Source organism: Coturnix japonica, chromosome 9 (assembly GCF_054131305.1).
Source record: "Coturnix japonica strain WE chromosome 9, WE-NBRP24, whole genome shotgun sequence".
NCBI lineage: Eukaryota > Metazoa > Chordata > Aves > Galliformes > Phasianidae > Coturnix > Coturnix japonica.
Genome location: NC_140671.1, coordinates 4,713,855 through 5,271,341, shown reverse-complemented (window position 1 = coordinate 5,271,341; position 557,487 = coordinate 4,713,855). Strand labels below are relative to the sequence as shown.

Genomic DNA, 557,487 nt, shown 5'->3' with positions numbered 1-557,487 from the left:
CTGTAACTTGCTGGTTAATACAGCTGAAACATTTTTTTCAGGCCAGCTGTAACAGGGTGCTAGGCAACAGTATTGCTGCTTATCCTACAAGGGAGCCTGTGCTGTGATGGTGATGCTACAGCTCTCAAGATGTGAAAAACCTGCCTGTGTATTTAGACGTTTTGCATCTTTTCTCTTGTGCATGTTCCAAGGAAACTTTTTCCATTTAGATCAGCTGTTGGACAACCACACTCCACCATGTGACTACGGCTGGCTGCCTTTAGGTTCTTAGTAGGCCAGCACTGATAAATAAGTAATCTGTATTTGCCCTTAAGAGAAATGCAGGATACTCTTCTTGTCTAAGTGGATTCTTTGCATGGTGTAGGTTTAGACTCGTCTGATGATGTTTAGGGTTTTTTGGCCATATTTGGTCGTTACCATATGAGGATTTCCAGCTTGTCTTGCCTTCCAGCTGGAATCGACAGAGAATTGCATTTCTAAGTTTGTCTTTGCATTAATTTTCATGGCAACTTGACAACAAACAGTTATAACTCCACTTAAGGATCAAACAGCAAAGACAGCTTCAAACAAGGATGTCTTAAGTCCTTAACAGGAAGAAGAGACTTCAAATAGGAAAGCTGTTTTCTTTCCCTGTAAGGCTGTTTTCATGTTCCTTATTGCTCTTTCTAATATTCATGTGTGCCAGTAAAGTGAAACTGCGGTGTATTCTGCAAACATTAACACAGGATCGCTTCCAATGCAGTCTACCTCAATGCTTTTTCTTCGTTAGTAGTTCTTAAGCTCCAGGGCACAGGAGTTTTCTCCTTGTTTCTGCTATTGTGATCATCCCTTTGCTCTTTCTCACCAGCTGTTCAACGCTGATGCCAAAGGGGTTTCAGCAGGTTTCCTGCCCTTGATTCCTCTTGCTCTCATTGCAAATCTGAGGTTCCTTATCTTTCTTTTTCTTTTTTTAATGAGCCTCATGCATTTTGTACTAACTTAATACCTCCCTAACTTTGCACCTCAGAAATCTGCTGGACTGTGGCTTTAAAAGCTTCATTTTTCAGAAGCAGTTTAATGAAGAGGCTCAGGTGGTTGCAGTGAAAGTGAGTGCTGTACACAACAATACTTGTAGACAACAGTAAGTTTCAAGTTAGCCTGCCCTGGTTGTCATCAGTGACAAAACTATAGCAGATAGGAATTTAAGACTCTTCCGTGCCAGTCTTTCCCAGAATCTCTGTATGGAAAGCATGCCTGTGTGGGATGGATACGGGCGTGGTGTTACAGAGAAGGAGCTACTCCCAGCCACTTGGCATGAGTGCTTGGGGTTTCATTTTCTTAGGTCAAACAAAAGCTGGCTTGGGCTAATGAGGCAGAGTGTTTACAGCAGATACAACAATGCCAAGCGCTTCTTTTGTGTTATGTAGGCTGTATAGTCTAAAAGTTGACCATGTGTCTGTTAGTCTGTCCTTCAGCCTCACTGCAAGAAAATGAGAACACTTATGTAGATGGGCGTTATTTCCAGCCCTCCCACAGTCATTGGTGGGGGTCTCTCTCTCCTTGTTGAGGTCTCTTACTGGTGTACTTGAAGCTTTGGATCTTTAGCTCTTATTTTGACTTCTGGCTGGTGTATAACTCTTATATCTGCTTGTTCCCATTGTGAGCAGGAGGAGGAGCAAGAATCTCAAATCCTTGACACGTCCTTTGGGATCCCATTGAGGGAAGGAAATAACTTTACTACTGATATTAAATTTCTGCAGCTTCATGCTTCAGGCCTGCGATCATTTCTGCTGCTGTTTGTACCTTTTTGTATGTTTGCTGTTCGTGCTGCTGTTGTCCAGACCCTCAGAACATTACAGAATGAGATGATGAGAAATGAGGAATATTGGAAGGTGTCTTCTTGAGCGGGTAGACATGTTGATGCCTTAAACCATTCCTCTGTAGCTTTTAAGATTAGTGTTTTTCCAAGCTGAAAAACAAGACTTCAGACACTAACACCTTTGTTTCTTTCTAGTTAGTATATAGGTATATATTCTCTTAACAAAGCAAATGGGCTTTGTCGGTCTATAGATGCTGGGATGTTTCAAGCTGGTGATCTTTCTCTGTTGTTTGGATCTGCCTTTTCTTGCTTATTCCTGCCTTATCAAGCTCTTGTTCTCTTTGCAGTTTTTAATGGATTTTCCGAACTGCTGTGTGACTCATGATTGAAACATTGCAGCAAGCAATGTGCATCCCGTGACAGCATCACTTCTACACTGTCTGCTGGGTAGAAGTTTGGGTGTAGCCGGTGTGAGTTGGCTTGTCTTCCAATCTACTGCTGTGGCAGCACAAGGGGTAGGAAACAACTGGTGGCAATGGTAGGAAACAAGTGGTCAGCAGCAGGGCACTGTTTGTCCACTGCAAGGTTAAAGTTTGGCAGCTGTTCTATCTGCTGCAAATCTTGGTGATTTGCTTTGGAGCTGTAGGGCAGCTACTCTGCAGGGAGAGGAATGGTGCTGTGTGTGAGAATTAAGTTTGTCATCAGGCTGCATAGGAGGTATGTGACTCCCCAGGGAGCGCTGAGGCCCTCAGAAGATTGTTGGTTTCACTGGCATCAAGAAAAGGGAACTGCAAGATATAGAAGGATTTGTAGGTGAAATGTCAGAGATGTTCTGGCAGCCACATAGGAGGAATTCTTACTCAGATGCCTGAAGGTCATGTAAGACTGTGTTAAGTGGTTTATTTGGTAGCGTACCTATTAAAGAGATTGCTGCTAGAATTTACCAATGCTAAAGGAGGCGAGTGGTCTGCTTAGCTCTGTACAGTTTTACCCCCTTTCTTGTGAGAAATCGAGACATTCTAGAGGGAATGATCAGTGATTTGAAAAATGCCACAGACTGTAATAGTCCAAATGAGGGTTGTTTTAAACATGAGAACAAGTATCTGCATTTGCAGAGGAATTGCAGGTTATTGAGAAACATCTCCGTTAGAATCATGTTCACTGACATACTTGTATGTACAGCTAATCCAAATGTCAGCAGAGCTGCTAAGCACTGAGTGTAATCTCTTTGAAATGTAGTGGCTTTCTTTCTGAGGATGAAGCTAAAATCTGATGATTCTTCCTTGCCTCTGTTACTGGAAGAAAATCGTGCAGAGTCAAAGCGTGTGTCAGAAGGCACAGAAGGAAATAAGCAAAGCACGCAGTGTTCTAGGTGAGGCACTCAGCATACCTATGTTGCAGGAAGTGTTATTGTCCTCTTACACCTTTCAGAATCCACTGAGCAGTTGGGTAGGAGAGAGACCTGGAAAAAGCAGTGGTGTATGTGGGGGGAGGAGATAATATAAGGAACTGCTTCTTTCTCCTGGAAGTAGGTGCACAATTCAGTGCTTTCAGTTCCTTGTTTCTCCTACAGCCTCTTGCTTTTTGTTCCTCCTTGTCAATGAGCCATTTATTCTTCCAGTACATTTGAAGGTAATGCAAGCTGAGGACTGGTTTATACCATTTTAAACCAAGGTTTAAAATGCACGGTGTGAATAAGTAACCTTTCCTTTTGTAACTAGTTACCAGTGGAGCCCCATCTGCCTTTAGGAATGGCATCTAACCAGGCACAGTACACAGCGTGTTCCATGGGGAGCCTGAAGGAGGGGTGTTGGGAATGGCTGCTATGTGGCTGTAGCATCCCCATCCCTGCCTGCTGCCACTCACACTGCTGGAGTTGCCAGGCTGTGCAGCTTATCTTGTCACTGATAAAACTAGGAATCTTATCAGTTTATCTCAATTCTGACGTGGTGACGAATATTAGGTGCTGTATTTCACACTCGGGTAGCACAACAGATTGTGCTTTTGTTACCATTTTAGTCTGTCCTCTGTGTCAGATGCAAAATAAATCCAGACCCATAAATACATCCTCTCAATGTGCTTTTATTAGTGAATCATGGCTAATTTGGGTAATGTTCTCCAGAATCTTAAAGTTCAGTTTGATGAGTGGAACATCTTACGAAGTTTGGAGTGTTTGCATGCAAGATCAGTCCCTGCAGACATGCCTGTGTTTGCCTCGTGCCTCTGTGTGCCCATTCTTCATAGCTGAGAGAGCGTTTTGAAGGTGTCCATCCATCTCTTGAGGCATTTTTGGGGCGGGGTGATATTTCTGGCTTCTGACCATGGGCAGGTTAGTTTGCCAGCTAGAATTTCCTCGGGTAAAGCTATTTGTATTAAACTTGGTTTAATTTGTATCATGGTTTTGTTCTCAGCTTTTGTTCTGAACATCGTTTCAGCTGGCTTTTCATCCCATGTGCTTTCAGCAGTTTTAATAGCAATTTTAATGAGTTTCAGTGTCTTCACTCCCTCAGCTTTGGTGACTGTGCTTTGTCTTGAAACCTCATTATGACTGTATGAGACCCTGATGCATCTTCAGAAGTTATAGTGGGTTCTCGGGCTGACGTGTGCCTGGTATTTAAGCTGACAGTGGTGTTGGTGTGTTTTCCAGCACAAGGCAGTGTTAACTCTCACTGATTCTGGAAGGTCTCTGTGACTGGTATAACTACTTGAGCAGCTCGCCTGCTGTCATTTACTGTGAGGTTTTCAGTTGCTTTATTTACAGTGGCAGTTCATTTAGCCACAGGTATTTCAGTGTCTCATGTATATTTGCGTGCCCTCTGCATAGGCTGACACAGGGAACTGATCCATTTCTATCAGGTGAGTTTTCACTTGTTACTGCTTCTGGAGACTAAAATATCCCATGCTCTCCTGTTCCATGTTTACAATGTGTCATTCTTAAGTTTTCTCAAACTTTGTTCACACTTACATCTTTATCAGTAGGAAATAATAATTTTAAAAGTATATTCTTTTCCACTGAGTTTATATTGAGGATTTGAAGATACTGCCTTTTGTTTCAAACCCACAGAGGAAGCAGGACACAATGGCTAAAGACAGAGAGAACTAGAATTACACTAATGTGAGGCAAGAGCAAGGAAAGTGGATATGTGCTGTGTGGTGTAGGGCTCCTTGGATGCCCTGTGTGCTGATCTGGATGGCAGCAGGGCCTGCTGGCTGTGTGCCTGAGCAGGGGGAAGCGTTTGGCTGCTCGGGCAGCGTGCCTTGGGAGCCAACAAGGTCACCTAGCTTAAATTAAATGGCTTGTCTTCTTTTAGAAATGCTGGTTAAAGGAAAAAAGACTATGTAGAAACCCCACATTGTCTGCGTTGGGTGAGGCAATGACAGCAGCGTTGTGCACGTGGCAGTGAGCTGCTGAGCCATGTGGGGCTGAAACATACGGCAGGGTGTGCTTGTGAGTGTGCTGGTCCAGTGTGCTGCTGTGCCAGGGATGGAGGAGGAATGCCCGGCTGTGTGTTGGACCTCCTGCAGGTCAGGGCACCTTGTGGGCATGGGAGGCACTGGCAGCGTCCTTGTGGCTGTTATAGCTTACAGAAAGCAGGCAGCAATACAGAGCAGAGCACGGTGTGCTGCCGTGCTTGTGGATTCAAATTTTCTGCCTGGTTTAAGAAGTGAGCAAAGAAAATCAGGTGGTGTGCTCTTATTTGTACTTCAGAGTTGATTCTGGTCATTAACCTGGTTGGCTGCTTTCTGTGGTGGCTTGCTTTCTTGCACTATATACTAATGCTGTGGTGTTCCTGTTGAAGTATTTCCAAAGAAGGCTAATGCAAAAACAGTTTACTGAGCATTCAGGGGAACTCCATAACTTCTCACCAGCTTGTTTTGTAACAACCTTAGGAACCGAGAGCTGGACAGAGGAACAGAGGATCTGGACAGTGTCTGTCAGACAGTGCCCTTTTCCTTGTGTCAACCTTTTCACTGAAGCAATGCCTGCTATGATCAGCTGGCAAAATTATGGCTGGACTGTGCTCATCTTAAAGGGAAAAAAAGCTGCTCATCAGGTCACTGAATGCAAAGTTCGCGTTATCATCCGAACTGGTGCCCAGCTTCTATTTCAAGTTCCAGATCAGAGCAAAAACTTTTCTTGCTGTACTCTTACTCCAGCCTGGCTTGAATGGCAGCAGAAAGCATGGCTTTAACCCAGCGTTATCGTGAAGCTGTGGAAAGGGAGGATTAGTTTTCTCCTGAAGAGAGTAGAAGAGGCGTTGTGGGGAGAGCCAGGGCTGCTTCCATGTGAGCTCCGTACCAGAGCCTGCTGTGAAGAGGGGAAGGCAGGGATCTGCCTTCCTGCACCATTCTTGTAAGAAAGCAAGTGGACAAAGCAGGTGTCTGAAAGGTTGTGCACTATTTTTGGGAGAAATCTGATTAATGTTGATGGGCTGTTCAGAATCTGGTTGTAACCTCTTGTCAGATTATAGTTCGTGCCAAGGCCGGCTCTAAACCTTTCGTCTCAGTTTCAGATGGTGACCGATGTGAAGGGCGTTCGTAGATGAGGCAAACTTGGTTTTTACCATCTCAGTCAGATTTCCATGCCTTTGCTGGCAGTGCTTTTCTATCTGGGGACACCCTTCTGTGGAACAGTCAGGGCTCTGGAAAATAGTTGAGATGAGCACAGCTGCTGTTTTATTGAGATGGTGTGGCTGTGGACCTGGTCAGGGGGTTAAAATGCTGGGGATCTTTTGTGACGTATCTGCTGCGTTACTCCTGACCCAGCTCAGGCGTTTCATCTTCTACAGTGTTTGTCTAGGAGATGCCAGAACTGATTTTCTTCTATGTATGAGACAGCAAAAGTGTTTTTCTTGCTCTTATTTCCACTGACAGCAGCATCATGTTGCTGTGAACAGCAGCACGGTGATCAACTGTTGGTCTCTGACCACCCCCCTTTCACATGTGCGTCTTCAAGACTTGCCTGGAGTCGCTCAAATCTTGTGAAGCTTTGGCAGAATTCATCTCATTTTCTGTTTTGAGTGACAACAAAAATAACTGGACCACGATTGGTTTTTGTTCTCCTCCTTGGCTGAAATAAGCACCAAGCTGTCCTTGCAGACAGACACAGGTCCCAGCTTTGTGTAGTCTTGCCTGTTCGTTTGGGGTTGGGTTCTATTTTAAACACACGTTTAAAACTGAAGATTCACTTCAACAAAAAAAGGCCGTGCTGTGTTTTCTGCAGTTATCGAATATAATACGTGTTTTGGATAATGTTCCTGGTCACATAACTCTTGATTTCTGTTTGTTTTCTCTTCTAGGAGTAGCAGATGGTGTCGGTGGCTGGAGGGACTATGGGGTTGACCCTTCTCAGTTCTCAGGGACTCTAATGCGAACATGTGAACGTTTAGTAAAAGAAGGACGGTTCGTACCAAGCAATCCTGTTGGGATTCTCACTGCAGGTTACTGTGAGCTGCTGCAGAACAAAGTACCTTTGCTTGGTAAGAGGCAAAAAAGAACGTGAATTGGGTCTGTCTTATGCTATTTACACATATACTTAAGTACATGCAAATATTTATATGTATCTAAACACATGGATGTAAAAATAAGTAAATATTGATGGGAAGCAGCCTTTGTGTGTGAGGGGTGATTCTTTGCCAGTGCTTGCAGGGAGTCTGGAAGATGAGTTTTGCAGTAGAATGTGCTGCAGCTTGCACTTGCTGTGCATAAATAGTTCTGTTAATTGTGGCGTTTTGCTGAAGCTATGCAAGTAGAGAGTTTTTAATCATAGGTGGATGCATCTGCTTGCTCCTTGACTCGCTGTTCCTGTTGTCCTTTATGTCCAGTGAACTTTAAACCTAACAGGCTGATGAGAGTGACTTATATCACCCGATTACTGATAGCCTGTAGTTTTTACAGTTCTTTAGAAAGGAGTCATTAGAGATGTTTTTGAATGCAAACAGATGCTTAGCATATTCTGTGTCAAACTTGATTTTAGGCAGTGCAATCTATCTGCTTTGGGAGTGGTGAACAGATAGAGAGGCAAAATTTGACCTCTGCTGACAACCTTGAAAACAGAACATGTTTCTGAAGGGCGTGTGACCTCTTACACACCAGGAGAGCGTTACCCGGTGTGATACACGTGCTTCTCACCTGACCTTAAACTTCTATGCCAGGAGATTGCTGTGTAAGCTATATATAGCTTGTCTGCTGAGCTTAGCACAGATGTTCTTGCATTATATGTCTAAAGAATAGGTTCAAACCTCAAATGTGACCTTAAGTGTCACCAGAATAGCCATAGTTGTTAATTACATTGGGCTTTTCCACATATAATAGTACTTATTTGTAGCTGTAAGGGATCCACAAAGTGGGCTGCTGGTGAAATCTCCCCCAACTCCTTTGTAGATGGAGGCAGCTCTGCTTGGTCTGACCTTTTGGATCCCGAAAGGTGGCATATGCTGAGTCACAAGGTCTGCATTCCGCAGTGGCCTCCTAGTTACACTGTGCTAATACAGTTAAAATTTGAAACTAGTGCTCCTGCCTGAACCAAAACCAGAGCGGGAGCTACCACAGCAACGGGCATTTAGGATTCACTTCAAACCAAAGGGAGGGAGACAACTTCATTAGGAAAGTTTCATTAGGCTTGAACTTCTCCTTCCTGCTGCGCTTTAACTCTCAATTCTCTGTTCATCAGAAGTGAGTCTAGTAGGTTGATTTTAAATGAAACTGAAGTGGGAGGAAATTGTGGTGTTTACTTAAATGCTGTTCCTGTATTGCAGGACAGTGCTGGATGCTGTTGTATATAAGACATGAATCCTTCCAAAGACACTGCTCTGACTCTCCCTTCACTAAGAGTGGAGAAGGTCCCGTATGTTCAGTAGAGAACAAATGGAGTGTGGGGTTTTCCAGGCAGCTCCCTGGACTAGAAAGTGAAACATCTCTAACACGTGATGCCTCGGGCCAGCTGGCCTCCTGTATCGGCCATACAGTCATAGCTTAGCTCATCTGTGGTCTGTCCTGCACATAGGTCTGCTTGGAAACCTCTGCTGCAAAGATCTGTAGCATTTTGCCTTATTTAATGTGTATTAACTTTCATTTTGCATTAATGAGTGCTTCCATTTATCCTGATTTGTAAGTTTTGATAAATACTTGAGATGCTGAACAATGACTAAAGGCAATGAGGGAATAAATGCTTTCTGTAAGGTGAGCTTGTCCCTGTATTCTGCTTGCTTTCAGGAAGCAGCACAGCTTGCATAGTAGTTTTGGACAGAACAAGTCATCGTTTACATACAGCCAACTTGGGAGATTCTGGATTTTTGGTAGTCAGAGGAGGAGAAGTAGTACATCGATCTGATGAACAGCAGCATTACTTCAACACTCCGTTCCAACTGTCGATAGCTCCACCAGAAGCAGAAGGAGTTGTCTTAAGTGACAGGTAAGATGGGAAAGGATCTTACATTTGAAATCTGCGTAGTGATCAGCTCCCAAAAGGTTACAGTTTCGCTGCTTCAGTGTTCCTTGTATAATGCAGCGTAGCACATGGGATTTAAATGTGCCCAGTGGCTTTACCTGCCTCCACGTCCTTCAGGTGCTGCAAACACTTCTCACTGTGTGCATGATAAACTTTGTAAGCTGTTGCACAGTCAGAAGTCATTGGGTTCGTGCTTACTCATTCAACATAGCATGTTCTTACCATCTGTAACGAACTCTGGACACATTCTGATCCACAGAAGAGCGCTGCCTGATAGAGGTGCTATAATGAAGGCTGCAGCTGCTGGCTGTGCTGATCACCCTGCACGAGTGGCTCGTCTTATCAGCAGTGTTCATTCCCAGCCCCTGTCTGTGCTCCCCTGAGACTGCTTTGGAGTATGCTAATTTAGAGATTTTGGCAGCGAGTTAGCAGGGCTTGAAGAATAGAGCGGAGGGACATGTGACTGTACCTCGTGGTTCCAAGTGGCTGTGTTTCCAGCAGCATATTGTATTTGACCCAAACGAGCAAAACTCCGTTTGGCGGAACACCAAGCTGGGGAATGAGAGTATTAGGAAAGGACAATCTGTACACAGAAATGAGTTGTTTCAGAGGCAGGCTTCTTCCCCTGAGAATGTCAGGCTGATAAATCCTGTGGCTGTGTCAAGCCTTACCAGTAAACTAAAACTGGAGAGGGAGAGCAGCAACCTGTGAAATACACGTATTAAATACAGCCCTCATGTCAGTTGCTGTATGGTCGTTAAACTGATACCTCTCTTCTCAACACAAGTGACAAAGGCATCTTCAAAGAGAGATGGCAGTAAACACAGAATGCAGTAGGCACCTTCGAGTTGGATATGAAGCTGTAAATCTCAAGTCTGATGCCATAAGGACTGTAAATTTGGTGGCAAAATGATGGCTTTGTTGGTTTGCCTTGCCTTGATTTTGAAAACGTTGCTTGAGAGCTGGTGGTCAGTAGGTTCATTCTTGCACGTGGTTTTATTTCTTTGTGAAGCTGCAGAGAGGAAGCTGGTATAGAGATCTGAAGTCAGAGCATTTAAATAGTCCAGCTTCTTTATTAGACTAAAATTAAACAATTGTTTGAAATTCCAAAACTATTAAAATCTCTCTTTTTTTCTGAAATTCTTTGTCTTTTATAAAAAGAGTCCCCCCCAAAATAGCATAAGGGTAGTTAATATCGTCCAGTGGAGGTCAGGGAAGCAAAGCAATCTGAGTCATCACACAGTAAGGAAAGTGCAAGATAAATGAGCTCCCACACTTGGGTTCTGAATCATGATTATAGCTTTCTGGCTAGTTCTGTGCTGTTCTTGACATTAATTAGTACTCATCCTTGTTGTCTGGATGGTTTTTTCCACTTAAATGTTTTAAATTTGGTCTGTATCTGGGGATAGGCAGGCAGCCTCAACTCTGACCTTCCTGAAGGTGCACACCACTTGATGGTGGGATTGGGTTGGAGGCTGATGGCCCCTCTGCTTTCTTGCACAGCCAAACAGTGCGGTGTGCTGTCACTTCTCTCTTCTAAAGAGCTCTGAAGAATCTTTAAAATTGAAGATTTGTCGTTATGCTGCATCTGAGAAACAGATCCTACAGCAATATTCATGGCCAGAATAGGTGTTTTCTGATCTTGATATTGCATGATGTTATCAGATGTAAATAATCCAGCCAGCTGTGGTCTCCTGTTAGTGATATCCAGACATGTTTCCTATTCCACTGCCACATAAAATGATTGAGAATCCTTAAGTGCTGTGGCCATTCCCATTATGAATTGTCCTTTCAAGTGCAGCTCTGTTACATATTTAAGATGGGTGCAAAGGAAGCCCTGAACTGCCATTCTACTTAATGGTTTCCATGGAGATACACTTGTGAAGCAGATTAGTTTGCGGAATTGTTCATCTGGGAATTGTAAATGCAAATCCTTTGTGTAATAGCTGGAACATCACCTGTTTGCAATCACAGCTCTTTTGTTGTAGCTTTCTTGACAAGCTTTCCCAGTGCAAAAGCTCCAGTTAGTGATTATTTCTTTTATTTCTAGCAAAACACGTAACAGTGGTGAATTACAAAAGCTGTCAGTGTGCTAGTTTGACGTTGCTTGGTGCCTTCAGAAAGGCTGGGGTCCATTCTTTGACATATGTCGTTTTCACAGCCCCGATGCTGCAGATAGTACTTCTTTTGATGTCCAACTTGGAGACATTATTTTGACTGCAACAGACGGATTGTTTGACAACATGCCTGACTACATGATTCTGCAGGAGTTGAAAAAGCTGAAGGTAAGTGTGAGGGATTCGGAACACACACCTCACAGTTACTGGCATTTCTTTTATGGCTTTTGTATTATACATAAGAGGCCCGCAACAAAGTGCTGTCGTTTAGATTTGCCAGTTGTAATACCATGTTTGAGCAGGTATGTTGGCCCTGAAGTGCTCCCTCTCGGATCTGCAGCCAGGCTGGATCTCGAAGCAGCAACTTTGGCACAGATCTGCTGAGCAGCAGCCGGCAGTGTGTCAGTGGCTGCTGTAAGACAAGGGGACGGGGCGGGGGGCTGGGGAGAGCTGGTAGTACAGTAGCAGGATCCACTCCTCACTATGTCCATATTTATTTGCATTTGCAGTTGTAGATGAAATATGTGCAAATACAGCTTTGTCTTACAGGTTATTTGGGGCAAGGGAAGCTCGATATTTAAAAATAATGTATAGTTTTCTGAAGACGTATATAAGTCTGGACTGTCTGAGTTGTGGGCAGCGTGTGTGTGGAACATCAGATCTAAAAACAAACAGCAAACACCTCTCAGAGAGTTCTCCAGGTTATGACCACAAATACTCCTTTTAAATAGTAAACATACATTAAACCATTTTACTTTGCGTGAGAGCGTTTAGCTTAAGGCTATTTACAGAAAGGAAAGCGTGCTGGAGAGGTATCAAGATGTGTAACTTCCCTGAGGGAAGCATTTTGATGTTCTGAGATGCAAAGGAGGGGAAGGTGCAGAATTACAGTGTGGTTTTAAAAATACTGTGCCTGCTCTTATCCTGCAGGTATGTAATTGTGAGGTGGTGCCAGACAGAATGGGTCCTTGCAGACAAAAGGCTGGAGGCCTCTGTCTGCACACGAGGTGGACTCCTATGCTTCCCATCTGCAGTCTCCCCTCTCCTTTTCTCTCTCGTTGGTGCAGTGATCGGGGCTGAAATAGCAGAGTGTGCAGCTGTGCTGTGAAAGGGAATGTGGGATCGTGCTACAGCACAAGCTGTCAGAGGGGCTTTAACCTGGTTAGCAAAGGTGATGATGGTGCAGGAGATGTCAGCGTGCTGTCGTGGGCTGGAAGGTCTGATGTGCCAGCTGCTGATCTGCGTGGCATTGCTTATGCCACTGCTTACTTCTGTTTGTGGTACGTCCACCTTTTTGTTGCCCAGACAGGAGGTCAGCAGAGCTGGGTGCTGGAGATTTTACTTCTCCGGAAAAAGTTGAGCTCCATCTATTGGTGCAGTTGGGAAAGGCACCGAAGTTCCCCTTAAAGGAAATTCAGCCCTAAGTTCATCGTGGAAAAGCCCGCTGAGTCCCCAGACTGCGGGAAGACTTTCTGAAATGACATTTAAAAGTAGTTACCAGTAATAGGGGTGGTTGTCATGGTGTGTTGTCTCCAGTAAGGAAAGCATAGAAGTAAGGCAACAGGGATGGTGGAGAAGATGAAAAGAGAATGTTACCCTTAGAACTTCCACTCTCGTTAAAACATTCCTCATCTGTCTTTGAAAGTGCTCCTTCACACATGTGATAAGCAGCGGCCTCATCTGTGGGCAATGCCCTCCAGTCAGGGAGCTGGAAAACTGACCAGCGTCAGCAAAACAAATAGCAATAGAGACTTCCTTACAAGAATGTTTTTTCCTTGTTAATTTAGAACTCCAACTATGAGAGCATACAGCAGACTGCAAGAAGTATTGCTGAGCAAGCTCACGAGCTGGCGTATGATCCCACTTACATGTCACCCTTTGCACAGTTTGCATGTGACAATGGCTTGAACGTGAGAGGTAAGATTTTCTTTTCTCCTCCTCCCACACTCGCTATCTTTAAGAAATCTTCAGTAAAGTTCTGCTTGAAAGTCCAATAGGAAAAGAGAGTGTTAAGAAATGTGCTTGGCAACAGCACCAGTGCAGCGCTGTCGGTTTGGCAAGGACCCCGGTTCTGACACAGGTCATCCCAGGCCCCAGCTAATAGCAGCCTCCTGGGGGAAGCAGCTGGAGTGCACAGAGCTCCATGCGCTGATTTCTGTTTTCTTTTTCTTTAACACGGACTCTCCTGCTGCAAGAATCCAGCCTGACCGAAGCTGTGCAGGCTCCCAGGGGAGCTGTGCTTGACCTGCTCCTAGGGTTTGTGTGTGACAGTGGATTTTTGTTGTTCAGTTGTGGGGTTTTGATTTTTTTTTAAGGTCTTCCATTCTTGATGCCAGCTGTTTGGATTTCTTTCTTTCTGACCTTTGTACTGTTAATGTCCCAGCCCTGATCTCTGTTGGCTCTATTTCCTATGCTCTAGAGCAGTACTAACGCCTGGCAGAGTTCAGAGTCCCGTCAAACAATTGTTTTTTAATTATTAATTAGAGATGTCCTCACTGTCCCTGTATCAAGAAGGCAGGATTTCCTGCAGCACCTCAGACGCCTTTCAGAAAGGTCGATAGTAATGAAACTGCAGCTCTCCCAGTCCGTGACCTTCGCCGTAACAAAATACCCCTGAGCTATTTCTGTGCAATGCACTGCATTGCTGTAGCCCACTGAGTCTCGGAAAGTGACCGCTACAAATGTGAGTAGCTCTTAGCAGCGTCTCACTACAGCTCCAAAGGACAGAGCTTTGGTGGTCTTTTAAATGCTCCCCTCAGCTGTGTTTTGGAAGTGGAGGAATCTTCTCTGCTTCAGGTCTTTAATATTAAAACTAATTCACAAGGAGCTTTCCATGGGGGAGCACTAGAAGACATCTGAGCGTGGTTTGACATCATGCTTTTATTCTTCTTATATTACAGGGGGGAAACCAGATGACATCACCGTCCTTCTTTCTATCGTAGCTGAGTACACAGACTGACGTGCCCGCAGTGCCAGCTGCCCGTGTTTCCATTATCCCCGAGCTCCCAGCTTCACACGTGTGGTTTCCTGCTGGCAGGATGGCTTTCTTCCTTTGCAGCTGATCTCAGCAGCCGGTTTGTGAGCTCGTTGCCTGTCCTGACACAACTGAAGTCCTTGTTAAGAACCACTCGTAGTGCACTGGTCTCTGTCTGCCAGCAAGAAGTGAAGAAGCAGCTCAAGGCTTGAAGCATGTCTTACAGAGCTTAGCAATTGTCCATAACAGGGGGAGGATCGATCCCACGTTGTTACTGCGTTTGAAATGGTGACTTACTGTCAGATGAATAGAATTGGTTTATCATCTTTCAGACTAGATTCAATAGCTAAAACCTCTACGGGAGGGCATATTATTCTATCTGCTAGAAACATTCACTGTTTGTTAAAGGGTATGTTACAGAACACAGTTCCATAAGCGTAGTCTTGTTGCAGTGATAGCTGAGGTTTCATGTTTCTAAGCTCCGGTTTTCAGGAGGTTTATAACTGCTGTAAACATTCTGCTCTTGCCATACACGGTGTCAGCCTAGGAGCCTTTTCTAGCGCAGAGTTTCAGAAACATACTTTAGGTCAAGTTATATGGATGCAAATGTGTTTCGTGATTTCAGGTGCTTAACTGTGATCTTAAAAACGTTCTGCAGATCATTCGTCCATATTGGGGCTGGTATCTGGATGTTTTGGCTGTGGATAACTATCTTTTTTAAAACAAAAACTACAACTCTGTCTAAAAATAATAGCTGAGGTGGTCGAAGCTGAGGTCCTCCAAAGCATTTTAACCCATCTGACCAGCACAGGGCGATACAGCGTAAGTGCTGCAGCGGGAGGCTGCGCAGAGATCAGCCTCAGCTCCGCGCATGGTTAATTTTGGTACATAAATCTGTTAATGTAACGTAATTCGTATGAATGTTGCCATTCTTGCTTGTGTAGAACAGCACGTGCTGCACCAAGTGAAGTCCAGACGATCCTCGTTTTCTCTGGCTCCCACACTCGCACCTCTTTTCTTACGCTGTGGCAGCAGCAGTAAGTACAGATGGAAACCATCGGTGGGTAATGAGCAAAGCCTAACATTTCAGAAACTCAAGTTTAGGGTTTTCGGAACGAACCTCGATGATGTTTACAGTTATCTAACAGCCACTTTGCAATATTACATTTCCTTTGGAATCACAGCAGCTCACAGCAGTTCCCCTCCCCTCCCCCCCTTGTTTCCAGCAAGCTTTCCTTTCTATTCCGAGGTTCATACAAATAGCTGATAGCTGTAAAGATATATATATTTTTGGTCAGTTTTTCATTAACTTTTTTGCTGGTAGAAGAGTATGTAGAAATAAATTAAAGCCATGTTTTTATATATAAAAAGTCGGGTAATGTTGATGTCTAGGTGAGTGCAGTTAAACTCGGTCGGTAAGCAATCTTACCTGCTCTCAGGAGGAGATCTTTACTACCTGGTTTATTGCATTAAAACTGTTTAAGTTTGAGGTTACCTCAACTTGTTTAAAGAATTTTTGTGGACTTGTACTGTATATTTGCGTAACTATGTCAAGCTTTTATTTAAGATCATTTAACATGTACCATGTACATGTCATTTTACTCTATTTCAATGCATTGTGCTTGTAACAGGCATTTCATTTATAAGGAGTGATTAATTTGGAAGCTCTTCGGTAATTTATCTGCTATTCCTCAATTGGCGTAATGTTACGTATCTATTTTGAATCACCTTGTAACTACTTGTCAAAATGCCTTAACCACCCTAAACTTGACCAAAATCGTATTTTGGTGAGGGTCTGGGGAGGATTACGTTAACGAAGAGGAGTTAATGAGCGATACGTGGAGCGGTGGGTGACTTTGCACAAGTTGTCAGTCTTTGCTTTGGAGTTGAACAAGCTGTTCTCCCGTCTCGTTAGAAGGAATGTATCCATGCTGCAGTACAGGGCTTTGTTTCTCCTATTTGGGAGGGTTGTTTCCCTCTCAAATCTGGGTATCTTCACGTTTTATTCTTCAGTATTGACTGTCGTGTTTCTTCATTGGAGCTGATTTGATCAACTATTTCCCTTGAACTTACCTTAAAACGATGCCCTTGTAGACCCGGACTGTTTTGCACTCTGACTCCTCGCTCTCACCACACTCATTTCCAGCCTTCATTTGTTGTTTTTTTCCCCCCCCTCCACTTGTTAGAGCTATAAATTGAGATCAGACAGATGAGTGCAGCAGAGCTGTGTGAGGTGTTGCATGCGCTGTGCTCTGCCTCTGCTGGTCCCGGGCCTGGAATCCTCCATGGGAGAGATTCGGCCGCCTCCCCAGGAGCGAACTGTGCTGCCTGCAGGGTTGGAGCCTCTGCCTTTGCTGCTGGTGTTGAAGCAGTTTGTAGCTGAGCGCTGTCTGTAGAGCCATCTGCCATCTGCCTCACATCACATCACCCGGTTGGGTTCTTTTCTTTTTTTTTTTCCTTTTTAAATAAAGAACAAAATTGGATTTTAATGTACAAAAATTCATGAGTTTTTCCCTCACTGGACACACCAAAGACCAGTAAAGCTGATAGCTTTTCCATCTGTTTATAAAGCAATACTGTATTATAAAGAACCGATATTTTTATCACGCGCTTGTTTTTTGTTCTGTTTTGTTGAAGATATGCACTCTAAACATATCAAACCTAATTTCTTCCTATGAACTTAAGCTGTCTGCGCACAACTAATTTTTGGAAGAGGAAATGACAGGGCCCGTATTGTCAAAGTACCTTTAGATGATGCACGAAGCTGAAACGCTTCCGAGGAATTTGGGGGCTCTTGTGATTGTTATGAGGAGCATCCAGGAGAGGTGTTTGTGGATGGAACATGCAGGAATGGCTTTGGGTGCTGCGGGATATTCCTGTCAGCTGTCAGAGCTGGGATGTGAAGGGATCTTTGCGGCACCGCGCTGTGTAACGGGGCGTGCAGGAGTTGGGATTTCTGCAGCTGTGTTACTGGGTGTTAGGGGTGAAAAAAAGGGCTAAGATGTGAATTGGAAAAAAGCCTGTGGTTCTGTGCTACGTGGCCGGCTATCTTTGGGAGTCCTACGGCATACAGCGACTGTCTGTGTGTGTGTGTAAAGGTTTGGCTGGGGAGAAGAAAACAAAGATTTGGGACCAGACAGGACTGGGAGAGGTGTGAGGTGAAGCATTTCAGGAAGGAATCTCCATCTCCATCCTTTGTACAGGGAGAAGCCAGGCTGCCTGTGTAGAAACAGAGTGTATGGAGTAGTTTCTTCCAAAGATAGCTGAGATAATGAAGCAAATCAGAGTCTGTACCTAATGAGGATGCTTTTCTTTTGTTGTTGTTCAATGAGACTATCATCTATGCTTACCTAAGAGGCGAATATGTGAATTTCATGTCTGAGGTATAACTTATGCAGGAATAGTTGTGTAAATACATTTAAATGAATTGTAAAGATATTTAATAAATATAGTATTTATACTAAAACGTGTTGGTTTTGATCAAAGTTGTCTGCAGAAACTCTGTTAGCGGTACAAAGCGCAGGTCAGGTGCTGCATCACACATGGTGGATGTGGGTGATGCCTTTCTGTGCCCGGCTGCTGTCACTGACCCAGTGGAAGAGATAAGGGAAGGGAAAAGAACAATCCAAACCTGACACATTGAACTCTTCAGCTCAGGCTTCCCAATCAGTTATTGCATCATTTTTATTTTCTAAATGCATCTTTATGCAGCTTCTCGTCAGCCAAGTACTCAGTTCTACAAGTTTCTGTCATCAAACCAACAACCACATCAGCAATCATTTGGCTGTACAGGAGTGGGTGGTTTCTTCCAGTGCTTGTAACTGTACAAGAGCAGCTTTGTGTGAAGCTCTGACACGGCTGAAGAGCAGAACGTACAAAACACAGCAACAGGATGTACAAAACATAATGACCTAACTTTGCATCCTCCATTTTAGAACGATCAGAACACAGGTACAGTTAGTTTCCATTAAACCCACTTCCCTAACAAATTGAGGATGCTTTCATAACAGAAAAACTTCATTCTAAAGCCAGACACAGCTCTACACTGTGCCAAATACACACTTAACTTCCAGGGCAGCCCACGTTAGTCTTAGATTCATTCACGTTACTAGAGAACTTGTGAGCTCTGTGTCTTGCCGAGATCCTCTTCCGTGTCGCTGGCTGTTGCTAAACTATGGATGGTGTGACTGCTGGTGTCCTGCTCCTTGCAAGAGACTGCTCCAAAGAACAACGAGTGAAACTGGAAAAGGCAACAATCAGGAGAAAGGTACTGCGTGTGGAACAGGGATAGAGGGCTAATTATCTCTGAAGATTGGGACTACGCGTAGTGTTCAGCTTCTAAATGCTAATCTCAGGTATGTCACTGCTTTATCGTAGAATGTAGATGCATGTGGGAGGATCTTTACCTTGTGATAAGGAGACTCTGCTTCTGGCGCTGCTTGCTCATCTGTTTCCATTACAGCTGCTCTTCCCATGCCTGCAGTATCTCTGTAGGACACCGTGGGAACGCTTCTAACCTGTTTAGCCAAGGGACTTGCAGGTGCCCCCGATGCTCCGCTCTGTGTGTTTCCATTCCGTCGTGGCCTTTTGGAAGCAACTGCTTCAGCACTGCCACCCTCATTGGTGGATTTGTCCATGCATGTCTTTGAGCTGAATCAGAGGGAACAGATTTGTTACATCCCTCTGCATGCCTTTGTTAAGATGTCTTCAGGTGCTACAGCTTTAGATCAGCTTCTCAACAACCCCTTCACTGCAACAAAGCCCCATGGAAATAAGGCTGCCAGGAGAATGGAGTGCTCTCCTTGCACCAGCAGTTTCTGTGCTGTTGGTGTTACCAAGAAATGGTCACTTAGCAGGAAAACTTCAAACTCCGTTGTATCACCCTGCTAAGCCAGTCTGCCTCCCACCCTCCCCTGCAGCCCACTGTTACCTGTCCTGCAGCTGTGAGGTGCACCCAGGCTCCTGGGAAGCCGTCTCACTTGTGATGTCAGACAGCGTAGCCAAAATAAAGCTGGCTTCCAGCACCATGTCCTCAATGCTGAAAGCAACTGGTCTAAACGCAAACAGCCACATACAGGGGTCTACGTTACACGCTTTGTGCACAGTGAGAAACTACCTAACCCTGTACTGCAGACTAGTTATGAACATCACTTTTAGCCTGACGTGAATATCTTACTGTTAGTTAAATAATTGAGTAACCTGCAGATAAAAACTGACAGTGTGGGTATATCTCAACAGTTCCCACAGGCAGCTCCAGAACGTACTTGCCAGGCACGTCAAAATGGATTGAGACAGGAACACTGGTAGCTTCTGAAAATGCCAGCAGTCCCTGAAAAGAAGGAGTGAGAGGTTAAGCACTGTTTCAAAAGTGGAAGAAGGGTAACGTTAGAATGCAGCTGTTGTTTATTGGCAAAATAAAAGTGAAGTCTGCTTTAAAGGGAAAAAGGCTATTGCTGCTTGGTCACAGCTTCTGCCTTCTCTGCCTGGAGCTGTGCAGGTAGAATTACAATGGCTACGATGCTTACTGCGGTAGCATTAATGTTATCTCAGCACTGCATAGATGGGGTTTGTTGTTTTAAAAGTTTCTTTTTCCTTTCAAAGGCTGCTGTGAAGGACTGTGCAGCATCCTGAAGATCCCTTCTAAAGCCAGTCCTCAGCCAGCTGCTGAGACAGCGCTGTGTTACCCAGGTCAAATGAATGGAAAACAACAAACTCCGAACGTACCCTCAGTTCTCTAAGGCAAAACGTCACTTCAGAATCAACTCCAACTTGAATGTAGTCAAATTCATCTGGATTCAGTTGTATTTCGGTCACCATCGCCTTTGGAAAGTCTGTTTGAAATAACAAGGCTGGAGTGAAACCTCAACAATACGGTTATAATGATTTTTCATATTGGCAGCATCTCAATAACTGAGCTGTCACAGTGGATGACAGTAGTAGATATCCAGCTTATTTATATTCATTTTTGTATTTAAGCAAAACAAAAAGCCCTGAAATTCTTTACGGCCGCTCTGTGGATGTATGTGGCTTTTAACAGAGCTTATTTTGTGCTCCACGATGTGCTGTGAGCGCAGTGCTGCTGTCAGCCCTGTCAGTCTGCTCTGCTACAGCCACCGCTGCTGCTGCCACTTCTGGAAGCCATCTGGGAAGACCAACAGCAGCGTGACTTTACCAATGGATCACAATCACTGGCAACATTCAGAGGACCACAAGAGAGGCCTGAGGTTATTTGTTCTAAACTGTCATTTTTTTCCCCTGGTGTTATGTAAGTGACAATGGAAAATAAGCTCTTCAGCATCAGGTGCTGCTCACAGTCATTCAACTGCTTGTTAATTATTATCAGGTGTGTGAAAATCAGAGTGCCATGATGCATCACAGTCTCAGAGCACTCAGAGCTCTCAGCACTGACTCCTGTCCTGCTCTCCTCCACCGCCTGGCTGCTGAGCAGCTCTACCAGCAGGTCCCACATTTGTTTCTTTGCTCAGCAGTTTCTATTTCTCAGCCCCCAACACACCCCCTGCACGTTCAGATACAGAGCCATCGCCTGCAGATGGAAACAAGTCTCAACAGCTGCCACCTCCTTGGAAATGACACCTGGACGTGGAACACAATCCATCAGCAGATAACACGCTCAGAGGACGGGTTTTGTTTCAGTGTGTACAGAACATTTGCTGCAGGCAGTTCTTTGCATCGCGTGCAACGCAATAAATGCAAAACAGCCCTCATTCCTCTTCTGCCATTGACACCAGGAAAGTACTCACAAACCCCAAGTTCTCTGAAGGATGTTAAACCCAAAGGATGCAGGACCAGCAGTGTTCCTTTGTGTTTTGTGTTTCCTTACCAGCGTCCTCCTCAGTGTAACTCCTGAAGCAAACCCTGGTTGGAGTGACGGATAAGGTGACTTCTTCTTGACCCGATGGAAAGTGAACCATTATATCAGCCAGCAGCCTACAAAGATGAATTCAGCATTAAAATGACTTTACATGAGACAAGTCATTGTCTAGCAATGGCAGAGGTGTGGATTCACACCATGCACTATATGCTCCTTGAGCTCTGCAGCAGGATTAATGGCAGAACAATCCCTGTTCTGAAGCTACTGTGTGAAATATCCAATATCAGGACAAAGGATTTAGCAGCAATTCACCATTTCTGAGAGTGGGCCCTACTCACATGTTGGTTACGTCAGTGACTGCTGGAGCAGCACCATCCTCTGGATTATTATTGTTTTATTCCCCAGAACAAAACATGTGAATGTTCATTACCTGCAATGGGCTCTGAGGACATTTGGACACATTTGCTTTGCAAAAACAGCCTGTAACGGGTCACATTCTTGAAAAGCCAGATTATGTGTTTTCACAACGCCTAGGTATAAAGTAGATGAATGAAAATCAATGCTGGTCTAAGGGTCTATCTTTTTTACTATTACTTGCTCTTCCAAGACATCTCAACAAGGGAAACAAGCGACTCACTCCAGCTGTGCAGCTATAGGTCACCCACAAATAGAAAACCAAATTCTGATGCTCTCCACCTTCCTTCATCCTCTTTGTTATTTCCTGAAGGATCTGACGTTTTTCAGAACCCACAGCAACTGCCTTAACAGCAACAGATACAGGAAGAAAACCTTCGATATTTAATTGTTTCAGTAAATTAAATGGCAGCGGAATACAAAAGGCAGTTAACAAGTACACGTCATTACTGACCAGCTGAAAGTCAGTATGAGAAACAGTTCTAACTGCTTTTTAGCAAGGCAGAGTCACGATGTAAATTATGATGTGAAGAGGCTGAGAGCGTTTGTCACAGTGTCCCATCAGTAACACTCAGTTCATAATCACACCTGGTCCTGCTGTTAGAGACTGCTGCTGTTTTTGGAGATCCACTCTATGTCTAACGTACCATTTCTGCAGAGGAGCTGAAAGGTTATGTGGTGATCTTTAGCGTTTGTGTAAATGTTGCATTTCTCCACGTGCTTTTCCAGCACCTTCACGCATCTGAATATAGGAAGAACTGACTGAAAGAAAGAAGACGAACAATCAGTGCAGAGGTTACTCACTAAGACATTTTGCAGTGTTATTTCTCTCATCTCATGCAGCTGATCCCAAGCTCCTGCTTTTATGGCTGCTCTGTAAGCACACTGCAGGCTGCTGCTGTTGATCTCTGTTGCCCTCACCCACCCACAGCCCTGTTTGCAGAACAGCGTGTCGATGCTCTCTAGCTCATGCTGTTCTTAAAGGCTACAAGGAAAACCCTCAGCAGACAGAAACACAGCGTTCCTTCAGCCTGAGGTTGATTCAGACTTTGGAACCTGCAGTGCACAGCTCAGGGCTACACCTTTCAAACAATAAAACATGAACACTCCCTTCTGCAGAACTGCTCAGGAGCCCTTCAGTTTAGAGCAGCCTGCATGGCCTCCTCCCCTATTGCTTGCAAAGCTGTGTGTAATAGTGTATTAAAATGTACCTTAATGATCAATTTGCACGCGAGTGACAACTGTTTTTCTTTCTGACACGGCAGAGGAGCAGCTGTGCAGCAGTAATGTTGGAAAAACATGGATGAGAAGAAGACATACGCATACGCCGACCGAGAAGAATTCACTGATCTTAATGCAAGCTGAAAATCAATGCAAAGTAATTTATTAGCTCGGAGCTGGTTCATATTGAGCCTTTAACAAAAAAGCCATCTCTGGAGCTCCAGCATGGTATCTGCAATACCACACCTAAGCCACAGCACCTTTATGTGTGTGCATCTCCAAACAAATCCAGATGTATCACTTCTATTGCCATGTTCAGACTCATCCCCTTCGTTATTACCAGTCAGAAGTTCTGGCCATAATGCAGACATAGGAACCCAGTGCAGGGGTGTGTAAGTGTGTGAGCTAAGCCTTGAAGTGCAGATTGCCCAACCCCTTGTAAGCTGTATTTAAGGTATGGGAAGGACTTGGAGCCTGCTCTAAAACAACCCATGAGATACACAAATGAGCAGGCACTTCTAGCACCTAAACAACGTCCCATTTACAAACTGTATCTCCACTTCTCACGCACCAGCCCCACAGCATGTTGAGCTCGTTGCTTTTAATTAAGAAATCTCTAGAGAGAAACCTCATTCTGAGGGAAGTGGTGTCTGATTAACAGGAGCCATTCTTCCTGCTGAGTCACACCAGGACAAAAACATTTCATTTAAAGGCAATTTCTGATGAGGTGCAACACATCAACCTTATGATTCGTGACAATGAGAGTAAAACCCTTGGTATTAATCCGGATGTCCTGGATGAGATTCAGCCTGGGTAACTGAAACCCCAGGAATATCAGAGGCAGAGGAATGGCCCTTAGGTGCTATCAACTGCAAATTACAACCACAGAATATATGGCATTTGTCCACGTTGGAAGTGGGGGGAGGAAACTGAGAATGCAGCTCAGACTGAATGGGACCTGCAGTAAAAACCAACAGCACAAACACCATTTCCAACCAAGACTTTAAGCTGACAGTAAATCCAATGCACTTACACCTCTGTCTATGGGGTCGAAGCAGAACTCGTCGCTAACCCGCGCCATGGCGTGCACGGCTCTGCCAAACACTGCCAGGGAAACAAAACAGCACGAGAAGCATTTCAGGTCAATTGAAAAACAAGTGACACCTCCTCACTTTCCCCAGAGCAATTTAAGAGGAAAAGTGAGATATTTCCCACTCTTTTCCATAAGAAATGATGGTGTGGGGGAATAGAGTGCTGATTTTCAGTGTCACCAACAGCTCTCCATAGGATCACTGTGGGGTTGGTGGTCCCTTTGCAGCTGTACAACCCAACGTCAACACAAAGCATCTCAGTGATGGCACCAAATGCTGCTTTGGCCAGAAATATCACTGTGCAGACCAGACTGACCGAGCACAACACACAACACACAGCTGGAGCCCTAAGAAGCCCACACAGAACCTGCCCTCAGACTTCACCACAGGCTCAGAGCTGTGTGAGGAGCTCTCACAGCACTGTGAGCACTCAGCTCCTCTGCTCCCAACACCGCTGTGGCAGCCTCGTCCCACTCGGGGAAGGCTGTTCGCTCTGTCCAACATCCCACCGCCTCCATGAGGTAACAGGCACCTCTGAGCTGCGTCCCCCCAATGACGCACTTCATGGCGGCCCTCCCTCCTCACGTAACACAAAAGGCGGGAAACCCCCAAACCAAAAAACCCGGATGTAACCGGCAGGGAAACGCGTTTCACACTCTTTTGTCCCTACGGTGGAGCCGTAGCGGAGGGGCGTATAACACAGGCCAAACTTCCGGGGAGAAGCCATTTGATTTTCGGAAGTAGGCCGCTTCACTTCCGGGAGCTGCCTGAGGGGGCCGAGCGGTGCGGAGCAGGATGGTGAGAGCGGAGCCGGGCCGCAGCGAGGAGCCCCACAACCAGGGGCCGAACTGAGGGACATGGAGCGGGGAGGGAGCGGGGAGGGCCGCGCTCAGGGAACCGTGTGTTGTTTTGTTGTTTGTTGTTTTTAATTTATTTATTTATTCGAATGGTTTGACGCCGCTCTCATAACATCGGCTCCATTCGTTACGGTTCGCCTATTCATTTGGCTCTGTTTTCTTTTCTGTTGCTTTTCCTTGGTTTAACATTGATCACGCCTCGCCTTGTTTCCCATTCCCTTGTCTGCAATCAACTCCTCCTCCCGCTCAGGCCGGGCACAGAGTAAGTTCCCTCCCGGCGCTGGGGCTGCGTTGTGACGGGGCTGCTGCTCTCATCCCTTCAGCTCCGGGTGTAACACGCTGCGGTGCCGTTTGGTTCTGTTGGTGTCGCTTACAGAGCTGGGAGGGTTTTTCGTTCTATTTATGATGGGTTTTAATCAGCAGGAGCTCAAACGTGGTTTGGGGAAAACACGGGACCTGCCTGTTGGTCAGCAAAGGAAAAAGGGCTTGGAGCTTTGTTGGGGTTTTGTGAGTGGCAGCGGTTTGATTAGATAGCGATATTAGATATTCGATTAAATATCGAATGCAGAACTGCTATTCCATGGCCCAGACCTTCAACCGTCACTGAGAGCATCCTCTGAGTGCCGCCGCTTTAACCACTCGCAACCCATTTTCTTCCATGCATTCCAGTGCATCATCTCAACAGTGATGTTAATAGCTTGAACTATTGAAAGGCCTGTAGTTCTGCCCTGGGTTGCCTTTAGCCTGTAGGTTAAACTGCTCTTGTGTTGTTTTATTCATGTTTTCAACCATCTGTTCTCCAAGACCTGTGGGTTTCCTGATGGCACTGAGATGTTCTCAATTAAAAATAGAGGGGAAAAAGCTCCCAAAGCCTCCCAAGGGCTCGGTGCCTCCTCAGGTGTCTGCTGCCATAAAGGCGGCTGCGTGGCCTAAACATGTCAAGTAAAAGCAAATGTTACAGAAGGGTGGATGTTGTTACTGCTGCAAACATAGATATCTGTGTATACAGTCTATGGATACAGGCTGTGTCTGCTTACAAACAGTTCTGGTTGCTGTCAGTTTAGGAGCTGTCTTTGTTACAGGATGTTATGACTGGAAGATGAGCTATAGGGAACTGCTTAACAAAGCTTTGTAACTGGGAGATAAACTCTGTTAACAGGGATGTATTTACCAAGGCAATGGGGGTCACCATCTCTAAATCCAGTGTGTTTAGTGTAGCAGCATTACGCCCTATACTGCATAGAGCTTTCCATGCCCTTCTTGCTAAATTAATTTATTGCTACTTTGCTTGCGTTAATTATTTTCTTTATTAGCAGAACTAAGGCTGTAGTTTAACATTACACATCTTGATCTGGTTGCGTAATTTTGAAGTTCCCCCCATATTAAATTTACATTCTCATTGCATCTGTAGAACTGAAACATAGAGCTGGCAATAGAAGACATTGTGGTGCTTTCCTTTACCTATCGATTCTCACCTCAAGTATCTGTAATTGTTTTTCTTTCCTGGTAAGTTGGTGTTAGTATTAGGAGACCTTCACATTCCACATCGATGCAACAGCCTCCCGGCCAAGTTCAAAAAGCTGCTTGTTCCAGGGAAGATCCAGCACATCCTCTGCACGGGAAACCTCTGCACCAAGGACACTTATGACTACCTCAAGACCCTGGCTGGGGATGTTCATGTTGTCAGAGGGGACTTTGACGAGGTAGTGACCCCTTTTGGTGGTGGTATTTTGTGTTCAGCTTTTACGTAAAGGCAGCGGTTGAGTTACTTTTAAGTAAAAAAAAAGTGGGCAATCTGAGCTTATTTAGTTTGAGGAGAAGGGTTGGGGTTCCTATTAATGTGACTTGCATGGTCAGTGTGATTAACACTGAACTGGGGGCTGAGCTAAGGCTGAGACTTGGCAACTAGGAGCTCCAGTTGTCAGCTCCTCTGAAGTTCCTGGTATCTTTACCAAGCTCATAAAAGCAGAATGTGGCTCCCATTCTGGGGCAGTAGAACCAATCAGACAGTCTTGAATCTGTACATCTAACCAGTCTGTGGGGCTTGTTTAGCTTATTTTCCTTTTGTTTCTTTTATTTCTTAGAACCTGAATTATCCTGAACAGAAAGTTGTAACTGTTGGACAGTTCAAAATTGGTCTGATTCACGGCCACCAGGTCATTCCTTGGGGTGACATGGCCAGCCTGGCGCTGCTACAGAGGCAGTTTGATGTGGACATCCTCATTTCAGGCCATACGCACAAATTTGAGGCATTTGAACATGAAAACAAGTTCTATATCAATCCAGGATCAGCTACAGGAGCTTATCATGCCTTAGAGAAGTAAGTAAAGCATGAGAAACAGCTGTGGGGCATTTTCTTTTTGATAGGAAAACTAACTGTTAAGGTTAATATTTACAAAGTTTACATCTTTAAGTGAGGGGCAGCAGGGAGGGCTCGTTGTCCTTGCTAAGGCTCCTGGACTGAAACAGATGACTGAAATGCTTAAAGCTCCAGCTCTGATGTACTGTGCATAGAAACCTCAAATTGGTTTTCCTCAGGAGTGATTCTTGCTAAGAAGTCTGACAGCAAGATGCCGTTAAGGTTATATTATATAAGGTTATTATATACACACCCTCTGCTCATATGATTTCTTTTTTCCTTCTTTCTAGCAACATCATTCCTTCGTTTGTGCTGATGGATATCCAGGCTTCCACAGTGGTTACATACGTCTATCAGCTGATTGGAGATGATGTGAAAGTAGAAAGAATCGAGTACAAAAAATCCTAAAACACATTTCCTTGTGTGGCATTTTTACTGTCTCATTCCAGAGCTGCATGTTACTACGATCCTTGGTTGCTTGTTTACAGACCTACACTTAATGTTTAACAGCTTAACAGTGTAACATCTCGGTAATAACTTTAAAACGTTGTTTTCTTTTCTCTGTATGAATTGATTTGTAAACTATGTCACTAACTGATGAAGTACAGTTCCTTCACGTTGTCATAAATCCCCCTTCAAATTAAAACAAAGCTTTATGAACTGCTGAAGAAACAGCAGTAGTGGGAACAGGAGTAGTAATTTCACTGTAGGAAACTGAACTTGAGTCTTTGTAATACTCAGAGCACTGCCGTGCTATAGGGAACGACAGTCTCATTAAATCTGTGAACAGTGACGAGCTTTCCTTTATTTATGGCTTATATTTGATATCAAGTCTACCCACTTTGCTCTGTGTAAACAGGTGTTAAATAATATAATTCCATACAGCACTTGTACTGCTGCCGAAGGCTGAAAAGTTGAAAGACTGGGGCTTGTGTCTCCTAGTCTCAGGTACCTGCAGGGAACTGAATGTATTTTAACAGCTGTTACTTCTTAAGGCTGCTGATTTTCCAATATAAATAAAGCTGTCTCTGCACAATGTCTAGGGTTTAGAATGGTGTGGCCTGTTTCCTTTGCTTGTGTTGTCCTTGGCAGCAAAAGAAATGGTTGTGGAATGTTTGTGCAGAAGGCTGTGCTGCAGCTGTCACAAAGGTTTGTGTGAAACAGATGAGTTATCCATGAAACATCAAGGATCAGTAGAACCTTTAGTTCTGTGTCATTAACTTTGGCTAAAAACCTTACTTCTATTTGAAATAAACCTGCTTTGCTTACAAAAAGACTCAGTGTTTGAGCCTGGTAACTCAGGACACTTTGGTTATCTGCTGTTTCATGCAGTGAAATTCACACTCCTTGAATTCTGCATGTCTACAGCAGGAAAAACATCACCAACTTTTCTTGACAAATCTCTCTGTACATTAAAGCTGATAAAAGATTAAGTTCATTTGTATATTGAAGTCGGTTTATTTGCGCTCACTGTAATTAGAATTACAATTGGTCTGTATATTTTACATGAAGCTGTCTTTAAACTATATTTTACACAAAGCACAATGCTTCTAGTTTAAAACTTGATTGTAATTATATAAAGTTTTCTCTGTATGAACGAAATTAGTGATCCTAACAGCAGGCTCCAACGCAGAGAAATAATACAGAAGGAAATGAAATGAATTCTTAAAGTGCAGAATGTGAACGTTGCTATTGTATGTAAATAGGAACTCCTGCTGTAAATCTAGTAAAACAAGAACAGATTAAAAAAAAACAAAAGAAGATGTGGAAAGCTGGAGCCAGCTTTTGGTAAAAGAGCAGTCAGGTTTTAGTTCAGTGTTCACTTGACCACTATCTGCATTGTGGATGCATAACACTTATCTTGCCAGCAGAGGGAGAAAAGACTGAGGGTAAATCAAGACTTCATAGATGAGACAGTTCTTGTACACAAGTCTCCTGTGGTCCATTCAGGTACATCTGGAGGGTAAGAGGACAGTAGGAGAAAGGTTTAGAAAATAGAATATAATATGAGGCTTGTGAAAGGGCTTGAAAGCGTGAGGTTTATCACTGCTCATATGTGATTCAAGTAAAATGTGTTTGAATCAATAAAGGGATTTTATTTCATAGAATATATTTTACTCAAGAATCAGCTGACTAAAGTTTTTTTGCTAGAAGTTGAATGGAAGTTCCAGATTAGAAAAAAGGTAAAAATGCTGTGAGGTACAAAAGTGGTTTATTTTACCTTCAGAAGATCAGAGGAGGATTTATCCAGCAGAGTAGGGTTTCCATATTTCTCTTGATACTCTCGAATCAGGGCTGCTGCATCCTCAGTGCTGTGGGAGGAAAGTTTATCAACTTTGTCAACAGAAATTCTCTAAAATGCCAAGAATTCAGGCTATACACACTAAACCATAAACCAAAGTAGGACTCAGCAGTTCTGAGGTCAGACAAGTCCCATCATTTCCAGGTGGTGGAAATCTAAAGTAAAGGAGAGATTCAGGTTTTGTAAGCAATGCATCACCTGTTCTTTAACCTACCGGTTCTTGCTGGCAAAATAATCCACCAGTTCTTTCATTCGATGAGTGCTCATCAGCTGTTGCTTCACCAGTGGAAAATACTTTGTTTTCAAGAACTTTTCATATAGCTTCTCATTTATGATGCTGTCCAAAATCAAAGATCTAATCTGTAGATTTAAGTTCAGTAATGGGGAAATATTAATATTTTCTACATCATAAAATGATAATCTTTGAATGAAATAAAGAAACCCACCAGGCTTTTCTTTTTGGACCTCCCATAATGCTTGATTATTACTTTTACAGTGCTTAAAAATGGCAGATTTTCTGGAGTAAGTCAAAGGTAAATGAATTAAATCTTGTTTACTTACCTGAGAAGCAAAAGCCACTACTTCTCCAGTGTTCATATGCTCATCTATTTGTTGCAGCACAGTTTCTGTATTACATGTTGACAAGAAAGCCTTGTAAAAAAAAACAACAAATAAAAAATGACTATTCTGCAAATAATTAAAGTGGAAGTTCTCCCTTCAGAACAAGTATTTGACTTACTCAGGAGCAATTGATATTTTAAACTCAAGGCACAAACATGAAGTTCTCAAACCAGGATCTGTGCAGTCTGACTGAAGAAGTTATTCCTATTGCTGTTAATGACTGTTCATGTGTTCACATGGGTGGATGGTGACAGGACAAGGCGGAATGGTTTTAAACTACAATGGGAGGTTTGGGTTGGATATCAGGAGGCAGTTTTTCACCCAGAGGGTGGTGATGCACTGGAACAGGTTGCCCAAGGAAGCTGTGGATACCCCATCCCTGGAGGCATCCAAGGCCAGGCTGGATGTGGCTCTGGGCAGCCTGGTCTGGTGGTTGGTGACCCTGCACATAGCAGGGGGTAGAATCTAGGTGAGCATTGTGGACCTTTGCAACCCAGGCTGTTCTGTGATTCTATAACTTAAAAAAGTTATTTTCAGGTAGAGGTTGCAGGTTTTTTGACTCATTGCCAGCAGACTAGATTTCTTCACTGGTACTGTGGTTTGGGAAGATCTTCCTGACCTTAACTATACTGAAGGACTAAGATCTTAAGATGCCTTTACTAGTGCCATTTTGCTCAAGATGGATACAAGAACAGCCTTTAACATTTTACCTGGAAGAATGATGCAGGGCATAAATAAATGGAAAGAAAGAACAGAAAGGAAACTAAGTAAATGTATGGGGATTGCTAGGTCATGGCCTGAACCAGTGATTGAGTAGCAGGTGAGAAGGCGTGGCTAACCCAGGGCACACAGCTGTAAACAATGAACCCAGGATCCACCTCTCCTCACTCTCATTTAAGGGTCAGCAGCAGCAGAAGGGTCTCTACTCAGAGCTCTCCCCTTCTGGAGACTTTGCTGACCTTCAGAAAGAGTAAGTCGCTTCTTGTATTGTTTTCTGAACTGTGTCTTGACAAATACCTTTATGAGCATGTTTGTACCCTTGTAGAAAGCAATACTATTGCCTTTCCTTGCTCCATAAAGCTTAATTCTCATTGTTTGTGAAAGAGAAAGTTAGGCAGAACTTGCCTATTGAGCATCTTTATTAGCAGGATTCAGTAGGTACAGTCTGATGTTGAATTAGCCCTTGGCAATTAGGTATGTTGTCAGTAGCTTTGTATGTTGCTTTGGCGTATGTCTTGTGTATGTTTCTATGGTTTTTTTCTTCCATGTGGACTAAGCATCATAAGCAAATGTTTGGTGTTAGGGAATCTAAAACTTGGATGCATATTTTTCAGGGTGCAAATGTGTGAGTCAGCCACTAAAAACTATCTTCTAACCCATCCCAGAATGTACTCTCTAACTCAACAAAGGCAGTTCTATGGCAAAGCTGCTGAGAGTGACTTGAAGCTTGAAAAATGAGGAAGTGTTCACATGGTCCCTTTCAAAAGGAGAAGTCTGAGGTAGTGGTCTCTATGGTTGGGAGGTGCCTAACAGCTGATGGCAGTGATGGGCTGCTGTTAGTCTGAAACTGCTGTCTTTCAGTCTCTATTGAACATAACACATATAAGAGGAATTTCCCTTGTTGGAATATGAAACTTCTTTACCTGAATTTGCTGCTCCCTCTTCTCAGACTGAGGAATCAGCATCAGGCATCCCAAGGCAAAAGCTGGAAGGTCCAACTGTACATATTGTTTAGCTATTCCAATGACATCCAAATCAGCCAGTACAGGACACCTTCAGCAGAAGATGAGGAAGGATGTTCTCAGCCATGCTATGTATAAATAGATGGCTCAGTACTGTCAACAGAACCACTTGAGAATTTTGAGCTAGATAAAACACTTACTTGAGCAGAATCACAAAACACTCACGGCATTCCTCTATCTGTTTAGGACTCGGTGGACATGAAGCTAAGGGATAAAGAAGCCATGATAAAGTAAATCATTTAAGTTACTATTTAAGCATGATAGTTAATAATCCTACCTGTGAGAAATGGTGATAAAACCACACTTCGCCAAGCTCGACTGAAGCTGGGAATCTACAGGCAGCAAAATACTCAGGTTACAATGTTGCTTATTTATGTACTATTATGTACTATTATGCCTGTGAACACAGGCACCTTAACCCATTGCAGGTGGAAGGAAGGGATGTTTTCTTTTTATACTGGATGAACCATTCTCTAACACTGCTTTCCTCACCCTGTAGTCTAAGAACTTGCTATATTTTGACTGATTGTTAAGTTATTCTGCTCAGTTTTAAAAACCCTCAGAATAAGCATTTACTGACCACAGTGCAAAATACACTGTGTTAATCAGTAATTAATAACTATACTCATTTGCATATTGCAGTGTCATAAAATAATTCAAGGGGCATCTTCTCATGCACAACGCCCCTTTGGGTAGATGGCTACCATTCACTTATATGTACAAATGTGAAGTTAAACTCCTGCTCAGGGAAGAAGAGTAGGAGCCACAGAACATTTGCTTACCTGCCATAACGAATGAATCCCAGTAATCGTGATCAGAACTTTCCTAAGATAATGAATCTGAAACAAAGGTAATCCATTATAAAATGCTACAGTGTTTTTAAAGATTTGTCAGTGATGTACAGAGCTGTGTTAGGTTTGTTGTCTGCAGGATGTCAGCTTAGAATTCCTCAAGGCACTTTTGCTCCTGTGGGAGAAGTGACGTGCCTTAATTAAGCTATCCCTAGCAGCAGTGGCAGATGTTTCAGTGAATACCTACAACTTCAGGATATCATCTTTGCTATTAAGTGCAAAAGTCTTATTAGGCTAAAGCTAGCTTGAATATCTACTTTTGACATACTGTCATTGCCAGGTACATCTACTTCCTTAGATTGTAGCAGCATTGCCTGTGATTGTCAGTATGTAAATAAAACTGTGAGTGGCAAAAATCAGGATTATTATCATAATAAATTAATTATAAAGGTAATATTTTTTGAGCATAGGTGGTGTGTGTTTATGTGAATACGTATATACAAAAATATGCAAGTTGTAATGATATGAAGTTATCATCGTAGGGCTTATTCTTGCCATCTGAAAGGCCAAAAAAACCCCAAACCAAACAAATCGAATCAAACAAAAAAGCCAGAACAACTTAAGATCAAAGCAACATTAAAAGACAAATTTCTCAAAGCTTCATTGGTCCAGTGCCAAACAACATCAGTTGTATATTATAGATACATATATAAATTGTAAGCTCACTGTGAGTACATCACATCCCATAGAAATCAGTAGCTAAAAGAAGGCTTTTTCTTACCTTCATGCTTAAGAATTTCATGCTTAAAAATTCCTTACCATATTGAAACCAAGAAGTTTCTGTAGTAGGCCATTCCACAGCTGGAAATCATATACTTTATATTCTAGGCTGAGCTCAGTCACCAGCCTGACAGCCTAAAGGAGAGAAAGGACACTGTGTTCTAACAAATACTCACCTTCATGATCTTCAAATCTTTACTGTTTTCCAGTATAATTTTTAGATTCTGCTGGCATTATAGGAACCTTTAACTGCTGGAATATTTCAACCAAGCCATGCTGAAAATTTATATATATATATAGGAAGAGAATTAAATAAGAACAGCAAAAATAAACAAGTACATCTATGCTTGAGATAAGTGTAATTTTGTTGTGTACTATCATCTACCTGGAAATCTCATTTACCTGCCCCTTTTAAATTGCAAAGGATCTAAGAAGCATACCGTGGGTTCGTGGCTGTGGTTCTTCCATAGCCCCTTAATCATTCCTTCCTTAGGACTCTTATTAAATGATTCATAGGTATATGGAATATTCAAGACTTCGAACTCTGACAGGTAAATTAAGCATTTTAGAAAATACCTGTAAAAATTCACAAAAAAAATCACAAGCTAATGATAAATATCACATTCCAGTAGGTGCCCCTAACCCCAAACTGCCAACATGGAACTGTATGTATTCTGGATATCTTCTATGGAACTTAGCTGCGGGATTTTGGTCTAATTTGCAGGGAACTGTCTTTGCAAGATGACCAGTTTTGAACTTACAAGGATAATTTAGTCTTGAAGTGAGCTATTCAAGAGCAGAATCTGAACAGAGTCCTAAACATATAAAGAAAATATTTCTGTGCCGATTCAAATAACTGCAGTTCATGAAAATGGAACAAAATATTTTCTATATAATATCAGGTTTATAGATTAGGCATCTGATACACAGGACTGAATTATAGTGAAGTTTAAATACGAAATCGTGCTCTTCCAAAATACATTTTAAGAGCTCAAAGGGGAAAACAAACAAACAGATTCTTCAAATATAATTTCTTTCTAAAGTCTGCCAAAGACTAATAACACATTGCTATTAAGGAAGACCTACAGGAAAGTTCATCTTACTTTACTTTATTAATGGGCTTCTTGAAGAGTGATTCCACAGTGTTGGTATCTGCCAAGTAGAGCAGACACTTAAGTGCTCTGCTCCTGTGTGCAAACGTCAGCTGATTAACGCCAATGGGCTGGGGGGATGCAAAAAAAGAGTGAAAAGTGAGCAACAAGAAAGCAGCTCGTGTTGTAGGATTTTTCTAAGATTTCTGTCAGAAATGTGCTTTCATACCACCTAATTGAGGTAGATTGTCACCTTCAAAGAACACTGCTAAACCAGTTCTCTCCTAGATGTAAGGCTATTAATGCAGGCAAGAAAATAATATTTGTGATACTATAAATCACAAATATCTCCAGTAATGATAAAAGGTTAAATCTGTATCAGAAGACTTTCTCTCTGTTTAAATTCCACCCAAAGTAACGTAAAATATTGTTATATTGAAGTGCATTCTAGAAAATGTTTAATGAAGCCATATTCAGGTAATATTAACAATAAACTCAGAAAACCCGGAGTTCAAGGGCTGCTCTTAGCAGTCAATAGCAACATTCAAGGAACACCACGGCTCTGCTCTAAAGGCAACATATGGAAGCAGAGAATCACAGAGCTCACATAAATCATCTGCAGCTTTCAGGATGAACCAATGCAGTTTGGCAGATGACACTTGATTTTAATTACAGATAAAAATCTAATAAATAGCAAGCTGAAACTAGGATTTAAGAACTTACAGATGTGGCAGATGTTGTAATTGCAAAAAGCATTCTTGAGCTATAATCCATTGGGTGTGACTGAAGTAGATATATAACCCTGCAAAAATGAACTGTTTTTAATGAATACAGCGTAGCTACTGAAAAGCAAGGAATTGTTTCTCATTCAAATTTAAATACATATCCTGTCAAAAAGAGTTTGAGGATAAGAGGTCTGAAGGAACGTGGGAAGAAAACCTCCAAATAATTCATAAAACTACTCTTAAAATAACTGTATAAGTTACTGCCAATTGTGTTTCACTACAGAATCAGTATTGATGTCACCAGAAAACAAAAATGTGCATGACATTACCTTTCAGAGAGGAAAAGAAACTATGCTTCTTCTGACACCTGGAAGTAATTATTTTTCAGTCTGCCTTAAAAAGTAGCTCTTGCACTAACAAAGTAGCAGAACTGGAAGTGTTTGGAGGTAGCTACGCCTCCTCTGCAGCTCTGTGTCTTAGTATTTACTGATCAAAAAAGCAAACTCCATTTATATAGTAGGAAAGAGCACTTTACTTTTTAGAATGTCAGTATTTCTGCCCTAAATTTGTTTAATCACCTCTTCTAGTAAGAATTCTCTCTTACCAGAGGCGGCAGATTAAATTCTGAATTGCATGCAATGTTAGGTTTCTTGAAAAAGCCAGGTAACTTGCAAGTTGAGAATAATTCACTGTTACATACAAAACAAAGTCTGTACCTGCGGAGTTCTTCATCTTCCTGTGCGTCTGTAAAGATTTCTTGAGTTTTCTTTAAGGAGACATAAGAAAACAGTTTTGAGAATAATCTGAATTGTGAACTGTTAGGATAAATAGCTGGGTTATCCTTTTATGACAAGGTTTAAGCAAGCTGGGCACTCCTGCTAGTGCAGCCAAGTGGAGGAATTTTGATTTTATCATTTCTTTATTTAAGTGTGCTTGGCAGTCAACACCATTCTCCAGTCCCTCCCCTTGTTAAATGGCATTTTGAAGCAATGTTTTTTCCCCGCTCTTCCCACAAAGCTGTATGTTGCATAGGCAGCAATTAACTCTTGGTTTGCTAAGTTGCGATGGGATAGGATTCTTTGTCTCAGTGACTAAGTCTTTTACTTCCTTTGACTGGTGATACAGCATTAGTGTAACATAAAAAATGAGATTTTAATCTCCAGACTGATTAAAGAGAAAGATTTCAGTTGGTTCTCACTAGAGAGGGTGACTTGCAACAATACAAAAATGGCATTAAAACTGTTAAAATTCTGAATTCAGATGCAGCTTAAATAGATTAATGTGTACTAAGGCTACAAAAAAACCTGAGGTTTTTGCACAAGTGAATAAACAAACACATTCTATGTCACCAGACGTTTATCTTCAAAACCAAATCTTCAGAGATTACTTACTTCTGAGGGCAGGGTATTTGGACACAGCCACTTATTCAGCAGCTTATTCAAAATTTTGTTCATATCCAAGTTGTTAATTTCAGCTATTTCCTTAGCTGCCATATGGATATCTACATAAACAGAGAAGATACGTCAACAGACTAGTGTGACTTTGCCTAGTGCTCTTTGTAAACAGCCATTATTTGCACCTTTTGAAACTAGATTATGCACATACTTACCTGGATAGTCTCGACCCGTTGGATTTTGGATTCTTTGGTCTATACTGTGGTGTTCATAGAGTAAAACAATAAGGTTTGCTGGTTTTGCAATGAACTTTAAATACTCTGCAGTGTTCAGCTTGTAGGTTATTAGAACACTTTCTGTTGCTGATCGCTTATACTGCATATGTAACTTCTTCTGTAAGATTTCTGCTTTTTCGTGTGATTCACCCTTTAGGAAAACCACAGTTTTACATTTAAAAAAAAGAAACAAACTTTTTAAAAATTGCTTCTCAGCAATTCTATACAGAGCTTGATGTTTATAAACAAGGATGGGATTCTCATTTACCCTGTCCTACAAATCATGAAATATCAGCTCAAGGATGAAAAGCCAGTGCAGACTTATATGCATACACTCCTACAAACACCTAAAGAGTCTTGGAACATGTAAAACAAATTAAAATTAAGCAGAAACTTCCCAGAAATACAGTATCTTTCATATGAGGGCTTGTTATGATACAGTTTGTATATTGCTATTCAAAACACCAAGAGGCAGAAAGTGAACATAAATACCTTACTATAAAAATCAAGGAAATCTTTACAAGAAGATTGCTGTTACCTTAGCTGCAGTATTAAGCCATTTCTCAGCTAGATGGAGACAGAATTTCAATGCCTGAATCTGGTCAGGACCTTTGGTTTAAAAAACAAACAAACAAAAGGGAAAATAAGTGAAATGAGTCTTCATGAATCTCCTTTACCATATACAGAATATCTGTTTTAACCTCTTATTCGTTTCTTTTAAGCTATCTAAAAGATTAGGAGAGCTCTTGTTCCTAAAGAGCAACAAAATTGTCCAGATTCTGTGAAGGGAGAAGCTAGCTTGAACTTGGCTGAAATATTTGCTTCTGCAGGCCAACTTGTCTGGCAGAACACGATATGTGGTGGAAAACTAAATGTTAAAGAACTTTAAGCAAGACAGTATAACTTAAGAGAAAAGAAAGGAAAGTATTTAATAGTGATACTGGGTTATACAATGAGTGTCATTCTAGACTTTTCAAAGTCTGATGTAGGAGAAAAATGTGGTTTTGTTCACCAGCTTTGCCTGGAAGTATCCAAGAATACTATCTGGTGTTTGATTACAGCCTAGCTTTTGTTTTCTTAAATCTATTCTCCTCCTATCACTACTTCACCCATCAAGTCATCAGATATGCACCTTACCTGTGGGAAATTCATGTGCCATCTTATGAGCCATAGCTACAGCCCACTCTGGATTGATTATAGACAGTAGATATGACTGAATTGTCTGCACAGTCTTAGTTGTTTCCTTGTTAACAACTGATGTATACCCAGTGTTTCTCATTTCAAATATTTTTGGTTTCAGTTTTTTTTGGAAGACATGCTGAGCAGCAGACATGTATAAGGTATCCAGTGAAACCTAGAAAAGCATTAAAGAAGACACTGTTGTCAGTGTCTACAGTGAGACCAAATCTGCACAAAAGACTGAAGAAAAATTCCTACTTTCTTTCACATAGAGGCAAAAAAGGAAAATTTAGAAAGAAATCCTTTTTAAGATTCAACTTTACCTTCATTAGTTTGGAAATCAACAGAAGTGTTGGTAAAGATTCCTCACTGAGCTCTGCAGCTGCAAGGCAAAAAAAAAAAAACAACAGATGCTTATGGCAGTGTCACAGTCCTCTTGCAGCTTCATCTAGGAAATTAAACACTTGAAGTTTCAGTTGCACTGCAGTTAAGTGCAGGCCTCCACTGAGAGTGAAGGAAGGCAAACTTAATTAGGCGCTCTGAATGAATTCTGCATTGTGTGTATTATCTTGGCTCAAGCCAGCTACCTGGGAGCACAATTGTGTTCAGAAGCACTTGGGAAGATAACTGTATTAGTACGTTAAATTTGTTCAAGTTCATGTTTATATTAACCTAAAACTTCAAAGTTCACAGTTATCAGAGAAAGGCAAACATACATATATAAAGCTGGGAAGAATTCTGAACATACATATAATGTTCCAGAAACACTGCGCAGTTCTGAAGAATATCAAATGAAAGGGTAGTCTGGTTTCAGAAGCTGGAGATAAAGGAATCATGTGCTCTGAAACATATTGGTGTTCCAGGTCCACAGGCGGAGAAATTCTTTTATATGACTCCAGATGCTTGAGAAGGCTCAAAGCCTGTGGAGGACAAAAAAAAAGCCATAAGACTACTCTATTCCCTCATGAGAAAAATGCCTAAGACAGGAGATGCGTATAATAGATATCTAAGTATTATAAGTATTTCCATGAGGAGTTGTTACATGTCTAACAGTTTTTATCCCTGCTATGAATTACTGTTGAGAAGCTGCTAGAGATCAGTAGTTATGAATTTTATTTTCTGAATGACAGCTGCGTTGTTAGCATAATTCCACTAATTTCAACAGACCCTTGAGTAACTACGCTAGTAAATAGGGGAAAACAAGAGAACAGAATACCGAAGCCATTGACAAGGTAACAGCATCGTATTTGGACATACCTGATTCAGCTGAATATTGGTATTTCTTTCATCAGCATTCTGTATCGCTTTCAAGACAATTTCAATAGTTTCATAGTCGTAAGGATCAAGCTGTTCAAAATAATGACCTATTTTATAAGATTTGTCTTACAAAACACAAAACTGAGTTGATTTTTTTTCAATTTAAATATAACTATATCAATATAACACTGAAGAAAGAATATAAGCATCATTCTCTAGAACAAAAAACCCCACTTCATGATACTAAATCACTTCCCTCCCTCCTCCCCCCCCAAAAAAGATCGAGGTATTACATATAGAGAACAGATATACTTTCTTTTTGCCTCTATCTACTTCCAACATAGGGCATTGACATAGTTTTGGTATGGCATGTTTATTCTTTTCAGAAGGAGCTTGGCTTTTTTGTTTTTGTAGTTTTTTTTTTGTTTGTTTGTTTGTTTTTACCTTGTACAATATCCCACTGAGACTAGTGACCAGATTGTTTGTGCTTTTCAGTAGAGGAATTATTTCTAGCACTCTAGCCAGTAACGTGCAATGAGATTGCTTCTCACTGTATTCTGCAGAGTCATCTTCAATGTGATTTCTATTAGCATTCTTGAGAAGAAGTGTTTCAATGCAAAGCTGCAGTGCAGCATCACTGTCCAGCATGAAAGTTCTAGGAGAAAACAATGTTATTTTTCTTTGTGACCTCTGATGTCATTGTGATTTCCTTATGACCAAATTCACCAGAGACCAGTAAGCATTCTGATTCATGCTAATTTTATTTTTAAGAATTATTTAGATACTACGTACATCCATATCTGCTTAAATTACAATAGGTTTCTGCAGGCATGGTTATTATTACAGCAGCAATTAAACAGAACAGATTAGACTCAAATATTACCTGCAGTAATTCAGTATGAGATCTGTGCCTACTTCTGGATTTTGTACAAGAGTTCTTATGAGTTCCTTCTTCCTTAATGGTGGTTGCCTAAATACAGTCTCAAAAGAAATCTATGGATAAAGTAAAAATGTCACCATCCTCCCAGAGAAGTCTTTTGTACAATATCAGGACTAATTCCTTACATAGTCAACCTTTTTGTTTTAAGTTAGTGTCAAGCCAGAGATTTTTAGATCAGGAAAAGCAGAACATTTGTTAATTAAAATTCTTTTAAGCACACTCAATTACTACATTTCTCATTTTCTGAGCTTTACTTAAGCAGGCAGAATGAATAAAATAAAAACAAAATAAAACCTAACTTTCTGTACTTTTGAATAGCAAATCATCTAAAAGCAACAAGGGCTACATATCAGAATATCTTAACCTTTCATCAGCTATTAAAATTCTAAAATAATAGATAAAAATCAAACTCACACCAAATTTACCAAGCTGGATGCCCCATTCTGCGTCTGTAATCAGCTCTCGGAATTTGTTTTCTTCTGTTGCTTCACCATATTGGGTAGCAAGCTGTGCTCCAACCAGAGCTACTGACTTAAAGGAATGGGAAGGGAAATAGAAATACAGTAAATAATCTGAAAACTAGGAATTGTAAGACCTAAATTCTTAGAGGAGATTAAAACAATTCACAGATGATTACATAACTGTGTAAGGTAAAAACTTCTTACAGATGTTAGGATCCCCTCACCTCCCAAGTTGGCAGTTGAAAACTTTAAAATTCAGGTTTTATCTCCAAAAATAGTTTGCTAGTACTGCGCTACTGTAAGTGCAATGAATGCACTTATCCTGCCTTACGTTTTAATTTATTTGTTCCATTTGTGCAAATTGCAGTTAGAGAACGATTCCTCCAAAACAGTGGAGGTGTGAGTTAGAGTGGCTTAGGAAAAAACAATAAAACAAAGCATTTCTATTTTTTTTTCCCAAGCTTTGGAATTAGTCAGGGTTAGGTAACCTAATGCCTGGACTTGCATTGTGCCAACTGTTCACAGCAACTCTTCGTGCACAGTTTTATCATGTGGCAAACAGACTGCCACTAAGAGAGAGCAAATAGTCCTAACAGCCATATGAAACTGCTGACATCTTGAGGGATCTCTAAAACATTCTGTGTATACTAAGGAAATGCATTGTCTTGAGAATTTACCAGAACTTTTCTGTAATTTTGCCATGTGTTGTTGATGACACCCCAAAGCTTATTGAACATATCTTCTCTGGGCAAAATAGTGCAGTACCCCAGTGCCAGGTTCTGATCTATGAGACGACAGTTGAACACCTGTGTTTTGGAAAAAAAGAAGTCAAATCTTAAGATTTTGTTTAAATAGGTCTAAATTAAAGGTGTGTTGAGGCTTTAAGTTGGGGTTTAAGAAAAGAATAGTAAGATTTTTATTTTAGGATTTTTAGATCTAAAAATACTGAAGGCTGGTCTAGGAGTTACTGCGCTTTGTCAGAACTTCCTTAGAAGACAGTGCATTGTACATTGTACAGTCTGCTTAAAAAAAACTTCCTTTCAGTTAAAAGTATAAAGACCTAAAATGAACCTGAGATTGAAAACAGTTTTTATTGTAATGTAGGGTGCTTTAAAGGCTCCCAAAGAGATCATGCTCCCCCTATATATAACCTTTCAAGCAGAGCAACAGGCATATAGTCCAAAAACCACAGTTCACAAGAGGCTGAAATATACATAAGGGTTACAACACATTCCTGCCAGCAAGGAGGTATCATTTCAAAGTCCATTCTGTAACATGTGCCTTAGCTGTGGAAGGAAGCAAGGAAGCTGGGAAAGAAGAGGCAAATGCTGTCAGGCAATCCAGCCTACTCCTGCTCCATTGAAACATGAAGCTGTGGAACCCAGTCCCCTTCTAACATTTCAATACTGTTGGTGCATCCCCTTAACTTCTTTATGGCTGTCCATGGTGAATGATTTTTTTCCCCGTAAGGATTGCATTTTGTGGCTTTAGTTGAGTGACAATTCCAGAAAGGGATTCTGTGATAGGATGGGCAGCATCTTCCTTGATAGGGAAGAAAGGGCATTTTCTTAGCCCTGTCAGAATTCTTACCTTGTGTAGCAAGGTCTTGATAGAGGTCGTAATTATTGATGCAGTCGTCTCTTTCATAGCAATGAGAAAACTTTTGGTTTCAGCTAGTATTTTGCCATCATGTAGCTAATATAAAAAGAGACAATTGGCACACATAAAGATAAATTCCAAGCCTTGTCATTTACAGAATGCTAGGAGATACTGTATTTTCATATTTAATTATGGTCTTAAACAGATCTCTTCTAGTTTAAAAATAATAATAATAATTTCCCTACCGCTTTGAAAAGAGGAGCTTTACTTGCACATTCTACTTGTACACTGTACAATCTAACCAATGATAACACAATGTGAGAGAGTATAACTGATTATTAATGTTCATTTTACTCTTGGTCTCTCTCTGTACCCTAGAAGTTTAGTTTAGTTTGTGAAGAGAAATGGGAGACCATGAGAAAGAGAAGAAACTACCAAATCCTTTCATAAAATGAGTGAACATCTGATCAGGTGGTTGTAATTATAATGAGGTCATGGAGGTAGCCTATCTCTAACCCATCAAATACACAACTCTAAGCCATTTAAAGAGTGAAAACTTCTCAGACTTACTCTCAGCAAAATTCAGCATATAGTCATTGTCATACCTTCTCACTCAGGGATAAATCCATGTTGTTTGAGACACCATGCTGAAGACAGGATCCAAATGAACAGACCATTAGCCGCAGAGCTAACTCATACTGACTGCACTCCATGAGGTTTTGTAGCACTGCACAGATGGGAGTTCTAGCTGGCAGCAGAAGGTTCTGTCCTATAATATATTTCAGAAACAAACTCAGAAAACAATTAGAACCTTTGTAATTAAGCATATTGTTCTTGAATGTTATCTGAATGAGCATATTGGTCTGAATTATCAGAATGCTTTTCCCTTCACGTTTCAGTTTAAAAAAAAAAAGAAAAAGCTCGTAGTAGTAGAATTTCTGTACTGAGGTATATGCTTGGGCAATGTACCCAAAATTACAGGAGTGAATAGCAGTAATTACTGTCTAGATGGGGGACTTCTGTGATGGACCAAACTGCATCCCAACCATGTGGCTTTAAGTGGAACACCCAGATGCCTATTTAAAAACTATGAATTAGTCTTGCATAGGTATAATTTAAACCTGACATTTTTTTTGGTAGTCTTGTTTATACTTTTGAAGCAGTGAACCTGCCATTGTGATACCTCTAATAAATGTGCAGTTTGCCAGGCTGGTAGAGTCCAAAGGATACAGCTTGTTTTCTGAAAGACAGACAAATAAAAATTCACAGTGTGCTGAGATCTCAGCAACACTATAAAGCCTCAAAGTAACTTAAAATTACTGTACTTCAGCAGCAGGTCACAAAACAGAAATTCAAAAGAATAGAAGACATGAATTCTAAGAGCCAGGACTGCTGTATTTTTATATATATATATATATATATATATATATATATATATATATATATATATATATATTTTTTAACTGTGCTGCATATTTATATTCTATATTCCACCCTCCCCCCCCCCCTTTCAAATGAATACTGCTTCCAGGAGCTTGTCTGAGATTTGAGGTGTTTACTTTTCCTCAGACACAGGTGTCAAATTGTCCTAGATAAAGAAATCAATATGAAATACAGATAGTATACTGAGTGTTCAGGAAAGTAAGTTTACCAGAGATAGGTAGAAGAGAAGAAATAGTTTCATATATGACTGGAAGAATGATCTGTGGATCAAGAACTATCCCATCTTCATTAAAGAAATCATTGTAAGTCCACTCTTCATAAGGATCTTTATCTCCACCAAAACATGTTGTCTAAATAGAAAGAACAGTTAACAAGTATGTCTACTAACAAACTATGTATATAGAAGGTTATACTTTTCAAGTAAAGAAATAGTAAGTGATCCTTTATTTGTAAATGGCTTGTATCTCACTACTTTTTATTAAATGCCCAATAGTATTAAATACATTTCCCCACTTAAACAACACTTTTCTCTTTCATGTTCTGTGTGTATGTAGTTGTATGGCCAAAACTCAATCTTAATTTATTGGAGGCTTTCGTAAAACTTCTTAGCCAAATACTATAAGCAAATGTTTTTCAAATATGTTTTCTTTTAGAAACATAATCTTCAGTGCATAAGTATGCTTGCCTTGTCACTTTAATTTATTCTACTCAAACTGTAAGAGTCCATTCATTGCAAGCAGCTCAAAGCGTTACTTGATCTGAGCAAAAAACAAAGATAGTATTCAAGAATTCGATCCATCTTGTAACTCTTACAAAACAGTTGGGAATGCCCTCACATAAAACACACCTAGTAAAAAAAAAAGTAAAAAAAATTGTCCCATCTCCCTCGTTGTGTTCTAATATTCTCCTTTAAAAAAAAAAAAAGTGTTTTTTTTTTAAGTCAGCTTTCTGTGCTTTCTGGCAGTGTTGTCAGCAGTCATTCAATAAAGGCCCTGCTATTTTCAGTGACATTAGTTAAGATTTATTACACTAAAATGAAAGCTGAGAATTGCTACTTGTGCTTCTTGTATTTGTGCCGCTGCTGCATTGCCTTCACTTTACACTGAAATACACCCATGTTCAGGGAGATTTTGATCTGTAGAGCTATGGGCTTCTTTGACCTTGTTTTGTTTATTAAACAAACTGATTCAGTATTGCTGGAGGAATGGGAAATATATATACAGTGAACTATACAGGATATTACACATATTCAAAAAGATATTTGAGTTAGTAGAAATTACCTTTGCTGTAAAACCGTAGTTTTCTATTTGGCACTGTCTGTAAATGTCCTTGGCAGCTAAAGTGTATTTACATAGTTCCAGAGAATCTAGTAGCAAATCTATGAAAAGAGCGTTAAGATAATATGAATGGATGGCTCACATTCCTTATTAAAAGGTGAATATTGTTTTGAAGAATCCATTGTTACAGAAGCATACATAGAAATTCACTTTTGGTTTTGCACTAATAATATTAAGTAAATGATAAAGAATAATTACCTGGACTACATATTGTAGCTGCCTGACAAGCCATTTCATAGATCACTGCAGGAAGGTTCATGTCTTCAGGAGTGATCACTGAAATATCACCCCCCAAAATATGACAAAGCCTTTGACAAGCTGAGAACAGTAGCTTCCCTGTTTCTTTATTACAGTGATTCTTATAGAAGTACCTATTCAAAAAATGAATTTAAAATATGTGTGTGAATATATATAAATGATAATAAGACATGTATTTAACATTTTCATCTTATCTCTCTGTGGGGAGGTAGTAGTAAGTTTAAACTATCTGACAACCTAACCATGAGGAAGAGACCAGATAGAAACCATGGAGTGGTACGCATGGTCAGCATACAACAGCTTTCTTCTATCTGCGTAAGCTGAGCAGCTCTTATAATAGTTACTTAATATTCTGCCTTGCTTATCTTTTACCAAATAAGCTGCAGGAAACTGCAAAAATCAAAATCCCTCATCTTTTTCTCTACACATCTGCCTCCTTTTGCAAAATATCAGAAAAGTGCATTAAAAGAGTTAAACTCTTGAAAATCTCTACAGTTTTACCTGCATATCTTTATAGCATCTTCAACATTTCCAGCATCTAACGCTCTCAAGGCCAATGTTCTTCCTAGCTCTTGCTCTGATCTTTGCAGAAGAAAAGCCATTCTGTACAACCTTGACTCAGTAGAACAGCTCTTTAATTTACCATCTGTTGTTTTACAGTTTCTTGTTTGCTCTTTTCTAGACTTTGATGGACATTTGTCAGTTTCATAGGCACTTATGTGTTTCTCAAGAAGTGCAGACATCAGAGTAGGATTCCCAAAGTCTTCAACTGAAAGAAAGATATTAAAGTCTTCCTGCAACAAACATAAGATGGTTATTTGTATTCATGTAGCTTCCTTTAGAATTAGCATTCTAGATAAGCCATAGAATCATTTTGATGGCTACTGAAAATATATAGGCCTTATGGATAAAAAAAACCACCCAACCCATGCTGATGAATTATGAATATAATTAATTTTCAATATCATAAGAACCAATGCAATAACTGTAGTAAATGTAAAGTAGTTTCAAACCACAGAGATATCTACCTGTAGGGTAGCAAGTGTTTCAAATGTTTTTAGGTTTGCTTCGCATTCATCCTTCTTCAGAGGATTGTCTGTTGGAGGGGAAAAAGCTAATTACTTTCTGATTCCATTTACAAACCACATGTAAGATGTTATAACTTAGAACTCACCTTTTTGAATTTTGTACAGGAATTTGAGGATCTCTAGGAGTGTTTTTGTCATGAACTTTTGTGTTTTTTGCTGCAGAGAAGGGAGAGGTTAACAATTGGTTTGATCAGACTACTGCCAGTGTAAGATAGAGTACAGCCTAAGGTTCACTGAAATACTATGCAGTGCTCTACAAGTGTCTTAATCAACAGTTTAAAGCTTTAAAAAAACTATTGGTAAGAAGTAAGAGAATAGAATTCTACTGTAACTATGTTATGTGTTCTTTATGGAAGTAACAAATATTTCATGGCTGTATGTATGTATTCTACTCAGTCTTTCAGTTCTTACACATGTTTTCAAAAATCCTGCCTCTCCCCCCATGTTCTTCTCTCTCCTTAGCAGAACAACTCCCGAAAACAACTGTAAACAATAATTCTTTACTGTGGGTGCAAGGCAGTGATGTGTTCGTTCAGCAGTGAAGCTCTGAATGACTTTGGTGGCAAAGCCACACCAACAACTTTTAAATAGATACTTTTCCAAGCAATTACAGGGAAAAAATAGGAAAACACATAGGACTAGAGGTGTAACATGAAAGCATGATTTATAAATAATCCAGTTAGCTAAGATAACGTGTGGAAATGACTTTAACGTTTTGATTCTGTGCACTATACAGTTATAAACTCCATTTAAGACTTAAGATGTTACCTAGTAAAACCTCCTGCTCAGAGAAAGACCAGTTCAATATCCTTTCTTCTTTGAAGACAGCAGATAATAACATATAAAATAATGCACACAATTTACAGCATTTAATGACTTAGTACCTCTTCAGAATTATCTGCTTTCCTCTGCAGTACCAGTGTTCCCCATACAGTCAATCTCTCTGCAACTTTCTCTGCTTCAGCAATAGTCAGAGATTTTAACAAACTGAGAGACTCTTCTCCCTGGAGAGGAAAAAAAAAAAAAAAAAAAGAAAAAAAGAACATAAATAATTAAGATAGAAGTTCATTTATTTATAGGAAAGCTATGCGCTTCCTTACTTTGTTCTGCTGATGAACTTCAAACTTCTTCATAAAATACATTTACTTTAATGATTTCACCCTGAGTGCTTTCAGTTTTGAGGCTTTCAGTAAAGTGTATGTTTATTTCCTAAGGGCTCTAATGAGAAAATTAAAACACAGTTTTGTTCATTGGCAATTTAAAGTAATTTAAAGGGTATTGTATCAAAAATCGCAGAAAAAAGAAACCTAGATTTTGGTGGTAAGTATGTGACTTGCCCCAAATCAACTCCGGCAATGAGTTGTGAATATATGTAGACTTAAATTCCATGCCTGTTCCATATGGGGCATTATTTTTTGTACTTTTTTGCAATGAAGGATGGCTTGTGATGACACTGGTCTCATTTTGAGTGTTAAGTATAGGCAGTTATGTGTACAATTAATAAAACTGTATTAAAATACCAGTATGTAAACTGTGTATCAGGTTTCAGCAAGCAGGGCAACTGTTGCTGTTTTGAAAATAGTCCACAGTGTCTAAATACCCATATCAACTGACATAAGTACTTCAGTACCCTTTCTTTGTCAATCAGGTCTATCATCCTCAGAATGTAGACTTCTATGGTGGGTAACATATATGCTTCTACCATTTTCAAAGCATCCTTCAAGGAAGTAGGAGTGTCTTGTTTAAGAATGTACTTCACTAGCCTCTGTGAGGGGGGAAAAAACAGATATGGAAGTTAGTTTATTCATTTATCAGATAATAAGGGAAGTAACTTATAAACTTCTGCATTGTAATTGTACAGCTCACACCAAGCAAGTTATCCACAAGTTTAGAAGCTCTATCTGTAGATAAAACTTCACTAAACATAACTAGGAGAAAATTAGGCTTGGGGAAGAAACTGTAGTTGATGGGGATGTACGAATAAAAAACAAATTGCAAGTAAGTTATGAAAACTGAACAGGACAAAAAAAAGGGATAACAAATGGGAGCTATGCATGGCCATGCTGCTTTGCAAGATCTGGCTTTTAAAAGTTGCATGTGTTTTTTTAATCAGGTAAATTTAGTATTTTTTGTTTGTTTAACAGAACTTAAGTGCTGATTATTTACCATTATCATCTGCTTGTCCTTCAAGAGATTAGTGTCTCTTATCCCATAGGCCCGCAAAAGCTTCTTCATTTCCATCAGTTGGTAACTTTCCTGCAATAACTTTACTCTGTGGACAAATTAGACGACTGTTAATTTATTTGTTACACATGTATCTGATGTACAGAGGTGATCAAATCACATAGCTATTATTTAAAAAAGATGAAAAATTCTAACTGAAAAGTAAACTTAAAGCTGAAGTATATTCTATAGGATATTGTCTTACTTGACATGATTCATTTCCAAATGCTGTTTTACCAGCTGTTCTACTGCTCCACTCCACGGCACCACAGCACCATGCATTATCTGCAGAACTGCATCAAATTTCAGCTAGAATAAGAACATGAGAAGCTTACTCATCAAAATAAGTTAAAAGATATTCTTTGAAGTATTGTTCACCCGTGATTCTCCAGGCAAGCGCTTCTTTGCCCAACCCCTACTGTGTAACAAGCAATCATTATCATGATGTATCAAACTAGATTAAAAAGTAGTAGAAGTAATTTATGACACCACAGAGCTTCATCTTCCAACATGCTAAAGTTGGCGAGTTCTGTATGTGATGATATCAAAACCACATTTAGATTCTCAAGTGAAGAATATCAGGATAAAAGGACAGCATGATATTTTTTCTTCTTGTCACTTATATAAACACGTACTCATGTACTGACATGAAAATTAGGTGTTCCATTCTGAATAGAGCTATTTTATTAAACATACTTACATCTGTACTGGAGATGCAACCAATGACAGCTATTGCCTTTGCCTCCCATGCAGTTTCAAATACAGAAGCAGACCGTGTACGGCAACGTTCTAGCAAATCCTGCATATTTCAGTAAAAATTAATAGGATATTTTCATTGAAAAGGTAGGAATACTTTTATATTATAATATATTCTAAAATACTACAAACAACAGAATGCTTTTGAACATTAAGTTCTTTCAAAAAAAGACAGATTTTCCCTTACTGTTTATTGCTGAAATAGTAACTTTCAGTAAGTTTGTTGTTGACAACAGTAAACAAACCTGAAAACTAATGCTAAAATCCACGTGTAAATAAAATGATTACCAGATTTGTTTACAGCTTACTCAAGTTTAAATAGGTTTATTCAAAATGAAGAAAAGGTGTACCTGTATATACTGTAAAAGAAGCTCATCCTTTTGGAGATTATGTTCACAGAGGTAAGGTTTTATAAACTTATCCAGGATAGATGGGACAAGCTCTGGTGCCAAAATTTTATCAAACATACGAAACACGATAGTAGTTGCGTTCTCCTGGGCAGCAAAGTAGAACAGTGCAGTTTTAGAACATCACAAACTTTAGTCCATGATCCTTCATGTATCTAATGACTAATTCAACATCCAGCGCCCACTGAATGTAATTAAGGTGCTGGTTCATCATTCCTTTACACCAAATGAAAGCGAACACCCAGTGTCTCTCTTTTACAAAGTCATTGTTCAGCTGTACAGCCTCTCTTACCTGTATTACAGTGCAAATCATGGGGTTTAAGTCATGCTTTTTAATAGTAGGTATCTTGTCACATTATGTATCTATACCCCTTATTGAAACAAAAGTTTATAATATATACAGTGTATCAAATAGTATCAGCAGCTTATGAACCCAAGTGCAACTTATCGACTCAAAATTTAAGGATTCCTCTTCAGTCTTGCTTCCAATTGCACGCTACAACTTTTTTCCGTTCCCCAGAACAGTCCACCATTCTTGAAATGATTGCAGAATTACCTTCTCAAAATCACAGAGTGCCAGCCTGCAGTTGTATTTTCTGTAGAGATCTATCAGTTCTTGTAAATCATTTACCAGTTTCTTCAATCTATGTACTTCTTCACAGTCACTACATTTCTGAAACAGTATTTAGAAATGAAAAATTAGAAGACTTGCTACAATCTTCAATTTTTGATGCCTTGTAATCTACATGCTGAACCTTCACACAGCATACAACAAATCAAACCAAGTAGATGTTAATTTCCCTAGTTTCCATTATGTGCTTCAAATCTGAGATTCAAAGATTAAGACAGCAGATCTAAATACAGAATGTCTGTTCTCAGTTTCCAAACTGCGCATCTGGTTAGCTTTAAGCTTAATCTTTCTTTACTATCATAGTTCCACCACTGCAGTTACTAGTATACTCCGGATATACAACACATTCAACTTCTATTTTTGCACATTCAGTATTCATATCCTTACAGCTAGCTGATTTTTATTACTCATTTTCTCCATGCCAGAGCATGGAGAAATATGTTTAATGAACTGCAATCTGTTTCCAAAGATTTTGACGGAAATCAGATATATTTGTTATGAACTTCAAGTAGAAATCTTTAGTGAAATGTGTTTCATAGTACAGAAACTTGTGTGTATTACAGAACACTCAAGATTATAATTTGTATCTAGACTATTAATTCATGTGTTAAAGGGTATAAATGTTGAACTAATGTTTTTTATCCAGTCTTTAAACCCAAGATAACTGGAAATTAAGTTCCTTCTTTTTAGAGGAGTAATTCATTTTCCATCTAAAGCAGTAATGAACCAATAACAGCTTGTTCCTACACTAGCAAAGAGCATATGTTCTAAAGTCTGAGAATAGCAAATCTTTTTAGTTCCCATGTTTCTTACCAAAGGAGTCCACTGGTCAAAACTTGTCAGTTGCATTTCATCTTGATTTTTACTTGTAAAGAAAATCTGTGCCATTTGGAGTCCATTCTCTGGCCAATTTGCCTGTCCAGAAAAAAACTGATGTCAGGAAACCATGCTGTATGTATAGGAATACAAGACAAAGAAAGTTTCTACACCACGACTTACCTTATCAGTTAATTCAAGGTTGCGAGCGCTTTGTTCTAGCCATTTGGCTAATATTTTCTGCAACAGAAACAGATATCAGGAGAGTTATGCTGCCTATCAAAGTGAAATTTGCTATCAGAAATTATTTCCAAGGGAAATAATTTAAAATATAAGTTGTAGGGAAAGGAATTCATTTAAAAATAGAGTAGAAAAAGGTTCTGAAATATAGGTCTGACTATAAAAATATCTTAGCTTCAGAAAGTTACGTCTTACACTTATTGAATCAGTTTTACCTGTCCATTTGGCACAACTCTTCTTAAGAAGGGAATCACAACATTCTTCAGCCACAAGCACAGTTCCTTCAGAGGAACAGTGACATGGATGGCATTAAGCAAACTCTCCAGCATTTTCTCATCAAAGGTGTTTTCGAAATCTGCCTAAAGTTTTAGAACAGAACAATTACAAGTTTATGGATTATATACTTATCAGATATATCGTAATATTACTTCGCTAATAGGAAGATGCAATAGAGTTCACAGATACAAAGAGAAAAATCTAAGCAGACATAGTTATGAATTAAAAAATAAAATAGTAATGACAAAAACAAGGCTACTGTTTAAAAGACCTAATTGAAGCAATTTCTTTTTTGCAAGTTATGGTGGGTGTACCATATCCCTTTATTTCTGGGTTTGCTTTATAATTCTGCCTTAGGAAAACTGACCTAGAAATATTCATTCCTACATCAGAGATTCCAGTTTATTCTTAAATCAATAGGAAGTTCCATCTTTCAAGGAATTAGATAGAAATTGAAATGTTGTGACAATAGATATGATTCTGCTTTTGATTCTTTGAGCTGTTTTGTAACAGCATTAGCCTGATTTTTGTTTAACAAGGCTGGAAAATTTAAGAGACTTAACATCCTCCATAAGAATAAAAGATATACTTATGCTGTTTTACCTGATGCCTAAGCCAGAGGTACTGTGCACAAGATAAATTTCCTTCTTCTAGCTGACAAAGGATATTCTTTAAAATGTCTTCATTATTCAAGAATTCTGTCCAAGCAATACCACTAGAAACATGAGAGAAAAAAGAAACACTGTTATTACATCCAAACCCTGGAGGTGTTCAAAGCCAGTTTGGATGGGGTTCTGGGCAACCTGGCATAATAGGTAGCAACCCTGTCCAGGATGAGGGGACTGGAGTCAGATGGGACTTAAGATTCCTCCCAGCTCAAGCCTTTCTGTTTATTATATGGCAATATGAAAGGAGGTGTAGAGAAGGATCTTAAACCTTTTCAAGCTTGTACTATATGCTGTAGAACACAATTGGAGCATTAGATTGTGTGTGCATATATAATGTCACACATCTACAGTCAAAAAATATTTTAAAAAAAAACCAAAACCTATACAAGATATTATCTATTGCACACAATAAGTATTTTCAGTATTTAGGATGACTCAACCTCTCTGTTATTCCTTCTCTGCAGTGAAAAACCAGAAGTCCAAATTAAAAGTAAAATAAATTTAATTTAAATGGCAGATATTAAACCATTTTAATTAAACTATTTTTAAATCTTAAGAAATGAACAAACAAACCTGAACTTCTCTAGTCCAAAAGCTCCATAGAAAGTTGTAAGCCTTGCCTGAGCTCTCAATACCTAAATGCAGATAAGAGATTTAGGGTTGAAATTTGGCTTACTAAACAATATTACCTGTGTAACATACATGTTTGTTTAATAAAGAATTACTCAGAAATTTCAGTTCTAGGAGTAGTTTACATTAACTCTCTTTGAAGGTGTATGAATGCTGTGCCGTATGAAACACGTCTAATTAAGAAGTAAAACAAATGCTACAAATACCTAATTAAGAAGTAAAACAAGCACTTAAGCATACTGTTCCTTTCAATTTCTATAGCAATCAAAAATGAATCTTAATTCAAGACTGAAGGAGTTACTTAACTCTGAAAATTGTCAATATCATGATCTCTTTTAATATTTTAAAATGTAATTGCACTTAGACTTTAAACACTTAACCTTTTATTATATAAAATTGTACATCATAATTGTTAACTGTATGATAGCATAAGGCCAAAGTTTGTCCTCACCTCAGTTAGGGATACTAGAGCCCCATCAGATGCTGGAACAATGGTTCTATCATCTTTCTTCAAGATCTGAAACAAACACATGAAACAGTGATATGTTTTTAGATTTTAGTCCAGGAATTCGTATGTAAAAGGAACTTACAAAGGCTACTCAAAACTAGACCCCTGTCTCTGGTCTAAAAATAAAACTGTAACTCCCTTTTAGCCCTTAAGGAATAGCAAGAACAAAGTTGCAACAAGTCTTGATTTCTGACAATTTTTCACAATGCAACTTTTTGAATAACTGGTTTGAAGGTGCTTTCTCTCTCAAGTTGTACAGAAGTATGTAACGCAAATGGGTAACAGTACGCCATCTGATCTAAACAGCAAAAAAGAAATCCAACCTTACCCTGACTTTAGCATAGTTCAACATTTCTTGAGCAGTTTCATATAGTGGCCATGGAGCATTTATGCAGTAATCCACAACAAACCAGTTATCCTGTTTAAGGAAACAAGTGGAATTAATTCCAAGCTCCTTTATAATTTGAATTATTCTATTAGAGAAAGGGCAGAAAAGGGGGAGGAGAAAAAGAAGGACCTGAATTTTGTGTAGATTTTCTTTGGCTTCATTCGTATAATCCAGCAAGACTTCTTGACTATAACTTCCAATGGAGGCTGAAGCTAGATTTTCCAGAATAGCATTTGCTTTTACTTTGTATACAAGCTGTTTAAAAACAAAACAAAAAACTAAAAGACTCAGTTTTAAAATTTTTATGTACTTCAGCTTTAAGCATACTTAATTATGCTAATTAATTTTCAAATGTCTTTACTAAGAAGGGTCAACTTACCTCAACATCAAGTCCAAATTGTATAGCAAAACTCTCCGCCTCAGTGAATTTGTGTTTGTGAAGTAAGCGACTTAGTCTAGGGGTGAGATAAAGTGAAGTTGTACTACTGTAATATTAAAAACTCACACCACAGGTAACAGAAATCAAGCTTCCAGGGAAAGCGTACCTATTTTCTGGCAAGGCTTCAGTTAAACTTCTCATCACAACAACAGAAATGGGATCTTCTGTGGACCTAAAGGTGAAAGATAACTGCGTGAGTTTATCAATTCTAAAATAACTATATGTTGAAGTAATCTGTGCTTTAAGGTAGCAGTGACCCATATGCAAAATGTTATCTTACATCTGATGACTTTCATGAATTCCTTCCAAGAAGTATATCGTATCCTGCAGCATATAATAACAGAAATCATTAGGTGGTGGAGTAAATCAGTCATAAGATAACAAAACTGTAATGCATTAGGTGTTTCTTGATATGGAAACAAATTATTGTTTTTCTCTTGGACAAGCCCCTTTTCCTTATGCTTATCATGTTATATCTTGGATGGTTTCCACCATCTAAAATTTCTGAGGCTATTAAGAGGACACATCATGCTGAAACCACCCTGCTGTCCCTGTACAGTTGCCATCAATACACCCTCCACACAAGTGAATCATCCTAGAATTACTCTGTGCTCTTTCATTTTGTTTAAGCCATAGGCATGTCACACTGTAACCACATTACAAACTATGTGAAGAAGGCATCTGTGCTATGTTCCACAAATGTCAAGGTATATATTACATTTCTGACCTTGACTGTTGCATATTTTCTGTTGTGCTTCACACAAGACATGCAATTTCATCAGCTTTTCATTTTATTGCATATTGTTTTCTTCTTGCATAATTTCTCCTTCAGCCTTTCTAACATTCCTAATTCACAAAATACTTTTTTTTTTTTATTTTTGTTAAAATCCTTACAAGGAAGCAGTTTAAACAGAAATGAAGTAGATCTCTCATCTAAGTTTAAGAAAATCCCAGATAAATTCAGTGCTTTTTTCTTTGCTAAGAGAATTCTAGACTTCATACAGCATTTAGTTGTGTAACAGCAGCAAGAAAATTTGGCACTAGTATTAAATATTGCAATAGACTGGAACATAGCATACTGAACAGTTTAGTTCTGTTATCTTTTTCTCACCCTTTAGGGATATCATTTTTCTTTGTATGGTTCCTGCAAAAAGTGGTTCTAATCTATAAGAATAACATAGTACCCTCCTTAACAATTAAATCCATTAAAACAATTATATTTATTTGAAGAACAACAAGAAATCTAAGCATACCGTGCTAATCCCACTTAGGACGAGTGAAGAAACGACAGATACTTCCAAAGAATAGAGCTGCTGCATAGTAGGTAGTGCAAAAACCATTAAACTTCTCATCTATTAAAAAAAGAAAAGAAAGAAGCAAATCAGATATAAGTGATTTGGATATGCTGGTGAGATTGATGTTTACAGAATCATTTCTGGGTTCTTATATAATTAAAACCCTGAACCAACTACTGAAAATGAAAAATCAAACAGCAGGTCAACATGGTAAGATATCAATGTGCTTTTCTGCTTAACAACTGAAGAACAGAATACAGATAAGGAAACAGACCTGTTTGCTAGTGGGGGTTGTCATGACTATGAGCTTAACATCTGCAAGCCCTTGCCTGTAGATAGAAGAAAGAAGGGAGAATATCAGTCTTTTGCCTTCTCCATTTTACTATTTATCTGTCCCAAATACAGACAAAGTTCAAACTAAAATTCAGACTTGTAAGCAACACTATACAGCTTATCTCACCTTATTCTAGATGAGCATTTCTAAAATAATACACATTACGTACATGCTCACTTAGCAGTAAAAATAGATAAACCAAGAAAAAATGGTTTCCTTGTCTCCAGTGCAATGCCTAGAAAGCCGAAGAAGATTTTGACAAAGATTTCTAAAAGTTAATTACTATAGAAAATCGAGTATTAGTAGTGCACCTCCCGTAGGAATACACAACTTTTTACTTTTCAGAACTGATCGTATGTTATTTTTACTTACCGCATGGCTGAAGAAGAATCAGACTCTGTGGTTAGAAGAAATTCTTCAATATGTACTAAAGGCCAATCCCAAATTAAAGTAAGGGAATAAACATCCCATATGCTTAAGATATTCTGGGAAAAAAGTAAAAAATAATCAGATATGGGTTTACTCTCTCTCTTCATTGAGGGTACTTTTGGTCTTCATTGAGCAGAGTATTAAAGCTTAAGTAATGACAAAAAAAACCCTCAAACAATAAGATCAAGATCCTCAAAATAAGCATCTTTATTTAATACAAAAGTATTCTAAAAGTTATTTTGAAAAGCTCTTTCAAGAGCATTGGAAAATGAAGACTAATCCAAACTGTTTCACGTACCTCTGTATCTAAAACAAACAGCAGATTGTCAAGAACTTGAAGTTTCACTGCATCTAAAAGAAATAATGCATAATCATAACAATTCATTATTTTTCTTGAAAAGTGCATTTGAAGCAAAAACAATTTCCATGCACAGCCAAGCACTGAAAGCAGATATTTATCTTCACAGACCTGAGAAGTTCCATTAGCATTTCTACTAAAACCAGCAAGGTATCTGAATATGTTTTGTTTTCTGCAGCTATACATGAATTCCACGCTTGTCTGTAAAAACAACAACAAAAAAGTCTTTACCTTTGATCAGACTTGAATCAGCAAAGCTTCGAACAGACACCACGTTGTTGGTAGTGTCTACCTCCCAGCTGGAGAGTACATGATCTCCTTTACCCTATCAATAAAAGCAAAGTGATGTTGGACTTAGGGGGTTACATGTTATACGTGTTACAGATTTACCTCTTCAATTGTGCTTTAACTTATAAAACACTTGAAAAATTGCAAGACTAACTTAAACTTTATTTTCAGTTAATATTGATGTTCAGAAAAATACTCTTTAATTCAGCCTCTGCCCCTTTTCAATAATGTTCTTTATTATAGTAATAGTCTCAGCCCACATTTTAAAACATCCACTTTTCATTCCTTCAGAACGTAAAATTTATATTAAATGTATTCTGAACATACTGAGGTGTGTTGCATTGATGTAACTGGGTATCAGACAAAGTTAATGAACTCTAGAAACTTATTTATAGTCCAAAATAACATTTCAAAATTGACCATTTAGAAAAAATGTTATTAATTCCGATACTCGATTCTAAAGTGCTCTGTGTGACTGTATACTACTATTTTGCAGCCTTTCTTGAGTGCTGGAAGATTCTTCCGAGCTTTGGATTTCAAAGCCCTAAAGCAAGACTGCAAATAGTCTAACCCTGTACAAGTTAGGAACCACAGTGATTTACTAAGGTCGTGTTTTCCCTCATACCAGGGAGAGTTTTGAAATAACAGTAGTTTCCTTACGGAAAAAGTTTGCAAAACTGATAACTTTTAAATTTACAATGAAGGAAATGCAAGAAAATAATTCTTTTTAAAGCAGCTAGACATAAACTTTATTGTAGATCAACAAATGCTATCATTGATCCCATAACAACTGTTACAAACGTATTATTACTACTTACCCCAATTATCATGTGGAGTTTATTTGCCAAATTACTTATCACAAAATTCTGACAGCCAAGGCTGTGATATTCCTCTGTGGCAATGAAAGCTGTCTTTATCTGTCCTTGCAACTATTGGGGCAGAGAATGAAGGGAAAGCAAACAACAGAGAAGAAAAGTTACCTATAAAAGCAGCAGATACATTCTGATCTTCTCACCTCCCCATGAACATTAATTACATTTTCTTTTTTTATGAATTGTAATAGTAAACTTGTTAGTTTCCAATGAAACACACAAAATAAAGTCTTGTTACAAACTCTGCACTTTAACACAGATATTAGAAGTCACGTTTCTTACCTTTGTTGCTGCAGCCATATCCATCTTGTCAATTGCTATGTTAAAATATCATAAAAAAAACATAACCATGTTAAATAAGCTTTTTAAAAATAAAATTTGAAAAAGCCACTGAACATCATATAGGATGGTATAATCCTAGCCTGACTCATCTGAAAGGAAGATGAGTCACTAACCTTGATAAGTTATATTTCTATCGACCACGATGCGTAAGTTCCAGAAAATCCTAATTGTGCTTACAAAGCTTTAAAAATTAAACTTGTTATCAGTATTCTTCAGTGCAGTTCAAACTGATATTAGGATATGAAATTCTGCTTCCATAATGTTCATTACTTTTCTCTATAGCAGTAAATAGCGTGAACGCTAGCTGAAGAAATTACTGTGTGAATTTAACAATACTTTTTTAATGAACTTAGCTATATACGAGTTTCTCTTTAAAACCAAACTAAGGCTACATAAGCAATCCCAGATCAACATCGTAACAAATAGAAAAGTGCATGTAAGAGATCTTTAATACCGCTCTACCTGTTCAAGCTGAAATCCCAGTTGGTTTGGATTATCTTACCTTCTTGTGTTTTAGAAAGTGGGAGATGCATAATGCAAAAGAAACCCTTGCTCGTGAGAATGAACATATGATAAACACCTAAAAAAGCAACAAAGAAAACAACAAACTAACAACAAAATACTACACAAACATTCTGAACTGTAGTATTGCATACATGTAAAGTCACTACTTGCTTCAAAATAGGAAACTGCATTAACTGATAAAAATTCTGACCAGCTAAATGGATTATTTTGAAAAAAATTCTGTCTCCTTCACCAAAGAGAGATAGTATACGAGTTTTTAGGGTTCTATTTATATGTATGGTTTTTGTTGTTAAAATACTTACCTATAAGTGCTGTATCTTTTTCGATGAAGAGATTTAAGTAGGTCTTTTCACTTGAAGAGCTTTCAACCAAAATCTAGGATGGAATCAATGAATCAAGATTTTGTGTGTTTCATTTGAAAAAAAAAAAAAAAAAAAAAAGAAGTCTTCATTTGAAATACTGTTCACCAGTTTAAATTTTAATCTTTTTTCTTTCATGAAGAACTCATGGTTTATACGTAACATTCATTGTTCTATATCTGTACACAACATACTATAAGTAATTTATATATTCCTTGTGTATAACTTGTTATCTATAGCAACAAAAATGTCTCTTTATTCTAATTGTTTGTTCAGACTAAGAGTTGTTCAAAACACAAGAATATTTCTATATATATATATATATATATATATATATATGAAAAATAAATAAAAACAATAACAAAACAAAAAACCAACAAGAAACCCTGAGAACAAAAGATTTGGTACAAAGTCAGGATAGAACAGTTACTGTACCTTAGTCAGCAAGGTTTGTTTTGATGGAATATGAATGAGATGGATATTGCCACTTCTCTCACCAACCACAAGGAACTGTTTTTCTTGACACATGCCAACCACATCCACATTAGTATCTGAAAAGTTCCATGCCATGTCAATTATTAAGATATTTGCATTAGCAGACGTGCATATTTGAAACACAGAAAGTGGGCAATACAGCCTTCCAGGTTTCTACAAAGGTATTTGCTTGGGTAAAACTAAGTACATGAAAGAGCACAGAATGAGTGGCTTTGCTCTCTACTACTCCCGCTGCAGTGAAAAGTTAATTGGAATACCTGTCAAGCTGTACAGGAATATTTGGTTAATGACATACCGAATCCCATTTTGTTATTTGTTGTAACTTACAGGGCAGATAGATATACAAGCTTGATTGTAAAGTAGCGAACTTACCAAACTGGATGTGGAGCTGCAAAGCCTGTCCCGTGCTGTCAAGAAGTACCACCGATCTGTCAACAACTATAATGCTGCCATCCCTTGAGCTGCACGCGTACAGCTGAGGATTAACTGAGACCTAGGAATAGAAAGACTATTACACATAATAACAGAAACACTTCATATACGACAGTTTTCCTCACATACATGAGGAAACAGAACACAGCTCTGAGGAGTTCTACCTTTTCTGAGGACGTTATTTGAAGCAGTGAATCCACTTGGTATAAAGCACTGCCGCATTCCAGGCCCAAGCCCACAGCCAGCTGCTCTGTTCTCGTGTCATCGTTCACCAGAACCTCGATATCATTCCACATCCTTCCCTATGACAATCACCACATAAGGGAGAATAATAGAAGGGGCGATCAACGAGAACAGGCCCGGCTGAATACAACTGAGGGAGGAGAGGTTTTGTGCCGTGTGCTGGGTACGATTCAGAGACAGAGAGCCCTCCTGGTTACACAGACAGCCCCTGGACCCCAAGGGATCCCCATCCCCCCATCCATCCCCCCATCCATCCCCCCATCCATCCCCCATCCCTCCCCTCAGCGCAGCGTTACCCGCTGACAGGCCGCCACACTCAGCGCCTTACACATTCAAATTGGCGGGAGCGCGGCTGCCACTACAGGTCGCAGCAAGGACCAAACTTCCTCCAAACGCGCGAGCGTTGCTAAGATACCGCCTGGCTCTTCTTCTTTCCCAGCATGCACCGCGGCCCCTCACTCCGCCGCCTGCCCCCGCCCGCTGTTACATCCGGGCACCTGACGGGTACGGGCTGTGTGGGGTTTGTTGGTGCGCGCTGCTGCTGAGGTGACTGCGGCGCTGTGCGGGGCTGTAGGGGAGAGCGGCGGTCTGGACGTTCGGTCATGGCGGTAAGCGGTGATTTGCGGTGATTTTCGGAAGGAATCGAAGCGTGGAGCTCAGTACGTGGGGAGGGAAGAGTGCGGCGTGGGAAGGAGTGGGTCTGGAGCTCTGAGCGCGGAGAGACAAAATGGCGCCCGCCGCTCCTTCGCTCGCCGCCGCCATGATGGGCCTCGGCCCCGCTTCGCCCTGGACTTTCCTTCCCGCTTCCAGAAGTTTCTGCGTCGTTTTACGAGTTTGGGGAGAGCTGAGGAGGCCTCGTGTGTTCGGCTTTATCGCTTCTAGAGCTGGGAGAGGAGCGCTGTGCCTGTGGGGGGGGCTTTGCTCCTGAGAAACGCAGGGCTCGGGCTCTGTGGGCTGGGGGGAGCGGTCGGACCCTCCTCACTTCTGGGTCACCCAGCTTTCTATATGATGTTACTTAACGTCTCGTGTTTTAGCGACTAATTGCGTTTATTGTTGTCTCCTTGTCCTGTTTTTATAGCTAACTTTGTGAAACTTCTCTGCTGTAGTTGTCTGCCTCGAATCTAAAAACTCTTAGCGTTATATATATAGGCAAAGTGTGGGTTTGCTCCCGTTTCAAGTTTTTATGGCCCGGTGTAAAGGTATTTGCCCCATCACTGGGTTGAATCACTGAGAGTAGCTCAAAAACCAACACAACTTGTTTTGGTTTTTTTTCTGAAGCTATTAGTCTTGGAAGTGCAGAGGAAACATAGATAAAGCTCTTTCTAGTTAACTTTTAAGTAGTTTTCTTTTACATAAAATCTGGTATTTTTTGTTCTTATACTGAAAAATCTGACCAGTAGCGAAACAGAACAACAACAAAAACTTCTGGAGAGAGCTCAGCCTTTTTCTCCTATGAAAAAAAGATACCTTTTCTGTTTATGTAACCACTTAACATTATTATTTTTATTTTTTCTGGTAAAAAAGGCCTTGAAGAATAATGATGGACTTCTTGCTTTGCACCTGAATTACAACTGTCTTTAGGTTTGTTGAAAGTAGGTGCTGATGCACTGAAGTTTTGTGGCCATTTTTCCAGTTCTTGAGGAACTGAGAATAGTCTTGATGAAGCCTGTCAGCTTTTTTTGTTGTTATTCTAGTTTTCTAGGGCTGTAAGAGCACAAGAGCATTAATAAGCAGCAGTTTGTACAGAAAGCAAGAGCAGTAATCAACAGAAACATGGCAACTGGAAAGTGCTTTTAAAAACCCAATTGAGATAGGCTGTTAGCTGATATTTTCCTTATTGTTCTCAAGTAATGTCAAATGTAGTTTCGTGGAAGTCTCAGAATTCCTTTAAAACTTAAACTGGTGGGGTCTTTCGAAAACCTTAGATGAAAAAGGGAAGGGACGGAGTAGGAAGCCTGGAGGCAAACTGACCTGTAAACAGCATTGTGAGGTAGTGATCAGTATTCAATTCTATTGTAAGCTCTAAAAATCTCATGAAAAAAAGTAAGGTGAGCTTTAACGGAGTGGGAGAGCAAAAATGTTTGCTGCACATTAGTTCTTAATGAAGTTTTGGAAAATCAATCTGCATGCAGTTACCCAGTTCACTGCTGGCTTGTCCAACTTTTGCTTAACTTATAATGAGATAGCAACTGGCGGAGTTGACTTCATAGGGAGAAAAAGTCATCAGAGGAAGTACTAAGTGAATAGTTTTCCTGTTTTTAAATCCTAAAGTTTTGGTTCTGAAACATTCTGTCCTTGCCTTTAGGGTAGTGACACCGAACGAGATGGAGTAGTCCCAGAAAAGACCTCTCCAGAAAGGGAGAAAAAAAAGGAACAATCAGATGCCTCCAGTTCTCCCAGAACATCAAAGCATCACTATTCAAGATCGCGTTCACGGTCGAGGGAAAGAAGGCGGAAGTCAGGTATGGTCTCAAAACCATTTAAGCATCTTTTGAAAAACAAAATGTTCACTTTTCTGTTAACTTTATGAAGTTGAAAAAAATAAAGCTGTTAATTTCGATTTTGCATCTTACGTGCATTACATTAAAAGTTTAAATAATGAAGTGTTGAGGAAGAAAGTCATATTAGTATTCGGAAGATATGGTGATGTGGCTAATAATGGAGTGGTTCCAGGCTACACAGCAAACCCAGGAAGCCATTCTACTGTTTTAATTATGTTTGGTTAAACAAAAATGAAATGACCTGGCCAAAAAAGTAGAACGGGACTTAAGTATGACATGGGTTTATTTGTTACTGTTAGAGCTTAGATGCAAAGAAAGAGCTGTAATGGTTAGAATTCACTTTCTGCGATAGATGTTCAAATGGTACTGTTGGTGTTTTAAGTCTCTCTTTTTGGCTTCATGCATTGGAGTAACTGAAAGGAATTTGAGAGATTATAGTCAGCTGATTGTTTCTTTAACTCTGTAAATGACAAAAAATATCTTCTTCTCCAGATGCTGAAGGAAGAAAACACAGAAGCCGGAGCAGAAGCAAAGAGGTAATTAACACTTTGTAGTGATTAGGTAAATGTACAGTACGTGTATGAAGTATCTTGTAGTAATGCACATATATAAACCTATATAAGTGACTTTTATGGTAAGTACAATAAATTGGAAACTTTAAGCTTAAAATGGATATGGAGATCCTTTCATAGTGAAGCATGATTGCAGCCATCATGTTGACGAGGTAATAGTTTTATAGCGAATCGCTTTCAGAAATTAGTAACTTGAATTCTTTTTTTTTTTTTTTTTTTTTGTGGAAACAGCCAATTGAAAGAGTTCGTATGGAGAAGTAGAATGGTGTTCTTGATAACTTTCACAGAGCTTCCATTAACCAAAAGCCTTGCATGGCTTTATTCCTGTCTAGTGTTCTGGACTTTGAATAATATGTACCAGTTTAATTAAGAATATTAAAAGCAATTATCCACCTAACTGAGGTCTGTTTATTGCATCCTTTAACTGTAATGACTGTAATAGCCGGACAAAACAAGCTGGTCAGCTGGAAATGTGACAGTAGCAGCAAAAAATTCAGAAGGTTGTCTCTTTCCTTTTGAAAAGAAAAAAAAATATATGTATAATTATTAAATATATATACAGGGATGCAGTAATGCTTTGGAAGTAACTGGTTTACACACCAGAGAAGAGATTAAATGAATGAACCAGGACCATCAAAATAGAAAGGAAGCTCAAGCCTTGTGGGGCAATAGCAGGCTGGGTCAGACGAGGGACTTCAAACGTTAACCTGGGTCAGGAACTTCTCCTTCCCCAATTCCAATGGAAGCTCTGTTTTGTTTTAAAAAAAATAAAAAGAAGGAAAAATAATCTAGGAGAGTTTTTGTGAAAATGAATATATTGTTTAGCTCACATGATAACATTTCTATAATAAATCATACTCAGCGTGCTAATGCGCGAAGAGACTGAACTGAAGACGCTGCAGACTCAGATAGCAAAATTATAAGCCTACTTCATGATAAGGTAACTATTAGTCATTCAAACTCATATTTCCCTTAAAAGTATCTTAAATCCGTTATGGGATATAATGGTGTTTATTACTAAGTGTGTGCCTAGAAGACTGGTTAAAAAAAATCATCGAAAAAAACAAACTCATTTTAATGTTCTGAAAAAAATGTTCCTTGTTTAAAATTGTCCAGTGTTTTTAGCATTCTATTAGATCTAATCATAAACAGTTTGTTTAACACTTTCTAGATTATGCTTTGAGGATATTAAGTGTCCCACGGTAGATTTGCTGTTTTCATTATTTGCAAAGTGTAGCTGGTTGCCTGTAGACTAAATAATGAATATCAGTAATGCTTTTCAGTGTATGTAGTAGAGCAGCTTCTTAGATGAATAGATACTTCAAAAAGATACAAGTAACATCCTTCACTATTCACATGATTTTTATGTAGCAAGTAGTTCTTGAAGGTGTTGTAGTGAAATACCCTAAAAGCAGGAAAAGGTATCTTAACGTATCACATCTGTATGTGAATTATAATTGAACATATTTAGAATTAGAAATATGTTAATAAGGAATTGATCTACGTGGATATGAGCTACTTACAGCTTCTTCTCCAGACTGCAGAGAGATTTTACAAGTATTTAACACAAAACTGATCTAGTTGAGCAAGAAGATGGAAAAGAGTCAAGCTTTAATCTAAAATTTATACATCATCATAAAATGGTGACTTGGAAGAAAAACGTTAAATGTAAGACTTCAGTGGGCTATGCTAGAAAGAGTTGAAAATGAACTGGTTATATTAAGAGAAGGTGTTGATGTCATGGCTTAGTCTCTAAGGAAAACACTGGCAAAAATCAGGCCTGACCTTGCTAAGTATTTTTGGCATTGCAGCTATAAAAAGAAATCTTTTTTTTTTTTTTTTAAGTGACACTGCAGGAAGAAATTGCAGTATGGTGGAGCAGCATATCTTTAAGTTAAATCTGCTGTGGGAGGTTTTGGAGTGATGCATGTTAGACTTAAATACTGCAAATAGGATTTCAACTGTGTAACTTATTGCTTCGCTTTTTACAAACTGTTGGAAATTACAAGAGGGTTTTGCTCTAAAAAGTAATTATCTGCTGATAGAGAAATGTTTTAGTTGCATCAGCAATATAGTGTATGTCTGCAACTATACGTATGGATTACAATAATTCTTTCTACATGGTAGATTTAGACAAATAATTACCAATGTGATTGTGTGTCTATATAAATATATTTGTAAATTGTCAGATATTTAAAGATAGGTAAGGAGTATATGTTCTGAAATGAAAACAGTGATTTAGTTGTTTTTATTATAATGTTGTGAACTCTCATGGAAGTGTCATAAAGATACCTTGATGGATGCTTTTAAAAATCCTTTAATGGGGAGGAGGGCAAAGGGGGACAAATGATAGTGTACATTTGCAACATTGGGTAGGTGGTGGCACTAGGTAAAATAGCCATCACTCATGATTGAGTCACACTCCTAAGGTTACTAATGTTGCATCACAGCTTATCAATTTTTATCTTCTGATACCCATACTAACTCTCTTTGTTGCACTATTTTCCTGAAAGAACCAACTTCTTCTTAAAACAGGCAAGAAGACACGAATCCAAAGAGAAGTCCTCCAAGAAGCACAAATCTGAAGACCACAATGACAAAGAACATTCTTCTGACAAGGGAAGAGACAGCCTAAACTCATCCGAAAATGGTGAGGATAGACATAAACGCAAAGAGAGAAAGTCATCAAGAGGGAGGAGTCATTCAAGATCCAGGTCTCGTGAAAGGTAAGTTGTTTTACATGATGAAATAGGTCTGTTAAAAGTAGGGCAACAAAGTTGGTGAGGGGGTCTGGAGCACAGGCCTTATGAGCAGCGGCTGAAGGAGCTGGGATTGTTCAGTCTGGAGAAGAGGAGGCTCAGGGAAGACCTTGTTGCTCTCTGTAACTACCTGAAGGGAGGTTGTGAACTGGGAGTCAGCCTCTTCTCTTGCCTCACTGGTGATAGGACTAGAGAGAATGGCTTCAAGTTGTGCCAGGGGAGGTTCAGGCTGGATGTTAGGAAGTTGCACTACTCTGAAAGAGTGGTCAAGCAGTGGAATATGCTGCCCAGGGAGGTGGTGGAGTCACCAACCCTGGAGGTGTTCAAGGAACATTTGGATGTTGTGTTGAGAGACACTGCTTTAGTGAGAACTGCTGGTGATGGGTGGGTGGTTGGACTGGATGACCTTGTAGGTCTTTTCCATCTGTGATTTTTTTTTTTAAAATACATTCACAAAAAGTGTTGAAGGTTTGGGTATGTTGTGAAGTACAATTGAGCAACATTGCTGACCCAATTTAACTCTAAAGCATCATTTTGTATTGTATATTCTGGTTTTGTATGGGCAGTATATTTGCTGCTAGTAGTCTTTATTCTATATTGATGCTGGGTAAAGTTACTGAGTGCACCTAAGGTTTTCTACAGGTCATACTTCAATGTTAACTTGGGTTTATAACTTAGAAACAGAGTTTGGAAAACCTTTAAGATAGAGTATATTAAATGTTCCCTATTGGCATTGATGGGAAAGACACTATAAACTTAGCTGTCATTGCTTTTTGCCTCCTAAATCAGTTGTTTACCCAGAGATGATGCTGTATGTACTTCCTTGCACTGTAGGCCACCCAGCATACACTCAGGGTCACGGAGGTGTTTGGGACAAGCTGTATTGCCAGAATAATTTCTATTCAGTTCTGCTCATACTGGGGTGATCTGTAGCAAACGTGACAGCAAGGAACAGCTTTCCGCTGATAATGTACTGAGGGATTCTATGACTCATGAACTGAAATCTGGGCATCTGTTCTCTAAGGTACTAAAATACCTTGGGGAGGAGGGAAGTTATCTTGCCTTGAATTTTAGGCTTCAACATCAGATTATTTTGGCCATATGTTTGTTTCTAGATACACGCTTTTATGAACAAACAAAAATAGCTGTATTTATGAGTATGATCATTCACTTAAACTCTTTGGAAATGACTTGTGGCTGATGGTAGTGTGTGATTACTCCTAGTTCTAAACTGTTCCAGGCATGGATTCCTAAATGTGTATGGTCCCTTCCACCTTGCCTAATGCATTTTGGCCTGTCACAAACCTGAACCTAAGTCCTTAGGTAAAATATGAATTTAAACAGGAGGAAATTTGGACCTCTGTTTCAGACGTCATCGCAGTAGAAGTCGTGATAGAAAAAAATCCCGATCTCGCAGCAGAGAGAGAAAGCGCCGTGTAAGATCTCGTTCTAGATCAAGATCTAGACACAGGCACAGAAGCAGAAGTAGAAGCAGAACTAGGAGCAGAAGCAGGTAAGTGTTAACTTCCACATGTGCTCAGTGGCAATTGGTTGAATGCTATGTGTGGTGGTGCATGTTTGGTCATGGAAACAGGTATATTAAACAGCTTATATGTCTCAGATTTTCATAGTCTATTTTCGTGTTAGCAATTAGAAATACTTAATTGGTTATTTATAATTTAGGAGGAAACTATCATTTTGAGTAGCATAAATATGACTGTTGAAGTTTCTTTAGTTTCTTAAATGGCACTTCAGTTTGCTGTCTTAAATAGAAATGATATTTAAGTAGGAAAAAAATAGAGTAAGGTGCAGCTAATACTTTCATGTGTTTTGTATGAGAGTAGTGTGGTTAGCAGGACACTACTTAAAAAATCATATTTTAATCATCACTTTTTCTGTGTGTGAGTGTGTGTGTTATGAAAGTTTAACTGGGAGCGATTAGGTGGTGGAGCATCTGATCGGTGTATTTGCTAATCCTGACCAGCTCAACAAGATTAATTAAGAAATGTGTGGATCTTTTCTGTAGAACTAGTGTAGGTAGTGTAGTGTGTGGGTGTGAACTGAGAGTCAGATGCACTGATTTGATCTATGTACGATTCTGTTAGTGATTACAAACTTTTTTGTTCATTATGAGATTAATGATCATCTTTACTTTTATTTTTTTCTCACTCTCTTGGGTGCTTTCATTCTATCCTTAAACTTAAATTCTAGAAGCAGAGGTTGAAACCAAGCAGATTCTGATTAGCTTGTTTGGTGTCTATATGCTGTAGTTGAGGTTTTCTTCCCTGTACAGAAATTAATGCTTTTCAGATGGTGATTCATTGTTTTCTTTGTAGATTTTGCAGTTCATTTGCATGTGCTACCTCTGCATTATTAATGCCCTGAAGGAGTTTCTTAATAAGTTGAAATATGACTTAATGATATTGAGGACAGGGTTTTTTTTCATTCTGTCCGTGTAAAATTAAAAAAGGGTATTGGATGCAAATTGGTGCCCTTTCAAAGCTGCCAAGAATGTGTTACCAGTGTTCCAGTTTAATTAGTAACATTCTTACCAGTATATTTCAAATTGCGTTTAAATTAAAGACATCAGGTATGACCACTCAGTATTACAGTGGACGATTGGAGACTTAAGAATGTAATGCTACAGCAACACTTGAGAAACTGTTAAGAAGACTTATCTTTTGGAAGAACATATTGAATTACATGGTTTGTGTCAGATTTTATTTTGCCATGCACTTTCTGCCAAACTTTCAGCTGGGGTGAGTAGACTGGTATACACACATTATTTATGCTTACTGATATCTGAGCTATTTTTAGCGGGGTTTGTAAGGCTTCAGTTTTTTATTATTTCCAGTTATCATTTATTATGTACATTTGAAGTTTTAAAGTGTCACTTTGAACTCTTCGTTTAGTGACTAAGTGAAAATTTCACGTTTCAGATTTTTTTTTTTAATTTTTTATTTTTTTATTTCTGCAGTAGAATTCAAATTAACCTGAAAAGGAACTGCAGCTATAGGAAGTAGTCAGGGATAGCCATAGTGTTTCTTCAACTGGAACTGTGCCTCGGTGACTGGTGATAGAGAAGTGGATTCCTGCAGTGCATTTAAGTGTTGTTTTGTCTCACAGATATTAGGGAGGGAAAATAAGCAAGGTATGATTCCTGAACAGTAGTCAGAACCACTACGTCAAGCCCTGGGCTCAGGTGAAGAAGATGAAGACTTTGGAACAATAATTATAAGTCAGGGAAGGCTCTTCATGAGCCAGATAAACATGATGTAGAAATATGGCTTACAAAAATGCAACCGTGAAATGAATTTCCTCATTCATGAAATGCAGTACTTCCTGTGTTGGAGTTCACAGGCTCTGACAGTGGCATTTCTGAACAGCAGTTTGACCTTACCTTGGTGGTTCTTTGCACAACTTCAAGCTTGCATTTTCAAGTCACGTCTTCACTAGTGTTTGAAGTAATCTTTTTGTTCTCTGAGCCCATAGACCCTTCTAGCAGTTATTTAGTTGCATTGATTAAATACAAGATGAAAAACATGACATCATCTGCTTGTTTCAAATGAAAGTACTTAAACAGAAAAGCTCAAATATTTATTTCCTTGATGTTTACCAGTGCAGTAAAGCATCAGACCAAAGACCAGACCAAACTACAATAGTCCTCACGGCAAAAATGAAGGTATCTTTGAAACATGCATTACATCTTATCTCAGGAATGCAGATCTGTCACTTCCCAGTGCCTGAATCTGCATCTTGTCGTCTTCTGTAAAAAGATAAGTCTCACTTCCTTTGTATTCTACCAGATTTGTCATGTAAACAAGGATCTCTTGTAACTTCAGACTGCATTTCATGTTTGTGGATGCTGCACAAGTTGCAAACAGAAGTGGAGTAGATGAATGCCATTTAAAGTGGCTCTACTCAAGTTAGTCACTATTGCAGGTGGTTTATAACTTTAAGTATAAAATGACAGAAACATCCTTTGTGCATTTTAACTTGGCAAATCTGACAATTCTCATGTAGTTTCAGCTTTGGATGCGTCCAGAGTTGGTGACTTTTATTATTCAGAGCATCAGTCAGAGGCTTAAAAAACAATAAAACTTTATCAAAACTTTATCTTTTGTAATGTTCTTAATGATCTTAGCAAAATAAACCGAAACCATAATAACTGCTAATGATGCTTCTATGTATTTTAAGTGGCTGTTGCTTAAAAGAAACTAGATGTATATATCAAAAGAGCCACCTTTACTTGAGAGAAGGTTTTTAAATGCAATGGAGATTTTGGTATTTTGTTTAAAAATATTTTTAAATAGAGATCATTTGTCAGCCTTCAGTTGAGACATGCATTGTAGTCCTCTGCACAGGTAGCATCCTCCAGAACTTATCAAACTAGATGGGAAGGTTCTTTTTTTCTTATATCTTCACCCAAACAGCTGAGAGAACATCTAGTGAGAAATATGCAGAAGGGAGAATAGCAATTCCCCTGAGTATTATTAGAGTTCTTGTCTCAGGGCTATTTACATACATATTTACAGTATTCACTTCTAGCATAATTATAATGCTGTTGTGTTTTTTGTTTTAAAGCCTTCTTGTGCCTCAATCTATTTTAATTTTCTTGCAGTTTACATACAAAAAATTACGTGGTGTTTTTTCTTGCCAGGAGTTAGAATGAAAATCTCTTATACCTAGTGGAAGGGTAAATGAATACCTGGAATTACATATTGTTAGAGCTTTCAGTTGAAAAAACGCAGTTTTAACTTTGTCTTGCTACTGTGCAAGTGTGACTGTTACGCTGTTGTAGTACAGTCTCTGTGACTTCTGTTTTTGAAAACACTCCATGTTACTTTTTGAGTCGTGATTGAATGTTCTATAAAATGTAGATTTATTGTTTTAGCAACTGTCTTATACTTGGTTACAGAGAGCGAAAGAAAAGAATCGAAAAGCCGCGCAGATTCAGCAGAAGTCATAGCAGGAGTCCAAGTCCACCACCTTTTCGAGGTCGAAATACAGCTATGGATGCTCAGGAAGCATTAGCCAGAAGGTCAGAAATTGTTGCTATTTTAGTGGTGTGATATGAATAATCTGTTCCTCCTCTTTGGTTTTGTGTGTCTGAATGCTTTTATTCACATGTATTTTCTAGGTTGGAAAGGGCAAAGAAACTGCAAGAACAGAGAGAGAAAGAAATGGTTGAAAAACAGAAGCAACAAGAAATGGCTGCAGGTAATCTATGTGTATTAATTTCTGAAGAATAACGTGGGTGGAAGGTAATGCAGGCTTATGTGTTGAGTGTTTAAAGTAATCATCAAGTCAGTGTTGGAAAAGGCCTCCAAGATTACCAGATCTATCTGTCCACCTACCACCAGTATTTCCCCACTAAGCCAAATCACTTAGTACCACATCTGAAAGTTGCTTGGATGCTTCCAGGACAATAATGTACAGTGTTACAGTCCTGTCCAGCTGATGTACTGGTGGTTTATTTGATCCATGCGTAGGAAACACAAGTAGAACAGTAAAAATGGAGGGGTGGAAAGGGATCAGACAATAAAAAGAGCCAGTTAAAATATTGTCTATAACACTGGTCGTTGGACCCTCCCACATGCATCATTCATTAAGAGTCTGAAAGCTGTTACCCATGCAGGTGTATTTAAAAACATGAGTTATGATCCTTCTGGCTTACTAAACTGTGTTGGAGCCTTGTTTCTTAGTTTATAATTGCTTTTAGTTTATATTGGTTTTTCATTGTTTTCAGCTTACTGCTATGAATGGAAGTGTGCTATGAATGGTTTTCTGGGGGAGAAAAAATGACTGAACTTAGTATCTGATGGCAATTTACCATTGCTTTCTTTAGCAGCTGCAGCCACTGGAGGTTCTGTTATTAACGTTGCTGCTCTTCTGGCATCGGGAACACAAGTAACTCCTCAAATAGCAATGGCAGCTCAAATGGCAGCACTACAAGCAAAAGCACTAGCAGAGACTGGAATAGCTGTACCTAGCTATTATAACCCAGCAGCAGTGAACCCAATGAAATTTGCAGAGCAAGAGAAAAAACGGAAGATGCTTTGGCAAGGCAAAAAGGAAGGGGTAATGTGTTTTCTTACTTTCATTAAACTTGTTTGAAAACATGTATTTCTGAACTGCTTACGTGAAGAAGCCTAGATGTTCAGTGACAGCTGCTAGTGACATAAGACTTACAATTATGTCTGACTGTGTAAATCTTAGGAAGTATAATTGGATCCTTATGTTGATCATAAACAAAACTTGCCACTAAATATCAGATGTGGTTGGTCTCTTTACTGAGAAGTGCTGGTAACGTTATGAAGTCATATGTCTTTTCCATTATTTTAGGCATGTTTTCTGACGTTGTTTCCAAAGTTAATGGAAATGATTACAGTCTACTCAAGTACAGAATGTAGCTCATTTTGAAACCTGTGGTTAAGCACACTTCCCTCACAAAAGGTTTCTGTGGGGATGCTGCAAGAATGCCACTGGAAATATTTTGCCTCTGGCTTTGCTACAGCTACACAACAGTCTGAGTTTTTAATACAGCTTTACTTTGCTTGCTACTGTATTGTGATATTCACAGGAATAACTGTAAAAAGATGATGTATTTTATTTTTTTCTTTTTTTTTTTTTTTTTAATTTGCCCAGGATAAATCACAGTCTGCAGAAATATGGGAAAAATTGAATTTCGGAAACAAGGACCAAAATGTCAAATTCAGAAAACTGATGGGCATTAAGGTAAAGAGTTCTGAATGTCTTGTTTAATTTATGATACCGGGTTTGGTTTTTAATTTTAAAGGGTGCCTAAATCAGTAAGGATGGGTTATCTGGTTACTGTGTGATGTAATTAAATCATTTCTCATTAAAGATCACAGGAAGTTTCTAAATTAGATTCCAAGTCTAGAATTTCATATTTCTTGCATTTGTTATGCTCTGTGACAACAGTCCTAACTGTAACCAATATTCATAATCTAATGAATGTTCATAGATGACAGCTCCGTGTAGGTCATTAAATGCAGGTGTTTATTTGAATGAATTTAAAAGAGGACTTCAAAAAGCTTCTAAACATTTCTTGGCAATGAGAGCAAAAGCTGTATTGGAATTGTTACAGCAGCAAGAGCAGATGCCTGTTTTTCTAACAGGCTCTTTGGGATTCAGAATTACAGGGGGTTTAGGGCAGCTGTAGCAAATGAAAATACCACTTCCTACAAAGCTAATGCTTTATTTTCTTCTGCTTTCTAGAGCGAGGATGAAGCTGGCTGTAGTTCAGTTGATGAAGAGAGCTACAAAACGCTGAAACAACAGGAAGAGGTTTTCAGAAATCTAGATGCACAGTATGAGATGGCAAGGTCGCAGACACATACGCAAAGAGGAATGGGGTTGGGGTTTACATCTTCAATGCGAGGAATGGATGCAGTTTGAATACAAGCAACTTTAAAGTTTGGGACTTTGGAAGGTTCTTGTTGAGATGTTGGGTCCTTGTTCACCAAAAAGCTAGCATTCTAGCTTGCATGGGTGTTGCATTGACTTTAATTTATTGATAAATACAATTTTTTTTGTAAATATCAGATCAGTGATACTGGTGTTAGTGTTGTAATCAGGTTATACCCACTTCCATTAAACTTGACAGAGCTATAGAAGGACAGTATTTTTTAGTTAAAGTTCTACTTTTCAAACCAAGCAGCAGATGGGATGAACTCATACATGGATATTTGGTGTCCACTGTCTTGTGTACTTTTGTACTTTAACCTTGTACAGTTATTTTCAATTCTTGAAACATGAAAGAAACATTGTGTAGATGTTATTTAGCAGTCTGGGCCTCTAGGCACGTAATCCAGCGCAAAAACCTGGTTAATAATAAAGAAGTTTTTTCTCTAAGGTCTTACTTTACGTTCAAGTTGTCTTTAGGGCAGATCTCAAAGGAAACTCAGGAGAAGGGCTCAGAGGAAGTCAGAAACAGCGTTTGTTTTGCTTGGTCTATTTTGAAGTAGTTTTATTTGAGGAAGCTTTCTTTTGCTGCAGAACGCTCAGCTCGTTCCTCCTCTTGTGGGGCTTTTTTTCACTATTCAGAGTTGTTGAGGTACAGGCAAGTGTTAGGTGGTTTGGGGGCTTTTTTAATAGAATGTATTAAAAGCAAACACTAAAGTAAACTGCTTTCGTGTTGTATAACCGTGCACTGGCAGGATGCCTTCATCTGGGCCTGTTTAGGATGCAGTCAGTCTGTGGGCGGTGTGTGAAGCGGCTCCTGAGGGAGAAGGAAAAGGCGGGAAGGCGGATGGCACCGCGGATGGTTCCCGATGTGCCTCACGCGGTGGCGGAACTACATCTCCCAGCATGCACAGCGGGCACAGCTCGGCGCGGCGGTATGGGCCTGGCCGCAGTGCATGCTGGGGGCCGTGGTTCCGCAGCGCCCTTCGACCCCCGGCTCCTTCCGGCGCTCCCCGCGCCCCGCCCTTCCTGCTGCGGCTTAAGATGGCGGCCGAGGTGGATTTCGGCGACCGCGAGCTCTTTGAGCAGCTGGAGGAGCAGGACGGGCCGCCGCCGCCTCACCGCAGCGTGGACGAGGAGCAGGAGGGTCGTGAGGGAGCTTTCTCAGAGCTGCAGGAGCGGCTGCGGGGCTGCGAGGAGACGGTGCGGCGGCTGCGGGCGGAGAATATCCTGACGGGATTGGCGGGGCCTGCGGCGGGCGGGGACGGGGGGGGGCTGCCTCCTGCCGCCGGATCCCTTCCGGGCCAGGATCCGCGCACTGCGCTCATTGCGGGCAGCCCGAGCGGGCTGCGGGGCTGTGAGGAGCTGTGAGGAGCTGCGGCTGCTCCCGCCGCTCGAGAGGCGGTTTTCTCTCACCTCAGGCTCAGTGCGCCCTTCTCCTTTTGGCTGCGGGGCTGTTGAGTTCTTGAGCGTTGGATCAAGTTAAAACGCCTAACGCTGCACTCCTGCTTTGTGCTTTCGTGAAGAAAAGGAGTGGTTTTGCGTTCACTTCGAAAGGCCGTTTTTAAAAGCACTGGAAAAAAAAATTAAAACTGCTGAGTGGTTTCCTTTGGAGCTGTTAGAATGAACACCAGCAGCCTGACATCTGAGATGTCCTCTGTGCAGTTAGCTTTCTATTTACAGGTGTCTCACTGCTCACCCTTTTGTGATGTATTTTAGTCATTTAAATACAGACACTGACAATTCAGGCAATGTTCTGTGCAGTTTTTGCAAGGTGTTTTCTTATTTAGCCCTGCCATTGGTTAAGGTGCTGTTGTGTCTTCTGAAGAAAGCAATGTTCCTTAACAAGAAGGTAACATCAAGAACTTAAAAGGAAGCTGAATATTCTGACTCGCCCTAGGTATGTTTCTACTGGCTTACAGTGCTTCTGTCCAGCACCATTCCTATGGAGTCCATTAGGCTTCAGTGTTAAGAACTTTGTTTGTACTCCCTATTTATGTATGTGTATGTACATGTATGCATATATTTATGTTCGTTTGTTTGTGATGTGGCCTTTAAGGAAAGTCCACTTTACTTTTTATGAAGTTTGGCAGCAAGAACAAGCATATAACAGTAGTTACAAGAGTAAGAGAACTGTTTTGTTGTTCTCCATGTAGTGTCTAGTCATTGGATGGCACTGTGAGATGGATCTTAATGCTGTTAACTTCATTTTATTGTGTTGTTAGAAGAAAGCTTCTGTATTCTGTTTTATGTTCTCATCTCACAATGAACCACAAAATACTTTCCTCAGAGGATGAAGGTTTTTCTTTAAGATAATAAGAACTTCCTAAAATAATGGAACTTGCATTGGCCAAATGTTCTTCTGTCTGGAATACAGGCTCTTTGCTGTGACAGCTGAATAGGGTGTATTTAGAATGAAACTGATGTAGTAACCATTTCTATATTTGTTCTGTTCTTGTAGTGGAATCTCAGTGGACAACTCAAAAGTTGATGGGCCTCTGTTGCAGATTTTATTTATGAACAATGTAATTTCTAAGTAAGTACTTCAGCTTTTCAGTAAAAGACTCCCGACAGGAAGCTAGACATTACTTTTCGCTTGGTTATGTTTGCCCAAAGGATATATGTCCTATTTAGTAACATAAGCTTGTTACTTTGCAGAGGAGAAAGGGTAGGAATTAGCAAAAGAGAAGAGCTCTCCTGTGTTCAGTCACAATGGCTACATTTATTGTAAAACAAAGTGTGACTCCCTGGAACTCCTGACTAAAAGTTTTCAAAGTGTTGTTGGTAAATACAGTGCATTGACTGTGCCCTGTTCTCAGTTGAGTGGTGACTGCCCTTTGTGTAAATCCTGAAGTAGTAAATGGCAGATGCTTCAAAAGATACTTTCTGTATATTTCAGTCTTGCTCTTTTCTTCACCTTTTTATGCTTCTTTACTCTGTTGCAGGCAGTATCATCAAGAAATTGAAGATTTTGTTTTTAATTTAATTCACAAATACGAAGAGCAACAGAGAGATGAGCAGGAAAAAACACACTTCAGTCTTAAGCCTCAGGTACTTTAAGGATTGTAGCAGCAATACTGACATATTACACTGTTAAGTAGCTGAATTCTAGATATTTTTTTTTCCTATAACTGCTAATCAGGTACCTATCAAATAAATGTTATAAAACAGCTTATTCTGGGCGGGGAAAAAAATACCATAACAAAGAAATTATCTATGATATTTTGGACTGTGGAAACCATTATTAAAATAGATGTGTCTATTTAACTAATGTGTCAAGAAAAAGTAGTTGTACTCGGTGTTTTGTGCCTTTTATGTACTTCAGTATTTTTGGAGCTCTTCTTTATAGTGTCTGCTATTTTTAATCATTGACTTGTGTTTTTACTTTTCATCTCAGCCCTCCAGTGTTCTTCTAGAAGAGGACTGTAAAACAGCAAGCTCGAATTCTGTTAAAAAAATGAAGGAAGCTTTTAGTGTAAGTTTTTGACTATATGCTTTTGAACGGTAGGTCTGACTCTTTGTTCTACATACTCAATACACTTTAGCATTAAAATAATATCTCATTAAATTTCTTGTATCGATGTAACAGCAGTAAAGTTTGGTATGTTTTTGGCCACTTCAGTGGAAAAAAAAAGTGCTGATTTGTACAGGTGTGGGTGTGTGTTATCTGTAACTATCATAGAGTGGGTAAAAACATGGAAGAATTCCAAGTGGTATAAATTTCTAAATATGCTACCAAGAATCTGACCTAAATACTGACACCTTTCTGACAATTTTCTGACTTTTTTTCTACAGGTTGTAGGAAGTGTTCTGTATTTTACCAATTTTTGTCTTGATAAACTGGGACAGCCTATATTAAATGAGAATCCACAGCTGACAGAAGGATGGGAAATACCTAAGTATCCTGTTTGCAAAAACAAGGGTCTTTATCTGCTTACCAAATCCAAAGAGTGCCAGTTTGGTAAATTGGGCTCATATTCAGTTCAGTAGATTGTATGTTTCTATTAAAACCGTATCAGTTGTTATAGATGACAAGTTTTAATAGGAAATTTGTGGATTTTGTATTCAAAAGATACAAGTGTTTGGATATTATTGGCTGACTGACTTTGAGAAGAGTGAATGCCGTACTCCTGTAAATATATCTTGTGAATGCAGGGCTTTCCTGGGCCAGTCTGCAGTTAGGTTTGGAAGGGAAGTTCATTTCAGATACAAGTAAGTGGTTTCCCTCTGTGAAATCTGTAATATGGGAGAAGAAAAGGGCTCAGCAAACTCAAATATTCTCTAAGATAATTTTTGCCCTATTTGGGATCTAGGAGAAAATCTTTTATTAAAATATAATTATGTGATGTTCTTACTTTACATCCATTTCAGAGTTGGTTCTACGCTCTTCTAAAGCCAGTATTTAGAAGGCGGGATTGAGGGAATCATTGAGAAAACATTTTTTAATATTGGAGTCCTTGATGACAAAAGGAAATTGGACAAGATATTTCTCTTTTATTTTTCCCTTCAAGTAATCCCATCTCCCCAGTTTCCCTACATTACTTTGGCAATAGAAAGAGTCAGGAGAGAGAAACAGTTTCACAGTTCATTTCTGCACTATCTAGTTAACAAACTTGTCATAAATTAACTTCCTAGTGTTAGAAGATGGCTTGTATCTGTAAAGAAATTGTAAACGTAAAAGCCAGCTATTCTGGCTTTTCTTGTGGCTGCCTTTGAACCGTGCATACACTGTGCTGTAATTTTACATCTGGAAAGTTGCCCGTTGTAATGTATTGAGTCAGTCTTCTCCAAATGATATTTGTACAATCTCCCAACCTCCAGACAAAAAAAGTGGATGTGTAATGGGAATTTCTCCTAAAATGTGAAGTTAAGCCTGGCTAAGCTTTTGTGTTTGTCATCTTTGCCAAATCAAAGGTATTACTGTTCAAAATTACCTCATCTTTCTTTAGAGCTCCTGTAGACATTGAGCCTAAAATAGCACTTGATACTGAGTTAAATGGTGTATGAAATACGGTGGTTCTAACGACTAAAGTACCAATTAATGTGTCAAACTAGTATCTGACATCTGCTTTTCTTTTTAAAAGCAACTGTTAGATTCTGGAAACGACTGTCCTTCTGAACTTTACTTCTTAAGTCTCGTCCGTGCTGATTCACTTGTGGCCCTCTTCTCTTCTTATACTTTGCTAGACAGATGGGCAGAACAGCTAAGAACATGCAGTCAAAAAGCAAACACAAGTAGTGTGATATGACCTGTCTACACTTAGTTGAGATGTAAATTCTGTTTTTGAAAATCTACCCAAATGTGTTATTAATAAGATTGATATAAAGTATGTCAGAACTGGGAGTGTGAAACTTCTGCCTATTAGTAAGGGGGCTCTAGGTTTAGCAAGTGGTTATAAAGGACAGGATAGCTTTTTGGATAGAAATTGGGTATTAGAAAGCAATACAAGCCTATCTTACCAAATATAGTGGATATAGTTTTATAGTTTATACTTCTGAAGTGCAGACTTCACTTTAAGCACCATCTGTATCAATGTATCATGAATCCATAAATCAATATTTTGTACAAAGCCCTAGTAAGTTTTCATTGATATTTTAAACAAAATTGAAATTTTGCTTCATCCAGTAGCAGTTCCTTATTGAAATCTAAAGATATCAGCAAGTTTTCAGCCAGATTCTCTCCCTAGATGGACAAGAAATACAAGTAAAACCAAAAAGGTTTGTATTACTCTTAAATATAAAGTTTTGAGCTGCAAAGTTCAGATGTGTTCTGTGATTATTCCCATATATACTAAACCCTTGAACATACTTGAGCACTGAGTTGAAGTAAACCAGCCTGTGCAGTCAGTGGGTCTCTGTGGTTTACTAAATTTGTTTAGGAAGGGCCAATATTCAATGTGCAAAAACTTTCTGAAGTTGTTGATGTCCTGTTCTTCTGTTGCTTCTTTTTAGTGATTGCATTGTCATCCCTGCACCAGTGTACTGTCATCATTCTTATTATTTTCTGGAACAATTTCCATATGGCTTACTTTACTATTAAGACAGGCTGATTTAAGAGTTGATGGTATAGCTTCTATGGGAGGTAACAAGTAAAGTTAAAAGATTTTATGTGTGAAAGCTTGTGTGTTTTTCATAGCATCTGAAATCATTGATTTCATTTGTAATGAACACCATCTCAGCTTTTATCAGGAATCACAAAATGAAGGGAAATAATGAATTGAACCATATTTAGATTAGAAATGTTGTCATCTGAAGGGAAAGCCAGATTGAAGAGTCATTCATATCATATGGACTGTTGATAAAATACTTAAATCACAGCAGATGTTTGTATTTAGATACCAAACAAAGATGAGGCAAAATACATGCTTTGTTTTATCTAATTAGAGATTCAACAGGTTGGATTTAGAGTGGGGTGGGCAGATGTCATCTTGGACACTCATTCTTGTGTCACCCTTTTGTCTCTGCATGTTTCCCATCCTAATTTAATTTATCTTCAAAAAACAGTGTTTAAAATCTTGTTAGAGATTGGGATCTTCCCTCCTATAGCGTTGAAAATATGTGCTCTGATGGGTATTTACAGGGAAAATTAAATTTGAAGGCAGTTGTAGTTCAGCATACAGTCTGCGTAGCTTCTTCAAGCTCTGGGCCAGGACTTTCCAGAGTAGTTTGGTCCTGCTGCTTGTTTCTACAATGCTGTTTTTTGGTATTGTAAGAGCTGTCAGAGCTTTGATGATAGAAGCATCAGAAGAGAAATAATGGTATCACTATACTACAGAATTAAGTTGAAGGTTCCATATCTGTATTCTGTATTTAAAGCCTCGTGTTAACATCCTTACTTTTCTTCTTCAGGACGTGGCATCAGCTTTAGTGTGTAGATTTGTTTTGTTCATGCAGTGCTAATAATGCAATGTTTGCATATTTAATTAGAAGCAGAAATCCTTCAGATAATTCTGTCTATAAGATGATATAAGGAAAAGCTTTTTCACCATTAGGACAGTAAAATACTGGATTGTGTTGCCCAGGGAAGTTACACAGTCTTGTTCCTTGGAGATTTTCTGGACTACTGCATAAAGCCTTGAACAGCCTGGCCTGATCTCATAGCTAACCCAGCTTTGAGTAAGGAGCTGGATTGTAGACATCCTGAGGTCCAACCTGAATTATTCTGTTACTATTTTATTCCCTCTTATGCGAATATATTTTTATTATATGGGTTATAAAATATTATATGGGTGTCTTCCTAGAAGTACTGCTTTTCTGCTCTAATTTTAGGGTTTTTGTTTTGTTTCGTTTTCCTCTCTACATGCTGTCATGTTTATTTTTTAGTTTATTATTATGCTGTGTCTGTTTTTTTTCTCTGTTTTTGTATCCTACGTAAGAACATGAAACAAAATTCTGTTGCTCACTTTTGAAGGTTTATATTAAACAGTCAACTTAAGAAAAGCAGGAGTCAGCAGACAGTGCTTACCTGTTTTTCTAAGTCTAATAAAATCTTAGCTTTAAAAATATTATGTGAATTTCACATTGCAAGGTGATTTTCAGCTTTAATGTATGAATTTTTTTTCTGTGTTTTTTAAGCAGACCAAAATCGCTCTGTTTCAATTGTGGCTCTGAAGAGCATCAGATAAAGGACTGTCCAAAGGTAAACTCTACATCAGTATTTAAGAGACTGCCTCTTTATAAGAAATGTTTCAGTGGATCTACACCACTTAAATAAAAAATAAATGCGCTGGTCAAGATGTGCAGTTGTTTATCTCTTTTGATTAAATCATACTGCTCATACATGCAAGTTCTACCTCTAAATCAGAATGTAAATCATTTTCATAGCATAATATTTTGAATATATCCTTTGTTCAAACTGCAGAATATCCCTAGATATGTCTCCTGTTTGCCACTAGATAACATGCAAATACTCTTTGTTTTTTCAGTATGTAGTGTTCGTTACAACTGCGGTTATACCTCAGCCGTGTGAAAAAAGCTCGCTTGTAGGGAGTACCAGTTTTACATTTGGTGAAGACGTGCGTGAACTGTAAATTGTCCAAACTTAAACTTGCCAATTGTATTATCTTCAAGCCACGAAATGCAGCTCGCATAAGTGAGAAGAGAAAGGAGTTTATGGAAGCTTGTGGTGAAGCAAGCAATCAGAATTTTCAGCAGCGTTACCATGCAGAGGAAGTAGAAGAGAGGTTTGGAAAATTTAAACCAGGAGTGATTAGGTATCTCTTTTCCTTTTATTGGCTGTTGTGATGTTTTTCTGGAATGACTTGACTTTTCTGCCTTTGGAATGCCAGGTGTTGCTATCCAAAGTCTTATTTAATATCAGAAAGTTAATATCATCCAAAGTTTTCTTTAATATCAGAATTGGTTTTGCCCTAGATTTGTTATTTCTGGAATTGACTAGCAAAATGGTTTGAGCTAAATCATTTCAGCTTGATCATTTAAAATGCAAGTGTGTTAATGACTTCCTTTAAAAAAACTCAGTCATGTACTTCTTGTTTTCTCAACTCAGTGGGGAACTTCAAGATGCACTTGGTGTCACAGCTAAGAGTCTTCCTCCGTTTATATATCGCATGCGTCAGCTTGGTTATCCTCCCGGCTGGCTCAAAGAGGCTGAAATGGAGCACTCGGGACTTGCGCTTTATGATGGTAAAGGTGTGTATGTGTTAGATCTGGTCACTGTTGTTGCCATCTGTCAATACTTATGTTCCAAAAACCAAAACTGTGTTTGTAATCCTATGGATTTATTCAGTACCATTAAATAGCATAGTTAATAATTACGATTTTTATTTATAGATGATAATGAAACAGAAGATGAAGGATATCTTCAACGAAAACATGTCACTTATGATGTCTCTAAGTTGATTAACTATCCAGGCTTTAATATCTCCACTCCAAGTGGGATCCCAGATGTAAGTGGCTGTCTCTGCTTTCTGAACAGCCTATTAAATAATGCTTATTGTTGTTTAATGTTCTGCATCATCCATTTGGCAGTTTTCTTTCAACAGGCTATTTTAAGTGCTTTGATTTGGAGGTGGGGGCTGTTCAGGTGACATCTTATATATCTGGGCAGGGTCTGGCGGTGCTTCTGCAGTATTTATTTCCATTGTAAGACCAACAGGAGCTTGGGTTAATTGGGTTTCCTTTGAAGACAAAACATCACGTACAGATGCCTGTTCCATTTGCCCATCTGCATTTTCTACATGTTCTTGTGATGCTTTATTATTATTATTACTACTACCAAGTAATAACAATAATAATAATAAATTACCAAGTAATAATAATAGTACAGTTCATTAGTTCTTTGTATTCACAGGTTTCAGTATTTTTGGTTTGCCTACCTAAGTTCCTACATAAGATCTGCTTACCTCTGATAAATAAGGTTTCTGATGAGAGGATGAATTCATCTTGCTTGTTAATCTCCTAGTATTTCTCTTCAGTTCTTCTGTCTTATTAAGCCAAACATATGCAGTGTTCAGCCCTTTGTCTCTCTTTTTTTTTATTGTTGTAGGAATGGCAGATGTTTGGTTCCATCCCCATGCAGCCATCTCAACAGAAGGATGTTTTTGCTCACTACCTTTCTAATTTCCATGCGGTGAATATATCTCAGTTTTACTCTCAAAAAAGAAAAGTTGTCATGTAATTAGTGGAGACAGTGATCTCTTGTTTATGTTTTCACTTAGACCATCTCATTGATACTACCAGTTGTGAAGTCCTGATGCTTTTATTAGCTTTACAGTAAATGGCTAACATTTAGTGATTTTTTTTATTTTTTTAAGTCCAGTGAACCAGTAAGGTAGTTTGTAACTTGGCTTACCTGTTCTAACAGAAAAGTTTCATGCTTAGAAAAAAAGGTAGCTATAAACTTTTACAGCCTAAAATCAATCTTGTTTCCATGTCTCCCTAATAAGTAAAAAGCTTACTTGCTGTAGACATGATTTACAGTAAACTTAATACAGTGACTTGAGAAAACACTGTTAAATTCCAACTTATTTTGTTTTCCTGGTTAACTTCTTTTCAGCCAAGTTCAAAATCTAGCAATAAAAGGACTGCACCACAGCCAAGCTCTCATCATTCAAAACGATCAAAAGACACCGTGGAGGTTGCAGTAGCTGACATGGACATAGATTCTGGTATAGTTGTTCTGCTTTTCTTTTTCCCTAGTTTAGATTTTTATTTCCAAAGTAACTTTTCTGGATTTAAATGTTAGTGTAGACAAAGGGAAAACAGTGTTTTAGTACTTGCTGTGATAATGCTTAAGGTAAACAAGAATTTTCAGATGTGCTCAGAGCAATTGGAATGCTGGGTTACCCATTCCAATCTCTTTACTTTAGATGTATCTTAAGAAAATTCTGTTGTAAAGACCTTCAAATCCTAAAATACTTGGGTTAAATACTTTAGGATGTTACAAACTCACAACTTCTTTAAAAATGAGTCAAACTAACAGGACGTCTTGGTGTTGTTTTAATGTTAGAATAGATGGAGAAGCTTTATCTTTGCTTTTGGATTTCTTATAAGAGAAGGGTACCTTAGTGTGACTAAGTACAGAAGAAAGTCTGTTCAGTACATTCAAGAGATTTGTTTGTTTGTTTCATAGTTTTTCATGAAATGTCCAGGAGAGTTAAAATCCCCAAACAGGTAGTTTCAGTGGATGTTGAAACTTTAAGAAAGCTTGTTCTATCTCAGCTGAAAACCAGGTATGAGAAGACCTATGTCAATGCATTGGCATTGAATGTTGTCCTAGTCGAACTTCAGATTCTAATAGAAGCCTGTTATCTGTTTCTAGATGTGGAAGTGTCACAAAGATCTCAAACAACCAACAGTTTTCAGTTCCAACCTCCACTGCCACCTGGACCTCCAGTGATTTCAACTCCTCCTCCTTTACCACAAGGCACACCTCCACGTACTCCTCAAAGTCTTCCCCCAACTCAACCTTCAACACCCACCCATCCTCCTCTTCCTAACGCTGTTTCATCATTGAATCCTTCCATTGATGTTCCTCAGCCAAAAATAGTGGACTCAACCATGGATGAGGATACCCTGACCTTGGAAGAACTAGAGGAACAGCAGCGATTAATTTGGGCAGCATTAGAGCAAGCAGAAAGCACAAACAGTGACTCTGATATCCCTGTTGATACACCTTTAACTGGAAATTCTGTTACATCATCACCATCCAGAAACGAAGTAGATCTTGTTGCAGAAGTAAGATCATCTGATAAGATGGTAACATTGGAAACTAGGTTTTCCAGTATCAGTGAACAGGTACCAGAAAATGAACATTCTTTAACTAGTCCTAATCCAGACAGTAGTTCACCTAATTTAAAGGAAAATCCTGAAAATTCCGATTCTGAAGGCCTGCTAGATAACACCGTGCCTGCTCCCAACCATGAGGTTAACGATGGAGAAAGTATAGTTGATAATAAAGTGGTGACAAGCACTGAGTCATCTGCAAAGAACTCAAATCCTGTTCCTGATATGAGTAAGTTTGCTGTAGGTATAGCACCTTTTGAATTTGAAAACATGACAGAATCAACAGGCACTTACCTTCGAATAAGAAGTGTGCTAAAGAATTCCCCAAGAAACCAGCAAAAGAAAAAGACTTGACTTTAACTGGTCTTCCTTTGTTTCTTTATGTTCAAATTCCTGCACCCTCCTCTCTCCTTCAGTTTTACAAACTCAGATAACGTTCCTCATCCTTTTGTGGGAAGGAAAAAATCTGTAAAGATTACCCTGTTCTTCCTCAAAACTGAAGTTACTGCAGGGCTTCCACCTTGACCGGAATCAATCCAGCCAGAAAATACAGATGAATTTTCCCAAATTGCATCCTTCCACTATGGAGTGCCAGGACTGTTGATTTGCATTGGCAAGTAAATTGTTCTTCACTCTAAAAAAGAGAGACTTGTCTTATTGCTCATTGCTTTGGCTAAGAGTTGCGTTGTCCTTGAATTTCAGGTGGATTGTTGATTTTTTTTTTTTTTAATATCCTTTGTACAATAATGGATACTTTATAGATTTTGCTAATTATCCTGTAGATAAGTTTAATATATTCAGAATGTTTTTTAAAAGATCTAAAATTAAGGCTTCCCATGTCAAAGTATTGGAAATTGGATGAAAATGACCGGGGATTACCAGCATTATCGTCACCTCTTCAAGTATTTTTATAAACTTTTATTTATGTGGGTTAGTTTTAATTACCACTGTATCTTTTGTAACATCGTTCTTCATGTAAACTTGCTGTACATATGTGTTCATTTTTATGTACAGAGGTTTAATAAATGAGTTTTTATAAATATGGGTTTTTTTAATTGGAGTCCTAAACCATTAGGCTGCTGATTTCTTGAAATTAGCTGCTGAGGATAATTAGGAAAAACAAGCTGATTAAAATGAGGGTGAAATTGAGTTGATTATTTTAGGAAAGGTTGTAACCACTGGGTTCATGTTTTTATAACTAAGATGTTAAAATTACTTCAGCTACTTAAATGGAACCTGCCCATGCCACTCCATTTTCATAATCTAAAGAACTGCTCGTTTTTGAAAGGCCAAAGCTTAGAAGTGTTACAGTTCTGCTAACTAACTGTTCTAACAACCTTTTTTCCCCCCCTCCTCTCACCTCTCTTCAAAGCGACTGGTAAGTGGAACAACTACACACCCGCACTGCCGACAGAGGGAGTGCTGGTTTGGTATAACAGTGTTCTTTAAAGCTGGTAAAGGATTTGTTTGTCCTTAAATGCAGGAAAAAAAGGTGTTTCTACCACGTGAGATGCACGGTAAAATACAGGATTGTCAAGTACTGAAGAAAAGACTTGTGAGGTAGGGATGTCTGAGGTTGTATTTGATAACTTCCTGTATTTGATAACTGAACCTGTTCTTTAACAAATTCAGCTTTACAAATTGAAGATATTTCCCAGAGGTTCTTATAATGTGTAGAAATATTGTACTCTATGTTTGTATGCTTAAGAAAAACACAAGCTTTTTTCAGATGGAGTGCTTACATTTCTTCCTTTTATTTCTCTAAACTTTGCAGGAATGGAAAACCAAAGTGCATTTACATGTGGACAGTGTGACTTCAGAGAGGCTGAAAAGGCTCCATTTGCAGCATGGATCGCTTCCGTTTATCTGTTTGCAGGTGGAACATAGAGCTTCAATTAAACATTCATCACATGAACTAAAATGATAGGCTTTTTGTAGCTAATCTCTTCTAGGAAAAAGTAAGAGTACTGCTTTCAAGCCAGTAACTTCTAGCTTCTATATGCTTGACAAAGAAAGCTCTAATAAGAATCACCTAGAGATTTTGTGCTTTCTCCATGCTCCTTCCTCCCATGAAGTTAAAAGCTAGTCATCACCATTTACCCAAGCTATTATGTGCTGTGCAGTGCATCATTCGCATGCAGATGATAGTATGATGTAATCATTTCAAGTGTATACACCTTTTGGGTGTGTTGAGGTGCTCATATTGCTCATATCTTAAACATGCAGTTCTCTCTCCACGCCTTAGAAGATTTTTTTTTTTTAATAGCCCTTATGAAACGTTCCTTCTTTAGTAGGGCACACAGACTTTATTGGCATATTTGTCTGCAAACAAAGCATGAGCATACACAATATTAAAATCATCTTTATATTATATACTTAGTACTCTCTAGTGCTATACTTAGCTCTACATGTTCACAATAAATTCATAATAAATTGCCCTTCCACTTAACTGATTGGAATAGATAAGGCTTAGATGTTTCTACAAATTATCAGATGATACTAAACTAGTTGTTAACTCATTGCTTCCAAGATTTAGGTTGAAGAAATTAAGAGTAAGGATAAAGTGAAGATATTTCAGCAATCATGCTTTAAATATAATGCTAAATACTAGCTTAAATATGTTAAATCCTTAGTTTCAAAAGGCATGGAACATGGAACAAGGATACTCTGTGTTTGCTCTGGGGACTCTTGTAGTTGTTGGACAAAACCTACTTGGAGATGGAAGTGGTTTATTTTTCAGTTTGGGAAGATTTTATCTCCTGGTTTCTAAAGCAAATAAGGCTTGGGGCAGGGATGCTCTGTGTTTGGGGCCACACACTTATATCCATTAGAATTCTTGTGCAAAGTGACTGGACTGACTGGTTGTTCAAGTTAGCAAATGTTTTTGTTCTCCACATGTAGCCTGATACAAGTGGAAGTATACAGACAGCATATACACTTGAATTTTAGTTCCTACGGTTGGAAATTGGGGTTGTTCCCATTTAATTTAGTTCTTGACTGTTTCTTTAGTTTTGGTGTATGCAGTTTGGTTTTGTTTGTTTGCATTTTAAAGTATTGCAAAAAATTCATGTGTGGATTTTCTATGATGCTTTGTGCCTTCTTTGTGCCTCCTAGTGATAGCAGTTGCTGAGACTCCCTCTTGCTAGGGATAACAAATACCAGGACTGTCTCTCGAATATGTGTAAGGCGGTAAGTCATTTGATACCAATGCTTCTTTTCCAATTAGGTCAATATAATTGATAAATAGGTGGTATGAATGAATGAATCACCTGTGAGATGAGTTAGTTGGTCATTAGTAGACAACAGACAGTTGAATAGACTCCTAGCTGGGAACTAATGAAATGCTGAGCAGGGAGAGTAGCATTCAGAGCTACTGAATGGGAAGCATTTGGTTACCAGGTTTTACCTGGCTTCTGGGCTTTTGTATCTCAGTGTTTAGAGTCTATCCCTTAATCCTGTTATGATTTAGTGCATGAACTATTGCTGATTTAGGCCATCTATATCATATATTGAGAACTTCTCTTCCATTTTTTCCCATTCTATCCAACTTAAGAAATATATCTCCTGGTGCAGCAAAACATGGTTGGAAATAGAATGCCCTTTCTCATTTTACTTCCTTCGCCTTTCAAATTGTAAAACTTATTTTAAGGAAAAGGGATAGAAACTTTTATAAGAGGACTTCTGAAATGCTTATATTTGGTCTCAGAAAAGCAAATATTCTGTAGCAGGATCTAATTTCTCTTTTTAGCTCACATAGTCACTGTTCTTAAAGGTGGCAATACAAAATGCGAGGTACTCACACCTATCTTTAAAATCCTCCTTCCTGGGGATGTTGTGGTTAGAATGGATAATGCTCTGAGAATATCAAGCAGAACCAATGCATAAAATCCCTACTGTATCTACCTCAGCTAGAAGACATGCAGTTATCCCTATGATTTCTCATTATAAGGAATGAGCTCACCCTGATCTCAATCTCATCATGGTATTCATCCATGCTTTCCCTATTCTTATCAAGTACTGTACACTGTCTCTGCACTAAAGATACTTGCATTTATTGGATTTCTTTTCTCTGTCAGATATAACTATTCAAATTACTTTTGTATATTGAAGCTGCAATCAGATGACACTACAAGATCTGAGGGAAGCTGAACAGCAGAAGCATTTCTGGAACTTCTATGTCGGGTTCCCATGGTGATTGGTGTGGTGTAATAGCCGAGATTAGAGCTTACTAAAATGAATAATAAAGTTTGTAATGGGGTGGGTAAAGCAGTCATCATTCAAATATTCCCACGGATTCCTGCTGGCGTGATGTTCATGTTTGCTTACAGGGTTGGGAACAGCAGAAGTGTTCAGAAATGCTAAAGTGCATAGAAAAAAAATCTGTTCATAATTCTGTGGCCATCAGTCAGATGGTTGGCATCTTAAATTGGTTTACATTTCTAACTTATATTTCTATAATCTAATTGACAGTGCTTAAAATGTCATTAAAAGAGCATCGGCTGAGAATTTAAATGATAACTGAAAGACTTGGTAAGTGCTAAGAAAAATCACGTACTGCACACTCAGGAAGGCAGGATGGCTGAAAAAACAAGGGGGAAAAAAGCTCAACTATATATTTTTCACAAGTATTTGTAATTGCTATGGAAGTCTGTAGTACCCTCATTTTGTACCATAGTTGTACTGCTTCTGGTGATTAAATGCCACTGAAGCTTGCTGCTGTTCCTAAGAACATATTGTAGCTCTGAAAGTCATATTTTATGCATAAAGTGGTAGGAGAGGACAAATGAGGAATTAGTCTCGGTCCTTAAAGGAAGGTTACAAACCGGATGGATTTAATAACACAGTAATTAATGTGTAAGTGACAATTGACACTTCCTAAAGTTGACTTAACAACTAGCAGCACACATAAGGTTTTTTGCAACATAATATTTAGCTGTCATCCAGTGACTGAGCAGAAGCTGATCTGCCCTTTGTTTAGTAGCTTAACACTCTCAGTAGGGATAAAACTTTCTGCTTTGCTTCAGCTTTTGTTGTTCTTAACGATTGTGGTATTTTAATAGAATATGGTTTCTCATGTTGTCTGTAAAATGGAACGTTTATAGGTAAGGTGACTCTTACTGTTGTCAAATTAAGCACCTTGGATAAAGAAGCATGCAGAAAAGATTCTTAAAATACAGCTTTCTGTTGTTCTACCAAACATGGGTAAAACAATGTGCAATTGGATGGAAATCTGTCTTGTGTACAACAAAGAACACAGACCTGTGTGGCTTTTTTGTGCCTTCTAACCTAGGAAAGGAAAACGGTGTGTTGGGAATAAGAACAGTTATGTTGCCTTTCAGCCCATTGGGCTGTGAGAATACAACAGGTAGAAATTTTGCAGAGGGGAAGAAGCGTGGCTCTGTGCAGGGCTTTGGTATCAGTTTCAACATCTACTGGCCACGTAAGAGCTTCCACTTAACACTTAGGAAGTAAAACACCAGCAGACGTTGCTAAATGCTGATCTAGTTGAAAGCTCTTATCCTGGGCTCTGTGTCACACGGTTCTGTGCTTTACCATGCTGGATGAAGGCCAGAGAAATTATGCCACGTTGAATTACAAGCTGCAGTTGGGCTCCAGTGCTGGAATTGCTTTCTCATCACCCTTTTTGTTTGAACAGGATCGCACAAGAACCAAACGTACGGGACTGGAACAGGTTTGCTTTGTGATGAATTCAGCAGAGCCAACGCTGCGTGTAAGAGCAGGAAAGTGGAGCAGAGCTCTTTGATTCAGCCCTGAAAACTGCTATTAAATCGTTTGTCGATGGGGTGGAGCCGCTGCTACAGCCATTTCAGCATCACCAACGGGAGGATGGTGTTCCACGAGCACAGTGCTAATTCAGACACACAGAGAGAAGGAATTATAACGCTTCTGGGCCTGAAGACAAAAGGAAATGGAGAAAAGCCGCACACGTTGAAGTTACTGGTCCGTAAGGCCGCGTGAAGCTGAGAGATCACATCTCTCCCCACCCTTTTCATTCACTTTCTCTGCCCCGGGGCGAACAAAGCGGGGGGAGACAAAGGCAGCGGGAGGGAAGGACGGGGAGCGAGAGAGGAGGGGAAACAGCAGCGGCGGAGCGCGGCAGGGGGAGCGGTTCCCGCTGCTGCAGTCCCCGCCTCGCGGAGCCTCGGGCCCGGCAGACGTTGTCCGCCCGCCCCGCCCCGCCTCCCGCCCGCCGAGCTGAGCCGGGAGCGGCGCCGCAGAGGGGCAGGAGGAGGCGGCGGTGTCGGTGCGCAGGGAGCGGTGAGGCCGCCGGTGGGGCCCGCGCGTGGAGGGAGGCGGCGGCTGCGCCTGAGGGAGCGGGCGGGAGTGCAACTCAGGGGGGTGGGTGGGTGCGCCTCAGGGTGTGCGCCTCAGGGCCTCCGCTTCGGGACGGCGGTGTGTGGGGGGAAGGTCCGCTCGGCTGTGAGGGCGCGGCGTGAGGCGGCCATGGGCTGCGGCTGCCGCCAGCACCGTCCGCACGTGCCCGGCGCTCCCCGGCAGGGCCGCGGGCGGCAGCAGCCGGTTCGGCCGGTTCGTGTGCTGTGTGTTGTGTGCCGGGCCTTGCCGGGCTCACCCCGCTCCTCCGCAGCTCCGTGTATGAGGTGGATGCGTGGCCGTGCCGGCTGCTTCCCGCTGTGTCACTGCTGTGCGGCGCCGCGGGTGGCCGCGAGCCTCACCTGCCCTGTGGCTGCCTTTGGTGTGCCTTGTAACCTCCGTGCCTTCACAATAATAGCGAAAAAATAGCCAAGGATTTTGCGAACAGCTCCTCTGAAATAGCACGAGGCGGAATATTCGGTCTGGGGTTGTGTCATGCTTAAAAATACGACTGTGAAGTGAAGTTCCCCCCTCCCCCCTCCCGGGCTCAGTCAGGCAGAACCGAGCAGCGTCTCGTGGGGAGTTGGGGAAGTTGAGGAGCCGCTTTACACAGCGCCGGGCAGAACGGATCCAACCTGAGTGTGGGGACAGGAGGAATGAGGGGAAGGACGGAGCTTGGTGCCTCCTGCTGTGCTGGAAGCGCAGAGGAACCAGTGTGGCTGTGCCAGCCGTGTTCATGGGGCCTGTGTGAGTGCACCTGCTGCTCTGTGTAACGTCATGGCAAAGGACACGCAGGGCAGGAGAGGTAAAGTTGGGTTTTTTCCCTTCCTTTTACCACAAAGCGTTTTGTTGTGAGGAGCACAGAACTGTTCGGGTACTGATAGAAATCCTTGTGTATGGAATGACAGGGAAATGGGCGGAGGTTTGTTGCATCTCGGTTGGAAGTCACGGTGTGTCAGGGGGGTTTTCTTCCCACCCATTTCCAACATGCAGCGGATTTCCTGCTGAAGTGCACTGAAGGGACAGGGCTGTGTTGGCTGAAAACCTCCGGAGTGTGACCTGGAACAGCCGTGTCCATAGGGATCAGGAGGGGGATTGCATTAGGTTCACCTAATTTATTTGTATGGTTGCTTTTAAGGAGAACTTTTCAATTTTCTGGTGTGCCTTGTGTCAGCATCACAGAGGTGTCCTGTAGGAAAACACTGTAAGAAAGAGCAGTGTCCTTATGCTGGTTACTGTGGCTTTCCTAAGCTCCCGTGTATTTCCTCTCTTATCGTCTTCTGAACGTGAGTACCCAGAACAGCTTTTATTTACTTAGCTTGGATAATTCCCTTGGTGCTCCTCCCTTTATTCTTTTGGCCCTGCTGAAGTTGTTTCAGAGGAGTGACTGAATATTCCAAAACAGAGCTCCTCTCTAAAGAAACAGCTATCTGTCTTGCCAGTGTAGTTTTTCAGAGCTGCTTTTCTTTCTCTCTCTAAAACATTCGGGTCAGATGTTAACTCTGTATGTTAAATGCGAGTTTTCTAATGTTTGAACATGGTGACCATGCGTGAATGCAGCTCTTGTTTAATCTGTTGGCATTCCGTAGGGACTGCTGGCTCTGCTGGCACATCTAAAAAGTAACGCGCTGCAATCCTTATTGGGCTGGCATGTTTAGAAATGCCTCGGATGGATGGTGTTTTGTTATTTAATGAAAGGCAATTATATACTGCATTAGCTGTAATCTCAGCTGCCCTCAGCCAGATGCCAGTTTCATTTCATTCTTCTTGACCAGAAGAACTGGAGCCAGTTCTATCACTGCGCTGTGTCCCCAGCGATTCTGAGCCTCCATTAGTATGGCTGCTCTGTATACGTGTTTATTTTTGCAGCATGATGTTGCAATTGCGTGACTTTGAATAGCACCACTGACCCTTAGAAGTACCCAGAAATCTAGTGGCTGAGATCCTGGCCTCAGAAAGACCAAAAGAGTTGAAAGATGTATCTGAGATACAACTAAGATGAGCACATTTCTACACTACCACCTGTTGTGCAGTTTTCCACCTGGACAACCCTTTGTACAAACCCATACTCCTCAGGAACAGTGCCTACTAACCATTCCTTCAAGCTGAGGATGAAGATTCTCCTATTTCTTTCTCCTATTTCACAATTAAAAGCTGTTTGGTTTTCCTGATCTTTATCTAACAGGTAGATAAAGATCCATATTTCTGGCTTATTCTGAAAGAAAATCGCAAGGTGGAGAATCAAACTCAGTATTGATGGTGTTAGCTTATCTGACTTAGTGTGCTGCTCTGCTTGGCGGCAGCATCCGCTGAATCAGAGCAGTGTTTATTAGGTTCTGTATTTGGACTTGTGTTTATTATACAGCAGCCATGTAGCAGTCATGGTGCTAATTTAAAAGGGTGCAGAGAGCTAAAAAGGGAGTGCTGACTTGATGTTTGCAAGGTGTGAAACAGTTACAGTTTCACCCAAGTCTATGGAAACTAAATTCTTACTATAAAAAGAAGCACCTTTGTTGTACCCGTTAGAAGCCCTTTGTTATATGTGTTTGGTTTGGGGCTGGCAGGAGATAATATTTTCCTTCTCAAGCTTTCGCTTAAACTTTAGATCCAGAATAACACAAACGTTATGTTCTACTATTCCCAAGTATTGTCACTGTGGACTGAACGCGCTTACTAAGTTGGTTAAGGTGTGGTATCATCAGAGCTGACAGCTGAACCTGTTCTCAAAATGGCAGTTTGAGGAAAGGCAGTGAGGAATTTCCTTGGAGAAATACAGGGAAAGCAGGAAGCACATAGAGCAGACTTATCAGGAGAGCTGGTAACTAGTGACTTTCCCAGGTGAAAACTTCCTCTGCTTCTTAATCCTTGACTCATTCTGTAGAGAGTGATGTGTGCTTGGAAGGATCACATGCTTTCTGGTCTTATAATAGACCACAGCAGTGATGGTTTTGTCACGCATGTGAACAGTGGCAGCTGAGAAGTGGTAGGGTTTGCATTGTATTTTCTGTGTTGTTGTTTTTTAAAAGCTTTGAAATAGTTATTAGCTGTTCCTTTGTTAATTAAAAATGGGAGTTTTCCTAAAAAAATGAACAGACTGTGCTTAGAAATAGCAACATAAATTGAGAAAGAATTATTCACTATACTGCTGGCCAAAAATACGTTTTCACTGTTGCAGTCATCCTCTTATGTCTGTGCTTCGTATTCATCAGCCAAAGTCTTCGTCCTTCAAGCCTTGAGGATCTCAAGGCACTTGGGGATCTGAATACCCAGAGCAAGTTACAGAATTATGAGGTGATGTGACTTAGAATGTCCTTCATGCAGAATTAAAGCCTGTGAGCCACATAGAAGCTTGAATGAAAGGCTTCTCATAGCAATGCTGTAATGTTGGCCTACTTCTGTGAAACCTCTAAGAATACAATTTTGGATGGATTCCCAAACAGCAAAGTGTGTTCTTCTCCCCTCCTTCTAAGGGCACAGAAAGCAGTTTCTTCTGAGTTACTAAAGGAATGGAGATTCCCTCCTTGAAGCCACTGAAAACCAGAAGGTATCTAGAGGGATGTCCTTACACCATGGTGTGATGGCTGCCTGATAGTGGAATGAGTGATGCAAGGCATAGTGCTTGCATTACAGTGTTGGGATTGTTTCAGGTATCCTCTGGCTGTCTGTGTTTTATTGCACATGCTGGGTGCTGCAGACTCAGGGATGCTTATTTGTACTGGTGCTCTCCAAAACAGAGCTGGAAGATGTTTCTCTGCTGGTGGTTGTATAGATGTGATTGCAGTTGAGTGTTCATCAAAGCACTGATTCTGCTAGAAGTGTTATTTTGGTGGCCAAAGTAAGTTGTATCCTGAGTTGAACTACACATGCACTAATACACTGCATGCAGCTGTAATATCCTGGAGTCGTCCTGGTAGCATCTTTGAAGGCACTTCAGAAGAGTAAAGGATTGATTTTGTTCTCTCTACTTTAATTAGGCATAACTAATAAATTATCAGTGATAATTTATTCTTCTTCAAGATGTGCCATTTATAAAATTCAAATTCATATGAAGAGTTTTAACAGCGTATGCGATTCCCATCAGATGAGTGTTTGCCTTTTTCAAGGGTATACCTGCCTAGAATTCATATGAGGGTTTTGTTGGGTAGGGCTGGGATGAGTTGGAGTATATTTGTGCCATAAGAAGAATGATTGCCTGTGAACTAAGGGATATTCTTGCATATTTCCTTGCTGAATTTATGACTTATTATTGAATTCCTATACCAGTGTCTGTAAATAACAGATCTAAAATAAAGGTTTGGGCTCCTTTTATGTCTTACTTGTGTTACTGAGTTTTCTGTACCGTTTTTTCTACTCTTAGAAGCGAGGCACAAAGCAGTGGTTTGGTAGGCATGTACCAGCCCATGTGTTTTGGTGCTGGTCATTGTACTACTTGCTTAATTGACATCAAAATGTATGGTTTCTAAGAGACAAAATAAAACTGAAGTCATGTTTTTTAAGTCTCTGTAATGCTTAAATGCTCCCTTACTTCTGATTGCTCTATGTTGAATGAGTAATCAAATGTAAACTCTAAAATGCCAACTGTAATTCCATTGAAATCTTAAATTCCACCATTCTGCTTATCTATTGTTTCCTGTTTAATGATACCTGACGATGCCTCTGTCATCCTGCAGTCTGGTCACTGAGCAGTACAGTTAAATTCTTAAGCAGCAGTTGGGTGATCAGTTTGGTTTAAAAGTGACTGGACAGAAGCTCTTACATCAGTTCTGTCACAGTTTGCAGTTTGTGACTTGCTTTGTTAGTTACCAAAGGCCTGGGATGCTCTTGTTGGTCTGTTTCTGTTTGAAGTTGCTGCTCATTCAGTGAATGTTCTGGAACTGGCGGTACATGTTGGGTTTGCACAAAGTCTGGAGCATTGGGGGCAGGGAGTTCACTTGCAGTTTCAGTAATTGGCTTCAGTGGCTTGTTGCAAAGAGGCCTTTTTGTAGTTCATAGCTCCAGCATGTTTATGTCTTAAATGGCTTTTAAATTGTAAATGGCTCATGTGCTGCATCACTGCAAGGAGAAGTTCTGAGGAGTTAAGGCACAAAGGCTTCAAAATCCAACTTTTTGCTTTAACTGCTTGTAGTTATTAGTTGTTTCAGAGCTGACTCTGCAACTTAGCGTGATGTTTGTAACGTGCAGAATTACTTGGTTGTAAATGTAGTTCAGAGCTTGGAAAAATTCACGATGGCAATTCAGTGCATTTGGTAGGGCAGCACGAGCTGTCTTGAACAGACCTAAACCTGGCAGAAAAGACATTGTGAGCAGGAGAAGGAAACTGTGCTGGGATCAGGCTCAGCTCCCCCGCTCTGGGTGTGCAGACACTACAGCTTAACAAAAAATGAGGCATTTGGCTGCATAATATGTGGTCCCAGAGCCAAAATATGGCTGCATTCTTCCGTTGTGTTTTGCTTTCCAAAAGCCTCTAATCTGAGAGCATTATTTTAAATACTTTTGGAAATATAGACACTCGTTGTTGGTTGTTTTTTATTGTTCCCAGAAGTGTAATGCCAGTCTAGGAGACCACAAGCACAACTTGTAGAGCTGCGATAAGAATCAGATCTGAATCATACCTCAAATGCTTGTACTGTAAATGACTTGGCCTTGGCACTCTGCTTAAAGAATGCAGTGACTTTAGGAGTTGTGTTTCTAACTGTGAAGGGTTCCAAAATTCCAAGCTACTTTCTCTGAACCATTGTCAGGATTTTAGAGGAATGATTCATAAGCTTTTTCAAGCTTGGCAATAGCGGTATGAGCATCAGGAGTGTGAGATGGGTATTACAGAAATGCTGTCCAGGCTGTCTGAACAGAGATAGTGCTTCATTTTTATCTTTCTCAGCATTGTTATTGCATTTTTTCTATTAGGAAAGACCTATTTCTGTGCAGCAGAGGTATTTGACATCTATTTTTTCTGTCATTTTCCTGCAGAATGCATTTCCAGTTTGTTTTGTACATTATATGGTATGATAAGAATTTGTCTTTGAGTTACTTGACTGCTGGGATCTTCTCTGGCTCCATCTCCCCTGGAGTTACCCAGCATTACTGACTATTCTACACATCCCCTGTGGAATATTTACTGTGTATTCCTTAGTCTGAATACTGGAATGTATTTTGCAAAGAACTGGTATTCTGATTGGAACTAAGTTTGTAGCTTAGCAATGCTTTGGCTTTGAAAGGCATTTGTATCAGTACATTAGTACTGTATCAGTCATTTAATAGTATCAACTGAGTTAATATTATCTTTTAAATTGGAATGTTTTGGAGAAGCCGTGTGTGACCCGTGCTGGATGATCATTGATTAAAATAATTGTCTCACTTTATCACACAAATAGACCACAAGAGAATAGCGTTCCAGCCTCAGAGTGCACTGCACGGAGTCACAGTATGTGTGTCTGTGTGCAGGGGACCGGGGTTGTGCAGTCCATGGTGAGTCCATTCGAACATCACAACTCTGGGCTGGGAAGTCCTCTTTGTTTCCGCATGGAATGGACAGCCAGCTTGCTTCTCTCCATGGAAACACGGTGCCTGCAAGTAGTGGTGTTTGCAAGGGTTTCCTCTTCAAGTGATCAAGTCACAGTTTCAAGTGTTTTGTCTGATGAAGCCTCGTGCTTCACCTGAGCTGGGGAAGGAGTGCTCCGATGGCAGCACAGTCGGGTGTCAGCTCTGTTACAAGAACAGTTGGTGCTGTTGCATTCTTGTAATGACTGTCGGGTTCTGAAGCGGATTAAGCTGAGACTTGAACCTCATCTTTCTCCTTTTTTGTAATTATGCATTTACTTCTTTTGTAGTGCCTACTTGTTAAAATGCAGTCTTGAATGAAACAGTGATGGATGGCTGTTTCTTCTTCAGAAAGCATTCTGCTTTTCTGCAATGCTAAGAGCAGGAACACTGCTTTTTGGTGCCAAATCTGCTTTTGCTAAGGCTTAAGTGTTTTCTGATATGATTGGGAAAGCTTGGCCACAAATCTACATGTTTATTTGCATTTCACATGTGTGTTTCATTAGCGGTCCATATAAGGTCTGAATGAAAGCACGCTTTGTTTTTCTTTCATATTCTGGGGTAAAATTCTTTTGCAGGAGAGCTGACAAGATTCAGAGGAGGAACGCAAACAAATGGAGACAAGTAGCTAGCTGTCCTCTCCTATAAGCCCTCAGATGAGGTAATTGACATTGAGGTAACTGACATCTGGAGCCTCTTGGTAACACTCAAGTGCGTCACGCCTAAAATCCCATGATAGAAACTTATGTGCTGTTTGATGAATTCTGTTTAGAGATGTTCCTGTCGATGCCCTTCCTCTTTCTAAGGCTGAAAGTCACATTTTCACTATTGCAGTAAGGCAGCAGCTTATTAAACTGTGCTGCGTTTTAGCAGTTTATTGCACTGAGCTACAGTTTCACTAACCCTGAAATCAGGGTATGACCGTGTGGAGGGTTGTGTTACTTCTGGCCCAGCTGAAGGCTTGTGTATTGAAAAAGGCAAATGACACAGCAGATACATAACCCGTGATGTGAAGAACAGGATTAAAATATGAATTAGTACCTTGAGCCAGGAAATGCAATATTAGAATGCTCTGGCTTTCTGTTGCCCAGAGGCTTATTATACATGTATAATAAATATTTACTTGACACAGACAAGGTGTCATTTTTGGGGGTGTTTGAACATGGTTGGTTTTTCTTCTTGTTTAATATTCTTTTCCATGTGCAATATACATGGTTACTAACTGAGCAGTGCTGAATGCTGTGTGAGGAAATGGGGATAAATGTAAGTGTTGCATTGACAACAAAAAAAGGAGTATTTGAGCTGAAAAGAACTAACCTTGATATTTCTTACATTCTTATGTAGTCCTGTGCTGTTTTTCTGCATAACTGTGCCTCAGTTCTTCTGCAGCTTACTCACATTTATGGTCCATCCCTCTGCTTTGATTTCAGAGACACAGCCCTTTGTTTTCATCTTTGTGAACATGAGAGCTCTCACTTAAACGTTAATAGTAAACTGCTCTGCATCTTGCAAAACCAATGAAGAAATGTCATTTGGTAGCATAACTCTGCAGATGGGTGCATGACGCACTTCTGGCGTTGCTAGAAAAAGTGTTTAGCAATCTGCCCTGTGCTACTTAGAGTTTTCATGGAGATAACTTCAATCGCAGCCAAGGTGGTAATTAATACTAATTATAACAAGTATGGTGTTTTTGCACGCTGGGTAGGAAGTGACTTGAATTTGACACAGCCAATCTTGAAATAGCCATAGCAATGTTTCACTTTGCTGTTTCACAAAGCTCTGTGACTGACACTATTTCACAGTGAATTGATTTTTAGGAACACTAATGTGTGCTGGTGATTAATAATAGAGGAGATGGATGGCTTGTTTCTTTAGTCCGTATTGCTGCCTTCCAGCAGTCCCTTCCCTCAGTAGTGTTTCTCTTGCCCTGCAATGCACGGTGTGTGCTGTGCACACCAGCACTGCTGCCGGGCAATCTGCAACTGGGCAGCTCTGGGGTCAAACTGCTGAGTGCACAGCAGGGCTGGGAGCTGCTTCATGGTTCATCTTTGTCGCGTCCTGAGCAAACTGTTGAGCAAACAGTTTATTGCCCCGTGCCCATGTTTCCTTTTTTGTCCGGGATTTTGTTTAGATTCGTGCTGTTTGTATTTACAGTCCAGATGAAAAAGCTTTGCTAAAGCTTTTGTGTCAGAGGAAGATGCCTTGTGAGGCAAAAACCTCCTGGCACTGTTCCCTGCAAACCTTACAGCTGGTGTCTGAGTTGGCTGCTCATGGAACCATCCCTCCTCCTCTTCCCAGAGCGTAACTGGGACTGTGAGCCAACGTACCTTGTGATCTCAGACATGCGATTCCCGCTGCCTCGCGCGGCTGATCAGCTTTAGCTTTCTGATTCCAGCCCTTAAAGATGTTGTTCCTTTTAGCTTCACATTGTCCGTTTGACATTCCCTGTTCCCTCTTGCAGTTAGTTTTCTGGTCTCAAGTTATTTTTGCTGGGATATTGCAACGCTTGAAAAATGTGGCTGAAAACAGCAGAGTGCGCAGAGCAGTTTATATCTCTGCGTAATGTTGTTAGTAATGCTGTTAAGGACTTTGTTTTTCTTTCTTAAAATAGCCTCTTAGTTTAAAGCTCAAGATGAACACAGCAGCGTTCATTAAACTGAGTTATACATTAACTTCTATATTCTACAGAAGTTAAAATACTGATTTCCTTTCATGTCTGATATTTTTCTATCCAGGTTTACTCTAGAGTTGGAAGACGGAGACAGCTACATTGTATCCATGTTGGGAAAAAGGTAGTTGCTGTAGACAAAGAGGGTTAACACTGGTATCACAGAAAAATGAGCATGTTAAAACCGAGTGGACTTAAGGCTCCATCAAAGACCATCAAGCACGGAGGTACATTACTGAAAGCTCCTGCATCTGCTGCACCTGGTAAAGAATATTTAATAACTTTTCCCTTATTCATCTCCCAGCAAAAAATACTGTAAAAGCCATGAACCCACTGCATTCCTTGTATTTATGCTAAAACACTTCTGCTTGGATTTCTGATCTGACAAAAATGACTATTAAACATGCAAAAAAATCTTAATCTTGGTTCAAAACAAAGTTTTAAAAATGCTGCGCTGTTGAAAGCATGGGGTTAAAAAAATTAAAAGACACAGGAAAAATCATTTTGATCCTGGCATGTCCCTGCTTCCTCTAACTGAAAAGAGTTCAGCATGTTACAGGTAGAGGGAAGGTGTGTGCTTTAAGTATTAAGTACATTAGCAGTGATGTTGTCTGAGATAACCACACTTCTGCCAGTACAGCAAACCTGTCTTTGTTGTTGTTGAACATTTTCCCTAAAATAACTGTTTAAAACTATGCACGATACTGCTCAGATAACATAATTGCACATAGCATTTGGTAATTCTTTAATTAGTTAAACATCTAGCATACTTTTAATACCCTAAAACAAGCTTGTAAATTGCAGAAAGTCTTGAGGTACAACTTCTCTCAATTATTAGTGTATTTGATTCCTGTTGCTTTCTCATTGTGCTCAGCTCCAGCTCCAGCAGAAAAGGCACCTTCCAGTGAAAAGTCCTCAAGCACAACCACTGCGGACGCACACGACGACTTTGTGGATGATTTCAGAGTTGGGGAGCGTGTTTGGGTCAATGGAAATAAACCCGGCTTTATTCAGTTCCTTGGTGAAACACAGTTTGCTCCAGGACAATGGGCAGGGATTGTTCTAGACGAACCAATTGGTAAAAACGATGGCTCTGTGGCTGGAGTTCGCTATTTCCAGTGTGAACCCTTGAGGGGAATATTTACAAGACCATCAAAGTTGTCAAGAAAAGTGCTGACAGAAGATGAAGCCAATGGTACTCAGGCAGCTCATGCATCTAGAGCTACATCACCAACCTCCACATCAACTGCCAGTGCGGTGTCCGCGTCCCCTGCTGCACTTCCCCCATCAGGAATCCCACAGAAAACATCACCGCTTGCTGCTAAAGAACATTCTACTCCTTCTCAGTTTAGCAATCTTTCAAAAACTGCAAGTGGATCTGTATCAAATCTGTCTGAAGCTGGGTCACTCAAGAAAGGAGAAAGGGAGCTCAAGATTGGAGATCGAGTTCTGGTAAGATTTCCCTGCTGCTTTTGTGTCTGCTTTTTGATTAAGGAGTTGTAACTTCTGCTAATGCTCAGAGCTTCTGTTTCCTTGGTTCAGGCAATGTAAATTTATTCTCTACCTGTCTTTTTGAGTGTATTCTTGTAGAACACCTCTAGGCAAGCTCTTCCTGTGCAGTTTTACATATTATAGGGAGATCTTTACAGTATCAGTACAAAGTGGTTAATCTGGCAATGTTTATCATGTTTTGCCGGTGTTTTGTTGAAGATCAAATGGTTTTATTTGCTTGGCTGTAGTTTGTCCTTTCTATAACTGCAAGAATTACAAACATACTAAGTAAAAGCTGAGCTTGTGAGACATTCCCATGCAGCTCTCCTGCCCTGTTTAATGCTGTCTCTTTAGAAAGGTAACAGTTCAATAATTGATTGTTTTCTTGAGTAGTGATGGGCAGCAACAGGAGTAGTCATATAATGCCACTGATCACCCAGGATTTATGTGTTCTGTTGGTGATGTGTTATGTTACTTGGCTGCTGTTCCCAAATTCAGAGCCATAAATGCATCTGCTGATGTATCATTTTCATTCTTTGCAAGGAGAGCTAAGTTTTGTTGCTTTAGGGTTTTGTTGTTTTGCTTTTTGAGTAATTGTGTTGTGTACCTTCCCTGTTTCTATGAATGTAATATGGGCTGGTATGTGTTTTCTTGTGAACAGTAGCAATGAAGATACACCATTCATGCCACAGTTTGATTTTAGTGAAGTCCCAAATTCTGTCTTTTAAATAGAAAAGATTAAACTTAGTATCTCCTCCTTCTTGCTTCCTGTTTGCCTTAAGTCTTTCTGTTGAATCATCAAATAGTAGTTTGAGGTTTGGGGCAATTCCTAGCACAGTGTGACGATGATGCATATCTATAATTTACATGCCTGTGTTAGTGTGTGTACAGGAATATGAATGTTCAGTGGACAGGGTTCACGTCCACTGGTTTTTAACCCTTCCTGGTTTTTGTAGCTCTTCAGATTAACTGCACCATTCCTCAGCGTATCACTTGTTTCACATTTATTCTGACAGCAGTAACTTGTAGATAACACATTACACAACAAGATGAGAGCGTTGGTGGTGTTTGCACTCAGCACAGGACCTCCCTTCCAAGTGTCCTGGCTCTGAGACACGCTGCCACCTGACTGAGCTGTTTCTAATCGCTAACAAGTGAATGCTGCCCACATTCATCTTTCTTGCAGCTTGGACTGACTGCTATTGAAAATACTTAGTGAAAGTTTTTAGCTATGCTGTGCTGATTACAGATACGAGGAAAACAACTGCTCGGAATTGCATCTCGAAAACAGCGAGCCTCCAGCAGAGTAGGATTGCAGTTCAGCAGAACAATGAATTCAGGACAGACAAGAGCTCGTTTGGGAGTCTTAGTAAAATGCTTAACTGGAAAAGTATGTCCTCAAGGGCAAATTCATATATGGGTAAGACACAGCTCATTAGCTAAGATTATATTCTAGAATGGACTTCAGATGTGGCTCAACTTTGTTGATCTTCGTGTGTGATCTTAGGGTGTGGAGTGTTGCACTGGAGTATTTCAATCTGTTGGGTTTTTTTTTTTTCCTTCAACTTTGATTTTAGGATGTCTTTAGTCAGACTTACCTTGAATTGATCTATTCAGATTCTTTCTTAGCAGCTGGTTGGTTTTTGATGATACTTTCAGCAACCAAAGCTTAAATCCTACAGTGTTTTTCTGCCCAGTCTGGGTTATCAAGAAGGAAGAGGATGTTCTAAGAAATGCCAAAATGCCAAAGGTGAATGTTTACCAATTCGTATATCTCACAATTGCTTCTTTTCTGCATATCAAATCATAAAGTTGACTGAGGTTTAGTGATCCTGGAATGCTGCGTTCAAAGCATTTCAGGCCTGACAAATTGGCATTTTCTAACAGTTATGTTATTACCTACATTGTCCTATACATGCAGTCTCCCCCTAACTTCTATGGGAAAGTGATACAGATTCAGTAATAAACAAGGTTTGCAGTGTTACGTTTCTATTCCTGATTTTCCTTTCTCTAATAAGTATTATGAAATACTTCACATTAACATGTAGGAGCTTTGAAAATATGGGGAGATGAGGTACGTGCTTAAAAGAATTGTGCATTCTGATATGTAACTTGTTATTATTCAACTTTCCATTGATGTAGAACTTTTCCTGAAAAAAATAGTTGAACCAAAGGAAAAGCCATTAATGCAAAGGGTAATCAAATAGCTCTGGCTTAACCATAATTTCCATTCTTAACATCTGAAGTATGTTCTGGAATCTGGATGTGATTTAGTGGTTAACGAGAGCACATTGATTCTGAGCAGCCTGATCCTATAGGATATAGATATATCTGGGGGTTGCTGTAAAGTAGGAAATGTTGATGGAGGAGTCTGCACTTCAGCGTGCAGGTCAGGACTTCACTGATTAGTGACAAAAGAGTGCAAGGTTTAACATAACTGTAGTCCATTTGCCTACTGAAAGCTAGGTTAGGGTTTCAGCATTGTAAGGCTCATATAAATAACACAAGCATTCTTGTCACCAGGTAGTAAAGCAGGTGGGGAGGGAATAGGTCTGGCTGAAGACTAATTTAGGGAACTCATTACTGTCAGGCTAAGCTGGTTTCTGTTTCCTCTTTGAGTTGCAGCCAGAGAAACTGTTTGCCCAGGCGCTTCAAACACTGGCTATTTACCAGCCCGGTGCAAAGTTGATTTAAACAAACAAACAGATAAAACCAAAACCCAATTTGTTGGAACAGAACAGGGAGACCTGCTTTGTGTGACAGTTGTTGCGCTTATCGAAGGTTAAAGAAGCTTTGGGAGCATCTTAGGCCTTTTCCTGGAGGGACCAGATGCTGTATTTATAAATAAATAAATAAAAATCTTATCAAGCTAAGGGGCCTTAGCCTTCTCAAGGGATTAAAGTGCTTTCATTCATTTAACCAGTTACAGCTTCATCGTGCTCTGCCAATCTGATGCTTCTGAGCTGAGCTGAAAAGCTGTAACTTGGGCCTCCATCCATATGTTCACTAAAGGTTGCAAACCAGATTTACAGGCGTATGCTGATGTGGCCTTTTTGCTAAGTTACTATCAGTGCCTGAATCATGCCTAATTTATTGTTATTGTGTCTGTTTTGCACCGTGCAGTCTAAATTACTTGTGTTATTTTTTACCAAGTTCTTCAGCGCTGCAGTAGGCGGACACTGAAGCAGATTATTGTCAGATTTGTTTTAACCCATGTAACTTATCTTCAAGTAAACATGACATAAGTCTGTCAAGTGATTAAATTCCAGCACTCTTAAATGCTCTCTTTCAAGAGTGAAGGGAATTTCTCACATAGAGGTTTCTCCCTTTGTGAAGTCTTCCTGCATTGTCAGTGTGGTATTTTTAGGTTCTCAATTTTCTGGTTTCTGTCATGTTCTGAATGCCACAGTGCGAATGGGGATAGAAAAGGAAGAAAGGTTTGGAAGTGAAGTACGTGCAGCGGCTGTGTGCTCTGCTGTGGCTGCTCCCTCCTGAGCCTCATTTGTTGTAATTGCAAACGTATCACAATGGATTGTAATTGCAAATGTATCGCAGTTCCTGGCTGCTCAGTCATGATTTCCCTTTATCCTTGAGCTGACTCTGAGCTGTTCTGATGGTTTTGTTATGGTAAGAGTAGAAGTGATCCTCATATTTGTGTATGTACATTTAGACAGGGTATTTTAGAGACTGTAAAGTATAATGTAGGTTTGTGACGTGGCAGCTGCTGAGTGAAATATATTTTTGATAACACGGCTGAGGGATAGAGGATATTAAAGAACCTGTAAGTCATTGTCCAGGTGGTTTTTCTCTGTACACTCTGCACCTTTTAGCATTACACTGAAGCATTTTTCAGGACATTCATTACCCACCTGCTTATGGATCAAGAAGATGTTAAATGTGTTTTGTTGCAGCAAAGTGCATGCTGTGGCTAATTATGAATCACGTTGTTTTGGCAGCTCCTTTTTAACATTACATTGGACGGGAGTTATTGTGATTAAATGGCTGTAATAGGTGACTTCCCACCCCCTTTGTTAATGGTTTGTTCGTGCAATCTTTACGTGTGTGGACCTTGTCTCCCGTCCCCTCCCTCAGCCTCCCCAGATACAGTGATAGCCAGGAACACGTTGTCCTCGCTCATTTCAACACAGGATGGGCAGGGGACAGTTGATTTATTTACTTACTTGGTCTTGGCCTTTGTGTTTTTTTCTGGTGGCAAATTCACATGTGGCTTTTGGAGTGTGCGGTTGCTGTTAGGTTTTTATATTGCTTCCTTTGTGAATAAATTGACTGCAGGAATTGAGCCTCAATAGCAGATGATATTTAATTCCAGAATTAGTTTCTTCTGGCAGCGAAGGGTTGTGTGATAACACCACGTCTCTGTGTCTCATTGCACATTAACTCTTGTCTGCCTTGATTTTGAACTTGTTGGCTGGCTGTGGCCAACCAAATTGGATAGAAAAGTAGAGGTTTCAAAGGTGACTTCAGACGCACTCACGAGGTTTGATTTGCTGGTCCCAACGTGCTTTCATCAGAAGTGTTTGAAGTTATTAACTGCCTCAGGTTTACAAACCTGTTCTATTACTCCACTTTGCGTTGCAGCAAATTAACGTGAGCCTAGTTACAAAGTGATAAATGGAACTTAATCACTTTCCCCATCCATTTAGCATAATAATAGTGAATTCCAAGCAAATTTCTTCACCTCACAATGACCAGTAGCCTAACATAGGTACTCTGAGGTGTTATTGCTTTAGCTTTTTAAGCATAGAAAGCCTTAATCGTCTTGTATCTTACTGTAGCACCTCACGTTGTTCTGCCAAGGGAGTAAGTGATGGTCCTCTTAGATGCTTCCCAAGCAGTTGTGGCATTACTTGAGCAGTGCTTAACTGCAGCTGGAGGTAAATCTGTTGTTTGAGGCAGAGGTCTGAGAGGGGCTGGAAGTCTCCAGCAGACCCAGGCTGCAGTGAGCGGGGCTGACCCTGTATCTAAAACCAGAGCTTTTCTTAGAACTGAGCAGAACTGCAGATCCAGAGCATCATCAGTGCTATTAGCTCTTCACTGCCACGGTGTGCTGTGGCTGCTGCTGTTGGTAAGGATTAGCACTTGGTAAGGATAAGCACTTCAGTACTTGCAGAAGCCAGAAATATAGTAGCTGGTTATTCAAGGAAGCTTGACTGGGTTTGGGAAAAAAACAAATTCTTTGGCATTCTTCCTTGCATCTTGTTTTAAAATAAGCCCGGTGCCATGGTTACAAGCATAGTCACATTGCTGTTTCTCCTGGGATCTCAAACGTTGCGTGTCCCCATATGTTCCTTGGTTGTGAATTCCTCTGTTTTCTCCCTCCCACCGGGCAGTGGGCTGTGGTCCCAGTCACACACTGCGATACAGGGATGGGGTGGGATAGGATGGATGGGACCAGAGCTTTGCTTCGAGACCATCTCCTGGTTAGTGATTTGGGTGCTTTGCAACTGAAAGAAATACCCTGCTTTTTATTATTATTATTATTGAGAGTAGCAAATGAGCAGGACAAAGGGATGGAACCGAAAGGAAAGCAGATCCCGCACTGAGGGCTAACCAGTGTTTTGCTGGCACAAGCTCTGCACAGTGAGGGGTTCACTTACAGCCTGAGCTGGCAGAGCCTTCCCTGTCTCTGGGAGTCTCTGCACATAGCGTGCTGCAGGTAGCTTTGTCCCACACACCCCACACACCTTACTATGCAGAGGTGGTGGGTTTGTGTTTATTTCTGTCGTTGACGTCCCACAGGACTCCAGTAGGATTCCTTGGCCAGCTGAGCAGTTCCTGAGGAGCCCTTCTGTGCAACTGCAGACCTGCCTGTTCTTCCAGGGAACACATCTTATCTGGCCCATTGTTTTGTTTTTCCTGCCTCCGTTCTTTAATGGATTCTTTACTGCCTCTGTTGATTTAACTCGCTTTATTCAGGCAGAAAACAGTGCAGGTTTGACAGAGGAAATGCCACACACACACACACAGCACACCAGTCTTCCTTTTTCTTCCCTTTCATCCGAAGATGCCTTCCAGATGTATCTGAAAAACACAAAAACACCAGAAGTTTCTAGGAAAGGAATATGTGCAAGGACAGCTTGGAGACTGCTGGGAGTGGCAGCACAGACAGTGATCACTGGTACATCACTGAAAGCACAGACACATGCAGAGTTCTCCCTCTTTGTTGCTCAGTTAAATTTTATTTTGATGTTATTTTGATATTTGTTGTGTACTTTATACTTACATCTGTGTTATTTGACCTCTAGAAGAACTTACTTGAAAAGTGGATCAATATTTGCGGATTTCAGTAGTAGTTCTTCCAGAAAAGTCCTGGTAATGATGTTGTTATCTTCTCTCTCGTGCTGTGCCACAGAGACACTGAGGTCTGGATTCCCTGGCACTGCTCTGGTTGTTGTGATCCTCTCACTAAGGCAGTGCTCCATTTTTTTTTCCTTAGAGGGGAAGTTTGTTCTCTGCCAAGAACACCGAATAGCAAACATTCTGCTAGGTACTGCATTAGGCTGAATCACAGTAACTGTAAACTTTGTGTTTTTTTTCTCCCAGAAAGAATAATTTGTTCCAGTAAAATGTAAAGGTGTTCTGCGTATTAAACCTTGTTTCAAGACTCTGATGTGAAAGGAAAAGGGAACTGCATATTATACAGGGATTAAAGAAATCTACCTGCTTTTCCCCTTCTAGTAATATCAAAAGGGCTGATTGTTCTTCCTTGGTTTTCTGAGGTTTTAAGTGTGTGGATTAGGATTTTCTACTCATCAGCTGAAGCCTTGAATTGCCAACAGAGCTGCCAGCTCTGGGAAGCTGATGAACTAGAAGCTGGAGCACAGATGTGTCATCTACCAGGCACTGATGTGGTACTTTGAGGACACTTGGTGCTTTCAGGCAAGATAATGTACTCCATTTCCAGTTTCCTCACAGTCAACCTCTTGTGTGAGCACTTCCCAAATGTATTAATGTGACGTATCTAGTTACTGTGGTTGTGCATCTTAATTTACAGTACAAGAAGCATGCAGTTCTCTGGTTATACTGGGAAGTGCCTCCCAAGAAATACAATGTCAAAATTCTAACGTACTTTTAATACATAAAAAAAGCATTCTTTGTGTTAGCAGGTTACATCCAAGCTTTCTGTCACTCCTCATCACATAACGTGTGCTGGAAAATAGAAGTGGAAAAAAAACAATGACCCTGAAAACATCCACGTTGAATCCGGTCTCTTGAAGAGAGAGTTTTCATCAACATTTGCCTGTTTTCATAATGCTAGATACAGGATGAACAGATTTGCTCACAAGTGGGGCACAGCATCTTGCCATTCTGACCTGCAGGTATCCTGCAGCTCTGGCTTGTTGCCTTTCTTGGCAAGTGGCAGTCACACCTAATTTAATTCCTCCCTTCTTCACCTAATTTAATTCCTCCCTTCCTTGGGAGTTATAAAAAGGTGTATCTTTCAGACATTGTAAGTGGAACGTGATCACAGTGGCCATAAAGATGTCGTTTTTTAGGTTTGAAAACGAATGATTTCTAATCTTCTATTTATAATGGTTTAAAACAAAAAAAGAGGAAAAATCCCACTGCTCTCTGAGAACTCAAATAGCTGTTTAAATCGACACCTACAACTTTGTGGTGCTGTGCATTACGCTCTGTTTAAATCCTCCTTAATTCAAGGGAGTTATGCTGTGTAGGTCCCGAGCTATTCATTTTCTCTTCCCAGACAATTAGATTGGGATCATTTCTTCAGCGCATTAACACAAAATCCGTAGCCAAAGAATATGCAGCTTGAAATATAAGTGGTCACATCATTAATGCGCTCTGTGGATGTGGTTATGGAGATTGTTTTTTCCAATGGGTTGTGTGTTTTATTTGGAGTGCATTAAATATGATTGTATTATTGCCTTATTGTTTCAGGTGGGTGGAACGAAAGCTGGAGTTGTGCGTTTCTTGGGAGAAACTGACTTTGCTAAAGGAGAATGGTGTGGAGTAGAGCTGGATGAACCTCTGGGAAAGAACGATGGAGCTGTTGCTGGAACAAGGTTAGTTGATCATCAGGTAGCAGCCACCTCACAGATCTTGTGTTTCTGTGTTTCATCGTGGTAGTTAGGAGGAGTAGTTAGGCTGTGAACCTGCCTGTAGTGGTAGGAGGGGGATCCTTACACACTGATTGGAGTTTTATGACAACTGCACCTCTCTGAAAGTCTGCATCAACCCCACGTTCATGGAATTAGTTGATCTCTCCTAACACCTACATGGGTTTTATTCATAGACTGGTAATGGAAATCACAATTTCCTGCTTTTTGAACTTCTGCTTGGTTTTTCATCTTGGAATGAATTCTCAGTTAAGAAAATACCTAAAAGCTGAATTTAAGGGAAATCGCCCTGCATTGCATGAACTGAAGGCTCCTACAGCCTTATTGTAAAGACTGGAACCCGCACAGTTGCTTTCAGAAAGCATTAATTCTCATCACAAGTGACCTTTATTTCTCACTTGGTGCAAGGAGCTGCCCTTTATAAAGACTGCTTATGTGATGGTGCCCCCTTAACATGGATGATCACAACTTCAAATTTTAGGTGGGTTTTGTTTGTGTGTAACCAAAGATACATGTTCTGTATAATGCAATATGAATATATCCAATGAAATGTATAACTTCTTGATTGAATGTTCTCACCTTCTTTGCTGGCAGCTCGGAGGAATGTCTCAGGGAGGAAGGATGTGCATGTTAAAGTTTGAACCTGAATGGAATTTGTAGGATATTGAGCTGTAGCTTGAAGGGGTTCTTCCTGTTGCATTTCTGAAATGCGCTGTGATAATGTTGTCGCAGCCTATCAGAGCCCTTCACCAATACCAGGTTTGTTTTGCTAAAAAATAAACCAGAACCAAAAATTACAACTGAATACAGATGAGGCTGTCAACAGCTGCTACCTTGTCCTTTAGTACCGGTTCACTACTGATCCAGAATTCTTTGTGAAGCCAGATTGTATGCATGGAAACACAGAAGTTAAATTAATACTCTGACCTGTTTGCTTTCCTTTTTGAAGATACTTTCAGTGTCAGCCAAAATACGGTTTGTTTGCTCCGGTCCACAAAGTTACAAAGATTGGATTCCCATCGACTACACCAGCAAAAGCGAAGACAACTGTGCGAAAAGTGGTTGCGACTCCTGCAGCCCTGAAACGCAGCCCGAGTGCATCTTCCCTGAGCTCTCTCAGTTCTGTGGCATCTTCAGTAAGCAGCAAGCCGAGCCGTACAGGACTAGTAAGCTTCTTTTTCTATTGCATGCTTTATATTCCCAAGCAAGAATCCACGTGGCACTTGGCCTGTGGTCTTGCATAAATTGAGGATAGAACAGATCTTGGGAGGATACAGTATGCATTTAATTGTGCTCTCTTTTTCATTCAAAGCATGCATGAAGGAAGAAAATCTTAGCTAGCCCTGAAGAGTAGCTGAGTATTTGAATATTTAAGCTTACACAGTTAATTTGGGCTAACTGAGTTATTACTGTAAGAAAGGGGCTTGTGATGCAAACAAGGCGTCAGTGTTCTATGACTGAAACCTGCATTTAGCAGTTCGTTTTTCCTAGCACTGCCTCTGTCATATGGGGTTTGTGTTTGAGGATCTGATCTGCACTAAAGCTCCCGTAGCGTTACTTGTTTCATGAAGCAGTAATCTTCAAATTTCCAAAATGCAAAAGGCCTTGTTTTGCTGTTAAAGAGATGAGTCAGCTGAGAAATACGGAAGTAGCAATTATCAAGTCTTTGCTGACGAGAAGCCTCTTTCTTTTTGATTTGGTTTTTAATCCCTTGCATTCATCTAGACTAGATGTTGCAAAGTTCAGTGGCTTGGGTGAATTCTAACACACTAATTCCACCTAATACACTTACTATGGGTTCTTTTAAAGTTACTATTACATAAATGTCCTAACCCTGGGTTACAGCAGTAAAATGGGAATGTTCTGGGAAAGCTGAATTTAAGCCTCTCTTTCAAGTCAATTAAAAGCATAGGAATAATTGTGGGTTTTTTTCTGCAGCCGCCCTAGATTTTTCTTTCTTTTTTTCCTTTTTCCTCTAAATCAATGTGCACAAATACATCTGACTTGAAGGAGGTCGCTGACTCCCAGTGTCTGTAACTGGTTAGCTGACATACTGCTCCACTGACCAGCAGGTGCAGGACAGAGGTGATGTACCACAGTCCTTCAGAACTGAAGCAGATTATGAGTGAACAGAGGTCAACAGTTGGTCAGGGCAGTGGGGTTAATTCCTCATCACAGCAAGGATAGGGATTTTTGTTTGGCACAAATGGAGGGACTTTATAACCTAATACCGTCTGGAAATTGTACTCCCAGCTACAGAGTGCCCCCTGGTTTGAACCTGTTGCACTCAGTGCTACCTCAGGCTGCAGAAATGACAGCTCATTGCAGATTGTGGGCTGACATTGAAGCCTTAGCACGGACCTTCACATTTTATTCAGTATGCTGATTGTGTCAGCAACAAGAGGATAATTACACTATGTGAATGTCTTCAATATACTTATTTTATGCTGTGTTGTGCTCTTGGACTTGGGGCCATCCACGTTCATCTTAGCTATAGTTCTACAGATTGATTCATTTACATCTTAACATTTAATCCTTCAGTTTTGTTTTGTTTTGTTTTCCCAGAAGAACCTTAATTACAAGATAGAAATGAATGTTTTAATCAGACACCAAGGTACTTCAGGAGGTATTAGCTGTGAAGCTAGCTCTTTAAGTCGAGGTAAATGTCTTTGACCCTGAATGCCTTGTTGCCATAGTAGAGGCACAAAATGCTAGTTGGGTTTCCAAAAGCTTTTAATAGAGCATTTGGAAATGCTATACTGTTGCTGGTGACCCAAGATAATAACTTGGTAACAAGAAGGGCAATGTTATTTACTTGCTGTAAAGACGCCTTTCTTTTTTTTTTTTAATGCAAAAAAACATCATAGAAAGCTAATGGACTTGTCTTTGTGAGTCTGCCAAGTCTGCCTCAGTTCAACCCTTTTGTCTCCTATGTTCTGCCTGCTGATTGCTACAAATTAAACCTAATGGATAGGTATGGCTGTTGTTAAATTCTCAAACTAAGTAATTTAATGTAAAGCAAAAAAAAAAACAACAACCAACCAACCAAAAACTTTGTTTTTTTTTACCTAAAGGAGAAATGACAATAGGTTACAGAAAATGGTTGTTTCTCTAACCTAATGTTTGTAGAGTCATGGAGATATCCCTGATTTTCACTTGATAAAGAATGGTTTTTAATGTGCTTGCTTTGTAAAGTTGACAGAAACATCTTCCCGGTATGCAAGAAAGATTTCTGGTACCACAGCCCTGCAGGAGGCACTGAAAGAGAAGCAGCAACATATTGAACAGCTCCTGGCAGAAAGGGACCTGGAGAGGGCAGAAGTTGCAAAAGCAACCAGTCACGTGGGGGAAATAGAGCAGGAATTAGCACTTGTTCGAGATGGACACGACCGGGTAAGAGCCACACTGCTGTCCTTAAAACAGAGACTGTAAAACAATTGACTTGATTCCCCAAATCACATTTTCTAATTGAAAAGATCCAGTGTTCTAAAACCCATGAGATCTTTTGTGTGGGAGCTTTGGCCAATCTATACCACTTAACAAATGTTGGTTAAACCTTTCTACACATCTCAGTGAGCAATGGTTTCTTTAGTCATGTGCATATTTTGAGTATCACATTCCTGTCTCTTCGTTCATCACTTTACCACTTTGTGATTACTGAGGCATACATGACTTGAAAAAAGAAATCGTGCTATTTGTCTTAGATTTTGTTCTTATTCCTGGTGATTAGCATGTACTGGAGATGGAAGCAAAAATGGACCAGCTGCGAGCTATGGTGGAGGCTGCTGACAGGGAGAAAGTGGAGCTTCTCAATCAGCTTGAGGAAGAGAAAAGGTAACCCAAAATGGTGTTCATTGCTGTAACTGTTAAAAAAGCAAACTCTGCATTAAAAGTAAATGCTTTGATGATTTGCAAACATGAAACAAATCTTAAATAATGCAGATGTGAGCAGTTACAGTATAAAACAGTATTTCTGTGCATTGAAGTTAAAATTAAAAATAAATTCTTAAATTTGAGGAGGGAAGAAACCCAAAGAAAATTGTACTGTGATAAATTACAGCTGATAGAGGGGATTTTTTTTGTGACTGAATATCCACTCAGCCTTGGTAGCTGGCATTGCTTGTGTAACAAGCCGAGTGGACTTGTTTAGAGGCTGTAAGTATTGTTGAAAGATGGATTTCATGGAACTCATTCCTTCTAGAATGGCTTTCAGATGCAATGGATTTTATTCCTGCCTTTAAGAAGGTACGAATGGATCATGCCTCGTCTTTCTGAAACACTTCTACTTCAAAGTGAAAAGTTTCATAATCCCATTTCTTGTCAGTGCTGGATTAGGAATTAACAGTTTAGTGCTCTTGTGAATAATTTGTAACTTTTCATGTGCTTCTACATTGTGTCTGTCACTTATAGGAAGTCATCAAAGCCCTCAGTTTTAGCGTCTTTTCTAATTGATGTTCTTAACAATTCAAGGAAAAGAATTAGGATAATCAGATTATCAGATTATCATTGCTTTGACGCATTCTGAGTGCTTTTGAAAAGTCCATTTAGAAAGCAAACCCACTGTGAACCTGCTCTGTAGACTGGTGTTCTCCCCTGCAATGTCAGCCTCCCTGAAAGGCTCAAACTAGGAAACACAGAGGAGAACAGGCAGTGTTAAACCTGGGCAGTTCCTTTACAGTTTGCATGCATCTTTTTTATTGGACCTGCTTGCACTGAATTTTCAAAATAGTAGAGCTGGGTATGGAATTACTTTTATGATCTCTACAAAATAATGCAGTGTGGGGTGTTGTTTTTTTTTTTTTGTTTTATTTTGTGGATTTTTTTTCTTAATATTTAATTTTAAATAATAATAATAATAATTTTAAAAAGCTTTGCAGCACCTCCATTAGCTTGGCTGTGAGCCTCTTCTCACTGGATACCAGGCTGGTGGGGGGGGTCCGTTTTGCTGCAGTCCTCCATGGCCTTGAGCTCACCTTCAGTGTGTTGCTAAGCAGCACAACAGTGCTGCTGTGTTTGCCTGCGACCCATTAGCAGAAGTGACGTTTTACAGCCAGGAAAACATTTCATGGCTTCAGCAGTGTAATATTTCTCCTTCCTCCTAGTCAGTCTAGTTATGTTTACTTTGACAGCTCTGTAATGTGTATTCAGGTCAGTCTCAGCAGTAACTTGTAGTCAAATAATCTTTAATCCTCTGTTTCCCATAGCACAGGGTCACCACCTTCCATGAATACACTGAGTTCTATTTTTCCTTTTATTTTAGTCAACTGTCCCTTGTGTCACACTTTGATGCAGTGATTTCTACATGTGTCAGCCAGGCTCCATGCACCAGCAGTGTGTGTAGTTCAAAGGGAAGAAAGCATCTTTATCGATTCCTTTGCCATATCTTACTGTGTTCAAAGGATAGTGTTGGTGTGGAAAGAAATAGTGTTGATGTAGAGGTTTTCTTTCTAACTCATCAGAAACAGCAATAAAATACTTTTTTCACAGAACTATATGGATGTTGCTTCTTTAAAGTTGTGCTTCAGTGACAATAGTTTTCTTCCTCTCCAGTGTTCTTTGTAAAATAATTCTGCTGTAGTAATGTTTCTGATGCTTTGCTGTCTGTTTTCCATGGAAAATTGAGCTGGAATTCATTTTCCTTCGAAGTTATCTGAATTTTAATCAACTGTCCCCACAGGAAGGTTGAAGATCTTCAGTTCCGAGTGGAGGAAGAATCCATTACCAAAGGAGACCTAGAGGTAAAATATCTCCAGCTTTGTAAACAGGATATGTAGTAAGACAGAGAAGTGCAATCAGTTCCTCTTAATTACACCGTTCTTCAGAAGACAAAGGCAGGAATGATTAATTGATGCAGTACTGGTCCAAGTGTATGCAAAGCACATGGATGTGCTTTCCATTTCTGCACTCCTTGATTAAGCTAACAGTCCAGAAACTGCACAATCATGCCCATAATTCAGTTACACACTTCAGCAAGGATTTTAATATGGAGTTGTCATATTTATTTAGAATAATTCACAGTAAACTCTATTTTAAAAATATTTTTATGATCAAATATTATACCTTACTGATGTTTCTTCGATTGCTTAAGCATAAGCACCAAGAAAATATAATCTTAAAATTATGAACCTGACAATTGGGTATTTATATGTTTGAAATGAGTATTGAAGACAAGGTGGCCCATTTGACTTGGCCTAAGTTTTTTGAATAATTCTTCTACCTTGTCCTTAGGGAAGATTTATTAAAAGAAGAATATTCTCTCTGGAGGCGCATTGTGTACACAGTCAGAATGGCCATTTAGGTGCCATTTAGGTAATTATTTAATCAGATTAGGAAACATCTGATGAAGCTTTGCTGTCAACTACTTGAACACTGCCAATTTTCACCCCAAATGTAAAATTAAAAAGCAAGATATTTTAGTTCTGCTCTACTGTTGTTTAAATCTGAAAAATACTGGGCTCATGTGCAGCATAGATAACCAAATTAATTGACTTGTGTCCCTATGAACTGTTTATGATTAAAGTGTCAGCCTTATGGAAATGATCCATTTCATATAACATTTCTTTTATTTTAGTCTTCCATTCATTTTAAGATACCTATCTAAACTCTTCATAGAATGCTCCTCTTATTGTTTAGTCCATGGAAACTTTCAGTTCTTTATTTTTTGTTAGTTGTGGCAAACCATTGTAAAGACTGGTTTGTCGAGCTGCATAACTTCACAAATTTAAGCTGCATTAGAGATAATGAAATGTATCCTGTTGTTTATGTTGGAATGATAGTGATAAGTCTGCAGGTGAAATATCTTTTGTTCATTTGTGTTTTAATTTTACTGATAGCGAAAGAGGCAGATTTCGGAAGATCCAGAAAATGTAAGAAGGCACTTAAATGTGCAGAGACATCCCATGTTAACAGATTGTGTGCAGAAAATGCTTATACTTATTCACTAACTGCATAATCTGTTATTGAAACATTGACTCTAGTATTTGTGTGCATGTTGCTTTCAGAGCAATTACAACATTTATCAAAAAGAATGTGTGTAATGACTAAGCATTGTAATCCCCATTAACTGGAGAGAGGGCAAATGAAGGCAGAGTTCTCTGGGGTCAAAACCTTTGCAACTGATTGGAGAGTGTAGGAGCTTGTAGAAAAAGGCTGCCTGGGATCTTGAGATGTCTTTCATTTCAATGTAGGATTTTAGCTGCTTCACAAAATCCTGCTTGTTTTCCTACAAGCTCCTACTGCTGTTCAACAGTAAGCAATGATCCAGTTCTTTTTTCTGTGGAGGAAAAAAATTGAGTGTTCCCCATCTCCCCTTATTTGTTTCTTTTTTCTTTTCTCCTTTTTTGGCATGAAATGCTCAGGGGAGCAATGACTAAAAACATCTTAAAAATCAGTGTGCAAAGTTGTCTATTTTAATGTATCTTCATGTACCTTCCCTGCGAATTATGCAAGAAAAATGTATGTGACTAGATAACAGGAATTACTTTACAAGACATTAAAGCAGCCCTCTTCCTTCCGTAGCTCAGAATAGTGGAATTTAAATGCCTTCTCTGATTGGGTTTAGTAAGAACTATCACAGGCTGCCTCCTTTGCTGCATCCCCAGCCAAGATAGGAAGTTCTCAAGACTAAAACTGGTTTCCTGCTGTGCATTCTTAGGTGTTCCTTTTGCGAAGCTACTTCAGCGATCCGGGTCTCCTCTATTCTTCCAATCAGGCTCACGGTGTGTTAGAAGTAAAACTGCATGTGCCCTTCCTTATTCTCATTTTGTGCACTCCTTGTTTAATCCTATCTTTATTCCTGATTTCCCTATTCTAATTTTTTCCATCTTCACTCTCTGAAGGAGAGAGATGGCTGATCACTTTGTTTCCAGGCTAATGCTTCATAATCTCAGTCATGTTCTGTGATTGTTACCCCAGCACGGAGGGTCTGAAGGTCTTCTTGCCCCTGTCCTAGAATAGATTATCAGCATTTATGGCTTCAGCACATTTTCACAATTTGACTTGTTGATGGAGAACGTAACCGAAGGTTTATTTTGCTGTGGAAATAGCTAGAATACACAAGTGCTGGAAATAACTGATGGCTGCTTTGTGACATTGGGTTTGAGTAGAATTCTTCAGGGTTCAAGCCAGAGTAAAGCTTGTCCCATTTCCCTCTTAAAATAACTGTGGAACTTTTGAGAAGGGGAAGATGCTTCATGCAAAGATCTCTGGAGTAGTTTTGGTTTGCTGAGTTTTTCTTTGACTTTTTATTTTCATCTCGGTGGTATTTTAATTTCTTCTTTGAGATAGGATTTAAAAAGCTGGTAATCAATGGTGGGATATCTGATCTTTGCAGTACTAACGTGATGTCTATAAAATTAACCATGAAAGTGTTCTGTTTTTTACGTAGCATAGAAAATCTTCAGATAGTGTATCTCGCTAAGTGATGAAAGGAGAATTCTGCTGCTGTCAGGTTTGAAGCTTGTTTTCTGATGAATCCCTTTTGGGAATTAGAGCAGGAAAGACCTGAATAATCAATTTTTTAAAACAGCTTCATTTTCAGACTTAGAAGTGAGTAATAGCAGTCAGTCTCAGAGAGGGAACCGATTTACAGCCTTTTCAGAAAATACTGCGACTTACCTTACAATGTTTCTGTTTCCAAAGCCATTGGGAGGCAAAACTGATAAGTCACATCCTCATGGTTTTTTCTTTCATCTACGTCATCTTCCACTGATGGAGGCATTGATCTGCTGTGGAATATTGAACAAATCTAAGAAGTTTAATATCTATGGATGTTAGTATTTCAGACCTTGTAACTAACTTCACTGTAAATAACACAGTTCTGTAGGGATTTTTAAATATAATATTGCAAAGATGAGAGAAGCAGCAGTGTCCTGCCAGCTGTGGGTTTGGCAGCATTGTGGCTTTGGAGTTATGCACGCTCTTCCTTTGGGTTTCTTTCAATCCACTGTTAGGTTATCTCACTGGATCTCACTGCAGGACCTCTCCTCTCATAACAGCAGTTCATAAGGTGTGTGGGGGTTACTGCCTTATTTTGTTCTGTTGTAAAGTCAGTGCTGCAGCTGAACTGTGCTAGAGAACTTTCATCAAGGCTGATGGATGCAATTTCTTGGGCTCCAAAACACGTCTTAGCATACTCAGGCAGAACTTCATTCATTTCTGGAGATCCACCATATTCTTGATGTGGGCAGGCTCTGAGAATCTCCCTTTTGTTTTTTGAAAAGACACACGAAACACTTCCACAGTCCTTTTGATTTGGATTGTTTCACACTCGCAAACAGATCAACTCTCAGCATTTCAGAAGTGGTACAATTACTGAGGTTCTTAACTCTGTATGACTTTTTTCTTTCCTCACATCATTAAGGAGGTCAGTTTCCAACTGACTGCTGGACTTCACCACATCTCTCAAATTTCCAGTTTTCATGCAAACTTCTTGGAGTTTCTTGGAGCCCAAGTATTGAGTTTTCTGTGTGATTGCCACAAAAATTCTACTCCTTTGGAAAAAAAAATAAAAAAAGGCAGGAGGTGACAGCTTAGTTCATGTACTTCCTGCTCCCCTTTAGGAGCTGAAAAGAATGACAAAGTTGGGTTTTTCTGTTGTTTTATTGTTTGGTTCTACATCTTGTTCCACATATGCAGACTTTGACAATTACAAAGCAACCAGGCTATTTCCCTGTGTCTCCTGGTTTTGGAGAATCTTACTTGCTGCTTTCTTTCTGGAGGAGGAGAGGGATAAATTAGGAGGGTTCTGCAGTTGCTGTTCAGACAACGTGTTCTTTCTGTTCAGATAATTCATACTCTAGTGACAAATGAACCTTAATATTCCCAGATCTTGACCAAAAGCACTTTTATGGCTGAGACTTGAGATGCAGCTAATTAATATTATATTAAAAAAAAACGTTTGATTTGTCATGTGAGCTTCAGTGGTGAATTTTCATCAGGTGAAAAATACAACCAATGCGTTAAATTGTCAGTGAAATGACAAGGAAAGGGACGTACCATCCTCTTAGAGCAGGTGTAGGTGTATATTTATAATTTATTTACTTTTTCATAACTACTCTAATTTGTGCTGAAAACTTCATGTACTGATAAATAACTTCTACTTGGCTGCATGAAACTTTTGTCCATATTTCTTTGTGATTTTTTATTATTTTTTTTACACATCCGTCCATTTACACTTTCAGCCCATCTTTCTCATCCATAGTATTTCCCTGTTCATTTTATCCACTGCATCTTCTCTGCTCATCATTGATAGAAGATTCTGACAGCACGGCCTGCATGTGGCTCCCTCCTTGTGTGCTGGCATGTGATGGTGGCACCGTTGTGTTCTCTTCCTTTCCCTTTTTACTAACAGACGCAGACCAAACTGGAGCATGCCCGCATTAAGGAGCTTGAACAGAGCCTGCTCTTTGAAAAGACCAAAGCTGACAAACTCCAGAGGGAGTTAGAAGACACTAGGGTAATGGTTTTCACTATTTAAATAACAAGACTGATTTGTGTTGTGGAAGATTTCTGGTGACGCAGTCTGCCCGGGTGTAACACGTGCTGAAAGAGATCTTGCTTCTGCCACGAACCTCATGTAGGTTCCACACTTCTAAAAATGAGCATTGCTTTTGAGTGTTGGTGCTGTGTTTGTGTATAGCTGTGTATGTGTACTCATTTCTTCGGGAGAATTCAGGTAAGATGACGTCAAAGTGCAAAATTGATATTGAATCCATGTCAAAAGTGGCAAGTGGGACTGTGAGTAGACATAAAGGATTGTCCAGTGGTTCATTGTTGGAAGTAGCAAAGTTCATTATATCCAAGAGAAATAATTTCACTGTGCCAGTGCTTTTAATGCAGACTCCAAAATGGTGGATGTGCTGCTTGCTGTGCTACATCAAGGACTTCTTAATTCTTTTTTTCCTATCGATGACAGTGTTGTCCTGGGTATCTCAGCAGCATCAGTAACAATGGTGCTGTCAGAATATTACTCAGCATTGACCCCAGGACATTTTTAGCAGATGTTGATTCCTGGGGTTTTCAGCACGTTTCTGAGAGAACAGAGGCTTTTCTTGCTAGGAAGGTGCTCACTGTGTTCAGTTGTATTTGGAGCAAGGCTCAGAGGACTGATGTAGTTGACTTCAGTGGTTCAGCACGTGTCTGTTAGCAAGGCCTATTGTGCTATAACATTTTATTATGTATCTGTGCTTATCTAAAAGTAAAGGTTCAAGAAGAATGAAAAGCTGTGCTGCTTAGATTTATATCTGGCTGTCCTTGCACCTGGAAAGACATGACGGGTTTTGATGTATTTCTTTTTTTGTTGTTTGCTTCTTTTTCAATTTAATATTTGATGAATAATTCATGAAATCTCAAATCCAGGAAATCTGAAGTGTCCACGATTCCAACTAATGCTCTGATCAAAATCAGCTCTGTGTCATTGTGAAGAGTGCAGTTCTACACTGGATCTTAGCCAAAAGGCAGAGAAGCGATCTGCTCTGTTATCTCAGGGTTCCCTGGATCAAAGGAACCAACCAAACCCCCCCTGCACCTTGTGATCAGTTGCTGTGGTTCTGGATGGCTCCAAAGCAGCGAACCTCAGCAATCGGTCATACCTAATGATACTCTGCTGTTGATAGGTGCCCTTTGTCCTAAATTCTTTACTGATAAGTACATATGCAGTAAGATGCTGCTGTTGATTGTTTCTGGAATGTGGCATCTTTGTAATGAGTAACAGATACTGTAACAGATACCTAACAGTGCACCACTCAGGCTCTATTATTAGGTGTATTTATTACAGAAAACCTGTAAGTCTGCTTCTAGAGATGAGAAATCGGATGCATTTTCAGTTTAGAGTAATGCAATGGAAATAAATCACAAGTGCCAGTTCTTTTTTACCCTACAGTGTGAATCTTTCACAGTCGCTTGATGTAACAAAGCAGTGAATTTAATTCTGCCTTTTTCTCAGACTGATTAGTTTCCTGCAGGAGAAGGTGTGAACTTCCTCTAAGATAACACATCTTTTCTTTGTGTTAGAAGTAAAAAAGCAAATATTTTTATCTTGCTCTGAAAAAAACCAAGAAGTCATCAGGAATCTTTGAGACTCATAAAGTTTAATGTCAGCTGGAAATAAATGCTGCAGTTCTCTACAACAAATCATTTTTTTTTCTGGAAGATCATATATATATATATATATAGATGTATATTTTTACCTATTCCCCTTTTATAAACTGGTTCATCAGTAGAGAGGATGAAAAAGTCATATATACTTTTCTTCTATTCTGCCCACAGCAGAACAGGCCACTGAGCACTTGACAGTTTTTGTATCATGTTCAAAATTCATTTATTTGTCTTCATGAATATCTGCACGTTTTTAATTATCTCATTGCTTTTGACAGTGGTTTATCCACTGCTCACTTCAGATAATACTTCCTACACTTCTTTGTTCCTTCCAACCACTTTCTTTAATTAGGGAGATGAAGAGTATTAACTCTTCTGGATAGACAGAGAAAGAAAGTTGAGTGTGTGTCATAATATGTATAATTGATTGCCTTCTTAAAGCTTGTATTTATTCATTCACACACACCGCTCTTCTGGAAGTTAAACTAGGGACGAATATTAGGAATGTCCAAGAACGTCATCTACATTAAGTCCTGTTCAGGAGCAAGCACAGACAGTAGCGTCTTTTTCAGGCTGTTGGGATAATAAGAAAGATGAAGCAACAATTTCCTAATTAGAAATAACTGCTGTGGTTTTGTGTGATTTTCATACCAGGAAGGAGTCTCAAAGGATCCATCTGCTAAATAGGCAGTTGTTTGCTTTTCTGACAGTCTCATAGTTGACTTAAGATGAATTTGGAAGCAATTATTTCAGCAGTTTGAGAACTGCAGGTTCTCCCATCTTTTTTCCATCTGCTTTAAAATGGTTCTAAGAATCATTTTATTAAATGTCAATTATGTACGTAAGCAACTTTGCAAACTTTTCTTTAGCAAGTTGTTATTTGCTGGTAACTTCAGAAAAATGAGTTCAAGTAAACTCCACCTTTAGGGAGATCATAATATGCGTGTAATACAAAGATGTGGGCATCTATACGTTTTCTTTCTTTAAGTGACAATTTATACATAAATGAATTAACAATTGGTCTTGTTTCAGTGCCTCCCATATAAAAACAGTATTCTCCTAAGGTTTCTTTAGCATGTCCATAGAAATCGGAGTTAGCAGTGGAGCTCAGAGGTGTTACAATCCAAACCGCTCGTGAGAGGACACTAATGATGTTGGTTTGCAACACTTGGTGATTTCTTTTCACTGTGGACTAAGTGTCTCCGTGTGTTGAACTTATGACTTTTATAATTTTTTCTTCTTTTCTTAAAATGCTGTTAATCATAGGTGGCTACAGTATCAGAAAAATCTCGCATCATGGAACTAGAAAGAGATCTAGCATTGCGGGCGAAGGAAGTAGCTGAGCTCCGAGGGAGATTAGAGTCTAGTAAACACGTTGATGATGTGGATACTTCTCTTTCACTGTTACAAGAAATAAGTTCTTTGCAAGAAAAAATGGATGCAGCTGGCAAAGAGCATCAGCGTGAGATGAGCTCTCTAAAAGAGAAGTATGAAAGCAGTGAAGAAGCGCTGCGGAAAGAGATCAAAACACTTTCAGCTTCAAATGAGAAAATGGGAAAAGAAAATGAATCATTGAAAACGAAGCTTGATCATGCCAACAAAGAGAATTCAGATGTAATAGAGCTGTGGAAATCAAAGCTGGAATCTGCAATTGCTTCCCATCAGCAAGCAATGGAAGAACTGAAAGTTTCTTTCAGCAAAGGTGTGGGGGCTCAGACAGCAGAATTTGCAGAGTTAAAAACTCAGATGGAGAAGGTTAAATTAGACTACGAGAATGAAATGTCAAATTTAAAACTGAAGCAGGAAAATGAAAAATCTCAGCACTTAAAAGAGATTGAAACACTGAAGGCAAAATTGCTGGCGGTCACAGAGGAGAAAGAGCAAACCCTGGAAAACCTGAAGGCCAAACTGGAAAGTGTGGAAGATCAGCATCTAGTAGAAATGGAAGACACTTTAAACAAATTACAGGAAGCTGAGATAAAGGTAAAGGAGATAGATGTGCTGAAAGCCAAGTGCAATGAACAAACCAAACTTATTGGTAGTCTTACCCAAAAGATCAAAGCTTCTGAAGAAAAGCTTTTGGACCTTGCTGCACTTCAGAAAGCCAATTCTGAAGGTAAATTGGAAATCCAGAAACTTAGAGAGCAGCTTGAGGCAGCTGAGAAACAGATACAGAATTTAGAGACCGAAAAGGTTGATGGAAGTAGCAAGGTTTGTATCTACATCCATCCTTTTATTTTTACTTTCTTTTCATTTTTACATTTGTACTGCTCTAAACTGCTGTAGCAAACTCATCACAGGAAAAACCAAACAAAAAAGTTGTTATTAACAGTGTATCTTTGTACCATCCATCTGAAGAGGTTTAGAGAAAGCGTTAACTGGGTCAGATCTCTAAATGGGTTCTATTGCTTGGTCTGCATCACTCAGCAAAAGGAAAACATGCCTCTGTGGAAAGCTTTGTGTTATGGAAGGTTGCTTTCCTGGCTTATTTGGGAGAAGAACCCCACATCCTAATATACAAGTTTTTCACCATTGGTGCTAAAACTGTTGCATAGTGACGTGAGGCTCAGTGGGGTTTTTTCCTCTGATGATTACACTGGGTTGTAGAAAGATTCTGTGTTCTCAGTTTGTGCTGGTAGTATCTTTACTACCTTCACTGTCATCAAAGATGATGATGGAAGAGGCAAAGACTGTTATTAAAACCAAAACAAAGATCCTGGAGGTGCTTCTCTTTATGATAAAGGTATGCAGTGGTCTTGTCAGGGACCTTCTCATTGTATTTTTGAAGCACAAACTGCAGTTTGACGCATCTTACCAAGATGTTTTATCGTTTTGGATAAAACATCTCCTTAAGGCTGTTAGCTTGCTTTTCAGTACTAGAAAGTTGTTCTGCCATCACAACTAGAAATAAAAGTGCTAAGATTAAATTTCATTCTGGGGCTTTGGGCAAAACCCCTATTGATGCATAACTTGACAAGCAAAAAAGTCCAATTCTAAGAGCAGAGGGGAGGTAGCTAAAAGTCGCTCTCCTAAACCCCTCACAGATGGTTCCAAGATACTTGATTTTTATGGACTACTGGCACCGTATTTTTAGCTCACACTGAACTTCTGCACTGTCCTGCATGAGGGACAGAATCTTTTGTACAGTGGCATCCCTGTGTGTGTATTGGTTTGAACAGCCAGTTGAAACATACAGAGCTCAATTTATCCGCACAAAAAATTAAATCAGTGAAGAAGCAAAACTGCCAATTTAATGGATGCTGTAACAGTTTGGAAATGTTTCAGTGAGCTCCAGAACGACTGCCAGCAATTGTTTTAATTCTAAGATAACTACATTTCAATTATTTCAGTTGTGTTCCAAGATCCGGTCAGTTCTGTGATGTAGTCATCAGTGGGAATCAGCTTCACTCAGTTAACACATTACATTTTTTTCTTCTTCTTTTCTTTCTTTCTTTTTTTTTTTTTTTAATTTTCATTTTGTTCATCTTACAATGATCTTAATATTACAGTTGTTTCCTTCAGATTCAACTTTTAATTTCCCTCTTTTTATCATTCATGTTTGTAATTTTATTTTACTCCATTTAATCATCTTTGTTAGGCTAGTAATCTGGCCAAAGAGCTGCAGGGCAAAGAGCAAAAGCTTCTTGACCTTGAGAAAAACTTGAGTGCAGTAAATCAAGTAAAAGATTCTTTGGAGAAGGAACTTCAAGTTTTGGTGAGTAATATTCCAACATTTTGGCTTTTTCCTTTGGATTTTGCTTGTCGTGGTGAGAGCGTAGTGAAATGCTGAGGATCAGTTCTGAGTGAGGAAGGTCTTCCAAAGCTATTTTACTTACAAAAAGAAGGCACTGATCCATGACTAATAGGATCCATCTCAAAATGAAAGGAAGATCTCACATAACTTGTGTTTATCACCTGTTTTGTCTAAATAGGAATTATCTGTTGACAAATCACAGGTAAAATATTAAGCCAGATGAAAAGCATCATGCAGCTTAAGTTTAGACTACTAAGGACCTGTTATAGACTACTGTGTGACCTGTTATAAGCCCAGAACTCATGTTTCTTACACTGGGCTGTCTGCAGTTCTGTTGCTGCACAAGCTGATGGAGAGCTTATTTTGAAAGCTTAGGGATTTTCTTGCAATCGAGGCAAGGCTTGCATTGTGTTGCTGAATATATCAGTGCTAAGCTGCAAGTCAAAATCTTCAGTTTTCACTCCTATCAGAAATAGATACGTTTTGTTTTCTACATGTAGAATACCTAATATAAATTCAGTGGCCAAATTACACTTTAAACATCAGATCTTACCTCAGATTTCTGTCCACTTTTTCAGAATGAAAAATTTACTCGTGCAGCTGATGGAGAAGAAAATGCCCAGCGCTCTATGCAAGGTATGTCTGCTGTGAAATACATGGAAACTAAAAAGCTGTAGAAAACTCTATTGCAAAATAAAGTCCTCATGTTCTTTCAAATTTAAACTTGGCAACACAGCTGTTTCAGAAGCTGGGGAAAAGACAGGGTTGTTTGCAGTCTGTCCTCTTGAGAGCAGCATATCTTGCAAGTAGGTGGAATTGTTTGCAGATAAGTAGTTACTAACTTTGTCTTTAAAATTTTACTTGCTTAGAAACAATAAACAAACTAAAGCAAAAAGAAGAACAGTTTGCACTCATGTCTTCAGAACTGGAACAACTGAAGTCTAATTTGACTGGTAAGGAAGAAATGAAATGGGATGTTTTGAAATATGCATCAGCTTTGTGCTTTCTTATGCCTCCTGCTCAGCTTCCAGTGTCTTACATAGTATGCAGTGCTTTCACAAATGCATACGCCATCAAAAGAAAGCCTTTTGTGGCATCGCATATAATGACACAGCAAGATGACCATTGTATTAAGGAAATAGTGCAGTAAGGCAAAAGATTTCCCAGCTGAGTGTATTCCAAATCAGCAGTTAAATTCCTGCTTTAACATTGCTACAAAATCATGTGATAATGGTCAGGTACTCAACAAAGTCTTGGTGACCAAACAGGAGCATAATTAGTATTCTCCTTTTTAAGGACATTGTAAAGACTGCATATAAGTCTGATCATCTCCTTCTCCCTGTCCCTCACATGTGGGAGGCTCCTTCTAGTTGTGTATCTTAATTTAAAACTCATTTAGAAAGAAACTGATGACTGTATACCCTGTAAGCAAGTCTTTCAAGGCACTGTTGGGATTCAGGTCATATCAGCACAAGAGAGATGTGGACAGGTTGGATGGGGGGAGGGCCACAAGGATGATCCAAGTGCTGGAATGGCTCTGCTCTGAAAAGAGAGAAGGCATCCGAAGACCTTGTAGCAGCTTTCCAGTACCCACAAGGGGCCTATAGGAAAGCTGGGGAGTGAATTGTTGGAGAGTATAGTGGTAAGACAAGAAGTAACAGCTTTAAACTAAAAGAGGATGGGTTTAGATCAGACATTAGGAAAGAATTCTTTACCGTGAAGGTGGGGACACACTGGAACAGGTTGTGCAGCTGTGGGTGCCCCATCCCTGGAGGTGCTCAAGGCCAGGATGGACGGGGATGTGGGCAGTGTGATCTGGTGGCTTGCAGTCCTACTCATGGCAGTGGGGTTGGAACCTTGATGGACTGTAAGGTCCTTTCCAACCCACACCATTCTGTAACTTCATGGTGCTTGCATTGTTTCTTCCTGCTGTGCTGCTGGTGAGAAGTGCTTGTCTCTGCTATTATATTGCTTCATTTCTATCAAATCCATCTAGCACAACTTCTGTCCTGAAGCTAAGTGAATCACCTCTGAAACAAAGATCTCTTAACTAGTTGCTTTACCACTGTTTCTAAAGTGTTCTTAACCTTCTGCTACAGCTAACAGTGCTAAGCTCAAACCAATTATAATTATTAACTTCAGAAAGATAATACAGATGGTCTGTAGTATCATTTTGTTTATAGTTCTGTATGGTCTTCTAGCTAATCTGTGCATACCCTTTCTCTTAAGCTTACTAGACTACTAACCTTTGTCTTGTTCAGTGATGGAGACTAAACTGAAGGAGCGAGAAGAGAGAGAACAGCAACTGACTGAAGCTAAAGCCAAACTAGAAAATGATATTGCAGAGATCATGAAGTCATCAGGAGACAGCTCTGCCCAGCTTGTGAAAATGAACGATGAGCTACGGTTAAAAGAAAGGTATTCCTCATTTCAGAATATTCTCATGTTAATTCTTTACTGCTGCATTCCCTGCTTCTCATTTTCTCTTTGCAAATAGCTGAGCGTGATAGTCACACTGGGTGTCACATTGATATGACAAGTGGATTTAGTCTATCAGACTTAATTCATCAAAATGATCTCCTCACAGTTATTTGAAGGGAGTGTTGGTGTTTTTTAGTTACTACAGTTCTATGTGTTATATACTTCTAACAGTCCAGAATAAATGAACATTTTAAGGGTATACTGCCTCGTAATTGTGCTTCAGAATTATTTGATTACTCAAAAAGCTTATTTTGTTTCAATACTGAAGAGACTCTTTATTTTCTTTTTTTGACCAGCAAGAGAAAATGTAGGTTCTTTCAAATAAAAACTATTCTGTGCACAATTAATTTGTAAAGAACCCCAGGCTTGAGTTGAGTGGCAAAAGTGTTGCTGTGCACACAAGCAAGTGCTCGATCCTGCACACGTACATTTAATTTAGCAGAACTTTCCAATTATGTTAACTATTAAAATCTCTTTCTGAAGATTTGGATAGAATATGGGACTTTTACCTCTGAGTTTGTCATACTGTCAGCAAAAAATATTATTCTTTTATTTGGTCTTTTTAGGGAGTTGGAGCAAATGCAACTCGAGCTTACAAAAGCAAATGAAAGGGCTGCTCAGCTGCAGAAAAACGTGGAGCAGACAGCACAGAAAGCTGAGCAGAGTCAGCAAGAAACTCTCAAGACTCATCAAGAAGAGCTGAAAAAAATGCAGGATCAACTACTGGACATGGTAAGAAGTTTAAAAAGCGCTGGCTAACTGTATGGAGAATGAATAGTTACTACGATGTACCACTGCATCTTTAACTGAGTTCCAACTGTTTTATTTCCTGTTAGAAAAAGGAAATGGAGACCAGTCAAAATCAGTATAAGGATCTTCAGGCAAAGTATGAAAAAGAAACTTCTGAGATGATCACCAAACACGATGCAGATATCAAAGGGTTTAAGCAGAACTTGTTGGATGCAGAAGAGGCACTGAAAACTGCGCAAAAGAAAAATGATGAGTTGGAAACACAGGCTGAGGAGCTGAAAAAGCAAGCAGAAGAGGCTAAAGTATGTATGCTTTGTTACTTGGCATGTAATTTCAAGTTCAGATCTTTGTAATTCAGTGACTCATTGATTTGATTTTTTTCCTGGCTTCACCGTTTTGTGGTAGTTTATTTGCAGTGCTTGAATTTTTCCACAATAGGTTACTGTTGATTAGGGAAATGAAGCACATGCAACCAGCTGGTTATTGTCTCTAGATTACAAAGGAATCCATGAAGTATATGATTCTTTGACATGACCATTTCATGTTCATAGATACTTGATTCAGTGCAGTAAGTTAGTGCCAAATATTATTCTCAGTGTTACAAATTTTAAATACAATATGTTGTGAAATACTTCATTTAAAGGTGTTACACGCTTGAAATCTGTAGTATGATCGTGTGTTATGTGCAGCTATTCGGTATGGATCTTGACTTGAATAGTTGACATTTTGTCTCCTGTTTCTTTGACATTACTGCTTATTTTCATCCCAGATTAGTTAGTTGCTATAATGTTTCATACTTCAGCAAATTGTTCAGTGTATTAATTGGCAAATAAGTTGACTTTTAGGTACATCACTTACATGGTGTTTTGAATTATACAGGCTATGGCAATATTTCTCAGGCAGAATCTTGAGGAGAATTAATTGCGGAAGGTTACTTTGGCCATTGAAGGCAGTGTGTTTTAGCTTAGATTCTGATGAGACCCCTCTGTAGCTCTTATATCTGAGCAATGTTTATTCAGAGAAGTCATTGAGAGCAGTTTAAAAAACACAATGAGATTTTGTATGGAGGAGCCTTCAAACCATGATATTTTTAACATAACCACCAAAACATTTTCTTTTGGATGTTTTGTAGTGAAATATCATTGGTGTGTTGGCTACAGCTTAGTTTGCAGAGGGGCTCCGTGCCAGAATACATACAGTTTGATTTAAACTTAAATCACAGTAGCACTGTTTGCCCTTAATCCACATTTCTCATTTTGTCTGCTTGACTTCATTTTTTGTTTTCCCTTCTCCCCAACTTTATTTCTTTAGTCCTTAAGCTCTGTGTTAGCATCAGCCAGAAAAGAGGTTGAAGTAATGTCAGACGAGATGAGGGATTTAATATCAGAAAAAGAGACTCTGGCACAGGAGAGGAATACTCTAAAATTAGAGAAGGAGTCATTGTTGTCACAGCATCTAGAGATGGAGTCAAAGATTCTGTTAGTTCAGCAAGACCGAGAAGAGCTTTGTACAAAAAATGAAGAACTTAATTCAGAAAATAAAAAACTTCTACAGCAGAAAGAAGAAGCTGAGGCCAAAAGTCATCAGGAAAACACAGAAAAGGTAGCTCTGATATCTGAGAAAAGCAAATTGCTCTCTGAGATTGAGACAGCACAGGCAGATCTTCTGAGGGTAACTCAAGAAAATGATGCTCTCCGGTCTTCAGAGTCAACCTTGCTCCAACAGCTGAAAGAACTTCAGGCCAACAAAGATGCTGTGGATGCGGAATGTCAGAAACACATCAAGGAACGGGAAGAACTGGAGAGTTATCAGAAGAAGCTTTTGGAAGAGAATGATGCAGTCATTAAAAGCAAAGATGACGTCATTCAGAAACTGCAAAGTTCTTATGATGACCTGGCTAAAAATCAAAGAGAGCTACTACAAGAAGTGTCAACTCTGACTGCAGAGAGAGATTCAGCCCAAGAAAAAGACTTGGATCTTAAAAGTAAACACATAGCCTTAAAAAATGAAATTGACTGTCTGCTGCAGACAAATCAGAGTCTTCAGTCGGAGAAGGAGATGCTCCTTAAGAGCAGGGAAGAGCTGTGTATGAGTTTGGCCAATACTGTTAATGAAAACCAGGCATTAAAACTGAGAAAAGATGAGATGCAAGCAGAATTAGAGACTGAACATGAGAAACTTGAAAAGATGACAAAAGACAATATGGAGTTGAAGGCTTCCCTTTCTAGTCTCTCTAATGTTCTCGAGGAAATGAAATCCTCAAGAGAGACATCTAACTCCGAACAAGTTCATTTGCTTCAACAGGCTGTTTTTGCATCAGAACAAAGGCTTCTGGTTGAAAGGGAGAAACTTCTAAATGAAAATAAGGAAGTTACTGAAAAGCTCGCTAAGGCCACAGCAGATGCTGTGCTTGCTGAGACAGCCTTCACTGAGAAAATAAAGGAATTGAACTTGGAAAAGGAATCTGTGTTTTCTAAGTCATTGCAATTTGAAAAGCAAAGTGAAGCTCTTCTACGAGAGAAGGCTGAGTTGGAGAGAAAATATTCTGAGCTTCTTGAGGAGAAGAAGTCTCTTGAAAATGCAGTTTCTGATATGAAGGTAGAAAAGGAGCTGGACTTCTCAGCCAAGAGAGTTCTGGTCCAAGAGAATGCCACCCTCAAAGATTCCATTGGAGCCCTTGAGGAAGAACTAAAGAGGAAGAATCTAGAAAATCAAGACCTGATAGCCTGTAAAAGTGACCTTTCAGATCTCCTGAAGGAGGCTCAGGATGCCAGAAGAACATTAGAAAATGAACTGGCTGCTGTATCACATGCCAAGCAGGTCCTGTCGTCTTCATTCAATACCTGTTCGTCTGATATAGAAATACTGAATATAGAGAGGACTGAATTACAAGATAAATGCCAGAAATTAATTGGTGAGGTTGAAAACATGAAAGAAAACTTAACCATAGAAATGAAAGCTAGAATATCAGATAAGGAATCCTTTTTATTGGAACGTATGGAGCTACAAAATAACATTAGTTTCTTAGAGAAGGAGATGGAAGTGGTGAGAGAGAAAAATAAAGAATTTCTGACCGAGAAAGAACTTCTGGTTCAGGAGAAAGAAAAAATTGAAATTAAACTGGAGGAAGTAATTAAAGAAAAGATGATTCTCTGTGCAGAGTCAGAGCGGCTGGCATCTGAAATTCATCAGGTGAAGAGTGAATTAACTTCCCTGTCTGCATCAAAAGCAGAGCTTGAGGACGTGCAGAGCTGTGTCTCTGAGATGCTGGATGAGCTTCAGCAAAAATATGAGGTGACGGACAAGGAGAAAATGGAGTTAGTTCAGGAAAATGAAAGTCTGCATGCTGAGTGGAAGAGTTTGGTCATCATTAATGAAAAGATACTAGAAGAGAAGGAGAAGTTGTCCAAGGAATATTACAGACTGCATGAGAAAGCAGTGGCACTTCTAGAGCAAACTGATGCAGACTTCTCATGCAGGATGCTGGTCTCTGAGGAAAAACATGAGCTGCTGCTGGAGGAGATGAGCAATCTGATTTTGAAACTAAGAGAAATAGAGACCCTCCAGGCCCAAATATTTATTCAAAAAATTGAGGTATTGAAATACATAAACAATCAAGTATGTTGTACTAATACTGAGCACTAACTCATTGATTTCCTTTCTGCACTTCATTGCACAATCAGCACTTCAACTTAGAATGAACAGGCTGGAATTTTTATCTCATGACTTTGGATTTCTTTCAGGTTGTGAGTCTGAAAGACATTTCAATTATACCATTTATTCTTAAATAATTCCTAAATATAGGAGCTAATGTTGTTGCTGAATGTTGCAAGAAAACAACATAAACTGTGAATAAAAGGAAGTTTGTTTTCTGACTCTGTCAGGAAAACTGGGCAGTTCCTCTGTCAAAGTGCTTTGCAGCTTAAGAGCTGGAGGAGGGGCTGCAACAGACTGCAAATGTGAGTTACTACAAAAGAACAAAACAACGTCCTGCTCCTGTAAGTGTCACTGGATTAAATAACAGTGCAGGAGAACCATTTAAATCTGCAATGTTGGCAACCATTGTGTTCTTTTTATTCACAGAAGTGTTTTGTATTTACTACCAACAAATTCAGAGCAGTGTTTTGAATTTTACTTTGGCTTGAAGCCCATAAAATCATTTTTAATGCAAAATGGAAGCGTGATATCCTACAGGAATCCATTATGCCTGCCTAGGTGTTAAAATAGCCTTATCAATTATTTCATTTTATGAGGGCATAATGACCAACACTAAAACAATGTTACCATTGGCTTTATCTGGTATTTAATTTTTAACTTTTTTTTGCATTTTTAGCATTTTTTATAATTTCACATTTTCTGAAATGGAGCAGTCTGTTGGAAGTGAATATTTACTGAGCTGCCACTCAGTGGTCAGAAACCTGACAGCAATCACAGCGGCGGTAAATAGAAATCCAGGTAATTAAAAAGAAGAAAACGTGCTTCCTCTGTGGTGACACAAGGATGAGATCCCAATTGATGCCTTCACGGCAGTGAATCTACTCATGACCACTTACTTTTATACTTTATGCAGCTTCAGAATTCCTGTTGAAGTCCGTGTTTAATTGGAAAGCAGCTGGCAAACAGTGGAGCTGTGCATAAGGTATTGTGGTTCCTCATGTGCTTTCAGGTGTCCCGCTGGTAATACTTTCTTCCCTTCCATCCCCCCTTTAATCATAGGCTGACAAAAGAGCGGAAGAAGTTTTACAGACCATGGAGATGGTGGCCAAAGAGAAGGACGCCATTCACCAAGAAAAGATTGAAACTTTGGCATCTTTGGAGAACTCGAGACAGACAAACGAGAAGCTGCAGAATGAAGTAATCATATTTAAATGCTTTTATATGAGAAGTATCGCCTAGTTTGTTAGTGATTTGGACCTTTCTCATGGTGTCTATGTACCACGTGCAATCTGTGCTCTGGGCTTTGGTCGCCTTCTGGTATGAAACATAACTCAGTCTGATGCTTTGGTTCCCTGAGGTTGTGTCAGGTGTGGCCTCACGCTGCAGAGAAGTGTGCTGTACAAAAGCACGAGCACAGCTTATAGCAGGACAAGCACAGCATTGTGCTCTAAGCACCTGTTCTTCAGTCTGTGCGCTGCCACTTCATAATACATCAGGGTCTGAAGACAGGGAGAATGTCCCCACTAATCCCCCCTGCACTCATTGGCCCCAGAATATCTTCATCTAAACTGGTGGCTTTTCTGCAGATGTGGAGCACTCTGGCCTCTTTCTGATTATCATTTCATCTTGTGCAGCTCTCCTAATAATGTGTAGTGCACAGCTGGGTTAACCTAAGTGCCACAGCTTGTACAGAAACAGTAATGTTTTCCAAGGAGATCTGATGGCTCGAGAATTAAAAGCAATGACGTTAATAATGGCAGGAGTTCCTTTTGGGATTAAAAAAGAAAAAAAAGGAAAATCAAGCACAGGGTCCTGTAATGCCATGAGAGTGGCTGAAGATTATCTGTTATGTAATATGATGTGTCGGTGAATGCAAACAAATAAGGTTCACAAGCCTGTGGGATTTCACTGGTAAATGCAAGCTCAGTAAATAGATCAGCAACAATCTGACCTGTGCAACAAGATCTCCAGGAGGAACTGATTTCTAATGGATGCAAGCACAACATTCAGCCTTCTGTTTCTCAGAAGTTAAGGTATGGTGAAGGAGAACTTCTTATCAATTAGAGCTGATTTCAACAGGGAATATTGAGGTATTAAAAAAAAAAAAAAAAAAAAAAAAAGATTTGAGATGAATGGCATTTAAAATGGAGGTAGTTGGGAGCTTTACATTTTATACCAGGGTCTATATGTCAGATTACTGTAAGCTGCTCTGAAGAGGAGATTGAATTCTTTGTGCTCTGGACTTGAATTCAGAAGGGCTCTACCTGTTCTGTTGGACAAATGCTTTTCAGTACAAATGGTCTGAATTAGTTTAATGAACAAAAATGGCAAAAAGGAGCAGCTCAGCTCAGGCCTTAGTGTTCCTGAGTACTTTTCCAAGCGATGCACCTGAGGACAGTGCAGTTCTTTTGTGTAATTAGTATTTTTTCCTCTTTAAGTTGGACATGCTTAAACAAAACAACTTGAAAAATGAAGAGGAACTCACTAAATCAAAGGAGCTTCTGAACCTGGAGAACAAGAAAGTGGAGGAACTTAAAAAGGAATTGTAAGTATTTCAGTGTACATTTGTTAAACCATTACTTGGTAGTTCCATTTACCTTCCTTAAAAGAAAAAATGGAATTCGGTACTTGTCTGGAATCCTTACTTATAAAGCAGGGATTTAATCACAAGTAAGTACTGGCTTGACACGCGTATAGCTTGAAATTGGAATATTGCTCCTGGATTTCTAAGTGCTATGAACAAATCCTTCATTCAAGCTTTGAAGTAATTTGTTTGTTGGAGGAAGTTTCTGGTTCTGCCACCTGAGGGCACTAAATTATTTTAAAAGCTTAATTGTAATCAAATCCAAACAGTATTTCCTTACAAGTGCACTTGGAGCATCAAGTAGTTTGAAGAGGCGCTGTTTATAGAAAACTGGGTTCTGCTTTTGTTTCTCATGATGACCATTTCCAGTTTACTCCACTTGCCACACTGTGCTCTTATTTTCTAACTGCTTTCATACAAATGCCCTGTGTGTAAATACGTTGAGTTGATCAATTCTCATCTGAGAAACTATTGCTTATGTACTGTACTGTGTAGCACTGTACACAGAGTAACTGCAGAGCATCTGGCACAGTCATTTGTATGTGAGGTGTTGTTGCCCCGAAGCTGTGAGTGTGCTGCTGTGAATAGAAGTCCAGCCGTGTTGTTCCTGCCTCCACGCGTGTGGGAAATGCCAAAGCAAAACAACCATTTCTAGAGCAGCTGCTGTAGTGCTGGGGCAGCGTGGGGCAATCAGACTGATTTCATGGAGAGACAAAATATATTTGACTGTGGTTTTTTCAAGAGAAGACTGGTTCAACCCCTTAGAGATCAGAGAAAAGGTTGGAAAATCTGCAGTCGTGTTACATGCTAAATTCTAAAGGTAATTCAGACTTCCTTTAGTTTAACTGTGCCCAGTAAGAGCCCACAGAGTTCCTCTGTTTGGAAGCACTTGAGTAAGTTTCTGACTCCTGGGCTCTCCTGCCTCTCACAGCCACACAAGTATCTTTAATATTCCGGTCAGGGTTTAACCCTGTGTAATATTGGCACATGGAGCGCTGAGAAGAACAAAACCCAGTCATAAAAGTTCCCATTTCATGAAGTGAAGTGTACATTTTCCATTAAGACATACTCAAATGTTCTACAAACTCAGGTTAGTCACTTGTCTCCCAGGCAGGCAGAAACAACCTGCTTTAAGGAAACAATGTGTATTAGTAGCGAAATGAAACCTGCAAATGCACTTCAGCTTTTGATTTGTTGTTTGGTTTTGTACCTGAAAAGTGATGAGAGCGGAGCAGCCGACCCCACGGTCTCACACCCTGTCGGTTGTTTGGGTGGCAAACCTTGCAGTGCTGAGGGCTGCGAGCTTTGTTCGTTTTTAAAGACAGTTCTCCTGCCTTAACTGCAGAGCGCTCAGCCACGTTCGTTTCTGAGCATGCCTGGGCTGTGCAGCTCACCAGCAGCCCCTGGGAGGGATATTCCTGAATCCAAGTGCTTGGTAACCTCTGGAATGTGCAGGATGAGCAGACTGGATGTTCCCTGCGTTTCCTTGAGTGTCTGATGCATTTGAAGGAGAAGGAAGCGGCCGTTTTGTGCTGCTGCCTCTTTTCAGGGTTAAACCTATCCATGTGCAGCGAGGTACGGCTCGTCACCTTTATTATCAGTCCCAGCAGGCACGTGACCTAGATGTATTTTTCCAAGCTGTGAAGCTGATTCTCTCCCACAGTTTTTTCTTGCCTCCCTCGTTCCTATGGTAACAATGCACTCTCTGTCCTCGCAGCGAGGCGCTGAAGCTGGCAGCTGCTCAGAAGTCCCAGCAGCTTGCAGCTTTGCAAGAGGAGAACGTGAAACTTGCCGAGGAGCTGGGCAGAAGCAGGGACGGAGTCACAAGTCATCAGAAGGTAGAGTGGCTGGAACGTTTCCTGATCTGTGGTGAAAGTGTGGGTCATGCTGTTCCACTGCTGTCGGGGTGACGTTGCACTGCATGTTTGTGATTGAAGGATGAGTTGTTCTGAGAATGTTTTAAAATACATTTGGAAACCACCTGCACTGGGAGGTTAGTACTGCAGGCGAACAGAAGGTTGTGTAACCTACAGCGGGTACTTAGGAGGCTTGGAAATAAGCATAAGTTAAATATGATTTAGGCAAATGTATTAACAGACACCTATTTCTGTCAGGAGTAGTTTTATTATACAACTATGAAATCTCCATCGAGGCAGTACGAAGGAAATCTGTCTGTTTAATTCTTCTCCTTATTCCTGCTCTCCTTTCCCATGAAAAAAAAGAATATGTAGAATGCCTTCCAGGATAGCATTTAAAACTACTTGTTTGGAGTCTATGAAAAGCTCTGTGCATGTGTTTGCTTACTTAGACATGATGCTGTGCATGTACACAAACAGTGCTGCAGTCCGGTACTGGGTACCAGTGGACTAGAATTGATGTGAGGTTGTTTTTTTGTTATAGTTTATAGGAAAAAACACTGTTTTTTTAATATTACACTTGGACACATTGGAATCTTAAAGTATGGACACAGTTATGCAGCTTATAACACTTGCACTTGCCAGACAGATGTTAGATTTGCATCCATTACATGTGGTGGTTTCATTTCTTGTGGAGCACTTCTCGTGATATCACCATGAAGGCATCTAAGTAACACCTAGTTTAAAAGCAAAAGTGGAGCATGGCTTTGTGTACTGGCTTTCTGAGAGAGCTCTTATGCAGAAACAGGTATGCCTGCTCTCAGTGGCAGTGGAAGAGACGTCTTCCATCCTGTAACACAGGCTGACACTCTTGAAGCCAAGAGTGGCTTTTGCCCCAAGGAAGCTGTCCTGCTTTGAGATACTGAGGTTGAGTAACTACAGATCAAGCAAGTTTCTAAATCCTTTTGGCTGCTGCTGGGAGTAATGCATGAGCTTCTTCATCCTGAAGAGCCTTTGGAGATGATTAACCTGATTCCCAGACGTGTGGGCTCAGCCACTGACTCATGGTGCATCTGAGTAGTGATGTGATAACAGAATGCTGTCATCCTAAGCAGCCATTGGGAGCTCTGCTCCCCACTCCCACATGTTTTCTTAAATTATTTCAGAATCTTTGAGGCAACCTGTTATTTTCAGAAAGAGTTGTAACTTGAAAAGGAGTCAGCGACATCGGTCAGATCTTTCTGCCTATCAGAAGTAGCCAGTCAGAAAGACCCTGAAGGAAGGGGCCCTTCAGCCCACGAGGCTGGCAGAGGTGAATGCCATCTCGCTGTGGCCTCATGTAGTTTCTGGATGAACTTGCAGAGCAGTCCTGGTGTCTGCATCCCGTCTGCCTGTGGATCTGTCAGCAGGGATCCCATCTCACTGCCAGGTCTGTGAAGCACAAAGAGCCAATCGCCTCGCAGACTGAAATATTCTCAGTTCACTTTCACCATGACCTTTTCTGTCCATAAGCAGCTCCCATAACTAAGAACGAGGTTTAAGAGAACGAGTGCTGATGCTGAGAAAGAAGATGTCTCAGAGCAGCATTTCACAGAGCAGATGCTGAAAAACCGGACAATAGGGAGGAAAGCACAGAATGTAGCAGTGCTTCAGTCAGAGTTTCTGTGCATGACCATTAAAATGCAGTAAGAAAGATAGCAAGCATATGTTTTAAGTATTTTGAGCAGTCACTATGGTAACTATAAATTGTAAGTGTGCTGCTAGTCAGTTGGGTTAGTGAATCTGTGGCTGCATGTGGCACACTTTGCAAAATTAATGAATACTCTTTCATGAATGATTTATCCTGACATCTAAAGGTTAAAGTGCCTAAAGATGCTGAGGGGTGGTTTTTTATATCGATTCATAAATAATTAGCTGTGTGTAATTAGTTAAAGATTCCTAGTCAGATAGATACTGAGCTTAGGGAGCTATTCTGGCTTCAGATTATTTGCTGTGGCGTTTCAGGAGCTTCAGACCAGCCCAGGCATTATAATTTCAGTGGAAAACTGTAGAAAGCTGCCAGCTGAGCTGCACCATCTTTTGTTAAAGGCACACGAGAAGTCTGCTCTGAGGCAAGAGGGAGGGCAGACTTACTTAACTGTCCGTTACTTATCTCTGACATCCATTTCTGTCTTGTTCTACACAAAAATCTGCCATCTCTCCACAGCCAACCAGGAAGATAAAAAGGATGAGGGGGATGCAGGGTTTGTACTTCAAGTTTTGGGGCATCTCAGAAGTGCTGAAAGCAGTTAATTCTGAGGTGAATGGCACTGAGCAAGCAGAAAGGAGAGAAGAGATGGAGTGGTGGGGAGAAAATAATTACCTTAAAAATACTCAGTTATAACATTCTCAGGATTCCTCAGTTACTTCAGCATGTCTTCTGTGTTGGGGCTTTGTGGTTTTGATGTGGTTGCTGCATTTGGTTGGTGGATTTTTGTTCATTTGCTTGCTGTGTGTGCCTGCCCCAGAGACGCTTTTCAGTGGAAGTTGTTGCTGGTTCTGAGGGCCCTGCAGAGTCACAGGTGTCTGTTACTGCATCCCAAACCAGACAACAGCTTTAGGGATAAATAATTCATCTCGATACAGTGGTACAGAAACCAGTACAGATCAGTAGTACAGTTATCCAGGCTGTTACAATAGCAAATCCAGGGATTCGATAGTACAACTATCCAGGTCAAAATGACAGCAAATCCAGTATTTCATCAATACAGGGTGAAGCTTAACAGCTGGGAACGCAAACACAGTTTTCTGTGGTGTGTGTGGCACCAAGAGGTGCTCCATTGCTGTGCTGCACACCTCTTGTGTGCACAGGGCCACAAAACAGCTTAACGCCTCTCACCAGCTCACAGTGGTCACTGAATGGTCTGTGGCTGCGTCTGCATTGTCCTGGGAGAAAATCAACCGCTGTAAGGATGTGTGCACCCTGTAGACTCTCCCATGTTGTTTTGTGAATGTGATATTCTGATACGTTATAGTAAGGAAATAACAATTCGTGTATTAACTGTGGGCTTTTTGTGTTTGCGTTTTAGCTGGAAGAGGAGAGATCAGTACTCAATAACCAGTTACTAGAGATGAAAAAGAGGTAAGGTTTTTTTTCTGATACTTGTAACTGTACAGTCCTACAGAAAACTTGGCAGAGCATTATACAAAAAAAAGCCAAGAAAAAGCACTTTTCTCTATTGTATCATATTTAAAAGTATTGAGGTTTTTAGCAGCCTGGGCTTACAGTTCATGTCTTCCACATTTATTTATAAAAAATGAGATGAAAATATAATCATTAATATAAGAAAATATAAGAAAAGAAGCAGTAGTTACCATTTCCCCTTTAGTTTGTTCGTCTTTATTCCTCTTTAGATTGTTCATCAGTCTGATAAGTGTCCTCAGATCCTCACTGGTCAGGTTCCTAAGGAGGGAGAATGCAGAGATGATTAGGATTGATATTAAAATAAATAACTAAAGGCTGTTATTCAGCCTTTGTTGGATCATGCTGAGATCTGAATCTCACTGTATCCGTAGTTATTGCAGTTCATTCAGCACTGCTATTAAATACCAGGAGATTTGTCCTGGGTGTCTGGGGCATCCATTTGTAAACTGCTGTTCAGTCAATGGTCCCAAGTTCTAAAACATCCCATCTCCCTGCTGTTAATAGGGAAGCTGATTGGCTGCACACCACAGCGTGTTGAGAAAAATGTTGTCTTTTCAGAAGTGATTATATAAATTCTTAGCAAAAGGGGCAAATCTCCGTGACACCAAGTGTGCTCCAAGAAAAACAACCAAGACTCTGTTAGAACTTCCTGCACTAACAACACTTCAGCATTCATGTGCATCCTTGGCTACTCAGTATATATACAGAGTCTGTTTTTATTCCTTAATTATCTGTTATTTGGTGGAAGGTGATTCATGCTCTGTTATATCTCACCCTTCTTTTAAAGGACAATATGCACATAGGATATTACACAAGCTAAAGCCTTCTTAGAGACTGCAACAATTCTATTAGTCATTACACAGATGGACAAGTCAGCAGCTGAAGCTCCAGCTTTAAGCAGCCTCATGAATTGGATCGCAGGGTCTTTAGCTGTGTATAGTAGCCTAAGTGCCATTTATACATGTTAACATAACAATTCTAGAGTAAGCTATAAAGAGCAAGATGTGTGGCTCTCATTTTCCTTCTCCTGAGTTGGATCTGTCGTGTCTGCACCACACATACACTCAGCAGTTAATTCTGTACCTGTTTTTACTCTCTGTGAGCTGCCTAAAATAGCCAACATGAATATGAAATCATCACAGTGAACGTTGATGTTACTTTCAGGGTTGTCAGGTCCATCTACCTTTGATCACCTTTGGTTACAATGGGATGCCCAAGTTTCTGATTGACTTTAATGACATTTCTCTTTGGTGTTGAATAAACTCCAATACGAAAGATAAAACAAGAAGCAAGTCAGAGTCATTGAAGCAAACTGTAGACCATGAGGGGTTAAAAATGGAAGCATATGGTCTTATTTGCCAACAAAAGCAGGCTGAATGAAGAAGTAATAAAACAAAATAGTGTGTCTCTGAGTTCCCCAGTTGCACTGAAGCTGGTGTGGAGCAGAGATTTCTTCCTTTTGTTATAAGAATCTGTAATACTAAAACAGAGACATCTGCTTGTCTCAGTTAGGTCAGATCTCCAGCAGTAATTTCCCACCTTCCTTCCATTCCACCCACAGGAGTTTAGCAACTGCCAATGAAGCAGTTTGTCTGGCAGTGACAGATCAGTAGCTGTGAATCTGATGGGGTTCTGTGTTACTTCAGTCCGTTAGGGTCGTTGTGGGTTGCTAACTGTCTGACTGTCTTTGAGCTTGCGCTATTTATCGATACTCATTTCACTCCTCTCTCTTCCCTTTCCTACCCTTGCTTCCTTTGCTATATCTGTGTGTCTTTAATGGTAAGACTCAAGAAAGTCTATCCACGTTATAATAAATAACTTTTTTTTTTAAGTATAGCTGTTGTACATATTTTGGCTGCCTTTGTCCCTTGGTGTCTTGCTTCTGTTTTGTAAAATACTCAGCTATATATATATGTATAAATATATATAAAGTCTATATTTTTTACAAAAAAAACAGCCCATGGGTGTGCGAATTTAGTTCTTCCTTGTAGTACCTGGCATTTCTATTCCATGTTTCTAACTTTTGGTTCTTGTTATCTTGCATTTTTAAAGCTTGCCCAGTAACACTTTAAGGTACCTGCTTCATTCTTAGAATGTCTGGTTTTTGTAGTAAGGGAAGAATCTGGGTGATGGGCTTTATTCCAATTTATCATGATAACAAACAAAAAAACCTGTCAGTCTCTGGTGACTTCCACACGCTGCTCAAAGTACGTAGGAACCTCCTCCTGAAAGTGCAATTTTACATTGGCACATGAAGTGACAGGTTCTTTACATCCCTCCTGGCGAGCAGATATTTGGGACATGGGCTCCCAGGGAAGAAGTTTCAGTTCAGTGCCTCCACTTTCCTGCTATTGAATGTATTGCCTCTCATATGAGTCACAGCGCAGACGGTGCCGAAGCTGAGGTACCAGAGGGGCAGGCTTTCTGCTGATGCTGGAAGTGAACTGTGATCCCCACTTAAGTAATGAGTGAGATTTACCTACTGTACTGGTAGGTTCTGCAGTCTGTGCATTTTAGAGGGCCTCTAACCAGAGCACTAAAGGATTGTTTCTGTGAACACCGCTCTGTAAAGAAAATAACCAGTGCTGTAATACAAGCACCTTTCCCCCACCGCTTGTTTTCTTTCCTCTGTCCCTCTTTCTTTCCTGTTGTGTTACAGTATTCTCAACTCCTATATATAAATATATATTTACATGTTTACAAACTGTTTATCTTTTCCAACCACCTGAATTCTTGTGCTTCCTTTTTACAAGGCCAACAAATGGTAATGCACCATATCTGTACAGAAAGCGTATGTCTGGCCTTCATCCCTAAGATGAGGATCTGACCAAACAGCGGAAACAGTGGCTTAATAGCAAGTTCCTGAGCATGAGATGAGTCACTGGGGTTTCCATCTGCCTTTTAATGCAGAGTGCAGAGCAAAAGGAAAACCTGGGCAAAGTGTCAGGTAGGAGAGAGTTTGTGAGGAGCATCCTGCAGGTGTCCTTTCCCAGTGCAGGTCTGTGCATTGCAGCAGCATCCTGGACATTTGTGGGATGTTACTTTCCCACACTGCTGGCATTTAAAAACATGGGTTAGACCTGAGTGTGTGAGAAATGGTACTGAAGAGCACTGGGATTCTCATGCTTTTAGTGTTCTGTTCAATCAGACGTGTTAAAGGATAAAGATGAGGTCTGCTAAATGCCACTGCCCTTTGTGTTAACAGGAGTGCAACTTGTATTCAAAGGCAAGGCCGTGCAGTCTGCAGCTTGTTGCGTTTCTCTTTATATCAATTCTCTCATTGTAAAAATACACCAAAATCACCCGTTGGTTCTTTTTTGGTAGTTGCACCAGCTTTTCTAAGCCCCAGATTCTCCACTTGCTGCTTCTTTTCTGAGTATAACGTTAACAATGAAAGAATTGCGTTAACTGTGCTCTCCTTGTTGAGTTTCCCATTTTATCAAGTTGCTGAATTTACTGTATTTCATGCTCTGGGTATCATGGCTCTCACTAACCACAGACACTGTGGATATAAGTAAATTCAGTTTGGACCTGTTAGCTCTCCCCCACCTGCAGCATATTGTCCCACAGGGATGTGTTCTGCTCTTAGTCCCTTCAGCACACAGAGCATAGTCTTGTGCACTCGCTGAAATGAAACCTCTGTGTTGCTCGGTCTTTGTGGGTGCACACAGTGACAGCTCAGCTCCCATCAGCTCTCAGAGCTTGGAGGAAGAGAAGTAGCTGAGTTCTGGGCAGTGAGACCACGGTCATCTGATGGAGATGTCTGCAGCCACACAGAGAACTGCCTTCATCTGCAGGGGTCTGGGGAGTTGACAGTCAGCTGCCAGGCACTGGTGGTGCTTTCAAAAGCAGATTTCTCCTTTAAATAAGTAAACAGATCGTGGAGTAGCAAGAAATGGGTGGGGTTTTTTTGTTTTGGTTTGGTTGTTTTTGTGGTTGGTTGGTTGGTTTTTTGTTTTTTTGGGTTTTTTTTGTGGCCTTTTTTGTTTTGGTTTTATTTTTTTAAACAAAAACCTGCTCAGCTTGTGCAGAACTTCTGTAGCAAAAGTCCTTCCATCAGAGTACAGCTGCTTTTCAGGGTGTATCCTCTGACTTTCAGGGAGACCTGCTGGCATTAGTGTGAGAATGACACTGCGGTGCTGCCTTAGGGACACTAGCAGGGTAGGGGATGTGGGCAGAAGTCATCTCTCTTTTTCATTAGATAAGTGAAAAAGCTGGGAAGCCAGGCTGTACACATACACAGAAAGGGTCTGTGCCTGCCTGCGAGGATTTCTTTTAAAACCTTTCATGAAGTCAAACAAATCCCACGTGGATTTCTGTGAAACAGAAGTTGTTAAAAGCCCAGGAACACTCCAAGTGATCTGTTTCAGGAAAGAATGATATTGAAATTAGTGAGGACCATCTGATATTTCCAGCATCATCAATGCTTTGCATGACAACGTGTATAATGAGCTTTGCATGCATGTTTTGTTGCTTGTTAATGATTTTCAAGAAGTAACAAAACGCTGCTGTTAGGTTTGGTGGAGCACTGCACAATGTGTTTGTTTATCTCCCCAGTCTATTAACTCGTTTCTTTAAATTCAATCGGATACGATGATTTGCAGATTCTGGCATGTGCTACGTAGGTAAACTTCTTGCTTTGTTTCCACAGTTGTGGCATCTGACACATGTTTATACAAACATAGAATCTTAGTGACGTACAGAACTGATCTTTGTGTTTAAGTACAACTTCTTAAGATATCCTAATACTTGAAGTTAATTTCTTTTGGCAATGACATTAACTTATTCTTGAGGTGACTCCTGGTTGTGTTTGGTTTTCTTCTAGAGAATCAACACTAAAAAAAGAAATTGATGTAGAGAGAGTGTCATTACAGAAATCCATCAGTGATACCAGTGCCTTGATAACACAGAAGGACGAAGAACTGGAGAAACTCAGAAATGAGGTAAATGAGAAAAAGCAGGAAAAACCCCATGGAAAATCCCCATGGCCAGCAGTGTCTGACTTGGAGCTGAAGAGTTTCCTGATTTATTTTACTTTCTTAGCCATAGTTAAACCTCAGAATTAAATCTTTAGATGTCTGTGTATACCCAGTTAGGTGAGTGCCGGCCTGTTTGTGGTGGCAAACTTGGCGTGTCGCCTTTGTGCTTCCATTTCATCCTGGAAGACCTAAACATTCTCAAATAACTGTTTCAGATCACAGTGCTCCGTGGAGAAAATGCTTCTGCAAAAACCTTACAGTCGGTGGTTAAGTCACTGGAGTCTGATAAGCTGAAACTTGAGGAAAAGGTGAAGAACTTGGAGCAAAAACTCAAGGCAAAAAGCGATCAGCCATTAACTGTTACTTCCCCCTCAGGTAAAAGTGCTTCTTTATTCCTCTGTGCTTTCAGCTTTAATCTTGCAGACTTTGCAGTGTTAGATGCATAGTAAAAAATGAGATAGTTTGCTATTTTCGGTCTCTGAATAAGCTGTGGATGTTGCACACTTTAAATTACCGGTTGTTTATGCCTGGCTTTTTTGTTTCTCTTTAAAGGTGACATTGCTGCTAATATACTTCAAGATGACAGTGCAGAAGACAAACAGGTATTTGATCTGAAACATCAGCGAGCTAAAAGAGCAGTGTGCCTGTAGGCAGAGTGACACCTTCCCAAATGCAGTTCTTAGCAGAGTTTGGAAACCAGGACTATAACAGACAGCTTTTTTGTTTTCACCTTCTGCTTCTGAGGGGAAATGTCAATGGCTGGAGCAGCGTGAGGAAGCAGGCAGGAGAACTACGGGTTGAAACTAACTGCTCTGTTACTGTATGATTCTCACAGATTTAGGAAAAAACATATATGGAAGGGTACAGTAATTGTAATGGACATGTGAAAGAAAGCAGTGCAACAGGCTGCCTGTGACAGCCAAGGCCTAGGATACATGGTTGGAATAGCAGCACTGTTAAATCACTGGAGCCGGTCATACTGATTAAAGCAGGCTTTACTAGTGACATAGTATGTACAGAAGAAGCAGTGCAATTAACCACTTAAGTAACCAATTTCTTTTTTTTTTTCCCCTCTCTGAATTCACCTGCTGCTGACAATGCTCTCCTGATCAGCAAGAGGTTTGTTCCACTTCTTGTCTTACTTTCATTTTACTCACTATGATAACTTGCCAAGCATTACTTGATTACTGTCAGCAGCACTTCTGTAGTGCTGCCTGCTGATCTCCGAGCGGCTCGGACCGCTCCAGGAAATGCTGTGTGTGCACTGTGCTGCCTCACTGCCACCTCTGGGGTAGCTCAGGGAGTGACCTGGCAGCCCCTGGTCACTCAGAATTACACTGCTGGGTTTCGTGCTGAAATGGTAACATTAGGAAAAGAGCTTGATCTGTTGGTGGTGGGTTGAGACCTGGTAATGTCTGTCATTTTGAGGCCGTTCCTGTGATGTTTGTGTTCTGTGAACACACAGTCCTCAACCTTCTGACTGTTCTTGTTCTTTAATATCATAGATTGATTTCCTGAATTCAGTGATAGTAGATCTGCAGAGGAAAAATGAAGAACTGAACTTGAAAATACAGAGAATGTGTGAAGCAGCCCTCAATGGCAATGAAGAGGAGACGATCAACTATGACAGGTATAAATCCGAATGGGAAATCTCGACTTGTGTCCTGGGAGGTGCTGGTAGGAGTCAGTTCTGTCAGCTGCACAACACATCAGCCTGGTTTCAGCTGCCACAACAAACAGGTAGTTTCCTCCTGAGTTGAGGCAGACTGAATCTATTTGGGTCTATTACTGCAGTGTGCTGGGTGGTGCAAAACGATCCGCAGTAGTTACCTGCCACAAATGCTTGTGTCTTGTAATGTATCTGTTGTCAGTCTTGGTTGAGGTCAACCCTTTCCATACATAGAAGTCTTTGCTCTTAAGGTGCCATTATCTACACTTGAGATTCAGTCAAAGAAACAGAATGAAAACCTATTTCATAAATTGTGAGTTCACATCTATGAAGAAGAGAAACCAGCTTCCCTGTGTTTATTTTCAGATAATGCCTCCATGTGTGCTCATGTTTACACAGAGCAGTTTGTGTAGTGAATAGTAGTGTACAGGAATGTGGGGTCCTGTGATCTGCAGGAGAGATTTTGTAACAACTTTTTTATTGACTGCTGTGGTATCTTATTTCGGTAATTGTGAGATAGCTTATTGGGGGGGAAGCAGAACTGCCTTCTTTAGGAGAGAGAATTGCTCTGCTTGACACGTGCTGCTGCTGATGTTGCAGTGAGGAAGAAGGGCTGTCCAAGAAGACACCGCGTCTCTTCTGCGACATCTGCGGCTGCTTTGACCTCCATGACACCGAGGACTGCCCGACCCAGGCGCAGATGCTGGAGGAGCCTCCACACTCCACGTACCACGGCAGCAGGCGGGAGGAGCGGCCATACTGTGACACCTGCGAGATGTTCGGGCACTGGACGGCCGACTGCAACGACGATGAGACCTTCTGACGCAGCACGTGGCCGGGACCGGCCTGTCTGTGTGCCCGTGGGACACTTCACACAACCAGCGTATCTGTGTGCTGAATGTCAGGACAAGGGATGGTGTTTCTTGACCCCTCGCTCCCTTTCCCTTTGCCCATCCACCTTAGACAGTAAATTGATGAATATTTTCCTCCTCCGCTAATAATTACCCCATTTCCCTTTATTAAACTTAAGTGAGATATAAATAAATGATTTAATGGATGACTTTATGCTGTTTCTTCCCAGGCTCTGGGTTTGTTTCAGCTCTAACACGTCGTGCCCCCGTGTTGTTGGATCTATTGATGGGAAAACATGTATAGGAACAAAGCACTATAGTTATATTAAAGCTTATTTAAAGACTTAAAAAATTATGCTGTTAATTTTCATATTTGCACTAAACCATTTTAAGGCTGCATTTGTACATTTAGATTTTTAAGCTTTTTTTTGACACTGGACCGGGCTGAGAGCCGCGTTGTGTTGGTTGTCATGTTGGTGCCTCAGTGCTGCAGTGCACTGTGCAGGTGGGTGAGGTGCGGTGGGCTCTAGAAACCCATCTGCTGCGCACACCCGAGACAGGTTGAGGCATGACTTTGTTTTGTTTTTCTTTCACCTTCTATACAGTGAGTGTGTGTGTATATACATATATATATTAAAGTTATATTTTGAGAAAAAAAAAGCCTTCGCTCTCTTCTGTTCAGTTCCCCTGGCGCCCAGCAGGGGGCGCAATGCGGCCGGGCACCGCCCCTGCTGTCACGTGACGCGTCAGCTGACCGCAGCGCCGTGGGCAGCGATGGCGGCTCACCTGAGCTCGGGCCGCGTGAACCTGACGGCGCTGCGCGAGGCGGGGCGCAGGGAGCTCAGGGAGTTCCTCGATAAGTGCGCGGGGTCCAAGGTGAGGGGGGAGCGGGGAGATGGGAGGGCAGGGGAGCCGTGCCGGTGTGCAGTGCGCGGCTCAGCGGCTGTCTGTTGTCCGCAGGCCATCGTGTGGGACGAGTACCTGACCGGGCCGTTCGGGCTGATCGCGCAGTACTCGCTGCTCAAGGTGAGCTCCTCCATCGCTCAGAGCTGCGTTATCCAATGGAGGCGGTGCTGCCGCTGACGCTCCGTCTCCCCGCAGGAACATGAGGTGGAGAAGATGTTCACGCTGAAGCCGGGCCGCCTGCCCCAGGCCGATGTCAGGAACATCATCTTCTTCGTGAGGCCCCGGCTGGAGCTGATGGACATCATCACGGACAACGTGCGCAGGTACGGCCGTGCTGGAGGGACACATTGCCTTGTGCTTGGGGCAGTGTCTGTGTGTAACAACTATTACAGATATCTGGAATCAGAAGGTTCTGGTCGCAGGTTCCCTGAGCTCGGTGCCCTCAGTTGGTGCCCAGTGACTCTGTGCCTGTTTGCCCTGATGATTCCAGGGAAGACAGAGGCCGTTCTCCGCAGCGGGATTTCCACATCCTGTTCGTGCCGCGGCGCAGCCTGCTGTGCGAGCAGTGGCTGAAGGAGCAGGGCGTGCTGGGGTCCTTCATCCACCGGGAGCAGTACAGCCTGGACCTGATACCCTTCGATGGGGACCTGCTGTCCATGGAGTCTGAGAGTGCCTTCAAGGTAAGAATTCGGCTCAGGTTTAAGGCAGCTGCTTTGTGCTGGCTCCTGCAGTCAGGTTCAGCGGCTCTCAAACAGCAGAAGGTCCTGCAGAGCAAATGCATCTCAGTTCTGAGAGCTGAACTGAGCCTGAACTCGTCCATTTGCCATCTTACTAAACACTGCAGGAACAGTCGCTCCACCGAGCTGCATCCCAGCCCTCCAGCTATTAACCACCAGTGCTGTCTTCACAAATCAGGGATTCATAAGGCTTAAAATTACCAGTCATTGCAAAGAACCAGCACGGTTCATGTGGCACAAAAGCTGTGTGCAGTGCTGAGCGTTACAAATTGTGTGTTTTCTAACAACACTGCACCTTAGGACAGGAACTTTCAAGAGATTCTCTCTGCCATCTTGGCTTTATTAAACATGGCCAGGAAGGTCTGCAGCTGCTTCTCAAATGCTGTGCTGAGCTGCTGTGTTCTTAGATGGGCCTCAGTAGAGGCTCTTCCTTCTGTCAAACCAGGAGTAGCACATGTTACAGTGACTGGTATCAAATGATTCATGTAGCAGTGCAGATAAGGTCTGTATTTGCCACTGGCCTCAGATTTTTCCCTTGCCTGTGTCTTTGAACTGTTTGTATGGGCCGTGTTCTGCTGCGGAAGCGACTGTCGGATGGACACCTTCCATCAGGAATCCTCCTTGTTGTTTAGGAATGTTACTTGGAGAGTGACCAGACAAGTCTGTACCATGCGGCGAAGGGGCTGATGACTCTGCAGGCTCTGTACGGAACCATCCCCCAGATTTTTGGGAAGGGCGAGTGTGCCCGGGTAAGGTGAACAGCAAATACATCTCATCCTTTGGAACAAGTGTTTGTTTAAATGCCATCTGGGGAGTTTGTTTTGGAATCCAGACATATATTCTTGTAATATAGGAATTTCAGGCTCACAGCCACCAGGTTCTCATTGTCTCTGGTCAAAAGGATGATTATTGCTGTTTTGTAAGGCTTCCTGTCATGCAGGGTTATCTGATTTTAGGTTTTGCACGTCAGTGCGCTACCTTTGTGCTTCCAGCAGGTCCTACTATGGAGTTTAACACTTGGCCACTCTTACCAGAAGGGCTGAATGAAGCTGGAAATGTACATCCTACTGCTCATGCCTTTTTCCCTCTCTCCCTTTGACTGCTGCACACTTCCTTGTTTGTTTGTTTTTTCCTCTCTGATTAACCTGTAGTTTTAATTGGTACCTTCTGTAAGGAGGGAGCAGCTTGAGAGGAAGCCAGTGCTTTGGCCCACTGCTGCCCCACTGAGCTGCTGAGAGTAGCAGCAAAGGGCTTTGATTTTCTTGCCTTGTCCTGCCCACAGCTGACAGCCAGTTTGTACCTTGTGTTCTCTTCCTTTATACAGGATTGTGCCCCTGTACTTGCACATACCTGTACAGCCTAGAAGTCAAATCCATCTGTTATGGCTTGCACTACAGCCAGACCAAAGATGTGTTTTCCTTTCAGCACGTGGCTAACATGATGATCAGAATGAAGCGCGAGTTCCCTGGAAGTCAGAACTCGATATTTCCAGTCTTTGATACCCTCTTGCTGCTGGACCGCAATGTTGATCTGCTGACACCGTTAGCCACACAGCTGACATACGAAGGGCTGATTGATGAAATCTATGGAATTCAGAATAGTGAGTACTGCAGGCCAAGTGGCCTCTGGTCAATAGAAACGCAGTGCATGCCTTCACTGTCCAGCCTCAGTGCCACACTGAAGGAAAGGGAAATAGTTTGTGAAAGGTCAGTCAGGCTGTTCCCCTTCTCGCTGGGCAGTAGGTAGAATAACTCCAAAGGTATTACAGGTTTTAAGCTGTCCTGATGACTGGCTGGAAGGCTGCCTCCAAACCTCAGTGGAAACAGGGTACCTCGTGTTTGCCTTTTGATAAATGCATATGTCTCTGTGTCCCCATGCGAGTAACAAGAGCTCTCTTTTAATTAATGCACACCTATTAAGGAGTTTTGGCATTTATTATAGCTTTGCTGACAAGAACTCTTTTCAGCTTAGGATGCAGGTTTCACAGCATGCTTTGCTTAACTTGCATTGGTGAAGTCCTTATCATAATTATTTCTCTGTATTTGAAAGCGTACGTGAAACTCCCTCCTGAGAAGTTTGCCCCGAAGAAGCAAGGTGAGGGTGGCAAGGATCTCCCCACAGAGCCCAAGAAACTCCAGCTGAACTCAGCTGAGGAGCTGTATGCTGAAATCCGAGACAAGAACTTCAATGCTGTGGGGTCAGTGCTGAGCAAGAAGGCCAAGATCATCTCAGCAGCCTTTGAGGTGAGGCCTGTATCCAACAATGCATCCCCCGGGTGTTCCTGACATCAGATACAGACACAGGCTGTGCTAAGCAGGGCTGTGACCAGCAGCTTGAGCTGCCACCAGGACTAATCGCCACCAGAGAACACTGCTATTATTTTGACTTTTTGCTTCTTCATTTCTGCCACAATGGCAGTGTACCTTAACAGAAATAGTGTGTGCTTAGCCTCATCTCCTAGAAGATGTCTGTTACTGCAGTATTATTTTGTAAAGGACTGGTCCAGTTGGTGGGTGGCTAATTGATCTGAACAACACCTAACCTTAGGGATGGATTTATTTCTGTAGGAAAGACACCATGCAAAAACTGTTGGAGAGATTAAGCAGTTTGTCTCCCAGCTGCCACACATGCAGGCAGCAAGGAGCTCTCTGGCAAACCACACCTCCATTGCAGAACTCATCAAAGACATCACCAGTGAGTATTCATTTGTTTTACAGTCTGACTAATTGGAGTGTAGTAAGATGTATTCAGCTTGACAAAAACTGGGTTTGTTCCACTCTGTGCATCTCTGCGAATGTTAAATGCAGATAATAAGCTGTCAGTTGCTATTGTACTGGTTTTTATTCTTTTCCCACAGCATCTGAAGATTTCTTTGATAATTTAACAGTAGAACAGGAGTTCATGTCTGGAATTGACACAGATAAGGTAGTAACTCTTCAAAAAAAAATGGTATCTCTCCATACATTTTTCCTTGGGTTGTTTGTTTTGTTGCGTTGGGTTTTTTTGGAGAAAGAGAAAACATTTGATCCGGATAATGCCTGGCTCCATCCAAGTGTGTATCCTTGTGTGTTTGCAGCAGACTATTTCAAGTGATGCACATCACTGATCCTCCTTAGAGACACTCCTGTACTGTGTGCTCTGCCAGGCTCTGCTCCCCTCCCTTTGCCTGCAGCGCAGGTGACCACAATTGCAGTGCTTTGTACAGGGGCACTGTGTGCTGGGAGGAAGATGCTCAGTAGGATCAGTGCTGGTCACTGTTATGTGGGTGGTTTTGAGCTCTCTAGAGAGCAGCTGCATCTCCTCTCTTGCCCTTCTGCAGACACTAGGCAAAACGAGATCCCAGTGGGCACTTTTCACAGGGCTTTGACTAACAGCTTGTGTTTCGTTTTATTTTATTTTAATAGGTTAACAATTATATTGAAGACTGCATTGCTCAAAAACATTCCTTAATCAAGATCCTACGTCTTGTTTGCTTGCAATCTGTATGCAATAATGGACTGAAGCAGAAGGTTCTGGACCATTATAAAAGAGAGATTCTCCAGGTTGGGCTGTAACTTTTGCATTGATAATTTTCTAAGAAAATCTACCTCAAAGCCTCCCCTGTACTGCTTGTGTATCATAGATGGATGGATCTTATAGAGGGGTAGTGTTTGACTTCAGGTGTGTGCAGACAGAGACTGAGGCTTGTTGGGCTGGCAGCTTGATGCAGGAAGTGCTTAAATCTGTCACACATTATGTAGATGCAGAGAGTTACACCATTAAGCCTTCTGCAATCATGATTTCAATGCTCTAACTGGGATATGCACCAGGGAGACCTTACACGTTTTTAGATTAAAATGAAGTAAAAGGCAAAACTCTGCTCATAGATCGTTGGCATGGCATTAAAAACAACTTCTTCATGTTACAGACTTATGGCTATGAACATATACTGACCTTAAACAACTTAGAAAAGGCTGGGCTCCTGAAGCTGCAGACAGGTGGTAGGAATAACTACCCAACAATCCGAAAAACCCTGCGCTTATGGATGGATGATGTTAATGAGCAGGTAAACAGATGCTTCAGCAGTTACAGCTATATCTATCTGAACAGCACAGGACTGTATGCAAAAGGAAAACTTGCACATTTACGGTGCTGTTTCCAGCATGAAGTAGCAGTCAGATGCTGCTCATTCTCTGCTCTCCCTTGCAGAACCCCAATGACATCTCCTATGTGTACAGTGGCTACGCACCGCTGAGTGTACGCCTGGCACAGCTGCTGGCAAGGCCCGGGTGGCGGAGCATAGAGGAGGTATTAAAAATGCTGCCAGGACCCCACTTTGAGGAGCGGCAGCAGTTACCCACTGGCCTGCAGAAAAAGCGTAAGTTCTGTTTTGTTTTCACACTTCTTTAAAGGCATATGCATCTGCCAGTCTGGAATGAGGCAAATGGAAACCAAGGCTGGGAGAGTCCAGGCATCTGTCTTCTCTTCCTGTCTCACTCTACTTCAGCTATTCTTTCTGGATAGCTTTCTGGTCTCTGAAAAGCTTCCACTCACATACTCAGCCTGCTATTAACGAACAGCCTATTGAAAAATGGTTGTATATGTGTATATATATATATATATGGTTTAACTTTTAATTGGTGTATTAAACCCTTCTTTAGCATTGTGATTTTAATAAGTACAAAGAAGGTCAGCATCTGTTAGTATTAAGCCTGGCTAGACAGGGGCACATTCTGGCAGCAGAGTCTGCATCTCCTGTCTGCTCCTGTGCTCAATAGGCTTCTCTTCTAAATCAGCTCCTAAATTTACTTTAGTTTGAGGACATTCAGAGTTGGACTCACAGTTGTTGGGTAGGAGATATTAAAATAAAAGAAAGGCATCCTCTGTCTTTCTGTGTATATGCAGGTCAGCATGGTGAGAACCGAGTCACGTTGGTGTTCTTCTTGGGAGGTGTGACATATGCAGAAATAGCCGCACTGAGATTTCTATCTCAAATGGAGGATGGAGGCACAGAGTACGTCATTGCCACCACAAAACTGATCAATGGAACAACCTGGATCAAGTCCTTAATGGAAAAATTAGAGCCCGCTCCTTTCTAGAATCAGTGGCAAGAGAGTGAAACTGAGCAGCCCTATGTGATACAGGTACATCACCCACTGGTGGGGGGCTCCTTGGCTAGGAGGGAAGCATGTCTCTGGATGATGATCCTGAGATCAGCCCATCATGCAGTTCCCCACCTCCCTCTCTGCACTTGGATTCCCACTGTTTGTTTATGGAACTTGCAGTAGCCGAGCAGTGCTGAAAGACGTTAACCATGAAATAAACAATGGGAGAAAGAGATGTATCTGCTTGCACTATGAGTCAACAGTCGAGTGCTGGGTGGGGGAATTTGCCCTGCTCAAACCACTTCCATTTTTCTTTCAGTTTGGTTCTTCCTAACAAGCTCAGAAAGCAGTGCCTCATCTGTTCCTCATTTCATATCATTTAGCCTCTGTGGCTTGCAGGTTACAGCAGCTGAGCTTTCTCACATCCATGAACAGCGACTGGACAAGGGAAAGATAACTGCAGTAAGGAGGAAGCATTAGCTTTTTTTGCTGTATACATTTAGGTACAGTTTGAGGACAGAAAAAGCAATGAGACATAATTCACAAAATAGTGAAATGAAACAAGGCATTAGGTAACAGTCTCCTTTTGGACCCAGCTGCTCAAGCAGGTTCTCTACCATTCAGCTGCTGTGTATCCTCACCCCCCCCCCTCAAGCAGCCAGTGATGCTGAAGGACCTGTAACATGCTGTCCCCTGGGGTCTGTAACATGCTGTCCCTTGGGGTCAGCTACTTCTCAGCCACATTCAAGTCCCCTGTCTTGCACGCTGCTTGGCCAAGACATTCACTGGGCTTCTTGCACAGGCATCAACAGCTACATCTTGAACTACACACATGCACGTCAGCAGTACTGACTGGACACAACCGACTGCACCCAGGTTGCTAGGGAAATGCTGGTCTTTTACTTCAGCCATTCTGGGAAGGGCTCAGTGGGAGGTGGATTGTTTGTCCCAGGTATATACCCCACCTGACTGTGAAGCAACTCCTGAGTATGAATTAATCATTGTGCCAAGCGCTTATGTTTGAAGGTACACATACACAGGCACTCCTCAGATGGGATGCAGCCCAAAAATAGCTGTGTCAGTAAACCAGTAAGCAGCAGGTTTCAAACAGACACATTTTGTTTTCCTCTGTACAGTTTATAAATTGTGGTACTTGCTGTTGCAGAGCCCAAAATTATACAACGGAATTTTCCATGGCCTTGGGGGCTGGGGCACCGGTGCTGCTGAGCCAGCGTCCGCAAGTGGCAGCTTCTGGCTCCAGGGGTGTACTCTGCAATGGCTGGTGGCTGGGGAGGCAGAGCAGGCCCTGCTGTCTGCCCTCTCCTCTGGTCACTGTCGCTATACTCAGACTCTCCACAGCAAACACTGAGGACTCTGTTTCACTCTGAATTTCATTCTTAAGCAGTCATAAAAAGCTTAAGTCACATTAAATCACTCTTTTAGTAAACATTTCTGCTCTGTTATCCTGCGTGATGTGTAATGTGTTGGAAAAAAAAAAAAAAAAAAAGAAAGAAAGAAACAACTTCATTTTTTCCTCACTTCTGTCAAAACTGAATCACATGGCAATGACCAGTGCTGTGCAGGCTGTTTTGTGACCCAACATAAGTGAATACAAGAACACAAAGCACAAATTGAACAGCCTGCTTACCTTCTCACTTGGACTCATAAATGTGTTTGCAACACTAGAAGTAAAACCTACTTACATTAAAAAAATACTTTATGCCAAATACTTGGTAAACTGCATATTTTTTGCAGGCTGTTGCCTGCCCACCAACAAGCAAGAGCCACGTGGCTACACAAACTAGACCAAGTCTCTTCCTGCAACTATTCAACAACAAGAAGCCATCCTGACGTTGATTGATTCTCTGGAGGAGCAATTACTGCTTAACAGGCTTCCTGAGCAGCTTGATTATGTTCTGCTTCTGTCCAAGGCCTTGCTGACCATGCGGGTAATAATTTGATAACAAGAGAGCTTAATTAAATTAAGGGGCCATTTTCTACATCATAATATCCTTGTAGGTAAGAGATTTGATTTGCAGAACATACCCTTCCTTCTGTCTGCATTTGTCTGGTTTACAAGCAAAAAAAGAAAACATTACCCAACCTGCACTCAAAAAGACTTTCACATCTCATACAATATTATCAAAAAGCAGCTTTGCTAAAAATAAACATGCATCTTACATCTCTCCTCCCCCATAACCACAAATGAGTTGTAGCTCTTGCTCTCTCTCAAATGCAGGAAGGACTTTTTAGGTGTGCAAGGGTGACGGCAGTGATCACGTATAGATCACACTGTCTTCAGCACTCACTTTCTTTAGATAACGGTGCAATTCAGTGTGCACGGTTCTAACCTGCGTTAGATTGCCCTGACGTTGGGCAATCCCCAGCTACGTACAAGCATCCTGCTCCTGCAGTGGCCCACAAGCACTGGGCCCTCAGAGAACAGGAGCCTTCCAGATAACCGAGCTGCAGCATAAAAAGCATTAGATGACATAATACGTCATTACAGGAAAAAAGAGATAGATAAACAAATGGAGGCTCTGACTGGTAACACTGGGAAAGCCATGATGCTCCAACTCACAAAAAGCTGTTGACAAAAGCTCTCTGGGGATGGAGGGCTGTTCGGAGAGCTGCGTGCTGCTGTGCCGCACAGCGCAAAGGCGCTCCGTCATATAATAATTGGTCCTGACCACACCTAGTGCATTAGTCCTCGTGTGGGCTGCAAATACAACCTCATTACTCCAGGCTCCTGGACGAGCAGATCAGAAGGGGATCAAACTACAGCACAGACCAGAAGCCAGAAATTCAAGGGACAGCGGCACAACAAAACCAGAGAGAAACAGGAACTTTCCAAAGCAGATTCCATCATCTACCTGGGTAAGCAGTTTATGTCTTTGTCGGTATTTCTTTAGACAATTAAAAGTCGCATAAAGCCTGTAGATAGGAAACTTTGAACCACAACTGGTTTTAAAATGCAATAGCTCCTATAATATGCATACACCTGAGCATAGAAGAAACACCTGATAGTCTTCAATGAGATCAAAAGAGTGACTTAATTTTAATCAAAATGTGTACTTCATCACAAGTACTTATTAAGAATATACATAAGATTGGCAGGACAGGAATTCAATTTGCTTTCGCTGGCTATAGATTATTAAGAAGACGAGAATCTTTTTAGGTTAGCGTTATCTGAAATCTGGTTTTAAAACTCCCTTTATGTGCTTAATCAAGAGTGTGGATGCCTTGGGTCAGGCACGGCTCTGACCAAAATAACAGCAGACTCAGCCAGACAGGAGAGCTTTTTAGACAGGCTTTCACAGCATTAAATCTAAGGAGCCAACAACTTTCATAAAATGTTCAGATTTTATATTAAAGTAACAAACAAGCAACTTGTAAATCAGCATGTACTGTGACTTTAAAATACAGACAGAAGATGAATTCTGTACTGTCTTACCCTATGTCTCCCGATTGAAGGTTATTTTTAAGCTGAGATGGATAGAAATATTTGCCTGTGCAAAACTGCACTTCAGCCCCAGTCTTCTTCTCTCTTAAACAAAAGGCTCTGTTTGTGCCAGTATCTCCATTAAGATGCAATTATATCATTAAATATTAATGGCGGCTTCCTTGAAGGCATTGACCACTTTGATCAGAACACACTGTTGGTAATACATCATCAGTGAATGCTCCGCATGGATGCGCAGCCACTGACATGGGGGAGAGATACTGGGCTGAACTGGGGCCATTGCTCCATACCTGCACAACAGAGCACACCATATGTGCATCTGTATTTTAATTTGCTTACATACCAGTCCTGATTTAGTGACTTTGATCAGATCCCTAACTCCTTGTCAACACAGCATAGTAACCCTGCAAAGACCTGCACAAGTCCACCGTGACTTTAGTAATTAACAACTTTCTTAGAAGGATGGGGGGCCATTAAGTCTCCTGAACACAACCACTTCTCCCTAAAGCAGAGCTCAACCATCCTAATGGGAAAGACTCATCCAATCCTTCTGGTTTTCTGTTGTACAGAGTAGGGAGGAGCACAGCCATCCGCATACACCCTACCTGCACCGCGGTGCTGTGGGGAACGATGCCGGACTCCTTTGCCATCCACTTCCTCAAGGTGCTGCGGGAGCTGCTGGCGTTTGTGTTGTTCAGCTACACGGTGCTGGTGGGAGCCCTGCTGCTCGCCGGATGGACCACGTATTTCTTGGTGCTCAAATGACAACTCCTTCCCTGCTCCTGCAATCCTGGGCTGGCCAGAAGCACCTGCCTCCACCGCACAGCTTGTCCCATGCATCTGCTCAGCACACAGGATGGCAGCCCCTTCCTCCTGCAACGATTCAGCAAGCATTTCATTGCATTACCACCTCATCGTAACCTTATTTTCGTATGTAAAAAAGAAAGATTAAAACAAAATACCATCTACGTGCACACACCGTTCTGTGTGGCTCTTTCCAGTTCTGCTGCCTCCCAGGCACTGCAGCTTTGCCCAGGGGGTCCCACCTCACCCCAGGGACTGGCAGGGAAGGGAAGGGAGGGATGCAATGATTATGTACAAGGTTTCCTGTGGTTCTATGAGGTACAACTGGGTAGAGCAGCAGAACCATGGATCTATAGTGCTGTCATTTGGCATTCTCAAGCTCCATGATTTGCAATACTTAAAATACAGGGGAAGCATTAAGAGGTGGCAGAGCTACAGCCCTGCCTTGCACAAACTAAACTAAATCAGCTGAGTTTCACAGAGCACAGATGGGAATTCCTGGTATACGCAGTACAAATTAATGGATTTTATTAGGCCTTTCACTTGTGACTGTACAGGAAACCTTAACTGCAAACACCGGGGATCACCACAGCGATAGGTTCAGCCAGAAACAAAGCAGTGCCACGTACTGTGTTAAAGATGAAGCAGATCAGAGCGCGAGGGAGCGGGCTCTGTGAGAGCCGCGTTACCAACGGCCGCGCCTCGCGCCCTCCCACGTGACCGCCCTCCGCGCACGCGCCGTTCAGGCCCACTCCCACCCCCAGCATGGCGTCACTTCCGGCGCGCCGCCCACTCCCAAGATGGCGGCGCGGTCCTTCATGCTGCGGGGTTGGTGCTCTCTCCTGAGGTATCGCGGTGACGGGCGGCCGGGCTGGGGCGGCGGTGCCAGTGTGTGTTAGGAGCATGAAGGGTGAGAGGAGAACCGAGCGGGTATCACAGAATCACAGAATGAGCCGGGTTGGAAGGGACCTCAAGGATCATGTAGTTCCAACCCCCTGCCTGGCAGGGCCACCAAACATACACCTTTATTAGATCAGGTTGCCCAGGAGACCCCATAGATCCCCATAGAGACCCCATAGACTCCATAGATCCCCATAAAGACCCCATAGATCCCCATAGAGACCCCATAGATCCCCGTAACGACCCCATAGATCCCCACAGAGACCCCATAGATCCCCATAAAGACCCCATAGATCCCCACAGAGGCCCCATAGATCCCCTTAGAGGCCCCATAGATCCCCATAAAGACCCCATAGATCCCCATAAAGACCCCATAGATCCCCATAGAGACCCCATAGAGACCCCATAGATCCGCCATAGATCAGGTTGCCCATGGCCCCGTCCAACCTGGCCTTGAACCCCTCCAAGGACGGGGCATCCACAACCTTCCTGGGCAGCCTGTTCCAGGACCTAACCACTCTCCTAGTGAAGAACTTCCCCCTAACATCCAACCTAAATCTTCCCTCTTTTAACTTAAAACCATTTCCCCATGTCCTGCTATTGTCAGCCCTTTCCAAGAGTTTACTCCCCTCCTGAGAGTAAGTTCCCTTCAGGTATTGAAAGGCTGCAGTGAGGCCCCCCCGCAACCTTCTCATGTTATGTGCAGAAAATAAATGAAAATAACTCCACTTTAGAGCTTGTCAGCGTTACCAAGAGTTAACAATGTGTTAGCACCAGACAGGACAAAATACATCCCCTCAGTGTCCCGGTGCCCGGCTGTTCGTCGCCTTTATCCCTCAGCACGGTGATAACAACCAGCACTGCCCACCCGCTGTAACACACAGCACCCCCGGTTGGGTCACCTACCCCAGCTGGTTCTCCTGCTGTTCTCTCTGTTGATCTCTCTGTGTTGGTTCTCTCCATGTCCTGACCCTCGCTCTGTTTCTTGCCCTCCCAGGCTCGGTGTCCCCACACTGTCCGGCTCCATCAGACGCTGTTTTCCTGGTGGAAGCGGCCGCTGGCACCGCCTGGTGGGTGCAGGGCTGGGAGCCGCCCTGTGTGCGGTACCTGTTGTAGAGGTAAGGGAGCACCGGTGATAGATGTGCGGCCCTGTGTGTTATAAGGCATCTCTTACATGTTCCAAATGCTCACAAACCTGTGCTGAGCATCCTACCAGCTGCTGCTTACCCTTCCCTTTGTACCGTCTTGATTAGGGATCGCAGGTGTTGATGCCATGCAAAGAAATGAGAAAGACAATGTTTGCCTTCAATAACAAATTGCAGGGGAAAAAAGAAAGAAAGAGGACTTGTTTGACAGAAATTTGTACTAGGATGTTGCTGTAGGCTGTCCAGCTTTGTAATTAGCTGTACTGCTTTTTCTTATCACTATTATTTACCAACAGTATCTAAATTGAAGTCAGTGTGACAATAATGCAAACTTTGTTGCATTTCAGAAGCAGAACTCAGCTTCTCTCAGTAACGATGCCTTGATTAAAAGAGCCGTTTCTTTGGTAACAGACAGCACTTCCACTCTCCTCTCTCAAACAACATACGCACTGATTGAAGCACTGACAGAGTATACAAAGGTAAGATGAGAGATGATGCACTTTGCTTCGGGTCCCTGGGAAAGTATGGAGTATGGCTCAGCATTCTCTCACTACACTAAATGTGGAAGTTATTTTTAGGTTCATTAGATCTTTCCTCTGATCCTGAACTTAAATTGAAGGGACTCAGAGCAGAACTGAAGAGCAGCTATCGCATTTCTGCACATGAAGTACATAGCATATGCTGCCCTATACTTTTATTTACGTTCTGTGCCTATTTCTAAGTCCATAACTTTGTGTTTCATCAGAAGAATGGAATAAGCCATATTTAAACTTGAAACAGGAAGATACAATTTTAACTTTACAAAAAAGTGCTAATTTGAATGGAGTATTTGCAGTCCTTCCTCATCTACTTAACAACTGGTATCTCCAAAATTGCCACAGACTAATGTACTTTTACATATTTCTGTTTTTCCTATGCAGTACAGATGTATTTCTGTGGTACTGCGAGGAACTATTGTAGCATAGGTAGGAAGCAGTGGGCTTTCAGAGCAGGAAATGAGGAAATCTGAGAAGCCCATAACGATGTGCACTCCTGGAGCACCAAAGTTCTGGTGCTCGAGGCAGTCTATACTCCTTCCTCTTTTCAACATGTTTAACAGTAAACCTAAGAGCAAAGCACCTTGGGAAGGTATTCAACGATTTTGTTACCCACTGCATATACTGGAGATTAAATACAGACAGGTTAGTTCTTTTCTTGCTTTCTATGACTCATTAACACCAGTTAACAGTGAGCCAACATCTATAGATTTTCATGTAACTGTGTGAAACAATCCCTTTGCAGGCAGTTTATACGTTGGTGTCTCTCTACAAGCAATACACAAATCTTCTTGGGAAGATGAACTCAGATGAAGTGGATGCAGTCTGGCAGGTGGTAATAGGAGCCAGAGTTGATGTAAGCCACCATCTCCCTTCAGTTGTTACCATAAAGCAGTCAATCAAGAAACTCTAAGTCTCAAGTTGAAGTGTTAGAAAGAAGGAATTCTTTACTAACAGCACTGGATGTGTGCTGGATACTCCCCTCCTATTACATATACCTTGCACAAAAAGGCCTTCAATTGATTCAGAGGTCTTCCTTCCATATTCCATACAGAGTCCCGGAACCTTATCTGTTTAAATACAATTTGTGGTGGAACCTCCCTTGACTACTTCATATAAAGTCTCCTGGCACACACCTTATCTGTTCCATACAAAGACACAGACCCTTCCCATTTTCTAAACAAACTGCAAGTTTGTCCATTAAGGAACTTAATTAGCTGCAACCTGTATCACAGTCAGCAATTTGCCTCTTCAGCTTCTCTCAAGAAGCTGTAGTCTCACTCGCTCACCTTTTCACAGAGGTACCGTTACGAACAGCACTCAGATATTCTCATATCAAATTGAATAATCCTTCATTTTACTCCTAGATGACAACAAAACAGCAAGAATACCTAAAGCTAGAATCCAGCTGGATGACAGCATTACGGCTTTCAGAGATGGCAGCAGAAGCTGCATATCAATCAGGTATGCTCAACTACTGACTTAACGTTTAGGCAGTATTTATTCTATGAGAATGGAGTTGGGAAGGACAGGGAATATAAATTCCAACAGTGTACCAGTTTAGAATTAGTGCTGTTTTTTAGCAGTGCTAAGAACTGATTTCATTGGTTTCAGCTCTAGTACAGATGTCTTGGGAACTAGGGCTGGAAACTTCATGTACTGTTTATATCAATAGCAACCATGCCAGAAAATATTTGACAAAGTGTTACATACAAATTTTGTTTTCTCCCTACATAAACGCTTTCACAAAGCGTGCAGAGTCTTGATAGCTGTGAGGTTGAGTTATGGGCTGACTTAGGGCAGATCAGCAAAAATATCAGGGCAGAGAAGGATGAGGAAAACAGTAAATAAATAGGAGCAGCATACCTGTGTAGGTGCGATTTCCTGATGAAACTGTTGAAAAAGACATGGAATCTGTAGGAGCACAGAACGTGGAAACACCAGGTGACAGTAGGCTCAATTACTTCATGAGGACCAAAAGTGCCTGTGGCAATAAGTGGGCAGGGCTTCTTTTTCCAGCCCAGAAGCACAAGCTGATCGGTCTGACTGGATCCTGGCTGAAACCTGGCTGGGTGGGAAGAATTGGGAGGGCACAAAAACCTTCATAGGCATATTGTTTAAGGTAAATCAACAGTAAGTGCCGTTTAGCATTAATATAGCCCAAGAGCCATCAAAACACTTAGCAAAGCAGGTGATAATTACAGACATTTCTTTCCTTAATTGAAGGTTTGCTGAGTGCTCTTCTAACCCTATATATTTAAATGGCTGCTTTTCAGGTGCAGATCAAGCCTCGGTGACAGCTCGCAACCACATTCAGCTAATCAAATCACAGGTGCAAGAAGTGCGGCAGCTGTCCCAGAAGGCAGAGACCAAGTTAGCTGAAGCTCAAACAGAGGAGCTCTTAAAAGCTCAAGGAGAGGAATCTTCATTGCCTCAGGGTATTTTAGGAAGTACAGATGCAGGTGAGGACCCTTATCTCCGGGAAGACTGACATGAACTCTGGGGTCACTTTAGAATATGTGATAATCAATCAGAAACTTAAGGGTCCCAAACATTTAAGTGTTGGATAGCAGGAAACCTCTGAAATAAGCCTGTGATTCCATTCCCCCGCCTCCCCGTTATTCCAGATACAGATCAAGTCAATTCCAAGAATCTGAAAGGCCTCAACCATGTTTTAATTATGGATTCAGTTATTTAAGTGTTTAACTATGCAACTGTGAAAATTGCTATCAACAATAGCTTGTTAATTTTGTCTGCTGGGAAGATCCTAGCAGTGGTTTGGTATGTTTGTGGGAGCTCTCAAACATAGAAGCTAAGCAGGTATCAACCAAAGAAGCATATTTAAGTTATTCTTTTTAACTTGTGTAGTAAATGATGTCTGTTGGCAGATATCTTTATTAAATTGGGCAAATTCATTTCATTCCAAGTGTGCCCACACAGATAAAAGATTAAGTGCTGTTTTCTGTTTTGACTTAAAAGCTTGTAACAGACCAGAGTCTGACAGCTGTATCTAATTGCACTTAATTGCTGTCAGGGGAATTGTTTGCTGTAGAGCTGAAAACCTGCTATGGACTTACCCATGTTCCTCTTAGAGAAGTTTTGCACAGTTCAATGTGACAGCCTCTTTCACCCAAGTAATGTTTGTAATGTATCTGCCTTCCCCAGAAGGCAAAAGGAAGTTTGATTTTCAAGGCACTGTGGTTACAAAGTAGTTGTGGAAGCTGCTGCAGATTTTATAAAACAGTAAACAAAAGTGAGTTTTACGTATTTGAATGCTTTCCAGCAAAAGTTTTCAAGAAGATGAAGATTATTTTCTCTTTCTGTAATCTTGATGTTTCACTACAGGCTTCAAAACCACAGGTGTCTTCCGTTGTGTTCATTTTCTAGCTTCACAGCTTAATGTGAAACGAGCAGCATTAACTGTACAAACAATAAAACTTCAGCTGAGATTGCTTTGTGGAATCGCATTGATGAGACAGAACTTTACCAGTGTTGATTTGACTCAGTTCATCCCCATTCAGCTTTTCTAAGAGAGCACACAATCATAAGATTTTGCACTGCGCATTAACATCAGATGCTCTACATCTGCGTTGAAGTTGCTATTACTAAACTGAGTCCTCCTTGACAGAGTATTTTTTCAGCTATAACATGAGCGCCTTTGTCTGTCTCATTTTGTCTGCCTTCAAACAACTGCAATCTCAGCTGCACACCGTTGTACACTTACAGGTTAAAATGAAAGGAGTCTTTAAAAACAAACTAACTAAACAACCACCCTTTCTTTGCTCCTGCTAGCTGCAACTTCAGGTAAGCCTTCTGACCACAGCTGCCCTTATTTATTTTGTGCAGCAGTTTAAGAACTGCCAAACCACTGACCGAAATGCGTGTGCAGGTTGTGTAGCAGTCAGGATGCTGCAGTAACCTTGATACTTGCATAGCAGACTCTACTCACCTCAAACTTCCAGATGTGTCAGCTCAAATCAAAAAAGGAAACAGATTTGTGAGTGGCTTGACATTACCTCCAGAATGGAGTGAGATTTAAGTGGCAGGAATTAACCAACACAGTTAAGCCCAGAAGAGCCACATCGCAAGCTGCGCAGTGGTTTACATCATACCAAACTGCTCTGTCGCATCTCTTCTCTGGAACAAGTAGTATCACACAGAGAACAGTGCAGAGAAACCAAGTTTTGCTGCCTGATATTCAACCTTGTGTTCAAAGCCACTTAATCTGAAACTACTCATAGTATCTCAGACAACACTGCCAGGGCTGCAGTCAGAAATGTACTGGCAGCTTGTACAAGAGCTTGCTGAGGATGGACACAGGTCACCCTTAGTTTACTCAGACACACCTACTCATATCTAGCACAAAAAGCTCACACAGGGGTTGCAAATCATGCTATAAGTGCCTGGGTCACACAGTAGAGCTAAATTAGAACTACACCTGGTGCTTTAAGAAGCTAAGGCAGCAAAGGAAACACAGTATAAGAACTGACAGCATTGCACCCCACACTGGCAGCCAGCCTCCACAGGATGAATGTCACATCTCTGGGCTAGGGACATCCTCAGGTCTCTAAGGAGCATAAACAAGGAAACAAGACAACTACAAGCAGCATAACACAAAACACCCTGATTTCTGTAGCTGTACACTTCCTCTTTTCCGTAAAGAATCTAAAGCTTCCAGGTCACTGCCAGCTCACACACAGCACATGTAGCAGTGAGAAACCCTGGAGCTTAGAAGCTTCATAGAAGTATCAGAAAGACTTAGCTTCACATTTAATCATTTCTCAGTTTAGTTACTCTGAGCACTCATCTCAACTGCTGATTCCTTATTAGTACATCATGCGTGGACTGGGGGGGATGTTGAGTGAGAGCAGTAGAGGATGTGGCGAGTTTCCATTTCCACATAACCCCATCCTCTTTAAGATCAATGGCTCCTTCATGCAAATACCCAGCCCCACATCTCAGCCTCTTTTTGCTTGTAGTTCTTTTAGCTTCCAGGAGACACAAATATTCCCATGAAAACATTTTCAAAACTGTATTTTATTTATACCCAACGTTACAAAACCAAACCAACCAAATAAATCCCAAACACCTCCCACACAGCCTGAAAAGCTGCAGCCACTGTGCTTTACTACCACTCAGGACATACTTCTCCTCTGAAACCCAATCAGAAAGTGTTTGTGCAAAAGCTTCCAGTGCAAGTCAGCCTGTAGTAAACTGTAAAATCAAACAGCTTGAGTTGAGCCCAGTCCTTCACATCACTGTGTTAAGGCAATGTTTCCAAGCCTTGCTTCCCTATCCCCACTCCCCTTCCCCCTGCTGTCCTGTAGGACCTGTGGGATTGCTGATCTGGGACAGTAGATTAGCATTGCAGTGCACACAGCAACATGCATTGGCCTCTGTTCTAACCTTGCCTTGATTTCAAAATATTAATTTCAAGTATAGTCACTCATTAGTCATCACAAGCTTCCCTACAAGAGAACAAATTAGACACCAGTCTCAGTGTTGCGAGCCTCCAGTGGTGGTGGCACTTCATTCACGTCACCTGTGGCAGCTGTGGCTCACCCAGGTTCCAGCACGCCAGGAAATGAGCCAACACCCCTGTGCTTCATCTCCAAGCTACCAGCCCTTCCCATGACAATTCAGCCACCTCAATAACCCACCGACAGGAAAAGACCGACTGCAAAACAAACCCCCACGGCTCAAGTATAACCTGTTAGTAGAAAACATTTCTACCACAACCTGATTTTTAGTTTAAGTACCCTGTATCTGTCAGCAGCCAGCTGCCTCCATGCTCAGCAGCAGCTTCACTTTCAGCCCCCTCTGTAGGTGTGCGTTACTGACACCGCACACCTAATGCTGTCATCCTTCACCAGCGTCCACATGATCCACATCTCAGTTGGGTTTAGTTTGTGCACAACCATCAGTTCCTTGTACAAGCACGGATCGAAAGGATTGAAAGGTCTCTGGATCCCAAAAGTCTTAAAGCCAGCGTGGTTCTTTGGGACCACTGCCATCTTGGCCAGACACATCCCCACAAAGACATCATCTATGGGGAAGAGCTCCATGCCCTCTGCGGTGCTCTGGAGGCGTTGTACTGTTGTTCTGGACATCACGTAGCCCCCACCGCCTGCATACAGAGGGTAGAAGGAAGCTCCATACATAGACTCTGGAACAAAGTACTTGACTTTCGTGTTTCTGATGGGCCGGGCATTAGCAATCACATCTCCAACAAAAAGATCTTGTTCAGGGTTCCACTCTTGGAGAAACTCAACGATATTATAAGTGTTGACAAAGACATCATCATCGCCCTTCAGCACAAACCTGGCGTTCAGACAGTCCTCCATGAACCAGCGGAGGAAATGCAGCTCCTTGAGGGTCAAATTGAAGAAGTTGTCAACAAAATCCCACTGCACGATGTCATCGAACTCTTGGCTCTCATAAGCCAGCAGCTGGTGCAGTGGCTGCACCTGGTTTTTGGCCTCCGAGCGCCCCAGAAGGAACACCAGCCTGATGTGCCTGCCGCCAATGGACACCTCCTTGCCCCACGTGTTCCTGATTGCCACCCGCCGTTCTATATTGACTGGGGCAGACTTGATGGCCAGCAGGAGGAAGGTCTCCTTGCTACACCTGGAAGGCTTCAGCAGGATGGAGAAGTTTCGGCAGTGCCTGTAAGTCAGGAAGGTGCGGTGAAGCTCTGGGAGGGAGAGAGAAGAATTGGCAACGGCCAAATCAGGTAAACATTTGGTGGGTTTGGCGTTGCCCATAACCAAAGGTTTGGGATCTGCTACATCCTCCTGGTCCACTGTTGATGTTAGCAGCTTTGCTTCTCTCCTGACGTAAAAAAGACATGCCAGCAGTGTAACTGAAAAGGCATAAAGTGCAAGGCTTTTAATCCTGGGATACATCGCAACCTCTGGTGCAGAACGCGGGCCCTGTCCGAGTGAGGGGAGAGAAGCATTTAACAGTGAAACAGACAACTTGCACTTTCCATTCCCCATCCTCGCACACTCCCGCCTGCAGCAGCAGCAGCAGCACTCCGCGGGCGGAGCGGATCGCACAACCCCCGTAGAGGGCAACGAAACGCTGAACCGCCGCAGCCGGTGCCGCAGGGACCATCCCCACCGCCCCCATCCCGGGATTTCTGGGTCTCGCTGCGGATTCGGGGCAGGGGCTGGGACAGGAGCGGAGCGCCGGGCTGCGGAGCCGCGGGTCAGGGGGGAGCACAGCTCGGCTGGGAGCCGCTGCGCTCTGCCCGCTCTTGGCTCTGCTCGACCCGGCCCGTCCCGTCCCGCAGCCGCACCGACACTCACCGGTAACACCGCAGAGCCGCTCTCCGCTCGCACCCCGAGCAGCCCAGGAGCTCCGTGGCCCGACCCGGGATCCGCCCCCAGCTCCGCCCTCCCCAGGATCCTACGCCTCCGAACTGCCCCCCTGCACGCTCCAATCCCCGCACACACAACACGCTGCGCCCCAAATCAATGCACACCCCGAACCCCCACACACACACACACAGTGCTGCACCTCAAGTCTCCCACCGCACAACGCAAATCGCACCCCGGTCTCCCCACACCCACACAGCACATCACACTCACACCCCGCAGGAGCCCCCACGCCGTCCCCCATCCCCATTGATTCAGCCAAACCAGCAACATGGCAGCATCCCTGCGGGTTTTATTCCACTGACCTCTGCCGCTCGCTCTTTGGCTACGGACACATCACTGAGCCTTGCTCTCAGCCTCGGTCACGCTGTCCCCGTGCTGGGTGTCGGCCATGGGCCACCGAAGCAGCTGCATCTGGAATTCAACCGTCAGCGGCACCGGCTGCAGCTCACAATCCTCCTCCTGCTCAGCAGAACCTTTGTTTTTTCTTTTCCCTACGGAAAGCAGTAAATCAGTCTCCGTCTTTGTAAAATTAATAGCCTGAAAAGCAGCTGTGTGCATAGGGGTATGTGCCCACCACGTTAGCACTCACTGAGGGGCCCTAAGGGAAAAGCTATTTGAATACGACTTAGCATAATGAGCATCTTTAAGAAGGCAATCAATCTGCATGCAGTTTTGCTTCTTGATGTAAAATCGCTATGTAATTTCTAAGAAAAAAAGAAAGATGAGACTAAATCATTCCATGGGTTAAAGCGAGACCTACGTGAGGCTACTTCTGAAGACATCCCTCAATGCCCGGGCAAACAGTTTGCTCGAGACAAAGCTCGCTGCCTTCCCTCTTTGAGCTGCCTGGAAGAGATCCCAACGTCCCTAAGAGGATTTATTATTCGTGTGCATGGGCTGGCAGAGTGATGCAAATCAGCCTCAGCTCCAGGCTGGGAGACTGCCCTGTGCCCTGCTGCTGCACTTCTATTATAGGGTGATGCAGCCACAGCAGTTTGGTGGGGAGTGAGCACCAAAGGGACCAAAGGGCCACGGTGTGGTTTGGTGACGTACATACACACCTACACACCGAGAAGCCCACCTGCCCCCACAGCCTTGTGGTTGGAGAGTGCCTGTGATGCATGAGTCACTGCAGAGCTCACTGCCACAGGGTGCTGTCAGCACTGGGGTACTGAGCTGTGGGTGCAACTGATCGTGTGGCACTGACAAAATGCACTCAGTGGCCATCCCCAGCCTGCACCAGGGCACTGCGACTCCAAATTAACCTGAATCTCTGATCACTCGGTGTTTCCTGTATCAGCAGCTGCTCTCTGTGCTCTCAGCGCCAGCCATGCAACCCCCAACAGACAGGGTTTGTTCCTCAAGCTAGAAGGAAGGGCTGCTGCATGCACACTGAGCACAGGCACTCATGTGGAACAGAAGAAAAAAGCACTGGTTGCATGACAGGATCTCACTACTTCAGCTGCAATCAGAGCATGTATTGCAAATGAGCACTGCGTGATGGGAACCAGCACAGCAATGGGGAACCAGCACACTGATGGGGAACCAGCACAATGATGATTCATGGGGTTTAATTTTTTCAGGTAGCTCTCCTTGACCCACAAGTGACTTCTCAGTATCGCTCTCGGCCATCTCATCCTTCTCAAAATTCCTCCTGATCCTGTACAGGTGTGCTGCCAAAAAACAAAACAAACCAAAAAATCCCTGCGAGGGGCAGAGCAAGATCTATATCCAGCAGCTCAAGCAATGCTGGTGACAGAGCAAACATGGGATCTACACCGAGGAGCAGGGGATGGGTTGTCTCTTTGGGGATGATAGCAGAGTGGAGTCTATTCCTGGGCAGGACAGAGCACTCTCTGTGCAGTTCATCTCTCAACTAGAAAGAACAATAATCCTCTCTGCAAAGCGCTCTGAGACATAAGTTGGAAATGGATGAGGACCTTATTGTGCATCCCAGACATCACCCCTCCAGCTGCCCGTGCCACTCCAGGCCACTGGCTGCTTTTGGCAGCTGAAATAACAGCCAACAAATATCTCACCCCACAACCTGCCTTGCCCTCTCCCCTGGCTCACGAAGCCGTGAGTGTTCACTGCTCCCAGGACTCACGCCAGCAGCCCACCCTCAGTGTGCGCCCAGACACAACAAGGTCCCCGGGTGTGTGCCTAACCCTACGGACCCACAGCATCAATGGCAGCATTCACAGCCAGGGCTCAGGACGTGAGTTAGTGCCCAGCTCTGCAGAGCTGGCAGCAGGACTGGGCACCGCTGCTGTTTGCTCACACATACTGCTCTGCCCAGCCAGCCCTCGGTCACCTTTGGCAGGCTCTGTGGCTTTCTGGCTTTCCTTCTTTGCTTTTGTTCTTTTGCTCTTGTCTTTGCTTTTTTTCTTGTCCTGTGGAGACAGACATTTCCACAGTCGGGCAGTGTCGAAATTTGCTGCCCGCATTCAGTCTTGTGACAGATGCTGCTGCTTGGGTTCTGCCACCAGCATGCAAAGGCATGAAGAAAGGCATGACATAAGCAGGAACATAGCAGAAGAGAAGGTTGGGGAAGGGACTCCAGGAAACAGAAAGTGTCAGAAATACTGGTGTGTGTTACTGTTTTGAGAGAAAGAACATCAGAAAAAGCAAGAGCTTTCGTTTTGGATGGAAAAATAGAGTCACCTGTTTTCTTAACACAGGCCCATGAAAAGTAATAGTACTCACTGCTAATATAACATTAAATAACAATGCCAGCAGGGATAGGTGTTTCTCCAGAAAGGTGCATTTCATAGAGGAGGGAATGAGAGATGGATGTGAGGATGCTGCAGGGCAGGATATGCTGAGCCCCTTCCCAAGCCACATCTCCCTGCCCCCCAGCACAGCTCCCTACCAGCTTCTCTTCCTGACTCGGTGACTGCTGCAGCTGCTCAGTGATGAGGATCCCAAAGTCACACACAGTTGCCACCAGAGTCTCAGTGGCCAACAAGGTCTCCAAGGCCACCCTCTGAGAGCCCAGGATCCTCCGAATGGGTGGGTCACTGCGAAGTTCACGTGGCTTCTCCTTCTTCTTTTTCTTCTGCTTGTCCTTGGTCCCAGCACCCTGCAGGGCACCAATACAGGCACAAGTGTCAGCCAAGTGTCGGGCCCCTTTATCAGACAGAGAGCAATTCCATCCCCACCCATTGCCCACATATCTGCATCCAGACCAAGATGCACTTTAATAGTTGCTGCTTCCTTCCCACAGCATGAGAAACCTTGGTGAGAGGTCTGGGATGGAGGAAACGTTCCCTGGCACCCAAAACTGGCACAAGAGAAGGTCTGTCCTTCTCCCATCACTATTACTGCAGCTCGGATGGTGTTTGGACATTGCTCCCTCCCAGCATCCTACCTTGTTGCTGCCCTTCTTTGTCCCCTGTTTTTCCTTTCTTTCTTTTCCACTTTCTACTGCAGTTTCCTCTGTGTCATCACTGACTGGCCACCAGAGCACCTGCAGGAGAGGAGCCGGTACTGCAGGGACTGGACAATGCTGCCTCCTATAGGGAGGCAATGACACGCCGGTTCCTCCAGCAGCATATTTTCCCCTCCCAGTCCCTCTCACCCAGACCTGCCACATTCCCACCTTCTCCTCCACCACCGAGACGACCGTCCCAGCTCGCAGGTAGTCCTTCAGCCCCAATAAATCCTTGGCGATGTGCTCTTTCCTGTAGTTGCAGTCAATTGTGTCTGCCCAGGGCTCTCCAGGGGTGACAAACACCTTTGCTGTGCAAAGACAAAGATTTTTGGAGAGAGAACTTTGCTTCCTGAGGACAGGAATGGCTCCAGGACAACACCAATGTCAATTCATTATCCATCAGCCTCAGTTACAGCCCAGCTGTGTCTGATGCCACAAGGGATGCACTGATGCCACCACATTTCTAGAAAAGCCATAAACTACCCTGACCTGTTGTAGGATTTGTTAATTCCTCATTACCAGTATGTGCAGCAGAGTCCTCCATAGCAGCACACTCCTCCTGGCCCTTTGTTTCCTTCACATCCTGTGCAGAGTTGTCCAAGTCTGGAGTGGCCACCACAGGATTCTGAAGATTTTCTACCTGGAACAGAGATGCTCCCTCTTGGCAGAGCTGGTCTGGTTGTGCCTGCATCAGGCCCAAGGGCAGCATGCCTCTGAAATCCCATTCCCCAGCCCACTCCAGTAACCAGGAGAATGGGCAGAGTGGGGTGAGCTGCACAGTGGCACCACTATCAGGGAGTGGTCTGCTGCACCCGGCAGTAGAAGGGCTGTAGATGCTCTCCCATGTGAACAGTGCCCCCCAGGAAGGACAGGGAATGTGATCAGCACAGACTGGTGCTGCTGGATGTGGCCACGTGTGAATTCTGTCCCTAGCACTACTGTTGCCCATGGCAGGTTCATTATGAATGGCCTCACTCTGCATTCTGGAGATGACGTCCCCCTCACTGTGGCCTGTCAGTGCCTGTTGCTTTCAGGAGCTCTGTTAAGCACCAACCTCAGTGCCACCATCCTCGGTCTCCTCTCCTGCAAACTCGTAGGTCACACAGTAGCTGTAGGTGATCACTGGTTCCTCAGAGCCAATCTCCAGCTCCTGGAGCGTGCTGGGATCAGGAACTCCCTTCATTTCCCCAATGCTGACTACCACTCGTGCTTCATTTTTCATCACCTCTAAAGGGAAAACAACCCTGCTGAGGAGGAAGAAAAGCACAGAGCAAGCAGAAACATCAAGGACGTCAAATCCTACTGCCTCGCGTACCACCCTGCCATCCTTTGCAAACGCTGTGACAAGCCACAGCCACATGAGGTCACTCCAAAGCCATGCAAACATCTGGCTCAGTTGCTTTGCCTCTTGGTTAACATTTTTGACTCAATAAAGCACTACCAGTGCATAACATCACCAAGCAGGGACCACCAAGAAGGCCTTCCCACCCACTGAAGCCCCCTGCCCTCGCCCCTGCCCCTGCCTAGGATTTGCTGCACTGCAAAGGTGGCTCTGATTTGCGATGGCAGTGCAAATAATGAGAGCACATTCCCAGATGCAGACATTCTTTTTTCAGCAGCTCTAAAAGGAAACATGCAGTGTGAAACCAGACAGGTCTAGAAAGCAAAGACAGGGGCGGGCAATGACACTGAGCGAGTGCTACAGAGACCTGACTGGATTGTTCCCACCCTGATCCAGACCAGCCTTGAGCACATACTTCCTTATCACAGCCTTCCTGCCTCCAGCCTATTCTCTGCACAGCCAGAAGGAATTCAATCCTGGATGCAGTGAGCCCTGAGGACTCCTAGCTGTACCACGATGAAGCCACCTCCTGAATGCTGGGTTCAGCACCAGTAGGTTTAAGACAAAGGCTCACCTGGCTGCTTTGATAAGCCACGGAACTGGTACCTCTCATCAAGCTCTATGTGGATGTCATCAAAGAAGGAAAGCTTGGGCAGGCTGTCCACAACAAAGCCTCTGTAAGCAGGAATGAGAGCCAGTGGGTTCCCTTGGAGCAGCAGGATGCGGAGCTTCTTCAGACTGGACAGCTGGGAGACCAGCCCAAACAGATCCGTTAGGTTATTAAAACTCAGGTCAAGTGAGATGAGATTTGGCCTAAGGGAGAAAATCCATTAATGAGGGTAGGCAAAAAACAACCCTCTGAGGATACAGCACTGCTGCTCTGAGTCAAGAAAAGAAACAGGTATTCGTCAGTACAAGAACCTGCAGCAGCACAAACTGAGTCACACTGGAGAACACACCAATTCCAAATTCCTGAGCCACACAATCCACTGCCAGCCTGCCCCATAACTGAACCTCTTTTTACTCTAGGATCCATTAACCACCCCACCACATCAGTCACATACAGCCTAAGCTTTAGGCCCTTCCTCAGGGAGGACTCCCTGGGGCTTTGGGAAGAGTGTGGGAAAAAGGAAATGAATGGAAATATGGGAACTGTGCTAAGCAGGGTGATGAACGTCTGTAATTTCTTAATGCAGGCCCCTGCATGTCCTGCTCACGTGCCTTCAGGAGCACACATCTGGTTGTGGCATTACCATAATTCTGCAGTGAAGCACTTGTCCTGCAAAGGGCCCTGCAGCCTGTTGTATCCCAGCCCTAAGTGCTGTAGCTCTGGAGGAGGCTGAGCACACAGGCCCTGCAGATCAGACACGGCATTGCAACAGAGCTCCAGGACCTGCCCAGGATAGATTGAACAACAAACACCCTTTGCAACAAGCTGTATAGAGCTGCTCAACTTGCGAGGCATTCCCAGATGGGACCTTTTTCTCCATCCTATCATCACAAGACACTGCTTGCTCACCTTCAGTGTTCGAGGCAGGTTGGCCGAGGTGATCCTGCTGATCTGGTTGGTACAGAGTATGAGCTCTTCTAGGTTCTGTAACTGCAACAGATCTTCATCGACTTCTTCTACCTGCGAAGAGCTGAGTTTGGTCGCAGCATCCCCGAGACATCTGGTGTCACATAAGCCAAAGTGACAGATACGCAGTGCTGATCCATACGACAAGCGTGTAACACATATTAGTGCACAACACACTGAGCAGGGGAGCCAGCAGCTCTACACCAGCTGCAACAGGAGAATCTAGGGAGACCTTGGGTTGGGGAAGCTGTGTTTTTCCCAAGATGTTTTTCCCTTCAGTAGGAAGACACAGCTTCCTAGCCTGGAGACAGGCAGTGCTATGGGCACCAGCCCATCCCTACCTACCACCCCGCTGTGCTTACATCCTTGCCAGTGATCCGCAGGGACCTGAAGAGCTTAAAGACACGGGAGCCTTGGGTGAGCTGGGGATCCAGCACTGCCACATCCCGCAGGTGCTGGTCCTGGGTGTTGCATCCTGGTGGCAGAGCCCAGGGGCTGCGCGGGTCACTCAGCAGCTCCAGCAGCGCTTCAGGGCTCTCCTCACCCAGCGGCCTCTCGTCCTCCTGCCCTGAGGAGCCTGCACATGTGACAAAGCGGGACTCATTCTGCAGGGAGTGGAGAAGCAGTTAGCACCTTGCAGACCCCCTGTGGACCCTCCCCACCCCACAGCTGTGCCCCCCAGCCCCTACCCAGCTGCCCAGGCCGCAGGGGAAGTCCTGCAGGGCCAGACGCTGCAGGTGTTTCTGAACAGCAGCCGAGAGGCAGTGAGGGTCGGGTGCTGCCATGCAGGAATTCTCTGGCTCTTGGCAACGCGTCCCCGTTGCTAGGAAATGACATGGACGCGGATGTCCTGGGCACTGCAGACTGGGCTCTATGGGGCTGCAAGCTGGGTTGAAGTCCCAGGCTTTGAGGGTCTCCTCCAGGCTCTGGAGGCTGCAGCCCAGTAAGGAAAGGGCGAGAGGTACGTGTGGGGTGCAGCATCACCTTGTCCCACGACCGAGGCATGGCATTTGCCATTTCACTTATCTACATCCTGAGTGTCACTTGAGTTTCAGGGAGGAAGCAGTTGTGTTCTATGCGAGCTGTAAAAGCACCTTATTTGTGCGGAGGGCACTGATGCCATTGCAGCTCAAGGCCATCGGAAAACTGAGTTCACAGCTAAAAGTACTACTTGGAAAAATTAGATGCCACCAGGGACAAAAGCCCCGGCTCTGTCTGAGGTCAGATTCAGGTCTCCGCACTCAGGAGGTTTCTTTGTTTTTTCCAGTGATAGGTGTGGAGGTGACAGCTACAGATTCCATCTTGGGGAGCGTGCAGACCCGTGTCAGCAAAATTTCACCGAATGAATAGCAGATGCTCTGCAGCGCCTGGCAGTTACGTGGTGGAAAGATGAACTTCCACTCACGTTGGGTTTTACAGAACGGATATAAATCTGCTCCCTTATCAGTTCAGCAGCTTATCACAACTGCATAGAAAGGAAAGGACAAGTGGAGTGCGTGCATGCCAAGAAACAGTGGCATGGCATGGAGTAGAGTAACCAGGCAAACCTCAGCCCAGGAGAAAATGAAGTCAAACTTTCTATAGTTCTTTGAAAGAGCATTGCCAGCGGCTGAATTTTATCCTGTGGAAAAGCCAAGCTGAAAGCTTTCCTTATCTGTATTGCTGTTGTGCCAGGGATAATCTAGAACTGGTTCCCAATTGCTGTGTTGGTGCTGCTCCCAGCTCAAGGAGGAGCACTGCTGCAGTTCCTCGTCTGTCCTCCATGAGGCACCCAGCTGGGACCACTGGAAGGGACTGGCAATGCCCAGAGAAGTCTCTGCCAGAGCTACGCTCTCCTGGTTCTTCTCCAGCACTCTGTTGTACTCTTGCATCATGTCTCAGGCCTTGATAACACATTCAGTTTGTTCTGTTTATCACTGGGAACACGGGCTGTGCAACAACAAACACTGTTCCATTCTCAGACAGAGCAGCTCAGCACCATGGGTTGGCTGCATCCCTCTGCTTCAGTCCTGGGCTCGCTGGCAGCAGTGAAAGAATCTTGTTGGGTTTGTGAAGCTCAGAATCATGGCCAACCACTGAGGCTGAAGTTACAGCCCAGCTGGACCTGATTGCAACATGGTACAGGGGAAACACCTTTCCCTTTCAAGCCTTTGGAATCAGTTCAATCCTGGAAAGCAGTCCCTGTGACCATAGGAACTTATGCATATCAGGCCTTTCATTGTCAGATGGACAACTTCACACAGAAAGTATTTTGACTCCCAGATGTTGCTCCTTGAAAGTTTTCTGGACCTGGCACACGTTTGTCTTTAAATCTCTCACTACTCTCCAGCTTTTCTCTAGTCACAGTAGTACAAGTGAAAGTGTGCCACTGGACCTTTTCACAAAGGTGCATTCATAAGAGTTTCCTTTACTTTGATTTCTATCCTAAAACATCATCAGTTCTGCAAGATCTTTTCTAATCACAGCCTCATGTTTCTGGGTTCTAGGAACAGCCTTTCTGTTTTGCTGCATGTGAGGTTCTCCTGCCTTTAGTAACTGGGCACAGAGAAAACAGCAGTTGGAGAGAAGATGAGAGCTGAGAGATGGTTCCTGGGCATCCTCTGCTGGCATATATCAAAGGCTTACATCTGGTATGTAAGGTGTTATGGAGATCCAGCAAGGGACATTTACACTCATCCAAAGCCTGATCTGCCTTGCATACGAGTCCTTCATGGCTCTTTCACTTCCAGCATTAGCCCACCCTTGCACTGGCCCCTGCAGGAGACCGTTGCTGTCTTCAGCAACCCAGTTGTGTGCTTGCACACTCCATCACGTTTGAGGAAGAAAACAACAGAATTCATGCTCTAAATTGTACCATTTGGAGATCCCAAGGATTTAGACGGGATGGCTAAGCCGAGCATCCTGAACTCCTAGTCAAACTCATGATACAGGACACCACCCGTGTCAGCCCGAAACTGCATTCTAGATCACAATCAGTGACGACGCATTTGAACCAACTTTTGATGCAATCTTTCAAGAAAAGAGAAAAAACCCACACCAGCATCCGCAAAAAACCAGGGGAGAACCACTGACGTAAAACTCATGGTACTTAAACACCACTTGGCTGTCCCCATCCACAGCTCCCGAGCCAACAAGCATCTCGAACACCAGCATCTCACAAGCCTCCTGCTGCCTGAGCCACCATGGAACGCCAAGCAGGTGGGTGCAACTTAGCCTTGCTGTGCAAAACAATGGGTGATGCTCATCATTAACTCTGGTGCTTGAAGTCCATATGATCTTTGTGCCACACAAAACCAGGAAGTTTTGCAATAACAATGTAGAGGTTTGAGACTGTACTCACTGTGTTTTTTTTCCCTCTTCTTCAATTGAATGCAGAAATCACGTTTGCGATCTTCCTCCTCTGTTCACTGGCTCCTTTGGTCTCCTTGGCACCAAGAGCTGCCTCAGAAGAAGGGAAAACTACTATAGGACAGAGCCAGAAGCATACTACCAGCATAAAGCCCTTTCTAGTGCTAGAAAAGAAAGCAACTACCTTGTTCAAAAACTATGTAAGTGTACCATTTTGCATTTGCTGGGCCTATGTCTGGGGAGGAATCCCTTGAATTATTCTAAAATAGTAGAAAGAAATATTTGGGTTAGAACCTGAAAGAGGCACCTCTCAATAGCCCATGTGAGAAGGAAAGCATTTATATTGCATCATTTTACAGTCAAGTTGGAGCACTGTCTAGGATGGGTAGGCAGCTCTGGTCTTCCAGATTCATGCATTTTTCTTCATCTCCTCATTCATGCTGAGCTTGAAGCAGGCAGCTTCTTGGATGAACCAGTCAGATCACAGTCAGATCACTGGGAAGGCAGAGAGGACTGCATTACTCTTCATAATGACCATAATTCTAAGGCAGTCAGGGGCACTTCTGAAGAAGATCCTGCTCAGCCTTTCCATGCACTGAATGAAAGGATCAGCGCTAAAGGCAAAATTCAATTCCTGAGAACATCTTCCCAGGAATGTATTGATAAAAATCAGTGTAAAACATTTCCCCTGAAATCATTCTTGAACTCTAAAACCATTTCAGCTAAAACAGATAAAAACGTGCTTTGGTCAAAGGAAATTTTACCTACATGGCAGCAACAACAAAAAGCAGCACCAAAAACAGGCACAAATAGATCATTTAGACAGAAAGTGCTGCACAGTCAGCCACAGATAGTGTGCAAGACTTACTTTATAAAGGACAGTAGGTGTTAATACAGCTATAGAACAATCACAACAAAACCTCAGGCAGACACAACTGAATACTCCTAGATAGTCTAAGATGGAAACTACCAGGAAAGACAGCAACAAAAAGAATAACAGTCTTTCTTCCTCCCCTGCAGAACGCGTGTACTCCTATAACAGAAACAACCAAAACCTGGCTAACTGCTGACACCCAAGTCAATGAAATGATGAAGAAAATACCCAGATGCCCAGCTGTGGAAGCAGACTGCTGCATGCACGTATTTTACAATGTTTTAGAAACCCTAAAAAGTGATATAGAAACGATTTGTGGTAAGAATTTCACCAAATTTGTGAATGCCAACACCATCCAGTTAGACACGACACTGATGGAAAGACACGCGTTTCACAGCTGCGAGAACAAGGAGCTTCTGCAGGGTATTCACAGTGACATCCGTGCACTGAGAACAGCACGGAAGATGATGTACATTTGGCGGGTTTTAGAGAAATATGAACAATTTATTCAAAACGCAACAAAATTGTACGAGTCAGGAGAAATGTAATATGTCAGGGTGAAAATATAACTGCAGGATCTCAAAGCTTTAACCATATGTGACCATCCATCATTTATGATCAGTTTGATGCCAGGAACAACATTAATAATGTATTTGCTATCCTAGTCATAGCTACACAATCTGGTTTAATTTAATATTTAAAAGATGAATGTCTTAAGTTATTGATTTTATTTATTATAAAACTATTTATACTGTTCTATTTCAACATCGTGTAAAAAGGGTGCACTTATGTAAGCCAGAGTGGTTTAATTAAATGGCTATTGTATGAATTAGCAAAAAGGTAAGCATGATTTCAGTGATTTTAATGTTATTTATATTTTTATCTTATAATTATTTCCAAGAGACAGAAATGAATGCCAGCAGACTTACCAGTATTTATGGATGTATGGAATACATATCTGTCTAAATTTATTTAAGCATTTTTATAGTTTATATTTATTCAGATTTTTAATGTTTATACTTTAATGCTTGAAAGGATTGAATGAGATGCTCATAACTTAGGTGGACAGTTTTACTCATTTTCTGTATATTCGGATAAAACCTGGCACTGGATTAAAATGAGATTAAATAAAACTTATACTGCTGATTCTTTATTATGTAATTCTTTTCTTTCTCTGGTATTTTGAACATCGAAAACCCATGGTTTTATTAAACAGCAAACTTCCCCATCCACTTCTTGCTGATAGATCTGAAGAAAGATCACAGCAGCTTTTCTCCCTAAGCTCCCAATTGGTTTCCTAAATTTGGATCCACCAGAGGGTAAATTCAGCTCTCTAAAGGTTGAACTCCTGTGTCTACTGCATCACAGGCAGCAGTGCTGGAAAGGCATGGAACACATGGAAGCACACTGCATGGTCAGCTCAGACACGAGCACTGCACCAAAGTGTGCCTGAGCTAATTACTGCTCCTGGCAACTAGAACAGGGACACTCTGATGTCCTGGGAGCAGACACACTTTCAGAGCCTTGTTTTGCCTTTAGGTCATATCAACTCCTAATTATTAGCAATAATGGGGAGGTTAATAATGTGGTGATTGAAGTTCAAATCACCACACAAATTTCAAGTCAGCCTAAGCATTAGAATCAGTTCAAAATATAACGTTATTTTTATATACATGTATGCATTAAATTGACTTGAAACTCATCTATTTAAAAGCCGAATAAAAAGATCACTTCTCTCACCATCCCCACTGACAGTGACTCAACCCAGCACTGACTGCTCAAGAGTACTCCAATTTCTGCTCTGAGTATCCAGACTTTGTAAGAAGCGTGTAAAGGGCAGGGAGCAGGGCTGAGGGATGTGATGGAGAAACCTATTGTGGATTTGCTTGCATTTTATGATACTCAGGGTTTGTGATGCACACACCTTGTTCTGAGACAGTGCTCCTACGCCTGCCTGCCACACAAGTATTCATTGCCTGCACTCCTCCTGGTGACGAACATACTCTTCAGGAACAGCAGCTTATGGTCAAGAAGAGCTGTAGGAAAGCTCCTGAGTGTGAATACAGCTAAAAAAAAAAATGATTTAAAAAAATTATTAATTCTAGTGAGTGCTGGCATCTATTTCTGCTTCCAAGAGTCAATCAGCTCATTCTAAGAGAAAGCAAAATTTGCCAGAGATGCATTAGAGGACATGTTTAGGAAAGTATTTGGGATTACAGTACACGTGAAGTGAGCCCTATGCCGTTCTCTCACTGAAGTGCCAATTTCTGTACAGCAGTGATTTCTTACAGAATAATTTGCTTAAAGCAGATGTCAGTCTACTTGTTCGTGCTGTTCAAGAATTAGCAAAAAGAGCCACAGAAATAAGCTATTTCAGTAACCATTACTTTTGGCATATCAGCTACTGCTAATGGCTGCCTCACTGAAATCACCACAAAAATAATAGTAAAGAAACAGTGCTCTCCAGCCACAGTTTCCTCCCAGAGACACCTGGTAGCATCACTGCAGAACCACTGGCATTGCCATGCTTGGCCGAGAGCGAAGACAGGCCGAAGTGTGGTTTTATCACTGCTTAAGTAGCACTGTTCTTCACTGCCTTCTACTAAAATGCTTTGAGCGAGATTTAGAGATATTAAAAAATAAATGTGAACAGAGTAAGAAAGCTGCAATATCTTCTCCTGAAATCACAGGCTCGACTCATCAGAATTTCTCAAACTATATTAAGGTTGAAGTTACCAGTCCCAAGAGGGACATTAACAAGCATCAATCCTTCAGCAATGAGTTTAAAATAAAATCCCTGCTCTCAATCAACTGAAGCAGTAATGTGTAACATTCCAGCAGGGGAAGGAAACAAAACAAAAATACCCAAGAAACAAAATACAATCCTTAAAGGAAAAGGTGTAATATTTCTCTTTTTTGTTTGTTTTTCAATGGATTTAAGCAGCTTACTACCTAACACTGACATCAGTTCCATCAGAATACTGTGTTGTCCAACCTCAGCACTGCTCAGCAGAGTCCACTGTCCAGGCATTATATTAACTGAGAGTCCCAAATCCAATCCTGCAAGAAAATAAGAGCATCAGGGCTCAAGATGCTGATACAGTACTGACAGACTTAAGAGTTTAACCTTTCTTATAGAAAACACCAAGGCTACTTTCAACTTACTAACCTCTAAGCTAAAAGACATGTAAGTAAATAGATTTCTGTCAGCCTAATTTTATCATGAGGGCTCATTCTCACTGTTTCACTTAATACAATCAGCAACACAATCACGGTCTGTTCAGTAAATTCGGAGAATAATGTCATGTAAAACGTGGAAGGACAGACTGTTACAAGGTAAAGAAATGAAGAAACGTATGCTCTGCTTTAAGTAAGCCCATCAGAGTGAGCCAATTCTTACAGCCAAGAGAGGCACAAGGGGCACCAAGTCTCTTAAAAAGACTCCACCCTTCAAAATCCCATTAGCAGATAAAAGCCTCACAAAGGGAAAGACAAACGCAGGGATCCCAAAGGGGTGACTTCAGCACAGCTAATGTTGAGACGAGCCTTTGTCACATTTCAGAGTTACAAAAGGGATGGTACGGTGCTAGTCCTGCTCCAGGAAGACTTCCACTTACCGTTTCCCCAACTCCAAGCTGAGTTCAGGTAAAAAAAAAATAGACATTACAACTAATTTCTTCCAAAAAATAACCTTTATTGTTTTTTGTTGTAAATATAAAAAAATGCATTGCACAATATAACAGACCTACTGAAAAGTGCTACATATCAACAGCACAACAGACGTTGTGTCATGCAACAGAAGAGGAAACCTAGGCAAAGCAAAAGAACAACCTGAAGTCCTCAAACCTCCAAGCTTTTTCTTCTTTTGAACAACAAGAATTAACTCCACTCGCTTAAATACACTTAAATACAAGATTAGAAGAAATTAAGCAATTTGTTCATTATATTGTTAATTAAGAGGATTACTCCTAACTGATACCTTTTGATTCAAAATTCTGTTCATGTTGGAAATGTTCAGATATAAAAGCAAATCAGACAACAGCTAGAAAGTCTTTCTATTATGTACCTGGGCGTATTTCCTTGCAATTGAACCAAGTTTTACAGATCAATCTACTTTTTGGTACTACCACTTCTGCTCTAACACAGAAAATAAGCGTGAAATCCATCCAAGAATGATAGCAAAGCTGAGGCCTTAGCTGATGTTGTAGAAACAGTATTGGGGTCCCATACAAGAAAGCCTTCAAAAGTGAATGATCTCTGAAATGGAGGTATATAACTTGAAAGAGAAATAGGTAAGATAACAGGAGTTCTACTACTCAAAATACCTCCAAGTCATCAAGAGCTGTCCACATTCCTCTGAGATTGGTAGGCCCTAAAGCACCTAAACCTTCAGATTTTGGGTACTTTCCCTTGCAACAAAGGTGCAAAGGAACAAGTTAAAAAAGAAAGAAATAAAAGGCCAATATGGTTGACTATCAACACTATTTTAGCAGTATCTTCTATCTGGGAGCATACTGGACGTGGAACAGCTTCCAAACAATTTGGAATAAAAAAGCATTATGTAACTGAATGTTTTAGTAGCAAGATTCCTTCTCCTGCTCTTAACTGACCTTCAGAAGTGGTAAGACTTCAAAAGCAAACAAAATGCAACCACTCCTCTCACCTCCATCATGAGAACACAAGCATACACAGGCAAAGAAAGAAGATAAACCCAAGGATGCAAAGTAAAGGGGTGCTACCTTCAAACACCGTTTGACTGCCCTTTGACTGTTTGTGCAATTCCAGATTTAGAGATTTAAGTGTCTTTATCTTTACTAGGTTTTGGTCAAACTTCTTGGTGGGTACGTCCCTGTGTACAAAGAAGTCAGCAAGAATGAGGAGATTTTTTTCCATACGTATATACATACACACCCACACACAATTTTTCACAACCCCAGTTTCAGCACACAACCTCCAAAATGCCACGCAGACAACACGCTCCTCTTAAAACCAAGGAAATCCTTGCTTTGCCATCTCACCAAATTTTCCACGTAGTATCAAGTCAGGGGTAAGAATGTAAGACTTGCACCAGATAAATACAGGACCCCAAGATATAAGGCACAGGTGGTAGCATTCTAGTAAGCCTGCCTTGAAGAAAGGCTTCCCTGGTGGTCTAGAAAAGCACGGAAGAACACAGCAATTGGATCAAATGGTATTAATTGAAAATCCAGCTTTTGTGCAGAGATTACACTCTCCAGATGAAGCAAGCCCTTGTCTCTGTCTCTACTACTAATTTCTTCACTATCATTTGCTCCTGGACTTTCCCTGCTTATTCCTCCTGTTAACAGATTTATACACTTCCTTTCAAGCTCATCAGATAACAAGTTCCTTAGAACTTCTGTGTGGGGACAGGACCCTCTGCAGTGTACCAACTAACATAACTCAAGGTCAGAAGGCACCACTAGACAACCTCAATTTGACCTTGTGTGTAGCACAGGCAAGAAATACATAAATACTTTATATATTTTAATGAATATGAGTCATACTTGCTCATATGGGAATTCTTTGTAAGTCCAGGAGCAACCAACTGAAGACAGATATGCATCATCTGTAACTCTGTGTAGACTATAGGCACAGTGTGTTTTGCTTGCTTAATGTACTTTGGTGATCCACAGGAAGTCAGACTTCTTAAGTCAGAGAAGAAAGTGGTATCGAGTTGTTCTGGTTTTTTCTTTTTGTTGTTTTCCCTTTTTTTTTTTTTTTTGTTAAAGCTGAAATATATTATTTAGAGTCCTCAGTCAGGAAGACAGAAAGACTAAGCAGCTTAAATATACAGCAAAGTAGGAATCTAGGCAAGAATTAATACATACGTAGTCAATTCCTTTTCATACCAATCCTCAGCACTTCTAATGTGCAGAGATGAGATATATGATAGCTTTATCCTCCTGTTTCCATATGAAGTGAAATCACAACCCTCACAAAACTAATGGGTAAGAGAAAAAAGAAATCTGATTTGCAATAACTGAGTGATGAAAATACACTGAATCACTGCTTCAAAGAGTCACCACATCATTTCTGGTAATTGCACTACGTGGAAACTATCTTTTCACTACTCCTTCCCTCCCTCCTACACTCTTGCCTAAGTAAGCAATCTCTGACTTGATTTTCTCCCTTTACACTTTGTTAAGATTTGTGGTCTTTTCAAAATGCCACGAGCTTTTTTTTCCTCCACCAGAAATTATTAAAATAAGCACTTTCCCCTCCAATTGTAACCAACTCACAGTACAATGAAGGTGATGTTTTTTTCCATCCACAACAAAACCATTAATGGGTAAAAGTTGCAGCAGTTCACTCATACTTCCCACCCTCCCAACTCCTTTAAGGTCCCTTTTGACTTCCAGTTCACTCAGTGAGATTCCAACCATTAAGATCTAAGCTCAGAAGTCACCATACTTGCCTGGGTTTTGAGGCATGGCTGCGCTGCACACTTTGCTTGTTGAGACGTCACTGCTACAACTGCAACCACAACTGCAGGTGTTGGTAAAAACATGGTAAAAATCAGGCACAATCACTGCCTGACAAGCAGGAAAATAATGCAAGGGAGTCACTCAGAACGTGCTCATCTGAAAAGTATAGCAAAAACACTAGTGGATCTTTCCTGGACTATTTGTCTAATGAAGTGTTTCTAGAAAACCAGAGACATATTTTTAATATGCAAATATGCACATAGATGTCTAGGCATCTCAATGTGACAGCCCAGTAAAGAACTTGGGGGACAATCCCCAGCGAATCAGAGTTAAGTGATTTCACTGGCATCAGGTTCACAGTGAAAAAAAAAAGAAGAGAATTAAAGTACTAATTAAAAAAATTATTTTACACTAATTCATAGAATCGTTGAATGACTTGTGTTGGAAGGAACCTTAAAGATCCCCTAATTCCAATATATTTTATCCAGATGCATCCAAAATAATGTTACTAATTTGATAAAGACTGGGATATGGGCCCTCCCTAGAAAAACTAGTTACTAATTGCTCTAACAGTCTTTATACACTGTTTTATTTAATCACCACCCCAGAAGTCCCTTTCAGCTCCCCCACTCCACAACTCACAGTACCTCTGCTCCAGGAACGGACCCTGCAGCTAACTTTTGGTGTATTCTTCTTGTTAAAGTCCTGCTCACACGTAAGAAAACTCTGCAATGAAAGCCAATAGCTGCAACATCTCATGACAAGAAGGAAACAAACCCAGCACTCTCCATGCCTAGTCTTGATCCCCAAAACTTACTGCCACTTTTTAAGGTTTGTCCCACTATGTGGGAAAAACTGGGCTCAACACAGCGTTACTGACTCCATTTTTGAATGTGTAATTTCCAAATTTTGTAGCTACTCATCATATTTGCACTGTGGTAGCCTGCTCATCACCTCCACACAGCCTGTTTTTCAAATTGGCAGAAAACTACTTGGAGGAGGTACCAGGGAAACTTCATCCACACTTTGCACAGCTCTGAAATATCAGAATCAAGTCAGGTGTGGAAATACGCAGGTCACAGGATCGTTCCAGACCAAAACATGAACAATTGGCCAAAATGAATATTCCAGCGTCATCTGAGGATGGACAGATTATATCAACTGTAACAAGGCTCAGCTTACCTGCAGCAAAGGACAGTTACTTGCAGAGACTGCAACAGAGAATCATTATACAGTATTTCCAATTTTAAACACATCTTTATATGTTTTTAAATTTATATTGAACGTAACTGTCCCATACAGACCAAGCTTGGCTAAGTCCTTCAGGCTTTTTAAATAGAAGGCAAAAAGAGCAGGCAGAGAAGACAAAAGAAACTAAGAACTGGCTATTAGCTGGTATGGTTCGCTACAGTTTCTGTGATAACATAAAAGCCAACTTCTTAATGCTCAGAACTGAAGTTCTGTTTTTGAAGCACTACAACACTTATCTATAGATGTGTTTTATACGTGCACATTTTATGAGGAAGGCAGATGAACTCCACAGAGTGCAAGAAAACAGTTTACAGATTAAAGGAATACAAAATTCATGTTTCTATCCAGACTGTAGAATCTGCAAGTTAAAACTGCTTTCTTGCACTTACTGCAATATTACTTTATTGCAATGGCTATATCAGGAAAAATAACAAAAATGAACTGCTTTATTTGCTAGAAGGTGATCATATGCAATGGTACGCTCATTAAAATTAAAATACACAAAACAGCCTGAGATTTTAATTCTAATATTTTCCACAAGTTGACATCACTGACAGATTTTTCTTCTCCTTTGGTTTTTAACATGATCTTGTTTAATTTTAATTTTTACCATTCAAGTAAAACAAATGGAACTGAAGACCAGAAAACAAAATAAAAAGCACATTTTGTTTACCAAAACTGCAAGTATTTTTCCCCTCCAAGGGAACATTCTTTGATGTACAGGATTTACACTTCAGAGAACTTAGCACTTGAAGCTGTTTTCCAGAAAGATGTTCGTTGCATTCAGATGCATGCTGCATTGATGGAGATATATTGCTGCCTGCAGGATTGAATCCTGCTGTATTTACCTGAGCTTGGTGTTCTCACTTAACGGAGTAGAGCACAGCACTGAAGAGGAGTCAAGACGTTACGAACAACGTTGCATCACACTTCAACAAACTCTGAAGGCAGAACCAGATGCTCCAAACGACGTCTTGATGATGGAGAGAATTCTTTCTAAAGTGCACCAACTGAAAGGAGACTCACCAGGCTGCTAGACTGGCATGTTCTCCACCCCTTGTAAAAGTAGCTCCTTGTCTTTGGTTGTTAGGTTTCACCAGCTGTTTCATTCGTCCTGCTGACTGCCTCCGTGGCTTGCTCTGGCAGGCGTGATGGATCTGACAGAATTGAGGTGCTTACACTTAGCTGCCGAAGGCTGCTCAACACCACTATTAAAAAATAAATAAATAAAAGCCAGAGAAGTATGAAAAAGCCTTTAGTCTTACTGCAAACAGTTCCATGCAGGACAGCATGCAAATTCTGTAAGGTTGTAAAGATGACAGAATTACTAAAATACTTCTAAAATACATGCATACTTGCACATATGGTAACAATAAGATGTGTAAGAACTGTGCCCAGAGAACAAGGAATAAAGGAATACTGTTAGGCAGTTCTAACTGTGAATGTAAACAGTTGCTTATTTTTACAGATGTAAAGAGTAAAAAATGATGCCCAAACCAATGGTCATTTTAATGGGATATACAAACTTCAAAAACCTTTTCCTTCATGAGACAAATTCCAGTGCTAAATTTTACTCCAACTGATGTTGAATATTTGAACCCTAAATGCAGCGTGAGACGATCTTGAATTACTGCTTGATAGAAATTCACTTACTTGGCCTCAGAACAGGGAGGGAACAGTGCTGATCCAGCCAGGCTATTGCAGTTTGATTCAGATCTTTAAAGCTTGTTGTCGAAACCATTCCATTGAAGGACTCAAACAATGGCTTAATAATAATGCTGAACTGCAAATCATCAAACGTTAAGGGTGACAGCAAAGAAGGCGTTCAAAACATTCTAAGGGAAAAAATACACAGCTCAAACTGCAGGGAAAAATTTGAATTTCAGTTGCTAGTTCTACCAATATTGGTTAATTTTTGTAAAATTCCTGTATCTGAGATCAATGATATCCTGCGAATCAGCTGCATGCTAAGAATTATCAGGTTCTTCCTATAGCTTTCTGTAGTTACTGACTGCAAGGATGGGCCATGAGCTGCCAATAATGTTCCCTGCAGTAAAAGAGAAGACAGAACTCTTACCCTGTAATGTATTAACATGTATAGAGCATCACCAAAAGCCTTAGTCGGCTGCATCTCTTGGGCTTTCAAAACAGTTCACTATAACACTGATGTGGTAACTCACCAAGTAAATATACCTATAGCTTAGAAACTATTATCATACAATTAGCTTCTTAAAAACTCATCTGAAGACTCAGAATTTGTGGTTTTACCCTGTTATCCAAGATGGGATTTTCAGACTACAGTCAGCATTGTGCGAGAATGCGGCCAAAGTGATCTCCATGTTGTCATACATTCCTATCTTCATCACCATGGCTAACAATCAAGGTAGGTCCAGAAACTGCCTGGAATACTCTAGGGGATTTACATGCGGTTATGGACTTGTACAGAGTGACTGTACCCTTCTGCTGATATTCTACTATTTGTTAAGTACTTTATCCTTGGACTATCTCCAGTAGCCCAAGAACAGATAACTCATTTTCCTCTCATAAGCATCAGAAACCACAGTATTCTCATATTTGTAAAGAAACTGCTCTTCTCTCTCTTACAGTCATTTCATAAGGAGATTTTTAAAAAATACCACTCACCTCTCAATCCTGTAATTTTTAGTGCATGACATTCAGAAATATGTCAGCAGCACTTGAGGTTTCTATCCAGTTGTTGGACAACTGTCCCCTCAGAGCTACAAGGAGAAGCTGGGAAAGACTACTTAGCCTGTCAACCTTCTGTTTTACCAATAGCATTTCATACTACAGGCTCAACTACAGTTTTTATTGTTACATTAAAATTCTGCTGATTTTTCAATAAAGTGTACTTTTATAATTCACTTGAGACTGCTTCAGAGTTAGAACAAATCCTGCCTCACAACAACATATAAAGTATTTCCATACATAGATGTGAATGAAGGATCTGGACACACATTACTTTAAACAACATGGTTGAAAGTCAGAGCACCAAAACCCAAGTTCTTGCTTCAGAATATGTTAGTATCAAACCTCAGGTTTAGCAGGTCAATATGAAAGGATACAATCCAGAACTTCCAGTTCTGGAGGGTATTATTTCTTACGTACTCATCAAACATACTCCTTATGTGGTCAAACCTTTGCCGTGTTACTGGAACACCAGTAGCAGGGAGCCGCTGTTGGCAAGAACTGAAAAGAAGATCTGAGGTCAGAAACTCCACCAGTAAGGACAAACTTCTTTTATAGACTAAACTATAGCAAGAGAAATGTGTGCAACCCCAGACTGAGATGGTTTCCCTCTGCGTGACCCCCTACTCTGAATTTGTTTGTTACAGTCAGAAATACGCAGTTTTTCAATCAATTGTGTTTATATTCATGCAGCAAAGCAATTTTTCAAGCTGCTACAAGCTTGAAAACTCCTTTTTACAAGCAACATCACTGAAAGCAGAGCATAATAGAACAAAGTAGTTTTTGGTATCCACTCAGAAAAAGGCACATTAGGAGTCAAGTTAAAAGTTACAGACTAACTCCTGAACAGTGTTAGAGAACAAAATGTTACAAAGACTCTTAAGAAACAGATCAATTTAAAATAAAAAACAAACAGAAGTTATCATACTACTTCTTTTCTTACTTTTTCTTTTTTTTTTTTTTTATAAGAAAAAGAAAGGTTTTGATTTGCTGTTGAGTCTAACGCAATGCCTAAGCCTAACACTTTCATATATAGAAGAAAACTCACAGGGGTTCTCAACATGCTTTTCAATAGCACATAAACTATCATAAACCCACAGCGTCACACCAGGAAGGTGAACTGACTTATCAGTTACGTTCAGTCAGCAACATGCTCCATGATTCCAATTCCTACGTAATCAATCATATCACTTCCAGTAAAACTGAGTGCATGAGGAAAGAAAAGTGCAGCAAAGCCATCATGAAGAGTAGGAGCATTTCATCGCCCAGTGAGTCTAACTTTAAATAAAAGAATCATCACCAGCTCCTCAGAATTCTATCCAATCTAATGCATCTTTTCTGATGCTGCCACTGTTGTGCATTCTCACTCAGAGCTTGCTGAAAATCCACAAGATTGGCTACCAACGCCCGTCCCATAACAACTTCGGTTTTTTGTTTGAAAGTTGGTAGCACTTCGGTACCCATCTGTTGTTTGGCATGACATCTGAGGCAAACATCCCCTGCTGTTAGCCAAAGCAACATTCAAGCTGCTCTGCTTCATGACAGAAATCTCCCAAAATCTCACATGATGGCAGCGTTTAGCTCCTCGATTTCTTCCCGAAGGCGCCTGGTTTCCTCTTGCATCTGTGTTCTTTCCTGCTGTAGTTTAGCGATATATTCTACTGTTTTCTGGAGAGTGATTGCATGGCTGATCTAGACCAAACACAAACATAGAGCTCACTTTCTGGAACAAAGCTAGATGGATGAAGAATTTGCTTCTATCCTGTGGTAACACCCAGAAAAGCACTTCAGCACCTTTTAATTTCCTTCACCCTGCCAAAGCACACATAGGTACACAGAAACACTTAATACTGAACTCCTCATTTATCTGACTCCCGTCTGCACACTAATACAGAGAAAATGGCTGCAGAGGTTGTTTTCTTCCCCAAATCACATCTTTTCTATTTCTGTTGAAAGCAATATATTCAAACCGTTTGTTTCATTTTTGATCCTCTATAAATGCTGGCAGTACTGAAGGATGATCTGCACCAGCTGAAAAACTTATTGTGCTGTTAGAAACATTGTTCCTGGCTGACAACTTAGTCTGGGAAGCCTGAAGTTGTTCAAAACAGAAGGTATCACGGCCCAGCTATCACCAAAGGAGAAAGACAATGTCACACATCCTAAAATACACTTTCAGTTCAGAGGAAAAAATTAAAACCCTGTACTTCAGAAATAAACATCACTAGCTTTGAAATAGGCTATAAAAAAAGCAGTGAGATTCTGATAATTTGTTGCCTATACATAGAAAATAAACAATGTAAACACATTCACGTGATAATAAGCTTTCATATTCTGCACATTACAGGAGGCAGAGGTATTTAAAGGACATTCAGAAAGTTGCTGTGCAGAGAAAGCTGTGTCTTAATGACTTTAGTTTCAATTTAGTGAACTAAGATTAACCAGCATCAGAGTAAGTTTTTAGCTTGACAAGGCGAAGGGACTTTTTTCCTCTGTAAATCTACGCACAAAAAAAAACAAGTGACAGAAAAACAGAATATGCAAAAGGCTGTGGGTACAAGGGCAAATTCTTGAAGGCAGAAGGGTGATATCAGATGTCAGGAATGAAAGAGGGGTTTTCAAAGCAGCCTAAAATGGTCAGACTCCTAATTGCACTCAGGAAGTAACAGACTAATAAGTGTAGCAAGTTTTAGAAATTTCAGTGGACATTTTTGGATATGTGTGAATGGTAACTGCAGTTGTACAGCATTGCCCTGCCATGCTCTCAGCTGTGGTTAACACAGCATGAAGCCTCTGCTAACAAACCTCTCAAAGATATGTTTATTAGCTCAGGCCAACTGTCAAGGTATATTTTGCCAGTTCAACATCTTATCAGCAGCATCTACACCTGGCTTCTGGCTGGCTCATCGTTCAGGCAGAACAAGCTCACAGTACTGACTGGACACAGCTTTTCAAGTCCAGTTCTGGGGACCAGAACCCCTCCAGAACAGGTATTCAGTGTCTTCACTGACTAAATGGCATAGTCAGTCAACAGTGGAGAGACAGTAACTATTTTTCAGTGTGGCTTTCTTAAACTCCCTACTAAACCACTAGTGCTGCCAAGTTACTTACCGACTTGGAGTTTGCTGAAACCAAGCTGTTCAGGGTACTGCAGCCAATCCTGATATTAAACCTTCGTTTCTGTTCTGATGAAATACGCTTCATTCTTTGAGTCTGTGTGAATAAACAACAAAAAAAAAATGTTTTCCTTTACTGTTCTACTGCTACTATTATTTCTGCTATTCAAGCCCACAGTGTCATTTTTGTTGAACTGCAGCATTCATTGTCTTCCAAGTCCAAGCCAGAGGATTATAAACTTGCAAATGATTTAAGTGATTAAAAAGAAACATGCAGAGTGCTAAGTTCAATTCTAAACCTTGTAGAACTTCCTTCAAAATAAAAATTCCTACTCAAGACTCTTAAGTGCTTTTTTTCCTGATGTCAAATTCTGTATTTTAGGCATATAGTCAGTTAGGATCTTGTTGAAGTCTTTAAGTTTAAAACAATTCCTATACTTTTTTACCTAATACATACATAAAATGTGTATTAACATTGATAGGTTTTCTAATAAAAAAAATTAAGAAAAATCCACAATTCTGGACTACCCTGAGGATAAAGACTTTGTCAGGAATTAACATTTTCCTTGTACTACTGTACTATTAGAAAACCTTAGGAGAAAATAAGGGGTTTTCTCTTTGAGAATGCATTTTCCACAGAACAAGGCTTTCCAAGGACAGCCCACCATTACCCCAATTGACAAGTAGGGAAAGCAACATAGTTAAGTAGTTCAAGTTTTGCCAACCTGAAAAAATAAACATTACCAAGCAATACAGAACTGTTTAACTCAACTAAGAATGCTGAGGAGCAAGGAAAGTACATCTGGAGACAGGGAAGTAACACTTCCTCTCTCATCTTTCAGAAGAATTACTGTCAATACACACGCAAAGCAATTCCTGCTCACACAAGTGTCTTCAAATAGCCGTGAACCGTGAACAGCCATCGCGCCCATCTCTCCACAGCACCTTTTCTTTTAAGAAAACTGCTCCATCTAGTGGCTACTTTCCCTACTATTGGCCTGTCCTAACAACCTGTTCCTCAGAAAAAGAAGAAAGAAATTCACCCTATTTTACTCCTGAAATATTTCACAGCTCTAACCGTAGAGTTTTTGTAGCTGCTTCTCTGTAGGACTGCAAAGCACCACTGGAGACATGTTAACTCGCTCAACAGGTCAAGAACTCATCTTAAACTGAACAAAGCAACACAGATGGAACATAAGCCAAGCCCTCAAGCACAAATATTCCGCTGTTCCTGAAGCACAGCTTACTCTGAAGTCCACGCTCAGATACCAGGGGAAAAAAAGTGACCAAGGCAAAGAAAAGTACCTGAAAGGACAGAATACACACCTTAAGTGCAGCCATTTGAGAATCAATGGCAAGTTTTCCTGAGCAGCTGTTCTGAGGAGACTGTGGACTGGGGCTCTGCTCTGAGGTGCAGGGGGAAGCCTGGCCAGAATTCTGACAGTCTCGGCCTTCATAAAAGAAGAAAGACAAGTCATTAACAAACAATATTCAGCAGCAAATACAACTGTTGTGAAGACTCTATTTGGAACACAACTGAAATGGAACAGACATCTAAGTTATATTCATTGATAGAGCAACCACATGCTACACATGGTAGAAAGTGTCAAGATTTCTGGAAGAGTTCAGTATTTCAGGACACAAGGCAAACAACATCCTGAATAGCAATAAATCAAACTCCTTTCATATCCACACAAACACACACATAAAATCAAAAGCACACAGGATCCAATTCCACTATGGTATTAGACTCCCCCCATTTGAAGCCATAATACCCAGAGACATGGGATAATACTTAATACTTAAGCCATCTATCAGCAAAACCAGCGTATCTGTCTAAAACTGGCCCAGATACTGCTCTATCAACTTGCACACGAGGAGTCCTTACACTTACCTACCATTAATGACTGCATCTGAGAGTATCCCATCATAATTATAGTTAGATACTGAAAAAAAACTATTCACGCTTTCTACAACAATGTATTTCAATAGAGTTTAATTAGTCCTTTGTGAATTAGAAAGGAACCATTTACAGAAAGTACAAAGTTATACTTTGTGGGAACACCGCACATTAGTTTAAGAAAAAATTGTCAACAGTTGGATGCAACTGAAGCAGGAGGGTAGAAGAGCCCCAAAACCTTTTCCTTCAAGAATACTGAAGTCTTCAAGGCCTATTTACACCATACCTAATCAATGGAAACACATCTGCACCGTGCAAGGGAGAGAATGCTTGCACATTTATAACTTACTAGGTGTAGGTGAGGGAACTTGTGAACTGGTACTGTGGGAAGGGATTTGCTCTCCTTTCACCAGCACATCCTGGACTACATTAGTAGAGAAGAGGTGTGAGACTGTGGACTGGCTTTGCTGGCTACTTGACGCTTGTTGTGCTGGACCAACCAGAATGTTACTGCGGAACTCCGCCACCCCAGGAGCCTGGGAACAGCATGGAGGAAAAACAAAGAAAAAGGGAAAGAAAGAATGAGAGAAGGAGAAAACAAGAAGGAAAAAAGAAGTATTTGTTACCTTGTCTTTCATTAAAAGTAACAAATTAATACACACCTACCAATCTGATGACATGAAACTGCTAACTTAGGGAACTGTCGGGCACTGAAGCCAGACTCTTGGCAGGAAACCAGAATCCCTTCAGAAATTATTAGTGTAACAACACAGCAACAGCACAACATACTAAAATCTAGTTCCATCTTTCTGTATACAACATACTGGATAACCCACTCAAACTCTAGGCACACTTTCCAACCTGTAAATAGAAAGACAAGTGCTTTCTACCTTCTGCATGATTAATTAAAAGCAGAAACCATCCCCCCTAGAAGTACAGTGCTCCTATTTGTAATCATATTGTGAGGCAGAGGCTGTTAAAACTAGATAGCACTTTCAGGCCCACAAAGTACTTAGAAATAAGCAAACATAATGTAGACTGCACGTATATGCTGGTAACAGTTGAGAATTGGTGCATTAGTTACCTCTTGAGCACATTATGGCTCTAACAACTTACAAAAACAGACCTTAAGAATACGGAACATTTTAAAAATTCTCCTTACTCTGGCAATTCCAGCTGGTGCAATTGCAACATTAGACTGAGACATGGCAGGCGACAAAATCCCTTCTCTTTTTAAAGGTGTGGGAGTTACAATCACAGCTCTGGACTGTCCCTGAAAGGCAGCTGAAGAACACAATTAAGTTAGAATAGGTAACAAGACAAAAAAAAAAAAAAAAAAAAAAAAAAGGAAGGTGAAGATTATTATGTATGAAGTTATGAAAACACTGGGCACTGAACAGGGGAACGGGCACCTATGCTGTACTATTTCACTGCCAAACTTAGTTGTGGTGGTCCAAAAGGAAGTGAAAAAGTACTAGGAAAGCATACAAGGGGTGAGGAACAAAGATGCACTTCATATACCAGGAACAAAGACTTTCTGACCACTAGAGTTGTTTACAACACTTTACTAGGTAAGTAACATCTTGGCTGATGTAAACAAAAGGACTTGTGCTTAATAAGCACTACAGACAGAAATGTTGCCAGGAACACCTGCTCAGTGACAAGCCCTGGCTGACATACCTACTGCTTCGTAAAGCCTAATTAAGGATACTCCTCATAGGAAGGTTTTTTTTGGACTGTTGTTGCACATTCCAGGAAGCTGAGGTCACTCGGATCCCAGCCAGCACAGGTTTGAAAACATAATGCAATAATTTCAAGACAAAGTTTGCCGCCTGTCCTGCTCTAGTCTTGAACTTTCCCGCTAGAAAAACCACAAACAAAACCTTCTCTGCTCATACATGTTATTCTTGCCCTTGTGAAATGCTAATGTCCCCAAATCACACCCAACATGAATTGGTTCTCCTCACCCAGTCCTGCTAAGCACTGCTGATTTATGGAACCATTTGTGGGCACATATCTATGCTTCCATCTGAACCAAAATCATGGTCCACTTCAAAAACTGCTCCCTAACTGTACTCTGCTTCAATCAGTTTCAGGCAGGCTGAGATGAACATCAGAATATACTCAAAGTGTTCTATAGTAATATATATTAACTGTATTGGTACCCTAGTGTTATAGGGCATGCTGGCACAAAAACAGGCACAGTGACCTGCCCAGGACAACCAGCTGAGACAGAGAAAGGGATAGGCCTGCCATTCCCCATCTCACACAGTCTCCTTTGCCACATAACTGTGTGGCTGAATGTTTTGAAGGAGAGCTAAGAACAGCATTAAACACCAAAAACAAGTTTTCAGTAGCACAGGAGTTATGCAGAGCTCTACTCAACCCATGTGCTGATGCAACCTATACAATCCAGTAGAAATTTTATGAAGGAAACACAATCCCAGAGCTGAAAGCCTCCCTGTGCGTGACCTTTTTGACAAGTCAGCTCTGCACACACACAACCAGACCGCCTCTAATTCTCCCAGTCCAGAGCATCCCATTGTAGTAAAGCCACATGCCAGTAGTTTGGAGAATCCCTGGCACACCACACCCTCAGGAAGCTGTAATTTTAATCACTATGTAAACCAAGAAAAACAAGGTGTTCCCCTCCTGCTAGTTCCGCTCAAAAAACAATGTTACCCACCGTTTTTTCTCACCTGGGGTGATGAAGGCATTCTTTAACACTAAGGACACTGTTTCAGGTTTCGGAGCAGATGCTATTTTTTGTGCCTGTTTGGGCCTCGTCCCAGCACTGGCCAGGGGAACAGCTTTGGGGAGTGCAAATGTCAGCTGGGACTGCAGCTGTGGCCGGGGCTGCCCCTGCAGGACAGTAGTCTGGAAAGCCAGGTTACAAGGCACTCCTGCTCCTGGCTGTTGTGTTGCCAGGACAAGGTTCTGGCTCTGGCTGAAGGTGGTGGCAGGGGCATTGTGCGTCAGCGTTGCAGAAGCTGTGTGGGTGATAACTGTAGATTCGCAGAGGCCAAACTTCTGGGTTTCTGGTGCTGCAAAAGCAGATGGTGGAGTGCTTAAGCTAGTATTCAGAGGCACTGCTGGCAACGGGGACTGGTGCTGTTGCGCTGCAGGTTGAAGCAGTGGCAAAGGTGTCTGAAACACTGGCAAAAAAGTCTGCGGCCCACTCAGAGATGAGTCAGGAGCAAAGTCTGACGGCTGGATGAAAGATCCCCCACTTCTGATGCTGGAACACTGGTCAGTGCCAACATCAGGAATGACAGGAGAAGGTACTGAGGAAGCAATCAGTCCATCGCTGATGTTCCCAGATGGAAGTGTGTTGGGCAGTGAGCCTGATGGTAGGACAGGAGACTGACAGAAAAGAAAAAAAAAAGGACAGATTCAGATGCAGCCCCCTCAAGCAAAAGATCTTTTGCTCACGTTTAAGCTGTACATGTCTGCAATGAGGCTGTTTTAAACTCTGAGGTTCTCCCTTACCTGAGAAGAATGACTGCTGCTATCTGTTGTAGCTGAACTGACAGCAGACACAGAAGGGAAATAAGCACTGGAACGACTAGGTGTGAATAAATCTGAAACAAAAGAAGTCACCTATTACTTTTCTTCTTCTAATATTTATGGTACAGCACCATACCATGAAATACTAGAATTCCCAAGAATAGCAATATTATTTAGCAAGGAACAAAACCATGAGATTTTTATTTTATACAGCTAATTCAGCAATACGCTGTTGTCTTCTGGGAAAACTCATCTCCTTAGGACAGACCTCACTTCTCATGCAAGCTGAGGATGAGGCAAAAAAAACCAAAAAACCATAATACTATTCAAAGTTGACCCCTATATAGATACTCAGGAGCTGATTCTCAGAGCAGGCCCAGAAAACTCAGTGATCTGATGCAGACTGAACAGAGGCCAAACAAACAGATGCCACTTTTGACTTCCACATTTTGTGTTACCTTTGCTTAAATCTCTTCTTTCTAAAGAGTGTAGCTATCTGCAACATTTATCATCTGTTTAACACTAATTCTTAAACTAATCAAACACCAGTTCCTAAATCACTGCAATTTTTAAGAAATTAATTGACTATATAGAAATTTCTTACCCTGAAAAGGCTCAAAAGTGTCCATGAAATCAAAATTTGGCTGGAGAGGAATAAGCCCTGGTTGGATCATGTCCGCATTTCCTAAATGCGCTGGAAAATTCACGAAAGAGAGATCAGATTGTATCACTTGAACAGTAATTCATGTAGTAGGAATATGGCACTTAGCTAGAACACCAAGAGATGCTGCACAGCCTGACTTGCTTGCTCCCAACCTCCTGTCCTGCCCCTGCTGCACAATACGTCAGTTCATTGGGAATCACAACTTGAACACTAATATCTTAAAGTAAGCCATTACCCATTTTACTTAAAGTACACCTCATGTAAACTATAGTGGCTCTGGAGTTGCTCAGACAGCTCAAACTCCTACACAGCAAGGACAATGCACCATGGACATCTGCTCTCTTATTAGTGATTCAGAGCCTTCAGCAAGAGGTAAACAGAAACGCACTGCTCTTGGGATTGTTTTTACAGGAGATGTGACTCTCACTTTTTCTAAAGGACATACCAAAAGGTTTGGAAGCTAGAAAAAAACAAACAAATAGAACTGCTTTAAATAACAACACCTTCATCATCACAGACACTAAATACTGCTCCTTGGGGATTTATTCAGAGCAAAATTTGAGGGCAATATCAGGAAAAGTGGAAAAAAAACCCACTAAGACAGAAATGAAATTTGGATGATTAACTGGGATTCAGTAACCTATGAATTATTCAATAGCTACATTATCTGACTTATTTTAATCTGTCATCTAAGTAAGATACGATTTCTTAAGCAAGACTAGAAAAGCAACAAACAAGATTTCTCCTAGAGGTTCCCACTGCAAAATCAACACAGCTAACAGCCAACAAATACCTATCTCTCTGGGATTTGGCCAGGAAACCAACTGATGTGAAGACAGTGTGGAGAACAGGGTGTCGGTGAACTCAGACATAAGCATATCTGCATCCAAGAGGCTGCCCTCCTCCATAGGGACAGGGGTTTCTCTGCCATATCTTCTTTTTTGCCAGAGAACCACATCATCATCCTGCCAAAGGAAAAGAAGAAAAGTAAGGCCGTGTAGACAATGCTAAAGCATTCAGTTACAGAAATATAAGAACAATCTTCACTTTTCAAATGGACTGAAACAGATCAGTGGTACTTATAATAAAACTTCAGCTTACAGATTTGAACAACAAAACACTTCTACAGAAGTTAGAGTGTGTGCTAGCCAGTGTGGGAGAGATTTTTGCCCCAACAAACATATGCAGACTAGCAATACATAAGACAAAATAACTACAGCAATATTTTCTAGTTTTACTGAGTGTATGTATATATTTGCAGCTACACCTTGCATAAAGATTTAAAAATAACACACATAGCAAAAACTCAAAGCAAACAACTCCTATCTTGAAGCATAACTGAAACGGAAATTTACTTAAACTAACTTCATATGAAGTATCTTTATAAACCTGTGGACATTTTTATGCTGTGAAAAATACAATATAAAGTGACTTTGCTTACTCTTCCTTCACTAGGGCCAACTTTTTTTTTTTTTGCTGCAGACTAGAAGCAGTCAGGTTCTTGTGGCTGAGTCAGCACACAGCACTAACAATGCCAAAATACCATGGTGGCACATTGGGGCTCACGGTCAAAACACCTGAATTCTGTGAATTTGGCGCAGATCCAGATTTATGTTCAACTCCAAAAAGAAAAGTCAGAATAACACTTCTGATAATTTCATATGCCTAAAGCAGATTTGATGGCTTTATAAAAATTTTGCTTTTATGCTAATTTATAGTACTGTTGTTCTTCTAAACACCTTGCCATTTTTTGGATCCTGGCATGTTATGTGCCAGTGTTGTGACAGCACAAAGATCTGCAACGTGTACTGCACACATCCTCATATATTCAGTTACACAAGCAAGGAGGTAGTGCCAGTTATGACTCAGTAACAAGATGTAAAAGCGTGCCAGTTCTCCAGGAGATTGATCTCTCTGCACATCCAAAGTTGCTTCTCATTTGTTCTGTCACAGCACTTTAGATTCAACCTCTCCTTTATCCAACTTAAACTAGAAATCTTACATTGCTCTTTATGGTGCAGAAGCATTAAGCTGTCTGACCTTAATTAAGACTTCAGCAGGATGCTTGTCTTTAGATTTTAATCAGTGCAAGCTACTGCATGTTACGGCTTTGTTACTTATTGCAGCTTCTACAAGCTTAAGTGCAGCTACTTTTCTCTGGTACCACTTACCCTGACCAAACTTGACAGATCTTCATCTTTATGTTTCTGTAACTGCAAAAGGAGAAGAAAACAGATCTTGAAGTCAGAGTGCATCCTATACATATCAGTAGAAGACCCGACTGCAGAACTTGCAATATCCAGTCATGCACAATTAAGTCACTGCATAATCAAATTTTATTTAGTGGGACTATTCAGTAGAGTACACCTTAATATTACCCTAAAGTATTTACTTAGTCTCTGTTTTAAGTATTGCTCCCTGATAGCAAAAGGGACATCAAAACTCTAAAAACCAACAACATACTGGTTAACTAAACTACATTAACTGTATAAATGAACAGACCCTTTTCTTGAAGTATGTTCTCCACTTGTGGTATTCCCTGATGACTATTTCAATCCTTCGTTTCCAGTACTTTCCCTCTGTTGCAATGGCCTGAGAACAGATACAAACACACACCATGAATTACACAGAATCACATAACAACTGAAACATGTATTCAGAAAGAAAAAACATGAAAGAAATTATGTTAATTCTGTTCGATCTCATGTATCAGCAGAGTCCCAGAGTAAATCTGACAGTACTTCTTTATTGTGAGGAAGATGAAACAAGAGAAGGGTACCACATTTGTAAAATATGCTACAGTTTTGCAGTACAGAAAGCTACATATACTGCCACATCAATGGCCCCCACTGATCTTCTGCAAAGAGCCAGAAGGCAACTGTTTGTTTTCATTGTGTGCAGAAGCATGACAATGGAGGTACACAAACTCACATTCACTCTTCTTGTGAAGTTACCCTGACAGATTAAAACAAGTTTTCTCTTGTCTTGAAATCACACTTCATCAATTGAAAACACAGAAAACTCTCAGAGGGTCACATAAATTCAGTTCCAAAACCAGCCATCACTGAATAACCAGAAGAGAGCAGTGAACGTCACAATCTTAACAATTCAAACTGCACCTCACCAAACTAGAACACAGATATAACAGGGACCTTTGGCTGTTCCCTGATCACTCCAACAGGATGAAACTATGAAACACGGGTTCAAAAACACACTTTCTTCACGTTAATGGCTCCTTCTAAATAAAGACAATGGAGCACAGAATTACTAAGCTGCTTTCCTATCCAGTGGACTAGAAGACATAGTATAATCTCCAGAGCTCATTAGTCCTTTCCTGATACATACCTCTGGCCGACGATGTTCATCTACATCAACAGAGCCATCCAGGGGAGTCACAAAATGGCACACTGGATTCTTGCGCTTCTCAAGGTCTGAAAGAGAAATGAAAATCCAAGTGCCCAAGAAGTATGGGCTCTACAGGGAGCCCTGTTACCACAACAGATACGTGTGTGGGGGGAAAAAAAATAAAATTATATATATATATATATATATGTGTGTGTGTATATATATAGCTAGGGCTCCACCCAGACAGCCAACAGGAAATGAAGAAATGTCAGGCAGTGCTTCCTCTGCATGGAAATCTCTAAGGGCACTGATCCAAAGACACAGCCACAACAGCTACCCACACATCGCAGCCTCCAGCAGATTTCTGAGCTTTTCATTAAGCAGTAATTTCAGATCTCTCTTGCTTCCTGCATATGTCTCTCAGAAAACATTTTATAGCAACTGACAGCCCAGTTTAATACTTACACTGCATGTACCATGCCCTCCAGATGGCGTTATTGAGACGGATTTTATCTCTCCACTGAAGTTTCAAGCCCTTAAAATTTTTCCATTTTGGAGACACCAGCTTCCCACTAAAACAAAACAGAAAGCAAAATTACTCTGATTTCAGTTATTCTCTAGCTGCTCCTATCAAGACAAAGTGTTGCCCCAAAATTGCTAATAGGAAGACGTACAAGCTACCATGCTTGGGTTAATGACGTTTGCCTTATGCTGTTTGATGCTTACTGGTCTGTGCACCAGAGCAGTTTTCAAGACTTCTTCATGTACTTATCTGTCTGCTAACAACTGTCACAACAGGTTTTGCAAGCATTTCAGGACTGCAACTCCTTTTACCCCTACACATTTTTCTCCTTGTTAGTATTCAGTCTTCTCAAATTTCAGCCTGTGACTTCCATTAACTGAGAACAAGAGCACATAAAATTAAGCCCAAAACCTTGCAGGTTTGGCTGTATGATAGTTTTATCTGGCTTGAATTTTGCCAGGGAGCTGGATGAAGTCAACACAAGTTCATTCCTGCAGTTCCATTTGATTTTCTGGAATGGTAATATTGGAAAGAATGAATGAAATACCAGTTTCGGCCCAAGAGAAACCACCACCCACCACCTCTACAGTGCTGATAAACACAGCTGAGCAAGCTGGCACACAGATACACCATCAGCCTAGAAATAGCAACATTTCTCCAAGGAAGGGGAAGACTGGAAAGAGAAATAGCTGATGTATGAACAGTATTAGGGCTGGGGGAGAGGAAAAAGGAAGAAGCAACATGTGAACACTACAAACACCAACTTCCCAGCCCTTACGACACCTTTATGAATCATTAATCTGTGCTAATGACAGATCAGAGGAAGTAGGAAATACACCTAATGTAGTACACTTCAAAACACAAATTCAACTACATGTGCTGCTCCTTTGCCAGGTTCCCCTTCTCATCTTCTGTGATCCGTGAGTTTGGGGCAGGCAGCAGATCCATCCATTCATTTCAGAGCCCCACATACATCATCTCATCCTGTTCTCAAGTTTTCTGCCAGCCTGTTGTTGCTCTTCTTGTTGAATGATCCCCCCCATCTCTGCTAGGTGTCTCACCACCTTCCCAGCACTCCCTGCACAACCAGCTCCGTCACAAAGTCTCTGAGTCTCTTGGTTCACCATTTCTTTCAATCCTAGGCTAAGACATGGCTTCTCCACTTCTCAATGTGCATTCACAGTTCAGAAAGTCATTAACACGCTGACACATCACTAACACTGACAAAATGCCCACACGCCTCTGACTAAGTCTGTCAACTTAATGTTCATCACAGTTGCTGCATCTGGACAGTTTGCCAAAGCAACAAAACTAGTAATGTTCATTCAGCAAAACAAGAACAAATGCTTTTCTTTAGAATAATAAAATAAAAATTCCTGAAAGGAACTGCAAAGAGTATACAAGAGATCGTTACGTCTTCAAGGAGCCAATTAAAACTGGAATTAAAACACAAATAGTTTAAAATGTTTTCTATTACATTCTTCCAAAATACTAAACAAAAAGTAGAGCATCAAAAGAAGGAAGTGATTAAGAACCTATTCTCAAAATAATTATTATTTTTAGTTCCCATGGGAGCACAGTACAAACCCAGCTTGAGGTCAGAAGTGAAACGCCTCTACCCTTAACGAGAGAAAACAGCATGAAGCTGACAACAATATTTAGATACTAGTCCAAACTCAATTACTTGGAACAACACTGTGACTGAAAGCAGCAGCTTAACTGAAACCCGTCTTCAGGTTTTAAAGAAGCAAAACAAAATGAAACAAAGAAAACAAATTCATCTACCCAGATATCCACTACCTGCTGCTGCTGCCAGCTCCCCAGCTGCTCAGACCACCACAACTCCAAAAGGAACACAGGACCAGATGGACATTTCCAACATACCTGGGAGCACAGCTTTCCCACACCTTGCTCTTCCTACGCCAGCTGCTGCAGTTCCCCAGGAACGCTGGTTCTAAAGGATGGAAGCATCCCTGAGAAGACACAGGCCGTGACAGCTACATCCAGCCATAGGCAAGAGCTGGGGGAGGACTGGGAACGCAGCTCTCACTGCAGGTGCCTTGCTGCCAGCTGCACTGCGCAGGACATGCTGGCTCACACAAGCAATGCTGAAGTACAAGACTTGCTATCATTGCCAAACACAGATCAAGTCCAAGCGAGTGAAAACCACTTGATGGATAATGCACAATACATTCCAGGAACTTAGTTCAGTATCTCACGTAGAGATCGCCATCTCCCAAATCCAAGCATCTTCAACCATAAGTCAACTATAAAAGATATGGCTGTAGAATCACTGGAGCTGGAAGCACAGTAGGACACAGCAGCCCCTGGAAGCTTCAGAGGGGCCACAGCTCTAAGAGAAACCACAGAGGGATGTCTTCTGCTGATGATTAGCAATGGTTATAATTTTAAGTGTATAATTAACCAATATTATCTAAAAGATCAGTTAATGAGTGATCTTACAGGACACTTCAGTGACAGTTTTGACCCAGTAGGGACAATATAAATGAGTAACCTTCTTCCTCAACAGATACGGGGCACATGAGATGCCATTCAAAGCTGTTAGGATGACTTCAGAACTAAGGCAGTAGCTCTTTGTAATTAAAACACTGATAAACCATTCAGTCCAGCTCCTGTAAGGGCAATGGAAAAACTCCTAGTGACATCAGTAGTAACATGATCACACTCTGACACTGTAAAACGACTTACAACAGAAGAATCCCCTATTCTCCTCCCTGAAACCAGAGAGTTTTAAGATGGACTTTGAACAACATAAAGCCATGTGACACCACCACCCTCCACATTTGGACAGAAAAGGACTGTGTGCCAGCAGCATACAGGATGTGCTGGCTCACGCAAGCAATGCTGGAGGAATATGTGACTTCCTTGTACAAAACCAGAAGAGATTGGGTTGTTGTGGGTTTGGTTTTTTTCTCCCCCCGAATACTAACTAGAAAATTATTATTTCAGGAAACATTGGTTTCTACAAATTGGGCTGAAAAGGCAGAGAAAGGTTGATCTGCTGGAGGCTGCTCTGGACAGCTTATATAGCCACCAATTAATAGATGCCTTGCATAAGCATTTAACTAAAACTACATAGGATAGTATAGCAGAAACTTCTAGCTGCTTCTGATTCAACCTGCAGTTCCCTGGTTTTGATCTACCTCAAACCATTTGAACAGAAGCATGTCGCTATGTTTCCAACTGTTTTGCTCCCCATAGAAGTCATTAGGGAAAACTATGCCTCAAACACCAGCTTGAAAAATCCCCTTTTCCCATTCAGAGAAAAACGAAGTTCATCCTCCACACCACGACACACAAACGCTGCTGGCCAAGGAGCTCCAGCTGGCAAGCTGTCCTGCAATTGTAGTGAACTAAATACTGCACAAGAGGTCTTAAAAATACACTGTGATAGAGAAAAAGCACTGCATGATCTCTTGCTTAAAAACAAGGAGACAAACATGTGAATGAGAGTTAGAAGTGGGGTAGAATTTTTGACAGACCGCTACATTCTGCACATGAAAGCCTCATTCACACCCTCTTTCACTTCTTTTGGTATATGGGGACAAGGAAAAGCTGTTGCTCGGGTTGACTCTAGCACAGAAGTTATTTTCTAGTTCTGCACTCACATAGCAGCACCTGGCCTAGATCTATCGTAAGTGGAATTCAAACATAAACCTCTGAGCGTCAGACTCAGATTCCACAGGCCTGACCCTGCCGCCCAAATATATATTCTCAGCAAACACAGCAAAGGTACCTTGGCATGCAGCCACCATAGACTTGCAGGAATAGCTCCTCATACAGACCGTACGTATCTTACATAATATAGTTGAAAGCAAACTAATTGTTTTTTTCCATAACCGAACCTCGTACATTCAGTTACAGGAACAAACTACAAAAGTGCACTTTGTTCTTCTGTTTGTTAACAGATTCCCACTGGCTTTGTGCTGGAAGATCCTTTTTGCCTTGATAACTCCTGTCCTAAATCTCCCCTTGCCTGCATTTGTTTTCCAATTCCCTCCCATACACGGCCATTCAATCTTTTGAGGTAGACTAATTTTCCTTTTAATAGCGGTGATAGTAGAGACTCCTAATTTAATCAATAGAAAAAAACAAATCTGATTTGATATTACGGTAGCTGAATAGATTAGACTGTTCAGCAACATAGAAAAGGAACTCTTCGGCTTCTCCCCAGCATTAATTTTTTTTCAGGAATTAGTTTTAGTTTCTTCTTTAATCTCTAATGGGTTTTGCTGGGGAGTTGGACCTGGCAGCTCAGCTCTCCAAGGGCCAAAACTAACAATATTTTCCCAAACAAAGGTTCATTCAGAGAATCCGCTTATATGCATTGTGTGCTGGACCAGAGAAGCAGGCAATTGAAACACAAACTTTCCTACACTGAGCAACTCTGCAGGACTTGCAAGGAAGCCACACTTTCATATCCTAGAGTTCATATCTACAAAGTTAACCCCAGTTGCTGCCTCAGGACATTAATCCCAGCCAAGCAAGTATTATAGATGCTCATTTTCTTGAGGTTAACAAGTTCATCTTCCCTACCTGGAAGGCAAGAGGAAGGCTTGTGGACAGCTGGGAAGGACCACTGGAGAAATGCTGAGACAGCATGGGCTGAAGGGGAATACAGGCCAGAACAAATCTGCAGGAGACCTGGAGGCTGCAGCGTCCTTCAGCCAGTGTCTATTTAGAGACTCAAAATTTTTGGATGGTTTCTGTTTTCCAGTTTAAAAAAATAAATTAAAAAAAATCAAAGGATATTTCTAAAAATGTTCCCACTTCTCAGACGTTCACCCAACGTGGTTTCACTTCACTACAGAACTGGAACAGCAAAAGGGAGAAAAAACTTCACAAACAACAGCAGTGATATTTTGGTCAAAATACAAAGAAACTGACCCTGTTGTCACCATCCATCATTGACTCTGGAGCAAAACCTCTTCTTGACCCTTGCGACACTTCAGTTCACCCACTGATGAAGATCATGTACTTCACAAACACCAAAGCTTTTCAGGACATTGTGTACTTTTACTATTAAATATCAAGACTTTCTTTCAAGAACTGTCAGATACTCTCATGTAAAGAGGGCTACTCAGCTTGTGTTTGCTCACTGAAGATGAGAGAAGCAAGCAGTCCTGATTGTTCTCTTACTTGGCTGGAGAGCTCGGACAAAATAGGATCCGTGTGTATCTTTGTAGCAAAAGGTTTCCCTGCCTTTACATATAAACACTAAAATAATGTGTGTTTGTTTCTGAGCTGTTTCTGGTGTCTGCCAGCAACACCTGCATTGCTTAGATAACTGTAGTTATGAATATCAGGCCTTCTCTTGGAAGAAAGCATTGCAAACACAGTGAACAGTAAATCTTACAACTAGGAGAGCCACAAAACTTTTGCAGCAATACAGACTTGCATTAAAAAAAACAAAAACAAAAAACACCCCCATAGGAAAATGTTCTAATTTTTGTTTAAATAAACACTGCCACCCAAAGTTCCTATTTTGGTGTGAGATTTAATTACTTTCATTCATTCAGTCTCCTGGCAGAAAAGATGAGCTCTGGAGAGCACACAAAGTGAAGATTATCACAGTTTCTAAGTATTCTGTTTCTTAAGGCAGCGGATTTCAAATCTCTATTGGAACTGAACATTGATGCATGTTTATTATGTGGAATTTAATGATAACTCAATAAATGATACTTATGGTAGCATACTCAAGCACTAAAAAAAGCAAGAAGCATCTGACTTTATACTGTATATATGTATATATATTTCTTGAGATCAGAAGGTTTAATTATAGGCTCACACGCAATTTTTTCCATATCCTAAGTCTCTGCCTGTGTACAGGATCGATGGCATTCAGCACATCCCAAGCATTAAGCACTTACATTGCTGGCCCCACATGCTGTTTACTTCTCAGTGGCTATACTTGAATTTATAGGTTATTATTTAGGGTTAACAACAACATCACTCACATGTTTCTCCACAGTGCTTTCATGCTCATCCTGCATTGGAAAACTGAGGAATAGACCTATTAACATTTCATTATTCACTTCTCTGCTCTGTCCGGCATGAGGTGAGTGCTTTTACCTCCAAAGCTGCAGCCAAGGATGCCCTTCTCTGTCCCCACCAGGGAATGAGCTCCCACCTCCGCTGCTATTGGATACATGGCAGACTCCAGTCTGACAAAGCTTAAAAACAGTTCCACAGGTCAAAGCATTCATGTGGTACATGAGAAACACTCAGCAAAAAAACTGCAAGGCCCTGCTACAAACCTTTGGGTAACAGCATTTTTCAAAAATGATTGGAATCCTTTTTTCTTGACTTCAATACAGGCAATACATTTTGTTTCAGCTTTATTAATGGAACAGACTGAACTTCTTTTAACAATTTCTCATCCAAAAAAAATCACAGGCTCAAATATGGGAACGTTCAGATCAAGCAGTTAAACAACAAAAAGTGTGGTTACACAGCTGGAATTAGTGGGCAGCGTTAAGAACAGGAGGTGCTACCAGAGCAGCCTACAATAATTGCTGGGTAAGAGGGTGGAAAGTCAATTCCTTTTCATGTTTGATGTACTTTTTTATTTATTTATTTTTTGCGGTGCAGCTTAATGCCTCATGTTTTAAATGACTCATCCTTGTAACAAAATGAGCACGTTATCTCTGTATTCAAAGCAGTAAGCATGAAGGCTGCTCACAGAATGCCAGCAGCTGTTCACTGCCTGCAGGCTGCAGGGCAAGAATCGAAGGAAACCAAGTAGAGTTGCACAGCTTCAAATACGGCCTCTTTTCTTTTGCCTTCCTCACTGGTACTAGGGTTGCTCACACAGTCAGTGCTGTGCCTGGGGCCAGGATGATCCAAAAATGAGCACCAAGCATCATCCACAGAGTTGTCAAAACTATTCTAGTGCAATCAACTTGAGAACTTCCATCCTTTCAGTACCTGAAGGGAACTTACTCCCAGGAGGGGAGTAAACTCTTCGAAAGGGCTGATAATAGCAGGACTAGGGGAAATGGTTTTAAGTTGAAGGAGGGAAGATTTAGGTTGGATGTTAGGGGAAAGTTCTTTACTAGAAGGGTGGTTAGGTCCTGGAACAGGCTGCCCAGTGAGGTTGTGGATGCCCCGTCCTTGGAGGTGTTCAAGACCAGGTTGGACGGGGCCCTGGGCAACCTGATCTAGTAAATGTGTATGTTTGGTGGCCCTGCTAGGCAGGGGGGTTGGAACTACATGATCCTTGAGGTCCCTTCCAACCCGGGTAATTCTGTGATTCTGTGATTTAAGAAACATTTATTCTTTGCCTGGAAGGAGAAAAAGACACCATCAGCCTTAATGCACCTCATGACTTTAACGTGAGAGGAGGGCCCATCAGTGACTTCACCCTCGTGTGCAGCAGAGGAGCGTGATAGAAGCCAGATTATTTGCTGCACTTTCTTTTCAGCTTCTTCCTTGATACACGCTTCCCTATCAGAAAACAATCGCAGCACTCAGGGCATCCTTTTCCTCCCATCATTTCCTTCTCTTCATTCTCTCTGCTGCTCACAGAAGACTTACAAGTCCGGTGAGGCAAAAAGGAAGCACCCTGTACCGATCTAACGAGATTGCTTTACCATGAGCAAAAATCTCTGCTGGGAGGTAGAGGAGCTTTCCTGCTGTCAGCAGTTGCTGTGATCATCAGCAGCATGTTGCACTGATAAGCAGATCAACAAAGGGCTTCACACAAGATCAGTATACTTGCTTTACACTACAAAGAGCTGCTGTCAAAAACAGTGATCAGGAAGCAGTGCTGCCCAGAGCACCTTCCTCCCCAGTTAAAAGGATAGCTGCTGGCAAGAACCCCCTCCTACAGAGCGAGGAATGAATGTGTCAGGATCCTTTTGTGATTCAGGTCTTAGCCTGGATTAATAGACTGATCAAAGTGTGATAATTTAGGACCTTGTTTTAAGCACCTAAGTTGTGGTTCAGAGACTTTTCACACGCAAAGCCCCTGAAAAACCCAAACAAACCCTATCAGCACTGGGGATCGGCACAGCTCTCATACCTACAGGAACAGAGAAGCGTTTACCAGGCAGAGAAACTCGAAACCAGCACTTCTGCAAGAGGATAATGTAACATTGCCCTCACAACATAGCCGGCCTATAAATACACTGCAAGTCTTCAGGGATCTTGTTCTGAAAATTACTTAAGTGTTTTAAAATAAGAGACACTCCCCACCTCTCCCCTTGCAAAACAAAGCTTTCGTACCATCTGTGCTCCCTGCAGCACGAGGAACACCAGACTTGTTACCAAATTCAGTTATTACAGTCTCGAGCACATGCAGCTTATTGAAAGTTCGCATAAAAGCTAGAGCAGCAGCTACACAAAGGATAGAAGCAGACGAAAGGCACAGCTGCGTTACTATTAAAGCTACTGAAAGATCAAAAAAATCCCACAGAAAGATAATGCAGGGAGGAAACTCCTTCTAGAGTTAACATAAAATAGACAGGAATTAGGAAAAAAAAGGAGTTTGAGGACCAAAAATAAAAAAAGAAAGGCATCTCTAAAAGGCCATACAGACTTCACAGAAAAATACTTCTGTTGGAGCTAAATGCAAACCAGCATTTTCTCAATGACTCCACAGACATCATGGGCACTCAGTGCTGGGAACTGCAAACCCACAGCTCCTCTTGGCCCCACTGCAGGACCCTGGGACAACCTGGCACCCACCGCTGAACCCACAGCCTCGGGGGGTGCTGGGCAGGGAACAGGCCTTGGCCTCCAGGCAGCAGACAGCAGGCTGTGGAAACTTCCCCAGCTCCTTGTCAGGCCGTGTAAGTGAGCCGGGGCTGAATTAAGTGGGACACGAGGCAGAAGCGTGCTAATGCTGATGACACAGAATCCGTGTCGCTTTTCCCACACTGCTCTCGCTGCCAATTTAGGATTGGACGGGCTGAGGGAGAGTCCTGGAGCCCTGGTTCCCACACAGGGTTGTTGAGATCAGACCTGGCCAAGAGAACGTGAAACACTTTCAAGGCCTGTGAAAACAATAAATACATAAAAATGAATGCAATTTGTTCAGCAATAAACTGCTGAAAACTGGTAGGCTGAGAAGCATGGGAAAGCCAAGAAGTCATCGAGATGCTCAGTGCACTGAGTAGAAGGAGCACTGAGGAAATGGAGCTCTGTGACTGCTCAAAAAGCAAACTCAAAACCCTCCCCTGCCTCCAGTGTCTCCCTTAAGGGATGCAGAAAGACAAATTCAGAAGCACTGAAAACTGGCATCATTCAAGAAATAAGTCAGACATTGGGATGAACAGGCCGGTCATAGTAATCCTATGATTCTGGGATTATGATACAATTATGTTTCCAAGCTTTTGGAAAAGTGAGAAAAGATGAGAACTCTTGCCGGGAGTATTGTATTTTGGGGGGAATGGTGCCCTGGGGGCTCAGCAAACCAAGTCAGTGTGCACAAACACAAATCACACAGCAACAACCACCAGCAGCACCAGACAAGCAGGATTCCCTCTGCCCGACCTCCCACACCCACCCATGGTCATTCGGATTGCACAGGATCCCGCATCGAGCCATTCGAATTGCTCTCTCCTTAGTGGTATATACTAAACGCTAACAGGAAGTTTGAAAGGAGCAGTTTAAAGCTTTGCTGTACTTCCTGTCTCTCCAGACTACACACAGGCAGCCCTCCAACTGGTATTTCTTATAAAGTCATCCCTTTGCTCACAGGAACCACCAGGACCAAATATCCCTCAGCACAACAGTCCAGACGTTCACCCATCATTCCCCCCCACACACTGGTTAAGACACAGCTGGACGAATGATCCTCTTGCCAAGGATACATGTTCAAAGAGACCCACATGGTTTACATCCCAAAGCAAGCTGTGACTTCCCCCCCCCCCCCCCCCCCCCCCCGAGCAAAACAATTACAGTATCAGCACTTTCCTGAACCTCGCTACAAACAACCTGTACTACAAAAACCTTCCCCATGACTCTTCTTCAAATCGTGTTTTCTTCCATGTACAAAAGTCACGATATAACAGCCTCAGCCTTTGCTTCGTAGAGTTCCTTGGAGTGCTCAAATTAAAGGTAAACAACTTGTCACACATTTACTGCTGTAGGGAAAGCAGACTCTCTAACCTTCCTAGGAGCTGTCTCTCCATTTCCAAAAGCTTGCCATATGCACACAGGCTACAATCATCACATGCAGAGGTCAGACCCCAAACCTCATAATGCAGCTCATAAAAACTGCTAATAAAAATTTAGGCTCCTTAAGCTCTGCAAAGACTGGAGATCCGAGCGTTCTACTTGTATGACTGGATACTGAACACAGATGGGATGCACGCTTTGCTCCTAAACAGAGCTTTCACTGAGCAAAACTTTACTAGAAACAGGAATTAATTGGCTTCTATTGCAGATTTTTGCCCATCTACTCACAGAGTCTCTAAGTTGAACCGTGCACTTTGATAATATTTGCTGATTTGATAAAGCAAGTGAAATCTAATCACGTGGTTCCTTAGAAGGGCTAACTACTTTACACTGCAAGACAGAACAGAACACAGGAATGCCTCTTGTTCCGATGCAGTCTGATTACTCCTTTCCCTCCTTCACACAAGGAATGACTCAGATCACAGAGGCATTTAAGTCACAAACATACTGGCTTTACTTTCACAAAGCAAAGGAATAGCCAAAACCTTCAGGCAGCCTCTCAGGGCAGGCAGTCGTGCACTAGGCTGATATCACCAAGAGCAGCCACACAGCAACACATACTGAACTTATCTGAGGTTTCCAGAGGCCAAGTGCCACTGACATGTACTGTCCTGTGCTGCCCTGGAAAAAAAGAAAAACAACACCATGTTTCTGCAGAAAGCGAAAGCTACTACAAAATGAATGTGCTTGAAGGCTGCAGTTTCTGTAAGGCAAAAGACAAGCCTCTTGTTAACAAAGATAAAAGCTTAGCAAACAGTGAAAGTGCTGCTTGGAATTTTTTCACCGCTGATACTAAAACAGCGTCTTGCTGACTGCAGTACTTGGCAACAGAGCTCTCCTGCCTTACCGTAAGAGCTGTATGAACAGCCATATGGGTCAGGCCAAAGGTCCCAGAGCTCCAACAGCAGCCACAAGTAGGTGTTTTGGGAACAGTGAGAACAGGACAAGCATGTCTGTGTAATGTTCCCTCCAGTCCCCAACACGCTCTTACCCTCCACCTAATTTCTGCTGAGGGACACTGATAAAGGCAGCAAAGCCCTGCTGCTACATCCCTGCTGGCTCTGCACATCTCAGGCAACCCTAGGACAAACCAAAGCAGAACATGGCTCTGTGAATTACCAGGTGGGTCAGGAAACCAAGAGCTTAAATCAGCTCCAATTCATGCAGTGGGTTAACTGAGCGCTCTGCACACCTTGACTCAATGCACATTTCTGAGAAGCCGGTCTTTTGTAAACACCTCTCAGCTGTAAAGGGAAATGATATTTACCTACCCTCTAAAAGCACACTGGAAGAACTATGGTACTTTTCCTTTCACTACGTCTATAGAGTCTCTTTATTCATACCTGGGTGAGTTGAATGTGTATTGATTTGGCAGCTCTTTGCCTGGAAAAGGGAGAGATAATGGCATTCTTAATAGACGAGAAGCACCACAGTGACTGCCGCAACAGATGCAGGCGTCCCAGTGTTTGATAGATTGCTGCAGGCTCTCAGCTATTTCACAACATCTGCTTTCTATTTTCACTGGTTTTTAGGTGTCAAACATGATTGCTAAGCACCTAAAATAAGTACAGTTTCCTCCTTGGGGATATTTTTGCCGTTGGTCAAATTTTTCCTCCCATCCCATCACTAGCTTCATTTGAACTGAGGCTGTAATGAATAATGACAACACACAAAGTATTTCTCTGGCTCTGTAGCAGATCAAAGTATTGCACAATAGTGCCAAAATCCTTTGACTTACTTCTTCCTTCCTAAAAGCGCCATATCCTCAAACCCCACACAGTCATTTTATGTACGTTCCCAGGTCGCTGATCTGTTCTCCCACTACAACCCTCGAGTTTCTTACTCAAAAGCTGTGTTACAGAAGAGCAAAAGAAAGCAGACCATTCCCTTTCACTGCCTTCCCATATTTCTGTTCCAGCGCTCTCACCCTCCATCCCGGCAGGGACAGATGTTTACCAAGCAAACAGAAAGCTGGACTAAGCTGAAGTATCCGTGCAGACATTAATATGCAGGAGCTCAGAAGTGTACAAGGAAACGTTTATACCTTTTTGTTGAACACTCTAGGCAATGAGCTAATACGAACAGAGTGATAGGTAACATTCAGCTCCTTACGTACTGATAAAACACCAGCAAATTTCACAGCCCATTCCTGAACCCCCAGTTCAGCTTAGCTGAACTCAGACCTTGTTGTGTTGCCTTTTGCACAAATGCAACAAACTCTCCTGGTACAGACAGCTCCCACCATCACTGCCATCAGCAGACTTTGATTTGCCCTGGATAAGCCTGCTCATATTCAGATATTCATCATAATGAGCAGAAACCAAACATCCCAGAAAATTAATTATATCACTCTTTGCTCTGGAAAATGTGGCAGCAGATAACAGCCATGGTCATTGTTTGGTACATGAGAAACATAACAGGACCTTCCACTTTCCTCTCCCCACACTTCTTTAACTGCTGCCAGGGCCAAAGCCCAGGTATTTCCTGTCTCTGACATGCTACAGAGTCATAGCCCTCAATAAGTAATATAGGCTACATCGAGTGTCATACCAGAGCACCAAAAGCAAAGGACTGCATAATGAAAAGGTAATAAAGAGCAGTCAAAGGCTTCAAAGAAGGATCACAAGGAACTGAGAAGCTCTTCCACAATTCACATTCCATTGGTCTCTGCCCCTTTGGAAATGATTTTGTTTGTGATGATGAAAATTATCAACAGCCTAAAATCTGTGTTCAACATACAGCCACAGCCAGAACACGTTTCACTGAATAGCCTGTGCTGGCTGCAAGCACATCCATATGAATGTACAGCTCCTAGATGGTAGCCAAATGCAGCAGACCCAAGTTATTTTTAGGTCTATTGTGAAACCCAAGTGTCACTTCATTCCAGTTGCTCCAGAGACACAAAAGTACATCACACAGGCCTGGCCTCTGTACCACCAGTCTTGGTTTGCTGATCTCTTGTCCTGTGCTAGCATTTTATGGGGTGAGAGCTTTGGCAAAGTGATAGAGCCCATGGCAGGGACAGGGCAATGCAGATGAGAACAGTGTTTTTAACAGCTGGCTCACATGGGAAACTTGTAGCTGCCAGATTGAGGAGTGGCTGCATTCGCTGCAGCCCCACTGCAGGTCTCACAGCCATGCACTTCAGCTGCTGCGTCCTTGAACTGCCACAGCAGAGCACCCATTGCTGTGAGACCTTGAGGGAAGAGAGAGTAAACAAAGTGGCAGAGGGAAAAGGAGGCCAAGATTTTGAGTAAACATCCCATGCTGGAGAGTTCTGAAAACAATGAACATGACAGATTCTGGCAGCAAGAGCATCCTCCTCCTGGTCTCTGCAGTGTTTGCTTGAATCTTGTTACACAGAAATATTGCTAAAAGAAAGAAAAAAAAAATATCCCCTGCTGGTGTACAAGGTCTAACAGACTTCAGTGCTGGAAGAATCAGAGAGAAGGAAAGCCCTTATCCTGTTTATGTGTGTTCCTGCAGATCTTATCTAAGTATAAGACGCACTGCAAACTCTGCAGGACTGAAGAGCAGCCCAGCATGGCTCTCCCACTCATCCTGCCAGGTCACAGCCTCGGGACCAAGTGCCTGTGTTTAGCACAGCTGTTCATGTGAGCTCTCAACACAGATCACCTCCGAAGCAGGACTTCTTTAGAAGGATACCACAAGAGGTAAGCACAGCAGAAGGCCTCACAAACACAGCGCTCAGTCTTGCAAGCTGCCACCTTCCCCCTAGATGTGCAAGACCGAAACATAAACAACACAGCTGCTGTTTCACTTTCAACACTAACAATGGCAATCCTCTTTTTCAAGAAGGGCTAACCTATTACACAACAACTGGGCCACTCGGATCTTCTTATCTCCTTGGTCACCCACAAGGCTCAGCTCTGTAACTCATTCTTACTCACAAGCCACTCCTAGAACAAGCGGACACCACTGAGCACCAGCAAAGGCAAGACCACTCTTTTATTTTCCAGCTGAGATGGGAAGAAGCCTTTTTGTGCTCACACAGAAACAAAATCATAACAAGCATCAGATTCCTGTATTTGCACAAGAGTGGCTCCCTTTGAAACAAAGCGTGTAGGTCTCTCAAGCTTCCTTCCTTCCTTCTGTTACTGCTCTGGACCGTTACCCCAAAATTCTGCACTTCGTTTCCCACATCACTGAAGGAAAGTACAGGGAAATACTGCTTATCTGCAATTAAAGAGGAAAGCACAAACAAAACGTATGGAGCTTAACTGTGAAGATATCCTCTGCTTGCTCTGGTGTGGTATAAATGAACAATAAAGATATCCTTTGGAAATCTATAAATCTCCCATTATATTAAAACAAACTTCTCTCCGTACACAGCAAGGCATTCCCAAATACAGAAAAATACAGGTAATAAAACACATTAAAAGAAAAGACTGCAGCCACTGCTTCCATGTAGCTGAACTAGAGGTAGAGAGATGAGAAAGCCTGCAACTGTGCATCAGTGCTGTAAATATCGTTCTGTGCAGACAATCAAAAAGCTGTCTGACGAAACGTTAACCAGCCATTAAAATCTGACAAGGCATTAAAATCTTTCTGCACTTTTCCTGAAATGTGTCCTACTCATTAAGTAGAAAGCTTAGCTACTTAAACAGCTGAATCCTTCTAATAGCATCACGCTATGTCACGAAACACATCATGTCAAAAGGGTTATCTGTAGGTCAGCAGAGGTCTGGCCTAAACACACCAACATATCGCTAATTAAACAAAACCAGATCCGAATACCCTGCTCTATGAAAACCAAGTGATGACGATCTGCAAGTGCTCCCTGTCTGCTCTGTCACCTTTTGCTTTACAGCCCCAGAGTTGCTCATCTCACCCTGGGCTTTGTGCCTTCAGCGTACAGTTGGCAGGGGCTGGGAGCTGCAGCACTGCCCTGCTCTGCCTCCTGCAATGGGCATTAAGCAGGGATGTTCTGGCTAACTTCTCAGGTCGCCTGTCAGATAACAGGCCAAGGGAATCATTTTGCTGTGACGTGGGTCTGGATGGCTTCCCACGGTCCTGTCTGTGTCCAGTCCCATTTTCTATTATACATAGGAAAGCGCAGCTGACAGCCTGAACAGTGTTTCACAAAAGGAACTAACTGTTCCTAAGCTGGCTCCCAAGTAGCACTCTGGATCTGAACACCTTAAAGGTCAAACATAAACCTACTCAAGAGAGATGGAATCACAACTGCCCTGCAGCCAAACCACACTGCAAAAGAACAGCCAGAGCCCCATTTCACACACTCCCACTTCTTCCTCGGGAGCTTTAAGCCTGCAAGAGACCTGTAAGAAATCATCACATGCACGAGAATGACAGGCAGATAAACTATCCCAAAGCGAGTTTGAGCAGCCAAACCATCTGCTCAGTCCAACACACGCTTGGCGCAATGAAAGCAAGCCCAGCAGCTGCAGTGCATCAAGCCAAGGGAGGGGAGCAGACAAGGAGCCCGCAGAATGCAAGCAGTCGCCTGACAGCACGGCCCTGCAGCCATCTGGAGTGCCACGTTCACCTTTTGTGCAGATTTCTCTTACAGAAGGAGGTCATGCCTCGCATGGCAGTAAAGTGTTTGACAGCTTAAGGAGGCGGATGCCGTTTAGACTTACTTCCAAGTACAACAAAACCGTTTGCCACAGGGGAAAGGGCTAAACTTCTCTATGCATAACAGGATTTTTCGGGGGGGGGGGGACAGAAGGGGGGAAAAAGCAGATTCTCCAGAAGGCCACGATCAGAAACAGATCTGAGAACCCAGAGCCAATGACCCAGCCATCCATGTTTCCTTGGCAATGGCACTGAAGGCTCTTTCACATGGAGCACGATGCTGCTCACAGCCTGTTTCCAGGAGCAGGTGCTCCTCACCCGCAGCCCAGCGAGTGCCACAGGCAGTAAGCAGCACGTTGCCTTCCAGATGCATTAAGATTACTGTTAAAATACCAGCTCGGTTTTATTACCCTGTAATTTGCATCTGCAGCTCCCCATCAGCTACAGGCAATGCCTTTCCTAACAGGTGTCACTAAGCTGCAGGTCTTTTGCCTCATTTCCTCCTAAATCTTCCTTTTGTCTCCTTGCCTTTTATTACTCAGGCTTGTAGCTGAACTGTCACCTTTGATATGGATTCCTTCTAGGTTCCTGTGCTAGTTCACTGCTGAACTTTATGCCTCTATTCCCCCTTCTCAAAAAGGCTGCTGCACACACCTGGCTTTCTGCTGTGTTTTTCCCACTTCCATGAAAGAGAAAGGGAAAAGTAAGCAGTTCGCTGATTTATCTAAGATCAACAAGCCAGAAACTAAGGGCCAGAGAAAGGCTTTGTGTTCGTGTCACAAAGTAAATAAGCTGCAGCAAACGCATGCTAGAACATTTCCGATGGCCATTACTGCCTGATTTACAAAGAGATGCCTACATTAATTATACTGCAAAAGTGGCATAAAGACAGCACGTTCCACATTCAAAACAAATAACCAGAAACACCCCGCCAGCTCCCTTCTGAGCAAACATGTTTTGAGAAGCCCACGTTTAGGATTCCTGTTCTAGCAGTAAAACTAGCAGAATTGATTCCAAGAAAGCCCAGCTTTTCCTAACCCTGTTTTCCCAGCCTTCCTGCTTCAGACCTTGTGACAATGGTGCAACTTCAGCTTGCACTAAAAACAGATTCAGGATTTTCCATCACTGTCTGGAACACAAAGAACCAACTCTATTTTCTTTGGAGGTCACTGAAACAAGCACTTTTCCTAAGCACCTATAGAATTGTTTTATACATTTTTAAAAGTTTCCTTCCCAGAGCGAAAGGAAAGTTTGTAGGACAGCTGTAAAATATTTCAATAGCCATCAAAGAGTTCAGAAACTTCGCCTTTTTCCTCAGAAGTAGCTTAGAAGTTTTGTCTTTAAAGAGATTGTTCATGTGTGTGACATTACAATATCAAAGGACAGATGAGGAAAACTGTAAATGCAATTAATTTCTGCATACAAAGGAAAGGAAGTAGCAAGCACACAGCCTACGGTCTGTTAATTAAAAATGAAATAACAGATTAGATCCTAACTGGTCCGAGCTTCTCAACTGGTCAGCTTTGTTGTTTTGTTTAAGAGAGACAAACCTTTCTTTCTTACAGCAAAGGAAGCAAAGCAGCACCAGAGCAGCCATAGCAGCACTGCCACTCCCCCCCCTCCCATCTTATTGAACTTCATAGCGCTGATAGAGGTCATGGAGATGAAAACAAGAGGGGGATAAAACAATACTATCGACCCAACTGTGTGCCTTTCACATGGCCCTCCTTCATCCAATGCATTCCTCAAAGATCCTTGTAATTTTGCTACAAATCTCAGCCAGCCTCCCACCTTGTCCTCTCACTCCCCTTTCTTTGCAAGAGATCACCCAGCATCATGATTAAGGGAAGAATTCCACTCACACAAGACATCTAACAGAGCTGACTCTCTTTCAAGCCTTTCAGTTTCTCTGTAAATTTAGAACACCTTTCTGGCACTGCAGAAATTCCTGCCCATCAGCTCAGTGGAGCTACACAGCCCCGTTACACCTCCCCACCTCTTCCTACCTTGCAGCAGTTGTGGGTACCCCTTTGTTTAAGGCTCAGGGATACACAGACAGATGAGCAGCTGCTGCACCATCAGCCCTGCCTTCCAACGTGGAAGAGTAACAAACAAGAACGATTCAGTGAATTACAAAAGTAGTACGAGGAAAATCCTGAGTAAAGCTGAGAAATTGGGAATTCCTCTTGCCATTCAGAGGAAAGAAAGAAAAACAGGTAACCAAAATGCTGATTTCTGCTGCCAAATTCTACTCCGCTCAAAGCCCACCATAGTCACACAATACAAAATCCTCATAAAAAGGAATTCCAGATCTCGCAATTCAGCCAAGATCTTGGCAACCTGAGGATACACTAACTCCCCATTTCCCTATTTCGACAACCCAACAAAAATGATGGTTATGAAATCCGTGTTGTATTTATGCCAGAAAATAAGATCTGTTTACTACTTGGGAACACAGGACAAGAAAACTACAACCCAACATGCAGATGGATTGGTAAATCACAAGATGATATCAACAGCATGGTTTTTATAAATGCAATTACTGCGGACCACACCTCTGCAATGCACCCCACACAGCAAAAAAAAACCAACCAACAGCACAAGCCACCAAAAGCAGCAGGCATGGAGCCGGGTGGGGAAAAAAGGGTTGTTCCTGCATCTAAATCTGTCTTCGGAATTCATCATTTCTTCCCAGGCATTGGAAGCACCAAAACCTTAATTTTAATTAAGACCTTTTCACACAACCGCTATTAAATATTTGCTTTGGCAAAACAAATACATCTCTGAAATGAGCACAGCTCAGCAATCTTTCTGCAAACCTTCCTGAGGCTCAAGGTTGTCGCGGTGCAACTTACCAGTTACTTAAATAGAGCTTAAAAGCTTGCGACTATATCAAGCACTCGACTTAAGCAAGGTAATAGGCTCAGTAACACTGTCCTGATTCACATTGTGTTCTGAACATAGCACACCTTACCCACCAGCACTCATAACACAGCAATTCAATTCAAGTTAGGATTAATTTATGAGGTGAGCACAACTGTTGCCACAAGTAGCATATAAAAATGCACAGATAAATTCTGGAAGCGTTTTATCTCCAACCTGCTGGCACCATTGCCAGGAACTTCCCAAAGCACTCACTCATGGCACGTGGAAATGTGCTTTAGAAAGAAGTCAATCCGAAATGTCAGTCCAGCATCAAAGGGAATGTTTTTGGCTTACATCTACGTAAAGCAATGGGGTCAGATTGCTGAAGAGGAGAGATGAGATCTAGAAACGACCTGGCAAGCTTCTCCAAAGCAAACTGATGCCACGGCTCCCACACCTCACACTCATGTTACGTGTAACTTTAACAAGCAGGATCCAGAAGGTTTAAAACAAGTACCTAATGCCAGCACTAACACTCTTACCTAAAACACAACACCTGGCGCGCTCCTTAAGCTCTCATTAGAAGGTGAGAGGGTTCTGAGGCTACTTAATAATAAACAAGCCCACAAAGTCATTTTCATTTACCCTATCATGTCCTACCGCCAAGTAAGATTGACATCAGCTGGCATAATTACGCGTAACAGAAGTTTAAAAAGAAAGCCACCCACATTAAAGAACAACTCACACTCACTAATTCCTAAAATAAGGCTCGTGCTTTGTTTACACCATGTACGTGACCACACACAGCTGGCTGCCCTGTTCCCTCAGCTGCATGGATCCTCTGCACTTCTACACGCCTATTTCAGATTTGGGATCTCACACTGCATGTTCCCAAAGCAGAGCTTTCCACAGGGAATGCTGCCACTCCCATATTCCAGCCCAATCGGGCCATTAATGGCTTGCAGCGTCCTTTCTAACAGCACATTTTTTTCCACCTCACAAAAGCCTTCAGCCTGGACACTACAAAGAGCTGGACATTATTCTGCTGCTGAAGACAGCAGTGCTTGGAAAACAGTGTTTGGAAAAATACTTCTGTCCAAAACCCAAGAAAAAGAATCAACCAACTCACATTACAACGTGCTATAATCAAAACATCTCGGAATATAGCTCAGTTTGGGGAAAGTTATTTTTGGGTGATGTAAATATTTGGATAAGTTTAATGTTCCTAAAGGGTTTCAGTAAATTAAGGATCAGGATTACATTTCATTTGATGTAATTCTGCGTAATAACCCTTACGGGCCACACAATTACCAGCACAGCTTCTGACTGTGAGAAGGAACAATGGCAAAGGTCATTTCCATTTTGGAAAGCATATTTTTTAAATCTTTATACATAAAGTGGCCTACCCACCTTATACCAGCTGCAGTTACTTCTGCTGCTTACACACACAAAGACACACGAGGTCACATTGTTTTACAGCATTGAGATGAAAGGGCTGGAAGAGATAAACCAGGGCTCTTCTACCTCCACCAGCACGGTACGGTTACCACAATCAATCTCATGAAAAAACCTGGTGACACTTAGATAAAGCACAGCCCGCGTGACACCTGCGGGAAACTGCAGTGTTTATAAGTAACTTATTGATTTAGAAGATTGTTTTAATCTCGGAGCTGTACAGCCAGGCGTGCTCTGGCCATGCTTTCCTCTGTGAAACGGCTCATCTGAAACGAGGTTCTTCTGCCCATGCAGATGGATACGTGACTGAGACACACAGGGTGAGAATCAAAATCAGGTTAGTCTGTACTGCTCGAAGGCATGAGGGAATCGTTTCCATCATGGTCAGAAACAGCTTCTTTTTTAATCATAAAGAAGTGTGGCAGCTGCTTAACAGAACAAAGCTATTTAAGACATATACATACATATATATATATACACACAGCACAATTAGAAGAGGCCAGGCTATGCTACACATCCCCAAGTGAATGTGATTCAGCATAAATCTGACCATCTCAAATGTAAACCATCCTGACCTGGTAATCTAGAAAAACTTCCTTTGCTAGTTCATCAGCAGGGCTGATAGATAACACAATTTAGTGCTTCTTTTTAAGACTTTAAACACTGAGATATCAGCAATGGGCGTCAAGTGTAAATAAATATTGCACACACAGCTCTGTTACATCAGTTTCCTTGTTTCTGTACTTAATGCAGCTATCAACCTGCTCCAGAAACACAACTTGCTGGCTCGGGCCCTTCCTTGCTGGGTCTGCAACAGCCATGATGCCAAAAGACACCTCTGCACCTTTCTTCTGTGGGGCTGTTCTCTTGTTTTTCCTCTAGTACAGGTTTCCATGCAGTAGAAACAGCATGATATCTGTGTTTTTTGTCAGCATCAGATAAATGACACAGCAAAGGTAACAATAAAACCACCCCCACGCCAACCAGAGCCCCTCAGACCAACACGAAGCACAAGAGGCACTTGCTGCTCCCCCTGAGTGCCATGTGCCCCAAGGAGAGCACAGGCCAAGGCAGCCAGCCTCAGCCTACAGGTGTAATAGAGGCTGGTGAGGAGATGCACAGAAGCTGTGTCACTTGTGATACTTTTGGTTCCTCCACATATTCCTCTCAGGCAGAACAGTTGATTTTTAGTGTCACAATTGTATTTTGTTCTGTAAACACTAGAATGTTACGAGCCTCTTCACATCAGTAACCAATAACCTGCTGGTACAAATCACCCAAGCGAGGATACATGCAGCTTTGTTTTCTCACTAAAGGTACCAAATGGATGGTTCTATTGTTTCCTCTTTGCTGAGCAATATTTCAAAATCAATAAATTCTAAAGCCAGAAGAAGAGCCCAAGTAAAACGGCACAGAATAAAGACACCTGGGGTGGGCAAAGTTCAGCTCCAGTTATTACGGCTCCTATCAACGAAGACCAGTATTACTGCTGATAACACTCAGGGGAGTTTTCCATCATCCCATCTAATCAACTTCCAGAATATGCTTAATATTGAACATCAGAGCGGATCCCGCTTCTGATCTATCGCGTGGAACAAAAGGTTCGTGCAGACACACATCTTTCCCAACACTTCTGATCCATCGCTCTGCCTCCATTTTGGAAGGCAGACAAAGGGCCTAAATGTGGATGTAACATCCGAATAAACTGATGGAAAGCAAAACCAAAGTCAGAAAAGCGCGAGGCGACGATAAACCCAGGAAGTGCAGCGCTCAGCTGCAGCCACCGGAACAAAGGAAACAATGACAGACTCTACTTTTTAGAGGCAGTTGTAGGAAGAAAACGGGACAAAAAGCTCCGAGCTCAGTCCCCGTGTCACAGGGACACACACACGCTGCTCGGGCTGGAGGCGGCTGCTCGCACCAAAGCTGGCAGCGATGCTGCGCGTCGCGCCCATGGCCACGATCCCACAGCGGGACGGATCCATGTGCCGGGCTCAGCGCTGTCCCCGCACGGCACGAAGCGCCTCAGCACCGTGGCCTAAGCGCAGCAAGGAGCCCCAACTTCTCGTGCAGAAGCGGCAGCCCCGTACAGCTCCATATAGCTCCATACAACCCCGTACAGCTCCATATAGCTCCATACAACCCCGTACAGCTCCATACAGCTCTATACAGCCCCATACAGCTCCATACAGCCCCGCCCGCCCCCGGCGCTGCCCCGGCCCCGCGCCCTCGGGCCCCTCGCCCCTCCCCGCTCCCTCGGGGCTTTCCCCGCGCCGCTGACTCACGAGCCCCGGCGCCGCTCGGCCCCACGCCCGGTACCTGTAGGCCAGGGACATGCACTCGAACAGCTTCGTAAGGGACGCGTCGATGCTCAGCCTCCCCCCGGCGCCGCCGCCCCCTCGGGCCGCCCCGAACTGGTATGTCTGACAGGTCTGCTCGTTGACCGTGTCGAAGTCGTAGCCCTTCTTGGGAGGGTGCTCGCTGTGAGGCGACGACACCATGAAGTGACCCGAGTGGATGATCTGGGGGCCCGGGGGCTGCCCCCTCCGCGGCCCGCACCGCCGCCCTCCTCCCGGCGAAGCGCCGCCGTCGTCGGTGTCGGACGAGTCCTCATCGGGCTCCGTGCGGGGAGACAGCGGCCCCGCCGCGCCCAGGAGCTGCGCCGGCCGCATGAACACGTCGGCGGCCATGGCCCCGCTGCCGCCGCCAGCCCCGAGCCCAGCCCAGCCCAGCCCGCCGCCCGCTCTGCGCCGCCACCGCCCCGCTCCGCCCCGGACCGGCCCCCAGCTCCGCCCCGCCGCCAGGAGCCGGAGACACGGACACAGCTCCGCCCTCGCGGGCCGCCCCTCCTCGTTCCCGCCCCTCCTCGTTCCCGCCCCTCCTCGTTCCCGCCCGGGCCGCGCTCCCCGCTCAGCGCTGCGCCCGACAGCGCCGTCCCGCAGCGGCGGGGCGAGTTCCAGCCGGGTTTTCCCTCACGGTCGGTCGTTGTGCCGTGAGGGCCGGGCCGCCTCGTGTCCTCACACACACACACGTTGGCCCTGAGCCGCAGCCGTCACCGTGTCCTTTCCCCTCGCAGCCCCACAGGCACAAACGTGGCCGAGGAAGGCGGTGACTCCACATCCCACGGTCCCGCTGTTGTTCCCCGCTCGGTTTAATACCCAGCGCGGTGCTGCCAGGGCACAGCACAAGGTCACGAGGCCTTGAGCAGAAAAGCGGAACCGCTTGTGGCTGTAATAGTGCTGAGCAGAACCAGGAGTGAGCTGCGTGTCTGTGGCAATGCTCGGCCTCACAATAACGGCCCTAAGCTCAGCTGAGTGCAGCAGTTCCCCCACACAAAGAGGAGGCATCGCTGCCATGAGGGCTCCAGCTGTGACAAGTCTTTAAAACCAAGTCTGACGTTCAGAGACATTTGTGGTGCTTAAAAATATACCGGCAGCACGTATCATAGCTCTCAATGGTAAGAGATTATCTTCCTAAATGGCACAGACTGCGAGATAAGCCTTCCCATTGTGGTAGCTGTTTTTCACCCAGGGCAGCAGATTGAAGCGGTTCAATCGGAGGATCCCACAAACACCCCAGTAAAAGAAAGGGAGGTACCAAAAAGGAGCAGCAGCTGCTCACAGCTCACCCTCCCCACAGGATACTTTGGGACACAGCACATAGAATGCTGAGAATAAGCAGGACAATAAGCAGGACACTTCACGTTCACCCTGAATGCAAAGAATCCATCCAAAACTCTGAGGAATTTTTATCCTTGCCAGCATCAGACTCAAATACGCTTCCCAGCTGCAGCACGTCTTCACACTGCGCCCTCTGCTCCAGTTTAAGTTCCCACCAGACATTAGCTGAGCACTGAGCACCTTCTACTTTACATTACTAAGTTTTTCTGCAGGCTGCTGTAATTTTATTGCCCGTATTCATTTGATGCTGTTCTATTACCCAACCGGTCAGTGCCCTGCTAACACACCAAGGCAACCTCTGCTCAAACCAAACAAATCATTTCACATGCTACCAAATGAGACGCCACCATAGAGCGTGTGTTTCCAAAGACTGTGAAAACGGGCATTTATTTTTAACTTAAAAAACAAGCTGAGGTTAATTTTCTCGCTTAAAAATCACTCACAAAGCATTCTGTGTTGTGATTGAGTTTTTTTTAATTATTTTATTTTGGAAATGAAACCATTGTACATTGTACAAACCATAACTACCGATGGAATAAATAAGTGAAAAATTATACTGCTGTACAACACGCACACACACAAATCATAAGATGGAAAACGATTAGGTACTGAAGGAAACAAAACTCTTTACACCTCCTAACAGGCCCTTAGATAGAAAGAACATCCCAAAACATGACCATGTAACTGTATGAAGATAGCCACCCAAACCCAATATTTTATACTGCCGTGTGGATTTTTTTGTTGTTTTCTAAGTGCCAGCACTTTCTTTTTTTTTTTCTTTTTTTCTTTTTTTAAATTTTTTTTTGGAATGTTTAACAACTGCTTTCCCAAGCATAAAAATTCCAAGGAATAGTTCTGCTATAAAATGTTTGGCTGAGTAAATCACTTATTTGGAAGGCCTTCCCACACGTTCTACAAACTCAGCTAATTTACTTGCTTTGCTTCTAGTTTCTTTTGTTTTTTTTTAATATATATATATATATATTCATGTTTTGTAACTGAAGCCCCAACATTCAGCACTGTAGCAAGGAAGCACTTGTTGAAATCTGCCCTCTTTCTGGAACATCAGCTGTATGAGAACTGTCAGCCATCTTGAAGAAAATCACATCTCTCCTCCTGCTCCACGTCTCAATGCTTTCAATGAAACCTTTTACAGTGAGTTCATCAAACAAGTTTCTGGTAGAGACAGGTCCAAACCGAAAAAAAAAGAACCAAAAAACCCAAACAAAACCAAAATAAACAACGGGATTTCAATCTGGTTTCAAACCTCAGACTGGTTTGAATGCGATGTTCTGGTTTGGTCCCATCTGTACTTTCTGGCATTAAAATGTGTTCAATCACATCCGTTGGCCCATAAATGTTATCAGGCACTTCACTAAGACTAATAACAGTCTTATACACTATTTTGGATTTCTTCATACCAGGTAATGCCAAAGTCTCTTCTCCCAGAGAATGACAATAACTGATCTAAGGAACCCAAAGCTATCTGCTTGTTCAGCTGTCTGTTGTCGCTAGAATCTCTGGTTAAAAATAAAAGTTCTGAATGTATCCTGTGTAAGCTGTAAATGAAACGTTACTATTTTAGAAATAAAGCCTCTAGGAATAGAATTATGATGCCTTGTCTTGTAAGCCCCAGAACAATGAGCAGTTCCGAGCAGAAGCCGCAGGAGAGAAAAGGAAGCTTATAATTAAACCTGTCGATGTCAATAATGCCAATAAATGCTTCTATCTAATGAAAAATTTGAGGTATTTTTAGTGCTATTTATATATTTTATTTCTTCCTAAAGTACAGGAATTAGTTCCTAAACAAAAAAAGCTATTTATTCCCTTGGAAACCTCTACAAAATTAGAATTAAAAACTTGCTGCGATGCACCTGGAGATAGGGATTAGTAAAAACGACTGCTTGTCAAAGGTGGCATCAGATTTGTTTTGCTTTAGCATTAAGGATAATAATAATACAAAAAAAACCCACAAACCAACGGTAAAGCAAAAAATATTTCCAAAGTTTGAATCTTTCTAAATTTGACCATTTCATATATCAATAGAACTTCTCACAAAATATCACTTAAATCTGAATGTAATATACATACAAATCAATCAGCATTGACCAGTTATCCACATTTTAGGCATACATACAAGTCACGAGAGAATTCCACCATTTCATTGCATAATGTTGTGCAAACATAATTTCTGGCTCCTCATTTCCTTATTTTCAGAACATTAAATGGACTTTGTGATCAGACCAGAAATCCCAAAGCCTTATTAGGGAGCACGCTTCTATCACAGGCTGTTTTGCAATCAAATTTTATTCAGTTAAAATCCAAAAAGTTTATTTCAACACAAAGGAAAAGCTGTGAAATTGAGTGTCGTGTGCTGTTTGGAGGTGAATCCTACAAACATCCTATGGAATGCCAGTACTGGCTCCCCCAGCTGCCCTCCCTCTACTCCCTCCCCCAAGTTCCCCATTGTTTTTCATAATAAAGTGGTAATTGCGGACGCAATCCAGTAGTCTAAGTGCAAGCCATTTTCACTATTGGAGAATTCAGAAATAAATAAGCTTGATGAAGAGCTAATTATGAAAATGTATCAACTGGAAGCGATTATTTATTTTTTTCCTTTAAAAAAGTATTTACAGTTCTTAGCTTACAAACTATATGCAACCATTTTCATAGCTGTGAGATCATAGTTTAAATTACAAGCTCCACCTCTCACACACACAAAGTGAAGACAGACTAAGGGCCTGATCCAGCAATACACGTGTGCGCACATGCACATGTGTGTGTGTAAAGAGAATTAAGTGAGAAATAAGTGGTTCCCACTGACACTGAGCAGTTCTAACTGGGCACTCAACCTGAAAGATCAGGCCCCAAAGACGACGCCTTTGCAGATGGTTCTGCACTTCTAAACGCCGCTGATTCGAAGGGAGTTGCACACGCTTAGTGCTTTTCAATTAAGTTCAGCATAAGCACAGTTTGACATAATTGTAAAAGAAGGAACATTTCCATCAATGATGCAGAGATGACAGAAACAACAAGGCTTATTTACAAGACTTGCTGAAAGGAAAAAGAAAAATCCCAAAACCAGTATTAACTTGGAACACAGAAGTAAACATACAGAAATATACAGTGAAATCCAGTTCAGTGAAAATCTCATATCAAAACAGTCCAATTGAAAATAAATTCATTGTGCATCAATCCCTTTGATCCTATTTATATACATAGTGGAACTCTTCTGTAAAGCAAGTTGTACCCAGTACAGAGATCTGGACCTAATACCTAAGTATTTTAACTGTTGTGTTACATTATATATTCAGATCTGGACTATAAATGGTAAACAGATCATGTTAACTTCTGATGAAGTTAAGTATTTAGAAGACCAAATTTACAGTTGCGAATGCCATGCATTCAATAAAAGATCTCCACTATAGCTGCTAAAATAACATATCAAGCTCTTTTCTCTCCTTGGACTCCAAGAGTGAAAATGGCTTCCTGATCGGTATCTGTTAAAATTTAAGCACCAGGGATTTAAGAATTACAAATAAAATAAAACAACCCCTCCCCAACCCTCCAAAAAAAGAAAAGAAAAAACAAAACAAAAAATAAACCAAAAAGCCTTTCTACATGGCATTATACAAACATAGGTCACTTTGCAAAGGAGACAGTTGCAAAACAACTTTTAAAAGTTAAAAGTTAGCACTGTTTTCAGAACACAAGGCACAAAACAAAAGCAGACATCGCGCCAGAACAATGAACTTCACATGAAAGCTAATACTTGACCTGTACCATCCTTAAATATCTTACAATGTTAAATAGAGAAATGAAAAACAAACAAAAAAAATAATACAGCAGCAACATAATCGTAATTTTGACTTTAGAAACAGTGCGTAGACCCCTCCTGAGTTGTTTACTCCAACCATTTCAGAGACAGTAACTTAAAAGTTCTCAATGTTTGTTTCACAGGAAAAAAGTTTTCAGTGTCTGAGAAGTTAAACCTTTGTTAGGCTTTCTTGGATTTTTGCTTGGTAACTTGAAAAGTTAGGAGTTCTGTCCTCATCCAAGAGAAGATGCTTAAGTAAGGTTGTTCTAGAATTAAGCCCACTGATGTACCTTACATAAAAACTGACCAGAAAAATCTATAGTCTAAATCTCTTCAACGTTTTGTTGGGAAGCCTCTACTTTCATCTTTTTAGAAGGTGGCACTCCTTCAGAGTCCTTAATGGCAGGGGGGAAAGAAAAACAATCATGTTATCATTGCATTGAATTTCAGGCACTATAAACATCATACAAGAAGCAAGAAATAATTCCTCAGTGCGTCACTTGTGAAATACAAAGCATCCCTGGACATGAGAATGATGTGACCAAGTCAGTTTTCTTCCACAAATCACTCCTCTACTTACACCTTACTTCAGCTCCTTCACACTTGTATCCTCTACTCAAAAGGACAAATTTCTAGCTCCAGGCTAGATGCCTCAGGGAATGTTCCAGGCAACAGCCTTGATGCACAGTTATACCCAGACTTCCCTCATCTCCACACCTGAGCATAACACACACCACGTGCACATTAATTTGTTCCTGCCGTAGCCAAAGCAACCTCTACAGGACAGAACATGAAACGTTTGGAAAGACCAAGGAAGGCACTGAAATCAGCCAGCCACCCACAAGGAAAACCAATGGTGTGAACAGTGCTCTGTCTGAGGGTCCCAGTGTAAAAGGGCCAATTCCAATAATTTCCTTCTTCCACTTACCTGGATTTTTTTCAGTCAACACGAGAACACCTTGCCTACAGAATCTAAAAAAACCTCATTTTCCTAACTGCTGTATGAGCTTTCTTTGATAGAAAATATTTTACATCTGAACTGTCCTCAAAGTGGTCTTTTCAGTTGGTTAGGCCCAGACCATTTGTTAAGGCTAAATTTTAGTATTTCCATATAAAACTAACACAGCCTGGTACAGGAACATGAAAAGTAAACCAGACCAGTTGTACTACTGCTCAAGTTATCTGAAATGCAAGAAGGCAATCAAATTAACCACACCACCAGGTATAAGTACATCTAATACTCTGTGGCTGCTTTATTGCCACTGCATTAGGAAATGAGCCTAAACATACAACTGGCTTCATTCCATTTGCTTTTTAGTAAAAATGCTCTTTCTCAAATCTTAAGTAATTGGTCTTTTGTGCTTAAGGTTACCTGAGAGTTTTTTGATGCCTCTGTAAGTAAATCGTTTTCTCCAGAGGACTGAATTTCTGCTTTCTCTGAACTATTCATGGAATTTTCCATTGAAGACTGTGAATTCTGTTCATCAGAGGTATCTGAAATTTCAAGAAATTATTATAAACAAAAGCATTCAGCAGGAGATTCCACTCACATGTAGCCATTAATGACAAAATATATCACAACATAAAGATAATGAATTAATTACACACTCTACAATTAAAACCACTCTCTACAGCCACTTTACAAGGCCTTCGCCTTCATGCGACCAGCAGTATACGATTGCTGGAGTCAGTCCCTAGAGGGAGCTAAACTCTCACACACCCTGTAACACAGAACTAAGTCAATGCTACTAGCAAACAAGTTCAAACAAACTTTGCAAAGGCTTGAATGAATGCAAGGAAAATTACTTTGAACCAGAAGTAAGAAGCAAACTCAGAAAAAGGCTCAATTGTGATCATCAGTGGATCCCAAACTGTGCAGCTACACCAGCAAGGGGTGGTGAGGTTTTATTGGTCATCACTTCTCCTTTTGTTTTACAGTAAAGGGCTTGGGAACTAATCCAGAGAACTTAGTATGATTTTCTTTGAATCTAAATTTAGTCAGAGGAGCATGTATGCTACATGGCATCTTCACACAAACAAGTTCAGGCAGTATCAGACCTAGGAATAAACCTTCACACTTTACTATATCACGAACATTCTTGTTGAGATATTCTTCAAAGGATTCTGCTTTATTCCTGTTTGGTGACGATTCAGTTGTCAAAATTTAACCCCCATTAATGATGACAACTTCAACATAATCATTCCAGTTCCAAGCTGTAAATTTAAATTGGTTTGTGGATCTTCCAAGCTAAGAACTTAATCAGGAAGGCATAATTTAATTGCTTTGCTATAGGAAGAATTCTGCAACTAAATAATTAGAATGGCATTAAGGACTTATTTTCCTTTTTACAATGGGATAAAGACACTTATCTTCCACAGATTATAAACACAGAACACATTTCAATTACCCATATACCACTTAAAGTGTGAGGTTCACAACAATCACTTAATCCACGCACATTTTTTATCTGTGTACAGATGTAGCTTTTAGAAAATGAGGGCAGAATTCAGAACTAGATTTTTAATCTAGCAATGCTAAGAGGCTTCCATTTCAGTTTACACAATTAAAAATTAAATTCAATTTAAAATATCTCACCTCCACTTTACTTTCACACTGGGTAATGAACATTTCTACACCTACAAAAGCAACTATTTCTAGCGTTTGTGTGATTAAATGGCAACAGTCACTTTTTAAAAGATTATTACTCAGTCCTTAAAACAGACAAGCAAATAAAGAATACCACACTAAAGGGTAACAGTTCTTGCTGGCTCTGAGGATGCTCTTTCAGCTTACCTTCTGAACCAGGTTGCTCCTTTGCTTCTGACTGAGTTTCATCAGACTTTACTTCAGTGCCATCTGCTTGTGTTGCCAAATTCTGTTCTGGTGCTGGACTTGAATTGCTACTGTTTTCTTGTTTTATTGGAGAAGCATCAGCTATTGAACTCTGGTTGCTATTGTCATCTGTTAACAGAAGAGATTTAAACAGGAAAGTCCAATTTGACAAGATCTGAATAAAAAAACCAACATAATTGCTCCTTTTTAATTTGTTTTTCCTGTAATATCTTGATAATGTAGGATATAATCTAGCTTGTTGGAGACCAAGTACAGCAGCATTTACAATAACACCAGGCTTACTCCATACCATCACAACTTCTGCTCTTGCAGCACATGCCGTAATTACATGAGTTTTCTAAATGCTGTAAATAATATTATACAATAAAACTGAGAATGTTTCTGACAGTGGTTTAAACACCTCAGCTAATACTTTATAGACAGCAGTGAAGCTTGCTGTAATCTTTAAACCAGTCTAACTGGGGGAACTGAGACAGAAGCCCCAATCCCCAAAGAGAAGTAACTCAGCAAAATATTAATTTAATTACTAGCATGTAAGGGGATCCATCTCCCTCTGCATCTGTACAATCATTACATCCAAAGGACTTCAGAAACACATAGCCAGTGATGGACCATCTCTTGTCAGAACAGCTTGAAGATTAAGCTTACAGTGAAACTGTACAATATGGGTTAAAAACATAATATAAAATGATATAAAACAAGTATTATATTCACTTCATCGATGTGGGTAAAAGGCTTAAGAATATTAAATTATTAAATTAGAAGTTTGCTACGTGGATGAAAAATTAATCCAGTATGTGAATAATGTACTCAGTCCTTTAATCACAAGACCACACTCACTGCAAACACTGCAGAAACGAATCAAGTAGCAATAAAAATGCAAATAAAGCTGAAGAGAAAAAATTACATCCCACCAAAACACGATCCTCTCTTATCAGCTCAAATAGTCCTGCATTCTCAACCATAATTGCTATCCAAACACCTAGAAAGTAAAAAATTAAAACAGAGCTGTGCATGCTCCTTCGTAATAAATATCACACTAACACTCAACAAGTTCCAGTTTTTTTGTTTGTTTGTTTTTTAAACTGATTTAATACTGTCTGACTGGGAAGGAAAAACATTTTCTTAATTTCATCAAGTCAAGGCAGAAGGAAGATGCAGGAGAAGCACAGCTTGCTCTCACGACTCTCACTGAATTTTTCTGCTCTGACTCACTTCTTCCCTTTAAACAAGTACAAAACCTCTACAAACAGTGGTAGGTGCCACTGAGGCTTTGGGGGTCTTCCTGTTCCGCAAGCAGCAAGCTCGACAGTTACTTACTCAACGTAAGTAAGATAATAACTTTTGGATAGTAGATATCGACATTTTTATTTTCACATATAGCTCCACTAACAATACTTTCCTCCATGTACAAAGACCCTAAAAAAGGCATTTAAACAACTGTTGGTACATCCACAGAACAGAAATCCAAAGTAGTGAGCAAACATCTGATGCCATTCTCACTTTGATCCAAACTGAGTAATGGAGGATGTCACACCATTAGCTTACACTTCCACAGCAGTGTAATAGGGTAATTTGTGCTGACCTTCTCCCACTCACCATGCATGTCCATCATCCCTGGGGAGGAGCTGTTCTCTGGAGTGGTCACTTCAGAGCCACATTTTTCATCTTTGCCTTTTTTCTTATTCTTGTTTTTCTGAAAAACAAAAGGTACCACAAACAAATGACAAAGTCACCATGAAGAAAACAAAATACAAAAAAAAAAAACAACCCCACAAGAACAGAATAGTGACAACAAGAGAAGTCCAAAAAACAGTTCAAGTATGAAGCCCTTCCCACTCAATACTTCTGTAAGCAACTCACTTCAAGGGAGAAACAAACCAAGGAGATAAGCACTGATTATATCAATAATGCATCAGTCCTAGTAATCACAGGGCTGGTTCTTTTAATTGTACTCTTCATGACACAAAACACCAGAGGACAAAGGTTTGTATCCAAACATTCTAGCAGCAGTCTTTTTTTTTTTTTTTCCCCTTTTAATCTTTAAACCACTGCACTATTTTTGTAAAAAATAAATAAAAAGTACAACAGTTTTCAATACTACCCCTCCTCCTGTCAGCTGAGAATCAGAGGCACAATGATTGAATGGCTTGCTGAAACCCATTTAAAGAACTAGGGAGATGCCAGGGGGTAACTCTGAAACCAACTATAGAAGCAAGGTCAAAAGAATCTCTGCAATACTGGGAAAATGAAGAGCACTGATGAGGGGCAGGGCTGAACATTCACGAGCTACCTGATTTCTGACTGCTTAACTCTGCTTACTGTATGGGTTATGCATATTAGCACACTGCTATCAAAGTCAGTGCCTGCCCCCTTCAGATTAGGAGGCTTTAGAGCACAACCAGATAACAGGAATGTGTTCATAACAGGAATGATAACAGATTTAGAATTTCAGCGCTGAAGAGGAGGCTTTTACCTTTCTCAAAGACCTATGCTGCAGAAACCTCCTCCTTCTCTATATCTAACGCTGTTTCTTCATTAAAATTCAACAATGGATTAAGAAAAATCAGATTGGCCTAAAACAGAGAGCATATGCAATATAGTCCTACATGAACAATAGGTCACAACAGGCTCATGACCAAACAACAGTACGAATTGCAAGCATTAAAACAAAGGAAGAGACACTGGCATCCATCACGTGGAAAATGTGCGTCTGCTAAGGGATGCAGCATTTTCAATTAAGAGGTGACGTAATCAGTCTCACAGGAGAAAGAGCCAGCTGCACTGCTTTGGGGGGATCCTGCGAGCCTGCTCAGAAGACAATTAAAAGCCTAACTGTAGGAAGACCACTCACCAACCTATGCATTTGGTTAAGACAACATTCTCCAACAAGGAAAGGAAATAAAATCAAACAGTCTAAGACTGAAGAAGAAATTCAGCAAGTGAGATCGGGAAAGATTTTTCCCTTTACATCACATAGACTACTAGGCTTTCTTAATTGCTTTATTAATTCAGAGAGAGCAAATGAAAGAGAGTATAATCTAGGTCCTAATACATGAAATAGAGGTGAAACCACACGGACTTCTTTATCCTTGCAAAATGGAAGTTCAGAAGGGAAGATCTCTCCCAGCTTTTCTGAAGGTAAAAGGACACATTTGACACAGGAGAAGTACTGAGAAATTACTGAGCAATTTAAGCTGAAAGGCAGGTTTGGGGAGTTGTTTGTTTAAAAAAGTTGAACCATCCATAACAGCCTTCAAAGCTAGTTGAAGGACAGAGCTTAATTTGTTTGAAGAATGACAAAGTGACTTCAGAGCAACATGTGAATGTGAACATGTGAATTGGGGGGGGGGGGGCTGAAGATACCCTGACAACACGCTGTGAACTGCCTCCTTTCCCTTCAAGTATCAAGGGGAAAGAGGGACAATGTAACTGATGTCTTCCTTTTATCCCCACACCCATCAATCATTATGCTGAAGACCGGTCCAAAATCAGTTTCAAGACAACTATGTAACAGTTATCTGAGAACTGATACAAATTGACTCTGAACACTGGCCACCCAATGAACCATCACTATCACTTTCTGCAGAGTACAACATTGTCTCTAGAGCTATTCCAAGGAGAGGCTTGGGAGATCCACACTAGATTTGGTTTAGAGGCTCAAAGAACAGACAGCATCTTTGGTTCAGCTTTCTCTAAGCAGGAGTCTCTACACCTTGAAGAATGCAAGCCATCTGCAGGATACTTACATCATCGACCTTGGGCTCTGTTACTGGGACCCATTTGTAAATCCGTAGGGACGTGTCGCCAACTGTCACCCACTTCTTCTCCCTATAAAATTACAATACAGGAGAAGTTAAAATTCGTATTCAAAACGAAGCGATCTACTATTGTAAGTTGTCAAGGATTTAAATAGGCTAGTAAGTAGGATGATCTCTATTACATCGTCTTTAGAACTGCATTTTGCAAATTGTTCTTTGCATTTCAAACATTTGTTCGAGCACTGCTAACCTCCGGATTTCTGAGGGCTGTTACTTGACTAAGTGAGTAACTGCAGTAGCAGTAATAACATCGGGATTAATGATACAGCTAGGAAGAACAGCTAATGAAAATGTAGATTTAACACTTAGAATTTTCACTTAAGGTTCCAGAGAGAAGAAGAGGTTTTAGACAGATCAGTGTGTTCTGATTGTCATGAAGCTGTTTAATGGTATTTAAAAAAAATAAATGCATTTTGATCATTTGAGGTTTCTTTCAGGGTAGAAATGTGCTGCTAGCAGTTTAACAATCACTCAACACTCCTGTCAGACAACTCTGAAATCCTGGCCTTAGAACCGACAGCCCTGCTGGTACCGCTATGTGCTGTGATGCAGAATTCAGACTCAGGAAAGCCTGGCTTTCTCGGATAGGGAAGGCTGAGAGCACTATCAGGGGGACATGCATAACCTACAGCGCTCTGCAGACCCCTGCCAGCCAGCCATGAAGCCATAACACTGACAAACTGCAAAGGAAACGTGGCCGGGGGGTGTCACTACATTAGAGGGTCACACAGACACAGAGTGCAGAGATGGAATGGATGCTGAGCGCTTTGTTACAGGAGGAAATTCCTTGAGGTCTTTGCATGAGATTGCATTAAAGGAAGGTTCAGAATGCCAGATAAATTTCATCACATTTCTGTGATCAGTTTTCAGGTCACAGATCACCACTGCTGCTTCCTGGGTTTGCAACAGAGCTCTGCAAATGGATCGATCAAAAGTTAACAACAAGGACTAATTCCCTTCAATATTCAGGAACGTTTGGAATTAATTTGGCATGAGATCTCAAGCATTTTTATTTCATTTTTAAAAACACACTTAAATTAGCTTTATAATTCTGGAAGGTACAGATTAAAATAATAAAGTACTTTGCAGGATGGGAGAAGCTGGATGTGACTCCAAATACATTATGTGATATCTCCATCTTTAGAAAGGGCTTCCAGCATCTAAAGCAGCCACACTGTACAAATGTCACAAACATCCTCCTTACTATTTGTTTAAGCTATGAAAGCCAATCTTATTTGTTTTCCCTCTAGAGGAGACACTTCCCTGTTTAAGAAAAGAGAAGCTATAAGTGGCAATTTGATACATTTTGGAACTGTCCACAAGGATATTTTAATCAGTGCACAGAACTATTTCAGATCCATTTCTTTCCCACTGTTCTTTCTAGAGCAGCTTTTCCTCTGTGTGTTTAGATACATCCATTTATGTACGCTAGATGGCTGAAGTATGTCAAGAAACAATTATAGGAATCTGGAGCTGTACTGCTTGGGGTGATGGAAATGACAGTGGAGATGAGAGCACGTCAGAAATGAGAGCATACTTAAGACATGGTCATGATCTACATCTTTTAAGAATACAAGTCAAACTAAACTCATTTCTAGTTTGGAAAACCTTTGAAATCATGGAAATAAAACCATCTGGGCTTTTGGTTTGGGTGTAGGGTGAGTAAATATTTTGGGTGAACAAATATTTCTGTTTTTTTTTTTTATATCAAGATTTTAGCCTTTTCCTACAGCAAAACATTACTTAGAGATGCTGCACTGGAAAACCAAAAGTAAGATACCTGTTAGCATCTCAAAGCAGCCTCACACAGCATCTTCACTGGACAGACTGTAGAACACAGGAGGAAACCTATATTAGTAACTTTTCCTTCTAGTATTTAAGTTAGCCCTGACATTTTAATTCTTCTGAGCTTCTAAACACCACTGTAAGTTCTGATAACCTTCAGCTACAGGGATTTAATTTTTTTTTTTCCTGATTTCAATACATAGTACTTCAGACAACAATGGGAATAGGGATATTCTGTGATGGAAATACACCAACATCCCTGTCCTGCAAACACGGTTAAAAAGAAGAGCAGACATCAAACTGCTGTTATTCAAATACTTTACACATGTGAGCATTTGCAGCATTGTCAGTTTAAGACCAGGAAAGTACTAATAGAGAAAAAGATGGCTGCACAAACACAGGTCTGTTAACAAATAAATGTAATGACTTTCAGACATTTAAGATCAACAGCATCAACTCCAGAATTTAAGACGTGTATCGCGAACACAAAGCTGAGGTTATTAGCTGTAGTATTTACAGAAGAATCAACACAAAAATCACAAACTCCTCCCCCGCCACCCAACCAGTCCTACTCTGAACCCTCAGCTTTTATTTTTGGTATAAAGTCACCACTGCTGAGCAGGGATGCTGCTTTTTATTTCTTTAGAGCTGACAATTTCTTTACGCTGCCTACAAACACTGAAGTTTGCCGAGCACTGCCCAAACCACTAAATATTCTCACAGACCAATTGCTGGAGTGGAACCGTGGAATTCGTGAGCTCCTGTCCCCTTTCTGCTGGGAAAGCCCAAGTAGCTTCTGCTCATGGCTTCCTGTCTGCAACACCCATCTGCTGCTGAATCCATTTATCCTGAAATACTGCCCAGAACTGCACCTGCTGATGCTGTTTCACCTTTGGTAGGCAGTCACTGGGTTGGAATTTCTATGGCTCTGTACTCTGTTACAGAGATTGATCCACACACTGAGCAGTGGACTGGAAGAGATGAAAGCTCACCATCAGGCTGACAGCGAACCAGGCTAAAATTCTCAATTTCACTTGTCCACATCTACCCAACAAACTCCACAGTTTCATTATATATCCAAAAAAAAACCCACATTTTTCTCCCTGGTTTAACAACTTCTGTTTGTCCATGACTGACTCAAACACAAACCCAATGGAAATGGTATAAGCTGAAATACATACTACAATTTACTTTGCTTTAATCTTCCACACTGAAAAGTATCTTAAACATTTTACAGTCAATGCAGAAACTAGATTATGCAACAGAAACAAAACCCATATGTGTATCTGAAATCGTGTTAAAGCATTTTTAAATTCTGAACCATATCTGCAAAGCATTTTAAGGACAGCCAAGGATACATAGGGAAGCATTAATATCAACACTTATTTTGTGTTATGCCCAAGGCATGTAAATACCTAGAAGCTATATAATTATACACTCATTTTCCCATTTCAAATAGCCCAAGACACTTAAATGTATTTATATTTTGTTTATTAACACTAAAGCTCCAAAATTGAGTATAAATGCCATGTATAAAAGTAATGTGGTGAGCAAACACGGCAGTGTATATTACACTCATACATAAAGTGTCAAGGCAGCTTTTGCAGCAGCGACGAGCGCTAGAAACATTTGATGGCACAGAAACAGAAAGCCTCTGCTGCCAATATAGCATCATTCAAGAAAGGGCTTTCACACTTGTTTGGCTTTTTACGGTGACTACCATTTATCACGGATTTGCATTTACACGAGGATTTGCTCCCACATACCCCATCTTCTGTTGATGACCATGAAGTGACGTCATAATGCTGAATTTATCACATCACACTCACTTGCATTGCAACAGAGTTTGGTGAAAATCACAGAATTATGACCTCCCTGTGGGATCAAGCAAAGGAGAAAGGGGGATGGGAAAGAAAATGCCATTATTATACACACAAAGTGCTGTCAGACGCACAAATAAAGGTGTTTTTGAAATGGAGGCTTGCTTTCAGAGCATGCCTATCTCTATGTAGATGTTCGTCCAGCGACTAACATGAAGTACCCCAAATACACGAGGTGTTTCTTGACCATGCTGCAAATACAATAAAGTGTAAAGTAGTGTGAGTGGACACACACTAATGGTCAAACACTAACAGCCAGGGGCCCCTTCTCTCCAACTGTAGCCGAGCATGCTGCAGTAGCAGCCTCCAACTTGTACATGCTGGCACGTTTTTAAGAGTTCTGTTGAGCTCCACGTCGTAGCACGCAGCCTTCCTTGCAGTCACGAGAAACACAGTTTACTCTACCTTATACATACATCCAACTTGCACTAAAGTCAGCGAGCACATTCTGGCTCAAAAAGAAATAACCATGAGCCAGAAAATTCATATTGTATTTAATCCATGGTAACTGTGTTTGGAATGCTACGGGACTTCAGAACAGTTCCCTCACACACACCGGGTATTTTTATTTCAGCTGCCACCAGGCAAACCGCAGCCTTTGCAGGCAGCCACGCAGCCATTACAGCCTGGCTAATGGGACAACCTGGCAGCAGCATCCTCTCCAAAGACATCACACCAAGAAGTTCTGTACCCTGACTACTTTTTGTAGGGAAAAATCTATTTTAAGAAGGAAGCAAGGGCAGGACAATCTGCAGAAGCTCCTTTGCAGAGCATTACATACCGCTTAAAATATTTTAGCAAGCCTGAATGGAGGCAGCAAGTGGACAGCCACAGTCCAGAAGTTCTACTTTAGCCAACAACATTGAGAGATCCCAACCAACACCACCAGGTCACATCATCTCATGGGCTGTGGTTACTAACAGATGAGGGCACAGTACTTTTTACCCCTCTCTTGTTGAGAACTATTTAGAATCCACACATACCTGCCAACCTCTAGAACAAAAATAACCCTGTATCTTTTACAACTCACATCGTTACATTTATTCTCAGTTCTTCTTCCAGCCAGACTGAAAGAAATATAAGTATGGTTAAAAAGAAAGTTCAAAAACTCCCTTAGTTATGAAGATTTAGCACTGCCGCCACAGAAATGCAACACAGCCATGTACTCTGTAAGACACGTGCTAGATGTTTTCTAAAATAGAAGCTCATTCACGGGAGTGGATTAAACAAAGGAGATAAGGCTGCATTAATCTCAAGATAAAATCCTAACAACTTCACTGTTTACTACTCTCAGCCAAGCTGCAGTAACACCAGAAGCACCAGCTCTCTACCAACACGTGAAGTCAGGCTGCCTGCATTGAAGGGCAGAGAAACTGTCTAAGAATACAATATATATTTTCCAAAGAATGGAGCCTGCACTGATGGAAAGCAACTTCCCACGTGCCCATACAGAGATGTGGCAACAGGAGCACACAGCAGCGCTGCAAAGCGAGGCTGCCACACACCTTCCCATGTCAATAAAGCAGGGCAACACGCACTGGAGCCATTCAACATTCACAATATGCACGACCTGACTCTGCTCCTGTTTGGTACAGGAACGCAGCGCTCCAAGTGCACTGTCCCAGAAAACTCTGTTGTATGCAAGGTATTTTAATCTTCAGCGGCTGCATCTCCACAGAAGAGCTGTGGATGGCAACAAATTGCTCCCATTAAGCAAATGAAAACACACACTTGAAATTGCCTATGTGGCTCCTCTCAAGATGCAGGAATTCCTAGCGCATACAGTTCAGTTTCACAGCCCCAGCCTTCTCAAAACACTTAAACCACAGAACGCTGGATTTCTCTGGCTAAATTCCCCACTGCTCTTGACTGCAGGTGGGGGGGAATCATGAGATTCACCATCAAACCACGACTGCCTTAACAAATAGGAAAAATGGTTCAAGGAAATACTTGTGAGATGCACACACCAAAAGCCACATGAATAGTTCTGACCATACTCAGAAGTAACGTCGTATGATTCCGTACAGCAACCCTTGAAACTGCACATGTCCAACCTATTAGATTCATGTTTTTGCTGCCGTCTTTCTGTTTTAATAGAAGTTTTGCTACTTAGATACATTAACTACATTATATTATTTGGGGGCCAAGACAATTCCTCTTCACCCCACACAGCTCAGGTAACCCCAAAGCTTAGACACTCATGCTTAAAGCGAGGTGGCTCTGGTGGGGGTTAAAGTGTACAAAACCTGTTTGTGCCATAAGATTTGTTTTACAGGTGAAGCTGTAGCAACTGATTTGATGGCAGAGCGCCCTCCCCAAGGGAAAAAGAACCAGACAATCCATTGAATGATCAAGCTCCTGCCTCTGCTCCTCTCCAACATCCACAAAGCAGGACTTGGAGGAGGACTCCTTTCATGAATGAAATACCTACAGCCAAAATAGTACAGTCCCACACAGCCAACAACGTGTGATCAGAAGCACTGCCTCATCGCTGTACAGCGCTGCAACCCTTCAAAGCTGACCCAGCAGTAAGCAAACAGCACTTAAAAACAGTGGCAGAGTAGAAGATAGTTCCTGAACACGACTGAGCTGCACTGCACAGCGGTTCTCTGCAATCCCCATCCCGTGCCCGGCATTATCAGGCACACGTTGTGTCCTTTGTGCAGCTCCGGCCAACTGGCCCATTTGTGGGCTCAAGAAGCAACAAATCCATGCCTCCAGAATATGCAAACATGCCTATTTCTGTTATTTTTAACAAAACCAAAGTGTCCACTGCAACAGTAACACTCCTTATTTTGTCAGGTCCAAAGACTTTCTGTGGGTTTCAAACATTTCAACCTATTCAAAGCTCCACAAAAGACACAAAGACTCCAACTAGGCGGAGAAAGAGGTTCGGTGTGGCACTGCTCCTTATCCCACCTGAAAACACGGCAACAACTGCGTGACCGCATTGTTCCAACACCTCGTGTTGTTTCCCACAATACGAGCAGAAAGAAAAAAGAAAAGACAAAAGGAGAAAATAGCCCAAACAGGCTGCAGGCCTAAAAGTGCTCTGATCCGCCAGGGGTGCAGCTTTAACACACAACAAGACAAACCCGGGCTGCACTTATTCTCTCCACACGGTGTAACGTGGAGAAGCGCCCGCGAAGCTCCACAAGTTGGCGGGTTAGCTCGGAAAGTTGCGAGGTTAAGGAATAGGTGGGAATTAAGAACGGGCGGCTGGAGTTTCACAGCGGGGCTGGGAACGGGGCTGGATAAGAAAGACGCTCCCGTGAGGGGCAGCTCCACACACAGCTCCACACACACACAGCCCGCCGCCCTCCGCAGGGCCCGCTTCAGGGGCTCCGGGGGCGCTGGGGGCTCCGGGCCGGGGTTCGGCCGCACAATGGAGCCGCCTCTCGCCCTCACACGCCGCCGCCTCCGTGTGACGGGCAGCGGCGAAATGGCTTCTGGGTGCCGCCGCTCCCCGCCCCCCGCTGCCGCCAGCCGGGCTCGGGGCCCCGCGGGGCGCTGCGGAGGGGCAGGGGGGGCGGCTCGGAGGTCCCGTCGCGGCGCGGCCCGCTCACCATTTGCGCACTTTCTCGATGGCCGCCATCACCCGCTTGATATCATCCTTCGCCCGGCTCCGGGTCTCGGCCCGCACCGACCGGCCCGACATGCTGCTGGGGCTGTGGGGAGGGAGGGGAGGGGCAGGGCGGCGGCCTCAGCGGCGGGAATGCAGCGCTCGGCGCGGCTCGCGGCGTCCGTCCCTCCGTCCTGCCCGCACGCACAATGCTCCCACGGCTCGGATCGCTTCGGCTCCGCTCGGCTCCGCTCGGCTCCGTTCGGCTCCGCTCGGCTCCGCTCGGCTCCGTTCGGCTCCGCCCGCCCGCCGGGCCCGCACGCTGCGCACGCGCAATCCGCTCCGCCGCTGGCAGCCCGCGCGCGCGCAAGACGGGAGGGGCGCTGTGAGGAGATCCGGCCATGGCGGCTTTGTTGGCGGCTTCGTGTGAGGAGAAACATCTGCTGGGATGCCCGGTGTGTGCCCACCGTGTGGTTGGACACCAGAGAGCTGAACCCCTGCGCCTCTGCTCCTATGCCAGCAGCCACAGGCCGCCATGGGGCCTCCACACAGCCCCCTCCAAGCTGAGTGAACCCACGACCTTCATCTTCACCTCAGTGCACCCTCCTCCTCACACAGCTGTGCACCACAGACCCACTGTACACCGAGCATCCATCCTGCTGGACCTAATAAAGCAACACACCTCACTGTGCTAATTACACAACCACAGACACTTCCAGAGCGAAGCAGTGATCTCTGTTTAAAAAACATTGGAACGCTTTTGGAGGGCCCACATTATTATTCAAATTGATGCTGAGGATGATGTAAAGAAGGAAGCGTGTTCAACAGCACTTCACTGATCTTTCCACGGCAACTCGTGTCAGCCTCATTATGCTGTTTATACAAACACTGGGAGATGCTGTCCCATTGGTATTACGCTGCTAATTAGAGCTGCTGCTTTCAGAAGGGAAAACAAAGTTTTAAAGGCCAAAATAGAAAACTGGTTTTAATGTATCTCACAGTGCTCTTTGCTGGCAGCTTTGTCTGCGCAGTAAAAATCTGTTCTAGCATCTTGCACAGAACATTTACCAGTATATATAATCAATACTTCTGCATTGCTTTATTTTTTTGCTGTTGGGTGTTAAGAATGAATACCCCTCTTTGAGTAATGGAAATAGACTGCATTTGGTGTAAGCCCACCTGAAAAGAATACTAGGATGGCCCTAGCTGGGTGATCCATGCAAACAGACAGCGTACCAACCACTGTGCCATGCCTTACAGCTACATCCCCTGCAGACTGATGTCCTCCTGAGTGAACTAAGGACTTTAGAACAGAGCTTTCATGCAGCTTTCTGCAAAGATCCTTTCTGGAAAGCACCGTGTTTACCCAGGCCACATTTCAGCCAGTTCTGTGTAAGGGGGCACTGGAGGTGTGAGCCATGCCCTGGCAGCAGAAGTGCTTCCAAAGAGATTTCCAAATGAAAACCTTCTGCTGCAGTGGGACAGAGGGTGCAGTATTAGGAACACATACAATTGGGAAATAGATCTGATCCCATAGGCTTGTGGCATGTGCTAAACAGGGAGCTAACCTAGAGTTTGAATAATCTGAAGCTATGCAAGAGTTTCTAATAAATACATAATATGTATTTCACAGGTACTCGAGGAGTTTGGAAAATAGAAACGAGTAGAAAACCGTGGCAGCTACACGTCTGAGTCTTCATCGATGAACTATCCATCTCATTTTACTGTTCTTTTTTCTGGCTCAGCAATGGATAGGCCAAGAATGCCGGCAGTGAATCCCTCTGCTGTGATTTCCTCTGGAATTTCTTCCATCAAAGCTGCTGCATCTGGAAAGCAGTAATGACAACACGAGACACACAAGAGCAGTGTATAAATGGTGTTCCAGAACAGTAAAATTTACAATTAACAAATAAGTGAATTGAATGCTTTTAATAGTATATGCAGTAATCACAAAGTACTGTTCTACTAGCTTAGTGCATCAGGGAAACACTGTCAAGTCTGTGGGCTGTCTCACTTTGCAGTGAATAACTTCTAAGGGACCAAAGACAGCTTCTACACTCCTTTGGTCTGATGTGATCTTATGATGCCAATGGTATGCAGGGGCTGCACTGTGTGTGTGCAGTACAAGGGTTCCTGTTCTAGGCTGGTGTAGGTTAGGACATGAAACATACACAAATGCAGTCATCCTGTTACAATATGTACTGCTGCTTGGATGAAATCAATGCTGTAATTTGCATATGGTAGAATTCCTCTTTGCCTTTGGCGTGTAAACCTTCCACTGTGTTTCCAGTTCTATTTCCAAGCCAGCAGATAAACAGCAGTGTAACCCTGTCAGGTTCCAGCTGTATTTTCTTGTTCATTTATTTTTAGGTACACTCATCCCACTGTTGCATGGATGAAGGACAACCTATGGTCTATATCTGTTCTTGCACTTCTGAGTGTTTTTGACAGCTCTTGGCCTAACAGGGTAAAGGGCTTGCAATTTAAATCGTTTTGTTTGGGAACTGAATCAGTCCTGCCTCTGTGCAGTGCAGAATGCTAATCTCATACCTGAGGGATCACACACGTCCAGGTCAGATCTTCCTCCTGTTGGATGCCTGCCCAGCAGGGCAGACAGATAGAACGCCAGCTCATCCTCCATCATATGCTCTCCTGTGTGCATTAAAACAAAACCAGCCCCTTGGGTTACGGTGTCATTAACACAAAAACTACAAGGCAACCTGAACAAGAACTGTGAACAAACAAAACAGGGTAATTTGGAAGATTTGTTTTTTCTAAGGTGCAGACCATGTCACCAACTGAAACGTGATCCTAGCACTGGAAAACATTAATTCTAGGGAAGATGCGTCTTGTGTCTTGCATGAATTTGGGGCAAAAATATCCATTCAATAGAGAAACTCTGCATAACAGCTCTAGCAACTACTTTGTGCTTGCAGGATCCTGAGCTTCTGTTCCCAATGAAAAACCCCCGGCCCAGGACAAAACACAGACCATGTAGGCCTGTGCCTATGTCAGCAGCCATTTCTGCACAGAGTAGGAAAAAGACAGAGCAGGAAAGTCATAATCTAATATTCTGGGAGATCTGAACACGGTGTTTGTTCCCAGCTAGTGGCTGGTTCGTGTCCTCAAGCACGAGGTTATAGATCTGTTATGAAACTGTTCTACCCTATCTAATTATCTATTTATGGATGTTCACACCATACATATAAATAACTAACCTTTCCTACATTGCTTCAGTCCTTGGTTTACACGGATCTTTGTTGCAAGTATTACTGGGTGATGTACTGAGTAAAAGAAGCACTTCCCTTTACCCATTTTAGTGCTCAGCTGCACTGAAATCTCCCTTTTTTGACAGCAGGAGCATGCCAGTACGAGTACAGGGTCTGCCACTCCAGCATTGGCCATAAGTAACTTTATATGTATTCTTATGACATTCTTTCTGATTCAGCTGAATTAAACCAACACATCTTTTCAGATTTCAGCCCAAGACTGATTGTTTTCATCCCTCCTTTCTTGTCCCTCTCTTCTCCAGTTTTCTATGAACTTTCTGGAGCCTGTATGACTGGTGCAGATCATGCTAATTAGGATGGGGTTGTACTGGAAGAAGATATGATCTGCCAAGATCCACGTTCATCATTTAGCAGACGAGATCCTTCAGACCAGTGAAGATTTCCAGAGCAGCAAGAGCAGTACAGCTGAGACAACAGACGTGCTCATTCAGTTTAAAATCCTAGGGCAGGTGGCCCCCTGTGCCTGCCCTGGTTACCAAGCTATAGTTTCACATTAATTTTTTGCTGCAGTGAATACATTCTGAAATTGAAGACAGAACCAGCAAGCGTAAAACTAATATTAGAAAAGAAATAACTCACCCCTGCACTGAAGGAGCGACAGCAAGTCTCCTCTGTCAATAACTTTGTCACCATTCCCATTGTCATAACCAAGGACCTGAAACGCTTGTCGTATTGTTTTCATTGACAAGCCAAATGCGGGCCGATGATTTATATAAAGTTTGATAAAATCCTCTAAATTGATTTTTGTCACTTGTTCTCCGCTATCCACATACTCGCTGAATTTTACTTCGTTTATCATATCTTCGATCTGAAAATGAAGGCAAGAAAGACTGTTATGCATCTGCTTGTTGAAGGGCATCGGGCCAGTTTCCAGTGCCACAAATGGCAGTGTACTGTGACTGTGTGTGCTGGCACTGCAGGTGTCACAGCCACAGCTCAGCAGCTGAGGATGGACATGGATAACAGTTATGTGCTTGTTCTTACAACCTCAGCTAAAGATGGAGTAGCAAGTATGTAGTTATTTTGGATTTCCTCTATTAGTGTTTGTAGTTATCCTCAATGGTGCCAATGAGTTATTCCAGAATTAAGCAAGGATCAGTGAGATTTATCTGCTTGAAATTGTGTTAATGCAACAGTGTAATTCCTGCAGAATTCTGGCCTGTCCCTACTAGAAAAGCATTTTGCCCTGGATGTTACATGTTACTAATGTGAGATGGGGAAGAAACCTTCCCCCCCAGGGACTGAGTGATGAGAGCACCCCGTGACTTTGCAGCTGTCACCCGTCCCCTTACTGCAGCTGCGTCTGCACTCTGGGGACTGCAGGCAGCAAACCACAGAGCAACAAATACACCAGCCCACCAGAGAAGTATGTGCACAGAGTCCTGACCTAAGCAGGCTGCACATACCCCTGGCAGGTACCAACGATCGTGCCCCCTTATCGCACCCTCCTTGGCAGGAACAGTGGAGTCTTTTGCTCTGTTCTTGGGTGAGCAGTGGTGCTTGGTGCCTGTGGTTTTCCTTAGGGCTTCTGCTCAGTGCCCTCCGTGTGCTCGTGCCCAGTGGAGCAGCCCCTCGCACAAACACAAAGAGTTTCCCATGCCGGTGTGCACTGAACGTGCTGCCCCAGGAGGGGAAGCTGATGCAAGACCTCCCTGGGGAGAACTTTGTGTTCGGCCTTGGGCCTTTGTCCTCTCGTCACAAGTTTTTCCACTGAATGAAGCCCAGGGAAGAGGGAAACCTCAGCTTTCCCTTTTTCCTGTAGCAAACGCTGTGCCAGGTGGGAATCGTCGATTGGAGTCAGCTCGAGCTGATCTGGGATTAGCTTTTATATCAGCCCCACTGAACTACAAAGGAAAAACACCAATTCCCAAAAGCCTCGCTACCCAGTCCAAGCTGCTTTTTTTCTCCCTTCTGTTTTTCCTCTATTAAAACACTCCAGAGGGAGACAGACTTTCTGTATTTTAATGCTGTCCTGCCTGCCTTGGGAAGCAGATTGTTGGTTGCCTACACTTAGCAGCAGTTTAGCACTTATTTCCATTCCTGAAATAGCGCTGCGATTTTGATTTGAGTGGAGAGCTAACAGCTATTCTTCCCCAGACATTTCCCAGAGGAAGACATTCTCTCTGTCCCCAGGAGGCAAAAATGCAATGAGCTGAGGAGAAGTTTGAACAAACTGCAAGGGAACGACACCACAGCCTGACACGAGGACAAAGCAGTTCCGGCTTGGAAGAACATCCCTGGGGAGTTGGGGGGGAGGAACACAGCGATGTGCTGCTTCCCCCAGGAGCCCCTTGTGCACTGTAGGGCTGTAGGTGGCTTGAGGAGCTTGTTATTTAAACCTCCTTGCATCAGACTCAGTAATGCATTCTTCTTTTTTTTTTCCACATGTGTTTGAATTGCCCTTTTGCCAGGTTGTAACACTACAAATTAGGTCTCTGTACAGTGCAAACCGCCTTGTAGAAACAGCTACACAGAGAGAAGCAGCAGAACCCTTATCAAATCGCTCATCTTTAGCCTGCTGTAAAATTAGAGGCTGAAAAGCTTTTGAGAAATGTTCGATAGGAAGCTCCACTGCTGCAGCCTGAAAGGCAAGCTCAGAGGGAGTGTCTGCAGTTATCAGTTATGAAAGAGCTTTAAGTTCCATGGGAATAAAGGCTGCTGTCTCCATCTAAAATTATTCTTTCAGCAGCCCAAGACAGAATAAGAAAAAGATGGCCTGTCAATGCCCAAAATCACAGAACTAAGTGTTCCCATCTATGGTGGTACTGCATGGAGGGTTCAGACCAGACCTGGCGGTACCCAGGTAATAGCCACAGCCCCAGCACACAGCCCAACAAGAAGCAAAGAAGTTCAGACACTCCTGGAAGTCACAGAGAGACCAAAGCACAGTGGATATTCCCTGGAGCCATCTGTATAACTAAGGTCTGAATCTGGCCCTATGGCACTTGGTAAATCACAGAACCATTAAGGTTGGAAAAGACCACTAAGATCACCACATCCATGCCTGTTATGCCCACTAGCCACATCCCTCAGTGCCACAGCTCCACATTTCCTGAACAGCTCCAGGAGCAGCAACCCCACTGCCTCCCTGGGCAGCCCCTGCCAGTGTCCGGCAGCTCTTTAGGAGAATAATTTTATTCTAATGCCCAATATGAAATGCAGTCATTCTCGCAAAAACAAAACAAAAGCAAAGGACTGACCTCTTCCTCTGATGGATAAAATCCAATTGCTCTCATTACAAAAGGAATTTCCTCCAGGGGAATGTATGCTGACACCTGCCTGGTCTCCAGCATATCAATGCCCTGGTTGCACAGCTGCACATAGTAGAAATAGTCTTCCAGCTCCTGCAAGGGATTCAAACGGGTACTGTAAAACTCAGCTACCAACAGGCGAGGAAGATAAGGCTTCGTTTAAGATTTACTAACAGTCTTATCAATGAGACCGCTGTTAAAGGCGATCTGGGCAGAAAATAAAGAAATGTCAGGCCTGTATAAATGAATCTTAAACTCCAACCAGATGTTGCAGCACAAAGATCACAGTGAGTGCAATTACCCTGAAGAATTCACCGTCCTGGCCGCCCTCCAGCAGTCTGTAGAATGGGACCAGGTCCTTCCCACCCAGGGATGCAACAGCTTCCAAGGCACTGGCACAGAAAGAAGGAGGTGCAGGAAGGGTTCACACGAGGAGACAATTCTCATTTCCCTTTCTAGTCATTGTTTGGAGACACTTTCAATAAGCAAATAGAATCCCCAGGCCTCAGAATGCAGGAAGGGGAGGCACTGCTTTGAACCACGCGCAGTTTTATCACCAGCCTGCACTTCTACAACATATTTCATACCCAGGTTTTACATACAATAGCACAGTGTGGGAATTAATTATTGCTGAATGGTCCTCTTGTTTAGTGGAATGAGCACAGGGCGGGGAGCCAGCAGCTTTTCCATGGACTTGAGCAGGGTGTCTGGCACTTTGCTTTCCTGCTTCCTTATAGAGACGTTGAGGGAGATGAATTAGCTAGATCAGCATTTTGAGCATGCGGAGCGCTGGGCTTGGTGCTTGCAAGAAACCACACAAGCTGAGATCCCCGCTCTTCAATCTGCCACATTCTTCCCCCATAACACAGCGAGGGATGGTGCCACAGGTGCTACCCACATTAAACCAAAGCAGCCTGAGTGCCAGTGGCAGGCCTGCAGCTCCGATGCACTGCTCTGTAGTGCTGCTTCAGTTTCTGCTAGCTTCGTGGTTTTTTTCATGATTATTTGGGTATTAAACACAGTGGAGATGCACAAGATGCCAGGAGCAGCAATAAAATGATAATTAGCTCATCAAGACTTCCGTTCCAAAAACAAATTACACAGAAATTCAGTGTTGCCTGGATTCTGGCCAACCATTATAAAGAAGGATCGTTTATATTCTACTGCCTTCCTTAAAACGTCGCTTATTCTGACCCCCGACTGCTTTAGCCACACAAAGTGGAAAAGAAAATAAATAAGCCTGTTGCCTTTGCAGCCAGGTCTCATTGTTGTGGTACGTAGAAGTAAGTGAGTGAGCTCTGCACCTTCCAGCTCTGAGAGCAGCACCTGCAGGAGCCATCTTACTTGGGACCACCCTGTTCTTAGCTCTGGAGCCTTCCTTATAGGAAGATGAAGGGCATTTCATGGGGTCAGTGCACTCCAAAGGTAAAAATAGGAGACCACAGCTGTTTTTAGGTCACTGGCTGCTGCTGCTCCCTTCTGAAACACGCACCCATCAGGTAACTCTTCTCCTTGACGAAGCAAGCAACAGAAGCCCATGTCCTGGCACCATGGGCCAGCACCCAGGACACCTCAGCCACTCCATTTACTGCAGTCCTCTTACTAATGTAAGCAAAGCTTTATGGGATTACAGCAGCTTGTGCTAAATCCAGCCTTCAAATGCAGCAGGGATTTCCTCTCAAATGCCGGCCTCTCCCATTTGGAGAACATATTTGTTATACCAAACGCTCCCTCCTGATCTTCTACCCTGAGCAATCCCCATCACAGCAGCCAGGCTCCCACAAGGACCAGACATCCCTCCATGTCATGGCGTTTGGCATTTCCCAGACAGCAGTATTTTATAGGTGCTCATTCACTGACCACAGCCACCAGTGGCTAGGTCAGCTCCCCATTGACTGTTGGCTGCATGAAGCAGTTGTAAAAAGTCACTCCCAGGCTCCCTTCTCCATTCTGTGGTACTCACTTTAGGTTCACCTCCCACTTTAGAACAGTGCGGTCACTCCCCCCGGCTGTAAAGATGTAGTGCCCATCATAGGAGACGGCCAGGTCAGAAACACCATCCGGGTGGCAAATGAAAGCTGAGGACTTGTGGGGGTTGCCATCAACGGGCAGAATCTGCAGGCCCACCTGTATGGGGAGAGCAGATGGTGAGGGCTGGAGCTCCACAGGAAGGCTGAACCAACACCATGCCCTCAGTGACCAGCCTTGTCTAAAACAAGGACTTCCCAAGTGCCTCCATCCTGCAGATGTTCACTTCTCTTGTCCCTACAAGGGCAGGTTTCCTTCAGCCCCCAGCCAAGCCCAAAATGCTCCACAAACACACAGATGGCAGACAGCTGGTGTCCCACACCTTGTCCTTGGTAATGTATGCCAGGTAGTGCTTCTGGGGCTGTGCAGCACACTCTGGGAGGATCTGCATCTTCTCCAGTGGTGAGCCATAGGTTGGTCCCAGGAGAGTCTTTCTAAAGGCAAACAACATTGTCACCCATTCTCACGAAATATATTCCCATGTCTGAATGGCTGTGGTGCACCGGGATGGTGTGGTGTGTGCAATGGCTCTGTAATACTAGGATAGAACAGAACCCCTGCATAGAAGGGACCACATTGGAGCTAAGAGAGAAATGTAGAGTGCTCAGAGATTATTCTTTGCTTCTTCTGTGGACTCCAATCATATAACCTCATGTCCAACTGCTGCATCCCAAGTCCATGGGCATACTGAGGTGACTTGCAGCCATGACTTTCCTAGAAGGAAGGCTCTCTACCTGCACATTTTGGTCGTTGAATTGTAGAGCTTCATTTTGTAGCAGCTGTTGGCTGTGAGGATGAAGGTCTCTGTGCTGAACAGCGGGTACCAGGCCAAGCAGAGGGGCACAGCATCCTGCTCTATGCGATGTCTGTCCACGACCACCAGCTGGTCCTTGCTGCTGCTGATCAGGTCGTATTCAATCTGAGGGAAAGACCAGGGAGCACAATGACCTGCCATCACAGTGGACCTGATGGATTAATCACATGGAGCAGCTGCTGAGGGTGAGCATCCCCAAACCCAGACCATCCCAATTGCAGATTGTCCCAATGCCAGACTGACAAACAACCTGGAACTGATGGGGAGTGTCTCTCCACACTCTCCTCCAGCCCCACCTCAAGCCCAAAGCCCCAGCGCTGTCCTCCCATGGCCGTACCAGCTGCCGGTCCTCCCCAAGGCTCAGCAGCCGGGGCTCACTGCCATCCAGCTGGATCCCAAACAGGATGCTCCGGATGGGCTTGTAGTGGGAGTGCAGCCCTGCCAGGTGTTCCCAGCACCCACGCTCATTCTGCAGAACCCTTTTGTAAACGGTCACTGCAAGTTTCTCATCCTGGAACAAGAGCACAGAAGTCAATGCAGCATGATCCCATGGCAATTCCCAGCTCCTAGGCTGCACCAGGAGCAGCACCTACACGTGTGCACCTCAGGAAGGAGTGAGCAAGCTTACAGCAGTTGCGAGGTACTCAGAGTCATGGGAGAAGCGGATGTGTGTTATGGGGCCGTGTGAGAACCTGAACACCTCACAGCAGGACAGCAGGGAAATGGCATCGAGGACAAGCACACTGCCATCAGTAAAACCAGCAGCCAGGAAGGAGCCTGCAAAGCACAGCAGAAAGCAATCCCAACATGCTCCCATCTCCATGCTTGGTACATGGGGATGTCACAGCTCCAAGATACCTGCAGGATCATAGGACAGGCACTGGATGCCAGCACTGGGGAATATCCTGCTCGTGAGGAGCTGGGGCTGCTGGTAGTCCCACACCTTCAGCAGCCCGCAGTGACTGCCCATGGCAAGCCATGCCTGCTGAGGGTGGCACGCAATGGCCACCACTGCTTCCTTGGCTTCTTGCATGACTTTTTCAAAGTCTGCCCCATCTGTCGCAACACGGAGCACCGTTGCATCAGAGGTTGAAAGGATAAAGTTCCTGTTTGGTGTGAGAGACACAGAATTAGATGAATCAGACCAGCTGGCTCGTATCCCTCTGAACAACGTTACACAGTCACTTTTTGGCAACTTAGCTGGACAATCATGATAAGTTGTAATATACAATATGCAGAGACTTCTTGGCCTGGAAGACAGGTGACACTTTGTGTCTGTGACCTGAGAAGTCTCCAACGGAAGACACTGGAGCCAGTTCCCTTTTCTACTGTGGTACACAGGGCAGAAGAAAGACACCTGGACAGCTTTTACCATTAACAAATGAGTGACTGAGGGTTCTCTGGATAGTCCTGTCTCATGTCACCATTTCTAGGGTCCCACGTGGCTCTTTGGAAAAGATGAGCAGCTACAGATAGATGCTGCCAGCAGAACTTCAGGCAGGACTGACGGACATGTGGTTTACAGCCCCACCACACAGCATCTGGTCTGCAGATTTCCTCAGGCTCCCTATGGTGCTGCCCAAAGCCCCCAAGCCATGCCGTATCCTCACCACTGGCTGGATTATCTCACCCAGCAGTGATAAAATCCAACTGGAAATAGCCACCTGGTGGGGGGGGTTAAGCAGGGGATTAAGGGGCTCAGTAGGAGCCATGGGCTCAGCATTAGCCCTGTGTGGTGTACCAGCTGCGTGACAAGCTGCTCGGCTCCATGCCCAGCTGGCTGTTCCCATGCCAGCATTAACACTTCTCCAGCACTGGGATGTGGCACCCAGTTCATAGCTGGGGATGTGCTGGGGACACCCAGTTTATGAGCAGTGCTGGAAGATGCAGAAGAGCTGCGTTTACACAGGGGTGCTCACCTAGCAGTGAAGGGCTGGCTGCTGGTAGAAGAAGCATCAGGAGGATCTGGAGGGGCTTTGGAGAAGGAGATGGACCGAATGGGACTCGTACCAGTGTGGTCATAGCAGACCAGGAGCTGCAGGTGCCCATTGTAGAACTTCACCTGGCCTCTCACATCCCCTGTCACTATGCAGCTGGAAGAAAGGAAGCACAGTGTTATGGGGTGGGAGAGCTCGTGCTTCATATGGCTCAGGTCTATTCTGTTCTTAAGCGCCGGGCGCTGCGCCCCATCCCGAGCTGCTCGGAGACCGTCTGCTCCCTCTGCCGGCAGAGCCCCGGAGGCCGAGCCCGGAGCTTCACAAGGAGTGTACCGTACAAACAGCGGCATCTCCGCACCTCTCCAACACCACCAGCACTGTCAGGCTTTCTTCCTGCAGCGGCACCAGCTTGGTGGCCTTCATGCCATGCAGTCTGTCCTGCGGCTCCTCGGCCAGCCCCGGCTTTCTCTCCACATCCCACACCACCACCTTCCCAGCCGAGGTGCCCGTCAGCACCTGCGTGGCGTTGAAGTGGAAAGCTGACTGGGTGAAGTGTCCCACTGCGCTGCCAAGGGTCTGTGGGGAGAGCAATGGCCGGTCACAGCCGGGTGCTGGTTCTCCCGTCTGGTTCCTCAGTGTGACATTCCCTCCTTGCCTCATGGTGGGACCATTATCAGCACGTGGCCACTGGGAGTAGAGCTGAATGGGGCCATGGGCAAGCAGATCTAGTGGCTGGCAGCACTGCCCATGGCAGGGGATGCAGCTGGATGGGCTTTCAGCTTCCCCCCCCCAACTTAACCCATTCTGTGATACAAATGTTGTATGTAGGAGATGCCACTCTTGACCTTATCTTGGGCAATCTTTCATGTCCCCTTAGAAAGCCCATTCTGGGGACATGGCCACCGCTTTGGCACAGGGGGACAGGAAGGGACAGGGCTGCTGCAGATCCCCATGGCTCCCTGTGCACTCACCTGCTTGGTCAAAGGAGGGGTGCTGTACTGCAAACCAGCATCATCCTATGGAGAGAGCAGAGCATGTACCCACACAAGGACATTTGCTTTGTGCGATCTCCCCATCCTGCTCCTCTTCCAGAAGCTGTGACCACCACGAGATGCCCAAACACCCCTGGCAGCACGAGAGGAAGAGCTTGGGAGCATGTTGGGTACCAGGATGTGAACTTTTTGCTGTCCTACTCACCCACAGATAAAATATCACCTGGGTTTTGCTGTTGCTGACAAACTCATGGGGATTTTGGGGGTTAAAAATGACAAAATCCTGAAACCAAAGGGTAAGAGTCATGTTAATGGCAAGCAGTGATGTTTCCTGCTTATTCTTATACTGAACAAGGTGTGGTGCCCGAGTCCCTCACCTGGCAGCCAAACTCAGGGCTCAGCTCCACATCACACACAGGGCTCTCATTGGGATACGTCCACCTCCACACACAGACCCTCTGGCATGGGGAGAAACCAGATCTTTGGCTTAGCAAGAAAGAAGCCACCAACACACAGATCCACAAGAAATGTCTTTGAAAACAAAACACAGAGAGGAAATACCCCCACCTGCACCACGCCAGCACTGATGGTTACCAGACACTTTGCATCCCGGGAGATGGCGATAGCACAGACCCCACTGCCTGCACGGCTGTCAAAGATGGTGCGCACCGGGATCCTGTGTGGAAAAACCCTTATGGCCACTCCTGGGAGAATGTATAGACAGGAGGCTGTCTGTGGGAATGGGGCGCAAACAGACAGTGTTGTCCCTATGAGGGATATGGGAGGTTTGCATGGAGGCTCACCCAGAAAAGGCATCCCACACGATGATCAAAGGGTCTGGACCTTGGTCAGCAGTGGCAACCCAGCGCCTGTCCTCACTGACACACAGGCATGAGATGACATTTGCATGGCCCTGGAAGGAGGAGAGAAGCCCTTGGGAGCTCCAGAGCTGCTTGGCTGGAGCAATTTTCCACCCTCCCTCTCAAGAGTCTTCCATTTTCCTCCCGCCAGCCCCACTTTGAGCAGCCCCAAACCACCCTCATGGCCACCCCAGCAGGCCCAGGGATGGAAGAAAGGCACTCAGGGACAGAAGAGGCCCACAGACCTGCAGGTGGTACTGCCTGCTGCCTCGGACATCATGGATTACTGCAGTGTGGGCACAGACGTACAGCAGCATCCCATCCTCCATGCTATGCACAGCCAGGCTGCTGTTGTAGCCCAGCGCCCAGGACAGGCTCTGAAGGGAGAAGTTCTTAGTAGTAGGGAAAAGCCTCCCCCAAAGTCCCCTGGGGTAACAGGGCAGAGCAGGGTGCCCCAGGGCTGCTCTCCTGCCCAGTAGTACTCACAATAGGGTGGCAGTTCTGCTTCTCTCCCTCAAAGAGCAGCCCAGGCTGTGCACCCCACACACGGCTGGGAGAACTGCCGTGCTCCTCCAGCTCTCCAGGAGCCCCCCGAGCTGCAGCTGCAGCATTTCCCAGAGCTCCACCTTCCTGGGCAGCAGCCATAGAGTCCTTGGGAAGGGAGAGAGGTTGGGGTCTGCTCTGCTCCCAGACCTGGAGCTGCTCTTTCTGCTGGTTCCCCTTGTCACATCCTACACACCAGAGACTGATGGATAAAAGCGTGATGGCAAAATGGAGTGAAAAACAGGGAATGGTGTCCTGGGATGGGGCTGAGAGACAAAAAAGGGACCCCCCTGAAATGTGCTGAACTGGTGAGCAGTGGAAAAACGAAAGCAAAAAAATCCCATAGCCTCTCATAAATGAATTAAATGCCCCAGGGGATCCAAGGAGGCTTCCCCTGCTCCGAGTCCCTTCTCTTGTGGCCCCAGATCAGTTTTTGCCGATTCCCACAGGGCCCCTTGCTTTCTCCATGGTGTGAGCTCAGCACGGACACTGTAGCCATGGTTTCAGGTGAGGTCAGGTAACATTTCATTCAGCCCAGGGTTGGGATCACATCACAGACAGAACTCAGGGGCAGAACAGGTGCTCAGCAGACACTCACAGCTGGGCTGAGCCTATGCAGAGCAGTAACAAACAATAACATCTAATAACAAAAGGAGAAAAGGGAGGAGCTGAATGGAAATTGCCATTCACCTGAGCTCTCAAATTTGTAGCTCCAAACGACACCCACAGGGTTGTTTCTGCTCCCATCCCCAAGTGAAGGGAGACACCACAGTGTGGGATCCCCACTCTGTGTCCCCAGGGGACATTAGTGACAAACTGTCCCAGTGCTGAGATGGGGTCCAGGTACATCAGGCACAACTTGCCTTCATCTGCTGGGGCAGCATCGCTGCCTCCCAGTGCATCCATCCATCTGGGGACGACTCCTTCAGTGTAATGTCACTTGGACCATCCAAACTTACCTCCAGCCTCGGTCCAAGAAGCTGCCAAAATGTTTTTACTTCAGTTGGCCACAGGAGGAGGACTGGGCACGCAGGAAGCCGGATCCCATGGGCCCCAGAGCACCCTTACAGTCCCACCAACACTTTCCCTGAGCTCCAGCAGGCAGAGCTCTGCTGCCCAGCTCTGACGTTTCTGTTTGCATCCAACCGCTGTTCCCTGGCAACGACTTCAACGGCTGCTGCCAGCAACAGACCGGAAAGCACCGTGAGATAGGGGCTCGTCCACTCTGCATCCCTTCTGTGTCCCCTTCTTATCCCCCCAGCTGCCCTATAGAGGCAGCACCGACCCTCTGCTCAAAGCACCTCATCAGGATAATGCCCACATGGGCTTGTGGCTCCAAGCGACCACCCCGAGCCATTGCTGCCTCCTAATCAGCTCCAGGCATTTCCAACTGCTGATTTCAGACGTGCTATTAAGCTCAAATAATAACAATTTCTAAACCTAATTTGTTTTTCCTTCCGCCCAGCACGAGCCCGCTGCCCTGCTGGGAGAGGAAAGCAGTTCTGCTATCAGCACAAACCATCTCAGCAACCTGAGGAGCTGCCACGCGCTCCTTCCAAACTGCTACATAGAACAGGGAATTATGGCTTAAAGAGCAAAGATCTGACCTAAGGAAGTAGATTGGGAACGATGGGTAGTGAACAAGCAGGGCAGATCCAGAACACCATGTTTACTGAGTGCAAGATGGTGGGTTTTGCAACAGAACTGTGTTTTCACTTGCTGGAATTGATCCAGTCCTACCACCAACGGGAACAGTGCAAGATGCAACAGAGCATGCAGCCAGGACAAGCACTTCTACAAAGCCCCACAGAGCTATGGATGTCACAGTGCAGACATCCCCCACAGTGACAGGGAAATGAGATCCCCGAGATCAGGAGTTAATGCACTTGTTGTGCTGGGATGACCCACTAACCTCACTGCACGAGCAATAGAGAAAGCCAGGACTTGTAGGGCATTTCATCCCAGGAGGCACATACACAAAGGCCGGGAAGAACGTCCCATGAGCTGTTCTTCTGGACCAGCACACAGACCCAGATCCACCTGCAGCTCAGGCAATACTGCACACGTGGGGTAGGCAGACATACCCCGAGCACACAGGGCCAAGGCCCGGCTCCAGCTGGTCTGACACTAGAGCTGCAGTACAACATTCATCCACATGCTTACAACTACAACCTGCTTTGCTTCACCAGACCAATTTCTGGCTGTGGAAGGTCAGGGATGATTTCATGTCTCTGCAGATCTACTTTTAACCTACCTGATGTGGCCTGCAATTACAGCCCCCAAACAGCAACTTCCACAAGAAGGGAGAGAGACACCACTCAGCTTTATTCATCGGGATGAATACTTCAAAGTTCAACTGGAAACAACCTTACAAACAGGAACAATCCCCCCAATTAACAATTAACATAATAAAATAATTAGGTACTCCAAAATTGCTGTCTTATTTGGTGATTTCCAACAGCTATGAACACATGAGAGTTAAAGTAACAGATCTGTGTGTTTCTTGAGTGTGTTCTACTAAGTTAAAGAAGGAAAAATTGTTCCAGGTCTTTGTATCCTGCTTTACAGGATGTTCAAATGAGGAATTTCAAGGAAAAAATGAAGGAATGCCACGTTGTCACCAAGTAAAAGCACTTTATGTTCTTCCCAATCTGTATCAAGTGAAATCCAAGTTACACTGCAGCCTTACTCCAAACTGACGCAAGGCACAAAGAGATGAGAAGCCACTTCCTGCAACTCTGTGAGTTGCTCCTCACAAACCAGCGCAATTCCAACTGCATTAAGGTCCTGCTCCATCAGAACCTCTTCAGACCCTGCAAGCTCAGCCACCCAGAGGTCACAGCCCCTGAAACACCCATTTCAGCAAAAACAAAGGTCACAGGGCAAGCTTTCAAATCAAATCAGAGTCCAGAAAGCAGGCACAAGCTTCATCTTTATTGTCTTCCCAGCAGTGGTCATCTTTGCAATGGAGTGATATTGCAGCTGAAAAAGAAGAGTGGGGAAGAAAACATTTAAATCTCCGTTCTGAAAGAAGCACGAATCAGATCAATCACAACCCTCCTCCATTGGTTTCCTCTACTATAGGAAGTAGCCACTGAGATCTTCAGCCCCATATCCATGATTGATACAACTCATCACCCCGTATAGTACCAATTTGACAACCCCAGCTCTCAGCTGGACTCTGCCTGTGAGACACATCAGAGCAGCACAGAGCGAAGCAGAGCTGGTTCCTCCTGCAGGAGACGTGCCCTGAGCTGATAAGAGCCCCCTACACTCTGACTGACAGCCTACCCCAGCAGGCCCTTCCCAGCCCAGCGCTTCGGAGTCAGCCCCAGGTGCACTTGTTTGCCGTTGCGGATCACAGTCACACTCAGAGGTCTCTGGGAGAAGCAAAAAAAGAAGAAGATGAGCTCTCTCAATTCCATTATGAAGAACCCAATGGCTGTGGTAGCTTCTCTGGCCATTCCACAGCAAATGCTGTAACTCATTGGGAGAGATAAGAGAACGCAGTTACAGCAGAACCAAACTTACCCCTTCACTGTGCTGTACTACTGTGGCGATGTTCTGCAGGCTCTTGAAGTTGTGCGCGTTGACAGAACCAAACTCCACAATCTCATCGTCAACCTGCAGGCCCTGGGCAGACAGAAAGAAGCTGAACGTCTGTGTTCTGTGATGACAGGTAACACTGCCTGCTCACAGGAGCTTTCCTCCAGCCGCACACGCTGTGCTAGGACACCACCCTTCTCACCATTCAGACAACTGAACATCATACCATGCCCTTAGAAACAAGGGCACACTCATTTTTCTGCCCTGTTTTATGAGAAAACAATGAGGCTGCAATGAACAGATAAGCCTTGTAAGAGCTGCGTGGTGCCATGACGCAGCAGACAGCAGACAACATGCAATTTCTGATCCCAACACAGGGACAAACCAGCTCACAGGGACAAACCAGTGACACTGCCACAAATGGGCAGCTCCCTCCATGGGAGCATTCAAGAATAACTGCACTGGTTGAGAAGGTGAATGAATGTTTGACAAACACAGAATGAAGAAAGTGTGAGTGGGATAATAACAATAATCAGTATCTCACAGCTTATACCTGCCTGTTAGCAGAGGAAAATAAGCCATGCATCCCCTATTTCCCCTTCTTAAGCGCAAAAGAAGCCATCCCCATCCACTGGCAGCCCCAGCCACGTACCGCGATGCTGGCGGGCGACTCTGGTGTCACCACGTTGACTTTGGCAAAGGCAGTTGGCAGATTTTGGCTCATGGCCTCAGCTCGCGCCTCCGCCTCATCCCTGGCGTGTTTCTCCTTCTCGCGGGCGTGCAGCTGGTGCAGAGCCTCCTCCACCTGCTTCATCAGCGCCTTGTGGTCGTTCTGCAGACCTGCGGGCGGCACCGAGCTCAGTAAGAAGCAGAATCACAGCATCGCTATGGCTTAAAAGGACCAACACAACCCACAACCCACCCCACGTCCCTCAGTACATCCCACAGCTCCTCAATGCCCCCAAACCTCCCTGAGCAGCCGTCATCTCTCGTCCTATCGCTGTTACCCGGAGCAGAGGCCGACCCCACCCTCCCCACCATCCTTTATGGGCTGCAGGCAGCGCTAAGTCCTTCCCGAGCCCCTTTTCTCATCCTGAGGAGTCCCCCACGCCGCTCCCGTCCCGTCCCCACTCACACGCGATGTTGTGCCGGGCTGTTCGCACTTGGTACAGGTCGATGTCGGCCCTGGGGAATCCCTCGCTGTCCACCAGCGGCCCGTCCATGCCCACGCCCTTTTGCTGAGGGGAGAAAGGCCGCGGTGAGACCCTCGGCAGCGCCCCCAGCCCCGAGCCCGGCCCCGAGCCCAGCTCACATCGTCCAGCAGCTGGTAACACGCCCGGATCTGCGCCTCCAGCTCGTCCTTGCGCCGCACCAGCTGCTGCACCTCGCTCAGCGTCACGGAGCCGCAACCACCGCGATCCGACATGGCGGCGGCAGGAAGAGACGCAGCGGGGGGAGAGAACATGGGGCGGGGACAGAGAGCAAAGGGGGCGGGGGCAGAACGGGGGGCGGGGACAGGGGAGGGGGGGCGGAGGGTGATGGTGGTGGAGGTGATGGTGATGATGCCCCCATGGCCGGGCAGTGCCCCCGGGGCGGGCAGTGCTGGAGGAGGAGCCGCTGTGCTCTATATCAGCCGCTGTGCTCTATATCAGCCGCTGTGCTCTATATCAGCCCCGCTCAGGGTCGCGTTCTGTGCTGCTGTCCCTGCTGGTCACATCATGGTGAGCGGGCACAGGACGGAGCGTTTATGGGGGACACGCTTCCCCCGGCCCCGCTGAGCGCTCAGTGCCCGCTCACTCACCGCCTGTCCCGCTTCTCTTGCAGACGACGTACACGGACAAAGGGGAAAAGGTGAGTGGTTCCCTGCTGGGGGACACCCCGTCCTGTGCCCCATGGCTGCCCCATGGCTGCCCTGCAGTGCTCTCAGTGTGGCGGTGGAGCAGCGCTGGGTGCTTTGCTGCCGGGTGAATCGTTAATGCGGGTTAATGAGGACAGGCTGCAGGTTTGGGTTGCAGCTGCCATCTCCTCCTCTGTGACCCAAACCCTAAACCCCAAACCCCAAACCTCCTACTGCGTGTTTCTATAGGACCAGATGCCCCTGGGCTCACTTCCAGGCTGACAACTGGGTGTTTTGCAGCCACTTTGCTCCATGTGACCGGAGCCAACGCTGTGTGCAGGACAGCCTGCATGCAAAACACTCCAAAACATCATCATGGTGGAGGGCCATGGTGACATCCATGTCACTGGGTGCACCTGCAGGAATTGCATTGGGAAGAATTCCATCTGGAGGGACTGTACAACTTCTTTTCCCTTACCCTTTAGCACCAGCGAGGCCGCTTCATCCACTTCCACTCCATCACCTTCTGGGTGGGCAATGCCAAGCAGGTAGGGGGCCGCAGGGCTGGCGGTGGTGGCCATTGGCTGCCAGGGGATGGTGGGGCCATGTATGTGTGTGTGTGTGTGTGTGTGTGTGTGTGCTGACAGCAGCCCTGGCCAGGGGCCACGGCCTTGGGCCCTTGCGCAAGGTGGGGGGTGGATGCAGGGGGTGCACACAGGGCAAAAATGCAAAGGAAAAGCAAAAACGCGTCACCGCACACAGAACGGGCTGTAAGGCTGTGCTGGGAGCACACAATGGCCCCGCACACACCGCACAGCCATGCACACACCGTGCTGTGCTGCAGGCTGCCTCCTACTACTGCAACAAGCTGGGCTTCGAGGAGCTGGCGTACCGCGGGCTGGAGACCGGCAGCAGGGAGGTGGTGTCACACGTCATCAAGCAGGACAAGGTGTGCAGTGTGTTGGGATGCACTGAGCAGCGCTGGTGGGATCCTCCCTCCCATCACTAACTCTTTCCTCCTCCCATCCTCTTCCACCCCAGATCATTTTCGTCCTCTCGTCGCCGCTCAATCCAGGCAATGAGGGTAGGTCTGGGGCTGGGGCTGTGGGTGCTCTGCAGTGTCCCCATACTGACGTCGGCTGTGGGTAGAGATGGGTGAGCACATGGTGAAGCACGGGGATGGTGTGAAGGACGTGGCCTTCGAGGTGGAGGACTGTGACTTCATCGTGCAGGTAGGCAGCACATGTGAGGTGCAGCGGGTGCCCTGAAATGGTGAGTCTGGGGCTGCTGGGTGTCGTGGCCGCACGTCCCCATGTTGGCATGGGAAGGGCCCCGGGGGCACGTGGCAGGACGGGCACTGTGCTCTGCTCAGAAAGCCAAGGAACGTGGAGCTGTGGTGGTGAAGGAGCCCTGGGTGGAAGAGGACAAGTTTGGGAAGGTGAAATTCGCCGTCATCCAGACGGTGAGTGATGAGGGCACTGAGCCCCCAAAATGCAGTGGGGTCTGTGCATTGCAGCAGTGGGCACAGAGCCTCTTCCTCCCCTCCGCAGTACGGTGACACAACACACACCTTGGTGGAGAAGCTCAACTACAAAGGGCTCTTCCTGCCTGGGTACCACGCACCCCTCTTCAAGGACCCGCTGCTGCCCAGGCTGTGAGTAGCACAGGGTCCCAACATGGGGATGGATCCCACCCCCCAGCTGCCATCAGGTCTGAGTGCTGCCCCATGTCCCTGCAGGCCGAGCGGCAAGCTGAGCTTCGTGGACCACGTGGTGGGGAACCAGCCCGACCTGCAGATGGTGCCGGTGGCAGATTGGTGAGAGCAGGGCAGGCTGGGGGGAGGCCGAGGGCAATTGCACAGAGCAGAGGTTCATTAGTGCCAGGGGCTCCAACGTGGCCGCTGTGGGTGGGCAGGTACCAGAAGAACCTCCTCTTCCACCGCTTCTGGTCGGTGGACGACAAGCAGCTGCACACCGAGTTCAGTGCCCTGCGCTCCATCGTGGTCACCAACTACGAGGAGACCATCAAGATGCCCATCAATGAACCGGCGAATGGCAAGAGGAAATCCCAGATCCAGGTGAGCACAGCGGTTGGGCTGCCACCACCACTGCAGGGCTGGGGGAAGGAGATGGGACGGTGCTGGTGCTGCAGCCATAACTGCCACTGCAGTGAGACGTTTCCCTGCAGGAATACATCGATTACTATGGAGGGGCTGGAGTGCAGCACATCGCGCTCAACACCTCCGACATCATCTCAGCGGTGAGTGCCCCAGGGCCACGTCACAGGGGTGATGTCTCACGATTAGAGTCTTCGTGTGGTGGCCACCTCCACGCTGGGCCCAAAGGGACAGAGTGGGACAGGTCCTCATGCACCGCTTGGAACAATGCAATGGGGAAGCATCGCGTTGTATCCCAATGCCTCCTGTCCTCACGTGCCTGACCCAAAGCTCCCCCCTGTTTGCAGATCACCAACCTGAAGCAGCGTGGCATGCAGTTCATGGACGTGCCATCCAGCTACTACCAACTGCTGCGGGAGAGGCTGAAAACTGCCAAGATCAAAGTGAAGGAGAGCATTGACAAGCTGGAGGTGGGCTGAGCACGGCAGGGCGATGCAGGGCCATCCCCTCGTTCCCTGATGGATCTCAGAGCTGTTTCCCTATTGTTTGTCTCCAGGAACTGAAAATCCTGGTGGACTTTGATGAGAAAGGATATTTGCTGCAGATCTTCACCAAACCAGTCCAAGACAGACCCACAGTCTTCCTGGAGGTCATCCAGCGGCACAACCACCAGGTCGGTTGGAGGGGTTCACTGCTAAAAGTAATAGAGGCGGCCTTAGCATTGAGAAGCAGCCTGAGACCTCACAGCACCACGATGCTGCGATGAACCCTCAGGGCATAACGTGGGTAACACCATCCTCCCACAGGGCTTTGGTGCTGGGAACTTCAAGTCCTTGTTTGAAGCCATTGAAATTGACCAGGACGCACGAGGCAACCTGACTGTCCTGAACCCCAACGGAGAGACCAAGCGCATGTAGAGGCGTTGTGCAGACTGTGTGCAGACTGCCCCTGGCCATAGCGAGCTGAATCATAATCCAAGTGGGAGCTGGCTGTGCTTCGTCTACAGCCCAAACTTACATGTGACAAACGGGATGTTGCTGCCAAGCTGTGATGGGCAAGGAAGGGACCCAGCCCAGACTTTGCATGGGAGAGGGAACGTGGCCAATGCCTTCACCCCAGCACAACCCCATTCAAGCCCCCAAATCCCATGCAGACTCATGGCACATGTGTAAGTTCAATCTTGAGTCATGATTTTAGGGTAGCCGCAGCATTCTAGAATGAGATGAATGAATTTATGTAATGCTGCATTGCTGTAGGAACTGTGAACTCCTGAATTAACAAAGGGTGGAATATCTCTAGTGTCTCAAGAAGAGGTTGCTGGGTTTGTGGCCACTGCCCGCCCCCCTGCGTGCTGTCACAGTCCTTGCATGGGGACTCTCCCCACTGCCATAATAAACCCGTCTGTCACAGCTGAGTGCTGCTGAGTCTGTCCTGTGGTCACTGGGGGCCAGGGAGGAGCTGAGGCTCCAGGTTCAGTGCCAGGAACTGCCGTTATTGTGTCAGCCATACCCAACACACCTTGCTAATGAATACCTGCTGACGGTGTCCCAGCCTTGGAGGTGCCCACAGACAGCTGGATGGAGCTCTGGACAACCTGCTCCAGTGGAGGGCAACCAGCCCTTGGCAGAGGTTGGAACTGGGTGGATTTTCAGGTCCTTTCCAACCCAACCGTTCAATGATTCTGTGAACCTTGGAATGTTCCTTGAAGGACCTGCAGACCTCAGAACATCTGAAGAACGTCTCAGGGTGCTCGGTGGCCCTGCATCTCTGTGCTGGCACACACCTGCACTCTGAATCCTCACAGCTCCCTTCACCTCACAGTGTGGAAGCAAAACCCTGAGTGGAGCCCACGGCTCAGGCTCCTGGGACACAGTGTGAGCCCACCCGGCAGCCCCGGCAGCCCAGGTCAAATCCTGGCACCATCTCCATGTGTCCCTTCCTCATTGTAGTCAGCAAGAGCCAAACTAGGAGAAGGAAGAGAAGCACAAGTTTCTTTTCCTTCTCTATCAGCTGCTGCATCCACCACCCCCTGGGCATCTCTTTTTCCAGAACTCAGGGCCAGAAAACATTGAAGTTGGTATCTCTAAAGGTGGGATCCCGTGCAGGCACACACGTGGTGCAGCTGCTCCGGCACCAGCCATGCACAGGGGGCTTCACTTCAATGCAGAGCTGTGTCACAGCCTTAATGCTAACGTAGTTTTGAGTTTACAAACTTGAACAGCTCACACGTTTCTCTCAGCTGTGTGACGATGCTTAACAGCAGTTCCTGCCCGCCATGATGGATTCTTTCAGCTCTCCTGGTTCCCAGCACAGTCCGGGGGCACAAAGCCCTGACTACACATGAAGCACAACGTAATTTTTCTGTAAGAAAAGTCAGTATATTTATGGTTTGCTTTATAAAAGTTACTATAATACAATGGTACATAGTATTCAATTCACAAAAATATGAACAAATATATACAGCATGACACATCCACAACAAAAACACTTGCTTCAAAACAAGATACATACTGGTGACGGATTCTATATGCACAAAACATCCCTAAATTTATAAATTTGCTTAAAAAAAAAAAAAAAAGAAAGAAAAAAAGCAGAAATCCTAAATCTTCAAAGCAGAAATTCTTTTTTTTTTTTTTTAAAGGAACATAAAAAAATAATAATTCATTTATTGCAAACCATTTTAGCTGCCCCCTTTTAAAGGAAGCCCTTTATTTTCACACCGTGAATTAAAACAACCTGTCACGGAACCAGAAAGCTGTGGGAGCTCCTCCACCTCCTCCTCACTGCCCCTTCACGTCCATCACAACCTGTTTCTTTTCACTCCAACAAATACTACAGCGGCCATTAAGGAGGAAACTCATAAAAATAATAAAATGAAACAAAAACAAAAACCCAAATAATAATAATAATAATCCAGTTGCAAACTCGCTTAAATACATCGCAGGATGTCTATTAGACTGTACACATTTCCTCGCTTGAAATAAATAGATTTTGCACATTAGGTTTCAGACTGGGGGAGGGGGCAAGGAAGAAGCCTCGGCTTGGCAAATTTCTGTCTTCAGTTTCTTAATGCTGCTTATTCCATCTATTTATTCGACCAAAAGAAAAAAAAACAACCCAAAAAGCCAAAAAGAACCCCCCGGATTTGTACAGAATTTACATTATACAAAGCTTGACACAAGCTGTAAATGCCACCAGCTCCTTTGCTGTCCTCAGTCCTTCCTCCTCCCCGTCTCCTCGCCATGGTACAGAGCTGGGATCTGTTTAAAAAGAACTCCAAATTACAATAGTCACCTTTAATAAATTATTTACATGCTCTTGAAGTACAAAGAAATCAGCAAAAAAATTTCAACATGTTTCTACAAGAAACAGGTGTTTGAAGAGAAGATTCTTGTTTGCTTATGTACAGAAGATGCTTTTTGTGATAGACTTCAAAATCCTTTTTTTTTCCTTAAATTTTCATTTTATACAGAAATGCACTGAAATGATCCCTGAAAACGGTCACAAAAACCAGAACTGAAACTACTGCATACTTTGTTAGAGTTTAAAAATGTTTGTCTGTAGAAATAAGCTGCTCTATACAATACAAATATCTGCAAGATGAGCCCCGTCCCCACCTGCCCCCACAGCCACTGCCTGGGACCCACAACGCTGTGAGTGCCCAACATCCCTCTCTATTTTGTTTTAGGGTTCGATTTAAGCAGAAAAATGGGACAGTGAACAGAATGGGTTCAGTAAATGGTAAGCAGAGTCCTGGGCAGGGCTCTGCTCAGCCCTTGCCAGTATCTCCACACCCATGATGATGGTGAATGCTGGGTCTGGCCCAGGAGCTGCACCATGAGCACTCTGCCCCTCCAGCATCCTCCTCTCCCCCAGCCCTGCGTGAGCACGAGGCAAAGCACCTGGTGGGTCAGAAGGCATCTCTATGGGCTACCTGCTCCACCTGCATCTGCAGCTCCTCAGCCCTGCTGGGAACCATCACCAGAACACATCAGGGATGGGGCAGCTCTCAGAGAAGCTGTGGGGGGAGGAAGGAAAGGGAAGGCTCAGGGCTGGCTTATCCAGCTGAGATCCTACAGGGCAATGGGTTACAGGCAGTCTCAGAAGCACCCAAGTGACTTTGGTGCTGAAGGCCTTTGGCATCCAAATCCCTTTAGTGCTCCTCCAAACACCCTGAAGGAACCCAAGCTGCAGGCTTTGCCTCAGCAGACCAGGGCCTGTCCCCTGCACACACAGCAGCCTGTGCCCCATCTGAAGCACATGGACAGGCTGGGCAACACGGAGCTCCTTGGGGCTGAGAGCACATGGGATTTTTCCCCCACAAAGCCACGCTAACATCCAGGTTTGGTGGGTCCGAGAGAAGGGCAGGGCTTCATCTGAAACAACGTCTGTGCAATCCCAATGCTTTGAAAGCAAAAGACCCAGCAGTAGCGATACCAACTGAAGCGTCAACATAAGAGGAGCCTCATCTAAAGAAAAGGAGCAGAGCAGCTGGCTTAATCCCCAAAAGCCACAGCAGAACTACAGCCCATGCTCAATGACACGCTGCTGGTGCTTCTCACAGCTTCAGGTCCTGGGCCCCAACTAACCAGTTGCTGGAGAGATTCACTAAGAGATTCACTAAGCCCCCAAACCATAGGAAACAAAACAGCAGAGATGAGACTACAGAACGCCCAACCTCAAGGCCAGTTCCCTTCCCTCAGGCAGCAATGCAGGCACATTGAGATCCCTGTAGGTCCTCTGTCTGCAGCAGGAACTCAAGCAGTTCCTAACCTGCCCCAAACCCTGCACTGCAGGACAGGCCTGGCAGCTCCCAGCAAGGAGGGCAGCAATTTCCAGGAAACTCTTTTGCAAGGTTGTATCCTCTGCTGGTGGGGAGCTGCGGTTCAACAGCAATTGTCACTAATTTGAAAAGGAACGGGAATACAGCTGTGCTATTTGCTCTGTGGGGAGATTTTAGTTATGCAGATAATGTTTGCATTTCATAATTACATTGCAATTTCCCTATAAGTCAATTACAAAGGCTTAGTACAAACAACCTCTACATTTGAAGCAGAAGAGATTCAATGCAGGCTGTAATAACTGATCCTGTCCATGCCCAAACAGTTGTGTAACACTCCTAGATCACACCCACAGAAACATTTCTTCCGTGTTTTGGCCTATTTTAACATGGAACCTCTTGAAGAACTGCAAACTTCACCTCAGCACATCTACAAGGACAAATCAGACTGAAAAACCACTCCACAATGTGCCTTTGGAGCTCAAAGCAGCAACTCATTCCCACGCTGCAGATGGGGGAGGCCAGCCTGCAGCCTGTGCTCAGGGGCACTGCCCACATCGCCTGCACTTACTGCAGGATGGGACCACCCAGGGCAAGTTACTGAGTAACTGGGGGAGGTCCGACCTGCTCCTATCACAGCAGCAATCTCCCCATTCAAGGTCAGGGCAGACAGTCCCTGCAAAGCACTGGGAAATGCAGTTAAATTTGAGGAAAATCCATATGAAGAACACATCAGTCTGTTTCCCATCAACAGGAATAAAATCTTATTATGAACATGAGGCGTAGTGTACCCTTAAAAGGAATTCTACAGAATAACAGGCTTATTTCCTACTTAATTTCAGCTCCAGAGATTTTTTGAACACTAGACAAACCAACCTACGAAAAATCCTGAAAGGGCACGTGCTGCACCACAATTCTGGGACTAAACAACTGACTGTTAGCAATGATTGCAGTACCCATTCTCCTTTGTCTGGGTGCTGAAGCTTTGATCCCCCAATGTACCAGCATGGCATGTAACCATCAGCGATGAACCCAAGGCACAAGCCGAGGCCATGGCTGCCCTGATGTCCCCCAGGGTGTCTGGCTTTGGGGACTCATTCAGGCTCACCCCTAATGGAAAGGCAGGACAGGTCACCTACAGCCTCACTGTGGGTATCTCCATGCACACACACACACGCACGCACCCATTCACACACCCTCAAGCCTCTGGCTTGCTCTGTAACATCAACCTTACATTTATTTACAGCTTACTCTGAGAAATCTGTGCAATTTCAGCCAGTCAAGCTCCCAACAAACCCTATATGGCATTTTCAGTCTCTGCTTCACATTTAAACGTTGAATGTCTTTTTCAACCAACAAAACTGATGAGGAAAAGGTAGCAGCATTTATGAAAAATGAAGGTTTATAACAAAAAAAAGGTACCATCATCATCCCATGACGGAGCATTAACGCAGGGACTGAACAGACAGAAGCTAGTGTTTGGACAGACCACGCCACAGAACAGCAGTCACCTTTCTGCGTGCGTGTTGGATCTGAAAAGGAAAGAGCACCTGAAACATGAACAGTCCTCGTAAGCATGTGCGCATTTTGCTTTCATCCGTGATCCTGGCAGAAGTGCGAAACTTGCTTGGTTTTCCTCTTCTCTTTTTTCCTTTTTTTTTTTTTTTTTAATATGTTTTTTTTTTCTTTTAAATTTTTTTTCTTCTCTTTTTTTTTTTTTCTTCTTTTTTTTTTCATTTTTTCTTTTTTTTTTTTTTTTCTTCCTTTTTGGCAAAGTGCAACCACACCTGGTTACCACAGTTTTGACATGGCCAAAGGTGCAAGTGTGACGAGAAACCTCAAGTTCAGTTTAGGGTTCCCCTGCAGTTCTCAGAGCCACATAGACATGGGATTTTTACATCCTCAATGGGAAACTTGTAGTCATAAGTAATTTCCTCATTCACATTGATGTGCTGTTTCGAGTAGATGACGATCTTCTTTTGAGACTCCACTGTGATCACTTTAGCATAACAATTTGGCTGCAGGGGTGACAGAACATGTAATGATTTAGGTTCCTGATGCCATGACCTCCCAGCCTCCACACAATTATTCTGATAGAGAGCGGGGCTGTCACTTTCCCAGACAGCCTCCCAGAGCCTGGGCCCAAGGGACTCATTGGGAAGCTGAGGGCTGGAGGCATGAAGCCAGAAACCAGAGCAGCCCTGATTGTGCTCCTCCAAAACCAGGCACTGTGGTCACCTGCAGTGCACAGGAGCCCCCATGATGTTCCACCAAGTTTGTCACAGACTAACAGTAGCTCGGCTAATACTCGGTAACATGGTTGGACATAGAAGTCTTTGAGTGCCAAGTGCAGCACAAAACACAGGGGAAAGCAGCTACTCCACCTAACAGGGCAAAACTACTTTTCCCATGTGGACACCAGGAGACCATTCCCACAGCAGAACAGCTGCTAAGATTGTTTTAAGGAAATACTTATTAGATGTGGTTGAACAGCATTCATCAGTATCCCATAGTATGGAAAGAAGGACTCTGAGCGCACTGTCTCATTGCATATTTAATTTCTCAGCTCCTTCAAATCTCTTCCTTACACAAGCTTAGATCCAGCTTTGATCTGCTGCAGCTCCTTAAGTTAATCCTAACCCTTCCTACTTCTCAGTGCGTTCCTGACCAGTTAGTGAGGACTCAATAGGTTTATCTGTATGTTAGGAACAAAAAAACACCAATACTTACATTGCAGCTGTGATTAATAAACCTGGCAAAATTTCCACACTTTGTAGCATCGATGATTGTGTCATGGTCAACTCTGAACATGTAACTGCTCCCAATGCCTTCATCCTCGTATCGCTTTTCACGCATATCAGCAATGACCTACAGAAAACCCCATGCATAGCATTAGAACACAAAGCAGGAATGATCTGTGAGCAGAGACACAAGGCTCACCACAGCTCTACTTGTCCAGCTCCAGATACATGATGCCAAAAACCCAGAAGTTCAAAATGGGCTTCTGGAGGGCTTACTCCCTAAGGATTTGATCACTTTATTTCCATGAGGTGCTGAAAACCCCACCTGCTGTTCTTATAAACCACACACCAGTCTGCCTGGCTCACACAGCTAATGCCCTACAGCAGGGACACCAGCCCCGATGTCACTCAGTAGCTTATTTCAGCTGGGTTTTGATCAGATTTCACTCTCATTCCAGCTTACCTGCCTGATGTTCTGACCCACATACTCAATCACCATCTCATCAGCTGCAATGGGCTCCATGGCAAAAAGGCCCCAGTCGTGAATGTGGCTCTTGCAGAATTTTAGCTTTTTCTTCCGAAACTGCACAGAGAAAACACCCCAGAAACCCTGAATTAGCTCCGACATGGAAAGAGAAAGGCTGACCCTAGCCACAAGCAGTGCTTCAAGTCCACCCAATTACCTTCTGTCTTTCGGTGACAGGAGGGCAGGTACAGGGGACACGGAGTCACAGTACTTGGTTTTGTACCACTGACCACTCGCTACTATGGAGAACAGACCCCCTGGGGTCTCAGTTCTGCACAGCCTTGATGATTCTTCCTTGGCCTTAATGAGCTCATGCACTTATTTATATCCATTTATCAAGCAGCTCACACCTCTGCTCCTCACAAGGGAGCACACTGGACTAGAGCGCCCTGGTTCCCCACTGGATACTCTGTTCCTATTTTTAGGTGAATTAGACCATAGAGATATTTAAGTCAGGCTAAATGGAAGCACAGAAGAGCTTGTGTACCAGAGAGAGGGTCTGTGTTGGGTGATCCACTGAGAGCATCTCTTCTGCTCACCGGGGCTGCTATAACAGCAGGGCTGCAGAACCCAGTTCCCCAGCTGAGCACCTCTGACCCACCCCATACAGAGACTTCTGCCAGAAGGCAAAGCAACAGTTCCATTCTGGACTCCATTCAGTCCTCTGGCACCCACAGAGGTGCCAAGCACTGAGATCTCGTCAGTCCTGCCCTGGTTTCAGCCTGCTGCTCCCAGCCAGCCCCTGCCCAATATGGTCCACCTGCAGGGACCTACCTTGAGCTGGTTGAATTTGAGCAAGTCGCTGTCACAGCTACCAGTGAAGGAGGAGAGAAGCCTGCGTTGTTCTGACCGCCGCTCAGAGCCAGCCCGCGTGGAAGCGTGAGGTTGGGCAGGGATGCTCATCCCCTGAAGACAAATGCATCAACAGAGCTGACCCAATGGACAAAGCACCCTGCAACCCTACCCATGAGCAATCTCTGTGCTATATCATCATCACAGAACACGTGGCCTTCTGAAAGACCCTAAGCACCACCCAAATGGCCAGCTCAACACAGGCACAGCAACAGCATCGTCTCTCTCCTTGCCAAAAGGTAGGGAGCAGCGGGCACAAGGCCACGCAAAGTCAAATCTCATCCACACCTGATGGTCAGCAGAAGACATGCCCTCACCTGTGTGTCAGCTGGAGGCTCCTCTGCAAAAGCTCGGCTATTGTTGAGGTATTTGAGTTTGTCCTTCTTATCAATTTTGTAATAGCCTTCGCTTCGTGCACAGCCTGTGACGTGCTCCCGCATCCCATCGTCTCGCTTCTTTTTCTTGGGGGTGGAAAGGCTGGTAGGTGGAAAGAAGTTAAGGAGCAACGCAGCTGCCAGGTGGTATCAGACAAAAACCTGCTGTGGTTACATGGAACTAGCAACTGCTGCTTGGAAAATGGGGAATGCTGTTGGGAGAGGCTGCAAGAAATAACAATTCTATTTTATACAGTTTCTCAAGTCTGTGTGCCTACAGGAAAACCCAGCAGGTTCTTTCCTTAGCTGCACGCTTCAGGAAACCAGAGGAAAAAGTTTTAAACGTAAAAACTGTTAAGCTGTCAAGAAAAACCTTTTTGGAAAAAGATTTCCCTGCAGCACCAACTGTGCACACAGACAGCAGCTGCACACCCATCTGGCTGAACCCTTTTTTCCTTGGAGTTTTGAGAGAACATTTTTGTTCCCCCTCCAGAAGTCACCCCAAGCCCTGAGGACGCTGTGCTGAGCTCACTACAGCCATCTCACCCCCCACACCTCAGGTAAGGTGCAATGGATGAGCCACAAGGCACTCAGCCCAGAAGGCTGGGAGATGCTGCTCTCACAGCCCTCAGTAAATCTGGTCCTTCAGGGAGATAGGGATCAGATACTTTAATTCCAGAAATCTTTAGCAGTACATGGGGCAGTGCAGTTTGTCTTGTCTAACATACAAACCAGCTTCCCAGAAATCTCCCCAGAAGAGATACATACAGATCTTCCCTTTAGTCCTAGCTGGAAAATGCAGCACAACAGCCACTTCTGCAACATTTCTGTATTACAGCTTCAGGGAATAAAATTCTAAAATTCTTTGCTGAAATAAGTAACTGCTATTCTAATAAGCAAAGATTTCTTCTACCCATTAACTTTGACTTTTGCAAAAAATGATAATCTTGAAAGTGTTGTGTAATGCAAAACACCATTGAGAAAGGATATAAGGATGGAATACCCACAGTGTGTCATTGAGCCAGTCCATACCATTGTCCTGCTGCAGGAGGCGGTCATACGTGATACACATGAATTTGATATCTTCCTCATCTATGCCTCCATTCCAAATATCATACAAAATGGTCATCTCCTCAAACTCGGAGCGTGGCCTGAATTGAGGCTGGGGTGGGGAGTACTCTGGGGAAGGAATCGCTGGGAGGTGCTCGGGTGACTTCTTCTGCCTTCGCCATTGTCTTTTAGGCTTAACTTCTTCTTCCTTGAAATCTTCATTCCACTGGTTCTCCAATTCCTTAAATGGCAGTTTCTCTGTAACTGTCTCAGCTGCTATTTTCTCATGGAAGCTATCATTCCTGAAATCTAGAGGGACGGCTTCAGGGTCCTTCAGTCCATAGAAAGCATCGGGATGTGCACTCAATAGCTCTTTGCTCATGGCACTGTCCACCAAGGCCACAGGGACAGGAGGTGGCTCAATGGTTTTGCCCGAGTACATATCCAATGAGAGGACAGAAGGTGGGGACCGTCTTGGCCGACCCGGCCTCCTTTTGGGAAGAACAGAAGGTGGTGGTGGAGGAGGAAGAACAGATGCACCAACGGGTGTTTCTGGTGAGAGCAAAACAGATTTTACTTCTGCTTTGCTCTCCTCAATGGGCATTCTTCCATCTCCAGGTATGCATGGCAGGGCTGCAATGGGTATTGGCTCGTTAGGTGGCAAGCCCATATCTGTGCGGAAATCTGCTTGCGTGGGGCTGGCAAAGGGGATAGGAGAAGGAACGCTGTTCATGCTGATAGTAAGGGAAGCACCAAGAGGCTCTTTAAAAGGTTTCTCTTCTAGATCATCCTCTGACTGTTTCTTGCCAGACAGAAGGCAAGGAATGGTAGCACCAGCCTCTGGGAAAGTAGGTGTGAAATTGAAATCTCTCCCAGGAGTCCGAGGAATGCCACTGTTAATGCCAGGAGACTGGGATGGGTAGGAAAAGGGGCTCCCTGGGACTTGAGGGGAACTGAGGGTCAAGCTGCTTCCTGTAAGGGGAGCATCACTTCCTGGCGTGGCTGGAACAGTGTCTGTGCTCTGCGACTTTGCAAGGGGATGTGAAGACTTGGCCAAAATGTCCCGCCCAGGAGTCCTAGGAATCTCCTCTTCTGTGGACGTTTTGGTCACCACTAATTGTTCAGGGAACTTTTCTGGAGGGACTACAGATTCCTCTTTACCAGGAGTCGATGGTAAGGGAAGTGAGGAGGATGGCACCTTGTGGGCTGGAAGCAAAAGAATATCAGTCTCTGAATGGACCACCACTTCCCGCCCAGGTGTGCGAGGCAGCCGGTCCTCCTCCTCCACTGTAGAGGGCAGCTTTGTTTTAACATGAGTTTCTAAGCAGCTGTCATCAGTCTTGCTAAAGAAGCTGCTTTTGTTGGGCAGAGGTTCTCCAAAGACTGCCACTGGTGTTGAGGGACAGACTGTGCCAGCCTCATCTTGCGATTCAGGCTTCGGGCATTCTTGTACCTCCGGCTCCAGCATGACAATGGGTTCCGGCTCTTCCACTAGGAAAAGGAAATAATTAAAGAGTCAGAAGTTTTGCTTCCACTTGGTTACACATCACTTGCCAGTAAAGGCATGTTAAAGATGCTGCAGTTACAGAACAGTTCAGTTCCACTGGGAAGCTTTAAAAGCACCAATGCTTTACGTTTTGGAGACACAGAGTATGGAGTAATTAGACACTACCATAGGCATCCCTAATGGACCACTAAAAAAACAACACACTATTAATTTGAGGATTGCCTACTACACAGCCCAGAATGAAGGTTTTCTGCTTTCAAACCCCCTGACCACCTTTTTGCAGACATAAAAAGCATTAGTGAACTGCAGGGTAAGGGCTGTGGAGGACGTGTGTCAGAACCCAAGCAATCAGCTTATCTGGTGTGTGTTTTCTAATTGCAGGACTAAGAAGTACCCTCAGATCTCCAAAGATGGAAACAGGGAAGGGAGAAGTGTAATACTCCTGAACAACACGTGAAGGAAATGGAAAGCTCTCGTAATGAATGAGAAGATACTCAGATGATATCAGTGAGGCAATTTATGTGCTGCTCTCTCTCTGCAGCAAGCTCATTTGTCTGGAGTTTATTTATCTCCTTAGATCCAGGGCCAAAACGAATCAACAGTGAATCATCTCAGGCAGCTCAAAATAACATTTTCAAGTGGGAGAGTAAAAGGAAGGGGAAACGCCTAGAGAACTTGAGGGAAGCATTATCCGTCTGTGCTGACTGAACCAGAGAATCACAGGAGAAGGGTCAGACCCGCATCACTCCTGTATGACCAGGCTGGGCAGCACAATAAGAATGCTGGAGTTTGAGCTTGTGCCTAGTTTAACATTTAGCCTTTAAGTCTTTCAGATTTTATAACAGCCAAGGAATGATATCCTGCACAGAGACCAGATTTCTAGCTCTGCAGTTGGCAAAATACTACCCAGTTCCCAGATCTACAGCCTTCAGACACCCATCCTGCTTGAGGCTCACTACACTTGATATGCACTACTTCTTGGCTTCCCCCTTCCTGCTGCAGAATTTCTCAAGCTTTCTGCATTCTACTCCTATTCTAGTCTTTATGGGCTATACACAACTACGTACTGAATGAAGACAAATTTGTTCTTCCAGCAAATCAGGGGGATCTCCTTCACTTAAAAGAACTAAGTTTAAAATAACAAAAACAGTATCAGGAATCAGAATTCTAAGACTCTACTCATCTGTCACATATAGTTTAACAGTCACATATTTCTTTGGAATTAAAATCAAGAACAGTCAGTACTGACTCATTAAGCACAGATTCCTGCTCTGTTTTAGCAGCCATGGCTTTACTAACTTGAGCTTCAGCCACCACACCTTTCAGTCACCTCTGGACGATGACAACTCTTTTGGTTCCTGCAGGACATTAGCTAAATTGGTCCAGGACAAGATTTTGGATACAATAACTATCATTATCTGTACAAGCAAAAAGGTCTGTGCTGAATTCTACCAGGAAGAAAAGGATATAGATAATCCCTAGCCTAACACCAAGACCAGAGAAAGAAAGAACGATGGAAACAAAATCACACATACTGGTTGCTGTGAGAACACTGTATTTGGAAAAACAGTAAGTGCCAAACAAAAGGAAGACTATACCTGGCCTGCAGATGGGAGACAATGCAAGTTTTGTCTCCTGGTCTCTTTCCATAACCAACTGTTTCAGTGTTTCAGCAGCAATAGATTCCTCTGGGACTTGATCACATTCACTTTCCTCTGCTTTGACTTCTTCCATCCCTTCATCCTTCTCTACCAAAGCTGGCTCTGAGAGTCCCAAGCCTGTAGCATCCATGTAGTCCACAGGATACAGCTCCAAAATGGTCTCCCTCTTATCATCGGGAAGCTCATGACTGGCAGGTTCATGCTCTGTCTCTGCAACCATGGCTTCTCTGTCTTGATCTTCAGCCACCTCTTCTTCCTCCTCCTCTTCCTCCTCTTCCTCATCTTCATCCTCCTCCTCCTCATCATCTTCATCTGAGTCAGAACTTGATTCAAATTCAGAGGAGTCCTCACTTTCATCTGATGATTCAGCTTCAGCCTTGGAAGATGAGGGACTCGCTACATCTTCTACAAGAAGAGCAGGTTACCGTTAGTTCTGCTTTTTGACTTCCATAAACAATCAGGACCTACTAAGGAACAAATACTGCTTCCACACTTATAACAGCATCAACAGCAACAGGTGGGTTTGAAGGAATCCCCTCACAGTTTGTTTATTTTTGCAGGGATTATTAAACCAAGTATTTGGATGTTAACAGCAATCACCATACAGCAGGCAGCTCCACAAGCAGCAGAGCTAGGACTGCCTGGCACCCTGCCCACACCACTCTCTTGGCGGACTGCCTCTTTAATACTTTTGTACTGAGATTATGTATATCTGTATAAATTACCTTGTATAGAACTGCCTTTCTGTGAACGGGGTGCACAAATAAACACTGGCTTACAAATAGAGTGCAAAAGGGAATCCCATTTGACCTGAAAGACAAACTTGCTGCTTTCCTTGTAATTGCTTACCCTCCTCAGAGTCCTGCTCTTCCTCTTTGTCACTCGTTTCAACACCTGTCTCCTCATAATCCTCTTCATCTTCATCATCCTCATCATCATCTTCCTCATCATCTTCATCCTCCTCTTCCTCCTTCACAAGAAAGCATTGTGAGAAATTGACAGTGTCTGACCCGCTGACCTGGCTGCCACTGCAGTAATCACCAGTGACTCTCGGAGATGCTGATCAGAGAACTTGAGGGGTTCTCTCCTACAGAGATTATTTTAGGAGAGACCCCATGATGAGCACTCATCTTCTGGAGAAAATAATGTGGAGATATGGAATAACTAGGACTCCTTTTAATGGCAGATAGCATTCAGAACTGAAATCACAAACCAACACACCTTGCTAGGTGCTGCTTTCACCAAGCTTCCTTCTTCCTCCTGTTCCTCTTCTTTTTCTGAGGAAGACTCTTCCTCTTTCCCTGATGTCTCGTCTCCCTCTTCCCCCTCACTGTCGAGCTCCAGTGGCCTTGCTGGTCGCCGCCTCAGCCCTACTGCTTCTGCATCCTTCTTCGACAGGTCGGATGTTGTATCAGAAGCATCTCTGTCCCTTTCCGACTCTGGTGAGCAAAAACAAGGAAACTGACATCAAATGCTTTGCAAGAGACTTACAGACAACACTGTGAAAGCTTTTGCTTTGGGAAGATCAAAGTTGGAGCAATGTGTCCATGTGGTGTGAGTCCCCAAGCTCACAGGCACTTACTAATTTCACAGTGCAAGAAAGGGTGAGACTGGCTCCACTTTTTAATGCAAAATAAAGACACGAAGCTTTGAATATCCTTATCTCCATTCTTCCATGTTTCCAGGGGGAAAAAGAAAACTTAATATTTGAAAATAGATTCTTCTAGTAAATAAATTTAAAAACCACGCAGGGCAAACTGTCTCTTACTTGCTTTCTCCCTCAACATACACATGCTAGCATACCTCTAGAATACAGACCACAAACTAATCTGAGCTCCCTCTACTGGGTGACCACCTCTGCATCACCAAATCTAGAACAGGATATGAGTGTTCGTATCATGCAGGTCTTAAATTTCCCACCAGTGAATGTAAGATAACAGAATCCAGAGGAGACACCTCCCAGCTGATGAGAGGTTTGCAAGAGGCAGGGTTTTGGCTCAGATCCTTTACTCTGTGTCTAACTGTAAGTGAGCACACTGCCATGAAGTTTAAAAGAATTCAGCTTGCATGTGGCTTGCATCTGTTCGGGTTTGAAACAAATGTGCTGTGCAAACCTTCATCTTCATCATCAACAGAAGTAGAAGGCCGGATTCTCTTCTGATCTCCCGCTGAGGCAGCTTCTGGTGGCTCCTTTCTTTTCACCTGAACAAAAGACAAAATTTGCATTTCTAAAAGAGTTTAGAAACAGCAGAAATCAGCTTCTTAAACTGGTACAGCTTCACTTTGCTACTGTGACTTATACCCAGAAATTAAAGGCCACTTCCCCGGCTCTTAATCCTTTTATTTTCTTGCAAACAGTATTTTACTGTGAATGAAATTCCACCCCTATGGTTCGAATCAAAACACCTTCCATGTCAGCATGGTGCATGTCATCATCAGGTACTTAGAATCTGACAGAGATAGCTTGTGAAAATGCACGGGTCTGAGACAGCAATACAGAAAATGAGCGAGCCTACATCTGAAAGAACCTTGAAACAAGTTTTATTATAAATCAGGACTACTGAATCTCTAGTCCCAAATCTTTATGTGCCTTCTCTTTGCATTCAAAACTTCAGTTTCAAGGAAGTCCTCTCTAACATCCCTTATTTTTTGCTTAAACTACTAGAGGAAAAAAAATAAAAACCTTTCATTTTTTATGCTTCTACTTCTTGGCAGGAAGCACAAATAAACTTTAAAGTTAATGACCCTGTAATTGAAAGTCTAATCCCATAAACTCACACGAGTTAGAGAACATTTTAAATCAAATTCCAGGTGTGACTCAGCTGCCAAAATGCAAGACATTATAGCCGACTTATGCAAAAGAGCCAAACCTCAAAATCCAGAGATCTAGAAGTGTTACAGGCCTATTATGAATGGTAAATCCAGCTCTGAATACACTCTGCTTACAGAGTTCCAAGCGAAGAAACAGCTGTGTAAAGTGCTATTAGCACAAGCATATTTTTACAACCACACTGAAACACTGCATCCTAATGCTGTCTTAGCTGAAACCAGCACACAGGCACATGTCCCATTTACCTTGCAGAGCAGAAATCCTTTCCTAATAATTCACACAAGTGGTAGATGAAAGGCTAAGGCTGGGTAACAGTATCCTTGTTTTTTTATTGGTGGGTTAGAAAGGATACTGGAGGAAGGAATCTTGTAAGGTAACAGTGTGAGGCTAACAGCCTGTAAGGCTTTGGGGGACAAACCTGGCTAGGTCTATTCTCCCAGTGCTCCTTTAGGGAATGTTAGTGTAATGAAGGCAGATCTTTGTTTTTACCTTGAAGGATGGCAACCGGATGGCCCCTCGTAACCCAATGCCCAAGCCAATTCCCTCATATCCCAGGCCTTCGCCTTTGTTCCAGTTCTCCAAGAGACAAGATGCAATTCGATCCTTTGGCTTTGGTTTCTCCTCCAGTTCTCCTCCAGACTTCACTGGAGTGAGAGATGCCTAAAACAGAAGAGGAGAAAAAAAGACCTTTAAAAGAGAAGTTTCCTGGGGAGAATGTGAACTCCAGCAGCCATTTAGATAGATGGGGTTCGTGAAATATCCCTCCCTTGCTTGGGCATCAGTTTCTCTGAAGGCATCTGGACATGCACCACATGACCACACCATTTGAAAGGGAGAAAGCACAGAAGCTCTTCTTGACAATGAGACCTTCCCATCCTTCAAGAAGCCTTCTCCCCTTTGTATTTCAAGAAGCTATTTGCTCTGCACAGGGCACTAAAACTGCTGAAGACAAACCTGTGGGGACTCTCAGAGGAGTTGTTTGGCATGGACACTAAGAGATCCTGCATTTAAATCCATCAAGTAGCAAAGCAGAAAGACATAACAACATGCTTGTCCTGAGCGAAGGACACCAGAGGAAATGTTCACTCGCATCAGTAAGTGGGTGCAACATCCACTAAAAGTCATGTTCACTTACAGAGCTAATTTGCTAGAGTGTAATCACTGAAAAGGAAGTGTAAGCTCAACTCTCCTGCTAATAAAGGACAGTACTAATGGGAATATTGAACACAGAACTCAGACACCCACTTCACACCTATAGCAATATGTTTCTAGCAATCAGCAGCAGACAAGTTGATACAGTAGCCAGAAAACGGAGATACAAAAGCTGAGGCATTAGTGTGATATGTATGGCGCTTTTCCGTGAAGAGCTGAATCACATAATTGCTCAAGTTGGAAAAGACCTTAAAGAGTTAAAACAGTGCCTGGAGGAATTGGTCTGTTCTAGGAAAATCAGTGATGGCAATATGTGGAGCCCCAGCCCACAGGTGTCACCAAGGAGCCCTTAGACAGCAACACACCAGCAATAGGAAGGTGCCGCTTTGCTGAATATTCCTAGTTTATTCTCCTTTAGAGCAAACAGACAGCTTGTGGCTGGGCCTAGCAGAAACGAGGCTCAGACCTGGGTGGTTTCACCACGTGCAACTTGACATAAAGCCTGGCAGAAGCTTCTCTGGACAGTGCCCTAAAGCAGCAATGGCTCCTGGACAAAAAGCACATCAGTTTTCCCATACGTTCCACTAGATTGCTCACCTTCAGCACAACCCGCACTGTACCAAGTTGCAGTGGCACAGCCAGCTTCCCTTACCAACGTGGGCTGCAAATTCCAGGTGAGAGACTAAACCTAACCCCAGCATGGTACATACAGGAGCCCAAGCACCCCTGCAGACCTGAATCAACTTGCTTCTGCTTCTTCACTTCAAAGCCTGGTTTAAAACAGTTTCTTGGGTACTTCAGCTTCTGCTTTTGGGATCCATTCCTCTCGCTCTCCTGGAAGCTCAGGAACCAACTCCAACACTGTTAGCACGTACTAACTGGTGGAGGCAGCTCTGTGCATTAGCCAAGAGCAGAGGACCAGGCTCCTCGCTGCCCATTAGGCAGCTCTAAGCAGATCACACTGTCAGGAAGCAGCAATACTGATCACTCTGTAAGCCAAAGAGCAATCTCAGACATGAGAGCTAGCATGCAACCAGCTTACAGAGCCTGTGGTGAGGGCACTGCTCTGGAAACTGGTATCTGAAACAGAAAGGGCAGCTGTGGCTTGTGGTGTTGCTTTATTTATTTATTTCTATATATTTTAAACAACTCATTGTAATAGTCACTGTGAAGACTGCATCAATCTTAGCAAATCATAGCATTAGCTTTTTTGGGTAGAGTTCATTTCACTGTGTACTAAATCACAGAGTTGTTTGCTGGCTGAGGAATGCTTGAAATTGGCCGAGAAAGGATCAGACAATTCATGCGAAGCTGTCCCCTTAACTAATCCTCATGTATTTGGCCAACGTTCAGCTTTTGCATTAATTACTGCCATATACAAGCACTGGGGAGGAGGGAGAGTTTGCTCATTGTCCCCTTCTAATTGTGCCCAAGCACACAAGACACAGAAGCCTACCTTTGCCAGCCGTTCCTTCTTGTCCCACCAGTCATCAAATGCCCGAAATGCTACCACTTCAACCATCTTCCGGTTCAGGTCCCTTTTCATGATAGCCTTCAGTTCCTTCACGATGACCAGGAGGACTCCATCCACAGTGGCTTTGTGGGGATCTTCCTTCTTGGGCTCATAGCCCGGTGGTGGAACTGAGGGGTCAAACTTGGGCAGTGGTGGCCACTGCTGCCCACGACCAAGAGCTGCTCCCATAGAGAACGGGCGGTAGGGCGGCAGATTCACAAACTGCATCCTGCCCCCCATGAAAGGCGGATATTGGTATGTGTTCTGTGCCTGCATCATGCGGCTCAGCATCTGAGTTTGCATCTGGAAGGACATGGGCATGCCACCCCAGTGGTTGCCCAAGACACTTATCATATCCACCTGCATAACTGGGAACATGCTGGGATGGAACGGAGGAAGCGGAGGCAAGATGTGAGGTGGAGGGACCCCAGGGGGTGCGGGGAGCGGTGGTGGTGGCACGGTAACAGCAGGGTGTGTGGGAGGAGGTGGAGGAGGCAGCGGCGGAGGCATCGGGAAAGCTGGTTGTGGAGGAGGTGGTGGAGGAGGAGGAAGAGGAGGGAATCCAGGCGGTGGCGGCAAGGGAGGGATCGATGGGGCCATGACGCCTGCATTGCTGACTGAGGAGTTGACCACAATGGCTTTGGCACATTCTGCACTGGTGATGGGCGCAGAGTTCATCTCATCATCAGAGATTTCCATGTCCTCTCCTGAAGAATGCTGACTCTGAAACAAAATAGAGAAAAGGTGAAGAGCACATTCCTTTTGTGATAAATACCACAGCTCTGGCTGCTTCTAATAAACCCAAGTTTGACACAGGTTTTAATAGGGATCTGAGCAAAGCCAACAGCACTCTGAAAAAGATGAGGTCCACTGAGCAGCTGGCTCCTGTTGAAGCTTTTCTCTCCTGTGTCAGACCTTAGGAAGCAGAGGTAGAAGCTTTCTCAAAGACCACCAGCTCTGGGCAGCCTGGTCTAACAACTGGTAACCCTGTCCATGGCAGGAGGGTTGAAACCAGATGACCTTTGAGTTCTTTTTCAATCTAGGCCATTCTGTGATTCAACCAACCCAAAACCTCAGCTTCTGTGCAAGACTAAGACTTGTTCCCATACTTAGCAAAATAGACACAACCCAAACTCCTTTCACTGCACAATGTATTATTTCCTATTTGCATCTAATACTGACCGGTGCCTTATGCCACAGGTTTCATTCTTTAGTTTTTACCACATACACAGTTTCTATGTTTTTGAATTATTATCTCTGTCTCACTGGCTGTCAACTCTTATCCTGTAATTGTGGAAAGACAGTAGCAGACAAGGCTGCTGCTATTAGAAGTTGTCTCTACTGGGCCAAAGCAATTCACATTGGAAAACAAAACCTGAATTTGCTTAAATTACCTTTAAATTTCACAGTCATAAATACTGTGATTCAAAGACACAGCAAATGTCATGTTTCTAAGCAAAATGAGTACTGGCCACTGGATGTCAAAAACAAGAGAGGGTCCCAAGTTACCTTCTCCAAAACTATTTATACCACTCTTCCTTCTTTCTCAGATAAAAATGGCAAAACCAGCACTAGGTGACAGCAAACACCACCATATGTTTTTAGGACTGAAAGGCAGAAGCTCTCATTGTGACTTTCTCGCTCAAGCTCCCAACAAGCACAACTGTCCTGCCTCCTTTGAACAACTTATCAAGCACTTCCTTCCTCATGACAGTTTGCACAAAGGAACTAAAGAGTTTGTGCCTCCTCATCTAAACAGAAACTATCAATCCCATGACCCGCCCCTGCAGCCAGCCAAGGAAATAAGACCGACCGCAAGTCACTGGCCTACTTAAGTATTTCTGCATCTCAGTTCTGGCAAGAGCTTTTGGAATTTGTTGGCTGTTTTCAGCCAGTCTTGACTGGAGAACCCCAAGATGTTTATTTCTTCCACGCTGTGGGCCAGCAGTTACCTGCTGTCTACTCTCCTGACCTGAAAGAAAGGAAGAATGGAGCTCCTGCTTTGTCAGACACTGAAGGAACTGCACAGGGGAACTCTGTTGGCAGTTCTCTTCCCAAAGCTGCTGTGATTTCAATTTTTACCTAGGAATTTTGCTCAGGAGTAAGAGAACAAAAGCAAAAGCAGCTGAGTTGATGACTCTGCTGTGAGCTGTACCAAGCTGAGCAACCACAACCACCCCATCCAAACCAAATGCTTCACATTTTTATCAAAGGTCATTCCTGCTACAGCAGCTACCACCAGAGAGCAGGCTGAGCACAGTGCTTGCCACAGCAGCTTTGCAAATCCTCCTGTCCTAGCACCTCCCCTCGCCCAGGCTTCCTCACATTCTGTGCTGCTGCAGCACGAGCCCACCAGTGCACACACAGCACGGATCACCCCAAAAAAACTGCAATCCTAGCTCTCTGAAGATGCTTAATCTCTGGGCTCTATAAGGAGACCACCGTTCATCCCTGCAGAGTGGTTCACAGCATGAATGAGCGCTGAGTTCTGCACCCTGAATCCCTTTCCCCAGCTGCTCAGCTCCACAATCACATACCACACTGTGGATACCAGGGAATGAAAGGACATTCTGCAGTTGCAGCTAACACAGCTCCAGTGAGAGGGACAAAGGAAGAGCAACCAAGGTGATCATGGCAGGTGTAAACAAGTCTCCTGTGAAACAGAGCCCATTTTTCACCAAACAAACACATAAAGCTCTGTTAAAAGCACAAGCTCCAATTGCAGAAACTGGATCATACTAAAAGACAGTACTGGATGAGAAGCCAGAAGCATTCAGCCTACCACAGAGAAACAAAACCAACTTCAAGTTTACATTCATCTCATCCATGGGGATATGGAGGAAAGTCACCCTGTGAAGTCCCTGTGGAGCCCCAGAGCCAGACAGCACCATGGAGACGTGTTCCCAGCCACAGCCCCTTAGGGATCCCTAGTCTTCCTATAGGGTCTGTCCCCTCATGCACAACCTGACCAGCTGATACTGAAACCACAGCTGGCAGGCCTGAGCTGCACATCAGCCTCCTTCATTCTCCTTCATTCATATATGTCTCATACATGCACTTAAGCTGAGCTGAGAACTGCTAAAGCAACACAACTAGCATTCCTGGAAGACGCTTTTAAGTTCTTGTACTTATGTACGTCTGCAGGAAGCAACAACAGATTCCCTGCTTCCTGCAGTGTGGGGCTGACAACTCACCTACACAGTGAACAACCAGTGCTCTAGTTTTATCCCAGGCAAAATAGAAAGGGAAACATTTAACAGCAGGGAGAAAAACACCAAAAGGGCAGGGGGGAAAAAAGAAGAATACACAAGGTTAGCAAAGAGGTCAAACCAAAAGAAGATCTTCTATGGGGAAGTCTTTGAAGAAAGTTAAGAAAAATTAATATTTTAAGCAGATGAACAGTTACAGGAAAGTTGTATCTAAGGGGAAAAAACATGGGCACCAACTGAGAAAGATATGGGCACAGAAAGAAGTCAATGCAAGACACAGAAAGACCTCTTGTGGCATGAATTTCTTTTCATTCACTCATCTGAACTTGAATTTGCTGTGGCTGCTACCAAATATCTCTTAAAGTAAGGCTGAAAAGCAGCTTTGCCTTCTGGTTTCCTCTTTGCTTTCACAGGGGGAAAAAGAGCTGCTAACTGGCATACATACTGCTGCGAGGACATCATTTCTATCACCGTCAAAAAAAACTGTGTCAATCAGTCCCAGAGTTCACCTGCACATTTCTGAGGGCACAATACCTCCAGAAACCCTCCCTTCAGCCCATTGAGAGGAAAGCCATTTCCTTCTCAATTAATTTGTGCTGCCATCTTCACTTTGCATTAATTAAATTAAGAGTTAGCCAAACAGGTATTTAATTATATGCATGACACATTTTTCCAAAGGTGTTTTAATGATGTAAATTTGTTGGGAGAGACTCACGTCAGCGTAACCACTTATAAAGGGCCTCATTCATTGTCCAACACGCTAACTGCCACCTTTAGTCCTGGCACAGTGAGGTTTAGCTCAGGTAGAACCTCCCTGAGTTCAGCAAAATAAATATCCTAAGATCTTCCTTCTGACCAATCTGAATAGTGACAGGGTAGAGAGCTACTGAATGCAGGGTATCGGTCTTAGAGCTAATACCCAGCATTTAGCAAGCAAATATTCATACCTGCAGCAAAAAGAAACTACTTCCTAATATTTGCATGCAGAACTGGCAGCTCCAGGTGTGCAGAGGCTGTTCTCTCCCCGGCCCAGAGGAGCACTGACACTGCGGCAGCGAGCTTCAGCGTGAATGCCGTTCGGTCCCTTTCCTACGGGCAGAGGAACTGTGCATGCTTTCATTTCCTTTTAAAAAGAATTCAGAATGCATTTTGAATATTGTCAGCTCACAGTTAATTTCATTTCAACACTTCAATTGGTACCGAGTTACCTTTATTTGAGGTAAGTAACATCTACCACTGAACAAAGCTGCTCTGATACAGCCTGGCCGAGCTCTGGTGCATCAGAATAATGAAATGCAAGATCAATGGCATCAGCATGATGCAAGGTCATTAGCTTTAACGAAGTGAAGCATCCAATGCTTGCAAGATGAAGCAAACCTGTAAGCCTGCAGCAGGCTCCACTCACAGAAACCAAATGGGAAAATCACTCTTTAAAGCCTAAAACTTCATAACTTGCATGATCGAATACTGGCAATCTTTCCTACTTGAAATGTTAAGCACCAGCTTCTCAGTACAGCTAGAAGTAAAATCAGAAGTGGTTCCTACAGAAAAAAGTTTTCATAACCCTACTGACTGTCAAACAGTCCTCACTTGGTTTTGGACCAACTTTGTGCAGGGATCTAAAAACACTCACATATGAGCAAGCCTCACCCTTACCCTAACAAAAAGTGGGGAAAGAAAAGCCCTCCGGAAGGGATGGAGAGACAGGGAAGTGACACCTGACTGAACAGGGTCATGCAGCGAGTGCTGAGAGCTGAGAATAGCCTCTGGGTCCCTCCTGAGCTGAGCCCGCAGTGTGCTCCTTGTCAGGCAAGGGAGCAGCTGTAGCCAACATGCTGCGATCCCTGGGTGAAAGCAGCACTGCTGTGTAACAGCTCAGTCCTCTGCCTCCTGCAGAAAACATTAGAGAGAACAAGATGCTTCAGACCTGTCGCTTGCATATCTTACAAAAAGGATGTATAAGGATGTAAAGCTGTCACACCTGCAGCTCTTCTTTCAGGGGCAAGATTCAATGAAATGTTCCTTTTTAGAAGAAATGTATATATACAAACTCAGTCCAGAGAATCCCACCATTCACCTTGCTAACACCTCGTGTAGTCCAAAACTCACCCAGCAGAGCACAGTGAGGGATTCAGGGAGCACTGCTTTGCTCTCTGCTCACCTTCTTTTCATCAGAGAAGGGCTCAAAGGTTCCACATGTTCCTGGCACACCCTGAGGAGCACGGTGTAGCCCTCAGGGCTGCTGCCATGTCAGCATGCCCATGCTGAGCACTCACACCTCTGGGTGTCAGGCATGAACAAGACAGACTGAGCACTATGTTTACAATAAATATTTCTTACGTTGCTAACTATAATCAAACACTTCCCTCTACTAGAACTTACACAAGGGCAGCTCTGAGCAGGAGGGCAAAGTCAGCTGTGGTCTGGGCTCCCTGCTAGGTTTCCTGCCTACTCAGATAACCAGGCCATCACCAGTGCCCACAGTAGCAGTTCACCATCACACAGCCTGGATTGATGCCACAGATGTCTGCCACCTCCTCCTGGGCTGATATGCCACATCCATCATTTTCTCTCGGGCAGTGAAAGGAATGCCCATCCTCCTGCTGCTGCCAGAGCTTGTGGCTGCCATCACGGCAGCTCTTAATTGGGATGAAGATAGCATTCAGGTGTACATGTGCTATAATGAAGTGCTCGGCTCAGGAAATTAAAAGATTAACCCATTACAGCCGAATGATTATAAATACCTTCAACAATGTGCATTTCTACCTTGAGAGCAGAACAGCAAGATATCTATGTAGTGTACATTTATACAGCACTTGGCAAATTTGACTCTTGGACAAAGGCAGCAAACACAACAGAATGCACAGATTAGAGTGACACAGACCCAACACTGTGCCCCGCAGCCATTCTGGTGCAAGAAAAGGCACCAAAACAGCTGCAAAGGAGCAAGGATTTCTTGCCAGAGGTGAAAAGTTACTTGGGTGTTTTGGTTTCTTTATTATTGATTGAAAAATTCCCTGATTACTTGAAAAAAAAGAACTCAAGCTCCATGAGATTAGAACACCCTACCTGACTGCAGACACTCACTTGGCTCAGCTCATGTTTTGGTCTGGTAATTATGGCAGGGCTTCCTTGGCACACACCAACCTCTTCACACTTCCGAGGCTGCTCAATGGGTAAAACAAATGACAAAAATATTCAAGTCCTCACGGTAAACGAACAGCACTGTAAACACCAGCCTAATTTATGCCATGGTTTTTTTCTTCTTGTGCCAAGAGGAAATTTCAAGTCAATGCCTAAAATCACAGAAGGAGAATTCCCTTGAAGTTCCTGCTGGTCCCTGAGCACAGGGCAGTGGCAAGGAAATGGCCCACAGCCCCATGTGAATCTGTACAGCCAGGTTTCCTGCAAACTCTTGGCTGAGCATGAAATGGGACTTGGCACCTCCGGACACCTTTCCAGCCTTTTCCTTATGTCCAATCTAAATCTCCCCTCCTTTACTCCGAAATCTGTGTTTCACAAAGCAAAGCTCAAAGACAAAGAGCATGAAGTGGTGTTGCACCAAGAAGCAAAATATAGCAGAGGACAGAAGCATCAATTAGACATCAGGGGTTCAGGCTAGTTGTACATGACTGGAAGTGGAAGGTCTAGTGTCCACATGAAGTAAAGCGTGGATTCTACTGTCCAAGATAAAATCCTGGAGGAAGAAGTTCAGCAGCCTTTGAGCATCTCTTTGAGACTGGAAACCCATTTTATTTAGCGAAGGACTCATAGAAAGACAAAACTGCACGAAGAAGACAGATGGGAAGCAGACACAGCATGATTAGTGCTCTGTGGTAACAAGATCTGCACTGATCCAGAAGGAAGACGACTCGAGAAATGCGATTCCAAGGGAATGAGATTCAACCAGCACCCCCAGTACCTTTAGCAATCCATTCTACTGGCACCTTACTACAGTTCTCAATGAGACTTTCAAGAGCCCACAATAGGAGCTTTCCAGGATGGCAACCCTCAGAGCCATAAACTAACACAGCTGCCTGACTTGCCTTAGAAAGCTAGACAAGATGTGGCGATTTCTTTCTCCCTTTGGAAAGGAAAAGGAGGTTCTGTGACATGCTTTGGTTATGCCTTGTCCATAACCACTGACTAAGGGATATTCAGAAAAGCAGACAGTCCTTGGGCTTCCAATATGCACCAGAGGCTCACAGGTACCTGCAGGAACAGTTCAAATTGAAGAGCAAAGGCCAACAACATCCTCCACGTCCATGTTCATCAACAGTGAGACCCATGAACCTCCAGACCCCTGAGATGAGACAAATGCAACCATGCAACCAGTCAAACCCTAAAGCACAGCAAGGGGCTGTGCCACAGGGTGCCAGCCCCATCCCAAAATCTGGTTTATGCCAGACTGACCCATCTCTTTCTGCCTGGGGGGAATGGATCCGACCTGGCACAGCAAACACACATCAATGTGGGGGCTGCACCAGGCAGCTGACTGGTTTTTGCCATGTATGAAATGCTCTAAAATTGGATTTATCACCTGACAGAACCATGGTCTTCTCTCTCGAGTGTTAAGCAGATCTTATTGAGAGGAAAAAGGGTTTCTTGGTGAGGGAGGAAAAGGCAGAGAAAATGAAGGAGGAAAAGAAAGGATGTTATGTAGGGGAACCACGCAACAAGGCCAGCTCTTCCCACAGCTAAGGTTGTTCTGGTTTCCCTATTTCAAGGGAGGGTGAGGGGGGAGGGAAGGGGGGAGAGCGAGACAGCCAAAGAGCTATTTGCAATCTAACTTCAAAGGCTTCAGCTAGCTGAGAAGCTAAGTCATGCATAAAAGGATGGGAGAGTGGCAAGAAAATACCCCCTGCAGTTAAATTAGTCAGGGAATGCTCCCCGCTTCTTCTTAAGAGTTGCCTGCAGCCAGGCTGGCCTTACCCAGGTAAAGCTCTTTTTAGACACTCGGTTGAGAGTCCTGGGAATAAACTAGCCAAATGCTACAGGGGAACCAAACATCGTCTGAGAAGAAAGAAAGAAAGAAACAAAAAGGCTGTGGCAAGCATGCAGTGGGTCCTCTGTCATCTTCTGGCAACCCAGCTACTAGCAGATGTTATTCCAAGGTCTATCCACATGCGAGATCCAGAGTTTGAAGCACTATGTAATGATGCAAAGAAACAGTGAACTAATTTACCAAACGATTCTGAAATGCTCTGTTTTGTTCTTCACAGCAGTGCAAAAATGCACCGATATTAACAGATAGCAGAAGCTACTTAACAATCAGAGATAAAGAAGGCAACTGGCAACATTAGATCAGAGTCCACCTATAAGCATTAAAAAAAAGCATGCAGAGTACACAGACACCTTGGCAGCTCCGTGCCAGGCAAGCTTTCATATGCTGTCCCCTGAGTTCACTCTGATACTTAAATCATAGGTCAAATGGAGCCTGGAATCCAGTTCTTGCTACCAGCAGTGATAAGAAAGCAGATAAGTTTGGAAAGCAGTCTAGCCTCCCAGCTGATAGCAGCCTATTGAAGAACAGCTTGTACACATATTGTATTTAAACAAGTTCTAATCAGCAGAAGTAGGCCAGTTTGATATTATTCCCTTTTTATGCACTACATCTACACCCTAGAGAATCTGAAATCACATGTATTACTGATAGGCAGCATTTTCAGATCAAGTTCAGTGCTCTCGATCTTCCCAGTGTCAACAATAAGAGCAGATTGATTTGCAAGACCTGGACATTCACTAGGCAGCCTGTGCAATGTGCACCTTCCTCAGCAAGGAGAGCAGAAACTTTGCAATCAGGGCCTTGAAGGACAACGAGTGGAAGAAAAATGAGGAGCTTTTGTGAGGTCATTCACCAGCACCATCCCTTAATGCTCTCCTGCTTGCTGATGCCCGTCCTCAGACCTACTCTGCCCTTCCTTCTCCAGGGGCATCCCTAACGACGGACATGGCTTCTCCCTCAAGTTCATGAGACAAGCTTCTCTATGAACTGCTGTAGCTGGGCTTGTAGAGACCACAAATGATCCACGCCTTAAGGAGTGCCTTTCCTGAGCCCTGTAGCACAGACCAACAAATCCTCCTCAGCATTAAAACCCAGCCGGGCTGCAGGGGATACTTCAACCTAAAGAGACTATTTCGAGCTGCTGAAGAGGCTGCATAGAGACGTCCTTCCTCAAAAGCAAGGGTGAGGCCAATAAGAAGCAGTTCCCCTTTGGTAACACTTCCTCTTCTCCTACAGATGGTCTCTCCCAAAGCATCTCAAGTTTTTTGCTGCTTTACTTCCTGCTCAGTTTTTCCCTTTTCTTGCTCCACTGATTAACTACGTCTTACATCCAGGCAGAACAGAACCAAGCGCATCAGCTGAGGCATGAGATATACTCATTAAAGCTTTAAAAATCCTCATTCTGTGATGAAACCTAAAGCAATTACCAGCCCAAATACCTTTGAATTCTCCTTCCCAAAGCCTGCCCTGTAAGGCACAGCTCTGCTACAGCAGGAACTCTTCCTGCACAACACTACTTGTGGGAAACATAACCCTTGGGGCTGCTGCTGCTGGCTGATCCCTTAACAGGATCCCATGCAGAACATGACATTTCACACAGCTTTCTAGGAGATATCAAACTTTTGTTCTTGAACTATCCCCACCGTATGCAAAATAAATCCTGTAACTGCAACTGTTCTAAATTACTGGAGTGGAAACATCCCACAGCTGCACTGCATTCTCACTGCCATTTGTTCAGGCATAAAATATACAAAAAAAAGAAGGAGGTAAGCGATGCTGATTTCCCCACCTGTCTTCTAATTAGCAAGCAGGAGGTTTAAAGTAAGCCACATGGAAACACTTTTCACCTAAAGCAAAATTCATCTGTGAACCTCATTGCCACAGGGTACTGCAGAGGCTGAGTATGGAACTGGGGTGAGATGGGACCAGCAGCAGCTCCTGCACAGGGCAGTGTCCTGACCAGTGGGTGATGAGGGACTGGAGGGACCCCACAGCCACATTTATTTTTTCTTAAATAGATAGTGTGGTAGTATCTAAAGCTCACATTTTCTCTTCTTGAACACTGAAAGCACATCCAAACAAACCCTACCATATGGCATTCAACCCTGGAAAAGAAAAACCCTAAACCCACCAGCACAGCCCTTTATGATCCTTTAGAGGATCCCATGGTGCCAACCCAAAGGGTCTCCAGGGCATTTAAAAGCTGCCTCAGCAGGAAGTCTCCATCCTCAGTCAGACCCACAGCATCCTCCTGCAACCTCACGCTGACCAGCATGCATCTCCTGTTTGCAAAGCCATCTACTGGTACCACTGTGCCGATATAATCTGGGAGATGTATCCCACCTGACACAGTATTAACAGGAGAACAAATTCATTCAGATTCCCTTGTCAAAATGCATCCTTTCATACACATATCCATGGCAGATATTTAACTGGTAGGCTGCCCTTTATGTTTTACTATCATTTGAATAATTGTATGCAGTATTACAGATTTTCGTATTTTCCCAGTGATTTTTTTATTCCTGGACAATAGCAAAACACTTAGTGCACCACGATAATGACTGCTCACATTTATTAGCCTCCTTCAAAGACATCCTCCATTACCTGCACCAGGAACTCAGCCACATCTGCTGACTGAAATACCGTATTCTGGCAGCAGGGTCTGGGATTGAGAAACTGTCCCCAGAGACACACATCAGCACTGAGCTCAGGATATGGTCCCTCAGCTCTTCCTTCCACTAGTTGCACTGCTCTCATCTTCAGTCTATTTTTTTTTTTTTTTGCTAGGGACACGAGAGGCAGCAGAAATAACAAGCTCCTGTGAATGAAGGGAAGCCTGGAAAGAAGCTGTCTGCTCCATCAGTCCCTGCACAGGGAACATCCTTGACACAATGCAATGCATGCAGATCCTGCATAGTGGGAAGATGACACACTCCTTGGGCATGAGCATAATATGACACACCATGAAGCACAACCCTTTCTGGAAAACCTCTGTAGGACAGTGACTCTCATCCCAGAGCCCCCATGCAAGCAGCAGACACTTGATCCTGGAGCAAGCCAGCAAGGGGCTCTTTCAACTCCTGATAAATAATATCCTTCACATCAGCCAGCACCGTCCTCAGCCCTACTCTCCCCGTGGTCATTCCAAGCACTGATAATGGGATTTTTGGCAGAGGTGAGCACAAGGACAGTCCCTGTGGGATGGAAGGTGAGGGCAGGAAGGAAAGAGAAGGATTGGACCCTGCAAGAATGTCCTGGCTGCTCCTCTTCCTCCCCACAGTTCCCAGAGCCTTCCTCCTCCCTCTCTGGCCTACTGACAGCTGTGGGGAGAGCTGCTGGGCAACACAGGGCTGAGCCGGGCAAAGGTGTGCAATAAATCACACTTAGCACACAGTTATCAGTGCCACAAAAGTGCAAACTCCACAAAAAGCACATGTGCAGAGCAGTCAGCAAGTCCAAATACCCCTAGGAAACAACCAGGATGAAACACTGGAGTGCCAAAGAGTGGGAATTGGAGGTTGCCTACAGCCCTTTGCCCTTGTTGTAAGGAAACCTCTGCTGCCAGCTTTGAGCTCAAAGAGCAGTTTCACTTCCTTCCCGTGCCACTGCCCTCCGTGCAAGGAGCGATTGCCAGAGCCCAAGCCACCAACAACTTCCTTTGCTTGAGCTGCTCCTGCAACACATCAAGCAGCAAGCAGACCCGAGGCTGGGGGGGCATTACAGATCTGTTTTTCAACTTCTGCTTGTTATGCACCTTGACCTCACCAGCCCGTCTGTACGACTGGTGACTTATAAAACCATCTCTGCTTTAACTGAGCACTAAGCAAACCAAAACCACTTCTATGATTTGTATTTTTAAACCATTTCCTTCTGCAAGGAGTTGGAAAAGGTGAGAAATCCTTCTCATTATGAATGTGCGTTTCCAAAAGCGAGCACTGCACTTTCATATTAAAACCTGGGTGCTAACGAACCTGCTGCTTTCGGGTTGAGTTTTGCCCCATCTGTACCAGATGCAAACAGGCACCCTGAGCTGAAAATCAGAATTAATAGAAGGGGGTGTGAAGTCATGGGACTCCACACCGGTGCATATGCAAAATAACATTCTGCTGATGAGCAGCGTCTGTTCAGGGTGTCCAGGAAAGACAACAGCCAGCAGAAATTTGAATAAGTGCTTGCCTGCGTGCTGCCGTGTGTTAGACACACACATATAGCACAGCGGCTGCTCCATCTTCTTCAAAACCAGCCCCAGGAACTGGCGCTGTTCTGGCTGCCAGCACAATATGTTACCAGCAATTATTTTCTCAATATTTCAGCTGATTACCTAACACACTGGCACATTTGCTCAGTGTCGGCACGTGTTGCAATGCACCTTGCCATCCAGCGCCTCATTCGCGGTTCCTCAGTCACTGCACAGCCATCAGATGCAGAACGCAAGCAGAATGATAACAGGGTGGAGAAGCTGTAAGGGAAAACGCGTCGCTCGGCATCAGGATCCACAGCCTGCATTCATGGCATCTGAACATTCAGCACCATTACAGCTGAAGTTGGGGTGTCAAAAAGAAAGGGAATGACTATTTGAGGAGCAAAAGCAGACACCAGGAGCGTATCGGGCTGGTAATGGGCTGCTGAGCTCAGACCTGCATGCACTGTTCCATGGTAACTGTGTGCTGTGGTTAAACACTGCAATTTGGAGTCAAGCTTCCAGAGCAGCAGCACATCCACACATTACAGAAGCACACAGTATGCATTGCTTTACCTACTAACAAGCAATTCAATTATAAGTACCCAGCTCACTTGGAACTGAAAATGTGCAAGAGGTTGCCAGTGGCTAAACAAAGAAAAAACTGAGCTGGTAGCAAGAGTATAACTGGTAACAGTGATGTAAAAAAAGGGACAGCAATGTCACTTCTATGAGATATGCAAAATGTAAAAGCCTCAAAGCCCTGGCCCAGTACCAGAGAGCGAGAGAAGCACTCAGCCTCCCAACCACAGCCTGCTTTCTATTTTTCAGTCACACTTCAAAGCATTTCACCATTTCTGGCTCCATTACCAACAAGAGCCGCATTCCCTCCTTCCCCTGAAGCAGCTGGGCATCAAAACCCAAGCAAACTACATAGAGTCAAACATTCCTCTGTTTAGGTTTCCCCCCATACGAGGGAGCACATCGCCAGCAAACCCGGTGAATCCCACAATGTTCTGCTTCAAAAAGTGCTCCCCCCAGGTCTGTTTACTCCTTGCTTCCCACATTGGGCTGCTCAGCACTCCAGGAACCAACCTGCAGCCAAATGCGATAAGTCAAAAGTCAGGCACAAGTCAGCAAACAGCTCTCCCACTTGGTGTAATTCTGAAGGGGCAGCAGGTTGTCTGTGGTAAATGAATGAGATGCACAAGGAATTGATCCCTGCCTGCAGTGTTCCCCAACCAGCTCTGGAAGAACGCACAACACTGAGTGGATCTCCAAGGTCCCAACAGGATCCGATGCAGGGCTGTATTTTAGTCATTTTCTAAAGGATCTGTGCACTGCCATTTTTTCTGAATGGGCTTAAACACTGTAAGATGCCCCCAGAGCTGAGCCCACAGCTGGAGCCACTTGCACTCATTTTAATTTCATAGGTTTGGCATGGCTGAGACCATTCTCACGTAGAAGCACGGTGGTCGCCTGAATCTCTGCTGCCTGGGCACTGGCTGCCTTTCTGGAAATTCAGAGTCACAACATTGAGTTTCCATTAGGAACTGACTCCATCAAGAATGATTGCATTTGCAAGCGCTCAGGAGGCAGGAAAATTTGAAGAAGTGTTTATGAGAGTGGGCATACACACCACTCTCAGCTTTTTCTCCTTTCTTCAATTAAAAATAAATAAATATATATATGCATCTAGAACTACCAGTGCATCCACTTCCCCCATTTCCCTCCAGGAATGATGAATCCCACTCTAGCTGTAAATTGGATCCCAGGTGTACTCATATATATTATACATACATAACAGCTACTTATGGGCATAAGGGCTCTTGCACAGTTACTGTGGAAACCAAGGTATCAGATTTCCTGGCTCCAAGACTCTACCTTCTCAGCCTTTACATGCATTTACCTTGAATAAATCACTTCTGCACTCTTCAGCCCTGGAGTGTCCCTTGGCCAGGTGCCCTTAGGTTCCCCGTCAGGAAGCCCCATTTAATACATCTCACAAATGAAGCAGAAGCAGAGAGGCTCCATCTGCGTGCAGGGTCCTAGAAGGGATGCATCCTGCAGGCACAGCTCCTGCTAGAGATTCTCACTCCTCCTCGTGCACTGGGGTATTGCTTTCTCTCCGACACGTTCATGACAACTTGCGGTTGAACTTAGATCGATGGAAGAGGGGAATCATTAACATCAGCCACTGACCCATAGCTGCGTCTGGATGAGGACAGAACACTAGACACAATGCAGTGTCCCAAGAAGGATGGCAATGCACCCTGCTAAGGCTCCAGAGGGACAGAGTAACCCTTTTACATTAATTTCTTCCAGCTCTGACTACGAACACATGAGAGCCCAAGGACAACTGGATGCAAAGAGCAAATTCAGCCCACATGTAACCTCAGGGTTCACTTGCTGTGGGGCTAAGCCTGAGCTACCAGCTTGGCACAGAGCTGTCGGCACCATGCTGTGATAGGCACCTCAGCACCCAGCTCCACATTCAGCACATCACAACAGCCCAGAGACTGTCAGGTATCTACCAGGGCCATGCACTGTGAGACTCCCAATTTTTTCCCCAGATTGTTTGTTGAACTCCACAGCAGGACTGCTTGCACCTCATTTGCATTTCAGGATCTTTATTTTCAGGAATACCTTTGGCGTTCCTCCCACCACAGTACCCAGTTGCTCAGCCAAACCACCAGGAAGACACGAGTCTGTTGATTCTCGGTTCAAAAGCATTTTTGTGCTCGTCAATCTGGAAAAATACAATCGTCAATCACACAGTCTTCCTGTTACACACAGGCTGTGCACACCAACTAACACCTTCATCAGCTGAAACATGAAAGGCATCATCGATACACAGCATGGTGACTTGTTATAATCCCCGGAGTGCAGGCAGGGCCTCTTCCTGTAACGAGCCAAGCAAAAACACGACCTGGCTCAACGGGATGTCAAAGCGTGAAATGGTACTTACTTAACCTCTGCACTTCTGAAACAGCACAGAAAGATCCTATGAAAAACAAAATCATCACAGTCTTTTCCCTGTTAGCTTTCAGGAATGCAGGAAGGAAAGTTTGCACTCTGCTACCCTCAAATTTATTAAAATAACTGCACGGTTCAGTTCTTCTCCTTTCTTGTCGTCTTCTGGTTATTTGAAGACTCCCCTCCACCTGTCCTGCTGGCTTGCAGGTTGTGCAGCCAGTGCAGGAAGTCTTTATCTACTCTTACCTCGCACTGCTTGCACCCTGCCTTGTCTCCTGGCCATTCCCTGCCAGCAGCCAAGGTCTCGGACTTAGCAGCATTGTACTGGATCTAGAAAACCAACATTCAGATCTAGCAGGATAAATTGGAGTCATCGTTAGCCTTGGCAGTACCTTCCATACCCAAAGCAAGTTTGGGGGCATTTAACCTGCATGATAATTTTACACTTATAGGAAAAGCATTATTCTATTAGCAGTCATTGTCAAAAATCCTGAATTTTTTATGGAAAACAGGATCACATCCTTCAAAAGCTGCTATTGTTTTAGGGAAAATCTCCCTGCACTTTGCATTGTCCCTGGGAATGCTGTGATTTTTTCAGCTGGAGCCCAAGGGCTGCTCAGACCCTCAGGGAAAGCCAAATATGAAGCAAATCAGTTCAAACTCTGTGCCCTTTATTGCTTCCTTATGACGCTTAATAATGCCACCCCGCACTCCTGTCTCATCTCTGCTTGCTTTCCCATAGCACACAGTTGCTAGAAGTGTTTGGTCTTGCCTTCCCTCTGCTGTGCCAGAGCAGCCTGAAGGCCCAGGAGCAGAACAGTACTATCACAATGGGTTGGAGCCTGAGGTTCAGCTTCCAGCCCTCAGACAGCCTCAGTGCTCCTCTCCAGCTCAGCTGGAAAGCTGCAGCTCAAATTTCAGCCTATGTTAAGTCACCACTCAGCTCAGCTCCTTCACCAAAGAGAGGGAAGCCAGGAGAGACTTTTTCTAAAGCAAAATCTTTGGGGAGGAGGGGGGGGCGGTGAGAGAAGGGTGGAGGAAGGAAGTGAAAACACATGGAGATGGTTTTTGTTCATAAGACAGAGCAAAGGCACGGGCAACTTTTCAAAGGCACCAGAATGGCTTAGTGTGATTTGTAACCAAGAGCAGGGCTAAATAAACTGCTCCAACAGCAAACAGCAAACTTTTCAGGGGGTGGGGAAGAGACAATTAAGGCAGCAGGACCTGCTCAGAGACTTCTGCAGAAGAGCAAGGCATTCATATCCTTTTGTACCGCAGAGCCACCAACACAAACTTCTGACACCAGCATTTCATTAATGGGAGACAAAGACCCAACATGGGCTCTACCGCCAGCACACCACTGCCCCACATCGCAACTGGCCAACGTGACACCCAACCAGAGCTCCCGTGCTGACTGCAGCTACAGAGCGCCTGACCCCACATACCATGCTGGCATTCATCCATCTTCCCAAACACCTTTATAATTGGCTGCCACTCTGTTGTGCAAGAGTAGAAACAGCAGACACATGACCAGAACAACCACGAGAGAAGGGATGTCTTCCTCATTTTATTTTTTCCTTTTTAGCACATTGGGGTATCCCCTCTTAAGCCTACCAGGCTGAGCATAAGGAATCAAAACCTCATTGCTAATTAACACATTCTCAGGCCCCACCAGCCTCCCCGGCCCAGGAACATGGGCCAGCCTAGATAAACGAGACTTTAAGTAACCAGATTCTTTCAAAGACTCAATGGCAATGCAAGGGCAGGCAGGTTTGGAAAGGCACACATTAAAAAAACAAAGCATCCAGAACAGTGACATTTTTTCCTATTTAACACTGAACCACGCGCTATGTTAATACAGCAGCACCTTCCCTCCAGAACAGCCCTCTGCAAAGTCTGCATCCACGGGAGCAGCTCCCCCTGCCCTGAAATGCAGCCACTTCTGGGGTGAAAGCCCCATCACTGCACACCACTGGAGAAACCCACTGAATGCCAGCTGAGCACCAGAAACTTTCATAAGTAAATGGAACTGACATCTCACGCTCGGGACATTTACACAAGACAAGCCTTCCTGGATGGAAGAAATTTCCTTACTGAAGAGTTCTTGCACACCATGCAGTTTCATCTGTTTGCATTACTACTATAAATGTTGGGGGAAAGGGGTCTGTTACTTGCAAATATCTGTTTTGACCATTTCTTGACACAGCCAAATAAATCCGACACATCTATTGAAGCCATACTCACATTTGTTGCAACAGAGGTACCAAACAGACGCTCCATGCAACGTAATTTCTGTCTGCTGGCACCATTCCACCCTGTTAAGCTCTGCTGTCCCTTCAGCCACAAATGCCCCAGGAGAGGCAGCAAGCTCTGCTCTATTATTGGAAGACTCAATGGAGCACATCCCCCACAACCCAGTTACCTCCCCCTGTACTGAGTGAAGGGAGTACTGAAACTCAGCAACTGTCTTCTGTACAAACCAGATGGCATAAATAGCTGGAGAGCTATCAAACAAAGTATACATTCAATACTTCAGCATAACATGAAAGCCCCGTTAAGCAAATGTGTACATACATACACACCCACGTTCAGGGACCAGAGCAATGGCAGAAAGTGCTCGACTAACTGCTCCAGTGGCCTAAGTGCTCAGGACATCCACAGCATGAGCAGTGGCCAAACTTCCAGGGCTTGTTCTGCTGAAATTATGAATTACAGCGGACAAACAACCCAAAAAACCTAGAGAGTGACATGTCACATCCAGCTCACTGAGAGATGCTTTGAACAAAAGAAAAAGCTACCAGGAACCCGACTCTTTGAATGACACCAAAAAAGAAGAGCTACTCCCTGCCCAGGTTAGAAGTGCAGTAGCTCAATTCCAGCTCACTTACCTCATCCATCTTTTCTGATGTTGGAGTCTGGTCACCAGGCACCATTTCTTTAACCTCCGAGGTCTCAGCTTTGGAGGACCTGTTCAGCTGATCGATGGGGGTCATGCTGGCCTCTGATGTCCCCCTGGAATTCTGATTCAGAGAGGCAGTCCCAGGGATGGGCTCATCATCATCAGAGTCAGGTAATGGCGTGGGGCTGATATCCTCCAGGCCTGTGCTGGAAGGGCGTGAGGAAGGCGTCTGAGCTCTGTAACCGGGCTGAGAGTTCGAACCGTACATGGGGATGGGAGAGAGCTGAGAGGAGGAAGAGGAGATAGGGCTACCTTCCATTCGGACCTCATTATCCGAGTCATGCTCATTAAGGAAAGGTAACTTTGTTCTCTGCTCTTTTAAGAGCATCTCAATCCTTGAGTCTAAGCTATTATGCTGCATTTCAGACTCCATGGTGGGGGTGCCGGGGGTCTCACTCCTCTCTGGGGTCTGAGAGAAGGATGGTGCGCTCGGCTCAGGAGCAGAGTTCGAATCTGGTAAGGGTGGAGGTTCCTCCGGTTTCTCCTTCACTGGAGCAAAATCAGTGCTGGTGGCAGCACTGCTTTCTACAACCATCTCGGCGGGAGGTGGTGCAGGTCTTCGGTACTCTGCTTCCCTGGAAGTTTGGGCAAAAGGCTGCTCCTCAGATTGGGGGAATACGGCTGGTGCTTGGTAAGGAGAGAAGGCAGACTTGTAACTCGATGAACTCGAGTGGCTCAGGGGAGGAGTGTGAGAGAACTGAACCGGCTCCTGCTGATGGGATTTGAACGTACTGAACTGATGCTCTGTCCCGCGGAAAACACCAGGAGAATTATGAACATAGTGATGTCCTCCTGGTCGACGGTTGTAGGCATCTGTAAATTTTGTTTCATGTCTCCTGTGTTTGTAAGCACTGTCCTGCCCAAAGTGGTACACTGGTGTCGTCTGACGGCTGGAATACGTGGAATCCTGGGAAAACGGCGTCCCTAACCGTGGGGTGTGGGGTGTTCCTTGGGACTGTGGGGTGAATTGACTGAATGAGTTAGGGGTGTCCTGCCGACAGCTGGAATAGGCTGTGTCGTGGGAAAATGGTGTGCTGCTGTTCGGGGTGACAGATGATCCCACTGAGGAAAGGTTACTGTCCTTCAAGCGCTTCAGGGAATCCGTCAACTATAAAAACAGAGAAGAGAAAAGCACCTAAACACACACTTTTTAGATGCTATTTGTCTAATCCACACATTTTCTTGGGGGAGTACCTGGGAGTTTGCATTGATTTCCATGACAAAAAAATAGGTGAGAGCATCCTTGAAAACACAAACCATTATCCATTACAGACCATTCCCCTTGATTTGAAAACAAGAAGCAAAGAGAAGAACTCTAAGAGGAAGAGCAAGGAAGACAATAAAATAGTATTCTTCATAAGCTATGCCCGAGAGCATCAGGTAAGCAGAAGACTTGCGTAAATACTTTCAGCTATAAGAATTTGAATTTCTATTTATATGTCTTGTCTAAATTGCAAACTGAGAAGAAAATTACAAAATCCTGCACAACGAGAAAGTTTGAGAATGTTTCTGAGATATGATCAAATTAACTTTTTTTAACAAACAAATCCAGACATCCAAACCAGCAACCAGCAAACCTGCAATCAAACCTATATATCAAGTCCATACGTGAAAGCACATGCCTGCTGAAGGCAACATGCCTTACGTTGGTTAAGGAGCTGCACACCACTACCCTCGCTACCAAACGTTTGTCTGAAACAATGAAGAAGGCTTCAGGTATAAAAGACTGAGAAAGTTCCCAGCTGCTAAAAATAGGTTTTAAACCCCTCCACCAAGACAATGCTCAGGTAGAGTGCTACTGAATACGGCGTTTGAAAACTGAAACCCTACAGTTCTACAGCACAGCCAAGTAATTGCTCTGCAGTTGGCTACACAGGCACAACCAGGGGGTTTCTAGGAGAAGCCCTGCTCCCACTCAGACACTGCTGAGTCATAACAGTGCCCTGCTAAACATCAGCACCAGAATCAATTTTCCATAAAGCAAAGCAAGAGCTTCACTGTGAGTCCTCCAGGTAGAAAAAGGCAGGGCTGAGCCCCAGCTCCCCAGCAGCACACCACGTCCCACTGGTCAGACCACACAGTGGCTGCTGCTTTCCCATGCTCAGGTAGGCAAAGGAATCCTTCCCATGATCTGCTTATCACATGCCAGCACCACTAACCCACCCTGAGCTCACACCTACTTGCTACACTCATGCATTTCATCCACTTATGCAGACTATGCTCCTAGTGTGATCCCTTGTCAAGACCATGACCACATGGACATTAGCATTCTTCAGATCAGTGGGATTTTTATATTCAATTCACAGCTATTAAGCTGCCCTGAAAACATCTGATTACAGAATTAACAAAATTATGGCATTCCAGGAAGTCACAAGAGCACAAAGAGATTGAGAGGAAAAGTTTATACTTAGAAGCTTCAAAAATCTCTTTCAAAACTTGATGCCTTGAAGTGAGTTTCTAAGCTACAATCAGAGCCAAAGGACATAGAGACAAGCTAAGGGGGCTGAGGAACCCACACCAACAGGCTTTGTTTCCTTTTGCCCCCCTCACTGCAGTGGGGTTTGTAGGGGAGCAGTTACCTAAACAAATCCATGTAGAGATTTGTTCCCTAAGTACTGAGAAAACCCTGGAAGCCCTCAGGTATTTTGCTGACTGCTTTTCTTAAAAATTGATACCAGTGACTAATTAAGATTCTGGTGAATTGATGCCAGTACTCAAGATCCGACATTTCCCCTCTTTTAGCTGAAGAATATATGGGCTAAGAATTACATACTGCAGATGCTAGGCCAAATGTAGTGCTGTAAATCATTCCTCCTGTCTTTAAGGGAATAATGTCAGGGACAGACCTGATCCCATCATCCTCTTAATTGCCAGCATTTCTATCATTAATAGGGCACATACTGTTGGTTCTATAGATATTTTTTGTTCAAAAAGATAAAGAACACGTACCAAACTATGCAAATGTGGGCATACAGATTAGCCACATGCACTGCATTCACAGTTACATCTCCTGTGGCAATATCATCAAGGTGTATTTAAATGAGGATTAATAACATGCACTGAAACTGTAACCAGACAGAAAAAAACAAAGCTAAAGTAAAAATCCTAAAAAGCAAAGTTCAGTGAAGTGTTTGTTCAGATAGCTGTAGAAGCTACTCTTAAAAGCCAAGCAAACCATACCTGGAGGGTTTCGTTCACAGTAGGCGATGCGTCCTGTTCAGTGCCTACGGGAAGGGTCTGAGGAGTGTAAAGACCATTAACGAGCAGTTCATAGAATCGCATGCGGGTTTCACCTGCACAAACCACAACAGAAGAGTTTAATAAACCAAAATAATTTGGCCCGTGTAAAAATATGCATTCCTTATATTTGCTAACACTCACAGCCTGTTGCATCCCTGCAACAGAGGAGCAAGCAACACCCCCAAGGTTTGTTTGTAGAGATCATTTCTAAATAATCTGCAAGGCCAAGTAAAGTCAGACACTCCTTCCTCAAGCCAAGACAAAGAGGTTTCCCAAATCCTTTTTCCTCTCCTCAGTCTGCTTGGCAGCTCTGCTCCTTACCACGCTCTCTGGAGAGCAGCAGTTTCCCTCCTCTCCAAAGTGCCAAGCAAATAGTTTGCAGATTTAAGAAGTGAAACTCTGACCAAAGGGACAAGCCTCTGCCAACACCCAGAGCTGCTCCAGAACACTCTGCTAACACACCTTGCAGTCAGAAACTGGCTGCTATAAATGCAGACAAGGTGCCTGGGAATGCCAAGGACAAATCCATTAGCACTGCTTTTCCAAAAAGACACTGATACTTGTTTTCCTTAGTTCGAGGTGTGTGCTTAATAGCATCTTTCAATGAATAAAAGCTAGAGAACCAAAATGCCCCCTTTATCTTGCTACTGATAGCCTTTTCATTCCTAAATCTCTAAATTTTATAGAAGACAGTTTGTTAATATTAGATTTTTCCATTATTTTGTAGGTTAGTAACCCAAGCCTTCCTATTTTGCAGCCTGTAAGAAATTTGTCACCCACTTCAAAAGGAGCAGAGCCAGACCCTGAGACTGTCTGACTTTTGCTCTGGAAGATAAAGAACACACACAAAAGTGGAAGGGCCAGCACCTGAGCTCATCATCCAGGCATCTCCCCTAACACAGGACAACATTTCTGAAGGAAAGGTCCTGCAGAGCAATCTCCGTGCTCCTTGCCAATCACTGTGCAATTTAAAAGCAAAGCATCCATAGCCTGATTCTGCACATGGAAAGGACTGATTTATGTTGAACAAGCACTGCAGATGAAGTTATTTGATTTTGATTCTCAGATTTCATTTCATAAAGCCTTGAGACACGTTATCAACTACGTAAAGTGTTCTACTGAAGTCATAACAAAGTCCCATCTCTTCAAGATGAGAACTAGAACATTTAGAATCAGTAACATTTGCACATCCCCAGGAAACCATCGCACTGACGATACAGAATTGTTGGCTTTACTTTAAAACTGGTTTTTAAATAAATGTAAAATTGTTGTTAGAATGTTTTACATTTCCTCTTGGAAAACTTACACTTTCATTTTCAAGGAGCTCTGTGTGCAATGACCCTTAGCTATTTCTCTAAGGCCAGGCCATTATTATGTCCATTTTGCAGAAGGATACATTGAGGCAGAGAACTCGCTTTAAACCAGCCCACCTTAGATAAGGAAACTGAGTTATTAGTTCCAGATTCTCAGGCCAGACAGACAAAACACTTTTGCTCCTACTATTTATTTTACAAATATACATAGCCATACAGACACATATATAAGAATGACCTAAACCTGCTAATGCTAACTTAGGAATAATACTTTTACTGGACTCTCTTAGATTACAAAGCATTTACAGTGGCACTATTTTAGAATGGGACACATGCAGCTGTGTGGGGAAAAAAAAAAAGAAATATGAGAAGCACCCAGATGGCAAACAAAACAAAAATGCAATTTAAAATGAAAATGTTGATGTTTTCTCCCAAGAAAGAGGAGCATTAAAAGTCCTTTTCCTGATGTGCAGCTAACAGCTGCCTGCTCAAGACTTGTAGTTTTCGATTGGAGGAAAATCAAGAGGAATGCAGTACAATCAGCATGTTTAAACACCTGTCATTAAGACAGCCCCTACTCAGCAGCCTGCTTTAGCTTACATTACTACAACTACAAATGGTTAATTGTTTTTAAAATGTCATTTACCTTTCAATTTCAAAGTAAGCAGGGGAAAGAGCCTGCCCGTAAATATTAATGATAACAGAATGTCAAAGCGTATATATATAAGCCAATGTTAGCTTACAAGAGAAGCTAACTACTACTGTGATTTTGTTTCTGCTGGGGATCGGTAATGTCAATTAAGGTCTTACTATACCCTCTCACCACATGCAGCATGCCAACTGCTGTATAGACTGCACACCAAAGTGTTGAAACCTTTCAGTACAGAACAAATGTATCAGCAATGCACTTTTTACTGTTTTCTAAGAAAATGGTGCTAACAATGTCTTCTTCCCAATGAAATGTGCAACAAATCAGCTTTAAACTTAACATTTGCAAGGCAGTAGTAGCCCAAGAGACAGCTGATTTACATTGAGGTTGCTACACATCCTCAACAATGTTTAAGATTTGGATACATTTTAGCAAAGTCCTTCATTGGCAGCAAAGGAAAAGAGAAAGCAGTAAGATGCAATGTTTCCACACCACCAGAAGGAAATGGGACTCCTCAAGATCAGGGGTGGATCTGGGAACCGGCTGGGACACGGGGGTCCTGCTGCTTTAAGACAGCCTCTCACTTGCACACACACTCACATGCACACTCACGATGTCAAGTGCTGGGCATGCTTGTGCTGCCAGCCTGGAGTTTGCTGCTAAGCATCAATGAAATGCCAGGCACGCAGCTGCCAGCACCCATAGCCAGAATCCCCACCTCTGAGCACCAGGAGCATGAAGTCTGTACCAAAATCCAAACACCCCAGGCTGTGGGGGGATGGCAGCCCAAGGAGGAGGCTGAGCACAGCAAAGACCCCGTGGACAGGGCAGGATAGGAGCATTTTGCAAATTACAGGGCTGTCTCCTAGCAACAGACAACACATTGTGCTCCACGTGACTTGCAAAGGGCCCAAAACGCAACACACACGCAGGGGGATAGGAGTTCCCCCCATAGTCATAACCTCAAGCACTCGGAGCTGCAAAAGGGTCTGCTGTAGCAGGGGAAGAGCGTGGGTGCGCTGCCAGCTACCAACACAAGGCCAAAACGAGCCCCTCACCTTTTGTATCCAGCTCCACGTGGATGATGTTGCCCATGACAGAGGTGTTGTGAAGGTGCTGGACAGCCTCCCGGGCACCTTTGACAGTGGCAAAAATCACTTTGGCGATGCCCAGGTGCTTCTTGTTCTTGGGGTTGTAGAGAATCTCCACCTCTTCCACTTCACCGTATTTCTTGCACATGTCGGTTAAAAAGTTTTCACGGATGTTGTCATTCAGCTTGGCAAAGGTGACCTGCTTGGGAGGCACTGGCCCCACGTAAAACTCATCAATCTGGAAGCAGCCACAAGGGAGGGGAGGGCAGTACAAATAATCAGCATCGTTAGAGAGCAGAGAGAAGGGCACTGGGAAGGCACGGGAGGGAGAGGGTTAAAGCCTTCCATAAACTTCAGGGAAAGAAAGCAGCCTCTGAGGAAGAGCCCGGCGACGCTCTGAAATAGCTCTGTCCCCGAATACGGAGCAGTGCTGTCAGCAGGACCCCCCCCTCCATACTGCCCCCACCAGAGGGAAGCCCCCAGACACAACTCAGAGCTCCCAGCCACCTCGTTAGGCAGCTGCACCGATGGCTCGTGGTCTTTATGGAACAGGATTACTATGAAACGGTTTGCCAAATAATAATGTTAATAGGAATGGGACTGTCATTTAAATGGTTCATTAAACTGTTGGGAACTCGGGCTGCACTCCCGGGTAAACAAAAATACAAAGCTAAATCTGAAAGTCAGTGGTGGTACCTTGAATTTGGGGACAGACAGCTCCAACTCCTTCGTTTTGGTCCATATTCGCCCTATTCTGGGATCCCTGACACAATCCACAGGAGCAATTCCCGAGTTCTGGGAGGAGGAGGAGAAAAAGCACAAAAACGACAATAACAGCATTTGGAATTTAAGGCAGAAATAAAATAAAAACACAAACCCTGAGGAAGCAAGGACTGTCTCAAGGGAAGAGAAACACACATACACACACACGCACACACACGTGTCAAATTGCAATACTGCTGGGAAATGCACACAGATTGGAAACACAGAAAGAAAGCTGCAGGTTGGGGCTCGGTGCCGGGCTCCTGACAGCTGAATGCACAGTGTCAGGTGGCCCTCAGTCCGGGGGCTGTCCCCAGCCCCCCCCCAGCACAGGGGGATCTGCTACCCAGGGGGACCCCAGCCCCAAAAGACGGGGGGTGCGGGACAGGGGGGGCACAATAAAGCGGGGGGAAATCCAGCCCCCCCCCACTCACCGGCATGCTGAAATGTTGCCCATCGTAGCGGTAGAGTTTGTGCTGTCCTTTTTTCAGAGCCGGGTCAATAATCAACTTGTAACTTCTCCAATGGTGATTTCTTTTCTCGACAGAAGTGCTGGCTTGGGTGCTGTTCTCCATTCCGTTGATCCAACCTGGGCAGTGGGGAGCAGAGGGGGAAGACAAAACACACGGAAAAGCGTGAAGTTAAAAAAAAAAAAAAAATTCAACAAAGAGCTTTTTTTTTTTTTTTTTTTTTTTTTTTTTAAAGCGAGCCCCACACCCCGGCAGGGAGGAAATCCACCACGAACAACGAAAATGGGGGGGAACCGCCAGCCGAGCCCCCCCCCCCCCGTCCACCCCAGCAAGACAAGAGAAGAGAGAAGGAGGAAAAAAAAAGAGGCAGTCTCACTTGAACTCTGCTTTTTGCCATGATCTTCAGGGTGCCTGGCTTTCTCCCCCGCCTTGATCTCTCGGAAAGACATCGCGCTCGGCGGCCGATCGTGTCCGGGCGGCAGAAGGCGAGCTCCCCGTCTCACATGGGGCCGGTTACCGGCGCGGGCTGCCCGCCAGGCTCCTGCCTCCCGTTTTCGCGAGCCACCACATATTGTGTGTGCTCGCTGCTGGCGGCGGCGGCCTCCCACAATACACCGCTGCGAGCGCCGCGAACGCCTAACCGCCCTCCACCGCCTGCACATTCACGGCGGCCGCAGCGCGCAGCCCCCGGCCCGCGGCCGCCCCAACGCCGCCCCAGCGCCGCCGAGCGCCGCGACATGGGCCGCTGTCGGGCTGCGGGTATTTTTTCCCCTCCCCGCCCCGGGTTTAAGGCCGTCGAAAGGGGAGCGTGGAATCTGCCCGCTGCGTTTACCTTAGCGCAAAGTGTTTCTAAACAAGATGGACCTAGAGGTGGGACAAGTTTTTTTTTTGGGGGGGGAAATTCCGCCACCCCCTCAGCACACACAGCACGAGCCCGGGGCACCGAGGCCGCGGGTGGAGCGCGGCAGCACCGCACTGTTTGCGGGGGGAGGGGAAAAAAAAAGAGAAAAAAAAAGGGGGGGGGGGGGGGAGAACTAGAGGAGAAGGGGGGGGTAGTTTTGCTTATTAAAGGTCCGGGCCCGGCGGCAGCCAATCAGCGGGAAGCTTCCATTTTGTTTTAGGTATTAAAGGCTGCTCGGCGCGGTCCCCCCGCCGTTTGCCGGGGCGCGGAGCCGGGCGGTGCGTTGGGCGCACGGTGCGCGTGCTGCGGGCGCGGCTCCGGCGGGCGCGGGGCCGCAGCTCGGCCGCCAGTCGGGCAATTGGCTGGTTAAAGGCAGCGGGCGGCCGCAGCCAATCGGAGAGCGGCTTGCATTTGGCTTGAGTTATTAGACGGCGATCTAAAAACATCCTTCAGCAGACAGCTAAGGAGAGGCCGAGAGACAAGGCGGCCATCTTTCTGCAATGGGACGCCATGGCCAAGTGGGCTTTCCTTTGTTCCTAAAGGGGGATCCTCCATGGGAATCCACTGCGTCCACTGGCAGGAGCGCCCGGGGGGGTGTTAATTCTGGCAAAGGACTCACAGAAGAAGGAAGATTTTAAAAAGATTGCGGATTTTTCCCTTATGATTCGGGATCCATCTTTGTCTTGTGTAACTAGGTCATGGCACACCCTATGTCAGCAGTAACAATTTTGAATGCAAAAACAGAGTAAATACATGATTTTTTTTTTATTTTTTTCTCATTTTTTTTTCTGTTGTCGCTCGGTTTTGGGGGTTTTTAAAGCTTGGTAGAGCTCTGTGATGACTGCACAATAAATTTTAGGAGGTATTTCCTGTGTTAAACACCTAATTCCTGGCCATTGTTATTAACTCCTCTCGTGCTTGAAGGTAATGTTTTGACTATAGACATAGGAATACTGATTTCTGGCAAAAAAAAGGGGAAAAAAAAGAAAAAAAAAAGGCAATTTTAAGGTTTTTTTTTTTTCTCTTAGATTGTAAGTACCCACTCCATTCTGTCCTTGCTAAGTGTAGTTTTCATGTTAATGTTACCGAAGTGGTCCTTATTTCTAAGCCTTGCATGTCTATGTTCTTGTCTGTTGCTCTAAACCAATTGATGCTTTTGGAATATTTGAACTTAGAAAAGCAAGATATCGTAGCTCAGAGCTGCCTGCGGGTGTTGACCACCACTGAACGCTGCCCAGGTCTCCAGGAGAGGCACTTTTTGTGCTCTATGGAAAAGCACTGCGTGTCCTTTTTCTGTGTGATCCGCACCGAGCTCAGCCTTGAGCAGGACTCCTCGCTGCGTACGGTCGCTCAGCACAGCTGCACAATGCTTCTTATAGCTGCCATACGTCGCTTTTTGTTGCTTTTTTTTGTTGTTGTTGTCTTTTTTTGTTGCTTTTTTTTAATTATTATTATTATTTTTGGTGTTTCTTTTATGCTAAGCCACAGCTCCGTAACCATCCCACCATGATCTGCTTTTGCTTTGCAAACTGTACGGGAGAAGTGGTGATACCAGATCAGTTCTCTATAGCCTTATTTAAAACCAAAGCCAAAACAACAGCCATTAAAAAACAAACCAAAACACCAAAAAAAAAAGCATAACATCACCTTCAGAGCTGCATTCAACTATGGTGCGTGGTGAGTACACCCTTCTGCCCTCAGAGGAACATATGGACCAGGCCCGTGTTACTGTCCTGGGCGAGGGATCCTAAGGGTCGTCCTGGCGGTCTCCTTCTCCTCAGACACATCTACAAGACCTCAGGAACGTCCTATTTTCAAGGAGGGATTTCTTTCTGCGTGGTTGTCTGCAGAACTGTTCTTTTGTTTGTGTGTGTGTGTGGTTGTTTGGTTTTTTGGGGCTTTTTTGTTGCTGTTGTTCCGTGAATCCATAGCAAGAGGCACAAAAGGGGGGTAAAAAAAATGTCTGCCTGCAGTCTGTGAGGACTGTAGTTGGTTTTAAAAGAGGCGAAAAGGCGGTGGTAGAGCTTCCCTTACATGTTTATCCATCTAATTACAGCAGATGGAGGAAGGAAAAAAAGCAAACAAGAGGGAAGGGGGGGCGATGAGTCGTAATGGCGGATGTCTCACTGAAAAGCACTGTAAAATCCTTCATACCGAGGCAGTGAGGTGGAGAGGGGGGGAAAAAATGAGGTCTGGAAGTAAATCCGAAGTGAGGGAGCTGCCTTCCAAGTGAGGGACCCTTAGCCGCCTGAGCGCTACAGTTGGAGAGAGCCGTGACGCAGCTGGTAATTCACAGCGCTTGTGCTTTAGTGCTGGCCACATAGCCCGCAAAACGGCCTCCCCGCCGAAGTCTGGTGCTTTTATTGTGTAAAAGCCTGCGGAGAAACAGCGCCGGGAAGGGCGGCTGGTGGCTGCCGGGGCGCTCCGGGTCGCGCTCGGTGTTGTGTGAGGGCGGCCGCCATCATGGCTTCTTCTTCAGCGCCGCGTTCTCCTCAGCGCTGTCTCCCTCACTGCCTCCCGACGCTCCGTGTCCCGATCACTGCAAGCAAACGGCCTTTTTTGTTTTCCCCCAACCCCCTCCCCGCTTTTTTTTTTTTTTTCCTTCTCTTTTCCTTTCTTTCTCTCTTTTTATTTTCCCCTTTCCCCATCGCTTTGTGAGGGGTTGTGGAAGGAGAAAGAGCAGGGAGCGGCGCACAAGATGGCGGCGGCGGGGAGCGCCCTGCGGCAGCGGGCGGCGTGGGGCTGGCGGCGCTCCAGGCGGGGGGATGGGGGAGGACAAAGGCAGCGCATCCTGCGGGCTGGGCACCTATAAATAACGCTGCCCGCCCCTCAGCCTGCCTCCCTTCCCCCAGCCGGTTTTATAAATACCAAAGGCTGAAAGCAGCCTAAATGCAGAGGGTGGGGGGGATAAAAAAAAAGAGGAACAAACACCACCTCCCAACTGTAAAATGGGGGGTGGGGGGGAAAGAAGGCAAGCTAATGAGCAGTTGGAGCCAACGTGCCGGGGGAGCGCTCCCCGCTGCCGTCACATGGCTCGGCGTTGTTTTCCTCCTTCTCCCCCCACCGCCGGTGCTGCGGAGCCGCGGATGGCGGGGAGGAGCCCCGCGGCCTCCCCGGCCCTGAGCCCCGGGTCCTGCCGAGCTGCTCCCTCAAATCAGATAGCAAAGCCCTGCTTCGGCGGGAGGAAGGCACACAAAGCCCACCTAGAGGGGTGCTTGGGCCAGGCCATGCAGCCCAGCGGTGGGAGGGATGAGGTAAGTGCTGCCCGGGTCCAGTCGCGCTGCCGGGTCGGTAACACCCGCACCGAGCTGCCCTGCGAAGGACGGACTGTGGCAACAATGTCACGTTACGCTCGTTTCTTAATCTTTTTTTTTTTTTTTACTTTTTCCTTCTTCCTTTCATCCCCATCCCGTCTTTGGTCTTGAAGCTGTTGTCCACACAATACAGAACACATTTCCAAAGGGGAAAAAAAAAAAAAAAAAGGGAAAAACTGCGAGGCTGGGCACCATCCCTGCACCCTGCCCTGCCAGCAGCCATGATGGGAGCGCTGCTGGAGCCCCTTTAGCCTCACATGGAAGAGACGGCGGCGTTGGTTAAAGCAAACAGCGATACAGTGCTCCTCTGCTGCTCCTGGGAACGTGGGATGCCTCCTGGAGCGGGACACGATGGCCGGAGTGGTGCTGAGCTGTCCTGGGGTTTGCAGGGCTCTTAGAGCTGTGCTGCAATGTTTCAGCCGCTTGCATCATCGTGAGTTAAATCAGCATGCAAAGCCATTAAAGAATTGGCTGACTGAAATAGCACCGGCCATGAGCTTCCCTGGATTTTAAGCTGATGTTTAAATAGATCTATGGATCTTAACGTCTGCATTTCAAACCTCAGTTTTGGTCCGTTTAACCATGAAGCAAACTAGCTCTGCCTAATGCAGCGCAGGCTTCGAAATTCAGCCAGCCCATAATACCGTGGGAGCTCAGGCAGCTTTGTCTGCACTCGCACCTCTCTGCGCGGCTCTGCAGGACCGTGACGGCTGCTGTGAGCAATCCATCACCGCTCGGACGGTGCTGGAACCCCCGGCTGCTCCCCAGCACACACCAGGGCCCACACCAGCCAAACCCCACGGGGTAAAGCAGAGCCAGCGCTCTGCGTGGGTCCTCAGCGCTCCTGGAAATGGCTTTTGTAAGTCTGAACTGAAATTTTCTGTACGTTTGTAGGGTTTCTAAATGACTGTAATGCGTTGTTGAAAAGCAACCGAGGCGGTTGAGACCGGTTGTGCTCCCTGGAGTGGGTGGTTTAATGGTCAAACCTCCTGTTTGAAAAGAGAAGCGTTCTAGTACAGCGTGCTTAAAGCCCACAGAGGTCAGAGCAGACTTCCAGCCTCTGGTTATGCTGACCCTGGTTTGCTGCCCGAGCCTCTTCAGAGAAAGAATGAAATCTTTCAGGGGAAAGGAAACAAAGATTTTTTTCCTCCAAATGGCCCGTGGTCACTCCGTGCACATTCTTAAAGCAGTGGGGGTTGTTCTTACCCGCAGCGTCCCTCCCCTGAGTTGCTGAGTCAAAAACTCCGATTATTTTAGTGCCTATTATCAATAAGAAGTTGTTTAATTTCTTTGGCAAAGTGCTGTGACTAAAGCAAATTAGATTGAGAGGCAAAGTGAAATAACAAATATGCAGCCGCTCTGCCAAACAATGACTGGGACTGTTTACAACATTTTGTTTCAGACTGGTTTGTACACAGAATCCTTTCTGTTGAAGGTCTGCATGTCACAATCTGCTGCTTGTGCAAGCAGACTGGATTAGCAGATTATAAAGGACAAAAGGGACCCAGGTTTGTCTGGTTTGACTTCCTGCATGATGCAGGTCATAAGATATTTGGGCATGTGTTGCTTGTTTCTCATTTGAGAGAATTTAACAGTAGCGTACCTGTATCTTGCAGAAAAGATCATGGCTGCAGTTTTTAAAATGGCCTCTGAGAGCAAAGTAAGAACTGGCAGACTGTTTCCATGGAAATCTACCTGCCAGATGGAATTAAGATACCTTTTAAACTGAGCTTTGTCTGCCTTCTGCTTTCAGTTACTGACGCTGCTGTACCTCGGTCTGCTCGAGCGAATGCTGCGTTCCAGATCCCTGTCCCATGTAGCTGTGTGCAGGCTGATATCTGCAGATTTCATGCTCCCATTGCAGATTTGCAGATCTCCCCTCGGGTCCAGACTCACCAACCCTATAAACATTGCTTCTCTGTCTCCAGTTTTTCACCGTTTGGATCAGGGCATCCAGAGCAGGGCGGAGCATTCAGCAGCGATCCCACCCGTGCCAGCAGTGCTGAGGTTTCTGTTACGCGCCCAGGGATTACTCCCGGTGCTCAGCTGGTTTTCCTGCTCTGCTCCTCAGATGCCATCCAGCTTGCTCCTCCCGTGGGGCTGCATCTGTCTCTGAGCAGCCTGACGCTTGGCTTTTAAGGGCAGTCCTTAGGCAGTGCTGCTGCTTGCAATGGCCTTTATTTACACATCCTGCTGTTGCTCTTCCGTGTCACCCACAGGCCTGACTGGTAAATATTTTATGTTTTCTTACAGTTCATTGACAAACACCATTTCTGTCTCTGCTGTAGGAGTGTCCCAGTTCCAGGTGTGTGCGTGCCTCAGTTTTGTCAACACTGAGTCAGGAGATCTGATCTACACCATGTCCCACCACACCCATCCATGGGAGGAAGCCCGGTGCGGGAGCTGGCGGGGAGCCACAGGGCACACTGCAACGTGTGCCTGCTCCGTATCAGAGCCATTAAATAGTGTGGGGCCCAGACCAGGTAGTTACAGCACCCATAAAAGAAAGATAACAGCTCTAAGATGCAGCAGTGACAACTGCGCTTTGAGATATTCCTATTGGATGGATTCTATTCCATGTGATTCTGCCGTCTTGATCTTATATTCTCATAATGGTGTAAATGCTTCACAAGCGTTGGAGTACAGCTCTCTTCTAGATGTTCCCTACAAGTGATACATTTATCACCCAACTTCTGTTTCCCTCTCAGCAGCTGAACTCACAAAGCTGCTTCTCCTGTGCATTCACAGACAAATCCCTGCAGACCCCTTCCAGTTCCTTCCCTGTTTGGCTGGGCAAGGAGACAGCATTGCCCCTGGGGGGAGCTGACACTACCTGCCTATCTGCCAGGGCACAGTGCTGCCTCTGCTGCATGCTCTGCTCAGCTGTTCCTTTGGGATTTCTTCCCCACTGACCATTTTGACTGAGGTTGGAGGAGGGAGGGGAAAAATGACAGAGAACTTTTAGGAAACTAGGCTAAAAATATCAAAGGACATTTGCCTGTTCAGGGTTTTTGGGGTTGGCTTATTTAGGGTTTTTTGGTGTTTTGTTTTGTTTTCCTGTTTTTAACCTTTTCCTAAGTATGGCACATCATACAGGCAAGGAATTTCTCTGCCAAAATACGCAGCTCCTGACGGATTTTACCTGTGTTCCAGCATGCTGTGCAGATGCATGGGCTGTATGCACATGGGCTGTGTGCGCTGCATAATGATGGGGAACCACCGTTCTGCTGCGTGGTTGTGGCTGAGTACAAAGAGAGATATCATCATATGCAACAGGGGAACAAACATTTCTTTTGTTTAAGATCCATACAAGTTTTGATGGACACGTTGGGCATTTGCCAGGGCTGGCTTTTTTCTTATCCTTTTAAACTACATCTGTTCATTTTCTTTCTGGTAGTATTATGACAAAGCCACCTCTGTAAAATAGGTGGCTCATGCTTTCAGAGATCTAATCATTCTTGAGCTTTTAAAGAATAAAAAAAGCTGTTTCAAAATCTGAATTGCAGAATGTTTTGTGTTGCTGCTTGCCATTGAAATGGAGCTGCTATTGAAACGCTGTGATCCCATCGGCACGTACAACCCGTTATTGTTTACAGTACTTTCAGGCTTAATAAATCATTAAATCAAGAAGGCTGGCAATTCTAATCAACATTCTAAAGCTGTCGGATTGCTGGACATATCTGACATTCACCGGGCTTGAATCACAAGGACATGAATATAGAGTTAAGTAATCTGAAAGGATATTTGTGCATTAAAGTACCTGTGTGCCTGGACACCTATCATTAAACAGCTTCGAAGCGGTGGTAGCTGGAGACCTGTGAGCCTTTTGAACAAACGCAGCATGCAGAGGGAACGTTCTCATTATAAGTGATGGAACATAAAATGTTACAGCCAGAAAAGTGATGACAAAGATCAAATGGAATGAATTTAGCTTACAAATTGGAGCATTTTCCTCTAGCTGGCATGATGCAAACAACCTATGGCACAAAAGAAACAGTTTTGCCCTTGACATTGCTGCTGTTGCTGCCGTATCTGCAGTCAAGGATCCTTGTCTTGATTTATTTTTGTCAGGACAGCTGGGAGTGCCCCAGCTGCTCCACTAAGCCGTGGTTTTCAGCCGAGTGGGCCAGAACGTGCAGAATTAGCGAATGCTGCGCAGTCTCTTGCCTTTCTGCAGGGCTACACAGCAGCAGCTCCCAGTTGCTAAGCAGCTGCAGAGCCGTCCTTGCCTTCGCTACCAATCAGCTGTGCAAGGGGAGCAGCACGGGTTCCCCTTGATCGGCAGAGAGGAGCTGGCAGCATGAAAGCACCAGCAGTGGCCATTGCGGAATTGTTTCTTTGCTGGCTGGCTGCTGACCCCCTGGCAAAGACATTGGTGTGAAGCGAAGGGACACTCGACGGACCAGGAGCCAAGGGAAGGAGGGAGGGCCAGCATATGTGCACAGCAGAGGTTACAAAGGCAGCAGATCATAGCAGAGCAGGGGGCGCATGCTGAGGAGAAAGAAATGGGAGAGAGGCCAAAAGCACAGCTCAGAATAAAAAACCCCAGGAGGAGAGTGCAGCATATGGAGGGGAGAAATAAAGCAGAACTGGCACAGCCTGTGAATAATTGAATAGAAAACACAGGAGGAGAGGAAAGGAGCTTGATTCATTACTGCCCTTCACTGTGTGGAGATGGCTACACCCGGGAAAAGGAGGTGTGGAACACAACGGCATCTTTCATGTTCCTCAGTGGACTGTAGGTTTTACATTTTGACCCCTGCCATTTGTGGCTTTCTCACTGGATGGCCCAGCCCCTGCCTTTTGTTTAGAACCAATTCCTGCAGGCTCTGCTCTTATCTGCCCCTTGTTTCTAATTTATTTTCATACTTGCTTTAGCTTTTCTGTGTGTTTTTTCGAGGCAAGCCTTAACTCCAAATACCTTTTCCGTACATTTGTTCTAACCTTCAGGAAAGCAGGCCATTGCAAATCCTGAGCTGAAGCTGGTTTCCACACCATCCACAACACCACTGCTGCCATTTTCCCCCTCCAGGAGCAGCCGATGCAGAGCAGTGCTCGCTCCATCCCTGGCACTCTGGTTTGCCTTTTCCCTGCAGACCAGCCAGCTGCTTGGGAAGATGCTGCTCTCAGCATCTAATGAGTGGTTCCCGTGGCATGAAATTATCACAAACTCCTTCTGTATTGCGTAAGAGGTGTAAAAAAACTGTCACAAACATCTTCAGGGTTATTGTGACCAAAAGACATTGCAGTCCCACCGCTGTTCAGCTGCCCACATGAAAAAATACTTGATGGTTCAGCACCTAATGTGCAATTGGCTGCCGGGTGCCAGCAGAGCTGGGAGGGTGGAAAGGACTTCGGCATTTCTGTCTTTGGATCCTCCAGGCAGGCTCAAGGGGCACATTTCTATGGGGATGTGGGGGAGAGGAACCAAAGCCTGTACAGTTGTTGCCTTACCTGTCCAGGCCTGGCATGCCTGGAGGCCAAGGGCTAAGCATGCTTTTCCCCATGTCCAAAATCGAGTCCTAAAGGGAAACCGAGGTCCCCACACAATCCTACAGTGGGAAGGGTTTGCTATTTGTGTGCATGTCTATAACAAGCCAGTAGAAAACTTGACAGACACACCTCTGAATATGTTTCATACTTGGAAGATTTCAACTTAGATCTCTGACTTGGAGTGATGCTGGTTTTGTATCCATTTGTCTGGAGTCTTTGATCAGGCACAGCCTACACTATTGTGATACTGAAGATCATTAAAGGTCTGGGGGCTCTGACACTTTCCAAGTAGTGTCACAAAGGGGCATTTTGAGCATGATGAGAGTTCTAAATTTAATTAGAATCTGCCTGCCTTAAGAAACCAGAGCTGCTATGTTAATCCCAGTAAGGAACTGGGAGCTTCACAGTGTGCCTGCTGTGACAATACAAGACAGGAAGGACGAAGCATGTGTAGGAAGAGAGAAATGCACAGGAAATGCTATCAGGGGCAGCAGGATGACATAATTAGAACTGAGTTCATTTCTCAGCCCCCTGAGTTACTCACTGGCCTGTTCTGAGCCTTGCTGGTTCTTTGTGAGGTCTGCTCTCAGCTCGGCTCAGGCTGCTCTGTACCTTTGCCCAGGGATGCTCACACGTGCCACAGACCTCTCTGGTTCTCCATACATGAGCTTCCATCCAGATACCAGCAAAGCTGCTCAGCTCTCCTTGTGTATGTAGCACTCAGCAAAAAGGGGCAGAAGTTATGGTGTGTCCTACTGGAAGATGAGCAGAGGATTCCATCTTCTCTTCAGTCGATGGTTGCTGTCCTCTCTAGGAAGCTTGTACCAGCCACATCTGAGAATACACACTGGGTACATGGATGTTTGTGCCATACACTACTCAGCAAACACCTGCCTTTATTTCATACACATTCCCTCCTGACAGACCATTCTCTGCTGCAGATTTCAACACAGAAAAGCATCTGAAGCAGATGAAGTTCATGCAGTTCTGTAGCAGAGTTCTCAGCACTCACATGGCCACCAACAAGCCTGCGCACCACTCCTGAACCCACTTCTTCTGACAGTTCCCATGGTGAAACCAACCACACACAACCACAGATCTTGCCTAAGACAAAGCGTGTTGGATCCTTCCAGATTTGCTTTCCAGCACAGAGGTAGAGGATGAGATCCAGCATCACCTCGCTCTGCCAGCAAGCGTTGATGAATTCCTCACCGTCCCTCCAGGAAGCCATGCAGCACATCTAGGAGACACAGATCTGCAGGGCCAGAGGCAGGGAGGTGTTGGCAGACACTTGCTCATTTCATGCTTTTCAGAAATTAGTCATTGTGCTTGATGTTCCAGAAGCACACAGGATGATCTTAACTGTGCTTTACCTGTTTCTGTTTTCAACTGAATTTGGCTTGAGAATTCATGCTTCAGCGAAGTCCAGAAGACTTAAGCCGACTCCTAAGCACCTCCTGTGTCAGGCTGAGACATTGCTATGTTGATTTATATACTTTTCAAATTCTTAGGTTATTTTTCCACTGCTGCAAAGCCAAGAGCTCAAGTTTTAATGAAAGGTAAGATTCAAAATACAGCACACTGGCCATGCATGTATCAGGTAAGCCAAATCTGGCCTGCATGGTTGGCATCCCTGATTTAAAGCATACCAGAGAAATACCCATGAAACAGTATGCACTCCCTATAAATAGCTGCTCTCTAGGTAGCAGTCAAGCTGCAGTTTATGGACAAAAAACAGTCCAAACCGTATCACAGTACCTGAATATTCTCTGCCTGCTTCTGCTGAGTTGTGTGTGTAACTTGGCCAACACCTCCCATTGCAGAGAGTTGCTCTGTTTTCTTTCACAGCCCTCTGAACTCTCTGGTAGCATTTGGACAGGTTTTATGTGGAGTTTATTGAAAGATTTTTGCAGTGATTTACTGCATGCTACTTGAGCCAAGTGAAACAGGAATTCTAGTCCTCAGGCATGAAAAGGCAGAAAGGAAATTCTCTTATAGAAATATAATTTTTCCACATTACTTAATAGTCTAGAAAGTTAATACGATTTTACTGGAAGAAAAATATACAGTTCCCACTGAGCCAAACAAGAATATAATAATGCTTTAGGTTGGGTTAAACCCCTTAGAAATTGGCAGGTGTCACAGCCACCTTGCCTTCAGTGAAAAAGGCAATTGAAATCCCTCCTGAAACAAGGGATTTGCATCAGTAGTGGCTACTACACAAAAACCAGGCACATGGTAAGGTCTGAATAGACAGTGAATCATGTGGCCCAGGGGATTTTTCTGGATTTTGGGGGCGGGATTGTGTGTGTGTAAAATATCAGGCCACAAGGACCAGATGGTAGAGCTCTGCATGTGCACAAGGAACAGCAAGTAGCACTAAGAAACGGCTACTGAGAAGCAGCTGGAAGTCCAGGAGGGTGGGAGCTTTGATTTGGAGGTTTCCTGTGTTGAGTGAGGGCTGAAAGAAGCTCAGGACTGTGAGCAAAAACACAACTGAATAAGCAATTTCATACCGCTTTTCTGTAAAGAAATGGATTTGCCTTGAGTATGTACTTTGCTTTGCCATAGCATTTTCCTCTTACACTGACAGTCACCAATAACTTCTTTGTGTGGGCAGGGCACACAGTTCACCTCTCCTACATTATAGTTCACCATTCTCCATCTGCCCTGTCAGCTCACACTGTAAATTCTTTGGGACTGAGATTCTTCTTTACATTTTGTGCATTACAAATAACTGTGGCACTCATATCACATTGGAAGTTTACTGGAAATTCACTCTACTTGCATGTTAAGTCCCATTCTTTAGGGCCTGTCTTTCCTTCTCTCCTTCCTATTATTTTTCTCAGCAACTGTGAAGCACCAAACACATAGCAGTAATGGAACACAGATATCTGCCATACACCATTGCATCTCTGATTTTGGTGCACTCACTGTACACAAACTCTTAGGATTGCAGATGTGTAAGCTTTTGATGACATAGAACTTGTGCCAAAATTGATGTATAGGCCAAAACCGGAGAAGTACACTTGCAATTAATAGTAATTAGATTGGAATTTCACTAATAGAGGGTTGAATTTTTGTCCATTTAAATCAGTGGCAGAATTCCATATTAGATTTTACTTTTCAGTCAGCAAAATAAGCCGCTTCTGCGTGGTACTTTTCATGTCTGAAGAACTGCAAACCCATTAATTAAAAAATAAGCAGCAGAGACACTGAAATGCTGTGTAATGACAGGAAGACTAGCAAGTCTATTTGGTGATCATACCACAGTACACTATTCGTTTTGAGCCAAGTTCAGAAGAATTGCTTCAGTGTAAAACAAATCGCTTTTGGACCATTGATGGCTATACAATACCAGAATACCCTCAGCCCCTGCATCCTTGTGGAGCTGACAGCTTTTGCTACCTTGCAGATCAGATATTAAAGATGGTTCATACAGGATCTTTTTGTGTATCTTGCATACTCATGTCAAGTATTTCCTCAGTAAAATGGTTAGCTTTAAACAGATGTGAGATTGGCTACCTTTTTCTTTCCTTCTGAATTTGAATTATATGACACTTTGTAGGGCATTTGCATGCCTGTCCTCCCTCTATCGCTGAAATACTTTTTTCTTTCTGTTTGTCCTGTACAAAAGGCAGGGCCTTCCTTCAAGGAAGTGATTCCCAGACACAAGGAGCGCAGTTGCACTGTATTCAGTCTGGAAGGCCATCTAGTGACACAACTGTGCAGAACCGCAGAATGGCTGGGGTAGGAAGGGACCTCAGAGATCACCTAGTTCCAACTCTGACTGACAAGGGGAAGAGAATGGGCCTGAAGAGGGACAGAGCAGACCTGAGCTGCCCATGGCTGTGTGAACTCTTTGCAGGGTGTAATGTTCTGAATGGAAGCACTCAGGGTGAGAGTTAATGGCCTTAAGCTGTGCCAGGGGACGTTCAGGTTCAGTATTAGGAAATATTTCTTCTCAGAAAGAGCACTGGAATGGGCTGCTTAGGGAGGTGATGGAGTCACTGTCCCTGGAGGTGTTCAAGAACCATGAAGATGTGGCAGTGGGCACAGGGTGATGGATTGAGGTTGGACTGGATGACCTCAGAGGTCTTTTCCAGTATGAAAAGAGAGTATGACAGCTCTTTTTGAGAAGTTGATCCTAATATTCAACCTGAACCTCTGCTGGCACAACTAAAGGCCATTACCTTATGTCTTGTCAAGGTGTTTGCAGGCTTTGACATCTCTGTAACTAAAACGTATCATTCTGTTTGACTTTTATGACAGCTCACCCTGAACACAAGGCACCGAGTACAGCAGAAGACACACAGTTTGCCCACCGCCCCTCGCTGTGCCCCATGCAGACGTGTTGTGGAGGTACCTCAGGGCTCTGCTGTCCTTCAGCATCACGCTTCCCTCATCCGTCAGCGCTTGGATCCCCTCAGCGCAAAGTAACGGGGCACGGCGTGAGCTCCCTGAGGAAATACAGGAGGTCTGAGGGGAGGCGGCCACCACAGGTGGGAGAGGGGCACAAAGACCCGAACGCGGGTTCGACGGAGGCTCCAAGGGACGACTTACAGCGGAGGCCACACGGTGACCTCAGCGCCTCACCTGCAGGCCGGCCGTGTGGAGGCTTCGTGTCCCGCGTTCATCTCCTCACACACAGCCCTGTGCCGCCTCGGAGCGCCTTCCCCAGGGCCCGGCGGTGTCAGCGCGGCCCCAAGCGGCGCCCGGAGCCACCTGAGGCGCCCCGGGGCGCGGCCAATCCGTGTCGGAGCGCGGGCGGTGCCGGCCCGCCCCGGGGCTCCGCTGTGGAGCGCTGTCCCGGCGGCGCTGAGCCGCGCTCGGCTCCATGGAGGCGGCCAACGGGGCTGTGCCCGACGGCACGGCGGGGGGAAAGGGCGGCAGCGGGACCGCGCCGTCGGGGAAGAAGGAGGTGAAGATGGTGATCGTGGGGGACGGCGGCTGTGGGAAGACGTCGCTGCTGATGGTGTACGCCAAGGGAGCCTTCCCTGAGGTGAGCCGGGATCCTCCTGAGGGACCCCAGGGGTCCTCAGCGCTGAGGGGATTCAGTCAGAGCGGGGCGGCCATGAAAACCCGCGGGTCGGGGTGAGGGGAAGCACCTGTGGGGCACCAGGGCTGTGAAATGCGGCTCTCACGGCCGCTCTGGGCTGTTCCCCAATACCACAACACAGCCATGGCCTTACACAAGTGTTCCTTGCCCGTAACTTGAATTCTTTTCCCTGATTTCAGCAATATGCGCCGTCTGTGTTTGAGAAATACGCCACCAGTATCACCATTGGCAAAAAGGAGGTCATCCTGAACTTGTATGACACTGCAGGTAGGGCCTTTCCCCCTGTTCTGACAGGTTGAGCTGTGAGAGGTGTTTCTTTGGGCACTTCTGTCATGGCGGTTCCAGCCCGGGTTTGTTCAGTGCCGCAATGACCCCGTTTGTTAGGACATTGCATCACATTGCAAACATATCTGAAGGTATTAAACCCAGCTCCCACAGTCAACCAAGAAAATATTTTAATCTCCTGCCACGTGTAAGCCAATAGTAAGGGAGAAAAGAGCTTCAAAAGGGAGAGAAAAAGGTTCAAAATGAAAAGAGCCTTTGCGTTAAAGGTTACTGGGGAAAGCTGATAGTTTGTTTGGGTTGATAACAGGAGCTTGGGACTTAATTTGTGTTCATCTTCACACAGTCCAATATGGGGGTGGAGCCACGAGCTGGATTCAATGATCCTTATGTGGGTTCCTTCCAATTGGGGATGTTCTGTGATTCATTCAGACTTCCCAGGCTCTGCTGTCCGGCTGCATTCCAAATAGACCCTAACGTTGGCATGCACTGTGTTTCAGCTCCATGTAAATAAATCGTGCTGTATTGTGCAGAGTTGTTCCAAATTAACGCCATCACAGATAAGAATAGAGTGCAGTCTCATGAGACATCAGGAGGTGCAGATGGCACTGCTGGCCAGTTGGCAGGGCCCCTTACCATGAATGAGCAATCGCTTTCCATCCCCTTGTCTGGAGACCTTGAAACCCAACATACTTCACCTCAAAGGAAAGTGTGATGGCTGCCAGGCCCCTGGCATAGCTGTAGTTTACAGATGTGTCATGCTCTGTGATTCAAATAGCTTCTCATCCTCTTTCTGAAGGTGGAAGTGGTGCTGTAGGAAGAACTCTCTTGAGCCCCTATTTAAATTTCATCCTATTTTTAATGAAACAAAACTGAGTTCAAGGGGAAGCCCAGGTCAGCAGATGGGGGAGCTCCTGCATTTTGCTCTTAGTCTGAAAGATCCCCAAATCATTTGTATTATTGTAGGATCATTTAAACGGGATTGGAAGGATATGAAACTATTCTGGAAGCAAAGGGTTTCAGCTTGATGTCATGTGGAAGTGGATGGAGGGAGAAAGCAAATCTGTTCTGAAAAGTGTCACTGGATCTTAGTCATACACCTACTGCAGAAAGGACTTTGGTATTTTTAGGATCCAGCTAACAGCAGCACTAAATAGAGCCGCATGCACTTAGCAGCATGGGAAGGTGAAGGACAGGTTCAGCCCTATGAGCTGTGTAAAGTGAGAAGGACTCTTTGTATTGTTCAGCCCGGCTCAGTTGGAGGTTTTGAGCTTGCCCTACTTTCCAGAGGAGGAGGACATGCACAGACTGCCTGAGAATCAAACATTCTAAGGTACAGAAGGTATTTTTTTCTTGGCAAGAATTTTGGTAGCAAGCCAACATTAATGAGTTAGTTCTACATCTACAATATGCTTGAATAGTAATTTTTTTAAAGACTCTCCTGTTCTGCTGCTCTGCCTTCCTCATCAGAGACACCTCTTGCTGTTGCAGGAAGTTGGTGGTATATATATGCAATACATAAAAGCTTTGTAATACCACTTGTCTGCAAACACGCTTTGCTGCTGCATATTTAATTAAAAATTGCCATTGCTGGCCATGTTTGAAAAAAAAAATAGGAAGAAAATTTACTTGGAATTGTTTATATTCTAAGGGAAAAGCATAACCGATGCCTTAGCTGCAATTCAGATGCAGGTTTTCATTTCTGATGCTGTTCAGTGCAGGACTTCTCTTAACAAAGCAGTAAGCTGTGCTAACTGGGGAGGAAGCAGTGCCTCCTGTGAGCCGGGGGAGCTCGCTCTGAGTTGCAGGAAACATGCTTGAAGCTTCCAGCAGGTTTTTTCAGGTCTCTAATGATAGATGCTCTACAGCATCAGGCCTTCAGGAGCTGGTACATGCAAAAGTAATTTTGCATAACTTTGAAAGGGAGGGAGTGCCTGAAATTGAAACGTTTTCCCCCATCCCAACTTCAATCCTATTCTGCTGCTTTTATTCCTGCCAAGAAAAAATTCAATTTCCCCAATTTTTCAGAACTTCAAAGTGAAGTAACACAGCTACAATCTGATAACTGTGTTCTTGTGGAGCCTGCAAAAGGACACAGAGAATTTGGTGTGTATCTGTGAGGGCTCCCCTCCCTGGGGTTACATGTTGAATTGAAATAATAAGCATAAAGTGTTGCACTGACATGTATAGGAAGTGGTTGGCTGGTCTGGGTGACAGGATGTGATGCTCTTCCTTACATACCGGCTGTTGGTGGCAGTGGACTGTGCTGCTGTAACTCGAGCAGCACTTCTCGTGTCATCTCTGGCAAAGCCCTATTCTGTACTTTATTTTTGTGGACTCATTTTCCCAGCTCATAAAGGCCTTTGGGTTGTTGTCTCTGGCTTTCCACAGCCCGGAGAGGATGGCAGGCCTGGGGCATTTTTTCATTACTACATCACGATACAGTATTTTGTGTGTTACAGAGCACATCTGCTCAATGCCAGTCAGTCCTGCTGGGTCTGTTGCCACAAGCCTTGTGCAGAGCACTGCATGGACCTTCAGCATCCATTGTTTAAGTGTGCCCTCATGTCCACCTCATCCTCATGCTGCCATCAGGAGTGCTGACAGAAAAACCATTTATGCTGAGTGTGCGTGAGAGAGAAAATGCCACTAATTAATTGGGCCTAAAAAGAAGGCATTCTCCATTGTTAATTTCTCTGCAGTGTTTGCTGGAGAAGAAAGTGGATCAAAACAGGCACACTGGGCTGAGGATTTCCAACGTGAGTTATCTCTGAGATAGAACAGTTCATTTCTGCTAATGGTGCATGTGGCTGCTGAGCTCCTGTGCAGGCTGAGCATTGAGCAGGCTGTCTGGGCTCTTCTTTGGTGTTACTTAGTGAAGGAGGAGGAGGAGTAGGCAGACATGAACATACATAGGAGACCAAGACCTGAGGTTTCATCACTTCCCCTTCTCTCTCTCCGGTGACGCTTGAGGTTCCACTTGCCACATAGGGCCTGACAGCAGTATGCCAGAATGTGATCATAAAGAAGAAGCAAATTTCAGGTGAATTCAGCTGGTCGGGCTTTAATGGTTGCTTCTTTTGTTTTTGAAAGCCGTCTCTTATGCTACAATGAATTGAGGAAGGCAGTGAAGTCACAGATGTGCTCAGACATAGGCATCTATTCGGTACATTCAGTAAGTACTTAGGTTCAGCCTTCTATTTCTACTAGAAAACCTAAATCTGTGCCAAAATCTCTGACCACAAACTGAGCAACTTTATGGAGAAGAAGTCTCACAGGCCCTTTCTGCATTTCATCAGCAGCACTTAAGGACAGGCTATGAAAGGAAATGTTCTCAATGAGGTTTTGGTGAGAGAGATGTCAGTGCTCAGCCACAGCTTGAGCTGAGTTCTGCTACATCCACAGCACCTGAAGAATTGTACTTGAACTCTGAAAGAATAACTTTCCTCCTTCCAAGGGAGAGCTGCAATTATCAGACCCTAATACACATCTAACAAAGCCAATTTTGGGGGCACATTTTACCTCATTCTGTGCTCTGTGTTTGAAATTCCAAATATGTATAGAACTGCATTTTACAAAGCAATACTTCCTGAGACATTTAATTTCTGTGTTTGCTTACAGAACAGCAGTACATGCTGACTCCAAACAGGCCAGCATGGTTTGTTCCAAGGTGCCTGTCCTGTCTGTCTCACAGGCTGCCAGCACTAACTTGAAGGGCCTCTGGATTTTTCAAGATACCCTTGTAGAGGGCTGAGAGGCGTGAAAGTGAACAGGGAAGATCATACACAGCACGTAACACTGGAGGAAGTTAGGAGAAAAAAGTGTTTGGCGCCTGATATGTTTAATGCATTTAGAGGATTAGCTCAACAACAGAACAGTAAATCGCTTGCAAACAAGAGAGTGGATTTGGGAGAATAAGAAGGGCTAAGCAGTAAAGTCTTTGTTCTGCATGTTTACACAACGTGCATAATTTTGTCATTGTCTATTATTTTTGTATTAAACCATGAGGGATCAATCCTACTTTGCTTAGCACCTCACCCATGGAGCTTGCTGCTCAAATGCAGAGAACAGTCCAAAGCTAAGGTTTACACACGTCTCAGGCAAACTGAGCCATGGTTTATCTGGTGAGATAACTGCAAGCAGAGGGGAAGACTACGGGTCTGAAGCAAGTTAACTACCTCTAATCAGACCCCGTGCTGTAATAGCACTAATTAAAAGCATGAAAAAATTTCTAGAGTTGAGCAGCATCCCAAAGATTAGTGGTAAAGTCCTGCTTCAAAGAGTTGAGCCTGTTCTGTGTTCCTGCATGTCTTGTAAAATCAGCAGTTGGACAAAGCAACCTTTTTATCATGTTTTATATTCTAAAGGATCTGTTTTGTCAGCGAAGGAGGATAGCCTGCACTTAAGGGAAGGAATTTTACAAGCATGGACATTTTTTTTTTGGTCTATGCCACTGTAGTACACTTGAACTCAAGTATTTACCTTTACACATTCCCATCATACTGCTTGTTAAGGATAGAAATTTATTGTATTCTAAAACATTCTCTGTGTTCCAGGGCAGGAGGACTATGATCGGCTGCGACCACTCTCTTACCAGAACACAAACGTAGTGTTGATTTGTTACGATGTCATGAACCCCACCAGTTATGATAATGTAGCAGATAAGGTAAGAGCCTTTCATAATTACTTCAGCCTTTTAAATGAATTGCATACAGTTGATGCAGGACAAGATGTCAGATTAAAAAAGCTGATGCTTTTAGTAATCCTGTACCCAGAGTGTACAGATGGGCAGATCGTTCATCATGCACTGAATTGCAGGTCACAGACCTGAGACCTAGAACTCACCTCTCTGTGGCTCTTAAGTGATCAGAATTGGGCTTGAGGATTCAGTGCACTAAAAAGAACACAGATCAACTGCAGATCTGTGGTGATCTTTATCTGTAGTGATGTCACACAGCCATTTCAGATTGAAGTCTACTTCCAGCACATACACATTTAACTAGGGGAGAATTGATATAAACAACCACTTGTCTGTGGTGGGATTTCTGTAGTGTTCCAAAGCAGAAGTTAGCATTCCTGTACATAGAATCAGCAAAACTATGCAGGTTTTGTTTTTCTACCATCAGTGGTATCCTGAAGTGAATCACTTCTGCCAGGGCGTCCCACTGGTACTGATCGGCTGCAAAACAGACCTTCGGAAAGACAAAGAGCAGTTGCGAAAGCTCAGGGCTTCGAAGCAGGAACCCATTACTTACAACCAGGTGAGCAGAAGTGCTTTTACAGCATGGTTCTCTTTGCCAAAGTAGAGACATTTTAAGTGTTTTGCATATCTCAGGATCCTAGAGTGTCTGAAAGGACACCATTTGCTATGCTGTCTAGGCTTACTATACATCTCCCCTTGATTTCCCTTCACTGCATTATTACTGTTATAAATTCGTAGGCCTCAACAGGTTTCTTGGACTTCCTTTCTGATTTTTATCCTAATACATTGCTCCCATCACTTGTACTTTGTCTGGGGTTGTGAGAAAGAATAAATGCTAGGATACACAATAAAGGATTAAAAATACTGATTATTCTGGAATAAAAGCATTTTGCAGACTCTATAGAGAAAGAAGCCCTTCCAAGGACAGTAGCCAAAACATCTGTGAGAGTTCTCAACCAGACTTTTCTTGGAAGTATCTAATCTAAGAAAAAAGTCTACACACTATCAAGTATTTCCAGCTTAAGTATTATGAAGTATTGAGAAATACAGCTGGTGTTAGGAGATGGCATTGCTGTTCCAGGTACAGGGGAAACAGGCAGTGGTTGAACTGCTTGTACCAGGTCACTTGAGATCTTTCTGCTCCGGCCTTCTACTTTTTCATTATCAAATACAAAGCCATCTTCCTCCTCTCATCTCAGAGTATGAACAGCAGCTGTCTAACCAAGACGCAAGTCCAGGAAACAAGGTAAAGTTCACTATGACCTCGAATGAATCACTTGTTTCTCTAAAGAACATGAAAAGAGCCTGCCACAGCATCACCATTAAATCACACTAGGACGTAAAGTTTGTCCTCCTTGCTCACAGGATTAGATACCTGTCCTCTCTGTTTGTGAACAGCCGCAGATTGTCCCTCACTGGCATTATTAGTTCCCTTTATCACCCTCTCATGAGGTTCACGACAAGGAACAACCTTCTCTCTGGAGTCAGTTGAGGCATCACATCTGGCACTGTTACTGCCACAGAACAATATGCACAGAACATATTCTCCTTCCAGCAGTTCATCACATGAATGCTCACAGAAGAGGCGAAGCTCACCAGCCCTTTTGTCGCCTAGTAGAGCCCTCCCATTTCCTTTTTCTCCCTTTCTGCATACACAACCTCAGTCTTTTACAGCTGAAAGCATCTTGAGTCATGCAATGTTATACTTCTGATGCCAGGCACAGAGGAGCTGAACAGTATCTGTCAGCACTGCAGCCTGCAAATAACTGCAAAGAGACAAACTTCACTCAAATATGCTGAAGGAAAACCCGCATGTATGGAAGTCTGAGTGCTCAAGTGACCCTACTCCCAGCTCATAATGACTAAATGCAGAGTTTGTGAGTTGTGGATTGCAGATCTGAAATTGGCACTTGAAGGCTCCCAAGCACGCAAAACTGGGGCTGACTGCAATGAAAGGATCGCAAGCAAAGTAAGAAGTAGCTGTGTTTTGTCTGTAGTGACTTCACACAATCGTGATTGCATGCAAATGTTTTAGATTCTACTGTTTCCACTGCATGCATTTGGGTGATGTCTGTAGGCACTCATCTGCATGTACCATCATTTCTGCTGAGCCTTTGTGATGCTTTGAACTGGCAGTCAGGATTCCTGCATGTGCACCAACAAAACAAAGCAAGACTTTAGTCCAGACCGTACTGTTACACACGGCATGCAGTGCTGAGGCTTGCAAACTAAACATGACATTGCATGTCCTACCTGAAAAAAGATCCTTCTTGTAGATATTTTCACTTGAGAATCTATTAAAGTAATACTATTTCTACAATATTAGATCAACTTAGGAAATAAACCCAAAACCAGCAGTGATACTTCAGCTTATAACCAACGCACTTATGCTAGCACTGTGCTCACAGGAGGCAGTTTCTTATGGAAGATGACCTCATGTTATGAAGATGTGCAAAGTAATTCCTTTCTGCTTCCATCTCACCTTCCATTTCTCCCCACACATCAGGTTTATGTCTTTTCTTACCTGTTCTTTCCAGGGTGAAGCAGCCTGCCAGCAGATAAATGCAGAAATTTACCTGGAGTGCTCAGCAAAATGCCGTGAAAACATAGAAAACGTTTTTAAAGAAGCAACAACTATTGCACTGAGTGCCATGAAAAAAGCCAAGCGCCAAAAGAAACAGAGAGTGTGCTCAGTGTTATGATCTGGACTGCAAGAGTGCATTGACAGCTATGAACCAAGTTACTCTGATTTTAGCAAGTGTGAAAACACTTTTTTTTCCCCCTCAAGACACGTTTTGTATTCCTGCAATGATTTCTATTTTAAAATTTTAATACTTTTCAGGTGTTCGGGTTTTTTTAACTTCTTATTTTTCTTTAGATTTAAAACCTTTTGCCACATTGCTCTCACAAAGTTCTCAAGGCTCTTTATCAAGGCTGCCTGATGCTACACGTTCACCTGGCTTTTGTTCCTACCAGCAAGATACCAACAGTCTGGTCTTGGATTGACTATTGAATCTGAAGTGAACAGTGACTGCTACTGCATGACTTCTTTTGTTTGTCGGTTTTGTTTTCTTCCTTTGCAAAATTGTACCTTATTGTAGCTACAGTTCAGTCTCTTCCAGGCAAAAAAACTCACATCTTTCAGAAGTTTTGGTGGAACAGCCTACCTGGCAGGCACCTTAGAATAGGCCGGAATTAAGTTCTTTATTGACATTCCCCAGTTCATTTACTTGGTGGCAGTAGTGTGAGTTAGCATTGAGCTGCTGCCATAGAGTACAGCCAAAGCATCCGCTCACTCCCTCTTGACTCCTGGGCCAACTTTGCAGAGCTGACCCCTTTAGAGGTCTCCTTGCAAAGCCCAATACTGTAGCATTGGTATTCATCACTGAGATATATGCATCGGTTGCTCCGATATTTAATATTTAATGTACAGCATGGAAAATTACAAGTACTCCAGTCAGCTACTCTGTGCAATGTGAAGTCCATTTTGCAATAAACACACACACATATATATATGTAGCTTATTTAATATATGACATGCAAATGTTTGTGTGTGCTAGGGGGGAGGCAAAATACTTTGCTTGGTAACTCATGTTCATCAACTGGTGAAATTATCTCTGCTGCTCTAAATTAAATTTCCCCTTTTGTGCTGAAAGTGACAGCTGAGCGTTTAAGGACGGTGGATGCTCCTGCTGAGCAATCTAATGCACGTGCCTTGAACCTCCCAGTTCTTCTGCACATTCTCTTGCAGTGAAATCTCAGGTTCCAGGAGCAATCATTAGTCTGCAGTCATTGTGAGCCAGACCTTGAGGGTAAAGGTTTCTGCGGTACAGCCATGACAAGCTTTCTTTCTGAGGCAAACTAAGGGAGAATACACAGGACTGCTGTGGTTTTCTATGTTTTGCATGATATAAACAAGATGATATTCTGCCAGGAATCTTGGGCAGTGCACACCAAGAGCATGTTACTAGAAAACACTTCAATGTAGAGCCTGATAACTACACATCATTCAGGTTTCACACAATTTTAACCTCTGCTGGTGAAAAACTGTTTTGGAATGAGCCATCGTTATTATCTTACATGCAGGATAAAACCCTGATCCTTGAAATCTAAACTCTTATTTCCCCCTAACTTGTTCTTTATCAAGAAAGGTGATCCAAGTTTAAAATTACAAGCTTAGAGATTAAGGAACAGTAAAACAAAAAACATCACCACACTGAAAGTTACCACATTCACCCTCAGCACCACGGCCGGAATCTTTCCTTGCTTTTATAATCCCAGTTTCTCACGCTGCAGAATTCAAGTTACTTGCTATACACAGGGCTCCCTCACCTCCTGAGTGCCAGGTTACTGCTCAGATCTGCCAGGTTCTAGCATTGTCCTTGAAATAATTCGCATTTCATAAATGGATTTCAAAGGACAAAAATCAACCTCACGCAGCATGTGAGGTACAGCTCAGCTAGTGAAAGTTGCTCAAAATCTGCAAACTGAAACCCATTGCTTGTGCCCACATGATGGTGACACTGTAAGGATAAATCTAGTCTTGCAGCAACAGATTAACTGGCTGGAAGGTTTTAAGTCTATGGTGCATACATAATTCTTCATGAGCATCCTTACTGGGAGATGGACATAATTCTCACATCACTCTGCCAAAGCCAGTTCTCCAGTTGGGCCTTGTGTAAGCTCAAAGGGAGCTGGCACAGCTGAGCAGCACACTGCATACAGCAGCTCACAAGGCACAGATGTTAAAGCACTCAAACAAGCTTATTCAGCTGAGTAAGTTTAAGAAGCACAAGGAGTTAAGCAAGATGGGAGCCATTTTGTTCTCAGCCATCCCTTCTGAACAAGTGTTTATATTCTCTTAACAACTGGTATCTAACAAAAATATTTAATGCTTCTGGCTTAGGCCTGTCATCACATCTCAGAACAGCACTGGAGCAAAAAAGAAAACAAAACTGAAAATAGGATCTAAAGTGCAACTGCACTCACAGCCACTGATAAAGAGCATTTGCAGGAAAAACTGTGTCTCAAAAGACAACCCAAAGAGGAGCATGTTTGTTACTAAAAAGGGGCTGAATCAGCTGCATATTGAATGGTTTATTTGAAGTTTTTTCCAGGCTTGGACAGATTACCTGATCCCTCTGAAGAGGGCAAGCAGAAATCCCTGCCATTTAACAACTGGTTTCACTTGCTTGTTTTGAAGGTTTCTTTAAATAGCTTCTTAGAAGTGTACATAGCAGCAGTATGGTACAAAGATGGGCATTTTTTCACAGTACACACAGGTTAGTATTGCCACTGAAAATGCCTGAAACAAATGCTTTTTAAAAACAGCATTCAGTCTGTATTCCTGATCAACCTGGAGTGTTCATAAAGCTTTGCAAAATTCCATACTAGAGTTTAAATAATAAAACTGGAAAGTGTTAAATATCATTCCAGGACCGGAATTACAGTAGATCCCACATTCTCTCAATGCTGGCTTCTTGCCGAGCAGGTGCATGCTGCTATATATACAGAAAAACCCAAAGCAAACACGTTTGGTATTAAATATACATAAATAGGACTGCAAACTGGAGAGCCATGCTTGCATAATATGCTGAGTCTGTGCTGGAAGAGACCACATCCTTCACCAAACACGGCACAGATGAGTTCTTCAAAGTCTGTTCACAATGCAGCAGCAGTTCAGGAGGCTCCGTCCAACACCAAGCGCCTGCTGTGCGCACAGGGACAGCGAGCTCCAGAGTTGGCACCCAGCACCCCCTGCAGGGTTCACAGTTTCTTCATTTTGTCTTTGTTCTTCTGCAGCTTCGTGTGCACCACTTTGAGAGTAGTGAGGAAGTTCCCAAGGAAGAGCAGCAGAAATGTGAAAGCCAGCACACAAACCTGAGGAGGAAAGGGGAGGGGGGGAAAGTTGAGTGTTAAGTAAGGGTCAGATGAATTGGGGCAGGAATAGTATTTTTGCCAACCTTAAATCAGCTGCAGTGGGGTCTGACTGACAAGTTCAGAGATCTGTTAGCACATCAGGACAGAAGAGAGGAGACAAATACGCACCCACACGTCTAGTTCTGTGAGTTAACTGCGAAGCCCATTAGGATCATGATTATCTTGGCAGCAATATTACAGCATGGTTTGTTTTTGAACTTACTGCCGTTCAACATCAGTGGACTCTCACAGACAGTAAAATCAAATCACTAAATCCAGGTAGCCAAACACCTTTAAGGATGTGGTCAAAGCATCCCTTCCCCCAAACCACATGTTTTTTTCTGAGCAGAACCAACACTCACCTGCCATTCTTTGCACTCCTTATGCCTGGACAACCCAAAAAGCGTGATTGCATTATATAGCTGCCAGAACTAAGAAGAAAAAAGAATCATTACTACCAAAGATTTAGAAATGTTTGCCAGACAGATGTGATCCAAAGCACCACGCGACTGCAAGAAGCACAGCACCACCAGCACACCCTCCCCAGACCCCCCATGGCAGAGGAGGAAATGGAACAGCCCAACTTACATGTCCACAGAACAAGAAGGGAAGGAGAAATGTCAGCCCCCGCCACATCCAGGACTGAAATCCTTCTGGAAAAGGTTAACAGGGAAGAGAAAGTTAGCATAGATGCTCTCAAGAGCTGACGGAGATCAGAGCTCTCTGTTTCCAACCCAAAGGACTCAAGGAAAAAGCCTGACTCCCATTCCTGTCTTTATCCTAGAGGCAACAGGACAGGGGATAACAGCTGTGCAGAGCTCGCTTTCTGAAGCGAGCTTTCATGCCACTCTTATACCATTGCCTTTAAAAACCTATCACATCTGTATTGCAGTATTGCAGGCAAACTCACCTACTGTAAGGTCCAGGTGGTTTCTCTCCCCCAAAGCACGGAGCCTATAAAGGCAGCCCCTTTGATAATAATATTGTAGGAACTGAACACAACCTGGAGAAAGAAAGAAAGAATTATTGATATGTTTATAATGCTTCTGAATAGCTCACAAAAACAATTTTAATACAATTTATTCAATAGCATTGTTGTTTAGACTTGTACATTGAACATTTATAGTTGTATGACACTGTTTATATAGGCACAATTTAAGACTCTGGTATTTAACAAGTGGAAGTTGTTTTTTTCTAAGCAAATGATGTAGAAAACTACTTTATCTCATGAAACACACAGGTCAAATGTACTCACTCTGAAATATTGAAAATGCTAAAAATTGGCTGCGAAACATTTGATACATGAGTCCATCTGGCCTGAAAGCAGAATACAAAAGAAGTATTTATTTGATTAAGAAGAATACAATACAGTGCCCTTCCCCTCATCAGCCAAGGAGACCATTAGTAAATGAAAGAAGCAGCTGATAGGCAGCGCACTGCACCCCATCTGGGAACACAGAAAGCGAGCAACAGGCTCACAGTGCCACCTGTGACATCCTGCCCAGCCTTTACACCACTGTGGGTGGCAGGAGATGGTCTGATTGCTTGGGCTGCCCCCTCTTACTGATTTGCTTATTGCAATTTCCTGCTTTAATCAGATACTGAGTCTGCACAACAAATCTAAGCCATAGAGCAGCACTGCTTGCTTCATCTTAACTGTAGTTCAGGATGCATGAGCTTTCACTGCAGCCTCTGTATAATGTCCTCAAGAGATTCAGCAACAAAAACTGTTGTTTTAAAAGAAATTATTGACTGATCAGTTCATGGCAAAGCTGAAGTGGGTCATATTGACACCACTGCTGTTGTTTGACCAACATCATCATCTGCTGGAATGCATCTTGCATTTTTTGCTTCATACTGGTTTACGTACTGGGTTATAAGCAGAATCCATTCAAAAAGCAAAATGCTGCTTGTTGGCTCAGTTTGATCAGACGAGTTTGATTCTTTGCTGTGTGTCTGTGCAGACACAGCTACGTGGTCACAGTGGATTACTATGCTCAGATGACACACTTGGAAGCACCTCGAGCAGAGCAAACTCACCATGTTAACATCACTCCAGACAGGAATGTGGAGACATAGTGGTGAGACACCCACCAGCCTTTGATCCTGAACAGAAAAAAATAAGACAAGTTAGATGAGAAATATAAATATTAACAACTTAAGTCTGGCTTGAAAGACAAGAATTAATCCTGACTGAATCATGGATAAAGAGATGGCGAAGCTCAAACAGAAAATACAGCTGGTGGCAGCAGAAGAGTTTGTGGGAAATCACCAAGGGGCAGCCAAGGCAGCTCACAGTGCCCATGTGCTCCCTGCAGGGAGGACCCCGGAAAGCCCAACTCCTGGTACAGCCCTTTTGTTGTTTTGTTGATATTTCTTCCCAGCACACAGACAAGTGCTGGGCAGGACACTGGGAGCAGCGGGGCAGGAGCTGGACAACACCATCCCAGCTCCTCGACTGGGTTATGAATCTGGGATGGCTGGAGTGAGGCACACGACTGAGGCTCATCCTGGGCAGGTGCCAGAGCACAAGGTATTGAAGTGACTAACACACACAAGGGTTTCTTTGGCCCACATCCCCTTTTTTTTTCCTGTGCCATGCAAATAAGTGAAGTTTCCAAGGCCTCTGTTAAGTTGTTGTTTCTTTTCAGACATGAACACTGCAGAAAGCTCAGAAAATTATAGTAAAGCAGGAAAGGGCTGCAGTGAGGCAGGATCAAGACAAAAAAATGCCCCAGAGATGGCACTGTTTTGGAAAGTAAGCCAACACAGTGGGTTCATTTTGGGTGCCTCCAACCAAAGCTCTGGAACGTTAAGCACCCAGTTAGCACTAAGTAGCTGTGAGCCAATTCTGTGGCTGCAACAAGCCTGGGCTCAGAGGTTTCTCTGCTGGCAGTGGGCAAGCCACTTTCTATCCTCTGTTTGCCACGTTCAGCTCTCACATGCCTGCACAGCCTCAAGTGTCACAGCCAGTGGCAAGATGCCTCCTTTGTTTTCAGTGGGCAGGGAGCTGTAACAACAGAGAAGTGGTCAGAAATCATTTTCATTCACAAACGCCACAGGATGGAACACACTGACTGTTGGCCATCATCTCTGTTCTGGCTGCTCCCTGGGATTGATACCAGACATGTGCTGCGCCAAGAAAAGACACCCAGAAATGCTCCCTCCAACCTGTGCTTAGAGGAGATTAAGGAAGAAATTGGCTCCACACACTGATTTTGGAAAGGAAACTGACTGGCTGGAATAAGGAGCCCTGAGCTGCTATGTTACTAAAGGAGCATACAAGGTACCTATGCAGCGTTCAGAGCAGGAACGCATGCAGAAAGCTGGACTAACAATGCTGATTGCTTGAAAGGCAGAAAACGAGATATTAGAAGCCTAATTAATTAATGCAACAGGGAGCTGCAAACGTTGCAGCAGCAGCCACTCACCCAGCAGCAAACCCGCATGCAGACTCATCACGCCTGGGAAGAGATGAGGCGATTGCTGCGGTTTCCCCATGCCCTGTGCCAGCCTATCTGGATGATGAAACTGGGGACATGCAACCATCAGGTTATTGCTAAAATCTACCACCAGATTCCAGGTTAAGCTACATAAGTGCAAATAAACTTCAGTGAGCTCTCCTGAGTAAAGGCAAGAGGCAGAGCAGATGATTTATCACTCTCCACAGCCAGGACCAGGACTCTGGGTTCACCTGCACCCCGAGGTCCTCATACCATCACCAGCCCAAACCTCCCCAGGCAGACAGCCAGGTAGAGGAGTGCCCGAGCCCCTCAACAGCTGTAAATGAGGCTGTGCAACTAAACCAGATAGAAATCTTGGGGGTGGAGAAAATCTCCTTCCAACATTCTACTTATCTAATAATCTCTAATAATGCTCAGAGTGCACTTGATAACCCCATACACTGCATGAGCAGCAAAGCTGAGTGCCAAAATCCAACAAGAATAGAACTGACCAGATAAAAGAGTAATTTAGGATGCTCTTACTTGAGGTATCATAAGGAAATGAGGGCTCAGACAGAGGATCATCTTTCAGTTCACTTTTCCCAGTGCTCAGCTTGCACTGCCAGCTGTTTACACAATGATCTGCTCTTAACCACCAATTTAACACAGCTGTAATTAGTCAAATGCTTCAGGACACGGCACGGTGACCTGCAGGGCAGTCCCAAGGACCACAGGGTGTAAATCAGTGATTTTGGCTCTCATCAGAGGTGTTTGCCAGCATACCTACAGGCAATGCTATAGATAAGGAAGGGCACAAAATCAGTATCCGGGTTGGTCATTTCACTGGAAACACATGGAAAACCCGGATCACACCTACAGGTAACACGCAGCTCTCAAAGCCATCCAATACTATGAGCTAAGAAATTATGGACTTCTAGAAACTGCATCTTCTCCTCCCTGCACTAACCTCAGATGGCCACAGTGGGGGAAAGAAACTGGGAAAGGGACGGGGACAACACACCCTGCACAGAGGAATCAGCATCTTGGATACGCTGGGATTCAATGTCAAACTGAATGTGCTTTTCCTGCTTGTTTTTCTTTTAAGGACATTTCATGCCATAAGCAGGTTCTGCAGGTGGCACAGTACCTTGATCCATTGCTAATGAGAATGCTTTCCCGTATCGTCAGCGTGCAGTAATACCACACCAAGAGAAAATTGAACACTTCATCTGTCACCCTGTTGAAAGAAAAAAAGCACAGAAATCAGAAAACCTGTTAATTATAAAAACACACTTCAAAATTCCCTATTTTTCCTCTGTTCCCTTCTCTGAATGGAAACATGCCCAAGGACACAAAGCCCCAACCCTGGGTATCTCTAATCCACATGCAGAGCCGTCTGTATCAGCAGCACTTCCCCATTCAGTCCTTTACTCTGGAAGTGCCCTGTGATGTAACACTGCAGATCTTGAGCCGATAAGCAGGTACACAGAGATGACATTAATTCCATCTGAAGGAGGAGAAAGCACCGTGGAAGCACCAGCTGATCCAATTTAGACAGGCATTTCCAGACTAATTCAATGAGGAGATTCGATGAGATCTATATAAATCCAATCAACTCAGAGAACAGAAGAGCATTACGCTCTCAGAGTAAAAGAGTTTTTATTTTGCCACTTGCAGCCCCCCAAAGCCACGGGGATCTGGAGCAGCCTCTGTACATGACAGCCTCGATCCTCCCTGCCATCCACAGAGACTGACTGGTGCTTAGATTCAGTCTTACCTGTAGTGAAGAATAAATCTGCAGGTCACGGCCCCAAGTAACAAGATAATGGTGAGATAAAGTTTGAACTTCTCATACTCATCTTTGTAGGCAAACCTGGAACGTAAAAAGCACAGAGCACGAAGCGTCACGTGTCAGCGGGCACACACACATGTTCTGCTGGAATGTGGCTTCGCTTTTTCAAACCAGATACAACCCACAAAACAAAAGACAAGAGGTCAGATGGAAAAGAAAAGCATTCCTGTCTCCGGACTTCAGCATATCCCCACTGCCAGCCCCAAACAGACGCGTGGAAGCACTCACTCACTTTGCTTGGTTACTCAGGAGTGTTACATTCACATTTCCCAGCACCAGATTCAAGTACAAACTGGAAGACAAAAGAAAAGAGACCCACATAAGTCCATTTACTATAAGTACCACAGCTTAACAAGTATCAGAGCTTACACTTTGCTGTAGGTTTTTAGTTAAAGCAAGCTGGAGATGCAGGCTGCAGAAGGGGATTTAAATGCAGACTTCAGTCAGCATCTCCAGGAAGTAAGAGGAAGAATTCATTTTCTGGTCTCTTTTCTGTGCTGTTCCAAAGGGTAAAATGTCAGCAACCAAAAATAAATTATATGAGAAATTAGAAGAAAAGTTTCCAATGGATCCTTCCACCCACAGTGCTGCAGCCATTTTACCCGCTCTTCTACCCGCTTCCCCAGTCCAGACCATTTCCACCCCAAAGCTCAGTTCATTGCACAGACACAGCAAATACAGACTTGGGAAGGGGAAAGGAAACAAATGAAGGGTAGAAATCAAGTCACTTGGCTCAGTTTACTCAGCATCAGCACCTCCTGACCGCCAGAGCTGCACAGCCCTTGAGGACTGAACCAAATGCATCCTAGCAACCCCACCTGAAGCAAAGTACAGAGTATAAGTCACTTGAAAGCACTATTGGGGAGGAAGAAAGCTACACAGGAAGGGAGAAAATTCCCATTCTGATTGAGTCTTTAAAACCAATTAGCACAGAGTGCTGTTAACTGTTACACAGTGAAATCTTCATCTCTTGCCAGAGAGGTTTTACTTTTATTTTATCAAAAAGACCTGTCTGTGCCTACACAGAACATTCACATACACCTCCAGCTAATGAATTCTGCGCACAACTGACACAGCAGCTCAGCAAGAGACCTATGACTAATCCAGTTTTACATGTATTTCTTCAGTACACACATTATCCTTTGGGAGGAACAGCACTCAGCAATCAGCCTTCCTAGAGCGTGAGCCTCTGCTGACAAAGCACGTACCCGTTTTTCTTTGGCAAGTAGGCCTCCATGTCAAAGAAAGCATTTTGCCTCTCTTTGATCTGGGCGCTGATCTGCTCTATGAGAGCAAATTCTTCAGGAGTAGCTCTGGGCCTGCACCTGTGGAAACACAAACAAAACCTTCCTTTATGGTTTTGCCTCTTATTTAAAGGACAACAACCATGTCATAAAATATGTGCTGTTAGAAAGGTGACGTCTGCCTCGCTGCTGTCCTCTCTTGGCTTTTTGCTTTTGTATTGCATTGCCTGGTGTCTGTCACTGTAGGTTATTATAACTGGCTGGTTTACAAACCAGCTTCTTTCACCCCAGCTCAGTGATGGGACTCCAGACCTCTTCCAAAGCAAAGCACTGCAATCACACTGTGCAGTTTCACAGGAGCTCCTTCCACTTTGAGAAGCCTGCATATGTACTGTGTATTAAACTGATAATCCAAACACTTGTGCTGTTTGGGAAGCAGAAACGTCCCATCCCTGCATCCACCACCCTTCAGCCCTCCTGTTACCGTTGCAGGCTGTGCTTCAGGTCCCTTAACGTCTTCTTCTGCCGCTGTATGGAGCTGCTGCAGGCTGTCTGCAAGCTGGTCACTTCCTCCAGTTTCTGCCTGTAAACTTTGTGCGTTTCCTACAGGAGAAGAAGAGAGGGTCGGTAGGAAGAGCCCTGCTGGGTTATGGGCTGTGTTTGGTCCTTGCATCCGAGGAAAGCAAGCCTGGAGTTTGGGAAGGCACTTGAGGAAGGAGAAGATGGAAGAGCATCTTCTCTGCTTGCTTCATTTCCTAACAAGCCTTCACCACTGGGGAGCTCCTGGTTCCCAGCACATCCCTATTCTCTGGTTTGATCCCAAATCATCCCCACCAAACGTGGGGAACCTGCAGAGCTCTGATCTCCAGCCATTCCAGCTGGGAAAGAAAGAGGAAGAGTTTGAGGCCTCAGGTGGGAACCACAGGGATCAGCACAACCCAGACCCGGCATTCACACACCGCGGCCACCCCAGGCCCCACTCGTGCTCCAGCGCAGCCGGTACCTCCAGCACCGGGACAGCGCCCAGCACCGGGTCGGTCTGGCTGAGAACTGGCAGCACTCTGTGGCTCTGTGTGACATTGCTATCTATCATCTACCAACGCCGCCGCTCCCGCATCGCATCACATCACATCGTATCACATCACATCACATCGTATCACATCGTATCGTATCTCACCGCCCCGCCCCCTCCTCACCTGCAGTTCCCTGAACTCCCGCTCCAGTTCCCGCCATTCCCCACGTTCCCGCTCCAGCTGCGCCCTCATGGCGCGAACCGCGGCGCGCGGCGGGGCGGGAACGGCGCGAACCGGCGGCACGGCGACCACGTGCAACGTGACGTCATCGCGCGGGGCTGGGGCGGCGCCACGCGACACCACGTGACACCACGAGACACCGCGCGCCGCCCAGCGGAGCAGAGCGGAGCACAGCGCCCCCTAGCGGGAACGGCGGGACGGGCAGAGAGCAGCGAGTTGATTAACTTGAGGTAATTAACGCCCGGCCAGCGGGTCTGTGTGTGTAACGTGTGTGTAACGGGAGGCCGCAATAACAACCCCGGGCCTGCAATAACACACGTATTGCCCGTACAACCGTTTCCCATCCGGCCCGTTCCACGCGCTGAACGCCCCGCCCCGCGTTGCCGGGTATCAGACCCAAAACTCCCCGACAGCCGGTTGCTGCTCACAACAGATTAATTCTATTTGTTCTCCAGCCCAACACTCGATGCCCGTCGTAAAACAGCCCAGGGCCGCAGAGCCGCTGTGGATTGAATGGGACAGGAGAGCACAGAAGTGTGGATTGAGACACACGGTCTATGCTGTCAATGGGGACCAGTACACGGGAGAGTGGCTGGACAACCTGAAACACGGTAAGAGCCGATACTGGGACAAACAGCAGCAATGGGGGAGCTCAGCATCACCGAGCTGCCAGGCGCTGTGTGTTCATCCACCTACAGCAGCACATGGGCTGTATACAGCCGTGCACAATGTGCTCGGACAACGAGCTGCAGGGCTGTTAGTGAGACATGTGGGCTGCAGGCGTTACAAACACCATAACCCAGCACAACGCAGCTCCACACACACACCCTGCACTGACAGTCACTCCTACACAGACACTGACCCTCAGCTCCCACCATCCAGGTTGCTGGGAAGGCACAACCCAATGCACTGACAGCCCCCAAAGCTGGCAATGCTGCCGCACTGACACGCTGCCACACTGGGATTCTCATTGAGCATCACACATCCTCCTACCTGCAGTGATCACCTCCCTGCAATCCGTTTATTGATGCAGGTAAAGGCACCCAGGTGTGGAAGCACAGCGGTGCAATTTACAGCGGTGACTGGAGGTTTGGGAAGCGGGATGGGTACGGCTCATACAGCATCCCTGACCCCGAGACCAAGGAGTACCTGAAGGTGTACACAGGATGGTGGAGCAACGACCAACAGTGTGTAAGTGACATTTCCTGCCTCTGCCTTTAACATGCAAAACCATCCTTTAAAATAGGGATGTTTTTCCAAGCAGCACCAGTCCCACACACTGAAGGTCCAGAAGGGTTTGGGGATTTGCTTCCAGCACGTTTGTGGTGCAGGAGGAACTTGCCCACAGAGCAGCACTGCAGGCGCTGTGAGAGAAACCAGCTCAAGCTGTACAGCACAGAAAGCAAAAAAGACACGTTATTTGGGGAATTAAGGCCGTCACATCAATCACCAGCTTCTCTACAGGAAGCAGTGAGGAAATCATCTGGTAAAAACAACTGCAACCCTATGAGCAAAATCGTTTTAGGATCTTCTGATCTGCCATTGAAGCCGTGTTTGCCTTCCTGTCTGCTCCCACGTTACATTAACAGCCTTCTCATTGCTGTGTAGCTCCACGGCCGGAGCCTCTTAGTGGAGCTTCTGCCCTCATTCCCTGGGAATGTGCTTTGGATGATTCAGTTTTGGCACAACATTTACAACAACATCCAAACAACACTATTGTTATTTTTCCTCTGCAAAAATCCTCCCCTTTGCATTGGAGCTACGTGGAATTTACTGCTCTGAAACAGCAGCTACAGACACTTATTTTTTCCCTCTTTCCCCAGAGGTAAATTACTGCTTTGTTCCTATGGGAAAACTCCTTAATACCATGTAAATAGTTCTCAGGGGTATTATGCCCCACTATGGGGAAGTCTGTAACCTGGCCAGCACAGACACAGGATAAACACCTCCCTGAGGTTCCCAGCTCACACACACTTAATAGGCTTAATTCCGAAGCTCACTGATCAAATGCACCACCAGCAACAAGCTGAGATGGCCCGAGGAACAAGAGCTGCTTGTGCTTATGGATGGAGCAGGGGCAGAATCATCGTTAGCGGCTCTGGAGATTGTTACCCTGCTCAGGGCTGGGAAGGGGCTGCCAGCCTGGGATGCTGCAGACTGGAGACATCAGCTGTGCCATGGGACATCACATCCCACTGGGGTCACTTCAGTCACGCGTCCCCAAGTTTGTACATCAATCAAACTTACTTTTAGCTAAATATCAGCAGCAGTCATACCAAAAACAATACCCTGAGATACAGGCCTGAGATTTAATGGGAATATGATAATTGGTCAATAAAACCCCACAGCATCACCTCTCATTTCCTGCAGCACCTCAACAGAGGTGGAGCTCGGCTGCCATCAGCTGTGTCTGTTTTGATAGTCCCCTAAGTGAGACTAACACCCCATTCCAACCCCTCTGCTGCTGTGCAGGGCAACGGGACGATGTTCTACCCCAGCGGGGAGCACTACGAGGGCGAGTGGAGCAACGGGCAGAGAAGTGGCTGGGGCCGGATGTGCTACAGAGACGGCTCCATCTACGAGGGGCAGTGGCTGGATGACCAGCCGGGCGGGCAGGGGATGCTGTGCCTGCGTAAGTACCAGCACCTGCCTGTCCCATATAGAACCCACAGTGTGCAGTAACGGCCCTTCCCTGGAACTCCAGCTCAGCCTTGTGGGGCAGAGGCTGCTGCCCTGTCTGGTGCCTCTCAGTGTTCTGGTCTAGAGGCAGCAGCTTGGGCAAGGGTGGGCCCATCATGCTTAAGGCCACACACATGGAAGCTTGCTTTAGCTGTGATTTACATTTAAATGATGGAGATGGTTAGGGTTAGAGACAGCACAGTTGGGTCCGACAAGAACAGATCTCTATTTTTAAGGCAGGCACACTGCCAGGCAGGCTTTCTAGCTACTGCATACCAGAGTCCATGTTCCAGTACAGTACAAACAACAGGTTTTCTGGGCTCCTTCCATCCCCTCTTGTACTTCCAACAGCGACTCACAGTGAGAGAACGCAGGGGGTTCATTAGGACACAGCCCCCTCCCAGCTGTGACACTCGAGTGCATCACAGATTGGAGCTGCTGGGGGCAATCCCACCATAAAATAGAAATCTGGATCTTTTTCCCTGTTATTTTGCTAGCAGCTCAGTGTTTTTTTCCCCAAAGCCAGGAATCCCAGCCCTCTGCAGTATGGAACAGCACGTTCCAGAACACTGTAAGAAACGCCATCGCTGCAGGTCATCATCATTCCCATTATTAATCTCTTTTTATTTTCTGGGAGGCGATCTCCAGGCAAATCACTTGCTAAGCAAAGCAGCCAGGAGGAACAAGCATGACCCCCCTGCACATTGCGTACACATCTACGCTTTCTCTGCTGGCTGTAAACCCATTTTGGATCAATGGCTCATAGCAATGACACCAACGCATGCGTTCAGGGTCAGCTCATTCAGCTGCCCCATTCTGTTCCCATCCAAGCCACTCTCCCTGTTACAAACCAGACACTCTCTGGGTTTAGCAACTGCTGTTGTACTGCCCAAGAGCCCGCCTGCCCCAGGCAGAGCCCGGGACCCCACTGAGCTGGATTCCTTCTGGTTAAAATTAGCCAGAGCGATTATTTCATACCCATAAGCCGAACACATTCAGCTCGGCCGCTGGAAGCGTGCCCTGTGCTGGCAGCATTGCAATGGTAAAAGAAAAAGGAGCTCTCCAGAGGAGGTCACAACGAGCCACAGCTCAGATTAAATCGCTCACCCTGGCCACGTGCCTGGCAGGGGGAGCAGTCAGGAGCAAGGTGCTGCTTCACCAGCACAGCTCAGAGCAGCGATAAGCAATGCAGCCATAAGCAATGCAGCCATAAGCAATGCAGCCATAAGCAATGCAGCCATAAGCAATGCAGCCATAAGCAATGCAGCCCTGGGGTCCTCTGCTGGGGCAGCAGATGTGAGCAATGCATGGGAACACCAGAGTGCTGCAGCACACCCTGTGCAGGCTACAGCCCCCTCACAGCCCCAGCTTTGTGTCCAACCTCTTGATGAATACATGCACATTTCACAGCCTGTTCATGTATTTGATTGCAGCAAATAACAATAGGTACGAAGGAGGCTGGAAAGATGGAAAGAAACACGGCCCAGGCAAATTCTACTACTTGGATAAGGGGCAACTGTTTGAAGGCATCTGGGTGACAGATGTACCAAAGTGTGGGACTATGATTGACTTCAGCAGAGATGCTGCTCCTGCCCCTACTCGGTATCCAATCCCAAAGGTAACTGCTTGGAAATGCTGCTTTTGCTAACCATGTTTACACCAATAGTGCTTATTAGAGCTCACAGTACCTCTCTGGGCCATGCTTTCTCTTCAGGTAGTCACTCAGGGTCTGTGCTCGAGCTCTTTTGGTCAGCAGCATCCCATTCCCTTGAGAGCAGCCAAACAATGCAGAGCTTTGCATTGTAAGGTTCTCCAACAAATATCACAGCAGCACAGAATAATAAAAACCAAACACTCACCAGAGAAAAACAGCCCTAATGTTGCAAAAAGAGCAGCTTCTGTAACTAAAAATCTTTACCTCACATGGTTTGTTAGAGGTCACCCAACAGAGCTGCCTCTTTGGCATCTCAGCCCAGGGCACAGGATGAGTTTTGTAGCTGCTAAAGCAGGATGCTCGAGCCCAGCAGCTCAATTAACTCCCTTGGAGACCAAATTATGACCCAATTTTCCTTGTTTTATGAACCAAAAGAAAGCATCAGCTCTCACTGCCATTATTGTGCTTTCAGCTGGGAGAGATTTATTGATCTCAGAATAGGAATGAAGAAACATAAAAGGAGAAAAATTGACTGCAGGTTTTCATGAACCGTTTGTCAAATTACCGTCAGTAGCAGCTGTGAGGGAAAACTCAACATCTTCCCTTTCAGGGCGTGCAAGTATAATGAGCAACAGGAGGAGGTGTTTGAGAGGGCCCTAACTGTAGTGAGGGGAAGGACAACTGCCTCGGAGCAGCTGCTGTTGTGCTTCCCTGTGCATTACCTGCACCCACCCCATTTGACAGCAAGGACTCCTGCTGTCACATAACTTACTGATGCTGAGTGTAATGGCTGCTTATTACTCACTGTCTGAAACCACAGGTGAGATCCAACAGGCTGCAGACCAAAGCCAGTTTTGCCCAGGAACGTGCTTTTGTTAAAGAAGAATCACTATAATGTTCCACTTTCAGCTGCTGCAAGGAGACAAATGGATGTTCAACCCTGTAATGAAATTTGGGAAGTGCAGTGATGTTTCTGAATTAGTAACTGAAAGGCTGTGGGATAAACTACAGTCCTGCTGCGTGGGAGATGCTCTGTTAACGTTAATCAATATCTATAAACTTTAAGCCTCTTTAATTACATTGCATAATTGATTTCTGTTCTTTTTATTTAGATTGAACTGGCTGATCCCGATGGTGTTTTAGCAGAGGCCCAAAAGATGTTTGCTGACAGCCAAAACGAATAACTGGATGCTAAAGGACAAAAGATGCAAGATAAGAACATGATCTGGGTTACTTACCTATTTGAGTCCCACGTCCATGCTGCTGTACATCGTCTTGTGGTCAGCCTCACTTGTCCCCCAGAACTGCCCCTGTTTGCTTCACTGTGCAGGCAGGCTTTACTTCAGGCCTCCTCCCACCCACTGTTACTTAAAACACAACAAGCAGCAGCAAATAAAAACCATCCACACCACCAAAATACGCTGGTGGATGCAGTGACTCTTTGCCCAGATCCTGGCCTATTCCTCCTGCTGGTCACAAGGTCTGTGGCCGACTGCTGAGAAACAACACGCTGCGGGATGCTGCATCATCAGTTCTGATTTAAGCTACACTTCAGAGCACCACGTCTCGTTTACAGCTGTGTGGTCCCTTTTCACATTTTCTCAGCTGGAAGATAACCTACTTTTCTATTTAAACACTTGGAAAAGAACAACAGAGCACTTAGTGTCAAGATTTAAACAGTGCTGATGGGAGGAAAAGCATTCCGCCAACATTGTGCTCTTTATACCTGTGTGAACGGGAAACCTCATCTTTGTACGACTGCAACAAGTACCTGCACACATTTCAGAGACCCTCAGAAACACAGTGAGGGGCAGCACAACACAGGCAAATAGAGGCGGGGGATGTAGAGAAAATGAGCATTTTCAGGCATCTGGGTAACAATCAGCAACAGTTGAGTATGTTTTATTTCATTATCTGAAGTTGTTTTATATCTAAATAATTGACAAACAATAACTGACATTTAAAATGCTTGAGGTAAACGTGAAATACCATTAGTATAAATAAAGAATAAAAAACAAACGTTAAGTGCACTCGTAACATCTGGAGCCATACGCTCAGGCCTGGTTACTGCCTCTGGCACACAGCTATGAGACGTGTCCAAGGCACAACTTTCATGACCATTCCCACAGCTGGAAAAGGAGAGAAACACACTTGATACCAGAGATTAAAGTGCAGGAAATAGTCAGTCAAATGGCTGCAGCTCCCACAGGTTAGGACCCACTGGCTTAAGAAAGTTAAAAAATAAGCTCGTAGCTTTATATTTCCTAAACAAAACACTTTCATTTTGTAAAAGATCCACAAGATAAAAAGAAATCCAGAAACTTACCAAGAACAGCAAATAACTTTACAAAATAAGCTTTGATAATATATTTTCTGGACTTACATTCAAAATAACGTTAGGAGTTTTAAATACATCATTTACAGACAGACACACAATTCTTCAGCCCTACAGCACTACTTGTTCCAGGACGCACATCAAGTCCAACCTGCTTCCTTTCCCTGCTGCTTTTAAGAATCTCCCCTCCCAGGGTGGCACTGAAAGATGGGAAAACAAACTCTGTGTCTGCCTCAAAGTTACCGTGGTTTGGAATGCTGTTTTCCCTACTGCCTTCACTATCGGAATCTTTACAGTGCTCCAGGAACAAATGCGTGAGGAATCACAGTCACAGTTCTCACCATGGATACATTCACACCAGTACGAGATCTATCCCTGAAACACAACGGAATGGCAGAGCTGGAGAAAATCCTGCCAAACCTCCATATGCCAGGAGGCCCTGGGAAACCAGCATGTGGGAAACTGTCTTCTGTCAGTGGACAGAGGATACCCCAAGAAACCTGCTGAAAAAAACACCAAGTCCTTTTCTAATGGCTGTTTTTTAGAACACAGATGCACTGCTGGTAGCACTGTCAACAGCTTCCACATCCCACAGAGTGAAAATACATCGGGATAACCTGAGATAGAGGCTGCGTGTAAGAGACCACACTGAGCCCAAGCTCGCTTAGGTACAGCTCACAAACAACACAACCTCCACAGTTTAGATTCCACAGTGTTCACTACAGTAGGAGGTGAAGGTATGATCCATTAGATCTGCAACCCGTCTCACTTTGTGTTCAAAAATGGCTTTTACCCATTACAAACCAAAGCTTTTCTGCACAAGAACTGCGTTCCAAAGAAAATCCACTTACAGACACAGCTGGAGTTACTGCAGCAGCCCAGGACTATCGCGGCCTCCTTCTTGGCCAAACCTCTCACGTGAGAGGCCCAAGGGAAGTTTCGTTTAAAGAAATAATAAAAAAATAGACACCACAGCCTCACTAGCATAGATTCATGTCTGAAAGTAAGCAGCAATATTAGTTACAAATCATCTATTTTCATAAATAAATCTACAGAGATAAAAGTAGCCTTCCAGATCCTCTGGAAGCAAAAGATGTCTTAAGAAGTTATTATGGACAGCACTTCAGCAAGCAGAAGACGACTTCTAAACAAGGAAGACCAAGGCATAGCTAATTACTTGGGAATCCAATGCAGAGAAAGCACCTTTTGCTGCTTGTATCTGAGGATTTATTAAAAATATATTTTTAATATAAAAGTATAAAATAATTGCTACTTTGACTTGGAAAAACCAGCAACGGTTCTGATCTTCAAGCAAAAAAAAAAATAAATCCAGTGATAACTTCCATTTAGTTCCTTCTTTTTAAAAAAAGATTCCTAAATGGAAAACAGGCAGTTCTATCTCTGCAGATAATACATGCCAGCTTCTGAGAACTTCAGAACAGCTATTGCTTTTATTTTCTTCCAAAGAAGAGCATAGTAGTCTCATTCCTTCTCCTGTGGCCACACCACATGGCAGCAGAACGAGTCATGGGTGTTCAGTGAGTTAAACAGCGTGTAACTGCCATGGAAAGGGTGCTGGAGGAGTCACTGATGTAAGAATTACTTGGCAGCAAAACACACTGGGGAAAGCGGTGGGAGAGCTTTCCCTTCTACCATCTGTCAGACTGAGAGAACAGTGCGAGCACCGGAACCAAGAGCTAATTGCTGCATATCCCAAGTAATTTGTATGATGCCATGCGACATGTACTGGACAAGCAACATCTTCTAGTAAATGCCAACATTATATAAAGAGGAAAAAGCTTCACTGTCCATTCCTAACACCCAAATGTACAGCATTACTCTCCTTGCATTTGTGTAGCCACCATTCAGTGGTAAGAAGCAGCAAATGAGAGTGCTCACAAAAGGGAAGCGTGTGTGGTACACACAAACCCAGCCATTAATTCCTTCTGGTCTCAGCTAGCCATGTTATGGTGAGAACTGTTTGGTTTCTTTTTCCCAAACATTTATAAACTTCTACTGAAAAGAAAATCAACAGTTTGAACATTCATGCACGGGGGAGTCAACATAAGGCAGGAGCAGAACGGTGGGTTTATTTTCTTTAAGTACAGGTTTATGCAAAATGGGTAACAGCTGGGGAGATGGCATCACCTCTGTGATCCAGCTGATCCTGGAGCCGTGCAAATTCAGCAAGTTCATTCAGTTCTTGAAACTGCCTGTCTGTTTTATGGCTCACCAGAGACCTGTAGAAGTGGACTGCAAAGACGATGAAAATCAGTCCAAAGGGAACCATGATAGACGTCGATGCAATGGCTGCTGCCTGTCCTGAAGTGATGCTAGAATTGCTGTTCTGAGCTGGGTCAAGGGGGTTCTTCTTCAGGGGAAGAAACTTCACCCAACACAGCAACACCACCTCTGCAAGAAAGAGCAAAGTCCCAATGACAGTAGAAAATGCCCAGGCAAGCTCAATGTGCCGATGCATACGCTCATGAGGAGATTCCTTTACAGAGTTGAGATTATGCACGTTGCTAACGGCCTCTATATTCGGAAGAATGCAGGTACTTATCATGAGTGCAAAAAGGTGAACTGCAACAAGGACTGTAGTACAGGCACTGAAGGCTATCAAGAGACCTCGTGGGTAGTCGTGTTCTGCATCGAGCTGAACTTCTACCATGGCCACCTGAAAGGGGAAAAAAGGAGATATAATTAGCTCTGCTACATACTGCTCGACTACCAATTCTGATTTTAAATGATTTTAATTGCAGGATAATGAAGCATGACATTCTAATTCTGTCTATGCTGAGGCAATACAAATACTTATTTGATTCCTGATCCAAACAAAATAATAGGCTGCACCGCACTTCAGTCTTAGGCGGCAGCTATCACACAAGGCCACCCCTTCACATTTACTGTTCAGCTTAAAGCCAACCATCAGCACGCACAAAAGATACAAACAGCGCAGCCACCGAGCTACCCCCAGTCATCCCATGGAACAGCTGGATTTTAAGAGTCCGCGTGTGCTGATCACAAGGTGAAAGAGTTGTTCTTTCCCTACTACTCAAGTGGCAGCTTTTGATCTCTTACTATAGATTACAGGTATTGCTGAGTGTTAAGAAATGTTTTGTGTCTCATACATATGTAGAATGAATGCCGTACGAAGTCACTTGAAGTAGGTATCAGTAACATGACTGCCTGTGAAGGCTGCAGGCTGCCTTCAAACCCTGCTACTCCTTTCATCTCCTGTGCGTGTGTTCTGAAGAGCAAGAGCCCTTCATTAGGATGATCACCTTTCCACCAAACCAACCAACCAACCAGGGGAAGATTCAAGAAGGAATTATTCAATTCAGCATGCTAAGATCTCAGATCCAGAAAGCACAGTAGTTACACCTGTTTGAAAGTATAATAACGTGGTGTTTACAGCAGAAATCCTCCTGTTTGAGGGATGAAGCAGCATGAGAAACCCCAGCCAGCACCAGCCTCTGGAAGCTGCACCTATAGCCACAACACTGGGAGAGCATCTCTCCCGTGTCTCATCAACACAGGTTAAGCCCATTGCTGCTCCACACAGATGGCCTGACTGGCACTCGGACCACAGCACACATCTCAGATACCTTAATTTCCATCAAAAACTCTCATGGACAAATGTTCATAGACAGATGCACAAACAGTGAGTATTCACATCTCACTACTTTGCCGGAGCGAGCAAAACTGCACCAAGCCTGGGATCCCACCTCCACACACACAGAGCCAGCACATCCTGGGCACCCCAACTCTTAACTGCCTGCACCAAACTTTAAGCCAACCAAAGGCTCTTACACACGTTTCAACAGGCACTCGAGGCCATCTGCCAATATTTTAATTCCTTTATTGAAACCTCTTATCATCATAAGCCCAACCAACCAGCCAAGCTAGTGAGCAGCACCCAAGTGCTAAAGAAACTCCACCAGAAGTGACAGTAATATACACACAATTCCTGCGTGAAGGTTTGAAAATAACCACATCTCAGCTGGGGAAACTTCACAGTTGAGAGGATAAACATATGGCCGTCAGGTCTCTCTGCAGCAGGGATTGCTCTGTGAGCCCTCATGCACCCGTGGGATGCTGGGCTTCCTGTGCTGTGTTTGTCACAGAACAACTAGGCTGAGCTAAAGGAAATCTCAAGTAATTACACGTAATCTAGAAGCACCCAGTAATGATTTGGCTTTACTTAAATGCAACCAAAAGAGCCTTACACAAAAACTGCGTAACTCAAGCAGCATTCACACATTCAGATAGCTGTGTGCAGAGCATCATAGGGATATCTGATCTCCACAAAGCAGAGGCCCAGACCAGGCATCTCCTAAGGAAAAAGGCAGCATTTTCTCACTGCTGGACACCTCCGTGTGAGTCCCTACAACCACGACACCATGACAGAACAGGTGAAAGCTGAGCTTGAGGGACGCAAGCAAGGCTTTGGTGTCTGTGGCGGACAGATGCATTAAGGCACAGTGGCTTTGCACAGGACGCCTGCTGCACTGGCAGGCCCCACATCGCTTCTCATAGTGCTTTCTGAAACACTCAGATTTGCTTATAAGCAGGAAGGGCGTAACTTCCTTCAGCTCAAACCATACTGTGCAACTAGCAACTGTGATTGCAAGCACATCATCTCTGTTAGAATAATCACAGGCGGCAACAACGCCAGCTGAAAGGCAGCACAATAAGCTGGCTGCCAGGCAGGCACCACCACACACTGCCCAGTATTCCCAGTTTGAGAACAGGCAAACAAAGCAGGAGCCATGTGCCATCTTGAGAAACTACAGCAGCTGGAAAAATATTTCTCCTGGCAGTGAAGAGATCACAGCGTCATAGATTCAGCCCTCCGAGGGAACAGTGTAGAAGCTCCACGCTTTGAACATTCAGGGTATATTGAGACACACGCTCAGTGCTGCTCACCAACACTGACAGCTCTTTGCATTCTACAGGCTCTCCAGAAAGGGGGGTGGATGTTTTTCTTAAACTTTCCTTGTTGAGAAAATGCAACGTGCCTAAGAAACAAAGACATCAGAGTTTTTCATGTGTTCACAGACCAGAAAGGAAAAAAACAATGCTGAAGCAATTAGTTGGACAGAGACACCCTGAAGCAAAAGGGAAACACACTCCATTGCAGTTGTGACACCAGTGTTAGAAACACCCTGAAAGGAGAAGGGAAGGCAAGAAAGCACTGCTGCTTTGCATTCATTCAGCATCAATGGATACTTCAGAAATCCCTTCAAATGGAGGCTGCAGGATGCAGAATGCCCCAAGGATTTCAAAGCCTACTGAAATTGATAGAAAGCCTCCACAGGGGGCACAGCAAAGCTGCCTTGTGCTTGTGCCTGGCAGAGTAACTCCTGCTTGACCTGTAAGTGAGAAATCAGTTCATGTTTTCTGTCTCCTCAGACAACGAGGGAAGTTGCTTTGGGAACCTTTCTCTGGAAACTAGCAGAAAAACTGCCAGCACTTCTCAGTTGCAAGCTTCCATTCTAAAGAAAGTAAACAGCGCAGGCCAGGCACCTAAAACAAAAAGCTCCATTTTTCATTATGAGATCCTGCATCTGCTGTCAAACAGTGATGCAAAGCACGAGAAGTTCCTGCCTCCTCTGCTCCTGCTGCAACTTCAAAATAAGCAGATGAGGACTGCTCTTGTAAGGCCATGCTTGCAATTCCAGCGCCCTGGTGAGCATGTTTTGTAGGATCCAATCCCACACAGCACGGTCTGAAATGTAGGTGCTGATGTTCCACACAGCACTTTTTCCTCTGTGGCCTCTACTAGTTTTCTATGCTGACACAAAACATGCAACCCTCAGGGCACCGATATCTCCATGGTATCCAACACAACCTGCTTTAGCATCTTTGCCTTCCCCACTGTTCAGGTTTCTTTGAACACTTGCCACCTGACTTGCACTGCACAGCTGGCAGGGCCTCTGCCAGCACCTTGCCTTGCTGCACAACCACGGTGTAACATGGGTTAGGAGACACCTCAGAGGTCATCTGCTCTAATCCCCAGCTCAGAGACGAGCTAACTTTAACTTCAGGTCATCCTACAGATATGATGGACAGATTTACTGCAGCCCTCCACAAAGCTGTAAGTCTGAAACAGAGCTTCCTAACAGAACTAAAGGACACTCGTGATTTCAGCATGCAAGACTGGAGCTTGCATAAAACTACAGAAAAGCAGCACTCAGGCTTTCAAGAGATGATGGACTTTAGGCACGTCATGTTAAAGCTTTCAACAGTCCTGGATTTCAGTTATGGGGGCCTGAATAATACCATACTGCAAGAAACCAAACAGCTTTCATCAGCAACAACACTGTTTTCTATAGAGAACTGGTCGCTGCAAATGAAACTCACATGGCTTCATAAACACAGGATAAGTTCCTGCCCTGGCTTGTCAGTTGCTCATTTTATCACGGGGGGGGGGGGGGGGGGGGGGGGGGGGAACACATAAATTAAAGACTTGCTTCAAATTTCAGCACTAATTCCCAGTTTTATAAGCTACGAGACAAGTTTTGGTTCCTGTTTAACAATCAGATTCCCTCAAATTAGAAGTATTCTAGGAAAATAAGACATGAGAGGCAACGATTAGAAGGAAAACAAAAGGGAGAAGTGAACTGAGAGCCACCCGTGCAGCGGGTCACACTGACACTTGAGACTCTACAGTGGAAAGAAGATAACCACTTTGTTGTTATGGGCAATAGCAACAGCAGCAAACAGCTTCTGAGAGCTCTCCCACTTAATCATAGGCTTAATCACAGGCTACATCCTCGCAAGGCCGCCCTCACCTCCTGTCCTTGGCTGCCAGCCCTAGGTAAGAACCTGATGAAGAGAAAAAGGCGATTTTTATACAGAGCAGAATGTGAAGAATGTTTTCTAAGCAAGCTTTGTGGTTGAATATTGTCTGGGGCCATCCACAACGAAGGCAAATCTGACCTGGAGAAATGTAACAGAACTACAGCAGTTTCACCTTGACAAAGCAGAGGCTGTGAGCACAAAGTTATTGCAGTAACAGGTCACAGTTTATCTACCTGTGGGGCCACAGGGGAAGCTGGGAATGAGGCAGTGAAGGTGGGATGGCAGACTGTTGTGCTGCTGCAGCTGCCCTCAGCTCCGGAGCTGCCTCCGTTTGCCTGACAGCGCTGCTCACTCCCAGAGGCACAAAGGCTCTGCAGCTCACACCATTCATTACAAGTTATAAACAACTCATATGAAGACACTGTATGAGCCAGAAATAGCCACAGGAAATTTAAAAAGACAAGCAAATGATACTACTGCTTTTTCTTTTTTAAGCACAAAAGGTAAGCATCGCTTACGTACTAGACTAGAACTGTGACTCTGGGGCTTGTTATGTGTTTAGAATGGAGAATGTTAATATTTGCTGAAGTCACCACTGGAACAGGAATGCATGATTTAGCTTGTTAATAAACATGAAAATCCAATACCCACATAATCAGAGTAAATGCTCCTTGAGAAGGCAGTGATTTGACATGGCACTACTTACAATAAATCGTGTTTTTAAGTACAGGGTCACATTAGAATGCACAGCAGGAAGAAACAACAGCTTCATATCGCCTTGACACTCTCCAAATGACAGCAGCCATAGGCAGCTGCTGTCAGAGAGCAGGGAGAGCCCTCAGTGCTCCTTGCTCCTGCCTCGCTCATCTGTAACCTCCAGACAGGGATGCTCCAAGGAGCAACACAACAAAGCTGGATCCTACTTCTCAACACTTCCATAGTAAGAGCTGATATTGAAGCGACGTGTCAGCGCAGCACAGCTCCTAGGAAAGATGACGGAAGCTGCCTTCTGTGTCAGCTCTTTCAAAGGCAACAGCAGGCAGTTCTGTGACAATATCCAGAATTTCAAGCGTGTTTGTCACTATTTGCCAGTCTGCCCAGTTTGAATCATTAGAGGCATTTACAAGTGCACTCTCTGCTAAGTAACATCCCCAAATTCTAAATATAACTAAGTCAACCACCAAGGCCGCGTAATTTAGATCTCTAATTTAGGCTTGGGTTTTTTCATAGAGCTGTTAATTGGGGGCGGGGGAACACTGTGACTTCTCCACTTTGATAGTTGTTGGGATTTAACAGCTTCCCCGTGATTTTTGGATCCCCCTGCAAAGTCCTTCCAGCAGAGATGCTCAGCATCGAGGCACCACGTGGGACTGGACAACAGCACCCATGGAAACCTGCACAGAGGAAACACTGAGGAGCATCACTAACATCACTCTCCAGCCACCAGAGCCTGCATTGCTTCCTCAAAGTGAACACCAAGCGTAACATCCTGGTGTGCAGGCTCAGAACCAGCACTAATTGTAAAGCAGGCTTTTATTAAACAGTCCTCTGTGGAAACATAACGTTTGTGAGCTTGAAACCTGGCCGAGCATTTCATGCTGTGCACGTTGTTGCTCCCTGCAATTGAGACTTTAGCATGGATCATTTAACTGGGGCATGCTTCGCTAATCTGGAGGGAAAAACCTCTGCAAAATGGCTGCAGTTAGATGCAAGATTAGTTCAACAATGAAGAACCAGTTTAGTGGGAATACACGTAGCTGGTACTAAAGGATGCAAACACTGTTCAATAAAAGATCAAGGATCAATGGAGCGGGCAGGAACAAAGCACACTGCACTGCTGGCAATACCCAGCAATGAGCTGGGAAGTCCTGGATGTGTCTTTCAGTCTCTTTCTTCCTTGCGTTGAGAAGGAAAAGGGAGGAACAATGACTCTTAATTGCTGCAATAAGTTTTAGATCCAGGACCAGATTGTACCTCAGCAGCCCATTGTTCAGACTCCAGGTGCTGGGGAATCCACCGAACTCTGGGAACAAGTGGAATGTCACACGCAAGGGGCTCTGCTAAGCTTGAAGCTTGTGCTTCCCTGTGAGCACAGGATGAGAGCTGGGGCTGTGCGGCCTTGGGAAGCTGAGAGCAGCCTGTCAGTGTCTAACGGGGCTGTAAGAAAGAAGGGATGGACTCCTTAGTGGCATTTGTTGTGAAAGAACAAGTGGAAATGGTTTCAAACTAAAAGAGGGGAGATTTAGATTGGATAATGAAGAAGTTGTTCACACTGAGGGCAGTGAGGCACAGGGTGCACGGAGAGGTGGAGGTGCCCCATCCCTGCAGACACCCACAGTCAGGGGACGGGGCTGTGAGCACTGATGGAGCTGTGGGTGTCCCCGAGCACTGCAGGCAGTGGGAACTGACACCTTTGGGGTCTCGCAACTAAAACGATTGTACGGAGTCCTCCAAACCACGTGCAGCAGCCCCCGCTCACCGGCCCGGCCGACACAGCGCCCTGTCACTCAGTCCCCGCGGGCTGTTTTTAGCCGCCAGAGGAGGGCACTGACATTTATTTGACCGACAGAGCTTCGCTCTGAAACAGCATCATCTGCACCAACAGCGGCGCGGAGCGGAGCGGATCCCGCTGCAAACGGCGCCCGAGGTGGGAGCGGGCCGGGACTGACAGAGCAGAGCTTCCACCTCAAGTAACCAGGAGCGACAGGCGGAGTGTGGAACAAAGCGAGCAAAAAAAAAAAAGAAAAAAAAAAATAAAGGAAAAATAAAAGCAGCACGAAGAGCACACAACTCCCTCAGAACGATACAGCCCCAAGAGTTTCTCAATATCTCAGTTCACACTGATCTCCAAACGCCCCCAATGAAACCCGGTAGGATTTTTCTCCTTTCTTTACCTTCAAATAAATAAACCATCGTAACCCGCAGCCTCGGCCCTCTCCCCCCGTGCCGTGAGGACTAAATCCGTGTGTGGGGCTAAATCCCCACAGCCCCGGCTCCCTCACACGTCGCTCCGTCACACAGCACGGCGGCAAAGGCTGCCCCGCCGAAAAGGGAAGCTCCGCTCCGCCCGCCCGCCCTCACCCGCCGGGCGCTCACCATGGCGAAGCCGGAGAGCAGCGCGGAGGTTCGGCTGGAAGCCTTCAGCTTGGCGCGGCTCAGGTAGAGCTTCCGCCAGGACAGCGCCTGCATCGAGTGCTCGTTCAGGCTCATGGGCTCCGGGCGGCGGAGAAGCGGAGCTGGCGGCGGAGGCAGCGGCTCCTTCCGGCGGCAGAGCGAGGGCACGAGCTGCGCTAACACCCCATGGCGCCCGGCGCTGCTGCCGGGGCTGGGGCCGCACCCGCCGCCCGCCGCAACGAGTCTGCGCCGCCGCCCGCCCCGCCCCGCCCCGCCCCGCCCCGCTCTGTCCCGCTCTGCCCCTGAGGCGGAGCCGCCGCTTCCCGCCTCCCGCGCTGAGGTGAAGCGCGGTGCGGTTCTGTGACCGTCACCCCCGTTTTGCTGACAGGGATCTGTGTTTTCTGAGGTAACTTTTCTCACATTTGTGGTGATCTGCCCCCGCAGGACAGAGACAAGGGACGGGGCAGCCACCCTTCCCTCAGAGTCCCCCCTCAGCCCAGCTCCTCCGGCGCTTCACAGCTAACCCCCCCCCAGCCCTCACCTCAGCGTTACATCAGCGTTTATGCAAACTTTATCAGGGAGCGGCTGATAACAGCCGGCCGTTAGCAGAACATCACCACAGAGCCGCGACAGCGCTCGTAAACTTTGCAATATCCAATGCCGTGCAGTGCTATTTATTTCCATGTGTTTTACAGAGGGAACAGCAGGCACACAGCAGGCAGTAAGAGGTGACACAGCCCCAAGGGCCATTGTTGGAAAGGTGAGGCTTAAATCCACTGCTAAAGAGTTCCAGTAAGGAGATGGATGATTCTCACCATAGAAAGACCGAGCAAGGACCCTGCCTACAGGTATGCACAACAGCAGTGCTGTTAGGAATTAAAAGTGGGGGTGATTTTCTGTGGCACTCAAATGTTCCACCTCAAAGTAATAATTGCAACGCACCTACAGTATGTTTGCTTCGGTCCTCTTAACACCTTTCACCTATTTGCAAGATTGTTCTTTACATTTATGCATATATATATATAGGTGATGACAGAACGTGCACACAGATCACAGTGCTTTTCTCTCCATTTACACCACCAAACAGCAGCTGACACAGTCACAGGATAAAATCCGGACAATTTGAAGCCTGTGAAAGGCAGCATACAACAATGTTATAAAGTATTACTCTGTTTTATTTGTTTTCAGTCTTAAAATGAACAACAACAACAAAAATCAACACACATCTTCCATTTACAACTGAAACAGCATATCCATTTTCTTCCTTTATGTCCCATTTTACGCCTCCATTCTGAGATATAAACTACACGGGATAATTCTTTTCTTTCCAACCCTAATTACTCACCACTTCACACACCTCTGTCCTCTATAGAGTTGGCTGAAACGATGAGTCACTCGGGTTTAATTAACTTCGAAATGCTTCAGGGAGCTCTGAAATCCTGCGGGAGTTCAAAGCCGGGGTTTGTTGATGCCTCAATGAGTGCAATAGCAGCAGGCCGCCAACAGGGTGTAGTCCTGCACTCTGCCTTCAGCTCAACACATTGACCCGTCCATCCTGTACTAAACCACGGTCTCTACAGAGCAACAGAACAGACATATCAAAAATATAGAGGGTTTTTTCATATTGGGTTAGTTTTGTGTTGCTGAAGCGAGCAGGCTTTCCTGTGGGTACACAAACACTAGCCTTAACGTGGGATATATAAGCATGAGAAAAGGGAACTGGCTCCTTCAGCAGCAGGCTGCTATTGCCTCGAATTACAGGTAACCTTTGCCCATTCTCTGCATCATTTTTGCATGAAAACAGTCAGAGGGAGCAGCAGAAATCCCGAGTTTCTTCTCATAGAGCCCTCTGAAATCCATCCGCTGTCATAGAGGTACTCATATTTTTCTGCTAAAATTGTATTTGGATATATTTTCTGGAGGAGAACTGGTAAGAATAGGTGCTCACAGCACCATATGACACTATTTGTGTGATATGGAACCCCTGGTAAGAAACCGCAACGTGACCCTGGGGGGAATGGAGCCCTCAGCCCAGCTGCCAGCAGTTAACCTGCATCCTGCAGCACACGATGCTGCTCTAAATGGCTTCATCCCATCCATTGCAGCTGTGGATGTCATCCTATACACCCTCTTTTTTTTTCCTCGGTTCTTTTAAGTTTGTATCTTTGTGTTTTGGTATTAATACACACAATTATCACAGGAGTATTTCAAAGGGAAAATGAATCGTAGCTTCACTGGGATCGCGTCTGTCTTAAAACAAGGTTACAAACATGTTTTCTACGTTAGGAGGTTTATAGATGAATACTGATATTTCTGAAGCATGCTTCCATATTTCAGTCATGTGCTCGAGTGTTTCCAGGTGTGTGTGATTAGCTCAGCCCTCGCTGGGTTTGCTTGGTGCACTGAGAGGCTCAGATAGTCCATGTCCCCCCAAAAAGACTGAGAAAAATGGCTTGATTTCCTTTTATGTCCATGTTCTGCTTTTGCTGGTGGACTTTTGTACACTGGATGATGTGTTTTGTTTGTCTGATGAGTCTCCAGTAATGTCCATTTATCTCAGACAAGTCCTCTGCCCTCAATCCTACAGATGTACACGTGCATTTAATTTGAAGATTGAGTAATCTTGGCTGAAAGGTCAGCGTGTCCATACATCTTTTCAGGATTATGGATTAATAACGCACTCCTTATAGCGGACATCTGCAACCCACACTTCAATATATAACCCATACAACCCTTCTGTATGATAATAAAGTTCAATCATCTGCAAGCAGGGCCATGTTAGAGAAAGATTACATGATTTCTCAAGGTTCTGCAAACAGTTGTTGGCAGATGCAGAAAGAGGAGCTTGCTGCCTTCAATCCACTGTCAGAGCCCTTTGAGTCCTGCCTTTATCCGTGTTATGCGGGTTGTTACAATGTGGGCCTTTCCAAAGAGATGAGTGACAAGGCCTGCAACGTTGAATTGTTGTGTCTTTTGTTATAATATTGACTACATTGATACAGTGCTTAGAATGCAATCGATGAGTCAACCTGGATTCCCCAGCCCATTAACTCCTTTCCCCAGTACCTGGTTTCCAGCCCCACTCTCTGCCCCCTCATCTCTGTGCTGTGCCCGCTGCCACCCGGCTGCGGTTCCGAGACCTGGCACAGCACATCGCCGCCCCTCCCCTTCTTTTCCCTCCCCCCCCCCAAAAAAGTGCCGGTGCAAACTTGCCCAACTCTAGCGAGACTTTTAGCAGCTGCCTTTTGTGTTCCCTCCTCCCTGTTCGGGTCGAACATGCGGGACAGGAACCACTGATAATTAAGTGATGAAACTCTCCGAAAAAATGAAGGTGGAGAAGGACTCTGGAAGAAGATTGGTGTGTAGCTGCCTTCGGTCTCTTTCCTATTTGTGCCTTTTTAATTGATTTTACCTAATTGTTCTCCCAGGGAGCGGGACCGGCTGCAGAGTGCCGTAGTTCGCCACAGAGCAGCGCGGACACCGCGGGGGGGAAATTAACCGAGGGGAACGGGAGAGGGGACGCAATTATTTCTCCCCGTGGCAGCGGTTCGGGCCGGTGTGTGTTGCACCTCCTGCCGCCGCCCCGACCCCCCGTTAACTCTTTCCTCCCCCGAATTCAGGCTCCGGTAGAAGCGCGCAGACTCCGGCCGCGATAAGGGGTTGGGGGGGGGGGGGGGGGGGGAATTCATCGCGGCGTTACATAATGCGCCCAGCTTTTAAATTGCGGCTTCCGGCGTGGCTATGGAAACCCCGGGATTATGTAAATACCGAAACCTTAACACTGTGCTCGAGGGTAAACGATACCCTCTACGCCCACCTCCCCCTTCCCTCGGAGTGGTCCCGTGTTCACGTGCAGCAAAATAACAACAACCGGCGGTTGGGGCTGCGCTTGTTCTCGCCCCTGTTTGGCTTTTCTCGCGTCTCAACACCTGTTAGTGCTGTCAGGAGATGGAGAAGGTGCGGTACGCGGCTGGGGTTCGCACTGGGGGAGACCTGGTGAATTTCGTGCCCTTACTGCTGATCGCATCACCCTCCCTGCCGACCCCACTTTTCCGCCCCGTGTGCTTTGTGTTTTGCAGCGCCCCATTGGCAGGAGGAGGTACGATGAGCACGAGGACCTCTCGGACGTGGAGGAAATCGTCAGCATCAGGAGTTTCAATCTGGAGGAGAAATTAAAGAGCAAAACGTACCGCGGGGATTTCGTGCACTCTATGGACGGGAAAGGTACGGCCGCGGCCGCCTCCACGTGTCGGGCATCGGGGAGCCGCCCCCTGGGCCGGGTGCTTTGGCTGCGGGTGCACCCACGAGCCGCTCGCAGGGCCGGGCTTCCCCACTCGCTAAGTTCTTTGTGTTCCCGGCTCTTGTTGAGTTACTAGAACAGCTCGGTGCGCCCGGTGTCGGAGACCCGTGTGGGCAGAACCGCAACCCTGAGACTGGGGCTGTCACCGAGTTGCTCCCCTGAGGACTGTGAACATCCTTGACCAGGGAAGGGTTTTGCTGCAGTCCTTCCGAAATGGCTGTAACTCTGGGGCTGCTAACTTAGTTAAGAAACTTCCCTTTTCTCACGCAGGCTTCGTTTTGCACGAGCATTTAAGCACCTTTTAGAAAAGTTAATGTGGTGGAGAAATTAAATACCTATTTTATTTAGGAATGTGTTTGTTTAGGAGATAAGCTTTGCCCTGACCCCTTCTTCCTCTGAAATAAATGCGAACACCTACTCTTTTTTAGCTCGAAAATGTTAATGAATTTTCCAGGTGTTTGCCGTTGCCCTGCACTGACCTTCACCTGGCTGAGCAGCCCTAACATCTCTGGGTAGCATTCCCCTATCTGAGGAACCTGAAAATAAATGGGAGACTTTAGTTTGTTGTGGTCTGTGTCCACTTTGTTCAGTCCCACAAGGGATTTAAAAGCTCGTGGGGGCATTCTGAAGAATGGCTCTGCCTTTCTGTTTGTTGTTTTTATTTCTTTACTGTTGGTTTATTTTTTCCTGTAAATCCAGGTGCTGAATTGATTTGAGGCAGAGCAATGAAAGTGTTTAGTTACAATAAAAAAGTCAGGTTTTATGAACACGTGGGATTGGTTGAGTGATACTTACTTTTATTCCCCACATCTTTGTCTTTATTTTTGATGATAACTCTCCTTTGACTTTTCTTTCCTGCCAGTACTGGGGGTTGGAAGTTTTCTTCACAAGCATCATAGCTGCTCGTTTGCTCAGCTGTAAATCTGTCTCTGCTTCTTCAACTGTTGTTATTCTTGATATTTGTGTGCTGTGCCTTGGATGAAAGTTTTCTTCAAAATATCTGTGGCTTATTGAACTAAGGCCAGATCTGTTAGAAGGTGAATGCATATTAGAAATGAGGGTTTGCCTAATATAGGAATATTTAATTAGAGTATTAATTATCCTTATCCACAGACTAGTGGAAGTAATGTGTCTGTAATTGTAATGTTTTTGTAAATAACTATAATTAGACTGCTCTGATGTGACAACTCGAGGTAGGAATATCGCATCAGTTCCTGTCATAATTAGAAACTGCATGTGGCAAGGAAAAGTTTGTTAAAGGAGAGGGAAATAGATAATGCATTAAATGATTTGTGTCTTTGGCAGCGTCATGCTTAACTGCTAAAGATTCAAACACTACTTTCCACTTTAAAGCAGTGCATGAATGCTAGTTCCAAGAGAACTGTGGGGTTCTGCAGGCACTGCTCGCACAAATTGCTGCCTTGTAACTTCCTAATCCCTGAATCACTGCTATTGTATCAGACCACCGCATAAAGAAATCCACAGGAAAGCCTAAATCCGTATAATCCTCAGGGTGAAGCAACAAGGTGATGCTGGTCAGTGTTAACAAACTTGCATTTAATTTTGTTTGTTGGTGTGCCATTCTGTGACCTCCACACAAAACCCATTCATTTTCACCACCTTCTTAAGTGCCAACAGCTGTACGCAGTTTCTGCATATTAGTTCCTGCAGTTAGATTTCTAGTTAATTAGGGGAATGTCATCAGCTGAAAGTAATAATCCTCATGGAAACAAAACATGTTCACAGCATCAGGGCTTTGTGCTGTACTCAAATGATGCTCAGAGGAAAACTTTCCTCTAGTTGAAAAAAACAACCAAACAAACAAAACTATAGCTTGAAATGTATAATGTAAGAACTTCAGTTTGAATTACTCATTTGCCCCAAAAGTACTCTGCTGATTTGCAGTAATTTGGTTAAGATTCTCTTTTAACTGTTAATTTGCTATTTTGTTACAACCTGAATGTTTCAGCCCAGATCTTAACTGACCAGGTGACTGGATTCTATTCTACATGCAACAACGAACAGGAAAAATAGAGAGCAGCTGGGAGAGTGTTGTCTGCCATGTGGTTTCTGGTTTGGACTTTAAAAATATGCATTTTGTTTATATTTTTCTCTGAGTAATAGCAGAGTTAATCAATGAGATGAGGAGAACAGGTTGCATTTTGAGAGAACACAATGTGAGGAGCTAATGCCATTGTAATTGATTTTGGATTTTAATTCCTTGTTCAAACAGATTTTACTTTTGAGTACGTGCAAAGAGAAGCTCTCAGAGTTCCGCTTATCTTCAGAAATAAGGATGGACTGGGAATTAAGTAAGTTACCACCAAATCTTGATTAAGAAACTCTTCTATAAAACCACCGTTACACTTTGCTCTTATTTATGATGGTTATTCTAATGATTTTAAAAGGTATCATCGTTAGTTGGACTGTCAGCACCCTTGAGAAAGAGTGATTTTTTTTCTCCTTAAAAACAGGATACAGAGTTCTATAAAACTTAAATGCATCTAGTGTAGTCAAAAATTAACTGGTGATAAACGTAGAAATAAAATTCAAACGTTATTACTTTCAATCAGTGCTGCAAAGACAGAACAACCGCCCTTCAGTTTTTGACTTCTCAATCATTTTCTGCATTACCGGTGGAAAGTCTAATGTTGCTTGTCTTTCTCCTTGATAATTTTATCTTCTCAGAGTGCTACTACTTTGTAAATATTTAAAATGTGGTGTTACTAGAGCCTTTCTGAGTTTGCATTTTCTTAATATCCAGTCATAAAGGATCTGGTATTTTAATAAGCAAATTTTACAGGTCCTTTTTAATAAATGTGGCAGTGTCAAAGAGAGAAATGCTAAGTCACGGCTTGATGCAGTGATGGAGCACCTGGTTGGAAGGCAGGGCTAACCCAGGGGAGCTCAGGTGCATGCAGTGTACCTGAGTGATTGGAAGGGGTGGAGCCAGGAAGAACTATTACTTCACTCAACTTCAGCTGCACATCTCACAGTTTAATGCTATGAGTTATTAAAAAATTGGGTATTAACAAAGCTAAGCTACCTCAGTATAATCTAAGGAGAGGTGAGATTACAGGTCTATTTTGCTGTGGTCCAAAAATGGCCTTGCTCAAATGCTTATGTGTGTGTATATACACAGCACGTATCAGTCATCAGCGAAGACCACTGAAAGTAAGCTACCTTTTTGAGGTAATTATTATCAGGGTAGTTCAATAAATAGCACTTCTGATACATGGGTTGGATGTGAAGGACTAACAAGACCAAGCATGGCATCACTCTTCATTTTCAATTGGCTTTTTGGAGTTCTGGCAGTTAAAATAATGAGTCTTTTGACTTCAAACTGGATTGTAAAGAGGTGGAAGTGGAATAAATACTAATCCACAGTAAGAGTTTTGGAGTTGAATTCCTGATTCTTTTGGATTCTTTTTCTTAGAGTACTAATGCATTGAGTGGCGAAGAAGAATGAGTGATGAAGGAGAATAAGTGCTTTATTTTGCCATGATGAGCTTAAAGTATTCTCAGCAGCCAGGCTTGTCTAACCTGCGTTTCTGTTTCCTACCAACTACTGGTATCATTGTAATACTGGAGATGGAATTCACCACCAAAGAGGAAAGAGGAGTAAAAAACACTGAAGCTTCATTTAAGAATGCTTTTGAGCATAAAATCCGTATCACCAACTTCCATATTTCAATCAGTTAGTATGCTGATAAAAGTAAGAGTGACTTTACCTGATACATGAGCTTTGAATGGATCCTGCATAGAACCAGTGGGATTGTCTGTTTCACCATAATGGAAATATAAACCCATTTCACGGCAATACTGTCTCCTGTCTACAGCAGGCTATATTTATCATTTATGGATCACCTAATCTACCATATACGTGTAAGGTGACTTTTGAGACGCAGTGGTGTATAAAATACATGATATGAGAATTTCCACACTTCTGTTTGATGTTCAGCAGTCAGCTTGCAAGTCTGTGGCTGGCAGATGTACAAAGCACAGCTGAACAGCCTGGTGACTGACTGGGGATACTCCAAAATGTTGAAAAATAAGATGAATGAGGAAAAATTGTTATAACTGAACTTTGGAAATTGATTTCACGTGAGTTTCTGATCATTACGAGCTGTTACTTCTGTAGCTAGAAGCAGAAAGATCCACCTGTGATCCATTAGCAGAAGGTAATCTTGTTTTCGTAGAGCTGTTTGATCATTCTTATTACTGTACCTTGGAGAGAGAGTGCTGCTTGGAAATACATTGTCTCTCATCTGAACATGGAGCAGTAGTAAAACAGCCCTAATTGTATAGGGCTGTCTGTGTCAGTTGTGCAAGTGAGGCTGAGGATGGAGTACAGCAATTTACAGTCTCAGCAGCAAGCAGAACAGACTTGATTTAAAACTGGACCTCCCAAGGTGTAACTCAGCTACAGTATGGCTTCTTGTAGTTGAAACCTGCTGCGTTCAAGCCTGAAATTCTTCTCTTGGTGTACTTTTTTACAACACATCCTGAGGATGCAGAGGAAAAAACAAGAATATGCCAGGTGTGCTTTCCAAACAGCTATTAATTTTATTTTTCCAGTTTGAGTAAAGTTGATTTTCAGCTGCTGCTGGAGCTCTCAGAAATAATGGGTTTGTTTGCATGCATCTGCATTAGGGCTGTTCCCTGATTTGGCTGTCAAATTTATTTTGATTTCTGCAGATCAGTTCTGCACCTGACATAAAGCAATGGCAAACTCTGGTACCTGGATGTAAGCCTTGTTATTCTTATTGCCCCCAAATAGTTCCTCCTTCCCTGCTTCTGACTTCTTAGAGCTTGGATATTAAGATGGGCTTTGATTCAGGCTGCTTCGTTCTTGCAAGGGAGCAAATTCCAAAGCTGTGGGGCCCTCATCAGTAAATGCAAAGATGTGAGGGTTGGCAGCAACCTAACAAAAGATGTTGTACAGCCTCCTCATTCCACAGGAGAAAGGTGATAAGGGCGAAGCGAGTGAACAAACAAGCTTTGGCAAATAGTTCTGAAGATGCACGTGTGACACTAAGTTCATTTTTCTAACCGTGCCTTTTGGTGTTTTCTTAGTATAAGAACTCTGAAAGTTTGCATGTAGGCTGTATGCTTGTGATTTCTAACTGGATTGTGTCAAAAGCACCATACCAGAAGCAAGTTGTTGGTTTTCCACCCATGGCAGTGGGACAGAGCTCCTAACTGGCAGTTCCTACAGGGCTGGTTTTCCTCACAATTCCTTCCTCAGTCTTGTGCTAAATGAAGATGTGAAATAATCTCATTAATTTGAAGTCAATCACCTTAAAAACCCCACTACTGTTTTTTGTTTTTTTTTTCCCATCCAGTCAATGAATTGCAGACTTTTACTCTCTCCCAACACTTAAAATTCACTCACTGTATGTATATTAAACACTTAAGATGTAAGTGATCTTATAAATGTGTCAACATCAGTGAACCAATTATGAAATAATTTATCTCAGTTAGCTTGAATTGAATCTAACAGCTACTTCTGTACCCATCAAATAACGGCTGGGTTGTCTTCTATCAGGCAAGGAGGTCTGGAATAGCCTTCAAAACAAAGAGGGTTATATTTGTTAATTTTGGTTCTTTATTTCTAAACTGTGTCCACTGGAAAAATTGGAGAATATGCATGGAGCACAGTGAGCTGCCTAGCAGAAAGGAGCTGTGAAGGTCTGGGATTTCACTGAAATCACTTCCAACCCTTTTCTGTTTCTCCCACCGCAGTGTTGCTAGAGAGTGCTCGGAAAGATGCCTCTTCTAGTTTGTTATGAGCAGAGGAACTTTTGTATGCTGGCCAATGTGAGGGCACCGTGTGCCATTAGCACTTGCACTGTCCATGCCTCAGTGAGGCCTTGATTCTACCTACTGTATTATGGACAAAGGCCACTATATAGTCTCTTTTATTATAATAACAAAAGTGTACATATTCTTACCCTGATGGTATTTAACATTGCTTTCTTTGCTAATTATAGGATGCCTGACCCGGATTTCACTGTCAGAGATGTGAAGCTATTAGTGGGTAAGTTATTTTGAATGCATTGGATTAACTCTACACAAAGCAGAATTGCTCTGAAATACTTGTCTGGTTGTGTTTGCAGACATTTGTGATAATAGAATCTGGGAAAAAGAATAAAGAAGTAATTTGTAAATTAAAAAGGCTGGGGGAAACCCTAATTGGTAGTTGGGCTGACGAGGCTCTGATCTCATGCTGGATAATTGGCTGTTTAAAGGAAATTGAATGCTTTTGCTCTTAACAGGTGTTCTATGTACACTTTTGTGATCTTGGAAAGCAGCAGTTCCATCAATTGAGTTCCTCTTCTTTTATCTGTTGTAGAGCATCTGTTGGTAAAAGGTGTGATCAGAGCCCTATCACCTTTTGCCTGTGCTCTCCTCACAGACTTTATCAGTGTCAGGCCAGGTCAGTGCTTGGAGGAAAGGCCGCTAAAGGGACTGAGCACAAAGCTCTGCAAACTGCCTGTCTTCGATAAGACATAAAGCAGAAGTGGTGACTGCGGTCATCAAATGTTTCCTAGCAATTTTGGCAGAAGAAAAAAACTTAAGCTACTTTCCGAGTAGGAGATTACACAGTATGTTTCTTTGAACTCTCCTTTTACTTAAGATGGATGTGTTTATACTGTCTCTGAAATAGTTACTGAAAAGTGATACTGCACTCTGCTGAGGCATGTCTGTGGAGCCAGTGGAGCTCCGGGTTGTGTAGCTGCTGTCCTTCAGAGACCTTTAGCTGCATTCTTGTTAGCCGGAGTTGATTGTTGTTATTCACCTGTGTTGTAGCAGGAGTTAATCTTTTAGAGTAGTCTGTTCTGAAAGAATTTCTGAGAATTGGTTGTTTGATAATCAATAGGGATATCAAACCTGAAGGCTGATGTTAAGAAAAACAAAGGAGAGAAACTTGGGCTACATTTCTCTTAGCTGGGGTTATCAGTGAAAGAGAGGTTATCTCTGCTAACCTTCCTTCACAAACAAAACTTGGCAATCTTACTTAATTTATAATCGTTTATAAGCTCTGGAAAGAACCTCTTTGGGTTAAAATGTTGAAGTGCTGTGGGAAGTGCTATTTAGTAGCATTGCTCTTGGTTGGTTTGCAGTTAAGTCAGGACAGTGTGAGTGTATTTGTAATTCCAAACTTACAGATTTCCTAATAAATGGCTATGTGTAGATACTTGATCACCTCATTTTGTTGTGGAGATGCCAAGTGCTGGGCCCTGTTTGCAGTGTTCTGTGAGTTTGTTCCATTGCTGAGAAGTTGACATTTTTGCTTCTGGAAGTGTTGGAGTTGAGGCTCAGATGCTGAGATGTTTTGGAGCAGCGTAGCATTGTATAGCAGCACTGTTTTTCCTGTCCAAAAGTCAAAGTGTGGGAGTTGCACTTCCTCAAGATTGATGTCTCCTGAAATATTGGGGGTGGAGATTCCTGTGTACATGGCCAGCAAAGCAGGAGGATGTTTATAAAACAATGGAGCACAATTAACATTTGTAATTAACATTTAGATTAACCTTTACATTAAGGTGTGCCCTTGCTCCCAGCTGGTTCAGCAATCCACTGTGTGCTCTAGGCCATGTACTGCATGTCACATCTTTTTTTCACTGGGTTTGGACAAACTCCCTCGAAGCCATTGTGTTGAACCTGTAATTTGGCACAGGACACTGTCACCTGTTGCCTTTTATTCCGTAATACAATCGTGACTTCTGGCATCACAGATGGAAGCTTTGATCTTTCAAAAATCTAAAATATTTAGGGAGTTGATGATAAGTTAAATCTAAAGGGTAGATTGTAAGTTAAATCTAAAGGGTAAATAATGAAACTCACATGAGGTTCTTATGTGGCATCGTCTGTCGCTGCAATTTGTGCTGTAACAGTTTCATTGAGACTAAGAGCAAATCAGCTTTGTTCTTTACTTTGGAGTTATGTACTTTGTTGCATCCTCTTTAAAGTTTTTAAGAGCTCATAGTTTTTAATAGCACCAGTATATTATACCTATCGTTCTCTTAGAGTCAGGGAAGTATATTTGTTATGGAAAGCTTTAAAGAGTAGTTGTTGGATATTGTGAAAGCACATATATCCTGTACAAAGCTATTGACCTCAAATTATTCTGTAAATAATTTGCATTTACAGTGTCATTGTAGTATCACTTTGTATTTGGGCATCTGTACATAACAAGGAAATAATAATATTTGGTAGCTTAGCTTTTTAAATTTCACCTTAAGAACTGTAGCCTGTGGCAATAATGAGGAGAAAAAAAGTGATTTTCTTGATTTCTTGTTGACCTTATTTGTGCTTCTGTGTCCATTTGTTAACGTTTCAGCAAACTTCCAAAGAAATGTTGCCATTGCTTTTTGGAATTTGCTTTGTTTTCATTGTTTAAAACAATGCCAGTAGCAGCTGATATTTACTTTGGGAATGTTTGTGACCTGCATGCTGCTTTGTATGAATGTGCACCCATGTGTAACGTGTACAAAATGCCTTTTCATACAAAAGGCTTTTAAGGACAAACACTTGAAACTGCACAGCTGGGATAATGGTTGTAAGTAGACTCCTGCCTTGTAGGGAAGATATCCTGCATATTCTCTAAGGCTGAAACAATGGATTAATTTCAGCAGTTGGAATTTGTCTGGTTGGTGAAATGGCTTTGAGCCAAGGATACAAAGGGAGAAGAGGAAAGGAATTCCTGAGCTGCCTCGGAACTTGAGATAACTCTTGAAAGAAGACAAAGTCTGTTGTATTTTAATAACAACTGGGCTTTGATTTCATTGCCTAAGGTGGTTTTGATTGCTACTTCTGAAGGACGGGATGTCATTGTCATCTCTTCATCAGCTGGCTGACTTAAAATTTTGCAAAGAGTGTCACTGGCCCTCTTAGCAACTCCATAAACATCTACACTAGTAGCTGCAGTGTTAGTGCTGCAAGCTTCTTATTTTTGCTTTTCGCATGTAGTGCTGGTATACTGATATTTTCCAGGGCTCTCTTGTGACAGTTTCTTCCACCAGTGATACTGTTGAGTTGCAGCTGAAGTGTTTGTCACAGATGGGCAGGAAGGTGTTATCTCCAACCAGACCTGTGTGAATGTTTTATGTGAATTTCACTAAAGAATAAGGGAAGTACACTTACCAGTGTTAACCTAAGAATGAAGCAGGAGAAAGGCAATCACCCTGTTAAAAGCCAAGCAGCAGTTGACCATCTTCTAGCTTTTGCTGTCTCCAGATTCAGGAACCACATGCAATCATTTGCTTTAGTCTTTGATGTCCAGAAGCCAAAGTGTTTCCTGTGCCACCGGGCTCTGTAACATGCATCACTTCATCTTACTGCAGGCTGGGGCAATCTCCACCTGGATGTAGCTTTGTGGGCCATGTTTGTACATCTGCAAAGCTTTAGATTAACTCTTTCTGAGCAACTGCTTCCTAGTGATTTTATCATTATTCGTCCCTCCTACATATTTGTTCCACCTCTGAAACTGATCTGCTCTGAAAATTGTATCATGGCTGAGTTCACATCAAACTACAAAGCAAGTTAGAGGCTCATAGTGTGGTCTGCAGGCAAGTAGGGGAAATTTTGTCTTCATCTATGTAAGGTTCCCCATCCTGTGAAAGGAAATTAGTTGTGCAGAGACAAAAGAACAACAAAGCAGCCACGCACTGCAGTTCAGAGAACTTTCCATCATTCTTCTGAATGCCTTTTCTATAGGGCAACGCTTCATTTGTTTCAAGGCAGTTGTGAAATTGGAGACTGAGAGGAGTAAAGAAGGAGGCTCATTAGAAAAGCTTGTTTGTAAGGAGTAATTTCCAAAATTAACCTGCCTGTCCAAAGGAAGTGCAGAAGTCTGCCCTCAGACTTGTACAGAGGGCTTGATGAGGATGGTTCTCTGTCAGCAGGGATTTATCCTGTGAATTGGAGCACAGTTTTTAGAGACAAAGGGCTGAGCCAGGAGCCATGAGGTGCTGCACCTCCAGGAGGCATTGGTCTCTTCCTCCTGTTCAAGTAGTGTGGGTTTTTTCAAAACACAATGGATGAGACTTTTGTATAAGATGATCTTACATTGTACCTCCCCTCTCATATTTGGCATCTTTATAGTTTTGTTAATAAAACAACCTGTGGGCTTGTTCTTCACTTTCTGTGAGAACTGACACAGAGGATACTTAGGCTCAGGGTCCTGCACAATGCACTCTGTGTTCATTAGGTGGCTGGGAGCCATGGGTGGCAGCTCTGGCAGCTGAGGTGCAGGGGATCCAGCAACATTTTGAGGACAGGAGATAAGGGCGAGTTGCTGTAGGTGCATGTAGGTGCTATTTCCTTTGCAAAACTAAAGCCTGTGATTTAAGGGTGCTGAGCTATAGACTTGACTATCACTTTTTTCAAAGGGAAAATGGAAAATCAGTAAGCAGTGTCAATCAATGCCAGTGATTTGCCACAGGTGTTTTAAAGCTATTCTTGCACTATTATAAAAAATTTCATTGAGATTTTATGAAAACGATCAGTTCTTCCAATATACTGTTCTATGGCCAAAATATGTTTTAAAATCTCCAGTATTTATTTCAGACGTTTTTTTCTTTAATAAATCAGGCTCCAGTTGTCCTCCCAGTGATGCTGCTGGGATTGCCAAAGTGCTTCATGCTGAGGCTTTTCTGTAATAAGGATTTCTGCCAAGTTGAATCTCAATGAGATCAGCAAATAAATGTTACTACTGAAACAGGAACTTTCAGGTACCCCAAAGGTAGGATGGACTCAAACCAACAGTCTGTCACCGAAGTGGTTTGTATCGTGCTGGTGGTGTGAGCTGCCTAAACTTCCAGCTGTTGCATTTCTTTTTCTATGTGAGAACTACGTAGTGGAAACATAAGGACCACTCAAAAAAAAGTGCTGTTCTGTTGGAGCAATTAATTCCAGTTCTTATCTGGCAGATGTCCCCTTTCCAAGTGCTGCATTGAAGAAACACTGGCACATCCCTTTTGTCTCTTCTTTCTTTTCCCTTGAGCGACCTCTCCTGTTTCCTTTGCATCTGTCCTGTGTTGGTGAGGCTGCTCTACTGAACATAACTCATTTCACCCCCTGATCCCATCATAGTTTGTGAAAAAGTGGAGAGAAATCCTTTCAGCCTGGAGCAGGTGCTGCCATGATCAGCAGCTGTGGACCACTAACAATGGAGGGATCAATGTACCTGGCTGCCAGCAGCAGCAGCTTGATTTAGTGATTGGTTTTTGTTTGTTCATCGTGGCATCTGTGGGACATGTAGGCATATGTGTGCGGAGACACAGTCATGTCACTTCTGATCTGCTTTTTGCTTGCTCAGATCAAGGGGGAGTCAAGCGAGCTGGGTACAGTGGGCATGTTGTGGAGCTGTGCTGGACCTCCTCTTGGGCAGAATTAAAATTAGAAACTACTTAGAACCCCCTTGAGTTCTTTTACCATGCTCTGGTGCCAGACAATCATTTTTGTCATACAAGTTATAACATTTCTATTCTTAGTGCTACTCATTGGCACTGCATCTAACAGCACATTTTCTTGCCCTGCCAACTAATCAAATCTAAATTGGTGTCCTGCTCTTCTTTCTTCTCTTCCTGCTCTCCCCGTTTCTAGTAGTGCTCTCTTGTCTCCTTCCTGCTTACTGGATTGGGTTCAGTGAGGTGCCTCAGAAGGCTGTACAAGTAGAAACCTAACCCAGCCTTCTTCCTCCCTCACACAGAGCAGGCGGACTTTCTATTTCTGTTTTGTCCCAGTTTAGCTCTCAGCACTGATGCTGGGCTAAGACATGATAGATGTGGTCTTCTGCCTTGGTGTTGAGTGAGCCTTGATTCACAATCAGGGCTTCTGTGCAATAAAATAAAAATGTTTTCTTTGATGCTCCCTCCTTATGCTTAATAAAAAAGAAATAGTGATGTTTGCCCATGTTTAGCACGTCTGCTGCCTTGCCATTTTGGAAGTAGAACCATCCCTATTTTTAGAGCCGAGCTTCCTGTTTGATCACTCTTTAAGTTTGTCCTTTGATTAACACAGTAAAACTCTTCCAAAAATAATAAAAATCTTAGTTGAACTGAGACAGTTCTGCTAAAGAAGTCATGTTCCTGTCCAGATATAAACAGCTGCAAATCCTCTTTGAATGAATGCTGTAATGAAAATTAAACTTCTCTAAAAGATATATACCCACAGTGTCAAAACATGAAAAAGGAAATTAACTGATACATCTTGCAAAGTCTTAAATATTTCTTGGTTGGTGGTGTGTTTTAGTGTCATAAGTTACCTTAGTCCAAAATGACCTTCAGCTGTAGGTGTACCCTTAATATACCCTTAGCTAAGTATTAAGCATGTTTTAGAAGTTTGCTGTCACCACAGCTATGTACGTCTCAAGCTGCTCCTGCTGAAGTGTGGAAACCTTTTTCTTTTTTGTGTGGCTTTCTATGGCTGAGGTTTAGCTCCAAGAACTGCTGGAAATCACAGAGGTTTTTTTAGGGGTAGATGTAAAGATATTAATGGCTTCTTCATAATACCACTAAAACACGTTATTTACCTCTTTTAGTCTCATAATGTTAAGGTTTAAGACTTTTTGCTTGCTTAAGCTCTTCCTGTGGACATGCTTTAAATAAACCTTTTGTTGCATGAAGAAATCTAACCTCATGGTTTATTGCAAGTTGGCACTTCTATAACAAATGGCAGAGTTCCTGATGCTGCGGATGGAAGGTGCTTGTTGGGTACAGGCACCCTTGCATCTCTGTAAGAAGGAAATAATCTGACCTCACTGAAGGTCTCCAGTCTGGGACTGCTTCTGGCCCTGGTGCTGCAGGGCAGTGGCTGGGGTCTGCCCTGTGGAAGGGAAACAGCATGTGGCAGAACCACCATAGGCACGTGGAAGTGTGTGGAAGTGCCCAGCTGGACTCTTGCTGCTGGTTCTGAAGCATGGGGCATCTTATCCATTTCAGCAAGGATGTTCTGCTCTGATTCTTGTCTGTCTAGTCAGTACAGGCTATCATGTATCTGTGCTCTCTAGATCAGAAGCTGTAGAGGGGTTGACTGGGATTCAGGTCAAAGCTGCAACTCTAGGTACAGTTAAACCATTGGTGAAGCCAGCAGGCTTCCTAGGGCTCTGCTGAAAGCCTGCTTTGCAGCCCAGGGATGTTTTTCCCTGAGGAAGAATAAAGATCAAGAGGGAGCAGCAAACCTGACTTTCAGCATTCAATGTTGGTTTCTGACTGCAGGCATCAAGCTATTTGTCACGCACATCTTAATTCTGTCACAAATAGTTAAAATAGTTCCTCAAGACAGCTTTATCCTCTCAATGTGGGAAGGCTTAATAATGTCTGGGAAATGGTTAAAAGAAGTGCACACACATCCTCAGAAATCCTGCCTTAAATCACATCTCTCAGCCTCTGTGCCTTCCTTTCTCTTGTTCTTTGCCAGTCTCCCCTTCTGGATAATATTTAACCTTCTCCTAGAGGCAGGAAATAGATGGAACAGCTGAATCTTTTCAGGAGAGAAGAGACAAATGCTGGCAGTGAGCCCGAACCGCTGGGAAGTGGGCAGTGAGCTGAGGCTGTGAACCTGTAATTATATGTCTCAAATTTTGCAGGCGGTGCTCCAGGAATCATTATGTACAGGCTGTTTGATAGTGCTGTGGTTTAAAGGAGAAACAGCTCCTCTAATTACTCTTTAATTTGGAAGTCAAGAGACTGTCAATTCACATCTTAGCTCTTCTGCTTGTAATTGATAATCAGGTACATCTAACAACCCTGTTATTGAACCGGGCCTCATATTTTTAATTCATCAGGTAACTGCTACTTTTCCTTTCAGAAAGGGTAATTGAGAGGCTGTATGAGGTCGCTTCCAGTGCAGCTGAGATCAAACCGAGATTGTACTATGGCACATCTCAGACTGCCACAAAGCCCTTCAGATTCAATTTTTCAGTATCAAAGTGCTTAACCTCTCTGGGCTGTGGTCTCTGCTTTAATCCTCAGGCTGTGGAAGCCAGCAACCAGGCTGGCACTAATTCTGGGACTGTTTAGTAGGACTTTGCCCCAGTTGATAACCTAACAAGTGGAAAACAGACTTTCCCCCTAAATGATAAAGTTAGCAGTTAAAAAACAACAACAAAAAGCAAATTAAAAAAAAAAAAAAGCAAAAAGAGAACTAGATTTTGTGTATTGTTTCAAACGTACAAATACCAGATTTAAGGGTGTTTGTGCTTTCTCACACATAACTGAGCTTTCTCCCCATCCTGCCTCAAGGTGGCAACACTTCGTGCAGTCCTGAGTTCTGACCGAGGAATCAAATCCCATCTTGGTGGTGCTGCGGTGGAGTCTGACTGACGGGCCAGTGGGGCCACTCCAAACTCAAACTATAATTTTTTCTTTTTGATTACAAAGCTTTATGGCCTGGAGTTCCTTTCTAGAATCATTATCACATCTGTCACTGTCACTGCTATCAGTGGCTAAGGATGTTTTTAATGGAGCAATGAAATCCAGGCTATCGTTCCTGCTGAAATACTGTTCCCAAGCACACAATAGGCCAGGTGCTGCAATTATTAATAATTCCCTCTGATGGCATAATATAGGCTCTCTGTTTTGCTTTAACACAATTTAGGTAGAGTTATTTCTTCAGCGATGGAAATTGTTTTGAAGTGATTTTTTGGAAGTGTTGCAAGTTTGTTTGCTGGAATCCTTCTCTCCTGGCAATGAGGCATAACTCTTGTGGGCTCCCTTTTGCTCACGAACAAGTGAACTGCTAATTAGGATGATGAAATTGCTGAGAAGGGTGAAACCTTCCAGTTGGCTGAAGAGGAGATTGTGGATTAATCTGTATAAAGCTGAAGGCTTGACAAAAGCTGCTGTTCAACATTCTGGTGCTACTGAGACTTGTATGTCTGCCACTCAAGAAGCTGCAAGTGTGTCCTGTGGTTTTTGTGTGGAGATCTAAAGTGAGCGTTTCTGCTGCTTTCATCTCCACTAGCAATGACTGGAATTGAGAATACACAGCAATCAGTATCAGGTGTTCAGCAGTTCATATTATCTGCTTATGCAGCCTGCTTTTTATGGGTAACTTTTGTACATGACCAAAAGCATCTTGAGAGGCACATGCCTGTTTAGAAAATTGCACAGGATGATTTGGAGAGCTGGTTGCCTTGTGTGCCCCCTGCTACCATATTAAATCAGTTCTTCACAGATTTTAATGCACTCCTGCTCGTGTCATCTGTGTAGAGGAGGGAAGTACTCTCCATCTCTCTGAAGCAAAGGCAACAGATGACTGGCTCAGTGTCATACTGGGCAAACAGTCTTGTTCCAGGTTAGTTCCCTGCTGACTGTTTGAGCTGCTTAGGACCTGGGGAGGTACTGACTCTGTTCTGTTGTCCTCTAACAGCAGCACCCCTGCAGTTGTTGAGAATCTGCACATTTAAAATAAATGTTTCTGTGCATTTGCAGGAAGCCGTCGAATAGTGGACGTGATGGATGTGAACACGCAAAAAGGTGTTGAAATGAGCATGTCCCAGTTTGTGAGATACTATGAAACACCAGAGGCCCAGCGTGAGAAACTCTACAACGTCATCAGCTTGGAGTTCAGTCACACAAAGCTGGAGAACATTGTCAAGCGCCCCAATGTGGTAAGGGATTCTGTTTATTTTCAGTTCCTTTCCAATAATCAGATGCTTTGTAATAAATAATGGAGCTGTAGGATGCATGCTATAAAGATAGTCATGTGAAGCACCTGTAACCCTTCTCTGTGTAGGATCTCATTTTCCACTGTCGGCTTGACAGTGGAACTTAATTTACAGGAATTAGGTGCCTGATGAGCTCTTAATCATGCGATTTGTACTGATATCCAGTTCCCTTGAATGTATTTAGAGGAAACTGCATTTAAAATTACATACCTGTCTATTGTCTTTTGGTATTGTGTAAGTGCTAATGTGCGAATACAACCTAATCCAAAATAATAATAGAGCTATTTTGTAATGTAAAATATAAAGCTATTAATGCCCTAAAAAAAAAAAAAAAAAGCAGTCTTAGCCTGTGGCTTGGTGAAGAAGGAAATTGTGGATTATCTCTAAGGAGGAGGAAATTTAAAGCTATAACCTGGGAGCTTAAATTCCTTCTACAGACCCTGTTGTTCACTGCATAAATGTTCAAGGGGAGCCAAAGCAAAAAAGTTGAATACACATGTATTAAATATAGAAGTTTACATGTAATTAAATCATCATAATTACTGCTAGGTCAGAATTGGCAGAGTCAGAGGAAGAAGGTAGATTTGTATGCATTTTTAAAAAGCTGGTGACTATGGATATGGAGTTACCTAGCAGTGAAACTGTGACCTTGTTAATAAAGATAATTTCATTCATTGCTAAAAAAGTAGCCATATGTGAGTGAGGATTACAGCATCAGCTCATAGTGCGCAGTGATACATGGAGAACTGGCACTGGAGGTTTCACAGTGTCTCCTCCGGACACTCACCAAAGAATTTGGGCATCAGCCCTGGTTGATCAGAGAATAAAGGGACTTCTCAGAGCAGAATGAGCGCTACTTGTTCCCACTGAGCCTGTTTCTGGCACTGGATGTTCACGGTGCTGCAGAGTGTAAAACTATAGTCCTCTGGTGCTTTGCTGTCAGCCACTTTTCTTGCAGTTTCTAAGTGCTATTCCAGCTATACTAGCAGGTTGGTTTTTTGTTTTTTTATTTTTTTTTTTCCACTGGGGACGTTTCTTGTATTTGCAGGCAATATAAACCCCATACTTATGCCCAGACTTATGCCCAGGGGAAAAAAAAGTAGATGGCTGATTTTATAGCTGATTTATGGAAGTAATTCTTAAGTAGGGTTTGTGTTCTGTTATGCATGTATCACAAATTGAATATTAAGCACTTATTCAGAAGTTTATACAGGTTTTTGCTGTCATTCAGACACTAGCCCGGCAGTTTTAGAAGAGCTCTGGGGAGTTTCCGTCTTCAGCTGATCCTGGTTTTCCCAAGCACATCATTCTCAGTGAGCTTTTAAAACATCTGTGCTAATTTCCTGGGTGCTCAGGACCAAAAAATGCAATTAGGTCCCTATTACCTTATGTAAATTAATTTTTCATGTTTGTTTAGTGCGGCCTGTGAGTGCAAAGTGGTTTGTAAAATCAACGATATTTAGATCTCACTGGAAGAGAGAGGGTGCTCTTTTAGCACCTTTTAGGGAGATACAAGAAGAGGGTGCCAGGGACTGTGGGTCCAGTCAGTACATGAAGTCAGATATTAACTGAACACTGTATTTTAGGAGTGGATCATTTGAAAGCTTCAGGGCTATTTCAGCCCACATGAGGCAGAAATACTTGACTTGTGTCTATTGTGTAAAGACTGTGGGTTGCAATATCAGGACGTGGGGATTAATTCAGAATTGGGGCAGTAATCATCGGTTTTGTTTTCACATATAACTGTGATAGTCACATAACTGGTACTACTTCTACTGGCTGCATCATCTCCCTTTGACTCTTCTCAAAGTACTGCTTGTTATCAACAGTACCTGGTGCAGATGGAGAAACAGAAAAGTGACAGCCCTAACCTGCAAGAATGTCACATGCTAAGTGCAGCATTATGAAAATGCTCTGGGGATGCAAGCCTTTGGGTCAGCTCATACAAATAACTACTCCTGTATGGGTCTTTTGAATGATGTAGCAGTCAGGATGCTATGTTGAGTGCTGCCCTTGGTGACTAGCAAACACCTTGGATAGGCCTTGCAGCCCTTGTTGACCCACAGATAGCACGGCAGGTTTTGAGCTGTCTCGGGATGTACAGCCACACTGTGGCCAAATACCGCACTACAGCCTGCCTAGTCACACTTCCCTCTGTCACTGGAGTTTGCTGTTTTGAAACCTGGTGTGTGTGATCCACTTGTGTAACCAGAAGGGAGTATTATTGGTACCAAGGACATCACATAAAATGACCAACGAATGAGACACAGGCTTGACCTTACTGTGGCTGATGGACACCTCGTGCTCTGGCACCCAGAAGAGTTGTGTTAAAATGTCCCTCAACAGGCACCAGTTTCCATCTCCTCTCCATCTTGCTGGCAATGTCTTTCTCACTGTTTTCTTCTGCCACGTTTCCTAAAAGTTTGGCATTTGAACAAGAACTTTGGTGAATTTTAAGCTGAAGGAGATGATGATGTAATTACACAAATCAGAATGTGGCCAGAAGAATGGGTTTAATGTTCCTTGAAATGTAACATATTGGGAAAATGTAATTTCTTTTGTGCTTGTATTTTAATGTTCATAAATGCAGTTTCTGGGATACTGGCTACAATAAAGTATGCCTGCTGCTCATCTGCTGCTGTCACTGTTAGAGTTCCAGCCAGCAGGGGTACATCCTACCATGTGTTCAGTGACTAACAGTTGATTTTTGGGGCTTCTAGGTGGACTTAGTCGACTGGGTGGATAATATGTGGCCACAGCATTTGAAGGAGAGACAGACAGATGCTACCAATGCTCTTTCAGAGATGAAATATCCCAAAGTGAAAAAGTAAGTTTCTTTAAATGCTTTCCTCTTGACCTCCTGGTTTAATACCTTTTGAACTCAAAAGCTGGAAGGAAAGGAAATCTTTATTTATTTATTTCCAGTGAGTAGGAAGAGAGATTGATGTGACTGATCTGTTAAAGCAGTCCAATACTGACAGGCTGTTCCAGCTTTGAAGGAGAACAGTTTTGTATTTGAGAATTTTACAATGGATGGTTCATGATCTTAAAGCTTAAGTTTGGGATCTTTAGGAAAGAAATACTATGTATATGTGTGCCTTTAAAATTTCTCAGTGCAATTTTCCAAATACTTTAAAATGAGAAATAATCTACGATTTGAGTACGTTTTCAATCAAATACCTTTAAGGAGGAGCTTTTTATTTATCAGTTTTCAGCAACTGTTTTGAAAATGGCAGACTGCCTCTGATCTTAAATGATAAGGATGTGACAGTGGTCTAATGCTGTAACAGGCTTCCTAGTGAGGAGGCTGATGTGCCATGCCTATTGGTGTTCAAGAGGCACTTGGATAGTGCCCTTAACAGTATGCTTGAACAGTATGCTTAAACTTCTGGTTAGCTCTGAAGTGGTGGGAGGTTGGACTTAGCGATCTGTTTAGGTCCCTTCCACCTGAACTATTCCATTCTTCAAAAGCACTGCCCCCAAAAGCCCCTTCACAGGATGCAGATGTCGTATAATTCATACAGTATAATCAAAGTCCTTCTGTAGGCCGGGTTCAGATCCTTCTCAGGTTCTCAACCGCTAATGGCTGAAAAGTTGTTAGTCAGTGCTTCATGAAATGAGCTTGCAGTCCATTTTTAATGGGTGTGGGTCTTCCTCAAAGATATGTTTCTGCCATTTGTGGCTGTTTACCTACCTGCTGAAGTTCCCAAATATTGGACTTGCTGCATACATTGTGTCTGGTGGCAGAGGACCCTCAGAACAGGTTTGATGAGGATCACAGGTAGTTTGTTCTGCTCCTGCCAATCCCACTGTAGTCTTTGGATGAGTTTGATAGTATAAACTCACCTCACCGCTCCTTCTGTTCTGAAATTGTAGTGGCTTCTTTGTAGTTGTTTTTTAGATATTTGGAGTAAAGATTAGAGGAAACATACCACTTTTGGAGGCCTGAAAATATGCATTGTAAGAAGTTCCATAGGAATGAGCAGTGGAAATTGGGGTTACTGTTAATAATGTAACAGCTGTTGACTTGTATGGCCAGTGAACAGCAGATGATCCTGGAAGCGCTGAATTGACTTCACTGCTGTTTCTGTTTTAGAGGCATTTTCTATTGGCCAGACCTAATGCTGGCAGCATCTCGCACTCTGTTGTTGAACCAACTTCTAGCGTTCTGCAAATTGCTTAGAACTGTTTCCAAACTGTAATGTCTAAAATAGATTGATACTAACATATACAAAGAAGCGTGCAGTCACAAAGTGATATGCACCACTTCATCTCTTATTCCATAACAATAAATGTTCCAGAAGGTGTAGGTCTCCATAATAGGAGGGGCTTTGTAGCAAACATTGTGAGGAAGCCCTGTCCTGTGATGTGCTGAGCACACTGATTTCAGTACAAGTTAAAGGTACTGTATCCTGAACAAATAAACTGCTTGTTAGGGTTGTCAGATATGGATAAGAGTGCCAAGTTCACACGTGTGTCTGGAAATGTCCTATACTACTTGTCTAAAGTTGTACATTCTGAGCGGAAAATAGAACTCAGGCAAATTGTTCCCCTTTCCCAAGGGGTTAGTCCACTAAATAACATGCTTTATTTATAATGAGCTAAAGCTAAGGAGCAGAATCAGGATTCAAATCTTCAGGATTCCCAGACTGTACAAAGTTAGGAAGTAAGGAAAACTGTCCCTTACGTGGAGCAGATGCTCCAGATACTGAGAAAAAATGCAGTAAGTAAAGAAAACAAGGCAGAGATGGTTTAAGGGACAGAGTAACAACATGACTAACAGAATTCAGCAGAAAAAGCAGAGTGTATTCTTGCAGTTCACTACTTGCATCACGAACTGCCAGATGGTAGGTTTCAAGGAGGGATTTTAGAGAAGTAGCAATACAACAGATTTTGACATGGAGCTTTTCCCATGTGTGGGGGGTGACCTTGTAGAAAGGAAGAAATGCCTGTTCAGGAAGCAGGCACACAACCACAGAGGTTGCTGTCACTAGCAAAGGGAAGTTGGAGGTTGGCAGCTTGATAAACTACTAGATATGATAGGTAAAAGGAAGCTAAACAGTGACAGATTAGGTGCTTGAAATGTGAAAATGGAGTTTGCTGTGGGGAAAGAGAGTTGCTGTGTATAAGGGTTAAAGGCAGCTGGAGTGCAAGAGGATGAGCTAGTGAGCATCATCTAGCAGAAGGGTGATTTCTAGGAGGAAAGTGATTTACAGCAGTGGGAGCACAAAATTCTTGTTGATCTGTAGAAGCAGCAAAGATAAATTTAAAAGCAAATACTGATAATCTAGGAGCACCAGGGAAGTTGTCTTGGATCAGGACAAAGCTCCATGGAGCTCATGGTGCTCATGGTGCTCTGCTGTTCCCTGCTGTCATGGCTACTCTGGGAGGAATAGGAAAACAGCATGAGTATATAATGACGCAGTCCCTTAATAGACTTCTGAACTTACACTGTAAGCAGTTCATGCAGGGACTTCCTGAACTGGAAGTGGTTTCTGTGTGCTTAGTGACTCTCAGGAGATTTTTGTTCCATAGACTTGTCCAGTTTAAATATGAAATCCTCAGGAGATCAGCTTTCTCCATCTCTGGGAATTCAGATTGCCCCTTTCCTGTATAGATACCAGTCCCAGCTATCGCTGTGAGCGCCCTGAGGGCATGAGCCCTTATTAAAGAGATTGTGTTGATCATGGAGCTAAATGTCAGTGCTGTCACTTGTTTCATGTGTCCTGTTTGTTTCTGCAAATCGCCAGTATTCATATTCTTTAACTCTGACTGTTGTTGCTTAGGAATTGGATGGTTTCATTTCATTTTGCTTTTTAGCGTTCTCATAATACTGACTTTGCAGTATGCAATACCCACCATTAACGTGTTCCCTACAAACAAAAAGCACTCCAGCGAGCGCGTTGCAGTTTTGCAGACACAGATGGCATTACCAGACACAAATGTCTGTCTTGGCTCCTGCACATCGAGTTCCGTGCTGGGAGTGAAGTTAGAGAACGCTCCATCTGCTGCGCTGCTTCGGTTACTAGGAGTGCTACACGTGCTGGGGGCTGCTGTGCCTTTCGCTTGGATTTGCACCATTAACTTTAAAAAAAAAACAACACAACAAAAACAGGGTAATGAGGTTATTCATCTGTCTGTAAGTGAATGACTACTTTCCTACTAAGAGCCTTAGAGGGCTGAATTAAGCGAGGAACAGTTTATATCAAAAATAAGTACAGCTTTCCAAGCGGTGCGTCTTAAGCAGCAAGAAAACATGAGAAGATGGGGGCTGAGCTGCTGTGATGGTGCTGAGACAAAATACAAACTGATGGAAGTTGGCATTGCCCCTGAAAAAACTGTCCCATGCCCACACTGTCCCATCGTTACTGCCAAAACATGCTGTTACACAGCTGCAAACTCAACTGGACTAGAAATTGGTCTGGTTGAAAACAGACTCAAAGATAAATTGGACACTTTTCAGGCCATTCCAGCCACCACGTGGTTGCACGGATGTTTGTGCCAACCAACAAGCAGTGCAAGAGCGTGACAAGATCATGGCAGGGGGATTGCAGGCAAAGCCCTTCTGCAGCTCACGTGAGGTGCAGGTCTATGTTGTGTTGGGAGCAAACAGCAGCTCACTGCTGCTGAGATCACAGGGCCTGTTCACAAAGCAGCAGCAGCAAAATAGCAACTGTGCCAAGCCTCAATCACTGCAGCAGCCTGTTGGCCTTCAGAATTCTTCTTGTTACTTAGAATACCTATACGCTACTATAATCTCTAATATCACTGCTGTCCTTCAATAAGGGATGATATAGGGGGACTGGACTTGATCAAGCCCCGTGATTGTGTGATTTTACACAAAACATTGACTTGTTCACAAAAGGGCGCTGCTATGCTACAATACACTGTTAGCCCTGTTTTTCCCTCTGCCAGGCAGTTACTCAGCCGTCCATTCCTTTCTCTTCATTCATTCCTTTGCTAAGCAGAGATGGATTTAAGCAGATGCTAAAATGTTCTGTGGAGCTGTGGTCTAATTAGAAGCTGAGGATGTGCCTCTGGGGACTGAAATTGCCCTTTGAATTGAGGGAGCTCGCGGGTCCCGCAAAGCAACCTGGTGCTTTTTAATGCATGTGTGATACTTCTGTGCGTGCTGTGTGTCATCTGTGAATTGTTTTGGATACAAAACTGCCCCACAGATTTAATTAAGTACCAGAAAATGAGACCAGTAAGCACAAGTTCTTAAACTTTTTAACCTAGTCAGGTAAATAAAACTTCATGTCTTCAATTTGATGCATTACCCTCAAATCCTCCCTTGCGTACAGCTTGGAGGACTTGCACAGTCACACGTACAGCTGAAATAAATGCTGGTCTTTGAAACTCCTTGTGCTGTAGCTGAGCAGCCATGTCACAAAGATGGAGACACGAGTTGCACCTGCAGATGCCACAACAGTGTTCCAGCTTCATGCGCCCAAAGGGAGACAGGCCAGGTTTGTGTAAATGGGCAGGTTGCTTCATTTCTCCATGGCCATCGCTGCCTTCTCAGAAATTTAAGCTTCCAATTAATGGTTTCCAATGGCTGGGATGTAAATAACTCCTTCCTTGTGAGGTCCCTGCATGCAGCGGGTGGCAGGCCAGGATCAGGAGCAGCCCGGGGCCTTGGTGCTTCACTGGCACCTTGGATGGGAGCGGGGTGAGGTGGGATGAGGTCGGCATCAGCTGCTCTCTTTGCTACCGGTGTGATGTGATTTCTGGTTGCTTTGCAAAATCTCTAGTGCAAACTGAACCTGTCCCTTATCTGGTGTGTTGTTTTTGTCTGCCTGACTCAGCTTGTAACCCCCTCAGGGCAGGCACCAGGTCCTTTATGTGCTTTTGAAGTGCCTGCTGCACGCTCCACCTTTAATGATTAGTTCCTCCGTGGTGTGGAGAGGTGATGCTCTGCCTGAAGAGCTGCTCACCTCAGGCCCTGCTCCTGGCGGGGGATCCGGGGCTGTGGGCTTCGCTGTGCCCTCGGAAGGCGGATCTGGCCCCGAGGCTGCAGGTGGGTGCTCGTGCCCTGCTTGCAGGCTGGGGGACCCCACTCCACGAGGGGAAGCAAGGGGGAAGCCGGGGACCCCCTTCGGTGAGGGCCCCAATCTGTGTAGGAAGGCCAGGGTCCTTCCAGGAGGGGGAGACGGGCTCCCCATCCTCCGTGAGGGACTCGGGGCCCTCGGGCCTCCCGCAAGGGCTGCGGGCGGCGTCGGTGCTATGGGGGCCGGTGGGGCTGGGGCGGGGGTGGGGCGGCAGAAGGGGCCGCGAGCGCTGCCCCGTGTCTCCCGGGTGACAATGGCTCCTTTTGTCTCACGGCGTAATTTGTGCCTTTCCATTACGGGGCCCCTGTGCTGGAGCGTGGATCAGGCCGTCGGCGTTGTGCGGGGCCTGCTCCTTCAGCCCTGCTCCTCCTGCCCTGCTCCTTCTGCCCTGCTCCTCCTGCCCTGCTCCTTCTGCCCGCTCCGGCACTCGCTGTCGGTTCATGGGTTTGTGGTATTCGGTTTCAGTCTCAGGGATTTCAAGCAGCCGGCGCTGCTCCTGGGAGGAAGGAAGAGCGAGCTTTACTTTTCTCATTGGCCCGAACAAAAAACAGAAGCCTCTGCTGGGGTTTGGGAGTGGTTTATGGGCTGAGCTCAGTGGCAGGGGAGCCCTCGCAATGCCAGAGGGAATAGAGGCGTATGGTGCGCGATACCTAATGCGAGAGAAAGGAGCTGAGCTCAGGGTAATGCCGCCTGCGTGTGCTCACGCGTCTCCCCCGAGTCCGTGTGCATTTCCGTGCATGTGCATTTCCCTGCCTGTGCCGTGCGCGTCTGCATCGTGCCGTGTCCGCTGCTGTCTTTGTTTCGCTGTTTGCTGCTGGGTTTGGAGCGATGCGCGGCGAGTGCATTGTGGGTTTGTGTGTGAGCTCCGCGTTGTTCTGTCTGCTCGGTGCTCGCCTTCCTTTGCATCATCCCCCTGCTCTTTTTGGGGCCGATCTCCCCCGTGAGTTCGCAGCTTACTCCATGTTTCTCCGCATCCTTTCACTAACGGATTTCCCCAGGTTTTTGAGGGGGGAAAGTTCCTATTTCCCCTGTACCTCATATCCTTCAATCCAAAATAACACTGCGTTAACCTGAACAATTCCCGGCTGTTGGAGCATGAAACAAACTCCGGTGTGGAAGGGCAGCTCTCTAATGGGAGATTACGAGCAGCTGCCTGGTGTGAAGCCCATTCTGGTGCTGTGCAGGGGTTGGATGTGGTGCAGAACAGCTGGGATGGGGCATCCTTTGCATCCTTTGCATCACCTGTGCTCTCAGTGCGTGCCCCCAGCATCATGTCCCTGCACACTGCTTGGGGTTGTGCACCCATAACCCCGTTACCCGCCGCGGCCCTGCATCCCTATCAGCACACACACCGTGCAGCAGCTCTATTTGAGTGCTGATGGTGATTATTGCGGGTGTGCGTGGTACAAAAAGCCTGGAAAGTTGCTGGTTCCCCACAGCAGCAGCTGCAGGAGCAGCGTGTGTGGGGCTGTGCGGGGCCATGTGACTGCGGCGCCTTGGGAAGGAAGCGCAGAGGTCAATGCAAAGGCATCGCATTGTGCCTGTAGGGCCGGACAAAAGCAGCCCGGTGGGGTGGGTGAGCAGCAGGAACCAAAGGGGAACTACATTGCACAGTGGCTGCTTTGTGGATGGGAAGGAAGGAAGGTGTGTGTGTAGTTCAGGATGCGGGGTGGGGTTTGGTTAAGCACCATTTGCGTGGTAGCACACACCTGGGGTGGAATGGAGGCTGTGTGTAGGGAGATGCATGAAATCAGAGGGGAGTGGGCAGAAATGTGTGTTGGCACCACTCTACTGCTGTACTGCTGTACTGCTGTACTGCTGTACTGCTGTACTGCTGTACTGTCTGCCTGGGTGTTCTCTCAGCGCTGGGGTTTGACAGGGCACAAATGCTGTTGTTTCCTATCCCAGTGCAGACAGATGAGCAGTTCAGCTGCGTGTAGATGTGCACAGCCATACGATGACCTGCCATACAATGAGTTCACCCTCACCCCATGGCACCCTGCGCAGGCTGTGCACAGGTAGCCCTACAGAGCTGCTCATGGTGTATTTCTATGGCCTTCCACAGACAAAAGGAATTGATTCCTAAGGCTTTGGGTGTCCCCTGGAGCACAGTGCAGACCCTGCTCCTTGTGCTGCCCACAGACACAGTGTTTGTATCATTAGCCGTGATTCAACCGGGGACTTTGTGCAGTTTGGCTCAAAGAAAGGTGACTTCCTTCCTGGGCTGTTATTGCTTTTAATTTCAGTCTGACTTGTAGTAATCAACAACATCTCGGTGGGGCTGCGACGTGAAAGGAGAAATTTAAGGGGTAAAAATAAAAACAAAAAAGAGCATTGTGAGGGAAGGACTCGTATTTTGAACGTATTGAGCACACTGAGCTCGGACAGCCCAGTGCTGGCTGTGGTCCCTGCCCCGGGTATCGCTGCTGTGGGCGCTGTGAGGGGATCGCGGTGCCGAGCCGTCATGGCGGGCGGCGGGACCCTCGGCCCGGCCCTCCCTGCTCACTGCCAGCCCGGGCTCGCGGCGGTTGCTAGGCAGCGGCTCCTGGGGCCGAGCGCGGCGCTGATTGGTCGCGCGGCAGCAGCCTATGGGCGCGCGGGACGTTGCACGCCGCCTGCATAGTGCTGAGCCTCCGGCACCTGGATGTGCCGAGAGAAAGGCACGGGGTGGGAGACCTGATTTGTTATTATTATTATTGCCTTCTTTAAAAATAATTCTTATTTCCCCTCCTCGTACTGTCCCGTAACCAAAAAAAAAAAAAAAAGCCAAAACAAAACAACAGCAAATAATAATAATAATAATACCCCAACCTTAAAAAATCCCCCCAAAATCAAAACCAAAATAAACCCAAATCAGGCCATGAAACGGAGACCGGCACAAGGACGAGAGGTTAGTGCTGATGGTGCGTTCCCTGCACACCGGGACGGGGCTGCGGGCGGGGGGCACCGACACGGGGTGAGCTAACGGGGGGCCGGGCTGAGCTGCGGCCTGACCGCCTGCACTGCTGGGATATACAGCCTGCACTGCTGGGATATACAGCCTGCACTGCTGGGATATACAGCCTGCACTGCTGGGATATACAGCCTGCACTGCTGGGATGGATATACAGCCTGCACTGCTGGGATATACAGCCTGCACTGCTGGGATATACAGCCTGCACTGCTGGGATGTACAGCCTGCACTGCTGGGATATACAGCCTGCACTGCTGGGATGTACAGCCTGCACTGCTGGGATGGATATACAGCCTGCACTGCTGGGATGGATATACAGCCACCGGGACTAAAAGGAGCCGGCCCACCAGGCCAGGGCTCTGCCCCCCGCTCCTCGCTGCGGTGACACGCAGGTGATGGCAGCTCTTATGGGCAAATGTTTTGCAAAACTTGGAGGCTATTTGTGTACAACTCCCGGTGAAGGTTATGGCCGAGAGATGAAGGAGAGCGTGGAGCGAAGCAGCCAATGCCGGGTGGTGCAGTGCTGCTGCTGACACGAGGATGACTCCCAGCCTTCCTCCATTCCCAACCCTGGGATCCTGGTTGTCCACACAGCAAACTCGAACTCAGAGATGCACGTTTTTCAGTTACAGTCTAATTATCGTTGCTTCACGACACAAAAAGCCCTGTGCTGTAAATGCAAAAATATGATTGGATGGAAATGATATTGCACATGCAATGCTCTGTAAATTAAGACATGGAAAATACTGTCTCACACTGATTCTGTTTTATCCTGCGCTCTGTTTTCAGGTACTGTTTGATGAGTGTGAAAGGATGCTTCACTGATTTCCATATTGATTTTGGAGGCACTTCAGTGTGGTATCACGTTTTCCGTGGGGGGAAGGTAAGTGAACCTTGCTTGATGTTTGTTTTTATTCCTCTTATGGCAGGAAGAGGTTGCTTGCTTTTGTTTTTCTTTCACTTTTCTTTTTTTTCTCTTTTTGGTCTTCCTTGCTAGTTGGTTGTCAGTCTGTTTCAGTTACCTTTGAAGCAGATGCAGTTTGCAGAACTGGAAGGACACTGTTCACCTTTATGAAACAAGCAAGTGATTTGTTTGCAATGTGTAATGTGTGTGGTGGTGGTGGTGGCTTTGTGCATGTTATTGCTGCGTGGTTAGAAGTGTCACGCAGTGTATGTGGCTCTGTGTACCCTTGTTGGGTCACAGTGCCCTCGTAAGTCACCTTCTGTCTCTGGAGCTTCATTGTAGAGATTCCGTGTTCCTTCTGTGTGTGCATTATAGCTGAGCTGAAACGTTGCAGAATAGAGACATGTTAAAATGTGAACACAGCCATACGTGCTGTATATCTATATAAAAGTTGAGGTTGCTTTTCCTAATTGTAGTGTAGGCAGCGTAAGGTCTGCATACATACATAGGATATAAATGGAGCAGATTGATTGTGTCTGTTGTGCAGATACTGTTAATCTCAGTGCACAGTGAAGTTGTACTATACCAACACACTGCTTTGAACTGGAAGTGAGTTGTGCAGGCATCTTCTGAATGAGATCTTTCATGGAAGAGAGGTGTATGGGAAATTGGTAATCACAGCCTGAATCTCTGATCAATCAGCTGAGGCGAGTGTTGGGTCAGTTGTGGGAGCACAGGTGAAAGTCATTTAGCTGTGCTCCTGGAAGGGGTGCAGCTCGACTCCATCTCCTCTAGACTTCATTTAAGGGCTGACCACCACTAAGGCAGCATCTCTTGGAGATCGCTCCTTGGTGGGCATTGCCTCAGTGTTTCCCAGCAGACCGAAGGCTTCCATTTGGGTGAGTTTTTCCTGTAAATAACCTTTTGGATATTTATTACCATCTTTTCATTATTGTCACCGTACAAGAGGTGACAACTGACAGTTATCATGCCACTTCCAGCACATAATTGCTGCTGCTGTCTGCTCTGGACCTCAACGTACAGTACCTGGAAGCTGTGTTCTATGCAGACAGCAGGCTTGGTGCTCTGCGTTCATTTCTCTAACGCACAATAAACTTCTCAGAATTTCTCAGCTGTGTATTTTTGTTGACTGTGGGTAATAGTTACATCTGTGCTTTATTTTTAGATCTTCTGGCTGATTCCACCTACTCTGCAGAATCTAGAACTTTATGAAGAATGGGTTCTCTCAGGAAAGCAAAGTGATATCTTTCTGGGAGACAGGGTGGAGCGATGCCAAAGAATTGAACTGAAACAAGGCTATACGTTCTTCATTCCTTCAGGTATCACTTGCTGGCTATTCTGGAATCACTGGAATTGTTGAGCTTGGCTCACAGCTCTCTGTAAAGCAGTTCTTCACATCTAAGGCCTGTGCTGAGCTCTTTATTTGCTGTGGCAAGACGGGGGGCTGAATGCGTTTGATTTCCCAGGGATTGTCTCATTCAAACTGAGGATGTATGTACAGTGATCACTTGAGAGAGGCCCTGGGTCTTTGGGGCTGTCAGTCCACCGCTTCTCAGAGGTACCGTTGACTTTTGTTACTGCTGTTGGTTTCCTTGGAAAAGCACTTTTCTGTTGTTCTTATTCTGAGGTAAAACTGCTGGTAAATATATCCAGTGACCTGTGATCTCCTCTGGCAAGTTTACCTACGTTTCAGTTACCCACGACTTTGCTGCTGTCTGTGGTCAGAGGTGGATGGATTCCTGATAGAGCCCAGTGGAGATTTTGCTATATGGAAGAGCAGGTGTTACACTCCAGCAAAGTTGCTTTGCAGGGAAACAATGTTATTTTACGATTATAATTGTTCAGGACTTGTGCTGATGCAGGTTGTGCAGGGTAGGGATGTCAGCCAGTAGCCCGGGTGTGCCGTGATTTCACACTGCTGCTGCCTCAGTGGCTAAATTGCACGACTCAGGCTCTTCCTACAAAGCAACCAAACAGTTGCTGTTTGAAGGCTGGTGTTTTCAGGCCTTTATTCTGCTGCCTAAAATGGATTAAGGATGGTGCAATCTATAACGCTCTTCATTTCAAATGATATCAAGCTTTGCTCTCTTTGACTATTATGGGTCTACAAGCTTCTTTATAATGATATAATACATTGCCTCTGTCTAGTAGAGCTTACCAGGGAAATAAATATTGATAGCCTTTTTACATGACAGAAGGACTGCTTGGTAGTTCTTCAGCTTCTAGAATTACTCTGTAGAGATAAGATTGTTACAGTGTTTTTTGTTTAATCTTGGAGATGGATAGAATAGTCATGCAAAGACATGGATAATGTTCTTGCTAACTAGGGAGCGCTATTAGTATCAAGTGAAGCCTCCAAATTTGGGCACGTTTGGTAAGTATTTGGTCAGAATCAGCTTGGAGGTGACAGGTAAAAGGACCTGGAGGATGGAGGAGTTAATCCATTAAAGGAATTAGGTCTTCCCTTGAAACAGGTCAGAATGTGCTGTTACTGTTTGAACTGGGTGTTTGAGTGTGCCTGTGCTGTTTGCTAAGATCTGTTACTGCATCTTCATATTTATCTTTGTTCCCTTGTGAGCAGCCTCCTACGAATAAGACTTTCTGTGTGTTAGTTTAGTCACAGCAGCTGGAATACAACACATTGTGGGAGATTATACAGGGCACAACTGTAGCGTGGTGGCTGAAGTGTTCCCACATGTGTTTTTTGACTGTAGTTTTCTTAGGAACACCCCTAGTACAGAAATGCCCATAACTCAGCTGTTATAGACCCCATGGCATGTTTGAAAGACATAGCCTTGTCAGAGAGGTCAGTTCTTGTGACCCCTTCGCTCTGGTTTGTGAGGGTATCACACTGGTTTATGTTAGAATGTGTTAGTATGTGCTTTGTAGCTCTTAGTGCTTGGGCTCTGGTAATGGGTGCCTGTAAAACCAGTCTGTTCCACGCTTTCAGTTGAGCCTGACAGACTCTTAACCAGCCTCAACTCGGATGCAATGACATGCTCAAAGTGTGGAATGATAAAGTTAGTGCTCAGCTGGACTGTGAATGAAGAGCATCACAGCCTTTTGCATAAAGTATCCTGCTGTGCTCTCATTTTCAAGTCATTTTTGGGGGTGGTCCTAGCAGTGATGTTATATCATCACAGTGTAAAGGATGAAGTAGGTAGAGAAGACTGTAACAAGACACATGGGGGAGTAAGATCATAGGCTTGTGGGAGATGGAAGATTTCTTTGAGAATCTAGGATCAGCAGTAGATCCAGTAAATCCTTGAAACTACAAAGCAGTTGCACAAGAATGGGAGTTATTCTTTCAGGAGGCATAATTATAGTGCTCACCAGGGCCTCAGGGTATTTCCCTCTGCATCACTGCCTTCGTCTTTTCAGGATTAGGCTTAAACCAGTTAATTTCTACCTATGCTTCTAACCCTGGAAAGCACTGAGGGGCATGATCACAGCTGTGGGATCAAGGAGAAAATTGTCCAAGAATTATCAGCATAGTGAGTCACTGTGGGTCAAAGAGCACCTTGCAGTATTTTAGCAGGCCCTCCCAGCTGTGGGTTGGGGGAAGTTAAGCTGGGGTTCTGAGGGATGCTGAGTCTGTTGCCATCTGTAGAACCCAGGCTGCACACTTTGGGACCCCGTAGGACTTTGCCAAACAAGAGATGCACTGTTACAAGCTCTCACCTCCTACTTCACCAGTTCCCACTGATGAGTCAAGGATGATCAACTCTGGTAAAGTCTGCAGTAAATTGGTAATTTATCTAAGAACCTGGCCTTTCCTGTTAGTATAATCTAAACTGATGTCTGCATTTAATTGTCAGTTGACAAATATACAGATTTCTGACGTGTTGAGGATTATAGCCAGTAATGTTCAAGATGTGAGAGCAGCTGAGACATCAAGAGAAGGAAGCAAGAGTTACTATCTGTGTTAGCACTTTCTGTTTTTTTCCTGTAGAAATCTGGTTTGTTTTCCTAGGATGGGACATAACATTTCCTTGTTCATAAAGACATTAGTAAAGAATGCTGTGGCTCTAGGCTGTTAGCACTGTGTATGTTATCACAAGAAATATTTAGTCTTTCAAATGGCTCAGTGTTCAACATGGGTAAAATTTAGAGAAGGTAACGCATCTTGCTGTGATGTAGTGTACGGTGGGTGCTGCACCTGATCCACCTGCCAACCAGAAGGGGCATTTATAGAGTGCTTCTCTTTTCAGGTATAAACTGTGATGGTCTCAAAGAGGAAGAGCATAATGTCAGTGTGCAGCTGTTGTCTCAGCAGGGACACGCTACAGTGTCATCAGTCACAAGTGGAGAGCTCGTCCAGTATTGTTTGTGCTGTTAGCTGTGCAGGGAGTGTGTTCAGTGATGGTTTACACTGGGGATATGCAGAGTACTTGGGGTACATGAGGTGTAAACTATGGACACAGTATTCAGGTGTCTCTGATGACTGTGAGGGGCAGACTGAGCTTTGTGCAGCATCCTCCTGATTTCTGCCACTCAGGATTACTGTAGGCACTCATCTCTGGCTTGTGTGCAGCCTCTTGTTCACTTAGGTACTGACCGCTGCTTCTCTGCACCCTGCTAGAAATGCACTGCTCTCTAAGTCAGGGCAGGTGTGTGAGTCCTTTCTTGAATGCTTTTAGTGCTCATCCTTTTGCTTTGAATGTAGGTAGGTTTCCTCTTTTACATCACCAAGTGACTTCAGTGGAACCTGTTCTCTCCCCACTTCCTACCCGTTACCTTCTCTGGTCTTCATGCCCTGTAAATCACTTTTGCTTCTGTCCTTGTACTTTTTCTTTTTTTTCCTGAATTGTTTGTTTTTAAAGTGATACTTTATGTGTGGAATTGTCTCCTCACTTTGATTCTCAGTATGCCACATTCATTCCTCTTGTATACTTTTAAACTTGGCTCCCAAGCTCAAAATTAAGCATAACCAAGTTGAAAAAATTCATCCCTTTTCAATCCAGGTGCTCTTTTGAGTTTTTATCTGTCACCTTGATGGTAAGTGTTCAGGGCTGTGTTGGGGATATTGGCTGTGTTGTCCTCTATTAGCAAGATATCACAGTGGCACCAGATATGCGAAGATCATTTGTTTCTTTCTAAGAAAGAAATTGTGTAAATGTTCCGAAACGCTCCAGTATCTGTGCCATTGTGAGCAGATTGGCTCATCTTTACATCTGTCGGTAGCAATCCAAGTGAGATGCCAGTCCATGGTCCAGGAATTCACCGTACATTTCCAAGAACTGAATGATGTGCTGCCATTAGATGTTGTAGAAGACTTCAGCGGCACTGATTTATTAGCCTTTCCCATTCAAAATCTGGAGCAGGTAACCTGCTGGCAGCTGGTGTGATGTGCCTTCCTGCCTCCTCTTAAACTTCACACTGCTGTGGCTGCACTCTTCTCTTATAAAGCTGTGCTTCACCTTGGAGTTTGGCAGTCCTCCACGGAGGAGAAAAGCTGTTTGTTTTGCTTTACTTTTAATGTTCTTTACAACGCCGTGGGGCCTTGAGCATGGAAATATGCTATTAAAATCTCTTAATTTCTTGAGAGATGAAAAATGAACCACAGTCGAGCAAAATATTCTCATTGTTCTGTGATGATTGTTATGGTAACTTGAGAGTGCTCCAAACTTCTGGTTTTCAGTCAAATGCAGAAATAATGGCTTTTCTTGGAAGAATGCTTTTTTGGGAAGGAAAGTGAATAGAAAGGGATGTTCTGTGCTGGACTGCAGGCAGAGATCAGCAAGGATGTGAGTGCTGCAGATACGGGATCAGTGGTTATCAGCACAGTTCTGCCTGTTAGAAGTGTGTGGTCCAAGGTGACCCCTGCTATTCCAGCCAGTATTTGTTGAGTTACTGTGTAATGGGGCCAGGAGGTAGCACGCAGTCTTTCTATCCAGGAGGATGACGAGCTATTAAAATCTGACTGGTAAATTTTCTTTCTCAGGGAGTTGTGCTGGGGCTGTGTAACTGCCTGGCTGTTTTCAGGTGCTGTTTGCTTTTTCCATTTCAGGAGCTTCCACTGACATTAATGGAAGCTCCATGCGTGGAACCTGTAGGGACTGAGTGATGGGGATCAGTGGAGAGCATCAGAGAGGAGAGCTTTTGCCTCGAGTGTCTACTTTCAGATAGAAGGTGACAGCATAACATTGAATTTTAGTCCTGTTCCTCTGCAGTGCTCTGCCTGCTTCTTGTCAAATTACGTAAGATTGAGAATTGCTGAGTTACCTACATTGCTGGGGACAAATTAAGCTCTTACTCTTATAATGTAAACATGGCATTTCCTAGATGGACTTGGTTGAGGATGCCATTATGACACAATCGTTCTTCTTTTGAACTGAGAGGAACTACGTCTCTCTTGCTGGCAGTGTCCACTGGCAGGTCATCTCTTGTCACTTTTATGTGTATCTTTGAGACATGGCTGCTTTAGCTTTTCCAGACCAAGCTGCTGTGGAATTGCAGGAAAATGTGCATGTGTTCTATGTTACGAAGCAAAGTACCTGTTCAATTACTGCTGGAAGCAGATGTACCATAGGTTGGAGCTGGCAGTCAATTTGCCCCATAGCTTTACTTGCTAATAATCTTTTTTTATTATTCTCAGCTGGATAATTGCGTTCTTGAAGATGCAGTAGGAATTTGAAGTCCTCTGAAATCTTCTAACAAGTTTGCGATATTTAATGATACTTGTTTTATAAAATTCATAAGATAATGAGATTGTATCTTTCTTTCAGCTGTTCAGAAAAGGTTGTTTTTTTTTTTTTTTTTTTTTTTTTACTGTTAATTTTACCTTCTTGATTTACTGGAGATGATAACATCTAAATATTTAAGCCTTTCATAGGAGCAGTGGAGTAATTTGTAACTGTAAATCAGCTGAGGGTATTTCAGAGTCTCACAAATAAAATTCCTGCTCAGTGCCGGTTTTGCTTCATAATCCAGGATTATTTTGAGAAAGGAGAAACGCTCATTAATCACCAAGAGCTGAAATAAAAGAGAGAACTTCAGAAACAAACCAAAATGGGCAGAGCCCATAAGTGGCACAGAGCTGCACCAGCATCACCAACATGTGGGAGCTGTGCTGCCTCTGCGGCTCCTCAGCCTTTGGCAGGGGGTGGTGGCCTTGCCAAGCACTGATGGAGCAGCATTGCTATTGAGGCAGGCTGACTGAAACCGATCACCTCTGAGGAAGTTCTCTATTTATTGACTGATCCCTGAGGCCACGCAGCCTCTGTACGTTTCTCTCATCTGTATGATTTAGTAGTAGCTTTAGATAATGTTCAGCAGGTGCTTTTGTCTTTCAACCAGAAAGGAATGACATTTTCTTCCCTTGACTTCTGGATTTTTTTTCTATCCTTAATCCTTCTGATGCTATTCCAGTGTTTTTGTTGTTTATTTGTTTGTTTTTTCAGCATTAAGAATAAAATACCACAAAATTAATTCTATAGCATTGCAGCCCTCCCCCCCCCCCCCTTTTTTTTTTTTAATTTTTGAGAATATTGCTGTCTTTCAGAACGTTACCAAGGTGTGACAAGTGTTATTCATCTCCTGCCACACACCAACCCATGGAACACCCAATGCTGTCCAGCAGTACCGAAGTTTATGTAAACAGCAGAAAGCAATGGCTGAGGGAGAGTTGGTGCCTCTGTTCATTGACAGCCAGGGTGCATGGATGTGGATGATGGTAAAGCAATCCCGGTGCCCTTCATTTTTGCCTCATGGATATGTGCACCTTTTCTGGATGTCTCCCTCTTTACAAACCCTTACAGCTGGGAAGCTTCCACCATGGGTGTTTTTGTTTTCCGTGGTCACAACAAACATTCACCCTCCTCCCAATGTGAGCTCTTCTTGCATCTAATCTGTAGGAATTCAGAGCGTGCCATCCAAGTTTATCTGTTCCCTGAGCTCATTTCCACAAAATATGATGCTTGTGGAAAGTGTTTCCTGCTTTCTGCTTGTCTCTTTCCTCCTACTTCTGATTTTCAGATATTGGTGTCCTCAGTTTTTCTCTACATGCTCTTGTTAATATTAGAACAGGTTTTATTTTTCCCCCTCGTAGATTCTGTGCCAGTCTTCCTGTGTTTTTCTACATTGTCTGTTCCCCATCTTTTTTAGTCTAATCTTGCACACAGTGTCCTGCATCCCTGGAACACACCTCTCCATGTTTGTGTCTCTGCAGTTTTTAATATTCTGTGTTCCTCAGGCAAGCTGTAACTATTTTGGGATGCAGTGTGACTGCAGAACGCTCTGCAGATGAGTGGCCAAGATCCTCCCAGCAGGTGACAGCTCTGCCAGGGCTGTGCCCTGCCTGTGGCAGTGAGTGAGCTGCTGGGGAGCTGGGATGTCCCTGGGACCCATGTAGAATGGGGTGCACCCACACATTGTCCTTGCTCATCTCTGAGCCACGTGGGAGTTACTTGCTCTGCTTTGGATGGAGGTGGGGAACTTGACTTCCAAGGCTGCTCGATCTCTTGTTTATTTTTAATCTATTTCCTAACCCTGGTGGATTTCAGTGCTTTGTTGTTGAGAAGGATGTCATTAAAGAACAGTTTTTTTTCTGTCTTATTATTGGAAATATGTGCATCTTGAAGGGTCTTAGTTCTGAAGGTAGGCATTTACATCTGTCGATTGAAGTGCTCATTGTTTGTTAATGAGTAGCTGTCTAGTTTATAAACATAAATAGGGAATTAATTATTATCTGCAGAACCAGATGTTGTCTCAGATATTTTAGGGAAGCCCTTTAGTTTGCATCTCTTCCAGCTTTCCAGTAACAACACCGAATCTCCATTTATGTTAGTTAATCATTCTGTTGAGGGATTGCTGTGTTTGGAGCACCATTTTTTGGAGCACAGCATTGATTTCATGTTTCTCTTGGATGATGTTGAGGCTGCTACCAGGGAAGCCCAAAGGCCATTAGTACAAAGACCCTTGACATTTGATGGGGCATAGTTGAGATGTTGGGGAGCTTGTGTTGAGACTGAAACCCAAAAAGCAAAGAAAAAATGAAATCAATGGTGCTCAATTATGGAAGTATAATTTGTAGGCAGAGGCTACTGTGTGGGCTGTATTGGAAAGAGGCACTTGAAAAACAGCAGCATGTTTTGATGGTGTTTTGTTTGTTTTAAAATGAAGAGTATCTTACCTTTCACAGATGTCTGGAAAGCCAGGTTTCAGCTCAGTTACTCTTAATTGAGTTGTAGATCTTTGGTAACAGGCTGAATTTAGAATGATGATAATGATGATTCCATGGGAAATAACTTGTTGCTTCTCTCGGTCTGTTTGTACATGGATTGTTCTGTGCTGGAGGAGCTGCCATGTAAGCCCATGGTGTGGGCTGCTCAGTGTTGTGCTGGTAACTGGCTGCTTCTGACTTGTCCTCTGCCACCACTCAGTTGTGTCGCCATGTACAAGGCGTTCCACTTGCTGGAGCTTCAGTTTGTTCATCTCTGGAACTGACAAACTGAATTACTGCACCAGTGGAGTTTTGCCAGATATCCAGTAAGTTACTTTGGGGACTCGGCAGCAGATTTGCTTCAGTGCAGGGTTTCCATTCTTTCCCTTAGACCCTAGAGATCTTTGATTACCTGGTGGAAGTGCTCAATGATTGTCCATCTTCTTTTTTCCTTCCCAAAGACTAGGATCAGGAATGTCATTTATCTTGCCAGTAGTTTGCTTTTAGTACAGGCTGATGTATTTCATGTGAGGTGATGAACTGCTTTAGCTGATATTTTTTTTCCTATGGTTGCTGCACTACCCTTAAAGGAAGGGGAAACAAATAAATCCTCTCTAGTTGGTTATTCTTGATTTTCAAGTAATAAACATGCTGAATGGTAGCAAGGGACTTCATAATTAAGCTAACTGGAGCAGGACAGATGTGGTAATACCTGAGGTGCCACAGCTACAAGCCACCTGTGTTTTTCTGTGCATCACATTTATCATGTGGATCAGACTTGTAAATTGACTGAGCACTGGCACAGCTGCCCGAGAGGGGCTGTGGTATCTGTGTCCCTTGAGATGTCCAAAAGCTGCCTGGATGTGGTCCCATGCAGCTGCAGGTGGCCTGGCTCAGGCAGGGGGTGGAGCAGTCCTGGCCAGCCTCAGCCTCTCTGTGGTTTTGAAATTCAGAGAAATGCATGCAAAGCCATGTTTCCAGGGAGAAAATTCCTACGTTCATTTCTTTTCCTTCCTGACTCCTACTGCTATACCCTTAAATGAAAGCCCCGCTTCTGCCATCTACTGTAGCTCAAGGACTTCTGGGGTGTAGCTCTGCTGGCCCTTACGCCTAAGGATTGTTGCAGTGGATGGCTTTTGTGGCTGCTGGCTGGAGAACCCTGTAGGCTGAATGGCATTTTCCTGTTCCCTCACTGGTCTTGAAGTGGAGGGAAGCTGCTGTGGCTTTAATAGAAAGTACTGCACAGTTAGAAGAAAATTGACTGCCCTCTGTGTTGCTTTGCTGTCTGCTGGTTTATAAATTGTAATGCTTTTCATTAAAAAGGGGGGAAAAATGTAGTATCTGGTCTCTGTGGTTCCCAGATCATTAGCAGGATCAATTCTTTTTTCACTGCGGAGATCAGAGGCTGCAGTCTTGCATAGCCAGACCCTCAGCTCCTAGCATCCCAAGCAAACAATGCAGAAGCAGAAGAGCTTGTGTATGGCTGCCTGAATTGCTGTGCCTGGATTTTTGTCCTAGTAGAAAATTCTTCCCTTGCTTTGGAGCCTATGAAAAGTGAATTTGGTCCCTTCCAGGATCAGACCAGGGCAATTTCATCAGATTGAGTACTAGAAATGTTAAGTCTCTTAACTTGAGACTGACAGTGAGAAAGATTTTTCAGTTGCTTCAAGAAGTTGATAATAGGATATGAAACTTTCACCTCTGAAGGAGGACTGGTAATAACTTGAAATTGTTGGTATCTGAGGATGTATGCTCTGCTGCTGGAGTGAAATAAATGGAATGTGACTCAGTCCAGTTCTACCCATAGCCCACCACCACTAACATGATTTGCAACCCTTCTGGAGGTGCCAGAAGATTGTCTAAGAGCCAAGTGTGTGGAGCAGACTGAATTGACTTCTTAGTCATGGATGTGGTTGAGTCACAAGCTTGCGTGTTCTCAGTAAACACTGTAACTGTTCTGTGGATTAATAGCACTCAATATACAGAGAGTTGTGAGACTGTATGTGCATCATAAGATGCTGCCTTCTTCTATTATTAGTCTTAGTGTGGCTACAAGCATGGCATTTAACGTGTCACAGCTTTAACCTCTCATCCCCCACAGAATGGGGTTTATGGGGTTGTTACAATGTGATTATAAATTGCTCTGTAATACTACATAGCACGAGGCATTCTCAGTTCTTTGCTTTCCCTCTCTAGGGTGGATACATGCGGTTTATACTCCAGTAGATTCTCTGGTGTTTGGTGGAAATATCCTGCATAGCTTTAATGTTCCCATGCAGCTTCGCATCTATGAAATTGAGGACAGAACAAGGGTAAGGACGCTCGATTCTCTTTTTAACTGAACAGTTCTTTGTCGCTGTGATCTGTCTCGTATTCCTTTCTGAGAAACTAGAGCTGGTGGGATCTCCGTGTCAGATTGATTGAGAGGTAAACATGAAATAATGAGGCTTTCAGATGCTGGCTATTTTTAGTGGCATTTACTCATCTGTTTTTCCCCTGCTTCCTACAGACACGTCCGTTCTGTATCGTCTGTTTGCCCGCTGAACTTTTTAAACACATCCCCTTTTGCACAGAAGCCTATTGCTCCCACAGAACTTTGTGCCAGTACTTCTGGTAACCCCCTGCTGATTGTTTCTTTTTGCACACTGGCAATAGACATCTAAGAATGGAGAGCTAATGGGACTGAGATGGTTCTGCTGTCCGCAGCTGAACTGAGAACGCTACAGAGGCTGCTTATGAAACAGCATCTTCTGTGCTTAGCAAGATTTTGTTCTACAGTGACTCAGTATAGTGCAAAATGTCATGGGACAGAGTCTGGGTTGGGACATTAGACTTGAAGGTTGTGATGTTCATATGGGTGTAGCATCCACCTCCTAGAAAGGGTATGGCATCCTGCAGGAGGTGACCATGCAGCCTCTGTGCTGGGAGTGAGAGTGATGCTGTTCTCTGATAAACTTCAACATCTGGCTGGATTTCACAAAGTATCAGAATCTGAAGGAAGTTCCATTACTTTATTAGGCTGTTAAATAAACTGTGCAAGGCAATCACAGTGTTGTGATGCAAATTTAGATAGAGGTTTTCTGTAGCTGGCTGTTTTGGAGGCATTGCATTGCCACAGTGCTGATGAACCACATGTGCTGGGTGAATGGAAAACAATAGGAAGCTGCAATGCTTCTTCACCAAAAAGTCTTAAGAAGTGTCCAGTGTTGTTCACCTCTACAAGAAGGCACAGTTCTGGCTCTAAGTGTGCTTTTTGCTCCAAATGACCTTCCCTGGTGTGAGAATGCATTCATCTGAAACAAAAACATGTTCAGAAGTGCATCTCTAGCTCAGTGCATGGAAGGGTTTCCTGTTGTCAGACTCTCTGCCAGTGTTGTGTTGGGAAGGGGCTGCTCCCTGATTTCTCTGGCGGTGGCAAGGCCTGGTAATCTTCACAAAGCGGTGGTGGAAACATTTGGTTTCCTGGAGTGATTTTAACGAAAAGAAAGAATCTTAAGTAGAAAAATGAATTCCTAGTGGAAGACAGGTAAAGGTAATGCTGAAATTCAGAGCAGTTAGAACAGAAGGGATGTAGTGGAAAACAGGAGTGGAGATAAAGGCTGGAGTGTAGAGTTCAGCCTGGCTTTGAATAGGTGTTCTCAGGGAAGGAATGTGAAGTATCTGAGAGTAAAGGGACTTGAACAAGAAAATGTTCTGATGGCAGAAGCTGGAAAGGACTCAGAGTCTTTTGCAGAGTGAAGGGCGCTGAGCTGTAGGAGCCCTTCAGGAAAAGAGCAGGAGGCCAGAGACAGACTGGGGCTGCACAAAGGTGCCAGGCACAGGAAGGTTCTTAGTGACTGTAAACATGAACCAACAGGGCTGGGTACTTGTACTGCAGCTGCTCAAAGGGAAGATGCGTTGTTGTCATGAAGGATGCTGGCACTGGCAACTCAAAGGGAGAAGAAACTATTTCCATTCATGTCTGTGGGGAAGATGGCAAGCAAATGCTCTTTTTCCTGATGTAGTAGAAGAGCTGATGTTTTGTTCCCCTTGGACTTAGCAACTCAAAGCCACACGTTTTACTGGAGTTGGAGCTGGTTAGTAGTGCTTTGTGTCAGGCCTTTCTGTGGAAGCTGGATGCAGCTTTGATCTCCAAAGCTTTTATAGCAGGAGGCAGATTGCTCCATTATGGTTAAGTATTTCTGTAACCTTTAAGAACCTGCCAGATAGTGGCTGAAATGCCTTTGAAAAGTCACTGGTACCTTGATCCTGAGGGAAGGTTCTCAGTGTGATATTTGTCTCTTTAAAAATGTCCTATCGCTGTTTTTTGCGAAGGGATGCTGCAACATTTGGAGATCCCAAATCAGACCTTGACTAGTTTGATGTAAAATCCTTTAAAATCCAATGTAGTTCTTTATCAAGGAATACTTCAGGGTATCAAAAAAGGCCAAGGAAAACAGACAGCCCAGAACTTCCCCAACTTCACAGTAACTATTTCAGGTCTTGTACTGTATTGTGCTAGCAGTGAGAGTTGGGCAGCCTGTACCTGTGTTTGCAGACTTGTGCTTTTAGGCAGCCTTACTGTAACAAAGCTGTGTGTAAAGTTGAAGAATTATACCAAGAGTTCAAGATTGTAACAAAATATAAACCTTGCAATAAAGTTTGGTAAGAGATGGGAACGTCAGTACTGCTGCTTGGAAGTAAACCCCCCCCAAATAACAAGAAAAGCCATGCAGGAATCTTAGAGGATAAGTGTTTTCTAAATAGAATTCCAGTGTGTTCTGCTTTATTTGCTTTGCCAATCAAATGTTGTCATTTCTTTGTGCAAATAATTTGATTTGTCCAAATAATTTCATTCCTGCCCAGGCTGGGATAGCAGGCTCTGTACAGTAAGGAGTTCACACAGCTTTGGCAGTGTGAACGTACTGCAAATGACTTTCTCATCAGTATTGATCTTTCCATTGTGTGCCGCACAGAAGTAAATTACATGATGTGGTTGACGAAGTAATTCGCCACACTCAAATCAAAGTGTAATACAGGTGTGTTTCCCCTCTTCATTTGGCACTGAGCAATTTTATGGAGGTTTCACTGTGTTTAAACTTGCTATATAAAATGCTTAATCATCTTTGCTGATATTCAGAGTCATTTTTATGCTAGGTGTAGTTGTTATTGTCTTAGCAGCTAAGACAAGAATAAATACATGGTTGAGATGGTAATGCTGATTTACAGCCTGATAAAATTGCCTGGTTTATATACTTGTCATGCTTATTCTAGCTTAATTTCTCATATCCCTGGGAGACTTCTTAAGAGGGTTATAGCCATTTTAAAATAGTTTTAAGGAGTAATAAAAAACATGTCTATTGTTGGAAACAGCTCCTAATGTGCAGTTGAGGTAAACAAATCTTCTCCAGCCTTACAGTTTGTAGAGACTCTCATTTTGCAGTCTGGCTTTCCTAGAGGCCAATTAACAGCTAGTCAAATAGGCCAAGCTGTTTAGCTCTCTGCTAGACCAGCTTGTGTACTGCAGAGCAGGCTGCCATGCTGAGATGCATCAGCTCGGCGTAGGGGTGTTACAGCTCTGTGCTGCTGAAGAGGGAGAATGTGTCAACCTGAGCCTCTAAACACCTATAAAAGACTTGAACGTGGAGGGGTCAGATACATGTAAGGTGGTCACTCACAGATGATGGTGTTTGCTACTGGTCTGGTTTTCTGGAACTTCATTAATCTGCTAATTTTAAATATTACCTTTAGCTTATAAATAATCATATGTTGGTTTTCAAGATTCTGATGAAATACAAATAGAGTTTGTAATGATCCTTATGGATATTGTTGAAGGGAAGTGATTTCTTAAGGAAAATCTATGCCAATCTTTGCTTGGAGTGTTTTGTTTTGGAAGGCAATACAAGTCTTTACAATTATTTCACTTTGAACTGAAGAAATGGATCAGACTCCAGAGATTATTTTTCTCACTGTAGAGGAATAATTAGAGAAAATATTCAGTGGATTGTAAATAATTAATCATAGAAGTTAGAGCTGGAAATGCTCGTTGGATGATGGAGTCAGTCTCCATGCTGGTTGGGGACCTGATCCTCAGGCAGTGGCCGCATCAGATGCTACACTTTAAACTGAGCACAGAACTTCTTTTCTTTCTTCCTCCGAAACAAGGATTCATTTGATAACTGTAGTTTAACATGTGGAAGTGTGGACATATATGCATTTCAGTTCATATCCGTGATAATTAATAAACACAAAGATGTCATAAATAATGTACTCCTCCTTCTCCACTAGGCGCGTTTTAAAAGATTTCTGACACAGAGTTAGTCTTGCTGTAATGGCAAAAGCCACTGTAGGTCTTTATATCACATCTCTCGCTGTATCTGGCAGCTCTTCTGAAAGTTTGAGAAAGCAGAGCCTTGTTGGGCAAATAGTGAATTACAGAGGCATGGAGGGATTTGCTGTGGGTTGGAACATTGATAGCGTAGCAATTAGGAACTCAAATTGAATATTAAAGATTGATATACATAATGGGAGCACTGCATGCATTACTGCCTTGTCTTTCACATTGAATTAACATTGGTAACAACTAAATTTGGTGAAGCTCAGAATCTGTCAACAAATGTTGAGCAATGATGTCTTTAATATTCCCAGGCATGTGGCTGAAAACCTTTTGAAGGCTGAGGGGTGGAAGGCGGCTTCCTGGTTTTTGTAAGTCAATTCTTTGCAAATTTCGTTTCCTGCAGTGCTCTCTTGGAAAAATTTGAGTTCCTTTATTAGCGTATATTTTAGCATGGCTAATTTCCCCTGTGTTCTGTAATAGTGATAAGTGGCTGGGTCTCTTCTTTGTGACAAATAACTAAACTGAAGGAAAGAAATATTCCATTTCCAGAAGGCCCTGGGGTTAAATGTTCTCACATTTCAGGGGGTGCTTATTGGTTTCTCCTTTTCTTTCTTTTTTTTTCTTTTATTTTCCCCCCCTTTTTTTCCCAGTAGGTTTTTTGTAACAAAACAGTACAGGGAAACACAGGAAAAGTTGCCTTGTTGTTGGGTGCACGACCTGTAGCAACACACGGTTCAGATTTGTCAGCTGCATTTGTGTCAGATTAAAGAAATCCTAACTGCTGGGAATTGCCCTGTTGTGCTTAAATCTGACGTTGTGTTACCTTCAGTGGGACAGTACGGTGCGTTTTCCCCTAAATTACATTTTGTTTCGCTGCTAAAAGTGTTTGTGTTGCCTCTGGGAGCAGCAGCAAGTTCCTTGCTCACCTTGGGAGTGGTTCTCAAGCATGATGGGCATTCTTGTGAGTCTTTGGCATGCTCAGGTGGGTGCTCCTGTCACCAGGTGGATGCTCTGGCTGTGCCGAGCCAAGCCTGAGCTGCGAGGTGCTGCTGATAGTGGGTCTGTTCTGACTTTGCAGGTTTTGGGGCAGTGTAGGGTGGTGTTCTGTATTGTATGCTATGGTTCTTTAAATGGACTCTCCAAGGTAACGGTATTTCTAGTACAGTCCTGCGGTTTTATGAAAGGTGGGCAGATGCCACTTGGTGAGGTGAGCAGCTAAAACGCTTAACATGTCTTAAAGCAGTTCCTATAATCCAGTTCAATGTATGCATGCAGGCCTGCAAAATGCAGGTTTCTGTGTCACCAGGATAAAGACGTGTGCCGTGTTAGGTACAAGTGCATGCGAGATGCATGGCATCCATTTTTAACAAATCACAAGCAATCTCTGTGTTGTTGTATCCTAAGAGCTTCCTGGGTTCTTCCTTGGTGCAGTGACTCCCACAGACAGCAAACTATCGTGGAAGGCTGTGAAACCCACTTAATCTTCTTCCTAATCTGATATAATCTCCCAAATACACAGGGTTGGAGAACAAGCTTTTTCTGTGAGAACAACAGGTCTAAGATGGAAGAAAAAGTGCAGATCTTGGCAGGCTTTTGTTGCAGTCCTGCTTTCTGTTTTGTTTGTGGTAAAAGTTAACTTGGTACCAAAATATTAAGCATAAACCACAAGACAGATTTTTTGCTTTTAATGTGTATTTACCAGTAATTAAGAATTTGTTCATTTGTTTAATCAAACTGTTGGGAAGATGATAATTAAAAGAAGATGCATTTCCTGCTTGAGTCATTTTAGGTAATGCTGCCATTTTGATAAAAAATCATGTGATAGTGTTTGGGAAAAGAAAAAAACTGCTTCTATTTTAACTTGAATTCTGGTGACGAACATCTGTATGTGACCACCCTATGTTTATACTGTAGGTAGATAATGCTGTGGGGGCTGCCCATCACTTCCATGATTTCACAAGAACACAAACCCTTTCCTCTCCCGCCACCCCAGGAGGATACAAATTACTGAACCAAGAAATGATGCTATCATGGCAGGCAGGCTCTCATTTTGTATGCTGAAGGCGTACGGCTCACGCGGCTCCCACTCTCCCTCCCCTCCCCCTGCACACTGTTTGTGCTCTTGATAACATGAGGAGAATGATGACTGGCCCTTATGCTGCAAACTTCCCTTCCCCGTGGACTGACAGTCTCGCTCTTGCTTTCAGGTGCACGCCAAATTCCGTTATCCTTTCTACTATGAAATGTGCTGGTATGTTCTGGAGAGATACGTGTCCTGTGTGACCCAGCGCTGCCACCTCAGCAAAGAGTACCAGAAAGAATCAATGTTAATTGGTGAGTGAATCCTTTGACTGTGTTCAAACTGATGCTAGCACCCTAGGCTAGTTCCTGCTTTGTTTTCTGCAGAGAAGATAATAAGTTAAATTGGAGAATTGTAGAAATTCTAACAAACTGTTTGTTTTGAGGTGGGGAGGTTTTGACTCTTAAGCATTTTAGTGAAGCACCAACTTACTCTAGTATTTATTGAGCATTCCTAAGCAAGTGGATCCCAGGGAAATAATTTTTGGATGCATTTATTTCTTGGTTTCAGTACTGTTTGTGTTGAGATGATCTGCCAAACGGCTGAGGATTTACTGCTGTGTTTGGCACAGTACCTTAGTAGCCAGAAATGCATGCATTGTAAATATGCTCTGGTAGGATGGATATTTAGTCCTTTTATAGCGTGTCTCCTCTACAGAGTGCAGTTTGGTCACTAAACCTGGCTTCTTTCTCTTCTTTTACTGGAATAAGCCTGTGGACCTTGTTACCTCCCTGCTTTTAAGCAAAGAATTGCTGAGAGTAGTGCAGACACCAGCTAAATCTCAACCAATACATACCAAGTGTGGGGGAGGACTAAAGTATTTCTATGTTTCCCACTCTGCGATGCAAATTGGAGTGAACCTGGACTGTGTGGAAGTGTAAGAGGGGAAATGACCACTTAGCAGCATAATTCTAAGTAGAAGTAGTTGGCGAAGGTATGAGCAGAAGGACCTGAAGGTCTGTGTGAGAGAAATTTCTTGGGGTCCCTTAGAATTTCAGTACTGCACATTTTGCATCTTTGCTTTTGGAGACTGATCAGAAGGGACAGTAAAGCAGGAACTCCACGTGGAAGAATTTTCACGTAAGATCATCTGAGAACAAAGGATAAATTAGCCTCTTGGATTAGCAATGTTAAAAAAAGGCAACGATAAAACTCTGGTAACTGCATTCCTTAGGAAATAAAGAACCAACCTCCTGTTGTCAAAACCATTGGCACAGAAAGAGGCTCTTCCTGTTGGCAAGGTGGGGGTGCCAGATCACTGAGGTGTGATTTCAGAACAAATTAGATACGGAGAGTGGATAGTTCAGGATATTGAGATGGGACCTTTTCCAGCTAAATCACCAGTGTGAATTCAAGCCCAGCTCAGTAATTACTGATAATGATTTGGTGATCCCCATGAAATGTGTCTCCATCCAGTTACTGGCTGGGACATATTCCAATCATATAAAAGCTCACTGGGAGCCATAGATGTCCAGTGTCTGGATGGAAAAGGATTATTTTGCAAGACCAAAGTGTCGACTGCACGGGCATTGAGTCAGCCCCAGCTATCTGGGAAATGGTTTGGTGGCAGTGATGTTTGGGTCTTCTTGTCTGTGTCCCTTCAGCTGTGGGCCTGCTGGAAAGTGACACTGTTCTCAGCTGTTTCACTGTTAATTCAGCATGGCCGTTTCAAGGTAATGAAAGAAACATACTGCTCTTGTGAGATGAGAATCTGGTTTGTGAACTCTTGTCCTGTGAGCTGAATCAGTTCAGTGACCTGACAGAAAATGAACCCTCCTAAAAACACAACATGTTTGTTATCAGTAAGACTGCTGGGCTGATCTGATGTGTGGCCCTGCTGCAGGGATGCTGGTGCCAGGCCCTGGGCTGTTGTTGCTGTCTTGAACAGATCACCTCTTCCAGTTTAGTGAAGTGCTGTCTGCTGACAGCATGTGGTTCACCTACCTGCCTGCTATCTCTTGACTTCAGGTATTAGCATGCTGATAAAAATCTCTGACATTGACATCCAGGGCTTTTCTCTCCAGGAGTGACAGATTTATACTTTGTCAGACACTTGCTTTTTATTTCTTGGCAGAGTCTTAACCTTAAAATAATTATTTAGCTGAGAACTGCAGTTCAAAAGCCCAGATCTACTATATCTACTGGATCTTTCGCTTTGGCATTTATCAAATTCTCTGCAGGAGTAAAAGTACATTATTTACCTTTACAAAGCTATGTTGTTTTGTTCTGCTTGAGTAATACTGTTCCAGATACTTGCTTGTCTTTCTTTTAACTGATCTCAGCATCCAGCCTGTTGACTCGAGTAAATCTCCATGAATTTTAATCCTTGAATTAAGTTGTTTGTTCTGTGATGTCTCTATCTTACTGACGTGCATCGGCAGTGGGACGGAAGATCTAAATGAAGTCGATGCTCCAGAAATGACTGCTTTGATTTTGAAACTTTTCTTCAGAACTGGTCCTTAAATTGTTAAATGCTCATCTCTTCCTTAGAGATTTCTCTATCTTCAAGCAGTGCCTTGATTTCCCATGAGAGAGTATCCCTTGATGAAGAATTTCCCGTCATTCTCCTGAAAGAGAAATGAAGCAAAGTACTTAACTTCCCTGCAGGCCCCTCGATAGGTTTAATTGTCTTCTGTCCTCCTTGGTCTCAGAACAAACCCTCCACATCCTTGCATTCTTTTTCACAAGTCTCTCTTGAAGAATCATAGTGTTACTAATGCTTCTTATTTTTCACCCATTAGTTTTTTCTTTGTTGACGTACTTTATTCTAAATGTCTACTTACTTTTCTTTTGGGTTCCAGAAGTATTTCTTTTTTATTCCACCCTTGAGCTGTTCTGCTTTCTCTCCTTATGTACCTTCTGATAGAGCTGTCCTACTGGATCTCAGAGCAACAGGGATGACTTCTAATTGATGAGATCCTCCAGAGAGCACGCAAGATGCTGCCCATGGTCTCTGGGGTTCACAAGGTGCTGATTTTTCATGGGATCAGTAGAGTTTCAGTTCTACTGTTTGACAGAAGCAGAGTTTACTGCAGCGATGGGGAACGTCTTTGGAGAACACAGAAAACTGAGCTCACGATCACTGTTTTAAGGATATCTTTAGACTCTTCACATTCCATTTTCATTGCACAGTATTTATGTACTTGACCACGAATGACTCTTTCAAGACACTGCCTACTCAAGAAAATTTATTGCTGTGGTTGTGTTGTGATACCCTGTTAATGCAGTTGTAAGCTACTCCAGCAGTTTTTATTGTTCTTTGTATTTCTGTTTTCGAAATGTCTGGACTCCCAATACTTCAGAAAACAAGCAAACAAGATGTGAGGCAGAAACCCTGAGTGTTCCCACTCCCTAAATGAAAACACCTGCCATTCTAAGTGAGGTGGAGAAGCCTACAGAGGATTCCCTTCCTGTTCTTCAGGCCCAGACTGAGATTTCAGGCAGTTGCCTCCTAGGTAGGGAGAGTTGTTTGTCTGATCTATTCCATGGTAGGGCAGGCGCTCAGGGGAATGATGACGTGACAGAAATCACAGGCTGCTGTAAAAGCACACCATCTCTTTCCCTCCCCTTTATCTTTCCCTTGCCCCTCTCAGCTGTAACGTTTATCCTGCCAGCTGAAGTCAGAAAGGGATTCTATTTGGGTTTCAATCTGGATTTGACCGCACAGTGTTTCAGGAGGGATATGTCTTCATTATTTTTACTCTTATCATGAATGAGTCTGTACTGGATGTTTTCAAGCACAATTGACCTTCAGTGAGATATGGATCTTGAGAGTAAGCTGACAAAGAGTAATTGGGAGAAGATACTGTGCTATTGGAAATACGCTTTCTCTGTAGCCTGCAGCTTTTAAGATCCCTATTGCTAAAATTTTAACAGGATGGCTGTAGCTGAGTATTAGACCTGATGGATGAAGAAAATCTACCCTCTAGCACGGTAAAGGAGCCATGTCTTTACTTTCTCTTTCTCAGGGGACAGAATGGATTTACCTATTGATGGACAGGTACTGGGCTATGTTAAGTGATTTCTGTGCAGGGTGTTCCATGCAGTACATTTCTGGTATGCTCAGGTTGTTTAGTTTTCCTGCTAATGAGTATGTTATTGCTGCCTTTAGCAAACCAGTAGGAGCTGCTGCTCCCAAGACACACTGTGCCAGGGTTTGAAAATGGAAATAGCAAGGTGGATGTTAGACATTGGTCTGCTGTAAAGAGTTCAAAAGATACTGTAATTGCACCTCACCCTCCTCTGTATCTTCTAAGTCCTGTAATAGAACGAGTCACTTTTCAGCAAGGAAAGGATCTGTATAATCATCCTTCTTGTGCAAGTGGTTGACTGTGGGGAAAGTTAAGTGATTTGCCCAGGATCACAGGAAACTGAGTTGCTGGGGGGTGGGTGGGAAGAAGGCTTTGCCCTATGATCAAGCCTGGGCAGCTGCTTCTCTTCAGAGTTAAACCACAGGCTGGTTGTATAACCTGGGTTTATTTCCTTAGTGTTGTGGAATGATGAAGGCCTATTAGGGCTGTCTCAGTGGGATGGGAATCTGAACTGGTCAACCACTGAGAAACTGGAGTCCTGACCAGGTGTTGGCTGGGGCATTGGCTTGGAAAACAAACCACAGTTGCTCTTGGGAGGAGCTCTTTGCTATGGAGAGACTTGATAAAGCAAAAACCTTCAAACCAGTGGAGCTGTGGTAGTATAGTGCTTAAAATGCACTTCTTGACAAAGTAAGTACAGATTACATTTATGTAGGGCATAATTGTACAGTGTAGTAACTCTGAGTCAGAGACTGTTTTCATTAAAATGAATAAATAAAAATCATGGCATGTTGCATTATAACAGAACACTTGAAAACACAAAATTGAACCTTCCTCATTGTGGAGGTATCCATCCATTATTGATTCCCTTGGTTTTTTTTGTTTTGTTTTTGTTTTTTTAATTAGTAACAGCAGCAGACAGTTGAAGTCTCTTGAAAGCAGTCCACTGTTAATCTGATGGTGTAACAGGACTGTAATCCTCTAGTGTTGTAGAACATGCTGATGCACTTCAGGTTATTAGCAAACCCTGTCCCCATGGGTAAAGTTAGGCCAGTCATCACGTAACTGTCAGGCATGCAAACGGGCACTTGTCTTATATTGGTTCATCTTGAGGTTAGATTTAGGTTAATTTGTGTGTGTGTTTGTACTTGGTGACTATCAGATGACTAGACAGATGTAGCTGGTGCAGCAGTGCCTGGTTTGTGAGGAGCAGTGGCAGCTGGCAGAGCTGAGCTGCTGGGCCCTGGCTGTGCTTGCTTCTGATGGGAACGTGCCCTCCTACGCTGTGAAGCTCCGCTCTTCTCTTGCCTTTTGTTTCAGTAGATTAGAGCAAGAGACAATAAGTGGAGCTCTCTGGAAGGCTGTTTTCTCTTAGCAGCAGAGCATTACTTGCAGTAAATTATTCACACATCCATAACGTGATCTCCCTCTTTCCTCATGCCTTATCTTTGCTCCTGATTTGCCCCAGTTACAGCCGTCAGTTCCTGTTCAGCAGAGGCACAGCACAGAAGGACAGAAACATAATTTTCTTTGTACAGAATTACACCAATTTCATTTGATTGCACTGTATTAGTACTACCAGCACAGGGAGGTGCATCTGCTCTCTCCTACTTCTGTTTTATTGCTGGTGTCTTCTCCCACCTAAATAGGGTTCTGTGCATCAGTCAATTGCTAAATAGTTCACCAGGGCAGCGTGGCCTTGAGAACAGGCTCCAGTGCTGCACCCAAGGGACTGGATTCTGATTCCTGATTTTGCCCTAGATTTCATGTGTGACAATGAGCAAATCATTCCTTCTCCCAAGCATCTGTTTCCTCAACTGTAAAATGGGAAAATGACATAAGCTGATTATATAGCCCTTCGAGGTGGATAAGTGTGCTAGCTACTGTGGACAAAGGAAAAAGCAGTATTAAATAGAAGTTGGATAACGTAGTGTTTCTGAAGTGTTCTGGTTAAGCTATTTTCTAATCCATTTTATTTTTCTAAGAGAAGCATGGGGGTATATAAGGGTGGACCAGAGAGGAAGAGCTGCCCTGGAGTTTTGCATGCTACCACCTCAATGCACCAACTGTGATCTTGCTGCTTCATGGTAAAGCTTTAGTGGGGGGATGCAGGGAGGAAGTTTACCTGTACTGTGCATGAAACTGCATGTGGCTGTGACCAGCCATGCTGGTAGCTGGTGATTTTTGTGACTTCTGTCTTTTCACAAGATTTCAGCTTAAATTTGCTTTTCAGGAGTAATTTTATGGCAGTTGGAGTTCTGAAGAAAAAACTCCTCACATGCTACTGAAGGAGCAATCTGGATGGAAATCCCTGTTTTTTGCAGACACTCTGCACACTTGCCCTGAAGTGGCCAGTTCATTTCCCAGCCTTTAATGCACAGGAGGTACAGCTGCCTTTAGGGAGCTTTTATTTTAAATTGCAAAGCTAAGCAGGTAGGGTAGCAGCCCTCGGGCAGATATTCCATCACTACCTGCTACATCTTTGCTGCCTAGCTGACAAGTAACACCTATTTTTGCAGGATGATGCAAGAAATGAGGTTTCTGTGATAAGGATGGATGTGCCAGCTTGGAACTGGGCTTCAGCGTTTGTTTTGAGTCTTGCTGTTAAACAACCAGCCGCTGAGCTTTTTCTTTAGTTCTCGTGTAATCGTTCCTTAAGCATGATTCACGTACTCCTGATCCAAAATTACTGCAATGCAAAACATGGAGGTACTCAGGGTTTTGACTTGCTGAAAACATGTAAGCAAAGCTGTGAAAGAAACTTTTCGGTAGTTGTTCACTCGTGTTTCTGTATGACATCCACTTCCTTTGCACTGTTCTTGTCTATGTCTTGATCTCCAACCTGTTGCAGTCGGTATTAAAATCTGCACTGACCTAACTGGGTGTTGCCATTGTTAACTGTATCTTCCACAGAAATTCAAACTGTTGCTAGCCTGCATTCAGTGCTGTTCACTTAGCAAAGGCAGTTGTGTCTAACAAACTAGGAAAGAGCAGTGCATTGGAGAATCTTGGTCACTAGTTTCCTGCTTGGGTTTCATGGCTCAATTGCATGCAGTTGGGTAACAGGGGATTTTTAGGGGAAACATGGTATGAAACTAGGATTAATAGTTCTTTAGACTCAGAAACTCGGATTTAAGTTTTCCCAAAAAGTACCTAGAATGTGCAGTGAGAAAAGCAATATCATATCATTCTCTGTCCTTGCATTTCTCAGTGTGTTTAGGCTACTTGTCTCTGAAATAAGCCCAACTGTAATCTTCTTCCTCTGAAGAGCAGTGTGTATTTGCACAGTAGCAAGTTGTAGTTCTTGTTTTACCGATGGTTGCTTGCAAAGAGAGAGTACTGAGAAGCTGGTTTTGTGCTGCGCAGAGTTGCTTTAAAAGAGACATCACAGTGCATTTTGACATGCTTTTTCCCATCGTTTTTCCTTTCCTCTTTATTTGCTAACTTCCATTTTAAAGCTGTAAGCTTGCCGAATCTGATCTCTTTTGGATTGCCAGAAAAATTAATTGTATGTGAACTCTGTGTCTTCTTAATTGAAGTCACTGAAGACTGAAGTGCTAAAGAAAGCATATTTTTTCCCCAAATGTTTCCCAGTCATTTAAATTGAGCAGATGTTAACCAGAAAGGCCAGCATTAAAAAAAAATGAAACAAATGAAAAAACAACCCACAAATATAGGCTGAATAAAGCTCATTCCTGTCACATACTGACTAGGCATTACCCAGTGTCCTTTTAAATAGGCAGCTCCTAGTCCCAGTCATAGAAGTGTTAAACTATAAATTATATTGGGTAAAGATTCCACATTCCTTTTCTAACTTTCAGATGCAAAGAGAAAACGCAGCATAGACAGCTATTCATCGGATTCGTGGTTAGACATGGATGAAGAATCTTGTGATGCTCATATCCGGGAGGAAAAGGATGACAGCTTGGATAAGAACTCCAAATCCCTGGTGGATGGCTCCTCCTCACCCAACAGCACACATTCAGAAGGAAAGGAGGGTGCAGGGAGAAAACAAAAAGCCACGGTAATGAGGTACCTAAAAAGAACTTTGTCTAATGAGTCAGATGACAGTGTAAAATCAACGACCCCCACGGATTATCCCAAAACACCAACGGGGTCTCCAGCTACAGAAGTTTCAACCAAATGGACTCACCTCACAGAATTTGAACTGAAGGGTTTGAAAGCCCTGGTGGAAAAGCTTGAATCTCTCCCAGAGAACAAGAAGTGTGTTCCAGAAGGCATTGAAGATCCGCAGGCTCTCCTGGAGGACATGAAGGTGAGTGTGACAGCTTTCCAGTCTGTACAAACTGTGTTCTGTGGGCACAGGAGACAGGAGGAGTTCAGGAGGCAAAGTTCTGCAGTAGAGAGGTAGAAGCTTATGTGTAGTGATCTCCTCCTATCAGCCTGCTGTGCTGTGGAGAGGGAAGTTACGCCTCTGACACAAACCATCTTTGCACTGGGGAGGCAGCTGGTTGCAGCCTGATTTGATTGATGCAGTGCAGCCATTTCTGACTGTTGCAGCTGTGCTCAGGGACCAAAAGTTTACATCCTTTTGCAGTTCAGCACTTATGTCCCATGTGTAAATATTATACCTCAAGTGGTCTGTTTATAGTCTTTATCTTCCCTTTTGGGTCTCCTTCCTGGAGTGTACATAACTGTCACATACAATACATACCTGTGTGATTTTAATGTAGAAGATTGTCTAATGTTTCCTCTTGCATTTTTTATTCCTTTTTCTTTTTCTTACCTATTTCATTTTCTTTTCCTCCATTGCCCTCTATAGGTTGATAATTATTCTCCACTGGTACAATGTACTGGTGCAGTGTGGAGAAGGTATGAGGAGTGAATTCCCACTAGTGACAGATCTGCTTGTCAGGTTTCTACTGTACAGGAAGTGGTAGGTTTGTTGTTGGACACAGGGATAGGTTTCACCTGAAGGCCTGCATAGCTTTGCTGCTTCTGTGTCTGATCTGCAGCATTCCTTTGAATCAACTGGTTAGCTTTTCTGTACCTTGTTCTTGCATCATGTGAAATAAGTATATTAATGCATTTTGAAAGTTGAGACCAACATAGTCTTTTTGTTTTGCTTGGATTTTGTTAAATAAGACTAAAATCTTTCTCTAATACAGATGGGTTCAGTAACACGGAAATTGGGCCTGATTTGAAACTATTAGTATTAATTTGTAGTTACTGGTCTGGGGGCGCTTCTGTGTACCATGTAACTCTTCAGCTACATTTCTGTACATCAGAGCTGTGTAAGCCGTTGTCTGAGGGGGAGAGAGGCATTTGTATTGTAGAAGGGGAGCCTGTACTTTTTTTATTGCAAGTAGTGAAACAGCTGCTTAGGAGAGGCTTCACAGCCAGGCAGAGATGGCTGTGCAGCAGAACTGTATCCCACAGTCTTGGAGCCTGGAAGTGAGATACAGGGCTCTCACCTGAGTAACAAGAGCTCAGAGAGCCCCTTCTTGCAACATCAGCCACGTTGTGTACGTATGTAGATGCTGTGCCCAGTGCCGTGGCAGTGGATTCACAGGCTTACTTTGGAGAAGGAATGGTAGCGTCTTTAGTTTTGGTTTTTCGAAGTTTTAAGTATGGAGCAAGTTTCACTTAAAAATAAACTGCCCCTTCTTGAGACCTCAGAAAGAGTGATACATGGTGCAGATGTTCAGGATGCAGTTGTGCACGCTCTGTTGATGACGTGCTGCACTACACTACAAGATGTCTTACTAGAACATGGCAAGGTACCATGCGTCAGTCTGGCTCCAAACACCGTGTAGGAGCAGTGCTTTCTTAGCCTTCTCTAGAGCAGTGGGTTCACCAGTTACAGAGATGGAGAACTTTGGGTGGACGCTTAAGAGAAAGATCCTTGTCATGCTCTTTCAGTGCTTCTGTGCTTTAATTGGTATGAAGTGGGCATCTGCCAGTTGATTTTGTGCCTTTTGGCAGAGCTGTGATCTTGATGTTCCATCTCCTTTGATAATTACACAGAAAATTGCCTGCATCTAAACTCCTCTTTGTGCCAGCACTCACTGTAACCATCAGGATGTGACCCAACATCTGGATCTTTACGGTTCTCTGCTGGTTAAAGAGCCCATGACCACATCTAAATGTCATACATGCTGCAGTATGGTGTTTTCTGGAGTCACCCCTGTATGTCTGTGAGCTGGGATGGATCAGTCACAGCAAGTCTCCTTTAAAGGTTGTTGACTGACAGGTGTCTGACTAGTTGAACTGTGGAAGAACTTTCTTTTCTTACCTATCTTTTTTCCAGAGCTGTCCCCCATAGGTAGCAGCTCTCAATTTTCAGAGAACGAGCATTAACTCGGCATAGGACAGAATTCTTGTCACCTTGTAATCATCCATGTGGTACGAGAACTGCGTGGTTTGTTTTATTAGGCTTGTTGGCTTTAGAGACAGCAAAACCAATTATGTCAGTATGTGCTTTTACTTTCAAGGGGTAGAGCTGACCGATGAAGAAGTTGCCTGGTGACTCATTTCAGCTCCTTCAGCATCTCTCTATTATAATGGTCCTTGCAGGGTTCCTGTGTTTCTTGCTGTGCAGAATGCAGCTGTTGTTGGTTTCGTTCTGTCCTTGCTGTTGAGGAACATTGTGCTGTTCCGACCCTTGTCTGAATGTGGTGATAGCAACGTTCCCGTGGGGATCTCAGTGCTCATCACTGCAGCAGTCACCTCCTTCACAAGTGGTGATGGATGAGCTGTTAGCTGTGGTTCACAGGTAGAGAACTGAACTGCAAAAAAGATTAAGATGAGTGACCGTAATTTTGGATACTGTTTTTACATGTCTCTGATGTGATTTTCAGGATAGTCAGCGTTATTCAAGAGGGATACTTGCAAAATACAGTTTTAATGGTATTGAAACTCTTAATTGCTGCATGTTTCTGTAGGATAGAAATCCTCATCTGCAGCAGCAGGTTCCTAAGCCAGCTGTGACAGAGGGGTGGCACATAATTCTGGGCTGCCTGAGAAGTGTTGATTTAAAAGGTTTTCTGTGTGTCATATAGAGACATAATGGCAGAAGAAGAAATACGGTCCATTTTTCCAGAATGATGTTTATCTCCTTGACCACAAAATCATATTTCCTTTTACTTTGCTACCAGCTTTCCAACTTGAACAGAAAATAATGTGAGGGTTTTGCTGATAGCAATAGAGTGAGCAGAAGCCTGGCACCTGTACTGCAGCTCTGATGAATCCCCAGAGCACCAGTGGTTGGTGCAGCTGAATGGAGGCAGAGATCCTGCAGGAAGAGCTTTGCAGATCATTTGTGATGGTATTCAGCTGTATTCATAAGGTTTGTTTCGTGGGCAACCTGAATTTTGTACACGTGATGGATTAATAATGCGGCCTATAAAAAGCAGTCCTTTAGTACTCCTGCTTGAGAGTTATTTTTAACCAATGCACAGCAAGAACGTGCTCTGACAGAATGTCTGAAAGTTCTTGCTCTGCTTGGGAACTCTTCAGTTCTTGACAAAAATAAAACCGTGTTTATTGTAGTAGTTTTATTTCTTAATGAATTACATTCAGGAACTTTTATCTCTGACATTGAAGTCTTTGTGCCTCAGATGGGATATCTGGTGTTTTCAGAAGACAGGACAAGGACAGTTAACTGGAGAAACAAAACCATTTTATTCAGTAATACAGAGCTTCAAAGAGTCAAGATAACTTGCAGAGCATTCATGGTTTCCAGTCTGAAGCAAGGATGCAGTGTGTGTGAGTGGATTACTGCCCTGTGTGGTAAATACAACTACAGCTATGTGCAGCTATTTAATGTCAAGTAGGTGAGACTCTCTGAAGTGAAGTGATTTGTTTTCCTTATGAGAAGGGAGAGTGAAAACTAATCTAAGCCTGTGTAAATTCCTTGCATGTTGTCTAAGCTCGTAACTAACAGTGACTATCTGGGGGGGACACAGCAATCCAGAAGTGTCCAGCTGATGCCTCTGCAGATTGAGATCCCATTTATCACCGTGATTGATGGAGTGCGGCAATGCAAGAGAGGCTTGTTTGCAGAGCACAGCACAGGCCTCACGTGGGGAGCAGGTTGGTTCTTTCTTCATCTCAAACTAGGAATTAAATAGTTGTCAGCTGCAGCTCTGCTGCATGGGATTTATATCCCATGAGCCTGGTGTTCACCACTAAAGGAGCTTCTCAGGAGCCTCCAAGCAGCGATTACTGACAGCAGCGTTCATCCCTAGCAGATGGCATCTGAACAATCAGCAGAAGAGATGCAATATTGTCTGTATCCAAATGTCTGCTGCTGGGCTCCGTGTGAGGGAGAGTGTGTGCAGCAAATGTGAGGGTGCTCTGCTGACCCACACTGCACAGAGAACAGAAGGCAGTGTGGTTGCTGGCAGGGTGAGCATCAGCAGGCACTGCAGCCATTGGTGCAGCATCCCTGCTGTTGGTGTTACCTGTTGGAGGCACACACAGCCTGCAGTTACACCTTGTGTTCTGTGTATGCATGACCTAAAGCTCAGGTATGAAAGGGCCCCATCCTTGTATTTCACCTTAAAAACGAAGTGGGAGCTGAAGCATTACACATCTTCCTACAGTGAACAGATGAGGAAGAAGAAAAAAAAAAAGAAGCTGAAAGCTGAGGAATAAATATTTCTAAGATGGTGACCCTGGGGATTGGAAGAATTTCATTGTGTGGCTTCCCCACATCATATTTAGCTGCCAAATGGCATGGCAGCATGCTAGAGATGCAGCCAGGGTGTACTTAGGCATGAAGAAGAGAACAGAGTGGTAACCACCTTGCTCCTTGCTGCAGTTTGCACCCCACATCACAGACAGGTAAACCTGAGCAGTCTGCAGCCCACATTAAACACTGACAGCTCTGCTTGTCTGTATGCAGTCTCTGATTTCAGCACACAGCATTTCCTGCATTACTAGCAGGATGGTAATTCTCTTGCTGCTGTTGGGGAAGAGGACTGTGAGACTGGCTTCCTAAAATGCCACAGACCTTCCCCACTTCAAAGCAAAAATGCCATTCTTCTTTCAGAGGCACTGTGGAAGTCCATTAGGGCAGAAGAAACTCAGTTTGCAGAACGGAGTTTGTCAAATATCCTCAACTCCTTGGCAGCAGCAGCAGATTCTTGTGCAAGACAGATGATATCTACTGAAATATGTTCTTACTTTTTCTTGCCAAGAAATCTTACCCTGTTCTTATTCTGATGGCAGAAAAAAAACACTCTCCCTTTACAGAATGCATTTCAGGGGAGTCATTCCTTGCTGTGCTTGTGAAATTAATGGCTAAGCTGAATTCTTACATACTTAATCAATTTCTTTCCTTCATACCTGCTGTTGTCACCACAGCCTTCAAGTGCAGTGAATCAGGCGGCCTTGTGCTGGATGAGCATCGAGTTGTTTGGCTAACTGGAGCCTCACGCCTTTCTTTATCTCTGGTTTTTGGTTTTTGTGTTGTTTTCTCCTTTCTTCAGCAGGTGAACAGAAGGCTGCCTCCATCCATCCCACCGCGTGCTGACATTTGACACTTATCTGTGCAGCTGTGGCTTGGTTATGGTTCTGCTGCTGAGACATCTATTGTTTTCAGCTGGCTGATATGATAAACTGCGACAGTTTTAAGTTTCTCCTTGGATAGTATTTTCACGTGGTACATATGATAACAAGAAACCTGCAGTATCCTGCCAAATTCCTGGAACGCACTCTGCTTTCTATTGATCTCAGAGTTTCTCACAGTCCTCAGTGGAAATGTTAAGGTTTACTGTCCTGCAGATATCCAAATTGAAGCCTATCGAAGTAAAGAGCTCTGAAGAATTTTGGTTTTGTTATAACACACACAAAGGCCTCTCCATTTTTATGACTGAAGAGTAACTTTGAGAATATTGTCATGGGTAATGCCACGATAGCTCCTCCAGTGTGAAAAGGGCATGAGAAGAGAGGTGTTCACTTAGCCTTGCTCAACCCCATCAGGAGTTCATTTGCTATAACTAATGTGTGTGTGAAAGTTGAGAGATCTTCCACTTGAAGACCATTGTGTTGGCTGTGTGCTGTAGGCTGCGCCAAGCATTGTGTTGCCTTTTGGTATCACTTATTTTGGTAGTAGGGCTGCTTTGGGGCTAGTCAACATCTAAAGCAGCCTTACTGAGATAATGGGGCCAGCGCTGTGCATAGGAAGGCATCTCCAATTTAAGGCCAGGTGAGTCATTGAGCAGAATCCAGCAGGTTGTTGTAGCTCCAGGAAGGGAAAGCCTATGGCTACTCATGCAGAGCATTGCTGAGATGCTCGTTGGGCTACAGTGCCATTGTTTTTATGTGGATGATTACAGAGGAATTCCAAGTGTGTTTTGTGTTAAAAACAATTACTGTATTTTAGGATCTCGTAGTGTAGTGTGTGAAATTTCTAGTTATTAAAGCTCTGCACTGAGGATTGAGAATGCCCAGTGCCTGTTGGTGTCTAATTAAGCTTTTTTTTTTTCAAGAAGTCATTGTAATTCAGAGCAACATCATTGACTTTCCATGTCTGTGTGACCTCCTCAATTATATGAGGAGGTAGTTTCTAACCTGCAGTCCATGTTTGTGCTCTTGGAGCAGTTTTTTTTCCTTAGCCAGGTAGTACTGACTCGGGCCTTGGTTTTCAGCAGCTCAGCACAATCCTCCTTTGGACTTGTTTTTTGTTTTCAGTTGTTGTCTCCTCCAGCAGCCTGCACTCCACATGAAGAGCTTTGTGGCTAGGTTAGTAAGCACAGAGGGAGTCGCAGGGAGCGCGGACTGTTCCTGACTGCACCATTGAGTACACTTAAAAGGAGTTGTTCTTCCCCACCCCTGCACTGAGTTGTATGGGAATGGCAGTGAGTCACAGCAGCAGGAGCTGTGTGAGCCAGCACGGCCCACTCCTGAGATTTTTAGGATGCATGAGGTTTCATCAACGCAAAGGATTTGGAGGGGGCGGGAGGGAGGGAAGACCAATCTTTTCCCTTCATACTGTACTACCCAAGTCAGATAATTTAGTGAATGTGCAGGAAGCTGAATGTCTGACTTGATCATGCAAAGGGAGTTGAGTTGCGCAAACTCTGACCTGTGGAAGGAAAGGAAGTAGAAATGACAGTGCTCTTGAATCGTCACAATAAAGGCTGTGATGTGTGATCCTGTATCATGACTTAGCTTGAGTATTCAAGCATTTGAGGATTCCTCTAGACTGCCCAGCCAATGCTCTGTGACTGCAGGACCAATGGTGGTAGAGTCCAGGTCTTCTGAAGAATTGATTTGGGAAAGCTGCTGGTTGTGGTGGTAGCTTGGGTTGTAGCAAACCAGAGTGTGTGTGCACAGGGAAAGGTAATGCTGGTACTAGACTGGTACTGGTGGAAAACACAAGTCTTTTGGAGACACTAATTTTAAAGAAATCTGTAACACGTGAGACTATTTGTGAGTGATTTTGCTGTCTGTTTTGCAAGGAAATGCATCTTTTGCATCTTAAAGACATGCAGGAGTTTCATTGTGACTTGAAGTTTTGAAGGAAAATGAACTTACAGAGGTGTAACAAATCAGTGGAGCGCACTGCACTCTTCTTTGTGAGGGTGGGGTATTACGTTCATTAAGTCTCTGTACTCCTAAGTCAGAAGAATATTCCTCTGGTTAATTAAGACCTTTTCGTTCACAACAGAACATTCTGAAAGAACATGCTGATGATGACCAAAATCTTGCGATTTCGGGTGTCCCTGTGGTCAGCTGGCCCAAGAAGACCCCAAAGGTAATGAGACACGATTACCTCCTAATCATTGCTGTGCCAGACCTTGGTGGTTTTTCAGCTGTATTCTGGCAAAGTGTTTCAAATGATACTTAGGCAGCAGCCAGCACTTCCAACATGGAAGGTATCTTCAGTTATTTTATGACTACATGTTGAAGCAGAACATAAAGGTACCTCAGTAGGGAGAAACGGGCAGTTTCCATTTAAAATAGAGCTTGTTTGGCCCTCACTTATCTGCATAAAACTTGGGTATGACTTGGTTGTTTGCTAATTGCAGCTGGATCTGTAAGTGTTGATGCAGCATTTTGTGCAAGCGTAAATGCCGTGTAAATCCTACAGACTGGTCGCTTAGTGAATACTTGGGTCTGGATGAGAGGGTGCTTCTTCTCTTACACTGTGAGAACTCCTGCATTTTCTGTACATCTTCAGTTAACTTCAGAGGGTTGTTTTCTGTCCCTGTACCTTCATTTTTCCTCCTTTATATGGCAGTAATTTTTTTCTCGAAGCTGTGAGGTTTGCTTTGTTAATGCCGACGAAGAATTAGAAATAATTAAGAATAAAGTCAGAAGGGTGATTGTTATTTATAACAGTGGTATGTTTGCCACACTCCAGTTATTCAGCATGCTGTAAAAGCAGCCTTGCTTATTTAGAAGATGTCTCATCGCTTCTATTTTTACTGTCATTTTTCACTGAATTAGTTTTATAATACATAGTTTCTCTAGAAATGCTGAAAGGGTCAATCAACTTACATCAGACTTCTCTGTGAAAATCTGTTGTTACTATGATTGTATGTAACTTTCAGATCATTAGCTGAGCAAATTACTTTCCCCGTTCTCTCTTTGCTGGTGTTCTTGCTGTGGCTTTACATTTAGTCACTTGTAGCTGAGAGTTTGCTGTTTTCAGATGGGAAGTGGGAAACCATCAACTTCAGCAGCTGCCAGGGAAGAGTGGAGCGAAGTGAGCAGGAGTTGAGCTTCTGGTTTATTTCTGTCTTTTAGCTGGGTGCATTTCAGATCAGCTATATCTTGCTAAATACGTATTTCCCTTTTACATTATACTAGATCCTTAGGAACATGCGTTGTATTTAAAACATTGATACAACTGAAAATAACAACCTATTCAAACAACAATTTGTTTAAAAACCATGAGAGGAGTAGGTGTCAGCTTTGTCACTCTGCTGCTCTGACAGCTGCTGTTCATTCACTGGTCAGGTATCTCCAGACATGGAATAAAGCAGAATCTCTGTACCCAGAGGAGAACTGGTATGTGAAACTTGCAAAACAAAACTAAGGTTCTTGTGCTGTGTTTTGAGCTTCTGGTGGAAGCGAGGATCTTAATGGTTGGAGGTTTTTAGGAGCTTTGGCGTTTGCTCATGTTCTTGTTCGTTTTCTGTTGGAATTGTCAATAGATGGCTCATTTCTTATATTTGGCAATGTAACTGTAAAAGATTCTGGGTTTTTTTTTGTGATTTTCATCTCATTCCTTCTTGCAAAATCCATTTTGCAAGCTGCAGGATTTTGGCTTTTTAACTTTCTGGTGCTTATTTTTCTGTAGCCTTTTAAAAAGCAACATTTTTTAAAGGTATCACTCCCTGTGTGAAGTTACAATAACGATTATATCATCACAGGAATAAGAGGAAGACTTTCACAAAGTCGGGCTTTACCTTGAAGCTGGCAAATGGAAACTTGTAACAGAAGCGGTTCTTTCACTGCAGCCTTCATACTTTAATTAATCAGTGATTAATCGGAGTTCAACTTGTGTTATGCTGAAGCTGAAAGGCTTGCAGCAGATAGCATTGAATGTTTTGCAGATTAAGTTTGTTATTTCCTGGACTCTTCTAATGCCAGATATCTGTATCACCTTCCATGTCCCAGCTGCCTCCCTCCTCTGGGAACAGAAACCAAGGGAACAGGCCAGGAGGACATGTCTTAGTGTTGTGTCTTTGAGCCCAAGATTAAAATACATTGGAAAGACAGTACAGGAGAAATCTGTCTAACAGCAGTAATGTAAGTGGTTAAGCTTCATTAGCACTCCTTTGTCCCCTGTAACTCCTGATAGTGAAACAGAAGATTTGACAGAAGAAAACCCTTAGGGAGGTTGAACTCTGTTAAAATGGGGTTTCGGCTGTAGGGCTGGAAGGCTCCACGAGCATTGAACACAAGGCAGGGAAGTAACACCTGGTGGTAGTTTTACTTGCTGCAGTGTTACTCTTCCGGCATACCGGAGAAATGCCAGCTATTTCAGTGTCTTTTGGAGCTGCTTGTGTGTAAAGGAAGGGCAGATGGGGTGCAGTGTGGTACTGGCTTTGGTGGGGCTGATGTGAAGGCATTACAGTGGTACACCAGCTCCGGGGGGGAGGGTTGTCTGATTTAGTCCTTTAAGCAAAAGAAGCAAACTGATATTCAGGAAGAGCAGGCAGCAAATGAAAAAACGTGGCTCTTCCTTTCTCCCAGGAGAAGCCTCCAGAAGAAATTCAGAAAGACAAGAGCAGCAGATGGAGAAGGAAGAATAAAGCCGGCACTAAATGCCAAAACATTTCAAAGAAAATGGAAATGACTGTAAAGAAAGGAGGGGAAGAGACTACAGACAGCAAGAGAGGAGGATGAGGAGAGGAACAAGTACTGAAAAGAGATGGAATGAGGAAAACATAGGGCAGAGGTAGAAAACTCTTGGAAAAGTAAGAGATCCTTGCAGAAGGAAGGGCTGGTGACTGGCTTAGGCTTGTGAATTACCCAAGGTGTGAAGGGCCCTGCTTAGTCAGGTTGACTCTCTTTGGAAAGAATACACCCTCATGTATGGAAAGAATAGTAATCAGTGATTATAGAAGCAGCAAATAATATTTCCACTTAAAATTGAGTCACAGTTTCTTTTACGCACTGTTGGTGTGGTGTGCCAACAGCATCCACAGCTCTGCACTGCAGAACAGCAGTTTGAAGACTGAAATTCCAGGGTTTAGGAAGGAAACGTGTTCTCTCCCCTTGAATCTCCATTCACAGTGGATAAGGCAACGGGCAAGACACTGAATTAAGTATGTGAGTCCCATCCATATGCCGTGGCCCTGTTTCACATTGCTTGTGTCTATCCTTTCTAAAGGCATTTGGGGCTGTCAGATTTACTGCAGCTCTCTCTAAAAAATTTATTCACTGAGAAAAGAAACAGAAGTAGCAATCAAAAATGTTTTTGCGAGGAGATAAAATAAATAGGCAGCATTTGATGATCTTATATTTGGTGTACAAAATGAGAGGCAAAGGTCTGTGTTCTGCTCCCAGCTCTGGTGTCATATGAGGCAAATGACACCTCTCCTCTCCCTGAGCCTTCCCAGATTAGAGGATCCTGCTTCTCTTCCCAGGAGTGAGATTAATCTTTATAAAGATCTGTGAAACCTTCAGCAGAAAGCTTTGCAGTAAAACATGCGGATCATTATTATTTTATGGTAATAGGGAAGTAGCGTGTAATTCATAGACACCTCTTCTGGATCATACTTGCTTGTCTTTGTGGCTTTTTTTTGCAAGAACCCTTTTGGACATGAGAATTGGCCCTGGAAGAGAACGTTTTCAGAAGTCCATTTTCAGAAGAGACCTGTCTGCTAATGACTCATTGAACAATATGTTTGATTCACTGGGGATCCGAGGATATGCACAGTGATCCTAATTTAGTCCTCATCGGAGGATCAGGAATGTGAAATGTTACGTGTCCTGATGCTGGGCTGACAGTGTATGCACCTTCTGGCTAGACAGCACATTTCTGCTGGCAAGCGTGCAGCTGTGAATGTGTTCCTATTGCTTTGCTGGTTTGTGCAACAGTAGTTTGTCCTTGCTTGGTGCTGAGCCCTGTCTGTGTTTTATTGTAATGACAGTCTGCTGTGCAAAAGGAAGAACTCTGTAGGATGTTCTGCCTCAGGTTTTTGATTTCTTACCCTATGGCAGTGAGAACAAACGGTAAGAAATGAGCTCCTTCCCCAGCCCTGAAACATGGGCTTCAGGGTGATGGGGAAGGAGAACACAGCCTGGCTAACACCAGAGTCACCACTGTGGCACGTCTGTGATCACTGATGTAGAGAGCTGCCATCAAACAACATCTTGAAGCCCCCTCTCAAGATTATCAGTCCTACAATACAGGATTTCCCACTTAATCTGTACAGGGATTAGGGCTAATGTTGTATGAAAGGACCTCAGAGTATGGCTGGAGCAGAAAATTCGTATCTTTTTTCCATCCATTTCCTACTTCTGGAAGGCAATAGTCAGTTGTAGTAGCACGAAATTGCACTCCGTGGAAGTACCTTCTGTTTTTATTGCGATAAAGATCTTTAGCTGTCTATGAAGAGCAGCTGTAAAGAAGTAAAATGTGTTTGGCCTGACTCCGCTGTTCTGTGAAGAGTGAGAAATGCAGACTGAGCTGGGTTCTCATCCCTTTTACCTGACACAAACCTGGAACTGCTGCATTTGTAGTGACAGCAAAGGTATGAATGGGTCTGGCTGGGAGCAGGAGGTGAAGCTGTAATTTTCAGTGGCTGGTTAACAATACTGGAACACATGACTGTTTTTTTGACCCCTTGCTCATTCACATTTTCCATGTAATTATTACCTCTTGATTTTAAGAGAAGATACTTGAAAAGTATTAGAGGGCAATGATAATATCTACGGTTAAAATTAATGACTATATGTCACAAATTGAAATGCTTATATATATATTTTTAAATATATATATATTTAAACACCCTTTCCTGCATTTGGTTGCTCTTTCTGGTAGCTACTGCATCCTATAGCAGTGATCCCACAGTTTCCTTTAGTTGTTTCAGACCTGTTCCTTCATATCAGAAACACACTCCATGCCCCATTCATAATGGATTCTGAGGAACTGCAAAGAGATGTCCCATTTGCCCTCTGTGCTGACAGTGTTTCTGTTACATCCCTCTTAGTGCTTCTCAGTTGCTTTTTTATACTCTGAAGCTGGAAAGCTTTGGTCTTTTCCAGTACACAAGTCACACCTTGTTTGATCATCTCTGTTGCTCTATTCTAGTTCCACTAGAGGTGGTTTTGAGATGAGGGTGGGTATGGGACTCCAGGGCCACAAATGGTATTCAGGATGCAGTGTTTAAGAGAGGAGGCCAGAAGAACATGCCTTGTTCAGCATGGTACAACAAAGTTGAAGGCAGAGATGATTGCTGTAAGTACTTCAGGGAGTATAAATATCAGGGGAGGAGGAAAGGTATTTTATTTAGTGGGCAAAGTTGGCATGAGAACAAGTAAGTACAAACATACCATAAATAAACGTAGTCTGGAAGTAAAGTTTCTGATCATTGCTTGTGGTCTGAACTAAACAGTGCACACAGAAAGTAGACAGCAGTGATGAGAAGGGTGTTAGGTTCTTAGACATTACTTGTATTTTAAATAATGAAAGGCCATGATATTAGTCAGTCTCTCAGTCCCTCCATATCTGGAGCCCACAGAGGTCCTTAGGCATGTTTCTAGCAAGGAAACTTTTTCTTTCTTCTTTGTATTTTACATTAGTAATGCTTGGAAGGGAAGAAGATCTATCAGTTTCTAATAACAGCTTCTTTAAGTATGGCTCCAGTTTTATGAACATACATGTAACCTCATGCATTGGATCAAACACCAGAAGAGCTTAGAAAATGGCTTAAGAATCAGTGAATGCAGCAAATTTGAATGCAAGTAGAAATTAGAAAGAGAAGCATCAGCTCAAGAGATTTGATAAATTTCAACTTGAAGAAGATCTTAGCTGTGGTTTTTCAGAAGTATTGAGCATTGTTTTACATCTCATTTTCATTACATGCAGAGGATGAGGCGCTAGGTGGACAAAGAACATTCTTGAAAACCTTTGAATAAATACTTCCAGTTTTTACTTGCTTGCTTACTAAGAATTCCTACCATAGCTCCTGCTAGGCCAGCTCCACCCAGAGCAGCGAGAGTGCGGAGGTGCTCCTTACAGCAATTAGTGCTTTAACCTGAGTGGTGTCTGAAGCAGATCTGAGCATGTAGAAATGGCACAACATCAAAACAGCATCAGTTCCAGGAGCCTGCCCGGGGGCTACCACCAGCAAGGCTACATTCCTAGTAGCGGTGGGAAACCTGTGCCAAATTCCCCAGGACGGGCCAGCCTTGGATATCTGTTCAGGTGCTTCCTGTGACAATAGGAACATCTTAAAAAGCAAATACTGACCATGGAAAACAAGCATTTGAAAACTAAAGTGAAAGTTCAGTCTGGTGTAGGAAAGTAATGAGGAAAGGGAAGGAAAAAGAAAAGGCAGAAAGACACCAAAAGAATTCAGTGTAGTTTGTTGGACTTTGTAATTTTTCTTCTGGTTGTGATTCACATTGAATTTTACTTCAGTTGTTCAGATGCCACAGGAGCAAGAAGGGGATTGAGTCTGTCACGTTTTGTCCTTGCCAGGCAGTGTGAAGGTGTTAGAAGTGATCTCACAGCTCTGCCTGACCTCTGCTTGGCATCAACAACAGTTACAAATGCAGAGTGTGCAAGGTTTGTGTATGCAAACGTGTGTTAGGAATCCTTTTTGTTGATTAAAAGCCTTGATTACTAAGTTCTTCTACTGCAAATCAGACAACTCTTAAAAGTTATCGGATACTAATAATTCTTTTACCAGAAGGAAGCTTAAATACAAGAGAAAATCAAGATAAAAATCAATTAAAAATTGTTTTTCTCTTTATGGTTTTTAATTTTGATTGAAATAAGCTATTTACTTAATTGTGAAGTATTTTTGTTCTTTTACACCATCAGGACAGTAGTTGCCATGTGAGAGGAGAGTACCAACGTTTATTCAGACAGGTGCCCCAGTTCTGGCTCCTGACAGATCCATTAAGAAGCAAAACCACATAGCGAAGAATGGAGGGATTTTTTTTTACTTTTCTAAAGGGAACTTCCCAGTATTCATACAGCATTAAGCCCTTTCCCTGCTAACTTGTTGGAAGCAGGAAGAAACCTGATGCACCAGAAGTGAGAACTCCTTCAGGTACTTTGCAAAGGCGTCAGCAACTCTGAACTCTGCCAGGAGCTTGTGTGAAATGCCTGCTTTCCTGGGGGCAGCTCCTTGCCTGGCTTGTTTATTTTCCAAGCACTGCTTCGATCTCTTACAAACGTGAGTTCCTGAGACAAATTTGTTTCTGCAGTAACTCCACACAGGCCGGAGGAGTCTCAGGGTTTGGTGCGTGTGTTCCATACGTAACATGCCCAGAGAGCTTCGCTGCATGTTGCCTCAGAGTTAGTCTAAAAGCTTTGCCTGGTGACTTGACAGATTATTTCTCACCTCAAGAGGCTGTACTTGAAATATTGTGTCCCTTCAGGGAGTAATTATAAATAGCAAGGACTTGAATGAGCACCTTCTTAATCTTCCATCTTTGACTTAGTATTTTCCCTTCTTATCAACTCTCAGCCACTTGCTTTGAAATTTGACCGATACCTTTATGTGATTAATACATCAAACAGGTAAATTAGAGCCTTTCTGGCTCAGAGCAGAAATTTGAACAGATTGCAAAAAAAATGAATAGACATGTCTTTTTTCAAACTGTTGATTTCAAAGTATCATACTGGAAAATTGATGTGTTCTTCCCCATTGTCATTCTTCCAACATATGCGAGAATATTCAGTAACACGAGTTTTTCTAACTAAGGTCTTGACTGCTGTTTTTCAAGGTAGCTGCTTTCTCTTTATTTCATGACAGTAGAAGCGCTGCTGAAAACTACATCAGTCATGAGACCTTCTTTGAACGTGGTGGATGTGAACTGAGCTGATGGGTCTGAGGCTGTGTTGCTAGGAGCCTGACTACCTTCACTGCTGAAGTGGCCAGCAAAACAAAAAAGAACCTGAGTCTGGGATCTGATTAAGTCTTCAAGCATCCTTGTGTTCTCCCCCACCCCAACATGAAAACCGTTCAAGCTTTGAGTTACGAATCTGAGATTTAATAGTTTTGTTTCTGGATCGAAGCACATTGGCAGAGCAATGTGGAAGGCGTTTGTCATTCTACAGTTATGTGCTGTGCAATTATGGACATTAATCCTGCATGCACTTTTCAGAACAAAATTGAATTGTATGTTCTGTCCCTGAGAAGATGGCTTCCTTTTAGTTCCATAGCACACTGAAATTAAAGTCTGCTGAGAATATAAATGAGATCTTGTTTCAACTTCATGACTTTCCTGCAGGCACTCGTAGACCAATACAAGGCACAGAAGTGCTCTTCTTTCTGAAAATCAGCAAATCCAACAAAAGAAGTGGAGAAAGTCTGATGAAAGCTAAGCAGCTTTATGACTTAGTCTAGAGTGTTTTGCTTGTTTTCGTCCTGGATGTTCCCCTACAAACCCAATTCAGGTCTCTAGGTGATAGCTGAGCACCTGTGTTCCCATGGGGGAAACTGTCCTTCAGCTCTGTTTGCTTACATTTCAGGGCACCCTTTGCCTCTCATTGTTTGGGTTTGGTCTCTAGATTTGAAGCTGCTGCCAGATACTGGACACAACTGTCTGAGCGAGAGCATTTTGTGTTGTGTGCCAGAGAGCACCGAGCTGCTTCAAGGAAAGCAGGTTGCGTAGTCTGGTTAATCCACTATTTTAGCTAGCAGCCACAACCATTTGCATGTTCCTTCACAGCATGGCAGTCATTTCTTATCTTGTTAGGAGCCTGCTTCACTATTTTGCATTTACTGGCGGAACATGGCTCTTGGAGATGAACCGTGCTGTGGGAACACTCCATGATGGAAGTATTTGTGGAAGAAGGAAGCGTGGCAGGATTTCCCTCATTTCCCAGCAGGTAATTCCATTGTGCCATGGCTTTTTCCATACAGTGCGTTCACACCTCCAGATCTCAGGTGCTGCTGGGTTTGTTGGTGCCTGCCTGTTCACACAAATCTGATGCTGTGGAGATAGAAGACCTCAGTGATCTACCAATACATTCCCAAGATTCAGTGGTTTACCTTATATGGCAGATATATGTGATGTTTCAGCGTGCTTTCTGCAGTCTTATTTGTAAGATGACATGGTGGCTTTTTGGTTTTGTAGGTTTTTGTTTGTTTTTTAAATCTCTGAGAAAGATTGAGCGAGTTACAAGCATCACATTCAGCCTGGGCTCTTGGTGTTTTATGTGCTCCTCCCCTGCTGTGCTGTATAGCCCAGGGTTGCTCCATCTAGAGTGGTACAGTCCTCACCTTCATTGCTTCCCATGTGTTGGATACTGGTTAGAAGGTACGGGCATTATGTGGAGGGAACAATCAGTATGTTATTCCTTTTTGAGTTCCCTTATTTGATCCAAGGTTGATGAATTAAAGAGATTGCTGTGGTGCATCTGGTGACTACTCTGATGTCATTGTTCAGCTAAAAGGAATAGTAGGAAGTGCTAAGGTGGTGACACGGGATGGATATTTGAAGAAAGCTGTCAGAACATCTCTGACAACGTGGAGAGTGGCTGAGATATTGGCTAGAGAAAAGCGTTCTGAAATATGCCCAGATCCAACAGCTGGGCTCGTGTTTCATGTGAGCAAACACCTGGGCCAAAGCAGCAATCCTTAGGAAGTGATGGGTAACTCCTTTACCCTGGTGCAGGACAAGATGTGACTCGTGAACATCTCTGTGGGGTTTGCCTTTAAAAAACGCTTCACTTCAAATTGAGAATCACAGAATCATAAATCAGGGAAGGGACCCACAAGGGTCATCTAACTCAGGATGTTCTGTGATGAGCCGCAGTGTGTGGCTGACAACACAGGTTCTGTTAGGCACTGAGCACTGATGGGCAGCACCTGAGATCTGTTGGTCCTGGAGCAGCTCAGGAGCCAGTATGTAGAGTGCAGGGGTGGTAGTCTCACTCCCCTCCCCACGTTGGTTTTACTACTTAAGGATATTTGCATGAGAATAAAATCCAGTTCTTTGGCACTCATCTGCTCCTGCTGTTTATTCTTCGCTTGAGGTTATTGTCTCAGTTTGTGACAACATAATTGGTTTCTGTGGAGAAGATTATGATATTGACTTATATATGAGTTCAGGTGAGGAGCAATCAGCACCAACAGTTCAGAATAGAAAGCACTCTCTGTTTGCATGCAGCTCTCACTAAGGCTAGTTCAGCGGTTCAATTAAGGATGTTATTTATTACCTATATCACACATGTTGCATCACACGAGGCTGCGGTGTGGGTGCAGAGCAGTACAGCCATGGCTTGGGTCGGTGCTCGTTCTGTTTTCTAAGCTGCTGTAAACGGTGCCAGCACTGTCAGATGTGCTCTGCTAGAGCTGCTCGCACAAGGGCAGTTCACTGTTTGCTGTAATTTGGTGTTCTCTGGTGTAGACAAGCTGAAAGGATCATGCTGGAAAATGCTCTCTTAATAGTTCTTTCCGTGTATTAAATATATCTGTGAATGGTTAACTGCTCTTTTACAAGATGAGATTTTCAGAGTGCAATTAGAATCAGAAAAGTTCATTTTATGTTGTTCTCCCCCTTCTCCTGACTCTCAGTTTGCTAATTTATATCCCATCCTATGTGATATATGTGGGCAGAGTGGAGCAGACTCCCAGGGCAGCTGAGGTGCTACAGGTGGGTCAGGATGGTACTGTGTGTGGTAGGATGCGTTGTGAAGAAGGAAGCAGGGTGAGCTATGTTGGGGTCTAATGTGTTGTGAGTTATATTTCACTGTGGTGGATTGGCCTTGGCAGGGGTGTTCCAGGTTGTTTTGTTTCCCCCATGTGGAGGTCAGCCCATGGGCAGGTGTGGGACTGGGCATCCTCACATTAGCTGCTCCAGAAGCACCAGCACTGCTGCATGCAGGTTGCTTACTCTAGCTTCCTATCTTCGAGCTCTCCTTTCTAGGCCTCTAGCAAGACATACATCCCTCCTTTCCTCTCTCCCAGAAAACATTAGGTTCTGCTCTAACCTTGTGATTCAGAAAGCCAAGGCCTTAGGCACATGCCTTTCGTGCCTGGGCTTTCAGCTGCTCCAGCTCTGCCTTGTGTGCAAACACAATGGAGGGAGAGAAACCCGAGGAGATGCTGAGCTCACCGAGGGCCGACTGGGAGCAGAGTGGGACAGCACCATCACTTCCCGTAGTGCGTTTGCAGGCGGGACAGCAGTGCAAACAAGAAATGGACATTTAACGTGTTCACAATGAGGAAGGGCCATCATTACAGGATGCACTTGGCTTTGTCAGCAGCTGCCTGTCCATGTGTTAAAGTTTGGCAGAACTTTGTTAGGTAGAGCATGGCCACGAGGCAGTGCGGAGCACAGGGCAGGGCCGTGCTGCCGAGCTATGGTGTGTTTGTTTGTGGGGCCACGTGGTGATTGGGGCTGTGGAACGGAGCTGGAACTCATTTGGCAGGAATCCTGATGCAAAGACCACTGGGTCTGCTGCTTTATGGCTTCTCGGTTGCTCAGCACATGCAAATATTTAATCTCATGTTTAATTCGGCAGCGTGGGTGTAAGAGCCAGAGGCAAAACCCTATAGCAGCTTGAATGGAATCGGGATTTCCCCTGAAAGCAAGGCCCAGAAATCCAATGGGAAATGTAATTCCCAGCGCCGCGATTCGGGCCTGGCCGCCCTGACCCTCCGCATTGAGCCGCCCGGGCTCGGAGCTGCAGCGGCGGGGCGGCCATCTCAGCGCACGGAGCGGGGCCGGGCAGCGGTGCGGGCCGAGCTGCACCAACCCAGAGCGGGGCTCCGCGTTGGCTCCCAGGCCGCTTCCATCCCGCTTCCTTTGTCTCGGCGCTCCGGCCCGGCCCACCCGCAGGCCCCGCCGCCCGCTCCGTGCCGATCTCCGCCCGCGGTGGCCGAGGCCCGGCCGGACTCGGGGCTGGGGGTCGCCGCCCGGCGCTGCCCCATCGAGCGGCCGCGCTGTCCCCGCTGTCCTCGCGGAACGGCTTTGTGCGAGCGGGCCGCGATTGGCCGCGGCGCCAGGGCCAGCCCCTTCCTGGATGCCTGGCATGAATATGCACGGCCCCCTTCCTCCTCCTCCTCCTGCATGTGTGTGTGTGTGCGGGGAGCGGGGCTCCGCCAGCAGCGCCGCTCCAGCCATGTCAGCTCGGCTCCGCCTGGGCCCACCATGAGCCATGGCCATGTCTGCGAGCGCCGACGAGGAGGACTACGAGTCGGAACCGGAGCCCGAACCGGGACCGGGGCCCGAGCCGGGGCCGGAGCAGGTCCGGGGCGGGCGGCGAAGTTTGCAGCGGGAAGGGAGGGGAGGAGGCCGGGCCGGGTCGGCAGCGGGGCCGGGAACAATGTGGGGCCGGCAGCGGGCCCGGCTCGGCCCGGCCCGGGGTGAGCGAAGGCGCCGCCGCGGCCCCGGGCGTGTCCGCGGCCCCCGGGTGGGAGCGGGGCCGGGCCGGGCAGCACACGGGGCCCCGCGGGGCGGGAGGGGCGAGGGGGGGGAGCCCGCGGCCGCCGTGGGGTGTAGGTCGGGTTTTGTAGCGAGCTGCCTCAGGGGGCTGCGGGAATTCGGGCTCTGATGCCGGGTCACGGCGCCTCGTGCTGGGCCGGGTCGTGGGCAGGATCGTGCCTGGGGATGAGGGGTGTGGAGCAGAGCGGAGGGTGCGTGTTAAAATAGAAAGAGAACTTTTATTGCTACTCGCGGGGTTTGTTTTCCGGCAGTTTTCCTTTCCCTTTGGGGGAAGGAGAATAAACTTTCTGGATTTATGGAGTAATCTGTGAAAAATAATCCAGAACATGTGTTCTAGATTGAGTAGTTTACTCCCTCAGAACTACCTGAGCAATTGAAAATGCACCAGGAATAGGATGAAACATGTGCATGCAATTTAACTGAACTCAGTTTTTTTGTTCACGATTCAAGGTGTTTGCTCTTTCAGATAGTCTCATCATTTGCTTCTTGAGACACGTTAGCTCATGGGCCGGGTGCTCCGTCTGTTCCCAGGCCGCTTCTTGCATTCACTTTGCATTGCCCCAAGAGAACAGAGCTGGAAGTTTGGCTGTGGCTGTGGTGTGCACAGGGCATGGATCCGGTGCGGACACGGAGAGATGGAGCTGTGCTGTGATATCAGCTCAGGCCAGGGCTTGGGGGAGTCACTTCACTGAGGCTCTGCTGCATTCCGTGGGTGGTGTGAGCACATGGGCTCCTTCACTGCTCACCTCTCAGCCCCAGCCCTTCCTCAGACTTTGTCCCTCGCTAGGCCTCTTCAATTTGCTTCCCAATTCTGATGTGATTTTTGTATGGCTTTTTAAAGGGCTCATGGGTCGGGGAGCAGTTAAGCCTCAGCTGTGTTGCACTGGCTGTGTAATCACTGTGAAGGGCACAAGTTCTGGCTGGAGGAATTTGGGAGGTTCTTGTTTTGGTAAAATTTTATATCTAACAGTTTAACAACAACACGAGAAAGTGGAGAGCCTTCGTGTGGAGCTCCTGAACTTAACTTGCACCACTGTGCAGGAAAGCCTTGTGCAGCACTTCTCTTTCTCTTTGTTTAAAACAGCCTCTGTGGTGCAGACCCAAGGGTGGCTCCAGCTGAATTTCCATATGAGCCTGCTTTAACACGTGCAGTTACCGTGCCTTCTGCCCAGGATGGTGGCTGTTACTCCGTGGTGATGGTGCCAGGTGTGTAGCAGGTGGAACACTCCAGCTCCACAGGTGTAGCTCAGCAGCACAACAATGGCGTGTGGGTAGGAGCCGTGGTGTTGTTGCTCCTGGTTTCTTCCAGCTTCTACCTTCAGCCTCTCGTTTTCCCTTAGTCCATGGCTAAGCTGAGAAGGTCAGGACTCATGTTTCGCAGCACGGGTGTGGATAGGATTTACTGTGCTGCAGTCAGCACCAGCAGCAAGTTGGGAGCATGAGGGCCGGGGCACGTGCCCTGACCTGCTGGGCTGCTCGGGGTAGGACACAACGTGGTTTGTGACAGTGACAGTTTCTCTAGTGGAGCTGTGTGTGTAAACAGAGTGAGAAGAGTGTTTCCGGACAGCACCGGTGGAGTTTCTCCCAAGCAGCAGCAAGAAGAGAAGCTGTATTTGTGTGAGGTGCCCCAGGTCTGTACAGTTTGCTGGTGTCATACTTTGTAACAGCTTCTACTTTGGATGCAGCTTATCTACAAAAGCATGTTTTTGCTGATATATCTTATTCCATCCTCCAGGCCTAACTTCTACCTCCTCATCAGTGGAGGAAAATAAATGGGGGCACTTGCATCAGTGCTGACGTGCAGGTTTGTCACACCTGTATCACAACGTAGCTCTGTTGGCAGAAAAGCTGCTGAGTGTCAGTGATGCACTGACGGACCTGCAAGGTACAAACCCTTCCACTGACTTATGGAAAATGGCTCTGATTGTTCAGCACAGGAGCTCTGTGTGATGACCTAGTGGTGGTCCCTGGGAGCTACAGGAGAGGACAAGAAGAGTTGTGGGTAGGAATCAGGAGATGGGAACATCTGGAGATTGGTCCTGTCTGGTGGTGGCTGAGAAGGGAGGAATGCTGCCTTCCCCTGCCCTGATGCTTATTACTTACTGGTGGTCGGGGACACCTCCAGCACGGCAGGAACATGTGGGTGACATGGCCATTGCCACGAGGGGAAACTGGAAATCTCTTTTGGGCAGATAGTTGTAGTCAGACACATTAAATCTGTGGCATTGGCTTGCACTCTTCATTTGTACAGCTTTTAAGGATGTTATTGGCATCTACATGATTTTTGTTGTCTTAAACTGGCTTCCTTCTTATCACTGCTGAGTTCCTGCGGTCGCATCATGCTGTTCTTTCTTCCATCTCTTACTAGGGTTTCTGTAAATCATTGAAGAGATTGAAGGGCTTCATGCTGAAGAATTGTTGGCTGGTCTGAGCTTGTTTAGGGAGCATCCTCCAGTGCTTCCCCCTCATCTGAGTCAAAAAAAAGCTTCTGCCCACCTCTAGTGTGGTGTGGAAAGGTGAAGAAATGATCGACTGCATTCCTTCTTGCTGGTACTTGGGGGATTTTTCCCGTGCCCAGTAGCAGTCCAGTTCCAGCCTGATGTCCCATGTCCTCATCTCTGAGGTAGCTGGTATTGCTGCACAGACTTGGTCAAACTGCAACAAATCAGCATAATGAGAATCTGTCCGTGTGTTACAACAGGAAATCATCCCCATCCTGCAGGTGCGAAGGATATACTAGTGTGGCACAGCACCTTAAAGCAGGGAAAACCACAGCTGTAAGGTGTCTTTTCTTGGGGAGGTTTGCGCAGCAGATGTGTCAGCTGTTTGGATCGTTCTTGGTTAGGAAGTGAAGTGCTTTGGGGTCTTGTAGCGCTGGCTGTTGCTGAGCCCTTCAGGTGGACTCTGCATACCCCTGGATTTCTTCAGGAGCTGTGATGTGTTGCTGCTGGCAGTAATTGGGTTGCTAGAGTGAGACATGCCAAGGCCACTTGTGGAAGGGCTTATTTCTGGGCTGTAGCATTTGTCAGTCATGCTCTTGGAGCATCTTGGACTGTCTCCTGATGTCAGCAGACCTTCATCTACGTGTAGCTGTCTGGTGATAGCGCCAGCAGAGTCCCTTGGTTCTGGGGTAGCAGTTGGAGAACATTGGCACCTACTTAGTGATGCTTTTAACAGCTGATGGCTCTTCAAGTTGTCTCCAAAGATTCTTTTGGTCCCTTTTTTTATTTTTTTTAAATAATTTGGGATCTTTCAAATTATTCTTTGCAACTGTGAAGGTCAGAAATATGTTGCTATAAACACCTAAGCTGTGATTCTCCTGCAGTAAGCACTGCGCTTCCTTTAGTGCCTCTGCTGCCTCTGACCCCAGTCTTGGTCCTGAGCAGATGCTCACAACCGCTGTAAGGGCGTTAAAGTACCTGTAAGCAAGCAGCAAGAACTGGCAGCATTTTCTTTTTGTTCAAAATAAGCTTTGTAGTCCAGTGTGTATTCCATCTGGTGGGTGGGCAGCTGCCATGGTAAACCAGCCTAGGGAGTTTTTACCATTGCCCTGTTATTGATGGGGCAGTTCTGTGGCATTGACCTGGGAGGGCCCTAAATTGCTGTGCAGAAATGGAAACAGCCACCAGGGAACTCTTCACCAGGTTATCTGCCAGGGCAGCTCGATTGAAAACCCACGGTCTGAGCTGGAAATCCCACAGCATCTCTTTCCTAGCATTGACCTGGAATTCATCTGGCTGTCTGCCACTTGCTAAATAAACCCCAAGTCGTGTTGGAGGCTCCTTCTTCCCCTCGAATCCCAGCCTCTTTCTGGGATAGCAACCCACAGGCCAGATTTCTGCTGGTGAGATTTGGAAGCAACCAAGTTAGAGCCCCTTGAAACTGGATACGAGTGGGAATTCCTGCAGGGCCCCTCCAGCCTTGCTGGCCAGGACATCCTGGGCTGAGGGCGGGTTGGCTGGGAGCTGGCTGCTGCTCGGCTCACTCAGACCCAGCTGGGACAGTTGTTGGCGTTTCCTGATGGGTGATGAAAAGGGCTGGATAGGTGTGTTACATGGAGTGAGCCAGAGATCTGCCTGCCTGCTTTCCGCTGTGTAGCAGTTTATAAGGAAATCTGAGTTGTGTTTTGGCTTCAGACTTGTTCTTCTACCTTTCTCTTCCTGCATTTTTAATTTCGTTTTTATGTTTTTAATCAGGATTCTCAGGTTTCATGTTCAAACAATGCCATTTTTACCACTTGTATCTTCCCAGTGACCTGGTGTTTAAGATGCAGTCCTCACAGTTTGGTCTGGGCTGTTGGTGCTGTGGCAGAGCCTGGCATTGCCTTTCGTCTTTGGGGGGGTTACTAAGTCTGAATTTTCCTTGAGAGAGATTGCATTTGAAAAAGCCCATTCCGATGGCATTGTAACTGGTATTTGTTGCTTTAGAAAAACTAATCGTGTTTAGACCAAGTGGGAAGGAGTCAAGGACTCAGGGAGTCTTCTGCGTGCCGTTGATGAAGAGGAGCTGCCCGGCTTGTTGTGTGTATTTCAGTTTAACTTACTCCCTTCGGTTCGTTTTTCTCATTTCCTTTGCCAGTGGAGGCTCTAATAGAGACAGCGGAGGGGTGATTCATGCTGAGGAAGGAAATTATCTCTTATCTAGGTGCTAAGCCAGTCCTGCCAGCGCTGACTTTATCCTTGAGAGGCTGCGATGTTGGTCTAAAAGGCAAATATTTATTCTTTAGAGTGTCTGAAATTGATCTGAAATCTGTGTGTCTGGTGCAGTTTCCGATGGGAAGCTACACCTCTGTGTGTTCACATAGCACAGCGGGATCCAGCTTGTTCTGGAGGAGTGCAATTAAAACTTGTAGAAATCTGTGTAACGTTGGCAGCAGCTGAGCAGTTTTTTCTCCCACCTCGGTTACAGCGGGCAGGGTTACTGTATAGTCAGACACTTTGAAGCTTTCACAGCTGCAGGTAGAGTGTTGTCCTGGCCCTTTCTTTTAAAAGCTGCAGTGGAAATTCTGCATTGCTTCCTATGGTCCACCTCCTCCCACCTCAGTGATCGCCCAGAATGCAGCACAAACAGAAAGTGAAACTGCTTAGATTGTGCTTTGTGTGCCGAGATGTGCAGAAAGTGGGAAAGGTGCACCAATACTAACACAGATGAGCTTTGTGGTCCTCTTGTTGTCATCTTTATAGCGAAAGCTGTCAGTAGTAAGGATGAGCCAAGCCAGTCTGTGTGTAATTAATTACCTTCAGACAGTTACTTTGTTAGGGATATTTGATTTGAGATATATGTTCTTATGCTTAACAGGGAATTTCTTATTAGAACATGAAAATCAGATAAGCAGAGTCAATCAATTGCAGTTAACCTAATGATTTAAAGTCTTGTTGGGTGCCTTTAATTTCTACCTTAAAAGTCGCTGAAGTCCAGACCTGGGATGCCCTTTTTGCATGGTGTGTTATTATTCTGGCTCGGAGCACTTGTTGGTATTGGACATGAAGGGAACTGTTTTGTAATATTTGTGTTTCGTTTTCTACTTTGCCACTTGGCAGTAGCCCATACTTTCGCTTTTCATTAGGGAGGTCTCTGTGGCTTGAGCCACTGTTGCCGAATGTTGCCCTGCTGTATCTAGCCTTAGAATTACTGTTGCTGTCTGCTTATGCTCTTCCATTTCTGAAGGAGGAGAGCAAACCTTAGGACTAACGTGAGCACAGGCCTAAGAGCTCCCAGCCCCGAGCTCAGCCATGGCACTGGTTACATCTTTGGCCTAAGCCAAGTATGTCACAAGGGACCTGGTCCTGTGTTGGGTTGTGTGTAGCCAGTGTCCTCCTGTCGAATTGGGCTTGCATTATGTTTGGCATATCACTGGGGCCTTGATTTCTTTGTCTTTTTATAATGCATCTTTTCCTCAAAAGGTAATGGAATTCCTTAGCTGTAAGAATGATTGTGTGCATCTGCTGGGTATTAGCCATCTGCGTATATTTGATACATCTGTCACTTTTACATCAGAGATGCGTACAGCTCCTGTCAAAGGAATTCCTGTTGTTTAGGTGGTACGTGGGATGTGCAGTTAACCTCGTATATCTGGCTCTTTCAGAACAGGGCGGTAGGACGGCCCAAAGGGAAGCTGGGCGCTGCCTCTGCAGTGAAGCTCGCAGCTAACCGGACCACGGCCGGGGCACGACGCAGGAGGACGCGATGCCGCAAGTGCGAGGCGTGCCTGCGGACGGAGTGTGGCGAGTGTCACTTCTGCAAGGACATGAAGAAGTTTGGGGGGCCTGGCAGGATGAAGCAGTCCTGCATTATGAGGCAGTGTATCGCAGTAAGTAAACCTCGTGCTACGGTTCTTTTGGAGATTTCTTTCTTGTATTTGCATCTGGTGACAAGGTGTGGAGCTGAGAACACTTTCATGTGAAGTTTTTGAAGTGCGTTGGGTAAAACAATGTAATTTGTACCCCTATAGTTCAGATGATTTCTTCTTTCCATCACTTCTGAACTATCCCTAAATTTCAAACCAAAGCACTCCTAAAATGTACTTATATGGCTTTCATATTCAGTAATATGGATGGTAGATGTGGAGATAGTCACTAAACCAGAAATTGGTGCTCAGATCGCACTAAGATTCTGGGATCTGGGGGAGGAGGGGAAGGGTGGGAAGCTCTGATTAAAAGGAGAAGCAGCATTTTTGGTTTGGACCTCTGAGATTCCTGAGAGAACCACCACCTTGCAACAGTTTTACCATCTTAACTGCTTCACCTGCTTAAGATGTGGAGAAATCTTTGACTGGCATCCTCCAAGACTTTGTCGTTGGTGGCCCCAGGCTACTTGGATGTGAATTTCAACTCATTTCCATTTACCTAGGTGTACAGGAGGGCTTTGATGGAGAAGAGCCAGAGAGCTGTGTAGCCCGGCATCCTTAGTCCCTCAGGGGCTGGCTGGGGCTGCTGGGAGATGCTGAGTGTCAGAACAGGGCAAGCAGGTAGTCACAGTCAGTTTCCTGAGCTACTGTGATATATTGCTCAGAAGATTCTCGAGTCATAAGAGAGAGCTTTGTATTTAACACATATTGACAGATTAGTCTTCCATGAAGTTCTGAATCATTGCTTTCGTATCGACTCTCACTGAGCTGCTCCTCAGGCTTTTTGTCCACAGTGGTCTCAAGCAAGTGGAAAAATTAACATTAGCTTTTCTCTTAATTCTTCAGGAAGGTCTTATTTGTAGTGTTGTTGGAGGTGGTTTTTTGTTTGTTTTTAAGGAATGTTGTGTATTCATAACTAAAATACTATGATGATTTCTCTCAATTTAGTCTTGTTACGGTTCCTTTCACTTAAGTTTTTTATTTAATTCTGAGGAAGAAAATGAAACGCTGGCAGTGAATGGCTTGGGTCAGGTTTTAAAAGCTGGTAAGCACTTATTGTTTCCAGTAGTTACTCCTGGTTACTCACACCATGTCCTGTGCCAAGCCACACAGTGCTGTTGATAGAGGATTGGATTCAGCTCTCCTGGATCTTTTAGTAAAGTACATAGAATATCTACCTTTCCACAGAGTGCTTTTGCAGCTCAAGTGTCTTTTCTTTGAACACTTGATTTCCTGGAGTGTGGCATGAATTGAACAGCATGGATGAAGAATTTATTATTCTCCAGGGGAAGAAATAGTGAAATCGTGCTGCCTTTTTAGTTGAGAGATTATGTCAGGGCTGCAGCACGCTGCCTTGTCTTCACTGATGAAGGAAGCTTTCATAGGAAGGGGTTTGAATCTTCATATGCAGGCTGAGCCTTTTGGAGGAGATGAACTTGGTTCTCATCTTCCTCTCTCTTCTTATGAAAAACTATTATTCTTTTTTCTTGGTATCTGCAGTTTTATGGCCAGGAGTGGTGTTTGCAGCACAGAACTTAGTAGCCAGAGTACTTTGATTCCTTGTGCCGCCCTTGCATGTGTTCAAGAGGTCTCTGTTCTTTGTGAGTCCTCCTTGGAGTAAACAACAGTGGGAAGGTTGCAGGCTTTCTTAGAGCAGCAAAAGGGTAGAAAAATAGCAAGTTGAACTGTTGTAATTTTTAATGGTGCCTTACATTTCTATGAGCAATCCTGTTGTCTTTACTCTTGTTCATTATGTTTTCTAATAACCACAGTAGTAATATATTGTGGTACACATCCAATAGCTTCCAGCTAAAAGAAGCCACCAAAGCAAGGCTCTGTGAAAGTAATGATCTCCACAGTTCTGGGATTGTGCTTTCCTCTGCTTAATAACATTGACAGTATTAACTAGACACAGACTTTCATTAAACTCCAGAGCCTTAAGAGAGCCTGTACTGCCATTCAGAGAACAGGAAACTCCTCTGCATCACTTGTTCAATCAAGAAGGGAAGCAGAACTGCCTGGGACACTTAAGGCTGTTTGAAGGGAGCATGGGGGCTCTGCTGGGAGGCCAGGACTGCTGCTCCAGTCTGTCAGTGGGACACAGCTAATTGGGGTACAAAGAGATTCCCTACACACCGCTGCTTCCAGTGAGACAAATCGTGCTGTTGTTGGGATGTTTGTTCCTTGTGTGTAGTTGTAGATAGTTGTCATATGGGAGATGGGACAGATCAAGTAGACAGAGCGGTCCCAGCTTTGGATGCCTTGGCTTTGTTCTTCTTTACCTGCCAGTGGAATGGAATCCTGGGGATTCCTAGTGTGCACATGGGGGAAGGTTGGGAATTCAGTGGCATTTGCTGAATGCTGTTAAAACAGAGCGTGGCTAAGTACTGGCATGAGAAAGCAGGAAGCATTGCCATAGATTGTGTCTGATGCTGGGGCTTGGGGCAGCGCACTGTGCTCTGTAGTGGCTTAGCATGGTTACTTTTTCTCCATCTGAAACTTCCTGGAGGGTGAACTGTTGCTGCGTAAATTTCACTCAGTGCGCAGTGTTTCACTTGCAGACTTTATTCACTCCTGCAGTGGGAGATCCTTGCCATGAAAAGCCACATCTGTGCGTCTGGCTGTGTAATAGTTAAGGAGTTGAAGCCTTATCAGTATAATTCACATTATGGCCAGTTTCTTATGAGGATCCTCCTTTTATTTCTTGTAATGAGGCTTGTACCTTACTGTGGCAAACCAGAAGTCTATTCCCCATTAATACTAAGGTAGCTTTTTAATTAGACTGGCATTCAGCGCTTTGACATAGGTGTTGGATGTATGAGGTGCTGCCATTCCATTTCTCCCTGAGCAAAAAACAGAAAATAACTGCAGTTGTGACGCTTTGGGAAGAGAAATCCTCTTTATAAGTGTCTGTGCTGTGCTTTTTCACTGCGCTGGAGGGGAGCAGGGCCTCCTATAATAGACTGTCAGTTGGCAAGAGGTCTGTTCTCAGCCCTGTTGTAGGCTTGCCATGAGGGCTGGATGGGTCCCGTAACATCTGTCTGCCCTGCTTGTAAAACAGGGGAGCTGCCAAATTGTTAGATTGTGAAGCTTAGTGGATGTGAATAGTGATGTTCTAGGTTGCTTCTCTGCCCTCCATTGTACTGTAGTAAAGTGACTTTTGTGCTAATGTCTGTGTCAGCTCACAGATTAAAGAGACCTTGGGGGGAGTCATTTTCATCCTTGCAATTCCCCATGGATTTATGCTGCTACAGGAAAGGCACTTTCATTCCCTAAACATGTCCTGCAATGCTTTCTCTGGGTACCCAGCCCCAGTTGTTACCAGTTTTTCTCGCCTTTGTTGATCTGCTGGGATGGAGCCTTCAGCAGTTTGCACAATTAAGCCCTGTTTATCTTCTCTTTGGAATGAAAATACTGTAAATGCATTTTGAATTCTTCTGTTCCCATGTGTCTTATGCGCCCTGATCAAGACTTCCTTCTGATATGTGTAAACAGCCGGTGTTGCCTCATACTGCTGTATGTCTGGTGTGTGGAGAAGCTGGGAAAGAGGACACTGTGGAAGAGGAGGAGAGCAAGTTTAATCTCATGCTAATGGAATGCTCCATTTGTAATGAAATAATACACCCAGGATGCCTTAAGGTGAGTGAAAGGATGTAATACCTGTTGGAAACAAACAAACAAAAAGATTAGATACCACCTGAATGTAGAAGTAGGGCACAGAAATTAAGAAACTGCACAGATATACCTTTTAGTGGCAGCTGGCCTTAAGGGTGGGAGCAGACATTGCAGTAGGAAGACTGAAGCTCTAGAGAAGAAACTGAGCAAGTTTTAGGCTGACTTGAGTATTGTGAGCAGCTATTCTCTTGGTTGGTAACAGAAGTGTATTTTTGGGCACATTCCTGTGTCTGAGCACTTAGAAGCCTACTTTCTCCAAAGCTGGTTGCGTCTTGGCTGCTCAGCCATTCTCTGATTTGTTTATGGTTAAAGTGATTTGCCAAAGCAAATATATTCTGACGTACTGTGCTCCAGAAAGCAGCCCTTGGTCCTTCTGGGCATGGAGGTGTGTTCCTTATTCAGGCCTGAGGTGATGCAGTCCCGGCCTTTCATTGCTTCTTGCAGGACATCGTGTTGCACTGAGCAAAGTGTGTCATGTGCTGGAGCAGAAAGCAGGTAGCTGGCAAGCCATAACTGCCCTGCAGAGGGGGTACCTGCAGCTCCTGCCACAGATGGGCTCTGAATCAGAGCTTGGCTTTCTTGGCTCTCCTTAAAGGCTTCAGGGGGCTGATGAAGCAAGGGAAGGAGTTGCTCATTTCCAGAGGAACCTCAGATCTGTCTCACAGCTGCTGCTCTTCTGTTCCTTCCTCCAAGTGCCCTGCAGTCCCTTCATCACTGGCGGTGCCAGCAGTGCCTCATGTCCAGGTCCTAAGGACAGGGTTGCTGTCTGGTGGCAGTTGAAGCGTGGTTTCCTCTCACTGTCCCACATCTGGGACCATTTGCACAGGATGTGGGTCAGATCTGTGAAATCAGGCAAGGGCTGCTAGTTCTTTTATGCATAAAGAAGATGTTCTGAATGCTGTTTTGATAAGTAGGAAGACAATGTTGCTTGAGGTATTTCTGAAAGTTAAACAGTGGGAAATTAGCTGTGTGCCATGTGTCTTTTACTTCAGTTTCTCGGTGCATCTGATGAGCTGGAATGGGGGGATAACTATATTGTTTATTTACTGAAACGAAAGGGCAGCAGGAGGTTTTCAGAGTCATCATTTTAGAAGGCAACAGGAGACTGCAGAGAAGCACAAAAGGAGAACAGAACCTCTTCCTTGGTTCCCTCTTGGGCACTGCAGGGCAGCGTGTGTCTGGTTCGGAGCTCGTCCTCTCCCAGCTTCCCAGTTGGACTTTATCTGTTTGTGATCAGTGAGTTTTCTCCATGAAACAGCAGATGACGACTCTGTAGGTATCTGATAGGTCTCTCCTGTGCCACTGCCTAAGAGCTGAGCTGGCTTTAGGGGAGTCTTGATTGGCTCTGTGAAGGGCTGACTGGCTTCTTCTGAATAGTTCCTTGAGAAAATCATCTTGGCAAACCCTTCATAAGCCCAGCATTGCTTCCAGAGGGAGCTACTGAGATCTTCAGAGGGATATTGTCTTTTACTGTTGCAGGGCATTTGAATTGAACCAGTATTGATGTGGTTTTTTTTTGCTGTGAGTCAGATTCTTAGTAGCACAGGTGACCAAGTGCAGGGTCTGATGCAGTTCCCTTAAGAAGAAATTTTCTTCATAAGAATCCCATTCTTTTTCATCTTTGGTAGATAGAGTGGGACTGATAGAAACAAGGGAGTATTTTAGGTGCACTGACAGAACAGCAAAAATAAATAACTGAGAAAAGAAAGTCCTCCAGCACAGCTGCTTTTCTGTCAGTGTCTTCAGGCCAGGTGTGTTTCTACCTGTGTTACTTCAGCCTCGGCACTGCCAGGACTCACAGCACTCACCTGCTGGTAGCAGGTCTGCTCCTGGGATCTCTGCATTCCCTGACTCACAGTCTTGTGCTCAGGCTGTGAGTGGCCGCCCGGTGCTGCAGGCATGCACTGGAGGTGCCTCCCACTGTGGCTCAGACGCCCACCTGCTGCTGGTAGCAAACATGCAGAACTGGCTCCCACCCAGCCTAGAAGGCTTGGGATGGATTCAGTGGCAGGTTTGTTTGTGTCTAATTAGTTTGCTTACAGTTCCTCACATCTGTTCAGTTCCTTAAACTCCTCAGAAGGGACGGAGCTGTAATGCTTTCCCTTTGGTAGCATTTGTTCTGTATTCAGTGCGGGAAATAACTTGTTCCCAACTTGGGCTCGTGCCAGGAATTGTTCCCCTGAGGCAGAGATGTATACAACAGCTCCTGGAGTATCTTACACCTACCATGGGAAAGAAGGTTCAAAGGCACACAGTTGTGATAAAACCAGTATTTAAATTCTGCCCACTTCATTTACTCGTTTATTAACTCCCAAAGACTTGCTGAGAGAGGCTGACATGTCATCACTCCTGCTGGATGGTGAAACTCGAATGGCTGCTGTCTGGCTCAGTTCTGCAGGAAGCAGTTCCCTAAATCCCAGGGGTTGCTCCTGCACAGCTCACACGTTTTCACTGAGCTGGGAGGAGGAAATGCTTCAGAAACAAGAAAAATCTGCAGAGCTCTGCCCTTGCCTGTTCCAGCAGCAGGCTCTTGCTACTGTACTGCTGTTGCCAATGCTCAGCTGTTTGTATTGACTGCAGACAGCAAAACTGTGCTACTACAGAAATAAAATGTTTTTTTTTCCTTGTGGCTTTTGCCTAATTCATAGAATCATAGGTTCTTTCCAACCTTGTGATTCTGCAAGATCATCTGAGCCCAACCGTCCTCTCATCATTACTACCCACTAAGCTACTAAACCAGATCTCGTGACATCTGGACACCTTTGTCACCACGTAACTAATTCTTGATATGTGAATGTGCCATCGGTGAGCGTATGTGTTTGTGTGGAGGCTGCTTTATAGCTTAGCCCTACTGTTCCTCCTCGGCTTCATTCACAGAAACTGCTTTTCAGAAACACCTTGCTCCTGTCTGGAATGTAATGAGGGCTCCTCTGCAGAAGTTCAGGAAGCAGCAGCTGTGTGGGGCAGGGCTGTGCTTTCCTTGTAATGTGACAACACTGAATATGCTTTTTTCCTTTTCAAAGAGCAAAATGTCACAGTTTCTCAGAAGCAGCAAAGCAGTAAGCGCTTCTCTTCCTTACACTAGCTGTGGGTGTCAGAAGCCCAGAGAATGTTTTCATGTGTCTCCCGGACCACTGAATAGAAGTTTGCTGTTCTCCAGCTGGCTTGGCAGCCAGTGTTCTGCTGGCACGTGAGCCTGGGGGCTGTGCACATGGGGCTGTGCACATGGGTCTGCTCGCTCTGAGCCATGAAGAATAATATTTTAAGGAACACTTGATTACAGTGCAGGGTGCTCTGCTTCTAAAAATGCCCAACAGTATTAATGTATGAGAATGTGTGTATGGGAAAAATCCCTTCCTATTGAGGGAGCAGGCTGTGCCTCGCTTCAGGGGGGGAAATGGCTTTTCAGACGAGGGGTGTGGGAGGACGTTTAGAGATGGCATGATTACAGTTGGGACGGCGGGTGGCTTCTTTTCCTTACCATTTTTGTAAGAGCAGAATGTGCCCTGCAGTAATTGGGATTGTCCCTGACCTTCAACACAAAGCCTAGGCCCAAAGCCTTTATCAACTACCGGGCTGGCCACCGTGCTTTCTTCCCATGGATGTTATAAGGAGGGCGATCCTGTGGGCTGTGCTCAGCTCCTGCAGGGAGCCAGGTTTCTTTCCTGGAGCCCTGGGGAGGGCAGCAGTCGATCACAGAAAATGAGGAGCTGTGAGAAATGCATCTGAGTGGTCTAGCCATAGATTTCTCCAGCTTCTTTGAGCTTGCCTTTGAATTGAGTTGTGCCTCTCTATCACCAGGTGAAGGAATCAGATGGTGTGGTTAACGACGAGCTGCCGAACTGCTGGGAGTGTCCAAAGTGCAACCATGCAGGGAAAACTGGAAAAGTGAGTTTAATGGGGATAAGTGGTGCTGGAATGAAATACAAGATCTCAAACGTTCCCTCTGGCTTGTAGGTATAATTTTGCCCAGTACCGCTTTTGTTTTTGTGTTCAATTCAGTCAAGTCAAAGGAAATAAGCTGTTGGCTTTCTGTTCCCTAATCATCTTATTTTTCTTCTGTGCACTAACACCAGTATCTGGAGAGTGTTTAGGTTAGTTCTGTGCATTGCTGCATGCTAAATGCTAAGATACCTCTTTGGATTGTGTAAAAAAAGGAAGGAAAAAAAAAGTCATGCGAATCCTGCAGTGTCTGTTGGGATTAGGGAAGCTTTTATTTTTTGTTTCTTTAGTAAAGCGAGAGGCTGCGATTGTGCATAAAAACTTCTTAAAGGTTGAAACCGCTTCTACTGTAACTCCTTGTTAATGATTTTGTCTGTTACAAAGTGATCAACCCACCAGTGCTGGAGGCAACGTACATAAATAGCTGAGAAAGGCATAAGATATAAAGTTTGTTTGTGTTTTGTGTCTCTTTGGCGTACAAGCAAAAGCGCGGACCAGGATTCAAATACGCATCAAATCTCCCAGGCTCATTGCTGAAGGAACAGAAAATGAACAGAGACAATAAGGAAGTAACAGATGCTGCAAAACGGAAAGGGGACTGTGAAGAAACTCCCAGGCGGAAATCTGAGGAACATTCCAAAAAGCCTCAAGTTGACTCAATTCTGAGGAGAAAGTCAGACGAAGTACATCTGCGGAGGAAAAGGAAATTTGAGAAGCCCCAGGAACCCTCTATGAGAAAACGGGTATGACAAAACCCTTATGTACGTACGCAGATGCGCGTGGGCTGGTTGGGGCTGATGTCTCTTGCCTTCTGGCTTGTACCTCGTCTTGAAATCCCAGATTGCTACAAAAGAAACTGCGATGTTTTACCTTCCTTCCTGAAAACTGCTTGTCTAACAGGACAGTAGTTTGAACGGTGAAGCTCGGGTTGCCATTCAGAGGCTGACAACACTGGGCTGTGGCTGTTGATTTGTTCAAAATACTGGAAAACCCACTTTAACTAAAAAGTCACTGCAAGATGCTTGGAGTAGGAACAAAGTGCAAATCACTTTTTTTTTGTGGAAACCTTTTCATCTGTTGCCACTTGGTGGCGCGTGGCAGCTTGTTTTGTGGCTGATCCACAGATGTGCAGTGTGTAGAACTGATCAGAGGACCTTTAGGAATGACACCTCCTGTAGCCTGCAGAGAGGAGGAGCTGCTCACAGCAGCACTGTAGCAGCTTTTCCCTGAACTTAAAAGCCAGAGCTCTCGGACCAGGCAGAGACACTCTGAATTGCTGCGTGGATTACAGAATATTCTACTTAAGATATAGAGAAAAGCTGGCTTCCAGAGGTAGAATTGAGGACTTAGATCCAACTTCTTTTACGAGTAGACGTCGGATGACTTTATGACTGGGATCTCTGGCAGCTCTTGTACTGCATGTACTGCAGTTCACTAGGACTTGGTAGTTGCTTTGCCTGTCAAGTCTTGACAGAGAGAAACACCACAGTGCGGGAAATGTAGGGATTGTCATTCCTTTGGTGGAGAGCAAAATTCATGACAGCAGGTTATGCATATCTGCTTCTTGGCCATGAGCTCCTTTTCCCATCCCTGCGGACTTACTGGAGTGTTTATGGATGGCTTGAATTGCTCCGTGAAAGCCCCCAGCGCGTCAGGAAGGCACTGTGAGTCACCAGACCTTCAACAGACAGCAGAACAAATGTCATCTTCTGGGGCTTTTACTTTTTCTTTCTTCCAACAGCTAAAACTTGGAAAAGAAGAAACTCTTCGGGAAGAAGGTGCCTTGCCTTTATAGTAGATCCGTTCTGCATCCCTTTAAATCATCCTCACGTGGGCTGAATGGAGAGCCATTGTATCATTCGTATCTTTGTGTCAAAGCAGGCATTTTTATTACACCCTTCACATCTCACAGTTACAGAACAGCTCTCTCGTGTGAGCCTTTATGCTTCTGAAGAGTTAGCTGCAGTGTCTGCCTCTGTATTTTCTAGTGTCCCATGTTAAAATACAATCCAAAACTGTGTTTTGATGACCCCAAGGACTAAAGTTCTGTTTCTGTGCTGATGCTTTGCTCTCTTGCTGAATCTTGCTCCTGCCACGCACACCCTCAGCAGTCTGTATCACTTCCGTGTAGCCCCCCTGCACAAGCATTGATTTCTCTCTCTCAGTGCTGCAATATCAGAACACTGATACCTTTAAATTACGCGCTCGTCAGTGCCCTGTGTGGAGGATGCTGCAAGCTGACAGTAATCTGATGTTCTAATTTTCCTGTTCTAACCTGCTATTAACTTACTGTGACCTCTTCCTTTATTACATGTTTAAGGACGGAGTGATCAGCTTTCTGTGCTCAGCGCTGAGTCTGAAGTGTAGCAGCACATCCACAGATGTGATCCAATTAGTTTGTTGCAGAACACTGGGGTTCTGATAGAACAGGTGTGTTCACAGCAGCTCACCTCTCCTTTTCAGGCCTGATCTCTTCTTATTAAGGCTGTTTCATTCTAACAGTTGCTAGCTTCTTTCTTGCATATAGCAGTCAAATCAGACTTGAAGTTTTCTTTGGTTTTGGTCTGTACATCTCTTCTGTATCCCTCTGGCGTTCATCAAAAGATTAGATTAACACAAATGAAGCGCGGTTCTCTTTGATGAGCGGCAACCAGGGCAGGGAAGAAGCTGCCAGCCCCGTGAGCTCACCTTGCATCAGAGATGGTGGCAGCATGCGGGCTCATCCTCATGGCAGCGTGTCACACCTGGCGTTCCCTGTCTGCACGTGTTGGAGTTGGGGAAGCCTGAGAAGATGAGCCGAGTTCAGTAGGACGTAAAGGGGCAGCCAGAGTGTGCTTACCCGAGGCTCTGAGCATCCAGCAGGAATGGTGTCTCCACAGCAGAAGCGCAGCCACAGTGCGAGTCGTGATTGCAACTCGGGAGCTTTCAGAAATTGACCTTTTGGCCATTTGGTGTGCATGCATGTCAGCCAGTGTTGAAAGTTTGCCCAGTGAATGCATCCCAAGCCTGGTTTCTTCTGGCCCGTTGGGGGAGGACTGTCTGTAGCATGCTGTTCGTCTTCTGTATGGAAGCTGTCTGCTGTGTAATGAGTAAGGCCCTTAAGTCTGCAAGATGATGCATGGTGAATAAATGCATTTGTCACTCTTGGAGTCCGTAGAGCCAGTAGCTGGCATCCTTGCCTTTGCAATGGCACTCAAACTCGATGCCTTTGGCCTGTGGGTGCAGCCTGGCGCTGGGGCGGGTGGGCTCAGTGCAGGTAGGCAGCTGTTCCCCAGGCACCACTGCCACGCAGAGCAGCAGTGTTCTGGGTAACGCCACGAGCTGTCTGCTCCTGTAGTCAGCCTTTGTCTCTTCCTTTTCAGCGGCGATCGTGGAAGGCTTCAGATGAGCGGACCACCCTGCTCAAACCCCTGCGGCGCCTCAAACAGGAGCCGGAGGACGAGCTGCCGGAAGCACCACCCCGGTCCAAGGACAGTGACCAGTCGAGATCCAGCTCACCAACTGCAGGTCCCAGCACAGAAGGGGCCGAGCCCAGGGACAAGAAGAAGTTCAAGATGAGGCGGAAAAGGCGGCTTCCCAATAAGGAACTGAGCAAGGAGCTCAGCAAGGAGCTCAACCAAGAGATCCAAAAAACCGAGAACAGCCTTGCCAATGAGAATCACCAACCCATCAAATCTGAACCCGAGAGCGAAAACGAGGAACCCAAACGCGCCTTGAACAACAGCGAGAGACTCCATAGGTTCAGCAAAGGGTTGAACGGGACTCCCCGGGAGCTGAGGCACCCGCTCATCCCCAGCCTGCGGAGCACACCGCGGGGCATCGCCCGGCCCCCGCCCTCGCTCTCCCCTCCCAAATGCATTCAGATGGAGCGGCACGTCATCCGGCCTCCCCCTATCAGCCCCCCTCCGGACTCACTCCCCCTGGATGATGGGGCAGCCCACGTGATGCAGAGGGAAGTCTGGATGGCTGTCTTTAGCTACCTCAGTCATAGAGACTTGTGCATCTGTATGAGAGTTTGCAAGACCTGGAACAGATGGTAAGGAGGATGGGAAACCGCGCTGGGTCTCGTGTGTGGTGGGGATGGACTCAGAAGGGAGGTGTGTGGCTGAGCATTAGAAGAGGTACGCAGGCTGTCCCTGGCGCTCTGCTGAGCCCAAAGAGAGAGGGTGCCCAGCAGTGTCTGAGGAAGCAGCTTGTCACTGGTGCTTTCTCACGAGCAGCAGTTGCCAGCTTCTGATGAGGGCTCTGTGTCTGTTCTGTCTGCAGACACTGCAGTGTTCCCACACATGAGGATGTGTAGTCTGGGTCAGGCTGAGCCTGGCGTCACTGTGCCCCCAGGAGCTCTTGCTGCTGGTGCAGTTGTTGTTTTAGTTTAACTCTTAAATCTCTACTGAGATATGGTGAAGATCTCCTGGTGCCCTCAGTGTTCTCCTCAGAAGGTCCATCCTGGTTGTTGCCCTGCAGAGGGTACACAGAGAGATCCCATCTGCTGATTCCATGTCAGCAGAACTTGTGGAAGAGTCCTTCATTGTCTGCTCTGTGCTCAGAGTGTCAGAGCATAAAAACTGACACAGGCAGTGACAGCGTTTACCTCAGCATCACTTGGCTTTGTTTGTGCTGTTTTCAGTTAAATGCTGTCGTTTTCCCCATAGTTCAATGACAGTATTAGAAGTCTTGCAGGAACTGAAACAAGTGCCAAATTCAAGTGCTGTTGGCTTTCTTTTTCTTTTTGGGTAGGTGCTGTGACAAAAGATTATGGACCAAAATAGATTTAAACCATTGTAAATCCATCACTCCACTTATGCTTAGCGGCATTATTAGGAGACAGCCTGTAACCCTTGATCTTAGCTGGACAAATATATCTAAAAAGCAGCTGAGCTGGCTTATCAACAGACTGCCAGGTAAGTGATGGCTTTTTTGACTGCTTCACCAGATCCTAGCAAACCAGTTTAGATGTAAACTGTTATCTCTGAGGATTGTGTGAAGGGGTCCAGGTGTCCAAAAGGAGGAGTACATATATAGGAGCAGAGCATCAACATGTTAAAATGAGCATAAAATGAGTTTTGTTTTGCCTGCTTGGCACTGTAGTAAACCAGTTTGAGGCAGGTGTTGGCCGACAAGTGCTGTGCCTGTGCTGACCAGTTCAGCTGAGGGATGCTGGGGGTCTCATTTGCCATCCCCTGTAATGGAGGTTCTGGGTGTGGGGCAGAGGGGCAGCTGGGTGGGGGAGCTCCTGGGGTTCCTGCATGCCCTGGAGCATTGGGATGTGTTGGAGCAGCGCTGGGCTCAGCTCAGCCTGCGTACGGTAGCAGATCACTGAGTGCCTCTCCACAAATGCCGCGTGCTCCAATCTCTTCTGTATCTGCAGGTCTTCGAGACCTGCTGTTATCAGGGTGCTCATGGATAGCAGTGTCAGCACTTTGTAGTTCCAGCTGTCCTTTACTCCGAACTCTGGACGTGCAGTGGGCAGAAGGACTGAAAGACGCTCAGATGAGAGACCTCCTGTCACCGCCCACAGATAACCGGCCAGGTAACCGGCGGGAGGAGCGCGGGCTGTCCCATCTGCACTGTGGCATGCTCTGCTGCTGGTCCCCCTGCAGGAAATGGGCAGCAATCCCTGCAGCTAGTGCAGGAAATATGCAGCAATCCCTGCAGCTAGTGCAGGAAATATGCAGCAATCCCTGCAGCTAGTGCAGGAAATGGGCAGCAATCCCTGCAGCTAGCACCGGTGGGGTTCTGGGCTTTGCTGGCGCGTGAGGTGGTTAATTAGTGACATGCAGCACCTCGCTGGAAGACACTGGGTGATGAGTGATGTTCTCTGGCTGCTGAACAGTCATCTGAGCCACTGTGCTGGTTTTCTGTCTGACTTTCTTCTCTTCAGGCTGCAACGGGTGTACTTTAGAGAGTATGGAAACACTTTCTTCCAGTTCAGGGAAGGAGCAGTTCTGTGGGTCATGCCACATTCGCCCGGATATCAGCTCAGGTGAAATTTTGAGCAAATCAGATCTGCTTTCTGGCATGCACTGCACAGCCTACTGCTTATTCCCGACCTGTAATTCCGCTGGGCCCCTGCAGTTACTTTTGTCCCTTTCGTTTTGAAATCAGGAGGTGGTTTTTGTCCACGTGCCTGTACCAAAAACAGACAAGTGTTCCTGCTGATGTCCCCTCCAAAGCGACAGACAGGCAAAAGCATCTGAAGTTAACTCAGGGCGGCGGTGTTGTGTGTCACAGTGCATTTCATGTAGATTTGCAGATGTCTGCGGTGCGGGGCTCACAGTGAGCTGCTGCTTCTGCTTTCCAGGCCAGATCGACAACCGGAGTAAACTACGGAACATCGTTGAGCTGCGCTTGGCCGGCCTGGATATTACCGATGCGTCTTTGCGGCTGATCATAAGGCACATGCCTCTGCTCTCCAAACTCAATCTCAGTTACTGTAACCACGTGACAGATCAGTCTATTAACCTGCTGACCGCGGTTGGAACTACCACGCGGGACTCATTAACGGAAATTAATTTATCAGGTATGCAGCGCAAACTCAGGGGAGGGGAGGAGGGCGGGAGCGTCCCCATCAGCACTGTTTGCTGCTGGTGTTGGTGATCCTGAGGCTGCTGTTCTTCCAGGCCCTGCCCTGGCTGAGCTGCCTCTCCTCCATGCTGGGAGCTGTGAGTTGTTACCTCACTCATCCTCTGGGATTTGTGAGCACTGCTGCTCTGTGCACCTGGAGCGCCTCATCCCATCAGTTACACAACCATCATGGGGAGCTGAGAGCTGCAGGAGGGCTGGTTGGGGCAGCTGGTGTCAGCATAGCACAGGAGGAGAGGAAAGGGCCGATCAGGTCAAATCAGAGATCAGAACATGGTTACACTTCTCTCCCCTTTCCTCTTTTTTGGCAGACTGCAATAAGGTGACTGACCAGTGCCTGTCCTACTTCAAACGTTGTGGAAACATCTGCCAGATCGACTTGAGGTACTGCAAGCAAGTGACAAAAGAAGGCTGTGAGCAGTTCATAGCAGAGATGTCAGTAAGTGTTCAGTTTGGGCAAGTGGAAGAAAAACTTCTGCAAAAACTGAGTTAGTTAAAGGACACGTGTAAATACTGGGGCGAGGCGGGGAAGGGACTGAGAACATGTAGGGATTTTATTTTCAATTGGGAACTTGGAATATCGGAAAATGCCGTGATGGGATTTTACAACTCTTGTGGAGAACAACACGAAACTACCCACGTTAAGAATCTCAACTTGTGCCACTAATTCAGTCTACCTGGGATGTCCTGCACTGGCTCTTATGCAAATCCATAAGGCGACTGTTATTGATGCTAATTGATCACACCCGGAAGAAGACTGACCTCCAAGAAATACTGTTATTTAAAGTACCACAGCATGTGCTTGGTAGTGTAAATTTGATTTCTGCTTTTCATTTCTTAAAACAAACAAACAAACAAAAGTCGGTGTCATTAAAGTGGACCACGCACTGCATTTCTGCCTTCTTAACACGTTTTGTTTTGTTACATCTTACATTATGCAGAACTATTTTTGTACAAAAATTGTTTAAAAATTATTTATGCAATGTTTGAATGCATTACCAGTGTTTCGGTTTTGATTGCCAATTTTTATCTTTACTTATGGTAGGAGAGAACTTAACCTATACTTCGTAGACAGTATCTATCTACAAACGTGCCCAGGTCAGGAAAAGTAGGTTAATACTTTCAACTTAAAGCATGTTTTAATGGAAGTTTATATCCTGCTTTGTATACTTCAGAAGTGACATAAGCATGTTGTGGAAATAAGGTGTAAATTATAGTTGAAGTTAAAAAAAAAAAAAAAACACTTTGCCAAGTTTTATCTGTATAGAAATCACCTTTTTCTCAAAATTTTAAAGATTCCAATTTCAGCTTTTGCACATAGGAGGGTTTCACTCTGTAGCATGAGCTCTTGTACTCAATATGAAATTAATTTATACAGTGAGTCCAGCAGTAGAATAAATGGTCAAACGTAGTCTCTCTTTCTTTGAAGTGTGAGTTGAGTTCTCATTTAAGGTTTATAACATGGTTATTTCCTGATTGTAAAATTCTGCATTCATAAGTGCCATTGTTGTAAGGTGTTGTTTTCGTAGACCTTCCTGATGCAGTTTTACCTTTGTTGAATTTGTATAAACAATTGTACAAAAACAGACTCTGGCTACGAGGGCTTCTGTTCCAGCTCGGGGCTGTGCTTGGACTTCAGCTGTATGCAGTGGCTGCAGTTGTGGAGCTACATGAGCCCTGCAAGCAGCGATGCTCCCTGCTGTGGCACCGGCCTCTTCTGCTGTGTGCTGTGCACAGCGAGGGCAGCCGTCTGCTCTTGTCCCACGCAAGACCCTGAGCAGAGGCCTGTGTGTAGGAACCCCCTGGCAGAAGGTGGTTAAGGAAAGAGACGGAGGCTGTGAAAGCCCATCACAAATCTTTATTAAGCTTGTGTGGCTAACGATCAGCATGGAAGTAACATACGGTACGTTTGTCATTAGCTTACCCACCCTATGGAGATTCCGGGAATTAAGTATCGTTAAAAAGTTACTTCTAAAAAATAAAGCCATTGAGAGGTTTGCTCCCTTCTGAAAAATGGCCAGCAGTGTCTTCAAGCTGCATGTTTTGTTCTGAGGAGGAGCTGCTTTCTCATTTTCAAGCCAGCCATGTAAAGACGAGAGAGCCGGACTGACAGGTGGGGTAGCAGAGGTAAGAATTACCAGATATTAAAGCCTTGGCAAAACGTTTTCTTACCTCCACTGCTTTGTTAGCATGGGGGAAATTCAAAGGAGAAACTGCAGCTTCAGCTGAACTTTCTTTCCTCTTTTTTTTGTATCTTTTAACCATGAATTTACTCCTACTCCAGCACCAGCGTGGCCGTGCTTGGACACAGGGATCCTGTCCCCTCATTTGAAGTGACTGTGCAGCTCTGTCCCCTCAGGAGGCTGCGTGGGCAGCCCCAGGCACTGAGAAGGGCTTTGTTCCAAGACAACGACAGCAGTGCAGGTATGCAGCAGCTGATGGGAAGCGGAGTAATAGTGACAAGCCATAGAGAACGTTGTGAATGTGAGGTTTTAAAGATGAGGTTTCCTTTCCCCTATCGTTAACCATTCCCCCTTAAGGTTAGCAGTTCTATACATTCCACGTGTTAGCAGCAAGTAGTTTCATGACCCTGATTAGTATTCACAGTAATATCAGGTTGTCGGCACATGAAATACAATCATCACATTAGATTAATAGTCACTATAGGCATGAGTGGATTAAGAACCTCAGTACGGTTTCCTGTACCTCCTTAGAAAAATATTCCTACACTGAAAAAAAAAACCCACCCACTTAGTAAGCAGTATTTGGATACCACGTGAGAGCCCCACAGAGCGACCACGAATGGCCAAGGGAATACAGGGCAATGTCTGACATTCTGAGCACAGCAATCAATGTCAGATTGCTGCTTAAGGTCTCCTGTGCAGGTACAGTTAAGGGCAGTGCTTTCTGGAGTCTTTAAACTGGTAACACTGCTCCAGGAACAGTGTCAGTTACATTCTATATTTGTATAATTACATAAGAGCAGAATATTGAACTGATAAGCTCCAAAGGACTAGACAACGTAACGCAAATATGGTTGAGCAAAGGTGGTTTCTGTGACCACTTGCTGAGTACTGGATGCAATAACAAGGGCTGATATTCTTCAGAAGAGAGCAATAACTGCTGTAAACAGTTTGACCCGAACAGTCTGTGGGTTTAAGGTCAGGCAGCTCTGTCACTGCACGCACAGGCATCACACCACTCTGCCCGACCGTCAGATTAATACGCTGTAAAAAAGTGTTCAGAAGCTTCTATGTCCTGATGTTCAAAACGTTGTGTTTGAGAATTAAAAATCAGATCTACGCCCCAGTGCTCAGCACTGCTGCCCACAGAAATCCTGGTAGCCAAAGGGTGACTCAAAGGTGCTTTTGGTCTTGCTTTAAGACTTAAAAACATGCACGGCCCGTACAACGTACTGCCGGCAGATGGGGCACTCGCTCATTCTCTTGCCGCACTTGGTGCAGGTCACCATGTGGCCACACTCCAGCAGGACGCAGTCGATCACTGCATCCATGCAGATCCGGCACAGGTTGTCATCGTTGTCGTTCAGCTGTACCTTCTCACCCTCTGAAAAGCAATGGAGAGGGAAGTCACATTCAGGCCCTGAAAACACTTAAGCCCCGGCACCAGCTAAAAGATACAGACAGGTACTTCAGCATCAAGCTGTGTTGCTCCATACTTATAACTGTTTTCTAACTCCCAGCTAAGAGTTAATTCATATTCCTTAATATTCACCTAGCTGTGAAGCAGCCCTGGGCTGAGGCAGCTCTGCAGTCACTGCAGTTTCCTGTTGCTCACAACCTGCCTGGTAGATGTAAGAATAAAGAGCCAGGCAGGAATTTTTCAGGCCAGCAGCGTCACCAAGAAGCTGTTTCTCCCACTGTATTTTGTTAACAGAAATCAGACTGTGCGTGTACCACAATCACACAAGTGAAAGACTCCAATTGTTGAGCACAGAGGTTGGATGAATACAAGTCATTGAGCTGCAGCCACAAAAACACCTTATCATGAAAGCATGGAGAGAGACCAAACCACTTGAACCTGGACTTCTGCCACTGTAGCTTTTAATTCTGTCCCACAGTAAAAGACCTGAATTACTTTGGTCTGTTGACAGCTACAAGAGAAGCTCTCTTGCTAATGCCTTGTGAAATCTAATGCAGGATGTGGAGGTGCCAAGTTTCGTGTTCTCTGAGGAACCAGTTCTCAGCCGTGTCATTTTACCTCCCATGTGAAAGCTGAGCTCTCTGAGCTTTGGAAAGTAAATCTTTGAAAAAACAGCACAATTCCTGGAAAGCCTTATTTACACAGCAGTACCACGTCCAGCTATTCTACAGATACAGCTCCAGCTGGGAGTTATGAGTTGTTCCACAAAAGCAGAACAAGATAGACAACAAGCTGTCCTGCTGCGAAACCAGCTACCGGAAACCAGAAAGGAAAGGTAAGAATTGAATATAAACCTACGTGTTTTGTGGTTTTCCTCGCTCTCTTTGTACAGCCTGCTCACTTTTTCCACGAGTTCCCATTTCTCACAGCATCCCGAGTAGTTGACAAAATTACACGCCAGGATCTCCTTCAGCTGCCGAACACTCAGGCCTTCGATGTCCTCCAGACTTGAAATATCAGACAGAGAAGCTCTTGCTCGTTTTCTGGACAATCCGGGAGTCTGAAACACACAACCATGTTTCTGGTAAGTTTGAAGCACTGCATTTTTCCATGCTATCACAGGCTACATTAAGCTGCAGCAGTTTGACTGAAGCTTTATTCTTTTCAGAGCAAGTATTTACAGATGTGTTATTAAACACAGCTGATTCCAAAAGAACAGAGTGTGGTTCTAAACACTGACAGGCCTGAATGCTTTGTGGTGTCACATGCAAAAGTTTCTTTGCACAGTTCTTAACTCACCTGTTCCTCGGCACTTTCTTCTTCGTCATTATTTATAGAAGATGTTTCAGTTTGGCCCTGTGTACAAAATGGAACTAATCAAAACAAATACAAAATAAGAACAACCTCCCCCAGCCTCCTCTAAAACACTTCCCTTCCTCCCAAACCGATCGCAGGTGTTTTAAAGTTTCATTGCTGCTAATCATTGTCAACTCAAGGCATCCCTATCATCTAAGCGAGCAGCCTTATCTAAACGTCTTCCGTTTCCAGATCAGAAACAGAAAGGCATTTTCCAGCCCCCCAGGCTGCACCAGTTGGTCTGTGTTTTAGTTCAGTGTGATGCATATCTAGTAAAAAAAAGACAAAAAAAAGATTTTAAAAGCCACTCTATGATAAAGCAGACGTTAATTATTGTACCCGCAAAGGTGTCCCATTTCCTGTGCTTCTGTTTGCAAGTTCTCCTTGAGACGACACCGACATAGACATAGAAAATGGATGAGTAAAAAACCCAGAAGTCTGTGAGCGAGATGAGCGCAAGCTACCAGCGTCCATATCCTCCTCAGGGCCCAGGCCGTGGTGGCACAGCACGAGATCCACCAAGTCTTCTTTCTCCCTGCAAGTATCTGTCGGTATGTTTCTGAGGACGAGGTACTGACGCAGATCCTTGACTTTCAACCTCATGAGCTGCGGCCGCTGAAATGCTGTTTCTTGCAGCAAGTGACAAGTAGAGCATCTTCGGAGATTCTCTTGTAAGACGGAACAAACCGAGCAAAAATCCTTCTTGCAGTCACAGCACACGTGCTAAGAATGAGAAAATAACCACTCAGTTGTGTCATAGAAAGCAACCCTACGGCCCTGCTTGTCCCTGCTCCACACTGCATCGTTTACTGCTGGCCTTTCATGGCTGATTTTGATATACATTGGTTTTAAGAGTTAAGTCTAGAGAACTGCCCCATCAAATAGTTCTGCAGCTGTGCCGAGGTGGAACAAGACAGCAACGAAAGGGGAAACTGAACAAGACCGAGGAAAGAAGCTTCAGAGAATGAGGTCAATAGGCCTAAATGGACAAAGTCATGATGATGGACAGTCGTCATATGCAGAAGTAACACAACATTCTCAATTTTATTTGTCTGGAAACTTAATTAAGCCACCAGCTTGGCCCCAAATGAAATGAGGCCACTGGAACACAACAGCGTTTAATAGAATTAAACCTGTTTAACAAACAGTATTTCACAGGAAGAAGTCATGATGCTGAATTGGTAGTGGTTAAACTTTTCTGTTTTGATGTAGTTTGTTCATTTCAGTGCCCCACCACTATGGTTGATATCATCTTCAAACACAGATCTGTTTTAATAGCCAAGATTCTGTACCTAAAACACGCGTCTTACAAATAGGATCAGCACATTTCCAGGTCAGCTCAGATGCAGCGTATCACCAGTCAGTGACCCTCAGATCCCTTAACTTCTAATCCTGTCTGACGTTCGTTTCCTGTGACCTCGGGATGAGGCACTTTCTCCCTCCCTGACCATCTGAGTCAGTTGTCCTTACTGAAGGAAAAGATTATTACTCACTTTTTTCCTAAAAACTGAGAAGGGAAGTCCACAGGCTTTGCAAACCACGTTGGCAGCTGCTGCAGCTGGGGATGGACACGATGAAAAAGCCGCGTTGGGTGCAAAGCGGAACGGACCAGCACCTGCTGCAAAGCCCGACTGCTGGCCACGGACAGCTCCGGTCCCCATGACTTCATTCAGCAACCCGCAGCACGAAGCCCACATGGAAGTAGCTCCTGCCTGGAAGCATACAGGGAAAAAAAAAAGGAAGGACACTTAATATCTTAATTCCCACCTGGTGCATGTCCTGCTGCCAAAGGGCTTCGCCGTTCCATCTGTCATCATCCCAGAAGTGCTGTGTGACATCCCGGAGCACAAGGAATGTGGCACACAAACACCTGTGCAACCCAACTACCACCCAGTGCAGGTAAGATTTGCTTCTGAGAGGCTGAAGCGGGCACAGGGAACTCCTGTTGCAGCAGAGTTTTGCACAGAAATGGCATGGAATTTGATGCTAACAGTCAGCTGTAGGTGAAGGACAAGAGCTGAAGGGATGAGAGCGAGTGGTAAACCAGCTTATTGTAAGGCTGTCCCCTGTAGGACCCCCTCCAGAAGGAATTCAGTTCTTTTATGACTCACAGTGAAACTCTCTGAGAAACATTTCTGGATCTTCAAACAAACAAACCAAACTTAATCCCAAACTCATCGTGCTCTGTTTGTTTGTGAGGGAAACACCTTTCCGGCCCCCCCTGGACCTGCTTTGCTTTTCTCTTACACAGGGTCTAACAAAACTCAAGTACCTCTGAACAACCTTATTCCACACTGACAGCATGTTTGGAGCCCTGTTTTATCTCAAACACTGCAAAGATATTCTAGATAAATACATGCAGTTCAGTGCTACTTTTTTATCCTTGACAGCCTCCAGCACCAGATTCTCTATCAGATTTCTACGTCAAGCTGGAATTTGTAACCCACACTGCTCGGGTCACACACGTAATTACAGTCATGTGGCTGACGGAGACCTATTAAACCACAACAGGAACCAACAGGAGCACACTGGGTTCTTTTCAGAAGGAAGCTGAGTGGTGCAATTATCTTTTAAGCATAAGTTTTGTTTGCTTTTTTTTCCTCCTTAACAATTCAAAATTCTTCTGTTTTGTTGTCTTCCTTTCAGGACAGCAGCCTGGACAACACCCCATCAAGCATAAAGACATGGAATATTGGGTTTGAGCCTGCAGCTCTCCATGCAGACCTCAACCAAGCAGGGCACGTGTCAGCACAGTGATGGCACTTCAGCCCCCACAGTGACTGCTTTCCATATGAACACACGTGAAGGAGAAAAGCTCTGACAGGATTCCTTACTGCGGTGCAGAGAGAAGCTTTCAGGCACAGAACCATAGGACTAAACATGTTCTACAAGGCACCTGCATGGACATGTCATTAAGTGTGCAACACAAAAGCACCTCTCCGACCTACACAACCCCGGAGCTTCACTCTTAGTGCTGTATGCTGACACCGCAACTGTTGCAATGCCAGCAGTGCTGTCAGTCCTTCTGCTTCTAAGCTCTGCAACACCGTGGGCAGCAATAACATCAACCAGGCACTTTGAGAGCCACATTGACACCAAGTACAACCAGGAACCTTCACACAGCAGAGAAAATCCTGCAGAGCTCAGGGCTCGACTGCCCCTGGTTGACAGGCTTTATAGTTAAAAACAGCAGTAACAAAAACTGCTGCAAGTCGATACACACAGAAAAATAAAACACTGCAGCAGATGTGTCAGAACCCAACCTGCTGTGCTGCACAGCGCCCAGCAACAGGACAACAGAACCAGGAGGAGGGATCGCAGCTGTTACCCCATGGCCTTACCGGGCTGTTGGACACTTGGAGAAGTGCTTTTATTCAGGAAGCTGTAACAGCTCAGACAAGGCGATAAGCTCAGGGTAAATATGTATCAAGCAAGTTTCAATACATGAATCTGCTAAGTACTGGGCAGAATATACATGTTACAGTTGCTCTAAGAGTGAACCCATGCAGGTGAACGGCAATACAACACAGCGTGTCCTTAATTTTCTCCTTAACCTGAGCCTGGCACCCTCCCTATGAGACAAACCCTCCCTATGAGACCAAGCCAGAAAGCACCAACACAAGCCAGAACTGAGACACTAAAACAAGCAGTTTCCTCCCTAAGGAGCTGATCACAGCCTGGCCAAGCAGCCAAAGCCCTTCCAGCCATCCCCATCACTCTTCCCTTTCCTCACGAGCCTCCAGCAGCTCCTCCACCTCCCGACACCCCGAGGCCGTACAGAGCTGTCCCACACACGGAGCCACGAATTGCAGCTGACGGTGAGACGTGGGGCCCAGCGGGCTCCGTTAAGGATCGGCTTCACCTCCGGCCGCCCTCGGTGGAGGCCGCGGTGTGAGAGGAGCGGAGCCGCGGCGAGGCCCAGCCCAGCCCCGCCCCATGGGGGTCCCAGCCGCCCCGCACTCATTGCAGCCGCCCCGGTCCCCCCCCCGCCGTCCCATCCAGCCCCATCCCGTCACCTTCATGGCCGCCCCGCTCCGCTCCGCTCACACCGCGCCCTGCCCGGGCCGACCCCCGCCCAGCGCCGCGGGACGGCTCACGGAGGGCGGGCCTTCCCCGGGCGGCGCGTCCCATTGACTGTGATCATGGCGACGGCAGAGCATGGAGCCAATGGGGGGAGACGAAACGGTACCGAGGGCGGCCATGAGGCGGGGACAGGCCGCGGCCCTCAGAGATGGGATCCGAGAGACTGAAAAGGGTCAATATTAAAGTCCCACACCGCCATGTGTGCTTTGAGATGGCTTTATCTTTATCACCCTGTCTGAGTTTGAGCCATGATCTTTCACAGGGAACTTGCAGCTCGGTGGCTGCTCAGTGCCGTTGCTGAGCTGTTCTAAGCCTCTGTTATAAACCTCACTGAGCTCCGTTATGTGCCAAGGAGCCATTAAACATTTGTGTTATTAATGTGTTACTAATTATTGTATTTGTGTTATAATAGGATGGTTCAGTGCTGCCGTGGGGTGACAGCGATGGGGACCCAGTGCAGCTCCATCATCCCTATGGTTCTATATGAACAGAGCGATTGTTCTCAGCAGGAATCACCGTTTGTTTTCAGTGTAACCAGTTGTAAATCACAGAGTCACAAAGGCCGGCAGAGCTCTGAGCTCATTGAGTGCAATGCATCCACAGCCAAAGGCTTATGGCACTATTGGAGCAAATGATGGAAAATGAGAGAAAAGGAAGAGAAAAGAAATGGGAATGAGATGGGAGATGGGATTGCTGCAGTGTTTGTGGTGCTCTGTTTGGAGACACGATGGACACAGACACGATGGACACAGACATGTTGTTGTTGTTACACTCGCTGTATCGCAGCTCTTGTTGCCCGGAACGTTTCTCCTCGGCTCATTCTTCCAGCCGGCCCCGAGAGAGCAGCGCACAAATCCTCCTCTCATTGGTCACTGCGCCTCTCACGTGACAGAAGCTTTGGCGTTGATTGGCTGGCGGGCGTATCCGGTTTCCTGGCGGGATTCGTCCGTGTGGCGCTATGGCGAGCGTGCACGAGAGCCTGTACTTCAACCCGATGCTGAGCAATGGCGTCGTGCACGCCAACGTGTTCGGCATCAAGGACTGGGTGACGCCGTACAAGATGGCGCTGCTGGTGCTGCTCAGCGAGCTGGGCCGGGCCGGGTCACAGCTCGACCAGCTGGAGCGAAGGCGGCTCAACCGGCTGCTGCTGCCGTTACTGCAGGTGGGGGCTGGGCCCGAGGGGCGCTGTGCCGCGCTGTGTCGTGCTCTATCGCGCTCTATCGCGACATGTCGCTGTTATCACCCCCCAGGGGCCGGACGTGCCGCTGTCGCGACTGCGCAGAGTCATCGAGGAGTGCTGCCCCAACATGGCCGGCTCCGTGCGCATCAGGTGGGCGGGGGGCTCCGGGCCGCCCCCATGTTAGTGCTGGCACTGTGACACATCGGGTGCTCGCTGCTGTTTGGCCCCTTATCACCAGATAAAAGTGATGTTTGTTCATTGTCACTCTTTAGGTTAAAGCTCATCGCAGAGGGAGAACTGAAGGATATGGAGCAGTTCTTTGATGACCTCTCGGATTCATTCAGTGGAACAGAGCCAGAAGTTCATAAAACCAGCGTTATAGGTGAGGAGCTGTTACATGGGGGCGGTCACTCAAGATACAGCTTTGCATTGCTTTGTATGGAGGAGTAAAGACCATCATATATTCTTTCCCTTTACTCAGGTGTATCATATTAACCAATAATATTCTGTATTATTCTGTATTCTGTAGCATTCTGTAGCATTACCTCTTGCTGATACTGTTCTGTGATCTGACCATCTCTGAGTTTTGCCACAAAATTAATTAGAGGTTTGTACTTGGCAGAACTGACATTTATCACTTGACAGACTGAGATGAGACACTTAACAACATTTAAGCTTCTATCATGATTTCAACTTTCCTCTCTGCAATAAAACCCTTTCAGACCAATGTCATAGCACGTGTTTTCCTTTTCAGGTCTGTTTCTGCGCCACATGATCCTGGCATACAATAAGCTTTCTTTTAGTCAGGTCTACAAACTTTACACTGCACTCCAGCAGTACTTTCTAAATGATGAGAAGAAATGTGGGACTGATGAGAATGATATGGAGCTGACCAACACAGAGGAACAGGATGGGAAAATGGAGAAAGAAGAGCTTGATGTACCTCTACGGTAATCTATTAATACTGAAATCTTTTCTACTTATATCAGGAAATCAGTTGTATTTCAGATTACAGCTATATGCATCAAAGTAAACTTTGGCGTTGTCCAGCTTCTATCCATGATTGTACCCTGTTAAATGCCTTCCTGCTTGTAGAGGAGGGGGAGAATGGGGCAGTTGTGTCACCTTTACATTCAGAAGCTCTATTCAAAGGTTCTGTCCTTGTGCTGGTGGGGTTGAAGGGCCCTGAGGAGGTTGTGTTTGTTTGGGTTGTTTTTCCCAGCTGAGCGGCCTTTCTGTCTCCTTGGTGCCACCGTGTGGTGGCATTTGTAAGTGGCAGCAGTTCTGCTCTTGCAGAAGATGGCGGTGCTCCGTTCTCGGGCTCACATAGTGAGCTGCAGACTAAAGGCCGAGTGCTGCCCACCATTCCCTCCTGCACAGCCCACTGCAGAACGATTTCTTCCCCTGTTATGCTACTGTGCGATGTACTAAAGCTGTTTGAGAGATCATTTCAGCTTCCAGTGCAGAAAGGCTCCTCTTTGAGGAAAAGCTGAGCTTAACATCTTTGGTTTCTCTTTCTGCCCCTCCCCAAACAAATAAATGTTCATTGACATCAAATGTGAGAAGCAAACACTGAGACATTTCACTTGCTTGAAAAGTGTTCCGTTTTAAGAATAGTCCTACAAGTATTTTGTGTATCTGTGTACTTAAAGATGCACTTTATAAATGGTATTTTAGTAGGCTTGTGTTTATCCAAGCTCTTCTATAGCTTGTGTCATACTGTGGTTGTTAGCATCAAGCTTTATACTGTATGGCTGGGCTTACCATTGCAGAGCAGCTGTTTTCTGCAGTGATGTATGCGACCAAAGTGCCAGTTCATTTCTTTCTGAGCAGCTTCAGAAGGGGAGAACAGAGCAAACCATTGGAATATGCCACAACAAATCTTATATCTGCTGCTTTTTAGTTTAGTTTTCATGTGTATTTAGGGTGACATTCAGACCGACCGTGGTCTCAGTAGGCTGAAGATTGCAGCAGCACTGTGTGAAATCATTTGGGCTGCTAACTTTGATGTTGCAGATTTTACTCTGAATTAAATTTTCTCTTTTTAATTTCCTTTTATGCCTCTGAACTTACAGTGTCTCATAAAAGCTCATAAGGCGAGAGTGTCTGATAAAATGTGTTTCCTTGCATTTTATTTTATTGCCCCTTTCTAACAGGAGTGCTTTTCAACAGGGAAGAAGAGATATCTTGTAGCGGGCCTCTTTCCCAGAAACAAGCAGAGTATTTTCTTTCTCAGCAGGTACGTTAATTCTGAATAATTTGAGTAAGTGATCCATGACGTGATTTTCACCTTCAGTTTTATCCAGTATCAAGCAGGATGTTTTCTTAGATCTGTACAGACTTGCTGATTATCCTGCATGTAGTTGCTCAGTATGAGCACTTGAGCTTAAACGTGTTTTCTATCTAAGCATGGGCACTGTATGATGATATTTCATCCGAAAAGGTCACATCCATTCCAACTCTTGCTTCAAATTTGCTGTCTGCTGAGTGCGTAGTTGTGTTGATAATTTCAGCAGATAAATATTAAAGGAGCAGAACTACGTGAGTACAACTGTCAGTAAATGCTCTGCATACTTAGGATAGTTCGCTAACAAAATCAAGTCTGTATCATATGTGATGTTTCATATACATTTTACAAGTTTACAGTGACTTATCAGTCCCATTAGGATCTTTACTATTAAGCATTGTTGAATCTGGCATGGTTTTGCTTTTGTTTAGTTTTCTTCTCACAAACCAAATAAACAGATCAGGAAATATTCATGTAATTCCAGCAAGCAATCTGTTGAACTCATTCTTGAACAAGAAGAATAGAACTCTTTCCTTCAAACAGTCTCTCAAATATGCTTTTATTTTACCCGAGCTCTCTGATCTCTGGTAAGGGAATGCTATAATACAGCAAAGAATAAAACTGCCACTTATGTTTGAGTGTCATAAAAGAGCTGTTCTGAAATCTTCTTTAATGCTCTCTTCAGGCAGATAACAGAATGACAATCATGTACCAAAGTATATTCGTAATGTTGGAGTTACTTAGCATTGGTTTCAATGTTGATTCTAGGCTTCTCTGCAAAAGAACGATGAAACAAAGGCACTTAGTCCTGTATCCTTACAAAAGGAATTGAACAACTTGTTAAAATTTAATCCAGACTTTGCTGAAGCAGTAAGTATCTTTTTCTTCATCCCAAATGGTTGTAAAGGGATTTCTTCATATTTCCAGGGTGGAATTGTTTGAGAGTGTTTGTTTTTTTTCCTATGCTGAAATGTGCAAGAAGATGATTGAAACATGAGCAAGTTGCATGTAAATATTCAGTAATTCAGACAGAAAGTCCTGAAGGTACAGAAACCTTAATTAAGCTGAGCACCTAAAACTTGCCTGGCTTGATGCATAGATTAATGCTCTTGGTTTTGGTGGGACTGTGTCAGCTCGTTTTTACTGAGCTAAATCTAATAAATTTCCAGCCTCGTACTTCCATAGCCTGAAAATGGCTAGGCTCAATCCCTGCTGATTTTGATGACTTACATTCGTTTGATTTAGCTAAAGCTGATGTTTTTTCCTTTTCTTCAAATTTCAGCATTATTTAAGCTACTTAAACAGTCTCAGAGTACACGATGTCTTCAGTTCAACACACAGCCTCCTGCATTACTTTGACCGTTTGATTCTCACTGGAGCAGAAAGCAAAAGCAACGGGGATGAGGGTTACGGCCGAAGTCTGAGATACGCTGCTCTGAACCTGGCTGCACTGCACTGTCGCTTTGGCCATTAGTAAGTCAGAACGTAGCACTGCACTACTGACATCTGTCTGGTGATCACTGACAGGTAGACTTTTTGCTCAGCGTGAAGATCTGTTTGAGCAGAGAAGGGAGTTCTCTAATATATATTTGCCATAGTTGGGTTGGAATTTTCTAGTAATCTTGATTTGTTTAGGTTTCTTTTTATTTTGGCATTTATTTGGTTTCCATAATAACTGGGCCACTAACAGCCCTGTAAGAGCTGCTATTTGTCAGTGTCCCATTGCAGCCGTTTCCTAGGGGTTTAAGTTCCCAATTGCTTTATTTCCATGATCTCAGAAAGGTCAGTGGACACAAGTGCTTGTTTCCAGCTGTGTTCTCAAGAAACTATTGTAGTTTTTTCTGTCATATACAAATCAACATACAGCTGGTGATCAGGAAAAAGAATAACTAAAAAAGCCACCTAGGGGTGGGCTGTAAGTTTATTGGTAAAGCTGGCCTACCCATCTCCATATATGGTTTGCATTCTTTGACTGCTGCCTGGGTGAATCCTGTGGAAGGCCTGGAGATGGCAGGAGATGAGGGAATGTTAACAGCTCTTTCTGCATAGGCCGATGGTTAAAGTTGCCCCTGCCCAAGCACTAACCTGGCACTTTGGCACGTGCTTTAAAAGCCTGCATGGGGATTACAATTGCATTTTTGGGGTGGCCTGCAGATGCTGTCTTGCTCATTAACCTCAAGAATAGCGAATGTTGCTTGATGCTAGATGGAAACCGGAGGCTTTCTCCTTCAGTCTTTTAAATCAGTTTTCTTTTGAGTGCAATATGCATTATTTAGATTAGACTTTTGTACTGTTGTAATAGTGTATTTTAAGCACCAGGGGAATGCTAATATGTTCTTTTTTTGTTTGCTGGTAGTCAACAAGCTGAACTTGCACTTCAGGAGGCCATCCGGATTGCACAGGAGTCTAACGATCATGTTTGTTTGCAGCACTGCCTGGTAAGAGCCGCGCTGAATGGAGGGTAGGTCACCTTTGTCTGTGTTATCTGAGCCTTTGCTCAGTGAACTGTTGCAGAACTACTCTTTCAGTAACATCTCATCAGACAGATCAGTAATCTAAATATGACAGTCCCACAGTGAGGTGATGGATCACCTGGAGCAACAGCTGCTGGAGAATACGGGGATCTTGGGATGGATTTGTTGTGATTCAGGGGTACTTTCAGGAGTTGTGGTCAGAGTGTTACTCAATACTGAGGTCAAAGTTTAGTCTTGTGTGTTTTAAAGAGACAGTATTTCATAAACTTTCTCCTTACTGTCTGCTGGTTTTCAGAGTCATTGGCCTTTTCAGCAAACAAAAAGGAAGAAGGAAAGAGTTTGTTTACTCTGTACTTTCTTCTATAGTTAACACTAGTGTTATCAGACTAGGGATGCTGCTTCCCACAGCTGACTTTATAATGGTGTTTCTGGGCATTACTCTGAAACCTTTCTTTCCTAGAGTTGGTTACACATCTCAGAGCAGAAGATATTTGATAGTTGTGTTCTGCTGGAGCACTCAGTAAACAAATCCTTACACTTTGGTTTGCCGGTAAGTCCATTTCATTTCTCTTTAACTACGTTCTAGGACAAATAAATGCATGTGGGTGGGTGCGTGGGAGGGTTTGTGGGTTGGTTGGTTTTTTTTTTGGCTGGTCAAAATTGTTATTACAAAATAGATAATTGGATTTAAACCAACCTATTTTACGCTCCAAAAATCTATTTGCTTCTATTTATCTTGAACCTTTGTATTAACAAAGTTAATCCAAAGTTCAGTTGTTTATTGTGAGCGCATTATTGCGAGACTTGCTGTTCTGGCTTCTCACCTGTCCTATTTCAGGCAGGAGAACTTTGTGGCTGCTAGTTTGTTACTGTGCACCATTTAGGACTTAGGCATATCATGCCATCTGCTAGTGCTCGAGGGAGGTTCTTCACCCTCAGCCTTCCCTGAAACTCAGTGCTGATGCCTCTGGCAGCGCTTTGAACACATATTCTTGCATGGCTTCATTCCAGCTGTGAGTCTCTTATGGCAGTTTCCCCCTTAGATGGTATTGTGCCCTGTATCAGTTGGCTGCAATGTCTTTGTTGTGAGAATTGTTCTAAAAGGAATTAAATTCCTGATGTTGGGAGATGAGAGCAGGTGTGGCCAATTGGTGGGGAAAGAGAAGGAAGCTCTGTTTTCACAGCTGTTTAATTGCTGGAGAAATCCAGGTACAAGTCCAGTCATCCTCTCTAAGACTACTGTGTGGGGGCGTGGAAGTTACCTTTCATATCTATCAAAATGGCATTCATCTGTGTGTGGGTGTGTGTATTTAAAGAAATGCCTGAAGCAGTGTTCCTTTGTCTGCGCTGAATAACATCACATCTCTTTCTTTGGGTTTCTTTCTTAATCTATGACTCTTGCTCTAATGTTCTTTATTGTCTTTCAATGATTTTGGATTTTTTTCCTTCTTCCCAGTACCTTGCTTCCCTGGGAATTCAGTCCTTGGTTCAGCAAAGAGCTTTTGCAGGAAAGGCTGCCAACAAACTAATGGATGCCTTAAAAGATTCTGATCTGTTGCACTGGAAACACAGCTTGTCAGAGCTTATTGATATTAGTATAGCACAGAAGACTGCAATTTGGAGATTATATGGCCGCAGGTACTTTGTCTCTTTTTAACTCCAGGGTTAGAGCACTGTGCTTGTTAGCACATAATGCATTTTTGAGTTATTTATATAGGTGTAACAAGTAAATGTGTGTCTACAGTGCACTAAAATAAAGCAATCAGACTGTGATTCGGTACAGGCTGGATGCAATTACTTCCATTCTCTTGTGTTCATTTAGAAGTTGTTCTGGAGAAGAGATTGAGTCTCCATTTAGTAGTGGCAAATAGTGCCTAAGTCATTCCCATGTCCCTGTTTTCAGCATTGCTGTTCTTAGACCACTTGCAGCTTTCAGTATGCAGTACTTGATGTGCTTGCATAGTTTGGAGTTCCCAAGCAGCAGCTGTTTTAAAGGTTCTCATTCTCCCCAGGCCCCTGGAGTACCCAGAAAATCATTCTGTAGACCACAGTCATAACATGAACTTTAAAAAATGATGTTTGTTGCTTGAAAGCTAAAAGATGTCTCTCTTGCTCAAGCACCATGGCGCTTCAGCAAGCCCAAACACTGCTGAGCATGAACAGCCTGGAGGCTGTGAATGTGGGTGTTCAGCAGAATAACACAGAGGCATTTGCTGTGGTACTGTGTCACCTGGCTGAGCTTCATGCGGAGCAGGTGAGTTTTATGGCTAGTTGCACAAAACGTCATTTGGGTGTGGGTGGTATCAACAAAGTGTGAGACTTGAATCATGTTTTGTTCTGCCGTTAATGTCTGCACTGGGGGCGAAGAAAATATAGAGCTTGTGCCTGGCAAGTTCTTGCTGTAAGGGTTGTGTTAAAACTGAGGGGAGGGGTGCTTGCCCTCCTCTATGTTTATCGCTTCTGTTTCTCTATTACAGGGCTACTTTGCAGCTGCTTCTGAAATACTGAAACATCTAAAGGAGAGATTCCCTCCCAATAGTCAGCATGCACAGGTAGAATGCATATAAGTTAGCCTTCCTATTACGTAACTGTTATACAATAGGATCTAAATTCCACTGTGTCTGAATTCATGTCTTTTCTCCTTATGCCTGGAGCCGTACATTTACTGATTTCATTTGGCTCGTGGCCCCACCAGAAGCCACGTGGCATAAACTCTACAAAAAAACATGAAAAAGATGTGTTGGTTGTTTTAATAGCCTCCTAAGAACAAGCTGTTTACATAGAGCTGTAATTGACAGAGGAACATGTCTGCTCCATGAGCACATGTAGAAATTAAATAGTCTACACTGATTTACAGCTTCATCTGTTTAATTAGTGGTAATTATTTTGATATATGACACTTCAGAAATAACCTAGGGGTCATCTGTTGTGCAACGCTGGAGCACTCATTGGTATATCAGTCTAAAACGTGCTATTTACATTGAACTCTTCAAGATTCTATGCAATTAGTTTGATCCTCATTTCTTTGCTGCAGAACAAGTCTGTTATTTTAAAGCGTTAATCATGATTTTAATGCTTTTTTTATTTAAGGTGCAATCAAATAGGTGAACTGTAGTATTGAAACATTGCCCCAGACCTAAGCATTTCTGTTGAGGACTGTAACTTAGTATAGACGGTAATTGGACAGTGGAGTTAGTTGTGTCTAGACATAAATGTCCCCAGGGGAAAATAAAAATGAAGTTCCAACTTGTGGTTAGAAAATGAGCAGGTACAACTTCTCAAACTTGTTCCTGGATGTTCTTTGTTTAGCTTTGGATGCTGTTTGATCAAAAAATACAGTTTGACAGAGCCATGAACGATGGCAGATACCACATAGCGGATTCTCTTGTAGCAGGAATTACAGCACTTAATAGCATTGAAGGAATGTACAGGTAAGTAATCATGAATCTGCACGTGTTTGCAGGTGTAGATAATGAAAAATAAAGCGGAATGATTGCTGTCAGTCATTTGTGTTAACGTTCTCCCCTTTCCAGGGTTAATTATTATCACGTTGTCCAACCCGCAGTGCTTATTTCTTTAGTTTATGTCTCACAGTCATCATTTTTAGTTGCTTCTCTCGGCATTTTAAAATCAGAAGTAGCATCAGTGAAATCCCTGTTGTTTTAGAGCTGTAGATTTAGCCTGAGAACAGAAAACACTCCTTCAAAATCTGCCATGGTAACTGCGCTCAAACCTTAGCACAATGCAGAGTTTTATATAAGATAGATCCAAGGGATGTAAGGCCAAGTCTCAATTCTGCTACAGTGTGAGCTTGAGTTATATCTTCACCTGTGTCCTAGTTTACACATCTCCAAAGTGGGGCGATACAATTTTTCTACTTTCACCTTAATTTGTTCTTTTTTCTAAATGAAAATGCTAGAAACAGATAGGGTTAAAGTTTGCTGATTGCCAAAAGTAAAGAAAATTTGCTGTTGAATGCAATTGTTTTTAACTGAGGCCAAACACCTAAAACACAGCCAATGGCAGTGAGCCGGCAGATCAGCGTTCAAGCTGTGGGACCTGATGGTTGTCCTTCTGGAATTGGACTGTCTGTTATTCCCTGATCTTTAAATATGCCGCACATTACATGGGTTTGGGCTGCTTTTGCACATCTCCCACAGCTCTGTGTTTGTCTCTTACTTCCCTGTTCTCACTCATTCCCTCTCACTCTTTGTCCTTGTTGGCTTATGCCAATTTTAGCTACTCTACCTCAGATCTGTTTTTCTTCCACAAATAATCTCTTGTGCTTTCCAGTTTGCATGCCCTCCCACTTCTGCTCCCTATTTGGCCCTTGTTTTTGTCAGTCCCTGTTTTCCATCTAAAGCTGTTTTGTGAGTTTGATCCTTTCTGCCTGAGAGTTGTCCAGCCAGCAGAGGTTCTGGGTTCTTGTTCTGCTTGTGTGTGTAGCATGAGTGTGTTTTGTCAGAATGCCGTTCTACAGTCATAAGAAACAGAGGTCACGAAGCTGAGACCTGCTTTACTGTATTCTGAAGAGCAGAATTATATCTCAAATGCAGAGTTATCAGTGATGTTTTCTTTCTACCACGGCAGAAAAGCCATTGTATTGAAAGCCCAAAATCAGATGTTAGAAGCACACAAGCTTTTACAGAAATTGTTGATCCACTGCCAGGAAATCAAGAACACCGAGATAGTGATTAGGTAAGAATGCTTCATTTTCAGAGTATTAAAGCCACTTTGCAGTGATTAGAATGGGCCATTTCCATTTGTCTGTGTGCAGACTTCAGTAGTGCTCAGATTACTTAAAATGATTTGGGGATTACAGAATAATTTCGTATGTTAAACATGGCATAGAGGAATCCACAAATCATTATGGAATTGAAACCCAGCAACTTCACTTAAACTAAGAGGTTGTAAATTTAAAGCTTCATGGAGATTTATGGAAAAAGGAAACAATGCATGCAAAATAAATAGGAAGCAGAAACATGTATGTAGTTGTGCCTTTGTGCTAAACTGCAGAGTAGTTACTGTGGTTTCCCTTTCTGTCAGGAGATGACATCTCCTCTTAAGAGTACAACTTAAGTTTATTGTATACGCAGAAATGTAACGCATAATAAAATCAGTATTGTTGTGGGTAGAGTAATTGTTTGGGGAACAAGTGGACGTATTTCATCAAAAGAAAACAGCTTGTAGTTGTTTCCCTCTCTTTTGGTTAGCGTGCTGCTGTCAGTAGCAGAGCTCTACTGGAGATCTTCGTGTCATACCATCGCTTTGCCTGTCCTGCTGCAGGCTCTTGCCTTCTCTCGAGAATATAGTCTGCAATACTTGGCTTCTGAGACTGTGCTGAACTTGGCTTTCTCCCAGGTGTGTTTGATTTGTGTCTTCTTGGGGTCATAGGGCACTTTCTGCTGGGGATCTGGATGCTGGTTTTGTTCCTGGGAGGTTTAAGAACATTGCAATTAAACTATTGATTCTGATGAAATATATTCTAAATGTAAAATCTTATGAGGAAGCTGAAAGTTGAGTTCCATGTTCAACAGCAAGATGGGCAGCTATTTTATGTAATCAAGCAAGCATAAATTGGCCCTGCCTTCATTTCTCCAGTTGTTATTTTTATGCTGTTTGTTTGGCTTTCTAGTAGCACAGTTTGGCATGTGCCTGAATTGTAAATAATGCTTGTCATGGAGTTGGGTTACGTTGTTTTTTCTGAGCTGGCAGGTTCCCAGTTGTCAGCACTGGCTGGGATTGAGAAGCTGTGCCTGATCTTTTCAGATAGTAGCTCGTTTCTCCTAAGGAGTTCTGATTTACAAGACGATTGTGGGGTAAAAAATAACATCCTTGTTATTACTGTATTAGAAACAGATTTGGTTTATGGTTTATGGTTCTTCTGAGAAGTTGCTCTCAACCAGTGGATTCCAGTATTAGAACAACAAAGTGTTTCTCTTTCAGCTGATCCTTGGCGTTCCTGAGCAAGTCCTGAATATTTTGCACATGGCAATAGAACCTGGCTTGGCCCATGGAGCTGTGTTAGACAAAGGCTGTGCCATGTTCTTGGTGGCCAAGTGTCAGGTGGCTTCTACAGCTTCCTACACTCAACAGAAGAAGATTGAAGGTAACGTCAGGGGTAACGCTTCCCTCTGAAACTGAGCTCCCTTGAAATGTGCTCCCCAGTGTGTATGTTGAAGTCCCACTGCACAATCACTGCTAACAAAGTCTAAACAATATAATGGAGTACGCTAGCTAGTGATCAATTAGGAGAATTAATTAGGAAGTAGTTGTTCAAATGATGCAGCATTTATAATAGAATGTTGTCTATGTGCATACTTCAACACCCATACTTTGCAGCAAAGGTTGAATAACAGAAAGTAGCTGAAAGGCGATGTTGCTAAGACACAAATTGTTTTGAAAAGCTGAGGAATTCATAATTGGGCTCCTTAGAACTGAGCTGTGTTGCTTGGAGTTACTGTGATATTGTTTTGTATATGGCTATCCCCTTTTTTCCCAGCTTTGGAATCTGCTATTCTGAATCTGAACGAAGCTAAGACGTACCTTGCCAAGGTGGACTGCAAGGAGCAGCTCAGAGATGTTCTTTACTTCCAAGCCCGGCTGTACCACACACTAGGCAAGACCCAGGAAAGGAACAAATGTGCCATGTTGTTCCGTCAGCTGCACCAGGAACTGCCCGCTCACGGGGTCCCCTTAATAAATGCCTTCAAGTGAAGCCTTCAGAGATGAGACATGTTTGTTTCCCTCTTTTGTACGGATGTCTTTTGACCATATTCAACCGTCTGTGCTTCAGAGTAATTGCCAATAAATCACGGTCTCCTGTGGAACAAGACTGCATGTGTGACACAGGGGAAAGCAGAGGTTTCCACCCATTTCACTTCTGGTCTGTGCTTGAAATTAAGAATAAGAATTGAACCAAGAATGGTAAGAGAGATTGCAGCACCAACACACAGAGGGGAGCAGCACAGTCACGATGAAATAATACCTGTTCTTAGTGCTGACGTATTTGGAAGCATTGCTGGCTTTGTGAGCTCGGGTACAAAAAATAGTGGGAAATGTGGGCGAGGCTTTTGTGCTCGGTTTCAATGGTATAAAATGGAGAGTCTCAATGGAAACGTTTCCTTGCATTTAACCTGTCTACAGGCACTGTTTGCTTTTTAGAAACAGATGGTGCTGGCAGAAGGGGAAAAACAGGATTCGGTTGGAAAGGTCTGATGGTGCAAAGTCCCAGCTCTGCTGTTAGACGTGTCCTTGTGCAAAGAGTGGCTGACAAACATGAGCTGTGCTGAGCGGGAGTCCTGGCTCAGCTGAAAGGGGTTTGTTTGGCTCATAGGTGCTGGGTATAATTGACCTGAGCTGGCTTTGTGTATGAACAAATGAGCACCATGGCTAACCTTGTGAGGAAGGACTGCCCTGTCCTCAGCGTGACGAGTCCCTTTGCTGTGCTACTACATAAAAGCTGTGCATCATTAGTGTAAACACTTGGAATATCCTGCCAGGAAGTGCTGGATGAGCCCGTGGTATTGTTAGCCATGAGAAAGTGAGTTCAGAGCTGAACCTGGCTGCTGGAGCTTGGCCATGTATGGCCGGATGCACTGAGGTTGAAGCACAGGCGGCCCAGCAAGGCTCGTTAATTGCTGCTGTGAGGGGCAGGTGATTGGTGCTGCCTTGTATTAAAAGTGAGAAGTAAGCAGAGTTCCCGGGTGATAATGCTGGGTTTGGTGGCTCACATCGGTCAGTGCTTAACAGCTGGATGCACTAAGTTGGTCCATTGCTGGGATTAGAGGTAATGGCCTGAAGTTGTGCCAGGGGAGGTTCAAGATGGATGTTAGCAATGGTTCCTTCTCCCGAAGAGCAGTCAGCGCTGGCACGGGCTGCTCAGGGAGGTGGGGAGGGGGGTCACCGTCCCTGGAAATGCTGCACATGCTCTTGGTGTCTCCTCCAGCCTTTCCGTGACTCCAAGTGTTTGCAGCACCCGCTGCTCAGCGCCGCGTGCCACAACCGCCGGGCTGTCCCTGCAGCCACGGGAGCATCCAGCGCTGCACGAGGAGAGCGATCGGCCCCGGAGTGACGCGGGTGAGCCGAGAACGGCGCTGGGTAAGAACGTGTTGGGCAGCAAAGTCCCAAATGTTTGCGGGGATTGAGGCAGGCGGCGATTTACAGCAGCCGGGGCCGTGACGCCGAGCGGGTGGGAACGGCGCTGCGTCCCGTTAAGGTGGGGAAGCTCGGAAATGGATAACGTGATAACAACAAAAATCGGGGCTTTCAATCCTTCCATCGAGGCTGGAGGAGGGGGCGGGAAGGATGCGGCTGCCGGAGGGGAAACCACCCCTTCCCCGGGGCGGAGCGGGGCCTCCCTCCATCCATCCCTCCCTCCAACCCTCCTCCCCTCTCCCTCCCTCCCTCCCTCCTTGTCTCTCTCTCTGCCGCCACCGGAGCGGAACCGAAAGCGAAGGCGGCTCCGTGCGGCCCCGTGGCGGCCGAGGCCGCGCCCTTCCCGTCCGTCGGAGCGGATCGGAGCGGTGCCCGCAGGTCGGTGCTGCGGTGGGAGCGGGGCGGGCCCGGCCGCGCGGGGAGGCGGCTGCAGAGACAAAGCCGAGCCCGGGAGGGGCCCCGCGTCGCTCCGGGGATGCCGCGCTGCGGAGCGGAGCTGCCGCCCCTCGGGGCTGCTCTGCACCTGCGGGATGCGGGGAACACGGGGGGACGCGGGATGCGCGGTGGGATGGATGTGCGGTGGGATGGATGTGCGGGGGGCAGCGGGAGCCGCCTGCGCGTCCCCATCTCGGCTCCCGTCGGGGTCTGGAGCCCCCCGCGTTGCTTTGGGCTCGCACGGAGTTGGGGGCGTCTGCGCGCACCTTTGCGGAATGAGCGGTCGGGATTGGGGAAAAGCGGCCGGCAAAAGCATAGAGCCCGTTATGCGGGGATTGAGCAGCGCCGTGCAGGCTGTTATCAGATCGGGGAGGTAATTCGGAGGAGGCTTTGCTTTCAGCTCAGCCCTAATGGCCTTTAAGTGGTGTTGGCAGCGCGCAGTGCCCATCTCCTGGAACTGCTGCGTGCACAGCGGGGTGAGCTGCTGCTGCTGCTCCCTGCTCGTCCCAGCCCCGGGCCGGGCCCGGTAAGCATCACTAACCGGTGGTATTGGGGTTAAAGGTGGTTTTGGTTCCTTTTGGAGCTTGCCGCTGGGTTTCTTGCTACCACAGCGTTCCTACCGGTGCTTTTCTGACTCCACGCAGCGGGCCCAGAGCGACAGAAAGCGTTACTGCTTGGGCCCAAGGAGCCGGTGTGGATGGACTTGTTTCCAGTCCCTCTGTATTTCAGGTGCCCTCTGACTTCTGGAGAAGCCGCTGGGAGATTTTTTCCATTAAAAGTCAGGCGGGGATGCACATGGGCTTTGTATACCACAGTGACTAATATTTCTGGCAAGGGCCGATCCTGCCCGTAGGAAGGGAAACTGTGATGGGTGCCCCGTCGCTGCCATGACCCTGTGCTTGGCACTGGCACTTCCACTGCTGGCAGTGACTGTGGAACGCAGGACAGTGACTGGACTCTGCCCAGAGGGAGCTGGAACCACACTGGGCACTGCAATTCTTTCTAAAGAGCTTTTTGGGCAGCGTGTGAGCTGATCCCCACAACGGGTTGCAGGGAGGTGGTGATGCTGGTGGTGCCACCGAGGTTTCTTTGCTTGCTGCATGGGGGCAATGTGGCTGTGAGGGGCTCGGAGCATCCCTTGTCCCAGTGCTTCAGGGTCTGTGGGGACCCTGTGGGGTCGCAGGGTTGTGTTGATGGCTTCACCCATTGAGGCTGATTTTGCTCCCATTCATCTGTGCTGAGCCACGTGGCCATGGAGCAGGAGGGAGGGATGCTGCCAGGGCTTCACGGACCTCTTCTGCTTTAATATCCCTCTCCTTGCTGAATTAGATGCGAGAATGATTGCTTCAATAATCCTGCTACAGCCACGATGGGTTATACATGGATTGCAGCCAAAAGCCGGGCCGATAAATCATTCCTATACACCAGGCTGCTACGTTTCCCGAGGATTTGGTGGGCATGTGCTTTTTGCCTTTACATAAGGATCTGTTGGATTTCACACCAGAACGTGCTACTTTTCCCCGTACGATGAGACGGGTGGGCGGGCAAAGCCCCCAGGCTGTTTTTCTTCCCTTTGGATTTATTCTTCCCCACTGTAGATATTTTTCCTCTGGCCAGTTAGACGGCTTCCCTCCTCCTCAGCATCCCCAGGTCCTTATTAAAGCAAACTGTGCTATGGTTAGAGGCTATCCCACATCCCTTTAGGAGGTGGATCTCACATTTGGGTGACATCCACCTCCAGCACCTTCTAAAAGGCCAGGTTCTGCAGCCACCCCTTTTGCATGCACACAAAGGGAGAAAAAAAACCCTCTGATTCTCTACCTAGCAGTTGTGTGGATGGTGCTGAGGTGACTTGTAACCTGTTTACAGAGCCTTGGCAAGCCTTCTTGAATTAATTAATCCTGATATGTTTATCCTTGTCAAGCCAATTAACACCCATGGACTGGGGCGCTTGGTCCCAAGCGTTATTTCATAACTTGATTTTGCTGTAGCCCAGTGGGATGGGATGGGGATGGCCATTGGGATGGATGGGAGGGAGGCAGGGGACAGCCACCAGTGGTTCTCCAGGGCAGGAGGGGCCCCCAGCACTGCCTTGTTTGGTGAATTTTCACCGAGTGACCACAGCATGTGGTGAGGGTCCAGGGCGTTTGGGATCCATCATTGCTCCAACTATTTATACACACAGCCTGGCAGGCTTCCCGATGTGAATGGATCCAGATCCAGCTGTGCTGGTTTGGGGTGAAATGGGAGCGGGTACCGAATAATTTTAATGTGTTTCTGAGAGCGCATTAAAACACGCTGGTGTGGTCATAGTGGTTTAATGCATCCCAGTGTTGGGATTTGCCCTAGCAGCACTGGGGGGGTTTGCAGCCATGATTTTACTGGGTCTTGGCTTTCTTGAATAGCAAAGTCCCAGCCAGGAATGGATTTAGCGGCGTTTCTGAAATAGTTTGTCCTTGTTGCTGCTCGCTGGCTTATTTATAGCTGTCACATCACCCGCGCTTCCCTGAAGCAGCGAGCGGCACCGTGCCGGAACGGCTGCGCTCTCACTTCAGTGCTGGGCGAGAAAACTCAAGTTTATAGACTTGCATTGGAAATGGCAATTAGGCCATTGGGAAGCCTTTGGGAGGGGCTGCTTGAGTTTTCGTACTTGTCCTATAATTGCTCCCAAGCACGGGAACTTCAGCGCAGGAGAACGGAGCTAATTTTAACCCACTGCCTCGTGCAGTGTGGAGCACCCAGCATTGCTGGGTCCTCAGCGCTGCCCCTGGGCTGGTTTGGGTTCTTATTGGGTTGCCCCTTTTGGGGTGCAGGAGGGAAGGGTGATGGCTTTGCTGTGGCATGGGCAGACCTGCTGGAGCCCTGCTCATGGATCAGGCTCACGGTGCTGCTGCCATCCACCAGCACGTATGTTCAGTGTCAAGTATCCAGCATCACACAGGGATGGATTACAACCAACCTATTTCTTTTCCTTTAAAAGTACATACATATCTGCTGCTTATACCACTGTTTTCCTTTTTATTCCAGGGTGCTAAAATCCCATTTTTGCAAAGGAGGCTGTGGGGAACTCGGGGCAAGCAGGAGAATCCCCAGTGGATGCTGTGCTGTGGGTGAAGGCAGTGAGCCCCAGGGCAGATCCCACAGCTCGTGCTTGGTAAGGGCTCAATGCACCTCTTTCAGGGGCTGTTTGGCAAGATCTGCCCACTCTGTGCAGGGCAGCAGTGAACTGAGCAGTGTGTATACATACATAGTGCAGACCTGTGTAAAATACTGCAGCCCCAGGTGTGGGTTTTCTATAGGGGAGGTGGCTGGGATTCTATGTTCAGGGGTGAGCACAGTGATAGCAGTGCTGTTGAAGAGAGAGGACTCTGCTCAGTGCCACCCAGTTTTCTCCACTCTTACTAATATTTTACTTAATATTAGGTGAAGCCATTTATTACATGAAAAAGCACCTTAGTGGCTCGCTTCATGTAGGATCCCCCTGACACTGTGCTTACAGGTGTCTGTACCCCTCGGAGCACTGCCAGAGGCCGGGATGAGGCCGGCAACCTCACCATGCCATCCTGCATCCCTGGCAGCTCCCCTGCTGCCCCTCAGCCCCCACACCGCCTCAGAGGGCCCGGGCTGCCGCTGAGTGCCGGCCACCCCACCATGGAGTCACTCATAGTGGTGACCGAGTGCGAGGCAACAGCAAGTGAGGAGGAGATGAGTGTGGCTGCCGTGGAGGAGAGCCGGGAGCCCAGGGCGAAGCTGAACCTCTCCGGCCGAAAGCTGTCCCTGCAGGAGCGCTCGCACCCCGCGCGCTCCCCTGGAAGTGGAGACAGCGAGCGCTTCATCTACCCGTCCCTCCCCTACTCACCAGTGACATCCCCACACTCATCCCCGCGCCTACCGAGGCGGCCGACAGTGGAATCCAACCGTGTCTCCATCACTGGGCTGCAGGTGAGGCTCTGCTCCTGTCTCTGTGTCTCACTGCGCTGCTTCTTGCTTGGTGCTTTGGGATGGAGCCCTGTGGATAGTGGGAGGGTGTTGGTTCTGGTCCATCCCCAGCCATGGGGACAGCCCCATGTATAGCACAGAGCATCTCCCAGGGCTAATGCTGTGGTAGGAGTGCATGTTCTGTATATCCCAAATGCTACCAGCTCTGGAAAATGTGTTTAGTGAGAGTAGAGCAGCTGGAAGTCACAGCCCGTCCATGCTTAACATGTATCCGCATGCAGTCAGATTCACTTCTTTAGCTCCATGAAGGAAATGGAGATTTTGTTTGTTTGTTTGTTTTCCCCTTGAAAAGGAAGAGACCTCAGTAAAGCTTTAAGGGGATAATTGCACTGCCCACCACAGCCTTCTCAGCACCCACAGAATGCAGGCAGTGAACATCTGCAGGACAAAACAAAAACATTTGGTGCTGGGTGAGCATTAAGCCCCCAGGTGCCAGTTGCCACCGCTGCCCTTGGTGCTCTCATTTTGCATGAGCAGACAGTGCTGCCTGCCTGGTGCTCAACGCCAGTAGTTAGCTGTCTATAAAAACAAGGCGGTGTGTGGCTACGTGTGGTTTATTGCTAACAAACTCTGGCCCGAGGCCTGGGCTGCTGGCTGACTCGCCTTCTCTCCCTCAGGACTGTGTCCAGCTCAACCAGTACAAGCTGAAGGATGAGATTGGGAAGGTGAATATTCTCCGGCTTTGGGGTTGGAGTGGGAATTTGGGGTGGGAATGTGCTGGATTTGCTCTTGCTTTTAAATCTTACATCAGTTGTGAGGTCAGCCCTTCACCATGGCACCTCCATTGGCTCCTCAGCGTGATGCCCATTGATTCATTTTTTAAATTAGCATTATTTTTCCCCTTTCCAACAAAATAGGGTATCTGAGCCTTTTCTTTGCCAGTCCAAGGGCACTATGCTCCCCACTGACCCCCTGCAATGCCTGGGGTATGAAGAGGAGCCTGGCCTGGTGCTGGAGTGTTTTTTGGTTGGTCACCCACGTGTCCCTCTCTAGGGCTCCTATGGGGTGGTGAAGCTGGCCTACAATGAGGATGACAACACCTACTATGTGAGTAGTGCTGCTGCCCACAGCATGTGCTGGGATTGGGATAGGGACAGGGATGGGTCTGCCTATGGCTCCTGGGGTGTTTTTTTTCCAAACCCCACCAATTTTCCCCTGTGTAGGCAATGAAGGTTCTCTCCAAGAAGAAGCTGATGAGGCAGGCAGGCTTCCCCCGTAAGTGGCACCCAGTGGTGTGACAGCTCTGGGATGGGTGGTATCTTGGGAGCAGAAGGGACTTGGTGCCATACCCACCCTATTTTTGCCTTTCCTGTAGGCCGCCCTCCACCCCGTGGGGCCAAAGGTGCCTCAGAGGGCTGCCTGCAGCGCCGGGGCCCCATCGAGCAGGTTTACCAGGAGATTGCCATCCTGAAGAAGCTGGACCACCCCAACGTGGTGAAGCTCGTGGAGGTGAGCACAGAATCACAGAATCACAGTGACAGTCCTGTTGATATCTTCCTTACCATAGAAGGACTTTTCTTGCCTCCTCTCACCTTTTCATTTCTGCTTGGAAATAGAAAAGCAGAAATATTTCACTTCTCTTGAGGACACAGATCAGATCTGGGGAGGAAATGGTGTTCCTGTGAGTTCTGCAGCCACGCTGCCCACCACCCAATGACAGCCTGAAAAGGTCCAGGGGAAACGAAAATTAGGAATTAAGGATGTGCAGGCTGGGATTCATTTGCCTTATGAGTCAGATGACGCTTCCTGTGTGTCTGAAATATTTATTTCCAACAACATCTTTCCTCTTATTTATCCCCCACCTTGTGGGCAGAAGCTGAGATTAGCAGAGCAAACCCACATGGTTTTAAGTTAAAATGTCACGAGTAGGACCTGAGGGTGGGCAGGCGCTCACAACCTGCCAACATCTCCCTCCTTAACTCCCTGAGCCCCTGGGGGGAAAAACTGGGCAGCCTGATGAACAATCAACAAATGACAGCATTTCTTTTGTGAGGCAGCTTCTTGCAGTGTTCCATTTCTTCTCTGCATCCTTTGGCAGGTGCTGGATGACCCCAGTGAGGACCACCTGTACATGGGTAAGTGCCCGCAGGTGCTGTTGGTGTGGGTTCCCACTGTGTTTTGGGGAAGCTGCATACGGGCCTGGGTCTCCACGGGTTTATTTTAATGTATTACTTTCATGAATTCATCATTAAAATAGTTGTTTTTGTGCTGGGACCGTGCTTGCAGGAGCTCACACCTGTATGTAGTCAGTAATCACCATTCCCTTTCTGTTTCAGTGTTCGAACTGGTGAAACAAGGGTGAGTTTCCTCACTGTGGACTTGGTGCTGCCCTCATGCTGGGCTCCTCTCAGCCTTGTTCTGCAGCTCTGTCCTCTTACCTTTGCAGCCCCGTGATGGAAATCCCCACCCTGAAGCCTCTCAGTGAGGACCAGGCTCGGTTCTACTTCCAGGATCTGATCAAGGGCATCGAATACTGTGAGTGTGCGAGCAGCACAGTGGGATTTCTGATTTTTCTCATTTCTAATCCCTGTGAAGTTGGCTCCTGATTTCCTTTGCCACATACCTTGTTTCCCCTTGGATCACAGTGCACTACCAGAAGATAATCCACCGGGACATCAAGCCTTCCAACCTCCTTGTGGGGGAGGATGGACATGTTAAAATTGCCGACTTCGGTGTCAGCAATGAGTTCAAGGGAGCTGATGCCCTCCTGACCAACACGGTCGGCACCCCTGCCTTCATGGCCCCAGAGACACTGTCAGAAACCAGGAAAATCTTCTCTGGAAAGGTATTTAAGAGCACTTTGGTTTTGTTTGTGTAATGATCTTCATTGTACGTGCAGGACTAAGGATGCTCTTTTCTCTCTGCAGGCTTTGGATGTCTGGGCCATGGGAATCACATTGTATTGCTTCGTGTTTGGGCAGGTAATGGTATTCTTCAGCATTATGTGTGCCTGCATCCAGCCTGGCTGGATTTTGGGGGCAGGAGCTGCTCTAATGATTTGACTGGTTTTAGTCAAACGTTAAAAAAAAACAAACACAAAAAAACCCAAAAAGACATTCATACAATAAGAAACCTTCTGGTACATCCACATAAGCTCCTGCTCAGAGGTCGTTGCTTTTCTCACTGCTCTTTTTCTTTGTGACAGTGTCCTTTCATGGATGAAAGGATCCTGAGTTTACACAATAAGATCAAGACCCAAACACTGGAGTTTCCTGACCAGTAAGTACTCAAAACTAAAAACAACGACCAAACCCAACCCACAAACCTCCAGCCCTTTTTGCTTAAAGCACATTCAAGTTGGGCAGATGCAGCATCAAGCTCTCTTGGCTTTGTGTACCAGGGACCGCACTCCTCATTACCCAATATTGGAATAATTTGGTTCCTGGGGTGGTTTGGGGGAGGAAGACAGCAGTGTGCCCAGGTCCTGTCTCATCTCTCCCCTCTCCCCTCCCAAGGCCAGAAGTGACGGATTTCTTGAAGGATCTGATCATGCGGATGCTGGATAAAAACCCCGAATCAAGGATTTCAGTCCCTGAAATCAAGGTACCAACCCTAAGCCCTGGTGGTGGCCATAGCTTCATTTCCACGGGGTTCTCTTCACTTGGCTTTTTCGGGCTCAGTTTGCTTGCACCAGGTTAGGTCCTCCTGCATGTCCAGGGCCCCGGGCAGGTGAGTCCCAGCTTTTTCCCCTGCTCCGGGACCCGCTCAGTTTTGGGACCGTTGGTGCCTACAGCAGTTGCAGGCAGCGGAAATCCCCTGAGCCCAGTATTTCCTCTGCTACCAGGCAAGTACCTTGCAGCAGCCTTTGGCAGGAGATTTCTGGCCCTTTGCCCCTGCAGGAACCTGGAAGGGGCGAGAAGCTGAGAAAATGGAGATGAAGGTAGGGGGAAAGGATGGCGGGGTTTTGCTGAAGCGTTCCGTGCTCCTCCGGTGGCTGTCCAGGACGCCAGCTGTGCGGGCAAGGAGGAGAAAGGCTTTGTGCCCGGATTAATTCCAGTCTGAGACCAACGGTCTGGAGAAAATCCCCTCTGTAAGATGAGAGTGGAAATAGTTCTTCTGCCATAAAACCCACGGGGACGTAGCGTTGCAGTGCTGTGCATCACCGAGGTTATTGCATCGCATGCTTTCTGCTCTTGGCTGAGCCATTCGTGGCTGTGCCACAGCATCTCTCCCCTGCTCCCTGTATTTTGGAAGGGTACAGGCGCCGTAGCTTGGGCGAGGAGATGCGTTTGCCAGGCCTGTGTGGTTGGAGTTACAAAAAAGAGGCAATCGTCCCTGACAGGCTGTGTTATTCATTGAAGTTGCACCCGTGGGTCACCAAGAACGGAGCGGAGCTGCTGCCCACTGAGGATGAGAACTGCACACTCGTCGAGGTGACGGAGGAGGAGGTGGAGAATTCAGTCAAGCACATCCCCAGCCTGGCCACCGTGGTGAGTGTGAGCGGAGCAGTAGCCTGTGGGTACACAGCCCTGCTGCAGCAGAAGCACAAGAATAAAGCAAAAGCCTCCCTGCTGTCAGGGATGGGGCCTGGGCTGTGGTGGCACAGGGTGATGTTTAGTCCTGGAAGCACCCATCAGTGGGTTGCTGGTCTCCGCTGCCCTGCTGGCCGCTGTATTTGCTCAGGGTGAAATCCTGGTCCAGAGTGTGATCTGATCAGTAGTGTGGGCAGTATGAGGAGTGGGTGCAGGGGCTCCTGCTGCCCTGCTGGCCACAGTGTTTCCCTGAGACGGGTTTTGTGAGCAGCCCCTGCTTGCAGCTATTCTGATTAATTCCTCTGGTCTTTTTGGCCTCACGGACTTTGTTCCCTACAGCAGTGTGTGGTGATGAATACCACAGGGTAACCACAGTGTGGAAAATTAAATCCTTTTGGGTTTTGAACCTAATGATTTCCTGCTCGCCCTTATGCTAAGAGAAACAGTGATGAGCACTTGCAGCTCCCTGGTGTGGTGTTATCTGCCTTTAGCCCCAGACATGTTCGTATGCAGCTGCACTTTTCTCTGCTTGAGTTTAAAAAACAGCCTTTGCCCAAAGCGATAGCAGTAGTTGAGGGTTGGTTTTTTATTCCCCACTTCTCCAGTTTGTGATGATTTGCTGCTGAGAAGGGCTGCTCAGCTTTGCCATTCTACCTGGATTTCCATGGGGATTCAACCCATCTCAGGGCAAATCAGGGCAGTGCGTTACTGGGAACCATTTTAAATAAAGCACCGCCTCCGGCCCAATTTGAATTTTCCTATTTGCATTTGTTCCTCTAAATTCCCCTCCAGCGCCTGATCTCTGTGCACTCAACCACGGGCATTCCGCTTGAGTGCCAGATGCACGTGGCTTTGGTTCTTGCATAAATGCCTTCCCCACGGGACCCTGCTGGCACACGCATCTCACACGTGTGAGAGCTCTCAGTGCTGAGCAGATAAACCAGCTGGAAAAGGAAGAGCAGCAATGAAAACGAAACCGAGGGTTCCCACATGCCAAGAGAAAACAGTGTTGGTTCCTTCCTTCTCTTGTCCCTTTCCAATGAATTTTCCTGCTGAGCAAATAGTGATTTGGATGCTGCTTTTGCTTTTAAATGAAAGCAAAGCAGTGCCACGCTGACCAACCCCACCCTGGTCTTGCAGATCTTGGTTAAAACGATGATTCGGAAGCGGTCCTTTGGGAACCCATTTGAAGGCAGCCGGCGGGAGGAGCGTTCGCTGTCGGCCCCTGGAAACCTGCTGCCGTAAGTGTGGGGTGCCTGCAGCTTCAGGATCTGGGGCTTCAGGCTCTGAGTTTTCCTTCACACAGGGCCACAACCTGGATATAACATGATCTGTCCTTTGTGGGATCTGGGGGGAGCTGGTTTTTGTGTGGCTGAGCATTCTGTCCTTCCCATGGGCTGCAAAGTGTCTCCTGGAGCTTCCAGCCTGGTGGGGGGATCTCAGTGGGGAACGTGCTCAGGACCTGAAGCCTGGTGGTGGTGGGGAAGGCGCTGGGGTCACCTCCTGCTTTTTCTCCTCTGAAAGCAGGAAGCAAGGCAGTGAGGATAACCTGAAATGCAACGACTTGCCCAACGTGGGAGAGGAGGAAGTTCTTTCATGACCAGCAGCTTTATGGTTCTGGTGAGCTGAACTTGGTCTGGGGCACTTCATCGAGTGTGCAGCTGAGGATGAGTGGCACTAACAGAGCCCCCACCACCCCCAGCATGACACGGCGCTATTTCAGTGTAACGCTGGATGTAGAGTTTGCATAGCAGCATGTTTAAGACATCCGACTACCGTACCCGTCATAAACATTGACCATCTCTGATTGCTCGGACTTCTTATGGGGAAAAAAAAAGGGGCTGATGGATCCCAGTGAGGTGAGGGATGGTGTTGAGCAGCAACAGCACATTGCAAAAGATCAGGCAAACCAAACTGCATTTGGAGCTGCTTTTGCCTGGTTTTCATGCCAAAGGGATCTCCCACCATCCCAGGGGCAGTGTGTGCCTGCCTTGTGGGTGCACACAGGACCACGAAGCTTCTGCAGAGCGCAGCAGTGAAACCACACTCATGTGCTTTGAGGGGTTGTTGCATCTATTTCTTGTTGTTTGGTTTTGGTTTTAATTGACGCCTTTTTAACTGCATGGGAGCAAAGCAAAAACCACCTTTCCAGCTGCTTTTTTTTTCCTAAAGAATGCCTATCTTTGTGAGCCAAGTTGTATTAAACAGCATCTTTGGGATGTTCAGAAAGTGAGGTGAAAGGGCAGGGTTTGAGAATGCTGCCTCTCCCGAGGTCACAGTGTTGGGTAAGTTCAGTATTCAGTGTATGGAGGGAAAAGGTTCTTAAGGGCTTAAATTCAGTCTGAACTATTTTTGCTGCAGACACAAGAGTGAAAGGTGGTGTTACGCCGAACGTTTTGAACAGCAGAGGAAGCACTAACAAGAGTTTGTTTCTAAACCTTCTACTTGATCTAGATAGCTATATTGTTAAATATAAAATTCAGGGTAAAATCCTTCACTTCCATGTACATTACATGGTTTACTACGATGAAAAAATAATAAAAGGTATGCTATTTTTTAAGTGTAGACTTAGGGCTTGCTTAGAACTTGAGATCTCAATGAAATACCTAGATTAGCTAGTGATTTCTTTTCAAAGAAACCTCTGTTTTCCAAACTCTTCATTTGGACTCTGGGGCCAATGCTGGGCTTTTTTTGTAAGTTCATTACCAGTAATTGTGAATGCCTGTGGGTCAGAGGCTTGCTAGTAAATTAACTGAATGCCTCATTAACAGATTGTTTCTTATGAAGAGCTCTTACACCTGCGGTCAGATTACTCTGATCATTTTGTGGTGCTTGTTTAAAAACAAAAAAAATCACTGTTGTGGTGGGAGAGCATCTGGTTTCTGGCCTCACATTCCCAAGGTCTCAAAGCTGGAGATTGGCAGCCTGTAGGTGAGTTGTGGCATTGGGGCTGGGCTGAGAACGGGCCTCACTAAGTACATTTGGTTTGGTGGAGCATGGGGCTGGGAGGGACATGGTTGGGCTCCTTGTCTCAGTGTCCTCACCGATGGGGTTGTGCTGGATGAGGGAGGAATCACGCATCCCAAGTACGTGAGGGATGGATGAGGCTGAGCTCTTTGCCCTGAGGAAGGCGTTATAGGAAAGGGAGGTTTTTGGTTGCTGGCCGTAGCTGCTGTAGTCTTTTAGGACATAACTGTTCCCTTGTCTTCCGTGATCTTGGCACTGCCAGCAGCAGAGCACTGAGAGTCCTGGCCCAGTAATTCCTCCTTACCACGAGTCCTCGTTAAATTCAGGTGGTGTTAGCAAGTGCACAGGTGCCTACAGAACTGCCCTCCTAAGTCTGATCACCTGAAGCTATGGCTTATCCTGGGCTGCAGTTAATTAATGAAAGACAATGCAGCTGGCCACTCCAAAGCCAGTGCCTGTTGTTCGTGGCACAAGAGCAGCACTGTGGATTTTGGAGCCATAAGACACGCACTGTTTTTCTCCCTTTGTAGTCCAACGCCATGCCAAAGCCCTGCAGCTTCAGCTATGGGAAAACCTAACAGGTAACTGGGGTGTCAGCACTGCTAGGGCTGCCTGCTCCCATCTCTGGGAGGGACTTTATGGATATAGTGATGGGGAGTGGATGGCTTAGTTCTGTAACTTTGTAAATGGGCTTACTCTGTCAGAAAAAAAAAAAGGGGGGGGGGGGGGGGCGGGAGGGAAGGGAGGGATCTGATTGCTTGTAACTGGTACATTGTGATGTGTGTGGTGTGTTTTTGTTAAGGGCGATGGAGCTGTAGCGATGCTCTGTGCTGAGTATCTCCAGTTGGTGCTGTGGCAGGTACCTAGCAGGACAGTTTAAATTTACCAGACAGCTTTGCCAGGTGCAATGCAGATTCTGAACAGAATAACCTGTCCCAGTTTCTCTGTGCCCAATCCCAGTTACTCAGATATTAGCATAGACTAGTGTCTTATGGCCAGTGCAGGCTTGGTTCATACAGCTTCTAAAGGCTTGGCTCTTGGTGCCAGCTCTGGTAGGGCTGCAGCCAAATGCATGGTTCTAAAAGAAACTTGATGTCGATTTTCTTGTTGATGCGTTTTGTTGAAAGCATAAAGCTTGGATGTATGAGGAAGTTATATCTAAATGCATGACCTGTTAGAGAAGCTGTACTGTGTATATATAAATCTGCTTGGTTCCATGTCTGCTGTTCTTTAGTAGTAAAGCTAGCTTCTTTCTTACAGTGAAGTAAACATTTTGCTTGTGCCTTGGAACTGGGTAACAGCTTGATTTCCCCAATTCCCTTCCTTTCAAGCAAGCCCAGTGCTGACTGTAGAGTTAATGCTGAGTACTCAGCTTTTTTTGGCTCAGAAAGCACACAGGAAAGCGCTAAGGGGAAACCAGGCCTCTTGTCCTGAGTGGTTTTGTTCTGGTTTGGTTTTTTTGGTGGTCCCCTCTAACCTGTCAGGCAACTGATCTGTTTCTTTTCTAGAGTCCTGAACTATTGCAGATTTTTATACTGTTTAATGACCAAGGCTTGTGTTTCATTCTTACCCCTTTATTATGCATTTAACTTTTATCAGGTGTATCGAGTTTAAATACTGTGTATTTACCACTTTTAAATTATATAACCTAAGAAGAAAACAACTAAGTGTTTTTCCACACAGCTGTTCAAGCTTCTCTGTACAAGCTGAAATAAACGATGTGCAACCAAACCCCAGTCAGTTAATCAAGGGGAGCCATTATCATGTTGGATTGGTTTTTATCAAAGCTATGAGAGTTTGCATGTTCCCTGTGAGGAAGAGTCTGTGCTTCTTTAAGGGCTTCATCACTGTTAGCAGTGAGCTCGGGGAAAGGACTGCTGAAATGACAAGGACGGAGCAGTCCCTGTCCCAGGTCTGCTGGTGCAGATGTCTGGTATGAGGCCACAAGGCTCTGCATGTGCTTGGTGCAGTTAACCTGGAAAGAACAGACAAGGAGCAGCTCTGGTTCTCCTCTTCAGTTCTGGCCAGCCAAAGGTGATGAGTAATGAAGAAGGTCCCTTTCTTAGGTTCTGTTCCCCCTTCCTTCCAAAGGAGAGGGGTAGTTCTCACAGCAGGGTTACAGTAACATTCACAGCATCCCTTCACATCCAGTTGGTGCAGCAGCAGCAGGTCAGGAGTTTGTTCCGTACGTCTCACTTGTGCCCTGCAAGGATCAGAAGTTACACTTCTCTGCCAGAAAACTTTGCTTTCTCCCTCTTTTATCAACACAAAACCCTCTGCACAGGAAATCTCTGCTATTGGATTCAGATTTTACAGTGCCGTTCTGGATCAGAAATGCTCCCCCTGCAGCATTGCATCCCACCAAACACAGGGCTGCAGAGCACAGCTCTGCCCTCAGCAATAGTCAAGCAACAGCTTCACAAGTGACAAGAGCAGGGCTAAATCCTCCTACTGGCTCAATGGGTCGTTCAGATCCTGGATGCTGGTGTAGCTGTGGCTGTCAGCACACTGGATGTGGCTGCAGCAGAAGGAGCCTTTGGAGGCTTTGGGGGGATTTGATGGAGCCAGAGCTGACTGCAGCATGCAGGAGGCAACTGCCAAGGACAGCAACCCAAAGAGAGATGCAGTGGGAGCGTAAGTTCTCGAACATAGGCTTCCCTCTTTAAGAGTGGTTGCCCAGGAAACATAATATTGTTTCTAGTGCTTCTCCCAACAGCTTTGAGGTAAAAATGAACTGCTCCAAGGAAGACAGTTTCCTCACAGCTGCAGTACAAAGTCTGTGTATGATATGGACTCTGTACATCCTGCTTCAGAATCAGAGAAGGAAACAACCCTACCTCCATTCTGCCTTTGTTCGTGCTTACCACTTCGTAATCCTCCACATATTTGTACTTCTTCTCCCGATAGAAGTATCTCTTTTTCATGCAGTACAGGACAATGATGTCACATAGCACTGTTGCCTAGTGGAGATGGAAAGAGTTCAAGACAACGATCCTCAGAACTCAGCTGCTAGTGCAAAGTTCAGTCCAAGTGCAGACAGTGTCACTTACCGCTCCAAACAGTGCTAAGCCAGAGCCGATGTTAATCATTGTAGGAATTACATCAAATTTGCCTGCCTGGAAGACAGTTACGAGAGTTGATGACTGTTTTTCAGCATCTCTGAAAGCTCTCGGCCCACAGCCTCGAGGAATGAAGCTGCCCTACCTTTCCAAACACTATGATATCAATGCGGATGCCATAAGTTTTGGTAAGCGTTCGTGTTTCAATGCCACTACTATCCTTGTAGTATTTTGCAAACCTGGAACAATAGGGTAGGTTAGAGCTCAGCTGGAAACTTGGAGGTTTCTTGTATGCTTTTCATGCAACATCCAGGTGTGTTCCCCATCCCAAAAGGATGGGCTAAATGTTTGTACATGCAAGCAAGCGCATTGAGGGGAAAAGCCAAGAACAGATGAGTTTAAGACAACAATTAGTAGCAGCCAAATCAGGAAACCTCTAAAGCAATACGGAGGGCAGCAAGTCAGGATAGTGGGAAGAAATTCAGCTGCTCATGAGAATCATCCCCTCAGACAAGCAGGATGCTGCAGCAGTGCAGGCAGCCACGAGAGGGCAGGGAGCAAGAGAAGCAGCACAGCTCAGCTTGGCACACACAGGCAGTTCCTGGTCCCACACCACATGACTTGCACGCAAATGATACAGAAAAGGAGTAAGAACAAATAAGTGAGATCAGACTTACTGCATCACGTGGTTCGTTATGCCAGGAGGAAGCAGAGAAAAGGAGAGAAGAGGAAGGGCCTGTAAGGGGAGGCCTGGAATCTGCAAGAGCACCTCGGGGCCTGTGATACCCAGCCTGCCTTGTCTGACACCCCAAAACCTGCTGGCACGGTGGGGTATGCCAGAAAGATATTCTTGGTGCACATCAGATCCTTGACTGACAGAGCTGCTTTCTCAAGGTCAGCTTTTCCCTTGCCTTGAACAGTGAAGGAGACCCTTCCGGCTCCCACCCCCCTCAAATTCTGCCATATCAGCACACCCCGAAGCAATCATTCCTTGCACTGATGTGCTGTGGGAGGCTGGCCCCATGGTCACCTACATGCTGAAGCAAACGTGACTCAGACAGTCACAATCAGCAGAACTTCCTCTTTTGTTGTGGTTTACATACATTTCATAGCAGCAGAGAAAGCCTCAAAGTGAGATTTACAGCAGCAGAGAAACTCCAAGGACTGCCTGCAACAGTCAGAGGAGGGGGAGCAGCCCGGAACACTGCACCCATGGCAGACTGAGCCATAGGGACATCAGGGTCCATTCCTCACTACGTTACCTGAAGTTGTACCCAGGTGAGATGGTGTTGGCAGAGTCCTTGTTGTCCAGGCGCCGGAAGGAATACTTAGGCACACAGTGGGAAGCAGCTCTGTCAAGGTTGCAGTCCCAGTTGATCTGCAGCCCCATGACCCCACCCTGCAGAGCAAAGAGGAGGAGATGGCGAGTGATCCAAGAGCCCAGTCAGTCTAGCACAGGGCTCCCAGGCTGACCAGAACCCCAATTACTGGCTCAGGGCCCAGTCCACCCTCTTTCCCTACATGAGGGCCTTGCACTTATCCCCAGCCAAGGCCAATTACTTGTTAAGAATTGATTCTGCTCCCTCCAGCCAGAGCAGCTCTCCATTCTGCAGCTATCCCATGTCCTGTGGCTCATGCCACCAGGTGGAGAGGCGTCTGCCCTACACAGCTGAGCCTCAAGAAGAGATTCTGCCAAGTACCTCCACAGCCATTTCCTGGAAGTTCTGCCCTGCAGCTTTAACTATGTTCCCCAGACGAAAGATAGGACAGAAGGGATCTGTCTGGGCATCATAGATGCAGTTCTTGAGATAAGTGGAACTGAAAGTGGGGAGGATGTTTCGCCTGCAAGGGAACAGAGAGATCTGCTGCATCCTCTTGTTTCTCCAGCTCTCCTTTACTGTCTGAGAGGCCGGGCAGTGCAAAGCTTCACATGCTGCTTACTTGGTGAAGTTGAACTTGGAATACCAAATGTTGTTCTTTACCAGAATGGTGAAGTTCTCAGCTTCTTGCAAGAATGCTGGCCTGAAAAGCAATAGGAAAAATAATTAAGTTCCATTTATATTTTCACAAACAAAGTCTTTGACGCTGCAGGGCCTTTGATTTGTAACCTCTTCAGCTTCTCCCACTAGTACCCCATAGGAAAAAACACTGGCTGTGGCAGGCTGGCTGTGTATTGTGGGCCTCCCATCAGGAGAAATAAGAGAGGGTAGGAAGACAGCTCTCACTTGGGTATGGGATAGTCATCCTCCACAGGGCACCACGCAAAAACTTCACAGGTATTGATGCTTCTGTTGTATGGTATGCACGCCCCGGTCTGGATACCTGGAAAGACAAGTGGATGGAGGTACTCCCAAACAAACTAAAGGGCAGTATTTTCCTTATGGAGAAGTGTCAGTACCCAGTTCCCCCACTATCTTCCATTATAATGCAATTACAGAGAAATTACTATTTTCTGAGTCAAATTCTCACCCAACACAGTCTCTTCCAGAAGAAAAATATGAGCTTCCTTCTCAGTTCTCTTAGGTATGAAAGAATGAGAACAAGGAGACTCAGTGAAATGCTGCTTCCTTCACAAGGGATTGGAACCAAGCAGCGATGGCACAGAATGCAAGGAGCCCCTGCAGCAAGCTTCCTACCATTGCTGTGGATGCTGACGTATCCTGGAACGCAGCTGCTGTCGTCCTTGCACACTGTGTTATCATCTGGAAGCTGGACAGGAACAGGAATTAAACAAAACTCAACCAACTCTTCCTCCTGCACTCCCAGCCACGCTGGGTAGGATTAAAGCGGATCCTTTACACACCTCTGCGCAGTGGCCTTGGTGCTGGTTTGGTGTGACTATCATGTTGGTCATGATAAACACCGCATTCTTCTCCTGAGCATGCAAAACAAGAAGGAAATGTAAGAGTGACAATCTGCAAAACATATCCAAAGCACCAACTCCAAATGTATCTGCTAACAGAGCTCAGGTGGCCCTGCAGAGGGGATTTGATTTGGATGGAGCAGGTACAGCACCAAAGGAGCAGGTTCACGCATGGAATCGCTTAATCCTGGAGTATGGGACAAAAAGTTCTTTCTGTCCTCACGCTTGGCTGGAGTTTCCTCATTTACAGTATGAAGTTACTGAGGGGAGTTTCAAGGCAGGAAGTGAAATAGAAATCCAGCTGCTAGTCTGAGCAGACCTCCCATTCTTACTTTTTGAGACAATTAATCTACTGTGCATTTGACCAGTCTGGTTTGTTTCTGCAGAGAACACCGCTTCAATTACACTCAGATCTGTATGACTCAAGGATCTGTTGTTTGCTTCTGCTCTGCTAATATGCAAATATCCTCACTCTGCCAAAATCTGGCTAAATCTGTTGCTTTTTCTGCACCTCAACTGACCCAGGACGTGCAGCCTGGCCCTGCCTGCCAGCCCTGAAGGCCAGGTACTGCCCACGCAGCACAGGCTCCTGCAGACACACCAGCAATCAGTAAGCACAGCAACACCTCCCATTTGAAATGAATGTCAGGCTATTCCCAGGGTTTCTGCCGCCAAATTAGCTTTGAATTGTTTGCTTCAGGGGAGGATGCGTGGTTGCTGCCACAGCTTCTTCCTGAAGTGTGCAAATTCTCCCTCCTGAGCAAACAGACGTGCTCACTTCTATTGAAAAGGACCAGTGGAGGAACAGCAGGTGATCAGCATGATCTGGAACAAAGCTCACTTGCTTTATTTGCTATATTCTCTTGTATAAAGGTCACGTTGGAGCAAAAGCTACTTCAGCCCTTGGTGGACTTTGGCAGAGCAGTAACTGTTTGTTAGAAAACCCATCCTCTTCATGTGAAAGTGATTCATACCTGGGGAGGGATGACATAGTCAGCTACATCCCAGATCCTGGTTCCCAACGTGGACGTGTTTGTCATTGTTACTCCTTTCACCTTCGTGGTAACAGAACTGACCACAGAATCCGTCTCCTGGTAGCCCTTCTCCCACAGAAAGACCCAGCTGCAAGATAAGAGTTGCAAGGAAAAGCAAATAAAAAGCCAACCACATCACAAAACCCAGCTAAACACCTCGAACACGCACAGGGAAATTCCCCCTTTTATTCATGTCACCTGCAAAGGTGAGACCAAACAGCTTCATAGTGAAAAGCCACAGGACCAGCAAGCTCCCTCCTGGCTTTCTCAAGCGATTTGGCAGCATTTCATTACTGTGTAATGATACACAAATCCTCCCAGCCCCACCAGGTGAAGACGGGTTCAGAAAGGAGCTGTGATGCTCTCCAGCAACCCCCAGGAAAACAACAGTTCAGCTCAGTGCAGCCTGCATGGTCCTCACTGCAGTCGAGGTGGGTCAGGCCCTTTGGTGAAGTAATCAAGTTTTAATGCTATTTACTGCAAAAGCTGTGAGCACACGTGCTGTCCATCGTGGATCATTTCAGGACAGCTGGAAATCAGGTTAACTTTCATGGCTTATATGGATATTTCATACGTTATTTTTAGGATCAGAACCACAACGGCTGGAAAAGAACCACTAAGCCCACCAAGCTCGGCCCCAAACCATCCCTGCTGGCCATGTCCCTCGGTGCCACATCCCCACGGCTCTTCACCGCCGCCGGGGAGAACAAATCGTTCCTAATATCCAACCTTTGTGGGCTGGAGCAATCCAAACCAAGCCGGCAGCACACAAGGGCGCCGTGTCAGGCACACACAGCACAACCTTTGTCCCCGTGAGCTGGGAAGGGAAAGAAAACCAACAACCCCGCTCCCAACTTTTAGCACCCTCCGCCAATCACCGGGAGCGACCCTTCCTCCCGCACAGCCGCCCACCCGAGCTCCCCTGTCGCTCACCCGATCACGTAGGCGAGGATGCCGAGCTGCACGGCGCGGTTGATGAGCCCGACTTTGCGGCTGCGGATCAGCACGATGCGGGGGGTGTCGTACTCGAAGAGGAAGCCGCGCACAGCCTCACCGCACGCAGCCATGGCGGCGGCCGGGGAGGGGCGGCCAACGGAGCAGCAGCACCGACCGGCGGCACGAACGTACAGCGGGAGCCGGGATCACCCGCAGCGATACCGCAGCCCCGCGGATCGTGGCGAAGCGCTCGGGCGCTGCCCACGCTCAGTGCACGCCCCGGCGCTGCCCGCTGCCTGGTTGGAGAGCCAGGGCAGAGTCAGATCGGGAATAGGGGGAAATTCTGCTAAAGAGCGGTCAGGTGTTGGAACGGGCTGCGCTGGGAGGTGTGTGTTAGCACCCAGAGGTGCTAAGGAGCCGTGGGAGTTGGGCACTGAGGGGTGTAGGTGGTGGGCATGGCAGTGTTGGGCTTGGTGGGCTTATCTGTGTCAGCTTTGGTGTCTTGTCCAACTTCTATAAGTGTAATTCTTCCAAAAGGAAAAAGGCAGCGCATGTGTCAGAATAGGGCTGTGTTAATGCCAACTGCAACTTGTTTCCACTTGAGATATAAGAAACAATGCAATGTGAACACGGGTGCAATGAATGTATGTTACAGCTGAAGACACAACTGTGGCTTGCATCATCTACAGGCAATTCATTTTCAAACACATGAGGGAAATTGAAATGGCAAACTGCTGGTGTAGCTCAGAAAGAAGCTCAGTTGAGAGGGGTGCGAAATAATAGACATGGTAATCCACCTCACCTCATTTCTACAAAAACAGAACATGTCCAAAGGCAGCAGAAAGAAAGAACTGGAAAGATGTTGGAGCATCAGTGAAGCCACCCTGAATGTGGTGCTCCTGGGCTGTGATGTGGCCTTATGCATCGAAGCAAAAAGCAACCTGTGCTGTGCTGGGTTCCATAGGAGGAGGTGTAGGAGGCTGTGACTGCTTGAAGCTAAGAGCAAACAGGAGGCCAAAGGCTTAGCGTTAAAATTCAATGAATGTGAATGAAATGCCTGAAAATGTTACACAGAGATGATGTAAGTATTTTACATTGTAATTCCCGATTTAAACAAGAACAGCTGGGATTTGCAGGAAATGCTTTGTGTCACTGAAATCTAAAGTAAGCCTGTTTAATCTGGATGGACTGTGAGGCCTTTAACAGTGGGTTGCAAATATACAAGCACAGTGTCTTCTATTAACTCTGATCCATGGTGGTGGGGTGAGGGGATAGAAATGCATTGGATGACATTTTCAAGTGGTATCTCTTGGTCTTCTTTCAGGGATGATGCCTTGAGAAGATCCTTAACTCTACCTTATCTTTAGGGTGTTGATCATCTCCTGATACATCTGGAACTTCGATACACACCAAAGCAAAGGCAAAAGGCTGGAACTTCTCATTAAAACATAGCACTAAGAGTTCACCCCAGAGGCTGCAATTCCAAACCAAATCAGAAGAAAGCACTTGAGCTCAAGGCGCATGTCTAAGCCAAGCAGTAGGCAATAATGGACCCTCTCCAATGACAGCACACAAGAATTCAGCTGCATAACAGATCTTGGAAAGTAATATTCTATAACATCAATTTTATGATTCTATGATTTTACAATTCTATATGCTTTTTCTTCTTCTATAGGTACATAAAAGAAATAGGTTAAAAATCCACAGTATGAGCCAAGGTAAGCTGCATCCTCATTCCAAATCAAAACCATTATAGTTGCCGTTAGCTTTGGGATAAGTATTTCTAATCAGCCTCCTGCAGCAGCTCGGGATGATGGCTCTGTCCTGCATCTCAAAAGAGCCAAAGCGCCAGTGAATGTACTGCTTGTAAGCAATACGACGCAGCTGGCTGTTGGAATTGTGACCTGTCAGGTCCAGAAAGGGATCTTCATAGAGAAGGGCTTTGTTCAGAGTGTCTCTGGACAGCACCAGCTGTGTAAACCAATAGGTGGTTGTGATACACTGCCCCGCTTCTTTTCGGCAGCAGAGTTGCTCGTGGTAATTCGGCATCTCCTGGCATTGGCCGCAGCAGCACCACTGGGGGCAGACAATGTTTTGTGTGAGCATCCTGAGCTCGAACTGTCCAGTGCTGTGGTTCATGTTGGACTCACGGGTGCAGCAGGTGCGAGGATCATTGAATTTCACAGGGCAGTTCTGGAAAACAATTCCCCAAATAAATGAGAATAGAACATTTGCTGCCACTTCACACCACCTGCAGAGAGAATTTACAGCAGTGACCCTCAACATGTGGTGTTTCATTTGACACAGCACAATAGGCACAATGACGATAGATCAGCAGGTCTGGAGGAGGATTGTCTTTCTGTGTTGCCAACACCCACCACAGCAAAATCAAATCGACTCCTTAGAAGATGTTTCAACACCAACACACTCCCACTAGCACATGCCCACCACAGGAAAACAGCAGCTTTTAGCTGACTCTAAACATGCATCCTCTGGTCACAGGACTTACTAACTTGAAGGGGGAATATGAATCTATTTTCAGTTGCTCAAGGTTTAATCTTGAAATACAGGGAGGGAGAAATCCAAATCAGTTTGAGATGACATTCCTCAGCTTCCTCCTTCGAGGAGGGAATCTCAAACATTAAGTGTCTGCATCTACCTCAAAAACGCTGTCTTTAGCATCCTGCAAGCTTGTTTTCAGAGGCATCTTTATCAAAGTAATGTGTGGCTGATCGACATAGGACACAAACACCACCTGTGAAGCAGAAGAAATCAGCACTGTCAGCTCAAGTAGTTACTTAGAGATCTGGAGACGGAACAGAGATCTCACTATGGGATCTTCTTTCTGCAGTCTGTACTCCAACAACTGGAATTGCATGCAGCAAGACTAGAGATTTCCAGTATGTGTTATAGCAAGGATGTGGACAGCAGTGGGGCCTGACAGAAGTAATGGCAAGAGGCAGTGCAGAACTAACTGTAAGAGTGTGCTTGTGAAGAGTCCTTGTGTGGAGAGTTCCTCTATGCCTTTCTTTAAAAGGCATGTCTAGCATGCTGGGGGATTAGCAGATACAGCCCAGTGAAACAGCCATAAATGTCTTGAGAAAGAGGAAGAGGTTGGCAGGGAAGAGGCTTTGAGCAATGCCCTCTGAATGGAAAACCTTTTTGCAGCACCTTTCTGTGAAGGGTCACGATTTCCTGGTGGGGCTCTGCTATGCCCAGGCTTTGTGTGTAAGCAGTGCTCAGCTTTCCTCTGGCATGAAAAGGAGGAGGCAGTTGTCTTTGCCCGTTCCTTATTGCGCTGGATCCTGCAGTCCCTCTCACAAAACTCCCTGATCTCCTCAAGCCACAGCTGCAGGCTGCTGCAGGGTGCAGGAGAACAAAGCCCAGCAATGAAGGAGGAATGAACAATTTGCATTCCTTACCTGTTCTGGCATCAGCACAGTCTCATACTTCTTCCTGATTACATTTTCACAGAAGGGTATTTTGCAGCAGCTGGAGCAATTGTAGAAAGAAAAACACATTTCTATAGCGGTCACAGCCTGCACATGAAAGAAAAGCAAGCCGTGATTCCACTTTCTTAATTGAGACTCTATCTCCAGAACTAGTTCAAGGTATGTGAAAAAATAAATCTCTCACCAAACCAAAATAGGCGATCGTGGATCCAATGAATGTAAAGAGTTCAACGAGTTTAAATTTTCCACCCTAAGGGAAGCAGAAAATAATGATTGGGAAGGAAGATTTCTGACCATTCACTCAGAGTAATGGCATTTCTGGTTTTGCCCCTTTGCAGTGATTCATCCATTCAGTCTCAGGATTTCACAGACCATCACAGGCACTTTGCAGGGAAAAATAAATAATTTGAGAAGGAAACGGTGGTGACATGCAGGATTTGTGTCAGGCAAGAAACCTTGTTATGCTTTCAGTCTAAACAACAATCCTGCTTCTCTCTTGACTCTGCTGTTTCCTCCTAAACTTTGCTCATTACGCTGCCCAGCTGAGTTTAGATCAACTCATGACATGACTTCCATCCCAGAGTGATGGACAGAAGAAAGGGATACATGGCAGAAGCAGGACTAAAGAAATAGCAAATTTCCTTCTCTCTTCCCTTCAGAAGGATCAACAGTCGCACTTACCATACCAAACACAAGGACATCAAACCGTATTCCGTAGGCTTTGAAAAGGGTTCTCCGCTCGCTCCCATCTGGAAGCTTATAGTGCCTTGCAAACCTGCAAAAAAACAAGTGAAGATCTGTGCAGCTGATGAATGTAATGATACAAAGCTAGAGAACACAAAAGGGAATTGTATGGGAAATCACAGCTTGAACCACTGATTAATCAGCTGAGGCAAGTGTTGGGTCAGCTGCGGGAGCACAGGTGAGAGTAATCTAGCTGTGCTCCTGGGAGGGGTGGACTTCGACTCCACCCCTTCTGGGACCTCATTTAAGGGCTGACCACAACTGAGGCAGCATCTCTTGGAGATTGCTCCTCAGTGGAGACTGCCTCAGCTATCTGGTCCAGGCATCAACATTGGTGAGTTTTCTTTACTAATAACCTTTGACTATTTATCACCATCTTGGTCAATATCTTTATATTAGCCACCTTTAAACCATCCTCTGTTATCACCTTTACAGGAATATAGTTTCTTCTGTCTTCTTTTTCCTACCTTTCCAGCCTTCCAAAATCAAGGGGCTGAAGCCAGCTAGGTGAACAATATCTGATATCTATTTGTTCCTTGTTTGCACAGCTCCAGCAGAACGCAGCTTTGGGATATGTTGGCAGCTCCCAGACAGTCACAACGCTCATGTTATTATCACAAAGGTATGAAAACCCACAGCAATAATCATGCCACGAGTAAAAAAAAGTGCTGTTACACAAGAGTTTTGTCTTAGATCTGAGGGGCAACTTCAGTCTTAAACACTGATAAGCATTTGGCAAATTGTGTAGCTACTCAGAATCAAGATTTTTTCATTACAATTTTGCATCAATCTGCTGTGTGGACAAAGAACCAAAAGCTTTCATTTGCTTTTGAGTAAATTTTGCTTCAGTGAAGTGTGGAGTTACCCAGATGGAAGAAAAATACTTCCTTGTTTTATTTAATCTCCTTGGGAAACTCACAATTTTAGGCAGTTTTAAGCCTCAATTGCCATGTGGTAGAATCTGCCCAAACTATTTTCTGTGTTGCTCCCCAAACACTTGTAGGAAATTTCTAGGCCTTTCAACACCGAAATAAAACCTTTTTATTACCTGAAGCTGAATCCAGGGTACAGGGTTCTTGTTTTGTCATCCAGGCGGCGGAAACTGTACTCTGGACTGCAGTAGTAAGACCAGCTGTCTAAATTACAGTCCCATTTAATCTCAATGGCAATGATTCCTCCCTGGAAACAAGCACAGGCATTATTCTGATCGCTGCCATTGCTGGATATCTGTTAAATACAGCAGAGATTTGAGCGATGCCATTGGTTGGGACACATCTCCTTATGCACACTAACTCAGAAACAACTTTTGCTCATCAAGCAGTTTTTCATGGAAGTGTCTTAATTGCGTGATCTGTAAGCAACCATTCATTCTGGCTCATCCTATTTTCTGCCTGTCTTTCTTCATTTCAGTAGCACAAGTGTGGATGTAGCTAAAACACTTTGATGTCAATTTCAAACCGAAAGCCAAAGTGCAGATGTAAATGTTGTAGATACCCAGTCTAAACTTTTCATCTTGGCTGCCCTTGTGCCATGCTAAGATTCAATAAATCTGGCTTAAATAATGACTCTTACTGGGACACTTTTGGATGGTTCTCTCTCCAAACAACATGATTTAGAATGTACTTTAATAGAATCAAAAGGTGACCATGACGGACAGCTTTCTGTAAGAACTAAGTGCTTTTTGCTGAAGGGCCTCTATATACGAAAGCAATACCACCCGTATTCTATCCACTCTGTCAATGTGGGTCCCATGCTGTAAAATGTAAAGCACGTTTTTATCCTTTCAACTTGGGGTTATGTGGCTTCTAAGACAATCAGTCTCCAAATCTAGAAGATCATAGCAGACAGCAAAACATGGAGGAAGAAAGATTAGAAAATGTTGTAACAGTGAGTATAAAAAGAGTAATGTCACAGACCTTGACTGCCACCTCAGAAAAGTTCTCTTTTGCTTCCTGAAGGATATCTCCCAGGCGGAATATTGGACAGAGTGGGTCAGTTACCTTGTTGAATTTGCAGGAAGTATTCAATTTGGGTGAAATATTTTGTCTATGAAGAACACATAGAGGTGTTAAAATCTAAAAGCAAAGGCTAGAACAGCTATAAATACAGCTAAGGGATTTCACTCTGGTTGGAAGCTGAGTTAAATGTGCTTGGATTGTACTTGTATGAGCTTTTGTTTTCAAAGCCACCAGATCTGTATGTTCCTATGAGATTAACAAATCAAGATGAATTCTTTACTCTTTGGATGTACTACAAGCAACAGTTTACCTGTGCAAACAAAATATTTTGACCTTAAGCTCTGGGTCTCACATTGGTTATGCTATAGTTTAATGATTTCACCCTAATGTGAGCAGAATATCTGAACAATTTTGCTGTCCTTTGCCTGAAGAGAAACAGAGCAATCCTGGGAGGATGTGTTCCCAAGGTTTTCTTATTTCTCTTGTTTCTGAAGAACTGATCTTCTAAAGGCTTGTGATTTGTTGCTCATGCAAACAAAGCCCAGAAGATACAGCCTTTCTGAATAAAGAAGGTGCCAATTTATACAACCTTTTCACAACCACTCACTCTTCAGAAAGCATGGAGGAATACTGGCACTTACACAGTGTAATTAAATGTGGGGAAGTGAATGTTGTTCTTTATAAGTACTGTGAAGTCTTCAGAACTCCTCAGAACAGCTGGCCTAGAAGAGAAACATCAATTAACTGTTAAATACATCAATTAATCTTATGCTAATTTATTACCTGGAAAACTGTCAGTGGGAGGAATATTTTCCTGAGACTGAGAAGCAGGGAGAGAAATGGCTCAGAGGATCAAGAAAGATAAAGGTCATTTTCTTAGGCTGAGGTATAAACAGTTCTTTCCCTTTTGCACTTTCTTATGTGGGCTGAGCCTAAATTGAGTTCCTGCATGCAGATGAAATATGAGCTCATGAGACTTCTCATATAAATCTTGCTACAGAATAATAGTAGTGAGAATTTATAACATTTGGCAGCTGAGAATTTCTGCACAGTGAACAGATAGTTTCATTGCTGTCCTCACAGGCAGGATGCTGTATGAACAGTTGTATCCTTTCTCTTGCTGGACAAACAGGGAATGTTTGTTCCTTTAAAGAGGTGAAAAGAACTCGGCAGAAGTTACTGCAGGAGGCACTGTGAGCTCTGGATGGGACCTGGCTGGGGAGAAATTGCTCTGTGTCCGCAGGAAACTCTCTCTTAGGGAAGAGATGGGATACAGGCACAGAATCATGCTTGTATCGCCACTTAAAGTGATTATTTACCTGGTTTCTTACTCATATATTTCAAAAGCTGGTTCAGAGAGCTAAAATTGATCAGTCATTTGCTTTCTTAGAGTGCAATTTTCATCATTTCTGTTGAAATAAAACCTTTTCTAGAATTTCTTCATGCTTTGGCTGACTCAGAAAGGAAATTGAACATTTTTATCCTAGAATACTACGCAGTCATGTGGTTACAGAAAAAGATGCCTACAGGGCCCCTCCATTCCATTCTCTGAGTCACAGCAGCTTTGTTTCCTGGAGCTTTTTTCCTACAGTTTTCTTCAGTTTTCTATTACATATAGCCAGAACTGAAGTTTTCATCACCTGCCTAGGAAGGATGAAGAGATGTTCTTCAGTCCAGAGTGGACCACTAAAAGCTACCCTGCAGCACAGACAACTAACCTAGCACTATTGGTCTGAGTGGTGGAAGAAGCCTCACTGTGTTAAATGAACTCACACAGAGCTTCTACACCACAGAGAACTGAGAACCTCGAGTTAGGAAACCTGTCTTAGGTTGATGCATTTTCCTTGACATTTGAATTCATTATCCAAATGCCTTGAGTGAATTCAAGATGAGCCTGTGACATCTCAAATTGTTTCTGTGGCAGCTGTGTGATGCTAAGACTGGAGGCTATGGCTTCATTGCAGAATCACAGAGGAGGACAGTTGTAATTTAACAGTAATTTATTTAGATATAGTAAGTGTGAACAGTATGGATGTGATAAATAGCTGGTTTACAAACCCGAGATCCACCTGCATGTAGGCAAAGTGATTTTCCTAAAGTTGTCGGACTGTCAAAGTAAACTCCTTTTTAAAAAATGGAGGTAATTTTGACACTTACTCAGGGGGGCTTTCTTCCCTTTGTACAGGGCACCATGCCTTGATCTCACATGTTTTATAAGTTGCATTGTAACGCACACATCTTCCTGTTTGAACTCCTGTAGAAAGAGAAGCTCTTGCTCAGCAAAAACAAGCACTTTGTACCATCCAGACTGTTTCAGCACATCAGTGGATTCACCCTCAAATGACGTGGGGAGATTCTTACAGTTCAGATTATCGTAGCTTTCTGTGCAGGAAACTTTAAGAAGAATTACCCCAAATTAAACAAGGATATAACAGGTGGCATCTCTGCCCACAGCACTGGGGCTGGGACTAGGCATTCTTTAAGATCTCTTCCAACCTAATCCATTTTATGATTCTGTGATTCTCTAAAGACATGTAGAAAACCTTGATTCTTTCTGCATTCTGGAGGGTCAGGATTTTCTGTGAACACCCAGACTTTACTAGGGAAAGATATAATTCAGCCAGCAGCCTGAATGTGGGGAATCTCAGCAGTATGGAGAACTCACATAGCTGATTAAAACTGTAGGATGTCTTCTGGACAACCAGTCCCCAAGGAAAGACACAAAGTCATTTGTCTTTTTCTGAGAACTACCTATCAGATGTTACAGACACTTCAGATAGATCCTGCAGTCACTCCCCTTGTTGAGCAGCCACAGACATCAACAGGAGTGACTATGAGAGTCCTCCTTTATACCACAGTCTGTACTCTTTACATTTCCCCTTTCTCTGCTTCCTTCCACAGTTTCTCCTTTCAGTAAGGTCATGCACTAGCTGGTAAAAACTCTGTTTTGTGGTTTTGAACATCTGTTCTCAGCTCTCTCTTAGGATTATATACTGTTCTGCTGCAATTCTCCTCCAATCTGGAACTTGCACATTCTACACAATAGAAGATAGTACCCACAAACAATATTTCACTCTGAAAATACCATTTACATACCATTGCTGTGGACATCTACAATCCCTTTTTTACAGGACTGATCTGAAGAGCAGATAGCTTTGGCAGTGGGATACTGAAAAAAAAGACATGAAAGACCAATATACATCTCCATACAATGTCTCTCCTTACAATAACATTTTCTTTTACTATTTATGTCATTTCCTGTTTTCTATACTACTAAGTACAATAAGTCTAATACTGGACTATTTACTCTTTTGTTTATAAACAGTCCCAAAAACTTTTGGCAGTGAAAGTCAACTTATGTTTGGTAACTGCTCTGCAAAGAGCCACTTCTAGGCCAGCTGGATGAATGAGAAGGAGAGCTGAAGCTGACTGCCAGGTCTGAGCTACAGAAAGGAGGAATGGGAAGATATGGGAATGAGCAACAGTGAGAGCATTTCTGTAACTCCAGCATCCCTTCAGGTTGTTCTCAAACGGGCAGCAGCACAGACAGAGAAGCTGCGCTGGCCTGAATGTCACTATTCCCTAAAAGCAATGCAGGTAGGGTTGGCAAGTTCATTGATGCAAGGGAAAATTTCAGCCAACAAACTGATTTCCCAAGAAATAGCAGGGTGAAGGAAAGAAAATGAGCTATTAGGTTAGTTTGCATGTTATCTACTGAGGTATAAGCATGAAGAACAGCTGTGTTTGCTTGTACAGGACTGTCCTACAGTCTGCTCTTTTCCACTAACATTAATGTTTCCTGTTAACTACTCCATATTTGTATTCAATACCATCATCCTAAATATAAATTACAAGAAGTATTTACCTCAGGGCAAGTCTGTTGAATCTGATTGTCTGTCTGAATGACGTTGGTCATCACAAAAAAAGAGTCTCTTGTCTACATGGGGAAAAGAAAATGAATATGACTGAAATTTCACACCCTTGGTCCAGACCTCAGCCTCTTCAGGACATTACCTTGTAGGACAACAAGGCTGTTGCTGCTCTACCTCTCCCCGACTGACGCAGACCACAGAAATCTCATTGAAAAGAATAATCTTTTTCCTTTTTTCCCCTGTAGATTTGGCTTAAAACATCACTGTCTCAAATGTTAAGTCTCCTTTAACATTACTGCTCATCCCAGCAGACGTACCAGGAAAGAAACCAGGTGTATCGATAGAAGTTGAATGTTGTGCATTAAATTAAGACTTGCCTGCGTTGGTATGGTGTATTCCGCTGCATCCCAGATCCTGTCTGCATGAGCCACTCCTTTCAGGTTAATGCGAACTGAGCTGGTGAGTTCTTCTTTCTCTTGATAGCGCTTGTGAGCAATGAGCGTATAACTGCACAGATTAAACAGAGAGGACAAGGAAACTCATAAAAATAAAACAAATCAGCTCTTTTTGTACAAAATAAACTGCAACATGAAGTCAGACAGGCATTTTCAACCCTTTTGGTGTGACACAGATGTATTGCTTGGGCCCAATTGAATTCAATTTTGCAGTGTTCACTTTGTCAGGAATGAGTTGAAATACACGCAAGGAGAATTTCTGTTTTCCCATCCTAAATGCTGTGGACAACTTCAGGTCACATCCTGGTTAGAATATTTAGTCTTTAATTTTCAAGCGTTATGACTTTTTTTTTTGCCTCATGCCAATTGCTTCAAAAACTCGACCTAATAGTTTCATTTTCTCATGAACTGAGTATGTTAATAGTAGAAGGTCATCTCTGTTTTCATGTTGACAGGAAGTTTTTAGCTCATTTAATTCATGCAGGAAATAACATCTTTGAAAAACTACTGTAATTCTAGAAGGTAGTTTCCACATTACATAAAAGTCATATAGAAGGTTTGCTTCAAAAACAATCTTGCCACATAGCCACAAGAGTGCTTCAGCATCATTTCAGTTTGACAGCAGACCTCTGGAAGGGATAAAAGTTGCTAAAGAACAGATGTAGAAAGCACTCGATCAATGCTCTTTCATTTATATTGTCTGTTATAACAGCATTTCAGCCTTTTCTTTCTGGAGATCAGTACTTTGGAATAATCATGCTTTTGGAAACTGGCAGTAAGAACCTGCCTCAGAGCAGCAGTAGGTGCTTGCATTTCCTGCAGACTTGATTCTTAGCAAGATTGGGATCAGTGTGCTCCATGTCCTGGCTTGTTGCCTTTACAAAGGAAATAAATCACTTTCTGGACTTGCAGACTTTGTTCAGCTAAGACTTATCACTGAAAACAGCCCTACTTTGGCAGCAAGGAGGAAAATTTGCCCTTTAGAGGCAATCTATTATTGTTTATCCCTAAACACCTTATTGTTCTTGAAATCTGCTTCAAGAGCTTGATTGGCTATTTCATCTGTTAGGTAGATCTAGTTCTGATAGGAGACTCTGTGGAACACACTCTAATCTCAGAAAAACTGATGTAAATGTCAGATTATTCAATGGAGTGAGTCTGGGCTTATAGACAAGAAACAGAAGCAGCATAGCAGGAAACGAAACCAAAAGCATTTGTTAGTGAAAATTCAGTTAAACTCCAACAACCCCACCCTGTGCAATAACATCCCGTGCCAAAATCCCACCACAAAGCTCCCACCGCCACATCCATCTTCCAAGAGTGGTCTAACACCAAATCAATGATCTCAAATTGCTGCCACAGAATGGAAAGCTCTGAAAGCACATTGTAACCCAGACAACCCCCAACACAACAAACACTTGTTAGTGTTCAGTGCCATTTCCCATCTCCCAGCACTTACCAAATATACAGGGCAATAACTACATAAATGCACCACTTCACGCATACACATCCAACACTTGGAAAACGGATCAGTTTTGGGGAGTCGTAATTAAAGAGATCCTTTGTCCAGCCACATGCAACCATTGTGAATGTTTCTTGTGAGCTTATAGAAACTGCAAGAGGCTGATGTCTATTTTTCACCTTGCATCCTCCTGAGGCCACACCACTTAAAGGCACAGTCAGAAATACATGTGGGTAGAATGGTACCACAGGCCTTCATAAGAAAGGCAGCTGATGGATCAAAGCTTGATATTAATAAAAAATGAAGAATATAAGGGAGTGAGAGACAGGATATGAAATGCCACCTTTATATGTCCAGAGAACAAAGAAGACAAACTAACTTCTTTGTGGAATCCACCTTATTTTAGGGAGCTAATAGAGAAGTAGCCTGGCTCAGTCTGTTGACAGAAATACAAGCTCTTCGCAGCCACCCACATTTGTGTGCAACAAAGGGAGTTTTCAGAGAGGGAAGATTTTTTGAATTCCCTTCCACTGAGTATCAGTAATGTACTTTAAATTTCTGAATTTGGCCTTTTTTTCTTTCTTTTTCCAAAGTGAAAAGTTGAAATGTCAGATACATCAATGATAGCCCTCAGCTAGTCCAGCTTTTGTAAAGATAAGAAGTTGAAAGTTGGAAAAAAATCACACACACACAAAAAGAAGAGAATTTCCTTCTAAGTTCCCAAGTTCTACTTATGCAGTGTCTGGAGAAGTATTTCCTTTCACTGAATCCTTCCAGACCTCAAACCAGACTGAGAAAACTTTGTGAAGTAGTAAACACTTTGAAGGTGCTGCCCTGACTTGAAGGAGGATGGAATGCTTTTCTGTTGCTCAAAAGACTTGACTCTGCAGAGTGAATTCGACACATTTTTTCCAAAACACTTCAGTAGAAACAGGATTAGGGATCGCATAAACATTGGAACACCTACTGTGGGTCAGACCGCAGGACCATTAGCTGAGGCCTATTATTTTCACACCAAAGGTCTTAAGACATGGGAAAAGAGATAAAGAAAATAGCTGAGAAGTTTCTGCCTTGGGGTTATTGTGCAGCCTTCCCCGTGTCACATCCTTTCCCAATGCATTTTACTCAGTATCTCTAAAATGAGCTGATCATTTACAACCACTTCTCTAGCTGGCTGTGGGTACATCGCTAGCCATAGTTTCCATAACGTGCTGGGTAGCCTCAGTCACCACAGAAGAATCTTGATGGTTTCCTTGTCTACATTTGCAAGGGGGAAACTGACTGCTACAGGAACAGCAGTGCAGAAGAAGCTGCTCAGATGGTGAAAGTAGCTCAGAGCAGCACTGGGAGAGCAGCAGTACATGAAGGCCAGGAGGCTCCTGTCCATGTTTTTTCAGGCTCCAGTACAGTTCTTCTCAACAACAGAATCATTGTGCATTTGCAAAAATAACCTTCCAGCTGTTCTGCTCCCACCAAAAGTTGAGAACATCACTGCAAATTCTGCTGCTTGACTTTCCAGGAGAGGGCACTGCTACATCAACACGTGGGCCAGTACACACTGGACTCCCCTTGAGGTTTGCATGCCAACCTGCTTGCAACCACCTGCCCTTGCTCTCAGTGCTACACAGTGAATGACCTGGAAGCAGATGCTTTGCCTGAAGCTGGGGCAACTGCAGCGATCAATCTAAAAGGACTGAAACCAGCATGATGTTGGCCTCCCTCTGAGCCTGACTCCCCACCACCCAACAATTCGCACTAGTGCAAAGAAGGTGCCATGCACTTCCAGATTCATACTGCAGGGGTGGCAATGGCCATGCAATGGTAAAGCAAGCTTTTGGAAACACCAGTGGCTGCAAAGATCTTTAGCTTTTTACCTCAAGTTACACAGGACACTGTTCTATTTGGTCTCAGGGTGGTTTTGTGCCAGGTCATGGGATTAAGAGGCAGTTCAGCTGGGTAACAAAGTCACAGTGCTGAGAGGGGCATGGAGAAGGCTTGGATCACCATCTATCACACTTATCTTTAAAGGACTAGGATGCTTTCTCTTGTAACAGAAGACCTGCACAGAGGCACTGAATGTACAATGACTGCAACAAAGAGATAATGTGTTTATTCCTTTACTGTTTTACATCACCTAGGACCTACTGCTGTAGCTGTGACAAAGCATGCAGAATTTGACAGGTTTTTTAGCACACAGAAATAGGTCACGTTCTAAGAGGCTTAATTTTTTGAGGCATCAGCAATCATTCCTTATGTCTTTGCTGACCACAGTCCATCCTGCTATAGTTGATATGAGACTTCAGCAAGCAAAATCCTGCAATGCAATAACAACTGAAAAAGATGCAATTGGTAAGAACCAGAAACAAACCTGGGATGCATTTAAGTGCTAGAACAGCCATAAATAAATTGATTTTTAATATATTCCAGTCAGACTTAAATTTACATACAAATATCACAATATTTATTATAGAATAAGAAAGAAGGAAAAAAAAAAAGAAGAAAAAAGAGGATCTGGATTGCATAAAATAAGCTGAAGAGCTGAAGTAAGTGTTGTCTCTGCTTCCTAAACACTCTCATTTTCACATTAACATCTTCTATCTGTTTGAGATCTGACCTCAGCAGCAAGGGCAGATGCATTTATCTTCTTGTCTGTGGATGTTCCCATATAAGGTGATCTCTCTTTGCCTGTGGAGCACGACTTCGATTTGCTCAGGTTTCGTTCCACTCTGATTTGCTGGCCTCTTTGCTCGAGCTCCTCTCACAGTTTTACAAGGCAGTCATCCACACAGCAGTAGCTATAAAGGGAGGAGAAAGACAGGGGAGAGTAATGAAGATGTGCCTGCAGACCTAAAGAGCTCTGGATAGTTTTTTTTTTCCTCCATTGTTTTTCTCCTGCTCATTGCTTCTGCATGACACCTTTTCAATAAGCAATTTCTACAAGCTTTTCCCAAGCAGTATAAAGCATAAGCCCTATCCAGGGAATTGGATAGGACAATGGGGATGCACTGTTCTAGCAACTCTCTAGTCATTAGGAAACTTTGCTTGAAACTCTGTATGACTCTTCATGCAAACTAACGTGGGAATCTGGAAAATGCCCATGGAATTATACAGCAGATATATATAAACAGTGGCCTTCAATTCAGTAAGACTCGATTCAGATATCACATCAAAAATCTCTACTGCCTCCTCTAGCATTTACCCAAGGCTGCACTAAAAGCTACAATATCTTTTATGTCTGTGAAGATTCGGTTGTCATATAGAAGTCAAGGCACTATATATAAGCTATTCTACTGTTCTAGGTGGTTTCTTTTAAACAAGTTTGAGAATCCAGGCACTATTGCTGAGGGCAAATATCAAGCAGTGTGTAGGCACCCTGGGGTAGCAGTTTGGCTACTTTGGGCTGCTTGGATAAATAGCACAAAAGCGCTGGAAGATGGGATCATGAAAAGATACCAGAGCATCCCTCATGCTTTCCCTGACCTGGGAAGTCCCAAGGAACTCTGATGTATGATTTTACTCCGGTACTGAATCTTAAGTATATTCAAACAGGCCAGCATCCTGGAGCTCACCATAATGACTTTGCATCAGAAGGTCTCATTCCCCTCTCAGACTCAGAATGATCCGAGTTCATTGGTTTTCACCATGACAGCGTGATATAACCTTGGCATCTTTTCTTGTCTGATCTTGGTGTTTTCTAATTTTCAAGCACCCTTTCTCTTCTTTGTCATCTCTACAACATTAAGGAGATGTGAAAAGCAGGGGACAGTCCTTCGCCTCTCAGAAGGTGTGAGGAGTGAAATATCCTGATGCAAGGAGAAGGTCAGAACAGCACCCCTAGGCCATACCCAGCCCAGAGCCAGACCCTCTCCATCCTCAGTGCTGTGAGCACAGTCTGTTCTCTCCCTGTACTGGGAGGTGAGTATCTGTATCCTTATTTGCAGAAACACTCTGTTTCTCCAGAATTAAGGAAGCAGTGCCCAGGATCGATAACACCTACCACTTCCTATTACCCACCAGAGTCGCCTACAGGGAGCAGAACTGATTCCACAGAAAATACCATTTTCATTTGCTCCCTCTGTGTGTTCTATATGCTCAAAATACCAATCAGAAGAAAAATGTAATTGATACCAGGAAAGCATGCCAAGGGAAAGTAGATCTCTTCTGGGAACTTGTAGGTAGTACGATTCCTAAAGGTCAGAATACAGACAGAAAGCACAAAGGAAACATGATCTGGTTTTTAAAGTTCAGATCTAGGAGTCAGGAGACTTGGATTATGTTCCTGGCTCTACTGCAGCTTTCATGCACAGTGAAGAGCAACTCATCCATCCCCTTTGTGACTTAGTTTAGCCAGTGAAAAGCGAGGGCAGAAATGTGGTGTCACTTCTCAGGCTTGTAGAAAAGACGGGTAAATCGGTGTTTGATGAGGTATTTCCTATTCCCTGTTAAAAGAAGGGAGCTGATCGAAGATAGACACACTGCTTAGAATTGCCAAGCACTGCATTTATGACTGCTGCTCACCGAACAAACAACCCGTGCATTTCAACTAGCACCAATTTAATGACTCACTGCATATTTTACTCCATCATCTGCGATCTCACGTGGGTTCCTAAGCCAATCTATACAGCTCACTGCACAGCAGAGGCTCCAAAACCCCAAACCTATATACGGACCCTATTGCTGCCATTCCTTCCATCAAGAGCATCGTGCTCACATTGAGCTCTCACTAGGAGAGTGGTTAGGCCCTGGAACAGGCTGCACAGGGAGGTTGTGGATGCCCCATCCTTGGAGGTGTTCAAGGCCAGGTTGGACAGGGCCATGGGCAACCTGATCTATGGGGTCTCTATGGGGTCTATGGGGTCTCTATGGGGATCTATGGGGTCTCCTGGGTAACCTGATCTAATAAAGGTGTATGTTTGGCGGCCCTGCCAGGCAGGGGGGTTGGAACTACATGATCCTTGAGGTCCCTTCCAACCCGGACCACTGTGATTCTGTGATTCTGTGATTGCAGGGGGCACAACGACCTCCCCCAGGCTCACACTGCATTGGGGTGGGGATGGGGAGCCCAGGGCAGGTTGCGATGCCTGTAGGGCCGCTTCGTTCTGCCTACCCCCAATACAACACGATGTGGGCAGGAGGCGGAGACCCGCTGCCCATACACCGCACAGCCCCATACACCGCACAGCCCCAACCCCCTCCGCAGCCAGGACCGCTCTACGCATGCGTAAGCTCATCCAGCTGAAGTCCGCGTGGCACGCCCGGAAGTGACGTCATCACAGGCCTTGGCAACCGTTACCATGGTAACCTGCAGGCGCGAGCTCGTGGTGTAGGCCGCGGCTCCGTTACCTCACGGCCCGGGGGTGGCCCCGAGCGGGCCTGGATGGCGGTGGGGGGTTGTTCGCCCCCGCCCGCACTCTCCTGAGGGCTTTCATTGCCCTACCGGGGGTGAGGGGCCGGCTGGAGGCCGCTGTGCTGCTGTAGGCCTCGCTGAGCCTCCAATTCAGCCTCACTCCCGGCAGCACTCTGCTCCTTGGCCCCGCTGGTGGCATCTCGTCCATCTTTTCTACAGAGGTTTATCCAGGACTCGACCATGAGTGACCAAATCCAGTTCATTGTTGAGAAGCTCAATCAGGAGCCCTTCAGGAAGAACTACAATTTAATCACGTTTGATTCTTTAGAGTCGGTGCAGCTGTTACAGCTGCTCAGTGATGTGCTGGGGGAGATAGACCCGAAGGTAAGGAGGGCAACCAGAGCTGCTCAGACCTGGGGAACTGCCAATATCTTAAGTGATATATATACTTATATATAAGTCACAGAAGTTGCACGAAATGCTTTGATTTGGGTCTGGCGCTGTGTATCTTTGTGGTGTGTTTGTTGACCAAAATAGCTTTGAATGAGGTTTCCTGGAAATAAATGTGCCTGACAAGAATCCTTTGTGTCTGTGTATCTACAAGTTGTTGGTGAACAAACAGATGTTTACTGGGCCAGGGATACTGGATCCTCATCCACCAGAGACTGATAACTTTATATTTTGATTTGGGAATCAAGGTAGAGATCTTAAATTCATTCAAACTAACAATGATTCTATTCCTGAGTCAAAAGTCAGGCTGTGTCTTGCTCACATATGCAGTTCTGACCAAGAATGGTTTCTTATTTGCAATTGGTAACTGAGTTACTGACTCCCCTTACACTAAAGGCGTGAGATCAGAAGGGATCAATCATAGAGTCATAGAATGATTCAGTGATCAATCATGTACCTGTGGTGCATTGGTACATGGGCTGCTGTGGTAGGATCTTGGACTTGGAAGTAATTTGTTCCCCTGAATGTATGAAGGCCCTATGAGCAGGGAGAACTTAAGCCTGGAATCGAGTTAACTGAATGCACACGTAGGAGGAAAATACTTTCAAGATAATCAAAACTTGATGATAAAAAGAATGTTCTGCATGGAACTCGCTTCACTGGCATGTGATAAATGAATAGAACCAATTCTGTTAGTGTCACTAGTTAATTAAAATGACTTGAAATATTGGATATTTATTTGTATGTTTCAAACTATGTAGCATGCTGTTGACATTAGAGAGGAGCTGCCAGAGAATACAGCTAAAAGAATGTTGACTCTCCTTGGAATCCTTAAATACAAGCCTCCAGGAAGCGTAACAGACCTGTAAGTATCTTTTGATCACAAATCATGGTAAAATGTGTGTTACAGTTTCTATGTAACAGCCTTTAGTTCAGTGTTTTTTGTACTTTTGACCTTGACCATCCAAGCTGACATGCGTAACAGGTTAAAAAGAGCTGCTGTTTTGGCCTGGTGTGCTGTGCTGGGATGGCAGCAGATGCTCCCCAGGTGTGGGGCAGCCCCGGGGTGCGGCTGCAGCAGCTGCTATTGCAGAGTCTGCCAGGAGAGGGTGCCGCCTGCATGGCAGGGTCACTCCTGCCCCCAGCCCTTTCAGGCTGCAGTGTCACCCTCCAGTGCCAGGTGGTAACCCTGGAAAGCTGCACTCTTCCCACATTTTCTCCTTTCCCGAAGAATATTACTGGAAAGGATGAATCGTTTTTGCAGGCTTTAGCATTTTGTTTTGTTATGGGGGTTTTGTCTGCCTCAAGGTAGCAGAATCAGGATCGTATATAGCAAACCGGCACCATGACTGCCTTCTCTATTAACTGCATTCAGAAAGTCATTGGGGAAGTGGAGTGGGAATGTCAAAACACTGCAGACTTTCCATACAGTGTTCTTTCGTTTGAGATATACTGATAGTAGGTGATACTTATTTTGTTGTTGTTTTTGAATAGGAGTGCATTTCGCCAAGGGCTGGTTACAGGAAGCAAACCTGTAATTCATCCTGTCTTACACTGGCTTCTTCAGAGAACCAATGAACTCAAGAAAAGGGCTTATCTGGCACGCTTCTTAGTCAAACTGGACGTGCCAGTGGAGTTCCTACAAGATGATACCGTGGCTGACATCAACAAGCAGGTAGTCTTCTTCATGTATGCCAGTATTTTACAGGAATTAATTAAAGTGCCAATAGAAGACTGGATATGTGAATTGAGAAGTCACTGTTGAGATTAACGTTCAAGAGAGTTATGAAGAGCATGTTGGAATCAAGGGTCAACAACCATTCATAAAAATAAACATATTTTAACCACCTCTCTTCTAATAAGCCTGAAATTGTTTAGGAAGAGGTAGCATTAAATTAAAAGAACTTAGGCTCATTAAGTCATATGTTCTGAATGGCCTTCTTTTTCATGCTGGCTAAGAAATATGCTTTTTTATTATTTTTTTAATACTTTTTTTTTCTGTGAACTCTAACATGGATGTTTTTAGCTTTATAAATTTCGACTTTACATAAGAAAACATCATGTTTTTACAGTTGTGGTATCCGAGGTACATATTTACTTTTTTTTAACCAGTTTTCTCTGCCTTTTGTCCTGTGTAATTGCTTGCAAATCACAGTGTTTGTGAATGTTCATAACAGGTAACTTTGCTTATTAGCTGTGCACCAGCAAAGCCCTGTAGCTTGACTGATTTTCTTTTTTGATACCACTAGCAAGGTCTGCTTTATGACTTTGAATAACTAAGCAGAAGTAGGAAGGAGAGAAAGGAATGCAGGTTGTAGGTTTTCTCAGTATGTCACAGTCTCAATATGTATAAATATCCATCTCCATTATTTCCATTACGTAAGATGTGTTCCTTTTTGGGATTGCGGTAATAAAACCATCTCATTAAACGAATACCCTTCTGATTTAACTCAGAACAGAAGCTGGGGTAATACAGTGCCTTTATGTAACACAGCATTACCATGAAAATATTTAGATACTAATGAATTAAAGAATTTAGCTTCAACTATTTATGTAGGCAGGCATGTGATGGTGCATTTTAATAGAAACATTTCAAATGTGAAATTCTGGAGGCCTTAGAACATGAGCAAGTTTTATGGGTGTATAGAATCAAGCTGGCACACACTGCAAATTCCCTAAACAAGGTTCTCAGAAACCTGGCACTTCCTTGGTTTTATCATTTGGACATCAAATTGGGTGCAGTGTATAATTTTAAAAGTATTCAAATTCAGGCAAAAATCTGATTGACCAGTCTTCAGTGAGCTGCTCCCAGGTGCCACGATTCAATCTGCTGCTGAAACCTGGGCTTTCTTTGGTCCTTTGAGTGTGTGTCAGTTAAATTCACCTTTTGAAAGAGGTAGAGAAGGGATGCAAAGGAAAGCTTTTGGACATCAGCAATGAATACAGTTGCTCCCAGTTAGCTTGCTATGCTATCTTTTTTTTTATGGAAGTATTTTTTTTTATGGAAGTATAACACCTAAGTGAACTACAACGCAATTGCATTTTTACTTCTGTGTTTATTTTTTTGTTTGTTTTTAAATTCATTTTTCTTCACCCAGCCTATGTGTACCTTCTAATCATACCTTTATTTGTTATTTAATCAAGCTCTTTTTGATTGATGATTTTGACTTTCCCCAGTGGCCATTTTATTGCTGGTTTTTGAATTTGATCCAGCTTGTCCTACTGTACCTGATACTGAAACAACCAGAAACAAAAGGGAGTATTGCAGGTGCTGGTTCCTCAGGGTTTTATATATATTTATATATTTTATAGGATAGGATTGCTGCTTCACCTATCACAGAAATGCCATCTTTGTTTAACCTGGCCTTCGCTGTTGCCATTTGGTATTGAACACTCACATCAATTGCTCCTTCCAGGAAGTAAAAAAAATTCTATTCTCAGTTTAGATTTCTCCATCTTGTTGAATGTCTGTTTCTGCAGAGATTATTTTTCCCCATATCTCAGCTTGCATTTCTTCAAGTTGAATCTAAATTTATTTCCTATCCAGATTTCTAAATTCTTTCTGTCCCCTGTTATTTCTCTGCCCACGCAGACTTTCACACTGCCTCTCAGTTGAAGAGTACTGGTGGGCAATGTACTGGCATGGAGGTAGCACACTGTCTACTTCTTCCTAAAAACTGAACTACATATATCAGCCTCTATAATATACTGAGGGCACGATTATGCAATGTGGCAAAACTGTTTCTCACATGTTAAGTCAGTTGTGCTCTTAGACTGCTTTACTAGAGAGAAAATCAGTGCTGTAAGCTCAAGCTCCATTGCCTCACTCGAGCAACTTATTACACTCAGCTCCTTTTTAGCTTGATAAGTTTACACGTGGTGTATACAGATTTATAGTGAGGGAGAATAGTTAATGTAGCATTGTTCCTTTCAGCTAACATCTTGTTTTGACACTACGTTGTGTATTACAAAGGGGAGAGGTTAAAATGCTGAAGAAATCATGAAAATTCTGATTATTAACTTTAAATAGAAGATAAATTACTGTCATTTTTTTGCTTCTGCTTTAGAAGTTCATAAGCTTTAGTGGTAAAAAATCCATTTAATTCTTGTTTTTACAATGTTTCTGTCTATGGGAAGGATGGTTGGACTAGATGATCTTGTAGGTCCTTTCCAACCTTGTGATTCTACGATTCTTTATTTACAGTCTTAATAGTAAAGCAACACTGGCCTGAAAACTCTCAGCCATAGAGCTCATTCTGCCTAATTTTTATCTTATTTTATAGTATGAAGAACTGATGGAAGCATTTAAAACCCTACATAAGGAATGTGAGCAGCTCAAAACATCTGGTTTATCTACTGCAGAAATAAGAAGGGTAAAACATATGACAAAATTGCATTGCCTTTATGTATGTGTGTATATATATATATTTAATGTCAGCTCTGTTTTTTTGGTTTTGAGGACTCACTGTAGTGTGTACACTGTGGAGGTCAGAGATGATTGGTGCTCAGTTGCTTTTTGAAACTGTTCTCTGTTGGCAAACAGAAAGTCCTTGCTCATGCTTAGAGCTGGGCTTTCTGAAGCAGATGGGGAAACGAGGCTGCCAAGACTGTGTTCAGCATGATTTTCAAATATTGGAGCTCTTTTTCTCTGTCCACAAACTGATAGAAAGCCTTGAACTTTACTGATGCAGGGTAATAATTTCAGAGGTTGAATGAATTAAGAGCTTAAGTCAACAAAAATGGTGTTCCTGTGTGGCTAAAGTGTTAGTGAAGATATTTGTCCTGTTTCATCAAAGTGTTTGAGCATGAATCCGGCTTTTAATTAAGACATAAAAACAAGTTAAGCAAATGTTGAGATAAGGCCTAAACTGATACTTTAGTTCCTTTTCTCTCATAGTTGTTAATGTGTGATGTACTGCTGCTGTAAAGCAGGATTAAAGAAGGATAATTGGATACATGTTTTAGAGCCATAGATTATTTCTTTTAACACAATTTTAGTGGAAAAAGTCTCAGCAAGTATAACTCCTATGCAACTTCATGCATACTGTCAGGAAGTGGGTAATGGTAAGATTTAAGAACAGGTTTTTAATTGTTGAATTATGTAGATTTTGGCTCAGGTGTTTGTGGGGTGTAGGGTTTATTTTTCTGCTTTTTGTGTTGCTTTTTTTTTCTTCTTTTTTTTCCCCTTCTTTTTGAGAAATACATCTGCTTTTATTTCCAATTCTCACATTAATACTGAAGGATGCAGAGAGTGGAAACTGAGGAGGAAGTGAGGAAGTAGGAGAGGTGAAAGTAAGAGAGATGAATGAGACTGCAATCCTGGATATTCTGATCACAGATTAATAAAGTTGTAACTGCTTCAGGTGTATTCAGAGATGAATTCTGCTTTTCACAGTAAATTGTACAGAGTTCAGTTCAATCTGCACTATGTAGTAAATGAATTAATATTTCTTCATCTGTTTTTTGCTGCTGTTTAGGATATAAGTGCAATGGAAGAGGAGAAAGATCAACTCGTCAAAAGAGTAGAGCGTCTTAAGAAACGGGTAATAAGAGAAGTAACGCTGTTACATTTCAGTGTCATAATCCTTGGCTTGCAACTCTGATTTTGGAATGCAAACAAGGATTAGAATAAACACACTGCGTGTCTAGGAAGGAGTCAAATAACTAATTGACCTACAGGGAATCTCCCTAGGCGTTAGTCCAGATCTTTTAAGAATCTTGAGTCCAGTACTTTGCTGTCATTTCTAAGTAGTAACATGTATGGAAAGGAAGTGCTAAGTGGGTTTGTTAGACATATGATCTCTTTAATGTATTTCTCAACTATCTGACAGTAACATGCACTATTTATCCACTTGCTGTAGGTGGAGACAGTACAAAATCATCAACGAATGCTTGAAATAGCAAGACAGCTTCGCTTAGAAAAAGAGAGAGAAGAATCTTTGGCTCAACAGAAACAAGAACAAAAAAATCAGGTATAGCCATAAAAGTGTACCTCTTAAAATAAACAGTTTTTGATATCTGTCTGGGACTGTGTGTGTAAAGAAGTACATCAAGAAAAAAAACAGTGCAGAGTTTCTCCCAGCATCAGAAAATTAAATGCTATGTAAAATGCAAGTATCTGTGTACATCTTAAAGGAAGAGGCTTGATGCTACAGGTTTTGAACATCTCATCTGAGATATTTGGCTGCCTTAGCTACCCCTCTCATCATCATTTAGCAATCCTAGGAAATGTTCCATGACTTACTGTGGGAGCACCCAGAGAGAGGTCATTATATTTATGGTAGTGAGCAAATGTTTCCTTAGTTTGATTTGTATCTCTGTGAGCTTGCGCTAAGACTTCAGAGGCTCAGTAATGCAGCAAGTAGCTCAGCTTTTTGCTGTGGATCAGTGCAGGGGGAATTTGTATTCAGGAGCAACCTTGGGGTTTTGGTCCCCAAGTCTCACAAGGGTCCTGATAAGTACTGGAAGCAGCTGGCATTGGAATGTAGTGGATTTGAACAGGGTGGATTTTATTCCAAGGTTGTGTTGCATGTTCCCAAACCAACCTGCTGCATCATCTCACTAAATTCTGTTGATTTCAAATAGAATAAGATCTTTAATACTGCCTTAAAAGGAGCAAAACTCAGATGCCTATCATTAAAGTCAATTTCAGGCCATTGGTCTTTCCTTGAGGAAGGCCGCAAGAAAATACTGTGGTGACCAGCTGATTCTGCTCCTTATCACACATTTCTCTAAGTAGCAGAAATACTGTTCACCTGGCTGCTGCTGTTTGGCAACAAGCTTTTCCATGTGTTCTCTGCTTGGCTCAGCAATAAAACAGTGGATTGTTGGGACAACTCAGCTGCCTTCCAGGAGCTGCAGCATAAAGAGAGTTTTCTACTGCAATTCTGACTCTAGCTTTTTTGCTGTTCGTCTCATATTCAAGCCACTTGAATGTTTGCTTGAAAACTGTTTAACAAATTTGTGCTATTCAGAAAATACTACTTGGGAGTACAATATTTTTTAATTAACAGTAAAGAATAAGTAAATCCAGGCCAGTTGTTGAAAATTGTTTTGGCATGTTTCCTTGTGAACCAGAAGCTGGTAGCTACCATTTTTGTTTGTATTCAGAGTTCTTTGTGATACTCTTTTACTTTATTACTTGGAAATGCATTTCAAAGGAATGAGCTTATGTGTGTCCAATTTTCTCTCCTAAGTTATTCCATGCAGAGCAGAGACTGCAAAGAGCACAGCTCCAGCTGAAAGAGATGCATCATGCAGTAGTGGATTCAAAACCTGAAAGTAAGTAGTAATGTGTAACACCTGGAGGATTTACTCTTCTGTGAGAAATGAAATTAAAACTGTGTGATTCTCAATAACATGGTAGAGCCAAAACCATGTGTGAACTAGAGAGAAATTAATGGAGGAGATAAATTCTAAATGCATTGATAGTGGCTTTGTGTGTTGTTTATACTGATATTGAGGATGATTTATATGGAGAACTGTACTGTATGGAGGATCATAGTATGAAGGTATAGGACTCAAAATCTTTTTTTCCCAGAGCCTTTGTGTTGGTATTCTGAGTTGCTGTGGTTTAAAAAACAAATAAATAAAAGCATTAGAATGCTTTTTATTATCTGAATAAATTATTTTCCAAATGGAAAAAGTCTCCATGTTGAGACTTAAATTTCCTCCTTTCTCAGGTACGTTTAGTATTCCAGTTGCATCATGGAATTGCTTTGCCACTTGTTTTGAGTTAGAGGATTTTTTTTAGCCAACAGCATGCTGTGATATTATTACTTTGTAATTTTGCTTTATTTTTTTTTTTTTTTTTTTTTAAGTTCATCAGTCATTGAGCCACAAATGAAAACTAAGAGTATCTGAACTATTTGATTTACTCTAAAGGACCTGTGGTGAATTCTATAACTGTTCCATTTTTGCAGTGGCTATCTGAGAGTCATACAGCAAAGCTATGTCAACATTTCTATTTCAGTTCATAGGGTATTTTTAAGGCCTGTGGAAACTTGGGTTCAGTTCACAGAAGCAAAGGTAACGTAATAAAAAGTCAGTAAATGTCATTTAATCACTGAGATGAAAATAAAGTGAACTTATTTAATACCCTTATATCGAGCCTTACTTGCCGGAAAAAATGAAGTGTTTAGATGTTCTGAAGAGAAGCTTGGAGTCATTACTTAAGAAAACTTGTGTTGAAATTTTGCCCAAACAAAGACTTTAGGACTTAGCTTTATAATTTAATTGCTTCTCCCCTCGGTAGTTACAAGGACACTGCCTATAGTAGCAGTTGAAGAGTGCCAACTGTTGATTTCTTTTTTTGTTTTTTAATTGCAATTATGTGACCACAGCGTATTGAATAGGATCTCATTTCTTTTAAAAGCTTTATTGGTCTACACTTAACACTGTTTATTTTTTAAATTCCCTTTGGCTCCAATTTTATATTTCAGCTCCCTGCTCACATGAGTATAGCACTGATGATTCAAGGTAGCTGTGGATTTTCACTGCAAGTTAGGTGCTTTTTTTTACAATAGTTTTCTTCTGTTTTTAATACTTAGCCTGTTTTTACTTTCAAAGCAAGATGCATTGATAAAAGCTGTTTTTAATACATAGAAGATTTTTATATGTGTTATGGGTACACACTGCTTCGATTACTTCATCTGGTAATTAAGTTGGGATGATGTTCTTTAAAGAAATGCAAAGTAACTCTTTAAGGAATACAACCAACCCAAACTTATGAGTGTCATTAACGTGCACTTAGCATAAGTCTGCTTTAACTATACCAGAAAAATATACCGTATGGTTAATAGCTTATTTACTTGTAGAAATATAATGCATTACTTAGAAGACCTTGTATTGGACCATGAAGAGCAGCTGATGATTGTGAAATGTCTTGCAGACTAACATTGATAACATTGGTTTCCACAGTGTGTGCCTTCCTTGTTTATTAACTTCAGTACCAGTCCATATTTTGCCTAACTACGGAGAGGCAGTTCCTGCTCCCGCCACTGACAGGAATTTCTGATCTAAAATATATATATTTATGTTAGCATTTTTAATGCTAAGCACTAGTTTGAATAACCTTATATTTTGCCTCGAATATCTGCTGGCACAAACACAAACTGTGAATGCCAAGAAGTGATCTGAATTACTGAAATTCTTGATCTCTGTCTATTATAATGGAACCTTACTGTTCAAATTATTGGCAGAAATAGTGAGAAATGGATGATTAGCTTGAAAATATTGATCAGAAGAATGAGTGAAGAGGGTTTGCAATGATAAACAGAGAAACATGCAATTGATACATTCCACTAAGTTCATATGTAGTAGCATTTTAGAGTACTGAGAGCATCAGGGATACTTGTTATAAAGAGGCATTATTTTGTACAGGTGTTTATTTTATGGCACTGAAGATTTAGTGAAAAATAGAAACTATTATTAAAATATCCTATTTGAATGGAAACACAAGCTACTGTCGTTGTTATTTAAAACTTTATTTGTCCACAGAAATGTCTGTCTCTAAAATTCCATGTTTAAATAATTTTATCCTGCTATTTTCACTGCTAAGCAGGTTACAGTTATGGTAAAGGAGAATGATTTAGGAGGAACTCAGTAATAAAAATGTTTAGGGATGGAATGCAAGGCTGACTAGTAAGACTGATAGTATTTCTATGGTTGACTCTTTCAAGACCTTTGACTTTATACTTGCATCCCATTTTGAAGAACGAACAAGGCAGCAAAAATTCAACATGACCTAATATTAAATTGATTAAAAGGACTTTAATGAAGATTTTAAAGAGGAAGCTAATTGGGGAGTTATCACTCAGTGAATGTCTTTCTAATGGGGGCATGCATAAATCAGCACTTGGCTCTTTTTTCAGTTTGATGTTAGTGCTATGAAAGAAAACAGCAAATGATCACTGATTAAACTGTCAGATGGAAAACAAGATTGGGGAATTGACTGGGTAATGAGGAGGATGGGCTATTGATTCAAAATAATCACTTGGAAAACCAAGACCATGCCAACAATATATATTTGAAGGAATAGCCAAATGTGGTGGCATGTGGGAGTTGTTCCTAAGAAGTGATTCTGATAAAGGCTTGTGGGGTAGGGAGTAAAAACGGTAGAACTGGAGCTCCTGGTGTCAAAGACTTGATGCTATCCTTGCATTTATTTAAAGAAGGAAATGGAACAGGAGCATTGTTGCTTCTCTTTTTTTTTTTAGCTCTGATATTTCCTTCATTGCAGTACCATGTCCACTGCCTGGAATTTGGGAAGCATATTAAGTTAGATTTCAAAGAGCTGCAGTACTAATTATAACATGGGAAGCATACTGTACAGTGGAAGATTCAGGAAGCTGTAGTTTTTCGAGGAGATATTGATAGATTTAATCATTATCTATTAATGTCTGCATGTCCTAGAACTCTGTTTAATGCAGGGAAATTGAAAGTGGTACCATTGGAAGCTGCAGACTGAATTGCTTCAGTACTAGTTTGTAGAGGATGAATTCAAACAGGGAAGTGAAGGCTTTGATTTGCAAGTGAATGCCACGTGGAAGTCCATTCTACACCTGCCTTTGTCATAGAATTCCTATGTGATACTAAACGAAGTGCTTCAAGTGTTGGCAGGTAGCTTTATTTATTAAGTTAGTATTGCAGATGTTTTTTTATATGGAATGCCTAAAGGGTAGCCCACAGAGGGAAAAGAATTGGGAGCCTGAGCACAAGGTAGATCAAATTTTACATCTATTAGAAGAATTATGCTGGGAAACCTGCTTCTTTCCTACATGACTGAGCAAGCACTAAGAAAGTCTTTCTCCTGCCTCACTTTTTGCAATAATTATAATAACAAAATTGAATGGAAAACATGAGGAATTGCTGTTAATAGCTCTTCACGTGTCAGGTTGGCAGAACCTTGCCAAAATAGCCCTAGGGCACAGAGCCAGCCTTTCTGTGCAGCTTACGTATGTGGATTTTGTAACCATAAGTGAATGCTAAAACATTAAAAACAGGGCTTATATGTGTAATGGAAAACTTAAAGTATGCTTGCTTTTCTTTCCTCTACCCTGGGAATTTGAAAAAAATGTCTTTCACTGAGAAAAACAGTCTTAAAAGAGCTGCTGCGTATTTGTTTTTTAAGCGGCAGAAATAGCTCTTAGGTAGTTACTTTTCTGTATGTCGGATCATACAGGAGGAAAAATATCTCCAAAAGTATTTAGGGAAGAACTACATTAGTCATGAGGGATGTTGGCATGATCATGTCTTTCCCCATCAAGTTGTCAGGTTTTAACTCGCTTCATTGTATGATGCAGAACCAGTTGCTGTTTGAAAGAAGTTGGTAATAGCTCTCAGGTTATCAGAGAAACAAATCAAGATAGTGATCAAGTTTTAACCCAGCAAAGTCAATAGGTCCCTTCTGTTTTCAAAAGCAGTCATTCAAGCATGGTTATTCCATGAGTTTAAGTGTTAAATCTATAATATTTAGGCATGCTTTATAAGAAAGATGGAGAAGGATGAAAAATAAAGCATAAATTATACATGTGGTTGTTTTATTTTTTTTTTCCATCTAAGAGGCAGGATGGGGGGGAAAAAAAAAGAGATCAGTTGATTAAAATATTAATATTAAATATCAGGATAATTTAATTGATATCACTTTGATTTCCACACCAAAGTTCTTGGTTATAAATATCCACTGGGGAGTTATGTTCCTAGTTCCAAAGTGATAATTCAGCTCATGGTGTACGTGGGAAGCTTTGCTGCATTTGCAGAGGTGGTAGATTTCTAGTGAGACATTAAAATGTAGTCCTTCCTGCGCAGCTCGTCGGTGGGCTGAGGAAGACTGAAAGTTCTCCTGGAAGAAATGGGTGGGTATTCTCAGGGGTTGATAGGTGTTCTCTCTCAGTAAGTGCCAGTGCATTTCTGAGTCTAGCTGTAATGCCCAGCACATAATGAATATTGCATATGTATTGTAAGTGCATTACCTGTTCTGAAACCAGTACCGAGGCTGTTTTGCACAAGATGAATAACCTTTCCACAAAGGGAAAAAGAGTCTATGGTAGTACTGTCAGTCAGTGATATGGTCAGCAGGCTCTTTAGTCTGAGAGCCAAAAATTCCGTTTTCAACTTGCATCCTTTCCTCTCTCTGTTTCAGCAACATCAGTTCCATCATTGCATCCCTGTACTGAAGCTTTTCTTTCTGCAGAGAAAGACAGAGATTTTGAACTTGTTGTTTTGCTTTGCATTTCATGGCAAAACAACAAACCCAACAACCAAGAAAACAAACAAACAAAAAAGAACCAGAACAACAACAAATTAACCATACACCCCCAGTGAGTCGTTTTAAGAAGTACCCAGGGTACTTACCTTTCAGTCATTTTGGTCATGAAAAATATCCTGAAATACCTCTTCCCACTCTAGTCTGATGTGTAATTTCCAAGTTTTACCATAGCCCTTGGTACAGGTGTCTTGGAGGAGTAATTGCACTATCTGTTGTCAGCAGACTGCTGTGTAATGTAATTTAAATAGCATTTTGGTTTTCTCTTGTCACATTTTTCTAGCTGTGTATTGTTCTTATCTGTGTTTATAAATAATTTATTTGTAACAAGGGCTATAAATTACCTAGCAAAGTCATTGTAAGTATGGTGTCATGCAGTGTGAATCAGGTAGGTGATGGCTTTTCTCAATAGAATTTTTGATGTTATGCAGCGATTTCTTCTTGTTTGTTTTTTTTAAATCTATTTTTGTTTTCTATATTCACAATGTACTGAATTGAGTATATTGAATAAGCATTCAGTGTACTGTCTCAAGATTGGGCATGTGCTCTTAAAAGAAAAAATCATCTGTTACTTACTGAGAGGCATTTTATAATGCAGAAGATTCTTACAGTATGCACATGTTTAATTCTGCTCATTGCAGGGCCTTTTTTAGACATAAAATAAGAACAAAGGCATATTATTTTAAGGGAGAATTTCCAAGGACATAATAGACCTTACAGGAGGTTGGCCAAATTAAGATCTTTGTTCTATTTTGAGACACAGATAAAGGATTCACGCTGAGATAATTTCTGTCTGCAGATGATGTAATTCACATGAAACAATGACCTGTGTAGTCTATGGGTAGAATAGCTCCCACTGCATCAACCAGGGATGTTCTAAAGGATCCAAGCTTCAGAGGAGTCCTGAGCAAGGCAGCTCTGACATGCTGTGCTGCCTCTCACTCTGAGCACACATTAAACACAAAATTCTAGCCATCAACTATTCAGTTTCAAAAGAAAATAATTCACAACAAAAAATAGTAATGCAGTGATGCAGTGTCTTGGTGCGTTTAGGACATGCATGGTGTTAATAGTTCTCTTTGACAATGTTGCGGGTTACTTTTGTATCTTATGCATCTAGACTTTGATCTAGGGAGAGATTTGTTTGTTTTATTGGCTACAAGAGTATACTGAGGAGTTAATAGGTAAGTGTTAGAGGTACAGGTGGGTAATAAGTGCACTGTGATTTGCTTTGTTTAACATCCAGATTAAAAAGCTAAATCAAGTGACTAGTTGTTATCTTAAGTTTTGAGAGGAAGACTCAAGTGTTGTGCTGTTATTATTGTAATCCACTGCTAAACACTTCAGTGTGTTGAGAAAATTGAACTTAATTATCTTCTACGTTACTTTCTTGCATTGATTTAATTTGTTCTTAAGGTTTAATGAAGAAACTGGAAGAGGAGATAAATTTCAATTTATACTTTATTACTGAAAAAGTACCTAGGGAGCTTGAAAGTAAGAAGAAATCAGTATATTTCTTACAGAAGGCAATATCAGAGCCAGCTATGGGTCAATCAGATCTCAGTGTGCTCGAAAGCAAGGTAAGTCAACCAAAGTGGCACTTAATTTGTGTTTCATAGTGTGCTCTAGAGTTTGTGCATATTACCTACCTTGCACCCTGAAGAAAAGGTTTAATTCCCAAAGGAACACCTCATCAGTTGTAAAAGAAGACATCTTACTCACTAAATGCAAGCTCTTAGATGAGTAAAAAAGAGAAAAAAACAACCAACAAAACCATAAAACCCACTGTATCCTTAAATGCTATTTAGAAAATTGTGTTAGCAATTTGCTATAGTGTGAGCAGAGTTATTAGTTCAGCATTAAAGGTTTGATTTTTATTTAGTTTTCTTCAGTTTAAGCTTATTTTCAACTCTCACATCAAGGGAGTTTATACCAATATAAGAAGAATATTTATAACATAGCAAACAAAGTTTTGTGTCAAATGCCTTGTTTTCTAAGTATGTAGCTATTACTCAGAATAATGTTAGGGTAACGTCCTGTGCTGTACCTGCACCTTGTTTTGACTTCATTAGATTTTAGCATATATTTACACTGCTTGCTTATCAGCAGTCATCTAGTTAGCAGAGAATTAAAGGAAGGTTGCTAGGGCTGTGGTTTCCATGGCTGATGAGAGTCCCAGTGTAGCATTAAGTCAGAACTGAGGTAGCTGGAATGAGTGTGCTGGTGTAGGTGTTTATAAGTTTCCAGATGCAGTGGGCTTTAAAGTTTCTGCTAGAATGAATATCAGCAATTTCAGCCTATGGACAGCCAGGTGCATTTTATAGCAACCAAAGGATGGTACCACAGGGATCATAGAGTCGTGCAGTGTGTTGGCTGTGACCCTTAAAAGCATTGGTAAAACTTGATATCGCCTAATTTTTATCTGCTCCTCTTTAGAAGTCTGATGAATGGTTAAGTGAAAAGAAATGTTTGTAACGTTGATAAAAGCACACTGGCACATAGTATGTGGTGACATCAATCTTTTTTCTGTCTGTATGTACCAATTTACTGTTATTTTGGTGGGGTTTTTTCTGTCCATGTATACAAGTTTACTTCATTTTCAGGGCAAATGTCATGTTCCTGCCTTATCATAAAGGCACAGAACTGGAAGTCAAAAACCCAGCCTCTTCCTGGCCAGTATTGAGTAACTCATTGAGTTTTTTGTGTTCTTTTCTTTCCTCTATTTCAAAAACAAAGTTAGCAATATTTCCTTGTAACTGGGCTGTTAATCTGGTTTGTAAAGCATTTAGTTCTTGGATAAGACAAAGAAATAAAGCTCTGTTTCCTCTGTTTTTGGCTCTGCTTTGCAGATAAATGAAGTAAATGCACAAATAAATCAGCTTATTGAGAAAAGAATGATGAAGTATGAGCCAATTGATAGTAAATTTTCCATGTATCGCCAACAGGTAAGGAAGAACAAAACAGGTTTTTTAAAAGAATCATTGGAGTAATTTCAGTCACTGTTGTATGTACTGACTTTTTTTCTTTAACCTATTAAAGCAAAAATCTGTATAAATAAATGGTAACGTGAGACAAAAACTAAACAAATGGCATTCTTAAGGCTCATCAAACAATTGCTTTCAGTCATGCTAGTGAGTCTGTCAGTTGCTGTCCGAGGTGTTGCCTGTCAGCTGCATCACAGGGACCCTGGAAGAATCACTTGGGAAGAGCTATTTTGGTAAATCTCTAGCTGTGGACAGTCTTACAATACAGCACATGTGCTGGATGCATAGCTCCCTTTCAGTCATATCACTCGCTTGTGTTTGACCACATGCTGCTTTTCCTTTTACATCTGTTAAGGAGACATTCTTTGATTATTGTTATTTTTTTAATATATATATATTTTTCATCCTGAGGCTATTAAAAAGTTACTCTGTAAAATAAGCTGTGTGGTCTAGCCTTAGTAAACTCAAAAGTTATAAAATGGATTTCAGAGACTTTTACAGCTCACACAGAAACATATGTGGTTTCCAGCTGACCTGCATAGCTGCTGGTTTTATTTGGGATTTCTGTAATGGTATTTATGGTGATGGCTTAAAAAATAAAAAGGCGTAGGTAAAATATATCAGTGGTAGTTCAATCACATAAAATATGTGAAATATGCTTGGTACATAATGGGCTGGTACCCAAAACCAGTTGGCTGGTGATATAACTGTGCTCAGTGGAGGAGCTTAGAGCTCAGATTGCTGCTGTGAGTTGAAGGCTCAGTGTACAGTGGTCTTTGCTTTGTTCTTCCGAGGACTCCCTTCAGTTTCACAAGAAGGACCGTGGATATTGAACTAGAATTTGTCACTGCAGACACCTCATGGATCAAAGAGCTGAGCTGACCCCAGCAGAATTGTTAGATGATTTTAGAAATAAAGCTGCTCCTCTAAATGTAGCGAGAGAAACCCATTCTGTTCTGCTTTATTTTTACTAAAATTTGTCCTTTCATATGAAGTAACCAACAATGCATCCAAATTCAGGTGCATACATATACGTTCCTGTGTTGTGTTATGTAAAAATATACTTTAGCAAGATAAAAATGCTTTCTTTTTCTCAACTAATGTGTATTTATGTTCCTTAATCTCTTAACTTTATTAAATGTAGGTAATAATAAATATTCTGCCTGGTACAAAACATTGGTTTTTTTAAATGCTTTATCTTCTAGACTAAAAACAATAATGGAACAGTCTATAATTACAGTATTTCTGTACTTTTCTGCTTTGTTCATTGTCTTTTAGCTATTTGCCAAGATTTAGAGGCTAGGTTCTGCTTGGTATAACATATTTCTGTAGGCTGGAGTAGGTTGGAGTTATAAAAATCTGTATTATGACATTTGTGAAATCTTGGATGTCGTTCCAGTTAAACCATGTTGATGCGTCTTACATATGCACAAAAAGGGACTAAGTAGATTAAATGGAGCACCCAAAATGCATACCTTTTCTTCAGTGGCAATGAAAAAGGAGGTGAAGAAACATATAGGTAAAACGCATCAACAAGAATCTGAGAAGCAAAGAGACGTGACTGAAATCTCAGCCATACTGGAGGAAGCTCGGAATTGGCAATCAAGTTTAAAGAAGCTGTGGTTTAACCCACTGTATAGTTGTGTAATCGATGTCTTTTTCTTTGCGAAGAAATGTGCTCACAATTTGTAATGAAAATGAGTTTTCTACAGTTAAGATGTGATTTCAGTGGTGCCATGCCTGAAGTTTACATGGCTTTATTTTAGTAATCATTAAACAAGGCTAGGCAAATGCAGTTTTTACTTTAGACATCCATGTATATTTCTAATGTTCATTCAGGCATCCATAATTTCCCGGAAGAAGGAAGCCAAGGCAGAAGAACTTCAGGCTGCTAAAGAAGAGATGTCTAGCACAAAAAAGCAGATGATACTGAAGACAAACCAGGCCCATGAGTTAGATGGCTCAGAAGTTCTGAAGGGGGATGAGGTATGTGATGTAACAGTGTGTGTGAGGAAGATTGATTTGGAGTTTCCTTTTACCTTCACATTGCCATTACTTCTTCTGCAGTATCTTATTCGTTATTATTAACATGGTGTCAAAGTACGTGGCCTCAGCATTGCTGGGTTCTGCTCTTCTTATCCACGGTAAATCAAAATTGAATGACAAACAATGTATTTGAAGTGCAGATAGTACAGTGTTGTCCAGTGCTTTCAAATGCTTTCCAGTATTTAACGGTGCTTTTTAAAATACTTGATTTTATATCTGTGTTCAAATTACTAATTTAAATTATTCACATTCAACTTAATAGGTTTCAAAGCATATGAGGATTTATTGTTGGGCTGTTCTGGCATTCCAGAGCTTTAAGTCAAAATAATGTCAATATCATCACAATGGAATGATGATAAATAACTTCATCCAACTATAAAAGTCAACAAGACTAATGGGGGGGGGGGCTTAGGACTTCAAGTGATAAGTCATGTTAATCAGTTTTTTTTTTAGTCAGTGTATAATAAAAGTCCTTACTATCTGATAATAAAGCGTAGGAGCAGCATTTATCAGAAGTGGGCTTAATACTTATATCCTGCTTTCAGCTAGGATAGAGTTAATTTTCTTCCTAGAAACTGACAAGGTGCTGTGTTTTGGATTTTTGCATGAGAATAATGTTAATAACACACTGATGTTTTAGTTGTTGCTGTCTTAATTTGCACTGCCATAACTTTATCAAGAGTAGTACTCTTTGCTTTCTTTTTCTTTGTCTGTTTCTGTGCTTTTTTTACATACTGCTCAATACAGTCAACGCCCTTTGTAGAAGGAACTCCCTTCCTGATCCCATAGGATGTGCCTGCTCCACAAAAATCAGTTTTCTTTTAAAGGAGTCTTACAGAGTAAATAAAATAAGAACGGGAATGTGTGTATGTGTACACTCATGCATAAAGTCTTCCTATGTAATATGGAATGCATGCAGGTTTCTTGCACCTTCTTGTCTGTTTCCCATTCTGTAAATCTAGATAAAAACCAAAGGTGGAAACAATAACAGAACAGACTTAATGTCCAGTTATGTTTAGAACAATGAGTATCTCTTGCTTCCAGTGAAATTAACTCATGCTACAAGTCTTGTGTAATGATTTGAAGAATTAAGCTGCAGCTTTCTCTTACCATGATGTACCACAGGCATTCATGGTGTTCCATTGGTAGCAGTAATAACAAGACCACTGGATTAGACTTCTTTCCACCTCAGTTTTTCATCCTTAGTGAAAGCTTGGCTAGAATCTTTGACAGCTTTCAAAATAAAAATAGAAAGCAGACAATCTGTGTTTCTGTGATGGGAGAGAAATGTTTAATTAATCGACAAGAATGCATTACAGAGACAGCAACATATGCTTTACATTATCCGTAAATATACCGTAAGGTAAGAAATAATAGATGTTCTGAGTGGGGACAACATACTCTGATCGATAGTAACTTAAGCAGAGCAGGGTAGGAGGGAAGCAGTTAGTTAAGAGGCTTGGTAATGAAAATTTCAAGTCAATAGTCTGCCATAAGGAAGAGGCTGAAGACAGAAAAGAGACATTACCTGTTTTGAACATAACCTTCATTCCTTTTGTTCAAATCTGTTTTCTGTGCTTGATTTTTAAAATATTCTCAAGTCTTCATGTTGATGAGTGCAGAATAAATGATGGAGCACTTTGGGTGAAATATCAGCTTCCAGTAAGGAGTTGTTTGCATTTTCATAGGAACCATTTCCTGTTTTGTGAAATATTTTCTGTATGTTGGCCCAAGGAAGGAAGCCAGCATTATACAATCAGTGTTCTGTTCCTGTTTATTAGATCATTAGGTGTGTTGTGTGTGTGTGTGTAAATATATATATATATATATATATAAATAGGAGTAGGTTGCTGGGGAAGAGCTGATGAAGCAAAAGTGAAGTGAGCAGGTTATCTTTCATCAGTAGGTCTCACCTAAACTGCAGATTTGTTTCTGGCATGGTATGCCGTTGTATTCTATGCTCTATTACTCCAGCTTTGAGCCAGTACTAAAGGAAATCTTGATTAATGTAATAGTGAGTCACTACTGTAATACATATGTTCAGTGAGGACAGGAATAGGTTGCAGAGAATCAACCTTCACGTTCCGCTCTTTGACAACTGAGAGCTTCTTTTATATCTTCTTGTTGCAGTTCCACACAGTTTGCATTTCTTTCCTTCATTTCCAGAAGAGGAAGAAATGTTTTTGTTTGTTTTTTAAACAAATACAGGCTTTCAATGCTGCCACATAGAACTTAGCTAAATGCTAAAGTTAAATAATTATTTTCTATGCTCGCTATTTCTCAGCTTTGTGTCTACCTTGGCTGTATCCTCTTACATCATAACACTCACAAGTAGTCAAAGAATTAGTGCCTTCCTAGCCTGTACTCTCATACCAGGATTCAACTCTTCAGCTGAGGTCTTCTTAGCACTTCATTCACCAAAAGGTCAATCCTGGCTTATGTTTGTAGGTGCTAGTGTTTTACTTTATGTTAGAGCATTCCAGTTGGTTTGAAGGTTGCGCAGCTACGCAGTACATAGAAGAAACAGCAGGGAATAACCAACCCATTTACATCAAACTCAGAAAAGGTAGGAATAAATTGTCTGCTTCAATGATTATGAAATCTTTTTAAGCACTTCAAACAAAGCACAATGGACGTGGGGCAAAGCTGGCAGGCTCCTCGCTGCAGCTGTCAGATCCTGAAAATTAGGGAATCAAATGTTGACACTTAGAAGGCTGGATGGTTCAATTACAAGTGATCCTAGGTAAAGCTGTGATATTTTTAGCTCTTTACACAACACATTGTACTTTTCAGAGTTCAGTGTAGGGCCCCAAGAGCCTAGGCTTTCCTAAGGTTTCAGAATAGAATAATATCATAGCTGTGCTTAGCTACAGTTGTTAATGTTTTTGAGAATGTGGTATAGATGGTCTTATCCATTTGTCAGCAGGTATGTGTGTGTTAACTTACATAAGGAGTTCAGTTTTTTCATACAGATGTCTACCATGCCTAATTGCACCCTGGTAAAATGATTAAAAAAGAAGATTGATGTGCTTTGAAAATAGAGACAGCAGAGTCTTGGACTGTTGATCTTGTCACTTTTCCTCTAAAATGGTTGACTCAGTCTGCATCTATAAGGAACGGTTACCAAGCCCTGAGCTACAGAGGCAGATTTCTTAAGGAATAATAAAGGAACTCACTGCTTGACCATGAAGTGGTTTAGCTCAGGACCCAGAATAAATCATTCAATAGGTTCATGATCTTTTCATTAAGGTTCTTGTTACAGTTAAATACTGTCTGTCAAAGGCTCCTTAAACGTGGAACTGGGAGAGTAGATGGCAGTGACGTTGTGAGGACAAAAGCAGCAGCTCTGTAGGATTCTTAGAGAAGCCAGAAGCTTTTTGCTGTAAGAAGTGAACCATCATTTAAGCCAAATGTATGCAGTGATTCAGACATAAAATATAGCTTCACAGAACTGAACGCTCTTTCAGCACCCACTGGCATGAATAAATCATCAGTTTTATTGATCTGTGCATTGTCAGTGATAACTGAAAATGGTTTTTCATTAAAAATATTCTGATTGGTCCAGCTTCTTAGTAATGGATAGTAATAATCAGAAGCAAGGACTCCTAGAAGAGAAATCCTACTCAATGCTAATGAAGAATTTTCCTGACTGAGCTGTCTAACGAGCAGGTTGTAGGATACCTTCTTTTCATTTGGTTGGGATGATAACAGCTGGCTCTGTGAGAAGTTTTCCCCTCTGTTATATGAGTTATTAACCATATCCAACAATGGCAGTACCAGCTCAATTTTAAAGCCTCTTAAAAAGAGTTTTAGTGAAAACACATCACAATCAGGAACTTTTCTGATCTGAATGTTAATGCTTTGGACAGTCTGTATCCCATGAATTGGTCTAGTTAAAATAAAGCAACTGCTCCTTAATTCTTAATAGAAACAAAAACAGTCAGCAAACATTTTCTGCAGTTACTGTGGTTATGCAAATAATTTCATCAACAAAACTTTGAAACCTTTAGCTTCTGTATTTCAGAAGGAAAACTTCTTCACAATTAATACTTGATTTTTCTATAGTAATTTCTTGTGGAAAAATATTTTGATTAATATAATCAAATTGATATGGTAATCCACAAAGCAGTATTTTATAAGGTTGACACAGAAGTAAGCAATTAATCTGGGATTTGTTCTTTTTGGTAGATGAGCTTATCCATTTTTCTCCTTCAGTGATAATCTTACACTAAGAACCTTGTGAAAATTTCACATTGGGGGAAATTTGGTTTTCAGGAGACTAAAGGGAGGATTTAGGAGTAAGCATGAGAGGAGCTGGGCTTTGATCCCACTTCAACCATGCACTGAAGCAGGGGGCCAGTGTGCTCGTGTTCCTTCCTGGGGAAGGGGGCAAGCAGTGAGACTTGGGATGGTTCTGAAGAAGTGTAAAGTACTGGCACTGGTGGGTTTTTCAATAAAAATGGAACACAGTACAAGAAATCTGCCCAGGGATGCGAGCTGCCTGCATGCTTTGGGACCTTATAAGAGATATAAAAGTCCTGCTTTCATTCACTCTGCTTCATGGTCTAGATTCCATGCTTTTTATGTTACAGTCCCCCATAAAAATAGCTCAGTGGAAAAGCATAATCTTTCTTTGCTTTCATTTGGATCGTTTTTATATCTCAGGGGGCTCTGGCTCGGCTAGCAAATGAGCCCACAGGCTTGTTTACTTTAACTGCTAAGTCAGTGCCAGCATTTGGTTCTTGTCCAGTCATTTAATCTTCGAAGCTTAAATAACTATTTGTGTTAGAGTGCTTGAGAAAGGAAAGCTTGCTGGTGGACATAACCTTGAATGGTGCACTACTGTGAGTGCTGACGGATCCATGGGAACTCTGTAGGTTGAGCCTGCTGTTTGTGTGCAGGGAGCGGTTGACCTTGTCTATGGGAAAATGCTGTTGGTCAAAAATGGATTCCTTTTCGGTGGTTAACTTTAAAGTGATGTGGCTAGACAGTTTTTCTTCCTTCAGTTCTTCACAGCGTTTAAATACCTTCTGCAGCATAAAAATCCAATCTTGTATAGCATTATAAGGGCTTGATTTTTATTCATCTCTCTATATATAGATGGGAGCATAAGATGCACAAAGCTTCGGAAGCCGTGCTTGCAGAAATGAAGGCTCTGAGATTTTGCAAGAGGCTTATTTATAGTTTTCGGAAATCTACAGCATGATTCTCAACTTTTAGACTAGAGAAACCAAGTTATGCCAGAAGATCCCTACCAGCTGCTGATTTAACTGGAGCTAAGCCTAACAGTTCTAGCTCTGAATTTGGCTCTGCATCTAAGGAAGGCTTCAGTTAGTGAGATTTTCAGGGGCTAATCTGTGCTGCATTTGCAGAAGGTGAATTCTTTTGAAACTTGTGCCAAACTGTTGATTGATTTCTATAGATACGGTCACTTTGCTGCTGCTGTTTATACCATTTCACCTCATTGATGGCAAAAAGAATTAAAAATCATGAAAACTTATTAGCTTTTAAGAAGCTAGAGATTGTGATGAAAGATAGAAGTCTGTCTCCTAAAGGGAATGTATTTCACTGGACAATATGAGCAGCTTGTTTGCTTTGGATGAGACTTCTATTATACAGTCTTAACTTAATCAACTAATAACAGAGCATTGGTGGAATCAGTTCTTTAATCAACAAAATCCTTTGACTTCCATTGTAAAATACATTATGCTTTGAATATTGAGTATGCAAATACTCTACCTCCCACACAAGCCATTTTCAAGACCTTAAAAGTAGTTGTAAAAGTGAAGAGAATCATAGTTTGCTTTTCATCCTGGGGTGAGCTGACAGAAGATTATTCAGATTTGATTGGTGGTCACACAATAAGTTTCATCCTTTCCAATGCACTTTATGGTATTCCACTGATCAGATGAAACCTCCGTGCATCTACTCCATCAAGACGAAGGACTGCTTCTCTTAAATAATTGGAGAGATGCTATTTATGCTCTATAATGTATTGAAAGTCACAGAAAACTTGGTGTTAGCTAAGCAATACCAAAAGAAAATACGTCTTGTCTGTTAGCTATGTGGGTATATGTGAATTTGCTATGAAAAATTGCTCACTCTGGTAATATTATAGTAAGTGTGCCGGTAATATAACAATGACAGTATGACTGTAAGAGAACTGCCTCTGCTGCGCAGTGCTGTGGATTAGGTGACCTTGTCTATCCTTGTCCTAGGTAGCGCATACAATGTAAAATGGTATTCCAAACCACACATAGTCCAATCTGCATAGAGCACATTGAGTAATTTGTGGGTTTGTTCTTTCACCAAAAACGTTTATAGCTTTTGGCTTTAAAAATAGTTGTGGAGCATAGCAAGAGAGAAGCAGCTTTGGCCTAGATATTGCACAGGATGGCAGATGAACAGGGTTGATTTCATTTTGGGCATTTTGCCCAGGAGACTTTTTATAGAACATACAGTTACTCTGGGGGTTCTTAGGCTGTGGTCGCTCTGGTTTTTTGCATCCCTTCTTTAAGAGGGAAAGTGGCGTAATTTTGCAAAAAGAAAAAAAAAAAAAGTAAAACTTAAAATCCAAGTTCTGTTATGTTTGAGTTTTAAACTTGAGGTGGTGAGGCTCCTGTTTCCTCCTGGTCCTGTCACTTGTTCACTATGCACAGGCTGAACGCTCCTGTGAGGAACACTCTGAAGCCTGTTCCTGCTGCATCTACTCTAATAAATGTTATTTGTTTTCCATCGTTGGATCTGAGTGCATTTCAGAGCTGTGACTGGCAGCTCTGAGAGCTCTGCCTGTTCGACAGATGGAAAACATTCAGGCAAAGAAAAACATGACATGTTTGTTTCAGCACCTGATTTTTCATCTTGCAAATCGAGCACGCGTGGATTGCAATGTAATTTAGCTGTAGGGATGTGAACTATTTTGCTTAGTCTTCAATATAACTATAAATTCCCCAGTTCTTCCAGATTTGGGTGAAACATTTTGCAAACAGTAATTAGTTTTCTGACTGTCCAGTGGTGGTAAGTAGAACTGAAGGGTTTTTCTATGGCAAATGGATGAGCTGGGATAAAGCAATGGAGATGGATTTCTTATCTCACACAGCAAGCATACGCTGCTGAAAGTAAATAGACTCTGGGAATCCTCGACTTCAAGTCCTCTGTTTTAAACACTTAACCTTCAGCATGCAGTCCAAATAGGATATTTATGTTTTATAGAGGATCAGTCCGTGATGAGACCATGCTCTTTTTAACTTTAAGTTGAATGATAGATACTTCTCTCGCTGCAGCTTAAACACTATGTTAATAAGCTCCGGAGCAAGAACACAGTATATAAAAGGAAGCGACTGGAAATAGCAGAAATTACAGCTGAGTATGGCATCCTCCAGAGGACAGAAGAACTCCTAAAACAGCGGCACGAGGCTATTCAGCAGCAGTTGGTAATGCAAGCACTTAATAGTCCTATAGTCCACCACCCTTCCTTCCCTGTTAACTAGCCATATAATAAGGTGGATGCTATTTGGTTATTTTCTAATGCACGCCATCCTACTGTCATTAGTAAAAGAGTCGTTAGGGAACAAAATCTATTTGACTGCGCTAAGCTGCTGTACTTCATGTTCAGCAACTGTTTTTTACAGGAAGTCATGAATGTTCTGCAATTTCTGTTCAGAATGAGGGGCTTGACCCTGCTTTCTGAAGTCAGTGGTAGATCTTCACTAACTCCAGTTAAAGCAGGGCTGCATTCTTATGTTAGGGTTTTCCCCTCATATCAAATGAACCCTTTCTAGCCCTGGGTGTTACAGCCTGTAAACATCTGCAGAATGCTCCCTTCATAGTAGCAGCTCCTTGTAAAGACATATGCTTGTAGAAGATTTTTGAAGGTAATTGACTTTGGTGTTCATGGATAGATGGCAGTTTTAAGAATGAGTGCTTTGCAAATTGCAAATCAACACTTAGCTTTCAGCTTACTGAAAAAATAGCCTCCTTCCATTACATCAGCACTTAATTTAGTATAAATTTTATGTACCGTAATGCAAGGATGTTGTAATCTGGCATTAATATTGCTGTAATTAATGCAGTATTTCTTTAGTTTAGCTTGACAGTTGCTTATAAGAGATCAGCTACCTTGCATCTTCTGATTAAGCATCTGGATATCACATATTGAGCTCCTTCACAGCCTGACCTAAAGCCCATTTCACATTGTTGAAACTTCCTGTTAATTTCATTGGGCATTAGATGACAGAATAGTGATGTACTACAGGAAGTTGTTACTAGCTCGCTGTATAGGCACGAGAGAAAAAGTTTGTCTTGGCAGCTGCATTACTAATCGCCTTTAAAATAAATGGATTGCAGAACTTTTTCACTTTCTTACAGTATTTCATCTTTATGAAGTAATTTGCTCTGTTAATTAATGGATTCACATTCAGCATTTATTTTGTGTCTGCAGCAAGCTATTGAAGACAAGAAAGGTATTTCTGGATACAGTTACACTCAGGAGGAACTGGAAAGAGTATCTGCAGTGAAGAGTGAAGTGGATGGAATGAAAGGCCAAACGCTAGACAACATGTCTGAAATGGTGATGTCTGTCTTTAGCTGTTTTACTGTCTCCATTTCGATATCTGCTTCTTCACAGTATAAAACCAAGTTGAATATTTTGGTTGGACTTTTCACTTTTAATATAGATTTATATAGAAAAATAGATACTTTCAAACAGTACAGATTACAAGCTTTGTCTATTTTTTTGTCTATTTTTGACTCTTTTTGCCTGCTATTTGACTAGATTAATTGCTTGACTCTTTTACAGCATCATTTTATAAAACGCATGTAAATCACCAGGGTTAAGTATTCATTTAAAAATAGTTCATTTGTCTGAAGAACTAAATGTTATTTCTTCTCTTTAGCTTAATTTTCAGCTGTCCTTAGATCTGTAGTGTTTTAACTTACCATGTAGCCATAGAAGCAAAATATTATAAAGGAGCCAAAAGCCAAATAGCATTCTTTAAAATCATTAGGGCACTTTAAAAATAAAGTGGTAGAATCAAAACAGGATGAATCTCAAATAGAAAGATGGGAAGAATTTGAATTTTCAGTATAAATATTTTGAAGTGATTCTGTTTTAGCAAGTTCAAACTTTATTTCACCTATGCAGGGCTTATTTTGGTTGGTTTATTCAAAGATCTCTTCTGCCACTCCAACTCTGTGCTGTTCCTTTGTTTTCCCCTCTCCTGAAGCCGAATGGCATCTGGCAGATAGGTCTGCTGGTCTTGTCTGTGGTGTTCTGTCAAACGCTGGGAACAGAACTGGTCTGGTTTGTGGTAATGATCTCAGTGCAACACAGGCTCTTTCCCTTTCTTAATTAGTTCTGCATTTAAGTTATATACAGTTCAGTCTTCTTTTGTCACACTTTTTTTTTCCTCTCCATAATTTTGTTTTCAACTCTTTTCACAATCCTAATAACATAGATGCATTAATACCATAATATCAGTGTGTAACATTTTGTCTCTCTTTCAGGTAAAGAAATTAAATGCTATGGTGGCAGAGAAGAAGTCAAGCCTGGCTCCTGTCATCAAAGAACTGAGACAGCTGCGTCAAAAGTGCCAGGTTGGTAGAAACACTTCAGAATACTTTGAGCAGTGCTTATGGATGGAATAGGGTAGGCAGCAGGCAGACGTTGGGGGGCAGTCCTCTGTTTTGCTCTGCACATTTCTCCATGCAGTCAAGTGCTACAGTTAGAGCAGGAGTTCATTGTACCTGTAGATTTTAGGTGCATATATCAATATGCATTGCCCTTGAGTTATTTGCACCTTTGTGGTTGAGGATATACAATGCGTAGGAGCTGAGACAGTGCAAAAATGAGTCAGAATATGGTTAGTTTAAGTTCGTTTTCATTTACCAGACACTTAAATGCTTCAAGTACTGCAAACCTCCAGTGTCTCATCAACTTTATTTAATTGCATGTTTTGTTTTGTCATATTTTTTTTCAGTCTCAAAGTAGGTTTATTTTAATGCATTAAACCTTCCTCTCATTATTCAAAATTAAGATCAAATTCACAAATGAGCGCAACTCACAGAGCTCTGTTGAGCTGTGTAAGGATGTAACCAACTCTGGAGGAAAGCTGGAAATAGAATAAGCAAGGAATGATTTTCAACAAGCAACAAATAAAAGACTGGAATAGCTAAAAGCTAAATCACACTGAGATTGTGTCCCTTACAGTAATTAAGAATCAAAACAAGGAAGGCCTAAAGTGATAAATGATAAAAATCGTGGTTCAAAATCACAGCAAAGTTAACTTTCAAATTAGTTTCAAAGCTTTTTGTGCTTCTCAGCACTGGCGATCTCAAATAACTCTCTCTTTTTTAAAATAGATCAGAAGTAAATTTCATCCCAATGGTTGTGTGCATTGATCTAAGTCCTATATTAGTCCATTGGAATGACAGATTTATCCATCTGTTTTCGAAATTTCACAGACAGCTGAAGAAGTCATTCAGGTCCACAGCTGCTGTAAGTTGGCTCACTGACACAGAAGTAAATTGAGCTATCCCTTTATCAACTAAATTTCCAGAAAACTTATTTTTAATAGTTCTATTTAAAGTGTCAGTAAATGAAATCCAGCTAAGCCATTTGTTGCGTACAGCTAAAAACCAAAGCTGTTTTTTCATAGGTAGCAAGTATATTAATCCCTTCTTAATCTCCAATTTCATCATTATTTTACATTTTTCTTGCAAGTGCTGCCCTGATGATCTACCATGTTAAAGCTGTGGCTGCAAAGAGGAAATTTGCATGCTGTGTTGTGGTGTATACAGCTTGTTCACCACTATGCAGCCTTACTGCGTGTGTGTAACAGTACCCACCTGCCTGCTGGGTTTACGTAAGTGTCAGGGAGCGTGCCAGTAGCTGAGGTTGATGTGTGAGACCAACGAGAACCTGCTTGAATGTCACATGTCAGTCAATTGGAGATTTCATTTATGTACCCTTCTGCCCTTTTCACATAAGGAATTAACTCAAGAATGTGATGAGAAAAAAATCCAGTATGACAGCTGTGCAGCAGGGTTAGAGAGCAATCGCTCCACACTGGAACAGGTAAGATGGTGGCTTGGTCATGCAGGTTAGTAAATGCTGTGCAATGCGTTGCTCATTATGGTTCAGTACTTTCCCTGCCTTCCCTCTGGATATGGAAGCTGTAGGTTCACTTCAGGTGGCAGTGAGTCAATGGTGATCCACAGCTATGCAAACCATGCCAGAAGCTGCTGTGGACTAGCTGTGATCCCACACGCTTCCTGTTCTGAACAGCAGCAAATGAACTCAGTGCTACATCAGCCCATCTACTGAAGTCCAGTACTGATTAGCAAGAGTAAAAGAAGAGGCCTCTGCCAGAAACCTTGCTGACCTAAGTATCTGTTAGAAAAGAATTTCACAATACAATGTTAAGGATTAATTTATCAAGACAAATCTTCACACACGTTTAGCATACTCTTTAATTTAGCAAAACTAATCCCATGGCTAATTAATGCATTGAAACTGACAGCAAGGGTTCTTCATTAAATGTGATTCATCATGCATTCTTGAGAATTATGGACAAAAATAAAACCTTTTGGGAAAAAAAAACTAGCAATGTAGATATATCTAGGAGCTTGCCTGTGTGTAGTTTACATATTTTTTGAACTGCAGCACTTTTAGGAAGGGAGGTACCTAAACCAGTTCAATATTCTGATATGTGGGAGCACCATTAATACATATGAAATACAAGAATCTGTGGATTATCTCCTATGAACTTTGTTGGGATTTGGTTTTTTAAGGGCTTGCCAGCATAAGGAATATATTTCAAATTAAAAACAGTGTACATTTAAAGAGTAGGTGGATGTATAGGTACTCTTTCCCTGCACTGAATGTACCTCTGTGTGGCTTAATCCAAGCAAAATAAAGAACTCCACAGACAAACCTGCTTGAATAGACCTTCCAGAAGAACTGTTTCTTTTATAGCCAAAATTCTAAAAACACATAAGAAATGAACAAGTCAGAGTTATGCCCTTTTGTATTACGGGCTCACATTGTTTATATGGCAAAATGGAGCATGAGGTGTGGATCTTCAGTGAGAACACCCATTGAAATCTCATTCTTGTACTACAGGAAGTGAAGGGACTTCTTGAGGAGTGCACTCGGGAAGAAAGCAACTACCACTATGTGAACTGCATGAAAAAAGTAAGGTCATGGGAGGGACTAAATCATTCTATTAAATGGAATAGGAATTATGTATTTCTTAAACCATTTGTATCTTTCGTTATAGAATCTAGAAATACAGCTGCAACGTGTTAAAGAAGAAATGAAGACGTACGTCTCCCCAGATCCACAGGAGAGACGAAAGGCAATTCGGTAACCATATTAGTGTGTTTCTTTTGCATTAAGCTGAAGGATATTCAGAATCTGAGATTGAAGTTAGGAATTTTCTCACTGGCATTTGAACTGGAGGAGTTCACCTGATAAATTTAGAAACACTATAATAATCTAAAAATAAGCATCTTGAATTCCAGTATATGCTGCTGTAAACCTATGAGTTCTCTCAGACATACCAGAAGATTTTCCCCTCCTGCTGGAGATTATAGGCCCCAGATAGTGGCTTTAACTTGCAACCCCTGTTGGCACAAGCTCAGAGAAGCCATGCTTCAGTTAGGTCCCACGGGAAGCATGGCTCTACCAGGCACGATGCCTCTGCCAAGTTTGCCCTGAAACTCCAGTTTGTAGGAGATATTCCACCTCTCAAAGGGAGCAACATACACTGCCATCAGGTCCTGGCAGCTCCTTGCAAATCTGCTGTTCTTACAGATGCAGTAGCTGTTACCATCACTAGTCCAGAAATGGAGGACTGAATATACATATCTTAATTGGTTTTGTTTTGCTCCTTGTGGTTTCTGTGCCATCACGGTAATTTTTATCTTTACCCTCCATTTAATTGACACGACAGTTACATCAAAGTTAGAGGTTTTTCACCGCCCTTTGTCTTTATCTGGTAATACTGTATGAGGGAGTTTCTAGAGAATCCCAGTTTTAGTTCAGTGCAGAGGGGGAATCATCTCTGCCCTGTACCTCTCTGCTTCACCACCTGCATCAGTGAGTGTTCCTGCAGTTGGCTTTATTGCATAGGCTTTAAAATTCATAGCAGTATTGATCTTTGATGTGAGACCTCCTCTCAGATTTCTGCCTTTGTGTTTCAGAGACATGACAGATTGTTACTTGAGGTCTGTGTAAGCTGTCATGTTATTACTGTGGTTCTTGTACAGTCTTTGCTACAATATGCCAAAATGCCTCACAAAACTGTTCCATTCAGAAAACAGTTCAAAACCGTGACTGAGCAGCCCAGCAAAGACAAAACTTGGTTAGGAAGTAATCATTCTGCGTTTCACTATTAAGCTTCAGATGATTCATCAAGCAGATGATAAGTTAATTTCCCAAGTTGTCTGCCCTGTTAGGTCTCTGCCTTTCAGGTTAATTTCTGGTCAGTTCTGTTGCAGAGGTGGCATCTAGGGAAGCAATCCTAAGTGGGTAATCATTACAGGATCCTGAGGGGTGGAAGGGACCTTAAAGACCATTTTGTTCCAGCCTCCATAGGGGGGATACCTCCCACCAGGTCAGGCTGCCCAAAGCCCCATCCGAACAGGCAAATATCATCCAGTATCACCTGAGGCAATTTCTTCATTGGGAAGTGGACTGAAGAAAATTTCTCTAACAAAAGCAGACAATAACAAAACAAAGCACAAGTGTAAAAAGAAAAGTAGGTGTGAGAAAAAAGCTCAGGGATGATGTGAATATTCATTAGTATGAAAGGCAGCAGGGGCAGGCAGCTGAGAGGAAACACGGGTCAAGCAGCAGGCACTGCCTTTTATGGCTCTGCGGGGAAGGGGAGGGTCTCAGTTTATTCACAAATGTTAAGCAAAAAACTCTCCAGCTCAAACACTTGTGACAAGAACATCCACAGTGTCAATATTCACACAGACAAGCCACTGAATCCAAGTGCTGGAATTTAGGGTGAGTCCAGCAATGTAATTCCAGGTATGGTGAGGAGAATGTGAGCGAGCATTACCACTTGCTCTGCTGTTCCTGCTTTGCTTGCTAATGGTGGGCACAGAAGGTGGAGAGATTCTCCCTCTCACAGTGACTATACACATTTCTGACCTTGTGTGAGAGGTTGCAGACCATCTGCATTTAAATGAATTACAATGAAGTTCAATATAGGGTTTTAAAAGAAAAAACAACAACAAAAAAACCCCAAACATTTCTAGGCATCGTTTTAGAACATGAATGTATTTTTCAGCAGGCGCTGGAATGTAAACGGAGTGAAAATGAACCATAAATAGAACAGCGCTTTCCTAACAACGTATTGAACAAAAAATGTCTTAATTTCAACCCTCTTTTTTTTTTTTTTGAACATAAACTCTCTGTTCCGTGGAGTCAGTTCTTAGGAATGTGAAAAGTTAATTTTCTTCTCTAAAAATAGAATATCTTTTTTTTTTTAAATGAAGTTATCAAGTTGCATTCTTTCCAGTCATCATTATAAATAGTAAAGAAAAGCTTACTACAAAAGCCATCTGATTTTATTACTTTGAAAATTCTATTAAACAGAAAAAATATTTTTAAGGCCAAATGTGTGTGAACATAATGCTGTGTGCCAGTGGAAATAAGAGTCGGTGTTGTTCTCTGTCTCTCCAGTTTGCTGAGGATTGCTCAGGGATCAGCCGTGTCTGCACAGCACTTGGAGCAGCCTCAAGACTGCTCTGATTTGTTCTGGCTGGAGTTGTCCAAGAGTGACAGGTCATAAAATGATCCAGCTGCATTCCTTGCACATCCATTCTGTGGGGAGCGTGGCAGGCAGCACCAGGTGGCCTGGGGCCCAAGTGCTCTGGTCTGAATTGTGGAGGACCTTATAGAAATGGAAGGAATATAAGAAATGCTGGTTTCGTGCTGCCCCTCACTACGCTCTAGCAAACCTTCACACTCTGATATCAGGAAGGTTGATATTTCTTCTTGGAGATTAGAATTTCTCTATGCAAAGTTCTTCTGTTCTGAGCAAGTTGAAAAGTTCTTGTTATGAACGGAGTTATTTTATATTCCACAAGCGAACTCTGTACCATTGCACACAAAATATGATCTTTTTTTTTTCTTCAAGTAAATCAGTGGAGAGAATTTTGTCCATTTTAAAAATAAGTTCTTTAATGTGTCCGAACGGTGCTGTTTTGGTTTGTAATATTATATTGTCGGGTTTCAAGTATTGAGTTTGCCTGTGTCAGAAAGTGATCCAGCCACTGTTACGGACAAAGGTGCGCAGCCAAGATTTTTTATAATGGATGTCAACAGTTAATGCTCCTAAACCTATATTTAGGCACCCGAATGTGATGGCTGTTGTCTGAAAGTGAGGACCCCACAGTAGTTCCTTTGCAGCAACTGGATTTGAAATACTATAAATACTGCTCTTTCTCATTCCTGTGTTTTCCCACTCATTCTAACACTACATTGGCAGTGTTTAAGGGTTGTGTATTTGTAAACTTTGATGCTTGTACAAAGTAGGCTCCTGGCTAAGTTCAGAATACAACAATCTAAAACTTCTTGCTGTTGTCTTCAACCTTGATGTAGCAATAGTTATGCCTGCTTCCAAAATGTAAGAAGTCTTATCCAGTGTTGCTTTTGCCAACCACACACCTGAGAGAATGAGAGTGATCTGATCCCTGATGTCATGGGGCGTATTGTTTCTTTGTGCTTCCTCTTCTGACTTACCTTGTTTACGAGCCTCCTGATATGGTCAGAATTTTTTATGCTGCTGGCATTATTTTGTTGTATTATAAAGAACCAGACAATATTCATAATAATGTTATTGTGTATTTCCTTTAGAGAACAGTACACGCGAATGATCCTTGAACAAGAAAACCTTGGGAAGGTATGAATGAGGCTTTTACCTTTAAAAAATATATATATAATGTCACAGTGTTCATATTGTTCATGTTTTTGTGGGCCTTACTACCAAAGGCTGTGATCAGTCTTTTATAAAAAGCTTATTGCAGCCTACAAAGAAAATTCCATTACTGCTGGCAATGGTAATTAATACCCTGAGAAGAGCTCATGCCAGCTCTTCAGGGCTTGATTTCCTGCAGAGTATAGCATGAGCCGCTTGTAAAAGATAGTTGAACAGCTTAACGTGACGGCACATTCCCAGTAAACCATTTGGATAAGAAACTGAAACATGGACATGACAAACTGTGCCAGCTCAAATTTGAGGTTGTATATAAAGCAACCTGTTGATGACAATAAATTTTGGGCCTGTCAGCCTTATCGCTGTTATTAAAGGCCAAGGGATCATCATTGTACCAGTGCTAAACAAAAGCAGTTGTCCACTTCTTAATCTTGTATGAAGCTCATATCAGCACAGAAGAGGTTAGACGTACCATTCACACTGAACATCTTTCTTTTATTGGTTTCCTTTTTATGAGTCAGTCTGTTGAGTGATTTTTACAGGTCTGGGCCGTCACCGTTAATGATCAATAGCGGGTTTAATTGTAAAACATTAATATCGTGTTTATACTGTGATCATATGAATGCATTGCAGGCTGCTACTTGAGACCATAAAAGCTCTGTATGGAAATAAACTCAGATTTTAGCATAACTTCTCAAGTATATGAGACGGTTGTAAAACTTTGAAGCTATTATTAATCCATACAAAGCAGATGCCGAAGCCCCAGCGTGGATTCATTTATCACTTGAACAGAAAGTAATAATAATATTTCAGGAGCTTGTAAAAATCCTTGTCATTCTTTTGTCATTCCATTGTGATTTTTGGATGTAAACTGTTTCAGCAATTGAATATTTTTTGTCTTTTTAACAGAAATTACGAGAGAAGCAGAAGGTTGTAAGGGAAAGTCACGGGCCTAATATGAAGCAAATTAAAATGTGGCAGGATTTTGAGCAGTTAATGGAATGTAAGAGAGAATGTTTTCTAAAACAACAGAATCAAACAGCCATTGGTCAAGTCATCCAGGAAGCAGGTAAAGACAGGCTTGTACTATGAACTCTCCTTCTTTATACCAACATCAAGTAAGAAGACTGTGGGTTGGCTTCTCAAAGGTAACATCTTTCTAAACATTGTTGCTTTTGTCATCATTTCTATATAAATTTGTTGTACTTTACCTGTTTCTGATGGATAAAGTGCACCTGAAGTATGAAGTTGTTCCTCCATTGTTTAAGTGACAACAAAACATAGTCAGGATCTGTTATGAGATCTGTGCTGGGGTGAACCTCATCATAAATCTTTGTTTTAGAAGGCTGGGAATGGCATGCATCTGCAGAGAGATCAAAGGAAAACAAATCCTTTTCCAGGGTCACATAATTGCTCTGCTCCTTATTCTGTATCACTAAGGTTATATTTTTGCAAGGTCTGGTACTTGATATTGTATAATTGTGGACCTCCTGGCTTGGCCCTCTCCTTCCCCATTGTCTTTATTCATCTAGTGTGACTGGCAAGAATGGAGCCATTTTCACTCTGAGCTGCACAGACCTTGCTTGCACACTCCTAGTCATACTTTCTTTGCACGGTTCAATTAAGCTGATTGTGCTTCCAGGAGACAGTTCATTGCAATAGCGTCAGGACTAGGTGCTGAGAACAATTGCTTGGATTCTGAGCTCGTTCCATTATCTCTTGTTGTTTTTAACAAATGTATATTTCTTGCATATAGAAATGTATACCTTTCTCTAATTTTTCTTACTGTCCATGTGAAAGTGTTAGCTGTGGTCCACTCAGACCTTTCTACACTGAAGATATATTGCTGTTCTGCCTGTGCAGTATGGTTCCAAAGTGGTTGCGCTACCCAAAGAGCGACATCCCGGGGATGGAGGGCTATTTGTGGATGTAAATACAGCACGGTGCTTCCTGCGTATGGTAGGGTATGCAGAATAGATATGCAAGGCTCCCTTGTAGTCAGGCTTTGACCTATGGGCCACAGGCAACTGTCACGGCCCTTAAAATTGCATCATGAGACCCACAGCTAACCCAGGGTAAGAGGAATGCAGATGAGGCTTGAAACTGTCCTTCACGCTTCATCATTTGTGATGAGCGCCTCTTAGTCACAATCAAAAGACCAGAAGCAGAGAGATAAGTCTGGGTGATGAGAGCTCCTGCTGTTCTTCTGTAGTCTCTTGGCTTATTGAATTTTTTTTCTTTTTCCTTCCTAAATAAGAGTGGATTTTTTCACTGATAGTTTTTTTCAGATGTAATTTTACACAAGAAATGATTTAGCCTTCTCTGACAGGGAATTTCTCTCTAATTAAAAGATCTGATATTTTCTCTATCAAAGGAGGGTATGGTAACTGTATAGTTCCTAATTTGTCTTTATTTAAAGTGTATTTGCTAATAGAGCTCAAATAAAATCCAATGACTACATTTTGACTGAATGGTGTTATTTTCTATATTTTGTAGGTGAAAGAATAGAAAGTAAATTCTTACTGTCAACTTTCTGTCTGGGCTACACGAGAAAGAGGTTTGAAAAGCTCAGGGCTATTTAACTGTATTTATTTCAGATGCCCCCAGTCCCACTGTACGCCTAAGGAACATGTCCATAGATACTCAGGACATCCTCATGCAATTCCTCCCACACTGCTGAATAGCTGAAGATAGTCTTTCTCAACAGCTGCACATTGATCTTTCCCAGCACAAGGAGGAGCAGCACATTCTCTGTTACGCACATGATCAGTGAGCATGGAGGGAAGGATGTTGTGTAGGACACTGGCAGTTAAGTGTGTAGAAGGTGCTGCATTGCCACCAGCAGCCTCTTCCCTGGGCATTTAGGTTACTTAGTGATCAGAGCTGGAGGACTGCCTGCAGTTCAAAGCCACCAGGACAGGGAGAAAGGGCATTTTATATACCTCAGAATTTTATAACAAGTTCCTAAAAGCCCAATTTTTGACTAGGCCATTTATACAAAGATTTATTGCAGCATTTAATCTGCTGCCCAGGAATAAAGGGAATGCTTTGGAAATTCATAGCAATGATGTAGAGTAAGACTGAGTATAACCACTTTGTGTTTTTCTGTTCAGTTACCCTAAAAATAGTTCATCTTTTTTCCTTGTAAAAACAGTTTATTGCTAGTTACTCAATGATGACGTGGTTGTTGCTCTGATCTGATTAGCTCTCTGTCATTTGTGCAGCGCTGAGAAAGGGCACGTAGATTATACACTACAGCAGCAGCAAAATTGCTTTCTGAGATGAAGCAGAAAATCATAATGACTGTTATGAAAAGAAAATTGGAAAAACTCAAAAGCTATTTTTAGCCTTTATGTAAGTGGACATTTAATAAATGTAGCCATAATGGTTTCTGCTCACTGGTTTTTCCATGTGGTTCGTGATCTGAAGGGAGCATTCAGAAATCTCTGACTGAGTTTTGCAGTTGTACTTTTACTTCCTAAATTGTAAGGAAACTCTTATTCCTATTTTTTTAAAACTTTATTAATAATAATCTAGCTAGTTAATTAATAAGATTGAACATACTGTATGGAAAAATAGCTGTCTTCCCTTTTCAAAGGCCCAAATTAGTAAAAAATGTGCATAGCTAAATGTGGAGTCTCTGCACTTACCAAATTCCTTCCAGTCAGAAGATGGGAGCAGTCAACCATGAGCAACTGATTACTTTGCTTCAAAAGGGTTCTCCTTGTCTTTGTCCAGAACTGGGTGAGAAGGTTTTTTCAGATACGATGTTGATCTCTGTTACAAAATACAATACAGCAAGAGTGTTTATCAACAGTTTGGTGCTTAGACAACGTGCTTATGATAAGCATTTTCTGATCAATAAGAACGAATGAAGTAGCCAAGAAGCAACACAAAAACCGTTCTCCAAAATGACTGGTTCAGGATCTGGAAGCGGAGAGCTTTTTCTCTGTACATCACTATTTCATGTCTGGCCCAGATCAGCAGTGACTCAAAGTTCACCGTTATTTACCTGGCTGCTGTCCTCAGCAAGTGATGTAAGCAGAGCGATTTGGCAGGACCACTCTGAATTCCTAAATCACCGCTCTGGCAGCGTCTGGTGAACCTGGAGTCAGCTTCCACGAGAAGGCAGACAAACATGACTGGAAGACAACAGAGACCGAGTGCTGTTACCCAAAAGGTGTCACCTTGGGAGAAAGGTCGTGGCACATTGACACAGCGGAGTGTGGGAAACTTACTCCATCATCTTGCTTGGGGGTGAGGACTGCATGGATGCCTGCAGATCTGCTTTCTCTCATTGGGGCTGCATTGGCTCAGATTTAAGTGAAAAAGAGCTCGTTCTCGATATGTGCCCTGTGTTATCTTTTGTAGCAGTGGGGTCTCTGCTGATGGGATGCTGTTAACTCTTTGTCTGCCTTTCTCTATCACAATCTGCAATAGAAACAGAACTAAAATTTGCAGGGACACGCCAGTGTTGCAGTGAGGAAATATTACATGAATCACCACTATAACATAAGATCCCACTTTTGTGGGCAACACCCAAATGGTGAGTTGTTTTCTAGCAATCAGAATTTGACCCATTTTCAGATTGTTTTAAGAGTTCTTTAAGTTCTCAGCATGAATTTAAAACAGGCTCTTTAAATTCTCAAGTGCTTCTGTTTCTGTAGCGTTGGTTCTGCAGTGGCGGTCTCAGAACTCCCAAGGCAGTCTGTTTCTATGAAGGTCACTGGGTGAAAAGGGTATTTTATCGATTGCATTACACTGCTTTTCGTGCTCATGGTTTACAGAGGAGAAAGTGCTGTCAGCCATGTGCTGCAGGAATGTCAGGCTCGGTGAGGAGCTCTGGTACTTGAGGCGGGTAGCAATCACACTCCAAATAATCAGCAGGAACTGTGAGACAAATCGTGCAGTCCATACTCTCACAAAACCCTCACTGACTTCAGTGGGAGTTTTGCCAAAATAAGGTCTGCTGGATTTAGCTCTTCCTCCTGATGGAACAAGAAGAAATTAAAGGGCCAGGATCAGATCTGTGTGACTGAGAGGAAAAGAAGAGCCATAATTACTTAAAATTAACAACTTTTGC

General features: G+C 43.7%; 30 protein-coding genes and 5 long non-coding RNA genes across 214 annotated transcripts in view; 16 read left to right on the top strand and 19 right to left on the bottom strand.

The window, feature by feature from the left end:
• PPTC7 (protein phosphatase targeting COQ7) overlaps nt 1–17,805 on the top strand; it is a 19,358-nt gene extending 1,553 nt beyond the window's left edge. Inside the window, exons 2-6 of the mRNA XM_015877882.3 lie at nt 7,099–7,278; nt 9,014–9,212; nt 11,410–11,533; nt 13,153–13,282; nt 14,266–17,805. Coding sequence (XP_015733368.1) covers nt 7,099–7,278; nt 9,014–9,212; nt 11,410–11,533; nt 13,153–13,282; nt 14,266–14,324 — 692 coding nt within the window. The 3' untranslated portion in view covers nt 14,325–17,805. The remainder of the gene's footprint in view (nt 1–7,098; nt 7,279–9,013; nt 9,213–11,409; nt 11,534–13,152; nt 13,283–14,265) is intronic.
• A 193-nt stretch (nt 17,806–17,998) lies between these two features.
• RAD9B (RAD9 checkpoint clamp component B) lies at nt 17,999–24,525 on the bottom strand. Of its 5 annotated transcripts, XM_015877878.3 has the most exons (11): nt 24,430–24,525; nt 23,840–23,910; nt 22,797–22,946; nt 22,233–22,347; nt 21,602–21,701; nt 21,181–21,287; nt 20,064–20,170; nt 19,604–19,668; nt 19,270–19,392; nt 18,746–18,989; nt 17,999–18,579 (listed from the first exon to the last, which is right to left on the bottom strand). In XM_015877878.3, exons 1-11 carry the CDS (start codon nt 24,461–24,463, stop codon nt 18,448–18,450), a joined length of 1,248 nt encoding a protein of 415 aa, XP_015733364.2. In that variant the 5' UTR covers nt 24,464–24,525; the 3' UTR covers nt 17,999–18,447. The 5 variants fall into 5 exon arrangements, with proteins under 5 accessions (XP_015733364.2, XP_085411896.1, XP_085411897.1 ...); XM_085555770.1 differs by lacking the exons at nt 23,840–23,910; nt 24,430–24,525 and adding an exon at nt 23,067–23,199; XM_085555771.1 differs by lacking the exons at nt 19,270–19,392; nt 23,840–23,910; nt 24,430–24,525 and adding an exon at nt 23,067–23,199.
• A 96-nt stretch (nt 24,526–24,621) lies between these two features.
• VPS29 (VPS29 retromer complex component) lies at nt 24,622–28,546 on the top strand. Of its 2 annotated transcripts, none has more exons than XM_015877889.2 (4): nt 24,622–24,695; nt 26,266–26,457; nt 26,839–27,074; nt 27,404–28,546. In XM_015877889.2, the coding sequence occupies exons 1-4, from the start codon at nt 24,693–24,695 to the stop codon at nt 27,519–27,521; spliced, it is 549 nt and encodes a 182-aa protein (XP_015733375.1). In that variant the 5' UTR covers nt 24,622–24,692; the 3' UTR covers nt 27,522–28,546. The 2 variants fall into 2 exon arrangements, with proteins under 2 accessions (XP_015733375.1, XP_085411926.1); XM_085555800.1 differs by having other exon boundaries at nt 24,622–25,016.
• Nucleotide 28,547: 1 nt separating this feature from the next.
• On the bottom strand, nt 28,548–60,796 carry KNTC1 (kinetochore associated 1). Of its 6 annotated transcripts, XM_015877836.3 has the most exons (64): nt 60,647–60,796; nt 60,272–60,409; nt 60,048–60,168; nt 59,616–59,731; nt 59,124–59,196; nt 58,799–58,876; nt 58,237–58,271; nt 57,901–58,011; nt 57,026–57,119; nt 56,735–56,787; nt 56,380–56,492; nt 55,948–56,002; nt 55,632–55,730; nt 54,659–54,702; nt 54,485–54,550; nt 54,319–54,394; nt 54,069–54,194; nt 53,880–53,969; nt 53,495–53,560; nt 52,987–53,048; nt 52,349–52,460; nt 51,685–51,828; nt 51,413–51,469; nt 51,227–51,328; nt 50,339–50,455; nt 49,726–49,869; nt 49,320–49,418; nt 48,825–48,928; nt 48,563–48,668; nt 48,027–48,161; nt 47,281–47,400; nt 46,483–46,552; nt 46,337–46,404; nt 45,810–46,102; nt 45,249–45,421; nt 44,994–45,091; nt 43,922–44,063; nt 43,454–43,510; nt 42,876–43,039; nt 42,262–42,366; nt 41,349–41,477; nt 40,625–40,741; nt 40,154–40,263; nt 39,715–39,925; nt 39,271–39,360; nt 38,762–38,933; nt 38,337–38,395; nt 37,972–38,188; nt 37,373–37,443; nt 36,775–36,985; nt 36,557–36,666; nt 35,882–35,931; nt 35,164–35,242; nt 34,453–34,571; nt 33,790–33,925; nt 33,389–33,484; nt 32,561–32,617; nt 32,056–32,110; nt 31,919–31,982; nt 31,680–31,809; nt 29,977–30,066; nt 29,630–29,775; nt 29,335–29,425; nt 28,548–29,069 (listed from the first exon to the last, which is right to left on the bottom strand). In XM_015877836.3, the coding sequence occupies exons 1-64, from the start codon at nt 60,680–60,682 to the stop codon at nt 29,016–29,018; spliced, it is 6,726 nt and encodes a 2,241-aa protein (XP_015733322.2). In that variant the 5' UTR covers nt 60,683–60,796; the 3' UTR covers nt 28,548–29,015. The 6 variants fall into 6 exon arrangements, 5 of the variants coding, with proteins under 5 accessions (XP_015733322.2, XP_085411744.1, XP_085411746.1 ...); XM_085555618.1 differs by having other exon boundaries at nt 29,630–30,066; XM_085555620.1 differs by having other exon boundaries at nt 29,630–30,066; nt 60,679–60,781.
• A 45-nt stretch (nt 60,797–60,841) lies between these two features.
• On the top strand, nt 60,842–74,060 carry RSRC2 (arginine and serine rich coiled-coil 2). 9 transcript variants are annotated; one of them, XM_085555779.1, is made up of 11 exons: nt 60,842–60,958; nt 62,656–62,812; nt 63,344–63,387; nt 64,286–64,363; nt 65,937–66,149; nt 67,552–67,695; nt 71,101–71,223; nt 71,323–71,402; nt 72,034–72,263; nt 72,831–72,920; nt 73,425–74,060. In XM_085555779.1, exons 4-11 carry the CDS (start codon nt 64,356–64,358, stop codon nt 73,602–73,604), a joined length of 1,068 nt encoding a protein of 355 aa, XP_085411905.1. In that variant the 5' UTR covers nt 60,842–60,958; nt 62,656–62,812; nt 63,344–63,387; nt 64,286–64,355; the 3' UTR covers nt 73,605–74,060. The 9 variants fall into 9 exon arrangements, with proteins under 9 accessions (XP_085411905.1, XP_085411903.1, XP_085411900.1 ...); XM_085555777.1 differs by having other exon boundaries at nt 72,031–72,263; XM_085555778.1 differs by lacking the exon at nt 60,842–60,958 and adding an exon at nt 62,053–62,126 and having other exon boundaries at nt 72,031–72,263.
• Nucleotides 74,061–74,635: 575 nt separating this feature from the next.
• Nucleotides 74,636–85,894, top strand: ZCCHC8 (zinc finger CCHC-type containing 8). Of its 9 annotated transcripts, XM_085555747.1 has the most exons (15): nt 74,636–74,837; nt 75,470–75,510; nt 76,072–76,146; nt 76,556–76,661; nt 77,008–77,085; nt 77,406–77,509; nt 79,263–79,328; nt 81,186–81,249; nt 81,681–81,823; nt 82,117–82,259; nt 82,401–82,516; nt 83,116–83,199; nt 83,626–83,737; nt 84,202–84,301; nt 84,391–85,894. In XM_085555747.1, the coding sequence occupies exons 1-15, from the start codon at nt 74,655–74,657 to the stop codon at nt 84,566–84,568; spliced, it is 1,593 nt and encodes a 530-aa protein (XP_085411873.1). In that variant the 5' UTR covers nt 74,636–74,654; the 3' UTR covers nt 84,569–85,894. The 9 variants fall into 9 exon arrangements, 7 of the variants coding, with proteins under 7 accessions (XP_085411873.1, XP_085411872.1, XP_085411871.1 ...); XM_085555746.1 differs by lacking the exon at nt 84,202–84,301 and having other exon boundaries at nt 81,189–81,249; XM_085555745.1 differs by lacking the exon at nt 84,202–84,301.
• A 4,323-nt stretch (nt 85,895–90,217) lies between these two features.
• Nucleotides 90,218–148,057, top strand: CLIP1 (CAP-Gly domain containing linker protein 1). Of its 50 annotated transcripts, XM_015877839.3 has the most exons (29): nt 91,068–91,133; nt 100,460–100,655; nt 101,267–101,844; nt 109,804–109,928; nt 110,932–111,148; nt 113,178–113,375; nt 113,713–113,816; nt 115,660–115,720; nt 116,816–116,848; nt 120,334–120,438; nt 123,345–124,289; nt 125,677–125,793; nt 126,411–126,468; nt 126,702–126,785; nt 128,094–128,250; nt 128,880–129,045; nt 129,150–129,365; nt 130,375–132,657; nt 133,780–133,917; nt 135,159–135,265; nt 137,022–137,142; nt 140,229–140,281; nt 142,397–142,417; nt 145,170–145,287; nt 145,539–145,698; nt 145,876–145,925; nt 146,437–146,442; nt 146,829–146,953; nt 147,593–148,057. In XM_015877839.3, exons 2-29 carry the CDS (start codon nt 100,562–100,564, stop codon nt 147,813–147,815), a joined length of 6,663 nt encoding a protein of 2,220 aa, XP_015733325.2. In that variant the 5' UTR covers nt 91,068–91,133; nt 100,460–100,561; the 3' UTR covers nt 147,816–148,057. The 50 variants fall into 50 exon arrangements, with proteins under 50 accessions (XP_085411771.1, XP_085411751.1, XP_015733325.2 ...); XM_085555623.1 differs by lacking the exons at nt 146,829–146,953; nt 147,593–148,057 and adding an exon at nt 98,303–98,385 and having other exon boundaries at nt 145,876–146,442; XM_085555625.1 differs by lacking the exons at nt 91,068–91,133; nt 146,829–146,953; nt 147,593–148,057 and adding an exon at nt 90,395–90,815 and having other exon boundaries at nt 145,876–146,442.
• A 546-nt stretch (nt 148,058–148,603) lies between these two features.
• VPS33A (VPS33A core subunit of CORVET and HOPS complexes) lies at nt 148,604–154,805 on the top strand. Of its 4 annotated transcripts, XM_015877869.3 has the most exons (13): nt 148,604–148,719; nt 148,804–148,869; nt 148,945–149,072; nt 149,240–149,429; nt 150,119–150,235; nt 150,912–151,086; nt 151,536–151,729; nt 152,054–152,180; nt 152,344–152,411; nt 152,891–153,028; nt 153,394–153,531; nt 153,675–153,843; nt 154,371–154,805. In XM_015877869.3, exons 1-13 carry the CDS (start codon nt 148,618–148,620, stop codon nt 154,562–154,564), a joined length of 1,806 nt encoding a protein of 601 aa, XP_015733355.1. In that variant the 5' UTR covers nt 148,604–148,617; the 3' UTR covers nt 154,565–154,805. The 4 variants fall into 4 exon arrangements, 3 of the variants coding, with proteins under 3 accessions (XP_015733355.1, XP_015733356.1, XP_085411885.1); XR_014949083.1 differs by lacking the exon at nt 152,344–152,411; XM_015877870.3 differs by lacking the exon at nt 150,119–150,235.
• Nucleotides 154,806–158,663: 3,858 nt separating this feature from the next.
• On the top strand, nt 158,664–159,007 carry LOC146759652 (uncharacterized). Its single transcript, XM_085555802.1, has one exon. The coding sequence runs from the start codon at nt 158,664–158,666 to the stop codon at nt 158,796–158,798; it is 135 nt and encodes a 44-aa protein (XP_085411928.1). The 3' UTR covers nt 158,799–159,007.
• Nucleotides 159,008–159,628: 621 nt separating this feature from the next.
• DIABLO (diablo IAP-binding mitochondrial protein) lies at nt 159,629–164,867 on the top strand. Of its 3 annotated transcripts, XM_085555791.1 has the most exons (7): nt 159,629–159,747; nt 160,735–160,855; nt 161,230–161,361; nt 161,982–162,063; nt 162,164–162,274; nt 162,786–162,882; nt 163,695–164,867. In XM_085555791.1, exons 5-7 carry the CDS (start codon nt 162,218–162,220, stop codon nt 163,907–163,909), a joined length of 369 nt encoding a protein of 122 aa, XP_085411917.1. In that variant the 5' UTR covers nt 159,629–159,747; nt 160,735–160,855; nt 161,230–161,361; nt 161,982–162,063; nt 162,164–162,217; the 3' UTR covers nt 163,910–164,867. The 3 variants fall into 3 exon arrangements, with proteins under 3 accessions (XP_085411917.1, XP_015733369.2, XP_085411916.1); XM_015877883.3 differs by lacking the exon at nt 161,982–162,063 and having other exon boundaries at nt 159,629–159,684; XM_085555790.1 differs by lacking the exon at nt 161,982–162,063.
• Nucleotides 164,868–166,435: 1,568 nt separating this feature from the next.
• Nucleotides 166,436–168,323, bottom strand: B3GNT4 (UDP-GlcNAc:betaGal beta-1,3-N-acetylglucosaminyltransferase 4). The gene has a single exon (XM_032447783.2). The coding sequence runs from the start codon at nt 168,321–168,323 to the stop codon at nt 167,229–167,231; it is 1,095 nt and encodes a 364-aa protein (XP_032303674.2). The 3' UTR covers nt 166,436–167,228.
• Nucleotides 168,324–169,133: 810 nt separating this feature from the next.
• LRRC43 (leucine rich repeat containing 43) lies at nt 169,134–176,124 on the bottom strand. 8 transcript variants are annotated; one of them, XM_085555755.1, is made up of 12 exons: nt 175,841–176,124; nt 175,514–175,756; nt 175,095–175,205; nt 174,829–174,968; nt 174,150–174,388; nt 173,288–173,460; nt 172,753–172,873; nt 172,402–172,541; nt 172,171–172,269; nt 171,673–171,882; nt 171,115–171,193; nt 169,134–169,291 (listed from the first exon to the last, which is right to left on the bottom strand). In XM_085555755.1, the coding sequence occupies exons 1-12, from the start codon at nt 175,934–175,936 to the stop codon at nt 169,134–169,136; spliced, it is 1,809 nt and encodes a 602-aa protein (XP_085411881.1). In that variant the 5' UTR covers nt 175,937–176,124. The 8 variants fall into 8 exon arrangements, 7 of the variants coding, with proteins under 7 accessions (XP_085411881.1, XP_085411879.1, XP_085411880.1 ...); XM_085555753.1 differs by lacking the exon at nt 174,829–174,968 and having other exon boundaries at nt 174,150–174,321; nt 175,841–176,075; XM_085555754.1 differs by lacking the exon at nt 175,841–176,124 and having other exon boundaries at nt 175,095–175,245; nt 175,514–175,743.
• A 2,084-nt stretch (nt 176,125–178,208) lies between these two features.
• On the top strand, nt 178,209–180,068 carry LOC116654101 (uncharacterized). The gene is made up of 3 exons (XM_085555799.1): nt 178,209–178,349; nt 178,527–178,699; nt 179,520–180,068. The coding sequence occupies exons 1-3, from the start codon at nt 178,334–178,336 to the stop codon at nt 179,919–179,921; spliced, it is 591 nt and encodes a 196-aa protein (XP_085411925.1). The 5' UTR covers nt 178,209–178,333; the 3' UTR covers nt 179,922–180,068.
• A 5,660-nt stretch (nt 180,069–185,728) lies between these two features.
• Nucleotides 185,729–225,688, bottom strand: MLXIP (MLX interacting protein). 4 transcript variants are annotated; one of them, XR_014949077.1, is made up of 17 exons: nt 225,230–225,688; nt 202,774–202,880; nt 202,309–202,394; nt 201,466–201,555; nt 201,135–201,176; nt 199,757–199,928; nt 198,904–198,993; nt 198,282–198,373; nt 197,479–198,155; nt 195,955–196,076; nt 195,142–195,328; nt 194,219–194,343; nt 192,888–192,989; nt 191,341–191,468; nt 190,154–190,277; nt 188,724–188,853; nt 185,729–188,278 (listed from the first exon to the last, which is right to left on the bottom strand). XR_014949077.1 is itself a non-coding variant. In XM_015878343.2 (17 exons), exons 1-17 carry the CDS (start codon nt 225,598–225,600, stop codon nt 188,157–188,159), a joined length of 2,754 nt encoding a protein of 917 aa, XP_015733829.2. In that variant the 5' UTR covers nt 225,601–225,687; the 3' UTR covers nt 185,729–188,156. The 4 variants fall into 4 exon arrangements, 2 of the variants coding, with proteins under 2 accessions (XP_015733829.2, XP_085411870.1); XM_015878343.2 differs by having other exon boundaries at nt 197,492–198,155; nt 225,230–225,687; XM_085555744.1 differs by lacking the exon at nt 225,230–225,688 and adding an exon at nt 208,810–208,931 and having other exon boundaries at nt 197,492–198,155.
• On the bottom strand, nt 210,112–214,015 carry LOC146759651 (uncharacterized). The gene is made up of 3 exons (XR_014949111.1): nt 213,882–214,015; nt 213,596–213,655; nt 210,112–210,135 (listed from the first exon to the last, which is right to left on the bottom strand). It is a non-coding gene; the product is annotated as an uncharacterized LOC146759651 (long non-coding RNA).
• Nucleotides 225,689–227,044: 1,356 nt separating the features above from the next.
• On the bottom strand, nt 227,045–245,019 carry BCL7A (BAF chromatin remodeling complex subunit BCL7A). 7 transcript variants are annotated; one of them, XM_085555798.1, is made up of 8 exons: nt 244,314–244,549; nt 240,634–240,742; nt 238,863–238,909; nt 237,011–237,092; nt 234,861–234,957; nt 233,202–233,369; nt 231,780–231,901; nt 227,045–230,802 (listed from the first exon to the last, which is right to left on the bottom strand). In XM_085555798.1, the coding sequence occupies exons 5-8, from the start codon at nt 234,874–234,876 to the stop codon at nt 230,731–230,733; spliced, it is 378 nt and encodes a 125-aa protein (XP_085411924.1). In that variant the 5' UTR covers nt 234,877–234,957; nt 237,011–237,092; nt 238,863–238,909; nt 240,634–240,742; nt 244,314–244,549; the 3' UTR covers nt 227,045–230,730. The 7 variants fall into 7 exon arrangements, 5 of the variants coding, with proteins under 5 accessions (XP_085411924.1, XP_085411921.1, XP_085411923.1 ...); XM_085555795.1 differs by lacking the exon at nt 238,863–238,909; XM_085555797.1 differs by lacking the exon at nt 240,634–240,742.
• An 891-nt stretch (nt 245,020–245,910) lies between these two features.
• Nucleotides 245,911–259,157, bottom strand: CFAP251 (cilia and flagella associated protein 251). 4 transcript variants are annotated; one of them, XM_015878020.3, is made up of 21 exons: nt 258,984–259,157; nt 257,968–258,132; nt 257,727–257,858; nt 257,425–257,534; nt 257,189–257,297; nt 256,999–257,079; nt 256,827–256,904; nt 256,601–256,645; nt 255,988–256,205; nt 255,612–255,785; nt 254,551–254,798; nt 254,321–254,469; nt 254,030–254,203; nt 253,613–253,797; nt 253,201–253,312; nt 252,814–252,977; nt 251,152–251,242; nt 250,800–250,943; nt 248,179–248,407; nt 246,860–246,961; nt 245,911–246,135 (listed from the first exon to the last, which is right to left on the bottom strand). In XM_015878020.3, the coding sequence occupies exons 2-21, from the start codon at nt 258,124–258,126 to the stop codon at nt 246,026–246,028; spliced, it is 2,814 nt and encodes a 937-aa protein (XP_015733506.3). In that variant the 5' UTR covers nt 258,127–258,132; nt 258,984–259,157; the 3' UTR covers nt 245,911–246,025. The 4 variants fall into 4 exon arrangements, 3 of the variants coding, with proteins under 3 accessions (XP_015733506.3, XP_085411865.1, XP_085411866.1); XM_085555739.1 differs by having other exon boundaries at nt 257,968–258,226; nt 258,984–259,135; XR_014949074.1 differs by lacking the exon at nt 251,152–251,242.
• A 1,171-nt stretch (nt 259,158–260,328) lies between these two features.
• On the bottom strand, nt 260,329–263,017 carry PSMD9 (proteasome 26S subunit, non-ATPase 9). The gene is made up of 6 exons (XM_015878023.3): nt 262,883–263,017; nt 262,706–262,808; nt 262,223–262,410; nt 261,556–261,657; nt 261,316–261,404; nt 260,329–261,006 (listed from the first exon to the last, which is right to left on the bottom strand). The coding sequence occupies exons 1-6, from the start codon at nt 262,994–262,996 to the stop codon at nt 260,979–260,981; spliced, it is 624 nt and encodes a 207-aa protein (XP_015733509.2). The 5' UTR covers nt 262,997–263,017; the 3' UTR covers nt 260,329–260,978.
• Nucleotides 262,980–266,937, top strand: HPD (4-hydroxyphenylpyruvate dioxygenase). Its single transcript, XM_015878022.3, has 14 exons — nt 262,980–263,291; nt 263,395–263,421; nt 263,893–263,955; nt 264,252–264,356; nt 264,449–264,491; nt 264,557–264,639; nt 264,780–264,869; nt 264,958–265,061; nt 265,146–265,223; nt 265,322–265,484; nt 265,595–265,666; nt 265,871–265,993; nt 266,080–266,196; nt 266,330–266,937. Exons 1-14 carry the CDS (start codon nt 262,995–262,997, stop codon nt 266,438–266,440), a joined length of 1,476 nt encoding a protein of 491 aa, XP_015733508.2. The 5' UTR covers nt 262,980–262,994; the 3' UTR covers nt 266,441–266,937.
• Nucleotides 266,084–267,197, bottom strand: LOC146759650 (uncharacterized). Its single transcript, XR_014949109.1, has 2 exons — nt 267,057–267,197; nt 266,084–266,217 (listed from the first exon to the last, which is right to left on the bottom strand). It is a non-coding gene; the product is annotated as an uncharacterized LOC146759650 (long non-coding RNA).
• A 682-nt stretch (nt 267,198–267,879) lies between these two features.
• SETD1B (SET domain containing 1B, histone lysine methyltransferase) lies at nt 267,880–311,340 on the bottom strand. 3 transcript variants are annotated; one of them, XM_015878017.3, is made up of 18 exons: nt 310,740–311,340; nt 310,328–310,482; nt 309,828–309,926; nt 309,099–309,369; nt 306,019–306,131; nt 302,768–303,946; nt 284,453–285,232; nt 282,334–282,504; nt 281,129–281,216; nt 280,236–280,453; nt 279,864–279,984; nt 278,952–279,419; nt 275,787–277,337; nt 274,740–274,906; nt 274,345–274,476; nt 273,508–273,627; nt 273,034–273,171; nt 267,880–272,321 (listed from the first exon to the last, which is right to left on the bottom strand). In XM_015878017.3, the coding sequence occupies exons 1-18, from the start codon at nt 311,023–311,025 to the stop codon at nt 272,148–272,150; spliced, it is 6,231 nt and encodes a 2,076-aa protein (XP_015733503.2). In that variant the 5' UTR covers nt 311,026–311,340; the 3' UTR covers nt 267,880–272,147. The 3 variants fall into 3 exon arrangements, with proteins under 3 accessions (XP_015733503.2, XP_085411798.1, XP_085411799.1); XM_085555672.1 differs by lacking the exons at nt 306,019–306,131; nt 309,099–309,369; nt 309,828–309,926; nt 310,328–310,482; nt 310,740–311,340 and adding an exon at nt 299,550–299,652 and having other exon boundaries at nt 302,768–302,920; XM_085555673.1 differs by lacking the exons at nt 306,019–306,131; nt 309,099–309,369; nt 309,828–309,926; nt 310,328–310,482; nt 310,740–311,340 and adding an exon at nt 288,666–288,807 and having other exon boundaries at nt 302,768–302,903.
• A 674-nt stretch (nt 311,341–312,014) lies between these two features.
• Nucleotides 312,015–313,769, bottom strand: LOC146759649 (uncharacterized). Its single transcript, XR_014949107.1, has 2 exons — nt 312,912–313,769; nt 312,015–312,793 (listed from the first exon to the last, which is right to left on the bottom strand). It is a non-coding gene; the product is annotated as an uncharacterized LOC146759649 (long non-coding RNA).
• Nucleotides 312,784–333,625, top strand: RHOF (ras homolog family member F, filopodia associated). 13 transcript variants are annotated; one of them, XR_014949088.1, is made up of 7 exons: nt 312,784–312,941; nt 316,867–317,061; nt 324,344–325,073; nt 325,310–325,397; nt 329,969–330,078; nt 330,539–330,673; nt 332,652–333,625. XR_014949088.1 is itself a non-coding variant. In XM_085555785.1 (6 exons), exons 1-6 carry the CDS (start codon nt 324,909–324,911, stop codon nt 332,814–332,816), a joined length of 828 nt encoding a protein of 275 aa, XP_085411911.1. In that variant the 5' UTR covers nt 324,788–324,908; the 3' UTR covers nt 332,817–333,625. The 13 variants fall into 13 exon arrangements, 3 of the variants coding, with proteins under 3 accessions (XP_015733626.1, XP_085411911.1, XP_085411913.1); XR_014949090.1 differs by lacking the exon at nt 312,784–312,941 and adding an exon at nt 314,333–314,518; XR_014949087.1 differs by lacking the exon at nt 312,784–312,941 and adding an exon at nt 314,333–314,518 and having other exon boundaries at nt 316,832–317,061.
• Nucleotides 320,950–324,781, bottom strand: LOC146759648 (uncharacterized). Its single transcript, XR_014949114.1, has 2 exons — nt 324,668–324,781; nt 320,950–324,531 (listed from the first exon to the last, which is right to left on the bottom strand). It is a non-coding gene; the product is annotated as an uncharacterized LOC146759648 (long non-coding RNA).
• A 1,571-nt stretch (nt 333,626–335,196) lies between the features above and the next one.
• On the bottom strand, nt 335,197–343,859 carry TMEM120B (transmembrane protein 120B). Of its 2 annotated transcripts, XR_014949085.1 has the most exons (13): nt 343,769–343,859; nt 343,057–343,175; nt 342,537–342,653; nt 341,561–341,620; nt 341,254–341,349; nt 340,624–340,713; nt 339,465–339,564; nt 338,074–338,139; nt 337,289–337,350; nt 336,944–337,036; nt 336,622–336,686; nt 336,396–336,464; nt 335,197–335,994 (listed from the first exon to the last, which is right to left on the bottom strand). XR_014949085.1 is itself a non-coding variant. In XM_015878136.3 (12 exons), the coding sequence occupies exons 1-12, from the start codon at nt 343,835–343,837 to the stop codon at nt 335,881–335,883; spliced, it is 1,020 nt and encodes a 339-aa protein (XP_015733622.2). In that variant the 5' UTR covers nt 343,838–343,859; the 3' UTR covers nt 335,197–335,880. The 2 variants fall into 2 exon arrangements, 1 of the variants encoding a protein (XP_015733622.2); XM_015878136.3 differs by lacking the exon at nt 339,465–339,564.
• MORN3 (MORN repeat containing 3) lies at nt 343,804–350,177 on the top strand. 2 transcript variants are annotated; one of them, XM_015878137.3, is made up of 6 exons: nt 343,804–344,055; nt 344,281–344,436; nt 344,859–345,016; nt 346,298–346,457; nt 347,938–348,122; nt 349,271–350,177. In XM_015878137.3, exons 2-6 carry the CDS (start codon nt 344,292–344,294, stop codon nt 349,340–349,342), a joined length of 720 nt encoding a protein of 239 aa, XP_015733623.2. In that variant the 5' UTR covers nt 343,804–344,055; nt 344,281–344,291; the 3' UTR covers nt 349,343–350,177. The 2 variants fall into 2 exon arrangements, with proteins under 2 accessions (XP_015733623.2, XP_085411918.1); XM_085555792.1 differs by lacking the exon at nt 343,804–344,055 and having other exon boundaries at nt 344,192–344,436.
• LOC107321339 (calcium release-activated calcium channel protein 1) lies at nt 350,034–360,660 on the bottom strand. 4 transcript variants are annotated; one of them, XM_015878139.3, is made up of 3 exons: nt 360,397–360,660; nt 355,423–355,514; nt 350,034–353,170 (listed from the first exon to the last, which is right to left on the bottom strand). In XM_015878139.3, the coding sequence occupies exon 3, from the start codon at nt 353,162–353,164 to the stop codon at nt 352,604–352,606; it is 561 nt and encodes a 186-aa protein (XP_015733625.1). In that variant the 5' UTR covers nt 353,165–353,170; nt 355,423–355,514; nt 360,397–360,660; the 3' UTR covers nt 350,034–352,603. The 4 variants fall into 4 exon arrangements, with proteins under 4 accessions (XP_015733625.1, XP_015733624.1, XP_085411919.1 ...); XM_015878138.3 differs by lacking the exon at nt 355,423–355,514; XM_085555793.1 differs by lacking the exons at nt 355,423–355,514; nt 360,397–360,660 and adding an exon at nt 360,195–360,318.
• An 89-nt stretch (nt 360,661–360,749) lies between these two features.
• Nucleotides 360,750–460,102, top strand: KDM2B (lysine demethylase 2B). 50 transcript variants are annotated; one of them, XM_085555685.1, is made up of 23 exons: nt 360,752–360,820; nt 361,110–361,262; nt 364,494–364,638; nt 366,948–367,026; nt 370,708–370,754; nt 380,155–380,333; nt 383,111–383,217; nt 392,184–392,277; nt 393,485–393,638; nt 403,679–403,794; nt 410,006–410,132; nt 417,731–418,185; nt 425,548–425,634; nt 444,055–444,279; nt 447,811–447,954; nt 451,792–451,879; nt 452,407–452,675; nt 455,295–455,968; nt 456,670–456,833; nt 457,301–457,462; nt 457,814–457,915; nt 458,234–458,452; nt 458,826–460,102. In XM_085555685.1, exons 2-23 carry the CDS (start codon nt 361,215–361,217, stop codon nt 459,005–459,007), a joined length of 3,867 nt encoding a protein of 1,288 aa, XP_085411811.1. In that variant the 5' UTR covers nt 360,752–360,820; nt 361,110–361,214; the 3' UTR covers nt 459,008–460,102. The 50 variants fall into 50 exon arrangements, with proteins under 50 accessions (XP_085411814.1, XP_085411811.1, XP_085411816.1 ...); XM_085555688.1 differs by lacking the exon at nt 425,548–425,634 and having other exon boundaries at nt 360,750–360,820; nt 451,792–451,878; nt 452,415–452,675; XM_015877688.2 differs by lacking the exons at nt 360,752–360,820; nt 361,110–361,262 and adding an exon at nt 363,707–363,772 and having other exon boundaries at nt 451,792–451,878; nt 452,415–452,675.
• Nucleotides 460,103–460,357: 255 nt separating this feature from the next.
• On the bottom strand, nt 460,358–467,577 carry RNF34 (ring finger protein 34). Of its 2 annotated transcripts, none has more exons than XM_015877710.3 (6): nt 467,490–467,577; nt 464,967–465,185; nt 463,813–464,196; nt 463,417–463,473; nt 462,976–463,177; nt 460,358–462,081 (listed from the first exon to the last, which is right to left on the bottom strand). In XM_015877710.3, exons 1-6 carry the CDS (start codon nt 467,493–467,495, stop codon nt 461,894–461,896), a joined length of 1,056 nt encoding a protein of 351 aa, XP_015733196.1. In that variant the 5' UTR covers nt 467,496–467,577; the 3' UTR covers nt 460,358–461,893. The 2 variants fall into 2 exon arrangements, with proteins under 2 accessions (XP_015733196.1, XP_085411907.1); XM_085555781.1 differs by having other exon boundaries at nt 467,252–467,556.
• Nucleotides 467,578–468,493: 916 nt separating this feature from the next.
• On the top strand, nt 468,494–480,327 carry ANAPC5 (anaphase promoting complex subunit 5). Of its 3 annotated transcripts, none has more exons than XR_014949079.1 (17): nt 468,494–468,718; nt 468,807–468,886; nt 469,009–469,118; nt 469,491–469,686; nt 470,909–470,975; nt 471,792–471,893; nt 472,306–472,496; nt 473,380–473,461; nt 473,958–474,047; nt 474,954–475,135; nt 475,510–475,751; nt 475,975–476,049; nt 476,807–476,928; nt 478,088–478,195; nt 478,711–478,858; nt 479,444–479,606; nt 480,000–480,327. XR_014949079.1 is itself a non-coding variant. In XM_015877700.3 (17 exons), the coding sequence occupies exons 1-17, from the start codon at nt 468,515–468,517 to the stop codon at nt 480,212–480,214; spliced, it is 2,271 nt and encodes a 756-aa protein (XP_015733186.2). In that variant the 5' UTR covers nt 468,494–468,514; the 3' UTR covers nt 480,215–480,327. The 3 variants fall into 3 exon arrangements, 1 of the variants encoding a protein (XP_015733186.2); XM_015877700.3 differs by having other exon boundaries at nt 475,616–475,751; XR_014949078.1 differs by lacking the exons at nt 478,088–478,195; nt 478,711–478,858 and having other exon boundaries at nt 475,616–475,751.
• Nucleotides 480,328–481,830: 1,503 nt separating this feature from the next.
• On the top strand, nt 481,831–495,258 carry CAMKK2 (calcium/calmodulin dependent protein kinase kinase 2). 7 transcript variants are annotated; one of them, XM_015877704.3, is made up of 18 exons: nt 481,849–482,032; nt 485,117–485,243; nt 485,589–486,031; nt 486,706–486,753; nt 487,082–487,135; nt 487,252–487,303; nt 487,404–487,537; nt 488,127–488,163; nt 488,365–488,386; nt 488,475–488,563; nt 488,674–488,873; nt 488,956–489,009; nt 489,234–489,307; nt 489,544–489,631; nt 489,873–489,968; nt 490,390–490,518; nt 491,701–491,801; nt 492,088–495,258. In XM_015877704.3, exons 3-18 carry the CDS (start codon nt 485,645–485,647, stop codon nt 492,158–492,160), a joined length of 1,638 nt encoding a protein of 545 aa, XP_015733190.2. In that variant the 5' UTR covers nt 481,849–482,032; nt 485,117–485,243; nt 485,589–485,644; the 3' UTR covers nt 492,161–495,258. The 7 variants fall into 7 exon arrangements, 5 of the variants coding, with proteins under 5 accessions (XP_015733192.2, XP_015733190.2, XP_015733188.2 ...); XR_001558464.3 differs by having other exon boundaries at nt 481,874–482,032; nt 490,371–490,518; nt 492,088–493,328; XM_015877702.3 differs by having other exon boundaries at nt 481,874–482,032; nt 492,085–495,258.
• Nucleotides 495,086–501,560, bottom strand: P2RX4 (purinergic receptor P2X 4). 3 transcript variants are annotated; one of them, XM_015877707.3, is made up of 12 exons: nt 501,417–501,560; nt 500,424–500,571; nt 499,390–499,461; nt 499,223–499,295; nt 498,812–498,908; nt 498,528–498,608; nt 498,287–498,428; nt 497,849–497,985; nt 496,732–496,825; nt 496,578–496,643; nt 496,365–496,487; nt 495,086–495,730 (listed from the first exon to the last, which is right to left on the bottom strand). In XM_015877707.3, the coding sequence occupies exons 1-12, from the start codon at nt 501,548–501,550 to the stop codon at nt 495,698–495,700; spliced, it is 1,200 nt and encodes a 399-aa protein (XP_015733193.2). In that variant the 5' UTR covers nt 501,551–501,560; the 3' UTR covers nt 495,086–495,697. The 3 variants fall into 3 exon arrangements, with proteins under 3 accessions (XP_015733193.2, XP_015733194.2, XP_085411910.1); XM_015877708.3 differs by having other exon boundaries at nt 496,392–496,487; XM_085555784.1 differs by lacking the exons at nt 495,086–495,730; nt 496,365–496,487; nt 496,578–496,643 and adding an exon at nt 497,264–497,322.
• Nucleotides 501,561–502,997: 1,437 nt separating this feature from the next.
• Nucleotides 502,998–514,154, bottom strand: P2RX7 (purinergic receptor P2X 7). 2 transcript variants are annotated; one of them, XM_015877701.3, is made up of 13 exons: nt 513,360–514,154; nt 511,823–511,952; nt 511,439–511,510; nt 510,670–510,742; nt 509,731–509,827; nt 508,215–508,295; nt 507,532–507,661; nt 506,664–506,794; nt 505,553–505,646; nt 505,056–505,121; nt 504,842–504,958; nt 504,079–504,174; nt 502,998–503,612 (listed from the first exon to the last, which is right to left on the bottom strand). In XM_015877701.3, exons 1-13 carry the CDS (start codon nt 513,482–513,484, stop codon nt 503,151–503,153), a joined length of 1,674 nt encoding a protein of 557 aa, XP_015733187.2. In that variant the 5' UTR covers nt 513,485–514,154; the 3' UTR covers nt 502,998–503,150. The 2 variants fall into 2 exon arrangements, with proteins under 2 accessions (XP_015733187.2, XP_085411887.1); XM_085555761.1 differs by lacking the exon at nt 504,079–504,174 and having other exon boundaries at nt 513,360–513,560.
• A 4,496-nt stretch (nt 514,155–518,650) lies between these two features.
• Nucleotides 518,651–554,864, top strand: IFT81 (intraflagellar transport 81). Its single transcript, XM_015877727.2, has 18 exons — nt 518,651–519,093; nt 519,921–520,024; nt 520,654–520,834; nt 523,443–523,532; nt 524,637–524,702; nt 525,021–525,131; nt 526,356–526,440; nt 532,841–533,004; nt 534,274–534,369; nt 536,248–536,394; nt 543,738–543,887; nt 544,895–545,023; nt 545,959–546,048; nt 547,442–547,528; nt 548,576–548,647; nt 548,733–548,818; nt 552,326–552,371; nt 553,314–554,864. The coding sequence occupies exons 1-18, from the start codon at nt 518,950–518,952 to the stop codon at nt 553,494–553,496; spliced, it is 2,031 nt and encodes a 676-aa protein (XP_015733213.2). The 5' UTR covers nt 518,651–518,949; the 3' UTR covers nt 553,497–554,864.
• A 1,190-nt stretch (nt 554,865–556,054) lies between these two features.
• Nucleotides 556,055–556,768, bottom strand: LOC116654108 (uncharacterized). Its single transcript, XR_014949112.1, has 3 exons — nt 556,643–556,768; nt 556,417–556,546; nt 556,055–556,181 (listed from the first exon to the last, which is right to left on the bottom strand). It is a non-coding gene; the product is annotated as an uncharacterized LOC116654108 (long non-coding RNA).
• Between the last annotated feature and the right edge of the window lie 719 nt (nt 556,769–557,487).

What these genes read in the sequence shown, in the direction of transcription:
- RNF34 (XM_085555781.1), bottom strand. Translation starts at nt 467,437, where the DNA reads ATGAGTGCGGGGCGGCTGGGACCCCCATGGGGCGGGGCTGGGCTGGGC. An exon ending in TCCGTGTGTGGGACAGCTCT is followed by an intron (nt 465,186 to 467,251) that starts GTACGGCCTCGG and finishes GTATGCTTCCAG; the next exon opens with GCAGGAGCTACTTCCATGTG. An exon ending in CGAGGAAAACCACAAAACAC is followed by an intron (nt 462,082 to 462,975) that starts GTAGGTTTATAT and finishes ATTGCTTTTCAG; the next exon opens with AGGGTGAGAAGGTACAGCTG.
- HPD (XM_015878022.3), top strand. Translation starts at nt 262,995, where the DNA reads ATGGCGGCGGCAGGAAGAGACGCAGCGGGGGGAGAGAACATGGGGCGG. An exon ending in GCTCAATCCAGGCAATGAGG is followed by an intron (nt 264,492 to 264,556) that starts GTAGGTCTGGGG and finishes GGCTGTGGGTAG; the next exon opens with AGATGGGTGAGCACATGGTG. An exon ending in GACCCGCTGCTGCCCAGGCT is followed by an intron (nt 265,062 to 265,145) that starts GTGAGTAGCACA and finishes ATGTCCCTGCAG; the next exon opens with GCCGAGCGGCAAGCTGAGCT.
- VPS29 (XM_015877889.2), top strand. An exon ending in TCAGAGGGGACTTTGACGAG is followed by an intron (nt 26,458 to 26,838) that starts GTAGTGACCCCT and finishes TTTATTTCTTAG; the next exon opens with AACCTGAATTATCCTGAACA. An exon ending in GCTTATCATGCCTTAGAGAA is followed by an intron (nt 27,075 to 27,403) that starts GTAAGTAAAGCA and finishes CCTTCTTTCTAG; the next exon opens with CAACATCATTCCTTCGTTTG.
- LOC116654101 (XM_085555799.1), top strand. An exon ending in CTACCTTGTTCAAAAACTAT is followed by an intron (nt 178,700 to 179,519) that starts GTAAGTGTACCA and finishes CCTCCCCTGCAG; the next exon opens with AACGCGTGTACTCCTATAAC.
- ZCCHC8 (XM_085555745.1), top strand. Translation starts at nt 74,655, where the DNA reads ATGGCGGCCGAGGTGGATTTCGGCGACCGCGAGCTCTTTGAGCAGCTG. An exon ending in AATATTCTGACTCGCCCTAG is followed by an intron (nt 75,511 to 76,071) that starts GTATGTTTCTAC and finishes CTGTTCTTGTAG; the next exon opens with TGGAATCTCAGTGGACAACT. An exon ending in ACCTTTCTAATTTCCATGCG is followed by an intron (nt 83,200 to 83,625) that starts GTGAATATATCT and finishes ACTTCTTTTCAG; the next exon opens with CCAAGTTCAAAATCTAGCAA.
- CFAP251 (XM_015878020.3), bottom strand. Translation starts at nt 258,126, where the DNA reads ATGGCTGCTGCCCAGGAAGGTGGAGCTCTGGGAAATGCTGCAGCTGCA. An exon ending in CATACATTACCAAGGACAAG is followed by an intron (nt 252,978 to 253,200) that starts GTGTGGGACACC and finishes CTCCCCATACAG; the next exon opens with GTGGGCCTGCAGATTCTGCC. An exon ending in GTCGCTCCTTCAGTGCAGGG is followed by an intron (nt 246,962 to 248,178) that starts GTGAGTTATTTC and finishes TAATGCACACAG; the next exon opens with GAGAGCATATGATGGAGGAT.
- CLIP1 (XM_015877839.3), top strand. Translation starts at nt 100,562, where the DNA reads ATGAGCATGTTAAAACCGAGTGGACTTAAGGCTCCATCAAAGACCATC. An exon ending in TTTCGGAAGATCCAGAAAAT is followed by an intron (nt 116,849 to 120,333) that starts GTAAGAAGGCAC and finishes TTTTACTAACAG; the next exon opens with ACGCAGACCAAACTGGAGCA. An exon ending in AACTGTTACTTCCCCCTCAG is followed by an intron (nt 145,699 to 145,875) that starts GTAAAAGTGCTT and finishes TTCTCTTTAAAG; the next exon opens with GTGACATTGCTGCTAATATA.
- KDM2B (XM_085555684.1), top strand. Translation starts at nt 363,722, where the DNA reads ATGAAACTCTCCGAAAAAATGAAGGTGGAGAAGGACTCTGGAAGAAGA. An exon ending in AACCCTCTATGAGAAAACGG is followed by an intron (nt 452,676 to 455,294) that starts GTATGACAAAAC and finishes CTTCCTTTTCAG; the next exon opens with CGGCGATCGTGGAAGGCTTC. An exon ending in TCGCCCGGATATCAGCTCAG is followed by an intron (nt 457,916 to 458,233) that starts GTGAAATTTTGA and finishes TCTGCTTTCCAG; the next exon opens with GCCAGATCGACAACCGGAGT.
- LOC107321339 (XM_015878138.3), bottom strand. Translation starts at nt 360,510, where the DNA reads ATGAGCCTGAACGAGCACTCGATGCAGGCGCTGTCCTGGCGGAAGCTC. An exon ending in TGCTCTCCGGCTTCGCCATG is followed by an intron (nt 353,171 to 360,396) that starts GTGAGCGCCCGG and finishes TTCCCCTTTCAG; the next exon opens with GTGGCCATGGTAGAAGTTCA.
- MLXIP (XM_015878343.2), bottom strand. Translation starts at nt 225,600, where the DNA reads ATGGCCGCCGACGTGTTCATGCGGCCGGCGCAGCTCCTGGGCGCGGCG. An exon ending in CACTTTTGAGCCTTTTCAGG is followed by an intron (nt 198,374 to 198,903) that starts GTAAGAAATTTC and finishes CTTTTGTTTCAG; the next exon opens with ATTTATTCACACCTAGTCGT. An exon ending in CTCAAATGGCTGCACTTAAG is followed by an intron (nt 192,990 to 194,218) that starts GTGTGTATTCTG and finishes TTATTCACACAG; the next exon opens with ACTCAAAGAATGAAGCGTAT.
- LRRC43 (XM_085555755.1), bottom strand. Translation starts at nt 175,936, where the DNA reads ATGGCAGCACCCGACCCTCACTGCCTCTCGGCTGCTGTTCAGAAACAC. An exon ending in CGAGTCAGGAAGAGAAGCTG is followed by an intron (nt 171,194 to 171,672) that starts GTAGGGAGCTGT and finishes CTGTCTCCACAG; the next exon opens with GACAAGAAAAAAAGCAAAGA. An exon ending in AGCCACAGAGCCTGCCAAAG is followed by an intron (nt 169,292 to 171,114) that starts GTGACCGAGGGC and finishes TGCTTTCCGTAG; the next exon opens with GGAAAAGAAAAAACAAAGGT.
- CAMKK2 (XM_015877702.3), top strand. Translation starts at nt 485,645, where the DNA reads ATGCCATCCTGCATCCCTGGCAGCTCCCCTGCTGCCCCTCAGCCCCCA. An exon ending in GATCAAGGGCATCGAATACT is followed by an intron (nt 488,564 to 488,673) that starts GTGAGTGTGCGA and finishes CTTGGATCACAG; the next exon opens with TGCACTACCAGAAGATAATC. An exon ending in ACACTGGAGTTTCCTGACCA is followed by an intron (nt 489,308 to 489,543) that starts GTAAGTACTCAA and finishes TCCCCTCCCAAG; the next exon opens with GCCAGAAGTGACGGATTTCT.
- PSMD9 (XM_015878023.3), bottom strand. Translation starts at nt 262,996, where the DNA reads ATGTCGGATCGCGGTGGTTGCGGCTCCGTGACGCTGAGCGAGGTGCAG. An exon ending in AGCCCGGCACAACATCGCGT is followed by an intron (nt 262,411 to 262,705) that starts GTGAGTGGGGAC and finishes TGCCGCCCGCAG; the next exon opens with GTCTGCAGAACGACCACAAG. An exon ending in GCTGGGAAGGGCCTGCTGGG is followed by an intron (nt 261,007 to 261,315) that starts GTAGGCTGTCAG and finishes CTTCTTTTTCAG; the next exon opens with CTGCAATATCACTCCATTGC.
- LOC146759652 (XM_085555802.1), top strand. Translation starts at nt 158,664, where the DNA reads ATGCCGGACTCCTTTGCCATCCACTTCCTCAAGGTGCTGCGGGAGCTG.
- RSRC2 (XM_015877874.3), top strand. An exon ending in AGAACTAGGAGCAGAAGCAG is followed by an intron (nt 67,696 to 71,100) that starts GTAAGTGTTAAC and finishes ACTTGGTTACAG; the next exon opens with AGAGCGAAAGAAAAGAATCG. An exon ending in GGCAAGGCAAAAAGGAAGGG is followed by an intron (nt 72,264 to 72,830) that starts GTAATGTGTTTT and finishes TAATTTGCCCAG; the next exon opens with GATAAATCACAGTCTGCAGA.
- P2RX4 (XM_015877707.3), bottom strand. Translation starts at nt 501,550, where the DNA reads ATGGCTGCGTGCGGTGAGGCTGTGCGCGGCTTCCTCTTCGAGTACGAC. An exon ending in ACTATGTCATCCCTCCCCAG is followed by an intron (nt 499,462 to 500,423) that starts GTATGAATCACT and finishes TTGCATGCTCAG; the next exon opens with GAGAAGAATGCGGTGTTTAT. An exon ending in CGAACAAAGGCAGAATGGAG is followed by an intron (nt 495,731 to 496,364) that starts GTAGGGTTGTTT and finishes TGATCCTTGCAG; the next exon opens with GGCACAAGTGAGACGTACGG.
- TMEM120B (XM_015878136.3), bottom strand. Translation starts at nt 343,837, where the DNA reads ATGAGGGCGCAGCTGGAGCGGGAACGTGGGGAATGGCGGGAACTGGAG. An exon ending in TACTTGCCAAAGAAAAACGG is followed by an intron (nt 341,621 to 342,536) that starts GTACGTGCTTTG and finishes TTTGTCTTCCAG; the next exon opens with TTTGTACTTGAATCTGGTGC. An exon ending in AGGAGTGCAAAGAATGGCAG is followed by an intron (nt 335,995 to 336,395) that starts GTGAGTGTTGGT and finishes TTTCCTCCTCAG; the next exon opens with GTTTGTGTGCTGGCTTTCAC.
- DIABLO (XM_015877883.3), top strand. Translation starts at nt 159,638, where the DNA reads ATGGCGGCGCGGTCCTTCATGCTGCGGGGTTGGTGCTCTCTCCTGAG. An exon ending in GGTTGGTGCTCTCTCCTGAG is followed by an intron (nt 159,685 to 160,734) that starts GTATCGCGGTGA and finishes TTGCCCTCCCAG; the next exon opens with GCTCGGTGTCCCCACACTGT. An exon ending in CACTGACAGAGTATACAAAG is followed by an intron (nt 161,362 to 162,163) that starts GTAAGATGAGAG and finishes ATCCCTTTGCAG; the next exon opens with GCAGTTTATACGTTGGTGTC.
- BCL7A (XM_015878025.3), bottom strand. Translation starts at nt 244,405, where the DNA reads ATGTCGGGCCGGTCGGTGCGGGCCGAGACCCGGAGCCGGGCGAAGGAT. An exon ending in AGGGATGATGGACATGCATG is followed by an intron (nt 233,370 to 234,860) that starts GTGAGTGGGAGA and finishes TTCTGTTAACAG; the next exon opens with ATGACAATAGCAACCAGAGT. An exon ending in AGGCATCAAAAAACTCTCAG is followed by an intron (nt 230,803 to 231,779) that starts GTAACCTTAAGC and finishes CCTGCCATTAAG; the next exon opens with GACTCTGAAGGAGTGCCACC.
- RAD9B (XM_085555770.1), bottom strand. Translation starts at nt 23,177, where the DNA reads ATGTCTGCATTATGGCCAGAACTTCTGACTGGTAATAACGAAGGGGAT. An exon ending in GTCCTCAGAGCCCATTGCAG is followed by an intron (nt 21,288 to 21,601) that starts GTAATGAACATT and finishes TCATCTTTGTAG; the next exon opens with GCTGCTGGCTGATATAATGG. An exon ending in ACCTCACAGCTGCAGGACAG is followed by an intron (nt 18,990 to 19,269) that starts GTAACAGTGGGC and finishes CCTCTGATTCAG; the next exon opens with CTCAAAGACATGCATGGACA.
- P2RX7 (XM_015877701.3), bottom strand. Translation starts at nt 513,484, where the DNA reads ATGGTTGCATGTGGCTGGACAAAGGATCTCTTTAATTACGACTCCCCA. An exon ending in TGTAGATGTCCACAGCAATG is followed by an intron (nt 509,828 to 510,669) that starts GTATGTAAATGG and finishes CTCTTTCTACAG; the next exon opens with GAGTTCAAACAGGAAGATGT. An exon ending in CCCACATTTAATTACACTGT is followed by an intron (nt 507,662 to 508,214) that starts GTAAGTGCCAGT and finishes TGTTCTTCATAG; the next exon opens with ACAAAATATTTCACCCAAAT.
- SETD1B (XM_015878017.3), bottom strand. Translation starts at nt 311,025, where the DNA reads ATGTGCAGGCGGTGGAGGGCGGTTAGGCGTTCGCGGCGCTCGCAGCGG. An exon ending in TGTCTGTCCCCAAATTCAAG is followed by an intron (nt 309,370 to 309,827) that starts GTACCACCACTG and finishes GGCTGCTTCCAG; the next exon opens with ATTGATGAGTTTTACGTGGG. An exon ending in CATCAGAAAAGATGGATGAG is followed by an intron (nt 285,233 to 302,767) that starts GTAAGTGAGCTG and finishes ATTTTGTTTCAG; the next exon opens with AGTCAGCATTCTTCAGGAGA.
- ANAPC5 (XM_015877700.3), top strand. Translation starts at nt 468,515, where the DNA reads ATGGCGAGCGTGCACGAGAGCCTGTACTTCAACCCGATGCTGAGCAAT. An exon ending in AGTATTTTCTTTCTCAGCAG is followed by an intron (nt 470,976 to 471,791) that starts GTACGTTAATTC and finishes TGTTGATTCTAG; the next exon opens with GCTTCTCTGCAAAAGAACGA. An exon ending in TTTGTTTGCAGCACTGCCTG is followed by an intron (nt 473,462 to 473,957) that starts GTAAGAGCCGCG and finishes TTTCTTTCCTAG; the next exon opens with AGTTGGTTACACATCTCAGA.
- KNTC1 (XM_085555618.1), bottom strand. Translation starts at nt 60,682, where the DNA reads ATGTGTAAGGCGCTGAGTGTGGCGGCCTGTCAGCGG. An exon ending in AATTTGGACTTGATGTTGAG is followed by an intron (nt 54,195 to 54,318) that starts GTAAGTTGACCC and finishes GTTTTTAAACAG; the next exon opens with CTTGTATACAAAGTAAAAGC. An exon ending in TCCAGCTTGGTAAATTTGGT is followed by an intron (nt 40,264 to 40,624) that starts GTGAGTTTGATT and finishes CTTTATCCATAG; the next exon opens with ATTTCTTTTGAGACTGTATT.
- B3GNT4 (XM_032447783.2), bottom strand. Translation starts at nt 168,323, where the DNA reads ATGTATCCCAGGATTAAAAGCCTTGCACTTTATGCCTTTTCAGTTACA.
- MORN3 (XM_015878137.3), top strand. Translation starts at nt 344,292, where the DNA reads ATGCCCGTCGTAAAACAGCCCAGGGCCGCAGAGCCGCTGTGGATTGAA. An exon ending in GGAGCAACGACCAACAGTGT is followed by an intron (nt 345,017 to 346,297) that starts GTAAGTGACATT and finishes GCTGCTGTGCAG; the next exon opens with GGCAACGGGACGATGTTCTA. An exon ending in CTCGGTATCCAATCCCAAAG is followed by an intron (nt 348,123 to 349,270) that starts GTAACTGCTTGG and finishes CTTTTTATTTAG; the next exon opens with ATTGAACTGGCTGATCCCGA.
- RHOF (XM_085555785.1), top strand. Translation starts at nt 324,909, where the DNA reads ATGGAGGCGGCCAACGGGGCTGTGCCCGACGGCACGGCGGGGGGAAAG. An exon ending in ATGATAATGTAGCAGATAAG is followed by an intron (nt 330,079 to 330,538) that starts GTAAGAGCCTTT and finishes TTCTACCATCAG; the next exon opens with TGGTATCCTGAAGTGAATCA. An exon ending in AACCCATTACTTACAACCAG is followed by an intron (nt 330,674 to 331,195) that starts GTGAGCAGAAGT and finishes TTGCTGTTCCAG; the next exon opens with GTACAGGGGAAACAGGCAGT.
- IFT81 (XM_015877727.2), top strand. Translation starts at nt 518,950, where the DNA reads ATGAGTGACCAAATCCAGTTCATTGTTGAGAAGCTCAATCAGGAGCCC. An exon ending in AAGTTCTGAAGGGGGATGAG is followed by an intron (nt 536,395 to 543,737) that starts GTATGTGATGTA and finishes CTCTCGCTGCAG; the next exon opens with CTTAAACACTATGTTAATAA. An exon ending in AGCTGCGTCAAAAGTGCCAG is followed by an intron (nt 546,049 to 547,441) that starts GTTGGTAGAAAC and finishes TTTTCACATAAG; the next exon opens with GAATTAACTCAAGAATGTGA.
- VPS33A (XM_015877869.3), top strand. Translation starts at nt 148,618, where the DNA reads ATGGCGGCTCACCTGAGCTCGGGCCGCGTGAACCTGACGGCGCTGCGC. An exon ending in GGAAGGGCGAGTGTGCCCGG is followed by an intron (nt 150,236 to 150,911) that starts GTAAGGTGAACA and finishes TTTTCCTTTCAG; the next exon opens with CACGTGGCTAACATGATGAT. An exon ending in AATCTATGGAATTCAGAATA is followed by an intron (nt 151,087 to 151,535) that starts GTGAGTACTGCA and finishes TGTATTTGAAAG; the next exon opens with CGTACGTGAAACTCCCTCCT.